The sequence below is a fragment of the Pteropus medius genome, unplaced genomic scaffold, assembly GCF_902729225.1.
Source record: "Pteropus medius unplaced genomic scaffold, Ma_sr-lr_union100, whole genome shotgun sequence".
Lineage (NCBI taxonomy): Eukaryota > Metazoa > Chordata > Mammalia > Chiroptera > Pteropodidae > Pteropus > Pteropus medius.
The window spans coordinates 5,276,155-5,755,086 of NW_024349798.1; the positions used below are offsets into that span (position 1 = coordinate 5,276,155).

General features: G+C 41.9%; 12 protein-coding genes, 5 non-coding genes and 8 pseudogenes across 61 annotated transcripts; 15 read left to right on the top strand and 10 right to left on the bottom strand.

Moving 5' to 3' along the window:
- The first annotated feature begins 16,036 nt into the window (after positions 1-16,036).
- OR2C1 (olfactory receptor family 2 subfamily C member 1) lies at positions 16,037-16,975 on the top strand. The gene has a single exon (XM_039885161.1). The coding sequence runs from the start codon at positions 16,037-16,039 to the stop codon at positions 16,973-16,975; it is 939 nt and encodes a 312-aa protein (XP_039741095.1).
- A 2,303-nt stretch (positions 16,976-19,278) lies between these two features.
- LOC120620704 (U6 spliceosomal RNA) lies at positions 19,279-19,386 on the top strand. Its single transcript, XR_005657958.1, has one exon. It is a non-coding gene; the product is annotated as a U6 spliceosomal RNA (small nuclear RNA).
- Positions 19,387-28,734: 9,348 nt separating this feature from the next.
- ZNF597 (zinc finger protein 597) lies at positions 28,735-92,413 on the bottom strand. Of its 16 annotated transcripts, none has more exons than XR_005657820.1 (10): positions 91,972-92,388; positions 91,004-91,130; positions 71,578-71,733; positions 64,242-69,930; positions 61,765-62,035; positions 60,654-60,860; positions 59,684-59,778; positions 57,848-58,507; positions 56,683-56,759; positions 28,735-29,515 (listed from the first exon to the last, which is right to left on the bottom strand). XR_005657820.1 is itself a non-coding variant. In XM_039885145.1 (4 exons), the coding sequence occupies exons 2-4, from the start codon at positions 92,002-92,004 to the stop codon at positions 88,146-88,148; spliced, it is 1,281 nt and encodes a 426-aa protein (XP_039741079.1). In that variant the 5' UTR covers positions 92,005-92,057; positions 92,327-92,413; the 3' UTR covers positions 87,864-88,145. The 16 variants fall into 16 exon arrangements, 4 of the variants coding, with proteins under 4 accessions (XP_039741079.1, XP_039741080.1, XP_039741081.1 ...); XR_005657815.1 differs by lacking the exon at positions 28,735-29,515 and adding an exon at positions 53,552-55,104 and having other exon boundaries at positions 56,054-56,759; positions 91,972-92,390; XR_005657813.1 differs by lacking the exon at positions 28,735-29,515 and adding an exon at positions 53,552-55,104.
- Positions 33,931-42,343, top strand: LOC120620318 (zinc finger protein 75A-like). 9 transcript variants are annotated; one of them, XM_039885156.1, is made up of 8 exons: positions 33,931-34,068; positions 35,575-35,679; positions 36,566-36,663; positions 37,268-37,463; positions 38,390-38,481; positions 38,765-38,891; positions 40,569-40,679; positions 40,860-42,343. In XM_039885156.1, exons 4-8 carry the CDS (start codon positions 37,367-37,369, stop codon positions 41,453-41,455), a joined length of 1,023 nt encoding a protein of 340 aa, XP_039741090.1. In that variant the 5' UTR covers positions 33,931-34,068; positions 35,575-35,679; positions 36,566-36,663; positions 37,268-37,366; the 3' UTR covers positions 41,456-42,343. The 9 variants fall into 9 exon arrangements, with proteins under 9 accessions (XP_039741090.1, XP_039741086.1, XP_039741089.1 ...); XM_039885155.1 differs by lacking the exon at positions 33,931-34,068 and adding an exon at positions 34,104-34,245; XM_039885158.1 differs by lacking the exon at positions 33,931-34,068 and adding an exon at positions 35,093-35,319.
- ZNF174 (zinc finger protein 174) lies at positions 67,342-73,072 on the top strand. The gene is made up of 3 exons (XM_039885150.1): positions 67,342-67,775; positions 68,704-68,929; positions 72,036-73,072. Exons 1-3 carry the CDS (start codon positions 67,368-67,370, stop codon positions 72,635-72,637), a joined length of 1,236 nt encoding a protein of 411 aa, XP_039741084.1. The 5' UTR covers positions 67,342-67,367; the 3' UTR covers positions 72,638-73,072.
- On the top strand, positions 77,589-77,704 carry LOC120620656 (uncharacterized; annotated as a pseudogene).
- A 10,453-nt stretch (positions 92,414-102,866) lies between the features above and the next one.
- Positions 102,867-125,292, top strand: NAA60 (N-alpha-acetyltransferase 60, NatF catalytic subunit). 3 transcript variants are annotated; one of them, XM_039885183.1, is made up of 6 exons: positions 102,867-103,022; positions 118,668-118,783; positions 120,603-120,732; positions 122,755-122,851; positions 123,689-123,923; positions 125,065-125,292. In XM_039885183.1, exons 2-6 carry the CDS (start codon positions 118,674-118,676, stop codon positions 125,219-125,221), a joined length of 729 nt encoding a protein of 242 aa, XP_039741117.1. In that variant the 5' UTR covers positions 102,867-103,022; positions 118,668-118,673; the 3' UTR covers positions 125,222-125,292. The 3 variants fall into 3 exon arrangements, with proteins under 3 accessions (XP_039741117.1, XP_039741119.1, XP_039741118.1); XM_039885184.1 differs by having other exon boundaries at positions 102,905-103,042; XM_039885185.1 differs by lacking the exon at positions 118,668-118,783 and having other exon boundaries at positions 102,869-103,022.
- A 5,600-nt stretch (positions 125,293-130,892) lies between these two features.
- Positions 130,893-132,343, bottom strand: CUNH16orf90 (chromosome unknown C16orf90 homolog). The gene is made up of 3 exons (XM_039885577.1): positions 132,298-132,343; positions 131,473-131,895; positions 130,893-131,104 (listed from the first exon to the last, which is right to left on the bottom strand). The coding sequence occupies exons 1-3, from the start codon at positions 132,341-132,343 to the stop codon at positions 130,893-130,895; spliced, it is 681 nt and encodes a 226-aa protein (XP_039741511.1).
- Positions 132,344-135,814: 3,471 nt separating this feature from the next.
- On the top strand, positions 135,815-166,786 carry CLUAP1 (clusterin associated protein 1). Of its 3 annotated transcripts, none has more exons than XM_039885173.1 (12): positions 135,815-136,007; positions 139,019-139,130; positions 140,055-140,139; positions 141,014-141,193; positions 143,545-143,640; positions 145,794-145,877; positions 150,312-150,445; positions 152,222-152,363; positions 154,217-154,289; positions 160,126-160,233; positions 162,201-162,256; positions 165,763-166,784. In XM_039885173.1, the coding sequence occupies exons 2-12, from the start codon at positions 139,030-139,032 to the stop codon at positions 165,910-165,912; spliced, it is 1,209 nt and encodes a 402-aa protein (XP_039741107.1). In that variant the 5' UTR covers positions 135,815-136,007; positions 139,019-139,029; the 3' UTR covers positions 165,913-166,784. The 3 variants fall into 3 exon arrangements, with proteins under 3 accessions (XP_039741107.1, XP_039741106.1, XP_039741105.1); XM_039885172.1 differs by lacking the exon at positions 135,815-136,007 and adding an exon at positions 136,050-136,343; XM_039885171.1 differs by lacking the exon at positions 135,815-136,007 and adding an exon at positions 136,833-136,929 and having other exon boundaries at positions 165,763-166,786.
- On the top strand, positions 146,799-146,917 carry LOC120620696 (5S ribosomal RNA). Its single transcript, XR_005657953.1, has one exon. It is a non-coding gene; the product is annotated as a 5S ribosomal RNA (ribosomal RNA).
- A 28-nt stretch (positions 166,787-166,814) lies between the features above and the next one.
- Positions 166,815-207,333, bottom strand: NLRC3 (NLR family CARD domain containing 3). 3 transcript variants are annotated; one of them, XM_039885165.1, is made up of 20 exons: positions 207,095-207,333; positions 190,239-190,330; positions 189,341-189,402; positions 188,858-189,059; positions 186,965-188,714; positions 185,891-185,977; positions 183,001-183,084; positions 182,441-182,524; positions 180,955-181,038; positions 179,635-179,718; positions 179,031-179,114; positions 178,266-178,349; positions 177,654-177,737; positions 176,818-176,901; positions 176,237-176,320; positions 174,092-174,175; positions 173,576-173,659; positions 172,811-172,894; positions 172,309-172,392; positions 166,815-172,009 (listed from the first exon to the last, which is right to left on the bottom strand). In XM_039885165.1, the coding sequence occupies exons 4-20, from the start codon at positions 189,033-189,035 to the stop codon at positions 171,919-171,921; spliced, it is 3,198 nt and encodes a 1,065-aa protein (XP_039741099.1). In that variant the 5' UTR covers positions 189,036-189,059; positions 189,341-189,402; positions 190,239-190,330; positions 207,095-207,333; the 3' UTR covers positions 166,815-171,918. The 3 variants fall into 3 exon arrangements, with proteins under 3 accessions (XP_039741099.1, XP_039741100.1, XP_039741097.1); XM_039885166.1 differs by having other exon boundaries at positions 188,858-189,074; XM_039885163.1 differs by lacking the exons at positions 189,341-189,402; positions 190,239-190,330; positions 207,095-207,333 and having other exon boundaries at positions 188,858-189,304.
- On the top strand, positions 193,295-193,413 carry LOC120620740 (uncharacterized; annotated as a pseudogene).
- Positions 207,334-210,522: 3,189 nt separating the features above from the next.
- Positions 210,523-231,610, bottom strand: SLX4 (SLX4 structure-specific endonuclease subunit). Its single transcript, XM_039885187.1, is given in 17 exon segments — positions 210,523-211,752; positions 212,186-212,602; positions 213,153-213,252; positions 215,140-217,430; positions 218,044-218,213; positions 219,022-219,168; positions 220,062-220,150; positions 220,600-220,813; positions 221,328-221,644; positions 221,769-221,977; positions 224,100-224,318; positions 225,212-225,401; positions 226,269-226,319; positions 227,308-227,529; positions 228,878-228,906; positions 228,908-229,646; positions 231,348-231,610. Coding segments are annotated over 16 exon segments (5,424 nt in total). The 5' UTR covers positions 229,270-229,646; positions 231,348-231,610; the 3' UTR covers positions 210,523-211,355.
- A 261-nt stretch (positions 231,611-231,871) lies between these two features.
- On the top strand, positions 231,872-293,801 carry DNASE1 (deoxyribonuclease 1). 13 transcript variants are annotated; one of them, XR_005657824.1, is made up of 13 exons: positions 231,872-231,945; positions 267,836-268,296; positions 270,350-270,506; positions 278,199-278,273; positions 278,657-278,804; positions 279,126-279,214; positions 279,374-279,457; positions 279,751-279,866; positions 280,122-280,234; positions 280,323-280,477; positions 280,926-281,022; positions 281,249-281,429; positions 288,603-293,801. XR_005657824.1 is itself a non-coding variant. In XM_039885175.1 (12 exons), exons 5-12 carry the CDS (start codon positions 278,658-278,660, stop codon positions 288,717-288,719), a joined length of 918 nt encoding a protein of 305 aa, XP_039741109.1. In that variant the 5' UTR covers positions 231,872-231,945; positions 267,836-268,296; positions 270,350-270,506; positions 278,196-278,273; position 278,657; the 3' UTR covers positions 288,720-293,801. The 13 variants fall into 13 exon arrangements, 9 of the variants coding, with proteins under 9 accessions (XP_039741109.1, XP_039741108.1, XP_039741113.1 ...); XR_005657825.1 differs by having other exon boundaries at positions 288,641-293,801; XR_005657826.1 differs by lacking the exon at positions 280,926-281,022.
- Positions 259,323-259,441, top strand: LOC120620637 (uncharacterized; annotated as a pseudogene).
- TRAP1 (TNF receptor associated protein 1) lies at positions 281,523-327,234 on the bottom strand. Of its 4 annotated transcripts, none has more exons than XM_039885170.1 (19): positions 327,058-327,234; positions 306,168-306,264; positions 303,869-304,030; positions 302,905-302,987; positions 301,556-301,696; positions 300,329-300,400; positions 298,628-298,788; positions 297,809-297,918; positions 297,020-297,093; positions 295,929-296,084; positions 293,897-294,017; positions 293,108-293,177; positions 289,887-290,034; positions 287,866-288,051; positions 287,288-287,426; positions 286,825-286,910; positions 285,181-285,326; positions 282,030-282,102; positions 281,523-281,809 (listed from the first exon to the last, which is right to left on the bottom strand). In XM_039885170.1, the coding sequence occupies exons 2-19, from the start codon at positions 306,181-306,183 to the stop codon at positions 281,708-281,710; spliced, it is 2,046 nt and encodes a 681-aa protein (XP_039741104.1). In that variant the 5' UTR covers positions 306,184-306,264; positions 327,058-327,234; the 3' UTR covers positions 281,523-281,707. The 4 variants fall into 4 exon arrangements, with proteins under 4 accessions (XP_039741104.1, XP_039741102.1, XP_039741103.1 ...); XM_039885168.1 differs by lacking the exon at positions 306,168-306,264 and having other exon boundaries at positions 281,523-281,670; positions 281,709-281,809; positions 327,058-327,205; XM_039885169.1 differs by lacking the exon at positions 327,058-327,234 and adding an exon at positions 324,836-324,856.
- On the top strand, positions 324,400-324,515 carry LOC120620680 (uncharacterized; annotated as a pseudogene).
- Positions 327,235-335,856: 8,622 nt separating the features above from the next.
- Positions 335,857-454,436, bottom strand: CREBBP (CREB binding lysine acetyltransferase). The gene is given in 33 exon segments (XM_039885162.1): positions 335,857-337,628; positions 337,630-337,681; positions 337,684-338,179; positions 339,859-340,140; positions 340,542-340,703; positions 343,272-343,439; positions 343,810-343,975; positions 345,065-345,178; positions 345,847-345,993; positions 346,383-346,533; positions 350,797-350,864; positions 351,216-351,293; positions 354,291-354,347; positions 355,867-355,947; positions 361,460-361,548; positions 361,991-362,230; positions 363,076-363,194; positions 367,440-367,629; positions 370,842-371,018; positions 372,410-372,820; positions 374,222-374,410; positions 375,010-375,134; positions 376,858-376,893; positions 377,218-377,389; positions 377,948-378,065; positions 378,940-379,086; positions 379,410-379,512; positions 380,923-381,165; positions 388,668-388,781; positions 390,115-390,355; positions 402,096-402,272; positions 430,363-431,072; positions 454,130-454,436. Coding segments are annotated over 33 exon segments (7,293 nt in total). The 5' UTR covers positions 454,215-454,436; the 3' UTR covers positions 335,857-336,043.
- LOC120620568 (5S ribosomal RNA) lies at positions 341,163-341,281 on the bottom strand. Its single transcript, XR_005657938.1, has one exon. It is a non-coding gene; the product is annotated as a 5S ribosomal RNA (ribosomal RNA).
- LOC120620735 (uncharacterized) lies at positions 360,617-360,735 on the top strand (annotated as a pseudogene).
- Positions 375,808-375,923, top strand: LOC120620648 (uncharacterized; annotated as a pseudogene).
- LOC120620697 (5S ribosomal RNA) lies at positions 384,290-384,408 on the bottom strand. The gene has a single exon (XR_005657954.1). It is a non-coding gene; the product is annotated as a 5S ribosomal RNA (ribosomal RNA).
- On the bottom strand, positions 387,205-387,323 carry LOC120620608 (uncharacterized; annotated as a pseudogene).
- LOC120620705 (U6 spliceosomal RNA) lies at positions 390,602-390,708 on the bottom strand. The gene has a single exon (XR_005657959.1). It is a non-coding gene; the product is annotated as a U6 spliceosomal RNA (small nuclear RNA).
- LOC120620616 (uncharacterized) lies at positions 428,588-428,706 on the top strand (annotated as a pseudogene).
- Positions 454,437-478,932: the final 24,496 nt, after the last annotated feature.

Sequence of the window (478,932 nt, forward strand, 5' to 3'; positions counted from 1 at the left end):
GCATGTAAATATACAATTATCTTACTAAAAATTTTAATTTAAAAATAGCGAAAAGTCACTTCACCAAAGAGGAGATAAGAACAAATAAGCACAAGAAAGGATGTCCAACATCACTACCTATTAAGGAGATGCAAATTAAAACAGGGATAAGATATTACTCCACATCTATTAAAATGGCTAAAATAAAAAATGTAATACCAAGTTGTAGCAAAGATACAGAGCAACTGCAGATGTCATACATCACTAGTGGGAATGCAAAATGATACCACCATTCTGAAAAATGGTTTGGGAATTTCCTATAAAGTTAAACATACTTAAAGTGTGACTTAGAAATTCCACTCCTGTGTATTTGCCTTAGAGAAATAAAAACACACCCTCACAAAAACCTGTACACAAATATTTATAGAAGCTCCCTTCATAATCACTATAAACAGGAAACAACCCAAATGCACCTCAATAGATGAACAAACCGTGGTACATTCATACAATAGAATATTACTCAAGAATAAAAGGAACAGGAAAAAAAACATTTTTTTAAAGAAAAAATACTTAAAAAAAAGGCGAAAGAAAAAAAAGGAGAGAAAAAATAAATAGGAACAAATTTTTGATACAGACAACTTGGATGAATCTCAAAAGCATTATAATGGTTCAAAAGGATACATACAGTGTAATTCCATTTATGCAATATTCTCAAAAAGAAAATTTATATTATATTCTCATCTCTGTAGGGATGAAGAACAGATCAATTGTTGCCAGGGTTAATTAATTGGGAAGGATGACTACTAAGGGATAGCAAGAGGGAGTTTTGAGGGCTGATTGAACTATTTTGTATCCCAAATATGGTAATTATTACATAAATCTATACATATGCTAAAATTCTTTTTAAAAAATCACTTTTACTGAAAGTAAAATTAAATAAAACTTTTACTATTGCAGATTATACAATTGCCTACAGTTATATAGAAAATCCAAGAGAATCAATGAACAAGTAAGTTCAGTATCTTCCTGGATATAAGGCCAATATATAAAATCAATTATATTCCTATATACCAGGAAAGTTATAACATATAACTTATAAAACTATTCAAAACTATTCCAAAAAAGTGAGGTATTCAAGGATCAATCTAACCAAAGATATGTGTAAAACCTTTGTGGAAAAAATATATCATACTCAAAAGATGTTAAAGAAGACCTAAATAAAAACACTGCTTATAGACGGTATGATTCAAGCTCATAAGAGTCAAATCTTCAGTTAATTTATAAATTCAGTGCAATTCCATTCAAAATACCAACAGGGCTTTTTGTGGAACCTGACAAAGCTGATGTTAAAATTTATATGACAGAACAAAAGGTCAAGAGTAGCCAAGACAGTTTGAAGAACAGCAAGATGCAGGAATTCAAGTCTTAGAGTTGTTTTGGGAGGAAATTAATATATTTATTGTTTCATCTTCTTCAGTGGTTATCATTCTATTTTCTGTTATGTCCCAATTTTGGTATTTTATCTTTCTCCAGACATTTAATAATTTCATCTAGATTTTCAAATTTATTGTTCTGTAGTTGCTTATAATATTTCTAGTCTTTTTAATTTTCTTTCTTGAAATTTGTATTTTATATTTTTTATATTCTAGTTTTTCATTATCAGCCTTATCAGAGGTTGAGTCTCATTAATCTTACCAATGAACTAACTTTAAGTTTTGTTATTGTTTCATATTTTACTGTTTTTTCCTTTTTATCGTTTTTTCCTTCTTGTATTTCTTTTTCCAACTTCTTGCAGCAAATGCTTGTTTTCTTATAAATTTTAAATTACAAAATAACAAAATATAGAAAGAAAACATTTAAATAGAATAATATAATGAACACCTGTGTACCTATTACCTACTTAGCTTAATAAATAAAACAAGTATAATTGATGATCAGACATACCACTTTTTTTCCCCGGTTTATTGAAGTATAATAGACAGTTGTTTGTACTTACATTGTACAATTAAATGAGGTTTTTTTCCAAGTATGGTTGGAAAAATATATTAGTTTCAGTTGTACAGCATATTAGTTTATATATTAGTTTCAGTTGTACAGCATAGTGATTAGAGATCTCTATAACTCACAAACTGATCACCCCACTAAATCTAGTACTCCTCTTCCCCCTTACATATTTATTACAACAAAATTAACTATTTTCCTTATGTAACATTTTATATCTCTATGTCTATTTTGTAATTGTCCATTTGTATTTCTTAATCCCTTGGGCCTTTTTCACCATCCCCCCGCCCCAACCTCCCTCCGATCTAGTATCCTCTAAATATTCTCTGTATCTCTGAGTTTATTTCCATTTTTGTTATTTTGTTCTTTAGATTCCACATGTATGTGAAATCGTGATATTTGTCTTTCTCTGACTTATTTCACTCAGTGCAATACCTCTAGGTCCATCAAGGTGATATCTTTTTCTATCCCTTTCCTTTCAGTCTGTGTGTGTCTTTTAATCTGAAGTGAGTCTCTTGTAGGCAGCATATGTAGGGGTCTTGTTTTCTTATCCATTCAGCCACACTACCTTTCCGTTGGAGCACTTAATTCTTTTCCATTTGAGGTACTTGTTGATAGGAATATAGTTATTACCATTCTTTATTCCTGTTTTTGATACATGTTTTTTCTTCTTAAAGAAATCCCTCCAACATTTCCTGTAATACTGGCTTGGTGTTGATAAATTCTGTTAGCTTACTTTTGTCTAGGAAGCTCTTTATCTGTCCTTCGACTCTAAATGATAGCTTTGCTAGATAAAGTATTCTTGGTTATAGATCCTGGGTTTTCATCATGTTGAATATTTTGTGCCAGGTCCTTCTGTACTGCATAGTTTCTTTTGAGAAATCAGCTGCCAATCTTATGGGTACTCTCCTGTAGGTACCTAGCTGCTTTTCTCTTGCTGCTTTTAAGATTCTCTCTTTGTATTTAAACTTTGGCATTTTAATTATGATGTGTCTAGGTGTGGGCCTCTTTGGCTTCCTCCTTCTTGGGACTCTGAGCTTCTTGAGGTTGTATGTCTATTTCCTTCACCAGGTTAGGGAAGTTTTCCATCATTATTTCTTCAAATAGCTCTTAATAGTCTTGGCTTATTTTTCTTGCCTTTCTGATTGAGTGTCTTTGGCTTCCCTATCCTCTATATCGGTGGTTCGATCCTCTTCTTTATCCACTCTGTTTATTCCCTCTAATATACTCTTCATCTCAGACAATGTGTCCTTCATTTCTAACTGGTTCTCTTTTATAATTTCCATTTCTATTTTTATGTTTTTTATCTCTTTGTAAGTTCTCACTGAATTCATCTACATTTCCCCTAAGTTCATTGAGTATCTTTATAACCAGTGTTTTGAACTCTGTATCTATTAGCTTGCTCGACTCCATTATTCCTGGATCTCTGTTCTGTTCTCTCATATGGTTTCTGCTTCTTTGTCTTCCCATTTTGACTGCCTTTCTGTGTTTTTTTCCTATGTACTAAGCAAAGCTCCTAAGCCTCCCAGTCTTATTAGCGTGGCTTTGTGTAGTAAGTATCCAGTGGCACAGTCCAGAGAGGGGTTCAGCTACAGGCCAAGTTTAGCCCTAGCCTGTGCCCTTCCAGGGCCACCTGTTAAGATTCAGCAAGCAATCCACAAGATGCTGTGCGTATAGTTGCCTCAAGAGGCCATGCCAGAAACTAAGGCCAACTGCCACCAGTGCGAGTCTTGGTACTGCTCAGCAAGGAGAACCAGACTTGCTGAGGACACACCTGGATGTGGCTTGTATGGGGCCACAAGTTGGGGGAGGCATAGTTTCAGGGAATCCTCTGGGCAGAGTGACCTTTGTTATCCAGTTCGGTGATATCTCAGCTATGGCGATGCTACATCTGCACAGTGTGGGCGAGCGGGGGAGAACTCAACAGGAACAACAGATACTGCCAGCACTTCTGCCTGGGAGAGAGCCTCGCCTCTGGCCCTTACTTCAACAACTCAGTGTACCCTTGCTCTGGTGCTCAGAGAAAGCAGGTCTGTCATCCTAGCTGGCACTAGTGCTCAGAGCCACCAGGTCCGTCACTGTGAGAGTACGCTCGCGAGCTCGGCCCCATTAGGAGGCATCTGCAGTTGCCCGCTGCAGCTGCCGTAGCCTCTGTCCCACTCAGCCTCTGTGACCAGGCAGTCTCGTGTCTTCTCCCCCTCCTACCTCTTACCGTTGCAGGTTGATGAATTATTTCTCTCCCTAGTTGTAGTGCTTCTGTTCATCTAGATCCTAGGCAATTTTGCTTGCTGTTTGTTCCGTGTTTCTGTCACAACTTTGATTTTGTCTCAAGAGGAGTGAACAAAGCCTCTATCATCTATGCCATTTTTTCCCCGCAGATCCTCCCACTTTGTATTCTTATTCTTCTCCCTCCATCCCCAGAGTTAATAACTATCATAAGTTTGGTGTTCGTTGTGATTTTTTTTGTAGTTCAGAGTAGTGACTCAGGAATTTAATTTCCTGAGTTCATAATTCAGCTCCACTTCTTGGTAACGGTGGCCTCAAACTATCTCACCTCTTCATTTCTCATTCTTCTATTTTGTAAATAAATTTACAAAATTCTTATATTTTGTAAAATGAAAGGCCTCCGTGTGATGTTTTTAAGAAAATTAATTAACATATATAAAATGCCTAGGACATCCTTGACTATATTGAAGCATTATGTAAGTGTATGTATGTTATTAATAAACAGCATAGAGCACTGTTTTGCATATTTAAATTTTTTATGTAAATATTTTATATCATAGGACTTTTATTCAGTTTTTCCATTTTAATATAGTTTTTTGAGATTTGTTTATGTTTAATCATGCAGTTCTAGTTTATTCATTTTAACTGTACAAACTACAATTTACGAGAGGAGAATTAAATAAAGATACAGTAGAAATAATAAGAATATAAATTTTAAAAATACCAATAAACTTGAAAATCTAGGCCAATGACTGCTGTATGTCTTGATCTTCCCCTTTTTGAATAAAGGTGTCAATTGGAATTATCCTGTCATCGTTCCATCAATGTATTTTTGGAGCATGTAGAACAACTAAGTTGGTTTTTTTTAGTTCTTAGGTCTTTAGATCAAGAGGAGCCGTATTCAGAACTGATGGAGAGACAATTACACGATCCTGACTTTGAGCCTATAGCCAAGGTTGGATAAGAGTTGTGGGATGTCCTTGGTGAAAGAATGGTTTATTTTCTATATAGTTCATAAGCACGTATTTGTGACCAGGAAAAAGACTATAGTAGATTTTGTTTTGCCCACAGTTCTTCCTTTCCTCCCTGACCTTGTCATGGTTCATTAGATGGCAGATACTTTCCCAACACTTTCACAGTGGGCTTGAACATATGACTTACTTTAGCCAGTGGAATAAGTGAAGAGATGACTGTGTGCCAGTTCTGAGCTGAGGCCTTAAGAAACATTACACATGTCCATTCCACCCCTGTTGTGCTTCTGCCACTGTTACAGGATGAGAGACACTTAGAGTATCCTGAACTCAACCTGCAGTCTGAAGAAGAGCCACCTCAGGTGAACTGCAGACCTGTGGGAAATATTTGTGGTCATAAGTACCTGAGATTTGGGAATGTTTTATTATGCAACAATAAAAAATATCCTTACTAACATAAGAGGAAAATAATCTGACTCATTTATACATCTAAAATAACCTTGATCCAACTACCATATAAGGAGAGCTCAAAACACAAATTTATAGGTCAACTTCATTTATACACATAGATCAAATATCCTAAAATAAAGTATTAGCTAACAAAATCTAACATATTAAAATATAACGTGCTTTTTTGCAATAAGTTTGCTGCTAGAACACAGGTGTCGTGAAAACCACTGCTAAATCTACGTCAAATGGGAAAGGAAAAGTCTCATCAACATTGTCATCATTAAACATGTAGATTCTGGCAAGTCTACTACTGGTCATCCAATCTACAAACGTGGTGGGAAAGACAAAAGAACTATTGAAAAATTTGAGAAGGAGGCTGTTGAGATGGGAAAGGGCTCTTTTGAGTATGCCTGGGTCTTGGATAAACTGAAAGGTCAACATGAGTATGGTATCACCAGTGATATCTCCCTGTGGAAATTCAAGCCCAGCAAGTATTATGTGATCATCATTGATGCCCTAGGACACACAGGCTTTATCAAAAACATGATTACAGGCACATCTCAGGCTGACTATGCTGTCCTGATTGTGCTGCTGCTGTTGGTGAATTTGAAGCAGATATCTCCAAGAATGGGCTAACCCGTGAGTATGCCCTTCTGGCTTACATATTGGGTGTGAAACAACTTCTCATTGATGTTAACAGAATGGATTCCACTGAGCCACCCTATAGCTAGAAGAGGTTCAAAGAAATTGTTAAGGAGGTCAGCACCTACATTAATAAAATTGGCTACAACCCTGACACAGTAGCATTTGTGCCAATTTCTGGTTGGAATGGTGACAACGTGCTGGAGCCAAGTGCTAACATGCCTTGTTTTAAGGAATGGAAAGTCACCTGTAAAGATGGCAATGTCAGTAGAACCACACTGATTGAAGCTCTGGATTTTATCCTGCCACCAATTTGTCCAACTGACAAACCTTAGTGTCTGCCTCTCCAGGACCGGTTGAGTGGAGACCAATGTTCTCAATCCTGATATGGTGGTCACTTTTGCTCTAGACAGCATTACAACTGAAGTAAAGTCTGTTGAAACCAATGTAGAGGAATAGAGAGCTAACTACCAGAAGCATGTATCCACACTAAGAAACATCATAATCAAATTGTTGAAATCCAAAGGTAAAGAAAACCTTGAAAGTAGCAAGAAAAAACTGACTCATCATGTTCAAGTGAAGCTCAATAGAACTAACAGTCTATTTGTTATCAGAAATTGTGGAGGAAAGAGGGCAGTGGGATGATATATTTTAAATTCTAAAAGAAAAAATTCTAATCCTTGTCAACTAAGAAATCTATACCCAGAAAAACTATTCTTCAATAACAAAGGGGAAATTAAGATATTGTAAGATAAACAAAAGCTAAGGGAACTTGTTGTTAGTAGACAAGAAATGCTAAAGGGAGTCCTTCAGGCTGAAAGAAGGCACACCAGACAATAACTCAAAAGCTACTTGAAGAAATATAGAACACCAATAGAGATAACTGTACAGTCATGTGTTGCTTAATGACAGTGATAATATCTGAGAAATGCATCATTATGCAATTCTGTTAGTGTGAGAACATCATAGAATGCACTTACACAAATCTAGATGCTACAGCCTTCTATACACCTAGGCTATATGGTATAGCCTATTGTTCCTGGGCTACAAACTTGTACAACATGTTACTGTACTGAATACTGTAGGCAATTGTAACACAATGGTAAGTATTTGGGTATCTAAACATATCTAATCATAGAAAAAGTACAGAAAAATACTGTATAAAAGATAAAAAATGATAACATACATAGGGCACTTACCATGAATGGAGCTTGTAGGACTGGAAGTTGCTCTGGGTGAGTCAGTGAATGAGTGGTGAGTGAATGTGAAGGCCTAGACATTACTATACACACTATAGGCTTAATAAGTATTTTCCCTGAGCCCTTCCACTTCCTTTTCACAGGGTCAGAAATAGGACATCAAAGCTGTTGTTGCTGCTCCATGAACAGGGATGTGGGCTGGATTGATTGGAAATAGCAAGAAGAAACTGGTTGAGTAAGACATAGATCACCATAATAGTTACTGTCAGGAGGGAGTGAAAGGTGGCCTGAGGATAAGTAGGAATAAGAAATCAAGATGGAGAGATAAAGGAACATAGAAGATTGTCGTGGAAATGTGGTTTTGGCTACTGCATGTTGGAGCAGTGGTTGGGTTAAGGAAATTTGTGGTAGTCATTTAAAAAGAGGGCATTTAACATGGAGAAGGTGTGAAACTGAAGACTCAATATTTTGACTTTGGAAATTTGTTTTTGGTTCTATTGATCTTACCTGGCACAAAGGGCTCTCTCTGGCATTTAATTGATGGAAGAAATAAAACTTATCTATGCTTTGTATTATTACAACTTGAAAATATTTCCAAAGTACAGGAATAGGCTGGCTCCACACTACCACAGAAAGCTTTTTCTAAAGATGAAGTGACACTTAATACTTATTAGGTTGCTCCTGTGGACCTGTGTCCACGTACAGGCCCTTAGGCCCTTAACAAAGAATTCATAGCAGTGTAATCTGAAGACCATCAAGCTAGATCTGGGATGGCTACAGTGCCCTCTGAATATATAGCACTGCGGGGACAGGCTCCTCTGTACTGAAACAGGTAAGTGGCTAACTGAATGTGATGTAATCTGTGCATTCAAAATTGAGGTGTTGTAAGAGAAAATCTATTACCAAACCCTACAGATATCTCTCCCATCAGAGAAAAAAAGTTCCTCCTGGACCACATATGCTTCCATTTCTCACAGGAAATTCAGCTTTCTTCTAATCTTATAGACCACCATCGTATATGTGGTCCATTGTTGACTGAAACATCATTATGCAGCACATGACTGTGTAGGCAAATATTAAAGTCAATATTCTTGTATTCTTGGTTTATAACTTTTTTTTCATTATGTGATTTAAAAGACAAGTGCATAAAATAATAACTATCAATCTGTGTTAATGGGAACACAATTATAAAGATGTAATTTATGGCAATAAATCATAAAGAAGAGGAGAAAGCTATATAAGGGGAAAGTTTTGTATACTAGTGAAACTAAGTATTAATTTAAAAATATTGATATAAGTTAAGATGTTTACTGTAATTCCCATGGTAACTACTAACTAAAAATCTTTAACAGTAAAAGAAATGAGAAGGGAATCAAAACAGTACACTAGAAAAAAATTAGTTAAACGCTAAAAGGGATGGTAATGGAAGAATTAGAAACAAAAAAGATATTATAAAATATTTAGAAAACAAATAGCAAGATGCTAGATGTAAGTTCTTAGTTATTCTTTGTAAGTTCTCAGCTAATTAAATTAAGTTAAACTCTCCAATTAAAAGGCATAGATAGATTTAAAAAACTACATGTTGTCTGTAAGAGACTCAATTTAGATTCAAAGATACAAATAAGTTGAAAATGAAAGAAAGAAAAAGTTGTTCCAGGCAAATATTTGCAAAATGGAGCTGTCATAGCTATATTAATATTAGACAATATAGACATTCAATCAAAAAATGTTATGAGACAAAGGACATTATATATTGTTAAAATGGTCAATCTGTCAAAAATACATAGCAAAAATATATCCATAAACCTAACAACATAACCCAAAAATATATGAAGGCAAAACTGACAGAATGGAGAAAAGGTCTACAATAATAGTTGGAGACTTCAATACCTTACTTTCAGTAATAGAACAACTAGACTGAAGATTAGCAAGCCAATAGAGTTCTTCAACAACACTATAATCCAACACCCAACAACAGTAAAATATACATTCTTATCAAGTGCACATGGACATTCTCCAGGATAGATCATATAGTAGGCAATGAAACGAGTAAGTAAAATGTAAAAGACTAAAATCATACAAGGTATCTTCCTCTGACCATGTGGAATAAAACTAGAAATAAATAACAAAAGGAAAACTGGAAAATTCACTAATGGGAATTAAATAACACACTCTTAAATGACCAATGGGTCAAAGAAAACATAAAAGAAATTACAAAATATTTTGACACGATTTAAGACAAAAACATAACATACCAAAACTTATGGGATGTAGCAAAATCAGTACTCAGAGAGAAATTTATAGCTGTAAGTACCTATATTTAAAAAGAAGAAGCATCTCAAATCAATAACTTAACCTTCTACTTTAAGGAGCTAGAAAAAGAAGAACAAACTAGCAGAAGTAAGGAAATAATTAAGATTAGAATGGAGGTAAATGAAACAAAAAATAGAAAAACAATAGAGGGGATTAACAGCATCAAACTGGTTCTTTGAAAAGATAAAAAATATTGACAAAATTTTAGCTGGACTAACCAAGGAAGAGAGAAGTTGTAAATTGCTAAAAATCAGAAATTAAAGTGAGGATATTACTTTTATGTTTCTTAGAAATATAAAATTATAAAATTGACTGAAGAAGAAATAGAAAATATGAATAGACCTGTAACATGTAAAAAGGTTGGGTGAGTAATCACAAACCTCCTTAGAAACAGAAGTCCAGGATCTGATGGCTTTACTGGTAAATTCTACCAAGCATGTAAAGAAGAACTGATGCTAAACTTACTCAAACTCTTCAAAAAATAGAAGAAGAAACATTTCCTCACTTAATCTATGAAGTCAGCATTACCATGATAACAAAAGACATCACAAGAAAAGATCGACATTCCTTGTGAATATAGATGCAAAAATCCTCAACAAAATGTGGTCTTTGTAATCCAATAAATCTGGTTTAAACCATTCTGCCATTTATTAGCTATTTGCCTTGGACAAGTTATCTAATACCTCTGAACCTTAGTTCCTCTTTTGTAAAACAGGAATAGTAATATCTGCCTGGTGTGGTTATTGCAATAATGTAAACTACTTAACATAGCATCTGGCACACAGCCCAAGCCAGCAAACAGTACTTATGATTATGAGAGACTTGCCTGAGAGAGGCCCATGGGATGGGAAGGCCCATCTTGCTCATCCCTGTACCCCACAAATACCTGACACACTGCCCATCCTCAGTGACTGTTCCTTGAATGACATGGTTTCTAAGTAAGCAGTTTAGAGGGTAATTTATCTTCTATAACATCTAATGACCTAATCAGCTTGACAGTCACCTTATGTGTGTTTATTTAGTTTTATTTTTAAGTGATCCCTCTTCACACAGTATAGTGTGATTATCTAAGAGTCATGCCCCTGAACCATGGTTTATGTTAGTGCCAGAGATATAGGGAATCCTTGTCTTCTCCTTCACCACCCCACCAAAAAAAAAAAAAAAAACACTCAAAGACAACATCTCCCAGATGATGAGTCAAAAATACTAACTTCTTCCGCATAAGATGGCCAAAGGAACATTGGAGTGACTGACCACTGTTTAACACTAAGCAAGTCATATAATCACTTGATGCTCACTTTATGTGGGATTTACTTGTCTACGAAGTAAGGATAAGACCACCTGCTCCATCGTCATAGAAAAAAATTTAAGAACTAAATTAGATCCTATGAAAGCACCTTGAAAAAGGATAAAATTATATAATTAGTAATTATTTAAGGAATGCAGTTATTCTTATTATTTCAATTAGTAATCTGTGTGTGGGGAGGGAATTGAGGTGAAAGATCCAGTCAGTTCTTGAGAGATGGCTTTTTTTCTGTGTTCTGGCCATGCCAGTGCTTTGCGCTAATTGCCGGTGGGGGATGGAGAGTCCCCCCTTGGGCTCTGCAGAATGAGCCAGAGCCAGTGCTCCTCAGAGGTCCAGGGCCAGCCCCAGGGTTAAAAGCCTGCACTTCCAGCTCATGGAGACGGGAGCGGTTGCACAGCCTCTTTTCTAATTTCATATTCTCTCTCCTACTTAGTCCACCAAGCGCCAGGGACAGCGTGGCAGATTCAGGTGGAATCCTAAAGCCAAAGGTATATTTCCATAAACAATCCCCAGATATTTATTTAATAGAGAATCCAAGGTATAGGAAAGAAAGGCAAAGACAGAAACAAGACGGGGAAAGGAAGAAACAGTTATGGGGGAAGGAGAGAAAAGGGAGAGTGTGGAATGACCTTTAAAAGCCACTGATTTTGGATTCTTCTTGCAGGAGAAAGGTTGGAAGTGATATGGTATTAGAGCCCCGAGCATATTTGTGACCTTCTCTACAGCTAAGAGAAGAGATAGGAAGGAAAACTGCAAAGGGGAGTTTTAAAACTACACATTAAGAATTTTTTAACAAAAGTCATCTCTAGAATGGCCCAGGAGAGAACCTGGAAAATTCTTAACCTAAACCGAAAAAAACCAAAAAAACAAAAAACATGTGCACAACCATGTCCTAGGAACAGAATCCTCAAGCAGAGGGTTGCAGAAGACTTATGTATAGCCTAGTGCTCTTGGGCAGGCAAATCTCTAAGCACATCTTTTTCTCTTGCCAAAGAATTTACCAATATTTTATCATGCTGAAATGTCAAAATATCCAATTACAATTTCTCTTGCTTTCAATTTAACACTATTTTTGCTTTTCATAAATAAAGAGAGCACCTGCTCTGCCGGCATGCATCTTTAAAATCCCATCATAATAGCGAAGACATTAGCTGGGGGTAAAAAAAACCCCTCCCTTTAACCACTTTTTAAACAAGTTGACGTCTTGGCCATTCTCCATAGGATCTATTTCCTCCTGCTTCCTTGTCTCTAAAAATCTGTACAGGCTCCTTGTCCTTTTTAAATTATCAGACAAATTAGGTAGAACGCTCCAATAAGAAACTGCATAGGCAGTACACAGCAGCAACCTTACTGCCTGGCCCTCATGTGGAAAACTCCTCTGTTCATTTTTTCATTTGGAGACACCCATTGCAAACTGCCTTCAGCGTGTGGAAAGATGTAACCTGGCAAGCTATTCCTGGAACAACTATTTTTAAATAACCTTCCTCATTCTGAGTTTTTAATGTTGAATTTTTATACATATTTGATGTACGCCCATGCGTTTAGCCCTTTTTTCTGTTTTATCTGCTCCTACGCCCATTAAAACTGCCACCTGAGCCAGGCTCATGATCCATGCAGCCAGGATTCTTTTCCCAGCAGTAGCAATTTTAAGGCACCTTGGTTGTCTGCCCTGATGTGAATGTCAAAAGTTAAGAGTCCCCTCCAGACAGTGTAGGTTCCTTTAATTTCTCTCTATAACCATGTTTCTTAAATTTCAATGTTTTAAACTGCGATGCCTGTTAGGAGTAATAATTCTATAAGTTTACTTTGAACTATGACATTTTAAAAAGTAAATTTATCAAGGAGACATTGGTTGATAAAATTATATAGGTTTCAAGTGTATAATTCAATAATATATCATATGTATATTGCATTGTGTGTTCACCACCCAAAATTAAATTTCCTTCTATCACCATATATTTGACCCCCTTTACCCTTATCTACCTCCTGCTTCCCCGCTTTCTCTCTAGTAACCACTCATTTGTGTTTATGAGTTTTTGTTTGTCTTGTTCATTTGTTGCTTTCAGTTTTATATCCCACATATGAATGAAGTCATATGGTTCTTCTTATTGGTTGTATATTTATATTTTTTTAAGATTCAAACCCCCCCACCTCTAATTCTTAAATTCTAAGATTTGGGGGTAAAATCTTGTTCATTCAATCAAGTACCTTAAATTTTTCTGATTGGAGAGGTTTTGATTGCATTCCACCTCTGACTTCATCCTTCTAGACAAAATGTGTTCTGTTGTGTGGTTCTTGCCTGCCTTATTACTACAATGTTATCCTACATTGAACACCTTATCTCCAATTACGACCAAGTCATCAAAAAAAGATTAACTTAGAACTTATGTGCAGGATAGTCAGGCACAAACTGAGCTCTCTGGAATATCACTGTCAACCATTTCCCAAATAAATGAAATATTTTTAAATAAAACATTTATAAAAACTTCTCTATCAGGATCAGGAATTTAAGATTAGGTTTGTTTGTTTTTATTTTTATGATTCTCTTTCATTTTATTGCTCAGGCTAATATTAAAGCAAGGCTTGAATTCTAAGAACCTGCACCCACATATGGGTAGTACCCACGGCTCAGGAACAATTTCTGTGATAAGAGAAAGCCCACTCCAAGTTTCAGATTTGCTGTGGCCAATCTGAAGACAAGTGGTCAATTGAGAACTATGAAATTTGGGAGAGGAATGGGCAGGAAACTGGGTGAAGGTAGGCAATTACAACATCTAGGATTGTCTTTAAGAAGTAAGTCTTAGCTGCTTTTCTCAATATCTTGAACATTTGAACCAAATTTACAGGCAGGCTGAGATGGGAACAAGCTATGCATCATATGAGTGATTTCTAAAAATCTTTCTGTACCCAAATAACCTCCATTAAAGAAGGTGGAAGGGCCTTGGTGCACCCTCTGAGTTCAATATTGTCCTCTCTTGGCTCCTCTTAAAATGCAAATATTTCTGGATCAATTTAACATTCCTAGATTACAAGAGAACATATCATCCACTTTAAGGAATGAAAACACCATGAAGTGCAATTGAGTTGCCAAATTCAACTTGAAATTATAATAATATTGGCTTGGGGAGTTCGTCAAACTCAGGCCGAGAATCTAGCTGGTATGGCATTTCCTCCTGAACTTTCTGCATGGTTGGGGTCAATAGCTACCTACTTTAGGTATAGCTTTTCCTTTTCCATTTGAGCTGGTTTATTCCTGGGCTAAAAACTGCACGTTATGCATAGAGTAGGAACTAAAAGAATTTCTGGCAACACTGAATGAATAGCCACAAAGTACCAGCCACCCAGAGACCAGACAACTCAGGGAAGAAGATGAGCAGTGTCTGTCTGTTTCTTTCCCCTGGAGGGATACAAGAGGACAAGCACTTCTATTAGCAGAAGGTAATGAGATGGATCTCAGGAAGAACTTCTGAATAGAAAAGTGAGCTGAGTATCAGATTGGTAACTTAGTTCTTCAGTAACCTTCAGTCCTAAATGAAAAGAATAAGCAGTAGCCTCTTCTTAAGGTGTTAGGTAGAGGTATAAAGGAGGGTTGAAAAGTCCTCTGAAATCCTTATCATCTCTAACTCAATAGAAGGACTCAATAGAAGGACCTAAAGAAACAATTAGAATAGATTTCCTTCCTGACTTCTTGGTGGAATCTAGCATCAGGAACTCCAGTATTTTGTTACTTATTGATGAATAGGATAGTTCTTGGGTTCTTTAGCTAAGATGTGTGGCCAAGTGGTCACTTCCTGGTTCACCAGAACCAGCTAAGCACATCTGCATACTTCCTTGAGTGCATCTCCCATCACTGGTTTTTGGGTGTGGCATCCATGGTTCATGTGGGACACATCATAGTCTAGAGAAAGAGGCAGAGCATTCACTCTCAATTTTCAGTGTCCACATAAAGACAGCTGACCCAAGGACTATTTTTGATTTCTTCACAAATCCTTTTATTTACTAGTCAAAGAATGTGAAAAGGCTTTGGTTTATGATCTTCAGAAAAGACTCAGTCTTGCCCGATGAAAGGAGATGGTAATTGGTATATTATCAAAAAGTGCTAATTTTTCTTCATTAGATAATAAGAATGACTCCATGGTTTAGAGGTGAGCATAGTGGTTGCATACCTCAAAAGATCAAGAATTTCCTTTGAAATCTTCTAGTTTCCTTTACTAAATATGGGTGCCCATTAAATAATTTAATCCCTATTTAAATAAACCCTGCCTATATCTTTAGCCTGTTCTACCTAAACTTACTTGGGCTTATGTGAAGTTTTGTTTGTTCAACTTGTATTTCCCCTTTAATCACATGTTCAGGTCTTCTGTATGTGGTGAAATATATTCACTCTCCATTCTTTCGATGATTTTATATACTTATCATGTTCTCCATCAAATTTCATCTTTCTAGATAAGGAGTTTTCATGTAGGAAGGGGATGAATATAGAAGAAAGGGGAGAAAAATTATCAGAAACTTCTGGGAAGACTTTCCAAATATAATAGGTCTGCTTCCTCCTTCCTGAACATATCAAAACCTTGACTAGGGAAATTTGTATTTTGAGAATTTCCTCATTTATTTCTAATGATAAACTCCCTCTACCCTGTTATATTTGCTGTGTTGAACTGAAGAGCCATAAACTTTTTGTCCTTCATAATGCACTTCCTTTATTTCTGTGATAGCTCATGTTTGACATTCAGATGGAATAAAGTTTCCATTTGTTGCGGGACTGACCATGGTTGGGATTGCAATGAAAGTTTACAACCATAAAAATTAAGTTGGGACTTAACTGTGAAAGCTGGAGAACTAACAGACCCTCCTTGCTGCAGATCAACTATACAATAGCTTCTTCTTCACTTGCTTTCTCCCAGTGGTTTTCCCTGGAGATTCTCCAGAGTGACTAAAGGCAACCAGAGATGAAAGGAGCTAACAACAACACCTTGGATGGCTTCATTCTGATGGGTGTATCTGACCATCCCCAGCTGGAGATGATCTTTTTCATAGTCATCCTCTTTTCTTACTTGGTGACCCTATTTGGGAACTCAACCATCATTCTGCTTTCCTGCCTGGATGCCCGGCTCCACACACCCATGTACTTCTTCCTCAGCAACCTTTCCTCCCTGGACCTTGCCTTTACTACTAGCTCAGTTCCCCAAATGCTGATCAACTTATGGGGACCAGACAAGACCATCAGCTATGGTGGCTGTGTGACCCAACTCTATGTTTTCCTCTGGCTAGGGGCTACTGAGTGCATCCTGCTTGTGGTGATGGCATTTGACCGCTACATGGCAATTTGCCGGCCCCTGCACTATTCCACCACCATGAACCCTCGGCTCTGCTGGCTACTAGCTGCCATTGCCTGGTTGGGTGGCTTGGGCAACTCTGTGATCCAGTCAACATTCACTTTGCAGCTCCCATTGTGTGGGCACCGGAGGGTGGATAACTTCCTGTGTGAGGTGCCGGCCATGATCAAACTGGCCTGTGGAGACATGAGTCTCAATGAGGCTGTGCTCAACGGCATCTGCACCTTCTTCACTGCTGTCCCACTAAGCATCATCCTGATCTCCTACTGCTACATAGCTCAGGCAGTGCTGAAGATACCCTCGGCTGAGGGACGGAGAAAGGCCTTCAACACGTGCCTCTCTCATCTGGTGGTAGTGCTCCTCTTCTACGGCTCAGCTATCTATGGGTATCTGCTTCCAGGTAAGACCAGCAACCAGGGCCAGGGAAAATTCATTTCCCTCTTTTACTCTGTACTCACACCCATGGTGAACCCTCTCATCTATACTCTGAGGAACAAGGAAGTGAAGAGGGCACTGAGGAGGCTGCTGGGGAAGAGAAGGGAGGTCAACTAAGAAAAGGGAAAACTCCATTGTTTACTGCCTCTGCATCTCTGCACATTCTCATTCTCTCTCCAGCCAGGTAAATATGAGGAATACTAACCCCAGTACAACCAAGGGATATTCCCAACAACCCTAAGCTGTTTGGACGTGATTAATGTTATTTCTAATGTTCTACATTTATTTACCAAAAATCTTACCATGGGCTCAGATAACAGGGCAGATGTGTTATCAACAGCTCAGAAGCTGTTGACTTAGCACAGACCTAGCTCACAGTATCTGTTGTCTATGTGTTACTTATTACATATTTATAACATGTAATATATATTACATATTTACTTATTATTGTATTTCTAGAGAATTCTGTACTTTTCTAAAGAAATCACTTCCATTTGCAGTATCATATATAATGTTACTATATTTTATAAAATCAAATCAGGTATTATTAACTTCAAATGACAATTCAAACAATTCATTTTTGTACCCTATTCATCCACCATCTTCACACATATCTCTTTGTCTCTTCTCAGTATTTCAGTCTATCCACCCATATTCCATTCACATGTTCTTCTGTCATCTTGTTTACCCTCTCCTTTATGTCTTATTCTGTTTTCCTTTCTACCTCATCTAATATTTAATGAGAAAAGGTAGGAAAGACCATTTCATTTCATTTCCAGCCAAAAGGATTCCTTGATATAGTTTTGTTTAAATTATCCCCCCAACAAGTCCCAGCCATCCTTTGCTACCAGTGCTTGGATATGCTAGTATGGTCAGTAGATTATGGGATGCTCTGAGATTCTGTAAGCAAGTTTAAGAGCCCAAGAAAGATCATCCACATATAAAGCATATCCTCTGCCTCAAGATCTAGTCTTTCAGCCATAAAGTTCCTAGAACTCATTAATCAGTCCAATTCTAATTGGAATTAGAATACCAATATGCAATTCTGCACATTACTTGAGGTGCTAAGGGAATCTGCTCCTGCTATCACATTTCATTTACTCTTTCTCCAGAGAAGCTGGGTTAATATGAGAAAGTTGCTTGGAAACTACATTACCAGAGAAAAGGAAATCAATAGGTTTTAGAGCTAGTTTCTAAAGAGTTTTTAGCTTTGTGCCACCATAGCACCTACATGAATGCCTCATACATAGTAGATGCTCAATAAACACTTAGTGAACTGGCAAACCTCATGAGTCCCCTTTTTTCACAGTAGGAACTAAATTTGTCAAATGAACCATTTTCATGTTTGCCACTTTGGAGCCATCCCGTTCTTTGGGCAATGCTGAACAATGACAAATTTCTCCTTTTCCACATTTCTATAATGCCCCCTAAAGACATCTTGTCCCATTCTGCATTTATTTTTCCACTTGCAGGTTAGAGCCATGATCTACTTGCTCAATTCATTACACAGTAATACTCAAGTGTCTCTAGGACTACCTGACTAGTGGCATTATCTTGGTGAATTTGTCAATACGGAGTCTTGCAGGCTCAGATTGTTTATTGATCAGCACACTCCGATTAGATGAAGTTCTCAGGAGATAGAAAGCAATGACCAAGCTCCTAAAGCTGATATATAAACTAGAATATCAGTTGATTAGTTTATGATAACTGTAACTGCCAAGAAGACTGAGTGATCATATCCTCTAGTTAATTCATTTAAGTTGCAAGATACCTTGGAAGAAAATAGGTATTCTTCAAACAATTTGGAGTTCTGCAGAGTCTCCCTATGGAAAGTAGAGGACCTTTTGAATCTAACATAGTTAGAGGAGTGGTTGAGACACAGAATTAGAGGGAGGAGAAAAAGCATGGGGCATGAATGCATCGTGGGGATCACACTTGACATCAAAATGCACACATGTTCATGTTCCATTCTTAATGGTGTGCATGAAACAAAGTCAAAAATTGGGAGAAAGCAATTAAATGTGAGGAAATATCCTTGTTATTAAGGGCTTTGAAGTTCTATTTGCAGGGTTACAGAAGAAAAAGCATGTTCGGTGTCTAATTCAAATGGAAATTCAAAAAATGAAAAACAAACACCAAGGCCTATAGAAGGTTCACCAATCTTAGTGAAACAGAAATGTATTTGAATATGCTAGTCTGGTCTGTAAATTTAAGAGCATTTAAGAGCCTGTATCACAGAGCCCTTCAATACAGGCTATCTAGAATACTTGAACCAAATGACCAAATTTGGAACCTGCCAAATGAAGGAAGTCAATCCTTTTTTCTGAATTTACAGCCTTCAGGCTCAATTTCATGGCTGTGGTATAGGAGATGATGGAATAAAGGAGTTGGTGAAAAATAGGATTTGAAACGTGACATTGGTGTTCACTTTAGCAGCATGTATACTAAAATTAGACCAATACAGAGAAGATTAGCATGGCCCCTGTACAAGGGATGACATGTGAATTCATGAAGCATTTCATATTTTAGGGACTACATCAAACTAAAATTTTTTGTATAGCAAAAGAAACCATCAACAAAATGAAAAGACAACCTACTGAATGAGAGAAGATATTCACCAATGATACATCTGATAAGGGGTTAATGTCCAAAATTTATAAAGAACTTATACAACTCAATACCAAAAAAAAATCCAATTAAAACGTGAGCAGAGGACTCAAATAGACATTTCTCCCAAGAGGATATACAGGTGGCCAACAGACATATGAAAAGATGCTCAAGGTCACTAATCATCAGAGAAATGCAAATAAAAACCACAGGAGATATCAAGTCACACCTGTCAGAATGGCTATCATCAATAAATCAACAAACAACAAATGTTGGCAAGGATGTGGAGAAAAGAGAATCCTTGTGTCCTCTTGGTGAGAATGCAAATTCGTGCGGCACTGTGGAAAACTGTATGGAGGTTCTTCAAAAAATTAAAAATAGAACTACCTTCTGGGTACTTATGTGAAGAAACTGAAAACACTAATTCAAAAAGATAAGTGCACTCCTATGTACACGGCAGCATTATTTCCAATAGTCAAGACATGGAAGCAACCTAAGTGCCCATCGATAGATGATTGGATAAAGATGTTGTGGTACATATATTTCAGTAAACCCAGGAAAAAAGAAAAGAAGTTTTGATACTTATATATAATAGAATATTACTTGGCCATAAAAAAGAATGAAATCTTACCATTTGCAACAACTTGGATGGACCTAGAGGGTATTATGCTAAGTGAAATAAGTCAGACAGAGAAAGACAAATACTATATGATCTCATTTGTATGTGGAATCTAAAGAATAAAATAAACAAACAAAACAGAAACAGACTCATAGATACAGAGAAGAAACATGGGTGCCAGATGGAAGGGAGATTGAGAGGCTGGATGAAAAGGTGAAGGGATTAAAAAGTATAAATTGGTATTTATGAAATAGTCATGGGGATATAAAGTACAGCATAAGGAATACAGTCAATAATATTATAATAGCTATGTATAGTGTCAGGTGGGTACTAGACTAATCGGGGGGGATTACTTATTAAATTATGTAAATGTCTAACCACTATGCTGTACAACTGAAACTGATATATAACAATCTTGAGTGTCAACTGTAATTGAAAAAGAAAAAAAAAGGGACTTTGGTTTGGTGAGCTTATGCTCTAGTATGTGAGCTCTAAATTATAGACTAATTTGGAAGCTCCATTAATGATTTGGTGAAAAGGTCCAGTTTATTTGACTATATCAATGATTTGACTGTATCAGTTTCGCTGAATGCTTTCCATGAGCTAGGTTATGATCTAAACTTTTTACATGAGTTAACTCATTTCTCCCAACAATCTATATCATCCTCATTTTAAGATGAGAATATTGGATTGCAACAGGAAGCTTGCTCAAGAACACACAGTGGTAGGGCTGGGAAGCAAACTCAAGTGCTCTTGACTCTAAAGCTTGTGCTTTTTCAAAATATACTTTTTCTTTTTTGAAATAATCACAAACTTACAGAAAAGTTGGAAGCATGATACAAAGGACATTTCTCCCTGAATCGTTTGAGAGTAAGCTGACAACTTCAAGCTCTGTCTTCCTCAAATATCTTAGCTTGTATCTCTAAGAAACAAGGGCATTTTCCTACAATATCACAATATAGCCATCAAAATTACTAAGTGAACATTAACACATGATATTGCCTAATTCTAAGACCCCATTCAACTTTTGCCAGTGGTTCTAATGTCTTTCATAGCAAAAATATTCTGTTCAGAATCTCACACATTTCACTTAATCGTCATCTCCTTTTAGTCTCTGTCAGTCTGAAATTGTTCCTCAGTCTGTTCTAAACTTTCATGACCCTGAAACTTTTAAAGATCATTTTCCAGCTATTTTATAGAACATCCCTCAGTTTGAGTTGTTCATAATTAAATTCAGGTTATGCATCTTTGGCAGGAATACCACAGAACTGATGTTGCATTCTTCTCATTGTAACCTATCAGAAGGTGCTATGCACTGAATTGTGTCCCCCATCACAAATTCATATGTTGATGTCCTAAACCCCAATGTGACTGTATTTGGAAACAGGGCTTTTAGGAGGTAATTAGGGTTAAGTGGTATAACAGGGTGGGCCCCTAGTCTAACATGATTGCTGACCTTATAAGAAGAAAAGAGATCTTTCTCCATCTGCATTAAGAGGAAAGGATGTGTGGACAAAGTGGCCCGCTGCAAGCCAGAAAAGAGACCTCACCAGAAACTGAATTCTGATGGAAACTTATCTTGGACTTTCCAGCCTCCGGACTGTGAGAAAATTATTTACAGTTGATTAACTCATCCAGTCTATGGCATTTTGTTATGGCAGCCTGAGCAGAATAAGACAGGTGGTATATATTTCAATTTGTCCAAATAATAATGTTTCTTGGATCACTAAATTAAAGTGGTATCTGCCAGGCTTTTCCATTATTTTCCACTTCATAATCAATAAGTATTTTATGGGGAAGTACTCTGAAACTACATAAATATCTAGTTACTAATTAATCTCAATTTATTCATTTATTTCTTTACATCTTACAGAATCAAGTTTTCCTATTTCATTCAATGGCTTATAACTTGTTACTATAATCATATTGTTGCCCCTTCTTTGATCAGTGGGAGCTCATTCAAGCTGACCTTTGTGTTTTTCTTACTTGCCCCCATAGTCTTTCAGCATTTCCTTCCTATCTGGAACCACAAGATGTTCTATGCTTATCTTTTAATAACCCTGACACAGCCCAGCCATTTTGTCAAGAAGCCCTGGTTACTTGTAGTGGAAAATGGTATTTAGAAATCAATTTCTAGTTACTGAGTGTCCTCATTACTATTGGGGTGAACTGGTCCCAGGTAATCTCTGTAGACAGAGGTGGGATACAGATAAGACACGTATAAATACAGGCATAGACAGAGACGCTTATTTATTTCTATCAGAAAATTTAAAAGTCTAATAATATCAAGTATTGACATGTAAAAATATGTATTTATATAAAACACATATTTCTGACTTTCCACAATACACACACACAACAGGTTTTTTTACAGTTATTTTTGTCCATGAGTTTTATTCCATTAGGGATGCAATCAATAAACAGTTTTAAAAAGTTTTCCTACACATTAGAAATAACCAGGTGGAATGAAGATCTTACTGACAAAAGAAACAAAAATAAAATAAATTCCTGGAAATTAATTTTAGAAATGTTCAGGACCTATATAAACAAAACTATTAGACTTTACTAAAATTGTCCTAAGTTGATAAAAATATACATCTCCAATTTTTGTGTTGGGAGAAGAAAAGTGACTTTGGTTTGGTGACTTTAAGCTCTAGTATCTTTGTGATGTATCCCAAAGATAGTATTGATTCTTTTTTTGGTCGTTGGGAGAGGAAGGGAGTAGAGACAAGAAGAGCAAAGACGTTAAATTAAAAGGGACACTCTTATTAAAGGAGATGCTTAGACCCCAACAACTGTGACAAGCACACGGCCAGCATTGTTTTTTTCATTGTTGTCGTTTCCACATTTGCAAAAACGGTGTGAGCCCAGCCGGGTTTGGTACAAGGACCCATCCAGTAATAAAAGAAAAAGTGCCTTGCAAACAGAACAGCAATAAACCAATAGGAAAAACTGACAAACGCCCAGATCCAGGACCCTAGTTCCCAAAGAGCATTATTGGTCCCAGTGGATTACGGAGAAAGAATTCTATTTACTCACTGGCAAGGCCTGCTGTCGACTACCAGATGGCGACGGCGGCCCTTTAATGTAAGAACGCGAGCCACTCTTTCGGCCTTAGCACTTGCGCGTGCGCCTGGCCTTTCTGTGGTCTGCGCTTGCCCCGCGGCCCCTTTCGGCCTACCGCGAATGGTGACGTGGTAGGTGAGCAGCGGTTATGAAGCAGTCTTTTACTGGCTAGAGGATCTAGCGATGCCTCTCCGTCCTTTACCGTGCCCTTCCCTCTGGCGACTCCTAGTGGCCATGGACCAGGACCTCCTTCCTCAGTCTAAGGAGGCGTGGAAACGTGGTGGCCCGGAGTGTCGGCCCAGTGGCTATTCGGAGCTCTACCCGTTCAGTTTCCTGGTGACGAGTCCTTTGAACGGCTTTGAACCTCTTGAACTTGCAGTTTACGCTAGTAAAACAGTCGTTCACTGGGGCCTATTGCGTCCTTGTGAGCCCTTGTGCTGGGCGATGGGGACACGAAGACAACTCAGGCACTCCTCTTGCCCTCAGCTCCCAAACTGGTGGAGTAGATAAACCCACCAGAAACAAATTCTGGTGTTAGGTGGAATAAGATAAGGCTCCCTGAGACAGACTTACAGGCAGGGCTGAGGGGTTCAAAGCATTGGGAGGCCTCCAGAAGGTGGTGGTGGTGGTGGTGTTACTTGTCCTCATTGTAAAAGTAGAAATTCTCCAGTTTCAGGGAGGTGGTATCTCCAGGCGCCAGTCCCCAGGGAGAGCAGTAACTCAGTTACAGGGAGGTGATATCTCCAGGCGTCAGCCCCAGGAGAAGCGCAGCATTCCAAGGTGAAGATGATAAAACTGTCTATTAGGCCCTGTTTGATCTGAGAGTCCCCCCGATACATTTATCTTTGTACGAAATGTTAACGGCTAACTTCTGCTTCTTGTAATCTGCTTATTCAAGGATGTAGTAGTAGGCTTTATAAGCTGCCTCCTCTGGAAGCTCGGGGCTGATTTCCTCTAACCCTGCGTGATAGAGAGTCAGTCGCCGGCCGGCTAATAAAGGCTCATAATTAATCTCAATTGGCTCCATGGGTCTTAGAATCATTCGCGCCATAACACTCGTCCCATGGATTTCTTGCCTTCTTCGGTGTTGCACTCCTTGAGAACATAAAATTTTTCCTTATTTCTACATTTCTAATGCCTAGACTCAAGTGTGCCCTTCCTATTCTTGTTAAGAGGGGTAGACACTGGCAGCCCTTCGTATTCAGTGTCTACCTGAAAGAATGAACCAGGCTTTGAATCTTAGGAAGGAAATGTTGAGTGGGCAAAGGCACTAGGGCTGGAAACCACAGAACCTGTTCCAGGACCTGGGACCAGTTCACCTGTGCTGGATTGTAGACTGTGTATAGGATAGTGGGCAATGAGGCTGGAGAGAGGGATTGAGCCTTGAATGCCAGGGAGAGCCTTGCAAGTTGGGACACCTTGGCTTATTTCAGAAGCAGTAGGAAGTCTTGAAGGCTTTTGAGCAGAGCAGTTATACAATTGGATTAGATTTGCAGAAAGTCAAGGCAGCCAGCTCTGTTCTGTAGGAAGACCAGGTGGACAGATGGAAGATTCTCATACCAACCCGGTCTAATGGTATGTCTCTAAAGAAGGGGTTCTCAACCATGGGCCATTTTGCCCCTTAAAGACCTTTGACAACGTGTGGAGTCAATTTTGTCAACACTGGGGGATGCTACTGACATCTAGTGGTGAAAACCAGGGATTCAGCTAAACATCCTGCAACGCACAGGATACAACTCGCGGCCCTCAGCAACAAAGACCTGTCCAGCCCAAAATGTCAATAGTGCCAAGGTTCAGAAATCCTGCCCTAGAGTGTCGGTAATGGAAATGGACTGAAGACCGCATCAAAAACATATTAGCCAGAGGCCACTCTTAGTCTCCTTTGGTATTTATAATGCTTAAGCGCTTGATACCCAGTTAACCAGGTCTCATGAACCCAGCCTTCGTATTTTTTCACCCATTCAATCATTTGCCAAATATTTATTTAGTGCCAAGCATTATTCCAGGTGCTGTGATTCAGCAATGAACAAATCAAATTCCATGCTATCCAAGAACCTTACATTTTTTTAGGGGATGACAGACATTAATCCTATAAATGTCACAACAAAACTACTCTAACAGAAATTGTTAGCCAAAAAGAGTAATGAGAATGAAAGACTGAAGAAATTAAAGATTCTCAAATTGATTTGACCTGTATTCCAAGTTCTTTTACTCTAGTCACTATGCAAGTCATTTAACCTATGATAGCAGGTATGCATTGGGGCTATGAGGAAACACAGACTTAACTTGCAATTCTCAGTAAATCATAAAGTTGTGAAAAACTCCATAGATGCTGCTAGAATGGCAAGTGAATGGGCAATGCTCAAGCAGCTTCAGGAGCACAGCTTCCTCCAGGTGCCAGAGCAGGATGGCACCAAGTTCAAAACTTTCAGATTAACTCCCTTACCACAGGAAGTGGCGAAGTTACTTGTCCTGTTTTCCACAAGAAAAGAATTCTCAGTTTTTCTCTTTATCTCTACCTAGAACCAGGCCAAATGAGAGCAATGGGACTGCAAGAAGGCTGGAGCTGATAATGGGGCAAGCGAGGATTTGCCTGTAATGAAGTGAGTACTGTGGTTCAAGATCCCAGAAGTCCTGGGCTGTTCTCAAACTGACTGGTACGATAGCCCCCTCAAAGGAGAGGCATAGAAGAGGTGGCAAGAGGAAAGAAGAGTGAGGTAAGGAGGCTTGAGGGACTCAAATCTTCTTTTTGGTTGTGAGCACCCATCTACCACCTTCGGCTGAGGAACCACAATAGGTATGTGAGAAGGTTGACAATCAGTAAATAGGCTTTGCCCTACTTCTCTGGGTTGTAGTGAGAACGTTTGATCCATTCTATGGGAAGTGGTTATGAATCCTTGGAAAACAGGAATAGTCAATTGAAAAATTATATGAATTAGTTGAAATGTTTCAGAGAGGGAAGGAGGTATAGAAACTATGTGTAGAACACCAGTAGTCAATTTACAGGGGAGAAAACCTACCTTTTAAAAACACATTCGAAGGGCTGAACCAAACCAGGCAGGTAATGCTGCATATCAGAGGAAAGTTATAGATTTGTGGCTGTTGGCATTTACTACAGTCTACTCCATGTTTATTTTCAAGTGGATAGTGCATTGTCAGGCTGCTTTAGGCAATGAGAGGTAGACTCTAAGGTAACATATGGTAATGATGGGAAGCAGCTATCATATATGGTGTTAAGAAAATATAAGGAAAAAGTTATGTTTATCAGAACTTGGAAGCTTGGAAGGGAGGCTATGCAGAGCTGAGATTCAGATCTTGGAGGCTGGAGACAACTTGATGCTGCCTGATTGGAGCTAGTATTTCTCAGGGGTCCAGTGAGACTAGTTCTGGAAGATAAAGTGCCTACTTCTTTTACAGCTCTCTCTCTCTCTCTCTCTCTCTCTCTCTCTATGTATATATCTCTACTATAACCACACACACACACACACACACACACATATATACACACACACACATATATACACACACATATGTGTGCATATATATACACACACATGTATACACATGTATATATGTATGTATGTATGTATTCCTCCTACAATACCTGCTATATTGTAGGCAATCAAATATTTTGTGAATGAATAAATGAATTATTCTCCAGTTCTTACTTATCTAGTCTAGACTATTAAGAGTAGTTAACAGGCAAGTCAGTTATTTGTTGGGAGCTCTAAATTTTGAGAGCTCTAGTACTTTGTTCCTTTCTCTGCTCAGCAGACTAGAAGATAAAGCAATTTGGAGGGTGGAGGCAACCTAAAAATGCAAGGAGGTCGACAGTTACATCCCAGTTTCCCTGTCCATAGCAGACCCAGGTGTGGAAGTTGCATGTTAGTGAGGCCTGGTTGAGTGTCTCCACTTCCTTACCACTTCCATTGACTTGCACAGGCTCTCCTCATTTATCAAATCTAACTTCTTGGATATCATAGCCAAAGCCCTTCAATAATTGATCCACCCTCAGGCTGTCTGCTTCCCCACTGTGAATCTCCAATGAAGTCAGGCTGTCCCAAATAGGTCACATTCAAACCTACCTCTACGCAGGGTCTTCAAAGATGTTAATTTTTGGTTCTGTGTACAGCAGAGGTAAGTATGTGTCTCTGGGAACTGGCCAGCATAGCTTGTTCTAAGGGCCATGCTCAAAGACAGAGTATGCAGGGAAATGTAGGGTGGCCCCAGCAAGGCTTAAACCCAGGAAACACTGAAGTATATTTTCTGCCCTGCCTTTGCCTCTTCTTTCCCAACATTTAGAAAATTTTTTTTTCTTCTCTTTAAGGTAGAATGTACATTTTTCTTTTCTCATATTTAATTCCTCAATGAAGCTCAGCCAGAGGCCATGTCACTTGCTTTTCACCATAAGTTATCCAAGGTACTAACATTGTCCATGTATAAAGTACCCTCCTTTTATCTATGGAGATTTCACAAAGGCTTAAATACCTATGCCTTGTTCTGGATCACTACATTTTAACATTGGTTCTTAGTGCTCCTCACACTCACCCTGCCTTTCGCCTGCAGTCAGACCCTCCTACAGTCGCTCTATTTTCTTTACATTTGTGATCTCTCATCTTGGTGAAAGCCCAACCCTTCCCACCCCATTCTATTTCTTCTCTCCCCATTTCCTGCCCCTTATTCCTTCTCTGTATGTGCTACTGCCCTGAAGCAGATTCTGTACATCTTCTTCAGGACTCTGCAGGCTTCTACATGACTGTTAAATTTGTAATGGAGAAAATTATAACCATGGGCCAGGGAAGTGGAGGGAGAAACACCTTTATTTTCATCAGAAATAGTAATGTTTGTAATCTTTAGAAACCGCTTACTATAAGAGACAAGAAGCCAGGAACGAGTGGGGGTGATGGTGAGATAAGAAATCTTACAAAGATTAAACCAGATGTTACATTTGCTAAGGATCACTTGCTTTGATTTACTATTACTCAGTGGCTTAACCTATCTTTCATTTCCTTTGCTCCCTTTTCAGTGGTCACTGTTTTACAGAGTAGTGATCTGCCCTGAAGGTAGTAGTGATACAAAATAGTAGGTGCCTAGAGCTCAGCTGTTGGGTTAGAACAGAGCCATGCTGTTAAACTTCTAGATGTGCTCCCCATGAGAGGGAAAATTTCTTCTAACATGGCCCAGAAACAGTTCTCAGGCATCCAGTGGCCCATTCTCTGTTCACACCAAGGATACTCTAATTTTCTGGCAGGATTTATGGGTCCTATAGCCTCTGCCCTTGTAAGCAAAATTGACGTCCACAGTGAGACAAGACTGGAATCAGAAGCAGAGATGGGAAGAGGGTTCAGCATTCTTAGGCTGATTCCTATTCCCAGACATGGTACTTGAGATCCAGTTGTCAATAAGTTTACTGCTAATCCAGGGTGTGGCTAGTAGAACTCTCCACAGCAGAAGGAAGCTCTGAGAAACACATGTTGATCTAAGGAATTGATGCGTCAGGTTTCTTACACACTCAGCACATCTCTTCCTTCCTGTGATGTATCTCTTTTATGTGTACCCCCTGAGGGCAGATGAGGCAGCATTCTTAATCTTTTCTCACACTGAGCACTTGTAAGGCTTTTCCCCAACATGACTTTTCTGGTGGGCACGGAAGTAGAAACTGTTGTTGAAGCTTTTCCCACACTGTGCACACTTGTATAGGCTCTCCCTGGTATGGACTCACTGGTGAGTGCTAAACTAGGAACTGGTGTTGAACTGGTGTTGAATCCCACAGACAGTGCATTGATAAGGCTTCTTCCCAGTGTGAGGCCTCTAGTGAACAATGAGGCTAGAGCTTCAGTTGAAGCTTCTCCCACATTCCCCATATGGGTAGGGTCTCTCTGCCATGTGAGTTCTTAGGTGGGCAGTGAAGTTGGAGTGCTCACTGAAGCCTTTCTCACATTCACTGCACTTGTAAGGCTTCCCTCCTGTGTGGATTCTGATACCAAACAAGCTAAGAACTTCAGATAAAGCTTTTCCCACATTCATGATGTAAATATTTAGAAGCTTTTTCCAGTTCTAGGGATGGCTGGTGGTGAGGAGGGAGAATTCTGAGAACACTTTCTCTCATAGAGGGGGTGAGTCCAGATCTTCTTGCTGGTCCAAAGTCTCTGGTGACTCATCTCCTGAGATGGGGTTCTCTCCTCCCTGTTCCCTGGAGAATGTCTGTGTTGCTTTCTTAACACTCTCTCATCCTCCCAGCCTGTTTTCAGCTCAGAGTGCCAGAACACTCTCCACTAGACTTTCTCCGTATAGCCATGTTCATGTCTACTTCTGAATCATCCCATTTTGGATTTTTTATTTAATCCCATTCTTGATCTCGAAACCTGAAAAAATAAAATTACACTGGATTGTGGAGAAGGAAAATAATGGAATGAGAAAGGAGTTACACAACAGAGAAGAAATACCTAACTGGAATTCTTCATGTGATTCAGTCTTCTGCTAAGTTTTATTTTTCAATTAACATTTTAACCTCCAATTTCTGTGATCACATGTTAATACACCTTAACTACACCTACTTTTCTTCTGTTCTGTCTCTTTTTGGATATTCTGACACAATGATAAAACTGAGGGAAGGAATTAAGCTTTATGTCATTTGTCAGTCTGTCTGTATGTGTATTCTCAATTCTTGAATGGTCTATAATCTAGTAGCAGCATAATAAAAGACCATCTTGAGACTGACTAGCCAGCTCAAACAAGGAGAGCAAGTTTCTGAGTATTTGGGAAGCACAGGCAGAGGTTATGAAGAGAAGATCATTGGTGGAGAAGGAGGGAAGGGGAGAAAGTCTGGGCTCAAAGCCTAATTGGCAATCTAAAAAGCTCATTAAGTGAAATTCCATGGGGGAAAAAATGATATGAATTCTTTGAAAGAAGCTGGTAAATGCAAAATCAGGACACCTGATTGCAAGAGAAATAATCCTTAAACACCATAAAAAGTGAAACCCTGTGGCCTATGTAAGGTCCGTCTTCAAGATGATGACATGGCCAGGAGCAGAAACAACTCCCTCTTGATTGCTTGGGCAATGGTCTGTGTTGGGAGCTGAGCTAACTTGGTGAGCTTTGAGATAAGTGGCACTAAACTATTTTAAACACTCGGTGTTTTCCAAGAAGGGAGTTGTAAGAACTTCATTGTTTTGTAGAATGAGTAATTTGGCTGACCTTGGGTCTTGACTGCTGTTTTCTCATTGCGATGCTATAAGTAGTGTGTTTTAAATAAACTCGGGGACACAGACACAGACACAGACACAGACACAGACACAGCTTGAATCTGTGATCCCTCCTGCAATTCTGTCTGTCTTCTTTCTTTTCCTCAGTCCACGCTCCCCCTTTTAGGTACCCTCAATTACTTCGTCGGCTGGCTCCGACAGGTCTGTATATGGATATCCCCATCCTTTGACCATCAGAGCCAAGGATCTTATCGAGTTTGTTTGCGAACAGGACTAGTAGAGTCAAATGTCCTAACTTCATGGCCAGGAATCCTGAAGTCCTTTTCATTCCTGGCTGTGCCATCTCCAATGCACCTTCTACAACTTGTATAGACTCCCATTATGATAACTCATCTCTCCAGACTCCCTATCATTCCTTCATGGCCAAGGAAAGCAGATTATATGCTTCTGAACTTGGTGCTCTGGGATCCCCAGAAAGATCCACTCCTGGAGTTGTTTTGCTCCAGCCTTGTAGATCTGACTGCTCTGCTGATAGGTTTGGAGTTTTTCAAAAAACTGAAAAGTATTGAGAATGGCCTGGAGTGTCTTGTTCTCGTTATAGCCCCACTGCACATGTTCTGCAGGGAGGAAAAAAACCACAGTGCTAGATCAGTAAAGACCAGATACAGCAGTGCAGGGGGGTTTTAGTAGCCCAAAATGTTATATCCTAGTTTCTCAAACTATGCCACAAAGCTACCATCATTCCTAGAAGATATCTCCCTGTGGGCTTTTTTCGTAAAACAAAAACATTCAGTGTAGTAGGTAAGACATCTCCTCCAGCTGAGAAGGACTGTAGACAACTTACGAAAGCTGCCACTTCTATTTCTCTTTGATTATCCCAAATCCCACGCATTTCCCCTGAGAGATGAGTCATGGTAAAGACAGTGCTCACCTGTCTCCATAATGGGGGAATCCCTGAGGTCATGTAGTCCCATAAGAGGAAATGATGAACAGATAAAAGCAAAGATTCAAAGGAGAGAAGAGCTGGTTATAGAAGACTTCTGCCTACTCCCACCTCTGATGCCTGAGTACCCCCTCAGTGTGCCCATTTCCATCTGTTATATCTCTTCTCATCCTTGCAGAAGCAAGAAACTACATTACGGCAGTTACTATTCCAAAGGGAGAATAAGCTGTTAACGCCTGAGAATAGCAGTTCAAGCTAGATGGCGATTTGAGAACCCTACACCCAACTGAGGCCTAGCATCTCCTCAAAGGGGTGGCATCTGGGCCAGTTGGTGGGGACTTATTTTCTCAGAACTGTCTCAGCAAGTGCATTCTGATTATATCTGGTCATGATGCTCTGAAGGGCACACAGCCTCTATCATCACCTCCTCTACTCCAGTCTCTCCGAGCCACCATTATCTGATGCCAAAGTTACACCGGAGCCGCCTCCCTGGTCTTCTTGATTCCACTCTTGATCTCCTACAGTCTGATCTCAGCCCGGCAGTCAAAGTGACCCTCTTCCTTTTTCATTCAATTTAACTAACATGTATTGAATGCCTACTGTACTATTTTATGAGAAACGGAAATAACAACATGACATGGATCCTGCCTTTAAGGAGGCCAGTCCTCTACAAGTTCCTGTAGCAAAAGGGGATATAAACAAATGTTTAAGTGCCAAATAAATCTAAATGTTCAAAGTGATCATTTTTACACTATTTCTCATCTGCTCAGTACCCTGCAAAGCTACCCTTTTTAACCCTAAAAGTCAGTGTCCTTTAAGGCCTCAAAGCCTATCTTAGTGATTCTCAAATTTCTGTGAAAAAGCAGGGATTTTTTGTTTAAAGTACTGTAAAAATGTGGTAGGATAATGCAGCAATATTAAAGTACTGTAAACATTTTTAAACACTCTCAATTGCAGTAGTAGCAGTAGTCACTACTACTACTACTGCCCTATGCGATCTGGCTCGTGAATCTTGTTTATTACTCATCTCTCAATCTGCAGTAGATCACACTGGCCTTATTGCCCAGCCTTGCTCCAGCCTCAGAGCCTCTGCCCTGTCTCTTAATACTCTTTTCCCAGAGAGCCACATGGCTCATTCCTTCTCCTTCAAGTCTTTGTTCAAATGCCATTTTCTCAACAAAGACTACCCTGACAACTCACGTGAAAGATGCAACCCATCCTCTGACCCTGAACTCCTGATTACTCTTATTCTGCTCCATTACCCTGCAGCTGCAATGGAACCTGATTCCCAGACTAATAGGACAACCTTTGAATTCGCACAGTGATACCTGCTAGGATGTCACCCACCTTCCACAGAGAATACTCATTCCCCTGGGCAATATCACCTTCATTCTTTTTATGTTCTATTGGCAAAATCTCGATATAATACCTACTCCAACAATTCACTACTTTGGTGAAAGAAAGGTACCTGACTTTGGCTTTCCAATTTCACAACTCAAGACAAAATCCCTTGGGTTATCAGACAATATAAGGGTTCGGGTGCTACTTTTCCCTATATGTAACCTGCACATGGCCAAATGAATGGCTTTACATTGGGTACCCACTATAGCTTTTATCCCAGCATACCCCCAAAAGTGAGGGACCAGGATTCATCTTCAATTTATAGCAGGAAGACAAGCCCCAGTGTGAGAGAGTAGTTTGCTTATAGGTGATCAGGACCAGGACATATGCAGAGAGGTCCCCATCCAAGTGGCTCTGGAGTAGGCTGTAGGTGCCAGGGCTCCAAGTTTCCTGGACTAGCTGTTTACTGTTGGATTTGTAGTTGTCTGAGTCCTCCATTGTGTCCTTGCACCCCACCTCCTTCTGGGCTTTGGCTTGGCCCTTTGGCCAAATCCGTGCATCACCAAGTGCAGTCAGTTCCACTTTTTAGAATGTCTCTTGCATCGGTCCTCATTCCATCTCTGTACTCTCCAGCCTGTTCCAGGACACTATGCTGTCTGAACTGGGCAACTGTCATCACCTCTTAACTGGCTGCCCTGCATCCTCTCTGCTGCTGGACCCTCTAATTCATTCTCTCTACACGGAACCCAGTAGAATTTTTTTAAATGTAAGATAATATCCGTCCCTATTAACCCTCTTCGGTGGCTTCCCACTGCACGTAGACTATAATCCAGACTTCTTTTCGCAGCCTGAAAGGCTCTGCATGATTTGGCTCCTGACTTCCTCTATCAACACCTCTCACACCACTCTCTCCCTTGATTCTGATGTTCTAGCCACAAACTTTTCCTTCTTTCTCAAACATGCGAAGTCATCTCACAACTGAGACTCTTGAGTGTGTGTGCCCTCTGCCTGGATTGCTCTCCTCTCAGCATAACCAACTCCTCTGTCTCGCGTCTCAGCTCAGATATCTTCTCTGAGACGACTTGGCCCACCACCGTTCTCCCTCAGGCCATTCTCTATAAGGGCACTTGGCTCATTCCTCCAGAGCTTTCCATATAAACGGCTCTAACGCCTCATAGAGCAAAACCGCAAGAGGGCGACAGCCACGGGCCAAGCCCTCGTGCAGGCCATTCTAGGCCATTGGGCGTCTAGACTCGATGGTGTTAACGGTGCTGCCGGGCTAAACCCGTACGGAAACAGCTTCCACCCAGAGGTCTTGAGCTGTGGTCCTTGCGGACTCCGCGGACCTACGCGGAGCCGGCCAGGAAGTGCTGTACTTCCGCTTCCGTCGGAGCGCGGACTTCTGACTGCGGCGTAGCAACGGCCGCAGGTGGGTGAGAGCGATTGACAGACCTGTGCTTGTGTGGCATCTGCACCTCCGCCCTCTTGGCCCTTTTCTGAAATTCGCTGGGTGTAGAGTTACGCCCTTTAAGTGTCAGCCCGCTGGTCGGTGCCTTGTATTTGAGCCCGAGGAAGGAGCAGTTTTCATGAAGCCCAGATGTTCCAGGTAACCAAAAAGCGGCTCCCCTTCGGCGTCTACTGTGCAGCGCCTGAGAGCCGCTGTCTGCTGCAGGGCCGTTGGAGGCGAGGCGGCCATTATTTTCGAGGCCAGCCGTCAGGTTCCGGAGACCACTTTTCCGCTCTTTGTACAGATAGCACCTGGCCTGTACAGATACCCTGGGCGAGAGTCCGCTCGAATACCGCTCGCTTGAACAGTGCTTACGGGTGCCTGTCTGCTGTCCAGTAACGTCCACCTGTCGCCTCCGCTGGGGTTTCCTTCGCGGGCTGATGTAACCTCCGGAGAACCGGCAGCTCAGTGCCAGAGAGATTAGCTTCTGCTGATGCAAAAGCATGGGACGCGTTCCCGTGCTGCCTGAGCCGGGGTGCGCAGCAATGAATCAGCCATTAGTGAATACCGTGGCATCCCGGACAGAATCTCGGTGCGGGTTCCCCTGCATCACTTCAGGGAAAGTGAGGCGTATAAGGCTCTCCTCAGCCTCGCTTGGAAATCTTGTAGACCCTCAAAGAAATGTAAAGTCAGCAAAAGGGTTACCTTAATTTTCTCAGCAACTGCCATCCTCTCCTTTTCTGCGACTGGATATTTGGATAAACATTTTGTGAAGAAAGGTCGACTGTAATTTTTCCTAGGTCAAGTAAACAAATATAAAAATATAGGTATAATTTTTCTGCATAGCGCCCTTTATACGTCTTGTGAAGAAGTACCAAAGAAGAACTTTGATCATCTAATTACTTAATTGGGGGATGCTTTCTGAGAAGAAAGGGCTGCTTTTTTTCCCTAATGTTTTTTCTCCTGTTCTGGTCTCACTGTCTCAGTTCTCCTGCCAGTATTCAAACAAGGAATGGAGACTCTCTAATGTTCCATCAAGTGAAGGCTTCCATCTTCTCAAGAATTCTCTTGGGTCTTAGAAGTTGTATCTTCTTACTAAAGGCGAAGACTAGGGTGATGTCAAAATGTAAGAGAAACTCAAAATGCTCTCCTAATCGTCTTTTGACATGCAGAAGATAGGATAGAAAGCACATAAATGAAATTTTTGGATAATCCTCAAACTCTCTACAGCCAGTGGGTGTCAATTTTCTTACCCACCAATCTTTTGTGAAACTTTTTTTTATTAAGGCGGACTCATCCATTGGCATTTATTTTCAGTCAGCTGTGCTGTAGTTAATGTTAAGAAAAGGAGAGAAAGGATCTCACAATTGCTTTTTAAAGAGATGAGAAAGTGGAATGTTTTCTGTTCATTTTTCATTCATAGAAAATAGTAAAGTAAGTTTATGTGACTTTCTTACTTACTGACATGCACTTTTTTTCTGCCCTCAGTACCTTAAGAAGAAAATCCTTTTTGTTCCAGACCATACTGAGTCTCAATGGTGGTCCTAGTTGCGTGTCCACAGGAACAGATTGTTGCAGAGCAGAATGATAACGGTAGGTCTGAAGGTGGCCAAGTATTTATTTGAACCATGAGGTCAGGGTTTTCTGGGAGACCAAGGGGTCTATGATATAGAGTTCTAGTCACAGTAAGAAATGTACCACACGAGCTGACAGTCACAGTCTCAAGAGTCTTGCTAGCACTTCTGAAGCTTCCACCATTACGAAGTAGGTGGATGGACCCTGTGAGGCTATTGGCTAACTTCAATAATTACACTGTCAGTGGCTGAGACTAGATGTCTACTGACAAGAGCATATCTTAGAATTGCTGGTGCTTGAGCCGTTCCTGACCATACTGCCTGGGTATGCCCAGACCCAGTTAAAGAAACACCATCTGTAGAGGAGGCTGTGGCCCTGGTAGACCACTTGTAGAGTGAATCTGGTCAAATAAGGAATGGGGTGGGAAGAAAGATTCCTGTTATAAACAATGAAATAGGATAAAGATAGATATATATTGGGGTTGGAGGCAGTTAATTGAGAAATAAGGTAAAATAGGTTAATGATCTGTTGTTCATTAAAGCTATCTAAGGCAGGACCTGAAACCACAGATCCGAAGCAATAGTTATTCCAAAGTTTAGGTGATTCTGGCAGAGGTTTTCCTGGCCTTAGAGAAAAGGTTGCTTTTTGGCCTCTTTGGAACCCGAGTGTATGTATTGAAGGTAATATGCCTAATCTGGCTTGGCCTAGGAGATGGGTCTTAGTTTTTAGAAACAAATAAAGAGCAACAAGGAGTTGGAGAGAGAGGGGCAGATTCATTTAAGTGAGAACATGTAGAAACCAAAGGAGAGGATAGTAAAAAGAGAAACCAGACAGCATGGGAAGATTGCAGAGGAAGAAAGAGGAGAAAGAAAAAAGAGAAACAAAGATTTGGAAATCCCAACAGGTGGCTGAGAGAAGAAAGATGCTGAGAGATAGTGTCCTTCATACCATAGACAAGAGTCTCCACTGCCCACCCTCAGTGGTTGGTCCTTGGCTCTTCTGGTGAGTAAGAATCAGGGTATGCCATTGGGCATGTGGCAGCACATCACCTGGCTTCATGCCTGTGAAGAATACAGGGCATATGTTTGGTGCTGAGATCATTTGGAGGGAGGTTGAAGCCAAACTCTACTCTCCTTTTCTTTTCCATTTCATCATCATTCTCTGAAAACCATTCCTGGCCCTTGGGAAAATGTGGTTGTCAAGAGAGTGTTTTTTAGTCAATTTCTTAATTTTTTGAGAAAAATAGAGGAAACCACTGCTGCAGGGATCTAAGTGAAAGGAGAAAGGCTGTCAAGGCAGCGTGAGAGCAAGTGGCCTATGCAGCCCTACTCGTGGTCTGAGCTGGGGTCTGTGTAGAGGCGTGGGGGCCACTGTATTGGAGGGCTGGTAGTAGCAACACTTTTTTTTTCCTTTTACCCTAAATGTTCTAGATTTTATGGATAGTTCTTTATGGAAAATTGGTGGCCCAATATCTTTAAGTCTTTCTGTCATTTCCTTTAGTGTCTCACACTTCCCACAATCTGGGCTCTATAATTTTTTTTCATCTACCACCAACCCCCAAAACTAAAGTAAGTTCTTTGGTAACAAGGATGGAAATTATTTCTAGGTTGCAGCCCATGAGCTGGGAAAGGAAGCAGTGCTCTTGGGAGAAACAGCAGAGGCCCGAGGCTTCAAGCTGAAGCCAGCAGAGCCCCAACCAGTGGGCATGTCCCAGGATGAAGAATTTTGGAATACATACCAGGGTGTACAAGAACAGCTGAGCAGAAAAACTCATAAAGAGACTGAGCCTGTGTTTGAGAGGGGTAAGGAGCTTCATCGTAATTTCTTTCTGCTGAGACCTGTGACCATAGTTTGTTCAGACAGAACATTGTATGCTTTTTCTGGAGGCCCAGCTTTGTGGATCTGCAAATACAGCCATGTTAGCAATTATGATACGCCTGCCCCCCTGAAAGTAATGTTAGAATAGACCAGCTATGGGTGAAAGTAGGGGTTGGCCTAAGGTACAGAAATACTCAAACCACAGTGCCATGGTAATTACATTATGAAATCTTCCTTAGAAAAGTGAGAAGAGTGAGGGACCTCATCCTTATAAAATATGGAAGGAATTGGGGTCAGAAATTTGCTGTCAGTGGCAGAATGTGAACACAATTGGCAGACTGTGAACAGAGTCTATACAGCAGGAAAAAAATAACAAATGATAAAAAACAACATCTACTGTATACTGGAGTCCTGAGTACTTTCTTTTTTTTTTTTTTGAGTCAAAAGGAAAGTTTATTAGAAAAGGGATAACACTCCACAGAGTATGGTCTCCTCTCAGAGGCAGAGAGTGAGAGACAGAGTAAAGGCAGAGGCACAGTGGGAATAGAGACGAGGACAGTGAGAGACAATAAAGGCACTGAGAAGAGGCTAAGAGAAGCTAGGAAAGATAATGAGAAGGGGCTGAGTACTTTATTTTTAAAACATTTGTTTTACCTCACTCAGAACAATTTATGTCATGAGAGGATAATAAAAAGGGTTTTTTAAAATTTTACTCATGAAAGCTGGGAAAGCCATTGTAAGGCTGGTAGATACTTGGTTTTTATTAATAGTGAAAAGGCCACTTCCTGGCACCACACACCTTTGTAAAGGTTTCTCGTGTCTAAGTATCAGGATCTTCTATATTTTTGAAATGAGCTCAGGATGTTTACAGAAGGAGGAGAAATTTCCTATGGCTCTTTTCCACCTACAGCCGGGCCTGCTCACCAGATCCTAGCCTTTCCTGAGCAGACAAACACCAAAGACTGGACAATGGCACCTGAGCTCATCTTGCCTGAGTCTCAGGTGAGCTGAGCTTTCGAGCTGTTTAGCGCTGCCTTTCCCTGCTGCCCATGAACCACACTGCCCAGCAGGTGCTCAGAGGCATGTTAGCCCAGAGATTCTCCCTGGGGTACTGGACACCTCCCAGGCTGTTTGCTTACCTCCTTTCTTTCTCCTTTCTCACTTTTTCAAAAATCATGTGCTGTTCATTCCTTCAGTGCCTGGCCTACCATGCAGGTCATAGGTCAGATGGTAGGGCTGCATCTGGAGTGGCAAGTGCTGAGCTAAAGCCCATTCTCTTTTTTAGAGCTTATTGGCATTTGAAGAAGTGGCTGTGTATTTTTCCCAGGAAGAATGGGAGTTACTGGATCCCAGTCAGAGGGCCCTCTACAATGATGTAATGCAGGAAAACTATGAGACTGTCATCTCTCTAGGTAAAGATTCTCCCCTTGCCTTTACTTAAAAGTTATCAGTCATGTTCTTGTCTTACTTGGAATGCACCCAGTGTCTGTTTTCGTAGCTGTTTGGTTCACAACTAGAATGGTGCAGGCTGGGGTAAGGTCAATGCAGATCACTTGAGAGCTTTTTCCAAGTACACATTTCTTATTCTACATAGAATTCTTGATCTCTTTTCTCTCTTCCCCGCCAAACTTCCTGTTTTCATATGCTTCTTGTCTCATAAAGGGTACCTCCATTCACTTATGTGCAAGAAAAATACACCATCCTTTACTCTGATTTGGCCATGATACCCCAGTACTAATGCATTACTAGTCCTCTTGACTTCATCTTCAATGGCCCGAGTCCAGCTATTTATTACCTCTTGCCCTCTTAGCCTCATAGTCTAAGCCAGTGGCATCTCAAAACAAATCCACCTCAGTTTTTTCCTAACTGGTGCCTCTTACCACCACTCTAGACCTTACACAGTCTGTTTATCATGCAGCAGCCACAGTCTTTTAAAACCTGATCAGATAGTGACATTTGTCTAATTTAAAACCTTATGATGACATCTCATCACATTCAGAATAAAATCCAAACTTCTCCTTACCAAAGACCTTCCAAGACATGGCCTCTCTTTACCTACCTACCCTCATCTCCTGCCACTTGTGCCCTCGTTCAGCCCTTCTCATCTACACTGGTCTTGCTGTTTCTTCAACTTGCTATGCACATTTCTACCTTCCCCTTCTCTCTACCTGGCAAATTTTTCTGCCACATGTCAAAACTCTTTACCTTTAGGTCTACTCAAATATCACTTCCTCAAAGCTGCCTTCCATATACCTTTTTCTCACACAGCTTCACAGAAGCAGAGTCTTAAATTCTCTCTTATCTTGCTCTAGTTTTTTTAAAAAACATCACTTCTGCGATTTTATTTGTTTATTGATGTTTGATTGTCTCACTGTCCCAGTAGAAGATAAGTTCTGTGAGATCAGGGGACTTTGGCTTGTTCTTCACTGTATGCCTAGTTCACAGAGAGTGCCTGGCATGCCGTAGCCACTCAGTACATATTTGTTGAAAGACTGAATGCTGAATACTTCCCATACATACTTGGCAGTTTGTATTTAGGAAAAGTCCACTAAGTGATTCTGGTCTGTTTCATCCAAAAGGATGTAAACCAGTGAGCTATAGGAGTGGTAGAAATTCTTACAAGCCTAGTGTCTGGTTCTCTGGTGATAAATAAAAAGTTGCTGTAATTATGATAGGAATCACTTGTGTATATGATACCCAACCCACTGACCATTGGCTCTGCTAGACATGGTCTTATTCAGAGTGAGTCCTAAAGATTTAATAGGACCAACCTATATTCCATGCAGCCTCTAGAGTTTGGTTCCACCTTGATCAAATATGGGGTATTCTTGGTGGCTGAAGAGAGAGAACATGCACATGGTTCGCATGCCCTCTGTCCTTTACATCAATCAAGCTAGGCTTATTTCTCATTCTCCACTTTGCATCTCCACTTACAAATGCAGTATAGCGTGAACCTGATGCATCATTTATCATTTAACTATTTGTGGTAACAAACTGTAAAAGTGTTCTTTGTTTTTACTGAAATAGGCTAGAATTAGTGAATCATTGTTAAGTTGCCTGTCTTTGACCTGAGTTTTTTCATTTCACAGCTATATTTGTGCTTCCCAAACCTAAAGTGATCTCCTGTCTAGAGCAAGGGGAAGAGCCATGCGTTCAAGGATCCCCGAATTTCAAGGACAGTCCTGGAGCACTGTCTATGGGTAAATACTCCATGGGAGGAGGAGAAATGTGCCTTGATAGGAACCTTTTTAAGGGCTTAACATTTTAAGATTCTATTTATCTATATTTTAAAAATCAGTGATCTTTGAATTTTTCTCTCCATTCCTGTGATTTTCTTGCTCTGCCACACAGTTGGTTGATTTTTATGTTTATTCCAACAGGGCTAAAGCTGAAAAATGACACTGAAAATCATCAGTCGATATGCCTTTCTGGTTTAGAAATTCAAGCACCAGGAGACTTAATATCAAAAACAGCCAGAGTGAATGTTCTCCAGAAAACAACAGGCAAAGAGAATTATGTTGAAGTGCACAAGATGGGGAAATGGCACCAAGATTTGCCAATGAATAAAAGAGAGAAACTTGTAACCTGGAGACAAGAGCTGCTGAAACTTGTGGATCGTCACAAGAAAGAACGTGCAGGAGAGAAGCCTTTTAAATGCCAGGAATGTGGGAAAAGCTTCCGAGTTAGCTCTGACCTCATAAAGCACCAAAGGATTCACACTGAAGAGAAACCATATAAATGTCCACAGTGTGATAAGAGGTTTAGATGGAGTTCAGATCTTAATAAGCATTTAACAACACACCAAGGAATAAAACCATATAAATGCTCATGGTGTGAGAAAAGCTTTGGTCAGACTTCAAATCTTCATACACATCAAAGAACTCACACTGGAGAAAAGCCCTTTACATGTTATGAATGTGGAAAAAAATTCAGTCAGAACTCCCACCTTATTAAACACCAGAAAACCCACCTGTAGATAATGCAGGATAAACTTAAGCAGGGAGTCAAACCTTAGACACCAGAAACTCAGCTTGTGAAAGGAGGCTTATCCAGTGTCCTCAATCTGAACAAATTCACCAAGTGGAGTTTGACCCTAAAGTTGATGAAAAAATACAAAATTATGAAGCATGAAGAATTTTCATCAGTGGAAAATTTGGAGATAGAAACATCATGTATCGCAGAAAGGAATCAAGGTAGATTCTGCAGGGGATGCACTAAAGTTTTACTACAATTTTTATTTAAAACCTTCAGGGAAGTCCTTAGCAAGAGAGATATTCTAAGACCATTCTAAATAATGGAAAAACTATTTTGGAATTGTACCTGGCCAAATAGCCAATTTGGCTTCAAATAACAAATGCAGCCATGAATCAATCAGTCTTCTATAGTCACAGAGGTAAATATTGTTGATCTTGCATTGATTTCGTCACCTCCTGTTAAATACATGATAAAACCATTTGTAGCATGTTCTTTCATTACAAAAATAATAATATATTTCATACCATTGTCTTCAAGTTAGGCTTAGCAACATCAGTAGTCTCTTGGGGGCAGAAATGAATTCAGATGTAAAGTTTTCCAAGAACCAAATTGAATTTTCTTTCATTCTCTTGTCCTTGGACATCATGTGAGTTCCATCTTGAACTTTTTAGCAGCTTCACCTCTTGAATCATATTAGCACAGTTTTTACTATGATGAAACCATATTTACTTCACCACTAAGGAATCTAGATAACTAATAATGTACTATCTTATACCTCTCGTTGGTGATGTTTGAAAAAGGGAAGACATTTCTAATGAAATCATATGGAAGCGAGTTGGAAGTTTTAGCCACGGAATATATATTGGATATAAAGATGACTTTACCGCAATAAGTTTCCTCTGTTTCCTTTCCTTACAATGTCAATAGGATAAAACAGCTATAAAAATTAGTACTTTCCTGAGCGCCCCCCCCCACAAATTAATGAGAGTTTAGGATCAACTCATGTTTTTTTTGTTTTGTTCTTTGCTTATTAATTTGGGTTTTGTTATTTGCCGTTATTAAGAACATGGAGAGAGTTGTGTTTCAGAATTGGAGCTTGTGCTACAGGCAGGATTCTGTGGTTCACTGGGCATGGTGACCTTAAAATTCAGTCAACTAGAAACCAAGTTTCCAAAAAATAAAGGTTTTGGAACAGATGCCGAATGGTGGGCAAAATTCGACAAATCCACATCTATGTTGGTTGTTTTACACTGTAAACTGTAAAGCTGGCAGGATCTACCAGTGACTGTTTTCTTCAGTATACCATTTAGGTGACAAGTTTGATAGACTGCTGAAAATTTCTATAGGCTGTGGATTTTCTAATAACTCACTTTATTTACAACAGTGACTCATGTATTCCTGTCAGAGCTTTTAGGTAGTATCAGAAAAGGAGTTAAATGATCTCTTCTAAATCTCTTATTTTATAAACAAGGAAGTTAAGTCTCAAAGAGATACAGAGACTTTTTCAAGACCCCATATCTAGTGGGTCTGTTGGCTGTGACTTAGCTTCATTAGACAGGCCTGAAGTCAGGCTTAGCAGGACTGATTTGTGTGTTATTCCTACAGAGCCAGCCTGGATGACATCGTATTGTATCTATAGCCTATGAAACATTCCTGCTTTTTGACTAGTTATTGAAACACTCTTAAGTCTCCGTTTTCTCTGTGAAATGGAGAAAACACCTCAGAGTTGATCTGAGAATCACAGGGATTCATAAAAGAAAAGTACCAGCTTAGCCACAAGTAGATACTCAAAGTGTATTTCTTTCCCTTTTCCATACCCCCAGATAATGTGGAAAGGACTGACTACCTTAAAGGAGCAGATGGCATTTGTGGCTCTTGCAGGTCCTTTGAGGAGCTCAGCACTGGTGGTGGTTATGCTGACTTGATTTTGTCCAGTGCTTTATAAGTCACCTAGGCAGTTGGTCTGGCTTTCTCAGTGGTGTCTTATTTTCTTGCTCAAAATAAGCTATACCAAATATTATTTCTTAATCAGGGCCAGCTCTGAATCTCTAGTCTGCATAGCTCTTAACCAACACCCTCAGCCTTAGAACCCTGGGACTCTTGTCTTCCCTCCCAAGATATGTGCAGTTTTCTTGCTGGCCCTACATTCATTTAATGAGAGCCTATTATGTGCCCAGGCACTGTTCTAGACTGAGGATGTAGTAATGAACAAAAGAAAAAATGCATACCATCAAGGAGCTTGTATTCTAGTGAACAGTAAAAAGAATAGTTATGCTTTTCTACTCCTTGCAGTTAGGGTCATGAGATCATTTTGCTCATTGGGTAGTGAGTAGAACCTCAATTCTTGGCTGAAGCATTTATTTGTTGGTGCAAGACTCTCTAGTGCTGTCTTTTCCTTCCTCGATCATGGAGGCATATACAGAGGAAGGAACCATGAGATCAAACCAGTCTGCAATGCTGAGTTCCCACATAGCGGGACAGCTGTTCTGGAGAGTCCCCCGATTTATAATGGACTTCGCGGGAACAAGATATAAACTTTTGTGTTTAACCACTGAGGTACTGGTGCTGTGTGTTTCTGCAGCATAACCTGGCCATTTTCAAAAAGTGCAAGGTTTTGGTGGCCACAGTCATCTTCTTAGTCTCCATGGGCTAAGTCCTTGTCACCTGAGGCTATATTGGCAAAGCTAGCCAAGGATATGTAAAGCCACAGAGAAGCAAAGGCTTTGGAACCTGAAATTCCCATGTCATAGTAGTAGACTACTTTTTAGGACAGTCACCTAAATCTAGCCTAAGAACAGCTACTTCCCTTATCCTCTTATAATTACACCCATACTCTACTCTCTCATCTACAACCTGAGGAACAAAAACCTTAAGGGTGCACTGAAGAAGTTTCCAGGTGGCTGAGAAGACAGTCACTAGGGCTACTGAGAAGCACTACTCCGCCGTTGCCACTAGGGCTACTGAGAAGCACTACTCCGCCGTTGCCTCTTTTCATAGTGAGACTCTGTAACTCATGTCAATGTAGCCATCTAGGTATACCCTGCCCTCTGAATAGTGAGGCAGCAAGATAACCTTAGAAAGGTCATGACACTAGGAGTCAAGACACTGAGCATTTTGTTATACTAGCTGTGGTAGTCAGTGGACCTAACAGTCCGTTTCACCATCTGTAAAATGAATATAATAGCCAGCAGGAACTTTGTAACAATCAAAATAGATGATGTATGTGGGTATCTTTAGAGAAACTGCTCAGTGTTACACTTAATCAAAGACGGAATATGTTACCTAAGGAGGTATATTATCTATTTCACATCCCAGCTCCCTCCATTTATATCTCGATGGAGTACTATGCCTTCAGTGTGCAACCAGAGTCTTCATAAATGATGAATGGATGAAGGGGGACCAGAACAAAGTTAGAAGACCACAAAGAAACTTCCAGGGTTCTTTCTGTCATGCACACCCCAATCCATTAGCTTTGAAAATCCAACTGGAATAATTCAATCCAGAATACCATGCAGCATGAGAAAATCAGGAAGGCATTTGAATGTCCATCAAAGGGGAAATGATTGAAGATTGAATATGTTATAGTACATTCCTAAATGCAGTAGTTAAAAAAAGAAAAAGATGAGGTCAATATATTGAAACAAAAAATTGAAAGTAAAGTAAATGGGCAAAAATACAGACTGAATTCCAGAAAGATCTACACAATAATCTTTATGTCCTCTGGAGAGGGAGTGGTGTTTGGGAGATAAGAGACTTCATTGTTGGGTGAGAATGTTTTACAGTACCTATGCAGTATTTTTAAGTAAAAAGGAGATAAAATGGGTTAGAAGCAAGTTTCAGTCCTACTTCTGTCAGTCACTTAAACTTTGTCCCAGTTTCCTTGTCTGGAGGATGAAATAGTAATATTGAGTTCATAAGATTCAATATTATTAGGCTTGGGAATGTGGTAGCTGGGAGTGTCAGTCCTGATGCCCTTCAGGGATCCCAGATGTTCATTTACCAGGTGTGGACTCTCTTGAAAGGCTCTGGGCCTCTTGCCCTTTTGGTTTATGACAGAGGTCCTCAATTCTCAGGCGGGGCCGTGGACCAGTACTGGTCCATGGCCTGTTAGGAACGGGGTGTACAGCAGGATGTGAGTGGCTGGTGAGAAAGCGAAGCTTATCTGTATTTGTAGTCGCTCCCCAGCACTAGCATCAGCGCCTCAGCTCCACCTTAGATCATCAGGCATTAGATTCTCATAGGAGCATGGGTTCCTGGTGCCAAAAAGTTGGGGACCGCTGGTTTACAATAATAAAACAGTCGTTCACTGAGGTCTATTGTGTCCTTGTGAGCCCTTGTGCTGGGTGGTGGGAACACGAAGATAGCTCAAGCATTCCTCTGGCCCTCAGCTCCCAAACTGGTGGAGTAGATAAACCCACCAGACACACATTCTGGTATTAGGTGGAATAAGATAAGGCATCCTGAGACAGACTTACAGACAGGGCTGAGGAGTTCAAAGCATTGGGAGGCCTCCAGAAGGTGCTGGTGGTGTTACCGGTCCTCGTCCCATGGGTTTCTTGCCTTCTTCAATGGTGTGCTCCTTGAGAACATAAAAATTTTCCTTATTTCTACATTTCTAATGCCTAGAGTCAGGTGTACCCTTCCTATTCTTGTTAAGATGGGTGGAGACAGGCAGCCCTTCGTATTCAGTGTCTACCTGAAAGAATGAACCAGGCTTTGAATCTTAGGAAGGAAATGTTGAGTGGGCAAAGGCACTAAGAATAGAAAGCACAGAGCCTGTTCCAGGACCTGGGACCAGTACACCTGTGCTGGATTGTAGACTGTGTATAGGATAGTGGGCAATGAGGCTGGAGAGAGGGGTTGAGCCTTGAATGCCAGGGAGAGCCTTGCAAGTTGGGACACCTTGGCTTATTTCAGAAGCAGTAGGAAGTCTTGAAGGCTTTTGAGCAGAGCAGTTATACAGTTGGATTAGATTTGCAGAAAGTCAAGGCAGCCAGCTCTGTTCTATAGGAAGACCAGGTGGACAGATGGAAGATTCTTATACCAACTCAGTCTAATGATATGTCCCTAGAGGAGTTCTCAACCATGGGCCATTTTGCCCCTTAAAGACCTTTGACAATGTGTGGAGTCAATTTTGTCACCACTGGGGGATGCTACTGACATCTAGTAGGTGGAAGCCAGGGATTCAGCTAAACATCTTGCAATGCACAGGATACCACTAGTGGCCCTCACAACAAAGACCTGTCAAGCCCAAAATGTCAATAGTGCCAAGGTTCAGAAATCCTGCCCTAGAGTGTCAGTAATGGAAATGGACTGAAGACAGCGTCAGAAAAATTTCAGCCAGAGGCCACTCTTAGTCTCCTTTGGTATTTATAATGCTTAAGTGCTTGACACCCAGTCAGTTAATCAGGTCTCATGAGCCCAGTCTTCCTCGTATTTTTTCACCCATTCAATCATTTGCCAAATATTTATTTAGCGCCAAGCATTATTCCAGGTGCTGTGATTCAGCAATGAACAAATCAAATTCCATGCTGTCCAAGAACCTTACATATTTCAGGGGATGGCAGACATTAATCCTATAAATATATGTCACAACAAAACTGCCCTGATGGTATTGTTACCAAATTTAAGGTGTTCGCCGTTTGAAGGTTCTACTCAGGAATGATATGTGGTTGTTGTTAGGTATTTTTATCTACTTGTAGCAAGTATAGGAGACAGGATTTACATCTAAAGCTCTGTCTCCCTGAAGGGAGGTTTAGCTATTGCTAATGTACACTATTTGGTTGATCACCCTATTTGGTTGATTTCTTCTTTGCAATTGGCTACACATATAAGGTTGAGTTTCTGTCAAGGTGATCCTCTTACAGCTACATCTGCAAAATACTGTGCTACATTTGAACATTTATCAAGAATAGCATTTAGGGGGTGGCTCCATAGTATAGTGGTTAGTGCGTCTGCTTTACACACAGAAGATCCTGGGTTTGCACCTCAGGTGGAGCCATGGACCATACCCTGGGTGAGCCAGACCCCCCGAAAGCGCCAGGGGCACCAGGCCCTGAGTGCACACTACAAGCGTGTGGGAGGTGACATCCTGCCTTCAGAGATCCAATTCTTAAGGAGAAATGGCAACATCCATAGGTCAGGGTGGAGGGAAATTAAAGAAGTGGGGGGAGGAAGAATAGCATTTAATACGAACCACCCAGACCTTAGGACCTTTGTCCTATGTAACAAATCCTCTTTGAGATTTTTCACTGCTCATTCTTGAGGGAATAGAGACGAGGGTCATACTTTTGTAACTGCTTTCTGCTGAACATGGTCAGAATATGTCTTTGAGTTAGAGGACTGAAAATTTCTGGCTGCCTGATTTATGAAAGTCTTGGTGTTCCCTAGGTTCTGGGATTCCTAAAAACAGGAGTGCATAATCAGACTTATTGGACGTAACTTGTCTTTTGAAGAGTAGCTTGAGGTCAGGTTTACAGGAGTACTGTAGATCTGGTTCCTTGTTCTTGCTGGGTGGTATGGCTGGCTTCACTCCAGAGTGATGTATCCAGGAAGGTATATCTTATAGTTTTAAGAGAAGAACTGAGTTGTTACTAACACCTAATGAGGACCTCTCTGTATTGGGTTTAGATGATCTTGTGGGGATCCTGATTTCCAGGTTTTTAAATATTCCCAGTTCCCTGGATTATATATGTTAGCTTAGTATCTTTTGGTGTGGATAAAATCACATTAGATTTCAGTTTTGAGTTACCTTTCCTAATTGGGTAATATGCTTCTATAAATGGGTCCAGACATTCTAAAATTTGGGAGGAGCCCAGAAAGGGTCTACCATACATAAGTTCTAAAGGACTAAATTTCAGCATTCCTGTAGGTGCTGTCATGATCCAGGTCAGGGCAGTTGGTAGTAATTTAAGTCAGGTCTTATGGGGGCTTTTTTGGCACAGTTTGGCCTGGGTATTTTCTAGCTTTTGATTACATCATTCTGTTTTTTCTCAGGACTATGGTCTCCATGAAGAATGTAAGACCCACCTAATTTGGAGAGCCATTCTACTCTCTTTATTAGAGCTGCTGTGAAAGCCGACCCATTGTCACTTTGAAAGGTCCTGGGGAGTCCAAACCTAGGTATTATTTCCTTAAGCAGTGCTTTTACAACTTCTTTGCTCCTTTCAGTTTGCCATGGGATTGCTTCAGTCCATCCAGTAAAGGTATCTACTAACACTAATAAATATTTGAATCCTCTGGGAGCAGGGGCATTACTGTAGTCTACCTGCTAATTTTTTCCAAGCAACCTTTCCTGGGCCTGGTAGCAGAGTTCTGGTATATGCATTATTCTTTGTGTGCTGTACACAGCTAGCCATGACATTGTTAATGACTCCTCTGATACCCAGGGTCACTCTTACCCGATCTAACCATTCACAGGGTGCTTCCTTTCCATAGTATATGGAATCACGGGCTTCTTTTACTATTTTCCAAGCTCGCCTGTGAGGAACAAATATCTTTTTGTGTTCATTTATCTCTGTGGGTATAGGTGCCTGGTCTTCTAGGACCTGATTGAATAGGTAAAGGATATGACAGCTGTTTTGATCCTATCTGACATGTCAGAGACTAAAAGAATTTCTTTGTGTCCAGCTTTCCCAACACCCCTTTGTGTACTGTCTTAAGCATTCTTTCAATCTTTCTTAACATATATAAATGCTCCACTGCAGCTTGGAAAACACCCTTGATCAACTAGGTTTGTCTTTCTTAAAATAGGAGTTCCTCAACCTATTGCCCCTCAGAATTTTCTGGAGAGCATTGCTAAATTGTTCTTCAGTTTATTCTGATGTGTGACCAAGAGTGGAAACCTCTGCTTTCAACCTTACCCATACATTCTAACAAGAATATTTGTTTCCTTGATTTTGAGGTAAAACCTTACCTCTGAAAGAGTGTATCACCTCCTACCCAAATGCCATCGATTCTTTGCTTTCTCTGTCCTCTGTTATCACATGTGTGGTAAAATTTCCAAAATCATACCTGCTAGAAATTGATAATCCCCAACCTCTTATCCTTCAGAGGAAGAAAAGCAGTGAAAGTCTTCTATATGAATAGATTTGGGGAAGGTCACGTATTCAAACAGCCTACAAAACATGCTTCAATTGTGGCTCATAGATAATTCTTCCCATATAACCCCAAGCATATATCTTTACACCATTAGCCATAGATAGACTGGCCCCGAGTCCCACAGCCAAACCTTTGCCTCTCAGTCTTGCTCATCCCAGATCACCTCCGCTGGAAACCATGAGCCTCCTCAGTGAAGGTGGTGAGGCCTGTCTGATGGGAACCTCACCAGCATTCAGGAAACTGCTGGGGTGCCTTCATGAGTTCCACCCTGGCTGCAGATGCTTCAGAAAGTACACTCCTTGGATGGAAGCAGGGTATGAGTTTTGGAGGAGAAGCTTGAATGCGATTAGTAACAGATGAAATGCTGCAACTTGAGGAAGCAAAGAAGCTGCACTTAGAAAATAATGCCTCCCGAATCTACACTAGATTGCACACCTCAAGCAAAGCTACCTTGGACAGGACAGACATAATTTCTTCCCACTGACACACTTGTTACATTTTTAAATTTATATAAGCACTTAATTTCTTTAAAATAGACAAATCCATTTCTGGAGAAAGTAACCCAAGGGGCTGAATTTGGGGATCGAATCTGAGGTTCCTATAGCTTGCACATTTACATATAAGATAAACAAGGCAACGTAAAAGTACATGCAAAGAACAAAATCCAACTCCTGTAGAACAGAACCAATAACCTCTAGCCCACCGAAAACACTATCCGTGACACAAGGTTTCCTGACAACCAGACAGCCAGACCAGAAGTCATCATCTAAGGATGTCTTGGATTGCCCTGCAGGCGTTCCTCAACTTTCCAGAGTTTGACCTAGGTTGGGCCCTGAATCCAATGTCTGGGAGACAGTTCCTATGTCAACAAGCTGAAACCAAGCATGCACCAGAAATGATACTATCCTTTAGACAACCTGATACCCCAAACTGGAATAGAAGCACTAATTAAAGTGACCACAGGGCTGACCTATCTGCCTACCTTCCAGTCCACTGAACAGAACAGGTTTGGGTGGCCACTCCACTGTTAGGTCTGGTCAGGCAGCGGTTCAGGTAGTTAGCACCAAGCTGGAATTTCCTATAGAATAGATCCTCCATCCGGTGGAGATGCAGGCAAGTAAATCCCAGACAAGCTGCCATTGCTGACTGCTTCACCCAGTGTTCACACCAGGCTGAGAGAGAGACTTTTTAGGAGGATTCTACAAGAATCACCAAATTTGTTACCGAACTCAAGGGATGTTCTACTCAAGAATGAGTGCTTGAAGTGTTCAACTCAAGAACTAGACGTGGTTGTTATTAGGTAGTTTTATTTACTTGCAGCAAGTAAAGGAGACGGGATTCACATCCAAAGCTCTTGCCTCCTTGAGCGTGGTGTGGCCATTGCTTATATACACTATTTGGTTGATTTCTTCTTTACAGTTGGCTACATTTACAAGGTTGAGTTCCCCCCAAGCTCATCCTCTTTACAACTACATCTGCAAAATACTGTGCTACATTTTAACATTTAGCAAAAATAGCAATTAGTAAGAACTACACAGAACTTGAGACCCTTGTCTCATGTAACAGTGTAAGGTCACCACTCTGAAGTCTCACAAAAATTGTTAGCCAGAAAGTTAAGAGTGAGGCTAGTAATTAAAGGTTTTCATATTAATTTGGCCCATGTTCAAAATCCAGCTCCTTTCTCTAGTCACCGTGCAAGTTACTTAACCTATGATAACAGGTACATATTGGGGCTATGAGGAAACACAGACTTAACTTGCAACTCTCAGTTAATCATAAAGTTATGAAAACTCCACAGGTGTTGCTATAATGGGGAATGCCCAAGCAGCTTCAGGAGCACAGCTTTTTCCAGATGCCAAAGCAGGGCACTAAGTTCAAAATCTTTCAGGTTAACTCCCCTACCACAGGGAGTGGTGAGGTTACTTGTCCTGTGTTCTTTACAAGAAAAAGATGCTCAACCCTTCTCTTTGTCTCTACCCAGAACGAAGCCAAGGATGAGTAGCAGGACCGTGAGGCTGTAGCTGATAATGGTGAAAGTGAGGATTCATCTTTGACCAAGTGAACAATGAAATGCTCACTGTAGTTCAGGATCCCTGAAGTCCTGGGCTGTTCCCAAACCGATAAGGTGATCCCCTCACAGGAGAGGCATATAAGAGGTGGCAAGAGGAAAGGAGAGTGGGGTAAGGAGGCTTGAGGGACCCAGTTCTTTTGGCTGTGAGCATCCATCTACCATCTTAGGCTGAGGAACCACAATAGATATGTGAGGTTGACAATCAGTAAGTAGGCTTTGCCCTACTTCTCTGGGTTGTAGCGAGAATATTTGATCCATTCTATGGGAAGTGGTTATGAATCCTTGGAAAAAAGGAATATTGTCAATTAAACAATTGAATCAATTAGTTAAAATGTTTCGGCGAGGGAAGGAAGTAAAGAAACTATATGTAGAGCCCCAGTAGTTATTTTACAGGGGTAAAACCTGTGTTAATGCACATCTGAAGGGCTGAACCAAACCAAGTGGGTAATTTTACACATTGGCATTATCTATAAATTTGTGGGTGTAAACTTTTGTAAAACCTACTTCAAATTCATTCTCAATGTGTTATTAGGCTGCATTAGGTAATGGGAAGTAGACATGTAGGTAACAGAAATGGTAACTGTACAAAACAGCTACTACACATGGGGTTGAGAGAATACAGGGAAAAGTTGACCAGAATTTGGAAGCTTGATAGGCCCTGAAGCACTGGCATTCGGATCGTGGGGGGTTGGTAGCCAAGTAGTGCTGCCTGATTGGCACTGTTATTTCCAAGGGGCCCATTAGTATGGTTCAGGATGGTTGTATATTTTGTTCACTTCTTTATATCTACCTCCTACTATAATACCTGGTACATTACGGATGATCAAATTAATTCCTAAATAAATGTGTTCTCTAATTCTTATCCATCTACTCCAGACCATTAAGAGTAGCTCACAGGCAAGGGTTGTGAGATCTAGTACTCAATGTTCCTTCTTCTGCCCAGCAGACAAGAGAATAAAGCAAATTAGAGGTGAAGGCAACTTGAAAATGCCAGTTCTCTAGTTGCATCCCAGTTTCCCTGGCCACAGAAGACCCAGGAGTGGGAGTTGCATGCTAGTGAGGCATGATCTCCAATTCCTTAGCATTTGTATTGACTTTCAGTGGCTCTCCTCATTTATCAAATCTAACTTCTTGGATATCATAACCAAAGCCCTTCAGTAATTGATCCACCCCAGGGCTGTGTCCTTCTTCCCCACCATGAATCTCCAATGAAGCCAGGCTGTCCCAAACATTCTTTACCTTTACTCAGGACCTTCAAAGATGTTAATTTTTGATTTTTTGTAGAGCAGAGGTAAGTATGTGTCTCTGGGAACTGGCCAGCATACCTTGTCCTAAGGGCCATGTTCAAGGACAGCATATGCAGGAAAATGTAGAGTGGCCCCAGCAAGGTTTAAACTGAGGAAACACTGAAGTATATTCTCTGTCCTGCCTTTACTTCTCTTTCCTGTTTAGAAAAAAAAAATTTCTTGTCTTTAAGGTAGAATGTCACTTGCTTTTCACCGTAAGTTATCCAAGATACTAACATTGTCAGTGTATGGGCCAAGAGTCATGTATAATGTACCCTCCTTTTAGTACTTTTTATTCGTGGAGATTTCAAAAAGGCTTAAATACCTATGCCTTGTACTGGATCACCTTTTAACATTGGTTCTTAGGGCCCCTCACACTCACCCTGCCTTTCACCTGCAGTCAGAGCCTCCTGCAGTCCCTCAATTTTTCTTACGCCTGTGATCTCTCTTCTCAGTGAAGGCTCAAACCCTTCCCACCTTATTCTATTCCTTCTCTCCCATTTCCTGCCCCTTATTCCTTCTCTGTATGTGCTACTGCCCTGAAGCAGGTGCTACATTTAGATCTTCTTCAGGACCTTGCAGGCTTCTACGTGAGTGTTAAGTTTCTAATGGAGAAAATTACAACCAAAGACCAAGGAAGTGGAGGGAGAAACATCTTTATTTTCATCAGAAATAGTAATGCTTAGAAACTTGTAGAAACTGATTATAAGAGACAAGAAACCAGGAACGAGTGAGGGTGATGGTGAAATAAGAAATCTTACAAAGATTAAACCAGATGTTACACTCGCTAAGGATCACTTGCTTTGATTTACTATTACTCAATGGCTTAACCTGTCTTTCATTTCTTTTGCTCCCTTTTCAGTGGTGGCTGTGTTACAGAGTAGTGATCGATCCTCCCTGAAGGTAGCAGTAGTACAAAATAGTAGGTGCCTAGAGCTCAACTGTTGGTTTAGAACAGAGCCATGCTGTTAAACTTCTAGATGTGCTCCCCATGAGAGGGAAAATTTCTTCTAACATGGCCCAGAAACAGTTCTCACAGTTCTCAGGCATCCAGTGACCCATTCTCTGTTCACACCTAGGATACCCTAATTTCTTGGCAGGATTTATGGGTCCTGTAGCCTCTGCCCTTGTAAGCAAAATTAAAGTCCACAGTGAGACAAGACTCTGGAATCAGAGGCAGAGATGGGAAGAGGGTTCAGCATTCTTAGGCTGATTCCTATTCCCAGACATGGTACTTGAGAACCAGTTGTCAATAAGTTTACTGCTAATCCAGGGTGTGGCTAGTAAAACTCTCGCAGCAGAAGGAAGCTCTGAGAAACACATGTCGATTTAGGGAACTGAGGTGTCCAGTTTCCTACACACTCAGCACATCTCTTCCTGTGATAGATCTCTTGTGTGTACTTCCTGATGGCGGATGAGTGCGGCATTCTTAGTGAAACTTTTCTCTCACTGAGAGCACTTGTAAGGCTGTTCTCCAGTGTGGGTTTTCTGGTGGGCACTGAAGTGCTTGCTATTGTTGAAGCTTTTCCCACACTGCACACACTTGTATAGGCTCTCCCCTGTATGGACACGCCGGTGAATGCTAAACTGGGCACTGGTGTTGAATCTCTTCCCACAGACAGTGCACTGACAAGGCTTCTTTCCAGTGTGAGGCCTCTGGTGAACAATGAGGCTAGAGCTCTGGTTGAAGCTTCTCCCACATTCCCCACCGTGTAAGTTCTTAGTTGGGCAGTGAGGTTGGAATGCTCGCTGAAGCCTTTCTCACATTCACTGCTCTTGTAAGGCTTCCCTCCTGTGTGGATTCTCTGATACCAAACAAGATAAGAACCTCAGTTAAAGCTTTTCCCACATTTGTGATGATATTTAGAAGCTTTTTCCAGTTCTGGGGCTGGCTGGTGGTGAGGAGGGAGAACTCTGAGAGCACTTTCTCCCACAGAGGGGAAGAGTCCAGGCCTTCTTCCTGGTCCAAAGTCTCTGGTGACTTATCCTCTCTTGAGATGGGGTTCTCTCCTCACTCTTCCCTGTAGAATGTCTGTGTTGCCTTCTCAACACTCTCACCCTCCCAGCCTGTTTTCGGCTCAGAGTGCCAGAACACTTCTCCACGAGACTTTCTCCATATACCCATGTTCATGTCTACTTCTGAACCTTCCCATTTTGGATTACCTTTTTTAATCCCATTCTTGATCTCGAAACCTGAAAGAATAAAATTACACTGGATTGTGGAGAAGGAAAATAATGGAATGAGGAAAGAGTGACATTTAAACCACAACAGAGAAGAAATACCTAACTGGAATTCACGTGATTCAGTCTTCTGCTAATTAAAAGGCTAAGTTTTATTTTCCAATTAATATTTTAACCTCCAATTTTTGTGATCATAGGTAAATATACCTTAATTCAACCTACTTTTCTCTTATTCTGTCTCTTTTGGGATATTCTGACACAATGAAAAAACTGAGGGAAAGAGTTATGCTTTATGTCATTTGTCTGTCTGTCTATAGGTGTATTCTCAATTCTTAAATGGCCTATTTTCTGGGAGTAGAATCATAAAAGGCCATCCTGAGACTAGCCAGCTCTAACAAGAAGAAAGCAAGTTTCTAAGTGTCTGGTTATGAAAAGAAGACCAGTGGTGGAGAAGGAGGCAAGAGAAGAAAGTCTGGGCTCGAGTCCAAACCAGCAATCTAAGGAAGCACATTAAGTGGAATTCCATGGGGGAAAAATGACACAGACTCTTCGAAAGAAACTGGTAAATGCTAAATCGGGAACTCAGCTGCAAGGGAAATAATCCTTAAACACCATGAAAACCTAAAGTCCTTGGCCTATATAAGGTCATTCATCAACATGATGATAAGATCAGGAGCAAAAACAGCTCCCTCTTGATCGCTAGGGTAATGTCCTGTATGTGGACTTTACCATCCTTTGACCATCCTCAAACTATGCCACATTTAGTTGCCACGATTCCTGGAAGATATCTCACTGTGGGCTTTTTTTCCTAAAACAAAAACATTCAGTGTAATAAGCAAGACATCCCCTCCAACTGAGGAGTGCAGACGACTTACAAAAGCTACCACTTCTATTTCTCTTTAATTATCCTGAATCTCTGAATTTCCCCTGAGAGATGAATCACAGTAAGGACAGTGCTCACCTGTATCCATAATGGTGGGAATCCCGGAGGTCATATGGTCACATAAGAGGAAATGATGAACAGAGGAGACTTGGATAGAAGCAAAGATTCAAAGGAGAGAAGAGCTAGTTATAGAAGACTTTTGCCTACACCCACCTCTGATGCCTGAGTACCCACTCAGTGTGCCCATTTCCATCTGTTATATCTCTTCTCATCCTTGCAGAAGCAAGAAACTATATTACAGCAGTTATTATTCCAAAGGGAGAATAAGCTATTAATGCCTGAGAATAGCAGTTTAGGCTAGATGGCGATTCGAGAACCCTACACCCAACTGAGGCCTAGCATCCATCCCCTCAAAGGGGTGGCATCTGGGCCAGTTGGTGGGGGCTTATTTTCTCAGAGCTGTCTCAGCAAGTGCATTCTGATTATATCTGGTCATGATGCTCTGAAGGGCACAGAGCCTCTATCATCACCTCCTCTACTCCAGTCTCTCCGAGCCACCATTATCTGATGCCAAAGTTACACCGGAGCCGCCTCCCTGGTCTTCTTGATTCCACTCTTGATCTCCTACAGTCTGATCTCAGCCCGGCAGTCAAAGTGACCCTCTTCCTTTTTCATTCAATTCAAACTAACACGTATTGAATGCCTACCGTACTATTTTATGAGAAATGGAAATATCAACATGACATGGATCCTGACTTCAAGGAGGGTAGTCCTCTACGAGTCTCTGTAGCAAAAAAAAAAAGAGATGAAATTTTAAGTAGAGTTAAGTGCCAAATAAACTGAAATATCTAAAGTGGCCATATTAAAACTATTTCTTCTCTACTCAGAACCCTGCAAGTATACCCCTTATAACTCTGAAAATCAATGTCCTTTATGTAGGGCCTCAAGGTCTATCTTAGTGATTCTCAAATTTCTGTGAAAAAGCAGGGGTTTTTTTTTTGTTTAAAGTACTATAAAAATACAGTAGGATAGTGCAACAATATTAAAATGCTGTAAACATTTTTAAACACTCTCAATTGCAGTTCCCATCACTTCTACTACTACTGCCCTATGCAATGTGGCTCATGAATCTTGTTTATTACTCATCTTCTCTCATTCTGCAGATCACACTGGCCTTCTTGCCAAGTCTTGCTCCACCATGAGCCTCTGCACTGACTATTCCCTCTGTCTCTTAATACTCTTTCCCCAGAGAGCCACACGGCTCATTCCTTCTCCTTCGAGTCTTTGATCAAATGCCATTTTCTCAATAAGGACTACCCTGACAACTCACACAAAAGATGGAACGCATCCTCTAGCGTTGAACTCCTGATTACTCTTATTCTGCTCCATTACCAGCTGCAATGGAACCTGATTCCCAGACTAATAGGACAACCTTTGAATTCACACAGTGGTACCTGCTAGGATATCATCCACCTTCCACAGAGAATACTCATTCCCCTGGGCAATATCACCTTCATTCTTTTATGTTCTATTGGCAAAATCTCGATATAACATCTACTCCAACAATTCACTACTTTGGTGAAAGAAAGGTACCTGATTTTGGCTTTCCAATTTCACAACTCAAGACAAAATCCCTTGGGTTATCAGACAATATAAGGGTTCAGGTGCTACTTTTCCCTATATGTAACCTGCACATGGCCAAATGAGTGGCTTTATGTTGGGTACCCACCGTAGCTTTTATCCCAGCATATCCCCAAAAGTGAGGGACCAGGATCCATCTTCAGTTTATAGCAGGAAGACAAGCCCCAGTTTGGGAGAGCAGTTTGCTTATAGGTGATCAGGACCAGAACAGTTGTGCAGAAAGGTCCTTACCCAAGTGGCTCCGGAGTAGGCTGTAGGTGCCGGGGTGGCTCCAAGTTTCCTGGACTGGCTGCTTGCTTTGGATTTGTAGCTGTCTGAGGCCTCCAATGTGTCCTCATTCCTCACTTATTTCTGTTTCCATGGGCCTTGGCTTGGCCTTTTGGCCTCAACTGTCCTGTCTGCCAAGGTCCTAGAACTGGAGGACCCCTGTGAGGCCAGCAGAGCTTTCATCTCCTGCAAGGCACAGGGCCGAGACTTCCTCTTCCTTGACAGCAACTGGCCCAGAACTTCTCAGCTTCGTTTGACACTGCTCCAGAGCCCAGTGGAAACATTCACACAAGAGTTTGGTAACTTCCCTGTATAGCTGGCTGCTTTGCTATGCACTTGGAGTTTCTTATAAAACCGAGGCTCACTGAGAACAAGACAGGAAAGTTCTGATTTCATCAGCAACCAAGGACATGCCTGCTATTTTCCTATCTGCCAATTCCAGCTGTTTTGTGTCACCCTTGATTTTTTCTTTCTCCTTTTGCTGGTGTCTTATGGACTTCCACTGCAGTCTCACTTGTAGAAATCTCAGAACTCTTCTTCACTCTGCAGGAGTGAATATCTGGGGTGCTGTGTGTTTTCTCTGATCCAGCCCAGAGATGACATTCGGACCATGAACGGGAAACCCTGCACGTGAAGAAGCAGGGAGGAGATATCAAGGACAAAGCCTACTGCAGAGAACTTGTCTCTGAATCTGATGGTCAGGAAGGCTTCTCTGAGGAGGAGTAGCCCAGAGAGGGCCGAACTGATATGAGAAAGGGAAAAGATCTGTACTGAGACTGAAAAAGGGCTCTTGGAGCTTCTGAAGGGCCTAGGCATAGACGTGGACTGTCACGGTTAGGTTGTGTTGGTTTTTAATCTCTGTCACTCAGGACATCACAGCTGTCTGTGAACACATGTCCATTCATTTCTCACCTGTTCATCACGCGGTCTGTGCCTCACCGTTTGCTGTTTCCTGCTCTGTTTTTCTTGTTGTCTCTGTTTCCCTTCCCCCTCTTGCCCTCTCCACTCTCTTTGTTCCTACTTCTTTCAGTCTCCCACCCCCTCCCTTATTCTTGCTCACTGTCACACATACTGTCCATACTTATCGTGAATCCTCTGACTCCCTTGCTTTCCTTTTCTTTCAGTCTCTGTGTCCCTCTCTATGACTTCCTTTCTCTGTGTCTCTGTCTCAGTCTTTCTTTCTCTGTTTCTCTTTGTCTCGCTTACACTCAGTATTTTCCTGTTTATTTCCTTCTTTCCCTCTACCTAACAGGGTCCCCACTGCATCTATCTGTCTCTTTCCTTCTAGGTTCTTTTGGACTCTCTCTCCTTGAACAACTGAACACATCCACTCTGGAACTAGAGAGAATACAGATCCTTACTTAGCGAGATGTTTCTGTTATTCTTCTGTGTAACACCCCTGAACTGGGCCCTCTGCAAGTCCAAGGTGTGTGCATCCTTCCTGATAGAAGGATACGCTCTGTCTTCAAATTGACTGGCCCCTATAATAACACTGGGGTCTGCTGCTACTGATAAAATAGGACCATTCTAGCCTGGGGTAGGGCAGAGACAGGACTACAGTCATCAGGTCAGGGACAAAGCAAGGCAAAGGAGATCAGGCCCCCAGGGGAAAGATAGGTTTGGATAAGCAGCCATATGATGACGTCAGAGTGGAGAGAATGAGAAAATAACCCAAGATAAGTGTACTAAACCACATAAAAGTCTTTCTGGCATCTCTGGGAAAGAATGAGTTTTAGAGTGAGAATGAGTGCGAGGTGAAATGGGAACTTCAAGAAACAAAAGGTATCAACCACAGCTCACCTGGATCTCAGCGGTCCAGAGCACAGCACCTGTCTTCTGGTCTTGAAGACCTCTCTTCAAGGGACAATTGCTGGCAGCCTCTGGAGGAAGCCAGTCTGGGGGAGAAATAGCCTCTGTTAGAGGGCAGCTTCCACATAACAGACACACAGAGCAGAAGTTCTGAGTAGGGTCCCTGGGCAAGCAGCATCAGCAGTACCTGGAAACCTATCACAATACATATTCCCGGGCCCTACCTCAGATCTACTGAATCAGAAACTCTGGGGGTGATGCCTAGGAATCTGTTTTAATAGGCCCTCAGATAAATCTGAGGTATACTCAAATTTGAGGACGACTGCCATAGCCGATGGCTTCTCTGTGTATGCAGAAGTTCCAGATTTTTCTTGGCATAATAGTTTTTTTTTTTAAGGTTTTTTTTTTCATTCTTAAGAAATATGTGGACATTATAAAAAGAATAATTTTGAGAGACTAATGGTAGGCGGGAATCTCACATAACCCTGCCATCCAGAGATAACCAAGTACTCTTAAAAACACCACAGTCAGGCGCTGTAAGAGTAAACAAAACAAAACAAAACAAAACAAAACACCACGGTAACTTAAAAATTTTTTCAGACCAAGATAGAATGGCTGTATTGTTTACCAGACTCCCATCTTCAAGAAATCTACAAAGGGATGGTTCATTTTGATGACCTATTAATGGATCTTCAGAGGACATTCAGAGGTCTGTGACCCTGGGAAGGTTAAAACACTTGGGATCTGAGCAGCATGCAGGCACAGTGAATGAAAGGAGCAGACCTGGAACACAAGAAGTCCTGCCCACCTATACTCACAGACCCCAGAGCCTCAGAAATCACATACCAGAGAGGGTACAGATGTTCCCAGAGATTAAAAGGAAGTAAATGCTAAGTGACAAAGTTTAAAAAGATATTGACAGAATATTTATATTCCTTAAAAAATACAAAAGCAAATAAACCTCTTAGGATTTTCCATTCCATCAGCAGAAGCTTGCCGATATAAACAGCATGAAGACACCATCTTTTCCTCCAGGATTTGAGTTATTTAAAGATGAGTTAGCTTTTAAAATTTATTTAGTGGCCTTTTGAACCATGCTTCTCTTGCCCAGGCCCACTTTCACATCTGGAAGTGTACTTTCCCTTTCTAATAAAGCTTTTCTTTTCTGCTGTAAAATAAACAAACAAACAAATAAATAAATTTATTTATTTATTTAGCAAATTATAATGGCAGCTTTCAATTAAGCAGAAAAGGCAACACTGGCCTTTAGGCTATCTAGAAATGTATGGAGCCAAAGTGCTTCACAGAGACTTATAAAGATAAAGCCTTGGTCTGTCAATGCAATGGAATATTACTCAGCCATGAAAAAGGAATGAAGTAGTGATACATGCTAAATGAAAGAGGCCAGGCACAAGAGGTCACAGATTGTAGGATTCCAATGCTATGAAATGTCCAGACTAACAAATCCATAGAGAACAAGGAACAACTCCTCAGTGGGTACAAGGTTTCCTTTGGGAGATGAAATATTTTGGAACAAGATAGAGGTGGTGATTGTGCAACATTTTTAATGTACCGAATATCACTGAATTGTTCACTTGAAAGTGGCTAATTTTATGTTATGTGAATTTCACCTAAATTAAAATATTTTTTTAAAATAAAATTTGCGTCTAAAAAAATTGAGACAAGTAAAAACAATAGAGCTTTGGAAGAAGGGCAAAAATAATAGGAGAGATGCATTCTAGAAGAGATTAAACTGGATGGAGCAGGGATTTTAATGTCTTCAAATACATGAAGAATGGCTATGCAGAGGTGAGGGTAAACATGTCCACCTTAATAGAACTTATTCAGAAGTAACAGAATTAGATTGTAATAAAAGAGAATTTGGCTAACACATAGAGCATGTCCACCCTATTTATATGCTATTAACATCAACTAATTTGAAATCTTATTTTGTGGATATAATTCAAAGGCCTTTATTCTGGAACCCAGGAGCCAACTCAAGCTCAGACCTGTATTTCCCATTGATAATTATTTCTCCTCCTCCTCAGGTGAAGGCGGAGGCTTCTACTTACCTTTAGACTGTTCCCGTGGTCTTTGCTGCGAGCTCTGTGACCCCTTCAAAGTATGTTCCTCTGGATAAACTTCCTGTTTCAGGTGGGATCTCAGTGATTCTCTGGTTGCTCCTAAAGGGGCTGTCTCCTCGAGGAGCACTTTCAAGTCCTTTCCAGAACCCAGGACCTGAGATGGAGTATTAGTCATAAACTGGACTTTACAACCCCTTAGAGTGGCATTAGAAGAGGATGTGAGACACAGGGCAGCAGAAGAGAAATATTCTCAGAGCTACTGTTAAAAAAGTGAAAATGAATAGAATTTAGTCACAATCACTTGGTCTTGAGTGATAAGATCACCTATATGAAAGCACCTAGCAGAGGCTGACACACCAGAAGTGCTAAAAGTGATATACATTTGTTAGAAGTGAGAACATCAGCTTCCAATTTAGAAAGCTCCTGTGATTTCTGCATAACTGCCATTTCCTCTCCCACCAAATCTGTGTATCACCAAGTGCAGTTTCACCTTCAGAATGTCTCTTGCATTGGTCCTCATTCCATCTCTGTTCTCCAGCCTGTTCCAGGACCCTATACTGTCTGAACTGAGCAACTGTCATCACCTCTTTAACTGGCTGCCCTGCATCCTCTCTGCTGCTGGACCCTCTAATCCATTCTCTCTCCACGGAATCCAGTAGATTTTTTAAAAATGTAAAATAACCGTCCCTGTTAACACTCTTCACTGGCTTCTCACTGCACGTAGACTATAATCCAGACTCCTTTTCGCAGCCTGAAAGGCTCTACATGATGAGGCTACTGCTTTTTTCTCACCACCTCTCACATCACTCTTCTCCTTGATTCTGAAGCTCTAGCCACAAACACTGCCCTCTTTCTCAAACATGCAAGTCCTCTCCCAACTAAAGCTCTTGAGTGTGCTGTGCCCCCTGCCTGGATTGCTGTCCTCTCAGTTCTTGACACAGCTCCTGCCCCCTCACAGCTCAAATGTTCCCTCAGAAGGCTTACCCCACTACCTGTCTCCCCCAGTCATCTCTATCAGATCACCTTGCTCATTCCTGCAGAGCACCTATCTGAAACTATCTTTATTCATTTGCTTATTATTTGTTCCCTCGTGGAATGCATGATCCAGTAGGCCATGGACCATGCCTGTCTTGTTCACTGTAAAATCCCCGATATCTGGCATATTATAGACACTTAAAATCTTTTTTCTTTCAGAGCCATCTTCCTTCTTTAAATCCCAAGCTTGTACCTTGTCCTTAAATGCTTGAGGAGAGGTACTGAGAGACAACTGAGTCCTGAGAAACAGTATCAACCTGTTACCTCTTCTTACCTCCACTTCTTTCTCCCTCCTTCACTTTCATGATTGGTTTCAAATAGCTGTTTTAACCTTTACATTCCTATCCTATTTTCATTCTAGAGATCATCAACAAGGGGAACTAAGGCCAGGATGACTACTAGCATATAGGGTTTCCCAGTCTATTTAGTTCTCACCAAATTCTAACTTCATACATGTGCTCCTACCTGCCCTTCTTCATTTTAGTTATCAATAGTCCCAATCCCATGGATTTTAAACTAACTTCCTTAATTCCTAATCTAACACATCGCCACTACACTGCTCTTCTCTCTCCAAATTATGTCAAAACTACTCGGTCCTACAAAATTTCATCTGCATCCCCCTTCACCTCTCTCCCTGCCACAGCCACGTGTATATCCTGCCCTCCTCACTGTGAAACACAAGCACCCACTATTCCAGCCATGCAGACTCGGCACCCAGAAAGCTGCTTCGGCTCAGACCACAGACGTACTCAGGCTACAGCATTCCTCTGATCGATACTCCTCTGTTACTCTATGCTTCTCCTAGACTTCTGTTTTGGATTTTAGCTGTCTTCCTTCTAACAAACCTCCTGCAATCAAAGCCCTCATGTTATTTTTCCTTCTCCTGAGCCTTTCACACTTCCCTTCTCCCAAAATATATGACAGTTACACTGATCAGATCTCAGACCTGATCCATATCTCCCAAGAGGATATTTTGTAATTCTCATCACTGTCTCTAACTGACCAGCTAATCCAGGCAGCAAGGACCAGCACTCTGTACCTTAGTGTACCACCCATGGCACTCTGCCCTCCAGGAACCTTTTAGCAAGAGAGATTAGATTTTAATTCATCTCTAACTTCCCTTACCTCTCAAGTGAAGGATAGTTGTCCTTTCCCTGACCTTGTTTTAAGTAACTTTTCTGAGTGTTACTAGCACTTTAATTACGGACTCTAAATATTCATTGAATGTCTAAGTTATTTCAGTAAATGTTAAATTCTTCCCATAGACTAAAGGCACAGGACCAACTCAAGATAGCTAATACTTTCTGGTGGGTGGCAGAGGGCTAATGGGCATTTCTCAACTAAGAGCCTCTCCAGCAACTGGATTCCTGTGCTCCTCACCCCAACTTCTTGATAACCAAAACCACAAGGTTCTGTCTTCCCTTTCTCACCTGTTGCTCAGGTACTCTCTGTACATCCTCAACCAGAACCACAGCTTCATCACCATTTTCTGGATGCTGCTTCCTCATCCAGGTCTGGATCTCCTCTGGCAAGATAGTGAGAAACTGCTCCAAAACCAGCAGCTCCAGAATTTGCTTTTTGAGTGTGTCTTAGGCTTTAGCCACTGACAACAGAGTTCCCAGAGTAAGCTAAAAGCTTCATGGGGGCCAGCTACCTTCCTGGTAGCAGAACTGCCTGAAGCACTGTCGGGAAGCTTTGTAATCAGGGCTGTTGCTATGGAGGGCTGTCCATGTCTAGAGTCCTAGCTTGGAGATGGCTATGACTGGGGACTCCTTGTTGCAGCCATCATTTGCTTGACAAACTAGCTCACTGGTTGCCACTTCTACCCTGGAGGTCAGATTCCATATCTTTACCTGTCACTAGGAGTAGTTTCTCCTGGATACCAGTGAAAGCAGTGTCTTTTCTGGAATCAGAGTCATTAGAGTAACATAAATGTGCAGACTCACGGTTGAAAAAAGTTCAACTTTGAAGGAAGAATGGAAAAGACAGCATAAAACTGTCTCACATTCCTTCTCTCTGCTTCTTGTGATTTATTTCTATCCTTTCCCTTTATTCCCTCCACAATCCAAGCTAAGGATCCAGAGCACTAGAAATATAAATATATTTTTCTCCCCAGCCAGATTTCTGTCTGCTAATGAATTCTCCAAACTACTTTTCACAGTGTAGTCCAGCTCTTCTTCCTCATAGTCCCCACATGCCTGAGTCTTGTCTCTGCCCTCTCTTATGGTTAAGGAGCCTGGACCAAGGCCAGTTGTGAGTGCCTATTGATTAACCTTCTTCATCACTACGACTTCCTCGTCCTTACCACCACCACCACACACACATTGTGATTGATAAATGATTATTCTGGTCTTCTGTATGCTACGTCCTCCCCACCCCTCACCCCCCAGCATTCTTTCCCCACTTCCAATAGCAGCATCTTTTTCCTTTTTAAAAGGGCTCCTCTCTATTCCTTTGGCTCTGGTGGGGCTATTCATTACAGTACCCTTCTCTCTACCCCATCTGAGAAAGGGTAGGCTTGTCAACGTTTTGTGAGTTTTTACATACAGATGGGATGGGAGAAGTTCCAAATTTTCTGGGAATTGCTAAATTGGGAGGATGTAAGGCTGAAGCTATTTGCAATTAGGTCCCATTCAACATTCCACTTCTCCACCAAAGGGGTGAGCCTATTTATAGGAGTAAGATATTTACTTAAAAAATGGATTCCGGTTGGCTTTTTTTTCAAAGAACTTGAACTGCCTTCATTTATATTCTCTTTACATGTCAATGCGGCAGGAGGGACGAAAGATAGAAGAATCAAAGGTATTGTTAACTGTTTTTGTTTTAACAAAAAAAAAAGGTGCATCACATAGCATAACTTCTCAGCAGCAAGGCCGGGTCGAGAACCTGTACCCCTTGACTTACACATTTTCGTACATCCCGCACTTTATCTGAAAAATAATAAATGATATCCTAGTTTCACGCAGAAAGCGGAGCCGGCACTCCTCTTGACTCCTGATATCCCATTCATAATTTTAAAATTCTGGTATCTCAAAAACGTGTTTCCATCTGGCAATGATCCACTCAGCGGAGAGTAGGATGAAAATGGGGGCTGGACTGATTCATTTTCACTCGGCAAGGATGCACTGGTACTCCTAGAGCACTACTCGGTGCTAAGTTAGATACTGTGGCTGAAGTGGCGTAGGACAACATCCGCAGGTTCCTGCTTCAGCGATACAGGGATGAGATGAACAGGATCCAAAGTCAGAGGGAGTCCTGGCTCCGGCACAGAGATCGGAACTTGGCCTGGCCGACTTGTGTGGGCCGAGGGCAGCGGGGCGCAGAAAGGTGACCGTGGAGCGTGCGAAGGAGGTCTGGGCCTGGCCGGACAGCCCCGCAAAGACTCCTGGCGGCAAGAGGCCCCAGGCTGGCACAGGGCCCAGCCGCCAGCCCCCGGCTAGGAACAAGCAGAACATTCACCAGAGGACTCCCTAGACTTGCTCAACCGCCGGGCCGGAAGTCAGCGGTACGAACCCAGGCGCTAGCACTCCCTCTGCGCATGCTCACAAGCCATACTACTGGACTACAACTCCCAGGGTGCAGTACGACGACGGAGCGCCGTTCCCGGACAACGTCGACAGGTCCAGCAGTCAATAGACGAGAGAGCTCGCCCTCGAGAAGGCAATCCTTCTGGGAAGGAGGGGGCTCTCCTGTGGCGTAGCCCCTTGGCCGCTAGTGGGAGTGTCCGCGAAAAGAGGCTTCTGCCCCGCCCTCAGGCTGGCTCCTGGGTTCCGGTTCCCTGGTCCCCAGAGAGGTGAGTCCGCTGCAGGTGGGCGTGGGGTGCGGGGCTCTTAGCAACGCTGGCATCCCAGGCGCCAGCCTGGGCTCTAACCCGGCCACGAAGTTGAGCCGCGCACGGGAGTACGCGAGCTTCTCCAAGCCCAGGGTCAGCTGGTACGCGGGGCCCGAGCCGGGCGCTTTCGGTTGCGCGGAGCGGCTGGGCCTGCGAATCTTCGGGAGTGAGCCGCGGTGCCTCCGTCTACATTGCTCGCAAACAGGAGGCTTCTGCAAATTCCCAACCCCCGACGTGCGCCGCGGCCTGTCTGGGCTCACCTTCGAGCTCCCGGCGTGATGCTGGAGGGTCGCCCTAACCAGGACGCGGGAGAGTTGGTGCAGGCTACCTGTCTGACAACTTGAACTTTTCCTAGGGATTCCTGTCAGCCTCCTAGGTTATATTGCACATTTTTTCTGAGACCTCGTGTTCTTCTCGCTGAAATAAAAACAGTATTTCTCCCAGTTTCTTTTTAGGACGGTATGACTTTTCTCCTTTGCAAGACAGTTCTAGAAACTGGTGGAAAGATAGATTCGTCCCACTCCCAGGGACTGTGTTGTCTGCATGTGTTTGGTGTCAAGGCTAGCTAATTAGAAGGCCCTGTCTGCATCCTGTCCTCCTCAACATCCTCAGAGGAGCTCCGTTTCTAGCATCTTTCTAGCATTCAGAAAGACTTCTCCAGGGCCATGATCCCTCAGGCTTGAGCTGTTTGCAAGGAGAGAGAAGCTGTCTCCTGAGCCCCAAAATGGCGGCTAAGATGGAGATAACTTTGAGCTCGCAGTCCCACATTCAGGCTTCCTCCAAGCAAGAGAGACACATCATAACAAAGCTAGAAGAGAAACGGGGGCCGGCTCTGCAAAAAGACTGTCCCGATCCTGAGCTCTCGCGCCAGAGCTTTAGACGGTTTTGTTATCAGGAGGTGTCTGGACCCCAAGAGGCACTCTTCCGGCTCCGACAGCTCTGCCGTCAGTGGCTGCAGCCCGAGGTGCACACCAAGGAGCAGATTTTGGAGCTGCTAGTGCTGGAGCAATTTCTGAACATCCTGCCCCCGGAGATCCAGGGTCGGGTCAGGCATCGATGTCCAATGAGCAGCAAGGAGATGGTGACTCTGGTGGAAGATTTTCACAGAGCAGCCAAAAGACCAAAGCAGTGGGTAAGGAGGGTCTTCTCTTGTGGTCCCCAGGATTTATTTTTCATCTGGATAGTGTTAGGTCTCTGGATACCTTCCTAGTTAGAGTCCACAAATGAACCAGATGACTTCAAACATGTCTTCTGGCCTCTGTTTGAGAACATCCCCCACCCCCAGATGTACCAGGTTTTCAGAAAACCCAACTAGTGGCACTCCAGTGAGGAAGTAGAGAATCAAGTAAGGTTCTTGCATCTTTGCTGACAAATCTCCCCCCATTCATTCCTCTTAAAGTTTTCCAACCATCGGGATTCTTAGCAGACAGTATTATCCTGTTGGGTAAGAGTTTGATTTGGGGTGAACTTCATTGGACCTTGTTCCAGTGAAGTGTCTTGCATCTTGCCTTTGGATCAGGAAGTCACAGCTCAATTGGCTAGTATTCTTTCCAACCCCCACTCCCAAGTCAGCCTAGTCATGGCCTAGGTAGGAAGTAAACAACCATGTGCTTTGGGGAATGGAAGCAGTTAAGGAATGGGTTAGTGCAGTCCTCTTAGAGCCCTGCTACCATAGTGCTTCCTAATCCTACAGAGCCTGTTTCCAGCAGAGGTAGGGAGGCAGGTGGACATAGGATGAGAATCTGCTGAGCCAATGCCATGACTGACCCTGATGTTTGTGCCTATTCTCTTATGACTTTGACCCCAGGCCTTGAGAAAGGCCCAAGCTTTAGGGGCATCTACTCAAGAAATATTGGCTGATTTGAAGCAGCCTCATTTTGGTCATTCTGCATGTCCTTCCTTGTGCTTCCTTTGAGAGTTTTAGCGGTCTCTATCAAAGATGCCCTCCAGGCCGTTATCAGGAATTCCCAGGGTGAACGGGTCATTACTGAGTAGTGAGAGGTCAATCCGCCCTCAGTCAGTCCTTGAGCTGCGCTCTGATGCATGGGTCTTGTTCCTAGGTGGCTGTTTGTATGCAAGGGCAGAAGGTGCTCTTGGAAAAAACTGGATCTCAGCTTGGAGAACAGGAACTGCCAGATTTTCAACTGCAAACTCCTAGGAGATATTCTAGGGAGAGCTGTCTGGAGGAGGAGCCTTCTCAGGCAGGACCTCAGGACCAGCTGAGCCCCCATCACTGGGAAAAATCTCCACTCCTCCTGGAGCCAGCCTCCAAATTTCCTGGGACAGGTAAACACTATGTGCCTCCTCTCTCCCTCTCATCAGTCCTTCATCTCCATCAAACTGTTCATGGTTCCGAAAAGCCATAGACCAGGTGTTGGTTTTTTTAATTTTATATGCAGTAGTGGATCTTTATTCTCTAACAGATTGCACTAATTAGAATGATAGTGATACAATACATAAGAAGTATGTTTTTATTTTCTGTTAATGATTATTTGACAATCCAATGCACAACAAGACTATTCTAGTGCCTCTTTTTTATTCTGTTCAAGCTTCCTATAGTGAAGATGAATCCAAAATGACCACTGATGAACATCCATGCAATCTATAGCTGTGTTTCATCGCTTAAAATGGTCCGAAAAGCCCCACTCATTATTTTCTGCCTCTTTTTCCTCCTCTGACATTGTCTATGCTTTAAACTTTTGTATTTCCTTCCCTATCTATCTCTGGTACAATGCCAGTATAATTTCTGACTGCTCTACATAGTCCTGTGATTGCTAAGACTGACAGTGACACTTTGGCTAGTCTTGGTGATGTGAATACAGGATACAGTCAGCAGGTCAGAGAATAGAGTTACAAAACGAGAGCCTTGATTCTTAAGATTTGCTACGTTAATGGAACATTTTGGTTTGGTTATTCTTGGATCTCAGGAATGGAGAAGAACTGAGCCATCCAATAGAAAAGCATTGTGACCCTGGCTGAGGTCCTGCCTATATGGTCCTGAAGAAAGTGGACCACACACACTCCTTTCTCCTGGCTCGGCAGAGGCAGCTGGGTTTGTGCAGTCTGTTTCTCCTTTCGTTTGATACCTGAGACGGTAGATTCTCATGCTTCTCATCCCTAAGATCCAGCAGTGCCTTCTTTCAGAGCTGTACTGTCCAGTACAGTTGCCATGAGTCACATGTAACTATTTAAATTTTAATTTATTCTTTTGAGCCACGCTTCTCTCGCTCAGGCCCGCTTCCACGTCTGGAAGTGTACTTTCCCTTCTATAAAGCTTTTCTTTTCTGCTGTAAAAAAAAAAAAAAATTATTTATTTATTGAAGTATAATTCACATACTATAAAATTCACTCTTTGAAAGCATACAGTTCAGTAGTTTTTAGTTTATTCACACACTGTGCAACTATCACCACTATCTAATTTCTGCATATTTCATGACCTAAAAAAGAAATCCCCATCTATTAGCAGTCACTCTCCATCCCTCCCTCTCTACTCCCTGGCGGCCACTGTCTACTTCTTGTCTCTGGATTTGCCAATTCTGGACATTTCATTGTCCAGAATCATACAATGTATGCTCTTTTTGACTGGCTTCTTTCACTTATAATGTTTTCAGGGTTCATCCATGTGGTAGAGTGTGTCAGTACATCATTCCTTTCAGTGGCCAAATGATATTCTATTAGTGGACATTTGTTTATTCATCAGTTGGTGGACATTTGGGTTGTTTTCACCTTTGGCTATTATGAATCATGTTGCTATGAATATTTGTGTACAAGTTTTTCTGTGAACATGTTTTTGTTTCTCTTGGCTATGGAGTGGAATTTCTGGATCATACAGTAACTATGTTTAACCTTTTGAGGAAATGCCAGACTGTTTTCCAAAGTGACTGTGCCATTTTACATTCCCACCAACAGTCTATGAGGATTCCAATTTCTTTACATCTTTGCTAACACTTGTTATTGTTGATCTTTTTGATTATAGCCATTCTATTAGGCGTGAAGTATCTCATGGAGGTTTGAGTTATCTCCCTAATGACTAATAATGTTGAGCATCTTTTCATTTGCTTATTCGCCAATTGTATATATTCTTTGGAGAAATGTCTAGTCAGATCCTTTGCTCATTTTCAAATTGAGTTTATCTTTTTGTTGTTTTAACAGTTCTTTATAATTTGCAAGTATTTTCTCTTATGGTTTGTCTTTTTACTTTCTTGATAGTGTTCTTTGAAATGTTTTTAATTTTGATGAAATCCAGTTTACCTATTTTTTCTTTGTTTGCTTGTGTTTTTGTGACATCTAAAATATCATTGCCTAATTTGAAGTTAGAAAGATGTACACCTATGTTTTGTTAAAGAGAGATTGTTTTAGCTCTTACATTTAGGTCTTTGATCCATTTTGAGTTAATTTTTGTATATACTGGTAGGGATACAACTTCATTCTTTTGCATGTGGAAATTCAGTTGTCCCAGCACCATTTATTGAAACAACTATTCTTTCCCCATTGAATTATCTTGACAACCTTGTTGAAAAGCAATAACCATAATTGTATGGACTGCTTATTTAAATCTGAATTTAAATTAATTTAAAATAAGTAAAATTTAAAATTCAGTTTCTCAGTCACACTAGCCACATTCCAAGTACTCAATAGCCACATGTGGCTAGTGGCTTCCATATTGAATAGGGTATGTACACCTGCACACACACACACATACACACAGAAATATATTGCCCATTTAGCAGGAATTCTATGGGACAGCACAGCTCTAGATCCTCCAACTTGCTCACAGGCCATTCCAGCTCTTTTCTATCCTGATCCTCAGTCCTGGTGGTCAGAAGTTGAGGAGTTTCTGTAATTAGTATACATATCTAACCCATATTCCAGTTTTCAAATACAAATGCTGTTAACATTGTAAGGAAAGAAAATGCCACATTCACTAGACTTACCATTATTTGAAGAAATGGTGATGGTCATTCAATGTCCGTGTAAGAGAGAAATACATTTGCAATGTTGAAATTCCAGCTCTCTTCCTTATTTTCATTCCTTAGTTGATACTCAGACCTTATGGGTTTGTTTTTATTTCTACTTTCCAAAACCTTTCCCTAAAGGTAGGAAGGAAAGAGGAGGTTGGAGAACTTGGTTCCTAACTGTAGTTTGAATCAGAATTACTCCAGGAGTCTTTCAGCTGTGCATATTTTCAGGTCCTATCCCCCCAGAGATTCTGACTCAGCATCCATGGTTATGCAGGGGCAGCCTGCTTATTTGGCAAGTCTCCCAAATGAGTCTAATGCAAGTTGCCAGTGGAGGACCATACTTTGAGAAACCTTGCAGTGCATTTCATAACTCTTTTGCTGAGATTCTTTCACAAAGCCCAGAAAATGAAATATATTCTTTCTAATTATAGAGGCCCCCAGAATGAAAAGTGAGAACAAGGAAAATCCCCAACAGGAGGGGACTAAAGGAACAAAGCCATGTGCAATGTCAGCTGGCAGATCCAAAGGAAGTGGTCTGCAGAGTCCTGAACCAAGAGGGGCTAATATAAGTGAATCCCGGTTGTCACGGAGGCAGGTCAGCACCCCAAATGCTCAAAAGCCATTCTCTCAATACCAGAGACATTGCAGGGAACTGGAATACATCAGCAGCCCTTTAAAAAGCCACCCACTGAGAGAGCTGAAGAAAAGCAAAGGAAGTAAAAGAAGCCTAAGCAATCGTTTGCAACGTCTTGGTCACCAACCAACATGCTCAGCGAAGAAACCTTACAAATGTGATGACTGTGGGAAAAGCTTCACATGGAATTCAGAACTGAAAAGACACAAGCGAGTCCACACAGGGGAAAGACCCTACACATGTGGAGAGTGTGGAAACTGCTTTGGGCGACAGTCAACCCTGAAACTTCACCAGCGGATTCATACTGGAGAGAAGCCATACCAGTGTGGCCAGTGTGGGAAAAGCTTTCGCCAGAGCTCAAACCTTCATCAGCATCACAGACTGCACCATGGGGACTGAAAGCAGGGCTTTGTTCTTTCTGTTCAGAAGGAAGGTATTTGTGTTTCTCCTTCCCCTTAATTGCATGTAAATCACAAAGACTGTGACTTACAAGGAAAGCAGGAGGTCCCTGAGGAATGATGGTGCACATTTCACTGGTGAGGAGTCCCAGGAGAAACTGCTGGGGACATGACCGTGCATGGTGACAAGGTGAAGAAATGGCAGATCTGGGCATTGGGTGAAAGAGAAGTGGGGTCTCTGCTGGACAGCGGGATATAACTACTGAGGGAGAACCAGGATGATCCTGCAAGTGCCCCCACCCCATGTTCAGTCTTCCCTGCACTGCTTTATTTATCCTCAAGGGTAAATTCTATATATAGTTATACATCTGCTGTTATACCAGATAATCTTTATCATGCACACACTTCTTTAATAAAGATGGGTGACCCACAAGAATTTCAAGGCAAAAGTTCATTGGACTATAACCCCACTAATATTCCTCCTATAATTCCTGGCTGTTCATAACAAACAAACAAAACACTTGAAGGGAAAGTACAAACATGTTTGTACGAGAAGAGAGTTTCCAGGTAATTAGTACTTTTACCAAAATAAACACGTGTACACACACACACACACACACAGACACACACACACTGAGGGGTCTTTTTCGATCAAAGTACTTTTGATTTAGGCAAAAATTCTACACAGTTGCTGCAAGCCCATCTAAGCAGTAGGGAAAAGCAACAAGAAGAAGCAAGGAGTTGGTATAGACTGCTAAGGAGATGTCAGAGGGAATCCTTACTACTCCTTTCTCACTTAGGCCAGTAGTTTTAAGAATAGCAAAATGACTGAGCTGATAAAAATGTTCTAAAACTGGATTATTTCAATATGTTTACTAAAATCATTGGAATAGGTTAATTGTATATGTAATTTAAACCTCAGCAAAGCTTCTAAAAGTGACAAAATATACTTATATAAAATTTAAGGTCCTTAAACTGGGCATGAGAGAGCATCCAATCCCATCCCTTCATCTCTCAAAGTAGATATTAAAACCCAATCAGTATACAATTCTTAGTCACTCTGGGCAAGCCAGCCCTTCTCGGTTTAGAGAAAACTTGGTGGATGGGTACACTACCTCAAGCAGGAAACGGGTAGGTAGCATCTTCCTAAAGCATCTATATTCTTAGTTCACTGCCAGTCACATCAAGCCTGTGGCTTGTGCTGTCCCCTCCTACCCACCCCCCAAAATACCATATTCCTCTTTACAGCAGAGGGACAAGTACACACACATGTATCCCTGCCCTCGAGGTCTTTGCACACACCTGTCCCTTTGCCCTTAGTACCTGCCAACCCTCCCACACACACACACACAAACACACATTCCCTTCTTCCTCCCTCATCTCACAAGAGTTGCCTGCTCTGCAAAACTTTTTCTGACAAGTTCTAGGCAGTTTAGACTTAATGGTGTGTCACTCTCTGCTCCATTCCACACACCAGTGGTGCTCAAACTGGGAACAAATTTGCCTCCCAAAGGACATTTGGTAATGTCTGGAAACACTGCTGGTTTTTAAGACTCCGGGGAAGGGAGGGTAGCTCCTGGCCTCTAGTGGGTGGAGACAAGGATATGGCTAAATGTCCTACAGTGCACAGCATGGTCTCCACAACAATCAGCGGGTCCAAAATGTCAACAGTTGAGGGACCGTACCATACACGATAAAAGCTCTTTAAGGACAAGAACTTTGTTTTTCTGTCATTTTAGCTTTTGGATTTAGCCCCTACCCAGCCAAAAGAAATAGATGTCAGTAATTGAAGAGCTGAGGGCCCCTACTTTACCCTCAGGGCCCATTTCTGCCTGAATCAAAGATCTTGGTGACAGTCTATTGAATCCAGTCACCCTGGCCAAAGCCTCTTTAGTGCAGAGATGGACTTAATGGAAGCCCAATGTCCTTCCTCCTCGTTTTTGGTGACCCTGTAGACTCTAATCCATGGTTCGCTTCCCAACAATGTTAGGTGTTAGAAGAGTTTATCTTCCTTTTTAGGTCTGTACCTTACCTCACTCCTGTCTGCTTCCTCTCACTGGTCAGAGCCTCTTGGTTTATCATTCTGTTCCTACTTCACCCCACCCCTTTTTCCATACCAATTTCACTGTTGTTTCTTAATAACATCCCTAATCCTATTATCAGCTTCTTATCAGTGCTGTAATAGATGACCACAAATTTAGTGATTTGAAACAACACAAACATCTCATAGTTCAGGAGGGCAGAAGTCTGAAATCAGTTTCACTGAGCCACAATCAAGGTGTAAGCAAGGGTAGTTCCTTCTGGAGGCTCTCAGCGGGGTGAATCTGTTTCCTTGTTTTTTCAGCTTCTCGTGGCTACTTGTATTCCTTGGCTTGTGGCCCCTTTCTCCATCTTCAAATCACAACCCTCCAGTCTCTGTCACCACATCACCTTCTCCTCTGGCTCTGACCCTTCAGCCTCCCTCTTATAAGGACCATTAGGATTATATTAGATAATCGAAAATAATCTCCCCAACTCAAGATCCTTAATCATATCTTCAAAATCCCTTTTGCTCGTGAGTTATTCACAGGTTCCAGGGATTAGAATTTGGACACATCTGGGGGCCATGATTTAGCCCACCACACCTATATGAATCAACTTAAAGACCTCCTAAAAGCAAAGACACATAGATTTCCACTTATTTATAAGAGTTGGGACAGGAACTCTTCCTTAAATAAGAGCTTTGTTTGCTTGGTTTGTTTAAAGAACCTATGTATTTTTTCCTCTTCTGATTACAAAATCAGTAATTGCTGAATCTTAATGTCTTTGGGTAACTGTTCAACTGTGGACCTTGAATAAACATGACAAGATAACCACTCTGAATATCACTCATTCCCAAAAGGTAATGCTCCCTCACCTCCCCCAGCCCAGTTTTCTTTTGGCAGATAAGGCTCAACTCCAGGTGAGGAGTGCCCATGTGGGTCTGAGGCATGGAAGAAGACCCCCTGGGCACTCAGCCACATATGCAGGTTTATACTCAATTCTTCAGATGTAGGGTTGCCCCCACCCCCATCCCCTCACCCATGCGTGGTTCCACCAGAGGGCCTCAGCACAAAACACTGACCTGCTACTTTAATAAGCTAACCCATATATGAAAATAATCTTTCTCCTCTGTGTGCAGCCCTCACCCATGGAACAATCTGTAAGGTCCACCATCTTGTCTGGGTTTGTCTTGTTTCTTACCCACGAGGGGGTGGGATGGCTGCTACTCAGGTAATTTGGTCCTCTGGTTACCCCCAGGGAGACAGGGAGAAGGGAAGCATCCGTGCATAGGTGGAGATTTCTGGACCTCACAGATTTCTCTAAAAAGCATTTTCCAGTGATAGCAGATAAGGACTGGTAAAACCCATTCACGATACCATCATCACCCTCAACAAAATTAATAACTACCAAATACCATCCAATAAACTGTCAAAATTTCCCCAGATGTTTCTAAAACAAAAATGCTACTTCTTACAGCTATATTGAGATGTATTTCACGTACCATAAAATTCATCCATATAAAGTATACAGTTCAATAATTAACAGCATATTCACGGAGTTTTACAACCATCACCGCAATCTAATATTAGAACATTTTCAGTAGCCTAAAGGAAACCCTGTCATCATTAGCAGTCAATCCCCATCCCTGCGCCTGCTTGAGCCCCCCTTTTTTTACTCAGCACAATATCTTTTATGATCTGTCCATGTTATAGCATGTACCAGTACTTTATATTTTATTGTACGGCTAGACCACATTTTGTTTATCCATTCCTCAGCTGATGAATATTTGGATTGTTTCCACCTTTTGGCTATTACTAATAATGCTGCTTTGAGCATTCGTGTACAAGTTTTTCTGTGAACATATGTTTTCATTTTTCTTGGGTATATACCTAGAAGGGAAGTTCTGAGTCAAATGTTGACTATGTTTAACCATGTGAGTAACTGACAGACTATTTTCCACCGGGTCTGTTCCACTCTACATCTCCACCAGTGTGTGAGGGTTCTCATTTCTCCACATCCTTGTCAACACTTGTTATTATCTGTCTTTTTGATTACAGCCATGCTAGTGGATATGAAGTGGTGTCTCATTGTGGTTTTGATTTACATTTCCCTGATGGTTAACGATGTTGGGCAACTTTTCATGTGCTTACTGGCCCTTTGTGTATCTTCTTTGGAGAAATGAATGTTTTAAAACTATGCTGTTTTAAAACTGGGTTGTCTTTTTTATTGTTGAGTTGTAAGAGTTCTTTATGTATTTTGGAATCAAGTCCTTATCAGATATATGACTTGCAAATATTTTCTCCCATTCTACAGTAATATACTTTTTTGCATAATTGTAATACATCTCTTTAAAGTAGCTGTCACCTGCCAAAATACAAAAGTGACCAATACAGTCACAATTCCTGAATAGTGATTAAAACCGTGATTAAAAAATAGTGATTAAATAGTGTTCTCCAAATGTCATCCCTGGATCTAGAAATTCATTCGGGACCAAATAAGGGCAGAGCCAGCTAGAGGAACCCCAAGAACCTATCTTGTTCCTGGGGGGTGACTTGGGCTTAGTCAGATTGGAGGCAGCTCCGTAAACAAACCAGAGGAGTGGACTTTGTACTAAGCTAAGACCAAGGGATGATTTTGTACTCAGCTCTGTCATTCTCCAGCTCCTAGGCCTGGATGTGTCACTTAAATTTGCCAGGCCTTTTTCCTTCACTGGAAATAGGAAGCTCTCTTTTGCCTAACCACACATGACTGGCGAAGTGAACACATCTACGTGAAAGCGTTTTGTTTTCTGGGAAGTGTCATATAAAAGGAAGATAAATTATGCATCAAGTAAAACTGAGCATGGACGTGGTTCCATAGTATAGCGGTTAGCATGTCTGCTTTACACGCAGAAGGTCCTGGGATCACGCCCCAGTGGATCATGGTCCATGGTCTACAGCCATGCCACCCTGAACAAGCCCAATGTCTGATCTTGGAAGCTAAGCAGGGTCAGGCCTGGTTAGTACTTGGATGGGAGACCACCTAGGAAGACCAGGTGCTATAGGCATAAATAATAATAATAATAATAATAATAATAATAATAATAATAAATAAAATAAAGTAAAACTGAGCATCTTGAAATCTCTGCCTGTCAGCAATTCAAATCCAAATACTTATGCCTGGAATAAGTAGAGACCTCAGGGATTCGAGGGAGGAGATGGTATGTTTTCCTAGATTTGGCTTACACTGGCCACAGTAGAGAATATCCTGGAAAGGGAGAAAAATTTCTCCAAAGGGCTGTTTATGAATAAAATTGGTATCCTAGAAAGACGTGCCCCAAAGCAGATACACTCCCTTTTTCCATGGTCCTAATGCTACTCCTTACTTTTTTTTCCATTGGCTTTTTAAAATTTATTTTTTGTTGTGGTGGTGGTAAAATATACATAACCTAAAAATTACCATTTAAACTATTTAAAGTGTACAATTCAGTGGCGTTAAGTACTTTCACATTGTTGTGCAGCCATCATTCCACTTTCTGTCTCTATGAAGTTGCCTACTCTAGGTACCTCATAAGTGGAATCATACAGTATTTGTCTTTTTGTAACTAGCTTATTTCTCTTAGTATAATGTCCTCAGGTTTCATTCATGTTGTAGCATGTGTCTGAATTTATTTTTTAAAGCTGAATAATATTCCATTGTATGGAGCCTATTTTGTTAACCATTCATTTGTCAATGGACTTTGGGGTCGTTTCCACCTTTTGCCCATTGTGAATAATGTGCTCTTTACTTTTTATGAATACATTATTTTCAAAAACCCAATGAAAAGTTTGTCAGAGGGCCCAGAGTCTTATGAGAGTGGCACCATACATTAGTGTTCCCACAGTACCTTCAAGCAGGAATAGGTATAGAGGTCTAGGGAAGGGCTTGCCCTAGGAGATGGGAGCAAAGGGTTAGGGGCAAGGAGACCCACGTGGTAGAGGGAGAGCATCCCCAAGGGGAGCAGCTTTAGGGCAGGCAGACCATCCAAAGATGGTTACAAATTAGGGCTCACCTGGGTCCCACTGGGAGATGTCAGGACAAAGGTATGGGCCATGGGCATGGGGGCGGGAGGCAGGAGGAAACACCTGTACTGAGAATTCAGCCTTGTGGGGAGAGGGCAGGAGCAGTGAGCTTTCATCAAGAGGGAAGGCCTGAGTTGATGGATTCTGAGCGTGACACAATCTTAGGAAATGGCAGAGCCCAGGAAGTGACACTGCAAAGAACTATTGTTCATGTGGAGTGTGGGTGTTCAGTCTGAAGACAATGTCCTGAGGAAGGTTTTAAGGCCCTTGTTTTACCTTTTAGAGAACTCTAAGAAAGGAGCATCTGGAGGCAGTTCAGCATAACCAAGTGTTTTAGTTTGCGCAGGCTGCCATAACAAAATACCATAGACTCAGTGGCTTATAAACAACAGATGTTAATTTCTCACAGTTCTGGAGTCTTGGAACTCTAAGATCAAGATGTCAGCATGATTAGGTGACATGATGAGAGCCCTCTTCCTGGTCTTCTCTGTGTCCTCACATGGTGGGAGGGGCAAGTGAGCTCTCTGGGGTCACTTTTATAAGGCTATAATCCCATTCCTGAGGGCTCTACCCTCAAGACCTAGGTACCTCCCAAAGACCCCACCTCCTAATACCATCATCTTTGGGAGTTAGGATTTCAGTATATGAATTGAGGTGGGGGTGTAGGGTCACAGACATTCAGAGCATAGCACCAAGTGTGCATGAATGTTGGCTTTGGACAGACCTAGATCCAATCCTGGCTCTAGCTCCCCTTTCAAATCTGTTCCTTCAACTTTATAAGGTTTAAATGAGAGGATCTAAGTTATGTGCTTCCAACATGGTGAGTACCCTAGCATTAGTATTCTAAAGCAAAGGTTCCGCAAAGCATAAATGCCTTATTCCTCAAGAGGCTTTGTCCCTCCTCGGGGTGGCTCTCATAGGTCTGGTCCAGCCACCACTAGAAGTGTAGTCCAATGAGCAAGTCTGCACCCTCCACAGCAAAACTGGGAGGGTGATCAAGTCTGCTTCTGACTACCCCACATTTCTCTTTACAAATATTTTCAAAATCATAACCTATTGCTGGAAGAAAAACCAAGATTGTCAATATTCTACCTGTTGCATAGATCCCTCTACCACACCCTAATAGACTGTCATCCAAGATCTTGTTAGATATTTTCATAGGTGGGAAACTTGCCACTTTACAAGGTGCAACATTTCATTTGGGGGCTGTCGTCATTGTTTTAAGTTCTAAGATGCTGGACTTTCAGCCTGTATACAGGCCTTTACCTCCGGGGCCCTGCTTGCTTCTGTGAATACCTTGGAAAGGTGATGGGCATGAGGGGGGTCATGTTATAGCCTCTAGAATACCCTACATGAAGGCTTGGCAAAAATTCATCAGTCTTAACTTCTTTGCAGGGATGGAGTCCACCAGGGAGGTGTGTTTTCAGGATGAAGGCGAAGTAAAACATTTGAGGATCCAGACATCTCTGGAGAGCATGCCCCTGTATGTCTAGTTCTGAGGCATATACAGCACTGAGCAGGATAATTCCCTAGGAAAGAGGTTCTGTTCTAGAAGAGGACAGTAAGAGTCCTCTTTGTGGAGTAATCAGAGGTTATAGATCACAAAAGAAGTCAGATATGTGCCCTTAGGAAAGGGATATCGGAGCCAAGGAGAAAGTTCTCTCTGATGGAGAAGTTTGCTTGTAGAGAGTAGGGGACCTCCTGAGGCAGGTGGAGAGGATAGGACAGTTGTATCTCAAAAGACTATTCATCCTAGCTGGGCTGACAAGATGAGCATGAAGTGTTTCAGGACCAGGATCGTGGATGTCTAGGTTGGATTCCCACCCATCAGGGTGGTGTCTTTTATCAGGAGGCTTTCCAGTTCTGGGAGATGGGGAGGTCCAGGGCACCCCAGTTTACAGCCATCTTAGGGCTTAGGGAACAGCCCCATACGAGCTGGGATTAGACCTAGGTACGTCACTCTGTCTCTCTGAAAAGTGTGGTTGGGCATCTGGGTCCTTCAATTTCTGGCTGTTTTTCCCTGGAAAGATAGTACAGAGGTGAGCAGGAAAAGCTTATGATACATGGGGTCAGCTGAGACCCTTGTAAGGTTCTCCACTGGAGGTTTCAGCCCACTGCCCTATCCCCTTAACAGAAGTCCCCAACCAATAAACTCCAGGTCATTGTGTAGCCCCCAGCTCTCCTCAGAAGAAAATGGGTTCCCAGACCTTCCTAGTCAAGTGAAATCCCTCTTAGTGTAATGTACCTCTTCTCTATAGCCCTTACCATAGCTGCAATGTCACCCTCCTTTGTGTTAAAGCATCTCTCAAAAGTTTAGAAAAACTGTAAACTCATGAGACAAGAGGTCTCTCCACAAACCTACCAACCTTCAGGTCACCCAGTCACCCCACCAAATCGTTACTTATGCCTCCCAAATCTGTCTCAAAGTCTTCCCTTCTTCCTCATTCCTATGACCCCTACTACATGTCCTCATCTCCCACTAGCTCTATTACAACAACTTCATGAACGTCTGATGTATCCGGATGGTCCCAATCCACGACATTTTACTGCAGATTTATCCCTACAACGCAGATCACATGGAAACCCTGTCTCTGCCTTCCTGTCTCACTGCCGAACCAGGGTGCCTTTCACCCGGGGGTGGCCCATTGGGATGCAGATGGCCGCCAAACTGGCCCAAGGAGCAGAAAGCCGAGGGCCTTGTCTCCTCTGCCGGGCTTGGAACATGCTTGGTGAATTGGGTACAGGCACCTGCATGTAGAGGTTGAGTTTGAGGGGTGGGACCTTGACAGGAAGTACTTTGTTCATTCCTCTCTGATTGGGCTGTCCATGCCCAACCTGAGGAAGCCTTGTCTCCTATTGCCTGACATAAATGTCATTGTGAAGAGGGGCCGGGTCACTGTGGAACCCTCTGGGAAATGGAGTTCTAACTGCATCCCGCTCCACTGGGAGGCGTCTCGTACGCTTGCTTGCTGGGGACTTTAGGCCTGAAGCTAAAAAGCTGTCCTGAAGGTTCATTCATTAAATTCGTTCACTCTTGTGACAAATATTTATTGAATGCCTACCGTGCTCCAGGCACCATAAGGTGCTTGGGGTACTATGGTGAGACCAGACAATGTGCATGCTATCTTAGAAAGCCCAGTCAGAAGGGGGAAATAGACATGAATAAAATAAACAAATATGAAACTGCAATGATGACTACTAAGAAAGAAACTTAAACAGTCATCTTGAAATATGAATGACTGGGGAAGGCTGAACTTGAAAAAAGAAGGTCAGGGCCCTCCAGCATTCTCCTGTCAGCACAGTCACTCAATGACAGTAATTATTCCTCAGAGATACACCTACAGACTCTCCCTTCACTCTTACACGATTTGAGGTGGACTTCATGATTAGTCTTTGGCATTTGAGAAAACTGAGACTAGGTCATTTTCTGGTGTTTGCACAAAACATAGGAAGCTGGGTGAATTTACAGCACACTCTCGACAATGCATCTTAGACTCCTACTTCCCAACATATCCTACAATCCAGTCCCATTTTCTGCATATGTAAAATGATGATAATGGTGAAATAATCCAGGAAAAGTGTATAGCACAGGAGGGCCTGGCACATAAGTACTTGACTAGTGCTAGCCATTTTCTTCACTACTCTAATCATCTGATTATCTACTTTGATTTATGTTACTTTTGACCCCAACACCCAATCTCTCTTCTTCTTACAGTATCCTAAGTAACCCTTAGAGAGTTACATTTTCCATCACACTTCAGCCATGTGATTTTGCTGGGGCTGACCCCAACTACAGCTCCAGGAGAGACATGCAAACCAGGCCTGGCCAGTCTGCTCTATATGGCCACAGAGGTTAGCTTAGGGATGGGCTCATGAGTCAAATAAGTCAAATGACACTTCTAACTGAAATGTGGACCTGCTGGCTAAGTCCTTTGTCTTCCATGGTATTCAAGGTGTCAGCAGTTCCCTCTCTTCGAATTTCCTGGGCAGCCTAGTGGTGTAGCACCATTCTGCCCACCCTGGGCCCTTGTCCCTGAGGGGACTTCTAGGGTGGAAACAGCACAGCAATGATGTTACTGGGCTAGGTACCCTCTGGGCCACTGATGTAAGCTACTATGAATACTAACACTAACTCCCAGAAGGTTCAAGGCAGTAAGATGTAGACCCAATTTGTTCAAGTCTTCTCCTCTGTTGCATTGAAAAATTTGGACGTTATCAGACAATGGGAAGCCAGTGGAAGATGTCACATTGGATGGTGACATAATCAGATGTGCTGGTTGTGCTGGCAGAAAACAAGAGTGGTATGACAGGATAAAGAGCTATTTCAGTAATCCCAGGTGAGTACTGCTAAATAGGGTAGAGACAGTGGAGGCAGAAGTTGTCAGGTTTGAGAGACATTTTTGAGAAGCAACAGGACTTGATGGAATGGATGAGTATTGGAAGAAGATGGACTGTTGTTGGTAGCGTGAGCAATTGTGTGGATTTGGCGCCTCATACTGGAGGCAAACAAATCATGGGCTTAAAAGCATGAGTTCGATTTGGGGCATGTTTGGATGCCTCAGAGACATCTAAAGTAAGATCTCTCGTAGGCACTTGAATATAGAGATCTAGGGAGCAGGGGAGGAGAAATCTGGGCTAGATATAAAGTGAAGTCTTTGTAGTCATGGAAATGGCTAAGTTCAATGGGGGCAGGGGACCATATACTCAGAAGAGCCCAAGATACACAAGCAGCATGTTAGAATTCTGCTGCGGGGCACACAGAAAACAGATGAGGAGGCTGGCGCTGGTTCTAGAGAGAAGATACTCCACCCAGGGCAACTGAGAAGCACAAAGCAACAAGCCTTTCAACACGCCAGAGACACACAGGCAGCTTCGCATTGCCAAAGCGTGGGTAGGGCCCAGCAGGTAGTGCAGGATTCCTTCTCCGGTTCCGTGCCTACAGTTGCAGGACGGATTCGGGCTGGCCATCGACAGTCAAACCGGCGTTACCATCCCGCTGATGCACAGAAAGAGGGCTGAGGAAACCCCTCGGCAAATGCTTTAGCCCTCGCGGTTGACTTCTGTTGAGACAGCCTCAGGAGGGTGATGGGGGTCGGAGCCCAGTGGAGCCTGCTAGCGGAACCTCCCAAGGAGGGAGCCGGAAGTGAGCGCATGACTTTCGGTTCCTAGCTTTGCAGGCCGCTCTAGCGTACCTCATCTCATCTCGTTGACATTTCCGCCGGCATGAGGGGATGGAGGAAGATCGTGGGCTGGGGGACCTCTCCAGCTCCAGCCTGTGCCAAGCTTTCAGAGTACGCTACTCAGCTCATCCCCATCTCCCACCCCCTGCTCCACGCGGCGACCCAAGCGGGCAGTCGCTGCCCTTCGTACCTGGAGGAACCAGGTCCTGTACCTCCGCCATGGGGCAAACACGGGAAGGGAACTAAAGGTCAAGTGCTGTCTCTCGGAACTGCGCTGAAATTTACTTGAGTTACGGGGAACAAACGACTTTAGCGCCATTATTAAATGGCTCGAAGTCACTTTCTCCAAATCACAATCCCGCAAGTCTTCAAAATTCACGTAATTACCATCGAAAATCACTTAAGTGTAAAAAAAAAAAAGTTCCAACTCATTACGATCATCATAAAAAAAAGCATTTATTAGATGTCAAATTGTACATCAGAAAGACATTATCACTGCCTAGTAAGAGCTTGAAATCTAGAGCTAAGTTTGATGAAAATACATCAAAACCAGTAAAAACATAAACAGTACAAGTGCATTCAATAAACATACTTCTGAGGTATCCGAACGAACTAGAGATTGCAGTATATTCTCAGGTTTCTGTAAATATACTTAGGTCATATTCCCACCCTCCCCAGACTGTTAATACAAGTAGGATGTCAAAAAATAAAAGACAAAACACCTGAAGTCAAATGGGCCTGAAAAGATGGGTAGTCATACTATAATCAGATCAATAGCACTCTAAATCTACAAAACTAAAACATGAATATACACACTTCTAGTTACTTTTTAAACAGATGGTCAAAGCAAAAACATTTTCTTATTGAAATTCTATAGGGATAACAAGTTTAATGAACAATTCAAAATAGACTGCTCAGATAAACTATAACCTACTTTGTACATACGTGCAGTGAATTTGCAGGTTACTTTGAGCAAAATCTGTGTCAGATTGTATGACATGCTACACTCATTACATCAGTGCCAATTAATTATATCAGGAGTCGGACTCAAAACAGCATTCACTGTGAAATGTCATTTGCTTTTAGTTTTAACTCCCTGAATTACTGAGTTAGTCATTTTCTATGTTAAATGGGGAGATGCAAATAGACTATTACCTATTACAACAAAGTTCTAAACAAAACTTTGAGTCCAACTGTTTCAAGAGTAACAACTAGATTCCATAATTTAATTACAAAATGTAAACCGTTGACACCTGAATTCTGTTGGAGTAATACTGTTTTCATCAATGATGGCTATTACAGGCCCTAATATTCTGGCAATCACATTAAGAACTTGTTTGGTACACATTTTCAACACTCCATCAACAAAAAAACAAGAAATTTGTTCACCAATTTCTTCAGTACAAAGTTTTCACTCTGCATAGTGTGTCAACATCCATGCTGCAACAAATGTAGTGAACCAATCATTCATACCAATAAGCTCCTGCATGTAGTTTTTCATGCCTATATTAACTTTTATCCAGTATTTGTTCATACTAACATGGTAGGCTAATACTTCTGACAATGTGTGGAACCTATCTTCATCAGTTGATACTGTAAACAGGAGGGTGAAAAGCTATAATTATTGAAAAAACAGCATGGAGCTTACTGGTGGACACTGACCTTTTCAACTACTTGGGCTCTCAGAGCAGCCTGAATTACATCAAGGTTTAGGTGTAAGTATACAATATGGCAGCAACTGAAAATATGCCTTTCACAGTAACACTCAGGGCTTTAAATTTTTCTGCATGGCAATCATTAACACTATCAAAGAGGCAATTACACTCATATTTATATTAATGTTTTTGTAAAAGTGCTATTTTTCTAATCTTATGGAGATTTGGCATAATCTTCTAAAATCTGGAAAATAAAGAAAAATGTAAAACCTGAAGTTAATTGTGAAAGTGACTTTCCATATTGAGGTGCAGAGAGCATTTTTGGCATAAATCTCACCTTTTCCTATACTTTCTTAGGAGCAAAGGAAAGAATGATGGCTACCATCTTTTGTCAGCCCCATTCTATCCAAGCACCTTCTCAAATGATCTTTCCTACTTCTTTCTGCAGCAACTCTGCTAATGGCCTCTTTCCCCAACTAACTCTTCAGTCAACTGAACTATGAGAGCCTCTAACATGTGCTGATGAAGCACTGTGCCAGCTGCTCCCACCGAAGGCAGAAGCAGAACAGGGAGACAGTGCTTTTTGATATTTAGCAAAGATCATTATATCCAGAGCCAGCTGATAAGAAATCTAACTGGAGACCATCTTTCTACACAATTCTGAGAACCTCGAAGAGACCTGCTAAAGAAAAACCTCAAGATCTTGCTTTTTTAAGACCCTGAAATCCTGGCGGACTGGTGTCCTGTATCTTTAGAGACATCAGAAACAAAGAGTGAAGTGTGACCTTGACATGTTGAGCACAGGGTCTCAACTGGATCCACAAACAAGAAACTAGCAAGAACAACAAAAGGGAAAAGGAGTGGGTAAGCTGTGTTAAGGCTATTGGTTTCCATTTTCCTTACTCATCAACAGCATCTTCCTGCCTCAAACCAATGTTAAGAGCTTCCAGCAATAGCCAGCATATTTCTGAATATTCACTCCTCTGCGGTTCTGTAGAAAGACCACATCTTCAAGGTACTACTTTCCATCCACTTAGTCCTACTGCTCATGAGGTTTCCCAGTGAGAATCCCATTTTAGTAAGTGCTGTACATATACACTATTTAAATAGAATAAGACCATTCTTACATCCCAATCAAAAGCCTACTTAAATGCTGTTTTGCTGACAGGTACACAATTTTGCTTTAAAAAGAAATTCTGTATGAACATATATTTACAAGACTGACTGGTTCTTTAACAATAACCGTTCCACAACAATATTGTGCTCCAATATTTATGTCTCAGCAGTATCTAAAGACCTATGTATTATCAAGTATTTTGGTTAAACTCTAACAATTCCTATATGTCTCTTCTTTGGAGAGGAAGGAATTTTTCTTTTAAACCAAAATCCAACTAAAACTATATGGACTGTACTCTGTAGAGTTTGTAATCTCTGATCTGATCATAGGGATGAGTTTGAATTTGAAGTCCTGGAGAGTCTTTCTGTTGTTTTATAACCATTCGTGTAAGTCAGGCTTGGGATAAAGCACAAAGGGAATACGAACCTGTCCTAGGATGCATGTGTACAGGGTAGCCTCCATCCTTACTCACCTGTCTCAGCCTTCTCGGATGTTTGTGGTATTAACATGTAAAATGAATGCTAACATATAACACAAGTGTCACAGAATGCACAGCCTTCAGTGTCAGAAAGACCTAAGGCTAAATGCCAGCTTCAGCACATTGCTATTTTTGTGACTTGAGCAAGGTACTGACTTTACCCTCCATGGGCTTCAGTTTTCTCATTTATGAAATGATAGTCCTGTCACATATTTATTCTGAAGATTAAATTACATAATATACCTAAAGTGCTTAGCATGCTCACTAAATAGCAAGGCTGGTAATATTATGCTTCAGTAGAAACTTGGAAGTAAATCCTCTTAGAGGAGAAAGTATCTTTCCCTTGATCAAATCCAGGCACCAGAAGGGCTATTGTCAGAGTGCCAAAATTTCTTGCAAACACTTGAATCACAACGGCCAACAGCATCAGATCTAAGAACAGGAACACCATGGATGCTAATAGCCATTATGACACCAACTAGTCCTCCCATTTGGGAACTTTTCACACAAAGGGAAAAAAAGCTTCTAAACCCTTCTAGAAATTCATGAGTAAAACAATAACAATCTCATACAAATATTACATTGAGAGTAATAGCAAAAACAAGTATAACACAGATATTAAAGTACTTAACTTTCCTAGATACTATATCTGCAGAACTGGCAAAAAAATAAATTCTCTAAAATTCACTTAGAAACCATGTAAACAAAATTAAATAACCTTCATTTTAATGAAAGTTGAATTTTAAAAAAATTATCATTTTCCAACTCGTACAAATGAAATTTAAACAGTAATTAATCAGAATCCTGGCTTCACTCACTAGCTGTAACATTGTTTATGCTTCAACTATAAAATAGAAATCATAGTGCCTAAATCAAGGGTGTAGTGAAAATTAAATGACATATTATTACATGGAATGTATGTAAAGTGCTTAGCACAATGCCTGGCACATAAAGGGTAACTGTTTCCCAATTTTTAGTATACCGAAAAACACAAGCATTAATGAAAATTTGCTATATTTACATGATGTTTTTCGAATGAGTTCGCTGATGAGTAATGAGATGTATATTCAACTTGAAACTTTTTCCACACACAGAACATTTAAAAGGTTCCTCTCTTGCGTGGCTCTCCTGGTGGCATGCAAGGTCTGAATCCAAAATAAAACTTTTTCCACGTGTCTTGCATTTATGGGACTTTTCCTCCTTATGAATGTTCTGATGGGAAATAAGCTCAGACATATGAAGAAAGGTCATCATACATTCAGGACATTTTAAGGGTTTGGACTTTGAAAACAAAAGTAAGTTTTCCCTACAATCACTGCAGTATTCAGAGTTGTCCTGGTGGTCCTTCTCAGGGAGGGAAAGATGTGAGGGCTGCCTGAAGCATTTCGTACACTGAATATACTGGTATTGGGTAGCTGATGTGTGCAAAGCCACCTCATGCTTCTCATGCAAAGCAAGATTTGTTTTCTGACCAAAATATTTACCAGAGTTGGTACATTCATAGGCTTTTTTGGCATCGTGGGTTTTCAGATGCTGTGACAATCCAGGGGGACATGTAAAACCTTTCCCACGTATGCCACATGTGTAGGCTTTCTCTTTAATGTGGACATTCATGTGCCGAGAGAGATATGACTGCTGGCGGAAGCTGCTACTGCACTCAGAACACTTATAAGGCCTCTTGCCGATATGGATTCTCCTGTGTGACCTCAGGTTGGCTCTATGGTTGAAAATCTTCCCACGGGCATCACATTTATGCTTTTTCTCTCCTGAATGAGTTTTCTGATGCAAAACAAGGTAGGAATTATCATTGAAGCTTTGGTCACACTCAGGACACTTATATGAATTTCTGGCTTCTTCGTGGGGAAATTCGAGAATTTCAGAAAGTGCTTTGGTTCCTAAACACTGAGATAGTTCTATTAAGGGGGTGTGGTTTTCAATGGTAACTAAAAGGCTTATGAACCTTTTCTTGTAAGCAGAAGTTCCACCTGATATTTTGCTTTCAAGGACTCCATCCTCAGAGGATTTTTCTGGGTAACAGACAAGGGGCACAGCAGTGGAGTATTTTTCTAGGGGAAGCTCATCAATTCCCATAGATTTTAGATTTAGCTGCTGATTATTCTCAATCTTGCCTCCCCTCCCTGTTGATAAAAACAAAACATAACAAAACATAAAAAACATCCTGAAGTGGTACTGAGGAAAGAACAAGCTAAGTTCACATAAGACTGAGAAATTGTAGATACTTTATCCTATAACTCAGAAATTGATAGTCTACAAAACTGGGAGCCAAGTGACTTTCCAAAGGATCTAGTTCTAGATGAGCCTGTGAGGGGAAGAATCGGAAAATAGCTACAACTAAGTCAGGTCATTTTATTGTCACCAAGAGAGTTCTCCAAAATTTCTTTACCTTTCATCAAGGAAAGATCAAGGTAGAGCTGCTATACAAACCACAGTGAAATAATAACCGGTCTCATTGCTAGGATGGATAATAAAACTTGGGCCTGCCAAAAAGCACTTCTTTTTAATATTTTTCCAAACATTCTTAATTTATAAAGCCAATATATCAATACAAAAGTGGTCATTCCTTCCAAAGAAGCAATCCTGTGATTGCCCTAGCTCGCTGCCTGAAAAGGGTTTCTGGGCTGCAGTGCATTGTGTAGGAATCCAGACAGTACCCAATGGTTTTGTTGATTTGAGGAGACCAAGTTCAGCAATGCCAACATGGCTACAATTTGACAGCAAAGTATCAGAGAAGAAGCATGGGTCCAAGCAGAGAGTTCTAGGTATCTAGATGGGGTCCGCTTAAGACCATGGCTAAATACTAATCTGAAAGTACACATAAAAAAACTACCCCAGGCCAGGGAAAGAACCATTAAAAAAGAATAGACAGAACAATCTCCAGAGTTCACATAACAGTTCAATAGTTCATGTTCCCACCAACCAAAGTGGAAAGACTCCTCCCACCTCCCCACTCCGCGCCGTATACATAGGGCACTGGGCAGTATCCTCAGAAAGACAAAGCCTCAGCAGCTGGCCAAATCAGCCCTAGGCTAAAGGTTGCTATGAATATACCCTCACAAAGCAAAAAACAAACCTTGAAAGGATCGTATTGATCTCAAATAACTTAAATACACCCCACGACAAAGACCAAAACATTTTTAAAAATACAACAAAAGCCAGCATCCAACAACATAAAACTCACAATGTCCAGCATCCAATCAAAAATTACCAGGCATGTAAAAAATCAGAAAAATATGATCCATATCTAGGAGCAAAATCAATCTACAGAAACAGACCTAGAAATGACACAGATGATAAAACTAGTAGAATGTTACTCACTATTATAAATATACTTCATATATACAAGAAAGTAGAGGAAAACATGAACATGAAGGCAGAAGCAGTTATGGGATAAAATATCAATTATGGGATAGTCTCAAATAGTCAACCCTAGTCAGGGATAAAAGCTACTCAATTACAGAAACATTTCTGCATAGAGTTCCCCTTAGGTGAGAAAGGCATAGCACCCTCTTGAGAATAAATCAATTTCTAATCTTCAGCAAGTGATAGTAACCTATACTATATATTATGGGATTTAACAAGTCAAATTGTGAATTGACTGTAACAAATATTTGGGAAGATAACCAGGTACTGCCATGTCTCATGCAAAACCACAGCTACAGTATTAGACGGGATTTTTATCTTTTAAAAGTCATCTCATCCTTTAAAAATTGCGCTGTCATGCAGGTTCTTATAACATCCACATCAATCACCCAGGGATAGGTCCTGCTCCCCGACACCAACACGTGGATGAGACATGAAATCCTAATCATAGGACTGACCAAAATTCCAAAATGCAAAAAAAATAATTGCCTTACCCATCAAGGCCATACCCTCGAAACACTCCGGTGTGGTGTCTCTGCTGAGGGACCTCAGGGCAGGGTGCAGACTCACACTTTCCTCTTGAGAAAAATACACAGCCAGATCCTCAAAGAGCATTGGTCCCTGAAACAAAGAGAGCCCGCCTCAGGACAAGAGGCCCAAATGCAACCTCTTCAGTCTAGGAAGGCCAAGAAGAGATAGAAACATCAGATGAAAGGGAGGAAAGGGCTTGGTGTAAAAGGTTCCTGAGAGCTGGGGATGGGGGAATGGGGTATAAATGGATTCTAAGGGCTGATGGTGGGAATCAGGAAGGAGGTAGTAAAAATAGACATAATTTCTGAGGCAGTGGTATAAGGACCAAGATGGTAAACTGTGAGAAGTTCCAGAAAAGACTACTAGAAAAGATGAGGGAACAACTGTGGAGAACATTAAGTATGCTCTAAGGGACAGAAGACTGAGCAGCCCAGGAATAATCACGAAAGGGATAGGGATTCCAGTATTCTCTCAACAACCTTCCCTTTGCTAGTCCCTCTTCTTCTGCCATATGACACTCATTCCTAAGCTCACTGTAGCATCACATCCAGGCCTATTCCTCCATCTCTAAGTTTACCAGTCCTATAAATCAACGTAACTTCAGTGTGATTAAGAATCACCTGGGATTTTTGTTTGTGTTTATCAACAGGTGTGGAATGAAGTCTAGAAATCTGTAATTTGAGCAGAAGACATTTTGAAGTACTCTGTTACAAACTTCTATGGGCCCTGCTCCCAGGTGGTGGTTCTGAAAGTAAGAATTTGATAAGCCATTTTTCCTTAGTGCCTGGCCTAGGAGTGAAGACAGCTTGGTGAAAGGGCTATTTGAAGATCAGAGGCCTTCCCATCACGTAGGGCATACCTTCTTCTAAAGGAGGCCAGAGGCCAGAAATGGCGACCGAAACTTGGACCGCGAAAAGAGACCGGGTCTTACCTGGGCCCCAACTGTCTGGAGCGGGGACGCCATCTCGCGGGGCGGGAGTGCCTTCTTCAGGACGCCAAAGGGACTTCGGGATAGAGCTGGGAAGAACGAGAATAGTCCTTAGAAGGCCAGTTCGGCTGTGAAGCTCCTCCATGCATCCTCAGGTTCCCTCATTTCCCCAACGACTCCTCTCTCCGGCCCAGCCACAAAAGGGCCTAACTCAGGGCCGGCTGGTCCCCAGTTACCGCTCAGGAACTAATGATCTTAGAAAACCTCCCGCTACCCAGGCAGGAGCAGCAGGAAGTGAACCCTAATCGAGACTCAAGACCACAAACCGCCACCACCGTAAGCATCCCACAAACACAACCTTCCCAATGCTGGAGCTGACCCGAAAGCCGGAAGAAACGGTCACCCGCTTACATATACGCAGCCCTGCCCTGTGATTGGCCACCGTGACCGCGGGAAACAGTTCTTCTCGCGTGTTGACCAACGAACCCGTGGCTCGCAGGGCATGCTGGGAGACGTAGTTTTCTTTCCGGTCTCCCAAGCAAGCATTTCCGGTTCCGCTGCCTGGGTCTCCCTGGTGAGCTCTGTGCCGGCCAACCGGATGAAGTAGAGTGTTACGATGACTCTGGAGGGATGTAATGTTTCAGGGAAGAAGGAAATTAAGAAGACAGGGAGACTCCAGAACCTGAAAGATTATCGATACCGAAACTTGGGTCCAGCCGGGGTGAGGTGAATGAGTGGCCATGAGTGCGGGACCTAGTCTTGGCCTGAGTAGTCCGCTGTGTCTTCTGGCGCTGACTGTGGGTACATGAAATGTAAAGGGTTGTCTTCCGCGTGGACAGAGTTCAGATCGGCTTAGGCTGGGTTGCTAGCCTCCGACCCAGTGTATTGGAGCATTGAGCCCCGCGGCTGCAGCCCAACTGAAATCAGGCTCAGAGCCATCGATTTCCATCGTCCGGACTTTGTATGCTTCCTAATACTTCACGTTCGACCTGCCCCAGTGCCACATATTTTCCACGTTGACACTGGGTGCTGTGGTGTAGGGATTTGGAATTTAAAAATTGAACCCCTTCCCCAAGTTCTGCCACTAATTCTTGGGTTCTCCTGGCCAAAATACAACTTTGCTTTCTTAAACTTCAAAGAGCTCAGCCTCTCCTTAGAATTTCAAAGAAGTTTTCAGTTTACAGAGGTGTTTGTTTGAAAAAACAAGGGTGATAGGTGCCTTAATAGAAAATTCTGAGTGAGTCTCAATATATTTTCTTTTTCTAGTGCCAGGCGTGTGCCTTTAGTTAAAAAGTTACTTAAGGAATGGTTGCATGGTTATTGAAAAAAACGTTATCAAAACTCACAAAATAACTTTTGGGATTTGGTGGAATATCAGGATAGTTTCCACCTCAGGTAACTGAAAATCCAACAAAACCATGTTCAAATGTAAGGCAGTTACAGGTTTGTTAATTCAGTGGTTCAATGACACCAGCAAGGTCTCAATGCTTTCATATTTCTCCTGTGCCATCCTTGGCATGTTGATGGAGGTAACAATGCATTGTGTTTTGTACCTGTGCTAAACCAGCCATTATCAAGAGTAAAAAGACTACTTACCATAATTGGCTTTGACCAATCATGGTTCACTGTGGGAAGGACTCAGCCTCTCTTTACCACCTACTTGCACAAAATCAGGCCTCTCTTGGAAAAGAAAAAGAATAGATGTCAGGTAACTAACAGTATCTGTCAAAGTGACATCTGTAGACAATTAGTAAGACTTAGGCCTTGTGGGAATGGGTCACAAAAGATGTATCTGGGGGTCCCAGGAGTTAGGAGAAAGGTGTTTAAAGGACAGGTGTAGGAATGATAAACTTCCCTACAGGATAAGCCAATCCAAAGCATAAATGGTTAAGAAGAACTAACAGCCTGGTATATATTGGTCTAAACCAAAAGCGTGGCCATCACAGAGTCACTGTGTTGCTCAAGTAGTCCCCTTTCCCCTCTTCCCTGTATGTACATTTAATGGTATTCTCTTTTCAGGTATGTCTCATTTAGGGCTGAGATTCTCCTAATTGTGATTTTTGGCCCTTTCACCAAAAATGAAAGGCTCTCATGACCCTTTCCTTTGAACCATGTTCTCATTATTACAGACAGATAAAACAGCTTCCAGTAGCTAGAAATAAAGCCTATGGTATAAACTGAATGGCTAACCAGAGAGAGAGGATTACCTCTGAAATGGAAGAGGAAATAAAATCTTCCCTAGACCTTCAAACTACCAAACTAAGTAGATCGAGAAAGAAGCTTGAAAACTTGATCTTGATAAAAGTAAAGAGATAAGATATAATATCTAAGGTATACCAAGACTAAAAAGTAAGACCAAGTTATATGCCTAACTTGATTTATAAAAATCAGAGATGTTCAACTATATATCTATTATATGTTCAAGCAAAATATTTTAATCATCAAAACTTTTAAAATCCTTCTGCCACAACCTTTTGACAAGTTTCTTCATTATAGCCTTTAACATGACGATAACAATAATCTGTACGTTTTAATGTTCTCTGCTGAGGGACCTCTGCTGAGGGACCTCAGCAGAGAACATTAAAACGTACAGATTATTGTTATCGTCAAACATCTACTTTCTCTCTGAAGATCACATTATCTTTTTTAAAATTAAAAATAAATTATTATTATTTAAAACACAGTATATGTGCATTTTTATTTTATTTTTTATTTTTTTAGAAAAAGTAAGATTTATTGAAAGGACATTTTAGAAGGAGACAGGCCATGCTGGGGAAGGCTGCAGGCCTGTGGAATTTGGGAGGTGAAGAGACAAGACTGTATGCCCAAAGGGAAGAGTGGGTTTTCAGAAAGCAAGGAGAGCTGTAACAACCAGTATATGTGCATTTTAGAAATTTAGAAAATGCAGATAAGAAAAAAAGAGAAAATAAAGGCACCACATTTGTACCACTCAGATATTACCACTGTTTACTCCTCAGTATATATATATTTTTTCCTTGGTAATTTAAAACTTGATTTCCAGAATTAATTGTTTAGTGGGTCGGGTATTTTTAATACTCCCAGGTGGTACTGCTTTTTAGGGTCCATTACTTACAAATATGTATGTCTCTGGTTCTTACGGCCTTTAGTGTATCCTTCATGAGATGTTATTATTAATGGGAAATTGGCAGGACCTTCTCACGGTGTACTAGTGGAGTCTAGAGAAGCAAGTTTATCTTTTTTCCCAGCATCAACAAGGGGCTTTTCTCACAGATATCCAGAATGCCTGACTGAGCAGTTAAAAAGCTAGGTTCACTAGTACCTAGTCTCTAATTAAGGGAACGATGGCTGCAGTTCATACCTGCAGGATTTAATTTACCAAGAACAAGAGGCTCTCATGATTTTTAAACTAGGATCACCTCTAGCTGGGCAGCAGTTCCTTCATCAGAAAGAAGCCCGGGGCTCTAAAATGTACCCTGAATACATTAATCCCATTGCCAGAAACTGGCTTTGCTCCATGTCAATTCTAGCAGAATTCTTTTTTAGCTGCAGAGGCTAGGGATGCATCCAAAGAGTACGGACCTACTGATACTGATTATAGAATAGAATGGAAACTACAACCAGAGAATCCTGGAGGGCAATGAGATATACAGAAAATTCAGGTTAGACACAGAGAGGGTGGAGAAGAAACAAAGGCTTGTATAGTATGTAAGAGAACTACATTTTTCCCAGAGGGCCCATCAGATTGAGAGCTGAGATCAGGGGTTTAATTGAGACAACTAGCCTAGGACTTACAGAGAGAGCTGGCTAGGAATGAAGTGATGGCCTTGCCTCTTTCTCCCCTGTAGCATACAGAAAGGCAGTTCCTAAAGGAATGAGGCACTGAGCCAGCCAGAGTGGAGAAAAGAGTTCCAGGGTGTCAGTCAAAGCCCACTATGTCCTGCTGTGTATGATGCTGTCATAGAGAAACCTACTCAAATGAAATCCATTTTCTTAGTCAATATTTTTTAAGTTATTAATACTGAACAATAGAGAGGATTTAGTGAATCAAGTGTTTTTATACTGCTAGTAAGTGGGTAAATCAATATATTCTTTTATAAAGTAATTTGTTCATACTGTATGCGTCATGATATTTAAAACTCTTCATACCATTTGTCCCTGTAAATCTAATTCTTAAAAATCATCTGTATTAATTGGGCATCTGGTTTCACTAACTATACAAAGAGACCAAAAATAATATTGGCTTAAACAAATAGAAATATATTTTTCTCTCACATATAACCCAACCTAGTATGACAGCTGTGCTCTTGAAAGTTGTTAGGAACTCAGGATCCTTCTGATTTGTGCTCCATTGTCCTTAGGGTGTTTTCTTTTATGGCTTTAGTCCATTATGGCGTGTTACCACATCTGCATTGCAGCCAGCAGCAAGAGGAAAGAGAGGGCATGTTCGTTCTTTTTCAGGGCAGAACTTAGAGGTTGCACCTGTCACTTCTCTTCATAGTCCATTAGCTAGAACTTAGTCACATGGTCCCATAACCACATAGCTCAAGGGAGGCTAGGAAGCATTGTATGTGTTTATTCTGAGTTGTCAATGCCCATCTAAAAAGAACAAATTCTATTACAATGAGGGAGAAGGAAAAAGTAGACATAGAGGGCAACTGGCAGTAAGTGCCATGTTATCCTAAGGAAATACGTTGAAAATGGAAAAAGATGAATGGAAATGTATGGAAAACTGTGAAGAAGTTAATTTCAAAATTATTTACAGTAGAGAAAAATTGGAAAAGATATAATGTCTAAGTTTTTTTCCTCTTTCCCAGGAGGAAATATTGTAGCCAATTAAGATATTTATAAGGAGTTTTTAATTACATGGAAATGCTTCCATTATAAGTTTAAAAATGAGATATAAAATTGTATATAAAATGCCATTATAATTATTAAAATTATAATAGACATACTAATGGTGAGTGGTTATCTTTGGATGATGAGCCAAGGGTAAGTTTTTCTTCTTTATACTTTTCTTTTTCTTATTTGTTAAAGTAAGTACATATTTCTTCCATAATTATCAGAGTAATTAAGCCAAGGCTCTGGATTTAGATTTCCTGGGTTGAAATTGCTCCTAACAGCCCTAACATCTTAGATTAATCATTTAACCTCTATAAGCCTCAGATTCCATATCTGCAAAATAGAAGTAATGATTATAACTACCTCACATGATTGTTGGGATGATTAAATGAGATAATATGTTACACAACATTTAGCATAAAAGAAGTGCTCAAAAAGTAGAGCTTTATAATTGAAAAGGTTTTAAATAAAATTATATATTGGTGCTTTTGCAATCAGATACATCAGTGTAGTCCACATAATGCTTCCTACAGTGAGGTGTTTCCCAAGAACTTGGAAGAGGGCAATAATGCTGGATTTTGAAAATTAAACTGAGAAAATGGTGATAAAATCCTATTTCTGTAGACATCAGTAAGCTTAAGCAAAGCCTAGAAAGTTAATCAAGGTATGATTTATGGACCTGAAAAGGAATGTATTTACAGGGGGCCTAGTTTGAAGAGTCAGCAGGAGTCTGGCAGCTCTTACAGCATGGCTCAGACACAAGGAACACTGGACTTGTGGGATAAGCATTCCTGACACTAGAGAAGAGTCTGTTGTGTTGTACTGTAGCCTGAGTAAAAGAGCTCCCTAAAGATTCTCCATTTTCCTTCCTTTTATACCCTGCTCACCAAGAACTTTCTGGTTGGCAATCTAGTGTCCCAAGGAACACTAATAGAGGAAGAAGTGTCCAGAACAGGGATACATGTATTCCAACGACTCTTAATAAACAAGTAAACAAGCATTTGGAAGCATTTGGTTTAAGCCTCAATCTTTTGTGAGTTTGACTGGTAAGTCCAGTTTCAGAGTACACTGACAATATAAGTGGAGACCCAGACCGTCCCAATATACTGGCCTGGCTCTCTGAGTCCAGGCTAAATGGCTACAAGTTCTGCAAAATAAGAATAATGATTGTAACTATCTCTACCACCTCTGTCATGGGTATCATCTTTGGTGATCCAAGTCATACACTTGCATCATTTTACAACAAAAGGAAATTTCTTTGGAAACAGAATATTTGGATCTTGGTTGTACTGGCTTTGATCCATGCAAATGTTAATAAACCTTTCAGAATCATGAGTCAGAATAATCTACTCCGCTTCAAGCCAGTGTCATGGAGCCTTTCTCTTTTCCTGGGAGTGCTCCCAAGGTGGTCCAGCATCCTCTTAGAGCAGATGCTGGTTAGCAAGCTGGCTGTCTACAGGGCTTGCCATGAAATGACTTGTTCACAATCTGTTTGCGGAACTGTGGAAAAATGTTTTCAGGGTCTTCCTGGAAAGGCTGCTTTTAGAAACTCAACTGTCCTCCTTGGTGAGGGAGGAAAATTAGGATCCAAGAGAAGGCATCATGGCTTTAAATGATGAACTTGTTTGTATCTTGGCTATCATCCTTCATGGTGCCTCTGGAGAGAAAAGCTTCATTCTGCATGCTATAAAGGCCTGGTGGGTGGGTGTTTTTCATCATCTGTAAAATGAGACAACAATACCTACCTTTCAGGGTTGTTGGGAAAGTAAATGAGGACAGGACATTCAGGAAGGACTGTAGTAAAGTATGTAGCATGTAGCAGACACTTATCAAATATATGTTCACTCACATGTCATTGTAAATACCTCTGTTGAAATCTTTATCAAAGCATTTTGTGAGCACACATCTCCTCAAAGGCAGAGAATGTATTTCAGTAACCATTATACCCACGGCTCCTGGCATAGTGCTTGGATCCCTGTGAGGGAAAAAGGAAGGAAAACAATCTGCTATCCAAGTGCAGCCCTCATCTCACTCATACTCGCTCTTTATTTATAAAAATGTCATATTGCTTGTTCTTATAAATAAGACCCCTGAGAAGATCCCAGACACTGGTAGAAATGGTTACCTGGAGAACTCTGGTACTTAGAGTCAGAGGGAGAGAAACTTACTTTTCCACATATCCTTTTGTTCTGCTTTTTAAAATTTACCACGGACATGCATATTTCTTTAAAAATGCTCATGTCAGAAAATCCCCCAGGTTAAATCAAAGTATCATCTGTAAACATCTGTAAAACTCATATAAAAAGAAACATAAATGATTAATAAAATAGGAAAAAGTGATCATACTTATTAAGAAATAACACATCAAAATAGATCTTTTTCACCTAGATTGCAGAGAAGTAAGGAATAATACCCCCATATTGGTGAGGTTGTGTGGGACAGGAGCCTTTTCACTCTTGGTGTGAGAATAAACTAGTAAGATCTTTCTGGCAGGCAATGTGGGGTTTGTTTCCAAATTGAAAACCAACATTCTAGGAATTTTCCCTACAGGAATAATTGAAACGTGTGCAGGTTTCTGTATAAGGCTATTAGTGCAATACTGTTTATAACCCGAATGTCTGAGTATTGGTGGGTAAACTTGATCACCAGTCCCTGCTGTCCCCTCACCCCAACCCCAGTCCATCTACTGATGGAGCAGCGAGTAAGGCCCTAGGCAGTACAATCACCCAGGTTGGTGTAAGAGAGCAGTACCTGACTTTGTTCCCCTGTAGGCCAGCTGAGAGCCTGGGGACAAGATGGGAGAGCTGAAAATTAATATGCCTTAATTTTTGGAGCGATCTTGGCCTTGGATATTCATGGAACAGCAGAAAAAGTTAATTCTTATTTGTTACAGTATGTATTACTTCATAATTAGCAGAGTAACTAAGCCAAGGCTCTGGAAGGGTAGAGTCTGCCCATGTGTATGGTAGCTTGCTGCTCTGCCTGGCCCACAGAAGCCTGATTATCTCCCTATCTCTAAAGCTAGAAGAGGGTTCTGCACCTGAGGAGGCAAGAATTGAGGGTTTTTCTTTTAAGTGCTCCATAAAGGGCTGCCTCTACTCAGCATCTTGGCTAGACTACAGGAGTAGAGACTGCTGGCTTTGCCCACTGGTAGTGCCTCTAGGTATCTCTCTGCTTGACCATGGCCAGAGGGTAAAAAGACCCAGGAGCAGGCAATAGAAAAGTAATAATACACCTGAAGAGATCTTGCAGCCAGAGGGAGGAGGAGCGGGCAGAACTCTTAGAATAGGCCATTCCTGATGAGACAGAACTTCTGGAAGTGACAAATGACAGCTTTGCCCCAATACAATAACTGGAGGAGATGTGATTGTAGCAAAACTTTCTTGAACTGAAAAGCATGTTTTTTGTTGTTGTTGTTGTTTTGTTTTTTTAAGTTCAATAGATAAATTGAAGGAGAGGCTGGTTATCACAGAGCCAGTGGTCTGTTAGATGATGTGGAAGAAATATCTCAAAACATACCAGAGAGAGAAAAAGGACCCAAGAATGCAAAGACTAGGAGAACCAATCAGTACTGAGCTCGGTCCTGATTAGACCTTTTCTGAACCAATCCCTGTAACCAGCAGATGTCTCTCCCACTTACTGAGTTATCTGAGCCAATCAGGGAGCCAAGGAGAATGTGCTGACTCTAATTGGATAGGTCAATTAGGGACCATTTGTGGGGTGGAGTCAATATCACCCACACAGTGGGAGAGGCTTTATTATTATTATTTTTTAAGAGGACAGCTACCTTGAATATCCCTTGTAAAACCGTGGCACCTAACTGAAACAATTGTCCTGAAGATAAATGAGATCCTGTGTAAGATGCTTAACACAGTGCCTGGCTCATAGTGAGCCCTGGGAAAGTAATGATCATTATTACTTTCTCATTTGTGTTTTAAAAGAGTGTTTATAAAGTTCTAATGGATATATATGCCCTTCTCAGTTTTGACAGTTCATCTTAAACTCATCTTAACCTCATCTGTACACTGAACCCTAGAACCAACAGAATATTATTACTCTGTCATCACCTAGGCAGTACTTCTCAAACTTTAATATGCATATAAATCACCTAGGGATCCTACTAAATGCAGATTCTCAGTTAAAAGCAAATTCCGATTCAGTCAATCTGGGTGAGGCCTGAGGTTCTGCATTTTTAACAACCTCGCAGGTGATGCTGATGCTCTTGGATCACACTTTGAGTAGCAAAGACCTACATAAGGTTTGTCTCTCGTGTGATTGAAGGGGCTTAACCTGCATCCATGGATGACAACATGGGGAAAGGGAAAAAAAAGAAGACAAGGAAGGAAAGCAATTTCCTTTTTTAAATCCATCTTTTTATTTAAAAATGTTCAAACCTTCTGAGAATTTGAAAGAATAATGTAGTAAACACCTATGTACCTTTCACCGAGTTTCACCAATTTTAACATTTAAGCAATTTCCTTTTGAGGACAAGTTGCCTACATCATTTTCCCTCTTGTCTATTGGTAAAAACTTTGGCATATAACCTCACCTTGCCCAAAGGAGACCAAGAAATACAAACCTAGCTTGACAGCTATTTGCCTACTATAGGGGGTGAGGTTGTGTTACTACAAGATATGATAAAGCAGTTATTTAAAAAAAAAAAATGGAGGAGGGGGAGTGGCACAATGGACACGAGGGGACAATTAGCCACCTCTGACACACTAATTCACCAAATCTTGTAACCAGTCGTTCTCTTCAAAATGAATTCTGAAGAGATTGGATCTAAATCTGCAGCCCAACACTAGAAAGTCTGTAGACGTGAAAATATGCATTTTACACACCTCCCTCCCTCTTGACTGTCCTGTTATTTATCTTGCTGTATTGTGTGGATCTAATTAATCTTTTTTTTTTGCAACAAGTTTAATTATAAATAATAACGACACACTAAACATAATTGTGCAGAGTGCTCAAAGTGTTCTGAATGGGCCTAAACACTATTCACCATAGCATCTTTGCTTACAGTAGCATGTTTGCAGTACTTAAACCCGTAACTCTACAGTTGTAAATAGTATATTAATTTTCGTTTTGTCCAAATGATTTTTCAGCCTTCTTAAAAAGTAGGAACTTGCAGAAACTGTTACAAAAAGGAAATATACAGGTTGCTTTACACGAATCAGGATTCTGAAAATCACAACACGTATTACGTACACAATAGATGATCTATTCCTTGTTATACTACTCTTGATCCATTTATACCAATTACTTCTAAAACTTCTAATCTCTTTATGTAACTTTTCTGTTAAAATGTTAAAAAGATCGTGCTCTTAACATTTCTAACATATTGTTATTTTATTCAGACCGCTTTAATCTATGATAACGTTTATTTTCTTGGATATGAACTAAATCCTTTAGGGGTTGATCATTACAGCCCTGGACTCTAAGCAGGTCTTTCTTATGCCATTCATTGGCTTTGTGGACCAGTTTATGTTATTTGAAGGCAAAGAATAAATACCTGCTTTAAGGTTAACATCAGATATTAACACGGTTCCCTAGATCTTGTGATATAGACCCTTCTGCAACTTGAGGGCAACTGACACCTGCCAATTTACATAGCGACAGCCCTAAACGGCCTTTCTGCAAAAACGGGCCTCTGGCTGCTGGCGGATGTCCGACGCTAGGCGGGGTGGCGTGGTCACCAGCCGGGGTTGGTCACTCAGTCACGCTTCCCTGGCTCAACACCCCGCAGTCGCTGTGGAAGGACAGGCCCGAGCTCCAAACCCAAACTAGGGGAACGTTAGCCGAGAAGTGGGGGCTATGAGCAATTCTCGTCTTTGGAAGCCTCCCGTAGGGCTCTCAGGCTCCCATCTTGGCGCCTCCGCCAGTAGTTACAACTTCACCGACTCCCTGCAGACGCGCCTCGACTACCCCATTGGTGTCTCAGCCTCTCTGCCGCCCGGCTTCGCGCGAGAGGTGCCCGCTCCTAAGATGGCGCCCTCGGCCTCTGAGAGGTGGCGTCCCACGTGGGTGTCAGTGGCCAATGGGCTTGCAGCCTAGGCCTCCGGTCGGCGACGGGAGGCGGAAGTGCTGTGGGCCACCGCCTCCGTCCCGGCTGCGGCCCCTACTGGTTACATAACTCCGTTGCGGGTTCCGCGCGGCCCCACTTCCGGCTCCCTGAAACCACAGGATGCACTGATCCCCACGACGCCGTCTGCTGCCGCCGGCTCCCGCCTGAGGTGGGGTCCCTCAGGCTCGGTTTGTGGTGGAAGCGCCGAACCGGGGTCGGGGCAGGAGTCATGAGGGGGGAGGAGGAACAGTTCGGGCTGGGATGGGCGGGAGCCGAGTTAAGGGTTGGCCAGGGGCTCAGGATCCCCGAGGCTGTCCTGGTGGGGCGCGAGCCGGCCGGGCTGGTGGAGGGAGTCTGGGGCCCACACCAGCTGGTGCCCAAACCTCTCCGTGGGTTTCAGGGCGGCCACTGAGCTCGCGCCGAGGAGGGGTGAGGAGGGGGCCGCAGGGTGAGGAGGGGCGCGGTTCCCAGTGTTAGGTAGGACTCGGCCCTTTAACCTGAGGCGCCTGGGTGCCAGGCCCCTGGACGAGTTGCTGGGGGAATTTAGACCTGCCCCTCGCTATCCGCCTTGTCTCACTTGAGATAAAGGGCTAGGCTTTTTCACAGTTGAGCGATTTGCCCCTGCCTCGCCTGGCCCACCTCTGCTTTTGGTTACTTGTTGCGCGAATTGTAGTTACTTTGCCGACTTGTTTGCCCTGTGAACTGAAAGCCTGGGTCTCTGTCTTGGTCGTCCCTGCGTCTTACTCCCTCCCCTGTAGTAAAATAAATCAATTCCGCACGTTTCCGGTAGTTTACAGATGGGCCATGCAGACCCACACTAACTCTGACTTCTTCTGCTGAACTGGACACTTCTCGAGGAATAGAGGGAATCTGTAACTTCTGCAGTTTGTCCCCCTGGGAAATTTTTGAGGGAAGCTGTGAACCTTTTCTGGACAACTAACAACTAAATATCTGTGTGCGCAGCGGGTGACAGAGCCAAGGACCTGATGTGAAGTTAGGAGTTACTTTTCAGTAAATGCGGACATTAGCTGTTTCACTGATCTGTTTTCACTTAGCCGCGTCCTTGAGCCATTCGATTTTGTTACTCATTTGTCCTGAAGGTAAGGATAACAGCCCCACACAGTAGTTCGCCATGTTACCTGGAGTGGTTGGTCATTGGAGTATCAGAACTGGAGAGAACATTGGTGGTTGCGGATGTTTTACCAGAAAACTGAAGGCAGAAAACCTCTAGTTAATGTTTAACTGACTGAACCGGGAAAGTTATTCCTGGTCACCTACAGAAATACCACAATCCCCTTAGCACTTTGTATTGTAGAGATAAATGACAGAAGTTCTTTGGCCAGTAGTACCAGCCTGCGAGGAGGAAAGAAGGAGAGTTTTGACTATCATTGAATTAAAAGAGTCTGAAAGCAAAAACAAACAGAAAAATTCATGTTTTACTCCCTTCCCCCTGCGCATTGAGAATCCTTGAATTGCATTAAGCACAGTTAGAGAAGATGGGATTAAAGACTAGAAGAAACTCAAGGGTGGCTGAAATATAAGTCCAAGTCATCTTTCCAAATGGCAGTGCACATAGGTCTTCATCTCTCCTATTCCAGGATTTTGTACCCATCAGAATTAATGTGCATATTGGCCCTATGAGAATGCAGTGTGCATGAGATTTGTCTCTGGGCCATGGTTTGCTGGAGTTCCACCTCACTGAACTTGCAGACATGTGGATTTCAATGAAGACAGTTAAAACCTATAAGAAACAGAAGTCAGGGCATGGTGTGGTGTTAACTGGCCAGAATAAAAAATATAGACACTTTTTTAAAAGGTCTGCGTGTATCCTATCTTTAGCCTCTCCCAGTTGTATCTTGCAGAGACTTTGTCACCATGTTTATTTTAACCACACCTACTAGCAGATTTGGGATATGATTTGTTGAAGTTGCTAAGCAACAGCATGGCCTCTTGCCCTGGATGGTTGGAGATTTGAAAGGTAAAAAAAAAAAATACTTAAATCTGAACTGAGAAGGGTGATTCTGTTATTGCTGGCTGAGTGTTCTGCCCCTAAGACTCTTGGAGCCTCAATGTACCTGTTAGCAGCAGTTTTGGCTTCTCACAGCTTGAGGTGTACTTAGACCAAGTGGGCATATCATCCGTTGCCAGAGCCATGGGGAACACAGTGTAGGAAGATTCCTCAGAGCCTCTGAGTTCAGGGCAGTGCATGTCTTCTGTCTGCTGAAATAGTCCAGAGGTCTCACTTTGTTGGAGATAGCTCTCCTATTGGAATAGAAAGCTGGCTGCTTATCAGATAGTGTCTTCCCTTAAATGCTGGCTCCTCCATCTCTACATCTTATCTTCAATCTCCATTATCTTTCCATGACAACTTCTAGAAGGAATCTACAATGTCCTCATGGTTTTTCCATCTCATTTCCTTGTTTGTATAAAGCAAGCTTGAGGTATAGACTCTGCATTGAAGTTGGTTTTGCTTATGTCCATATGCAGTGTTTTTAAGTAAAATGCTGACCTGCAAAACAATGCTGGAACTTCTGGGTCTTTTCTGGCTAAGTTTAAATGATAAATTTGATTCAGCAACTATTTGTAAATGTCTTTAACTCTGGAATCAGGCCTCTTTTCCTAAATATTCTTTTTAGCATGACTGTGGATAGGAATGAGCTGGCAGACCAGCTCAGAGTTGTCTAAGGCCCAGCTATCTAACAGTGTTCATTAAAGAGAAACATATGTGTTTGAAAAGCCAATATGCATATAGGAGGGTTCATATTCTGCTACAAACCTTAAGGCATCTGCTCGATGCTTGTGAAGTCATCGGAGAGGGTTCTAAACAGAGAGCCAGAGCTTTCTACAGGAAGTGGTTTGGGGTTCATGTAAACAGGTGAACTAGTGCTCAGTGGAGCCTGAGCGCCCCACTATGGAGGCTGGTGAACACATGACAGTCACCCTAGGGTGGCCACAGCTCTGAACCGAGATGGTCAGGTGGTAAGGGTGGGGGATTGTAACAGCAAGTGAGGGCTAGTCTCCCATCTCATCCTGTCAATGTCTCAGATTCCCCATCTCTTCACCTAAAACCCACTTCCTGCTCAGCGAAGGGCCAAACACTCTGAATAATGATGGCAAGAACCACCTATGAGTGTGACAACTTGGAAAATTTTTAATGTTTCTTCAAATTATAAGCAAAATGAATATCAATTTTGCCCCAAAATAAACTTTCAGTGCCACCTTTAAACCCCATGCCCTTGGAGTAGCATGATATTTTGTACATTGATGCTGGAAGTAAACATTCTAAACACAATTTCATAGTTGTAAAGAAGGAAGGAGGAGGTGGTTATGGAAAGGGACACAGAACAGGTGTTTGAGAAAAACTTTGTTCCCTTGACTTATACAGGAAGACCAAAAAAGTATTTGTCATCTTTAACAGACCACATTAGAAACAGAAATTCTTCTAGTTCTTTTTCTTGTTGAGTAGTTATTGTTTAAAATCAAGTTGTGATTCTTTTTTGTTTCCTGCATTCCTGAAACAGGGTCTGTTTGGGCAACGAAGTATTGAAATTTGAGCCCATCTTGAAAATAACAGAAGAAAGTAATTTCATTTTGGGATACGTTACTATAACAATATTTTCATCATTTCTGTAGTTCATGGGAGTGATTCTGGATACCTTTTTCAAACTCGTTTCTTTTTGGAAGATGACTCCTTCTGACTCTAGTTGTAAACTATTCAGAAAGTCTTGCTAGTCAGGTATTTGCTCCTCTTTATACTCATTTTCAAATTACTTTGCTTCTCCTCTGGCCTCCCATTTTAACCTTTTTCATTGAAATATACATACAGAAAAGTACACTGCTTGAGAATGGTCATGGCATGAACATACCTGTACAACCACACCCCAGAAGAGCCTTCAGGCCCCTTACTAGACAAGCCCTCTCTATTAAAAAAAAAAAAAAAAAAAAAAAAAAATTTCTTGTAGGAAATACAAGAAACCATTAAAGTCCTTTTATGGAGGATAGGGTGAGTGGGGAATTCTTAGTTTTTGCTTTATATTTATTGCATGTAAATATAAAGGAATGTTCTTTTTAAACATTTTTAAAGTGGTTATCTTAAAACAAATATTTTTAAGTTGAATTTTATATAGCTGCTAAAATTGCTTTTTAATGATTATACAGGAACCCTTTAAAATATTTTTACAAGTCTGTTCTGGGTCTTTATCCACACCATCTCTTCTTTGCTTCATTACACCTGTTTATTTCTGGCATCAGTGCACAAACTGTCATGCTATTCCAAAGGTATAGAGTTTAAAAGTTGACACTAAGAGTCTGTTTTGGGGTAAAATGGGTAATCATTCTACTTATAATTTGAAGAGACACTGTAAAATTTCCAAGTTAGGACTAATTAAAATTAGCCCAATGAATTTTTTAAATATAAAAATGTGTTCTTAATTTTTACATACTACTTGAAAGTCTTTTTTTCTGATAATAAAAACAACCCAAATTCATTGTTTAAAAAAAAAGAAAAAGCTCTGATGCAAAAGTGAATGGCATAGAACACAGACATCTGCCATAACTCCAGAGGCAAATGCTGGCAGGTCGAATTAATTGTCAAAAAATCAGTTTTGTTATAAAAATTAACCTCATGATTAAGTGTTAATTTATACCAAATTTGACCCACGTTTATATTTCACATCTATTTAACTCTGAAGGATCTTAAGTGTAAACCCAGAGAAGCAGAGACTAAAAATCATAAAGCAAACAAACAAGAAAAACCCCAGCATAGCGAGATGAAAAAAGGGAAGGAAGCCTAGGAGAACTGGTTTGCTGAAGGGGTAGGAGCAAGGGGGCTGGCAGGTTTTCTGAAACCTGATTTCTCTGTTGTACTTTTTCCTTTCAAATTGAGTAGCTGCCTGTTTATTTCGCCCGCTCCCTCCCCCCAAGCAATGTGAGAGTTTCTTGTAGCCATTGAAGTTCTCTGGAAGAACAGACTTGCTCTTGGTTTTGAGACTTAGGCAGAGTCTATTCTTGGGTGTTGGTCAAGAATGCCACTTAAAAACAGACATTTTACTACCCTTTGATACCCAACCTCCCCCCCGCCCAATCTAGTCTATACAGGTGATTTTGTTGTTTGATTTGTTTTTAAACTAAACTGGTTTACTCACTGGATCTGAATTTACAAATTATATTCTGACTGTGCCATGTCACACAGCTTCCTACCAAGATCCCAGCTTAAAAAGCCACAAGGCAAAGGGGCTTCTTGACCAGGCCATCCTTACAGCCCATCCAGTTCATGACCCACTTGTCTCCACTTTGAGCTGCGTCTTTCTGTGTAAGCTGGCAGCACAGGATCACCTGTGCCCTCATTTTCTATTCCAGGAAGATGAGACTTGTCCGAGTTTTCAGGCAAGGTGTCCACGGGATCTGTCTGTTCTTGGCTTCATGTCTCTGGCCTCCAGTTCAATGACTCCTCTTACTCCCAGGTCCTGTTCTTCCCTCTGTTCTTCCTTTTCACCTGTTTTTTCTCTACATCTTTGTCTCTCAAAACATGGGCTGTTGTTCTCCAATTCCAACACTGACCTAGTAGGGTCACAAAAGGCAAACAGTCCTTTGGCAACCCATGCACAGTCCAGTCCTCATTCAGTATAGAGACCCTCTGGTCCTCAGCTGCTCTGGTCTAGGTCCTTAGAACAACCAGTGGATTCTCTTGGACTGACATGACCAATATCTTTGATAGAAGCATCAAGGATTGCAGGTGGCATAGATGCCAATGGCTCCAGACCATGTGCTTTGCTTTGAGTCATTTTACTGCGGACATGAAGTAAAACATTTTTAATGAAGAGGTGCCACTAAGTATAAAGAGTTGCCAACGTCCTTTATAGAGACAGAAAGTGGAATGATGGTTGCTGGAGGCTGGAGTTAATGTTTAATGGAGACAGAGTTTCAGTTGGGGAAGATGAAAAAGTTCTGGAGATGATGGTCATTGGTGACCATCATTGGTGATGGTTGCACAATAGTGTGAATGTACTTAATGCCACTGACCTGCACACTTAAAAATGATAAACCATTTCTGTATTTAGGTAATGGTGCAGGAAAGCACACACTCTGGCCCCCCTAGATGTACACCTCCTTATAATTAGAGGTTTCTGACTATGTTCATTGCTGTACTTCAGTACCTAGAGCAGGGCCTGGATTTTCAGTAAAATTTTGGTAAATAAAAGATTAGATGGGTTCTCATTATGAAATTTAGGGGATGATGGAACTTTTGGCCTAAAAGAAAGCGAGGTCTGGACCTGGGACCATGCCAGAACAACCTGTCATTTTATTTTAAAATTGAGATATAATTAACATGCGGCCAAGTGTTCAGTTCTTAAGTGAGCAGATCTTTACATTCGACGACCACTAAAGGAGATATAGAACATTGTCATCGCCCCAGCAAGTTGCCTTACACCCCTTCTTAGTGACACCCTTAACCACTTTCTGATTTCTGTCACCATCGATTCCCTTAGCAGTTTCCAAATTTCATACATATGGAATCCTCCAGTATCATCAATTGTGCTTGAAGAGATGTGATTTAATGGTATGCGATGAGTATACAGGCTCCTCTTGGAGAACGATTGGTTGGGTTTTAAGAAGGAGACTGTTTGGAACTAGAGTGCTGGCTGATTGTTTCTTGTCACCCTGTAAATTAATCACGTTCCTCCTACGATGAGGTTTTGGAAGGATCCCAGGCTGCCATGGAGACAGCTCACTGCCCCCACCAGCAGCTGTTCGCTTCAGCAGATGAGCCATTAAAAGCACTCACTGTTTCCCTCATTCTCCCTTTTTAGCCGTTGACCCATTTTACTGATGAGCAAGGAAGGCAGCATCATTTTCTCTACCTTCCATCCTAAATGCACTAGCTTGGAGTTTATTGTTGGATTTTTCAAGCTGATAAACCTGATGTCTGCAGAATTTCACATTCCTGAGGGCCTTGTGATCTTTAATTCTTGGGCCATGGGGGAATGTATGCTAACCTTCCCGTGTTCTTCACTTAGGAAGAAGCTTGAAGTGCCTGCGGAAGACCAGGGTGATGCTTTGTCATAGGGTAAAGGGAGCTGGGCTCCAGAAAGGGATCGACCAACATGTGAACGGTAGAGAATCAGAGGAGGTAGATTCCTGAGGAAGGGATGTGAATTTCAGAGAGGGGAAGCTGTTGGTTTGTTGTTACTGGAGCAGAAGGTAGGGGCAAGAATAAAGCAAGAAGTTGGCAACAAATGTGGTATTGCAGGTGTTTACATCGAAGGGAAAGAAGGTGGCAGGAGGCTTGTCCAAGAGAGGGTGCACGTGGAGTGTTTACAGCCCATTGGAGGGGAGTTTGTGCAAAAAATGTTGGAGAAGATGGTGCTTGGACCAGGGAGGGAGGAGATGTAGAGCTGGGCCAGGAATTGGGGTGGCCCTTTGGAAGTGGCCATCTCATTTGTCTTCCCAGTGACAGATAAGAAAGCTGAAGCATGGAGGGACACAGAGACGTCTCAATGGACATCAGAGCTGGGATTTGAACTATAGTCATGGTGATTACACCATCCTTGAAGGGTCTGGGAGCATGTGGAGGGCACAGCGTCCAGAGCACAAGCAGAGGTTGGACTATTCTCAGCAAGGAAGAAAGATCCTTTGGAATCAGTAGGAGTGAAAGATGAGGAGGAAGAAAAGGTTCTAGGGGTGATGGAGGGTGCAGTGGGGTCATGCCTGGTCTGAATACTGGAAATCTGCTGAGGTCAAGAGTAGAATCCAGAGCACTACTTAAGCTACTAAGAGGATAGGGTGGTTTTTAGAAGTTAAGTGTAGCTTGTCTAGGACCAAGAAGCAGTGCCTTTGAAGAAGAGAGAGGCCCTGTAGACCTGGGACAGCAGGGCCTAGTCTACAAAGGAGAGGAATCTCCAGCAAATAGGGTTGTTTCTGGCTTCTTACCTGGGATGGGAGTAGAGGGCCCCTTGGTATCATGATAGTGCCAGAGAAACCCCTCCAGAAACTGGAACAATTCCATTCTGAGCCCCCCAGAGTCATTTGAATCTCCGGCACTTAGCAGGGGGATGGAAAATGCTGCTAAGGACTTTGGGGATATCTTGACAGCCATTCTTCTGCTGTCACTCCGTCCCTCTGACCAAGCCCACAGAAAAGTACTTGGGAAGTATCATGAGTTAGGGAATACCCAGATATCCAGACACCACCCCTTTCCAGCCAGAGAAGGCAAGTTAAGAGATGGCCTAGACCCTACCTCCTGGGGACCCGGCTGTTAGCCAGGCCCGCTAGGGTGGGGTTGAGGGTGCTCCGGGGAAGAAGAGGCTGAAGTTCAGGGAGCCTGGTGAAAGGTACAAACTCACAGAGAAGAGGAAGAACCGTCAGCCAAGGCCGACCTGGTAGCTACTTCTAGATTTGGGCCAATTTTAATATTTTATATTCAAGGGGGGAAAAAGCGGTCTTTGGTATAGAGACCAAGGAGATCATTTCAACACAGAAGAAAGATGAGGCTTGTAGACAGCCTCAAGAGGATGAGGTTTGGGGAAGGAGAAAGAAAAGACCAAGAGGTGAGTCAGCAGGCCCTTCATTTGGGTCTTGGAGAATCTGGCTTCTGCCCCTCCTTGAATTGATCTACTCACCCACCTTGTAAAGGCCAAGGACAGGACACAGACCCAGGAAACCCAGGGAAGAACTCTCACTACAAACCTCACCTTTGCAGCTTCATGTTTTAACTTAAAAACGAGTGAATTTTGTCTTCTCCTTTAAGTACATCCCTGCAGTTGTAATATAGATGCATCATTGTGTTTGTCGGGAAATATATCAAGAGATGGCCTATACATCTGTGGCTTCGGTGCCTATACCACCAGCACCCCAGGGCTCAGAATGGAACAGAGAGCTCTGGCCTTGCCTACTGGTACCTATTCTCTAGTGAGTCTCAGAATTCTTGTCCCTTGAGCCCCAAGGGTAGCTCATAGCAGTAGATCAGTACATGGTGGAAGGTTCCATATGGATAAGCAGTGTCCCCAGAGGTGCTGGATCTGGGTCCGCTGGCCCACTCCCTCAGCAGTGGACCAGCCACTTGGCTATAGCAGCCTGCATTGCCACCATCTCTTAACCTGCCTTCTCTGGCAACATTCCTTTCTCTCACCAGCACATGGGCGCCAGATCCTCCTTTTCCCGTGCCTTCCTGCCCACTTCTCCACCCTGTTAGTTGGGCTGGGACAGTTTAGGCACTATAATAGGCTGCTTTCTCACTTAGTTAAATATGATGTGTTTCTATTTTTAAATCAAACCATCTAAAGAACTGGACTTCGAAAACATGAAAATACTTTTATAGGGTTGTGAGACTCCATAAATAGCTGTGTGTCTTGGAGCCCAGTGTTTTTCTTAAAAGTTGAACAGGGAACAAATCCTGCCTCTTTGGTCAAGAGCATTATCGAGGGGAAAACTTCATAAATTCCAGGACAGAAGAGACACTCACTTATTATGGATCTCTCCTTTCGTTGTCAAACATCAATGTAGAGTGTTTTTTTAATCTTTTAAAATCAACTTTTTTAAAGTTTAATATACATATAAGAAAATGCACCCAATAATTTTTAACATGTGTATATATGTGTTTGTGTGTGTAACTACCACCATTAACATATAGAACATTTCCATCCCCTCAGGAAGTGTCCCACCCCCAGCCTCTTTGCAGTCTGTCCTCTGCCGCAGGCAACTATAGAGGTCAAGGCCTTGCATTTTAGCACTTGCTGGTCAGCGGCTCTAGCTCCTCAGGTGCCTCAGGTCTACCTGTGGCTATCCAGACCCTGCCAGGCTCTGCCAGCTGGTTTTGGCAGATGCCTGCACTTGTCCTGCCAGCTGTGGTGAAGTGACTGCTGAGACTGAGCTGTTGGCGTCCTGTCCTGCAGCTCCTTTCCGTGGGAGCTCAGAGCACATTTGCTGTTGGTTGAGAAAAGTGAGTCACAGCTGATGAGGAACCTGAAGCTCTGTGGAGGGTGATGAGGGCAGTCAGTCATGTCACCCTGTTTCTGTGGCTGGCTTGAGCTTGTCAAGCCCCAGACGAACCACTGGAGCCACTTTTCCAGGGAATAGACAATATGGAGTTTCCTGGCACAGGTCAAGCATTGGGGCTGAAAGTCGATTTGAGATTCATTCAGTAATCTCTGGTTTGTGTTGATTTCCCAGCTTGGGGAAATCTGAGTGTGATTTCTTCTTTCTCAAAATCATCTAAGTAGCTACTCCATGAAAACTTGTGGACAACATACACGTGCTTGTTGAGACTTGATGACATGGTCAGTTCTTACGTGCTCCAAGCCAATGACAGGTTGTTTTTATCCCCCTTGAATATAAAACGTTAAAATTGGCCCAAATCTAGAAGAAGCTACCAGGTCGGCCTTGGCTGGCAGTTCTTCCTCTTCTCTGTGAGTTTGTACCTCCCACCAGGCTCCCTGAACTTCAGCCTCTTCCTCCCCAGAGCTCCCTCAACCCCACCCTAGCGGGCTTGGCTAATAGCCGGGTCCCCAGGAGGTAGAGTCTAGGCCAGCTCCATTGAAGGAGCCCTACCATGGGGCACCAACATGAGTCTCTATATTTTGACTTGTAGGCTAGAAAGCTTCTGATTCTGGAGTCTACTATGACTTCCTCCAAAAGGAATCTTTTTTTTATCCATTTGCTTATAAAAGTATCTTCCCTCTCAGAATTAAGGTGTTTTGTTTTTTTTTTTTTTTGGTTTGGTTTTTAACAGCTTTATTGGGGGATGTAATCCACACGCCATACATTTCACCCGTTCAAAGTGTACTATTCATTGCTTCTAGTGTATTCACAGAGCTGTGCATCTATCACCATATTTAATTTCAAGATGCTTTGACCACTCCTGAAAGAAACCACACACTCTTAACCATCACCTTCCAATCCTCCCAACCATAGACAGCCACTGATCTATTGTCTGTCCCTATGAATTTGCCAATTCTGGACATTTCATATAAATGAGATCGTAAGATATATGGCCTTTTGTGACTGGCTTATCTCATTCAGCCTCATATTTTCAGTGTTCATTCACATTGTAGCATGTGTCAGTACTAAATAGCCACTGCATGATTAGACTACAATTTATGGGTCCAGTCATCCATTGATGCACATTCAGATTGCTTCCACACGAGGGCTGGTTTTTGATGAGCTTGTAGTAGATTCCCACTTGTACTCCCTTGCTCAATTTAGAGCAGGGATTGTGTCCTCACTGGGGTGTTGAGCATTATTTTTATTGGTCATCTTGTTTGGCCATGAAGATTAAGCAGGTATTTGGGTTCGTTCTCCAGAATTTTCCCTAGAAGTGGTTGCAATGAGAGGAGGGCCTTGGCTCAGGAGCCTTCTCTGGAAAGACTGCACTAAGGGATAGGCCTTGTCCTTGGCCTGGGATAAGTAGGGTTGTTGACTTTGTCCCAAAGACTGAAGGTTTTGGGAAGGCCTTCCTGCCTTTCCCACTTTTCTTGGTCCTGAAGGAAAGGGAAGGGTGTTGCCCCAAACTGGCCCTGTAGTTGGTACCTAGCATTTTGGGCAGCTTTGAGTACGGCTCTTAAAATAGTGCCCTGCATCCCTGAACTACACAGTGAGTGTCTACATTATCACTCTTTAAAACCTCAATGGAGTTTGAAGATTGGTTAACATCGGTGGTACCCAAGCAGTGTTCCCTGCCCTCATAACACTCTGAACCAGGCATCTGACCCACCTGGGAGGCAGAGTGCTTGGCGTGAGCCAGCCATGATTTGCTGAGAACTTGCTATTCTCAGTGAGGAGGCATGAAGAGGCCATGGCACTGCTTCCCAAAGCTCTTGATTAGGACACCAGAGGCTTTTAAATTAGTCCTCTGGAAAACCTGCTGTCCATATCTGAAACAGCCTCTGTGTAGAAGTTTGATTGGTTATTGGTTAATTTTAATTAGAAACTTTTTCAAACATCCACTTGGTATACCCATCCAATTCAATAGTTATTAACGTTTTGCCACTTTTGCTCCAATTGAATTAAATTCCAGAACATTCTGTCATTTGACCCCTGTATATCCAGTGTGCATCTCTTAAGGAATATGGACATTTTCTGTATAACCACAATATTCTCATACTTAACAATGTTAACAACACCTTCAGTTGCTGCTTTCAGAGAGTGTTTGTTTGTTCATGGTATCTACTGCCTTTGTCAGGGAAGAGAGAGTCGCCCACGTGGTAGGGGTTATGCAGAAACCTCCAGGGAAGCGGTGCTTTGTACTGGGGAATGTGCTGTGCTGTGCTCCATCCTGCCTTTGGTGGGTGGATCCCTTGAACCCATACAGTCATGTTCTGTGGAATGAAACAGCCTTTTACCCAGAACGACTGAAGAGTTGCATCCTAGCCAGTGACTGCTAGGATATATTTTAGACAGGGATGACTCATAAAACTCAGGAGTTGCCATTTTTGGTTGACCAGTCCATTTCCCAAGAAGTAGCCGGCCACTTAGGAGGCATGAGGTCACACTCACCAGAAAGTCCAGGGCACCTTCGGGGCAGGGAGCTGGAGCAGCAGCTGTGGAATGGGGTGCTGAGCACTGGAACAGCACTGCTGCGTAGGAACTAGATAATCAAGCTGTTTACAAGACATCAGGCCAGGCAGCATCTCGGTTTCTGAAGGTACATCCCAGTGAAAAGAAAAAAACAGGTGACCTGGGAAGCTCAGATTTGCCAAGTTTGGGGGTATTTTTTGTTGTTTGGTTGGTGCTTTGGTTTTGTTTTATGTTTGGAGCTGAGAACTCAAATAAGCCCAGTGCAGTAGCTGTGGCCTGCCCTTTCTCAATAGGCCTCTCATGCTAACTTTTGCGATGGCCTGTGTCCCTTGTTTTGTTATCCCTGCCTGGAGAGAGACTTGTCTGGGTCAGCTCAGCTCTCAGAGGTTCTGTCAAGATAGTGCATCCAGAGACGAGCCCTGTCCCCTTCTAAGTGACTAGTGTTCTCTAGCAGGATGCCTGCTGAGGACACTGCTCCTTTCTAAAGGTGCATGTACCTCAGCTTCTTCTTGACCCAGGGCCTCTCTGGATCCACCAGGCCTCAGGCAGGAACACACCCATATCTTGTCTTGAACAGCTCTGTTCCATCCCTCTCAGAGCCCCTTGGAATGCAGGCCAGGGGATGGCGGTTGATGCTGCCAGCAGTGTCACAGGAGGGGCCCCGCCTTGCAGACATCATGTGGGCAGTGTGCAGGCACTGGCTGAAAACAGAGAAAGGAAGAGAAAGCAGGTCTCTTCTCATTTCAGCTCTTAAGTCATGCCGTGCAGAAGGTCATGTGAAGGTAGCACGGTCCCCACCCCTTGGGTGAAGTCTGGTGTGTTCTAGAAATACAGAGCCTGAGGTAGCCCCAGCCATGCAGTTCCTGCAGTACTTCCTCCTCCTCTTGCCTCCCCACCCACCCCATATGTCTGCTTCAAGGTCACCAAGGTCACGGTGATGTAACTTGCGGACCTGACCTCTAAAGCCTCCACCCGAGATGATTCCCCTTAGGTGGGCTGGTGCCATGAAGGGGGCACAGCAGCAGACCTGTCATTACCCAGCTTGAGGGGCTCCTGCTCTCAGCCTGACTGCCCAGCAGCACTTGGTCCTGACAGGGGGAGGCAGCGGGGGAGGAGTGCCAGCCCATGGCCAGCCCTCAAAGGAGCTAAGCCAGGGTTGTGTCCAGGGCTCAGAGGCTGAACAGCTGCCCCCCTGGGCCTGTTGTCAAGCCTCAGGGTAGATTTCAGCTGCTGGCAGATGGCAAGTCAGAACATGGCCTTCCTGGGGACCCTCACAGTAATGCCCGAAGTCGTGGGAGAATCAGGCACAAGCAGGGGTCAGGGGAACAGGTGACCATGAAGAATTGCCAAAGGCACTTCATTTGGGCTCGCTGAACAGTAAAGGCAAACTATCTGGTCCTTTGACCTTTGGGCATCAACAGGACTCTTGTGGTGCCCAGTCACAGAACTATAGTTTCCAGAGTAAGTTTAAGCAAATAAAAACTACCCTTTAGGGCCCCCAACCACAATGTTTATTATTTAAAATTTCAAATGCATAGTAGAAAAAATTAATGTATGAACAATAAGTTCCTGTAATATATCTTACCTGCCACCTAGATTCAACAGTTAATAATATTTTGTCATATTTGCTTCCTAAGTAGCTGAACATTTTTTTGGACCATTTAAAGTTAGTTTTAGACCTCTTGATGCTTCCCTCCAAAATATTTCAGCATCCTAAGACTTTCCACGTAACCACTATACCCTTTCACATCTAAGATAATAATTTCATAATATCTGCTATCCCGCCCATAATTAAATTTCCACAAAATGTTGTTTTGACTTATTTTTTCTGGTAGGAGTTTACACATCACATATTTGGTTGTAGGTCTCCTTGTCTCTTTTAGTCTGCTTTAATTTTTTTAACGATACTTACTCTTCGAAGAGACCAGGCTAGTCTTCTTATAGAAGGTCACCATTCTGTGTGTTTGACTGTTGAACTTATGCCTGTGTGCCGGATATTATCTATGGTTGTGAAGTTAGGTCTGGAGGCACATTTAGCTTCAGGCCCAGCATTTTAGGCAGGAACCTGAGGGCTTCATGGATTTCTCAAGCATGGCACTGGTCAGAGAGGCTAGCCTCCATCACTGAGGGAGTATGACTGTGGGATCTTGAGGTTGAAAGGTGAGGCTTTTCCTGGGTGATCATTAAGTCCTGGAAGTGAAGGTGCTTTGCCTCCATGCCCCACAACTGCTCCCCAACACCCTCCAGTGGAGAGTTAAAAGCCTTTGATGAATCTTGCTTGTCTAGGTTATTTCCATCAGTAGTTCCAAAGTGGTGACTTTCCAGTTCTATCATTTTTTCGTTTATTGGCTGTTGTTCTTCTATAGAAAGGATTTTTCCTCAGCCATCAAAGATAAATGGAACTGCACAGTTCCTCCTAAAAAAGATGGGGTAAATGCACTATCCTTTGCCTTTTGTTACCAGCTTTCAATATAAAGAAAAAAGGCTCCTATATTCCCCTTTGTCAGTCCAGCACTTGGCCTTGCTTCCTGCTTTCCTTTAACTGGAACAAGGGCAGCTGCTCCATCCGTAACCTGGACCGTATGTAGTTTCCTGATTCAAAATAGTTGTCGGCAACTCCTGACCCCTGATTTGAACTTCCGGTGTTTCATAAAGTCTCTTTTTTTCCTGCTCACAAGCCTTTATCTGCTGGATAGGAGAGAAATGAGCCATCCAGCAAGCACCACTTCTCCTGGAAGTTCAGCAGGTCATTGGCCCCTGCCCCAGCTGTTCTGAAGGAGACCAAGGCCTGGGCTGCTGAGCCACATCTGCCATTGGCAGCCACTGGCCTAGGTCAGGAGAAGTCAGGCTGGCGGGGCCATGTGCATTATGTTGTGGAGAAACAGTGACATGAGGGGGATAAGAGACTGGCCGGAGGGAGTGGCACTCAGGAGGTAGCTCAGAGGGGCCAAGAGGAAGGAGAGAGAAAACTGACCAGAGACGGGCCGACCTCTGGGGCTTGGCATCCCCCATGAGCAGCAAGGGGAACCTGGGTCCTCATCTTGTCAGCCTTTCCTGAGCTTTGTTTTCCTTGTCTGCAAAATGGGGGCAACTGCGACACCTGGTGCAAGGGATTATTGTGAGGGATAGAAATGCAACATGCAGTTACTAAAGGGACTGCCATCCCTGGGGGATGGCATTAGTCTTCCTGTCTTTCCTGCCTCACAGGTTCAGGGGAGAAGAGGGAAGTGAATGGGGTGTGGTGGGTTCACTGGGCTGGTGAGGTGGTTTGGCCACCCTCCTGATGCCACCTCCCTCCCTACAGGTGTGAATGACAGAGGTGGTGCCATCCAGCGCCCTCAGCGAGGTCAGCTTGCGCCTCCTCTGCCACGATGACATAGACACCGTGAAACATCTGTGTGGTGACTGGTTCCCCATTGAGTAAGTTAAACAGCACCCACTGCCCCCAGTTGCAGATTGGGGGGGTGGTTGGGGAACTAATGAGGGGAATGCACACTAATCTGCAGTGCTGAAGCTGGCAAGCTTGTGTGAAGGTAAGGATGGCCTGGAGGTGCTGTGGTAGCCCTGAGTCACCTTGCCTGTCGGTGAATCCCATGCCCTGCTCCGTGATGGCCATTGGGCCCCATCCACTTCACTGTATTCCTTGAAGAGTCACCAAAAGGGCTTTGCTGAGAAAATAATTACAAAGATGTTCAATGCAGTGCTATTTATAATTCAGGAATTGAGAAGCAGCTTAAGTATCTTTTTAAGAGTAAGAAATTGGTTATATACATGAGGGTTTGTATATAATACAAAAATGCAGTATTATTTAGCGAGGTAAATATCTGTCGTTGACATATTTGTTGACAATGAGGTTTTTTTTACTAGATATTAAATGAAAAAAGCAGACTAGAAAATAGTATGTATCACAATTTCACTTTCACTTAAAAGCATGCACAAGGTAAAAGCTTATGAAGATATGTACCATTTAACAAAGTGTTTTTGGTAGTTTGGGTATGTAGTTTATTAGTATGTACAAGTTCGTCTGATTTTGCTTGTCTGTATTTCCTTTAATTTTTTGTAATATGCACATAGAGCTTTTGTCATGAGAAAAATAGGTATAAACTTCTAAAAATTAAAAATAAACAAGATCCTGCTAAACATCATATTCCATGAGTCTTAACATTAGATTTTACCCACTACAGGTAGGAAGAGAGAGAAGGGGTGCCCTTTACATCTCTGATGGGAATATGAATTATCACAGCTTTCTGAGGATATGGGCTAGCAGTGGCTTCATGGGTTAAAATGTAAACTCTTCTTCAGCCCAGCAGTTGCACTGCTGGAAAGTAATCTAGTAAATATGTAGATTTGACCCTGCCAAGGGCCACTTGGGCCAGGCTGGAGCCACACTGGGCCATGGACTCTGGGCTTCCCCAGGTGCCCTGGCCTGCTGGCCTGCCTCTGCTTGCAGCTTCCAAGGCCTGAGGCCTCAGCTTCCAAAGACTGAGAGTGAACGCAGTCACTTTGGGTTATGTGCTGGCAGCTTCATGTCCTGGCTGCCTCACCAGGCCAGCAGAGCACTCTTGGGGTCAGAAGATAGTAGTGTGACCAGTTGAAGAGCTTGTGTGATGCTCTGGCCCAATAGAGCCTTCTGGTGAGTGGTCAGTGGCTTCTGTGGAGCACCCCCAAGTAGAGCACCTCTCCACTGTGTCACCACAAGGGTCCAGCACCCTTCTCCAGCTTTTGGTCTCAAAAAAAGGCAGCTGGGCTGACCTGTTATGTCCCAAGTTAAACAAACCCATAGACCCATAACGCCCCAGGAACCTCATTCCTCTCAACAAGTCTCCTTGACCAGGGCTGAATAATCTGTCTTTCATCACTGCATCCTGGGGCTTTGCATGAATTGTTCTCTTCCCTGTTCCCCTCGGGCTACCAGGGGTCATCAGCTGCCTCTCTAGGCACGGCTCTTGCAGAGACAGTATCATGGGAGGTTTTTTTCCTCTTTCATCTCTACATTTTGTAAAATCATTTTCCCATCAGAAATTCCTAGTCCTCTCTGACCTGATTACCACCTTAAGAAGATGATTCACTGAGAATGATACACTTTGGTGGTGGAGACTGAGTGGTGGACAGGCTCCTTACCAACCCTGGTGCAGTGGAGAGAGCAGCCTCGAGTCCCTTGTGGGTCCACTGTCTGTGTTAAGCAGGACATTAGTTGGACTTGACCTTTGGCAGGTTCACCTGAGTTTGTTCTCCTCAGGTACCCAGACTCATGGTATCGTGACATCACCTCCAACAAGAAGTTCTTTTCCCTTGCTGCGACCTACAGGGGCGCCATCGTGGGAATGATAGTAGCTGAAATAAAAAGTAGGACCAAGATACACAAGGAGGTAAGCGTGTGCGGCGGTGATGGGGCTGTGGGGCCTTGTGACAGAATCCACTGCCTGCTCTGTGGCCGTTTCTCTTTAAGAGGCCAGACCGTGTATGAGATTCATACCCAATTGGTTTCTTTCTGTTTATATGTGATGCAGCCATATGTGCATTAAATAGCAAGTCCTAACCACAAGCTTCTAACAACTGTCCTTTTGAAGTTAGGAGGGACATAAATGGTTCACTGAAAACACGCAGAGTTGTAAGGGACTGCGATTTGTATTGGTTGCAGTGTCACAGAAACTGCTAACACTGCTGTGGTTTGTTGAAGGAAATGCTAAGTTTCAGTTAGAGGTTAGTGAAAATAAAAATAATTTCTTTTCATTCAACTTCATAGACTCCTCCGAGATCTATCTGTCTAAGAACCCCTGAGAGTCTGTGTTAGCAAGCCTCACTCTAAATGTAAAATGTGAGGCCATGGACACAAATACATTGTTCCATATGGTTGACTTGAGTCAGGATTCTGCCTAATAATTTTGGTCATCTTAGAGACTGAGTAGCATTTACCACATGGTTACTTACTCCAGGGAGGGGAAAAAAAGCCACAGACAACTGGCATATTGTTCTATCCTTTTTCCTGAGGCTATTTCTCTAAAAGTGGAAAAAGGATGTCTCTCCCTTTTAAAGACCTGATCCACTCAAGCCTCCCCTAATTTGCCTATAATTAGATTCTGGCAAAATTGGTTTCTTTTAAGAGTAACTTTTCTGTCCTAGCTTCCTTCTGAGCTTTTTTCTTCCATTTATCAGTGCTAAGGTAAAGCAAAACAGAAAGAAATATTGATGTTTTCAGCAAACGTCAGTATCCTTTTGATCTTTCTTCTTTATCCCGGACAAACTGCCCCTCCTGTCCACCTCTCCACCCCACTCCACAAAGCTTGTTCCCTGAAGTCCCCTCCAAGCAGTTCTTCCTGCTTGTCGCCAGTGACTGTCCACATATGTGGTAACTAGATCTCCATGCTCCTTTGAATGTGTTGGTTGTCCCTTGAGGACAGAGATGGGGACCCTTTCCTTCTGCTCCACGGGTGTCAGGAGAGGGAGCCTTTGTGTTCTGACACTTTCTCGGGCTCTGCTGAGAGGCTGAATGAATTCAGCACTGGAGAAAGAAAGCAGGGCCTGTTAGAAGACATCTGCCAGGGAACAAAGTACTCACCTCACCTCGCTGACCCTTCCATGGGCTTCAAGTAACGAGAGCAGTAAGGTTGCTTGGCTCCCTGAGACTGATTGGCAAGTTTGCCTGTGTCCAGCTTAGCTGTGGTGTGGAGTGCTGGGGCCCAGGCCAGGAGAGTGGGGAGCAGGGACAGGGACAAGCTGATCCACGCCCAGCACACAGGAGCCACACAGGAGCCAAGTTGCCAAGCATCCTTTCAGTGGAGGAGAATCCGCATAGCTTTCTTTATGAGGTAGAAGAACATCATGGTGATTGAATTCACAACTCTCCCAGTGCAGGACTCCATCTCTGGGAACATCTAGGGTTGGCAGGCCATGGCATGTCACTCTGCCTGTCAGGGACAGCAGAGGGGCCATCCAAACTCTCTACCCTCTTTACTCCAAGACCTCCTGAGGACAGTAGAGGATCCTTTAATTAAATCTTTCAAACTTTGTGTTTATCCCGCTGTTTGGTCTCTTGGTGTGTCAGCTGACATATTTGAGTACCACTAAGTGCCCATGTAGCACAGTTGTTTCCTTTTCACCACCATAGCTTCATCTGTTTGTGTCATTGTCCTTCCTTGTCTGGTCTACCACCTATTCCAAAGAGAAGTGACTTTTTGTGAGTGTTCTTATTTTAGCAGTTTTTAGCAGAAGGGCCCACACCTTCTTGCTTTCATGGGGTAATGGTGACTCTTCATTACCCTCTGTTCTATTCCCTGGCCCTGTATCCCCATAGGTGTTGTGACCAGGGGAGTGGGCACATGAGATGTGTTCTGCAGTGAGACCGGGCACCTTGACTGTGAACTTGACTTTATTTCTGACTTTTTCTTTAGGATGGAGATATTCTAGCCTCCAACTTCTCTGTTGACACACAAGTTGCATACATTCTAAGTCTTGGAGTAGTGAAGGAGTTCAGAAAGCACGGCATAGGTAAGGGGCAGCTGAGCTCATGGTTTCTGGTACATACACCCTCCCACCCATAACCAAGTCATTTCCCACATCCTGATGATTCTCACCCATCAATATTCCCCAGTCTCTCCTCTACCCTTCCTCTCTCTGTCTTGAGTCAGACCTTACTTCTCTCTTCCCAACAGATCTCTGGCCCCCGCCCCCACTGACCTTCAGCCCATGCTCTTTCTACACATCGCCAGGTCTTTCTGCTATGGCTTTGTTCCCAAATCTGACGAGATCAGATTATTAATAGCTCCCAAACACCCTTATTAGAGAATGGGTACCTCTTACCATGCCTGCCAGCACACACACAGCTTATGTCTGGTCACAGGGTATTCTTAATTAAGAATAGAAAATATAATTGAAGAAACAGTTCTAGCTGCCATGTATAAGATGCCCATCACATCCAAGGTGCTGTGTCACCTGTAAATCTCCAAATTCCCATCCCACTTGGTCACAAAGCCAGCAAATGGCAGTCTTCACTGTAACCCATGCCTGCCAATTCCACATTTTCCTTGGCTCAGGTTTATACATTTGTTGTCTGAAAGGTTAATGAGTTTCTGCTGTGGGTCCAGTCCCTGGGAGGGAATTCTGCAGCCCCTATCTGTGGTCCTGGACACCTGATGGTCTGCAGCTAACAGGCCCCATCTGGCTGTTGGATTTTAGGGACTCTGACAGTGGGTGGTTACAGGAGGTTGGTCTTTCATACAGGGGCAGAGAGATCTGTAGAGATCTCTTCAAAAGTCACTTCCTCATCTGCCTCATGCTTCCTCCCCACCTGCTTGCCATGCGTGACTGTCGCCTCTTTGCCCGCAGGTTCACTTTTACTTGAGAGTTTAAAGGATCACATATCCACCACCGCCCAAGACCACTGCAAAGCCATCTACCTGCACGTCCTCACCACCAACAACACAGCAATAAACTTTTACGAAAACAGAGACTTTAAGCAGCACCACTATCTCCCCTACTATTATTCCATCCGCGGGGTCCTCAAAGATGGTTTCACCTACGTCCTCTACATCAATGGCGGCCACCCTCCCTGGACCATTCTATATCCTTTTTTTCTCAGGAGTGAGGGACCGTGGCTTCCTAGCAAGGCCTTGCTCCAGCTGGAGCTGTGGTTGCCTTCAGATGACAGTTCACGAGGCCAAGCTCACAGGATGTGTTTTTTCCCCAATCAGGTTGATGGAGGTATGGGTATATCTGGTTTGCATGTATTGGGAAATGATGGTTTGGTTGCAGATATCAAGGAAGCAGATGTGTTCAGGTACTTGGTGTTCCCCAGACCTCAGCCCGGTATGAGGAGGGTTTTAAACCTCCTGGCCCAGGATCTGTCCATCCATCTGCCCATTTATCCAATAAGTATTGGTTGAAAGCCTCCTATTCCTAGTATGTGGGGACTGCAATAGTGAACAAAACAGACAAAAGCCCTTGCCTTCATGGGACCTGTGTGCTGTCAGGAGAGAAAACAAGTGAAATGAAAAGAGTTGTTTGCTATTTTGAACACTTAGGTTTAAACTTTCCTTACTGGGATGTGGGGTATGTGACCTGGGGGCCTGTCTCTTTCCCGCTCCCTCCTCTTTAACTCTCTCTGGCCCTTGATAGGTAGGGAGGTCAGAAGACTTCCTAATAGTCATAGGGTGTGACCCAGAAAATTGTGTGTGTGTGCGTGTAAAGAAATTAAATGAATGAGTCTGGGACTTATCCATTTCATAAGGAAATAAACTGGAAAGAGAAAGGTGGCCCAAAAACCCACAGACTTCCAAGCTCATGTGAACATGGATCTCTGTGGTGTCTCAGTATTCAGCACTGTTGACCCGTGTGTAACAGAGACAAGGCTCTACTCCTCTAAGGATTGAGAGTAGAGGGAGGAACAGGAACACTTGCTGTTCTGCCAGACCCCTTCCTCCAGCACCGATTTTTGTTGGTCAGTCCATGTACCTGAGGCCTCACCTGGAAGGTCCTCTTATACCTATGTGCTGCCCTTTATTATTTTGCACATTGGTGGCCCCTCCATTTAAGGAGGCTTTCCAGCACTCTGCAGAGGCTGAGCAGACTATTGGCCTTCCACGAGAATGGCATCCTGTCTGCATGCAGTCCTACAGGTTGCCTACAGCCCTCTGCTGACAGCGCCTGCCCAACGGTGTGTGGGCAGGTGAAACGAATCAGAGTCTTCCTTAACAGAGCCCTACGGACTACATCCAGCACTTGGGCTCTGCTCTAGCAAACCTGAGCCCCTGCTCCATCCCACACAGAATCTACCGCCAGGCCCACAGCCTGCTCTGCAGCTTCCTGCCATGGTCCAGCATCTCCACCAAGGGCGGCATCGAGTACAGCCGGACCATGTGATGCCAGCCAGGCAGCCTCCAATAGGTTCCACCCCTTGGCGCCCTGTGGAGTCTGCCTTCCCGACCATCTGACCTCAGCTGTCCTCCGCAGAGGAGCTGGCCCATCAGCCTGTCCCAGCTGCAGGCCTGGTGCTACCCAGGCTCAGGAGCAGAGTGTTGTGGGGCAGGCGTGCCTGGTCTCTGACAGGTACGCCAGAGCAAACAGTGGGAAGAAGGGCAGCAGAACAGAGTGGGATGACGGTCCTGAGAAATGGAGGGTCTGGCTCTGCAACAGTGAAAACAGAAGGGCTTGGACGGGCACCTGCTCTGCCAAGGACTGAGGTAGTTCCTGACCAACTCTTGGAAACTTGAAGGAAAGCAGAGAATCTTTGAGCCCCTGGCCCGAACTTCATCTTTTCACTTCCTGAACTACTTTTTAAAAAATAATGCATTCAAATGATTAAACAATGAAAAAGTTACCAAAAGATCAAACCCCTTCTCCTCCCACCCCCAGCCACTCAGCCACCTTCCAAGGGGCTTCTGGAGCTGCTGTCTCAGGCATGCTTCCAAAGATCCTGTTTAGACATCAGCTTTAATGCCAGTGGCATCGTCAGCTCACAGTGAAGCTCCCTGGGGTGGGCACCTTGTAGACTAAGAGCTCTGCTCAGATATGGACACTTATGAGCGCCATGAGTGCCATGGGGAGTCTCTCTCTCAGACCTCAGAGAATATCAGAGCTGGACAGGGTCATGGGGACTCCAGAGTCCACTACTTTATGCATGGACATGGCCAGAGTGGATTTGGTGTCTTGAGCCAAGCTCACAAGTTTACTCAATGGCCACCTGGTCTGGCACCCTCAGTGCCTTGATTTGTGCTGGGGCTGAGAGGAGCCTAGGGTCACTGGAAGGGACTCTGGGCCTGGAGAAGGACTCCTGCTTTAGGGGTGCCCGTGGTCAGCTATGGGCTCCTAGGCCAGATACACAGGGTGGGGCAAAGCATTTCTGCAGTTTTTCACTCCTGCTCCCCTCTTCTCTTTCCCACAGGCTCTTCCAGCCCTTCTCGCTCTGGAAACCTCTGCCCCATGCCCTGGCCTGGCCCTCGTGTGATTGCACCAGCCCCATGGGCCGGCTGGCGTGTGGCAGCGTTCACTGTGGTTTGTTTATTCTGCTGCCCCAGGAGTAAGGGGGCAGGAAGGGGCTTCCTTCCCTGTGCCTCCTCACTGGCCTCTTTCCCTCCACTGCCTGTTTTTTCCAGCTCCTCCTTCCTCCAAGCCAGAATGAACTTCTGGGAGGGAGGAACCCAAGTGTTATGGACAGACTTGACTCTAAAGACACAGGAACCCCAGAACAATGAGAGGGTGAAATAAAGGGAATGCCAGACCCTTGTCCAGAATCAGCCTGCAGAAGCCTGGAGGGTGGAGAGCAGCCCCCACCTCCCACAAGGGATTGGCGAGTGGCGGGCAGAGCGGGAAAGGCCCTTTACCCAAGCACAAGCTCCGGGGCATAGCTCCCTGACATGGGCAGTCAGGTGACGGTAAGGTTTCCTCTGCTGGCGGTCCGTCTGTCCTGGAAAGCATGGAACTGCCCATCAGGGGTGGATGCACCATTCAGCTGAACTGCTTCAGAGAGCCAGGCTTAGGGTTAGGTGCTGCTGAGGGTCCTGGGGGTCCTCTCCTTTAACCCCTCAGTCCCGTGAGCTGCAGCTCCAAGGCCTGGCCAGATGCAAGCAGGAGGAAGCTGAGCGTTGTGTTGATCTCATGGGACCTGGCCTTTGGGGCTGGTGGCAGTCACGTGCCTTGTGGTCCCTCATCCTCGGGACAGAGACAGAAGCTGTGTCAGTGCCAAGAAGCATGTGTGTGGACACCACTTGCTTCTGGCATCTCCACCCCCATCCCCCAAAGCTGCTTGCTGTCTGCGCTGCCCTCCAGAGTATGGTGGAGGCACGCCCAGCATTACTGCAGTGTCATGTAGCCATTGTCACAATGCACCAGCCTGAGTGGGAGGAGAAGGGGGAACAGTCAGGCAGAGGGTGTCCTTGAGGACTGGCGTCCTTCCCTCCCTCAGAACTCCGAGACCCCGGGGGTTCGTCTGGCCTTGTGGTGGGGGAAAGGAGTCCTCCAGTTGAAGGCGAGCGCAGGTGGGAAAACATTCCTCCTCCCTTGCCGCCTCACACTCCCAGTCTGCGCTGATGTTGGCCTCGAGCTGAGGCTTAGCTCAGTGTTCTCTAATCTGAATCAACAGTGATCATGTGGTTTTTATTTCTGCCCTTCTGGGTAAGGTAAGAGTCTTCCAGAAGGTTCTGCCTTGGACATTCACAATTGAGCTGAGGCCTTGCCCTGCCCCTTCCTCCCTGCCCCATTCACGGCAGTGTCCAGCCCAGTGTTGAATGGATTGTGGTGTTGTCTCATTACAAATAAATAGACTTTAATTGGTCACATTCTATTTTGCACTCTGGGGATTTGCCCATTGCTGGGGCAGTGGCTGAAGGCAGCCCCGGAGCTGCCTGTCGCTTTCAAGTCCTGAGGATGGCTTCCAGCTAAAAGGGCTGATGGTTTTGTGTAATTTATCCTGCCAAATAATGAAGTTCTGGGGAAGAGGTTCTAGAGCTGAAAAGCAAAACTAGGTTAATTTTCTAAACTCAAAAGGCCCTCAGCAGCTGCCCCCATTTGTTCAAGTGTCTCCTTGGCCAGCTCTAGGCCTTGAGCTAGGGCCTAGTCCTCTAGGGAGTACTGTCTTGGCTTAGAAAAGGCTCCATACATAGGTGACTCAGTGCAATGATCAGGCAGGAACCCTGGGCCAGTGCACCCTGCCACTGGAGCATGGGAGACTCCTGGGCCAGGACACCCCACTGTGAGATCCTGAGGCTGGGCCCGCCTCAGGATCCACCAATCTCTCCTTGGAGCTTCTGGGCACTCTGGGGGCAGGGTGTCATGCTTATCACCCATAGACAGATGAGGAAAACTGATTCGGGCTGGGAGCTACCCAGGAGCCACACAGCTCTTGAACAGCCTCCAAAGCCTATGTCTGTGCTGGTCCTCGAGGGCAGGGCATCACCCAGACAGCCAGGACAGGGCCTGAGACTCCTGCAGAGCTGGGTGTTGGGGGATCCTATGGGGTCAGGTGGGAGCAGACGGCACTGCATGGGTGAAGTTCAGGGAGCTGGCCTGGACTCTGAGCACCAAGTAGCGTCCCTGTGCTCTGAGTTACACCCTTGCTTATTGAGGTAAGTATGTCAGTCTGTTTTCACTGTGTTGATAGGTCAGCTTCAGGGTTAAGGGATGACTCCTTGGGGCCCTTGATCAGTTGTGTGGCCAGGTATCAACTTGGGGTGGGTGGGGTGGGGGTTCTGGTTACCCTGACCTTGAAGGCAGATGTACCTTCCCTGCCCATCAGGCTTTGAGGACGATCTCCCAAGGGCTGAGACTGACTCCTGGTGGCTCTGTTCCAAACCTACTGGCCATTCAGGGAATGGGGAGGGGGCCCCCCAGGGTGGTCAGTGTGCATTTCCACAAACGCCTACTTATTTGATGCTTCAGGCCCTCCTTCACTTAAGCTCTCTGACCCCAGCATGCCATGACCACCTGTGGCTTTACTTCTCAACCTCTTTGTAGTGCTTTTCAAGAAAGCTTCAGGAGTTTTAGGGAGGAACCAAAGGATGGATGGCTCAGCCAGTTTTCTTTGGGGCTGACATGTTGCTGCAGCATTGTGCCTCCCAGAGGAGAGGTCCAGGCTCTGGCTTATCAACCCTCTGTGCATCAGTAAGGGTGGCTCAACAGGGTGGCAGGATCCACTCTCGAGGTGGCCTGGAGCTTGGCAAGGGTTTTCCCTGAGCTGGGTTGGTTTCCCACTGTGTGGAGGGCTAGTTATGTGGGCACTGACTTCCTCCACACATGCACTAGAAGCTACTAGGCCTCCTTCATGCCAGAAATGACACCATGTCACTTCCACATTCTTCTGGTAAGGCAAGACCCAGAACCAGTCCCAATTCAAGGCAGGGGGACTACCCAGGGCCAGGATACCAGGATGTGGTTCAGTGGAGGTCACCACACCCTGGCCCTCTAACATCTGAACCCTGGGGCAGTCTGCTTCTGAGCCTCAGTCCTTCATCCAAAAACGAGGGTGAAGAGTAACTGTCTCCAAGGATTGAGTATTGTGGCTTCTGGCATTATCTCATTTCTACCTGGTGCCTGGCTGGTGGCTGGGGGAGCCCCAAACATCTGTCTTAAGCAGTGATCCCTCAGGTCTCCCCAGCCTCAGTCTCCTGGGGGATTGAGAGTTGTGATGGAGGGAAAAGGCAGCTGCCCTTTCTGTCACCCCATGAGCTTGCCTGATGGACCAGCTCAGCAGCTGCATTCCTACCTCGCCTGCCCCCGTCACAGCTGGAGTGTTCAAATACCTGCTCTCTCATTGCTCCTTTCTGCAGCCTCAGGCTCCCACCGCCCAGGGCCACACCCACACCAATAACCACCTGGAAACAGCCCGAGGACCGAATGCTGTCTCAGGACCTATGAAATGTCTGAGGTGGAACCAGGGTACAAGAGCAAGGGGGCTAAGGGAGTATTCCCTTGTGTCTGGAAGGAACCCAGCTGTCCTGGTATCCTTGACATCATCACATGGGTCTGGCAGGAGCCCCCAAGATGGGCAACAGCCCTAACCTGACGCAGGGTGCCAAGACTGGAAATGAGAGATATGGTGACGGTCACTGAAGCCAACCCACGTCCTCGCATCCTGTCCCTGCAGAGCTGAGGCCCAGTGACATAGGCCAAGAGTGATTCTGCCCCGCCCTCCAACCCCCCTGCCCAGGAGACATTGGACACTGTCTAGAGACACTTAGTTACCACAACTAGGAGGAGGGAGCTAGTGGAATCTAGTGGGTAGTGGCCGGGGACACAGCTTAACATCCTATAACACATGTGATGGCCTCCACCACGAAGGATGATCCGGCCCCAAATGTCAACAGGGCTAAGACAGACTCCCTAGTACAGAAAAGCCCAAACTATGGTGCCTGGAGTCTAACCCAGGTGGAGGGACAGGACAGCTGGGGGTCCCCATGGAGCAGTGAACTCAACTAAGCCCTGGGCGGGGGCAGCTTGGGGTCCAGGCCAACACTCCTGCCCAGATTGGGAACTTGGCTCTCATCTCTGGCACTATCCCCAATCCTGGCCTACCGTCTTTTGTCCTCTGCCCTCTCAGCCTGGACTACTACACCCTGCGTTTAGGCCTGCCGAGACCCTGCCCACCCAGGAAGCCTTCCAGAAAGTCCCACCCGGACGACTTAAGGGTGGGAGAGCTTGAATCCCACTTGAGATTCACAGACTTGCTCTCAGAAACTCAGGTGCCAAGGGGCTGTTTCTCTGACCGAATTGGCCTGATGACAGACTGAGGGACAGAAAGTGCAGGCTTTGGCTTTTACTGAGATCAGACCTGTGAGCTCCCTGGCCTCTTGAGAGCCCCACTCTCCACTCAGCCCGGCCTTCCAGGTACAAGTGGGTGACTTGAGTTGGAGCAGGCTGCAAGGGCATGCCCAGGCTTCTATTTTTTTCTGTTCTGCCATTGGGACCTCCTCCTCCCTCCCCTTGAGTTTTCCCGAGGCTGGCCCAGGCTCTGGCACTGGGCAGCTGCGGGCGTCTCGGTGTAGAGGGGCTACTGGTGGGGCTGAGCCCCTCCTCTCTGGACCTGCCTCCTCCTCCTGGGTCATCTTTCCCCTTCTGTCCAGAGCTGTGAGAACCAGCCTGGACACTCAGATCCCTGCGGCCTCTCCAGAGCCCCAGAGCGGGTTCTCTTGCACAAGGGACAGGTGGACTCCTCTGAGGGCCCCCAGGACCTCTTGGGCCGGAGTCCCAAGCTTTCAGGGGGACCAGGCTGGGAGGGGGTACCCTTGGCTGGATCCATGCTGGAACTGGAAGCTGAGGAAAGAGGGTAGAGAGGAGTCACTCAGCGGGACCTAGGGGAGGCTGCCAGTCTATTCTGTGACCCCCCAGAACCTCACATCTTTCAAAACAGGAGGGGTGGTGAGTCTCCTTAAAGATAATCCATAAGGGGTGAAGGAGGAAGAGGGCAACATGGTTCAAGTTGGAAGGACCCTCATCAAACCTAAACCCCTCATTTTACAAATGGGGAAACCGAAGCCCAGACCAGAATTGGAAGAGCTGTCCAAGATTGCTCATCAAGGGACAGAAACCCAGAAAGTTTGGGAGTGGAGAAGCGCCCATCTGAGTCCATCTGAGTCTCCAACCCAACCCTTCTCTGGGTCTTCCCTTAGACCAGTGCTCACCTGTATTTCCCAGGCTGCCCCTGGGCAGTCGAGCTTCCAGAAGGGCTGAGTGGTGGCTGTTACCTGGGCTCAGAGTCCCCTGTGGCAGGTCCAGAGGCCAGGCCATGCCCTCGGGCCGTGAGAGGCAGCCCCTGGCCATGAGCCGGCCCAGCCAGTGGCTCTCACACTGGCCAGCGGGCTGCATGTGGCCCGGCAGGTAGAGCGCCAGGCCCCGGAGGTGGCGCAGCCGGAAGTTCTTGGGCTTGCTTCCCTGGGCACTGAGGCACTGCTGCTGGACCCCAAGTCCCCCCTCGTAGATATTGGGCGGCGTGTCAGGGTGGCTGGGGAGTCCTCGGGCCCAGCTCACTCCATCTGTGGAGGGGAGAGCAGGAGGGTGGTGGCCAGTGGGCCACAGCAACCATGAAGGGAGACTGCAGTCACATGCTCATGTCATGGGCTCCACCCTTGGCCTGCCGAGCCTCAGCTTACCTGTCTGTCAGATGGGCTAAATCCCCTGCCTCCTGCCTCCCCTGACCCAACATGTTACTCCTCTTTCCTCTCTCAGCCAATAGGGAGATCTGAGAAGCCTGAGCCGTGGCACCAAATTCTCTTTCAGGACCTCAAGCCCTTTCTGCCACCCCTTTTTGCCTCCTATCCTAGAAAGATCATTCTGGTGCCTGTATAGAAATCGCACAGTGGGTACTGGATCACACAGCCCAAGTCACATGTCCTGGACCAGTGGCCATTCCTCTCCCAAGCATGTATGTCTCTGAGGCCACTGGTTTTGGGCCCAGGTGAGGACAGAGGACAGCTCTCCTCCTGCCACTCCTCCCCACAGCCCGGCACCTTCTCTTATGCGCAGCTCAGAGAATGCATAGACCAAGGCTTCCATGGAGGGCCAGTGTGGTGCGGGAGGAGTGGCCAGGCCTCCTGTGCAGCAAGGCTCTGCTCTCCCCTGCCTCGGGGGTGGGTCTGCAGGGCTCCCTTGGCAACTGGCAATGTGATGTCACAGGGGAGAATTCCAGCCTTCCCGAATCCCCTGGGTTTGGGGGACGATGATGCCCAAGGCAGAGGCAGGGTGAGAGGAGGGCAAGGGAAGGGGGCAGAACCCTAGGGGAGGTCCCTCTGGCTTGGGATAGGCCACACAAAACAGACTCAGCTCTTGCAGGCTAGAGAGTCACTTCCAGGGGTAACCTCTTGAGTTCTCAGTTTCCTCATCTGTAGGTGGGAAATAAGGGCTTAGGGGTACAGACCTGGTGAAACCTGAGTCAGTGCTTTAAGCATCCTGATAAGGTGGTTCTGGGTGACAGGACAAGTCACTTAACTTTCCAACCTGTCCATTTTTTCACATGTAAATGGCAGGGTATTGTGTGGATCATACCAAGTGTGAGGAAGGATACAGAGGAACTGGAGCTCTCTTATACTGCTGGGAGGAATGTAAAATGTTGCCACCACTTTGCGAAACACTTTCTTGAAAAGTTAAACTTTCAGTTCTCTCTATTCACAGATGACATGATCTTATATAGAGAAAAATTAATTCACACTCAAAACTGAGCTAATAAAACTAGGAGAGCTAATATAGTTCAGCAAAGTTTTAGGATACAAGATAGATCTACACAAAAATTAATTGTATTTTGGCACTTGGCAGCAGCCATTGAGCAGATCGGACTCCACTCATTCATGTGCCTCACTCCATTTCCTCTGCAACCATGTCTGACAAACTTAAAATGGCTGAGATTGAGAATTTCGACAAGTTGAAATTGAAGAAGACAAAAATGCAAGAGAAAAAACCACTGCCTTCAAAAGAAATAATTGAACAGAGAAGCAAATAGATGAATCGTAATGAGGAACTCAGCGCCAATATGCACTGTAAGTTCCACAACTATTGCCTTCTTATTTTTTTTGGCTGTTTAACATTGTAAGATGCAAAGAGATTAGATCAAGCTTAAATGACTGTGCTGCCCCTTTTCAAATCAAGAACTACTGACAATGAAGGTTGCACCTGCCTCTCCCATCTGCCTATCTTGCTGGCAGAGAAGGAAAAGAACTTGCATGTTGGTGAAGGAAGAAGCTGGAGGTAAAACAGTGAAATTTAGAGTAAAATCCAAGTTGGTCAAGGTGTCCTGCAGGCTGTAAAAGGCAGTTTAATCAAAGTGCCATTTTTAAAAAATGATTTTAATTGTAATGCACAATTTTTAATATGCAAATAAAAAGTTTTAGAATATGAAAAAATTTAATTGTATTTCTATACACTGGCAAAGAACAAGAATAAAACAGGAATAAATTTCACCAAGAAGGTGTAAGACAACACTGAAAACTATAAAACATTGCTGAAAAAAAATGGACTTCAATAAATGGAAAAATATTTCTGCTCATGGATTGAAGACTTAATATTGTTAAGACAGCAGTATTCCCTAAAGTGATTTACAAATACTTTCAAAATCCCAATGGCATATTAGGCAGAAACAGGAAAGCTGGTCCTAAAATGCATGTGCAATTACAAGGGAGCTCAAATAACTAAAAACAATCTTTAAAAAGTTTGAAGACTCGCATTTCTTGATTTCAAAACTTTCTACAATGTTACAGTAACCAAAATAATGTGGGACTGGCATAAAGGTAGATATCTAGACCAATGGAATAGAATGGACCAGAAATAAACCCATGTTTCTGTGGTCAATTGATTTTCAACAAGAGTGTCAAGACTATAAATAGGAGAAAGAAATTCATCAACAAATGGTGCAGGGGCAACTAGATAGCCACAGGTAAATGAATGAAGTTGGACTCCGTACCTCACACCATATACAAAAATTAACTCAAAATGCATCAAAGACCTAAATGTAAGAGCTAAAACAGTAAAACTCTCATAAGAAAACAGGGATAAGTATGACTTTGGATTTGGCAATTAACTATTAGATATGACAACTAAAGCAAGAACAACAAAAATATTGGACTTCATCAAAATTTAAAACGTTTGTGTTGCACAAGGAACTATCGAGAAGTAGAAGACAGCCTACAGAATAGGAGAAAATAATTTGCAAGTCATATATCTTATGAATGTGGTATCCGGAATACATAAAGAATTCCTACAACTCAACAACAAAAAAAGCCTAATATAAAAATGGGCAGAGAACTTGAATAAACTTTTCTCCAGAGAAGATATACGAACTGTCGGGCACATGAAAAAATGCTCAACATCATTAGTCATTAGGGAAATGCAAATTTAAACCACAATGTGCTACTACTTCACACCCACAGGATGGATTTATTAAACAAAATGACAAATGTTAATGAGGACGTGGAAAAACTGGACCCCTCCTACACTGCTGATGGAAATATAAAATGATGCAGCCAATAATGTATGAAAGTTCAAGTTGGTATACATTCTTCTGAGCTCTTGGCATTGCCAGAGTTTTTGTTGTTTGTTTTAGCCATTCTAAAAACTGCCTAGTAATATATTATTGTGGTTTAAAGTTAATATACATTTCTCTAGTGACTAATAATCTTGAGCATCTTTTCCTTTATTATTTGCCATACATCTTCTTTTGTAAAATATCTGTTTAAATTTTTTGTCTACTCTCTAATTGGATTGTTTCATTGAGTTTTGAGAGTTCTTATATATTCTGGATATGTCTTTTTATAGGATGTGTTTTGTGAATATCTTCTTCTAGACTGGATTATCTTCATTTTCTTAAAATGAGCAGTTTTAAATTTTGATGAAGTCCAATTTATCAAAAAATACTTTTTAAAAGATCATACTTTTGATGTACCTAGGAAATCTTGCTTAACCCAGTTACACAGCTTTTCCCCTAAGTTTTCTTCTGGAAAAGTTAGTTTTAGGTTTTATATTTAGGTAAGGGTGGAGGTTAATTTATTTGAATATGAATTTCCTATTGTTTCAAACCATTTATTGAAAGACTATTCTCCATTGAAGTGCTTTGTCATCTTTGTCGCATTACCATATATGTGTAGATATATCTGGGGACTCTCTTTAGGGTCCGTGCGATTATGTCTGTTACTTTGCCAACACCAATACAGGGGGAGAGGACATCCCAGCCTTTGGCAGTTCTTCCTCTTCGTCCACCTTTCACAGCTCACGTCTCCTCCCCAGCCCTTCTTTGTCGCCTGTCCTCCTCTGTGGTAGCCCTACAGAAGGCTCCCAGGTGAGCCCCCAGCTGCTCTGGCCCGGTGTTGGGAGCCTTCAGTTCTACTAGGCAGACCAACCCGCCCCCGCCGGAAAAAGGTGTCAGTTGCCAGGACAACCGCCGACGCGCAAAGACCCGGGTGATTTCCGGCCTGTCGTGAAGCCCGAGCCGAGTACGCGTGCGCTGGTCTGGGTTGGGCAACCTCTCGCGGTCAGCCCGGGTCTTCTCTTTGCAGTCCGGAGTTCCGTCTTTTCACGCGGCGGTTCCTTCTCGGGGGCTTTGGACGCGGGTGCGGCCAGCCAGTTTACAAAGAGAAACGTGCTGGGCAGGACAGTGATCAGCTTCGTGACATCCTACATTCTTTCTAGAGAAGTTGAGGGAATGGGAAGCAGTATGTAGAGCGCCTAGCACAGTGTAAGGCACATAGTAGGTGCTCAGAATGTGTCAGTCAGTGTCAGGTCTGCACAGTGTATGCAAAGGGCTGGGGAGCACACGCTTGGAGCTACCCGCCGGGGGCCGGAATCCCACACCCGCTCCTTCTGCGGGTCGCGTACGTCGCCTGCCTACCGACACCTCGCTTGCACATGCGTGCGCAGCCCGACCAGTTTGCCTGTAGTCTTGTTTGGCCCCTGCTGCGCGCCGTCGAGGGCTCCGTGCGTTGCCATAGAAACTCGTGAACGCTGAGGGGCGAGTGACGGAGACTTCGGGCTAGTGGGGATCAGAGCGCCATGTCTTTCCGCGACCTCCGCAGTAAGGCATCCCTACCCCTTGTGACCTGCAGTGCTCCAGAGACTGGGGTCTCCAGTTCGCTGGGTTCCTTGTCCCGAGCCCCGCCGAGGCTCGCGCCGCAGAGGCCCCCTCCCGGGCCTTTGCGTCTCGGGTGTCCTGGCCCTCTGTGGTCCCGACAGGCTGAGCACCTCCGCGCTGGTTCATAGCACTTTTTGTAATGATAGGAAGTTCTCCATCAGCCATTGCCTGTGGCTAGTGCGGCCGAGGGACCGAAGTTTTAATTTTATCTAATTTTAATTGATTTGTATAGTCGCATGGGCACTTCGCGACTATATTGGAAACACAGAGACCGTTTCTGAGTTGGGGTAGCTTAGAGCTCAGACAAACGAACAAAACCGAGGGGTGGGGGCTGGTGAATAATTGCAGCTAACGTTTTTGTTTTTACGAGCTGCCAGATAGTAAGTTCTGTGTACGTGCATCATCTTATTTACTCCTCTGAACAACTCTACACTTCTGTGTTTAGAGATGAGGAAACGGGCACAGAGAGGTCAAGTAGCTCAGGCAAGGGTCACAAGTGGTACGAACTGGCGCCGGAATTTGAATACAGGTTATCTAACTTCCATAAACTTCATCCTTTCTAAAGGGACTGACGAGAAGCCAATCCAAATGCCTTTGCTAGAGTTGGAGAAATGGCAGAACAGGGATAAGAGAATTAGTTACTACTACTTTGGGGGACGCCTGTTAATCACCAGGCATTCCACATTCACTCTTATTTAAGTCCTCACTTTAACAGAGGTAGGTGATATAATTCCTGGATGAAATACTTTGAGGCACAGAGAGGTAAAGTAGCTTGCTTTAGGTCACACAAACGGAACTGGGTGGAACCAAGGATCAAGGCATAGTACCTTGTGAATCAAAATCTCTTGTCTTTTGTACACTATCATTTTCTGAGTGAGAAGCAGTTCAGCAAAGTGGCTCCACTTGCGTAGATATAGCAGGTGATTGTCAATTTGGTATGATCTGAGGGGCCTCTTTAAGGCCAGTTTTCTGCTTGAATTGCTTGTGCCTGAATCTTCACCATTAGAGATTACTCCTTTCAGTTATGAATTGCTCTTTTTTGTGCAATGTAAATAAATATACAGGAAGAGGCATCACATTTTCTTAATGCACCTACTAGCACCATAGTGTAAATTATGCCCAGTGGGATTTGAAGGTTCTTGGTAACTGTGTGTTTTAGTTTCTCCTCCCCGGTAGTTTAGAGAGGACACTCTCTAATGTTGATGTTGAATGGAGTTGTATTGGGAGGAGTGTATAATAAAGGGATTTCTGAACATTTTTACCTTAAATGAATGCTGTATAGTTGTGCGATTTATAATAATATTACTCAAATTGTCTCTTTTAACAATAATACTGCAGAATTAACAATTTGACTAATTTAGTGGGAAGAAATATTTAGGCAATGCCTGACTGTGTGATGGAAAAGCTGCTTTATTTTCCATCTCTCTATTCAAATTTTTCAAAAAACAGTGACAGAGGCCCTCTGTGCTGTTGCTCTTCCTTCTGCTTATACTTTCTCTTGTCTGATGCAATCTAACCTAACTTCCCATGCCCAGGTAGCTTATTTGTGAATGTCATTGGGACATTTTGAATATTCACCTTCAAGAAGAATGAAGACAGACCTTACATAGCCAGAAGCACACTGAATATAGGTTTGGCACATCGTGGGAACTCAAAAAACGTTTGTTTCATTCATTTCCAAGTCCTCCTCAAAGTTTAGTGACTGCAACCTCCATTATCAACAAGTTTTAGTATTACTGTTTCTTAATTTGTTTTATAATAAATCCGAATGGTGCTCTATAGTTTGACCATTCTCTTTAAGATTTCTCTACAGCACAACTAATTTTTAAAATTTGTATTAAGGTCCTATATGCTCACTAAAAAAAAATTAGAAATAACTCAGAAACATGAACTTCATCCTACCACCAATCATCCCCTGAAATAACTACTGTTAACATTTAAAAATATTTTTTGTGACATTTTATAAGGCCAGTATTTCTCCTTTAGTGTCGTAAAAAGATGTCGAAGAGAGAAACGAGATATCAAAGAGAAATTAAATTCACAGCCATCGAATCTAAACAAATAAAACAGAAACAAACTTAGATACAGAGAACATTCTGATAGTTGCCAGATGGGAGGGGTGTTGGTTGGGGGGATGGATGAAAAAGAGCAATGGATTAAGATGTACAAATTGCCGGTTATAAAAACAGTCACCAAGATGTAAAGTACAGCATAAGGAATGTAATCAATAATATTGTGATAACTGTGTATGGTATCAGATGGGTAGTAGACTTATTTGGGTCATCACTTTGTAAGGTATATAAATGTCTAATCACTGTGTTGTACACCTGAAACTAAAATGTTGTATGTCAACTGTAATTGAAAAATTAAATAATAAATTCCTAACCAACCCATATTATTTTAATGAACAGCTTCCACTTCTACTGAACTTAAATGTTTTTCAGGAAGCGGATTATTTTAATTTTTATCTACTTCTTTCTTTCCCTCTTAGGGAGTTGTTAAATAGTCCTGAAAACTGCGAGTAGATTGGGAATAAGAAGGGAAAGTAGAGGAAGTATCTAAGTTAGTAAGTTGTTGCTGTTTAACAAACTGACTGAATTGTATTTTTCCTTGGACAGATTTTACAGAGATGATGAGAGCCTTGGGATACCCTCGACATATTTCTATGGAAAATTTCCGTACACCAAATTTTGGACTTGTATCCGAAGTTCTTCTCTGGCTTGTGAAAAGGTTGGAATTGTACTTCATTGAGGTCAAAGAATGAATACTTGGGTTTAGTTATTAGCCACTTAGAAACAGGATATTGTTGTGAAGCAAAAGGAAGAAGAGTTCAATAAAATTTGAGTTTGACAAACTTAGCTGTAACCTGTTAAAAGTCAGATGAGTTTAAAGAACCCTGTAAGAGAAGGAATATACCAGGCAGTGGTAAAATAAGACTGTTTCTCAGTAGAAAGTGGACATTGGGATCCAAGCTCCTCTTCACCCCCTCACCTTCATCAGAGACCACCCTACACACTAACGAGTACATTGGATTAGAAATAATTTAGATTTCATTTTGTGTGAAAAATCTAATATCTAACATTCAATATTGGCAAACTTTTGTTAAGGAGATAGTAAATATCTTAGACATTATAGGCTACACAAGATCTCTGCCACATATTCTACATTGTGTTTTAGTTTTTATAACTCTTAAAAAATGTAAAAACCCTTGTTAGCTTGCAGAAGGAGCCAAGGACTGCATTTTGCTGACCCCGGGTGAGTCATCAATAACACGAAGAAAGTGACTCCAACAACTCTGCTGCTTCTCACAGCTAGCTAGTTAGCCCTGGGTCAAGGGCTGTCAGCCAGAGTAATCATTCTGAGTATTTTCATTAAACTTTGAGGTCTGAGAGAGATTTAATTTTGAAAATTGAGCCCAAATTTGATTTTTGAAAGCAGTTTAACCTATTCTTAGAAAAGGATTTTGTTCCCTTGGATGTTTGGTATTTTGTGTTGCTTTTGAAATCTTTCTTAATCTTAATACCTTAGCTGGGGACCCAGAGACCTTCCTGTTACACATCCACTGGCCTCTTAGTTGACAACTTTCTCTTTTGTGGACTTTCTACTTAATTAACTGGTGTCTTTTCTCTCTATCCCTCCCTCTCTCTCCCATAGGTATGAACCTCAAACTGACATCCCTTCTGATGTTGAGACGGAACAAGACCGAGTTTTCTTCATTAAAGCAGTTGCTCAGTTCTTGGTTAGTTTGTGGTTATTAGGTGGAGTTGTAAAATTGAATACATTAGTAAGAGATGAGTCCTAGTTAGGGTTGCTTCCAAGTTTTAAAACCCATTCCATTACCAGGTTTCTGTGGAGCCATTTCACCAGCAAAGTTTTTTTATTTTGTTTTTAATTCATTATTTGTTAAGAATTTTATTTATTTTTGAATAAGTAATATGTTTCATGGTTCAGAAATTTTTTAGATGATGAAACAATATAGAGTAAAATGACTTCTCATCCTATCTGCCGTCAGCTGAGTTCCATCCCCAGCAATCACTATTTTTAATGTCTTCCAGAATTTTTGTATGCATATATAAGCAAACAGAATGTATATTCTTTTTTTTTTTTACACAAACGGTGGCATACTATACACCAGTGTTTAGAGTTCATTTAATTTTGGAGAGCTTTCCAAATACATACAGAATTTCTTCATTCTCTCTTAATACCTGAGTAGTAGTATGTAATTTATATAACAGACACTTAGGTTTGTAACCTTTGCTCTTTGAAGTGATGCTGTAATGAATAACCTATGAATAACCTTATACATATTTCATTTTTGTTTATGAGTATATTCTTAGGAAAAGTTCTCAAGATTGGAATTGCTGGGTCTAAAGATATGTGCATTTGTAATTTTGTTGTCATTTACTAAATTGCTCTCCATCAAGATTGCATCAATTTATATACCCACTTGCAATGTATGAGTCACTTGAAAGTTTGACTCTTAATAAGATCAGGTTATATCCCAATTGTTGGCAGAGACGTTTTCAAATTACTTACATGGGAATTGGTTTAGATTTTACGTGGAAATGGCCTTAAACTGTTTGTTTGTTCGTTTGTTTTTTGTCTGAAAATAGGCCACTAAGGCACATATAAAACTCAATACTAAGAAGCTTTATCAAGCAGATGGGTATGCAGTGAAAGAACTATTGAAGATCACTTCTGTCCTTTATAATGCTATGAAGACCAAAGGGATGGAGGGTTCTAAAACAGGAGAGGACGATATCAGCAAATTCAAGTTTGATCTTGGCTCAAAGGTAAGAACGATGCAAGGCTTGCAGTGAGAGATAGAATGTGTCTTTCTCAGACTCTGAAATGGACCATGTCATATACTCATAGCACCACTTCTTTCCTTACTCCTTGACTGAGGGCAGTTTGGCAATTTTGTGCTCATCAGCATTTGGATAAAAGCAGAAGTCACAATAAATTAATTCAACTATTTACTGAAAGCTTGGCGTCTGCCATGCACTGTTCAAGTGCTGAGGACACAGGTGTTAACAACAGGGACAAGAACCCTCTGTTCCTCTGGCTCTACTGGGAAGGTGAGACTAAGCTACAAAGCAGAAGGAATGGCAGGTCAGATGTAAATGTGTGGAGAATAATAAAAGGTTTGTAACCTTTGCTCTTTGAAGTGATGCTTCCCAGGGAAGGGGCCAGGGAGATATCTTAAATGGGGAGATAAGATGGCCTCGGATTGGATAACCTGAAGGAGGGAAGGAGTAGTGTAGTCTTCAGTGGAGGTGAAAAGTGTCCTCTGATAAAAGTGTGCTTTGTGTGTTTAAGGAAATACAAGGGGGTCATGCTGCCTCTGCTCCTCATATGCAGTGACAGACCCCATGGTACCTGAAAAGCCATTGAAAAGACTTCAACTTTACCCTGAGGCAGAAAAACATTGAGTTTAGAAGTACATGATTTGAAAGTTCAAAATAAAAGGATCATTCTGGCTTCTGGGTGGAGACTAGACTGAAGCGGGAGGCAGGGGTGGAAGCAGAGTGATTGTGTGAGAGTTGCATGTCAAGAGCTCAGCTGAGCTGCCAGATGTCGAAGGACTCAAAGCAACAAGCCAAAAATGAAAGTGCAGTGTACTGGTGTGCCCCAAGTCGAGTGTATAGGTGTGGGGCAGATAGCTTTCCCCAGGAAGCTTGCCAGGTAAAGCCTTTGTAATTACCTGTGTTCAGGTAATTAGGTTGTAACCAGGAGCCAGACTAGACTCCTCAAGAAGTGGCCAGAGGTTAGAACATATTTTGAAGGTAGATCTTATGGGATTGGATGTAGGTTGAGAGAGAACAAACAATACAAGGAAAATTGTAAAGCAGCTCTGTTTAGAACTTTCTGTGATGGTGGCTGTGTTCTGTATCTGCCATACTGTAGAATAGCCACGACCCACACGTGCCTAGCACAACTGAAGAACTGAGTTTTAAATTTTAATTAAAAAAAATTTAGCATTGAAAATGGCCACCTGTGGCTAGTGGGTACTGTATTAGACATCATCATGCTAAAGTTTTTGGTTTGAGTACCTGCAAGGATGAAGTTGCCATTTATTGAAATGGAGAAGAATTTGTAAGAAGCAGGTTTAGCAGGAAAGGTTAGGAGTTTGGTTTGGGATATGTTATATTTGCAAAGTCCAAGAGATGTCTGAGTGGAGAGGTTAAGCCTCAGCTCATAGATGGTATTAAAGCCATGAACTTAGGAGAGACTGTGAATAAAAAAGAGGTCAGGGGATTGAACTCTGGTATTCTCAGGGCCGAGAAGTGGGGAAGATGATGAGACTCCTGCAAAGAAATTTGGAGTAAGGTAGAAGAAGCTAAAGCTACGGGGAGCTGAATCCTGGAGGACTAAGGAAATAGAAAGTCATCAGCGGTTAATGAAAAGGGAGAGTTATTGCTGATGGTTTGAAAATAAGAGGAGTTAGGGATTCCTTGTTAGGAGAGAGAGTGTGTGAGCAGAGCAGGGAAATGTTTGTTTGGGCTCTTTGAAAATTTAGCATATTCAAAGAAGAGGGGGTGACATGCAAATCATAAGAAAGAAGCTTGTGTATAGGGCTAGATGCTAAATCATTGTCATCGTCATCATCATCTTCATACCGATGGCTGCCACCCTTATGGGATCCAGGTACTGTTGCATGTTAACTCATTTGAGCCTCATAGCAGCCCTGTGAAATGCAGTCTAAAGGCAGAGAATGAGGGGACAGGAAGGTTAAACAGGGTATCAGGATGCTGCACTAGGAAGTATGTACCTTAGGTTGCCTCTCTTTTAGTCATGCCACCACTGTCAGAGTCCCTTTTGTGACCTAGTCCAAATAGGAAATGTGTCAACTTTCACCCTCCTACACCTCCTGGTTCAAGGTTACATTTGACTTGACATTTGGGTTTTCAGTGAGAGCCAGGTGTCCTGGAATTGGTCTAATTTGTACTTAGATTATTGTTTCCTGAACTGGTTTCCTGGGAGCGCTCTTCCACAGTGTGTAAATATGTGTCTAATGGAAAACATGTTCTGTAGTCAAGTATCCCAGCTGGAAGTAGGAGTTGATATTAAGAGACTGGTTGTTTCTGAATGCCTATTAAAAACGTGTCACTGAGGTTCCTGTTTTTTGATATTTTCGTTCCAGATTGCAGATTTGAAAGCAGCCAGGCAGCTTGCTTCTGAAATCACCTCCAAAGGAGCATCTCTGTATGACTTGCTGGGCAAGGAGGTAGAGTTGAGGGTAAGAGTGCTCCAGTAACAATTACTTCCTCAGCTAAACAGATTTTCAAAGATTTCTTTTTCAATTCTTTTTTTCCCCGTTCTGATTTTATTAAATTGAACCTGATTAAATGAGATAGTGTATGGGAAAGTAATATATAGTGTTAGCTGTTATTCCTGCTTCTGGTGGGCACTGGGTCTGTTTTTATTACCTTCAACTTCTAGTTCAGGAATGGTAAATATGTGGCATGTTGAAACTTTCCCGCTTATGCAGACTTTATTGATCACAATACTTTTCCTCGCTGAACAGAGCCTCAGCATTCTTTTCAACAAAGTGTTCTTCTGAACCATGGTTCTCAGAATGCTCAGTGGAATCACCTAGGCATCTTTAAAAACTACTGATGCCTGGCTTGCATTATGCTGTCATTGGTATGAAATGCGACTTGGGCATGGGAGATTTTAAAAGTCTCCTGTGTGATTCTAATGCACAGCAGAGTTTGGGAACCAGTCATCTAGGCAGTCACTACAGAAGTAATGTTAACAGTTGAAATTTATTTGCAATCCTGTTCTAGCTAATGTCAAGAAATATGCTCCATCCGCTATGTTTAAGGAGCTGTTTAGGAGTGTGGCTCTGAGGATTCTCAGAGAGCTCCAGTGGAGCCTTTAAATTACCTGACATCCAGGTTGTTTCCCATATCAGTGAATCAGAACGCCTGGGGGTGAGAGCCAGGCATCCAGTTTTCAAAGATTTCCAAGTGATTCCAATGTACAGCAGAGTTTGGGACCCACTGGTCTAAGAAAAAATGGAATATTAATTCTTACCTGTAAGGATGTATGGCATTTGAAACATACATGCTCTCATCAAATGTTTTTAAAGTAAGTACATTAAATTTATCCCATTCCTATCAGGTATGTCAGCCATGACTACTCTCTCACTGCCTTGCCTGTGTTCTGCCATTGCTGCTACAGTGTAATGTTATTTTTCCTCCCGCTTTTCATTCCTACCCCAAGAGCAGCCTGGAAGTGGGACACTTGGGTGCCAGGTTCCCATCCCTGCTCTTGATATATTTAACCTAGTGATTGCCACCTGCTGAAGTGTAGTTGGCAGAATAAAACTGCCACTAATGTCTAATAGATAATTTAGGTAACAAATGAGGCAAGTCCAAGCTTTCTGTATTTTCTATTTATAGTGCAGTAGTACACATCTCTACACATGTTCCTAACAGACCTAGACACAAGAGCCAGTCATTTGCTATTTGCCAGTGGAGTGGTAGCTTCATTGTGAGACTTCACCAGGATTCCACTGGGGACCCTTTTAACACTGTCCTATAATGAATTGATGAAACAATCAGTGGCTGAACTGTTGCCATAGAAGCCATGAGACCCTGAATATCATACTTCTCAAATTCTGTGTACAGTCATGATCTGAGGAAGGTTCCTTAGCCATATTTGTTTTTCATACACTCAACAAACATGCACTGAGAACCAACACGAGCCACAGGCACCAAGCTCTCTCTGTGTCCTTGAATAAATCAAAATCCCTTCCCTCAATAGTTTTCTACCAGAGGGGAGATAAGGTGCACCATGGAGTAAAGCACAAGTCAGTTTGATAAAGTGATGCGGGAACCTCATAACTGCATCCACATTAGAATCTCATGTCTCAGAAGGTCCTAGTATTGATAGGCACAAATGCCTCTCTTGATTGGTCCATGGTTAATGGTAGGGGCAGGGCCAAGGCAACTCATTTCACTGGTTGCAGTTGTCAATGGTAGGCTACTTAGACTTACTCATAATAAAGATTGTAGAGGCCGGCAGGGGATTCAGACAGCAAGTTGAGCTGCACTTGCTTTGGGGATCACCTGAACAGAATGCAGGTAAAGAAGCAAATTTAGAAGAAAAGATGAGGGATGATAAGTTCAGTTTTGCTCCTGGTGTTAGGGGAATGTGGGGCTTCTAGCTGAAAAGGAGGCTTTGAGCCCTGGATAGAGGCCAGGTTGGCAGTAGGATTGTAGAAGACATTTGGAGAAGGTGATGGTGGAAGTGGTTTTGCATCAGAGATCCACATTGTGATGAACTTTTAAGGACCAGTTCATAAGCCATATCTAGATCTGGGAATTGGTTTTTAGAATTTTTCTTCCGAAAATATATGTAATTTCATTTCATTATTTCCCATAGGAACTGAGAACAGAAGCAATTGCCAGACCTCTGGAAATCAATGAGACTGAAAAAGTGATGAGAATTGCAATAAAAGATATTTTGGTAAGATTATTTTGTTTTTATTTAATGTTTTTGTGCCTGAGCCTCAAAAATATTGATTCCTTGCTTCCATAAGACAGAACAAGGTAGGCCTAGTTTCAAAGAAGGGATATGTTTTTGGCGAAATGAAAAATTTAGAGAACATTCTAAAATACTAAGGTCACTTATTACTATTATTTTTTCCCCTTGTTATAAATATTAACAATTTCTCATTAAAATTTTGTCAATTTTAATAGTTTAATAATTTTTTTAAAAATTTAAATAATTTTAGCAAATAATGCTTTATGGACTCTTCACATTTAATTTAACCACTTCCTCATTGCTGGACATTTAAATGATTTTTAGATTTTCTTAATTCTAAACAGCACTGTAATAAGTAGAATAATCACCATCTTTTACTACTTAACCATAATATATTATTATTTGCTCATCTAAAGCATTCATTTGGAAGGCAGATAGTGAGGGGGACTCCAGACTCAGACTGTTTGAGTTTGAATCCCATCACGTGACCTTAGGCAAGTTATTTAGCCTCTCTGACTCATTTTCTTCATCTGTAAAATGGGGAGAATGGCAGTGCCTGCCACTTAGGGTCCTTTGAGCATTCATTTTGACAGTGCGTGTCATGCATAGTTTCCAGTACATAGTAGGTATTCAGTAATTATTAGGATTCATTTTATTTAATAGTCTTAAGCAGATGGGCCTTATATAAATTAGGAGTAGGCATAAAGCAAGAATTTGCTGAGAGATGTACAGAATTCTGAGATTGATATGTTTTTATAATGCCGTCATAAAATGGTAATACTCCCTGGGCAACCTAGCACAGGGAGCCAGAGCCTCAGCAGGATGAGAAGGGCAGGGCAGCCGAGATGGGGGATTGGTTACATACAGGTAGATTGAGATAAGTAAATACATTAAAGTTAATGGGTCTATAGCCATGCTACCCTGAACAAGCCTGATCCCATCTGATTTCGGAAGCTAAGCAGGGTTGGGCCTGGTTAGTACTTGGATGGGAGACCACCTGAGAAGACCAGGTGCTGTAGGTGTAAAAAATAAAAAAGGATTGTAAGCTGACAAGGTCCTGTACCATGGGGTACAGTCATGTCTGTGCTATTCCTGCTAAAGATTCATAATCTTAAGCTAATCAGACAAATACAAATTGGGGACATCCTATGAATGACCTGACCTGTTCACTTCAATAGTGAAAGGTAGTGAAAGTCAAGGAATGACTCAGAAGCCATTCCAGACTGATGAAGGCTAAGGAGATGTGACAATTGAATGCTGAGGGCAATTCCCGTCTGCTGTAAAGGACTTCATAGAGACAAATGGGGAAACTTGAGGGGTCTGAGGATCATATGGTGGTAGTACATCAGTGTTTGTTTTCTGTTTTGATGATTGTATTGTGGTTATGTAGAAGAAAGTCCTGATCTGTAGGAAATACACCCTAAAGTATCTAGAGGTAATAGGACATCAGGTCAGCAATTCACTAATCTAGGTCAAGAAAAAATGCTTTGTATTATACTTGTCATTTGTAAATTTGAAATTGTTTTAAATTTTTAAAAAATTTTAAATGATGATACTCTTGAGCTTGTCATTATTCTGGCTGAATCAATTTAACATGGTATGAATGTGCCTTTAGCACTTAGTATATGTCAAAAAATAGAACAGCCAGATGAGGGCACAGTTCATTACTTGGTGAATACCTTTTAAGATATCATTTTAAAAGACAACAAAAGCAAAAATAAACAAATGAGGCTATCTCAAACTAAAAAGCTTTTACACCACAAAAGAAACCATCAACAACACAAAAAGGCAGCCTACTGAATGGGAGAAGATATTTGCAAATGATATATCCCTCTGATAGGAGTTAATATCCAAAATATATAAACTCGTAAAGCTCAACATTAAAAAAATCAAACAATCCAATTAAAAAATGTGCAGAGGACCTGAATAGACATTTCTTCAAGGCGGACGTAACATCTTTGAAGATGGCCAACAAGATGCTCAACTTCATTAATCATAAGGGAAATGCAAATCAGTACCACAGTGAGCTATCACCTCACACCTCTCAGAATGGTCATCATTAATTAGTCAACAAACAACAGGTGTTGTTGAGGATGTGGAGAAAAAGGAACCCTTGTGCTCTGTTGGTGGGATTGTAAATTGATGCACCCACAAGGGAAAACAGTATGGAGATCCCTCAAAAAATTAGAAATAGAACTTCCACATGACCCAGCAATTCCACTTCTGGGTATTAATCTGAAGAAATAAACACTAATTCAAAAAGATATATGCATCAATGTTGTTCATTGCAGCATTATTTACAGTGGCCAAAATATGGAAGCAACTTAGGTGTTCATCAATAGATGAATAGATAAAGATGTGGTATGTATATATGTATATATATACACACACACAATGAAATATTACTCAGCCATAAAAAAGAATGAAATCTTTCCATTTATAACAGTGTGGTTGGGCCTTCAGGGTAGGATTGAAATAAGTGAAATAAGTCAAACAGAAAGACAAATACCATATGACTTCACTTATTTGTGGAATCTAAAAACAAAGTAAACGAACAAACAAAACTCATAGATACAGAGAACAAATTGATGGTTGCCAGCTGGGAAAGATGTTAGGCATATGGGTGAAAAAAAGTGAAAGGGATTAAGAAATACAAATTGCCAGTTATAAAAACAGTTATGGGGATGTAAAGTATAGCATAGAGAATATAGTCAATAGTACTGTAACTACTATGAACGATGCCAAATGGGTACTAGATTTATTGTTGTGATCATTGTGTAAGTTATGTAAATGTATCTAATCACTGTTGTACACCTGAAACTAATATATGTGAACTATAAATGAAAAATACATTTTAAAAATATAATGTTTGTAAAAAGATATTTTTTCATTGTTGGAAAATATCCATATTTGATCATTCTAAAGACAAAAGATGGATACTTAAAAGGGGTTATGAAATACAGGCCATTTATTTCAGAAAACTGGGAAAATTGTGTTTATCACATTGATCTTTCTTATTTGAGGAACAGATACCTTTTAAAAAGTCGTTTGTATTTTTGAGGTCAGAAAAATTCACTAGGTTTTAATCTGACTTTGATTCAGAGAAATAGTTGCCATCAACTTGAGTTTTTTGTTCAAAATGGAGACCCACCTTATCTTTGAGAGTGAACTCACATTTCTGCTGGTGTTTTAAAAGCACTTAACAGCAAATGGATGGTTAGCAATATGATTATTTTCATGAAAGTATCTTGGAAATGGTTAGTTATCTTAGACCAAAAAAAAAAAATTAAACCATAAACTCATTGTCAGTAAAAGTAGTTGCTTCCAAATACACTATCTCTGAAGGTCATAGAGTGTGTCTGGGCTCCTTAAGTGATTTCTTTGTGTACCCCATAGCATTTCAGAGACCAACAGGTAAACAGTCAATAAACCATTATGGTGCACTATGCATGGGCAAAGCACTGGAGGGGAGAACCCCATCTTGGCCAGATTTGGGGAAGCAGTGCACACTCAGCTGGTGTGGTCCAGATGTTATTCTTAATGCAGCAGATTACAACTCTGAGCCCCAGGTCCCAACCTGGCCAGCTTCCCAGACACACGAGTGTGAAGACACACTGTATATGTGGACAGTACCCCCGCTTCAAATGAACTTGCTCTTATGAGAGGATGAGAGGACGGGGAGGCCTGTGGCTTTTATCAGTGCTCTCTCATTCCCTTTACTTTCTTACTCAGCCCCCTTGCCCAAGTACCTCTGTCTCACTGTTGCCTAGGCTCCCTCCCAAAAGCTGGTTTACACTGTGTGAAGGAGCCACTTTCTGACTTCACAGAATGGTTTCTCTGTTTATTGTAGTCTGTAGTCAAGGTTCGGTGGCCAGGGAGAGAGAAAATGAACCTTCTCTTTCAATGCCAGCAGACTGTGAGTTAGCACGAAGACCAGCTAATGTTTCTTTTCGTCCCCTCCTAAATAAAGCCGTACTTGTGTGCACATATATTCTATAAGTCAGGTATTTGTAATTACGAGAATAGCCTGAACGAGATATAAATAAAAGCAAACTAACAATTCAGAGTGATATGTAACCAGTCTAAACAAGTGAATTTGGGCTTCTCTTCACTCTGCTTAGGACACTGTTCTTTCCATCTTCATGCATTTCCCTGGGCAGAAACACCCTCTTAAGTGGGGGAAAATAGGGTTATAATTTTGTCTGGACCTATGTAATGTTCCCCCTGGAAATAGTTGGTTAAATGAGTGATGACTTTGGGGAGGGTTTGCTTTGTTTGCTTTGCTTTTCTTTCTTTCTTTCTTTTTTTTTTTAGCATGATGTTGCTGTGCCTGAGTTGAGAAATTCCTCTCCTCCAAGAATCAGGTTGGGCAGTTCTTACTGGTACATTGTCTCATTCATTTCCTATTAAATGTAGGCACAGGTTCAGAAGACTAAAGACCTACTCAATAACGTGGCGTCTGACGAAGCTAATTTAGAAGCCAAAATTGAAAAGAGGAAATTAGAACTGGAAAGAAACCGGAAACGACTCCAGACTCTGCAGAGTGTCAGGTAGATGTGAACACTTGAAGAATAAGTAGAAAACTGTCTTTGAAAGTTCAAACAGACTGAAGGAATGTGTTGTCAGTGATATTAACCTTTCAAGCAGCGGAAGAAGCCTTGCATAAGTCTGTTCCTACTTCAGAATGTCCCCATGTTGCTTGTTCTAACATGCACACCACTAAACTCATGTCTTTGCTGCTTTCAATATGTCTGGAAAACTGCTTAATTCTTCAACCTCCCTTCCAGCTTTTATAGCTTCTTGGAACGTAAGACAAAGGAGGGAAATCCAGATGGTGGAAGTTCTACAAGGCTTGATCTCCTAAGATCTGTGCTTTGCCATAAATTAGGTGGAAACAGAAACATACTCTCATTTCTTGGTTTAAGTAGATCTAGACTTTTATAATTCCTCATTAGTAATTCATTTTTTCTTCTGACTTTCCCTCACTGAAAGTCCCTTTACCAGGGAATATGAATGGATGATGGTGGTGTAAAACACCTTCTAGGTCATTGGAGCCTTTCAGGTGTATTCCTTACATTTTCTTGGAATATGCTTTAATGCTCACACTCTCTCCCCCTCTCCCCTGCCTCTCTGTCTCTTCCTCTCCCTCCCTCCGCCTCTACCTCCTCCTCCCCACCCTCTCCCTCTCATTTTGTACCCTTACTTCCCTTGCTGCTTTTTGGTTGTTCTTTCTCTCATGTAACTACTCTTTCTCCCTTTTCAGTCACCCTTTATTTTTCTCTCTACTCCTGTCCCTATCCAGCTGCTGCCTCTGCACTGAGTGTATCTTGCTCTTTTGAGATACTGGTAATTGGCCCACACTCTGGCTACTGTCTTGAGATCTGTGGGAAGGTAGCACCTGGGGACAGCTGACAGTTTACCCAGGGAGCATCAAAGGCTTCCTCTCAGCCAAGGGCAGGACCTCGCCCTTTCCACCTCTGGAATCCGTGCTCCTGAATCTGAGACAAATAGGTTTGTCTCATTAAAAAGTTCTGCCTTTTAAGCATAAATTCATTTTTGTTAAACTTCAAATTCTTTTAATAGAAGAGTCTCTGCGTTTTGCTTTCATCCAGAAGATTATAAATTTTATTTGTTTATTTATATTTTAAAAAGAACAGAGATTTTCCTTTAGGATCAATAAGAGGAAAAAATAATTCAGCAAAACCAGTTGAAACGGGTTTTAATGGTATGGTTTTAGTTTTCAATTTTATATTATTTAAAAACTTAGCTTTTATTTGTAGCCACCTATATTCCCTTTTTAGAGGACTGATTAAATTTTGGAATATCTAGAAGCAGAATATTATGCCCAATTAAGATAATGCATATATTTAGCATTGATTTTGAGAGATGTGTATGGTATATGATAATTTTTAAATCTTTAGTGAAATTTATGGAATATTTAGTGAGAGAAAAGACTACAAAACTTCATTTAACATAATATACTTAATGTTTGTTAAAAGATGCATTCCTATATTTATGCATAGAAGTCTCGAAGGATGTATGTCAAGTGTTAAGTGCTTATACCTGGTAAATGAGTAATTTTTACTTTTCATACTTTAAGGATTATTTTAAGTATTTACAAAAATCGTATCTTTTTAATTTTAAAAAGGTATATTCATTTTAGGGGAGGGAAGAGAAAAGGGGGAATTAGCTTTAAGAAGTTAGAAGAGTGAAACACCTTCTCCATCCACTTCAAGGCTTTCCAAAGAAAACTGGTGGAATCTGAAACTCGGAATGTTAATTTCAAGCTACTGTATATCGATTATTATTTCATTTGGTCATTCTAGGCCAGCCTTTATGGATGAATATGAGAAGATTGAGGAAGAATTACAAAAGCAATATGACATTTATCTAGAGAAATTTAGAAATCTAGCTTATCTGGAACAACAACTCGAGGATCATCATAGGATGGAGCAGGAGAGGTTTGAGGTAAGTGCTTAGGCCATTCTTCTCTACAGACCTTTTCTTCTGGTGTGTTATTTTGTACTTGTTTGACATGTCAGTTTGTAAATATCATTGTGAAAAAAAAAATCAGTGAATGTTTGATAATTAGTTTATCAAACTAATCTTTGCTATTAGTTTATCATCAGAGTTTGGTCAATTAGGACTTACAGACAGGGCTGACATGTGATGTGTACAGTTGCACAAGACTTTGAACTTAGAAGAGCCTTTGCTTTCTTTAATGGTTTGCTCTCGCTGTCTTGAAATTCTTAATAATTTTTAAGTGTGTTTTAAGTGTGTTTGCGCTGAGTCCCACACATTATGTAACTGGTCTTAAGTACAGATTTAAAAACATGCTTGGTCACTTTACTTAAAAAATTTCAAGGCCTGGTTAATTGAATCATCCAATCTAGCTTATCAGAGACTGCTTTGTAAAGAGGAATTGCAGTTCATTGATTATTCTGCGAAATATATATTACCCCGAACCTGACCAGCTGTCTTACAGGTTCCCCTCATCCAGTGTTTAAGGCCATATAGGAAGGAGTATTTCAGATCTCACTGTGAGTTGATAAATATGGAATTCAGAGCAAAGGAAGTAGGACCAAGTTGTTCTCACTGTTTGAATTGTCCTTACCCTATAGGGATATTTCTGCTTAACCCAAGAATAGTCATTTGGAATCTTGTTCATGGTGAAATTGGTCTATAATCTCCCTTTCTCACACTGTCTCTGCTAGCTTTTGATATAAAGGTTATGCTAATCTTACAGACCTGGATGTTTGAATTAGATGAAGCCATTTTGCTGTCCAGAATGGCTGGCTGGTAGTAACTATCACATTCGTATGAACATGTTTATCTTGATAAAGAACCCATTGACCACCATTGTTGTATGGCAGAGGTGGGCTATGGAGGACACAGGACAGCACGTTTTGAAGGCTGTGGAAAGAGCCTGGAGTTCAAGACATTTTAAACATTGGGTGCCTAGGAAAGAACACTAAAGGGCGAGTGAAAACCAACTGACCATTTTGTACTATCATCTGGGGCCACCCCAGGTTCAGAGAACCACTGAAGAATATGCTTCAGGCTGCACGTTCTTCCTTTAGCAAGTACTTACCCTTTTTTTCTCCTATGGCCACACCTACTCTTTGTGCTTCTAATACCTGGTCCCTCAAAATATCTCATGTGTGAAACACAGCGCTTTCTCTTTAATGTTTAGAACAATAACAGAATTTTAAAGGCTAATTTCCTCTCCCATTTTCTGTTTTGACAATAATCAGGGCCACAGTTTGTAACCTAATTGAAATACTAGCTTTTTTTTTGTCCTCTAGGAATTAAAGTTAGCATTTGTTTTTTTCCCCATCCTCATTAGCATCTTTCAGGGATGGAATTGTGCAGGGAAGAAAAACAATAAAATTCATGCTTTATTCTTTTAAGAGCACGAGACTTCAACTGCCCATAGTTGATGCATCTGTTCCTGTGTCAGCATCCCATGCAGGCACACATGATGGGCATTTTGTTGTGTCATTCGGTTTTCTTCAGAGGCAGTGAAGGTGTAGTGGGAGAAACATGGGTCTGGGGGCCAGTCAGGCGCATTCTAGGCCAGTTGCGTCCCTCGTGGGAGCCTCCCTTTCCATAGTGCTGCTGGGATGATTACAGAGGGAAAGGGTGTCCAGTTTCCCAACTATAGCAGTTGCTCAGGCAGTGTTCTCTTCCCCCTCTTTTTGTTTAGATCTTTTTTGGTTCTATATCACAAACTTAGCAGTACTTACTCAAATGGTAAAGAATAAAAAAAACAGTCCCTAAAAGGGTCATCTCCTCTGAATATTGTTTTTCCTGTTTTATAGGAAGCTGAAAATACTCTCCGTCTGATGCAGAACAAGCTGAAGGAAGAAGAAAAGCGATTGCTTAAGAGTGGAAGTAAGTCTACACTTTCTAAATAGATGTGTTTATTCTGGAGTAGCATTTTAGCCTTGAAAATTTTATATGTATATTTTATTTATTTTCAAAAGGTAATTTTCTCACAACTTGTATGTCAGATACCATTTTAATTCACTCAAGAGCTGAAGAGACTGGTTTAAATTACATAGCAGTTAAAGCACATTTGGTTTTCATTTCCAACTAAAATTGTGTTTTTCCCTGTTTAAGTGATAATTAAGTGATAATATATAACTACAAAAGAAAATTTGGTCTTGGAGGTATGTAGAGTTCTTTATTTTAAGAAAGACTGATGAAAAACAAGCATCGTAATGCAGTGCAAGTGAATAGGTCACTTGCTTAAAAATAGTCCCCCTCACCATACACATCCATCTTCAGCAAGGCTATTTATTACCTTTAGAGAAATGGGGGTTGCCTACATATAAGATCTAGATTCTGAGAAGGAATGTTCTCCATGACTGGTGAGCACACTTCATTCGTGAACTTCACCAGGGTATCAGCTGTGGGAGTTGTAGCAGTACATGATCTTCCTGTAGAATTGATGGCTTTGTCTCATAGAGTTACCTCGCTTCTTGTTTATTGCTCTCATTTTTTTTTTTATGATGAATTATCTTATTCTCTCATGCTTGAGGGTGGTATACCTGGAACACCAGGTGTGCTTGCTCACGCATGTAATTCTCTCTCCCCATCGCTCGCTCGCTCTCTCACTCTCTCACTCTTTCTATCTCTATCTTTTCCCTTTATGCCTCTTTCCTTTTATACTTGGACTATACCTCTCTCTCCTGAATCTCAGGAAACTCTGGAAGGAGAATAGGGACTGCTGAGAAATCCTCTAAGGCAGGGGTCCCCAGCCCCCAGGCCGCGGACTGGTAACAGTTCACGGCCTGTTAGGAGCTGGGCCGCACAGCAGGAGGTGAGCAGTGGGCGAACGAGTGGAGCTTCATCTGTATTTGCAGCCGCTTCTCAGCCCTAGCATCGCTACCTCAGCTCCATCGCAGATCATCAGGCTTTAGATTCTCATGGAGCACTGGCCCCTGGTGCCAAGAGGTTGGGGACCACTACTGCTCTAAGGGTAAGTTTAGGAAATTCCAAGGGCCTCTCTAGCCAAAGCAGCCCCTCACTGTTATGATTCCAGGTCATCTAGAAATGCCCAAAGCAGCCTTAAGTGATAGGCCTGCCTGGAGTCCATCCCCTCCTGGGAGGCCTGGCACAGATAAGAACTCTGATTGGTTGGTTTTATCTGACTCTACCACCAGGACAGCATGTTAAGACTTTTCTCACTGATCTTGCTTTATTCTTCTGAACTGACTTTCATTTTGTGATCCATAGGTTTCAGATCTCTTGAAGTACAAAGATTCTTATGAGCATGTGCGATTTAGTTTTTCAGAAAAATCTCCAGTTTAAACCAACCTAATGAAAGATAGCATGTAATTAGCTTGGGGTGGGCAAAGAAGTTAGGAAAATATTTATGATAATTAATGAAATGGAGCATCTTTTCATGTGCTTATCGGTTATTTGTATCTTTTTTTGGAGAGCTATCTATTCCTTTGCACATTTTAAAATTTGGTTGTTTGTCTTTTTATCGAATTTTAAATGTTCTTTATTCTGAATACTAGAATATATAAAGTATTTTTAGTTGATTTAAGAGATTTGTGCTTTGCAAATAATTTCTCTCATTTTCCAGGTTATGTTTTCACTTTTTCGATGATGTCTTTTGCTGTACAAAGTTTTAGTGAGGTCCAGTGTGTCAATTTTTTCTTTGGTTGCTTATGCTTTTAGTGTCATATCTAAGTAAGAAACCACTGTCTAATTCAGAGTCACCAAGACTTACTCCTGTTTTCTTCTATGAGCTTTATAGTTTTAACTCTTACATTTTGGTCTCTGATCCATTTCGAGTTAATTTTTGTATATAGTATGAGGTAAGGATTCATTCTTTTGCATGTGGCTTTCTTTTCTTTCCCCATTGAATTATACCACCACAGTTGTCCACTGTACTTAAATTTTAACATGTTACTGACAACTTTGTGATTTTAGTGTCAGCATGCGTTAGCTTTTTAGTTTACCTGCTTAGTCCTCAGTCTATTGCTTTGAGTTGTCAGGAGAAATCATATTGAGCCTGAGATATCTGTATTAATGTTGTTTTAAAATTTATGATATCATTTGATTTTTGTTGCATTGGGTATGGATTTAATGTCATAATTTCCCTGGATGAAGTAAAAAGCAAACTAAGCTGAACATCAATTTCATTTTGTAGTCATTAATTTTTAATATTTAATCATATCCTCTGTAAGGGCTTTTGTAAAGTGGTGGTTTTCAGATCGATGGTGTTGAAGTCTTGCAGGATGCTGTTATTGACACCTTTTCTGGCTCCCAGATTTGCCCCTCTGTGCTATAGAGCAGAGTAATTCTCTCCATGGCTAAAGAAAGAAAATTCTCCCTCAGGGCCCAGCTACACGCAGCTGCCATTTCATTAACTTCCTAGAGCAGGGACTAAGCAAAGCCCTTTTGTAGATGAATACTTACTATTCTTCCAAAGTGACTTATGAGTCAGTGATCAGAGCAGCAACTGCAAACTCCCCCAGTTCCATCCTTAAAACCTGCGTCGTTCCCTAGGTACAGAGCAGTCAAGGGCTGGGAGGTGAAAGTGCTTTCTCCCCACTGTGGAAACTGTCCTGTAGGTTTCCCTTAGGAAATGGTCAACCTGCACAAAAATCCAAAAGAGTGTTTAAGACATTAATGTAAATGGTCATGGCATTGAGAATGACCTTTCTTTATATGTCTTTATAATGGAATTTTTTCCAGTAAAGAATATCATGAGCACCAGTTTTCATTGCCAATTACTAGGTCACCATCTTTCTCAGGCCAGCCTCACTCAGGCTGTTCCTAGCCTGGTTTCCTTCTTGCCTCCAGTATTGATGCAGTCACTTACCTTTTCATCGGGATTTTTTTCATCTTTGTTATCCTCGAGGAGTTTGAGTTCTGGTAACACAGCCTAAGAATGAACAGAGAACGTTTTTCCAACCAACTAACCAAGAACTGTCAGCCACCTTGACAGCTGGCTATTCAGTTGTTTAGGTTCACATACTGGAATGGTGTTTCTATCACATATCTGACCTACTTTTTTCTTGCTTTGGAAAATTGTTTAATAAAACAAACCAGCCTATCATCTGCATTAACTTTTCACTAAGTATCTATCAGCAAATCCTGAGAATCTCATAAAATCTAATGCATCAAACGAAAGGCTGAGGAGGAAAAAAAATGACATAGATGATAGAGGCTCCGTTCATTCCTCTGGTGACCAAATCAAAGTACAGAAATAAGGAGCAAACAGTAAGGAAAAATCACCTGGGGTCTAGATGAACAAGCCATACAACTAAGGAGAAATCTAAGAAATCACCCTGCAATGGCAAAAGTTAGTATGGGACAAGGACGTGAGGCTTCTCAGTCAGTCCCCAGCGGCTGAGTGGGACAGAGGGTGTGGCAACTGGCAGTTGCAGACACCTCTTAAAGGGGCCGCACCCATGAGCAGACTTTTGTGCTGACGGACTTGCTCATTCTGAGCACTGGTGCCAAGTTGGCTGCTACGGGAGGCTCCAGGGACTTACAGGGGGACACTGAGTTGTTTTGTGAGCTCCGGAAGTGAGGATCTCTCTCAGAGAGAAGTGTGGGTGGTATCCATTATTCCTCTGTTGAACTCTCCTGCCTCCCAGTGTGCAGACGCAGCGCTGCCATAGCCGAGACGTCATCAAACTGGATAACAAGTCACTGTGCCCAGAGGATTCCCTGAAACTCCACCTCCCTCAACTCTTGGTGTCACCTAAGCCCCATTCAAGTATGTCCTCGCTTAGTCAGGTGCCCCTTGCTGAGCAGCACCAAGACTCACACTGGTGGCAGTTGGCCTTGGTTTCTGGTGTGACCTTTTGAGGCAACTATAAGCACAGCATCTGTAGATTGCTTGCTGAATCTTAACAGGTGGCCCTGAAGGAGCACAAGCTGGGCTAAATTTGGCCTTCAGCTGAACCTTTCTCAGGTCTGTGCCACTGGACACTTACCACACAAAGCCCCACTAATAAAACTGGAGATTTAAGAGCTTTGCTTAGTACATAGAAACAGCACAGAAAGGCAGTTAAAATGAGAAGACAAAGAAGCGGAAACCACATGAGAGAACAGAACAGAGATCCAGGAATAATGGAGCCAAGCAATCTAATAGATGCAGAGTTCAAAACACTGGTTATAAAGATGCTCAATGATCTTATGGGAAGTATAGATGAATTCAGTGAGAAGTTCAACAAAGAGATAAAAAACAAAAATGGAAATGGAAATTATAAAAGGGAACCAGTCAGAAATGAAGAACACATTATCTGAGATGAAAAATATATTAAATGGAATAAACAAAATGAATAAAGATGAGGATCAAATGACCCATATTGAGAATGGAAAAGCCAAAGACACTCAATCGGAATGGCAAGAAAAAAGCCAAGACTATAATAATAATTTAAGGAGCCTATGAGACACTATTAAAGGTAAAAATATCCATGTCATAGGGGTACCTGAAGGAAAACAAGATGTTGAAGAGCTATTTGAAGAAATAATGATGGAAAAATTCCCAAACCTGGTGAAGGAAATAGGCATAAAACCCCAGGAAGCTCAGAGAGTCCCCAAAACCAAGAACCCAAAGAGGCCCACACCAAGACACATCATAATTAAAATTCCAACAGTTAAATACAAAGAGAATCTTAAAAGCAGCAAGAGAAAAGCAGTTATTACCTACTACAAGGGAGCACCCATAAGACCGGCAGCTGTTTTCTCAAGAGAAACTATGCAGGACAGAAAGGCGTGGCACAAAATATTCAATGTGATGAAAACCCAGGATCTACAACCAAGAATACTTTATCCGGCAAAGCTATCATTTAGAGTTGAAGGACAGATAAAGAACTTCCTAGACAAAAATAAGCTAAAGGAATTTATCATCAGCAAGCTAGTATTATAGGAATTGTGGGAGGGACTTCTTTAAGAAGAAAAAACATATATCAAAAACAAGAATAAAGAATGGTAATAACAACATTCCTATCAACAAGTACCCCAAATGGAAAAGAATTAAGTGCTCCAACTGAAAGAGAAAATGGCTGAATGATAAGAAAACAAGATCCCTACATATGCTGCCTACAAGAGATTCACTTCAGATTAAAAGACACACACATACTAAAAGGAAGAAGATGGAGAAAGATATTGCCTTGATGGACCTAGAGGGTATTGCACTGAATGAAATGGGTTGGATAGAGAAAGACAAATATCACATAATTTCACGTACATGTGGAATCTAAAGAACAAAATCAACAACAACAAAAGTAGAAAAAAACTCATAGATACAGAGAATATTTAGAGGGATACTAGATGGAAGGGAGGTTGAAGGGACAAAAAAAGGCAAAAGGATTAAGAGGAACAAATGGATAGTCGCAGAATTGACAGAGATATAGAGTGTAACATGAGGAAGATGGTTAATAATGTAATAAATATGTAAGGAGGGAGGAGGGGTGCTAGATTTAGTGGGGTGATCACTTTGCGAGTTACGTGGATCTCTGATCACTGCTGTACAACTGAAACTGGTATATTGTATGCCAAGTATAATTGAAAAAATAAACTCGTTGAATTGTACAATGTAAATACAAGCAACTAATTGTCTATTTCAATAAAGACAGGGATAAAAAAGACTATGAAGTACAGATGACTTGCACAAGAGCCTTATTGGACAGAGATTGTTTTAGAAATAATGATGTAGCCACCCTTTTTTTTTTTTGTCTACTTGTGTTCCTGTCAGGTAATGATGACTCAGACATTGACATCCAGGAGGATGATGAATCTGACAGTGAGCTGGAAGAGAGACGGCTGTCCAAGCCAAGGACAGCCATGGAGGTGCTCATGCAAGGTACCATGTCTTCTTTCACCTGCCTTCCTCCCTATGCCTGTCACAAAACACCACAAGCAGAATTGGATCAAGGCTGCTTGGTATTGAGGCCTGTAAGCACAGTGTGAGTGGCTCTGCTCTAGGGTTTATCTTGCCCTATTGTTTATCAGGATTTGGCTTTTAAACTGCTCAGTGGTCATCTTTGACACTAATACACTTACCTGTGGTTCCAAGTTCTTATTTATGGCTTGGTGTTTCTCACAGAGGCTATGGGAACACACTGCCTCTGCCACTGAGCTTTATGCTGACCTTTTTGGGTTCAAACTGCTCTGAGTGCAGTTACATCCTTTATGATCAGAGAATTAATGCACAAAGAAGGACCTTACACAAGCATCTTTGCCTTTACAAAATGTTCTTCTATTTCTACTTTCTGCAACAGATTCAAGCAATAAAATACACAGAGCAAATGTGTAAATTACACAGACACCATAGGGTGCTCCCATGGGGTCTCCCTCATGTCCTACTCCCCACTCTAGAGTAGGGAGTACTCTAGGTGGTCTAGAGGTGTCCTTCCAAATGGCCTACTCACACACACACACACACACACTCACGCACACGCACATACTCACGCACACTCACACACACAAATGTGGACACAGATACCACCTGAAACATTTTTTAACCTGAATGGGACCAGACTATATATATGGTTCTCGATCTGTTTTTTTTTTTTTTTAATGTATTAGAATTCCTCCTTTGTCAGTAAAATATAGATCTGCTTCATTCTTTTTGACAGCTGCACAGTATTCCATAATATGGCTGTACCTATGAATTACATGGGCATTCCCATATTGATATTTAAGGTATTTCTACTCTTCTTGTATATCCATCTTTCTTCATATCTGCAGGTGTTTCTTTAGGTTGTATCATTAAAAGTGGAATTCTTAGATCAAAGGTTATATAAATTTTAATTTTGATAGATACTACTAAATTTGCCTTTAAAAGCATTTCTTATCTATCATTTGTTAGTTTTTAGAGCACAGTTGCATTTTATATACATAATAAATTTAAATGGCAAATCATTTTCCTCGTTATTTTATATTTTGTTGTTAACTGCTTTCTTTTATTCTAGGCCCAGCTGTCTCTATTACATTTTGCTTTTTTCATAGAAAAAGGATTATGATTCCCATTCTACATATGAGAACCAAGGCTCTAAAAAGGTTTATGATTGGCTCAGTAGAACCTAGTAAAGGCACTGGTGCGCCTAAATTCTACTACCGTCCACTGCAGAAGTGAAACAGTACAAGATTTGCATTTTATCAGACCAAGAGATATCTTCTGTAAATAGCTCTTGGTGGTCACATCCAGACCTGTCCTGAGTGAGCTCCTCCCTGAGCTGCCTTCCCCGCCTTCCTCTAGAGGTCACGGGTGTTCCTTTCTCACCCTTTGGGTATGAGAGCAGTTCTTTGCCTCCTGAGTTTTTGTAGAAGTCTTATCTAGACAACGTTAACCTCCAAAGGAAGAGTGGAGAATCCATTCAGATAATGATGGTGTTTTGAAAGATAACTAATTATGATACTTAAATTTTTTTCCTTTTGAAGCACAGATGTAGATCCAAGTACAGATGACATTAGTCCCTAAAGGGAGAATATATTTCTTTTTTCAACAGATAGTATTCCTGTTCCACTGCATATAAACTAATAATAGGATTCAGTGATTTTTCCCTAAAATATTTATAGGATGCATCTTTATTTTTCTGGTTTATGATTCATGCTTACATTTTACTGCCCTTTTTCTTTTTTCAGTTTGCAGGAAATGCAGAAAATTCATTACCATTTGTTGACAGTTCTGATTAGTTCTATGCTACTTGAGTAAATTTTTACGATTCTTTTTTTCCCCAGTTTCCTAAGAAAAGCAAATTTTGAATACCATTTCGCACTTTATTTTACAAGGTTTTTGCAATTTCTTCATGTCTTTGATCTCCCCAGGAAGACCTACTAAACGCATCGTGGGTACAATGCAAGGTGGAGACTCCGATGACGATGTGAGTCCTGACCATCCCTCTCTTGCAGTTATGTTCTTTCTGGTCTTTCTGGTCTGGCCTCACAGACTGGATTAGCCAGGAGCTAAGCCTGTCTAACTGGCTTGTGTGAGGTGTGGCTTCTCAGCCCGGCCTGTCACTGGGTTTGTGGCAGAGTTTGGTCTCCCAAGGAGCTAGACTCTCTTTGCGTGTTGGTGGTGCATTTCTTTTCAAGTGAACCTGCTTGCCCTACTTTTGTTTTTCCTTCTCACATTCTTTCCACTCTCGCTTTCCAAAGATGGAAGCAGCACCAGCTCTGTTAGGTAAATGCAAGACTTCCAGCTCCAGGAAGCAGGTTGGTTTTCTTTTTCACCTCATCCATTTGTGTGTGTGTGTTGACCCACTCAGGGCCAGCAGAGAGCTTTCCCCAAGAGTGATGCCTTTGTCTCCTGGGCAAAAAGCCACTCAAAATGAGTCCCATGGTGAATATTGAAATTACCTAAAGATCTCTATGTTGAGGAGGAGCAAGCACTGAGCCAAGAGACAAGAAAGGTTGTGTGGGGAGTCCTCTTGCCCTTGAACCATAACCTAAAAAGAAAGAGATGCTGCTGAGGGCCCTGGGTAAAGACCATCCCTCTCTTCAGCTCCATTCTAGGAAGGGAACATGAAAAGGAGGCTCTCCCGAGACCAGTGCTTCAGAGAGATTGGACAAGAAGCTATGGGTACCTTGAGCATTATTGGGTGGATAACTGACTAGGAAATGAATCAGAATGAGAAGACAAGGGGTACTTGCTGGGGGTCCAGCTGTTGGGGCTACAACATCCATCACTCCTAGGCCTTCCTTCATTGTTGTAGTCCTTGGCAGTGCTGTGAGTCCCAAGAGGCAAAGGGTGACTAGACTGACACATCATAGACCTCCCCATCAGGTTGAATGCCACCATGTGTCTGGAGTGTGGCTGCACAGAGACAGAAGCATGGGCCTTATGTTCTTATAAAAAGGTCTATTTAGTACCAGCAGTATGTACTGTCACAGAAATTAACAGGAGGGAAAAGTCACTCAGGTTTACTGGGCAAGGTGCACAGAGAAGATAGAGCATTGAATACATAGCAAATGGTCTTTAGAGAACCATGAGAACCCACTTCAAAAATGTTTAACAAGGTAGGAAATGGCTGGTTGAACAGCTTCTATCCATTCATGTTACCCATCCAAGACAGAAATAGGGAAAGTCTGGTGTTGCAGGTGGTGATGCCTGGAGAGCACTTCCTGGCCTCATATGATTTGCTTGATCGTTTGTATAGCTTTCTACCTTCCGAAACAAATGCCTTATTGTAGATTAAGTCTCCTCTGTGCCTGTTGTCACTTGTTTATTTCAGGGAAGCTGTTTCCATGTACCCCTCCTAGGCGTGGGGTTTGTCCTTCATGTCTTCTCTCACTCATGTGACAGATATTTATTGAGTGCCTGTTATGTGCCTGGTGCTGTTACAGATTGTGAGGAATATAGCTGTGAATAGAAACAAGGCCCCTGCCTTCATGAAGCTTACAGTAGTGAAGCAGATATAGGGGTCATAGTGGTAAGTCCAACAGTAGTGAAGCAGATATAGGGGTCATAGTGGTAAGAAGAAAAATAAAGCAGGTTCAGAAACAATGGCAGGGATGAGGTATGTTTTTGATTGGTCAGGAAAGGTCTCTCTGATAAGGTGACATTTAGGCAGAGGCCTGAATGTGAGGAGGGACATGGTGCTGTGCAGGGCAGAGGCCTGAATGTGATGAGGGACATGGTGCTGTGCAGGGGCATCTTGGTCACAGGGGATGTGTTTTCTACATGTGAGAACCAGAGGCAACAGTGTGACTAGATGGAGTGAACTGAGGGAAGGAGTGGCAAGAGAGGCAGTAGGGGCTGTGTAGAGCTTTATAGGATGTGACAGGGACTCAACATTTTCCCTGAGTACAGTGGGAAGGTGCTGGAAAATCCTGAACCCAGGAGTGCCAAGAGCTGACCTGTATTTAAGAGAGCCCCATAGGGGCATTTGCAATAGTCTAGTTCAGAGATGATGGTGGTGGTGGCTTAGCCTCAGGTGGTGGCAGCAGAGGTGTTGAGAATTGGTTAGATTCTGAATATGTTTCTAAGGTGAGAACAATCAGGTTTTATTAATTGGACATGTAGTATTAAAGAGAATGAAGAATGCCTACGTTGTGGCATAATCAGCTGAAAGCACAGTTTTCATTTCCTAAGCTGGGGCAGACCTGAAGAAGGGGCTTGGAGAGCAGACTGAGAGTTTGGTTTTGGATGTTCTAAGTGTGAGTCGCCTGCTAGATGTCCACATGCCAGTGCTGAGTAGCCAGTTGAAATTCAGGTCTGGAGTTCAAGGATCAGGTCTAGATTGGAGATTGAATTAGGGGAGACATCCATATCTAGGTGGTCTTTAAGTGCGAGTATACGTGTGATTGCTTGTAGAAAAAGATAAGAGAGGAAGCCCAAGGCTTCAAGCTGACCCCACACTGCAGAGGCCAAGGAAATGAAGAGAGTTGGGCAAGTGAGACAAAAGACCCTGGAGTGAGGTGGGGTGAGCCCTCCAGAAAGAAAAGAGTCCTGGAAGACAGAAGAGTGGATGCCAGGGGAAAAGGAGCCCATAGATCAAACAGAAGGATGGGCAATTACCCATTGCGTTTGAATCCACTGAATGTTTCAGTCATGACAAGAGCAGTTGAGGGGGATTGTAGGGTGAGAGCCTGACTAGAAAAGTCATGCTAAAGAGTCAGTGAGAGGGGAACAAGTGGGGACAGTGAGTTCAAAACTCATTCAAGGAGTTTTGTTGTGAGGGGAATGAAGAAACAGGGCAGGGTAGCTGGAGAGGAAGGTGGGATTAAGTTTTGGGTTTTTTGTTTTTTGTTGTTTTTTTTTAAGAAGAAAGAAATTGCAGCATTTATGTATGCTTGTGGGAATGATTTAGATAGTGTTACCAACCTTCTTGGTTTACCTGGGATGCAGTATTTGCAATTTTAAAACCTGGCTGAGTTGGTTACCCTAGATCTAGAGGATGGAGGAAAGAGTGTTTCTTTTATTTTGCTCCTTATGCCCATTTCCTGTGTGGCTTTCCATCCCCAGTCTGGTAAAAGCCAAAATAAGCCTTCCTTCCCTCTCTCTAAGTTCTCACCCTCCTCGCTATCCACTGATGGGTCTTTGGGCCATCAGGAGAAAAGCAGCATTCAGTGAGCCTCAGTGCAGGTCCAGTGGTGCTCCTGAGATGTCAGTGGGAAAGCCGTCCTTGTAGCACCAACCTTGGATTACACATTGGTGTTCGAAGGTACCGGTTAGATGATACATTGATCTATGTATTCCAGCCAGCAATATCTAGACATTGGTCTATTTTTATGTCCCCACAGCCTGACCATCTCTGCCAAGCTCTTCTTTCACATGGGGGTATTGCTAGTTATTGAGTTACTCATAAAAAGTGAGGTTGAGTCTCACTAACAAGGTGTCAGGAATGAGATGGGACCCTCAGTTGTATTTGTTGTTTTTTTACTATAGGAAGACTCAGAGGACAGTGAAATTGACATGGAAGACGACGAAGAAGACGATGATGATTTGGAAGATGAGAGCATTTCTCTCTCACCAGCTAAGTCCAGTCGAAGGGTCCGAAAACCTGAGCCCCTAGATGAGAGTGACAATGATTTCTGACCTTCTTGCCATGGGACATAGGCAGATTAAAACCCTCAGATTTGTAGGTAAACAGGAACTTAGAAGGTTAGGAAGGAAACGTATTTTGTTCACTAAGCCACCTAGACTCATTGTTAATAACGTAGTACCTGCTTTTGCTTTAGCCTCCTATGTGTTGCTCCATGAAGCTTAAATGAGAACCAGAGCAAACCCCTAAGATGATTTTTTTGCCTTATTTATCTCCTGAAACTTGGGAAATACATGTTTTCTTAGTGATTCACATCTATAGGACAAAAACTCAAGGAGAAATAAGTTTCTGTGTAAGTTTTGGCTATTGTTGTCACATGTTTCCTCTAAGATTCAGAGGGACAGACCTCTGAATACAAGGACTCATTTTAGTAATCATAGGTGAGTGTCTAACTTTTAATCACTTGTATAATTTACAAGCTTTTAATTCTAGCCTTTATTTCATTTTATAGTCTTACTTTCTTCTGCATGTTTACAACACCAAGCTTGAATTGTATTTTACTAAAATTTTCTGAATGAAATTTTGCTAACTTTCTTTGAAAATCAAGCAACAGAGAGATGCTCCAGATTATAAGTACTTCATTTTCTATCAGAAGGCTGACATTTCTTCTTAGGAAAGCAAATTAAGGAAAAAGCATTAGTACAGATTCATGTTCAACCAGAATTGAATTAGGTAGAGTAACACTAGAATTTCCTTGTTGTGAAATGAGAAATGACAGATATGTGGCATTGTTTTGTTTTTTTAATATGGAAAGCACATAACAGTTTTCATTTTTCAATTACAAAGTCAGAAGACTTCTGAAGTTATCTCTTAATAAATGTATTTAATACCTTTTTTGTATTATTAAATAAGTTTTACTTGAAAATACAATTATTTTGTTTATTTGTACCAATAATATAAATACTTAAGAAAAGTTCACAGGTTAATATGATACATGTAAATTTTAGACTGCGTGAAAATTATTTTAATCATCTTTTTTTTTTACATACATTTTCCTAAATTTTATGTCCGAAATTACCCCGTTTTTTAAACATTCATCATTCAGTTAATTTACCAGTAATTTGAGATATGCAGTCTTTGAAATGATAAGCTAAATGGGAAGTAGGTGTGTTGGGAACCATGCTAACAACCTCAGATACCATGGCTTCTAAGGTGCAAAAGAGTCATTGTATCTTCTTCGATGTTTTAGTTTTGGTGAGTCTAACCTGACATATTTTGAAAAAAACTAAAAATGTTTATCTGTTTTCCTTATGTGATGCTTTCTTCTAATGAGGATTAGCACGGAAGTCTGACACAAGCTACAGATAACATGTCCACAGATAGAGGCAACAGCTGTAATGGGAGATTCATTGTTTCACCTGCTTCTTGATTATCCTTCATCCTTGGTTAACCAACTGTGCAGAGTCTCACCATGGTATGGCAGTTCCTTACTTTAGCTTTGTAAACAAAGGAGCTTTAAGTACTCCATCATAGATTAGTGTATTTCTGTCACTGTAATGGGTCCAGGAGTCAAATAGTTGCAAGTGCCTTATAACATGGTGTCTTTTGGTTTTAGTCAAGCAGCAGAGCAGACTCAGCGCCCCCCAAATATTTTGTGTTTAGGTCAGTGAAAAATTAGCATTTAGGTCATTGCTGACAGTTTTTTACTGTATAATTAAAGGATCTATTAAAATGCTTTAAAATATACATATTGACAGAAAATACAAGGGAATTTTTTAAGTCCTTAATTTTTATCAGTGGTAGCCATCAAGAACAAAGTCCAAGGATGTCTAATGGGCTATCCAAAGAACTTGTTTGCCTTTTAGCTGAGACAAGAAGAAATAAATGCAAAATCTCTTTAATTAGCATTTAAAACTATTATGTCAGTATCAGACATCTGAAGGGAATGTGTGTCCCTTTAGGTTAGTGACATATTGCATAAATAACATAGCTGTTAGATTAGCCCAGGTGAACTCTTGGGTGCTAGGATCCAAGACGATTGGAAGAGAACTAAAAGGTTAGTACCTCCTACTCAGAACAAAATTCCTTTGAACAAAGATGTGACTGGAGCAGGAAGACAAAGGGTTCAAGAAGAGATGCCATTAGGAAAATGGAAGTGTTGTAATAACCAATGTGTCTGTGAGAAATAGTATTCAGATTTTACACGTCTGTTGGACAGTTTGGGAAGAATTAAGCAATAGTGACATATAAAATTAAGTAAATTTTAAAACTAATGTAACTTAATCTAGATGGAACAATTATATAGGAAGAAAATGGCTCAGTAGTGATCAGTACTAGTAAAGTCATTAGATAAACAATAAATAATGATTTAACCAAAAATCATACTATAACTATGTTGGAAGGATGGAGAAACAAAAAGTAGGAACATATGGCTATGTATATCCAAGTGCCATTTCCCATAATAGAAAGTCAATAGATACTCTAAATAAAGCAAGAAATCGTATATGTAGGATATTTAGTTTTGAAAATGGGGTATTTAGCAGGGGGAGGAATGGGACAGGAGACTGCTGTTTTCCATTATAAGCCTAATACTCTTTGGCTTTTTAAACTATGTGTATTACTATACATCTTGTTTTGATGAAAATTTATTTTTTAAAAGATAAATCTATAGACAGAAGAAGGGTAAGAGCTGGAGATTTAGGTTTGAGAATCATTTGAATATAAGATTCCTAAGGGGAGAACATGTGGGAAAAGAAGAGAGCTCAGGGTGGAAACCTGAGAAACACCTGTGTCTAAGAAGAAAAGTCTACAAGGAGCCAGAAGAAAGAGGCCAGGAAAGCATTTTCTAAGTTTTCCAAAGTGACCCTATTTTACTTTAATAATTAGGAAAAATATGTTTAGTTTTTCAAAGAGTGTTGAAGAAGAGTGGTAAAGAGAAAGGATTGGAAAGTCGTAATGTTAAGGAAGCCAAGGCAGGGGATAATTTCCAAAGAAGGGAGAAGTAAACAAGTGCTAGATCCCTATAAACAAGGTTGACATTGTCAATTAAGAAATCTCCGACAGGGTCGGGTCTGATTAGTACTGGGATGGTAGACCACCTAGGAATACCGGGTGCTGCAGGCTTTTAAGAAAAAGAAAGAAATCACCGAGGATCTTAGCCAGAAGTCTGCAAGTGATAGGTTGAGGAGAAGTTGGAATTTGAAACCAACACAGTGAGTATTGATAATTGTTCAAAAAGGTGGATGATCACAAGTAAAAAGAGGGCAGAGCTGGGGGAGAAAAGTGAGGTCAAAGAATATTTTGGAGGGGCAGAGGAATTTTTATTTACATTTAATTTATTTATTTGCAAGGAAAACATGTTTTTTAGCTGAAGGGAACTAGCTTGTGGAATGGGAGGGGTTGAATCAGAGATGGGGAGACATAGAGAAATTGATGAAGCAAAGTCTGCATTAGGAGCCATTCTGCTTAAATTTATACTTTATATTGAAAACATACATACCAGGTAACCAGTTATGTAGATGATGCTAGTTAGGGTAAGAAGGCTATGGTTGATTTCACAATCTTTGACCCCTGAATGTCTACAGTGTCTATTGTAGATAGGCCTAAAACAGTTCTCTTGACTCAGAGTACCCAGAATACTGAGGCATTGCTTTAGAAGTTGGGCCAAAGTAGCCCTAGAATAAAGGATGGCTGGTCCTGACTAACAAAGTTTAAAAGCAAGTTTTGAAAGGCTCCAACTATTTCTAAGTAATTTCGCCTGAGAATAAAGCTCAAGAATATTTTAAGGAATATAAAAAATAGCACCCAGAAAGATAAAATTCTCAATGTCTGAAAATTACCAGGCATAATGAGAAAAAATCCAGAAACAGGCCAAGAAATGATCCAGAAATGATAGATGATAGTAGGACATTCAAACAATTATATTCCATATATTAGATGGTAGAGGAAAGCATGAGCATATGAAGGAGATATGGAAGATATAAAGAAAACCTCAAAACTTCTAGAGATTAAAAAAAATGAGATGAAATTATACAAACTGGGATTAAGAGCAGATCAGACACTGCAAAAGAAAACATTACTGACCCTGAAGACATAGCAATTAGAAACTGTAATATGTAAAACAAGACAGATCTCACTGTGCTTGTTACTAATTTTATTGCCTCAGTTCCAAATTCATCTTTGGCCTGCTCTGTGATAATGAAGCTATTTCTCGTAATAGCTCTCCTTTGTCAGCCAGCAAGATGTTAAGCCTTGTCAGTAGAGGGTGCTCAAGAGGTTTTGGAAGAGGTAGGGGGCGTTCCTTCCAATTCTAGTGTGCCTTGCTCTTGAAGTCCCTGGAGAGCACACTTTTTCTCCACTGCTTTGGCCCTTAAGGTTTCTCCAGTGCTAGGATCCTGCATGGCACAGCTTTCTCCAATATTTGACTACTGCAACTCTTGCTCTGTTGTATTCTCACCTCCAGAAACAGTACAAACCAGAAGATAGTATAGCAACATCTTGAAAGTACTGAAAGAAAAAACTGTCAATCTAGAATTCTATACCCCCAAAAAATATATTAAAAAAAATAAGATAATCTAATAAATACTAGACAGACCCATGTTCAAATGCCCCCAATTCCCAAATAATGTTCTTTTTTCCCTCCAGCCTAGGATCCAATCAAAGATCTTATGTTAAGTTGTTATATCTTTTTAATCTCCTTCAAATTAAAATAGTCCCCAGCCTTTTTTATTTTTAATGACATTGACATTTTTGAAGACGTCAGGCTAGTTTTTTTCTTTCTTTCTTTCTTAGAATGTCACTCAGTTGGATTTTGTTGGATTGTTCCTTCATGATTAGATTCAGGTAAACCTTTTTACGAGAATACTATGTCAACAGTGTGTCCTTCTTAATGCATCACATCAGGGCCCCTGCTGTCCCTTTGTCACATTATTAGTGATATTAAATCTAATCACTTTGTTAAGGTAGCATTTGCAAAACTCCTCTATCTTTAAGGTACCTTTTTCCATTTATAAATATCCTTCATGGGGTGATACTTTGAGAGTGTATGGATAGCTTCTTCCTCAGTAGGTTTTAATCTATGATTTTAGCATCCATTGATGATTCTTGCCTGAATACTCAAAGAAACATTTGGAATAACAGTGCTTCCTGTTCAAATTTTTAAATAATTATTGTATAATCTTCATAAGCATTTTCGTTGGTTATAGTTGATGAGAGCTGTGGTGTCCACTTGGGATTTTTTCCCTTTTAACACAGGCATCTGAGGGAATTTATGCCACGTGGAAGCTCAGCTTGCTTGCCTTCAGAGGGAAGCTGTAATCACAGTAGTGGTTTTGGAAGCCTAATATAGAATAACATTAAGGTATTGACATTTAACCAGTGTGCTAGACTCCAAATGACATAATCCATGCTTGTTAGAGAGTGCGTAATGGGTAAAATATGGCAAAATCCTTGGAGTTTTTGTTGTTGTTGTTGTTGTCTCTATCTTCAGAATTCTATAATTATAAAGCCTTCATTTCTCTTCAAAAAAATTCCCATAATTTTTCCATATATTTCTAAGGATCATCTTTCTAAAACTTTTTCTTGAGAAAAGAGAGGTTCCCCTCTGTCACCAATGCCAAATTGAGATTCTTAGTGGGCTGTAAGATGGCAACTCATTTCAGAAGGAGGGGGATGATTTTAACCAGATGAGTGGAAAGTGACAGTAATAAAAAAGTTGGGGGCACATGAAGATCTCACTGTATGAATAAACTCAGACCAGCTTCTTACTTGCTAAATTTTAAGGCCTAAGTTCCTGGATCCCTTGGTGGAAGACCCTTCCCTTTATGTGCCATAGCAGAGAGTCCATTTCATCCTTGCCTGGACTGACCCTGGATCAGGAGGAGTGCCCATGACTGCTTTTGGCAACACCTTTCCTGCCTCCTCACAGGAGACCAGCTTGCATGCAGGACAGTGTCATTCCTAGACCACAGAAGGCACCCTAGAAATGGTCTTTTTGTTCAAAAGCTTCCAGCTGTATCTCTTCCTGTCTGCCTGCCCGGTCCACCAGAAGCTGGTTTTGCTCACATTTCAACAGTGCACAAGGGAGCATTCGTCTTGATGGCCTCTGAGATCATCCTGGCACCAGATTCCCCAATGTGATTTCCCTGGAGACTAGAAGAGAAGAATTAGGACCAGTTGGGAAGTTGGCCTGCAAGTTCTCTTTAATAAAGAGCAGGTAGTCACTACATAAAATACAGAAATCTGGGCAAAATTTTTGTGCTTCCAGGATCCTTCCCAAGGACAAGACTCTGAATGGCTTCTTCTTATACCAAGATTCCCCCAGAGGTGCTGAGTGGCCTGGGAGTCAGCTATTTCTTAGAATTGGGCAGAAGGCAGGGCCTGACCTGGTAGCAGTTCTAAGAGTGAGCAAGAATGGCAAGAAAGGACAGATACTCCCGAGCCCCACTCACTTGATATGCTGGAGTCCATGGTTTCCAGACAGTGCGGTGGCAACACATATTGCTCCATCCATCCCCAGGGAATTCTCTTGAAGACTAGCAGAGAAAAGACACCACAGTGAGCCATTCAGGATGGAAGAACATGCCCAGGAAGTAGCACTACATTATCTTGAGGGGCATTTCTGGAGATGATTTGTCCACTGGCACCATACCAACTGTGAGGAGGCATTTGACCCTGAGACCAGAGTTTATAAGGAGCCAGTTGTCCCATCCAAGTGCAATGGATGGTGTAAGACCAAAACTGCAGATGTTAAGTAACTTACCTCTGACTTAAGCTAGCCAGAATGAACAAATCTGTCCATAATTATATTTGGACTATACTGACCAGAACAGTGAACAATTTCTATTCAGAAGGAAGGATCTACAGAGGAAATCAAGAGCATCTTATCCCATGGGGAGGTTCCAGCAGAGAAGTGGTCTGCTTTGGGTGCAGTAGGGCTCTACAACCACTCACTTGAGTCTTCGGAGACTTGAGTTGACCTTCAGAGCATTCGCCAGAGCTTTGGCTCCAGCTACTCCAATGGTGTTTCCTCTTAAGCTGTCAGGAAAGACAGGAAACATAAGGTACAGTGATGGCTGAGAGGAGAAAATGATCCCTCTTCAGATGAGTATCGGCTACTGGGTAGAGGCAGTGTGGACTCATCAGCCACGGGGGGTTAGGTTGTTCCTCCCAGGCACAGAAGGGAGATTGGCCCTGGAGAGCATGTAGGAGACACGGGAGGGATGAGCCAGCCCAGTCTGAGTAGTTTGTTGGAGCCTTCATCCTCCTTTTCCATTCCAAAGATAAGAACTGGGTAGAGGCGATACTCCAACCAACCAGTCCCTGTGTTCTTGACATCATGGCCGCAGCAGCAGGGAAGACCTGAACATGCCTGAGAGGCTCACAGAGCTTGAGGCCCCAAACTGCTGGATCTCAAAGGCCAAGGTCAGTGGTCACGGACCACCCCAGGGTCCCCTAAACAGGGCCTCACGATGTGTTCAGCCTGGGCAAAACCAAGAAGAATGGTTACTCTAGGAGGGGAGGACCAGCAATAGTGACTCACAGGGAAAAGGGGTGAAGCGGGAATGGGGAAGCCAGGCATGCTTGATTTAAGTGAAGATATTTAAATGATTTGTGAGTTTCATGTAAATTGACATTTTTTTCTCTTCTATATTTATTTTGAATCAACAGCTTGGTTTCTTTGGTTAGGACAATGTAGCTGTAGACTGGAATACTTACTCAAGAATCTCCAAGGTTCTGTTCACAGACAGGGCCTCTCCCAGTGCCTGGGCTCCTGGGGCACCAATGGAGGTCACCTGGAGACTGTAAAAAGAGATGCCATCACATGGACAGGCTGTCCCTCTTCAGCCCTCACACCTGCCCCAAGCCCAGCTTCCATCCATATTTGCCATTCATTTTCACCACCCCTTGACTTAGGGCTGAAAGTGATGAAATAGCACTGCAAATTGTTGGCTCATGATCTGTCCAAAGAATGCTACATCTCCTACCTATTCTGTCTGTTGCCTAGGACAGATCTGGATACTATGGACACAGGAAGTAGAGATAGTCTCCTGAAGAGTTTGGGGGAGGATCCTCCTTGTACCCTAATTCTTACTTTTTAGATGTTTGCTGCATGATTGCTAGTATTAGGAAAATCAAACACACCTTCCTTGACTGGAAAACAAAAAATGGTGTTTCATATGAAGGGATGGTGAAGGGCTGGCTTCCTGGGCTGCTGTGTACATCAGGACTTACTAGAGAGCAGTGAGGGCTGTGTTCGCCTTCAGCGCATTGGCCACCGCACAGACACCTTCATCCCCAATGGCATTCTCCTGTAAACTGAGCACAGAGAATGACCCCTGGGTACATGGAGCACAGGGCCAGCTCTCTAGCATGATGTGCAGTGCTGGGATCTTCTATTTAATTCAGACCACACACACCATAGACTATACTTCCAGGATTACCCTGTTTGGCTACTGTAGCCCCATGGCCTCCTAATTAACATGCAGAGAAGTCTGGGGTCTGCACAAGTATGGACCATCAGAGGCAAAAAAGAAAAAGGACAAGTGGCAATACTGTCAAGGGCTTGAGACAAAAAAAGAGGATGCTTTTCAAAGCCAACTAGAAGAAAAATTTAAACCCTTGATCCCTCAAAGGCTGTTCTAGTCAGGATTTTACGTCTTTTTTTACGTTGGAAGAAAGTAGCTGGCCCCGGAGCAGTAAATGATTAAGAGTTTAGTGGACATTGACGTACTTAAGGGAGTAGTTTGCAATAATAATTTTAACAGACATTGACTGCATTGTGTACTAGCAAGCCCAATTCTTCCCACTTGGAACTCAGGTGGGGAGATGTGATGAAATGAGCAGTCACCATAGGCCATGTGCAGGCTGCAGGGAGGACCCTGTGGGGTCTCCCACTCCGGTGTGGTCACACAGGCTGCCCAGAAGAAACAGGTCTAAACTAAAACCTGAAGGATAATAGATGGGGGAGAAGGCCTAGCAAATCTAAAAGAAACCCCCCAAATTGAGTCAAGTCTCAAGTATGAGACAAGGCTGAGAAGGTACAAAGGAAGCAGATGTTTAGGGTCCTTAGAAGCCATGCTAAAGTTTGGACTTCACTCTGCAGGGACTAGGCAGCCATTGAAACATCTCACCAGGACAGGGACAGATTTGCATTTTAGAAGGATCTTGACCAGCAGTATGAAAGGATGGACTAGATGTGGAGGTTGTTGCATTGATACAGGTGAATGATGTTGGTGGCCTGGACAGTGGCCAAGAGGTTGGGACATAGGGAGGAGCATCAACAGGACTTGGAAGTGAATCAACAGGATTTAGAGCAAAGACGATGTTTCTTTTTGCATGTTTGGTTGGTTCTATTCATGAGATGAGGGGCCAAGAAGCAGGATTGTGAGGGAGATAATTTGGGTAGTTTGAAGTATCTGTAAGACATCCAAGGGGAGGTGCAGAATGGGCAGTGGACACATGGGTCTGGAGCTCAAGAGAGAGGTCTGAGATTCAGATGTGGGGCCATCAGGACTTTGAAGGGAATTGGAGCCTGGGAGAGAAGGGACTGCTTCCAGAAAATAGATGTCGTTCAAGGGAAGATGGCCTAGGACAAAACCCTAAGGAAACCAGTATTTCAAACAAGAGATGGACATCCTGGAAGCTAAGAGAGAAGTAGTGTCAAAAGCAGATGAGACTCAAAAGGTTATTTGACCCAGCGATTCCGCTCCCAGGTGTGTACACAAGAGAACTGAAAGCTTATGTACACACAGAAACTTGTGCATTGATGTTTATAGCAGCAGCATTCATAATAGCCGAAAAGTATAAACAACTGAGATGTCCATCAACAGATGAGTGGATAAACAAAATGTGGTCTGTCTCTACAGTGGAATACTATTCAGTCCTAAAAAGTACTGACATATACTATAATGTAGATGAAACTTGAAAACATTATACTAAATGGAAGATGTCAGTTACAAAAGACCACATATTGTACGATTTCATTTATATGAAATGTCAAGAATAGGCAAATCCATAGAGACAATAAATTAATGGTTGCCAGGGGCTGGGGAGAATGGGAAGTGACTGCTAATGGATGTGGGTTTTCTTTGAGGGTGATGGAAATGTTTTAAAATTGATTACAACTGTACAACTGTGAATATACTAGAAACCAGTGAATTGTACACTTTAAATGGGTAGATTATATCTTAATAAATAAATCTGTTATTTTTTCTTTAAAAAAAAGCAGATGAGGATGAAAACATGTCTGTGGCTTTAGGTCAGAGGAGACTGTGTGCTGAGGGCATGAACACTGTCCACTGCCCACGAGCACCTGGTTGGTACCAAGCTTTCAGATTCCCCTGCCCTCCCCATGGCCTGCATGGAGGCCCCACTTACTCGAGGCTGGTCAGGCTCCTGTTGAACTGTAGTGCTTGTCCCAGGGCCTTGGCAGCGCCAGCCTGGATGAAGTTCCACTGCAGGCTGGGCAAACACAGACCACATAACTATGTGGCTCACAGAAGAGCCCAGAAAGTCTTGGGGCTCCAGAAAGAGGGGACTAATCCCAAGAGAGTCTGATGACAGTGGGTGGAGTCCCTGCAGGACGGGTTCTGGCCACTGATGGGCAGACCTTCTCCTCAGGCTTAGTCTTAAGGGGTCAGCATTCACTCTCTGGTTAGGAGTGGGCACAGGGACAGGCTCTAATAAAGACTCTAGATGGCCCCTGCATGAAGCATGTGACATGGAGGTACAGCTGTGGGCACTACCTCCTACCACTGGCTTCTCTGTGGATCAGCCTCAGAAAGCAGAGCAGGGGGCAAGGCCAGTGGCCTCTGCAGGTGACTACCTGCAGCCTGCTGGAGGCCCCAGAGAACATGTGAGTGCTCAAAGCCAGATTTGGACTCCTGCATCAGCTGTTTTGGGTGTAGCCCTGTAGCTCTGCGGAAGGGATGAGGTAGGTGGGATTGCCGAGGACTCACTGAAGGGATGTGAGGGCGTGGTTTTCTCTCACTGCCACTGCAATGGCCTGCGCACCCTGGTCATGGAGGAGGTTGGCTGTCAGGCTGGGAGGAGGAGAACAGGGCAAATGAGCCAGAGCTGGGCCATGATGTCCCCTGTCTTTGCTCCCCAGGGAGTCCAGACCACTCCTCTCCAACCCAAGGACTTCATCAGGACTGCTGGGATGGCCTAGCTCATGCTTTTGGAGCACTTGCATGTGCCAGGCACGTGCTCTGGACAGTTGTAACAAATCCTGACAACCCATGGGGAATGGGCTCAGGATCAGCTTAGTGAGGTTCCATGATAGGTCACCTACCAGGAGGTACCCAGGAACTCACTCCTGATCCCTGTACTGTGCTTTCTGCCCCTTACGATGTGGCCCCTTCCACATGCTCATCCATCTCCACAGGATGGGTTAGTGGAGCAGACAAACAGTTGCCATTAACTTCATCGTCATGTAATTTATGACATGATAGTGGATGACTTCTGTCAGGGTTGCCACCAGGGGCCAGGTTTCTTGGCTACCCCTTCCCAGGAACAGGCCCAAATAAAGACTCCAGATGGCCCCTGCATGAAGCATATGACACGGAGGCACAGCCATGGGCACCTACCTCCTACCATTGGCCTCTCTGTGGATCAGCCTCAGGAAGCAGAGCAGGGGGCAGGGCTAGTGGCCTCTGCAAGTGACCACCAGCTGGAGCCTTGTACAATGGCAAGGGTGACAAGGGTCTGGCCCATCAGCCCCTGTGTTCTGGGTAGGTGAGGCCCTGGGCATAAAAGAGCCTTAGGAAACACAGCCTGCCCCCCACTCACGTACTCCAGGTTCTTCAGGGTGTTGTTGGTGCAGAGAGCTCGAGCCAGATGCTGGGCTCCCTCTGGGCTGATGGAGTTTTCTCGCAGGCTGAGAAAAGAGAAGATCCTGAGCTGCTGACCAGGAAGATGAAGTCGCAGAGAAACAAGCCCAGGTGTTCAGGCTTTTAGAAATCCCCAGTAGGACCTGGCCTTCCTGAGTGATCTAGGTGTAGTATGTGCCTCCAGCAACCCCAGGCTCCAATGGCTAGTCAGCCAAGTGTATTCCCTTTAGGACTGTCAAGAGTATTTTGGACAGTCTAGGAAGAAGAGGATAAGACAATGGGACCTCAGAGCTGTGAGGGGAAGGCATGCATTCTTGGATGCCTAAAAGACTTGTGTATGGGCAGGGAGCAGCAGAACCTGCCACTTGAGGCCACAGCTGCCCCTGCCCTCCTGAGGTGAGGAAGAGTGCAGGATGCCAGCTCTAGAACCAGCTCTGCCCAACCATTGGTCTATAACCAGCCTATGGGGAGTAGGTGTGGGCTTCCCAGTACCAACCTTTCCTTCCAAGTCCCAAAGTCCTTTAAGACACCCTGGTCAAAGAGATACCTTGTTTGAGAGGGAGGCTGGGACTTACTTGAGGCTGAGGAGGGTTCGGTTGGCACAGAGGGCGCCCATCAGCGCTGCCACTCCTGTATCACTGATGGAATTGCTCTGCAGGCTGCAGACAGAGGAGAGGGCACACTTGGTGTGGCTGTCACAGGATCTGGAGGGAGCCACCAGTCCAGCTGAAGCACTGAATTTCACAGGGAGTTGGGAGGTCCCTGGGGCAATTGTCACCCCACATCGTTCTTCTCATCATCCCTCATTCCTCTCCCATCTCCCACATTCCAGCTCCTCCTAGGTTGGGGCAGATCTAGCAAAACCAGCCCCAAAGTTTAGACTGCCTTGGTTTGGGTGTCTCCAAATGTCTCTGAGGGGGGTGTGCTTTGTTTGCTGCCCCCAGAGAAAGCGGCACAGTTGAGTCTTCCCAGTGTGGGGTAGTGCCGAGCTCCCTGGCCCCACACCAAGGTCATTGCAGCTGACCCCTCTTTAGCTACCTGCACCAGCTTCTAAAGGACACTCGGTACTCATCACTCTGAAAACTCCAGAACCAACACCAATCCCTACTGTCCAGGGAAATGGAGCTTGTGTAGTAGGATGGGACAGGTAGGGTGGGCATGGAGGAAAAACCACTGAGATCACAGTCTCCCCAGGGTTGGTGATTGGCTGAGTTATGCAAGGGAAGTGGCCCTTACAGCCATCCTCCAGGACCCAGCCACCTACTAGATGGGGAACCCGGAGTAGCGGGGAGTCACCCTCTGCCTACTGCCACCCCTGGAGGGTGGTCAGGCAGACTCACTCCAAACTCTGTAGGCCCTGGTTCACCTTCAGGGCTTCAGCCAGGGCTTTAGCACCTCCATCGCCAATGCTGTTACTGGAGAACCTGCAAGAGATGGGACACAGGTGAGTCAACCTCCTGGAGCAGCCAGGGAAAGTGGGGCCTAAGGATCAGGGTTCAGGGGAGGGCTGTCTCTGTTGTCTCAAGGGTGCCTACTACACCTGTTCCGTGTAAGAGATCAAGGTAGCAAAGTCCTCCTTGGTTCTCTGGAAGGGGACAGAGCCAATCTTTCAGTGAGAGGTATTTGTGATAACTTTATGTGAAGGTGGCCATGAAATGCTGTTTTCTTCTGCCAGTGGGGAAGGTAGTAAATGTGAGCCTGAGACAGTTGTGGCTCACTCAGTCCTGGGAATCTGGGTCTCCATTTTCCTGGTTCAGTGCTTTGGAGTCAAAAGCTAGCTATCCTGTACCCATCCATCCATCCATCCGCCCGTCCGTCCATCCGTCCGTCTGTCCGTCCATCCATCTGTCCGTCCGTCCATCCCCATGCTAACAAATATTTATGATGGGTTGGGCATTGTGTTAGTCATCGAGGATACCAGTTTGGCCCTTCTGCATTTCTCACATGAGCTCCTTCAGACTCCTGTTCTGCTTCAGAGCATCTGCCATCCGCTGGGCTCCTGTAGGCCCAATGGTGTTCTTCTGTAGGCTGTGAGAAAAGATAGGGACGCTTCAGCAAATCTGGTCACAGCCACTCCCAGGCCAAGGACACTCTGATTCAAGATGAGAGGTCAGAGAGTACTGAGTGCCTGTCTCCACATATCACAGCATGCAGGGAGGAAAGGTCTGCTGATTGTTGCCAAAGTGATGCCGAGAGACTGACATTATGTGGAGAGTAAGAGGCAAGGGTGGCCAGCCCCTCCCTTGTCAGAAGCTGGAAAGCAGTGACCAGCAGACATTGATAATATCCAGCAACTTTCTGAGTGGGGACTTCTATGTAGCAGTCCCACTGGCCCTTTATCCCTCTAACCCTCTCAACACTCAACAATCTATCTCCGTGTAGACCAACCAGCAGCCTGCCTCTAACCCTACAGTGTTCCCTAAGGCAGACCCTCTACTAAGGTTCCTCTTTTCTAAAACTTCTCTTATATTAAACTTGGAGGAGAGGATGTTACAGGAGAACCCCTGGGCTCATCCTAGGACGGTCAGGGCAGGAACTCTTTTGTGTGAGGCTAAATACAATCTAAACAAAAGGGAAATTTCCCCTGGTTCCAAAACGGCAAGAGACCCTCCCCTCCCTTTTCTTAGACTACTTCCTTGTTGTGATTGTAAATCCTTTCCTTTTCTCTTTTAGAAATATGTAAATCTTCTTAAAAGCTAAGTAAAAACCTCTTGCCAGGTTTATAGCCTAAGAATGTCTTGTAAGGACTTTGGAGCCATCTCTTTGAAGTGTAAACTTAAAGAAGATAGCAGACTCCCAGTTGTAAGTGCCTCCTTGTCATGAAGATATGAGGTTTTAACTTTATGTTGGCTAAAGGCAAAATTAACAAACACAGATGGCTACCCCAACTACCATACTAATTTAGGATAAACTATATGTGACAAATGGTGCTGTCCAGTCCTCTTACCTGAAGATAAGTTGTTGTTTATTTTGGGTTGTATTTGTTTGGCTATGGAAAAGGGTGTGATTTCTTTGTCTTTGCAATCTCATTGGTAGTTACCGATAATGGGCTTTGAATGCTTATTCAAGTAATAAAGTTGTTTTGTTCTTTCCCACATTTGTGGAGAGGAATTTCTGGACTGGCAGGAAGCTTTATTTTTAATTATTTGTCCAACACCCGTTCTCTAGAAAAGCAATGGACATCTAGTTTTCCAAGGGCCAGGCTCTTGGAGGAGGAAAGGAGAGGACAGAGGAGGCTTTCTGCTAGCCAGCATGTCCACTTACTGCAGCACGGAGAGGGTCCGGTTGGCAGCCAAGGCCTCAGCTATGGACCTGGAACCATCATCCCTGATTCTGTTGCTCTGAAGGCTGTGGAGGCAAGGAAGAGGCACATCACAAATGGAGCACACAAGGGTACCCAATGGTGGCCCAAACCCCCATCATAGGGTCACTGATGCCCAAGGGGAATAGCAGATGACCTCAATGAGCAAGGACTCTGACCCCTGCATTCCCTCACTGCCTGGCACACAGGAACTTGGGAACAGTTGGCCCTTCCCTTTGCTGCTCTGGCCTTAGGCTTCCCTCTGGGTCTCTAAGCACTTGCCTGCTGATTGGGGTTGAGGTGCTCATGCTATGTGGATAACAATGACTAGGTCATCAGTAGTCCTAATTACAGCTAAAAGCAACGGCACCCAACTAATGGTAAGGATGTGGTGAAATTGGGATCCTCATCCCCTCCTGGTGGGAATGTAAAATGGTGTGGCTGCTGCAAAACACAGTCTGGTGGCTCCTCGAAAGGTTAAACATAGAGTGACCATGTAACTAGCAAATTCCACTCCTAGGTATCCACCCAAAATAATTAAAAACAGGTACTCAAATACTGTACAAGAATCTGTACAGCAGCATTATTTACACTGGGAAAAGGTGGAAACAACCCAAATGTCCATTAACTGATGAAAGGATAAACAAATATGGTTCTATCCATACGTTGGAATATTATTCAGCCATAAAATGGAATAAAGTACTGATACATGTTACAATACGGATGAACCTTGAAAACATTATGTTAAGTGAAAGAAGACACACAAAAGGTCATCTTGTGTGCTTCCATTTATATGAAATATCCAGAATAGGCAAATCCAGAGAGACAGAAAGCAGATTGGTTGCTAAAGGGGAGAATGGGAAGTGACTGCTAATGGGTACAAGGTCTCCTTTTAGGATAATGAAAATATTTTGAAACTAGATAGAGGTGATAGTGGGACAATTGTGAATGTACTATGTGCCATTGAACTGCATACTTCGAAATAGTGAATTTTATGTGAATTTCACCCTAATCAATGAAAAACAAAACAAAACAAAATGATGGTGCACATTCAACTAAGGATGGATACAACCACTGGTCTCTAAAAGCATAGCAAACCACACAAAACCAGGGATCTTCTGGAGGACAGGCTCTCAATGTCTTGGAAAACATCTCAGGGGAACATTCTGACACTGGCCTTGAGGATTTCTCATTCAATGGAAGACAAGAAGTTTTCCTCATAGATTATTTTGCCCCTCTACCCCTCTTCTCCTTTATCCCCTGCTCAGGCCATAAACACAAGCACTATGACCAGGGAGGAGCTGGAACATGGAAACCTGCTTAGGATATATGATTCTATAGTATCCACTGAGTGGGAGTTGGTATCTCATGGCCACCATCCATTCCATGGATGGCACCTGAGAAGAAGGCTTTCTGGTCCCTCTCTATGGGGCAGCATATACAATATACCTCAGAGAGGCTAGAGTACGGTTAATCTTCAGAGCATCTGCCAGCGCCTTGGCCCCTTGAGGTCCAATGGAGTTACTGCGGAGGCTGGTGGAAAGAAGAGAGAGAAAAAACCATTCTCTTATCAATTTCCAAGGAGGGAACAAGGAACAGAAGTTACACTGACCTTTCAATCTATGCTCCTTGAAAAAAACAAAACAGGGTATAGGTATCGGGGTATAGGATTTCATGTTTGGTGGAACTGAGGCAGAGATCCATATGTAGGCGAACAAGGAAAGAGTTTCAGATGGTGGCCCCATGTGATGGGGAGAAGAAAACAGGATCTGATGGACTAGTGGGTTTGGACCAAGTGTAGATAGGAGAATGACAATACTACGTTCAAGGCCAAAATTCTGGTGCTTCCTGGGTGAGTCCCAACACCTGAGCAGGAACCATGACTTTGCTTGCTCAGTTGTCCTTCCAAGCCCACCCAGGGGAGAGTACAATTTAGAGAACTTCACAAGATGTTTCACAAGCGTTCCCTGTCCCAATGGTGAAAGATTTGCCTTTGGTGTTGTACTTACTCTAGAGTAGTCAGACTTCTGTTGACAAGGAGGGATCTAGCCAGAGCTTTGGCCCCTTTGTTACTGATCTGGTTCTCAGCCAAGCTGTGCAAGGAGAGGGAGAGAAGTGGTTATTGCAAGTCTATAAATCTCATCGCCTTTTCCTCAACTCTAGCCTCATGATCCAAACTCCTGGACCTCATCAGCATCATCAGGGCCTGAACACAGGTGGAGATCAGGTGAGCCTGGAACAGATTGCCAGGCTCAGGAAAGCTTCTGTGCCAGGCAAGGTAGGGCCAGAGTGGGCAGGCAGACCTTCACAGTGGCAAAGGGTCCTATGGAAAAGTCTGGCCAGAATCCAGCACAACAACTTCTATACAATACGTTAAAGAGAATGGCCAGTTACAGAAGTCTACAATGTGGACCCCAGCCTGTGGTATGCTAGAAAACTGGCTCTCAGGAAAACCAAAGTACAAAAACCGTGATTTTTAGCATTGGCCAATTTCCATGATGTAAATACTCCCACCATAGTCAATTTCAAACCCTCACAGCTTGCAAAATTCCATGAAAATTTAACAATCAGCTCTTATGAACTCATAGTTCCAGCATACCACTGGCCCCAGATCTTTCTATAATGCAAGAAGAGAAAATGGTAGCATTATTACAGAACTAACTTTAAAGGAAAAAAAAGTACATCTGTATCTGCCTTGAAAGGGTGATCCCAGAAATATACTGGTGGATCAACCTAATGTTGCTTCATGTACCCAGTTTCAAAAATGGTAGCTGATGAGGTTCAGTGTTTTTTAGACATTTAAAACTGTGGGGCAACCCCATGGGATGAAATTAGATTCCGCGGTGCTTTTCAAGCTGTATTTCAAGGGCCCCTAGGATTCCACAGAAAAGCTTCAGGAGCCACCAGGAGTCTGAGAAGGAGCCAAGTGCTTGGGCTCTGGGTCCCCATCCCCTCTTCTTTTAATCTCAGCAGCTTCTTCTTTTGTCTGTTTGACTTATTGAGATTCTGTCTGGAACACCACTATAAAAAAGGATTCTACTGCTTTAAAAAAGTTTAAAGATCATTCACCCAGAGCATCTTCTATATAAATGCTAGAGGGCCTCTTTCTACCCCCACCCCACCCCCAGGATTTTTATAATATTTTATAAATTAATATTTCATGAGCCATATATGTTTTGTGAAGGATTCCTTGGGTATTTCAGGCAGGGATGTGGCGCTGAGGACCAACCACAGAGAGTTGAAGAAGAGTATGTGGCCATAGAGGAAATGTTGGTTTCGTTCAGAAAAATTCCTGAGCACTATCTAGACTCCTTTAAGCCAAACACTGAAAGTTGCCTATTTTGCTGAAGGTACCCATGAAGGAAAAATATTAATAATGATAAGTTGTCATTATCATGTTTCTCTCAAAGGAATTGCATTTATATCTCTGGTTAACAAAACAAAGGTAGTCCAGCTAATAAATAGCCGCCCTTACACAGTGCTTCCTTTGTGACTGTCCTGTCCTAAGCACTTTCCTTGAATTAACTCGTTGGAGCTTCACAAGGACTCTAGGAGAGGCAGTGTGCAGCAAAGGATTAACTTTGCTTCCGCACAACCTCCTCAGGCTCCTGCCTGTTAAGAATGTCTCTGCCTACCTGGAGGCCTGAGGTTATGCTGACGATTTTATCTCACAATGTGATTTATATTGGGGACCTTGGGCCATACAGTGTCAGCTTGACTTCTGGAGGAGCTGGAGAATAAGGTCAGCATATAGGAGGTCAGGAATGTCTTAGTAACCAACTCCCAATAAAGACTCTGGACACCAATGCTTAGATGAGCTTCCATGGTTGGAATGCTTTGTGTTGTCATATGTCATTGCTGGGAGAAGGAAGAGCTGTCTATATGACTCCACTGGGAGAGGACAGCTGAAAGCTCATGCCTGGTCTCTCCGGGACCCTGCCTCATGTGCCTTTTCCCTTTGCATATTTTAATCTGTATCCTTTCAGTGTAATTAACTGTAACTATGGATATGACAGCTTTTTTGAGTCCTGTGAGTCCTTCTAGTGAATTGTTGAACCTGAAGCTGGTCATAGGGACCCCTGAACTCAAAGGTAGATACATTTTTAATCCTTTTTTACCCTCCTTAGGCACAGAGGTGTCTGTACAAGGTCACACGGAGCTTACCACTCTAGTCACTGTCTTCAATGACTGTTCCTGATTCATTGTTTATTTTTGTTTCCTCAGATAAAGATTATTTTAGAACCCAGAGGCTTGTGTGTGAATGAGAAATTACACTCTGGGTCCTGTTCTCCAAATGCACCTCCCTAATTCTCCAAAAGCCATCTTCAGGTCATAATATCATTTGAACTACAAATCAGGGTGGTATTAAGAGTTGGAAATTATTACAGTAGAGATTTCGTAAGCACATAGATCTGCACTACAGTCAGCCTATAACCTTTCATCTAATTACATTAAAGATGCAATGTTTAAATTAAAATTTTTTAATTAAAATTTCTCAAATTAATAAAATTTAAGTTTTATTTAAAAATACAATTCTGTACCTAGAATACTGTTTGAGGGCAAACTTTGAGAGGAGCTTAGAAAAAACTAGGCCTGGTGCCATATCAGCACGTATAGTATTTGGAGAAATGCTTCCATGTGCACCATAATCTCTGATCCCCACCCCTCCAACACACACCATATCCTTTCTCTCTTTTTAAACAGATGAAGTACTTGAGCCTCTGGAACTTTTGGGAATGGGTGGAAATAAGCAGCCTGCATCCTGAAACATATGCTTTAAAGACACCTCTCCTTGAAAGAACCACTGGTCAGCTGGGCAGAGAGGTGAATGGAAAAGGAGCCCCCAGACCCCAAGACACAGGTAGGCACTCTGGGCGGGGGCTCTTGGGTCAGCATTACCTGATCCTCTGAATGCGACAGTCCTTTCCACTCAGCACACTGCCCAGTAGCTCCATCACAGGGTCCTGGAACTGGTTGGTGTCCAGCCTGGTTGGGAGAAACAGCAGTAGTGAGTGGTACCATTGCCCACAGGCAGGTGGGATTGGCCTGGCTGGCATTGGGGCAGCAGAGGGGGCCCAGGCTGGGCTCCTCTCCCTTCCTTTCTCTCCATCCCAGTGCAGCTCTCACCATGTGGCTCAGAGATCTGAGCCAGCACACCCACCATGCTCAGAGTTTTCCTACAAAGGTAAATTGGGAGGCTTAGTGGCATAAGCCCTGGGGTTCCTTCCCAGCAGCCCCACACACTGTGTGCCTCTGTGGGACACCAGTTGCTAGCTCTTCTTCTGAGGACATGGAAGCTGCTCTCAGGTCCTGAATGGCCCTGGTCCTGCAACTTTTCCCCCACCCCTGCTAAGGTCTAGAACAGTGCACAGAGGATGAGCTGAGGGTTACGTGAGTGGGTGTAGCTTCCATCAGCACTGGGATGATTCATAGGGTGTTATGGGTTGAATTGTGTCCCTCCAAAAGATATGCTGGCATTCTAAGCCCCGTTGCCTCAAGAATGCGACTTGATTTAGAAATAGGGTCATTGCAGATATAATTAGTTAAGATGAGGTCATATTGGAAAGGGGTGGGCCTGTCATCCATGTGACTGGTGTCCCTACAAGCAAAGAGAGGGCTATGCGAAGACAAAGACATAGAGAAGGTGACCGTGTGATCACGGAAGCAGAAATTAGACTGATGTGCCTATAAGCCAAGAATTGCCAGCAACACCACAAGCTAGAGAGGCAGGAAGGATCCTCCCTTACAGGTGTCAGAGGGAGCATGGCCCTGCTAACACCTTGATTTTGGACTCAGGCCTCCAGAACTGTGGAAGAATAAGTTTCTATTATTTTAAACCACCCAGGTTGTGGTCCTTTGTTACAGCAGCCTCAGGACACTGATACAGGGGGGCCTGGTGGAGGGTAGGCACCTTCCAGGTCCTCCACTCTCTCCTCTGTCCACATACCCTGCACACCCCATCCCAGCACCCACCTGAGGCTCCGGCAGTAGAGCAGCTGGGGAAGCAGGCTCTGGAGGACGCCCTGACTGAGACGCAGGGACAAATTGGCCTCCTGGGCGCAGGCATCCGACACCTGCAGGAGGTAGGCCAGGGCAGCGCGGTGTGGGGGGCCAGTCAGCCCAGCCAGGCCCCCGCTCTCCATGGCCTCCTCCACACTGCGGGCCAGCTCTGTGTGCTGCAGCTCGTGTAGGCAGTGCAGGACATTGACCGCCCGGGCACAAACCGCCACATTGGGGTGCAGGCAGCCCTGCAGGAGCTCAGCCGCCTGGGCCCGGGAGCCCTGGTGCTCACCCGGAGCCAGCATGGAGCCAGCCAGCAGGGCATTGACCCTTGGAGACAAGAGGCCGGAGAGGAAGCGAAGGAACACATCCAGCCGTCCATCCTCGGCCTGCATGGCCCGCTGGGCTGCGCTCCTGAAATGCGTGAGGAAGCCCAGCCGGGGCCAAGACATGCCGCCCTCAGTGAAGAGGTCGAAGATGGCCCTCTTGGATGCACTGTAGTAGTATGCGGCTGCCACAAACTCCTGCAGGGACAAGTGGGCGAAGCAGTAGGCTGCTGAGGAGGCCAAGGTCTCCTCCCGCTGTAGGAAGCAGCTGCACAGAGCACTCTGCAACAGAGCAAGGTCCACACCGAATGCTTTCAGGTCTGGCTCATAGAACACATACTTCTTTTTGACCAGCCCATGGAATGCCAGCCGGCCCAGCGTTCCTACCACCTTGCGGCTGCCATGGGCCAGCTGCTCAATGCGAGGGATTGCCTTGGCCTTTTCCTGCCCCTCCCCACCCAGGGCCATCCTGAAGTACCAAGAGTAGAGTTCACACAGGGTCCTTGGAGGCCACAGCTCTGAGTCCTGGAGACCCCGCCTTTGGTGGCACAAGTGGCCCAGCACCGACCCCGCAAGCCGGCAGAAGGCTGGGACGGTGCACATCAAGTATAGGGCCCTGTTGGCCTGCATCTGGTTCAGGACCCAGCTCAAGAGGACCTGGTCTTTGGGGAACATCTGCTCCAAACACATTTTGATCTCCTCTGCATTAAAGCCCCGGATCTCAGTCATTCGGTCCACCAGGCCCCCTGGGATCTGGCCAGCCATGCTGGGGCGGGAGGTGACCCAGACAGAAACTTCTGGGAAGAGGTTGCCCCGGATAATGTTGGTGATCAGATGGTCCACTTGGATCTCCTTTTTGGGGTCGGTGCAGGCCACAGTGTTGGAAAAGTCCAGAGGCGTCTTACACTCATCTAGGCCGTCCAGGATAAGGAGGACTTTGTCTGGGGCTGCTGCTTCCAAGCCGGACTCCCCAACATGCGGAAAGACAGAGCGGATGAGTCTGTCTGCAGACAGTTTCTCATGGGTGTTGAGATCCCTGAAGGTCAAAGGCAGCACCAGCGAGAAGTTCTTGCCAACCTGTCCTCGGGCCCAGAGGCGGATGAAGTCCCTCACCAAGGTGGTCTTACCCACGCCAGCCACCCCAATGGTGATGGAGATTCGAGGTGGGATGGACACCCGAGACAGAGGCAGGAAGAGCCTGTCCAGGGCGATGGTCTTGGTGGAGTGCCAGCTACCGCGTGTGGCCTCCACCTGGGTGAAGTCGTGTTCCCTCAGCTGCAGGTCCGTCAGGCCCTCCACCAGCAGGAGGTTGGTCAGCCTGGGCGAAGGGCCGCCCAGCTCCAGGCTGCCTCCCGCCCTGCTCAGCAGGGCATCTCGGTGCCTCTGTATCCTCAAGTCTGTGGGACAGAGGCCAGAGGGGAGGGCGAGTGAAGGGAAGAGGAGAAGGGGGAGGGCTGAGGGGGCAAGTAAAAAGAAGGGGTTGGGGGGTAAAGGGAGGGGAGAGAGGAAAGGGCCCAGGGATAACCATCTGTCTGCCTACCATTGCTGTGAGGCCCCAGCAGGGAATCCGGTGTCCTGTCAGGGATCTGTGGGGTCTGGGAGCCCTGACTGCCCTTTCCAGCCAGCAGGTCCACGAGGGCTTTCACCTGCTCGGCTGGGGAGCCAGCACCATGGCCCTGGCCAGCCTCCCCGCCCTTCAGCACCTCCTGCTTCTTCATGGAGTCCAGGATTGCCACCAGGAGCTGTGAAGAGAGGGCCTGAACCTGCTGCCTTCTGTCTCCCTGCCCACAGGCTTGGGACAGGTAAAGAGTTTCCAGGGATGGGTGGGAACTCATCCTTTGGGGACCCACCCTTTCTCCTCTTTCAGCTAGTGGCCTACAGTCTGGCCTCCAGAAAAGGGTTGGAAGGGTTATTTGTTCCAGATGGTGAGAGTAGTCCCTGATTCCAGGAACATTGCTTGGATGTAGGGGAGCAAAGAAATAAGAACTGGGGCTCAGGCTTAGACCGGGTCTCTGCCACTTACTGGCTCTTTGACACTGGGCAGGCCGCCTGAGCTCTCTGCGCCATGGTGTCCTCATTTGTAACCTGGAAATGGTGATGCAGTTATGAGCAGGTTCACTCACAAAACAGGGAGAATGAAAGAAGCCAATGTGGAAAGGCTACATACTGTGTGATTTTAACTCTATGTCATTCTGGAAAAGGCAAAACTATGGAGACACTAAAATGGTCAGTGGTTGCCAGGGGTTTGGGGTGAGGAGGGAGGGATAAATTGGCCGAGCACAGAGGATTTTTTAGGCCAGTGAAACTATTCTGTGTTATACTGCAGTGGTAGATTCATGTCATTATACATTTGTCCAAATGCATAGAATGTACAACATCAAGAGCAAACCCTAATGTAAACTGTGGACTCTGGATGATAATGATGTGTCAATGTAGGTTTATCAATTGTAGCAAATGTGCCATTCTGTGGGGGTATCCACAGTGGGGGAATGTGCACCTATGGGGGCCAGGGGGTCTATAGAAATCTCTGTACTCAATATTTTTTAAATTTTCACTCAATTTTTCTGTAAATTTAAAACTGCTCTAATAACTAAAGTAGATTAAAAAGAAACAAAAAGAATGGAGGAGTTGAAAGGAAGGAGAAAGTTGGTTCTCAGAGCAGCTGTACAGCTACTTTTCTTATTCTGTTTTCCTGGGGCTCCTGACCCCCAGGAAGCTCAGTTTTCTGCTGGGGACAGTGATGCAAAAGCACTAAGAGGCAAAGCCGTGTCTGAGTCCCACCCGCTCACATTCCTTTTCCTCTCTGGGGACCTGAGTGGATCCCATTGCCAAGGTCGGCTGTCTTCCTGTGTCTCCCTCCCTCTGCTAAGGTGGACACTTGAGGACCACCAAGCATGTCCCCAATTCACTCCCCTTCTCACCTGCAGGGGGCAGGATATCTGGCCCAGGCAGCCCCTCCAGCAGGGCCTTAGGAACTCAGGGGGTGGGGGTCGGCCATCCCTCATCCAGGGGTCTAGGAGAGAAAACAGGACTCAGGCCTAGGCAGAAGTCACACTACTGCTTTGGGTGCAGCAGCTCATCGAACCAGGTCTGACCATGCTGTTTAGCCCTGTGTTCTTTAGGTCTCAACATTATTCATTTAAAAGAGGTTCACTGGCTACAGCCCCAAGGACCCAACACACTCCCTGACCTTGGGTTTGCTTTGGGGTTCCCAGGCATTATACTCAGGATGAGCCTTTTCGCCTGGAAAATGCTAAAAGAAGATTAGCAACAAGCAAAATAGCATTTCCCGTCATTCAGTTCATAGTGGTGTTAGAGACTTGAGTGCAACGAATTTGAGATAGATGAACTAATCGGGGAACATTATTAGAAATAGGCATATTAGAAAGATGGGTGAGGCCAGGGTGAGGCCCTTCATACTTCTTCAGAATCCTGTTAGCTATTCTCACTCTTTGATTCTTCTAAGTGTCGGAAGTAAGGGGGAAAAAAAACCATGGGATTTTGATTGAAGTTGCATTAATGTGGGTATTATTAAGGTCTTCCTTTACATCCTTTAGTAAAACTGTTTCCTCATCTAAATCTTGCCAATTTCTTATTTGTGTCTAGATATTTTTAAATGGTTTGTATCATTATTTTTGTTGATATCAAAGAAGACGGTTTTTGTGTATTTTATCTCATACCCTGTCAGCATATTAAGTTTTCATTCACATTAGTTCTCATCATTTTTCAGTTAATTCTCTTCAGGTTTTTGAATTACTGCAATGCAAATAATTTCATTTCTTTTCTAAAATTATATCTCTTATTTTGAACAATTTTTCTACAGTGGCCAGACCCACCGTTTCCCCCGAGTGCTGCTGAGTGACAGCACTTGTAGCAGACATCCTGGTCTTACTCCTGACTCTACCAGAAGTGGTTCCAGCCCAAACCATTAGGCCTGATGTGTGTGACAGATTTCTAATTAGTTCTCTTCTTCTCTTGGAAAAGATTCCTTCAATTCCTCATTTTCTGCTACCATTTAAATGACATTATGTCCTACTTACTGAAGGCTTACTGTGTTCCGGACATTCCGTTAAGCACTGTACTTACATCATTTCATTTACTTCTTGTAACAACTCTTATTTTCATTATTTCTCTCATTTTATAGATGAAGACACTGAAGTTGAGAGAAGTTAGATAACTTGCCCAAGGATCCACAATTGGGAAGCAGTTGAGTTGAGATAGAAACCAAAGTTTCACTGACACCAACACTTGTGCTGTATAATCTACTTAGAATATGCCTCTTAGAATATGCTTACACATTTAAAAAATTTTAGGCATATCTGTTAAATTAACAAATTACTTTTTAGCAATATCGATATCACATGTCTTATTTCCATTTATTCATGCAACCAGAAAATATTTATTGAGGGCCCGTTGTGTGTTCCAGGCCCTGGGGATGTGAAGGTGAACAAGTTAGACAGAGTCCTTACCCTGTAAGTGCGGTGGGAATGGGGGAAATGACAATAAAGAAGAAAATAATGAGCAAGGCAATTCTGATGGTGATGAGTGAGTGAAATAAACAGTTTGAGTGATGGAGAGGATTGGTGGTCTAGAGGGCATGGGATGCATTAGTCACAGTAGCCAGAGAAGGCTTCTGTGAGAAAACTATATATAAGTAGAGATCTGAAGGATGAGAAAGAGTTAATTATGCAAAAAGCTAGAGGAACAGCAAGTGCAAATGACCTGTGAGTTAGAGAAGAAGAAAAAGTCGAGAGTTGATGGGGCAAGTTGCTAGGGCGCAGTGAATGAGTGAGTGGGCTCACAAAAGGGGTTAGGAGACAAGGTCAAAGTGAGGTTGAGACCTGGTCACTGCTCTAAGTTTAGATTTGTTCTAAGTGTGGTAGGAAGCCACTAGAGGGAGTGACATGATTGATGTATATCAGATCTCTCCTTTAATCTGTGAGCTACACTAATAGATTTTCTAATATTGAACCAATCTTGCATTCTTGAATACAATCTTCCATTTCTATTAAGTGATATAGAACAGGACGGGCTAGCATAAGAACAAATACATAAATCAATAGAAGAGAATATAGAGTTCAGGAACAATAAATATTTATATTATTTACATATGAAAGAAGTTTGGTAATATGAGAAAAATAGCATTTCAAATCAGTGAAAATGGTGTAGGAGCAATTGTCCGGCTTATGAAAAAAAATTTTTTTGAGCTTTACTTCACATTAACGCAAAATTTAATTTCAGTTTAGATTTAAGAGCTAAAATTATAAATACAAAAACCATAAAATTACAATAAGGAAATAGAGAATATTTTAAAATATTCTTTGTGTAAAGGATATTTTATGTCTTTAAGCAAGACATGAAATCCAGGAACCATAAAGGGGAAGATTAACATATTTGCTTTAATTTGATATTGCTAACTGATAATAAATACCACAAATAAAGAAAACCTCAAGTCAGGAGTCAACATAAGGAACATACATGAAAGAGCATTACTATCCTTAATATATAGAAAATTTTTATAAATCGATAAGAAAATACAAAATAGAATTATGGACACAGATAATTATGGAAATAAGCATAGAAAAAAGGACACATAATTCATAGAGGTATAAATGACTAAGCTACTGAAAATATGTTCAATCTCATGAATGATAAAAAACAAAACAATGAACTATCATTTTTCATTTGTCTAACTGACAAAGATTATAAAGATATAATAGGCTACATTGGTAAGACTGTAGGAGTAGTAGGAATCTTAGAGTTAGTGGAAGCAAAAATCAGTACAATTTGGATCATAATTTGTCTTTATCCATTGCCATTAAATATCTTTGACCTAAAAATTCCACTTCTGGAAATTTATCCTAAAGAAATAATTGGACAAGCGCACAAAGATGTGGCTATAGGGATGATCCTAAAACATTGTTTATAACAAGAAATTGAAGGGAAAACTAAATTTCTATCTAAAGAGAATTGGTAAGTCTACAGCCATGCTACCCTGGACAAGCCTGATCCCATCTGATCTCGGAAGCTAAGCAGGGTCGGGCCTGGTTAGGACTTGGATGGGAGACCACCTAGGAAGATCAGGTGCTGTAGGTGTAAAAAATTAAAAAATAAGGGATTATAAGCTGACAAGGTCCTTGCAATCTGTGAGATCAACCAAGGATTGGCTCACCTAAAATAAAATAAAATAAAAAATAAAGAGGATTGGCAAAATTATTATGGCCCAGTTATACAGTGAAAAAACTATGTGGTCATAAAAAAATAATGTCAAACTGGAAAAATGTCCACAATGTACTTTTGTCTCTTAATGTCATAAAGGTCTTGATCACTTTTTTGACGTATAATTTATATACAATACAATGCACCCATTTCAAGTGTACTATTACATGAGTTCTGACAAATGTATATATACCTGTGTAACAACTACCATAATCAAGACATTGAACATTTCGTTTTCCAAAAAATGTTCTCTCATGCCCCTTGTCAATCTATCCCAACTATACTCCTGTGGTCCTAAGCCATCAGTCTGCTTTTTTTTTTTTCACTACAGATTAATTTAGTCTTTTCCAACATTTAATATAAATAGAATCATACAGGATCTACAATCTTTTTTTCACTTTTTAAAAATTGTGGTAAAATATAATGTAATTACCATCTTTATACAGTTTAGTGGTATTAAGTGGTATTGCACAACATTTAGATTGTTGTGCAACCATCACTACCATCATCCTCATAACTCTTTTCATCTTTTAAAACTCTGTACATATTAAATGATAACTCCCCTTTATCCTCTCTCCCCAGACCCTGGCAACAACCATTATACTTGATGTCTTTACAATTTTGACTATTCTAACTACCTCATATAGGTGGAATCATACAGTATTTGTCCTTTTGTGTCTGGCCTCCTTGACTAAGCATAATGTTTTCAGATTCATCCATGTTATAACATGTATCGTTATTAACTTTTATGGCTGACTAATGTATATACCACATTTTGTTTTCCATTCATCTGTCAATGGATACTTGGGTCACTTTTATGTCTTAGCTTTTGTGAATAATGCGATTAACATGGGTATACAAATATCTCTTTGAGACCCTGCATTCAATTTTTGGGGGTATATACCCAGATAGAATCTCAGGGTCATATGGTAATTCTATTTTTAATTTTTTTAGGAACTGCCGCACTGTTTTCCACAGCAGCTTTACCGTTTTACCCTCACATCGAGAGTGTATAAGGATTCCAATTTCTTCACATTCTCACCATTAGTTGTTTTCTGGTTTTTTGGTAGTAACCATCCTAATGGATATGAGGTTGTATCTCATCGTAGTCTTGATTTGCATGTATCTAATGATTAGTGATGTTGAGCATCTTTTCATATGCTTATTGTCCATTTATACATCTTCTTTGAGAAATATCTGTTCAAATCTTGCCTAGTTTTGAATCAGGTTTTTTTTATCATTGTCAAATTTTAGGAGTTCTCTATATTTTCTGGATATTAATTCCTTATCAGATATACGATTTGCAAATATTTTCTCCCATCCCGTGGGTTGCCTTTTTATTCTGTGGATAATGTCTTTTGATGCACAAAATCGTTTAATTTTTATGAAGTTCAATTTATCTATTTTTTCTTTTGTTACTTGTGCCTTTGGTGTCATATTCAAGATATCATGACCAAATTCAATGTCATGAGGCTTCGTCCTATATTTTCTTCTAAAAGTTTTATTGCCTTAGATATTACATCTAGGTCCTTGATCCATTTTGGATTAATTTTTGTATACAGTATTAAATAAGAGTCCAACTTCATTCTTTTGCATGTGGATATCCAGTTTTCATGGCACCATTTGTTGAAAAGACTGTTCTTTCCTTATTGAATAGTCATGACATCTTTGTCAAAACTCATTTGACCGTATTATGTGAGTGTTTCTTTCTAGGTTGTCTATTCAATTCAGTTGGTCTATTTGTCTTTAGGCTAATATCACAATGTTTTGATTACTATAGATTTGTAGTAAGTTTTGAAATTAATAAGTGTGAGGCCTCCGGTTTTGTTCCTCTTTTAAAAGATTGTTTTGGCTCTTTGGGGTATCTTGACATGCCATATGAATTTTAGGATGGGTTTTTCTATTTCTGTAAAAGAAGTCAGAGTTTTGGTAGGGAGTGCATTGATTCTGTAAATAGCTTTGGGTAGTATTGACATTCTAACAATATTAAGTCTTCTAGTCCATGAACGTAGGATGTTTCTATTTATTTTTGTCTTCTTTCAGCAACATTTTATAGTTTTCATTGCATAAGTGTTTTTACCTTCTTGGTTAACTCCTAATCATTTTATTCTATTATTTTTATGCTATTGTGAATGAAGCTGTTTTTGTAATTTTCTTTTCATATTATTTATTGTTCATGTATAGAAATGCAACTGATTTTCGTGTTTCGATTTTGTATCTTGCTACAATTTTTTGGAAAAGATTATGAAGGATTGGATTTATTTCTTCTTTAAATGTTTGGTATAATTCACCAGTGAAGCTATCAGGTCCATGGCTTTCCTTGTTGGGGGATTTCTGATTACTGATTACTCCTTATTAGCAACAGGTCTATTCAGGTTTTCTATTTAGTTTTGGAAGTTTAGGGATTTATCTGTTTCAGCCAAGTTATATGGTTTGTTGGTATACTCTCTTAAAATCCTTTTTATTTGTTCAGTGGGTAGTAATTTCTCTACTGTCATTTCTAATTTTAGTAACTTGAGTCTTTTTTCTTTTCTTAGTCCATCTAGCTAAAGGTTTGTCAATTTTGTTGATTCTTTTTATATCATTGAGTTTTCTCTATTGTTTTTCTATTCTCTATTTCATGTATCTCTAATCTTTATTACTTTCTTCCTTCTGCCAGCTTTGAGTTTAGTTTGTTCTTCTTTTTCTAGTTCCTTAAGTTGTAAATTTAAGTTGTCAATTTGAGATATTTCTTGTTTTTAATTTTTTACCACATTTTTTATTAAATAATTTTTATTTTTATTTTTTTAATTTTTTAATTTTCAATTACAGTCGACATACACTATTATATTAGTTCCAGGTGTACAACATAGTGATTGGACATTAATATAACATGAAGTGAAAACTCCAATAAATCTAGTACCATCTGACACCATTGATAGTTATTAGAATATTATTGACTATATTCCTTATGCTATACTTTACATCTCCATGACTATTTTGTAACTACTAATTTGTACTTTTTAATCCCTTCCCCTTTTTCATTCACCCTTCCCCTATCCCCCTCCCATCTAGCAACCATCAAAATGTTCTCTGTATATATGAGTTTGTTTCCATTTTATTTGTTTATTTTGTTTTTTAGATTCTATATGGAAGTGAAATCATATGGCATTTGTCTTTCTCTGTCTGACGTACTCCACTCAGCACAATACCCTCTAGTTTCATCCATGTTGTTGCAGATGGCAAGATTTTATTCTTTTTCATGGCTGAGTAATATTTTATTATATATATGTACCACCTCTACATTATCTATTCACCCATTGATGGACACCCTGGTTGCCTCTGAATCTTGTTTAATGTAAATAATGCTGCAGTTAACATATGGGTGTACATGTCCCTTTGAAGTTATGTTTCGAGTTTCTTCACAGAAATGGGATTTCATAGAAGTGGGATTATTGGTTCCTTCTTTGTTTCTTGTTATAGCCTTTGTTTTAAAGTCTATTTTGTCTGGTAAAAGTATTGCTACTCGAGATTTTTAGTTTTTCATTTCCATTTTCATGAAATACCTTTCTTCATTCCTTTACTTTTTAGTCTGTGGGTATCTTAATCTGCAGTGAATCTCTTGTAGGCAGCAAATGTAAGGGTCATGTTTTCTTATCCATTCAGCTGACTTATGTCTTTTGATTGGAATGTTTAATCCATTTACATTTAAAGTAATTGTTGATAAATATGTTGTTATTGCCAATTTATTATTCCTATTTTAAATCTTTCTTCTTCTTCTTAAAGAAATATCTTTAACATTTCTCATAATACTAATTTGGTGGTGATGAACTTTAGTTTTTTCTTGTCTGGGAAGCTCTTTATCTGTTCCTCAAGTCTAAATGATAGGTTTGCTGAGTAGAGTAATCTTGGTTGTAGGTCCTTGCTTTTTATCACTTTGAGTATTTCATGCCAATCCCTTCTTGGCCTGTAAAGTTTCTGTTGAGAAATCAGTTGATAGTCTTATGGGAGCTCCCTTGTAGGTAACTAACTGCTTCTCCCTTGCTGCTTTTAAGATTCTCTCTCTGTCTTTAAACTTTGGCATTTTAATTACGATGTGTCTTGGTGTGGGCTTCTTTGGATTCATTTTGCTTGGAACTCTCTGCACTTCCTGATCTCATATGCCTATTTCCTTTGCCAGATTAGGGAAGTTTTCTGTCATTATTTCTTCAAACATGTTTTTAATTCCTTGCTCTCTCTCTTCTCCTTCTGGTACCCCTATGATGTCAATGTCAGTACACTTGATGTTGTCTCAGAGGCCCCTTAAACTGTCCTCATTTTTTTGGAGTCTTTGTTCTTTTTGCTGTTCTGAATGAGTGTTTTCTGCTGCCTTATCTTCCAAATCACTGACTCAGTCCTCTGCTTCATCTAACCTACTGTTGATTCCCTCTAATATATTCGTTATTTCTGTTACTGTATTCATTTATGGATGGTTCTTTTTTATGTTTTCTATCTCAATTTTTATGTTCTAATCTCTTTGTTGAAGTTCTCATTGAAATCATTGAGCATCCTTATAACTAGTGTTTTTGAACTCTGCGTCTAGTAGATTGCTTGTCTCCATTTTGTTTAGTTCCTTTTCTGGAGCTTTGTTCTATCCTTTCATTTGAGACATGTTTCTTTGTCTCTCCATTTTGGCTGGCTCCCTGTGTTTGTTTCTATGTATTAGGTAGAGCTGCTATGTTTCCCAGTGTTAGTAGAGTGAACTCATGTAGTAGATGTCCTGTGGGGTGCATTCTCCTTGGTCAGCTGAGCTGGGTGCTCCAGGTGTGTCCCTGGTGTGGGTTGTGTGTGCCCTCTTGTTGTGGTCAAGCTTTGGTTGTTGTTTGCATGTCAATGGGAAATATGGACCCTCAGGCTGATTGGTTTTGAGGACTGGCTATGACTACAGTGGAGAAGCTGTTGTTCAGGGGCTGATCCTACAGAATAGGATTTGCTTTGGAGGGCTCTGGTGCCTGCCCAGTCTGCCCTGTATCATTTGTAGGGATGGTTGGATGATGCTCTGTTGTGGTCCGAAGCTGGCCACCACGTGTGTTGGTTCTGAGGCCTCTTGGGAGTACCTCTGTTGCCGACCAAGGTCAGCCGCTGCATGTACCCTACCTGGAGCCACTTGATATGTGCTACAAAGTGATGTGCCGATGGTTGCCACTTTTGCTAAGCTTGGAGATGCCTGGGAGAGACTAAGCTGAAAATAGAGGCCAGCTGCTACTAGTGCTGGGCTTGAGGCTTTTTAGAAGGAGGTTCAGGGCACACCAAAGCCAGATGCTGCTTGTTTGGGGGTTGTGAACCTTTAAGAGATTTTAGGAAAGTCCATAGCATGAGCCAGGACAGGCTATTTGTATGGAAAAGCTACTAGAAGTGGCTTGGGTGGGCCCATAAATTGGATGGGGCAGGGTATCAGGGAATCACCAAGGTAGGGTGAAGAGCATTAGCTAGGTCAATGGAGTCTCAGATATGGCGTCTGCCTATGTCTGCACCCTGGATGGACGGGAGGGCTTAACAAAAGAACAATGGCTTCTGCCAGCACTTCTATGTGGGAGAAAGCTGCCCTCCCGGCCCTTGCCTTAAAGCCAGACAATTCGGTTCCTCTCCATATATCCCTGATGACTTTTGAGCTGCTCCCCAAACACTGAAGCTCAGAGTGAGTGATTCTGTCAATAAGTCCATGTATGGGCACTTTAAAAGTGCCCGTGCGCCTGGGACTCCAGCAGCCCTTTGTCTCACTCAGTCATAATTTCTGCTGGTTTTCACAGCCAGAAGTTGTGGGGACTTCTCTTCTTGGTGCTGGGGAGCCTGGTGTGGGGCTGGTGTGGTCACCCGTGGGACCCTTTACTCCTCACGGGTGACCTCCACAGCCAAGATATGTCTCCTGATTTTTAACCTCCACAAGTGGGTGTGGGACCAGCCTGTTCCACATCTCTGCCCGTGCTACCAGTCACCAGGGGGCTTCTTCTGTATATCCTTAGTTAAAGGACTTCTGTTCAGCTAGACTTCAGGTGATTCTCAATGATGGTTGCTCTGTAGTTTAGTTGTAATTTTGATGTGGTTGTGAGAGGAGGCAAGCACAGTGTTTACTTACTCCAGCATCTTGACCGGAAATCCTTTAGTTTTATTAATATAAGTATTACAGCTGTCATTTTCCCTCTTAGCAACACTTTCAATGTGTCCTATAAGTTTGGTATGTTGTGTTTTCATTTTCGTTCATCTCTGAGTATTTTCTAATTTCTGTTGTGATTTCTTCTTTAATACATTAGTTATATGAAAGTGTGTGTTGTTTAATTTCCACAATTTGGTCAATTTCCCAGTTTTCCTTGTTATCAGCATCTAACTTCATCCCATTGTGGTTGGAGAAGACACTTCGTCTTTTGAAAAGATACATATCTTTTCAAATTTATTGACTTAATTTGTGACCTAACACATAGTCTGTTCTGGAAAATGTCCCATGTGCACTTGAGAAGAAAGTGGTGTTGTTGGGTAGAGTGATTTGTTAGATCTAGTAGATTTGTTGTGTTGTCTTCTATTTCCTTATTTGTCTTCTGCCTGATTGTTCTATCTATTATGGTGAGTAGAGTATTAAGTCTCCAACTATTATTGTAGAATGTCTTATTTCTTCAATTCTGTCCGTTTTTGCTTCATATATTTTGATTACCTATCACTAGGTACATAATGTTTATAATTATTATATATTTTTGCTGTTTTGAAACTTTTATTAATATACAATGTCCTTCTTTGTTGCTTGTAAACTCTTTTGATTTAAAGTCTCTTTTGTCTGACATCATTGTAGCCACCCCTGCTCTCTTTGGGGTGCTATTTTCATGGAATATCTTTTCCATCCTTTTGGTTTCAATCTATTTGTGTCTTTGTGTGTTTCTCATAGACAGTATATAGTTGGATCATGGGTTTTTATTCATTCTACCCATTTCAGTCTTTTGATTGGAGAGTTTAATCCATCTACATTTACACTTAAAGTAATTACTGATAAGGAAGGACTTATTTCTGTTGTTTTCTTTATGCTTTATAGCTTCCCCCTTCATTTCTTGCATTACTGTCTTCTTCTGTGTTTAGTTGATTGCTTGTAATGAAATTTTTTTTCATTCTCTTTGTGTATATACTATAGTTATTTTCTTTGTGGTTAGCATGAGATTACATTTAACATCCTAAAATTATAATACTCTAATTTGAATTTATTCTAGCTTAATTTCAATAACATACAAAACTTTCCTCCTTTACATCCCCGTCCCTACCTTTTTTGATTATTGATGTCATGGTATTACATTACATCTTTATACATTGTGTGCCATAAAACATAAACTAATAATTTTTTAAAATTTATTAGTCCTTTAACTTATGCAGAAAACAAAATTTGGAGTTACAAACCAAAGATACAGTAATATTAGTTTGTAAACTAATAATTGTTTTTTCTTTAAATGTGTTGGTCTCTTAAATCATGTAGAAAACAAAAACCATTGTTACAATAATACTGGTGTTTATAATTTTCCATGTATTTACTTTTTTTGAGAACTTTATTTTTCCATATAGCTTTGAGTTATCACTGTCTAGTGTCCTTTCATTTTACTCTGCAGGACTCCCCTGAGTATTTCTTGCAGGACAGGTCTAGGGATCACACTCTCAGTTTTCTTTATCTGAGAATCTTAATTTCCCCCCTACTTTTAAAGGACAGTTTTGCTGAATATAGGACTCTTGGTTGGAGGTTTTTTCTTTGAATACTTTAAATATATCAGCCTGCTATTGTCTGGCCTCCAAAGTTTCTGATGAGAAGTCTGCTGAAAATCTTATTGAGGATCATTTGTATGTGATGATTTGCTTTTATCTGATTTCAAGATTCTCTCTTTGTCTTTTGAAAGTTTGATTATAATTTGTCTTGGTGTGGATCTCTTTGAATTAATCTTACTTGGAGTTTGTTGAGCTTCCTGGATGTTTTATAGTGTATTTTATTTAGAAAAAAATAAGATGCAGGGGAAAATTGATAGGATTCCATTTTTTTCTTAGAGGATATTATTTTTGGCTACAGAAAATTCAGAAATATATGACAGTGGGATTAAGGAATTATTTCTTATTTTGTGAACTTCAATTGCTTAGATTTTGCTAACAAACATTTATTTCTTCTCTCCCTCATTTAACTAGATTGATCACAGAATTACAAAAGTAATATGTGCTCCTTAAAAACATTGAAATAATACAAAAGTAAAGTATACACCTCGTTTCCATTTCCCAGAGGTAACTCTCTGGTTGGTGGCGTTTTTTTTGTTTTGTTTTGTTTTTAAATATTAGGTGCTAGTGCAATAGGTCAAATGAAAGAAATAAAAAGTATCAAGATTGAAAAAATAAAAAATAAATTTGTCAGTATTCACAGTTGACATGATTATATACATTGAAAATCCAATGTATAAATCGAACTATCAGAACTAATATGTGAACTTAGTAAGGTTTCTGGACACAAGATTGATGCACAAAAAAAGTCAGTTATATTTGTACTTACCAGCAACAATCAAATTGAAATTTAAAAATTTAAATACTATTTAAAGAATATTTGAGATCTTGCTTCCTGTCATATGTCATCAATTTGTCTCAAATAAAATCTTTAAAAAATTTTTTAGAAAACATTTAAAAATCTAATGTCTAGGAATAAATCTAGGAAAACATTTGTAAGACTTCTACACTGAAAACTATAAAACAATACTAAGAGAAATGAAAGAAGATCTAACGGAGAGATTTACCATGTTTACTGATTGGAAGATTTTGTAATATTAAGATGTCAATTTTTCCCAAATTGATCTATAGATTGAATAACACCCCAATCAAAATCCCAACAGGCTGTTTTTGAGGGGGGCGGGGTGGATATGGCAAGCTGATTCTAAAACATATATGTAAATCCAAAAGACCCTGGAATAGCCAAAGTAGTTTTGAAAAAGAAGAACAAAGCTGGAGGATTTACACTAAACAATACTAAAGAATTAGTATAGAGCTATAGGTATTGGCATACGGGCAGACAAATAGACCAATGCAATAGAATAGCGGGTCCAGAAACAGACCCATGCATATATGATTTACAAGGGCTCCACTGCACTTCAGTGGGGAAAGAATGGTCTTTGCATTAAATCGTGCTGCTTAATAAGATATATGAGAAAAATGAATGTTCACCCCTACCTCACACCAAACACAAAAATTAATTCAAGCTGGGTCATAGATAAAAATGTGAATGCTAACACAATCAATCCTCTAGAAAAAATATAGTAGAATATCTTTATGAACTTGAGCTACATAAAGACTAAACAGAACACAAAAGCACTAACCATGAAAGGAAAGAACAATGTATTGGGATTCATTAAAACTAAGAATATCTGTCATTAGAAGACAGCATTAAAAGGGTGACAAAGCAAACTACTGACTGGGAGAGGATGTCCCAAACACATAAAAAAAAAAATCAGTAAGAAACAGATAGCTTAATTTAAAAATGGGTCAAAAATTGAAGATACATCACAAAAGAGAATATCACTAGTCATCAGAGAAATGCAAATTAAAATCACTTTAGGAAAATGTTTGGTAGTAATAAGGCTAAATTATTTCTGTGACCCAGCAATTCCTCTCCTGGGTATATACCTATGAGTATTTATGTCCACCAAAACACAGAACCAGAATGTTCATAGCAACTTTACTCATAATGTCCAAAAAAAAGTAGAAACAACCAATGTCCATAAACAATAGAATGGAATTGTTGGGGTATGTTCATACAATCGAATTTTACATAATAAAGAAAAAGAACAAACTACTGACATGCTCAACAATATGACTGACTCTCGCAGACATGATGAATGAAAGAAATATGACACCAAAAAGAACGCACTTTGTGATCCCATTTATGGGTTATCCTTAGGGGCAGTTCTGACCAGACAGAGACATGAAAGAGAATTCTGGGGTGCTGGAAACTTCTATATATTATCTGGATGGTGTACACACAGGTGTATACATATATAAAAATCCATTGACTTCATTTTATTATCTATATGTTATAACTCAATTTTATGTATTTATTTTTATTTTTATTATTATTATTTTATGCCTACAGGTCTTCCTAAGTGGTCTCCCATCCAAATACTAACCAGGCCCGACCCTGCTTAGCTTTCAAAATCAGACAGGATTGGGCTTGTTCAGGGTGGCATGGTCATAGACTATGGACCGTGGCTCCATTGGGGCACGAACCCAGGACCTTCTATGTACAAAGCAGACGTGCTAACCGCTACACTATGGAACAACGTCTTATAACTGAATTTTTTAAAAGTTATGCTAGCAGCTATTTAAAAACTAAAATTAAAAAAAAAACTAAAATATATATAACCCCAAATGAAACCATGCTACTGCACCCTCTTAGTACAACTAGGACCTCTGTCCTGCTTTTGGATTAGGCGATGTCAGGGATGGCTCAGGAATGGACACAGCCTCTTGTTGTTGAATGGCCAGGTGCACCTGCCAGGTGACAAACTGTGCTGCTGCTGGGGTGAGATGGTAGCCAAGCCCAGTGCTTCTCAGTTCTGGCAGAACATTGTCTCTTCAACTATTTTTTATTTTTAAATATTTTTGTTAAATTTATTGTGGTGACATTGATAAATAAAATTATATAGGTTTCAAGTACATAATTCAATAATACATCATATGTATATTGCATTGTACATTCACCACCCAAAGGTAAATCTCCTTCCATCACTATATATTTGAGAGAACTATTTTTTAATTTAATTTTTTATTGTAGTAAAATATGCATAAGATAAAATTTACCATTTTAATTTTTTTAAGTGTACAATTCAGTGGCATTAAGTACATTTACAATGTGGTACAACCATCACCACCATCTACCTCTAGAAGTTTTTCATCCTCCCAAACGGAAACTGTGCCCATTAAACACTAACTCCCCCTCCCTACTCCTCCAGCCCCAGACACCACTATTCTACTTTCTGTGTGAATTTGATGACTCTTGGGACCTCACATAAGTGGAATCATACAGTATTTGTCCTTTTGCATCTGACATCTTTCACTGAACATAATGTTTTCCAAGTTCATCTAGGTTGTAAACTGTATCAGAATTTTATTCCTTTTTAAGGCTAAATAATATTCCATTTTATGGCTAGACCATATTTTGTTTATTCTTTCATCTGTCTATGGCCACTTGGGTTGTTTCTACCTTTTGGCTCTTATGAATAATGCTACTAGGAACATGGGTGTACAAATACCTGTTCAAGTCCCTGCTTTCAATTCTTTTGGGTCTGTGTACCAAGAAGTGAAATTGCTGGGTCATAAGGGCATTCTATGCAGCAATATTTTTAAAAAGCCACTGCTCAGCCCAAACCACCCAGAGATTTAGTTGGCCTGGGGTAGGGCCCCAACATGGATATATGTTAAAGCTACCCAGGTGATTCTAATGACCAGCCAGAGCTGAGAAACACTGGACCAGAACGTGGCTGAGAAAGTAACAAAGGAGGGACATTAGCAGGCAAGAGGAAATGGCAGTGCCTCTGTGTGCCTGGGAAGGTCAGAAGGGCGAACCTCCAACTCCACCTCTGTAATTCCATTAGCCTCTCAGTGTTGGGGGTCAATCTTCCCTCCTGATCAGACAGCCATCTTTCCTGCCCTGCCGACCTCAGGCGTAGGGTTGCGAGATTTATCAAAGTAAGATACAGGACACTCAGTGAAATCTAAATTTCAGAAAAACAACAGATAATTTTTTTAGTATAAGTATAACCCAAGTAATACTTTTTTAAGTATCACTGTTTATCTGAAATTCAAATTTAACAGGGTATGCTGTTAAATTTGACCTAGTACCCCTACTCAGGACCTACTCAGATAGAATCCTCTCTCCCCAAGTGGGCATTCACATTTAGATACCTTGTCTTAATAAGGACAGAAGAAGAGACACCAACAGATGGGCCAGGAAGTACCGCACTCCCATGACCTCCCAGGATCAGCATCAGAGGCTGATGAGGGGGTCTCCCCCAGTGGGGCAGCTACCTGGCCACCTGGGAACAGGCCGTGCATGCAGCCCCAGATGCCACCTTAGCGGAGTGGAATCTACCACAGATGTCTGAGTGGGGTGACGTCCAGTGGCCATGCGCACCACCAGTGACAGGCAGCTCCTACCCAGTGCAGACAGCCTCCTGTGAGAGCAGCAGGAAGCCTTGCAAGCCCAGCTTGAAGAGGGGAGGACTGAGGGCAGGTGGGCTAGAGGTCTTCAGTCTGCAGAGGGTCTGAGCTGCAGTGGGCAGGGCAAGGCCAGATGGACAATTGGGGGACTACTGCCACTTCCCTGGAGCAGGGCTTCCGCATCCCCATCTGTCTCTGAAAGCTTCATTTTGGGGTTAGGGTGACCTGTGCTCCCTGGTGTTAGTGTCGCTCAGGCCCATCCCTCAGGCTGGTCAGTTGAGCTTCTGCCTCATCCCTGAGAAGACCCAGATCCCAATTTACTCGTTGTCTCTGCCGGTGAGTCCCATCTTGTCCTATGCTTCCCTCCTAGGGGCTTCAGCCCTAGCTGTCTGCTTGGCCTGTATTCAAACAGTGGCCTCTGCATTGGTGATTATAGGGGGCGCACAATGCTGACTTCTCGCCTGGGCCACCCGTATCTCAGGCCACAGCTTCTTGGCTGCTCCTCTCTCCTGACTTGAAACCAAACAGCCTTTCCCAGAGGAGGGAGGAAATGGTGCCTTTGCTGCAGGACATGGCCTTCCTAATTGTACTGGTCCCTGGAACCCTAGTGGGAGGATGGGGACAAGCTCATTCCTGGGAAGCCCAGCATCCCTGGGACAGAGGAGTGGATGCTCAGTCTATACTTCTGCCTGGGAGTCAGCTGCCAGGTAGCCTGTGGTGACCAAGAGTGAGCCCCTGGGCTCAGGACAAGCATGTGCCCCCATTGAGGGCCCCAGGAGCCTGGCCATTGGGGAGGACCTCAGCTCAGCAGCACCTCTTCTCAGAAGGCCTCCACGTTCTGTTCTCAGAATGATGAACCTCATGTCCATCCAAGGGTTTGGCTGGGAGAGGCCCCTGGGGGCTGCTCACCTGATATGAGGCAGCATTTATGGAGCAGGCACTAGTTACTGGACCCCACTCTACTTGCTCCATTTCCCTTGGCCCTCAGGACCCTGGGACAGGTCTGGTATTGTCACCTCCATGTTACGGGGGAAGGGAGTACAGGAGTGGTACCCAGGTCTGTTGATTCCAAGTTTAGTCAGTGGACTGCACTGCTCGGCATCACTTCTGCCTGTCTACAGCACTTCCTGGCTACTTCCTGCTTCTCTTGTCCCATTACTGGTACCTAGGGATCTGGGCTTAGTCCCTTTGGCCATCCTTGGGCACATTTGTTTATTCTATACCATGAACCAGTCCTGCCCAGCAGCTCATGGCACCCATGCAAACACCTTCCTGGAGCTACCCCGGCCACTCCTCCTCAGTAGCTCAGCTTCAGAAGTCATGGTCCTTCCTGCCAGCGGTTTCCTCGTCCTTCCCCATCCTGCACTGAGGCAGCCTGGACTCAACTTACCTCCTGGGCCTCATTGCCTCAGGGATGCCAAGATTGGGAGGCCGGGGGTGGCTCCATTTCAGCACTACTGTTCCAGTAGACAGAGGTATCTGGGCAGTGGTGGGGCTGTCCTGGGTCTCTCTGTGGCTAGTTGGCTGTGCTGCAAGCCCTCAAGATCTGTCCGGGGCAAGAATAAAGCCCATGCAGTCCACCAGCTCCCATAGTCCCTGAGCCCACCGACTATCACGGCAGCTGGGGCTTCTCACCTCTTCCTGTACTGGCTCCACCTCAACCCTCCTTCCTGTCTGATTTCAAAAGCCAACAGACAAATCGATGAGCCACAGCTGCCTCACCAGCTATCTGGCTTTGTCACCGCCCCATAAGTCAGAGAGGCAAGGAGTGCCACCAGGGTCTTGATTCAAGGACCCAGCGCCCTGCAGACCTGACGCTCAGGAAAAAGCGGTCCAGTCAAAGCCACAAAGGAAAACAGACTCGCCATCAGTAGACCTTTGCTTTTTGGGGGGTGGTAGAGAAAGCAGGTGAACAGTGGGAATATTCAGTGTCTTACCCAAGGCCACACAGAGGGAAGCTGACTTTGCTGGGGCTGGATCTGTGTCCTCCCACTTTCAGGCCGGTGCACTGTGACACACCATGGACCTCATTGCCCTTTCTAACCCCCTTTCCTTCTCTCTAGCACCCAAAAGCCACCTTCGACCCAACTATACCCCACAATATCTTCCTGTGAGTCAAGGACACCCAAAGGCAGGTCAGCTACACCTTGAAACAGCAAGGTACAGCTGGCAGTTCACTCAGGCTCCTGGAGTTGGACCTCGGCATGTAGGCTGCACTGACGGGGTAGGTGTGAAGCAAAAGGACACGGCCCAGAGTGAAAAACATGAGACAAGTTACAACAGAGGAAAAATACAGTGATAGGGAAGAAGTCTCTTAGTGTGAAGCCACTGAGAGAAGCAGGTGACAAGGTGGGAGCCAAGTGACAGGGGCCTCAATTTTCCTCAGCAAGTAAGTTGGAGCCGGTGATTGTTGCAGAGCAAGAGAGTAGTGGGTTTGGATGCGTGCAGCAACTTGTGTATAAGGGGAGATGAGAGGACGTATGTGTTCGTATTGTCCTCTTCTCAAGAGCTGTGTGTGGGTGATGGAGGGGAGGGGACTGAGGCAGCAGATTAGAAGTGCTCCGTACGATGACATCTTTCTGTGCCCCTCTTCCCACCTCCCTCCCATCAGTGCATTCTGAGAACCTAGCACACGGTGGCTACCCTCTGGAAGTCTGCTGAGGCTCTTGGCAGACAGAACACAAACTGGTGGCTGCAGCCTGAGCCACAAGGTGCAGCAAAGGCAAAGGCGTCTGAAACCAGGGCCACCCACAGGATGTTGGAAACCGCAGGGGCCTGGGGGTATCTGTCACATGAAAGAGGCCAAGAGCTCACTCTGCTTCTCCCTCCATAGCTCAGAATGGATGGTTCCTGTGCACAAGAGGAAACACCCTCCTCCATGGGGATTTCAGGGAACAGTCTGGAGTCAGCACTTTCCTGCCACCACCTTTTTTCCTCCCCCACCTTGAAGGGACGGCCCACCACCAGACAGGGATGGTGATGGGCTCCCTCTGCCTGCTCCTCTGTAAGAAGCTAGGGAGCTTTCTCCTGACTCTCCCGGTGGTGTTTGTGTGTTTGGGGCAGGGTCTCCCCTGGGCATTCTCACTCTAGGGCTTTCTGTCCACCCAGAGCTGTGGTCAGCCCAAATAGCAGTAGTCTTGGCCCTTTTCAACTCAGTGACAGCTTGAGGCTTCCTGCCTGTAGGGGTGTGGCCTTGCTGGGGGTTGTGTAGGTCCCTGGGGACCCCTCGCCTGGGCCCTGCTCTAGCTGGGCTGTGATTCTCTTTTGATTGCCTTAAGTGACCATGCCCAGGCCATCACCAGGCCACAGGAAGTGGTACAGGCCCAGGAGCTCTTGTCACATTACCATGAAGTATTAGTGTCGCAGGTTTCGCCGATTAGTGAACATTCACTGCCCCAAGCTCAGCATGCTTTCTTCCAGTGCTAATTCCTCTTCACTGGCAGAGCAGAGCTTCTGGAAGGGAACCCCATACCCACTGTTTACCACTGGCTCTTCCAGCCTCTCAGCAGGCACTGGGAGAGGGCAGCTCTCATCGCCAGTTTTTTCAACCAATCAACTGGCCCTAATTTCCCTGTTTCTGAGTCAGGTCTAATTTCCATGGAAGGGTCAAGGTTCTTTTCCTGGATACCACCAATTCTCTGTCCCTGATAGTTTCTCTACTGCAGTGTCTGGTTTTTACCCCCATTTCCTGTTATGAACACAGGTTTAGGCTTCGAACTGGAGCCCTAGCAGGCCCACTGCTGACCCCTGCTGGCTTCTGTGGGGCACGTCCTGCAGACCCGACAAGCCAGAGTATTGAGCCATCAGGCCTCACCTTTTCAGCCTTTACCTGGTCGGTGGCTTTTTACCTATTTTAACCCCTCCCCCAACATATCCTGGAGTTGGCAACGTTCTATGAATCCAGGAGAGAGGGCTCCCAGGCCTCTCCCAGGGGATCGTACCCAAAGCTGCATGTCAGGGTCCGTGGTCTCCAAGAGACAGTGAAGCCTGGTAGTGTCCCCAAGTCACCTCCTACCTTCCTAACTTCATCTCACTTCCCTAAAACAGTCCATACTAGGGAAGATCAAGCCCTTCATTAAGAAACAGGTGGTACCTTCTAAACCAAGCCAGACTCCATCTTGAGTCTGATCAAAACAGCATCTGCCATTAGCTGTGTGACATCCCTCTGATTGTCTGCCCAAGGCAGCATGTGCAGGGAGGGCCAGGTCCTCCCCGCCTGGTCACGAACCAGGACACAATACATGTTCAAAGAACCCCATTTCACTTCCCTGAATGCTGCATGCCCAAGGCCTAGCTCACAAACCCTCTCTCCAGGAAGCCGTCCCTTGAGGCACCTGAGCACTGGCTCTCGCACTGTGCACAGGACAGGTCAGAATCTGTCTCCTCCACTAAATGACCAAAAGTGCCAATTTGTTTCTGACCTCTGTCCCAGGGTCTTGCACACAGGTCAGAGCAGGCTTCACAAATCGTCCTGTTAAGATGCAAGTTTTGACTCAGAGGGTCTGGTGGCCTGAGCCTGCATCTGTGATAAAGCCCAAGTTGGGCTAATGGGCCTCGGGCTTCTTTTGAACATCAAGGGCTGGAGCTCATACTTGTTAAGGGCTCTATTAATGTAGGGGTGCGGACAAACCTATGGATGAATGGACATCTGTTATCTAAGAACCAAAGCAAAAGGAGGGGCCAGCAGGCCTGGGTTACCCTTGAGATGAAGAACAGGCACAAAGGTCTTCTGCAGACATCCTCTGAGGACAACAGGGTGCTGTGGGTGAAGCTCACAGCCCGCTTCCCTCATTGTTCTTCTAGAGTGGAGAACCTGGAAAGTTTTCATAAAGGCTTTTTGTTTTTATTGCACATCATATAAAATTGACTGCACTGTATTTAAAACAGACAAGACATTCACAAGGATGCAGAGACTCAAACTCTTCTTTCCTGGGCCTCACCTGTGCTCCACACCGCTCCTGAGGCTGGAGGCAGCTTTAATACACACCAACTGAACCAGGTCACAAAGAACATGCTTATTTTGGGGGCTTAACAGCTATGCTGGGACCTTCCACACTGTCCAGTTTAGAGACTGCTGGTGACAATGACAGGTGTCTTGACAGGATGGCTAGAGTACCTAGGGCATGGCAGTGTGGAAGGCCTGTGGACACCTGGTTTGCTGGTGGAGGCTGGGATTACAGCACAAGTGCTGAGAAGAAGGACAGGCAGGGCAGGCTGGACCCGGACATCCATCTCAGGACACAGATGACTGCAGTGATGGATGCAGAGAGCAAAAGATGTGCCGAATCAGGCCTCACTCTGGCCAGCTGCTGGTGGCCCACTGCCCTTCTGAAACACACACTGGCCCAAGGGGGTTAAAGGGAGACAAACTGGGCATTGATAGAGGGAGGAGGCCAGGGGCCCTTAGTCCAGTGAGTGACATGCTCCAAATAGCACTCCAGGAAATGCGGTGGAGAGGAGCTCCAGCCCGGGAGCTCGTCACAACACCATGAATTGTAGGTGTTGCAGCTTTCACTGATTAGTTAGTGAACATTCCACTAGTGAACATTCTACATACACAGTGCCGTTGTCATTTTCACAGGGAGGGCGGATATGGACCTGGGGCCCAAAAATGCCTGTGGAGACCTGGCTAGCTGAAGGGGCTGCAGATCTCACAGACTGCTGATGGCCATGGGTGGGGAGCGGGGGACGGGCTGGTTGGTTTTGCCTCGCTTCTTCTTGCCTACAGGCTGCTGCCTCTTCCTCTCGAGCTTCTCTTTCCGGGCTGCAGCAGTGGTGAAGGTAATGCAGTGGGCATCCAGGAAGTCCAGCAGCTTCCCCGTGGTCATGCGGATGCCCTGTTGCTTCAGCTCGGCCTGCAGCTCTGCCAGCTCAAAGGGCTGGTAGAGCAGCACCTTGCGGTACAGTGCTGGCGTAGAGCGGATGTAGCGCCTCACTGCCTCCTCTGTGGTCACTGCTTGGACAGCTGCCTGTGAAGCACTGACCCCATCCTCACCCTCATCTTCTCCTGCAGACTCAAAGGCCACTCCAAACTCACAGGAAGAAGAACTGAAAAGAACCAGAGAGTATTTTGCAACACCCCTTCCCTCCAGCCCCCAAGACCAGGAGCCTCTCTGAAGGAAGAAGTGTGTTTCTATGTCCCCTGTGGAGCCTGGCCCATGGCATGGATGACCCCTCAGTGCTGTGTCCCTGGCACTCTAGCTGCTGGCCTGAGCGGGAACTTGCCCTCAGACAGAAACTTCTTGTTGGCCGCTGGCCCTCAAGGAGGTGTGCTGGGCTGGCCCCACTCGAGGGAGCATCCTGTGGGCTGAGGCCCACAGGGCACTGCCCTTTAACCCCATCTACGTTTCCTATAGTTTAAACTCAGAAGGCAACCGGTGTTTCTGAATACTGGCCCATCAAGGCCTTGCTTATGCCAGCTCTTGGACCCACTAGTCGGAGGACCTACGAAGCCACTGGCCCTGTCCTTCCATCTGGTTACCTTTGTGAGCTAAAGGAGCTGTCACCGCTGTCCACAGAAGTGGTCATGGATTTCTGAGAGGCCGGGAGCTGGGTGTCACCATCAGGGCTTAGGGGCACTTCCTCAGCTGGTAACATGCTCCGCGGGGAGATGCTTCCACCTGGCTGCTGCTTTCGATGTTGGGGGCCTTTGCTCTTAGCAGATTCCTTGGACCTTTGGGGAACAAGGTCAGAAGTGGCCTCCAGGCTGGTGCACCCAGCTGCCCTTGAAGCCTTAGAGGTCTTGGTGGTGTGGGTCTGGCTGCAAGGAGCCTCCAGGAGCACCTGTGATGATTGGCTCTCGTCCTCAGAGTCTGATTCCAGTGTCTGGTGAGTGTACTGGAATATCTCCTTCAGTTTCAGAACCATCTGGCGTTTGGGCAGAGGACGGACCCCAAATCTGAATGGAGAAACAGATGAACTTCAGCAAAGAGCAATTATTAACAAATTAATGGCTTTGCGTAACTGACATTTTAAGTTACACAAAGGTTAGTGTCTATCCTGCATGCCAACTGAGCTTACTCTGAAGAATATTCTAGACGGGCTGTTCCCCCTGTTCTGAGTGACGATGGTGGCGATGACTTCACCAGGCCCCAGGTGAAGAGCAGCATTCATTGGGATGAGATAGTTCTGATGTTATTTTTAAAAATCAGGTCTCTTTACTCAGACTGTTAAGGCCAGGGTCCCATCTCCACCCACATGGGACATGGAGACCTGTTACCTGATGGGTGACCTGGAAGAGTCTCATTTCTTAGCTTCTTGAGGCCTGGGTAATTTGAAGAATAACATGAAGAGAGCCAGGAGGCATGAACCACACCCCCAGCGGCCCCCACCACCAGAGCCCAGGGTGGAGCCTGTGGCGGGTCATTCAGCTTCCAGCCTTACTAAGCCTGGTCACTCATAGGAGGAAGGGGACCACTAATGAGCAAGCTTTCAAGAGCAACACCAACCTATCTAGTTCCTTCTTCAGTACAGGCGTCTCCATGATGGAATACTGTGGCATTGGTGTTATGGGCACTTTTGGGGGCAAGTTCTTCCTCCGATTAGCACCTTCTGGGTAGAATAAAAAACATGTTTCAGTATGAGGCACCTGAGTTTGCCAATTCTGACCCTGTTAGTGTCACTAAGAGAAATACTGCACTTAAAACCAATGAGGGCCACATCAGCCTTGTACAATGCTGATGCTGTATGAATGGGGTAGAAACAGATGAGTGACAGGGCAATGGCAGTGACTGCTAATGCTACAGAACTTATTTTGGGGATGATGAAAATGTTCTGGAATTAGATAGTGGTGATGGTTGTGGAATACTGTGAGTATACTAAAAATCACCGAACTGTACATTTTAAAGGGTGAATTTTATGCTATGTGAATAATGTCTCGGTAAAGCTGTTATTTTTTAAAAAGAAAACAGTATTTTAAAGACAAATGGGACAATCAGGAACAGATAGATGTTGGTTCTTATCTTTTTTATGAGCATGGAGCCCTTTGAAACACCAATGAAAACAACAGGCTCTGTCTCCTGAAAAATGCACAAAATTCTTTACATTATTTCAGTTTATCACTCCTTGAATCCCATCTCAGATTCAGATTAAGGTCCCCTGGTCTAAAGCCTCCCGCTGCAGTTCTCACAGCACCACCTGGGAACCAGTTAGATATGCAAATTTTTGGTCACACCCCAGACCTTCTAAAGCAGAAGCTCTGTGGTGGGGCCTGGCCACAAGTGTTTTAAGAAGCTCCCCAGGCAATTCTGATGCTCACTCAAGGCTGAGAGCACTGAACAATGATGCCCACCTGGTCTAGGATTTTAGGAGGAAATGAAACACCCAGTCGCAGGGAGATGCTCTGCCTATAAGCTCTGCTTCCCCGTTACCAGTCACTGCTCAGTGCTACCCTACCCTTCCCTGCTCTCTCTGGATCTGTCCAGCTAGAGAGTAGGGGCAGCACCTTGAGGAGCTGACACTGGTGCTTTGATTGTCCCCTCTGACTGAAATGAGCTCAGGGATAAGGAAGGACCGAGGCCCAGAGCAGAACCCCCACACTTGCCCCATCTGTTGTTTTTACTAAGTTGAGATGAAATTCACATAATAAAATTTTAAAGTGAATAACTGAGTGGCACTTAGTATATTCACAGTATCGTGCACCACCACCTCTATCTAAATGCAAAACATTTTCATCTCCCCAAAAGAAATTCCATACCCAGCAAGCAGTCACTCCCCATTCTCCTCTCAGCCTCTGGCAACATTAATCTGCTATCTATATGGATTTGACTGTTCTGGACATTTCATCTACATGGAATCATAGAATGTATGGTCTTTTGTGACTGGCTTCTTTCACTTAACATTAGGCTTTCAAGATTCATCTGTGTTGTAGTATGTGTTAGTGCTTCGTTCCTTTTTATGACTGAATAATATTCCATTTCATGGATAGACCACATGATAGGTATTTGGGTTGTTTCTACCCACTGGCTATTGTGAATAGCGCTGCTGTGAACATCTGTAAACAAGGATTTATTTGAATCCTGACTTTAATTCTTTTGGACATATATGTAAGAGTGGGACTGTTGGGTCACAACGGCAAATCTACGTTCAACTTTTTGAGGAACTGCACTTGCCCAATCTTAACGAACACAAAAGGTGTGTGTCTCGGCCTCTTGGAGGTACTGGTTCAGTTTTCTGGAGTCGGGTCCATAGGCAGGGATTTTTAACAAGTGCCCAAGCAAGCCGTAGGGACCAGGCAAGTTTAGGAACCCTGACTTAGTGGCTAAGAAGTTTGATTGATAAGCCCATTCTTCCTGAACTGTAGACAGGGGTCTGGAAGGCAAGGAAGGGGCTTGCTGCAGGTCAGCAGGCCCGTCAGCATCACCACCCCGTGTTGTCATTACCGATTTCTTCCCTGGCCCTTAGTGTAAAAGACAAACAACCTTGTCCACTACTCACTTGGCTTCTTTAACCCTTCTGATTTCTGAGCTCGATCAGCGCTCGGTGTCTGGGCCAGAGGAAGCACCTCTGGAGACTTCTGTTCTTCATCCCAATCATCCCACAGAGCTGAATTCAAGAAGCTCAGCCTGCTGCTCCCAGGGGAGCCGGCCCTAGGGGATTTCTCTTGAGACTTCCTACCGCCAATGCAACTTCCTCGGCCAGTGCAGCTTCCTCGGATGGGGGTCGTGCCCAGGAGTGCCGGGGAGTGGCAGTCACTATTGTGCCAGACTTCCCCCACCTTACCACCTGGGCTACTGGTGCTTAGGGGTCCGGTTCGCTCGAGGTTCAAATGGTCAATTGGAATTGGTGAGAGGGGTTCGACATGCCAACAGCTGTCATCAGATGGAATGGGGGGATTGCTGTCCAGCAGGAGGCTGCTGCTAGCCTGGCGGGAGGCCATCTCCTGCTCATCTTCACTGTCCTCCACCTCTACCACTTCACTCGCTGTGGCCTGGTTCAGCAGGCTCGGCCTAGGTGGCGAGCAATTCTGGAACTGCCTGCTGAAATCAGTGAGGCCTCCTGAGGTCGGACAGGGAGACAGAGGAGAAAAGTGCTTGTGGCGCCGAGGATGGGGACTGGAAGGACTTCTGTAGATCTGACTTCTGCTGTCAGGGCTTCCAGGAGCAACAGGGACCAGGCAGGACGACGATGTCTGGGGCATGATTACTGAAAACTTATTCGCAGCTTCAGGTCCATCCTTGTTTTCTAACGGGGCCCTGGGCTTGAGCTGAGCCGTTTGGTCCACTGAAGTCCTGGACTTGAGGCCCATGATTTGGGTCTGTGACGAACAGTCTCGGCTTCTGCTGGCCAGTGGGGTGGCGGGCACCAGCCATGAGGTATCTGTGGTGCTAGCCTCATCAGGGCTGCTTTCAGGGTCACGGAAGAGCTGGGGAGTCTCTTTGCCATCCACAGAGCCCTGGTTCCCTGATGCTCCCCCCTCCTCCTGCTGCAGTGTGGCCTCTCTTCTTGGTGGGCTTTGGGAAAGTTCTTGATCTGCATCGACGTCAATGACAGAGAACAGTTCAGAGGATTTGGGGCTAACTTTTAGAACTTTTCCTTCTTCTGGGGGACTATTAAAAACTGACTTTATTTTGCTTTGTTCTAGCTCCAACTCTTCGTCTGAATCCAATAAAAGGATAATCTCATCTTCTCTGTTCACGCTAGACAGAGAATTCTGAGATCTGGAGCTCCGATGACTAGGTTTTGCTTGGGTTAGGTCAATGGATAGAGACTTTTCTGGGGAGATCAGGACACCTTTATTTCTGCATTCCAACATGGAGCCACGTTCTTTGCCTTTCTGGCAGCCTGGATCATCAAGTAATGTGAGAAGGCTCCGGCCCCTTCTCTGCTTCAGTGGCGAGTCCTGGGAGTCCACCCTGGAAGCTCTGCCCTGTGACTGGGGCTTTGGTGGGGAGGAGGCAGTTGTGCGATGAAGGCGAGGGTGTGGTTGGCGGGGACTCCTGCCTGGAGGGCTCTGTGATGGGAAGAAGCACCGGCGAGATGGGGGTGTTTGCTGGTGAGTAGAAGGACAGGAACTCTCCGTCCCCTTTTCCCCGACAGTGCTGTTGCCTTCCTTGAGATCACTCGTTATTTGGGATGGTTCAGGGTATCCTCCTGGAGTTGATGCGAAGGGCTGTTCATCATCATCAACATCAACTGAATACAAAAAGACCCCTTCCCTTCTCTCTGCCTGGCAGCCCTGAGAAGGGTTAGAGGAGCTGAAATGATCCAGTGCTTCCTTCTGGGCCTCTACCGCCTCCTCCCTGTCTGAACACTGGCTCTCAAGTGGCAAGAGCATGGACTGTCTCACGGTTTTCCATTTGGCTGGGGCTTCATCTCTTCCCTGCCCAAACAATTCTATCTGTTCTTCATTTTCCGACTGTTCTTTAACCTGGACACTTGCTACGATTTGCCTAGGACTTGGACCATCCTCTCCAAGCTGGTCAGTTTCTTCCTCAGTCTCTGGAGCTCTTTCCTCCTGGAGTAGCTTTCGCTGAGTAGCTGCAAATTCATAAATTTCTTCCATTTCTGCTTCATTGACCTTTTCTCTGTCTTCTTCATGGCCCTCAGGTTGCAACAAGGCCTCTGCTTCCTCCTCTTCATCTACCCACACTGCCCTCAAGAGTTCTTGGAAATTCTCCACTCTGCTTTCACAGTCCTTGTCTTCCTTCTCTTTCCATTGTTCATCCTCTGAATCCATCACAACAGACGCTTGTTCACAGAGGTGAACAAGCTCATTCACACCAAACCTGCAACAGGAAACACCATGCATGAGGTGGCAGCCAGGTGCCCCCAGGGCAGGCGGGGATCAGAGCAGAAATCCTCACAGGGAGGACAACTGTGATTCAGTCCTGGCCTTCTCCCTGCTCTCCCGAAACTAGGGTGCCTGTGCTCATACCCAGAGGCCCTCACACCTTGTTAGGAGGTAAAATACCTGTTTTCTGCTGAGCTATCTGCTACCTCTCCTGAGGTACCAGTGTGGACAAGCTGAGTGTTGGACAATGCCTTCTACTTCTCTTTTCTGGGACTTGGGAAGGGACTGCCACTGTTTAGCTTTAGTGGTGGGACAGTCGAGGAGCAGCAGTGTTTGGTAGAGCTGAGAACCACTCTCTTATGCCCAGGGAGCTAAAAGCCACATGCTTTGGCAGAGGCCTCCTCAAGCAGCACTTGGCTCTCCTGCAATAGTCCATTTCTGGCCAGACTTCCTATAATACATCCTGTACAAGGTATCCACTGGTTATTAACTTGAGATTAAAAGGTATAGGAAGGACTCAGCCCTGGCCCGCCCATGAGCCATCAACCTGGTAATCTTTGTCAGTTAATGTCAAAAGCCATGAAGTAAATGGAAAGAACAACCCATACCTGCGGGCCAGGAAACTCAGGTCAGGGGCCAGCTGCGGAGGCAGGCCAGTGTCTGCGGTGTAGAGATAATGCAGGAATGCACGCATGGCCTCAGTGCTCACGTCACTCAGCAGGACACGCTGGGTTCTCAGGTCGCCATCTTCTACAGCAAAGAAGCCTTCACTATTTACCTGAGGGTGAAATAAAGTACAGAAGGTTTATCGATTAGACAGTCATGACTTAGGGCGAAGCAGATGGCCTGGGGGGTCCTGCCTCAGCCCTGGGATGAGCATTAACCAGTGTCGCCCCATTTTCTTGGCCAGGAATTCTATAGTTTAGGGCATAAAACTTCTATTTTCAAAATCGAATTGAGGATATACGTTCAAGAATCCAGTTAGTTTCCTTTTGACAGACATATCAAAGGCACTAGAACTTTCTGAGAGAAACTGATAGCAGTCTCCTGGATTCCTGCAATGTGATACTCAAGTCAAACACACGTCAGCAGCTCAGCTTTAAAGAGGTTGCTTATAAGACTTTAAATTATGCAAATAAAGGAGAAAGAAACGATTCTGGAGGGGAGGGGAGGAAGGGATTTTTATTCAATGGAACAAGAAATCTGATGTTTTCCAATCCTGAGGTCATCCATCCCCTTTTGCTACTTCCTAACCTTGAATGTGGCTTCTCTATGGAAGCATAACCTTATGGCAACAGAAAGGAAAAAATGTTTAGGCCATGTGAGGAGAGCAGGGAGGGAGATGGGTGAGAGCATGTGAGGGGGCTCAGGAGGGGGACCTACGGGAACAGGAAGAAAGGGAGAGAGCCTGGGCAGAGAGTGAAGAGGAACAGAGAGGTAGAGAGACAAGTAGAGGGAGAGGAGGGCAGAAGGAGAGGGAGAGGGAGAGGAAGGAAGAAGGTGAGCAGGGGGAGAGAGAAGGACAAGGAGGCTTGAGGAGGATGGGAGGGTTCCACTGAAACACAGATTATTCACTGAGTACTTACATACTGAATGAGAAGTGGGCATCTGGCATAAAGCACGAACTTGTGGACATATAGCACTTCCCCGCTGTCCATCTGAAATTGGATGTCGCTCAGGTGTGGGTTATTGACCATGGCACCGAAGTCAGCAACCAGCAAACTGAGGGAGAGCTAAAACAAGACCATGGCACTGAAGTCAGCAACCAGCAAACCGCGGGAGAGCAGTCACTTCTATCTGTCTCTCGCCTAACTGTGCAAGTTCTCCTATTGAAATGACACTGGGGTGGCCAGGCGGGACCCCTGTGCTCCCCTCCAGAGGGTTCCTACATTGGGTTCCACCTTAAAGTTACCTTAAGTCACTCAGTGACATGCAACAACACTAGCTTCTTTCTCAAATTCTCTATCACATTGAGTTCTCTGGCCTAAAATGGGAGGGACCAGCAAGTGGAGAGGTGTGGCAGTTCTAATAGAGATAGAGCTGCAGCAGCGGTTGCTACTAAGCACTGTGTATGCCAGGCTAGTGTTTCATAAACCCTGTTGGGCAGCACTGTGAGGAAACTTACCAGTCTGGTATAACAGACGAAGGCCCCAGTCCAAGAAGTTCAGGGACCCAGCTGAGAGGAGCTCCAAGTCCCTTCTCTGACTATGTGTCATGGTCACCAGGAGACCTTGGTGTGATACTGATATACTAATGGGGTGATGTCCACTCTAGGGGAAACCAACTTCTTGCCCAATTAATCACCAACACAGAATATGAACTGTTGGGGAAGGCAACCCCAGGTCTGCATGTCAGAGGGGCACTGTGAGTCCTGAATGAATGAATGAAACTGAAAAATGAATGCACAGAGCAGTCAGCTGAATAAAGCAACCTCACGGAGTAATGGTGGTTCCTCTGAGCTACCCTCAGAATTCAGTGACAAAAGGGATGAAGCCTCATGGCAGAGCCCCAAGACGGGGACAGGAGGCTCCTACGGGCTCTCGCTTGGCTCAGCTCAAATGCTGTGAACAGCCAAGACTGCAGAGCTGGAGCAGGCCCGGGCCTCATGGAGAGGCCCCTTCCTTACCGAAGCTTGGCCGCCCCTCTCCAGGTGCTGCTCCTTAGGTGGCAGGACAAACCCAGTCAGTGGAAGTCCACCAGGCAACAGATCCATCCCTGAGAGAAGGATTCGCAGGTTAAAAGAATATTGCCTCCCAGCAATGTCAGCCAGCCTTCAGGGAAAGAGCATCAATTTTGGGCTGAGTCGACCCCAAAGACTCCTTGGAAGTACTCATTATCAAGACTGCTTCAGTGAAAGCAATGCTCACAAACCACTTTCACTCCTTCCAAACAGAGAGGGACACAGGCAATAAAAGACAGAATTATCCCACCAATCGCTTGCTCAGCTCTGTCCCTTGGTTAAAGTTTGAGGAAGATGGCGATAGACTTACCTATGTTACATTCACTTTTGAGGACAAAAAGCACCTATAGAAACTGAGCATTCTCTCCATTATACAGGGATGAGTAAGGGAACCCTGGATCTGAGCTGCTGTCATGGCTTCGATCCTAGGAAAGGGAGGGCCCAGAGGGCAGGGCTGGCCCACGTGTCCCATCCAGTGTCTTACCTTCAGTCCCTCCCGAGCCGCCCAGGCCCCTGCTGCAGGGCCATGGGCTGGTGCTCAGCCCCTCTCCTGCTAGGTCTATGAGGTCCTGCAGGGCTTGGTGCTCCCTCTGGCTGGCAGAGGGTGATGGGTTCCTGGGGCTGGCACTGTGGAGAATAGGTGGCATGCGCACACCTAGCTCTGGCTGGTCTGGCAGCACTGGTGGCAGCATGGACTCCTGAAAGAAGTTGGAAGCCAGAGTGACCATGTGGCTGCTGCAGCAGGAACCACATAGTTCCTAAAGGTGCCACCCATAGCCCAGAGCAACCCCGAGAAGCTTTTCTCCATCATCATCTGTCAACAGGCCTCTCTGTCACAGCAAAGGCCATGCCTGTGACATGTGCATCTACAGAAAGGTCCCTGGTGTCATCTAAATGGTCTCAAGAGAGTAAGTGCTCTTGGCTGCAAGAGCACTTGCCTCAGGCCTGTCTGGTTCCTGGGCCCTATGACAGGCAGATTGCACCAGCCCCCAAGACTCTGCATTTTAAATTCTTCCCAGGAACACATTTGGGAACCAGTGGGTGCTCCCTGTTCTCACTGCAGAGAAGCATACTGTGGATGATGCCCCTAAGCTTCCTCCCCTTCTCTTCTCAAACTTTCTGTCCTCCAGCTGTTGATTCCCAGTTCAGTAATCCTGGAGCTGCCAACACCTCCCGAGAGCCCACCTGCATGTGTGGGTGGGAAGGGCATACCTTCTCGGGCCGCTGGGGAACCATGGAAGGCACCAAGCTTGCCGTGTAGAAGGATTCCAGAGCCCAGGCCCCAGTCAGCGCGCTACCCTCCCACAGGAAGTTCTGCTTCTTTTCAGGCAGTCGCTGACACTTGCTGGCCTTTTCCAGATCTTCCTTTAGGAGTCTGCTCTCAGGAAGTGGTGGTGTGCTAGACAATTCTACTTCCTCCGCAAAGAGCTGAGCCACGCGATCCTCAATCTGTCTCCCTGTAGTTTCCAAGTCCTGGACTAACAACTGGGGTGGGGAAATAGGAACTTTCTTCTTGCGACTCTTCTTCTCTAGAGAGAAACAGAAGTGACACAGTCAAAAACGAAGTTGTCCACATACCCTGAGGCACAGCGGTACCCTTCAGCCAGCAGCAGTATGGCCGGGCCTGGCACCTCCACTCATGGTCACACATACCTGTTGCCAGTTTTGTTCTCTCAGAAAAAGCCGTTCCCAGTCTGAGCACTGCAGGCACAGCCTCCTGCTTCATCTCAGACCGGGACAGAGCCATGGCCACCAGCAGGTCCTCAGATGGCACCTCAGGCTCGTTGACTTTCCGCCTCTTCTGTGGCTCTTTCTTACTGGGGGCTCCCTTCCGCTTCAGACTTCCAACGTGATTTCTGAAGCTTAAAAGGCAGCCAAAGAAAATGTTAGTGATGGCCAGAGGTGTGAGTACTTCCTGTTCTAAAGTGGTCCCCACTGGACAAGAGAGGGCTGGATTGCTTCTCCTCTGTTGGGGGGAGAGAAAAGGATGAATGGGGACCCATCAGACAGAAGCATCAAGTACTTCAGGTGTTGTTCACTGTGCTCATTCTGTGTCTCAGGTAAGCTCATGCCATCCTGAGCCAAAAGTTCAGTGTGGTCCAGACACAGGAGAGTCTGAGTTCTTTCATGCAATGCTGCCCAGCCGGGTTCTTGGTGGATATTCAATGCCATTAGCAGTACCTGCATACCCTAGATGTGGCCAAACCCTTCCAGTAGAGTCAGCACTCAATGGTCCCAATTCAGCACCCTGGATTCCACCAACTTCTGCCCATCGATACTTCAGATGCCCCTTACGCGGTCCTGGCTACATTGGCCATGAAAGGATCCCTTCCCTTCTGCAGGGGCTGCAGGGCAGTTCCTCTGCCCAAGGCCTGAAGAAAAGGCCTCCCAACTTGGGCTGCCAACATGGTTAGTTAGCTCAGAGGCCAACATGCAGCAACTCATTTGGCTTGGAGATTCACTGAAAGATCTTCAGACTAGAGAGAACCTAGCCTGCCTGCTGACTCCCAACAGGCTGGGAAAGAAGTAGGAGGATAAAGATGAGACAGAAACTGAGAGCAAACCCAAGATCACCTTCCCTGCAGCTGTAGGGTATTTTGGACGTGCCTCTGACTTTCACAAAAGCTCAAGCTCTCCACTGGGCCCGCGATGGCTCCAGAATCTCAGGTATCACCTAGGTGAGCCCTAATTCAGTTCCAACTTCCTATGACCCCTCCACAATAACCACAATCTCCAGGAGGAAAAGGAGCCACCCTACCATCCCTAGGCCCTACCATGGTGCAGGTTGCACCTCCAGGAGCAGCAGGCAGGGCCGGGGCCCAGGTGAAAGCAGGTGAGGCGTATCAGGGCAAGTTGGATGCTCCGACCAGCATATGTGCCCTAGCCAGTCCTGACTACCCCAGAGTTCCAGATGCCCCAGGAGTGGCCTTAGGGCAGGTGAGGCTCAAAGTCTCAGTGAGGCTGTCCATTTGTAGCTTTCTACTTTAACAATATTTTAGAAAGACCCTCACACATCTTGCTTCACTTCTTGGAGATATTTGAAAAGCAGATATATTTTATCTGAGAAAGTAGTTTCAGTGTGGTCCTGCCAAAAGGCAAGCGATGGCGTAGGTAACATCTATTCTCAGCCTTAAGGCTTCTTAATCTATGATGCTAGTGCTGATGTGCTAAAATACAGATAGGCTCACTAGTGAAGATTTGGCCTCTGCCCTCCCCAGCACTGGCCCAGCTCTGAGGCCTAGAACCTATACGCAAGGCAGTGGCCAGGACAAGCACACTGCCCTTAGTCTTCCCTTTGCTTCTGACAACTGTCCAAGGAAAGAAGTCCCAAACCTATAGCAGTCCAGGGCCAATGCTGCCTGTGTTCCCTATAATGCTGGGATCTACTCTGGCATACGCTGTGGCAGGAGCAATGCAGAGCAAAGCTGATCCTCTACCACTTGTGTGCCTGTGGTTTTCACACAGAAGACTTGTTTCATCAGCCAGGCCTTCTATTTTAACACTTAAACATTTAATTCATGTAAATTAAAAAAAAAAAAAGGCCTGTGGTTCTGTTTCACCAACTCTTTGAACTATGCTGAGTAATCATACTAATAGTATGAAAATTAGACTACACTGAGTAATAGCTGGGCTGTACCACATATGAAATGGATGTAGTAAAAGTGAATTACTGAATTCTTAGCTGGTCTAGAGGGCACTGACCTGCAGGAGCCTAGGAATGGAAAACTCTCAGAATGCACTCAGAGGAAATCAGTCCACCTGGTCCTTTCATTTCTGCAGACATACCTGCGGACATGGACCATTTCAGAGCCTTCGAGGATGCAGAATTTGTCCCCTCCTCAATCCCTGTGGAGACTGACTAATTTCCTCATGTTTCATTTCCAGAAGCAAAGGGCTTTATTGTCTTCCAATACTACACAAGGCATTTTTTTTAAAAGACAAATCAGAGTACTTTTTTGATTTTCTTCCTTTTCATTGACTCACCTAGATGCTGGTGCCAGTGTGCTGCAGGTCCCCTCGGGCTGAACTGTCTGCAGCCGCACAGCCTGGAGCAGGAGCTGAGGGCCAACCTCCATCTTCACTGCACACTGTTTCAAGTGACTGATTCTGCTCTTTGGGGTGAGAAATGGCTTGCCACAAATTGGGCATTCAGGGATCTGAGGCACGGAAGGTCTCAGTGCCTTTTCAGCCTCATCCAGGCACCTGGAGGAAGATAGTAAACATAGGAGAACCACCCTCCCTGGTGATGTGGATTAAAGCAAACATGGATCCACATCTATATGGACATGCTGGGGGCCAAACCTTGTTCCCCAAAGCCAGTCCCTCCACACAGACTGTAGTCAGCCTTCAGACATGGAACTTGGGTATCTGTTAGCAAAGGTGGCTGAAGAAAGCAAGGACTGATGAAACAGAGTCACCATATAACCTAGCAATTCCATTCCTAAGTATATACACAAAAGAACTGAAAAGAGATACTCAAGCAAACACATGAAATGCATATTCATAGCAGCTCTATTTACAATACCCAAAGAGTAGAAACAATCCCAATGTCCATCAATAAATGAGCGGCTAAACAAATGTGGTCTATCCATACAACGGAATATTATTCAGCTATAAGAAAAAGAATGAAGCACTGACATATGCGGCAACATGGATGAACCTTGAAAATATGCTAAGTGAAGAAATACGTGACACAAAAGGCCACATATTGTGTGATTCCACTTATATCCAGACTAGGCAAATCTCTAGACAGAAAGCAGATTAGTGGTTGCCAGGGAATGGGGGGAGGGGGAATGAGGAGAGAATACTAATCGGTACGAGTTTTCTTTTTAGGGTAATGAAATTCTAAAATTGATTGTGATGATTATAGCTCAACTCTGTGAATATACTAAATAAGAGCCATTGAATTGTTCGTTCTAAATGGGTGAGTTGTATGGTATACGAATTAAAGCTGTTTAAAAAAAAAAAAAAGCAAGAACAGGTTGACACGAACACTGAGGTGTTACTGTCACACTATCTAGAGATTCCCACTACAGCCATAGGGGCCTCTGGAATTGGTCACACCCACAGAGAGGTGAGGGCTGAGTTGCTCCTACCGGTTCACGTGCTGCTCCCTTCGTATCACATTCATAGCTGAGAGGTTCTTTTGACAGATCTGGCAGAAGAACAAGCCCTTCTCCTCCAGGCTATCGTCATGTGTAGATGCTTGTTCATGCCCAAACTCCTGCTGCAGGGCTAAGGCCACTGCAGTGTCACTCTCTGTGGCAGGGAGCCAGGGCCCAGACTCTGTGGAGAGGCATGAAGATCCATGAGGATGAGCTCATTCTCAGACATCTGTACATCTGTCAGATCTCACAGAGCATGGACACTGGTGGAGTGTGGAAAAACCAGACCCAGCACTACTCTGCCTTGTGCCTAGCACCATCCAGTGAAACTGGGCACTAAACAGGGCTCTTAGAACAATACTTCCCAAGTTTAATATGTGTACGAATCATCTAAAGACCTTGTTAAAATGAAGGCTCAAATTCTGAAGATCTAGGTGGAGACTGACGTCCTTTATTTCTAACAACTCCCAGGCGAGGCCAATACTGGTGGTCTTTAACTATCAAGGTCCTAGGAACTTCCCTTTCATTTTTCCCATTTCTGCTAAAGTTGGCTACCTCGGGCATGCCAGGTTTACAAGACTCCTAACAAATCTAAGTTTTCTCTTCAAAGCTCAACCTTTCCTACTGCTATGATCTTTGTTGCCCATCCTAGAAGAACAAGGTCAGAGTGAAACGCCTTGAGATAGCTCCCAAGGTGGCCAGGTCCACCAATATGGCCCTCTGTCACATCTGATGTTGCTGGAGCACTTATGAGGGATATACCCTGAGAACTTCATAAATCCCCAATTCTTGAATGTTACTATGGCCTATCGCTTTCCACCAAAGCCAGAAAAGTATCACACTTTATTTTGGTGCCTTCCACTCACTCCTTTTTTAAAGTAAAGCAATAGTTTCTCTCTCTTGAGCATTATTAGGTATGATGTGAAGATATATGGAAGCAACTGAGTCATCTGTAGGGGAAGTGCTGGGCTCATGTGCTAGTTGAGTGACTCCTCTGCTCCCCTTGGGTGCTCAAGGACTGATGCCACGTTAGCTATCACTTCATTACCTGTGAACCTTTGAGGTAGCCTGAGAATCCTCAGTGCTCCTAAGGTGAAATCTGCAAATGCAATACCAAGAGACCACATGTTCACTAGCAGTAGGTCCGTCAATAGTTTCTTCTTATTTCTTTTCCTTTTGTATATTTTAATGAGAGATAAGAATTCATATTGTTTAGAAAATAAAGAATAGAACCACCCAATATTATATGCCCCTTGGAGTGGTGCAATATGCAGTGCATAGCACCTGCAATGTGCTGTTGTCAAACTGTTTAACCTGGAGCCAATGAGACCTCTAGTTTACTCAGTAGAATGCAACACAGGGTATGCAGGAAGGGGTTAAATGACATCATGAAGAAACAGTCAAGCAAATCCAGAACGCAGGAAATTTTAAAAAACAATATCCTGAATTCTTCAAAAAGTATCATTAAAAAAAAAAAAAAGACAAGGAGACTGTTTTAGAGTCTAGACCTTAAGAGACTACTGAGCTATAGCCATATGCAGGGTGCGAACTTACAGTTCTGACAAATCCTTGTTCAGATAAAAAAAGGACCAGCTATGAAAGCTATCCTTGGAACAATTGGGAAAATTTGCACATGAACTGGATACCAGGCAATATTATGGAATTAGGTGTGATAATGGTACTGTGATTATGTAGGAGAACCTCGGGATAAAGCATCATGATGTTAATACCTTACTTTCAAATGGTACAATAGAAGCATGTATGTTTATAGAGACAAAATATATATGGCAAAATGTTAATAATTGTTAAATCTAGGTTGAGGAGATAAGGGTTTTGTTGTAATATATTTTTTTGACTTTTCTGTGTGTGAAAATTTCATAATAAAAAGTCAATTAAAAGAGGTGTCTTGTCAAAGAAACTAAGTAAGAAATGACGGAAGGGACACTTTGTTCTCTAGCTAGACACAATGAAGTGGCAAAGGTAGAACGAACGCCAGGCAAAGCCCACCCTCAGCAAGCTCCTTCTTCCTCCGCTCCTTCAGAGTTAGAACTTATCTCTATTGGGAAGACAGGAAATTCCCATCGTACCATTCCCTGCCATCGCCTCTTGAGGGCCCTTTGGGACATTTTCTTCAAGTGCAGCCTGGAGTGAGCACCCTTCTGAAGCATGTTTCAAACGTTCTGGGTCTGCTCTCTTGAACTGCTGCATTCGCTGTAGGACCAGCTCAGCTGCCCGGGGTTTGGAGGGACTTGGCACCATCGCAGTCAGACAGAAAGGAGGGGGCTGGGAGTCGCTGTTGGGAGCAGCCTCTGGCAAGGAGGAAAATATTCACAGTTGTCTGTTCTAGCAAGAGAAACAAAAGACTCTTCCACCAGATATAGGTTAGATCCAAGTTTCAAAGGGGTCCTTTACCAACTTCTTCAGGTTTAACTCTCAAGTGTGAATAGGACTGATGGTTTCTTAGTAACTTCAATGTTTGTGGTAATATAAATATAACTGCCATAAAGATCTATGACAGGAGGGGGAATGGGGGTGACTGCTAATGAGCACAGGGTTTATTTTTGGGATGATGAAAATGTTCTAAAATTAGGTAGAGGTGATGGTTGCACAATTTGAATACACTAAAACCACTGAACTGTACACTTTAAAAGGATGAATTTTGTAGAATATTAATATCTCTGTAAAGCTGTTATTAAAGAAATATTAATAACATACATTTATATCTTTCTAGGTCAGATGTTCTCCTTTAACTTGGTGTCCACAGATGGCCCCCGTGGGGATCCGCCAAGCCCCTGAAGTTGTATGTCACTTTCACAGGTGTGTGTGGAGGTGCAGTTTCCTGGGGGAATCATGCATAGCTTTCACTAAAATCTCAGAGGGAGCATAAAGGACCAATAATATTTCAGCAACATTACTGAAGCCTTACAACAGCCTCTGTGAGCTAAGTCTTAACCACCATTCCACTGAGAGGTCATCCTGACCACACCAGGTAAAAAATATTATTTAAGATCAGGAATTGAAGGTGAGACAAATTTAGAAGCAGAACTCAGGAGGCCAAAGATCTTGTGCTGTATTATCTATGCAAGGCTAGTTTTCAGCCCTGCGTGAAGAATGTATGCTAAGCATATGGTTCAGTACATCAACGGCAGTGGGGTAAGAAAGCTGCTTAAACAAACATGAACAAAAAAAGGCGGGGGGAGAATAAAAGGTATTTGAAAGAGAAAGGAAGGACCTGAAGATATTCTCCTGGGACATAAATTCATATGGTACCAACTTTGGAATGAATTTGAGAAAATGAGAGAATATTATTTTCATGTTCATGTAACTCACGTCAACTACATAATGTAAATATTAATAGGAAACTGAGAAAGCGAAGGCTCCCAAGCATAATCATATATGGAAAAGTCACACACACACAGGGGTTATATTTTCTATGGCTATGTTTTTTAAAACAGGAGTTGGCAAACTATGGTCCTCAGGCTGGCTGCCTATTTCCGTAAACAAAGTTTTGTCGGAACACAGCTCATTTGTTTACATATTGTCTAGGGAGTTAAGGAGTTGCAACCGAGACCATATGGCCTGCAAAACCAAAAAATTTTACTATCTGGCCCTTTTCAGAAAGTTTTCCAACTCCTGGTTTCAAACAGTACAAATCACCCCTGGCTTCCTCTCTGGAAGTTCTAGCAGTTTCTGGCTGGGTTACCTGTCTGGGTGCTCTGTGCACTCTCCCAGAGAACAGCAGAAGCAAGCACACTTCGTTCTCCATTCTCAGGGGGAGCTGATTCACTCTCCTGCCACTTGGGTGCCCCTTGCTTTTTTGTCCTTGGGGCCTGGCTACCAGATCGAGTTTTCCTTTCCCTGGGGCCCTGAAGGGTTTTGCTCTTGGTGGCAGTTGGTTTGGTCCTTTTCGGTTTGCTGGTTCTTTGAGTGCTATTTGAGGCCTTTTGTGTCTGTCTTTCCCCTGACACTTCCTTGGTGCCATTCTTTTTCACTCTTTGGAAAAAACTGGCACAGAGTTCCTTAAAATCATCATCTGACTCATCCATCATCTGATCAGTTGTAAGATTTTCTTTAAGCTGGTCTTCAGAGGAGTGAGGGTTGATCTGGAGGCCCGAGAATGAGTCTAGCTGGGCCTAATTCAGATTCACAGCTTCATTAGGGCTCCTCTCTACTTCAGAGATACCTGGAGAGTTTGCACAATTGAGCAAAAATTACTGTTTTTCCCTCCATAATTTTAAATGTCTTTCTTCAGATTGAGCCTGTGTGAAATAGAAGATTTAAATCTTCCCTCTGTTAAAGTTCACATTTGATAGGTATTGTTGTCCGATAGATGCCTCTGAGATAGAATACATATGAACTCGGTGCTCAGGTTATGCTCCAAGATCCCCATGGTGGTAAAACGCGCTTGGTTCATTTAATTTCACATCTGTGGAAAACCAAAAGCATCTAAGTGTATGTAATTAGACAGATATTGTCATTTTATGCCATTTCTTCCAGGAAGGTACAAGAGCATGTGGAGTATGAAACTAACAATACCCCTGTCAAATACACAGAAGTTCAGCCTGATTAACACAGACCCATCATCCTATAGGATATCACTACAAACGGGGGGTATCTAGAAACCTGTCAAAGCATGCTTTCACAGGCAGAAAAACGTGGGCATCTTGGTATTGTTTTTGCTGAAATCTGGAGAATGAATCCCATGAAGAGCAGTCACCACAGAAAAATATTGATCCCTGAATCTAGACCTAAGGCCTCCAGCTATTAGAGGCTCTATTAGCAGGTAATGTAATGAAGGGAAGAGGGAGAGGGAGGCAGAGGGGGTAAGAAAAAGAGAAAGAATATTCTCTTGAATACTCAGGAGATCCTTATACAGGAGGCTGATCCTTCATTGGTACAATCAATTTTTCCAAATCAAAAATAGGCCCCTTTCCATCCTCTCACCTCAGCAAGAGCTCTCCAAACTCAAGTGACTAGAATGCTGTCCAGATGCAAAGGTTGGGCCTTATGGGCATCATTAGTTACATCAGCACAGTTTAGTAGAGTTCAAAAATCAAAACTGAATGACCCAATGGCAGAAAGTTCATTTCAAATACAATAACGCAATCTCCACTGTCTGATTATTTATCTAGTTTTCCAGAGCTAGGCAGACCCATATATCTAGAATCTACTTTGTATGGCTGGCTCATTCACATCTTCCATGTCACTTCCTTAGAGAAGCTTCCCCTCATCTCTTATCTAAGTGGACCCTTGCCACTACCCATTTTCTTTCATCATACAGTTTTCACAATGGCATTTATCACGTTATAATTATATGTAATATATGTAATAGATAACATTTATTGAATGCTTACTGTATGCCAGGTACCAGTCCAATTGCTTTACAAGTCTAACTCATTTAATCATTACAATCCTATTAGTTAGAATCTATTGTCATCCCTTCTTTACAGCAAGGAGTCAAGCACAAGAATGAGGAACTGGCTCAAGTACACACAGTTCTTGAAGTGGCAGGGCTGGGATCAAATCCAGACAGTGTGGTCCCAGGGCATCAGCTCTCATATTTTTAGTCCTATATTTATTATCTGTCCCCTACTAAGCTCAAAACTTCAGGAAGGCACAGACTCATCTATTTTACTTCGTATTCTCTTTGGCTCATAGGCTCCTGACTGGTAAAAAGTGCTCGACAATTATTTGTCGACTCAATTAACCGCAAATCGGTTGGTACAATCCGAGCGAGAAAATGGTGGTGGGAGAAAAGCCTTCAGGGAGAGGCAGAGATCAGTGTTCGAGCGCCTGGAACGTCAGGCTAACCAAACTGCATTTAATCCTGTTGGATGTAGGGAGCTAAAGAAATTCCACCCACCACACTACGCTGTCTCCACATCTCTGTTATTAGCCTTGAAACAGTTCATCTATACCTGCTCAATTAGTATTTGCTGAAGGAAGTAGCAGGTCCTATGAGACCGCAAGTTTCCAGAGGGCCAGCGACTTGTGCCTACTCAGCGTTGTTACCTACCGCAGCGCCAGGCTCATAGCAGACGAGGAATGAATGAATGGACAGGTGAGGGGCGGACCCTCCCGCTCCCCTCGACCTAGTGACACACGGGAAATGGTCAGGGGAGCCAACCTGGGAAAGGCTGCCAAGGATTCTGACGGCGAATTCCGATCGCCAGACGGACCCTCAGGTAGCGACGTCGTGGGGATCTGGTCCCCCCACCTCTCCTCCCTCAGGCGGCCCCAAGCTTCCTCCACCGAAGCGCGGCTCCTGCCTCTACACCGCAGCTGGAGGCGGGCGAGGAAGGATCTTCTCCCTTTGGAAAGCGAGAAAGGACCGAAGTGGCTGGACCTCCTACTCCTGGGTGTAGACTCCTAGCCCGAAAGCCCAGCTCCACCTACCTCCGGCGCCGCGGCGGCATCATCTTAACGGAGAACCTCGCGCCTGCGCATGCGCTCCCCGGCTCCGCGGCGGAGGATCGAGTCTGAGCAGGCGCCGAGTGGTCTGGGAGGCTCGCTTCCCGTCGTTCTCCGCGGCCCGGGCGCGCGTTGAAGAGTGTTTCCGGAGGGCGTGAGGCGAGGCGGGCCGAGCCGTGGCGGGGCGAGGCGGAGCAGAGCTTGGCGTCCCATGGTGATGTGGCCACAGGTTTGGGCGGTGGCGGCGGCGGCGGCGGCGGCGGCTAGAGCAGCGGCGCCCGTCAAAGTCTATTAAATGTTGAAGAAGAGCTGGGGTGAGTTGAGGGCACCGCCTCAGTTTTAAGTTGAAATTTGGGTCCAACACGGTTCACACGGGAAATATTTGCGGATTCAGTGGCGGCCCTCGAGCGCACCTGACTGAGGAACTAGGGTAACCGGAATGAGAGGGGTTTGGAGACCTACCAAATGCGGCCCGACCGACCGAACGGGAGAGCTTCCTTTCTGAATATTGTAGCACAGTTGGAGGGTTGGAGGTCCGGAGCCCTTAGCTGGAGAGTCAGTGCGTGCCGAGGCTGAAGTTATGATACCCATGGTCTCCAGCCTGGCTGGAGGGATTCGCAACGGTCCAAAATTTGAGGGAGTTTATAAATCATATTAAGAGTTTGAACTTCAACCTGGGGTCATTGGGAGCCACTGAAGATTTTGTTTTTATTTTATTTTATTTTTGAGCTATTCAATACTTTATTATAAAATAGGCTTTGTGTTTTTGCCCAACTGTGGGTTAAGGTAAGTGTTCTGAACACGTTTAAGGTATGTGAGGCTAAGCTATGATATTCAGTTAGGTGTATTAAATGCACTTTCAACTTAAGATATTTTCAATTTACGATGGTTTTATAGGGACATAACCCCATCGTTAAGTGGAAGAACATCTGTGTTTGTAAGTCCTGCTCATGCTGTTTAAGCTAGTAAGTAGTCTCCAAATTAATAGCCTGCAAAAAATTGTTTTGAAGCCTCAGAATTGTATTGGTTTGGCCAATGTGGCCAAGGCTAGTGACCTTTTCTTCCCTGTGCTTTTTAGTATCACAAAGCCAAAAGATGACTCATGTATATGATCAGGTTACAGTTATGGAGGCTGCAAGTCCAGGATCATGGTGCCAGCGTGGTAATGTTCTGGTGAGAGCTGTCTTCTGGGTTGCAGAGGGCCACCTTCTCATTGTATCTTTGCATAGTGGAAGAGATTTTGTTTTTAAAGGATGTTTTAGTTGTATTGTAAAAATGGATCTGGAGAGGCAAGATTGGGTGCCCGTTAGGAGGCTGCTATAATGTAGGTGAGAAATGAGGGTGGCCTGAGTTTAGGAGTTGGAGTGGAGAGAATGGAGAAGTATTAAAGCGTTTGAATTGTTGTGACCTAATTATTTGTTAGAATTTGTAGATTTCTGGCCCAGGCACCTGAGTTGAATGTGGTTCCAAGTACCGAAATAATGGAATACAGGAAGAGTAGGTTTGGAGGAAAGATAATACATACACATTAAAAAATATATATATATAATTCATATATATAAAATTCACCTTTTTAAAGTGTATGGTTCACTGGTTTGTAGTACATTCACAAGGTTGTATAACTGTCATTACTAATTCCAGAACATTTTCTAACCCCAAAGAGAAATCTTGTACCCAATAGCAGTCACTCCCCATTCCCCCTTACTCTATCCCCTGGTAATCACTAGTGTACTTTCTGTTTCTATGGCTTTGCCTATTTTGTATATTTCATATAAGTGGATTTGTACAATATGTGGCCTTTTCTGTGTATCTTTTAACTGTTTTTAAAGTTCATCCTTGTTATAACTTGAATGGATTAATTTCTTTTAATAGCTGAATAATATTCCCTTGTATGGTTACGCCACATTTTGTTTATCAGTTGATGGACTTCGAGGCTGTTTCCACTTTTTGGCCATTATAAATAATGCTGCTGTGAACATTCATGTACAAGTTTTGTATTTTTACTTCTCTTTGATATATACCTAGGAGTGTAAGTGCTGAGTTATACTACATTTAGTTCTGAGTGTTGAGTGTCAAATGCTGATAGAACTTCCAAGAGTTTTTTCTGTATGAAGGAGTTTAGGAGCTGTTACTTGGTTTTGGAAACCTAAGTTAGTTTGTAATATAGTTTCCAATTGGATCAGTTAAGTAGACAGCACAAGAGGTAGACTTGTGTCTCTAGTGATAGACAGCACAAAGGCATGGGCAGGGTGGGGTGTCTCATTTGTACTGGAGGAATTTTAATTTATACAAATGACTGAGTGACAACATGGAGAGGCCAGTGCCATTGAAAGAAGAATATTACATTTCCAGAGAGAAGAGGGCATGCCACACTACACGGAAGGTTTTGGTCAGGAGATAGTAGCAGGAGCAAGGGGAAGGCTTAGGTCAGAACCTTTGTTCCTTGAAAAAGGCAAGACAGGGCTCCTTAGGCCTTTTAGGACTAGCTAGTTTGAATAATTCTGGCAGGCTTTGGGCTATAGGAGTGGTTTCTAGTTGCCTGGTACCTGGCTGGCCCTAGCATGATTTAGGGCAGGGGCAATATTGGCTTGGTTTGTGAGAGTTAAAAGGAGTTGATTGCTTTGCATATGAAAGGTTGCTCCCAAGTAAGTTGATTACTGTTTTTAGGACTTAGCTAGCCCTGGGAAGGGTAGTATTTACCAGCAAGATTTTAAAGATGTCAGAACGTCATAAGATACAGAAAAATGTTTAAAAACTTGATTAATTTACAAGGACATAGCTGGGATGATGTGAAGGACAGTTGTAGATGTGGCACTTATTTTTCTTTAGTCAAATTGAACATGAAGGGCCCGAGTACAATTTAGGACTTAAATCTTTTAGAGGCCCAGAGAAGACCCACCACCCCTGCAATGTGGCCATACAGTATTATTCTTTTAAGCGAAAAGAGTTAGCTGAAGTATAGTTTAGAGAAGGGAGTGTTTCTTAAACCTTGGATTCTCAAATGAATTGCCTATGGAATATTTTAAACTGGAAATGCTTGGATACCACCCTTAGACCCGCTAAATAAAATTTGCTAAAAAAAATTTGAGCAGAGTTTCTAATCTATATCTTTTGAAAGTTTCACAGATGATTTTGCTGGCCTCTAGATTAGAGACTGATGGTCAGTACCTACTGAGCAAATCTTGTAGGCTAAGTATAAAAGAAATGCCAAAAACTGGGTGAGGGGTAATTGGGATTTAGAGTTAGAACGCGATTCCTCCCTTCAAGGAACAAAGTTCTGGGGCAGCTTTCTCTTTGGTCCAGGTTCGCTCCCCTTGACCTGGACCCTGTTGTGATTTATCTCCAGCAGAAGCTCTGATATTCACTTTCTTCTACTGGAACTAGGCAAAAGTTAACTAGTGTGACTAAACTAAGGGACAGTGTCTAGAAACAGTGTTATGAGGTCCATGTTATTTCAATGGAAATTGAAATTCAGTGCCCCTGCCAGCATTTGTGGTACAACTGCATTGCCAAAACACTTAAGCTAGGGATGTGAAGGAACGTTTAATTTATTAAAAGGTCAGGATTTTCCTAAGTTTGATAAACCTTCCAAGATTTATCAGAAAGAGAAAATGGATGTAGAAGTGCGTGGAAAAATTAAGACACAACGTATTCTGAGTAGAGGCTCTGTTTTCCAAGCCCATAGGAGTATATCATTTTGGGGTCCAGGGGAAACAGGCAAAGGTTGAGTATGCTAGGATTATCACTCCCTTACCCTCCTGGAATATTTCCTTTTTGGAAATGTTTGGATCTTCCATTGAGTTAATGTTTTAAGCAGTTCTGTACAAGAAGTGCAAGGCCCTTGTCCCAGGTCTGTGGTTTGGTTATAAATCACAAAACCAAACCTATCCAGCTCCCTCTCGTTTATCTTGGCAGGGATTGGGGAGAGGGCAGATTGAACAAGGGAAGAGTTGTCTGTCTTCCTAATGTTTTGGTCACGTAAACTTTTATTTACTGTTGTATAATCTTATTTCCTACATAGCCTAAATTGTTGAAATCAAGAGAGGAAATAACTTTCACATGTCAAAGTGTGCAGAAGTCATTCTAACTTATGCTACATTTCTCTCTGTCTACCACTGCTGCTTTTTGTGTCATATGGTTCTGTTAATTTTGTTAGATGAGTTTAAGGGGAGACTCCATGCAGATGTACTGGCCTCAACTGAAAAGCATTTTTCCCTAATAAAGTTGATGATGGCACTCATAATTTTGATGTTAAAATTGTCATTTTCTGCTTAAGATTGTAAAGATGGCAATACTCACCCAAGTGAGCTACAGATTGAGTGTAATCCTCATCAAAATCCCAATAGCTCCCCCCTTTTATTTTTGCAAAACTGAAAAAAAAAACCTGATCTTAAATTCATGTGGAATTGCAAGAGACCATAACTAGCCAAAAATAATCTTGAAAAAGAACAAAGTTGGAGTATGCACACTTCTGACTTCAAAACTTACTACAAAGCTACAGTAATCAAGACTGTGCTACTGGCATAAGACTAGACATATACGTCATGGAATAGAATTGAGAGTTCAGAAATAAACCCGTACATTCATGGGCAATTGATTTTTGACAAGAATGCCAAGACCATTTAATAGGGAAAGAATAATCTCTTGAATGCATGGTGCTAGGGTGACCTTGGATTTGATAATGAATTCTAGATTTGACACCAAAAGCACAGGAAAGCAACAAAAGATAAACAGGTTAATTGAACTCAATTTGAATTTAAAACTTTTGTGCGTCAAAGGATAATAAGAAAGGGAAAGACAGTCCACAGAATAAGAGAAAATATTTGAAAGTCATATGTCTGATAGCGGTCAAGTATGCACAGGATACAGAGAACTCTTACAATTCAACAAAAAGACAACCCAATAAGAAAATAGGCAAAGGACTTGAATAGACATTTCTCCAAAAAAGATACACAGATGGCTAACAAACACATAAAAAGATGCTCAACATCATTAGTCTTAGAAAAATGCAAATCAAAACTATAATGAGATACCATTTCAACCCACTAAAAACAACCATTAAAAATAACCAAAACCCTCCAGACCCCCAAAACAAAAGATAAGTGTTGGCAAGGATGTGGAGAAATTAGAACCCTCATACTTTGCTAGAGGTTCATAATAGTGTAGCTGCTGTGGAAAACAGTTTGGTGGTTCAACAAGTTAAACATAGAATTACCATATGACCCAGTAATTCTGTTCCTAGGTATTTGCCCAAAACAATTGAAAAACAGGTGTTTGAGCAAAAACTTATACTCCCGCTCAAAATAGCCCAAACGAAGAAGAAACTCAGTGGATGAATGGATAAACAAAATGTAGTACATGCAATGGAATACATGTTACAATATATGTTTGCTTATTTTTAATGGTTATACTAATGGGCCTTTTATTTTTAAAAGTTTGCTGGTTCCATTTACCGCCCCACTAAGTATTTCATTGGGTCAGCAGATTGGTTATAAATATAAGGAAAATTCATGAGTATGGCTTTCCTTTCAAAAAGTTCTCATTTCATACTTAATACATTATGTCACATTCATTTTGTCATATCATTTATCGCATCATTTAGTCACATTCGCATGATTGGGTAAAACCATTTTCTGAGATTTAAAAGCTCTGTATGGTTAGTAAAGGAACCTTTTAATTTTGAACTGGCCCCAAATAAACACTGAATTTTACTTCTAGGAAGAAAAGAACAGTTATGAGTTGTGTCCTAGGCACTTTTTTTGGCCTTTTACATCCATTATCTCCTTTAATCTTCGGAAAAGCCCTATGAGATAAATATTGTACTCATTTATAAGTGAAGAAGTTAGCTCAGGGTAAATAATTTGACATGGTCACAAAGCTAATAAAACAGCTTTTTTATTAGCAGAGCCAGGACTCAGCCTCGATCTATCTAAATACAAATTGATTGCCTCACCAAATTATCCTCTTTCCCCAGATCCCAGGGGATCTGAGGTTTACATTTTGGGCATTGGCAACTACTACATCTTTTCTTTAACCTTAATGGGAATTTCTAGTCCATTGACCACTTTGCTTTCTCTTCACATTCTTACGCAGCTTGGGGCCCATCATACCTGTAATATTCTTACCAGTACTCTACCTTAGTCCCCTTAGTTTAGTTTTGTCCATTAAGAAAAATTAATATACCTTTCAAATCTCTTAATCTACGTACTTCCTCTCAATCCCTTTATTTTCCTTATATCTGCTGAAGGACAATAGCAGGTTCATTTGTAGCATTTTCCACAGTTTGGATTTTGCTTATTACCATATTTGTAGTGTAGTATAGCAGTAGTATAGTTTGACATGTTCCTCTGTCCTCTGTAATTTCTGCAAGTTTATAGCTAGATCCAGAAGCTTTATTTAACTAGGATTTAATCCCTTTGTCAAAACTATAGATAGTGTTGTATTCATTTATCAGGAGGTATATAATGTCTGGTATTTGGTCTTTTTTTTTTAATATGATAGCAGCCATCAATGTTAAGTGCCTAGATCTATTTGCTGGAGATTGTGTGAAAGATATTCTAATTATAATTTTTTTCATACATTAGCTGGAATAATTTTATAAGGCCACACTTCCCCTTATACTGTTAAGTTACTGTGTATAGTTCATATAGGAAAAGCAGGATAAAGCTTTAATTCTTTCCTTTATCCAGTTTTCAAACTAATGAACTGGTTTTCTGTCATCCCCAGAAGGTGACCAGTTTTCTTTTCATTATCAACTCATGGATTTAAATTATTTGATGGTTTCCAATTCACTGAAGTTACTATCCTTATTGAAGCTCAGATTATCCCATCTTTGGTCAGTGAGAACCTCTTTAACTTGACTCTCAAGTCCTTTTGACATAGTCCTAATAATCATTGATAGCTTCCTTGATATCTGGTGTAGGGGAGGCACATCTTTATTACCTTTATCCTCTTAGGGTTCTTTTTGTCTGGGCCGAAGAATTAAATTGACATAAGACAGAGCAACAGGAGAAAAGCATACAAATTTATTTAATGCAAATTTATGTAACACAGGAGCCTTCACAGGGAATGAAGACCCAAAGAGATTATGAAACTTCTGTTATATTAGGTTGAACGGAGAGTGGCAATTGTGAGAAAATGACTAAACTATGGGGAAATAAAAGAAAGATAATTATTTTTAATAAGATCGGTTTATATAGAAATCTCTCAGTCTCAACTTCTCATTCTTTATAATAAGAATGTTACTTTCCTTGTATAGGAAGAACTTCTCTCATATGGGAATTTCATCTTTTGAAGAAAAGAAGAAAGATCAGAGTGATTTTTCTTGTACTTGATGTTTTCAAATGCTTTTATCGCATAATTGTCAGTATGCCTAATCTGCTTATTTTGGAGTGGAATGTTCTGAACTCTTTCACTGGTATGTCAAGATGTTTTGAACTCATTTTATACATTTCCTGTGCCCAGACTTGGAATCAGCTATTTCTTCAAGAAACCTTGGTTTCTTTTAGTGGGAAATGGTATTTCAAAACCACAATCTTGGTGCTAGGAATGCTCCTTGGTACCGAGTTGGCCATTGTTTATAGGCTTTTTCAGTGATCAGAGCTAGGAAGTTTCGTGTGTGTGTGTGTGTGTGTGTCTGAGTCTGTGTGTCTGTGTGTAAAATACCTTGTTAGTGCATACTATTTCTATTTAAGTTCAGAATTTTTACTTAATGACTTCTATGTGACATAGGTATCTCCTTTATTCCATATCAAGAATCCTGATTTTCAAGGACACAGGGAGGATAGAAAGAAAATATTCCACAATTACTCATTTGTTTTATCCCACGTTATACATTCAGCAGTCTATATAGAATGCTATCACAACTGATCATGATTATTGAAAGCCTTTTTAAGTTTTGCATATGCTATTTCTAGTCTCCTACTTTTTTACAATATACTTTATCTACATTGTCAAATCCTGTAGCCATCACATAATGTTTTCTCTTCCTTTTAACCATCATTTAGTCTTAGTTCTACAAGTTACTATATTTAACTCATCATCTGTTCTTTGTGTTAATATTTTCTAGTCACTCTAGCTCATTCTCTAGTACATTCTTCATTTAGAACTCATGAGAACAATATTCCCTGAGTTGTTGCGTGTTGGTAACATTCAGTGCCCTATGTACTTGAAGTTCCTCAGTTTTGCTAGATAGAACATCCTTGGATCACCTTTTTTTCCCTTGAGTATCGTAAATCTATGACTCCATTTTCTTCTGGCACAAAGTATCACTGTCAAAAAGTCTGATGAAAAGGAATTATTTAAAATATACATAGATAATTTTCTTTTCCTTTTGAATCATTTTGAGTTTTAAGCATTTATTCTAGTGTTGCAGAAATGTTGCAAAAATTCAGACTGGGGAGAAACCAAGCACCGCTTGAGAGTTGGCGAATGGAGGTTTATTATGCCAGCAGTCCCAGTAAGAACTAGCATTTTGAAGATCTGGGCCCCCGAGGTCAGATGCAACTTTGTTTTTACAGGGCTTATCCAGGCAGTACATTTGGCCAGTTGGCATGGGCCAATTGGTTAATTTGTCCTTAGGCAGTTAACAAAGCCTGGTAGTTGCTGTGGGTTACAGGCATTTACAAAGAGTTACAAAGCATGCGAGTTTCAGACAGGAACTTAGGCAGTACATCTGTTATCTAGACAGAACAAACAAAAATTGTGAGGTCACCCTGCCCTTGGGCCTTTGTGGCAAGAATATCTACAAAAGCAGAACAAAGAGCCTTTGAATGAAAATTCCTCTTCACTAGTTCTAGTTTTTGGTTTTCTTCTTCAGAAACTCTGTTATATGTATGTTGTATCTTCTTTGCCTATCTTCAACATTTTCACTTTCTCTCAGATTGTTTTTATCTTTCTTCATTTATTTTTGTTTTTTTGTTGAAGTTTTCCTTTTTTACCTGTTTTTCTTAGAGTAATATTTGTTTATTTACTCTCATATTCCTTCTACTTTAGCGTTTATTTCTGAAATGATTTTTTCTTTTATTTCTAATTTTTAAATTGTTAAATATTTGAATTTTTAAATTCTGAGTTATAATGTTCTTTCATGTCTCATATAATATTCTTAATGTTTTTAAGCTTGTTTTTAAATAGTACATTACAGTTTGGGGGGGGGTTGTTTGTTTTTTGAGTATGTCTTCCTGGCATGCTTTTATTGTTTGGAAGGATGTTATTCTGCTCTTCATTTTCTTTTTTCTTACAGTAACATTTCATGGTATTTCACCTAATGATAGTTTTCTATTGCTCATTTATTTTGGTGAATTTAGTTTTCCTCAACTGATAGAAGGAAGCTTGGTTCAGATAGCTTTAATGTCTTTTTAAGTTTCCTTTTCTATTGTGTTCATGTAGTGTAAAAAAATATGGTGATTTGCTTTCTGAGATTTCCTGACCGTTTACCTCTCCCATTTTTATATGGATCTTCTCTTTTCTTCATCTTTGTTGTCTATTTCCTGCTCAGTTTTTATTCCATTGCCAACAGTTTCTTTTCAGTGTAGGGGCCCTTCTTGGACAGAAGCTCTTGTGGATCGTTTGAGGTTTCATAGGGGCTAGACCACTCTAGGTCTTTCTGCTGGCCCCTCGTACATACTTACTATTGGGGTAGGCAGAATCCTTCCCAGTTTCAGTAGCTGTCTTCAAAATGGTTCACTGCTTTCAAGTGAATACAGTGGTTATTTCGGATTTTCATCTCGGGTCTGTCAAGATACCCTGTTTTTCTTCTTCATTCTCTCACATAGGCACTGATAACACACAAGTGTTATAGCTATATACCTACCTACATTGTCCACCTATACTGTAGGTGTACAAAATCTACCTGTGTTTTGGGGTCTTTTGGGGTCTTGCAGATATTTTGTTATCTAGTTTAGTTGTAAATGTTATTTCATGAACATTTGTTTTTGAAATCTAGTTGTTTTCTATGGGAAGATCCAGAATTTATACTGCCACTATAGCTATTGTCCCATGTATTGATCATTAAATACACTGCAAATTCAAGTTACATATATAATTTTTAAAAGAATGTTTTGTGATTATGTTCACTGAGTTTGGCCTGTAGCTTTTTATTTTGTGTTGTGAATAGTGTAGATTTTAGGATTATAATAACTATAGACTTGTTTTTATGGTTTTTTATCATTTCTGTACTCTGGATCAGTTTATATAATGTGAAAATAATCTGTTCCTTGAAAGTTTCTTAGAACTCTCTCACTAAAACCATCTCAGTTTGATGCCTCTTTTAGGATGGATCTTTACTTTTTTTTCTTTGCATTGTCTATATAGTAATTTGTCTATTTATCCTTTCTAACTCTTGAGGCATTTAGCATCCAACTCCAGCCAATAATCAGGCTCCCTCTCCATGTTCAGATTCTCTAATACTGCTCCCTCACCCTCCAGAGCAATGGTATTCAACCTTTTTGGCACCAGAGACCAGTGCTCTCATGAGAATCTAATGCCTGACGATCGAAGTGGAGCTGAGGTGGTATATTCTAGTGCTGGGGAGTGGCTGCAAATACAGATGAAGCTTCGCTCACTCGCCGACCACTCATCTCCTATGTGGCCTGGTTCCTAACAGGCCACAGACCAGTACTGGTCCGCGGCCTGGGGGTTGAGAACCCCTGCTCCCTAGTGAAATTTTGTTCTCTTTATGCAGTTCGCTCACAGGATTCTCATCATTACTTTGCTTTGCATTCACTGCATTTAAGTACTGTTTTTGCCTTTTTCCCCAATACATTTAGCTTTGACTCTATGCAATGGAAATGATTGCTCATTTTTTTAATGCTTTTATTTTCCTAACCACATGTCTTGTGAGAGAGTAGAACTTGTTCAGAACCTATCTAGTATCATCTATAGTTTGTTGTTTCATAAATACCTTGGGGTGATGATATGGTGTGATAGGAGGGAAACGTGACAGCAGGGGAGGAAACAGTTACCCAGGGACTTCTTATATTTAGGAGCTCTAGTGTTTACTGCCTATATATTTATAATTGTTATATCTTCCTGATGAAGTGACATTTTGATCATCATTTTATGTCCTTCTTTGTCTCTTGTAACAATTTTTTACTTACAGTCTATCCTGTCTGATATTAGTATGGCCACTGTACCTCTCTTATTTGCATGGAATATCTTTTTCTGTCATTTCACATTCTATTTATGATTTGAGGTCTGACTCGTTTCTTGTTGACAGCATATGTTTGGAATGTGTTTTGTTTTTTTTAATACATTTGGCCCATCTGTGCCTTTTGATTTGGGAAATTAATCCACTTAACATTTAACATAATTACTGATGACTTATTTTGCATTTTGTTATTTGTTCTCTGGATGTCTTAGAGCTTTTTACTTTCTTAATTCCTCTATTACTGCCTTCTTTTGTGTTTAATTGATTTTTGGTAATGATATTTTGATTCTTTTCTCACTTCTTTTTCGTGTACATTTTCTGTATATTCTTTGTGGCTACCTTGGAGATTACAAATAATATCTTAAAGTTTAACATTCTAAATGTATTGATATTAACTCAACTTTAATCGCATACAAAAATTATATTTCTGTCTAGCTCTGTCCCCCTCCCCACTTTGTTATTCATGTCATAAGTTAATACTTAAACACGGTGTACCCACTAACAGATTTATAATTATTTTTACACATTTGTCTTTTAAATCCTGTAGAATACGAGAAATGAAGTTACAAACCAAAATTACAATAATACTGGTGTTTAAATTTGTCTGCGTATTTACCTTTACCTTTAGCTATATTTTCATATGTGTGTGTGTGTATGTGCCTTTGAGTTGGCACTGACTCCCAGTGACTCTAGGAATGAGTGGTGTCCACAATGTCCTGTCCTCAGCATCCTTGTTCAGCTCCTAGAGACTCATGCCTGTGGCTTTTACAGAGTCAATCCATCTCATATTTGGTCTTCATCCTTTCCTTCTGCCTTCTATCTTCTATCTTCATATAGCTGCAAGTTACTATCTAGCATAATTTCAACCTGAAAGACTTCTTTTAGCATTTCTTTCAGGGAAGGTCTAGTGTAACAGTTTCTCAGTTTTTGTATATTTGTGACTGTCTTAATTTCGCCCTCATTTATGAAGGATAATTTTGCCAGATCTAGAATTCTCAGTTGTCAGGATTTTTTTTTTTTCTATCAGCACTTTAAATATATCATCACACAGCTCTGGCCTCCAAGGTTTCTGTTGAGAAATCAGCTGATAATCTTATTGAGGATCCCTTGTATATGATGAGTCACTTCTCACTTCTTGCTTCCAAGATTCTCTGTCTTTGCTGTTCAACAACTTGATTATATTTTGTGGGTCTGTTAGGAGTTTATCCTACTCAGAGTTCATTGAGCTTCTTGGATATGTAGCTTGATGTCTATGTGTGGCTTTTTCAGTTCTTTTATACACGTGGCTGTTTTTGAAAGTCTTAACTTCCCAAAGAGTCTCTTCTCTAGCTTCTCTTTGTGGCCTTTGATTGTGTATTATATGTTTCTACTTTTAAGCTCTTGTTCCAGGTAGCTGAGAATCTTTATTCTCTCTGTAGCTTTCATGATCAGTGCCTGCTGCTATTCCAAGTTAAGTGGAACAGAGGTCAGTCTTTCACACAGCCCCAAGGCTGGTTAGAATATTGCAAATAAGGTTTACTCTATGTCCTCTGGTTTGAAGGAGAGAATTAAGCTTGTGTCTCCTCTAGATCAAGACAGTCCCATGCCAGGGAGAGTTGGCATTAATTGGGCATTCACTTGGCTGCTATAGAGGTTTGACTGTTTTTCAGATCTCCTGTAAGGTTAGTTTAGCCAGTTTCTGACTTTTTGTTGTTGTTGTTTCTGTGGGAAAAAAGACTTGGAGCTTCCTAGTCACCCATTTTGCTGATGTCACTTCTTAACTGTAGGTTTTTTGTAGGTCATCTATTATCATGTTGAGGAAGTTCTTCTCTATTCCTAGTTTGCTGTTTTTAAAAAAAATATTAAATGGATATTGAATTTTGTGAAATGCTTTTCCTGCATCTATTAATATATTTTTCTTTGCCCTATTAATGTGATAACTTGTGATTATTAAATTTTGAACCAGCTCTTCATACCTAGAATAAATTCCACTTGGTTGTGATATATAATTATTTTTATACTTTTTTTTTTTTGGCTTCAAATTGTTTACATTTGTTGAGTATTTTTGTATTTATGAGATGTTAGTCTATAGTTTTCCTATTTTGTAATATCTTTGTCTGGTTTTGCTATTAAAGTAATGGTGGCCTCACAGAATGAGTTAGGAAGTATTCTTTCTGCTTCTGTCTTCTGAAAGAGAGTGTAGAGAATTGGTATAACATCTTAAAATTTTGATAGAATTTACTGGTGAACCCATCTGGGCCTGGTGCTCTCTGTTTTGGAAGATTACTGTTGATTCCATCTCTTTAGTAGACATACACATACTCATTTGTTTGTGTGTGTGTGCATTTTGGCAGATTGCGCTTCCAAGAAATTGGCCCATTTCCTCTAAGTTATCTAATTTATGGGCATAGAATTGTTCATAGTATTCCTTTATTATCCTTTTAATGTCCGCAGGACCTTTAGTTATGTCCCCTCTTTCACTTTGGATATTAGTAATATGTGTCCTCTCTTTGTCTTACACTGACTAGAGGTTTATCAATTTTGTTGATTTTCAAAGAAACAGCTTTTGGTTTCTTGATTTTTCTCTGTTGATTTCGTTTTCAATTTTATTGATTTCTGCTCTAAATTTTTTTATTTTTTAAAAATTTTATTATTAGTTTAAATTATAAAGTGCATTGGTTAGTCATTTATATAGTTTATACAGCAATCCCCCTAATTGCTCTTTCTCTCCTCTGGCTCTCCACCTAGCCATTACATTAATGCTGACTGCATTCCCTATGCTGTGCTCCCCATCCCCATGACCATCTATCAACTACTAATTTGTACTTATTTAACCCTTCACCCCTTTCTCCCAGCCACTAAAACCCCTTCCCCTCTGGCCGTCACCAGATTGTCCTCTATTTGTGAATCTGTTTTTGATTAGTTTGTTCTTTTTGTTCCTTAGATTCGCAAATAAGTGAAATCATATGGTATTTATCATTCTCTGCTTGATTTATTTCACTCAGCATAATAACCTCTGAGTCCATTCATGTTGTTGCAAATGATAGGATTTCATTTTATTTAATGGCTGAGTAATATTCCATTGTATATATGAACCATAATTTCTTTATCCAGTTGTCTGTTGATGGACATTTAAGTTGCTTCCATGTCTTGGCTATTGTAAATTGTGTTGCCATGAACATGTGGGTGCATAGATCTTTATAAGTTAATATTTAGGTTTTCTTTGGGTAAATACCCAGAAGTGCAATTGCTGGGTCAAAAGGTATATTTTTAATTTTTTCATTTTTAATTTTTTGAGAAGTCTCCAGACTGTTTTCCATAGTGGCTGCACCAATTTGCAATCCCACCAACAGTGTTGAAAGTTCCCTTTCCATGCCAGCATTTGTTGTTCTTTGATTTATTGATGATAGGAATTCTGACAGGTGTGAGGTGATATCTCATTGTGGTTTTAATTTGCATTTCTCTGATGATTAGTGACTTTGAGCATCTTTTCATATGTCTATTGGCTATCTGTATTTCCTCTTTGGAGAAATATATGTACAGGTCTTCTGCCCATTTTTTAATTGGATTGTTTTTTGTTGCTGTATAAGTTCTTTAGATATTTTGGAAATTTACCTCTTATCAGATGTATCATAAGCAAATATTTCCTCTCATTCAGTCAATTGTCTTTTCATTTTGTTGATGGTTTCCTTTGCTGTACAAAATCTTTTTAGTTTGATGTAGTCCCATTTGTTTATTTTTTCTTTTGTTTTTCTTGCCTGAGGCGATATATCTGAAAAGAAATTATTGTTAGCGATATCAGCATTTACATATGTTTTCTTCTAGAAGTTTTATGGTTTCAGGTCTTATATTTAAGCCTACTCCATTTCGAGTCTCTTGTCTACAGTGTAAGAAGGTGGTCCAATTTCTTTTTTTTTTTTTTTTTTTTTTTTTTTTGGCATGTATCTGTCCAATTTTCCCAGCACCATTTATTGAAGAGACTGTCTTTATCCCATTGTATATTCTTGCCTCCTTTGTCATATATTAAGTGAGCATTTAGGCATGGATTTATTTCTGGGCTCCCTATTCTGTCCTATTGATCAATGTCTTTGTTTTTATGCCAGTACCATGCTGTTTTGATTACTGTAGCCTTATAATACAGTTTGCTATCAGGTAGTGTGATACCTCCAACTTTGTTCATTCTCAAGGTTGCTGTTTGGGGTCTTTTATGGTTCCATATAAATTTTAGGATTATTTGTTCTGGCTCTCTGAAAAATACCATTGGTATTTTGATAGAAATTGCATTGACTTTATAGATTGCTTTGGGTAGTATGGCCATATTTTAATGATGTCGATTCTTCCTACCCATGAGCACGGTATATGCTTCCATTTTTTGTATCTTCTTCAATTTCTTTTTTCAATGACAACTTTCTGAGAACAGGTCTTTTACCTCCTTGGTTAATTTGATTCCCAGGTACTTTCTTGTTTTTGATGCAATTATAAATGGGATTGTTTTCTTAATTTCTCTTTGTGAAAGTTCATCATTGGTATATAAAAATGCCACTGACTTCTGAATATTAATTTTGTATCCTGCTACTTTACTGAATTCATTGATCAGTTTAACAGTTTTTTGGTGGAATCTTTAGGATTCTCTGTATATAATATCATGTCATCGGCAAATGAGTTTTACTTCTTCCTTTCCAATTTGGATATGTTTTATTTCTCTTTCTTGTGTTATTGCTGTGGCTAAGACTTATACAGTGTTGAAGACGAGTGGTGAAAGTGGACATCCTTGTCTTCTTCCTGATCTTAAGGAAAAGGCTTTAGCCTGTCCCCATTGAGTATGATGTTAGCTGTACGTTTGTCATATATGGCCTTTATTATGTTGAGGTATCTTCCCTGTATTCCCACTTTGCTGAGAGTTTTTATCATAAATGGATGCTAGGTTTTGCCAAATTCTTTTACTGCATCTATTGACATGATCATATGGTTTTTATCTTTTGATTTGTTAATGTGATGTGTCACATTAATTGATTTGAGGATGTTGTACCAACCTTGCATCCCAGGAATAAATCCAACTTGATCATGTGTATGATATTTTTAATGTATTGCTGAATTTGAATTGCTAATATTTTGTTGAGGATTTTTGCATCAGTGTTCATAAGAGATATTGGCCTATAGTTTTCTTTTTTTATAATGTTTTTGTCTGGTTTTGAAATCAGGGTACTGGTGGCTTAATAAAAGGAGTTAGGGAGCCTTCTCTCTTCTTGAATTTTTTGAAATAGTTTGAGAATAATAGGTGTTAATTCTTTGAATTTTTGGTAAAATTTGCCTATGAAGCCATCTGTTGCAGGACTTTTGTTTTTGGGGAGGTTTTTGATTACTGATCTGATTTCATTGGTGGTAGTCAGTCAGTTCAGATTTTCAGTTTCTTCTTGACTCAGTCTTGAGAGATTGTGTGTTTCTAGGAATGTATCCATTTCTTCCAGATAGTCCAATTTGTTGGTGTATAATTGCTCATAGTATTTTCTTACGATTCTTTGTATTTCTGTGGAGTCCGTTATTTCTCCTCTTTCATTTCTGGTTTTATTTATTTGAGCCTTCTTTTTTTCCTTGATGAGTCTGGTTAAGGGTTTGTCAATTTTGTTTATCTTTTCAAAGAACCAGCTCTGGATTTCATTAATTTTTTTGTATTGTTTTTCTAGATTCTATTTAGTTTATTTCTTCTTTGTTCTTTATTATTTCTGTCCTTCTGTTCACTTTGAGCTTTGTTTGCTGTTCTTTTTCTAGTTCTTTTAAGTGTAAGTTTAGATTGTTTACTTGAACTTTTTCTTGTTTCTTCTTTTAAAATTTATTTTAATTACTTTCAAGTTTCAAGTATACAGTACATTAATTAGGTATCTATATGGTTCGTAAAACGATCCCCACATTGCTATCTCCCTCCTCCGACCCTCCAACTAGCCAGCGTATTAATGCTAACTGCATTCCTTATGCTGTGCTCCCCATCCCCACAACAATCTATCAGCTACTAATTTGTACTTCTTTAACCCTTCACCCCATTTTCCTAGCCCTTCAAACTTCCCTCCTCTCTGTCACCTAATTGTCCACTATATTTGTGAGTCTGTTTTTGATTAGTTTGTTCTTTTTATTCCTTAGATTCTGCATATAAGTGAAATCATATAGTGTTCATCTTTCTCCGTCTGACTTTTAGGTCCTTTTAGGTCCATGTTTCTGTTTCTATGTACTAACAAAGTGCCTCAGTCTCCCAGTCTTATTAGTGTGGATTTGTGTAGAAGGTGTCCTGTGGAACAGACCTGAGAGGTGTTCAGCTACAGGCCAAATTTAGCCCAAGTCTCTGCCCCTCCAGGGCCAAATCCATAGATGCTGTGCTTATAGTTGCCTCAAAAGGCCACACCAGAAACTGAGGTCAGCTGCCTCCAGTGTGAGTCTAGGGGCTGCTTATCAAGGAGCACCTGACTCGCCGAGGATATACCTGGATGTGGCTAGGGTGGGGCTGTGAGTTGGGGGAGGTGGGGTTTCAGGGAATCCTCTGGGCACAGTGACCTCTGTTATCCAGTATGATGACCTCACAGCTATGGCGGTGCTGTGTCCAGTGCACTGCTAGGGGGCAAGGCTCACCATGGGAACAATGGATACCTTGGGCACTTCCATACATAGCAAGTCTCACCTCACTTCAACAATATCTCACTTCAACAATATCTCCCTGTAAGTCCCTGGTGACCCCTGCATGCAGCCGAATAGGCACTGGTGCTCAGAGCAAGCAGGTTTGTCACCCTGAAAAATCCACTCACGGTTGCGGTCCATTTAAGGGCATCTGCCGCTGCTTCCGTCTCACTCAGCCACTGGAGACCGGGCAGCCCTGTGTCCTCGCCCCGTCCTACCTTCTGCCATTGCAGGGTGCTTTCTTGGCTTTCTCCCTAGTTGTATGGCTTGTTCATCTAGATCCTAGGCGATTTTTCCTTGCTGCTGCTCCTTGTTTCCATCACAACTTTGATTTGGTCACCAGAGGGATGAACAGAGCCTCCATCATCTATGCCATTTTTTTCCCTTCAATATTGTGTGTCTCTTGTTTCTTGAAGTAGGCCTGTATTTCTGTGAATTTCTCTCTTAGGACTGCTTTCACTGTGTCCCATAGATTGAGTTGTGTTTTTATTTTCATTTGTCTCTAGGTATCTTTTGATTTCTTCCTTGATCTCATTGTTAACCCATTTATTATTAAGTAGAATGTTTTTTAGCCTCCATGTGTTTGTGTATTTTCCAGTCTTTTTCTTGTAGTCGATTTCTAGTTTCACACCATTGTAATCAGAGAAGACGGTTGATATCATTTCAGTCTCCTTGAATTTATTGAGACTTGTTTTGTATCCTAACATGTCATCTGTCCTGGAAAATGTTCCATGTGCGCTTGAGAAGAATGTATATTTTGATGCTTTGGAGTGAAATGCTCTGAAAATTTCTTAAATCCATCTGCTCTGGTGTGTCTTTTAGGCCCATTGTTTCCTTGTTGATTTGTCTGGAAGATCTGTCCATTAGTGTCAGTGGGGTGTTAAATCTCCTACTATGAGTGTATTACTGCTAATCTCTCCTTTTATGTCAGTCAATAATTGCTTTATGTATGTAGGTGCTCCTATGTTTACTAGGGTTATGTTCTCTTGATTTATTGATCCCTTTATTATTATGTAATACCCTTCTTTGTTTCTTATTATAGCCTATGTTTTAAAGTCTGTTTTATCTGATATAAGTATTGCTACTCCGGCTTTTTTTCATTTCCATTCATGTGAAATGTCTTTTTCCATTTCTATTTTCAGTCTATGAGTGTCATTTGATCTGACGTGGATCTCTTGTAGACAGCATATGCATGGGTCTTGTTTTCTTATCCATTTAGCTACCTTGTATCTTTTGATTGGAGCATTTACTTTATTTACATTTAAAATGATTATTGGTAGATACATAGTTACTGCCTTTTTATTATTCTTGTTTTGTTTTTTCTTTTTTACCCCCTCTTTTTTTTTTTTTTTTTTACTAGAGTCCGTTTAACATTTCTTGTAATAGTGGCTTGTTGGTGATGAATTCCTTAAGCTTTTCCCTGTCTAGGAAGCTCTTTATCTCACCTTCAACTTTAATCAAAGGCTTTGCTGGGTCGAATATTTGTGGTTGTGGGTTTTTGTTTTTCATAACTTTGAATATTTCTTGCCAGTCCCTTCTGGCCTACAAAGTTTCCATTGAAAAATCAGCAGACATTTTTATGCGGGTACCCTTGTAAGTAACTAGCTGTCTTCTCTTGCTACTTTTAAGATTCTCTTTTTGTCTTTGACCTTTGGCATTTTGATTATGATGTGTCTTGGTGTGGGTCTGTTTGAATTTCTCTTGTTTAGGACTCTTTGTGCTTCCTGAATTTGTTGTCTAATTATTTTGCCAGGTTAGGAAAGTTTTCTGTCATTATTTCTTCAAATAGATTCTCAATCCCTTGCTCTCTTCTCCTTTGGGTACTCCTATGATGCGGATATTGTTATAGTTAATGAAGTCCCAGAGGTCTCTTAAACGATCCTCATTTTTTTAAATTCTTTTTTTCTTTTTGTTGTTCTTATTAGGTGTATTCTGCTCTCTTGTCTTCCATTTCGCTCATTTGATCTTCTGCTTTGTCTAACCTACTGTTAAATCCTAGTACATTCTTCATTTCAGTTATTGTATTCTTCATTTCTCTCTGGTTCTTTTTTATGATTTCTTTGTCATTTTTTATGCTTACTAGCTCTCTGTTGAAGTTCTATTGTGCCTATCCATTCTCCCCCTAAGTTTATTGAGCATCCTCATAACCATTATTTTGAACTCTGTCTCTGGTAGGTTGCTTGCCTCCATTTCATTTATTTTTCTGGAGTTTTATCCTGGTTTTTTTTTTTTTTCCCATTTTTGGCGTGTTTCTTTGTTTTCTCATTTTGTTAGCCTCTCTGTGTTCGTTTCTATTTGTTAGGAATATTTGTTTCGTCTCTCAGCCTTGGCCAGATGGCCTTATGTAGAAGATGTCCTGTGTGGCCCAGTGGCACGCTCTCCCTGATCCCCTGTGCCTGGGGCTCTGGACTTGATCTTTATGTGAGTTGTGTGTGATCTTCTGTTGTACCTAAGCCTTTATTGGTGTTAGTACATCACTAGATGGGATTAATGCTCAGGCTAATTGTGGGAATTGGCTGCACTCGCAGGGTAAGAGTTGCTATGTAGGAGCTGACCTCACTGAATGGGATTTGCCCTAGCAGGCTTGTGTACTTGTTGAGACCACCCATTGTGTGTACTGCTTATGGGACTAGTCAGAGGTTGGTCTAGTGCCAGCCTCTGGGTGTGTTGGTTGTGGCCCCTTGGGTGGGGCCTCCCCAGTAGGCCAAGTTCAGCTGCTGCCTTTGATTGCTCAGGGCTACCTGATGGGAGCTACAAAGCAATCCACAGATGATTGTTGCCTATGCTGGATCTATAGGTAAGTTGAAGAGACAACACTGTAGGCAGTGGTCCAGTTATTCCCTGTCCCTGACCTAGAGCAGTTTAGCAGAAGGACCACTGCTCCTCAAGACCTGACGCTGCCTGTCAGTTGCCCATAAGTCTCTGAAACTGGAAGAGCCTCTGGGTGATATGCATGTTGGGTGGGGTGGGGACCCTGGGAGTCTCCTTGGTTCTATTGAGCAAATTTCCCCTGCCACTGCATTGTCAGTTTACATGCCAGTGCTGTCTCTGTGGCTCCCTGTACAAATTTCCAATCATAGCAAGGCCAGCTGCTGCCCACCTTGCACTTGCAAATACCTGATCTCTGTTTAAGAATTACTGAAGCTGGTGAGTGTGAGTTTGTGGCTCGCCACTGAGTGCTTCTCTTGGATAAACGGGCTTTGTGTGGGCTGCACAATCTGAGTACTGTTGTTTGCTGTTGAATTCGTGACCCAAGGAGAGCACAAGATAGGCATGGGTTGCCTGGGAGCAGGCTTGCCACAGGTAATTTGTGGGTTTGGTGGGGTGTCGTCTCAGGGCCATCAGGCCTACACAGCACCATATTTACTGCCAGCTCTGGGACTGCAGGCTCCCACCAAAGTCAGATATCACTGCGGGAGCTACTGTCATCTGTGATGAGCCCACAAACCCCCTGAGATCTGCCCAAGTGATACTGTATCTCATGCTGGCAACAGCGATCTTCCTGTCATCGTATTCCCTGAACTTCGCTCACTTCGCTGGCTGAGATCTATTGACTGTGCTGAATGTTCCACCCCAGGGCATGGGCACCTGCCTGTCAACGTGCCCATACACTTTGTGGATTGGGCAGGGCAAGATCACAGGGAGTCAAGGGCCATCAGGCCAATAGCCTAAGTTTTCTGCAGTTTGTGTCTGTATGTCCCGGCAGTAGACACAGATCGTAGGGAGACAAGCTGCCGGCTGGGGCTGTCCCACAGACCCCTGCAGTCCCCCCACGTGATATTGCAGCTCTCGCAAGCAGCAGAGGTCTACCTGTAACTGATTTCCCCGCAGTGCCTGCACTATGCTAGCCAAAGTTTGTTGCCTATGCAGATTGCGAGATCTGGGGGAGGGCAATTTGTGCATTGAGTGGGGTGGGATCTCAGGGAGACAATGGCCTTCAGATCAATACAGTGTCAGTCTTGCTGCAATTTCAGTAACTGGTCCCTCAGAAGTCACAGATCACAGCAAGACCAGCCGCTATCTGGGACTGGCCTACCGATCCCCTAGATCTTCCCAAGTTCCTGCCAGTAGCAATAGTCTGTCTAAAACTGTCTCCAGAATGCGTGCTCACTGCACCGGCTGCCTGCTGTGAATGTTTGGCCCTGAAATGGTGCAGGGCATGGCAGCCACCCAGCAACAAAAGCCCCGGGCAATCTGCAGTTTGGATGGGGCGGGCTGATCTCAGGCCAGCACTTCTGTATTGGCCTTATGGGAGGGATCTGCACAGGCAAGTTGGCTTGGTCTGTAGATTGCCCTGTAGCGGGGCCCGTCCAAGGCACAGTGGTGGCTGCCTGTCCAGCCCTCGTTCTGGTGCCAGGTAATGCAGTCTTTTACCATATGAATCTTGTGCGAGCCTTTCATCCACCACCGGTGCCCCAAGTGAGTATCCGCAGGCAAGAGAGCCTGTGCATAGGCCCTTTAAAGGGGCACCTAGGGTTTCAATTTTCTTCCTTCTCACCCAGACGGCCAGAATCCCTTCTAATTTTTAGTTTTTGGGAACTCTCTTCCCTCAGCTGGGACTTCGAGCTGGGCAGTCCCTGAATGAAGCTAGGACCCCTCTCCCCTTCAGGAGAGCTGCAGCCTCGCTCTCCCAGTGGTCCTCTCCTACTCGCGGGTGCAGATGCAGCCCAATTTGCGACTTTGCCCCCTCCTACTGGCTTTGATGTGGCTTCTGTATATTATCAGATGTATGCGTTATGATCAGCTGGACTTCAGGTGATTCTCCACATTGATTATTTTATAATTTGATTGTAATTTCAATGTGGACCTAGGAGGAGGCGAACCGTGCTTTTGCCTAGTCCACCACATTCTTCTCTCTTCTGCTTTAAATTTTATTTATTTTCTTCTGCTTTAGAATTAATTTGCTCTTCTTTTTCTAGTTTCCTAAAGTGGAAGCTTAGGTTATTAACTTTGTCTTTCTTCTTTTATAATACATGCATTCAATGCTATAAATTTTTCTGTAAGCACTGTTTTTTGCTGCATTTCAGATTTTGATAGGATTTTTTTTCATTTTCGTTTAGTTAAAAATATTTCTTAATTTCTTTTGAGATTTCTTTGACCTATTTAGTATTTGGAAGTAGTTACCAGAGAGTGAGGATCCTCTCCTGGCCTGTTGTCCAAGTTCTTGATGTCTCGAACAGAAAATTGAGCAAGGCACCGAAATACAGCAGAAAAGAAAAGCTTTATTAGAAGGGAAAGTATACTTCTAGACGTGGAAGTGGGACTGAGCAAGAGAATTGTGGCTCAGAAGGCCTGGCAACAAAGCCTTTGGGGTTTTTATCCCTATTTGCTGTGGTTGGTTACTTTTCTTAGAGGGATGGGCTTCCTTGATTGACAACTAAAATTGACAGGACTCAGTGATTCATCATTTGCTTTCTGTGCATGTTCTTTCCCAGAATTCAGCTTGTTATTATAATGTTAATGAGCTTCGGGGCATATACATCACATAATAATGATGATATAATGAGGCTCAGGTGAATTGAAGACCATTGGGGTCTTTATTGCGCAGGCGCAAGGGTCTGGCTGAAACTAGTACCCAATTTTCTTTCCACTTGTTTCTGTGAGTTACTTTTAGCCCAAAAATGCCTTCTGGCTTACTTAATTGTGGGTGGACTAGGGCAGACTCCTTCCAGGCTAGGGTGACATCGATGTCTTTGCAGGCAGACCTGAAACCCCCTAAATAACTTTCCTACCTAACTCTTTTCTAAGAGCCATGAACCCCCTTATTATTATATATGTTGAGGGACAGGAAGTCTCTTCTGTATCTGCTTCCTGCCGAGGAGGATCGTTGTCCCTGTCTATTGGAGTTTCGTGGAGCTCTTTCCCTTCCTTAGTCAGGGCGGGGTCTTGGGTTTCCTGCTGAGGTGCCACCTCAGTCCCTAGACAAGGAAGATACGAACTTGTTATTTAAATCATATATCATTAAAATTTCTATTATTGATTTGCCTATTAAGCAAGTAAAGGGAAGCAGGCTTGGTTAATATATTTCTTGAAGAGTAAAAATCCTTTGGCCTAAAGTTCCCTCCCCTCTCGCACTCTAAGGACCCTGCCTGGCCTATTGCCATTTCTGCTAACAATTGACTGATGACTCCTATCAATAGCCAGAGCGCCAGAGTATCTGAATCACCAGTTTTGGGGCAATTGTTGGGATTTGAGGGAGAGGGACTTTTTCCCAAAGAAAGGAGGAAAGAAAACTTAACTAGGTTTACTAAAAAGATTAAGAACTCTGCAAGAGATATCCCATTTCATTTCCTACTAAAAGATTAAAAATTTTACAAGTGATGTCCCTTATCAATATGTTGTTTAATCTACAAGTACTTTGAGTTTTCCAGCTATTTTTTATTATCAATTTCTGGTTTAATTCTTTTGTGGACTGAGAGCATCAGTGCATAATCTCTGTTTTTTTAAATTTTTTAAGGTGTTTTTTTATAGCCTGGAATGTGATCTGTCTTGGTGAATGTTCCATGTGAGCTTGAGAAGAATACATATTGTTGTTGTACGAAGTAGTTTGTAAATGTTTCCTGGTGGTGATAGTGAGTTCATCTATGTCCTTACAGATATTCTGTCTTTGGATCTGTTCATTTCTGACAGAGGGATATTTAAGTCTGCAATTATGATAATGAATTCATCTGTCTCTCCTTGCAGTTCTTTCAGTTTTTTCCATATGTATTTTGAAGCTTTGCGTTTGGTACACACACATTAAAGATTATTATATTTCCTTGAAGGATTGACTTTTTAATCATTATGTAATGTCCCTCTTTATCCCTGATAATTGCTCTGAAATCTCTGAAATTAATATAGCTACTCCAGCTTTCTTTTGATTCATGTTAACATGATTTTATCCGTCCCTTTTAATCTGTCTGTATCTCTATATTTAAAATGGTTTTTTAAAAGATACTGTATAGTTGGGTCTTGTTTTATGATCCGCTCTGACAGTCTGTCTTTTAAATGGTCTATTTATACTATTGACATTTTTTTTCAACTTCCACTATCATTTATTTTTTTCCTAGACTCTGGATACAATTAAGTGTAGCAAAACAGTGCTCAATACTATTAAGCCGCATTTCAGGTTCTACCTCAATATTCGTAAATCTGAGAATTCGCATTCCAGTAACTAGAAAACTAAAATTTGACATACCAACAAAGTTACTTAATAGTAATGTAACTACACCAAATTTTATGTGCTACACATAGACTTTACTATTAAAAAACTTGGCCTTTGTAAACTAGCTTACACATAAAGTTATTCTTTGCTTATCTGTCCTGACCTATGAAGTGTTGCACCAACAGACCCCTGCCATAGCTTTGATTCCACCCCTTAAGATAAGTTTTAAAAAACCCTAAGTTTCCACCCAGGAAAAAAAAAATGTTAACCCAGAATTACCAAATTAAGTTTCAGCAGATGTAACACCAGAAATTGGTTACAGATAACTCTTTTAAGTCTTTAAGTCGAAGTAATAATATAGGAAGTTACAGTCTTGACCAAAGGAATGCACAAGTTTCTTATTACTTTGTTTTAATGTGTCTCAAAATTCTATGACATTTCTTGGTCAAGCTGTTTCCATTAAAAAGTACTGATTTAAAAAACTAATAACTTGAGTTTGGAGAAACATGGTGGAGTGAGATGTTCCCAGATCTCTCCTCTTGAAACAACAATAAGCTGAACATCTAAAACGTAACAAAAAACACCCAAACTGCACACCAGCACATCTGAGTATGGGATCTGTGCCTAAGAGCTACCACAGGTCAGAACCCCGGGTGTCAGTTGGTGGACTGGGAAATACAGAGAAGCTGCCTCTTGTAGCTGGCGCTCCCTGTAGGACGAGGGAGAGGAGAAGAGGTGCAGCAAGGTCCCTGAACAGCCCTGCCTGAGAGAGTTGTGAGCTCCACAGGCCGGCAGCAGGGCCCAGTAATCAGAGCAGAGAAGCAGGGATGGCAGAGATTGATTTTTACCAGCTGTGGTTGCAAAACTGAGGCTGAACCACAGCTCCCAACCCAGAGGACCCCTATCCCCATATCCTCCAAGTCCGAACACCCCGGAGCCCTAGGGGAATCTGACCAAATGCTACTGAAACTGTCGCTAACACTGACAGGGTCAGAGACTGAGAGTAGCGAGCACAATTAAACATCTATAAGGAAAAAATAGGCATTATTAAGGCTTTATACAAAGCAGAGATCCAAGAGGCTTAGACGCCACCTACTGGAAACCAAAAGAAAAATGACCTTTATATAATAAATCTTCTTTCGGGGTTGGGAGGGGAGCAGAATACACTTCCATTAATGCCCAGGCGGAGAAATAGTCCTTTAAAAACCATGAACAACCAAGGTGACACGGTATCTCAGAGAGAAAGAGAAAAATCTCCAGAAAATAAGCTTACAGACATAGAAATATGCGACTTAAATGACAGAGAATTCAAGATGGTACTTCTGGAAAAACTCAGTGAATTCCGAAATGTGTCATATCAACAATTTGAGGAATTGAAAAAAACACTAGATGAGCAGAATGAGTTCTTTAGCAACTAGATTGAAACCCTCAAAAAGAACAGAATACAACTTCTGGAGATTAAAAACACACTGCAAGAGTTGAAAAATGAAATAGTAAGCTTGGGAAATAGAGTCAACCAAATGAAGAAGGGTCAGTAATATTGAAGACAGAAATCTAGAAAGAAATCGGAAGAAGAGAGAAACCAAAGAATGAAAGATAATGAAAGAGAAATACAACAACTGGCTGATACCGTCAGGAGAAGAAATGTAAGAATAATGGGCAATATCGAAGGGGAGGAAAAGGAGCAGGGATTAGAAAGCATTTTCAGACAAATAGTTGATGAGAATTTCCCAAATCTAAGAAATGAGCTGGAGCTTGGAATTCAAGAAGTCAACAGAACACCCAGTTATCTTAACCCAGAAAAGCCTTCACCAAGACATTGCATTAAAATTATCAAAAATCAGTGACAAAGACAGAATTCTCAGGACGGCCAGGGAAAAGAAGATGGTAACTTATAAAGGAAAACCCATTAGATTATTATCAGATTTCTCAGCATAAACCTTAAAAGCCAGAAAGGAGTGGAATCAAATATTCAGACTATTAAGTGAAAGGAAATACCAGCCAAGAATAATATATCCAGGTAAGCTCTCCTTTAGATATGAAGGAGAAATAGACACCTTTCCAGACATACAGAAATTGAGGGAATTCTCCACTATGAGGCCTGCATTACAGGAAATACTGAAAGGAGTCGTCTCACCTAAAACAAAATGATCAAAGAAATCCATAGCTAGGAGTAAGGTGACTAGCAGGCACATAGAAGCAGAAGAGTGCAACCCTGACTAAGAACAGGACATTATAAGTTTAAACAAGAAGAGATTTGCTATAGCAAGATAGTCATGAACGTTCAGCGTACATAGGGACAAATTGAGACAACAATGACTGAAAAAATGAGGATTCAAAGATCCAAATTTGCAAAGGGGAATGGCGATAAGGCACGCGCAGAACAAAACGGACGACTGTATATAGATAACTATCCTTTACATATTTGTAATGGTAACCACACGCCAAAGATTCAGAGCTGAAGTATATAACATAAAACAAGAAAGACCAGAGGGAAAACCCACAAAAGCCAACCAAAATAAAGAAAAGAGAAACACAAGGACAAGGAAGCAATGGAAACACTGAGCTACCAGAAAGCAAAAGATAAAATGGCTATAAGACCTCATATTTCAATAATCACCCTAAATGTAAATGGACTGAACTCACCAAAAAGGCACAGAGTTGCAGATTGGATCAAAAAACAAAACGCAACCATATACTGCCTCCAGGAAACACATCTCAGTTCCAAAGACAAATATAAACTCAAAATGAAAGGGTGGATCTACGGCCATGCTACCTTGAACAAGCCCGATCCCATCTAATCTCAGAAGCTAAGCAGGGTCGGGCCTGGTTTGTATTTGGATGGGAGACCACATAGGAAGACCAGGTGCTATAGGTGTAAAAAATAAAAAGGAATTGTAAGCTGACAAGGTCCTTGCAGTCTGTGAGGTCAATTAAGGGTTACTTCACCTAAAAAAAAAAAAAAATGAAAAGGTGGAAAATGATATTTCAAGTAAATGACATTCAGAGAAAAGTGGGAGTAGCAGAGCAAATAGACTTAAAAATAAAAAAGATAAAGATACTGAGGGACATTTCATAATGATAAAGAGAATCATGCGCCAAGAAGACATAACATATTAATATCTATTGGGAGCAATTAGGGAGCCCCGAAATATATAAAGCAATTACTAACAGAACTAAAGAGAGAAACAGATGAAAACACTATCATAGTAGGAGACCTAAATACCCCACTGTCGGATATGGACAGATCATCCAAACAGAAAATCAGTAAGAAATAACATCCTTAAGTGACACATTAGACCAGCTGGACATAATTGACATTTACAGAGCCTTCCATCCCAAAACGGCTGCTTATACATTCTTCTCTAGTGCACATGGAACATTCTCAAGGATTGACCGCATACTGAGACACAGAGCTAGCCTCAACAAATATAAGAGGTTGAAATCATGCCAACCATATTCTCTAATCATAATGCTTTGCAACTAGAGATCAATAGCAAAAAGAAAGCATGAAGAACCACAAATACAACATGGAAATTAAACAACATACTACTGAAGAATAACTGGGTCAGAGAAGAAATAAAAAGAGAGATCAAGAGATACATAGAAACGAATGGTAATGATAGGACAACATATCAACATTTTGGGGACATGGCAAAAGTAGTCATAAGAGGAAGGTTCATAACATTACAGGCCTATCTCCAAAAACAAGAACAAGCCCAAATAAACAACCTAACGCTTCATCTTAAAAAACTAGAAAAGAAAGAACAAATGAACCCTAAAGTCAGCAGAAGGAAATAAATAATCAAAATTAGAGCAGAAATAAATGAAATTGAAAAAGGAAAAAAAAGAAATGCAACAAAGAGCTGATTCTTTGAGAAGGTTAATAAAATTGACAAACCCTTGGCTAGACTCGCTAAGAAAAAAGAGAAAGGACACAAATAAAATCAGGGACGAAAGAGAGAAAATTATGACAGACACTGCAGAAATACAAAGGATCATATAAGAATACTATGAAAAAGTATGTAACACCAAATTTAATAACTAGAAGAAATGGACCAGTACTTAGAAAAACTAGAAAATCTAAATAGATCGATTAGCAGTATGGAAATCGAAACAATTATCAGAAACCTACCCAGAAGTAAAAGCCCAGGACCAGATGGCTTCACCAATGAATTCTGCCAAACATTCAAAGAAGATTTAATACCTATTCTCAAACTCTTCCAAAAAAATCAAAGAGGAGGCAATAGTTCCTAACTCATTTTATGAGGCCAATATTATCCTGATACCAAAACCTGGTAAATATCATACAAAAAAAAAAAAAAGAAGAAAACTACAGACCGGTAGCACACAGATGCAAAATTCCTAAATAAGATATTAGCGAACTGAATACAACAACATATTAAAAAGATTGTACACCACGATCAAGTGGGCTTCATCCCAGAGGCACAGGGATGGTTCAACATACACAAATAGATTAACATGATACACCACATAAACAAATTAAAAAATGAGACTCACATGATCATATCAATAGATGCAGAAAAATTCTTTGACAAGATACAGCATCCATTTACAATCAAAACACCTAACAAAATTGGTATAGAAGGAAAGTGCCTTAACATAATAAAGGCCATATATGACAAACCCTCAGCCAAAAGTTACACCTTATGGTGAAAAACTAAAAACCTGCCCTCTAAGATCAAGAACAAGGCAAGGCTGTCCACTATCACCACTGTAAATTCAATATAACATTGGAAGTCTTAGCGAGTGCAATAAGGCAAAGATATAGAAGGCATCCAAATAGGAAACGAAAAAGTCAAACTATCACTATTTGCGGATGATGTGATTCTCTATATAGAAAACCCTAAAGACTCCACAAGAACGCTATTGGAAACAGTAAGCACATACAATAAGCTTTCTGGATACAAAATCAATGTTAAAAAATCCATAGCATTACTATACTCGAATAACGAAGTGTCAGAAAAAGAAGTGGAAAAAATATTTTTTTTGCAATTGCAATGAAAAGAATAAAATACCTAGGAATATATCTGATGAAACAGGTGAAGGACCTATATAATGAAAACTGTAAGACCCTATTAAAAGAAATCAAAGAAGATACAAAGAAATGAAGAGATATTCCATGTTCTTGGATTGGAAGAATCAACATAGTTAAAATGACCATATTACCTAAAGCATTATACAGATTTAATGCAGTCTCCATCAAAATTCTATCAGCATTTTTTAAAGAAATAGAACAAAAAACGTCAGATTTGTATGGAGGCACAAAAGACCCCAAATTGCCAAAGCCATCCTGAGAAAAAAGAACGAGGCTGGAGGTATCACTCTTGCCCAACCTCAGATTACACTGCAAAGCGACAGTAATCAAAACAATGGTATTGGCAGAAAAACAGACACATGGACCAGTGGAACAGAATTGAGAGTCCAGAAGTAAACCCATATTTATATGGGCAAATAATTTTTGACAATAAAGCCAAAAACATAAAGTGGAGAAAGGAAAGCCTCTTAAATAAATGGTGCTGGGAAAACTGGAATGTCACTTGCAAAAGAATGAAACTAGGCTGTTTATCACCACACACCAAAATTAACTCAAAATAGATTAAGGAACTGACTATAAGACCTGAAACAATAAAATACATAGAAGAAAACAGGAATTAAACTCAAGGACCTGGGACTTAAAGAGGATTTTATGAATTTGACCTCAAAAGCAAGGGAAGTAAAAACAAAAATAAATAAATGAGACTAGATCAAACTAAAAAGCTTCTGCACAGCAAAAGAAACCGTCAACAAGCTAAAAAAGACAGCCATCCTAATGGGAAAATATATTTGCAAGCAACCCCTCTGATAAGGGCCTAATATCCAAAATATACAAAGAACTCATAGGACTCAATAATAACAAAAAACAAATGATCCAATCAAAAAATGGGAAGAGGACCTGAACAGACACTTCTCCCTAGAGGACATAAAATGGCCAACAAATATATGAAAAGATACTCAACATTGCTAGCTACTGGGGAAATGCAAATCAAAATCACAATGAGATACCATCTCATACCTGTTAGAATAGCTATAATCAACAGGACAAGTAATAACAAATGTTGGAGGGGATACAGCAAAAAAGGATCCCTTATATACTGCTGGTGGGACTGTAAATTCATACAGCCACTATGGAAAACAGTATGGGGCTCCTCAAAAAACTAAGAATTGATCTACCATATGATCTAGCAATCCCTCTATTGGATATTTACTCCAAAGACTTGAAAACTCATATCCCAAAAGATATTTATTTGCACACTGATGTTCATAGCAGCATTACTCATAATGGCCAGGACATGGAATCAACTGAAGTGTCCTACGATAGATGATTGGCTAAAGAAGCTGTGGTACATATATAGAATGGAATATTATTCAGCCATAAGAGATGAAATACTGCCATTTGACGACATGGATGGACCTTGAGATAATCATGCTAAGCAAAATAAGCCAGACAGAAAAAGTTGAAAACTACCTGATATCACTTATGTGTGGGATATAAACCTAAAAGCAACAAATGAACAGGACAAACAAGCAGAGACTCATGGGCATGGACAATAGACTAGTGGTTACCAGAGGGGAGGGGGAGGGGGAAGAGGGGTGGTAGATGAGATTAAGGGGGTCAAATATGTGATGACAGAAAGAAATTAACTATGAGAGGTGAACACAGTGTAAACATAATATACCTTACTGTTTAAGTGTATAGTTGAAACTTACTGGATTTCATTAACCAATGTTATTAAATTAATTAATTAAAAATAAAAACTAATAACTTAAAAACTGCCACACACAAACCCAAATGGTCCACAAAAGATGCTCCTTTCTTTCCGAAGGTTTTGGGATACATTGTAATCATTAAATAGTCTTTTACTATTAAACTTAAATGGCCAATTGGACAAACAATTTTGCATTTGTTCTTCTACCATCGATTACGACTGGGGTGGCTGTCTAGTCTGTCGATGAGCCCTTCAAAAGTATTCATTTCTGTTACAATTTTTGGTTGCTAGTATTTCTTTTTTTATTATTTCTTAAAGTTTTCATCTCTCTGCTTATATTACCCATCTGATCTTGCATGCCGTACATTTTTTCCTTAGAGCCCTTAACATACCAATCATAGTTGCTTTAAATTCCCAATTTAATAATTATAACTGACATCTCTGAGTCTGGATCTGATGCTTCTTTCTCTTCAAAGTCTTAATTTTTTCTTTTAGTATGCTTTGGAATTTCCTGAACACTAGACATGATGCACTGGGTAAATGGAACTGGGGAGAGTAGGCCTTCAGTGTGAGGTTTTACGTTTATCTGACTAGAAATTAGGCCATGTTTACTGTTTGCTGTAGCTGTAGGTATTAGAGCTAAAATTTCCTTTGGTGTCCTTGTTTTTGTCTTCTCTGTTGTCTTTGGGGTTTCCTAGAGATAAATTAGGTCTGAGAAGTGCAGTTTTTTCCATTGTATTCACCTGTCATTATACAGGGGCCCTACTGATGTGATAGTAAGGAAGAGAAGTGTTCTATAGTTCTGTGGTTAGGTCTTTAGTAAACCTGTGACCTTAACAATTGCTTTTCTGTTTGGATTTTTTTCCCTTATGTGAAACAGGAAGGCAGAGGGGGTTAGAGTTGGACATTTCTTTTTCTCTAAGTCAGTTAGGTTCTGGTAAAACCAGAATAAGTTAGGTTCTGGTAAGTGTTTCCCTTGAGGACAAGCCTTGTTAAGAATAGAATACTCTGGTTATCTCAAAATGTGTCTGCTTTTCCCCTTCCTCTCCCAGAAGCACAAGGTCTTTTTTTTTCTAACCTTCACTGTGAGAACCTGGTAGGGCTCCTGGAGGTAAAGCTCATAAAAGTGTGTGTGTACCCCTAAGAATGGGCCTTCCTGAAGATTTATTAACTCTCAAATTTGTTCACATTGAGCCTCCATCAATTCATCTTTCATTTTTCCTACCCCACCTTCTTCTCCGGGGTCTGCTCCAGTAAGCTGTGATTCTCTGTGTCTGCTTGTCTGTCTCTCCAGTTATTTGGGCAGTGTTTTGTCCTGTGGCCTCAATTTTCTGATAGATCTAAAAAGAGTTGTTTTTCAGTTCTTTCAGCTTTTTTTTTATTTTTTATTTTTTATCGTAAGGATCGTAGTGACAACTTTCAAGCTCCTTACATGCCAGACTGGAAAATGGAAGTACCTTGCCTCTATCTATCTATCCATCTACCTACCTACTTACCTATCTAATCTATCTACCCATTCAAAAATATCAATGTGTAGTTGGCATACAATATTATATTAGTTTCAGGTATACAGCATAGTGATTCAATGTTTATATACCTTATGATGTGATTGCCTTGATAAGTCTAGTAACCATAGGTCACCATGCAAAGTTAACATATTGACATATTCGTTGTGGTGTACCTCTTATTCACCTTCACCTTTTTCACCTATCCCCACATCCCCCTCCCCTCTGGCAACCTCAGTTTGTTCTCTGTGTCAGTGGGTCTATTTCTGTTTTATTTTTTTAGATTCTATGTATGTGAAATCATATGGTATTTGTCTTTCTCTGACTTTTTTCACTTAGCATAATACCCATTTTTCACACATGGCAAGATTTCATCCTTTTTTCTTGCTGAATAATATTCTATCATATATAAATGTGTGTATGTGTGTGTGTGTGTGTATATATGCGTGTATATATACACACACACATATGTAGTCCATCACATGTATATATACGCACACACATATATGTATGTGTGTGTATACAGCATTCTTATCCATTCATCTGTTGATGGACAACTAGGTTGCTTCTATATTTTGGCTGGTGTAAATAATGCTGCAATGAACATAGAGGTGCTTATATCCTTTTCAATTAGTGTTTTAGTTTCCTTCAGGTACATACTCAGAAGTGGAATAAAAAGAATTCCAGTTGACATCTTTTTTTCTTTCAGTACTTTAAGATGTCATTCCATTGTCTCTGACTTAAACCAGAAGTTACTTGTCATCCTTATCTTAATTTATCTGCACATAATGTGCTTTTTGAAGCCAAGCTGCTTTTAAGATTTTTTTCTTTAACTCTGATTTTTAACAGCTTGATTATAATCTGCCTTGATGGTATTTTCTTGAGGTTTATTCTGCTTTGGTTTTAGTGAGCCTCTTGGATCTGCGAATGTATAGTTTTCATCATATTTGTGAGATTTTGCTTATTATTTTTTCAGATATTGCTTGTTTCCTTTTCAGCCTTTTTCTGGGACTCTAGTTCCATGCACTGCTTGGTAGTATCTGATGCTTTTTTCCTCTCTCTCTCTCTCTCTCTCTGTATGCTTTATTGGAATAGTTTTATTTGCTATGCCTTTGAACTCTGATCTTTTCTTTTTCAGTGTCTATCTGATATTAATCCCATACTGTGTTTTATTATTTTTTTTAATTTCAGATATTGTTTTTACCATCTCCAGAAGTTCCATTGGGTCTTTTTTATATTTTCTATTTATCTTTTCTATTTTCTATTTCTGTTTAAACCAAATTCATGTTTTCTTCTACCTTCCTGGATATATGAAGCATGTTTATAATATGTTTTATTGTCCTTGTTTACTTGTTCCTTTATCTCTATTATTTTTAGGTCAGTTTTTATTGATTGATTTTTCTTATGGTCTTAGGTCATGTTGTCTCTTTTTTGCATGCCTGATATAGTAGTTATCAATTCACCCTTCATTGCCTGCTTATAATAGTGGAACATTTCTCCCTTGCCAGCTAACTTGATGCTAATCTTTGTCAATGAAGGATGTTGAGGAGAAGGGGTCTCTTTTCCAGGTTCTAGGTGCTTTGATTATTCCTGTTATGTGATGTGGGCCGGCATGTGGTACACATAGGGGCACTCATACCCACTGAGGCAGCTTCATAGCTGCAAAGTCAGCAGCACTCCCATAGATGCCAGCAGTAAAGTCCTTTATATATTTGGAAGAGGGCAGGCACTGCCAGGCAAATTTCACAGGAACCCCCACTGACCTTCTGGTAGCTTTTTGGTGAGTTCCTCAATACCTCCACCTTGTGGTAATAAGCGAACTTGGTGGCTTCTCAGCACTCTCTGCAGACAGCTTCCCAGATAATTTTGTTGACATCCTTGTAGATGGTTGTCAACCCCCAGTCTTGGCCTGGGAGAGCCCAGTGAACTTCACATCCAGTGGGCTGTGACCACCCATATCCCAGATCAGAATCCTTCACTTAGGTACTTCTCTTCACCCTAGTGTATTCCGTAGAGTTCTCTTTTGTTCCCATTTAGGTAATTTTCTGTAAATAGTTAATAATTCTTTATACTAAACTTCCCTTGTTTAAAATACCATGCGATTTCTGTCTCTTGGCTGGACTCTGATGGTTAGATCTGGCCATTTTCTTATGGGATGCTGGACATTGTGAATGTCTGTTGTTGGCTGCTGGGTTTTGTTATACTCCTTCAAATAGTGTTGATCTTGGTCTGGCATACAGTGAAGTTCCTTGGCATCAGTTGATCCTTATAGGCTTGCTTCTGAGCTTTGTTAGGGTGAGTCCAGAGCTGGCTTTGGTCCACAGCCAATTTAAGCCCCATCACTAAGGGTGATGCCCTTCTGAAGATTCTACCCAGTACCCTGTGACTTAGGAGGTCTTTCCAGATGGCTCGTGGGAACACAAAATATCCTCATCCCTGTGTGAGCTCTGAGGATTATTCTCTCTGCTCTTTTCTAGGGATTCTTGCCCTGGCCTCCTCACATAATTTCTCTCACACATGTACAAACCTGTCCTCAGCTGAAGACTCAGGGGGACCCTTTACAGATCCTGGAGCTCTGCTGTCTGTGCAACCCCATCCCCCAACACTTTGGGCTTCCTGGGCCTCCCTACCTAACGTTGTCTCCTCCTTCAGGTAGATGGCTGGGTCTGTCTTGAGTTTCCCCTCCTTGCATTGCAGCTTGGAAACTGCCTCAGCTGTAGGTGGTATAGTCATAGGGCTCAATCTCTCAGTTTCCCTTCTCTTGGGAATCACTGTCCTGCACTGTTGTCCAAGGACTGAAAACCATTGCATCATCTCTTGTCCAGTTTTCTCATTGTTCAGGATCCCTTGTACTCTATCTTGAATGAGTGTATAAACAAGTGAACAAACAAATGGAACAGCTGTCGGGAGTTTGGTGAAGTTTCAGAACAGGTGGTACCTTCTGGCTAACCTGACTGACATTGTTAACACTCCCTTTTTTCTTCTTTTTTTAACCAGTCACGGCATGAGTGGGATCAGCAAGATGGCACAGGCTGTGAGGCAGTGACATGGTGGCAGCCTGGTGTTGCCCTCCCTACCCCAGCAGGCTCGTGTTTTGTCAGCTTCTTTGGCTTTGTCACTGGTAGACTGAGGTGCCTGCGAAAATCAGTGTCTCCTGACAGGAGCCGTGTGAGGAAAGGAGCCGATCGCCTGTGATCAAAGCCCTGCCCTGCCTCCATGGCCCACCATGACTCCAGCAGTCTTCAGATGACGGAGAGCTGGACCAACAAGGCCACCTTTCCCTGGCCTCTGACCACCTCTCCTACCTGAGGCCCTGTCCATGACTACAGCTAGGTCGAGGTAGCTGGTGGTGGCCAGTGCTGCCCTGCTACACCTCTGCACTTGAGGAGGAGCACTGACCTGTTACTGGCAGCTGTGCTACCATGCAAGTTGCCGGGAGGGAAAGCCAGCCTCACAAGGTAAGTGGAGTGTTCTAAAGTTGTATAGAAGTGGAGCGAGAACCAAAGCTGCTTCCCAGAGCCCAGAGCCTGAAATTCTCAAGGAAGTTGAGGTCTCTGCAGCTGCTTTTCCTGTCTTCTCCTGGGAGTGCTTTCTTGTTCCCACAGCTGGGACTCTATGCACCTTAGGCCTCTCCCTAGGCTTCTGAGAGGAGAATGGAGGCAGGGCCCTGTGTCTGCCCATAATCGGATGCCCAGCACAGGGTGGCCTTCTGGGCACCCCCCTCGGTGGGGCAGGATAAGCACAGCATCCTTCACTGACTACGGGCCTGACAAGGCAACTGTCTTGGAGGATAGTTAGAGGGAAGGCTGAGGCACTATGGGAAGATGGTTCAGTGGGAGCCTTCCTCCTCACACACCTGAGCTCCCCACAGGGTCTCACTGCACATGTTGCCACCTCCAAAAGAATTCAGCTATAGGAATATTGTAGCTTATGATTTCCCATGGTGGTGTAGGGAGAAGCACTCAAGGAAGCTTGGGGACTCTAGTGTCCTCCCCACTGGCAGGGCTACATCACCTCTGTGTCCAGCACTCTGAGGTGCAGAGATGCTCAGAGCATGGAAGGTGAGCAGAGGGTGAGGAACTCATGGACATGGTGACAAAGGGATGTGGGGCAGACAGTGGGACCATCCTTCCCCAGCTGGCCCATCTAGGAAGGAGTGGGTGGCGTTGGAAAAGGCACTTGAGACTCAAGTGTGAAGCTTCGTAGTGAGAGCTGAGGTGGGGCAACACCATCACACAAGTTTTGGCCTCTGGGGCCATTTGCCCCCGTAATCTCCATGGAGACCCCAATTCCTCTTCAGCCTTTCTCCTAGGACCTCTATGACAGAGCAGAGTGGTTCTGAACTCTGCTTTCTGGCCAGGCTTTACTTGAGTGATGCTCTGAGGGCTCCTTAGCCCACAAGGTACCTCTCTCCCCTGCTGTTAGGAGCTGTAGCTTTGTTGCTCCCTTATCACCCTCAGTTACAAGCCTTTGTTCCACCAAGATTTAGGACATGGAGGCTGAGGAGCCTGGCCCAATGACAGAAGCCTGTCCCTTCACTCATTCATCAGAGAACCAAGTCAGCTCCCCTTGTAGGAGATGCTCAAACTTAAATGGGGACAACCAGCCCAGCTGAAGAGGGTCAGGTGAATCTAAACCTGTTGTTCTGTCATGAGTACCCGTCTGACGTTCATCCTTTCATTCAGCAAGTACTTGGTGAGCACTCACTAAGGGTCAGGCCCTGTTTAGGTGCTGCTACATAAGTCCTAGCTCTCATGGGACTTATGGTCAGTGGGATAAGACTGACTGTAACATTGTACGTTAGATTGGTGGTAAGAAAAAAATAAACAAGATAAAGGAGATAGAGTGGTGGGACAAAACATGCTACTTTAAGTGGGATGCTATGGTAGAGTGACATCTGGGCAGAAGCTTGAGTGAAGGCGGGGACAAACACTCTGGAGGCAGAGTGCTCAAGTAGGGGAACAATGTGAAGGCCACGAGGCAGGAGCCTGCTTGGGAAACATGGTTCAAACTGTCATTATGAAACAAACTATAGATAAACCCCACGGCTGGTTCTGGGCAGGAAGTACACTGGTTAACTTGCAGTTCTCGTCAGAAATCAGCATTGCCCATCTGGCCAAGGGGGCAGACAGTATGCAGCCCTGGCACTGGCAGTCCGCAGGCCTCAACACTCTTTATCCAACAGTGGAGGAATAGACCTGAGCTGAGGACAGATGTTTCTGTTCTCTGAGGAACCATAGGATGAACTTTTAAAATGTAGAATTGCCATGTCCTGGCACTGTGCTATCTTTACTTTAAGGACTGGGCTGTTGAGGACAAATAGCATAGGATTCGAGTGAACACACAGACTCTTGGTTGGACAGAGGGGAATGGTCTGGGTCCCTTCGGGCTTTCTCATTGGCTGTATATCTCTGCACAGAACATTTGTAGCTCAGAGATGTCCACGTGACCTATGCTAGTTGGACCAGCTTGCCCAGTTATAAACCCATGTCCTTTCCAACTCTGTTTCAGTGACTCATGCCAGGTAACAAAAACAGACTTCTGGCCATGGAGTAGCTTGTAGTAGACAACGCCTGCTAAGGACTCAAAGAACTGGCCATAATTCAGAAGGCATCAGCTTGGAGGTCTGTCACTCCAGCAGCCATGACTTAGAAGGGAGCTTGAGGAGGTGAGCCCTTCTTCCTGTACTGGCTTTTCTCTTAGGGGTTGGGCACAGGTGGCTGCTAAGAGGCAGAGTAGCCAGAGGAGTGCTACACAGTTTCACAGAGCTGGGGAGACTGAGCTGGGGGTTTGGGCTTACTGAAGCATCAGGACTTGAGGGCCAAGATTCCTGAGAGGAAGGAGGCCAGAGAAATGAGTTGACACTCAGCAATAGTTTCCTCTTGAGACATTTGCTGATGAAGCTGCTCAGGCAAGAGAAGCAAAGTGGCTGAAAAGCAGAGCAGGGTTTTTTGCAGTTTCATGATGCTAGGGAAGAGTTCAGAGCCTGTCAAGGAGGAATGGCCCTAAGAAATACCCCAGGATCTTGGCTGGCACCCTTGGGGGGCACTATGGGAGTGGGGGCAAGCCACAGATAGATTGGATTTTACAGGGACTGCAGATGAGCTCAGCTTCAGCTGAGGCCCCAGCTGGCCTGTGTGGCTGCCCCTCTGCTGCTCACCCTGGAGGCCGACACCATCCTGACTCTGCCATTCTGTCATACACAGTGCTTGATACTCAGGTTTCAAGGCATACTGAGAAACAGGACTAGGGGAAAAGGTGATAGAACCACCAGTGATTAAGATATCAGAGTTATCAGACATGGACTTCAAAATAACTGGTTAATATATTAAAGAAAATAGATAGAATGGAGAGTTCACAGAGAATCAGAATAAAAAGTTAAATGAAAATTCTAAAACAAAAGTTTGACAACTGAAATTTTAAATTCAGTAGGTGGATTTAACAGCAGTTAGAGACAGCTGAAGAGAGGATTAGTGAACTGGAAGATAGATCAATAGCAAACATTCTTGCAAACACCAGTGCAACCAGCTTGCATTATCTGGTGAGCTTTCTTGCCCTTGACCCTCAGGGCCCTGCTTGCCCCTTCTGTAGATCATCAGCCTTGGATGAGGAGGGGATGATGGTGAGAATGCTTTTTGTGCTTGGGAAGAGACTGAAAGGACTTGGGAATTTGGAGAATGTTTTCCACTGCATCCTTGTTGGAAACATTGCTAGCACATTGGGAGTCTAGTCAGTCGAGTTCTGTGACTGATGAAATCTTAAGGGCCTTAGGTTCATCATCAGGGACACGAGTGTGTTTGTACTCATGGGCTCAAGCTAAAGGTGTGCTAACTTCTCCAACACACAACTTAGAAAATACCTTTTCATTTGCTTCTCTCCCGAATGCAGAGTACAGAAAAGGAACATTTGGGGGCAAGGGGTTGGGGAACCAGTGGAGGCTTGTTGGATTTGCAAAGGGGATGCATACGTTGTTGTTCAGGCTTCACGTTCTGTGAAATTCAAGTGCTGCCTGTTCTACTGACACAACGGGCATGGGCATGGCTGGAGGTGAGGAACCAGGGGCTGGCACTGCTGCTGAGTGCGACTGTGAAGCTGTTTTGGATTGTAGCAATTCAGATGTCTGTTCTGAGAAATTTTCCATCCTGGGTTAATGATTTCTTTATGATGAGCAGAAATAAATTCATGAGGGATGGTAAGCTGTGGCTGGGTCCTGGGCCAAGGCCAGTGTGCTGAATTGAGAGATAACTGCTTATCCTCAGAGACTGACATGGATTAAAAAAGCAATATCACAGCAGACACCAGCCCTTTATCTGTAATAAAGAATAGAATCCCCTTTGTTTCTAAAACATTATCTGTGGAGTTAGCAGACATGTCTCCTGACTTTTGGGAGGACGAGGAATCCCGAGTAGAGCCTGGCTGAAGGGAGGCATGCCCATGAGGCCACAACAGCGATAGGCTCCTGAGAGCTTCTGGTCAGCTCCAGCCAAGTGCCCAGAGGCCACCTGGATGCCCCGCTGTTCCTGTGCTTTAGGACAGGAGGCTCTGCTGTGTTTTCTCAGGAGAGTTTGTGAAGAAGTGAAGTTCATGCAGCCAGGAAGGCCACCCAGGAAGATGGAGAACAGGAGATGAGCATGTAGTGCTGTCATGTTCGGCTTTTGTCTGGAGGGCCTCCTGTGTTCCAGGCACTGTTTTAGACATGGGGCAGTTTCATGGACAAGATGGGCGAGGTCTCTGTTCCCGTGGGGCTTGTGTTCCAGTCCAGAGGTGAGCCTTAAACAAGTATAAACAAGTAAGAGCAAATACATTAAAACAAAGAAAGTGATAAGGGTCATGAAAATGACACTTGTGAATGGGAGGAGAATGACCTTCCTGAGGTGACATTTGAGTGGAAATGGGAATGACAAGGTGGCACAGGCCCTCCAGACAGGGCAGAGGCCCCGAGCTAGAATCGCACAGGTCTCGGTAGGCACCAGCTTTCATCTCAAGGACAATGAGAAACTGATGGCAGATTTTAAGCAGGGGAATCATGTGATCTGATTACATGGTCACAAGATGTGCTGGGTGACCATTGGCAGGCTTTGTGTGTGTTCAGGGGCAGACCAGTGTGGCGGCTGCAGAACCAGGGGAGAGTGCAGACTCCAGATGCATTTGGGGCAGGGTTAAGGGAAGGGGGACCCAGATGAGTATTGAGTATCTGAGCATCTGGATGGAGGCAGAGCCATAATGGGGGTGTAACTAGGGACTCAGTCTGAAGTCTGCTTCTGCCGCGGCAAGTTTAAAAAGCCCATTGGAGCCAAATGGAAGTGTCCCAGCTGCAATTAGAATCAGGGACAAAGCCTCACCTCGGAGGAAAGTCTATTTCCTGAGCAGGTGGAAGACCGCAGACCTGCAGGACTTGAGAGCTGATCATTGTCTATCAACCCACAATTTCTGACAACTCTAATCCTTCTTTTTTACCTTCCACATCAAATTTGCCACCAATTCCTGTCTTAAGGCCACAGCTCTCTCCCTACCTTGTCATCCCTTCTGCTCATGGATACCAGCGGCTCTAACATGCAAACTTGGGCAGTTAAAGTATTTTGAGTTTTCATTTTTAATATTTTTTGTTACTTCATTTTTGGATGATGCATTGTATATTCAGTTGTGTGGCTTGCAAATTTTTTCATTTATGGAATGTCAAAATTTTGAAACTAGTATAATGAACCTTCATGTACCCATGACCCAGCTTCAGGGCCAACATTTTAAAGCAAATCCCAGACATCATATCATTTCATCCTTAAATATTCTGGTGTGACACTGAAATCTAAGGATCATTCAAAGCATAACCATAATATCATTATCAAACCTAAAACTCTAATAATTTAATTAGATACCAGGATAGTGTTCTAATTTCCCTGTCCTCATAAATGATTTGTTTGTTAAGCAAAAGTTTGCTTAAATGATTAAAGAATTTATCGTTTCATAGAATCCTAATGAGAATCGCATATTGCATTTAGCAATATATCTCATTTCTTTTTAATCTGTAAGTTCCTCCTCTGTCTTTTCTTTTTTTTTTCCTTTTTGAAATTTATTGGTGAGACCATCCTTTGTCCTGTAGCTTCCCATAGTCTGTATTATACTGTTTCTCCATAATGCTGGTGACTGTGAGATTTAGATCTAGAGGTTTGATCAGATTCAAGATGATCTTGGCAAGCTTCTTCATAAGTGCTGTTGTGTTCTTTGACCTGGAGGCTGGTTGTTTTTTGTGAATTAGTAGCCATTGATGACCAGTGCTTACGTTAAGGGTTGCAAATTGCAGTCTCAAATTCTAGCAGTCTTTCCTCATTGCTTAAGTGGAATACATAGTGAAATTTCCTCTCAGCAATACCATTTACACAGGAAAGACAGGATAGGTTCTTAATTCTTTAATTTTGCCAATTTGCGAAATAACAAATTGACTCCCTTGCAGCTCCCAAAGGTGACTGATGAATTTTTTATATTAGTATGAACTCATACATTTAAATACAATTGAGATGTTATTCTACTGCAATTATTCATTTCATTAGCAGTTTGTAGACTTGAAAATTTCTTTGTGACAGCATATTCAGTATGTTATAAATAATGAAGGCCAGAAAAGAAGATATATTAGTAACTCAGACAGACCCTTTATTTTAGATTCAGAGGCTCTCAGACATTCTCAATTCAGACCATTCCTACTTAAGGCTCAATAATTATTTTGAGGGACTCCTAGGCCAAAAGGAACACCTAACAGTTATATTTGTAAGTCCAAACAACTTAGTATTTATGTCCTAGCAACTTATGACATTTTGAAAATGTCTGTACATATAAATTTAAGTGTCTGCACACACACACATACACACACACACACTTACACTAAAAAAAATTTTTTTTCAATTCATTTTTAACTATACTTTCTCACAAATGGAATGTGTGTACCTGTCTGGTATTTCTTAAATCTTGGAATCAGATTGGATGCTTCCACCCTTTTTGCCTGTTTCACATTGATTTCACACAGTAATTGCTTTTTCAGTAATTGCCAGAAACCTAGCTTTGCAGGTACATGAAATCACGGATAGGGATGTAGCAAGATATAATACTGAAACTGTGAAGTATCTACGTCCTCCCCACTGGGCCACATAGTATGCAGCTAGTCACCCCAGTCTCCCATAGCTAGTTCTCATGGCACTCACTGTTGGATAATGCAGGACCATCTTCTCACCTCAAGATCCTTAATCACATCTGCAAAGTCCTTTTTTTTTTTCCCATATGAGTTAATATTCATAGGTTCCAAGAATTAGGACATGGATATCTTTTGGGGGTGGTGGAGAGCATGATTTAGCCCACCATCCCATCGAAGGAGGCTCTGCACCATGTGGTAAGGGATGGGTCCCTCCCTGGGATAGAGGGTTTGCAGTGTGAAGGCGGGTGCAGGAATGTGGGGGCCTGGAGGTCTGGGAGCAAAGGTGGCTTGAGGGCAGCAATCAGGGACCAAGATCAAAGTCACAGAAGTGCAACAAATCAGGCCAGCTGATCATGAAGCAGGAGGATACGGAGGGGATTAAAAACAGTTCATTAGGTAAACCAACTTCACAGGACCACAACCTCCTAAAGTGATGAAAACAAGCTGATGGATGGCTCTGGCTGTCAGCACTAATACTAACTAGCTCATGTGTCCCTTGATATGGTATCTGTAAGATGGAATCAGGTGACCTGATCCTCAAGCTGCCAGGAACCCAATCTCAGCCTTTCGAAAAGGTTTAAATGCTGTCTTTAGCCGTTTTCAATCCCTGAGGCTGGGACAGCTTCAAATATGTCAACATTCAGACCCCCAACCACCAAGCAAGACTATCAGCCTAGATTTCTTCTATGGGTTTCTTTCCTGGACACGCTTGCCAGACCTTTCCAGGGGAATATGTGAGCAAATCTAGGAGGCTCCTGGTCCAGCTTCTGGCCAGACACGTGACACTTACCACAGGTGGCATAGCTGTAGTTTACACCATGCCCCACCCCTCTAGTTCTCAGCACATGAGACACTGATGTCTGTCTGCCAGCACCTCTGTCCTCCCCTCAACCAGATACTGACCTTTCTTCTCTAGAAAGCTCCCAGCCACATTCCCTGCCTTCTTTCCTTGACCCATAAGAAGAAAGGTCCCAACTGCAACCCTATTACTATAGAGTGCCAAGCTCAGTCGCCATGTAGCCCGCCCTCAGAGTTGGACCTGCATGAGAGGCAGCACAACCTGGAGAAGAGCTGGGCCCAGACCAGGTTCATCCACAGCGACGTCAACCTCTTTGAGCCTCAGCATCTTCATCTATAAAAAGGGGACAAAACCATCACTGCTTTCCTCTTAGGTGTGTCTTAAGGATCAATAGATATAACATTATTCCACAGAAGAATCATTTAACATCTTAAAAATCCATCTATCCCGAAGAACAGTAACCCTCTGATATTTCTGTCACTCTCTTCCATTTGTATTCGTCAACTGTTGCTGGGTAACAAGCAGTCCCAAAACTAAATGCGTACAACAGTATGTATTTTTTCTCTTGCTCTCAGGCCTGCATGTTAGCTGGGAGAGCTCTGCTCCCTGGGACTCTTCTGGGGCCAAGCTAGAGGGGCTAGCTACTCAGGGCATGCTCTTCTAACGTGGTGGAAGGTAAAATGTTCCATAGAGGTAAACAGAAGTACACGATGCCTCCAGAGATCTAGGCTTGGAATTTGCACATTGCCATTTTTTACATTCTCTTGTCCTAGCAAACAGCAAGGGCCAAGCCCATCACCAATAGTAGTGAGCCAGGGGGTGCACTCCTCCTGTGCTGGGTCCCACACTACAGACACAGAAGGGGTACCAGGCAAAAGAAGAAGAAAGCCCGACACTTCTTGCATTTTTCAAAGTCAGTTCAGCAGGAAAATGGGCATTGATAGCAGACAACTTCCTTTGATCAGGGTGAGCTATTTTTACATTAACCCTGACAGTCTGTCACCCTCTTTGGTTAAACTAAACCTGCTCCAGATACAGGAAGGGGTAATGGCATGTCACAAAGAGCCTAAAATGAAAGGATAAAGAAAAAGTCCTCTAAGCACTGAGGCTAGGAACAAATGGCTTCAAAAGAAACCTGATGTGTGTAGGGCTAAGGCAAAAAAGGACTTTGCAGACATGATTAAGCATCTTGAGATGGGGAGATGATCCTGAATTATCCAGGAGGACCTTAAATTCAATAATCTATATCTCTAGGAGAGCGGGGCAGAGGGAGAATTGACACACAGGAGAGAAGGCCATGTCAAGATGGAGGCAAAGATTGGAGTGATGCAGCCACAAGCCAAGAACACCAGGAGCCTCCAGAAGCTGAAGAGGCAGGAAAGACCTTCCCCTAGAGTCTCCAGAGGGAATATGACACTGTAACACCTTGATTTCAGCTCATTGAAGTGGATTGTGGGCTCTGCCCTCTAAAACTGTTAAGAGAATAAATATGTTATTTTAAGCCACCAAGTTTATGGTGACTTGTTATAGCAGTCACAGGAAATGAATACAAATGGGGAAGTCAAGGATTCCAAAAAGAAGTGACTGGACCCAAGGCCTGTCATGGACGCTCAGCTGCTGTCTGTCTTGTAACTCAGTCACTTAGGTCACCTGTGCCTGTAACGCACAGGCTCTTGTTTGCCTCAAGAAGGCCCCTTACCACTGCCTTGCTGGTAGCTGAGGTGGGCCCTGCAGTCCCTACCCCTTCCTGGCACCCAGGCCCTGCAGCATCCAGTGCTGCAGCTCACATGTACACTGTAGAGAGCCCCAGCTTCTAGCCAAGTTGCCTGTAGCCCTCAACAGCTGATGGATTTAGAAACGGGTTGGGACTAGTGAGACCTGGTGTGGTCTTGAGCTACAGAGCAGCCGCCATGGGCTCCATTAGCAACATGCAACTTCTGGCCTTGGCCACTGGCTCCAAGGTCATCTCAAGTCCTGCATACAGGAGTATAGCCAGGGCCCTGCCCTGCAGCCCACACCTGCTCCCCATCCCTGGGAGAATGATGTTTGTGAAGGACACAGGAACCTTTGGCTCTGTTAGACTTTATGAAACCAAGTGCAGATGTTATCAGGTGTTCTTTTTACAGCAGCAAGAACCTGTGCCTGTTGAAATAAACACATGCCAACCATTCACCTGTGTGGGAAAGCCACACAGGCAGTGTCATTGTTCTGTGTCCTCTAGGTGATACCCTGGGAAAGGTCACAGCTGCCGAAACCTTTAAAACCCTAGCGGGGTCGAGCATTCTCTGTGCAGGATTCAGAGCTGCAGCAGCTCTGCATGAGCCTCTCAACCGTGTTCCTTAATGGACTTCCCTTTGTAAATTTTTTTTTTCTTAAAGCAGCAAAGGGAGAAAGTATTGAGGAACATCTACTCCTGACTCAGCAGAATCTCCATCTTTGCAGAAATTACATTTCAGGTGAGTGTGCCTGATGCCCCAAGACCTGAGTGATTGTGGCCAAGCTGGGTAAAGCCCTGGCCAGTCCTTACTGTGTAGAGCAGGGAGGGCAGCGAGCCACTGTCCCACTACCAGAGTGCCAGGGGCCTCCTTAGACTGGTAACCCTCACAGGGGCTTGTCTTCTGGCGGATGGAGGGGTGAGGAGACCCTGGGGTCCTTTTTTGGCACTAGTGTTTGGCTCTCTGGTTGCTGGTGAGAGGCCTGAGGCTTACCCTGGCTGCTCAGCACGGTCCAGACAAGTCACTCAGCATTGGGCTCTACCAGCTCCACCCTGGTGGACTCTGAGGAAAAATGGGGTACTGTCTCTGCTGCCCTAGACCCACATGCAGTGTCCCTCCTCCAGAATGAAGGGTGCTAGGCTGATGGGCTTGCTGCTCGCCATGACTGTTGTGCTGCATGTAGCTCTGTCCCTGAGAATAGCAGCCTTCAACATTCAGACTTTTGGGGAGACCAAGATGTCCAATGCCACCCTCTCCACCTACATTGTACAGGTAGGTCCAGGTCAGCTTGTACCCAAGGAACCCAGGGGCAGGGGTGCTCTATCAGGCCTTGGGAACACTGGATCAGCGCGGTCAGTCCTGAGGGCAATCAGACTCAGGCCTCTGCTCTTAGCTCCCCAGTCAGTCAGTCAGGGAGACAGGGCCCTTGGCACTGCTATGGCTAACAGCATCAGGCTACAGGCCAAACATTTAAAAGCACCCTGGACAATAGCAGCTCGGCTCCTGCAGGGACCCCTGGAGTAGGCAGGGCCTAGACATCCTGGTCTCCAACCAGCCCACTCCTGTTCAGCACTGCTGTGGCCCCTTCCCCAGATCCTGAATCGCTATGACATCGCCCTGGTCCAGGAGGTCAGAGACAGCCACCTGACAGCCGTGGGGAAGCTGCTGGACAGACTCAATCAGTGGGTGACAGTGGCAGGGTCCTGGGAAGGCACATGGGGAACGGTGACCATCCCTTCAGGGCACAGTGCTACTTCAGCTAGGCCCCAGGGACAATGATGTGGGTAGGAGCCTTGCTGTAGATGGCAGACTGTCCTAACTGGGACGTTTCCTCAATCCAGGGATGACCCCAACACCTATCACTACGTAGTCAGTGAGCCGCTGGGACGTAACAGCTACAAGGAGCGCTACCTCTTTGTGTTCAGGTAAAGCCCAGGCACCAAGACAAAGGGCCACCTCCTCCAAGGGCACCAACAGAAGGCCGGAGAGGTATCCAGAGAGCCCATAAGCCCCTCTTCCAGGGGTGGGGGCAGCAGTCTTAGGAGACAAAAACTGGAGGACAGAGAACAGGGTCTGAGTTGTGCCACTCACCCTCCTAGGTCCCTGCTATGTGATGCCTGAGCTTAGACTAGGCCCCTTGCCTGCAACAATGGGTCTAGTGAGATAAAGCAGTGCCCCCAGGCCCAGGCTAACCACCTTCTGGCCTGGCCGTCTGCAGACCTGACCAGGTGTCCGCGATGGACAGTTACCAGTATGATGATGGCTGTGAGCCCTGTGGGAATGACACCTTCAGCCGAGAGCCAGCCATTGTCAAGTTCTTCTCCCCATTCACCCGTGAGTGCTGGGCTGCAGAGGATCTTCTGCCCTAACAAGTCGGTCCCTGCTAACCCTTCCCAGGGGGACCACATAACCTGCTGCCTCCTTATGCCTAGTGCTTTGGTCTTATGTTGAAGTTACTTACGAAAACATCTACCTCTCGGAGACTGTCTGTGTCCTCCATCCAGCCCCAAACACATGACTGAGCTGGGCTGATGCACCCTCAGACCAAGCCTGCCCCTCAACACCTTAGTATGACTACCTTCTCCACAGAAATCAAGGAGTTTGCCATCGTCCCTCTGCATGCGGCCCCGTCAGATGCAGTGGCTGAGATTGACTCTCTCTATGATGTCTACCTGGATGTCCGGAAGAAGTGGGACATAGAGGTGAGCCCCGCCCCCAAAGCACTTTACAGCCCCAGCCCTTCCCCCCACCGTTTTGTCCCTTGGCCAACTGGCTGGTGTTTCCTGGTAGGACATCATGTTGATGGGTGACTTCAATGCTGGCTGCAGCTACGTGTCCCCTTCACACTGGTCGTCCATCCGCCTGCGCACAAGCCCCGCCTTTCAGTGGCTGATTCCTGACACTGCTGACACCACAGTTAAATCCACGCACTGCGCCTACGACAGGTTAGCAGGGTCCGTGCCCCCAGTGGGTTCTGCAGGCTCAGAGTAGGGATGAGGGCACCTCCATGAATGGCTGTGACTTCTGTCTAGGCCCAGCTTCAAAAATGGTTTCCAGAGCTTTTAAGGAGACACCCCTCCTGAGCTTCAGTCCACTTAGGAAGTAGAATAAAAAGTAGCAGTCCTTAATTTGGGGAAAAGCACATTTAGGGATAACATGATGCTAGTTTTTCTCCTCTGAACAATCTAGGTATACAGGTCAGCCGGTGGTGTAGTTTGGGCATACACAGACCTGAATCTGGCTGATTCAGGCTCCAGTCGGGGAAGGGAGGGTGGGCAGTGACACCAGGGGCTGCGCAGGCCAGACGGAAGCTGCGGGGATATGCTGGGATCTGAGGTTTAAGTGTGAGGAGCCAGTGGGCTCAAGAGAACCTTCTCATGTCTGGCACTACAGGATCGTGGTTTCTGGAACTCTGCTCCAACACGCCATTGTTCCCAACTCAGCTGTTCCCTTTGACTTCCAAGCTGCATATGGACTGAGTGACCAGACTGTATGTGACTATCCTTTAGACAGGCTGTAACTCTAATGGGGGCCTGGGAGATCTAGACTTCTAGCAATCACTGTTTTTGTTGACTTGAAAGAGCCACTTGTGTGTGGCCCTGGGAACCTCTTCCCAGGCAGATATGAACAGAGAACAATGCGTGGGGCCAAGTCTTGGCCCTGAGGGAGTATTGCCGCATGAGCATCCCTGTGCTCACTGCTATGTTCCTCCACAGGCCCAAGCCATCAGTGACCATTATCCGGTAGAGGTGACACTGAAGAGAGCCTGATAGGAATGGGCCCTGGTGACCTGCACATGACGGCTGATCCTGTTGTCATATTCGGGTTCTAGGAATGGAGTTGGGCACAGGGCCATTGTCCCCTTCCCCACCCCCAGCTTGAGGAAGGGGATGGAAGGTAGGCTTTTTCTTAGCTTCTGTCCTAAGCATGGGATTGTGTCACCAGAATAACCTACCTTGTCATTCTGCACAAAAAGTCTTAACATTTAGATGAAGGAAATACCTTTTAATTTAATAAAGCTCAAAAGGGGGTGTTATTGGTGACAGTTATTTCTTCCCAGCTGGTCTCTGGCTCCTCTTGCCACAGCAGAGGCACAGGTTCCATTATCACTTCCCCTGGGGGCTCTCACAGCTGCTGTGCTGCAACCCTGGACCACAGGGCCCAGCCTCTTGCTGTTAGTGTCGCTCCAAGGCCTTGACAAGCAGGTTGTTCAGGCGGCCCACCATGGGCCGGGGGTCATCGACCAACCCTGCTGCGATCATGGCATTCTCATAGATCTGAAAGACAGGATGGTAATCTTGTTTACAGGAGGGCGGTCCAGTCCTAGTTCCAGCACTTGGACATTTTAATGCATTTAAAGGAAGAGAGCTGCTCCTTCTAAAAACAGGGTTTTAGAGGAAACTGAGCTGTCCCACCTCAAAGGAAGACGCAGGCTCACAGAATTGGCAGCCTGGGGCCTCTGTTCTCTTGCTCTCAGCCTATTTTCAGGAGACTCACCTGCTCCATGAGCAGCTGGGCCAGGTCAGCCTCGCTCTCTCTCAGCTGACTGAGCTTCTTGATCAGTATGTGCCTGCAACAGAAACCCCCAGAAGTTCTCTCAGAACTGTGCACCCAGCACAAGGGCCTCTAATTTCTGAGGTTTTGAGAATGATCAGAATATTCAAAAAAGTGTAATAGGACAGTCCAGTATAAAAAAAAGGCACATAAAAATTAGGAGACATGAATGATCACTGACAGATAAATATGATTACACACCCAGAAAACCCAAGTCCCAACAGTCAAGAATTTTGATATTAGAAAATGTAGTGAGTACCAAAACTAAACATATGAAAAGGCATATGCTGGTTCTTGGATAAGCAGACTGTAATTAACAGTGAAACTCTCTAAATTAATCCATACATTTAATATGATTCTTTTATACTAAAAATTTTTATACTTAAATAATCTAAATTCATAAATAAAACATAGAAGAAGAGATCTAGAAACTGGAAGAAGAAGTCTCAGATGTTAAAATATATCATAAAGCTCTAGTAATTAAATTGGTTAGTTCTAGAAAAGCCAACAACTCGGTGCAAAAAAGGAGATAACATATAAAGAGCCCCACACACAAGGGCATTTGAGAATTTCATTCATACCTGATTAAAGACAATATTCCACAAGAATGAAACAGGATAACTGGCAAGCCAACTAGAAAATAAAGTTGGATTCCCATCTGATTCCTCAGACCAAAGTAAATTGCATAGGTATCAAATTTAGAAGAAAATGGAAGAAAAGTTTTATAATCTCAGAAAGGGAAGGCTTTCTAAGCAAAATACAAACCCAGAAGTCAATAATATAACTGACTACGTAAAAATTGATTTTTTTTTCTGCATAGGAAAAACTATAACTATAGTGTCTGACCTTACTCATAAAAAAACATGGATATTTTAATTTTTCACATGAGAATGGAAAAAAGTGAGACATTTGATAAAACTGAAGGCATTGGGGAATCAGATTTGTCTAACTGCTAGAAGACAACTGAGGTCTATAAAAGTTAAACATGGACAGTACTCTGAGACTTAGCAATTCCCTTTCCTCGCAGCACTATTTATAATCAGAAACACTGCACAGCAAGTTACCACTTGTGTAACAGAAAGCCACAGATGAATCTGCATAAGCACACACTATCTCTGGAAAGATACATGAGAAACCTAATGAGGCTATATCGAGGACAAAAGTAGGAAGAACTTTCACTATTAACTTTGGTTCTTTTGGATTATAAGCCATGTGAACATATTGCTAATTTTAAAGACAAATAGCTTTTAAAAAATAAGTCTTTTTGGCAATAGAAATGAGCTCTTCCACACAGTTTATGAAACTACTTTTGTGCCAGAACTGGTTAAATCGAGTGAGCGTCCAGTCAGCATCAGCGTCCATCTTCGTCAGGGATTCAGCTGGAAGCTGCATTCCTGCCCAGAGAGGGAAGCACATCATGCAAACTGGTACAGGTCTTTTGGAAAGGTGTCTGACATACTGCATGACTAGCTACTAGCCAATTTAACATCTTTCATTCGAGAATTCCATGTCTAGTAACTTGGCTCAGAAAACGAAAAAGGTACCTCCCCTATTCCCCAGCAGTTTACAATAAATAAAATTTACAGTTATAAAGCAACATGGAAAAATAATTTTGATAAAGTAATAAATGAAAAAAAGACATGTACTATATATTGAAAAACAAAACCCACAAAATATGAGATAAAAGAACATATACCAAATTGACTACACTGATTGTGGCGGGTAAAGCCATGGGTTTTTTCTTCAACATTTTTGGTGAATTGTTTATGTAATTCCATTTTTAAAATTGCTGCATATAAAATCAACTTCCATAAAAATGCCTTCAACAGTTAGAAAATAAAATTACAAAATCTACAAGACATCAAAAACTATTAAAAAATGTATAAGAACTCTATAGAAAATGTTACCAAAAGACATTAACGTTACCAAAAGACCTAGTAAATATATATTACATTCACAGATGGAAAGAACTGATATAAAGCTACCAAGTCTTCTGAAATTTATTTAAACACAAGTGAGGACCTAGAGTAGCCAAGACATCCTTGAAGGAATATAAGAGAACTCGCTTACTGAATACGGAAACTGTGAGAAAGATGAATGTTAACAGCACAGTTACCCAGAAAGACTGACGTGTACAGACGCCTGACGCTTGACAGAAAAGGCAACGTGGATCGGTGGGTAGGAAGCAGAACAAATTCATAACTCTGGTGACAGATTTCTTAAGACTCAAAAAAGCACCTATATTTAAATTAAAAACTTCTCATCAAAAGATATCTTAAGGCAGATGAAAAAACAGAGGGAAGAGAAATTTGCAACTGATAAAGTATACATAAGAGCTACAAGTCGATTTTTAAAAAAGAATCCAACAAGAAAAAAGAAAATTTTATAAGACATGTCATGAGAAAGCCAAGGCCTTAGGTAAACGGAGGGACCTACAGGTTCTCATGCTCTGCTTGGGGGAGCTGGTGCCAGTACTCTGGAAGCAGCTGGGCATGGCCTAGCCCAGCTAAGGACACAGCAGTTTCACGCCTGGGTGCACAACCCAAGAAACTCACACATGCACCACCATGTGCATCAGACATGGAGACAGGAATGTTCAGAGCAACTTGTTCTCAATAGCCCCAAACAAACTACTGGAATGACCATCTAATTAGAATAAATAATTGTGCTGAGGCAGATTCAACCCATGAATATTACTCAGCTGTGAAAACAAACTACAGCCACCCTCCATGGGGACAGTGTCTCACGCACTGAATGAAGAAAGTAAGACTTCACATAAACAGGCAAAACTGTATTTAGGAATAAACAAACATGGTAAAACCATAAAGCAAAGCAAGGAAATGATTATCACAAAAGTAAGGACTGTGATTACCTGAGAGGGGCAGAATTCTAGTAGAAAGAAAATGGGGAACATATGAAGACCAGCAAGGTTCAAAGTTGAATTGAATAGTTTAATTACTGTCCTTATAAATATTGATAAGTTTTATGTACTTTTCCTATGTGTTAAAAATAAACACACACACGTGATTTTAAAGGATTAGCTGGCAGGTCAAACCAGCACGCCTGTTCTCTGGGCATCAGCTGGCAGCCTTACCTGGGGTTGATCTCCAATGTGGGCTGCAAGAGCTGAGCACGCTCCTCCTGTGTCTTGGCCAGCTGCTGCATGCGCAGGAAGTGCCGGGCAGCCCCCATCTCCAGCACAGTGATCATGGCAGGGTGGGTATCCAGTCGAAGAGTCATCTGTAAGCAAGGCCGGGGACCCTGGGATGAGGGACCCTGAGCCAGCAGTCTTGACCAGGTGTGAAGCTTCCCCAGATGACAATGCCGAAGAACACAGGTCTCCAGGGACGAACTCTCACAGACTCCAATGCCCGCCCCTACCTCCCAAATCACCCACTAACAAGAAGGGAGCCTGAACTGCTGCCCCAAACTAAGTTCTTAGAACAACATCCTGTTTGGGGACTCCCTCTTCTGTCCCCAAAAGCCACCAGTTTCTAATGTGTCAGTTACTGTCCAAGGACCATCTTGCCTGGTGGTAACCTGTACCTCTCTTCTTCCGGCCACTGCCAAGTCCTACAGTGACTAAGACTCCCTAGGCCTAGACGCTCCACTTTCCCAGGTCTGTCTGCAGTCCCTTCCCGCAATCCCATCCTTCTTGCAGATCTCACCGTCTGGCTCCCTCTGGCCTGATTTAATCAAATACACTTTTTTCTTAGTGAGCGTCACAACCCCCACTCCCTGGTCAAGCCACCTTCCCCTCCACCCACCCCATAGGCTTCGGGCCTCCTCACTTGTGCCAGAGACTCTACTGGGCCTGCTGGGCCCATGGCATGCCCTGGCAGCTTGGTACCGAGAACCTGAGCTCCAACAAATCCCAGCTCCATGATGTCCTAGTTATGTGACCTGGGGATGCACTCTGCCTTTCCTTCATAGGATGAAGATAATTCTACCTCCCTCATTAGTCACCTGAGGCTTAAATTGAGTCCCCATCATAATGACATAATGGACACAGTGAACAGCTACATAGTGAAACCCTGGCTACACACTTGGCTCTCGATGCTTCCTGCCGAGAGCCCTTCCCCTTTCAGCCTGTGCCCTGCTGCTACCTGACACGTAGCCACCTGAGTCCACCCGCCTCTGCTCTTGGCCATCCCTACCCTGCATACCTGCCTGTCCCTTGGGGCCACTCCTGGACTGTCCCTGAACCACTGACCTTGCACTGGACATCTGTTCTCTGGTGACTGTCTTCCTCTTGTAGCTGAGAGCTGGACCGGTTTGGTTCCTAGCTCTCTAAAGCCCCTTCCCCCACTAAAACTCCAGCTAGACCATAAGCTCTCTAAGGGTTGGGGGATCCCCTTGTATCCTTGGCCATTGCAGCTCCCCTGGGGCCTGGAAAGGACAACTCTAGGGTGGCCAGGTGGGGACCCCTCTTTCTATCTGCCCACCAGACCCTTGGCCGTTTACTTTTCACTTTCTCAGTTCTCACTGCTCTCTAAAGTGGAGGAAATGACCCAGCTGAGCCTGCCTGTCCTGGTGAGCCAGCAACACCCCTGGGTGCCTGTAGCTACACACATGTAAGTGTGCACTCAGAAGCAGCAGCGACAAGCCTGGTAACCCCCACATATCACAGCTTCGACTGTTACTGGGTGAACTCTCAGCAGGCCAGCAACTCAAAGCCAGCCATGTAGTCAGTGGAACCATGGGGGCCGGGTGGCAGGCTGTCTCCAGAAAGCCTCACCTTCACGTTAGTGACACGAGACCCCAGCACATTTCTCATCCAGGCCATCAGGTCCTCTGTCTCCTTCTCTGACAGGCGGTCATCAGCTTGAGAAGAGAAGTCAGTGAGGTCAGAGGCCGTTCTCTACAACTCCCACCTCATTCCCACTGGGGGCCCGAAATGTCCCAATGCCAAGTTTCTAGTGGGCTCATCCCCACCCCCAACCCCGGTCACTGGCACAAAGAAACCATGAAGGATGCTTTTCATGTAATATTCAGTAGGTTAAACTGGACCTCAAAAAGACACTTGGTTGCCCTGAGGCCCATACAGTTCTGTTAGAATCTAAAGACACTTGAAAATCCTTATAAACCCACACTGCGGGAAGGAAGAGGCCCTGCTGTATCAGTCCCTGGGCCTGTCCTAGCCTCACCTGCACCCCCAGGCCACCACCCACACATCTGTGCCCAGAAAGGAAAGAACTGACCTGGGGACCTGTCCTCAAACTTCTCCTCCTTGTAGTGATCGACGACGATGTCCGTTTCCACAGAGATCAGCTTTTTCTTATCAAACTCACGAAGGTGGAGCAAGGTCAGCTCATCAAACTGCTCATAGCAGAAGAGAACCTGCAAGGGCCCAAGGACAGATCCGTCAGGCCCAGAGACTTGCCCGTGACAAAGAGAGGGTTGCAGGAGTGAAGGCTGCAGGCTGGGCCCCGAGTCCTGGAAGAGCCACACCAGATGCTGGGGCTTCCTGGGCTTTGTAGATGAGGCAGTTTACCAGACGGTGCTGAGGGAGGTTCCGGTTATGTCTTAGTAGTAGAAATAGTGACTTCTACTTAAAAAGAAATCTCTGTTACCTCCTACAGAGATATAAATCAGATGGCAGACTTCAGCCCGGGCCTCTGTGTCCCTGGACGCTGACTCATGGCTCTCCCAGGTCCTGGGCACATTCAGCCACTTTCTACTAAGCGCAGAGAACCACCTCCGGGTGCTCAGACCATCTTGTCCTCTGACCTGGCTCTGGCAGCCTGTGGGGAATGAACCTGCCCCATCGCTCACCTACCTCCATGTTTTTCTGCTTCATGGCCTCATAGTAGGGCGAATGCTCAGCCAGGTGCCGGCTGGGGGCACACAGATAGTAGATGTTGCGGGTGCCGGCCTGCATGCGGCTGGCGTAGTCCATGAGACTGGTCAGTTGCCCAGCAGGCAGTGCCGAGGACTCATATCGCAGCAGCTTTGCAATATCCTCCTGTGGACAAAAGGCAGGTCACTGCTGGTTCCAGGTTATCGCTCCGAAAGCCTCCTAAACAGCTGGGCACTGACTCGGGAAGCCCGTGGCTAGAGGGAGAGGAGGCTCTGCTGGCCTCACTCCCTGCTGATGGGCCCAGCACGTTCTTCAGTCGGGGCAGCTCGTGAAGAGGCCTGGCCCACAGATGGCCTCTAGACTGACTCAGCCCTTGGTGGCCATGGTGGTGTGTCCAGCAGGCCCCACATCAAAGGTTCAGGGGACCCGAGAGAGCACCTTCCACCCCCGGTGGCCCAGGGCCTCACAGAGAGCTGCTTTCTAGGTAAGCTGTGCAAACCCTAGGAGTAGCCAGACTCTCCACGTGGCAGAGAATGCTCTGTGGAGAGAGTCCTCCCTCCGTCCCTAGTCATATTGGGCTCATGGACACAGTACGAAGTCCACATTTCCCAGCCTTCTTCCAACCAGGTGACTAGTCCTGGCCAAGTGGGTGCCAGTGGAGTGTGCAACTTGGAGAACAGGCCCTTACGGGAGGGACTTGTCCTCTTTCCTGTCAGCTGAAATGCAATGTGACTGCTGTCTCGATTCCTGGTAGGAGCTGCCTGATGAGGACAGAAGAGCGGCAACAAGCTGGACATCTGGATCCTGATGCCACCAGCCTGGATGTAACCTGAGACATCAACTCTGCTTTCTCTACACCACTGAATGATCAACAAACACGGCAAGCAGTTGGGACACAGGGACCTGGAGGGCACCCACAGGGCTAGGTCCAAATGAAACAGTAACATGATGGTGAAAGGTGAACAGAAGGTGAACAGAGGAGAAAAACAAGGATGTGGGACCCTACCTGGTGAGTCATGCTCTGATTCAGACGCTAAGCCTGTGCTCATGGACATGTTCTAGGCCCCCATTAACAAACACCAACACACTGCGTTAATATTTATAAAACGCTCAGACAAGCCTCTGGCATGTAGTGAACACCACTGAGGTGCTATTAACCAAAAATACGATAAATGTGTATCAGGGGAGAGTTTAAACTATAGGCTTGTGCCTGGAGCCAAGTGAATCTACCGGCCACCAGGAACTTGGAGGGCCCACAGAAGACGTAGCCTGGGAGCCTCAGCATGCCTGGTGCCCCAGACCCACCCTCCCCCATGGCCGAAAGAACTACCCCTGGGAACCCCAGATGTTTGGTCACCCTCCTTCCTTGCTGCTGTTCTAGAGCAAAAGATAAAATCCCAGCACTGGAACTGACTGCTCACTGAGGACGGGTGTCTTTTTTGGGGTGATAAAAATTTTCTGGAACTAGACAGGTGGTAGTTACACAATTCGTGAAAGGAGTACATGCCACCGAATCATTCACTTTAACAGGATGAATTTTATGATATGTGAATTATGTTGCAATTTTTAAATGGCCAAAAAATGTAATGCTGAACTGAACTCTGGCTCCAGTGAAAGGATTCCTACCAATTTCTTCCATGACAACTGTACCTGCTCTTCCCTGCCCTGGTGAATCAGTACCTGACCCTGTCCCTGCCTGTTGTGGTCTCTGGAGCCCCTTAACCCCTTGTGGGAAGAGACAGAGTGTATGCCTACTTCCTTCTAGCCTCGGGCAAGGGGAATGAAAGGAGATGAGACTCGTGATGCTCCTGAACACAATGCTAAGCCTACTGCAGTCACCAGCAGAAGTCCAGAGGCCACATGTTACTGACCTCCAAGCAGCAGTGGCTGGGGTGTCCAGCTATGCCATTATGTTCTGGGGTATGTAGGTTCCTGGCCGCCTCCAGCTCCCTCCACAGCCCAAGGCAGCACAGAGAGAGGCCCAGACACCCAGAACCTACCTTGACCTCCTGCTCAGCAGTGGTCACAATGCCCTCCCTCATGAATAAGCCATAATCTTCAAAAAACTTGGCATATTTCTCAGCATCTTTTTTACTCTGGTCAACGAAGAATTTTATTAGCCTCTGCTGCAGAACATCCCGGAGTTTCCTGCAGAACAGAAATGCATTTATCATGAACAAGCAACTTTTATGAAGTACTAATGGCCAGAAGGACGAATGTTCAGCTCCACTATAATCAAAGAAGTGAAAAAAACATACCATGTTGGCCAAACTAAAAGAGATGAAGCAAAAAGAAAAGCCAACCCTTGGCAAAAACTAGGTAGGAAGACACAAGCCCCCTAGAGGCAGGAGGTCAAACTGAAAAATCCCAGAAAAATCCCAATATAGATAAATTACAGTGTACTTATTGTACATATGTATGCAAAGACTATACTACTTTCTATATGTAATAGTTTTTCATAATTAGAATCAACACTGTATACACGATATGTACTACAACTTGGTTTTATGTTGGACATTGCTATATACAAAGACATTCTACAGATTGGGATTTTGTAGATCAGGGTGTTTACTACAGCATAAAATTATGAGCAACTTGGAATCCTTTCACAATGTATACACGTGTCAAATCACCATGATGCATACTTTAAACATCTTATAATTTTATGTCAATTAGACCTCCCATAAAGTTGAAATTTAAAAATGTTAGTAAACAATTATGTTCAATGTAAAAAGTCAAAATAAAAAAACCACCAAAACTTTTTTATAAAATTATAAGCAACTTTATTAGTGGGATTAGGAGTATTTTTACTTAATATTTTGCCTTTCCTTTATAAAAGTGAAATCATCATATATTTCTTTAATCCAGAATAGAGAAGCAATAATATTTAACATTTATTTAATCTTTTCCTCTTCCACTCCCATCCTGAATGACTCAGTCCTTCAGCCAGGATGGAATGGGACAAGGCAGCACCCACACCTGTGGCAGGGGAGCCACAGTGACTAGAACTAGGCGTAGAACCCCAGGAGGGAGTCCCCAAAGGGCCAGGGTATGGGGACCCTGACAGGGAGCATCTGGGCTGAGGATGGCAGGCAGCCTACTCTGTGGAGTCAGAGCCCAAGTGGGTGAGGGGGACACCCAAACTGGGGGAGGGCAGTAGTGGCAGCAGACAGGTTACATGGAGGGGGACTGGTCAAAGGTAACACAGGAAGGATAATGAGAGGCAGAATTCTCATCATCAAAGGGAACAAACAGGGAAGGGGCAAGACTAAGAAGTCCTGGTGGTACCAGGTAGCACTGGGTGAACTCGGTAGATACAAAAACAGGTATGGATGCAGATACATACAAACACACACACACACACGCACACGCACACGCACACGCACACACACTCTCATATTCCTCCACTCTATCCACTAAGAAGGCCTGGGAGAAGTGACACTCCAACAGCAATGGCATCCCCAAGTACCCAGATCTTGGTGGCTTAATACCACTCTCCATTCAAACAAACCCCAGCTCCTTGGAGGAATGAGTAATTCCAGGGCTGGGAAATGATGCATGAAAGCTCAAAACACAGGTGAGCCTGAAACATCTTGTGCCAGAAGTGAGGAATTACTCAAAGCATGAATGGCTCAGCAGATAGCCTGAGTGGGCTCCCGCTGGTTAAATCAGGGACAGTTTGAGAATCAAAATAAATAATGACAATAACCACTGAACAAAAGGAAATCAGTTCATACAAATTAGATATTAAAAAATAACACATAAATGAAGACCTTGAAAATTTGATGAAGCAACATGCTATTCACAAAGCTGCAAAATATCACCCCATGTGATGTACTAATTATAAAGGTGAAAAGAACATTCACAGAGAAGGCTGGCAGGTACCCCCTTAAATCAAGTGTTGACATGCAAATCACCAGTAAAGAACAACTCAAAGTCAGGCCCCACCTGATAGGACGCAGTCATTTCATGCTCTTCCTGCTCCTAACCCTGAAGGAGCATCAAACTACCCAAACTGAGGGACAATCTACAAAGTCAGTAGCCTGAAAGCTTCATGAAAGTCAGGGAAACGCTGTGGAACTCAGCCAGCCTGAAGGAGGCTAATGAGACAACTAAAAGCACCTGTGATTGGACTGAACCCTCTTACTCCAAAGAACAGGACAGCACAAGAGGTGGGACGTGAATCTGTCCAAGATGGTTGGTGGTCCTGCACCAGTCAGCTCCCTGACTGGAGGCTGTACTAGGGCTAGGGGGAGAATATCCTTATTTGTCAGAAATACACCCTAAGAAAAAAAATACTAAGATATTTGGGGACCATCAGGCAGACGACTTACTTCCAAAGGGTTCGGGGGGGAAAATATACTTTTATCATGTTTCCACCATTTTTATAAATTTATGATTCTTTCAAACATTTCAGTTAAAGCTGACTTTCCTGGTCAAGATGAATCTCACACTGACAATCTGACAATGAAAACCACAAGCAGCAACAAAATGGCCAGACATACCCTGCCTGCAGCCTTGGTGCCGGGGACAGAGCATGTGTCCGCAGTCAGAAAACATGAGTTCTCAGATACAGGTTCACGCACAGGCTGGCGAGACTTAACTAGTTTCCGCAGCCATGACACAGGACCTAGAGGTTCCCACCTTAGAGTGCTGTTTGAAAGCCCAGTAAAGTTCTGGGTGAGAATAAACACTAACAGTACCTACTGCTACCATCAGGAATGTGACATGAGAATTGCAGCCATGTCAGCCCACAGGGATTCCAAGAGCGGCTACTACAAAAGTGGGTCCGGTGCCTGACCCTTGCTTCCTTCATGCCGTCAGTGATCTTCCGGGACCAAGGTCAGAGGTAATCCTCGCTCTGTGGCTGCCCTGTGCCTTCTCTGCCCCAGAGACAGTATGCCTAGACTTCTCGCAACTGTGCCCACCTGGGGTTAGGTGGCAGAGACTGGCCAAGAGAAGTAACATCTCCCAGCACAGGCAATAATTTTCCTCAATGGGTCAGTCCTCAAGCCCTTTTTATAAAAACGTGAAGCAAAAGCACACATGACCTGCATGCATTCTCCAAGCACACGGGCAGCTCCTCTGGCATGGCCTCACTGCAGTTCCTTGCTTTGCTCTTGGCTGCTCTGAGCCTCCAGGGCCCTCTGGTGGCCAAGGTGAGCCAGTGAAGCCCTCGTCTCGGCAGGCACCCACACCCCTCAATCCCCTGGTGGCTTACCTGATTAGAGCGCTCTCCTGGAGGAGCTCTCGGCTGAGGTTCAGGGGTATGTCCTCACTGTCCACCACACCTTGGTGAGACACATGCCCATTAAGACCATACAGGTGCCTGAGGCTCTGGCCTACTCTTCCGCGGGGTCCTTGCCAGGCCTCCACATTCTCCCTCACAGCCCACAGGAGACTCAGCACTGCCCCAGCCCCTACAGGTCTTGACGTCCCAGAATCTATGCAGACAGCCTAGGTCAGGATGTGATCAGAAAAAAAGCAGGCAAGGCCAGAGCCTTTGCCAGGGAAGTTTCTAAGATTTCAAGACCAGTCTGACACCCTGAAAACCACTTCCTGGATTTTATGTTCAAAGTCATAAATATGTTGTGGGTATTTTGCACCTTTGTGTGCTATGAAAAATACAAAGATTTACATGCTGAGTTCTTTATTAAACTATAATCTCATTCAAATTCAAAGGAATTCATGTATAAATCTGAAACTCATGTAATATCTAAATAATTTAAACATGTTCATCCATCCCCCTCTCCCAAATCAACTAAGACTAGTTTCTGGAAGTGGGCAGCTTCCTAGGAGGGTTCCCTGACCCCATGCTCACTAAAGATGAGCTCTTTCTGAGGAGCATTTGAGAACTTGCTCCCCAACATATATCATCAGTTTGGTTCAAATAAACTCATAAAAATCCAAAAAAAAATAAAAATAAAAAAGCTCCTTCTAATTCAGGGAACCAGTCCTGTCCCTGGGCTACATTCAGGTCATGCACTGAGCACAGGCAACGGCCACATACCCCGAATGAAGCGCAGCCATTTGGGCAAGACATCTGTGGCCTTGGTCTGGATGAGGACTTTGCGGCTGTACAGCGAGATGCTGGAGCCCAGCTCCCGGCTCACATCAAACATGGATGGTTTCTGAGGATGAGAAAAGGGCAGTGTAAGCTGCCCCCTTGGGGGCAGAACCTACAAGATCATAAGGGAGCCCTGATGACAATGCCAAGAACCCCCCTCCCAACGCTGGCCCTGGACTGGGAGTTGTGGGATGGATCTATGGTGATCCAGAGGCAGGTATAGGCCAGGAGACCGTCCATGTCTGTCTGTTCAGAAGCCCAGAGCCTGAGAAGGACTCCTACATAAGGGCTCTCAGGGGGCCTTTTCTGGGCAGCTGCTGCCCTCTCCAACGTACACCCCTCTGGATATAAAAAAGGAAGACTTGATGTCCCCATGAACAAAACCAAACCTGCCAAGGGCCTGAGGTCAGCAAACTACAGCCCATGGGCCAAATCTGGCTCATCACCTGGTCTGTGTAGGCTAAAATGGTTTTCCCATTTTTAAATGGTGGAAAAACAAATAGTTCACAGTACGTGAAATATGAATTCCAGTGTCTACAGCTTTCTGGACTCCACTCGCTCCACTCGCTGGTTTAGACACAATCTACGGTGTTTTAATGCCACAGCGGCAGACCTCCCTGGCTAGGTGTGGCCTGCACAGCCCAAACCAGACACTACCTGGCCCTCCACAGACATGTCTGCCAATCCTTCCTCTAGACTAGTGCTTCGCAACTTGCAATTTGCACACATATCATGCTGGGATCTTGTTAAAGTGGAGACTCTGATTCAGGCCCTGGGGGGAGCCTGAGATTCTGCATTCCTAACAAGTCCCAGGAGATGCCAGTGCTGCTGGTCTGCAGAGCACACTCAGTAATGAGGGTGGAGAATAGCTCTCTCGAAAGCAGATACTAGGTGTGGGCGTTAAGAGGGCGCCAGGAGAGGCTGAGTCTAACCCAAGCAGGTCTCCCTGTTGCAGGCTTTGTTAGAACAAGGAAGTCTTGGGGGGAAATGGAAGATGGAGAGAGCACACTCATCTGAGCACCACAGAACCCCATCCCACTGCAGAGCTCAGGAACGCACTGCCAGGAGACAGAGAAAGCCCTCAGGCTGCTCCGAGGACCCTTCCTGCAGGTACCCAGCCAGCACCCTGTCTACAAAAGCCGAAGCCTGCACGGCCAAACGAACGTCTCCACTCCAACTGCAGGAAGCCATGTAAAATATTCTCTTGCTTTGAAACTCTGCTCACCGAAGTGTACTGCGATAGATGACTGGCTAAACAAACTGTAGTATATATATACAATGGAATATTACTCAGTCATAAGAGATGAAATACTGCCATTTGCGACAACATAGATGCACCTTGAAAAAAATCATGCTAAGCGAAATAAGCCAGATTGAAAAAGTTGAAAACCACATGATATCACTTATATGTGGGATATAAACCTAAAAGCAACAAATGAGCAGGACAAACAGAGACTCATGGACATGGACTATAGACTAATGGTTACCAGAGGACTGTAGAGTAGTGGTTACTAGTGGGGTGGGGGAAGAGGGAGGAGGTAGACGGGGTAAAGGGGGTCAAATATAGGGGAGTAGGGGGAGAGTGAAGTGGGTAAAGGGGATCAAACATAATGGTAGCCGAAGGAAACTGGACTTTGGGGATAAACACACAGTAGAATATACAGATGTCAAATGATAATGTACACCTGAAAATTATATAATTGATTAACCAATGTTACCCCCAATAAAATTAATTTAAAAAGAAAAACAACTCTGTGCTCACCGCCCTCACCCCCCAGAGGCATTGGTTTTTCTTTTACTCTGATGCTGCCAAGTTAATTTTTGTGATGTCTGTGCTGAACTGTTCCCATTCAGAGAAAGTGTCTCTGATGATGGAAAACACTATCACCATTGGGGATGCCTCGACTCAAGGAGGTGCAGCCAAGCCACTCACAGCCTCAGCACACTGGGGGTGGCTGGTCAGGCCTGTGCTCACCATTTCTGGCACATAGAAGATGCTGCGGATATTGAGAGGGGCATCTGTCTTGTAGTGCAGGGTGTAGCGGGGCTTGTCATAGGCCTGTGCAATGTAGCGGTAGAATTCCTCGTGCTGCCACTCACCCACGTCCTTAGGGTCCATCATCCAGACAGCCTGAAAATCGAGATTAATAGGGGATGTTATGTTTAAGACACATCCTCCAAACAACTGCATGGAGCTGAGCTGGTAGAGCTCATGGTGTCTGGGTGCTGGCGTGCAGAGGACCAGCTAGCCTTCTGGGACAAATCAGGACAGCGGCCTCAGGTACAAGCCTCTCCCTCTGCCTCCAACCAGCCCCCTCTGCTCCAGTGCTAGGGGAAGAGGTATCCCAGATTGGACGGGTAAGGGTGCCCACAAAGACAGACGCACAAAAGGCTCTGAGAACAAGGACACTCTCCCCAGTACAGTGTGTCCAGAGAGCCAGCCAGGAGGCAGGATCTGAACGTGCCCACACAACTTCATGAATACTAGCGATGAACGGGCAAGTGGATATAGAGAAGGGTCTAGCCACTTGATGGAGTATTATTCAGCAATAAAAAGGAATGCAGCACTGATAAGTGCTACACAGAGCTAAACCTTGAAAACACAGTGATAAGAGGCCAGACACCAAAGGCCACATCATGCTAGATTCCATTTATATGAAATGTCCAAAATCAGCAAATCCATAGAGACAGAAAGTAGATTGTGGTTGCCAAGAACTGGGTGAGGGGGACGGGGAAATGACTGCTAATGGGTACAGGGTTTCTTTTTGGAGTGATGAAAATGCTGTGAAATTAACCAGTGATTACTGCATGACTGAATACGCTAAAGACCACTGACCTGCACACTATAAAATGGTGAACTGTGCACTGTGTGCCTTACACCTGGTGCACAGAGATGGGGGGAGGGGGGGGACCCTGCTGTGCATCACAAATCTCACCTCTCCACAAAGACTACAGCGCTTTTGGATTTTGACAGCATCACCCAGTCCCATCTCAGCCCATCCAGATCTGAAACGTACCAATGGGCCTCCACAGCTGCCTGAGCCTGCAGGAAGCTGAAGGTCTTACCTGCAGGGTATTAATACGCTTTCCATTAAGGTACAAGGGGAAGCTGACGAAGTTACTGTACTTTGTCACCACATCTGGAAGAGACAAGAAAAACAGCGATGACTACAGGAAGCTTCTGGAGATGAAAGCTCTGAAAGCTGCTGCAGGGGTAACTCAGCAGGCTAGGGAGGACTCATCAGTGCCATGCCCATGTCACAAGTGAAAAGCCAGGGCACAGCAAGGACATGTCCTGCCGAGCTTACACTAGAACCAGATGTCTCAAGGCCCAGGCCATGATGAGACCATGCCACATTCTTGGTGACATAAATGTGGTTTTATGAACACTGAACCCTGGAAAGCGCTCAGCACCTTCAATAGGCATTTAGTAAGACACGGACAGAGCCCACCCCCACAGAGAAGCATGTGCCCTGGTTCTTGGTGCAGCCTGAGCTCAGGCTGGCCAGGTGGGCAGGCCAGCCACATCTGACAATGAAGGCAGGACGATGAAAGGACTGTGTAACCCCCAAGTGACTGAAGACAAAACACTGCCCAAAGGGCGGAAGAGAAAACAAATCTGACTTTGCCAGTCTGGAGGCTAAATCTCACCTCCTGGTTCTACATGAAACCAGCGGGGATTGTCCTTAGTGGGCCTGGGCAGCCAACCCCAGGAAGACCCCTCGCTCCCCCAGCTCTGCCTACGTCCTCCAAACACTCCCACCCAGACCGAATCTCCTAAAACACACAGTAGGAGGTGCCTCACTGACTTGGTGCTGCCAGTCACACGTCTCCAGAAGCCCAGGCTCCACGCACCTCGAACCCGGGCCTCGCTAGCGAACTCTTTGCAGTCTGACTTGAGGTGGATGATGATTTTGGTCCCAGTTCTAACTCCTGAGGCTTCAGCGATTTCGAACACCCCGGAGCTAAGACACATACAGAAGAGGGAAAGCCAGTTCCACACATCACTGTTGACAAAGCCTATATGGCAGGTTCAGTCACTCTTTCTTGGGATTTTCACAGGCAGAGCCCAACAGTTTGAAAGCCCACATAGAAAGAAAAGGCAAAGTGCCACTTTTTCTGAACCCTGCTTAGCCCCCCAGCCACCAACACTGTCAGGGACAGTGGCTGTTGAGGTGTGGGGTGCAGGGCTCTCCCACTCCCTCAGGACAGCCCCTGCCCATCAGGAGCTCCTCTTGGGCTTTATGTCAGGCTGGCGCCAGACACTGGGGGGAAAGGGGCAGAGCCCCGGAGACTGCCCCACCTCCTACATTAGCTCTGTGTGTTTCTGAGCCTCTGGCACAGGCCACATGACTCCTTAAGAGCAGAGAAACTGTTTCAGAAGTAAAAGATACCTCATTGATACCCCAGCCCAAGTTCACTCCAATAGGAGGCTCTGTCGGAAAAGTGGGGTTCAGAAAGGAAGTGGGAGTGGGGAGTAGCTGGCTTCCCAAAGTGTGAGGTTTGGGCTCCCTGTAAAAGGCTCAGGACAGCCCACTGGTGTTTTCTGAGAAGAGTCTAACTTTCCAAAAAAAAGTGGTAATGTTTCGGCTAAATCCCACTCTGCTGAGACTTGGCTGCAGTGGCCCCACGGTAGGGGGACACACCCTGTGTGTGACAGGGGAATTCACTTACCCATCTGAAAGCCACTGGTAACCAGGGCTGCCTGGGCTAGCTGAGCGGGAATAGACCTTGACTCTGTCAGCCACCATGAAAGCCGAATAGAAACCCACTCCAAACTGGCCAATGATCTTGCTGCTGGCCTCCGCCTGGTTCTGCAGCGCGTCCAGAAAGGCCTGCAGTGGCAAAGGCTGGTCAGAGGGAGGGCACCCCCTTCCCTGGAGAGAACTGCCATTTGTGACTCCCTGTGTTCCTCTAGCACGGGCTAAGCTGGCACTTAATCCTCAAGACAAGGACACAAAATACTTTCTCGTTCCATTTTACACAGAGAACAATGGCACAGAGCAGTAAAGTGATTTGTCCAAAGACCCCTAGCTGGGCAGCAGCAGGATGGGGCCTATATCTGACTCACAGGGCCTATAACTCTGCCTGCTGGCTGAAGTCCTGTGGGTCACACACCACGGGCAAGTGTGAGGAAGCGGCAGTGTGAGTGTGTGCATGCGTGCGTGCGTGCGTGCGTGCGTGCATCCTCTAAGCAGGAAGGAGCAGCTCGGCAGTTTCGTGGCTGGGGCGGCCTCTGAGGTTCAGCATGTGAAGGGTGGGGGTGCCTAAATATGTCTTTTGTGCTTCCAGATTCTAAGCTTCATGGGGAAATGGTACATACCAAGCACATGCTTTGTACGGTGTCACAAGGCACTTAACTATTATAACACGTTATCAAAGTTCCTAAGATTAAAAGTTAAGTAATGTGAACACATTCTTTGCTATGAATACTGTCCAACAGAACATTTTGCAACAACGGACATGTTCTATATGGTCCAGTATGGTAGCTGCCAACCTTGCTTGACTATTGAGAACTTGAACTGTGGCTCGTGCAACCGAGGAACTAAATTTTAAGTTGTATTTAATTAATTCAAATTCAAATAGTCACACTTTCCTTGATAAAAACACAACAAAAAATGTAATGCAGGGGGTAGTAACAGTATGGTAAAGAAGTTTTTTAGAAGTGGAAATTTCTGTGAATTGCTTTGGACCAACGATTAGACTATTTTCAAGCACTTGGCGCGAAGTGCCATTTTAGGCACCATGTAGGTCCACAAAAACAAAAAGCAATTATTTGGTCACCAAGGAGAGGCACAAAAATAGCCAAGGGCCACCAGCCTTAGTCTTGGGCCGGCACAGATGCTGCGGACACCCTGAGCACTGACACTTCCCCTCACAGGCTCCTCTCACCAGCAACCACCACCCCCGATGTCCACTATCTCCACAGAGGGGTTCTGAAGAATCATGCAGCCTGCAGACATCATGGGGTAAACTCTGCTGTCTGAGGGGAAGAAGGACTTATCTCTGCCAACCTTCTCTGCTTCAAGCCTACGCAACTCAAATAATTGCCAAGAAATGACTTGGAGAAAAGCTCAGGGGGCAGAATGGCATATTCCAGACTCAGACCGATGGGCTTTGAACCTAAGGTCAAGTTTTAGCTCTGGGCAAAGTATTTATTTCAGCCTTTTAATCTATAAAATAGCAGAAACTGCCTCAGAGGTCCCTGTGACAATACACTGAAATCATGTCCCATGGTGTTCCCACAGTGCCAACACAGAGCTCGCACCTGAGAATGTTCCTACTGAAGATGGCGTCCAGAGAGTGCTGTGACCTGTCTTCTCCACTGGGAGCTGCCTTTAAGGAAAGGGAGGAAGGGGCAGTGGGGGGCCTTACCTTTGACCCTGACCTGGCGATTGTTCCCAGGTTGGACACCAACTCTTCTTGTGTCATCCCAATGCCAGTGTCCTGAGAAGAGACACACTCTAAGTGCCAAAGTGCCAGCAGCTTGGGAGGTAGGACAAGGTGTACGAACAGCCCTGGGGCACAAGTGGCATTTGTCAGGCAGGGTCCAGAGAAGTAATGCCACATGGTTGTGAGAAAAGACTAATTCTAGCCACATCAGCTGGGCCTCACTAGAGAAAACCTCACTAGGAGATAGACATGTAGACCAAAGAGACAAAACCAATCCCAAAAGAGTACACTGGTCAAAAATCACTGACTTGTACATCTGAACTTGGTGAATTTTACTTTATGTAAATTATACATCAAGAAAGGCACACGCATACACAGACCAGAAAGAATGAATGAACAAGAGAGCACAAGAGACTCCCTATAGCAAATTCCTGAGCAGGTAAACCAGCGTACTTGGTGGAGGTGGGAAGCCTGAATGAAAAATGCCTGCTCAGAGCCCCACTGAGGTGTACCCTGCCACCCCCGCAGAGACGCACACTCCACAATTCTACCTATGACCCTGGGATAACAGGTCCTGAAGCAGCTGTCTCGGGAACATATGTCCCCCTCAGGGCCACTGCCTAATGAATCCCTTTTGCTTTTCTAACCTTAAAAATTTCAAAAGGTTACAACAGCAACCAAAAGTATTATTACTTCATCTAAAGCAAGGCTATTAACCCAAACTGCAGGCTAAGATTAAAAATAGTACCATGGAATATTTAATCATGGGGAAATATGCATTACAGAGAGAAAGTACAGTTAAAAATATGAAGAATACCTTAAAAATAATGTATAATTTAAAAACGTTTAGCTATGTAAATAAATGCAGATACCAAAAACCTAAATGAACAGATGCTAAAATGTTAACAGCAGTTATCTTTGAATGATGTAATTTTAAATTTCCTTCATTCCTTCTTACTTGTTTTCCAAATTATCTACATTGAATGTGTATCTTTATAGTATGTATTAAAACAAGAATTACTGTAACAGTGGAGATGGTCAGTGCATCACTTGGGGCCTAGAGACACTAGAAGCAGGTCCATCTTCTCTGTCCCAGCAGTGAAGAGGGGTGCTGGCCGCGGGCCCTGCCTAGTCACTGCCGTGACTAGCGCTAACACTAGCACAAGAGGCAGGGAGGCATGTTGCCTGTTAGAACAAAGGAAGAGGTACCTGAATCGTGATGGTGCCTTTCTCAGCATCAGTCTGCAAATGAATCTCCATTTCTGGCAATGTTTGGCCTTCAGACACCAGCTTGTGACGCAGTTTTTCCAAGGCGTCGCTAGCATTGGAAATCAGCTCCCGTATAAACACCTACAGGAATGGAAATAAGATGCCAACACTGCAGGATCTATTTGGTTAGCAACTGGTAAAAGTCAGGGAAGAAGAGCCACGAAATACTCAGTTTTTTAACCATAAAGACTTTCTACTTCCCTCAAAGGCACTTTCTCCAGGACAGAACACAAAATGTTTAAAGGCGATCATTTCTCTTTGACACAGCTTTATGTAGTAAATTCTAATTCTACTGTTCCTTCCTGAAAATCAAGCCTAAAGTTAGGTATCAATCTGTTCCGTTAACTCAAAATTTAAGAAGTGGAGAAACCACTTCTTTCCTAACTCTTACCCAGGGATGATGAAATATCCCCAGAACATCTCTTTCTTACACTCCGTAAAAAACAAAAGACTCTCTGGCTTCATTTGGTCTAGTGCGATTATCCAAAACCAGACCTAATGCTGAGGAGAAAAAAGGGCCACAGGCCCACTTACCTACCAGTGTCTGAAAAACACCTTTACCTCCAACAAAACTTCCACTCACAGTGAGACCAGCACACAGGTGAGGGGAGGAAGTGGGCTAATCTGACCCCCACAGGAACAGAAGCTGGCTATCATACGGATGTGAATATAACATTTAACAGCACAAGACGTGGAAATAATTCCTGAAAAGTCCCTTTTAACTTTGGAATTTGGTGTTTTACTCTTCTTCAAAATATTGCATTCTAGCAATAAAGAACACAAAAACAACAGCCCATTTGTTCCTTGCTTTTTCCATGGCCTGTCACTCCAAGACGGTCTTAATCTTCTCAGAAAGATCCTTGGTACCCCCTTCCTGCTCTACCCCATAGAGGGCAAGGGCATCTTCTTCCTCCAGACCAACAGCTCCACTAGACTGCAGACGGCTATGCCAGGTAACAAGACAGACAGGGCCTGAGAGCATAACTGACAACCACAGAAATTAATCTCGGAAGGGCTCCCACACCCTTCTGGGGACCTTTCAAATCAACATCGAAATTCATTAGTTCCCAGAAGCAATCTGGCCCAAAGCCTCATCTGGATATATTTATCCATGAAATCCAAACAGATTTTGGTAAAAATACTCTTGCTGGTGGTAGCCAAAATCAGGACCTGTCCAAATTTAATGCATTCTCGTAGCTAATGTATCATTTGGCATTTCCCCAGAACACGGAAAAACAGTTTTCCAAAGGAAACCTTGCTAGCACTGGGAGTGATCACAGGTACTGTACCTCTTTTTCTGAGTACAAGGAACGGGCGACAATGTCCAGAAGCTTCTTTGTCTCAGCCTGGAACTCATGTTTGGAAACAGAACCTAGTAATGAATCACAGACACAACTGATAAAGTTTAATTTCTATTTTCACAAAATATGCTATGTTACATTCAAAAGAGGTTTAAGGTAATAATTTTTAAACATTTTCCAAAGCAGTGAACAAAAAGAAACCAACTCTCTGGGGCTCTCAGACAGGAGGTCTCAGGAGCAAAACAAACCCAGCGGTTCCCCTCTCTCCCCACAGAAAGGGGCGAAGGGGAGTACAGCCCTCATCCGCCTCCCACCAGTGAGGTCTGCATGCCTGGGTTCTGGGCTACCTCAAGGGACTGCGGAGACCGGCAATTCCCAAAGTGTCCTGTCGTGAGAATCAGTCTGGCTCCACCAACCAGAACTTAAATTCTATTCTTCAAAACAGTGGTTTCCAAATTAATTACTTAGAAAGCAAAAGAACAAGAAAACCTCACTCTCTACTTAACCTAAACATCATAGATTCTGTTGTCTCATTTGAAAGCCAGAAATGGACTCACTTTGGGACTGGCTCCAGAGACTGCTTCTCTATACTTCTTAGGAATAAAAGGATAACTTTAGCGTGCGGTCCTGCATTGGCAGGGCCAATACTGAGTTTCCGGCCCGCTTGCATGATTGTTAGCAGATGTGCCGTGAATCACCACTTGGAAGATGCTGCAAACTCATGGGTGACCACCAGAGGGGGCAAGACACACTAGGATGGAAGTCAGAAGTTCATTGCGAAGACAGGAACGGATACATTCATTGTTTCGGGGAACCATCCCTTTGACCAAGACCTTCCTCCCTCTGAAGCGAGCGGGTGGTTCCATCAATCATTGCTTCTACCTCAAAAACCTCCCCCTGAGAGCCAGGCACAAGCTGAGCCTTCCCAGACCCAACACGGCCGAAGCGGTACCCTGCACAGTCTCCGTGCTGCCGATGATGGAGTGCAGGGCCTCCTGGTGATCCTCAGCAGCCTGCGAGCTGAAGAGCCGGCCAACGTGGAAGCCCGAAGCCAGGTTTCGCCTGGGACAAATGGACTGAATAGGGGCCCTCCAAAGACACAGAATTGGCTTTTCTGAAAAGACAAACATGCGCAAAGGAGAGTTACCAGAAACAGAATATCCTAATTTATTCACAAACATATTTGGTAACATACCTTCACACATGTCAAATACCAAGAAAGTATCAGAACTCAGGGACAGAGCTGCAGGAGGCAGGCAGGAGCCAGAACACTGCAAGGGAAGATGGGAAACCTGTCCATTTGACGCTGCTGATCCCAGTCTAGCTGACAGATGCATCCTCTGCCTTCAGATGCTACAAACATATGCAGACATCAGTAGTGTAACTAGCAGGAACCAATCTTTGCTAGCAGCCCCTCAGGACAGTGTCATGCACCAACTCCAGGACCACCAGTCTGGAGACCGGCCTCAGTTAGTACGAGCTTCACGCCTGATGCTTTCAAGGATACTGGTCAGACAGACAAGACCCCCCTTGTGAAAGTCTAGGCCTCACTCAACTGCATCGTCTGGTACGTACTACGCATGTGGAATGGACAGGAGTGATTCAGAATGTATACAAATAACCTTATGATTTTAAAAATTAACATATCAACTTCCACATACCTACGAGGTATAAAAACCTGCCTTTTCTTTAAGCTTATTCCTGTCGGGACCTTAGCCTTTACCTCTATGCAGAATACCTTAAATGCATCTATTCCCAACTCAGAAAATATTCAACTTCCAAACAGTCTAAATATTTAATTCTCTGTGCCTAATTGCAGTGTTCACTTTACCCATACAGCTAAAAACAAAGCAAAACAAAAAACCTGGGGCATATCCTCTGGAATTAAATATTTGATTAGAGGGCTGAACAGTATGCACCAGGCCAGGAGCACTGATGTCCCTGTGCTCCCAGCCAGCTCCCCACCCAGGCAGAGACTGTGGGCAAGTTCCCATACTGCCTTCCCACCAGGGACAGGACTCAGACACATTTGGAGACATAAGCACGTTCCCCACCAAAGGAGGGACCCCTCTGCTTTAAGGCACTGTAGGACTTCAAGGACAAAACCAGTGAGTGGGATAAAGGAGAGATGTTTTGAGGGCAGTGAGGCCCAAGTTCACATCGGGATAGGATCTAGATTTGAATTCAACAAAGAACAATACAACTGCAGATTGACAGGAGTGTAAGCATCTGAGCCACTACAATGAGGAGGGTGAAGGACTTCCTGCGGCAGAGATGAGTAGAAAGCTTGGCAATCGCAGATTGGTGGAGTTCCTGACGTCTCCATGTGAGCAGCCTCCACAAATGCTGACAGCATTTTAAACATTCTTTCATCTAATACTCCTATTGCCACCTGGCGTAGCGACCACTCCCTTCTACCTGGCTACAGGAAAGGACACAAGTGTGGTCTTCCGGAGTCGTCTTCCAGCACTGATGTGCAGGCAGCACTTCCCATGGTCCCTGCCCCACCTCCAGCCACGTGGACCTTGTTTGTCCAGTCCCTGGTCCCTGCATAACTCTGAGCTGGTCTCCTGAAGCACTGTTCTCTCCAAGCTCTCTCTTAAATTTTTACATATGCATCTTCTGACACCAATTCCATTTTATTTCTCCAATTTTGGAGGACTTATTCCTGAACGCAACCTCGTCAACTCTAAATGCTTCAGGAGACATTCTTGGCCTGCCACCGAACCACCCCACAAACCTGGAATCCCACCTCACTCTGGAAGCCCCGGCCCAACAGGTTTGCTGATGCCCCTTGTACCGCTACCTGTACAGTCACCAACACTGGGGTGCCTCTGCCCCTCTCTCCCTAGCCCATCGAACTCAGTCTTGGCATAGAGGGGAGTGCTTCATAAGTTCTTGTTCACACACGCAAAAAACACCAGATAACATATCTTGCCCTCAAGAAAGGATGGTTTTCCCTGCTGGTGAATTTCATTTGGAGTAAACTATTCTTGATCCACTCCATTTGCATAAAAGCAGCAGAATTTACTGAACTGATCATTTATCCTTACTTCTTGTCCCACTTTGTTCTGCTAACAGAATCCTTTCCCTGCCATTTGTCTTTCGGTCTCTCAGAAAAGAACAGGCTGTGTTCCCCTGTTGCCTCTCTCAGCTAAAAAACCATCCCTACCCCAAAAGAAACCAGAAATCATGTGAAAGCAAAAATTCAGAGGCTAACAGCTTAGTACTTTGAGATCCCCATAAACTACCTGTGTAAACACACATCCTGCAACTCCTGGTGTGGTGAAGAGGGCATGGCCTCCCTTCTGCCGCGGCCCCACATTCTTGCCAAAAATGTATCTCAATCTAATCACAAAAAAAAAAAAAAATCAGACAAACCCAAATTGAGGGACCACCTATAAAATAACTAGCCACAATAAAAACAAAACAAAACACTGGCCAGTATAAGGGGACCAAGGGACCAAGGTCTTGAAGGACAAGCAGACTGAGGAACCATCACAAACTAGAGGAGACAACTGTGTGCAGCACAGGATCCTGGACCAGAAAAAGTACATCGATGGGAACACTGGCTAAATTCAAATAAGATCAGCAGACTACTTGGCAGTATTGTATGAGTGTTATTTCAGTTGTCAATAGTTGTACTATGGTTATGTAAGATATTAACATTAGCGGAAACTAGGTGAGGGGGAAAGAGAATCCAGAGTACTGTTTTTGTAATATCTCTGTAAAGAATGAGACCGTTTCAAAATAAAATGTTTCAAAATAAAAAAAGAGTGCTTTAAGGAATATTCTTTCACATGCGTCATTTCATTTAAGCGTGAGTATACAACCTAGCATATATCTAGAAGTGAAATGACTAGTCCACTGTTATGTCAGTTTAAATTGTGGTCAGTGCTGCCATGTCAACCTAAAGAGAGGCTGAATCACTTTACATCCCCACCAGCAATATATGAGTGTGTCACCTCCACACTCCTGCCAACATTGTTATGAAACTTCTGAATCTTAGCCGATCAATCAGGTAAAAATTTCACTGTAGTTTCATTTACATTTCTCTTATGAACAAGATTGAGCATCCACCCATATTTTAAAATACTTTCTATTTCCTTTTTTGTTGATGGACTGTTGATATCCTCTGATCATTTCTCTACTACATTTTCCATCTTTTTCTTATTGATTTGTAAGAGCTCTTTATACATTAAGGAAATAAGTCTTGTCTGTAAAGGCCTTCCTCACTCCAAGATTAAACCATTTTCCCATGTTTTATTTTTCCTATTGTTTTTTTCCCTACTTAGTACTCAGAATATGTTTTAAAGGATTTAATATGTTGTTTATAATGGGAGTAATGTAAGTCTTCATAGTTCGAAAAAGGGGAAAAAACAAGCAATCTGTTTTCCAATGAGGACTTCCAACATAATTCCAAGATTACATTAGTCAAGAGCACTATTAAGAGCAGATTTGAGTTCAGGTTAACTGAACTTCCTACAATGGCTTTAAGAACAAAACCAATAATGCAATAAATCTGCTTGAACCAGTTACAAACACACTGTCTGCATAGTATCTGTCTTCATGTTTCCTCTACACCCTATGGGGAAACCACAAACCTCAGTGTCAGGCTACAATGTCACAGTGTTAATCTATTTAGTGGTTTGGGGTCGCACAAAATGGGAAGCACCAATAATCTGAATCTCACAATACACATACACACACACACACACACACACACACACACACACAACCACACACCTACCTCTGCCAGTGCACATGCTCTTTCTTTCACCTGCAACCACATCCCATTTTTCCACCTGAACTGCTTCAGGATCCAGCATGAAGCTCTCTTCCATCAAACCTCCCGTACTGAGTTCACAATAATCTCTCCCTACTATGAAGTCAGAGCACTTATTTTCTGTGCTGCTCATTTAAAACTCCTGTTATAAGCCAGTTTATGGTATTTCTTCTATTAACTTTTTGTTATTGTGTAACAAATTATCAAATTTGTTGCTAAATTAACAAGCTTATATTTTTTAGTATCAAACTTTATGAAAGCAAGAACATCCATATTTCTCCAGATGCCAAAGAATCTAGTGGGGAAGCAGCAATTTTTACAATCATGAAAATTTTATCAGCATAAACATCACTATGCTCACGCTAACATTCAGTCAGCCAATAGATGGCGTTATTAGTCCTGCAAGGCCATTTTTTGACTAATTAAGCAGCAATTAAAAATGCAACTGCCTACAGGGGCTACCAAGTAAGGTAAATGAGTTAAAACACAATGGGTATTTCTCTCACTTTTTTTAAAAAAAATATTTATTTATTTAAATTAGTTTCAAGTATAAAGTACACTGGTTAGACATCTATAGTGTTCATAAAATGATCCTCCCAATTGCTCCCTCCCTCCCCTTGACTTTCACTTAGCCATCATATTAATGCTAACTGCATTCCCTCTGCCATGCTCCCCATACCCAACTATCAACTACTAATTTGTACTTATTTAACCCTTCACCCCATTCTCCCAGCCTCCCAACCCTCCACTCCCTCTGTCCGTCACCAAATTGTCCACTATATTTTTGAGTCTGTTTTTGACTAGTTTGTTCTTTCTGTTCCTTAGATACTGCATATAAGTGAAATCATATGGTATTTATCTTTCTCTGTCTGACTTAGTTCACTCAGCATAATAACTTCTAGGTCCATCCATGTTGTTGCAAATGGTAGGATTTCATTTTTTTTAATGGCTGAGTAATATTCCATTGTATATGTGAACCATAATTTCTTTATCCAATCATCTATTGATAGGCACTTAGGTTGCTTCCATATCTTGGCTATTGTAAATTATGCTGCCATGAATATTGGAGTGCACAGATCTTTACAAATTATTGTTTTGGTTTTCTTCGGATAAATACCCAGAAGTGCAATTGCTGGGTCAAAAGGTATATCCATTTTTAATTTTTTGAGAAACCTCCATACTATTTTCCATAGCAGCTGTACCAATTTGCAATCCCACCAACAATGTATGAGGGTACCCTTTTCTTCACATCCTCGCCAACACTTGCTGTTTTTGCTTTTTTTTTTTAAATCACTCATCTTTCCCATGTATCAGCCATAGCTCTTACTATGGTTGTATTTCATAATTGCATCTTAAGTTATTTGCTTTAGATACACACATACGGTATTTTAAACTGTGAGAAAGACATGGATTATTTTTCTGGAATTAAATATCACAATCAGACAATCTTCCATTTTAACAAGTATATAATGTGAATAAGAACTATTTCACTTTTTGTCTTAATTCTACTACACAGAGGAACTACTTCCTGTATGGCTGAGATGTAACCTCCTAACCAAACCTCCTGTGTATAACAACTATGAACTTAGGAACAACAACAAAAAGACTACTTGAAGGCCCTAGGGAATCAACAAAAGCTGACAGATTCTGGAAAAGAGTCCACACTGGAAAGAAGCAAACATCGCAGAATCAAAAGCAGGTTAAGTAAAAGGTGGCTAAAACTTCAAGAGAAAATATATGCAATGTATACTTTTTCTGGCCTGAAGAACCAGAGGAGAGATTGGGGTAACCATAGAACATGAAAAGTGAGGGGAGGGACCCAGAAAGCAGAGAGTCAGTGAAAGGGAACCCCAAATTCTGTGAATAAGTTCTTCTAAATCTCTAACTAATGACCTAAACCACATATGTGTGGGGCAAACTGCAAGCAACACAGCTAAGGATAAAAGTTTAACTGCTGCCTAAGAGAAAGTATTTGCAGTTGGGGTCCAACTTACAAACAACAGCTCTTCAGAGGAATATAACAGAATCCAGAGACTCCAAAAGGTAACATCCACAATGTCCAGGATGCAATAAAAAGTTACTTGATATACAGAAAAATAGGAAAATGTGACCCAGCTCAACAGAAGTGTCAATCAATGGACAATGATGCCAAGAAGATCCTGATGTTGGAATCAGAAGACAAGGATTTTAAAACAGCTGTTACAATATTATATGACATAACGTATGCTCAAAATGGAAAAGGTGGAAAATATCAGAGACATAAACAATAACAGAAGAACCAAATGGAAATTTTAGATATAAAAAATAAAATATCTGAAATTTTTAAATTAACTGGAAGGCTTAATAACCAAATGGAAACATGAGAGGAAAGCCTGTGAACTTGAAAATAGAGCAAGAGAAATTATTTGAGATGAAACAGGAAAAAATATTAAAAACAAATAAACGGGGTGTCAGGTATATGTGGAACAACAGAAAAAGTTTAACAAACATGTAACTTAAGTCCTAGAAGGAGAGGAGAAACAGAATAGGGCAGAAAAAAAAATATTTAAAAAATTAATGACTGAAAATTTCCCCTCAAGTTGGTCAAAAACATAAATTTACAGATTCAAAAAAGCTCAATGAACCACTAGCAGAATAATTTCAGAGAAAAACACCTAGGCACACCATAGTCTGTTGAAAACCAAATAAACAGAAAATCTTGGAAACACCCAGAGAGAACACCACATTTCATGGGAGAACTATAATTTTAATGACAGATAACAATTCAGCAGAATTAATGGAGGCCGGAAGACAATGGTTCATCTATCTATACAGTCTTAAATAGAAAACTTGCACTAAAAGAAATGCTACAGTTCTTCAAGCTAAGTGGAAATATCAGATGGAAACCTGAGTCTTCGAGAGGAAAGGTAGAGCATCAGAAACGGTAACCCGGGTAAATATAAAAGTATTTTTCTCTTAATTTCTTTTTAAAAAATATATGACAGCTTAAAGCAAAAATTAAAACACTGTCTTGTGGGTTTATAACATATGTATATGCTGCTATACATATAACATATGGGGTGGAGAAATAAAACATATCTATATAGTAGCAAGTTTTTTATATTATACAAAGTGCTATAATAGTAATTCTAAATAGACTATTAAAAGTTAAGGCTAAACACTGGATTCACCACCAGAATAACCACCTAAAAAATGATGTAAAGAGGTATAGCTAAAAAAGCATTAGATAAACTTAAATAGATTTTTAAAAATTTACTTGATCCAAAAGAAAGCAAAAAAGGAAGAAGGGCGGGGAATGAGAAGGGACAAATACTAAATGACAAACTGAAATCAATGACTTAAGTTTTCGCCTTAGGGGAAAAAAAAGCACAAAGTCTACCCAAAGACAGGAGAAGAGAAGATGTAACAAAGAATAGAAATCAATAAAGTAATAAAAAAAAAGCGAGGGGAGGGGGGGCAGACAATGGAGAAATTAACAAAGATAAGGTTGATTCTTAAAAAAGATCAAAAAAACTGATAACCCTTAGCTAGACTGCTGAAGAGAATACAAGTTACCAACATCAGTAATGAGGTGGGGATCTCCTTACAAATTTTACAGACATCAGGAGGATTATGAACAAATTTATGCTAAGGAAGTTGACAACTTAGATGAAATGGACAAATTCCCTGAAAAAAATAAAATCTATCCAGAGTGACAGGAGATGAAACAAATTCTGAACTGCTTTATATCTAATAAAGAAATCGAATGTTTTCAAAAACATTTCCACAATAAAATTCTAGGCCCAGAATTTTTACTGGTAAATTCTATTAAACATATAAGCAAGAAATAACACCAATCTTACACAAACTCTTTCACAAAAATAGAAAAAGAGGGAATATTTCCCTATCGGTTTTATGAGAACAGCATAGCCCTAATATTAAACCTGACAAAGACACTACACACACACACACACACACACACAATAAAAATAATAGGCTAATATACCACATGAACACAGACAGGGAGGTCCTGAATAAAATATTAACAAATTGAACCCCAAAATATGTAAAAATGATACTGTATCATGAGCAAGCAGGTTTACCTCAGGGATGCAAGGCTAGTTTAGCACTACACAATCAATCAATATAATTAACTCTACCACACACACACACACACACACACCCCCCAAAAGAAATGGCACTAATGGGCTCAGAAGGAGCAAATGAGAGTATAGGTACTATAGCACACTGTAGAGGGCAAGCCCATCTGTAGGAGGCAGCAGCTGCTACAATATTCTAAATCACCATTGTCAAATGTAGACCAAGACTCTCAGAACTTTTAATTTTTCAAAAGAAATAAGAAACTCAAATAATCATGTGAAATTTGATTTTAAATGTTTGCAATTGCTTTTTTAAATGTTTGAACCAAACAAAATTTATTTATAGACAAAATGAGCCTGTGGTTGCTAGTTTGCAACTCCTTTCTAATCTGGAAAATGATGCCCATGAGAAAGTTTACCAGCAAAGAGAAACAGAGTAAAGCTACAAAAAAGAGGCTCACACTCCTGTTTGGTAGAAATACATCAGAGAACAACTTTTATAGAAAAAATAGATGATGTTTATGGCTTTGAGGTAAACAGAAGTTAGCAAACTTTTTCTGTGAGGGGAACACAGTAAATATTTTAGACTTTTCGAACCCTGTGGCCTCTCTTACAGCTGCTCAGCTCTGCCATATGGCAGGAAAGTGGTTACAGACAACATGTGAAAGAATGAACAGGTCAGTGTCCCAATAAAACTTTATTCACAGAAATAGGCCATAAGCCTGATCTGACCCACAGGCCTTTGAAGAACCTTGGGGTAAGCCACAGAAGATTGGTGTACTTGACTAAATTAAGAACTTCTGTTTATCAAAAACAAAACAAAACAAAACAAAAAAACCCCACCAGACACCAAGATAAGAGTGAAATGGCGAGCCACAAACTGGGGGAACATAGTTGCAACAATTATTATTAACTGACAAAAGAATAATTAATAAAAGATGAGTACTCATAAACAATATATACGAAAATACATAATAGTAAATCTAGGAAAAAATGAGGTCAAAAGACATAAATAGCATTTTACAGAAGACAAAACAATGTCCAAGAAGCCATATATAAAAGATATTCAATTTCATTAGTAATCCATTAAAATCCCAAGAGAAACATCGTTTTGTAACCATCAAACTGACAAACATTTAAAACAGCTGGAAATCTCAAGTGTCAGCACAGATATGCACAGGGAACTCTCACAGACTTTGTGGAATGTAAATCAGGATCCACTTTAAAAAAGTCACGATTACTTTTACTAAAAGACACATACTCTAAACCCAGCAATCTCGTTCCTAGTTACATATCCTAGAGAAGGGGTCCCCAGTTCCCAGGCCACAGACAGGTACCAGTCAATGGCCTGTTAGGAACCGGGGCCACACAACAGGTGATCGGCAGGCAAGTGAAGCTTCATCTGTATTTGCAGCTGCTCCCCAGGTTTACCATCACCGCCTCAGCTCCACCTCAGGTCATCAGGCATTAGACTCAGAGGAGCGCAAACCCTAACGTGAACTGCGCATGCGAGGGAACTGGGTCAAGTGTTCCTTATAAGAATCTAATGCCTGATGATCTGAGGTGGAGCTGAGGCAGTGATGCTAGCACTAGGGAGTGGCTGCAAATATAGATTAACATTAGCAGAGAAGTTTTATACAGAGACCATAATAAATCGATTGCTTGCACACTCATATCAAAACTCTATCAGTAAGTGACAATTAAGCTACATCTGGTGGCAGGCTTTATAGTGGCAATTGAGTTGATAAACTTCAATTGTACAGCCACATCTGGTGGCAGTCAGAATCCAACACTTACTTTAGTCCACACGTGGCCCGTCCATCATTTTACTTATTTACCAGCTCGGTCTGCGCCTCTTTACCACACTGAGCACTTGTCTCAGTCACAGACTGGGTAAGCCTGCAAGCTAACCCTAGCCAAAATGAGTGAAAAACTAACATCCCTGGAGAGGTTCTTTGAAAAAGGAGAAAGACCCAATGATGAGACAGCAGCAGACTCTAAGACCACCAACAAAAGAAAGCTGCATTTAAAGAAAATACCAAGTCTTACTTAAATTACGGGTTCACTGCAACAGGTGGTTCACATTCTCCAAGCCCGCTTTGTATAATATGTGGCGACAGGCTATCCAACAAAGCCATGAGACCTTCAAAATTACTTCGCCACATGGAGACCAAGCACCCTGCATTAAAAGACAAGCCTTTTATAGAGTTTTTCAAAAGAAAAAAAAAAAATGTGAACACGAAGAACAGAAGAAATTATTGAAGGCCACACTTCACTAAATGTGTCTGCACTGAGAGCATCATTCTTAGTGGCTAACCGCATTGCTGAAGCTAAGAAGCCTTTTACTTACTGTTGGTGAAGACCTGATCCTGCCTGCTGCAAAGGACATTTGTCATTAACTTTTAGGAGAGGCTGCAGTTCAAAAGGTGGCACGTGTTCCTCTTTCAGCTAGCACCATAATTAGACAAATTGATGAAATAGCAGAAGATACTGAGGCACAGTTGTTAGAGAGGATTAATGAGTCACCATGGTATGCAATCTGGGTTGACGAGTCTACAGATGTTGACAAGACAACAATGCTTGTTTCTGTGCGATATATTTTTCAGGAGAATGTGCATGAGGACATGTTATGTGCACTTTTGTTGCCAACCAACACCACAGCTGCAGAACTATTCAAGTTTTTGAATGATTACATATCAGAAAAATTGAATTGGTCATTATGTGTCAGTATATGCAGACAGAGCCGCCGCCATGACTGGATGGCTTACTGATTTCACTACTTGGGTCAAAAAGGTAGCTTCTGAATGTGAGTCTATGTACTGTCATCCACAGAGAAAAGCTGGCTAGCCAAAAAATGTCACCTGAACTTAACGTTTTGCAGGATGTGATTAAAATGATCAACCGCATTTAAAAACATGCCCTTAACTCACATCTGTTCGCGCAGTCTGTGAGATGGATGCAGAGAAGTGAGGTGGCTTTCTAAAGGTAGATCACTAGCCAGTTTTTGAGTTACAAGAGTAGTGCCAGAGATTTTTTAGAAAAAGTCACCACTGGCAGCACATTTCAGTGACACAGAATGGATCACAAAACTTGCTTACTTGTGTGACATATTCACCTTGCCCTAAATCGAAATGTCACTTCAGGGGAAAACAGTGTTCAAGTCAGTAAAGTGGCTGCATTCAAAGCCAAACTGGAATTATCGGGGTGATGAGTGAACATTGGGATTTTTGACATTTTTCAAACATTAGCAGAGATTTTTTGAAAGAGACTGAGCCAGGGCTTTCTTTCTCCCAGCTGGTGCATGATCACCTATCTCAGCTTTCAAAAGAGTTTGAGCATCACTTCTGAACCACAAAAGACCCCTAAACTGGGAAGGAATGGCTCTGTGACCCATTTGTGTATAAGTCAGGTGAATCGACTTTGTCCGTGCTAGAAGGGAATCAACTGCTTGAGATCGCAAATGACAGTGGCCTTAAAAGTATGTCTGAGACAACAAAATCTCCATACATTCTAGATTAAAGTCAAGGTGGAATATTGTGAGACTGCCACAAAAGCAGCAGGGACCAGTGACCAGGGACCAGTGCTCATATGGAAATCTAATGCCTGATGATCTTAGGTGGAGCTGAGGTGGTGATGCTAACGCTGGGGAGCTGTTGCAAATACAGATGAAGCTTCACTAGCTTGCCTGCCACTCACCTCCTGCTGTGCAGCCTGGTTCTTAACTGCCCACAGACCAGTACCAGCCCGAGGCCTGGGGGCTGGAGACTCCTGCACAGAAGCACTGAAAAGCCTGCTTCCATTTCCAACATCCTATCTTTGTGAAGCAGGGTTTTCTGCAGTGACAGCAACGAAAATGAGATTATGGAGTAGACTGGACATAAGCAACACACTCTGAGTGCCACTGTCTCCCATCACCCCCAGATGAGAACGTCTACTTGCAGAAAAAGCAAGCTAAGGGCTCCCACTGATTATGCATTATGGTGAGTTGTATACTTATTTCATTATATCTTACAACGTAATAACAATAGAAATAAGGTGCACAATAAATGTAAAGCACTTGAATCATCCCAAAACCATCCCTCGCCCCCCTGCTTCAGTCCGTGGAAAAATGTCTTCCACAAATCGGGTCTCTGGTGCCAAAAAGGTTGGCGACTGCTGCCCTAAAGAACTGCCTGCATCTGTGAGGCAGGATGCCTGCATGATGAAGTTCACAGCCGCCTCATTTACAAAAGCCCCACAGTAGAAAGAACCCAAAAGGCTGTGTCTGGGATGGAGAAATAAGCTGCAATATATTCATACGATGGACTATTAGAAAACAATGGCATGGATAAACCTTTCAGGTAATACTGTTCCACTGACTTGTACATGTAGTGTATGTACTTTCTGATGTGTATCTTAAAATCAAACATACACAGACACAAGATACCATTTAACACTCACCAGATATGCAATGATTAAAAAATCTGAGACTACCAAGCACTGGATGTGAGTGTGGAGAAGACTTTCATTGTCTGCTGGTGGAAGATACAGTGTTACAACTCTTCTCGGAAAATAACTTTGATTTACTTAATAATTTGGCCCATACCAAGTGATACAACAATTCTACTTAGGTATATGTCAGGAATTATACATAAAGAAATGAAAGTCTGTTAACAGCAGAATAAGCAGAGAAAACTAATGAACTACACCATTATCATGGAGAACACTAAGAAAACATAATGACCCAAAAAAGCAAAGTCCCATCAGAACACACAATATCATTTCAATTAAAGTGTGTGTGTCTGTACACATACATATGTATAGAAATATAAAGAATAGCAAGGAAATAGAAACCAGAAAATTCAGGTCAGCGGTTACATCTGGGAAAGAGAAGGGGATGCATCGGGAAGGGTTGAAGGACTCGTAATTTCTATTTAAGCTAGGTAATGCGTATTCATTTTACGTTTCTTTTCAAAATTGAACATACATATTATATGTATTCCTTTTTAGATAGAAAGGAAGAGGAGGAAGAATGAAAGGAAAATAAAGCTTGCAGGGGAGGGGGCTGGCCACCAGCTTCAAACGCTGTGAGTCACTTTAAACTTGCAAAAATATGTACACATAGCCTATTAGAACTTAGCCTGACATAAGCAGAGGAGCTCTCTGCTGTCTGTGGGATATAACATGGCTAGGGGGCTGGATCACCCTATAGTCCACCTGGAGTAGTGTGTGTAAGTCCAAATTGGAGCCAGGTCTGCAGGTATGAAATGAAGACAGCTGCAGGAAGAGGGCAGGCCCTGGAAGGCCCAGCACAATACAACCAATATTCCCTCATCTCAGACACTCTCTTTGGCCCTGTGCTCCAGTTCACACTATAGTTAATCTTTACCAGCTCAAATGAAGGAAGAGATGCCAAAAGAACTGCACAGAATTCTTTTCAGGAGCAACTTTCAGGCAGTACTTCTGGTGACCCTGTGTGGAAACCACTCAGGGCAGCAGGAAAAAGCCTGCTGAGCCCAGTGGAAGGCAATATCTTTAAAATATATTAAGGAAAAAAACCTGGTTCAGAACAGCAGGTTGCATTTGCTACCATGGTGTTTAAATATATATGTGTGTGTACACATACACATAAATTATTCTTATAAGCCAAGCATACCTCTGTGAGAACACTCAAGAAACTGGCTACAGAGGCTGCCACCAGAAGAACTGGTGTCTGAGGGTTTCAGTGAGAAAGACATGCTTTTCACTGCTCACACCTTTGTATCTTTTGGATTTTGTGCTATGTATATCAATAACCTATTTATAAAATAACCTATTTATAAAAATTACCCAATTATAAAACACACTAGAAAAATTTACTAGGGGCATAAAACACATTTACATAGGGATATAAAAAGCTTGGGAAAATGTCCTTGAATAGGAAGAGTAAATATTTAAAGATGTCAATTCTCTAAATTAGTCTATATTTTTAATATGATCTCAATGAAAACTCAAACAGAATTTTTATGAACTAGTCAAGCTTATTCTAAAATTCATTTAAAAAATAAGTGTGCATAAATAGCAAAGACATTTTTGAAAGTATGAGAAATACTATTATCAAATATTAAAGTACATTAAAGCTACAGTACTAAAATTTCCTCCCTCACTTATTAAATCAAAACCAATTCCAGACTTTAAAAGTGAAAATAAAAGCTAAAAGCACTGTAATAAAACATAAGATATTTTAAAAATATTTTACTGATATAATTCACCTAGTGTATAGGTTAATGGTTTTTAGTATATTTACAAAGTTGTGTAACCATGACCAATATCTAATTCTAGAACATTTTTATCACCATACCTAGAAAGAAACACCATACCTATTAGCAGTCACTCCCCATTCCCCCTGCCCCTCAGTTCCTGCCAACTACTTTCTGTCTATATGGATTTGCCAGTTCTGAATGGTTCACATAAATGAAATCACATTATATATGGTCTTCTGTGTCTGGCTTCTTCCACTTAACAAAATGTTTTCAAGGTGCACCCAAAATGTACCATTTATCATACCTCATTTTTTTTTTTTTTTAGAAAAAGTAATATTTATCAAAAGTATATTTTAGGAGGCGGCAGGCCACACTAAGGAAGGCTGTAGCCCTGTGGAATCTGGAAGGTTAAAAGATAAGAGTATACTACAAAGGAGGAACGGGTTTTCAGCAAAGAGAGCTGTAACCATACCCCACTGCTTTTTATGGCTGAATAATATTCCATTAATTGGATAAACTACATGATGTTCATCCATTCATCAGTTGATAGATAACTGGGTTGTTTCTACTTTTTGGCTATTATAAATAATGCTGCTATAAATATTGGTGTACATGTTTCTGTGCGGATACATGTTTTAAATTCTCTTGGGTATATACCTAGGAATATGTGTGCTGAGTCAAGTGGTCACTGTATGTTTAACCATTTGAGGAACTGTCAGACTGTTTTCCAAAATGCTGTACCATTTTACATTCCTGCCAGCATTGTACGAGGGTTTTGATTTCTCCGCATCTTCACCAACACTTGTTATTGCCTATGTTTTTTTATTATAGCCACCCGAGTGTGTGAGAAGTGGTGGCTCACTGTGGTTATGGCTTGCTTTTCCCTAACAATTAATGATGTTAATCATCTTGAGATCTTTCTAAACAAGACACATAACCAAGAACCATAAGTTTATGGGCCACATAAAAATTAAAAGTAAATAGATCCTAACAGTTCTCTCCGCAAGGAAAAAAATGTGTAACTATGTGAGGTGATGGATGTTAATTATTACTTAAACTTACTGTGATTATTTCACAATATATTCAAACATCAAATCATTGTTATATACTTGAAATTTATATACTGTTATATGCCAATTATATCTCAATAAAAAAATTTTAAAAATTTAAAAGTAAACAATAACCATACTACCAAAAAAATTAGGTCAATATGCAAACACACTAGGGAAAAATATCTGAAACATGTGGCAGAAGGCTAGTTTCCATAACATAGCAAGATCACTTACAGATTATAAGAAAAAGGCCAACAGTGTAAGAGAAAAATGGCAATTCACAAGAGAAATATAAATGACTCTGAATCATACAAAAAATGCTTTACATCATTCATAACTAAAGAAATGAATTTTAAAACAAGATAGCATTTTCACTATCAGACTGACAAATATTTTAAATTTTGTTATGCCAGCTCTGGTGAAGGTGTGAGAAAGCTGTTGGCAGGGCTGTCTGTGATATTTTTAAAAAGGCTGGAAACAACCTAAATGTCCACTGAGAGAGGGTTGAATAAATTAAGGGGCGCCAACACTGTGGGATACTAGCAATCTGTGCCTCGATATAGTATAGTATGATATGCCCCAGTGTAGCGTAGTTTCTCTTCTTTTCTAAGGGAATGTGGGTGTGTACATGCGTGTTGCTGCAGAGGCTTTTTCTGGCATAGCTGGGCAGTACACTGAGAGTCAGGGTGGAAGATTTTTTTCACTGTACCAGTTTGTTCTGGAAAACAGGACTCCTTTCTCAATAAAAACACAAAATTTTTCAGAAAACTGTAAAGTTAGTTTTAATTCTAACTCACTACCTAGTCTTACCCATCACCCAAATCTCAATCTGTGAAGTCACACTCAGACAAATGAGGCACACTTAACTCTGTTCAAGGGCGCCCCTGGCACTAACCCCAGTCTCCTCGCTGTCCCTCCAAAACACCACCCCAGACCCTGACACGGGATGCTCCCCTCTGCTTGAAACACTCTTCTCCAGACACCTTTGCCTCTGTCCAGGCTTTGTTTAAACACCGCCTTCCATGGAGGCCTTCCCTGACCACCCTATTTCTATCGAGATTCCCTTCCTGCTTTGGTTTCTTCGCAGAACTTTTCACATAACATCCATATAGCATTTACCTGTCTGTGTCCAACCCCACTCCACCCCAGCACCATCCAGAACCAGGAGTTTTGTCTGTTTTGTCCTCTGGGTATCCTATAACACCCAGAACAGTGTCAGACACACAGCAGGCACCACAGATGTCTGTTTAATGAACTCATGTTGCTACACTATGTAGAAGATATTCCAGTATGCTAAACCTTTGACTGTCTCATGTCTTTATTGTTCCCATGATGATGCTAGTGTGACAGCAGACCCTTGATAAACACGTGGTTATTTCCTCAGAAGGTACAGCCGCATAACAAAATGTTTCACAGACCACAGGTTAAAATCGGTGACCCAGTGGCTATGAAATCAATTCAGTGGGTTAAAGTAAAACTTTTTTAAAAATGAAAGCAGAAGAATGCGTAGCATAAGAGTATTTATAAAACTTTCAGCTAAATATGTACACATATTTGTACAGTGTGTATGTGTGTGTGTGTATGTGTGTATGTGTGTGTGTGTATATATATATGCTTGTATAGCAGGTCATGATGTGAATACATTTCTTACAGGGAGTTCATGAGAAAAAAAGTTTGAAATGCACTCATCTAATTTCAGCCTATACATCTCTAATTTTAAAGCTTTGGGTTCAGTAAAATATTTTTTTTAAAAAATAAGTTTACTCTGTAAGTTTAAAATTCTGTAAACTAAAAAGTACTTCCAGATCACTGAAAAACAGAATTAATGCTCTCCCACAAAGTGGAAATACTATATTGGGAAAACTACAGTTCTTTGGAATGTAGCCTCTAGCTTCCCCCCCTCCCCAGAATACCTCCAATTATTTTACCATAGTTTTATGCTTGTAAGCATGAAATTCTCTGCTTTTCAGAAAGTCAACTTGGACAGTTCCATTATTCTCTCCATTTTAACCAGATACCACAGGTTAGCTATTTGATTCACATCTGAAATTTCTCTAAACATTGTTTCTTAAGTTCTATAATTATTTCACGTGAGGTTTAAGTATATCAATACTGTAGACAGAAAGCTCTTCATTTTCCACTTATGTATCAAATAAAGATTTGCATTCCTTCAAAAATCTCCACGTTCTTACCTCTGGAATTCTCTAACACTTTCACTGTTTCTTAAACCATACTATGTTTCAGAGCCTGTTTTGAGATCATTCTCTAATAAACTTATACTTGTCTTATACTTACACTCTATCAAGAAACATCAACTCCCTGAATATAAAGAAACAAAACAAAAACAAAGGAGAGGCGCACCTCTGAATAGTCTAAATACAGTACATAAAATCCATACCCCGACTTTAGTCACATAAAATTATTCCAGTCCCCACTCACAATCCTTCTTTTTAAAAAATGTGCTGCTAACAAGTTTTATCGTCTAGTTTGCCAGCCCACATCTAAAACCTGCGAGAGGAGGAAGGAACACAGCCCTAGGGAGGCCTGGCAAGTTAAATGAGAGTAAAGGAGGCTAAAAAGTCAGAAATACTCAAGATGCCATTTCAAGAGCCGTCACATCCCAGAGGGCCTGTGTATTACTAAAGAGGACCGTCATTCACACTATTGGCCCTGGAAACATCAAAGAAAGGTTCAGTTATATTCCATCTAATGATTGTTTTAGAAAGTCTTTTAATCATAATGATTAAAACGAAATGTTTTACTACTTTAAAAGTAAGCTTCATGCAAAATTCACTCAGGCACTCCTTTCCCTGTAAATGCTAGAATACTGACGTGAGCAAACTACAATGGCAATGTGCTTTCTTCATTTCTCCTTCATGGTGCCATATCAGCTACCTGACATATCCAGTTCCACTAGAAAGACTTTGACCTTTCTATTTGTTCTTAATAGTGTGACTATATAGTCTGCTCTTTTTTTTAAATATGGTATTCATTTTGGATATCTGAAAATTAGTTTTTTATATTCCAATCACATTTCTTGATCATATGGCTGCTACATACTGAGCCATTCTTTTAAAATTAGTTACACCCATGACTCAGCATTCCCCTGGTTAAAAAGCAAGTGGAGATGAGGCCTCTGAATAAACACTGGTTCTCTAGCTAATTCCTAGTGGCTTTAGCAGAAATAACTAGCTATATCATAAATAAACATCCTGAAATCTATCTTTACTAAATGTTACAGAACTTCTTAGTGGACTAAGCAAAGAGTAGCTTCCTAGGAAAAGATGAGTCTTCCATATCAAGACTGAGTAGGATGGTGTTTAACAAAAAATCTAGCTGGCTACAGTAAGGGCACCCAAAATGCAATTCAAGAACATCCTCTGACTTTGAACCTAAAGCAATTCACTTTGAGTGTGAACTGGATATATTTCATTGATTCCTGAATCGGCGCTGTGGTCTGAGACAATAAACACCACCACTGGCCTCAGTAACCATCTCCTTTATGGAAATCAGCTATGCCATATTTACAACCCAGAGTTTGACATTGGCGGGGGGCGGGGGGGGGCGTGAGAAATGTTTATTTCCCTACACTGTTTTCTCATAAACGTCACTTTCCCCACCTCTTTCTTCGAGCTGCATTCCTTCTCTTCTTGCACGGCAGTAGCAAAACATCTGGAGATTTTTCTTTGGTCTTAGTTCTGGCCAAGTAAGCAGATAACTAAGAAGGCCTTTGCTAATCTATTACATTTGGGTTGGTTTGATCTTCTGCATATGGCTTAGATCACTCAACCTCCCCACTCTCCGACCATGCACACACCCAAGCATCTCACGCCCTTATGATAAAGGCCCACCTAGTACCTCCTGGGCAGTAGAGCCACACACATATTTTCCTGCTGCTGGCCCTAAGCCCCAGCACCATAGTTTATACAGATGACGTCATTCAAACTCTAAGCAGTTAAGGATCAAAACCTATATCATCATGCCATATTAGCAGCATAAACAGCTGTCTCACAGATACAGAGTGAAATCTGGCCAGCAAGTGCTATTTCTCTCATGACAAAAATAGCCTGGGAACATCTGAAATTTGCCTGAATACTTGTGAAGGCTGAAGCACAAGAGGCGTTAGGGGCAGAAATTAAACAGCACGTGCCCCAAAGAAAGAACAGAGGGAAGGAGCAAATTAAATCAACAAAAGAATAAAAGTACTTATTTTTCAGCTGGATAGGGTCTATGTGGGGTTCACTGTGGGAAATAAACAAATGTGCAATGCTTGAGCCCTCCAACAAACAGGGGAACCCCACTCTTCTGACCTTTCTGGTGCTCGAAGCGAACTCCTCAACCCTTTCCAAGGCAGAAAATTCCAGCAAAGATCTGAGCTTACAGAGAACGGAAAAAGCATAAAACTTTAAATTGAGCACCAACCGTTCTACCGTGACTACCTCATGATCTCATTCTAGCAATGTCAAACCTTGAGAACAAGAGAATCCTGCAAGATTAAGAAATAGGGCTCAGGAATGCGGGGGCCATGGCAGTTTCCTAGCCACATGATATGACCAACCCACTAGCCTAACTGCCTTACAACACAAACACATTTGCTTTTGGAGACTAAATCTATTGTTGATTTTTCAGGATCATCTCTCTTCTTTGGAAAAGAGCTTTATCATCGGTCTACCGGCAAATCAGTTACTTCTGATACTTGCTGGAGCTTCGGCGAAAGATCTGACGGTAGTTTATATTTTTAGTATTAACATTTCATTTTCCAGATAACTCAGGCTCTGAAACTCATGCTATCATGAATATACATTTTAAGAGAAAGAATTACTTGCTGGTTGTAATACTGCTGATTCCCAACTACCAGTCAACTTAAGATTCACAATAAAGGAAATTACTTAATCAGCCACTTGGTCCTGAGGGACTGTAGAAAGTCAGGTGTGTGTGGAGCTCAGTGACTGCAGATGAGTTCTCTAAACACTGACCTAGATCTGGCACTGTGACTATCCTGATGATTACAGAAGGATGTGGTCCTTTCCCATGTTTACATATAACAGATGAGAAAGGACATAATTTTTAGCCTCATTCACCCTCACTGCCATATACTCCTAGTTTCTTGTCAAACCAAATTAAGAGGCACTTCCTTACTCTGCCTGAAATTTTCAAGATTTGGCCCATGTATGCTCTCGTCTGTGAAGCTTACACAGTCAACTACATTTCTGTGCTCCCTGATACTCCACACATGCCTCCAGCATAACCCAGTATACTGCCTGGAAGCCACATGTTCCCACTAACCTATGAGCCAGACAAAAGGCTCACGTCATCTTTGAAGTCCCAGGTGCCACAGTCCATGGTCTTACGGCCATGCCACCCTGAACAAGCCCAATGTCTGATCTCGGAAGCTAAGCAGGGTCAGGCCTGGTTAGTACTTGGATGGGAGACCACCTAGGAAGACCAGGTGCTGTAGTCATAAATAATAATAAATAATTAAAATTTTTAAAAAATTAAAATATATATATATTTGTTGATAAACTAAGTCATAAACAAAAATGAAAAACAAAAAGTCCACAGAGACTGGGATGATGGTGACATGTGGTCAGAGTCCTAGGTGTGAACCCAAGCGCATGCTAAAATCTGGCAACACTTTCCCAGGAAAAGAGGAAAGAATACAGAAGAATTCTGAATTTTCTGCGTAAGTGAATTCTCATACCATGTTATTACCCTCCACACACACTGTATAGGATATTTTCTTGGCTAAATTCGCCAATTAATCCATCCAAACAATTATACCTTCATACTTATCCAGGTGACGATGTCAAGGGCAACTGCAATATAGAAGACTTCCAAGAACAGGTTCTGTATTTTAGATTCAAGCAAAAGAATGTCTGAACCACTGCAAAAGAAATAGCAGCAGAGGACACAGATTATTAAAGGAAAGAGATTAAAAAAAACAGAAAACAAAATCTGGCTGGACTGAAAACTGATGTGTCCTTCCAATGTTAAGTGACACTATGTGGTAAAAAGAATGAATTACAAACACACAATCAGAACACCCAAACCCTAAACTGCAGACCAGTACCAGTGAACAGGGGCTCCCAAACCCTAAACTGCAGACCAGTACCAGTCTGTGGCCTGTTAGGAACTGGGCCACACAGGAGGAAGTGAGCGGCAGGCGAGCGAGCAAAGCTTCTTCATCTGTATTTGTAGCCACTCCCCAGCACTAGCATCACTACCCCCGCTCTACCTCAGATCATCAGGCATTTGATTCTCATAGGAGCACGAGCCCCTGGGGTCAAAAAGGTTGGAGACTGCTCCCTTAGAACATGAACAATAAAAAAAAAAAAATCTTAACCACCAGAGAAATGGAAAAAGACAATCGGCTACTAAAGAAACAATCAAGTTGATGTGACTGTTCATCTGTAACAAGGATGCTAGAAGACAAAAGAGCAATATCACTCTTTAGAGGAAACTATTTTGTACTGGAATGCAACACCCAGCCAAATTAATACCCAAGTATGAGAGCAAACTAAAAATCTTTTTAGATATGGTGGGGCTTAGAAAATTTACAACCTACAGACTTTCTCTGCAGAACTAACACAAGAATATACTGATAGCACAGAAAATAAATCCAAAAAAGATGTTGGATATGAGCAAGTGATAAAACTTAGTTGTCTTATCTGCTAGTGCATGTTATTTTAAAAAATCATGATTAAAAGAGACTACACCAAAATTTAAAACTCAGATAATAAACTGTGAACACTATGAAAAGGAAATTCATAGAAGATACACAAACAGCTATTAAATGAAAACAGTCTTACTAGTACCCATGTAAATTAAACAAAAAATAGTCTATACACCATAGGTTTAGAAAAGATGTAATAGTCAGTGTTGGAGAAGACACCTTAATATAGGTAGTCTTATTCCCTGCTAATAGGACCATAAAACGATAAAATATTTTTGGACAGCAATTTGGCAATATCAGCTAACATTTCAAATACGCACAGGTTCAATCCAACAATTCTAAAACTCTAAATCTGTAATTCTAAAGAAATACCACACGTGCACAAGATTTAAATAGTCGCCTATTCTACACAGTATTAATAACCCTCGCCCCTCCAAAAAAAACCCGGAAATAATCTTTATTACGTTTATGAATAAGACAATGTTAAGTAAATGATGATACAACCGCAATATAGGATACTATGCAGCCACTGGAAAGCCGTAGAACGGTGCATACTGACGAAAAGATGTGTAGGAGCTTTAAAAATTTTGTAGCATAATCTATATACGGTTTAGGCCTTTTTATGTAAAAAGTTAGACACGTATATTTATACATGTGTTTACTGTGCAGAGCCTGGAAGAAAACAGGTTCATCTGTGGTTACTTCCGAGTGGGGAGTGAGAAAGGAGAGACTGTGGTTATTTTTTTTTTCGATATTTATTTCAGCACCTACCAATCCCAGGGACCGGGGTGCCGGTTCTCGGTTTGGTTCGCTGCACTGTGCCATGCAGGACGGAGTGGACACTCTGGTTTGTGTCGAATGAACGAGGGAGCAAGTGGCTAATGCATTACTAGTGTATAAAATAACTTGGGGGGCGGAGAGAAAGAAAAGCCCAACTATGGGACTTAAGTGATCAGCCTACTGAAGTCTGTTCCCAGCGCACACGTGCCCTCGGATTTCACTCTCCGAAACTGTCTTCGGCGCCAGGAAAGAAGAGCCCGCGCGGCCCCTCTGCCTCACCCTAGCCCGAAAAGAAGCCCCTGCTGTAGTCACACGGGCCGGAGCTCAACCGCGTTACCTCCTGGGGACACCCGGGCAGCGCGGGGTCCTGTGGAACCAGGACACACCGAGGGCTCGGCATTCGCCGCTCGTCGTGCGTTTGGCGCATAAATTTCAGTTTTCCGTGCCGCGCAAAGGGTGCCGTACCCCTGTCTCCCAGAGAATGAAGCGGGCTCCGAGCCTCAGAGGGCCATGCCTACCCGCCCCTGCCCGCCGGTACGTCTGCCCTCACCTGCCCCGGCGGCTGCCAGCGCCGGCGCCCGCAGGCGGCGTCCCCATAGAAGCAGCGCCCGCAGCTCACGCGCCATGTCCGTCGTGTCGAGCGCCCGCGCAGCCGCGCGCACCAGGGGCGGGGCGTTCCCCGGACGCGGGTGGGTGACGTCACGGTGCGCGCCGGGCTGCCCAGTCCGCTGCCTGAGCCGGCGGGTGGGCAGGGACCTCGGTGGCATCATGGGGACAGTCGGGTCTGGGGGCGGGACCTCCGTGACCTTGTGTCGCGTTGTCAAGGGCGATAGGCAGAGCACAGAGCTGCCCTAGACTCTCCCCGGCTAGCTGGGCCCCAGTTTGTGAATCCTTAAAGTAGAGCAGATGTTCGCTGCCACTCGGGATGATTTGAAAGGGCGGCTCTCGGGCAGAAACAGTTAACGTCTCCCGGGTCTTTGTAAGTCTTCGGCCATACTCTTCCAGACCGTTAGAAGTCAGTCTCTTCCAACCAAGGCAAGCCAAATACCTAAAAGAAGTGAAAGGGCGAATTTAAGGCTTGACTTGTCTACACCAAGACTGTGGAACTCAAGAACCAACACCCACCAGCAAAACTAGGCTATTCATTCCATTTCTCTCGCCCCGCTGTTAGGGATTCAAACCAAATCCTTTTCTCACAGAATTCCAAGCCTGAAGTGGGGCCTAGGGGGCTCCCCAGATGATTCTGAGGCACACTAAAGAGTCACTGCCACCTTCAAATAATTGTACAAAAACGGGGTTACTAGAGATTGTGACAAAAGCTTCAAAGTACAGGAGCCACAACAATGTCCTCCATGGGGCCTGGACATAGTTGGGACTTTGGAGGGGATGTCGCAGAATGCTTCCAGGTGGAAGGTGTCAAGGATGACTCCCGCCCAAGTTCCAGGCTGAAGCAACTCAGAAGGAGTACATAAAAGAGGTGGGCAAATTTGGATGGAAGAGCAGGAGTTCTCTTACCTATAACTCCAGTAGCTTCCTAACTAGCACCCCATTCATTCTCTGCACTAAGCTGGATCACATACTCCTCACTCAGGGGCCTCCAGTGGTTTCCCTGCACACTTATAATCAATTCCAAGCCCTACTGCCTCCGCCTCCAAGCCCTGCATAACCTGCTCCTGCCTCTCTCCTCCCCTCACCACACTGTGGACATACCAAGCTTGTCCAAGGCATAGCCATTACCAGGATGTCACTGCAGCTACTCTCAGCCTCACATTTCATTTGTTGTTCACTCCACTTAGGAAATCATCTCTTGTAAGCTGAAACACTGGTCTATGCGACGAGAGATCTAGCTTTTATTTCAGGAAAGGGAAGCAGTATTTGGCAAAGGGAAGAGGGAAGCCCACACTTTAGTTAAGGATGAGGGACCTCTGCCGAGACAGGCAGAACCAAGGCTCTGTGGAGGGCAAACCTACCAGGTTCCAGACACATTTACCAGAGCCTTCTGTCCTCTCTTGGCCTGTGGCCTTCAAAGACAAACCCTCAACCACAGTTCTCTGTGATACTGCATCCTCTAGTAGCCTAGGGAACTGTGGCTTTTTAAGGTGCATGGGGATCAAAGTCAAGTCTTGATGGAGTCATGGACAGATTACATCCCTGATATACCCAAGGAAAATGGAAAGAGAAAAAAAAATAGATGTAGATGTACTTCAGTTGATGAAGAATGGAGACTGGCTTGGGGAGAGCAGACAGAGAAGCAGGAGAAGGAATGGATGGGGAGACACCCCTGGGTCTCCTGACCATCACTGTGGCCACTATGAGGCTGCCTGTTCTTTCTCCAAAGTCACTGCCTTCCCCTGGGGTGAGCTGAGGGTCATGAAAAATGACCACTGTATTATTTAGTGGTCAATAGCCAGAGGGTAGAAGCAACTCAAGTGTCCATGGTCAGAACAATGAATAAACAGAACATGGTCTATATATACAATGGAATATTCAGACTTAGAAAGGAAATTTTGACACAAGCTTCAACATGAATAAACCTTGAGAACATTATGATCGGTGAAATAAGCCAGTAACAAAAAGACAAGTACTATATGATTCCACTAATATGAAGTAGGTAGTCATCAAATTTATAGAGACAGAAAGTAGAAGGGTGAGTACCAGGGGCTGGGGGAGGGAGAAAGGGTAGCATCCTGTGAGTTACCAGATGACAAAGGCTTCCAGCTGAATGATACTTCTTGGCCTGGAAAGGTCCCAGGAATGATGAGATTTTTATTTCATGGATCCTCTTATAAGGCAGCTTACTTTTTGAAGCTAAAAATGGGAGTGTTGAGGAGAGAAACTCCCAGACAGTCCTGCAAATGCTGGGTATTGTCTGAAAGCCATTCATTCTCTAATTGTCTTAGTGTTCAGGCTTCAGGAGCAAGGATTTTCCCCAGCAGATACAGACCTATACAGACCTGGTCCGGGAAAAGGGCAGCTGCAGCTTATAGGCTTTTGACTACAGCTTTAGAGGCAGTAATTATCCCTGGATTTCTGAGGCATCAAAACTTTCAAATTCAGAGAAGCAACTAATGGCCAGGTGGCACCTGCACAGGATTTTGTGCATTTCTTAAAGTCTTCCTCAACCTTTTCAAGACTTTGATGCCAATGCAGCAGGGGTTGGAACTCAGAAACTAGTGTTTTGCTGATTCACTTAACAACTATCTTATTATGTTAGACAAATGTCAGAGACCTCCCATAGCAGTACAGCTAGATATGGTGGGAACCCAGGCCCTGGCCCCCACTTGCACACATGCCAATGATGGGTTTTGGCCAGAAGCAAGATCAGAGGCTCTTCGTGGAGGCCCGTGTAGCCACTTAGCAGGACCTGGCCTAGAACTTACAAGAACATTTCTAATTTCACTGGCTGACTCTGAGGCTTTATTTCCAAACGGCTCACTCTGCTTTGCCAGTGGCCACTTTTAATTCCACCATCAAGAACTCTGGGAATATCACAAGTTGATTGCACAGACCCCACACATTCAGGGGTAAATGGACCTTTTCATCATCTATAGCATAGGTAGTCATTCCAAGCCCCTCTAGGGGGCTCCTCGGCCACCCACTAGCTGTGTGACCCTTGTCAACCCCTTCCCCTTCCACTGTGAACAACATCTGTGCAGGAGGGACAGGATGGGCCATCCTGGTGGGCTCCCAGCCTCCTTGTCCAACATGATAAATGGAAGACAGAGCTAAGTCCAGACAACCACGAAATATCACTGGCGGAGCCTTTTCTGAGTGACTCTGGCTCTGGGGAAAGCAGGGTGGAGGTGGTAACCTCTACCCCTGTTTGTTCACAGAAGCTTCTGCTGGGGAATACCACTCAGTGAACTGGCTTCAAGGGCATGTTTTGAAAGATGCTTTCTTTCGTGCCAAAGAGCTCAGACCACACTTTTTTCCCACCTTGTAGATGAGACATTAGAAGAAAAAATGTCCACCACATCTCAAGCCTACTATGTCTATTGCTTTCAGGAAGAAAGATAAGTGAGAATTGGCTTGGTTTGAGAGACTCTACAGCGTGAAAAAGCAACTCCATTCTACGTGTGTTTGCATGCATGTGTATGTGTATGTTTGGGCCAAGCTGATGGCCCTGTGTTTCCTTCTTACCTCGATGCTTGGAGGGAGCGGAGAGGCTGTGTGAAAATGCCTGGTCTGTGGGCCCCTTTCCTTGCTCAGCATGACTCTCTGGTGGTTACAAGGCTCCTTTCTCAATGTGTGCTCTGTGCCAGTGAGGCCCTGCGTCCCTCAAGGACTGGCTCTTTGCCTGGCTGCCATGGGCCTCTACTCCAGCCACAGGCCCTGCCAAGGTGGCAGCCTGAGCAGCATCTGGCGTCATGCTCCAGTAGGTGGGCAGCTTTCACAGAGTTTCCCTCACCAAGACTGTTTCCTCATGTGTGAGGAGGGTCCCCTCAGTCAGGACTCTGCACCAGTTGGGTATTGAAGATCAGGTGGAAATGCAGATCGTTGATGTTTTCTCTGAAGGTGCCAATGCCTCCTGGGCACAGGAGAGAGGGGACCATGGTCCATCGGTGTCAACCAGGTCTCTTCTGATGGTGCTGTGCCTGTAGCTCAAAAAACAGGAAGACTGGGACTGACCCAGCACTCACCCCATGGAGTCACAGTGCCCAGGAGACTGGCCAGGGTGAGGCTTCCCTCCTATTTCTTTAGAAAAACAAGCAAGATGCGACTCCCTTCTTTATTTTCCTCACAATCTGCCTTTTTACATGTGCACTTCACAGGATGGCATCCTGTACCTCTGTCCCAGGGCAAACAAAATATAGGATACTTTTTCAGGTAACTCAGGGCTGTAAGACCCCTGGGGTGCTTCAAGATTCAGTTCTGTCTGCCTCCTGTCCTGGCCAGAAGACCTCAGGCTGCCAGTAGTCCTACTACATACTTTTTCAGGGATTTGTAGAGGGTGGGAGGCCCAGGAGGACAAAGGAGACAGGCGGTTCCAGCTTGACGGAGGCCAAAGAACCACTTGACCAAATCCCTTCTCCCTACACCCACATTTATCATGAACATTAAGACTAAGGCAGTTTTAAAGTCAAGATCGTTTGTTCTTGGTCCCCTATAGTCTTGCTCCTCAAAGTGTAAGCTGAGAGCTAGCAGCAGCGGCCTCACCCGGGAGCATGTTAGAAACTCAAAAACTCGGTCTTCCCACCCACGAGACATATTGAACCAGGATTTTAGAACGATCCCAGATAATCCATATGCACATTAGAGCCAGAGAAGCAGTCTTAAGGAACACACGGCAGTGCCAAGGAGAATGTGTATGTTTCTCAAACTATGGCGCACTATGCAATTATTGGCCTTGATGAAAATACATCTTTGTTTCTAGCACAAACTAGGTTCAGTGCCCTGGCTTTGAGTACTACCACCATCTAGCACCTTCCTCCAGTAGTTGTCTGTAATTGAGTTCTCCAAGGGCTGTATCTCAGGGCCTAGGATCTGCTCGGTGCTTGGTCAGTGAACAAACTCAGTGCTTCGAGAAAGCCTGCTTACCTGAATGTCAACTAGAAGCAGGTGTCAGGAGGGGCTTTCTGAAATTGCTGGTTCTGGAGGGAAAGGGGCCTTGGCTCAGTGCCCACTCATCTTTCCTGCTATTTCTGACACTTGGTGTCCTCTTCCTACACTAGGACCTCTTTTATTTTCCCAGGAAATAAAAGCTCAGAACTCAAGTGTCTAGAGGGTGAGGAACAGTGAGGATTGGCTTCCCTCAAAGCTCTGAGGGTTCTCTCTGCTTCTGCCTGCAGAGATCTTGCTCTCACTGGCAACACCAGTTCTGGCTGCTGAACACCTGTTGACTGTGAACACCTCCTGCACAGCCCCAAAGTCTACTGTTTCTCTCTCTGTCCCTTTCTCTACAGCTAGCTTTGGGAGCACAGCTTCACCGATGCCAGCGTTTGGTCCCCAAGACTATCCATCAGTAGACCTCCCACCACTTCCTGTAAAGCAGCACAACCAACCCACCTTCCCTCTTCTGTGGGTCCCCAACCTTTGCCCAGATGTGAGGGGTCCTGGGTGAGGTTGGAGAGGACACGGAAGAGTCCTGGCATGAGGAACCTGGTGGCCTTGCTCTGTCATTACAGGGGCACATGCCCAGATGCAGGAGCCAGACACACCCCTAACTGTCCTTTCTAAGAATATCTTCTCTGGACATTGTCAGTGCTCTTTGAACTTTTCAGATTAGTGAAGTAATCCCTCAGTGATATCATGGTCAATAGACCCTAGTAAATCCTTTATAGAAAGGCTTGAGCACATTGAAAGTACCATTTGCCTTCTCATCTCCTCATCCAAAGTTTCTCAGTCTTGCCTGTTTGCCTGCGTGTTAATCAGTTCAATTTGATACTGACCTTTCCCTACTCTTGATTTTGCCCAATGAAATTGTACGAGAGTCACGCAATTTCATGAACACGGGACATCCTGGGAAGGAGCAATGTGGCTTTACGATCTCAAGTGGGCCTTGTCCCCATTCCTACATACTGCTGTGCATCTACTTGCCAAGGAATAGCTGCAGTGTCTACTTCCCAGAACTGACCTTGGGTGAAGAACTTCCTGGTGGTGTACTAGCTATGGTGTACTAGCTACCACCCAGCACTCAGCTCCTTCATCAAAGGAGTAGCCTATTTTCTCATACAATCCTAGAAGCCCTTTTTGGCTTAAAAATTTTGGTACTATTTTACAGCAATCAAAAGGAGAAAGCTGTCTTCAGCCTGAGATCTTAGAAGCAGGAGCCTCTCCACTTCTGGTTTTCCAGAAATTGCATTCTATTCCTGTTTTTAACATGCTAAATTCTCAAAAACATAAACACATGCACTAGACAAATTCAACTGAGCCCTTAGGCTGACTGGCTGCTAAGCTAATTCTAAGGGTCATTAGCCAACTGGAACCATCTTTGAATCCAAGCAGTTTTACCAGCTTTTATTATAAACACCAGCACATTTCAAGTTTCCTCTTTTTGATCACAAATATAGGACTTTTTTCTTCTCATCCTAAGTATACAGCATGAGACACATGGTTGGGACTTTCCAGCTCTTACAGAAGTTTCCTTACGACAAGTGCGGGATGGGCATCCACAGACCACACCCTCAGCTGCATCTTTTAGCATCTGGATTGCAGGTGACTCCAAGATGAGGTCGGTACATTCTGGATTCCAAGATGACCTGAAAAAGATGCCCTCCACTGAGGGTGTTAAAGGGCTGCACATCCCAAGTACAGGCCTGGAGCTGTTCCTCCGGGTCTCAGATGGCTCACCCCTTCTTATCATGGGCTCAGGGATTCTCTTCAGGGGAGAAAGAGGGTCATGGGTGCAAGCAGTAGAAGAGGGATGGCCAGATCATCATCGGAGGGCCATGACCTAGCTTTCCCTTTTGGGAGAAGTGGAGATGGGAGTTGGTTGATGGTGCTAAATGGTGTTCTCACTCTTACCTGGCTTAATTAATCTACATTAAAACCCAAGATTCTAAGTTCTGTGCTACAACTAATTTCTTAGAAAATCTCAAATTTAGATTCCCAAATCAAGTATTTTGAAAATACTTCTGTGAATACAGGGCCAAAAGAGAAGCTACTTGGATCCTGCTTTCTAAATTTAACACCACAACCCCCCACCTAGACAACCCTCGGTTGGGAGACAAGAGATAAAAGAGAAAGGACTCAGCTAACTGGTGCCCTGAAAAAGGAACATTTTAGAAGACTAGCTTCAGCTCTCCTGGAGGTGGTCCTTCTCTTAGATGTGATTTTTACAGCACTCTAGCCCTCAGTAAGGACTCCTAAAATAGGACCCAGAGTGGAGGCGAGTATCCTTGGAAGTTGGAGATTGGTTTGCAAGCACAGCAGAGCTAGTGGCCAGAGCTCCAGGCATTTTCCCTCAACAGCCTCCAGGGAGGACAGCACACTACTGTTTCTAAAGGGTGGAGAATAAAGGGCCAGAGCTCTGTCTGTCCAGCCTAGTGTAAGAGGCCACGGTGGGATATGCTGTGTGGCAGCATCTTCCCCTACCGAATCTAGAATTCTGGGGGGGAGGCTATGAACCACCTCCAGTCCCTGAAGCACCTTTTGTGATAATTCTAAGATCTTTATATAGGAAGGGGTGGGGGGAGCTGAAAACAATTGCGGGAACCTTCTCTAGTCTGGTTTTTGGGGGCAGGGTGGCTAAGACGGGGGAGGTGGATGGGAGACAAAATGTTATTTCTGACCCACTTGTGTCCCTAACTCTGTGGGTGAAATCCCCCCACCCATCGAATGTATGCAGCCACCACTGGAAAGAGAACCTTCTAGGCCTTGGCTGAGCCTGGCTGACACCCGTATGGCCACCAGGACTTCAGCCCCCGCCTCTCCTCTATGAGCAAACAACCAGAATCATGTCTTACAAAGAACAGACTCCAAAAATATATATAAATAAATAAAAACCTTAAACATTCTTAACAGGGATCTTAAAGAACAGAATACATGTTAAAAACTTCAGTAATTTATATCAATTTTAAGCGGTACTTTATATACAATGGGGAAAAAACACATGCATAGTCCAAATACAATGTTGAAAACAGCATTTTCATAACAAAAAACCCCGAACACTAAGTGTTAATACCATGTACATGAATTCAAGAAGGACCACCCTTTTTGTCTGTTGCACACAGTTTATTTAACAATATGATATAAGAAATGAGTTGGTACTTTACCATTCTATACAGTGATTGAATCTTCTTGAATTTTCTTATTTATAGTAATTATAGCGCTTGCATGATTTACACTAGAATTGCTTTTCCTCATTTCAAGTTTCACATAGAAGAAAGAAAAGAATGCTCTTCTCTATTAACATTAGCATGGTCTAAGAGAGTGATCATCCCTATTTTTTGTCTAAAACCAGTTTTATCAGAGAAACAAAGCAACAATTTCTACATCTGCAAGACAAGAGTTTGGCTTGAGCCAGTATGTATAGATAGATGTGTGTGGGTGTGTACTTGTGTGCACGCAGGAGCCAATTCCTATCGTCCAGGGGTAATACTTGGAGAACGCCCACAGAGTTCACAATAGAAAAAATCTTCCCGCCAACGTCAGAAAGTTGTCGGGATACATTATAAGCTTGCATTATTTCAGGAATCAGTTTCTGAATATTATTTTTCTTCTCACTTTTAAACATAAATGTTTAAAGTCTTGAAAATACAAATAAAAAATATGAATATAATGAACTTGTTTTTCCCATTAAAAAAAGGCATGAGTCACCAGCAATGACGACAAAAGAATCCAAACAAACCCCCCTCCCCCCAAAACAAAAACAAAACAAAAAGAGAGAGAAAGAGAGAGAGACCAGATATTTAAATCAACTGGTTTTAACAAAAAAATATATTCTTTGTATTGTTTCTTTAAACAGCAATCTACCCTTCCACGGCTTGGAAGTTGCAGTTCCATCTAGGAATAAAAAGAGCCTAGATGCCTGGATTTCAGTACAAAAGGTCCAAGAACATGAAAGGGGAAAAAAAAAAAGCGATGCTCTCACAATGCTACAAACCCTCCACAAACTTTTCTAGGGTGTCTCCTGTGGTGTCACCGACCAAGGACAGCTCATTGGACAATGCACTCCTGTTGGGGGTGTTCAGCTGTGGGAGCATTGCACTCTGTTCGGGGTTCCCCAAGTGTCCCTGATCTATAGAGCTGGCCATGGTGACTGCGAGTCCGGGGTGGGGGGAACCAGTCTGGGGTGAGACATGGTGTGGTGAAGGCTGGGGCTGTATCCGTGGCGACGGGCTGGAATGTGGAGGCTGGGACTGGGGCCGCGGAGACTGTACAGGGGCCGGAGACCTCACCTGGCTACTAAGGGACGTGGCCATCTGCTGGCCGGGGAGGTGCGAGGCCTGTGGCTGTCCTGAGAGCATGTGTTGCTGGGGGCTCATGGGGTTCGGCTGGCCGGGAGACCCAATCTGCTGCTTCATCTGCTGCTGCTGCAGAATCCGCTGCTGCAGGGCCTGCTGGATGTTGGGGGTGCTGTCTGCACCCAGCCCGGGCTGCCCCATCTGGCTAAGCTGTCCCATCTGAGCTGCCATCTGGCCCATGGAGCTGCCCTGCATTGGGAGGTGCTGCTGCATCCGCTGCTGCTGCATGGCCGGAGGGTAGCCTCCGGGTCCTTGAGGCTGCTGGAACTGGCCATGCCCTGCCATGCCTGCGGCCATGCCCGCGCTGCCCTGCTGTTGCTGTTGCTGCTGCTGCTGCTGCTGTTGCTGCTGCAGCAGCTGCCTCCGCAGCATCTCTCTGTACTGCGGGTTCATATTCGCCATGCTGGGGTTGTGCCCTGGGTTCATGATGTTCAAGGCCTGGCCCTGGGGGTTCAGGCCTCCCATTGGCTGCTGCTGTGGAGGCACGCCAGGCCGTGGACCGCCAGCTTGCATGGCATTCAGGTTCTGCAGGCCAGGCTGCTGGTGCAGACCGGGCTGGGGCTGCAGGCCAGGCTGGGCCTGGAGGCCGGGTTGGGGCTGGAGGCCGGGTTGACTGGCCACGTACTTGGCTGTGCGCTGTTTAATGAAAGCTGCCATCAGCTGAGGGTTTGACTTGAGGATGTTGAGCACCTGCTGCTGCTGCTGCGGGGAGCTGGGAGACTTCAGGGTCCGCAACAGGTCCTGCAGGGCACCAGGTGAGATGCTCCGGGGTGGCTGCACATTGGGCATCCGTGGCCCAGCCACAGCTGGCTGGGCCTGCATGGACATCACTGGTCTGGGCATGCCCGGCATCGGCTGCTGCTGGGGGATGGGCGCCTGCTGCCACTGCCCAGGGGGCAGGTTGGGCATGACAGGCCCACTGACTTGGTTGGGTCGGGGCACATTCAGGCCCACAGGAGCCATCTGGCTCACTGGGGTCACCATGCCCGTGCGCCCTGGGGGCATGCCATTGTTGATGTTCACCCGGTACAGGTGCTGCTGCTGCTGAGCCTCGCGCTCAATCTGCCGGGCCGCCTCCACTGCTGCGGGTGGGGGCTGGGCAGGGGGCGGTGGGGCTGGCACCTGGTTGGTGGGCTTCCCAGTGGACACCGTGGTGGGGGGCTGAGTCCGGGCCACGCTAGGGAAGCCGGCTGGTGACATGCTCACAGGTGAAGGCTGGGCTGGGTGGGGGCTGTGGTGTCTGGGGTGTGCTGGGCTGCTGGGTGGGGGTCCCGGCGGTGCTGAGGTAGGGGAAGGCAGACTCTGAGGCACGTTGCGGGTGTTCATGGTGGCCATCCGCCGGCGCATGAGCTGCGCTTGCTGTAGGCGGTGCTGTATCTGCTGCTGGCGGAGCTTGTGTTTGATGTTGAGGCAGAAGGGCACAGGGCATTTATTTTCTTGGCAGTGTTTGGCATGATAGCAGCAAAGGGCGATGAGCTGCTTGCATACCGGGCAGCCTCCGTTGGTCTTGCGCTTACAGCCCTTGGTATGTTGCACAACCCGCTTCATCTTCTGGCAGGACGGCAGCGAGCAGTTGGCGTTGCGGCACTGGCAGGCGTGCACTAGGGACTGGATGCAGCGCTGGATGCTCAGGCGCCGTGACTCCTGGGGGCTCTTGGACTGTGGCTCACCCTGGCTGCCGCCCTCGTCGTCTAGGCCCAGCCCCCACTTCACCATCTTGTGTGTGTGGCTCTTCGTGTTGTAGCAGTTGATACAAAGATCGTAGTCCTGTGGACAAGGGGGACAGACCAGTGTCAGCATTCGGCCCAGTGGGACCAGACATCCCAGTTGCCCTCCGGAACCTTCACTCTTGGGACCTCCCCTACAGCCCAGAAGGATCCAGAGACCAAGAGATCCATCTCCTCACTCTGACCCCACCCTCTTCCAGGGGCACCACCAGTCCTTCTCAATGAGCAGGCACACAGGTGCACATGTGCACACAGTGTGTGACTTTATGTTCATGCAAGGCTCTTGGGTGTGTTGGCAGGACACTGGCCTCCTTTCTTTCCTTCGTCTGTGCCCCCAGAAATGGCACCTAGCCATCCCGCCCCCATTCCAGGTCTGAAACACCTGACAGTGAAGGACTGATTGAGGCTGGCCCATTTCCTCTCAAGCACCACGTGAACGTCTGAAGTACCACAGACCTAGTTCCTAGAGACTGGCCTCCACTCTGCAAAGTTGCTACTGGGTGTCTTCAAAGCATCCCCAGAGCTCTGCAGAGCAGCCCAGCAGGACACTGGGGCTGAGAGGAATTCACCAGGAGGAATGCCCTGCGCCTAAATCACAGTGACAAAATTCCCTTACCCAGGTTTCTAAAAGCCACCTGCATCTAGAGACTGAGATACTGAAGTGCTAGAGCAGAGAACAGAGCCCTATGACCAGGATTGATAACCTTTTCATAGAAAGAACATGAAAATCTCAGCAGTAGCAAATGAGGGAGAGGACAAAAGGAAGCTACAGAAAGCAAAAAATAAAGATGAAGGCTTAATAAAGGCCCTGCTCTGCTCCCCAGAGATCAGAGAGCCCCATCCCAGACGCTGACTCTGGTAGACAAGGTGAAGACTGTGTGGGAGTCTGTGACCATCTGCAGGGAGGAGGTGGAGGGCCCACAACAGCCTGATTTACCCCATGAAAGGGACCCATCTGTGAAAGGGACAGACCCCCACCCCTTCACATGGAAGTCAAGACCTCTGCAGAAGGGAGCCAGAGAGTGGTGCTGCCACAGGGTACCAACCAGGACAAGGGAGGAAGGTTTCCAGACCCCTGACCACAGGGATTCCGGCAGACAATAGGGAAGGAAAACCAGACAAAGTTTTGGCAGGACCAAAACACTGCCAGTGCCTCTCCTGCTCTCTCCACATTCCTGCCCTGGCACCACAAGGCCTGTGGATGTGCCTGACATAGAGCTGGGGTTAAAGAAACATAGGGAACAAAATAACAAGTACCTTGTGACCATCTCCTTGTCCTAGACAAGTCAGTGCTTGCTGACCCCTGGAAGACTAGCCTGTCCAAGTGTGTTCTGAACACACATCGATGGCCCCACCGTCATGTTCAATTTGGTCAGGACCAGACCACGCTCCATGAAGGGAGACTGGCCGCTTCTTACCATTGATGTCTGGTGTTAAGGCTAGTGCGGGCACACAGCAGAAACCCAACCAATGTTGAGCTGGATCCTTTTATTTATGAACTCAACAATAATAATCTCACAACCAAATGTGCCCTGAGAGAACCAGCGGTTTTCTTCCTTCCTGGGAAAAGCCAACGGTCTAATAGTTCAACTTAAAATGCAAATACATAGACCAGAGAAGGCCAGAGAGCAGCCAAGGGGACCCCAGACTTGTGCTGGACTTCATCTCTGCTGGAAGTTCTGTCAGAGCGCAGACACGGGGAGGGAGGTACGGGCCTACCTCACACACAGTGCAGTGCCAGCGAGTCTCCACGTGATGCTTGCACTCGTTGCAAGTGTAGACGAAGCGGTCTTGGCCCTGGGTGTGCAGCTCCACCAGCATGCACAGCGTGGACCACTTGGACCGACGCAGGGAGGAGAACTCCCAGTGCTTATCTCTGGCGAGGGTGAGGAAGGCGTCACGCCCATCCATGAGGTCACAGCTGAGCAAGGGGTCGGGGTCAACAATGGGGGGCAGTGTATTGATAACAGGCCCTGCATGAAGGTGGATCACAAAGAAGACCTGCAGGAAGAACAGCAAGAGTGACGTCAGCCCATAGAGAATAGGGCAGCAGTGCTGAGGAGGGCTGGCTCTGGCTGGCCCAGGGCTAGCCCTGGCTTACAGTACCGAGATGGTGCTTAGCTTGACCTGACACCTGCTGTGTGTCAAAAGGCACAGCTCCCTGGGATTGAACTGAGTTGGTGATGTGTCACATGGCATTACCCAAACAGCCAGCTCAGCCTTCTAGGGGCTGGTCCTCCTACACAGCCAGTGGAGAACACGGAACGGAGTTGCCACCCATGCTTTCTCTCTCCTCTTGGCCAGGGGCAGGACTGTGGATTCTCAGCAACCCCTCCTCCTTTATCTTGGCCCAGAAGGACACAAAAGCTGGGCCCAGCAGTGCAACCTGCCCCACGTCTCACCTCTTTGTGCTTCTCCATGGTGGCATAGAGCTTCTGAGATAAGTCGTTGGACACATTGGGCATGCTGGGCTTCTTCTTGTTGGCTCGGCTGATGCTGCTTTTATTCTTGTTGGTTTTCTTGTTGTTCTTTTTCTTGGCATTCTTGCTGTCACCCTGGCTGCCCTACAACAACACATAAAGTTGTTAGACAAGCCCAGTCTCTTCTTCCCAGCCCACTATCAAGCCAGGACTCCCAGCTCCCAGGTCCTTGGTGGCAGGAGACCACCAACCAGACCCCTATATATGTGTGGGCTGTAAACAAATTGCAGCCTTCAGAGGAGACTGCGGAAGAAAGGTGATGAGAACTGAAGCAGGGATTTTACTCCGCTGAGCCCAAGGAGTCCTGACAATTAAAAAACTAAGGACACTGAATGAAGTTCAGACTCTGGTTAACAATGACTTATCAGTATCCATTCATCAACTGTAACAAATGTAGCACACCAATGCAGTTGTCAGCAGGAGAAACTAGTGCTGGAGTATATGTACTATCTGCTCAAGTTTTTTCTAAGCCTTTATTCTAAAACATAAAGCCTATATTTTAAAAGATATATCGATTGATGCTATCTATTTATTTATTTTAAACGCCTATAGCACCTGGTCTTCCTAGGTGGTCTCCCATCCAAGTACTAACCAGGCCCAACCCTGCTTAGCTTCCAAGATCAGATGGGATCGGGTACATTCAGGGTGGCATGGCCATAGACTATATTTTAAAAGTTTTAAAAGAAATAGATTCACTGCACACTTTAGAAAATATGGCCAAAGAATAAATAAATACAAATAATTTTCTGCCACCAGAGCAATAGCACCTTTGCACATCACTTTGTGTGATTTTTCTTCACAAAGTTGAGGTTATATACTTGCACTGGGGTTATATCCTGTATCTTCCCCACTATGGCAAGCATTTTCCCCATCTTCCCATTTCCCGCCACTGAAGACCACTTTTAACGGCAAAGCAGTATTCCAAATGAAATGCCGTCTATAACTAAGCCAATGTCTCTGCTGTCTCTGTGAACTGGATTCACAGAATTGTGCTTCTGTCTTCCACCTTCACATTCTACCCTCTCTTCCCCATTCAAGTCCACAGCCAGCAACAGCCCGTTCAAGCATCAGCCCTCATCTATTTCTATCTCTCAGAGAGCCCCACTGCTGCCAGGCTAGAGACAAACACGTCCACCTTGGATGGGACACAGGCCTGGGGTCTGAGTCCCCTTCAGAGTCATGTGTCCTGGGAGCTCTGCTGTGAGGGCACGACAGACTCTCCTCCTCCTGCCACAACCTGCCCACCATCTTCTACCACCTGGGATAAACATTCCAACTCAGGCCACTTCCCATCAAGACATGTGTGGAGGTAGTGGGCACACAGAGGGACCTCAGGTTTACAGGTTAGCTCTGGTCTCTCCCCCACTGGAACCTTGAGTTTCCATTAAAATCTGGCCCACCCTTCAAAGGTCAGCTGAGTGCAAGACCTTCCAGTGAAGTGTACCCTGCCTGGCAAGTAGCAGCACTCGGCAAGTCATTCCAGACCCCTGGCTCTGAATGCCATCCTTGCAAAGGCCCTCAAGCACAACTAGGAGGGCCTCAAGCTGGCATCTAAGTATTAACGAGTCCACAACCAATTCTTGACTTCTCCCCCAAATACGTGCTCGCTCTTCCTCCTTCCTCAGGCAGAGGCAGCAAAGACATAACAAGCAGCCCGGCCTCAGGATTCTCCTCACATGCTGCAAAGATCCGCCTCAAGTCCGGTGGGTGGGGCGGGGGGAAGGGGCACTACCCTCAAAACACTCTGCATGCTTCTTATGAACTCTACAGCTACGAGCTGAACTGGAACAACCACAATGTCTTGTTGGACACCACGAAGCATGGAACACTTGCTCACAACTTGGACGCTTATGCTTTTCCTCCTGGTGGAAGCTCCTTCTCCTCAATCCTCTGGGCTCCTTCTTACCAGGTAAGTCTCTGCTCAGATGCCACTGCCCCCGCCACCCCACCAGGACCCATGGAGGTGCCTCCATTCCTCCTCTTCCCTGTGCTTTTCTCCACAGCTTCCACCACTATTTCAGAATATGCTGGGTATGTGTTTATTTTTCTTGTGTCTCCTACTAGTATACCCCTGGAGGATAGGGATGGAGTTTTCCTTAGTTCTCACTGCATTGCTCAGACCTGTGCCTGCACACAGCAGGAACTGGAGTACACGAGTGCAGACACCACAGAAAAGAGCTGTGTGTATGTGTGTAGTTTGTAACAAAGCAAATGAACGAGGCCTGGCAACTAAGGGCCTCTTCCTCAAGTACTCTTTTAAATCAATTAATTGGTTCCTGACCATGATGTATCCGTCTTGTCTCCATCTGTTCCTTCTCTCATCTTTCTTTGTCTTAGCCCTGTCTGTCCTGCTTAGAGATGCTAGAGCAAGTACCTCCTGTCCTCCTTCTGCTAGGTGATGCTGTCTCCAATGCCCACTTTAGCTTGCCCAGTGCCCAGTGTGAGCTGTGCTCCCAGGCCCCAGTCCTATGGTGGGTGGTGACGAAGTGAGATTATGCATGAAAATACCACCACAGATAAAGACGACCACGTCCTGTGAACCCAAGGGCACATGTTTACTCTTCAACCTGACAGAACTCAGCCTTCAGAGCACACAGCTGGGGCAGAGGGGCTCCTGAGGAGGGTGAGGTGGTGGGGACATGCGGGCTTTACCTCCGTCGTCTCACTGGCTGCAGTGCTCTCTTCTTTCTTTCTCTCTTCTTCTTCTTGTTCTAGCTCCTTAATACTCTCCTCCAACACATTGGGCCAGAAGTCACCCTCAAAATAGGGCAGTTCCTTGGCACTGGTAAGCCTGTCTTCAGTTGCTTGTTTGAAAATGTCCTGGACAGTGAACAAAAGCACAGCAGTGAGATGAGGGGACCAGAGTGACACTCCTGGAGAGAGAATGGCATGGGACTGTGACACTGGAGAGGATCCAGTGTTGCGCATTCCCATGGTGCACAATGGCTAAGATACGCTGATTTCAACAAAGGCATCACAATGGCACTGTTTTCAAACTGCCAACTAAAAATCTTGATAAGACTGTAGATAAGATGGTTCTAAATTTTTATTTCATACATTTTTTTTTGCTTTCTAATCCTCGTATGTGAATACAATTCTAACATATGTAAATACAAGAGGAAGACACATGAAAATATGTGAATCAGTGGTGACAAAGCCACCCCATACCCTACTTTTCAGCACCAGGTACCTTATAGTCATGGATGATTCGTTCTGCAAACGCCTTGTCTAGCATCTTCTTGTACCACTCCTGCAGGCGCTTCGGTTTTGGGATTTTTTGATCAGGGGGGTGGCAATGGAAGATGTAGTCATCTCCTTCACTTGGGGGACAGGCCCAGATGTGTCCTGTCACATACCTGCATGACACACACACACACACACATACACGCACACAATTCAGATAAAAGTGGTGAGCAAAACTGGCCCCGCCTTTAAAGAGTAACAGCTGAGGAATGGACCAAAGCAGAACAGAAATAACTATAAGGAAAAAAGAAAACAATGAAATGACCACAATGCTTGTGGCGAAATGTGCAAGAGGCACAGAGAGGTTCCAAACCAATGTGGGGGGTGGGAGGTGGGGGTGGTGGGTGGGTGGGAAAGGCCAAATCTCTGCACGCCTGGAAACTGACCCTAAAATACTTCCTTAGGTCTGCATGTCGGGCAGGGGCCAAGGCTGCTAGGGAACCTGTGAGCACAGGAGAGAGCATAGGACGATGGCGACATCAAATAGATCAAATGGCTTCTACCCAGGTATGCACTGAGTTTCTTATCTACTTTCTCCTGTGCAGTTGAGTATTTCCTCCTAGGAGTTAAAGTTAAATAAATCTCATTCATTCTGTTTAAGACACTTTAATCAAATACCTTTAACTTTCAAATTTGGAAAAGGAATGTGACAGATCTAGAACATAAAAACAGAGATAAAGAAGTAAGACACTAGAGACTACATATTATGGGATTCCATTTATAAGAAGCATCTAGAAAAGGCAAATTTATGAGAACAGAAAGTAGATTAGTGGTTGCTCGGGGCAGGGATTGAACAAGGATTAACAACAAATGGGCACAGAGATTTGACTGGGGGATGACAATGTTCTGAGACTGATTTATGGTGATGGTCGCACCACTTGGTAAAGTTACTAAAAATCACTGATGTGTATACTTGAAATAAGTGAATTTTACGATATAAATATGCTTTAATCAATTTTTTAAAAAAGAGACCAGAATGAAAAAAGAATGAAAAGAATGCAAAGGCAGGGAAAGTACATGCACTGTGTGAGGAGTCCCAAGAGCACTTAGAGAGGGAGCTCTGGAGACTTCTGAATACATCTAAGGATGCTAAAATAAAAACACATAAAACTTAAACACTCTTATTATTTCACAAAATAAATATATAATGAAAATTAAGCATGGCGTTTTTATTAGTTCTGGAAAATTTGAATGAAACTCACCCCAATTTCTTCACATATTCTAAATATCCAATAAGGATCTCATGGTAAACAGCTGTCCGAAGGCATCGGGGCCGGAAGAAATGAATACTGTCCAGATAAGATATGTACACACGCCTGAAGGGTGGGAGTAAGAAATTAATTGAAAGTTCAGGGTATACTCCTAACTTGAAACCAAACACAAGCATCCAAAGAAAAAATGCTCCAGCAATTAATTTTGTTTTGATAGCATTTACACTGGCCACAAACAAGAGAGAAGAAAATTCCCATCACCAACCGCCACTGCCAATCAATAAAATGGAATCCAATTTCATTGCCAAACTGAGAAGCAATGGCATCACTTACCACAGAGAACCACAGAAAGATCAGGGCAAACTAAGAAAAGCCACTTTCAATTCCCTCTCACCCACATTTTAGACTGAACATGAAAGAACTCTTGGCAGAGGATACTTCATTTGACCAGGTGCATCAGAGAATGCCTGGGCTCATGGAGTGGTTCCCACACTTTTCTCTGCCCCAGGTAACACAGGGACAACAGCAAGACCAGAACCATGACCCACAGTTACTCACAATACAAAACATGCTTGAAATAGTCATCAAAACCTTCCACTTCCCACTGGCTTAGAGAAAACTAAAATTAACTAGTCCGGTTAATTAAGCATAGGTTAATTTAACTTAAATCCAGCTCTAAAGCACACAGGTTCTCTAAGACACACAGATAGAGCCTTGGTCTGTTGTAACACAACATGCTTAATGACAACCTCTGAAAGGAGATGGAGAACTACCTTGTGTTTGGAGGAGGGCAATCAGAGCCATACTCCTGGACATGCATCCCAAAAAAGCACACATCCACTCCGTCAATTTCCTCAAAAGCAAAGAGAGCTTTGGTTCGATAAGGGAAAGATTCAGACATTTCCCCAGAGTCCACGAACCTGAAATAAAAGTCAGAATCTGCTGTTAGTAAGAGTCGATGTTTACAAGGAGCTTTACAATGAGATCTGCTGCTATAAACCAGCTCAGGGCAGAGGTGATAAAGGCCTGTCTTCTCTTCTAACTACCAGCCCAGAGCTCTTCCCACTGGACTGGGCAGCTTGGAGCTGTGATCTTGTTCTTTGTGACACTTTTATTCAACTGGGACTTTTATCTACCCTGATGAATTTGGGATAGAGAGCAGTGCTAGCTAGCTACATACTAACCTCTGAAAAGTGTTTAAATTATGCACTCTAAAGCCTTGCCAGAAAGCAAGGTCTCTGTTTAAACAAGTGGGGAAAGCACTGGAACAGTGTCATTTTAGAAAATGGCACAATGTCTGCACACAAACCGTGACTTCATCCCAGGCTTGACCTCCACAGTCTTGTCTGAACTGGCCACCACTCGGACAAAGACCTCCCCAGCTTCAGGATGATTTTGTCGCCGCAAAAACTTGTTGACTCGGTCTTCCAAGTGGTTTCCCAATCGCGTGGTCTGTAGTCCTGTAAAGTTCAGAATGAGCAGGTGAGAGAAATTCAAAAGGGCTGTGGAAAAGGCAACTGAGGCCATAGAATTCACCTTTTTCTTTCAGTGTAGTCTGATATTTTAAGGATTCATGTTCTCCAAATCCAGAAGGGAACTAGTCTGTCCGATGAGGTCAGTGTTTTATGAAAGGGGGGATTTCGGAATCTCAGGCACTTCATACCCTCCCTGAAGGCTGCCATCAAATACCCAGATATTTTCATCTGTTTCTAACCATAAAAGGCAAAACAGACATGAAGGTGAACCTGAATCTCAAAGAAGACAGGCTGTGGGGTAAAATGGGGGAGCAGGCAAGAGGGGAACCGTGCTGTGCCCACCAGCCCTGTCTCCCCCACACCCAGGCCCTGGTGAGGTGGAGATCTGGCCTAGGGCACACATCTGTGTCCTGAGAGCAGAACTCTAAATGGGGTGCCTGCCATGGCTTTTCCTGGAAGGCAAGACTGGCACTCATGTGTTCTTCCCTTCATGCTCGGCTGAGGAGAGATCCCCACTGCAGTTAAGACAGAGCGCACAGAATACTGCACTGCTGACTAAGCTGTGAACATGCAGACCATGGCAGGAGCACTGATACTGTCTCAACACCCAGACCTCCCTATCTTCATTCCCAGGTAAGCTCTTCCTTCCATACCTCCCTCTCCCAGGGAGTCATAGAACAAGCTACCTAGAGGTAAAACATTAGCCACAGCATAAAAAACTCCCTGCACATGGGAAAAAAGACTAGAAGCAAAAGCTGTAGAAGATTCACAGTAATTATTTGTATACAGAATTTTAAAGACATTTTCTTCTTTATATTTATTAATTTTTAAAATATTTATTACAATAAGAAAAAATTTTAAAGCTATTCGAAAAATTAAGATTCCTTAATGAAGTCAAGAAATATACAGAAAATTTAGACTAACTCTAAATTCCATTTTTCTGCAATAAACATACCAATGGTAAAGCTTTGATACATTAAGTTATACCTATAAGTTATAATGTATCTTTGATACATTAAGTTATATCAATAAACGTGATTTAAGAAAAAAACACAATGATAATGAAATAAAAACCATAATGAAATAAAATAATGAAATAAAAAATAATGAAATAAATATATAGAAAAATAATGAAATAAAATATAGAAAATAATGAAATAAAAACCATATAGAAAAATAATGAAATAAAAACCATATAGAAAAATAATGAAATAAAAACCATATAGAAAAACAAAAACTTGAAAAGCTATAAAAATGATGGGGAGTGGATTTGTGATCTATTTCACCTGCTGATAAAACTGTACACTAACCACAGCTGTGTGTTCATGCTCTGGACCCCTTACATCCTGCAGCTCCCATGGCTAAGACAGCCATACTGAGTGCATCAGTAGTAGCTTCAAAGGAACCAACAAGCCATTTTGTCTCGTCTTTGTGAAGCCCTTGAAGAAAAGTCTCCCATGTGCACCATCCCCATTCTGCTGCTAAGCACATTTTGTTCCCTTATAAGGTGGCTTCAATCTAGAAGGGAGGACACAGCTAAGAAGTGCCACCCTGCTGTAGTGAGAGAATTCCCCCTTTTCCTTATGAAAATCTGACTCCACACACTATAATCTTCAAATAGTAAATGGAAGGAATAAACCTTAAAAATTTGGTCCTTACTTTCGTCGTCAAATCACCTGAATTACCTGCACTAAAAACCATACATTTAAACCAATTTATGACAATCCTGTTACAAGTATGAAACTGAGCACTGTGAGAACGTAAAGAGGACTGCAGAGCTGATTCCTCATAGTGGGTGGGGGTAGGGGTAGGTATTACATGTAGCAGCCAGCACAAGCTCAGAGATGCAAATACTGGGGACACAGGTTCTCCTGGGAAAGAAGGGTGATTCTTATCTATGTGGTACACACATGGAGATGTATTTCAGGTCCTGCAGTGTTTAGGAACAGGCCCCTCTCCTGGCTGTCATGGCTGGGACCTCTTTGCAGTCAGTGCACACACTTTTGCCTCATTCGTACACCACTTCCCAGTTTTCTGCAGAGTGGCCACATCCTTTTATCTAGCAACTCATTCCCACTTTCCAATCACCCCTTACTATGCTGTATTGCCTTTTGCCTATGTGCAAATATCTTTGAAGTAGGATACATGAAAAATGGAATTGCTGAGTATAAAATAAACATTTTAAACTGTTCATTCCAACTCAGGCATTCAATGTACATTTTTGTCCGCAGTGCATGACGTGGGGTGGGGGTGGGGATGCTTTTATTTCCCTTTATGGAATCAAATCCTTCACTTTTTTCCTTTCTGACCTCTGGGTTCCACCTTTTTTAGGAAGGCTTATAACCCAATACTATAAAAACACTCTTACTGTGACTTTGTGTACATCTGAAGTTGTTTCCTTTTCTCCTTTAACCACCTGAAGCTAAGTTGTGTGTCCATATGGTGCAAGGTGGGGAGGTGGCTTTGGGTGGATGGTCAGTTCTGAGTATCATTCACTGACTAGCAGCTGGAAGATATTTCCAATAGTCAGTGCAAATACAAATGAGGCAACCTTTCCTTTGTGACCTACAGACACTCGCAAAGACTGTTCAAACCACAATATAAGGGGTGACACTAGACTTCTAAGGTCCTTTTCTGTAAGCAAATGTTCTATATCCGAAACCCTAAAGCTCATCCACCAAAGGTCCACACATCTTTCTCTACCATTCTCTGGACACTGGTGGTGGGCGGGGGGGAGGTCGGGTGAGGTGGGCTGGGCCAGCTCTCAGGCTCTTCTTTGCCCCAGCCCCACACCTCCACCCTTGTGCCTTCCAGTCATAGCTCTTCTAGTGAGGCCTAGCTCTGCTGGCAATGTGGTCTGGTCACTGAAGCTCTGGCCCAGGAAAGTGTTTCTAAGTTTTTGACTGCTTCAGTGATCTCACTAAGAACAGACCCTCTAATGTAAGGGTTCTCATCTGAGGGCAACTGTGCCCCCAGGGCACATCTAGCAAGGTCTGGAGACATTTCTGATGGTCACCACCTGTGGTAGGGGTGGGTGTAGTGTTATTGATACTTAGTGGGCTGTGGCCAGGGATGCTGCTAAAATCCTAAAAAGCACAGGAGAGCGACCATGACAAAGAATCACCTAGCCCCGAATGTCAATGGTAGTAGCTCAACTCTTATCTAGAGAGACGTATTACAATAGTCAGTGAGTTCATCAATATTTCAAAACATTTTACAAGAGTAAGTTTAAGTTATAGGATAACTGTGGATTTTGGTAACTACAGTCTGAACTTGAATTAACACTGACTTGGAAGCCTACCGAGAAGCTTCCTCCTTGCCTACTTCCCCGGATGTGTTATCTCTCCCTCCATCTCATCTCTCTTCTACTCCCAGCTCCTGAGATGGCTTGGCTCTTGTTGGAGACACCTTGAGCAGTGTGCTGGTCACCTGTCCTACTGGTGAAAGGCAAGAGCTGCAGGGAGCACTGGGGCAGGTGAGCTTTAAGGCACCACTGCTGGTGGCTTTCCTATTCCGGATTACTGTTAATTTAGCAAAAGGACAGCCTGGGAACACCATGCTGTGGAAGGCAGCCCCCAGTACTTGAGAGCCAAGTGGTAAAGGTTACATATTGTAAACTTTTGAAAAAAATCAGGACTACCAATGAAAAGTTATTTTTAGTAGCAATAGCCTGCTCTCATAAAGAGATACCAGAAACCTCTCTAAAATGTAACAATGACATTTTCACCAAGTCTTTGGGCAGACCAGGCTCCTACAGGCCCTGGATGGATGGCAGCTGATTCCCAAGGGGTCAAAGAGGGTCACTCCTCACAATAGAAGGGTCCACATCTAGCGACTGGCAAGTGGTCGCTGACACACAGGCCCAGGGCTGAGTGTGTTGCTCACACAAGATGTCTGTGTGTGTCTTATTTCTAAGCTTATTGGGGAGAGGTCTTATTTCTAAGCTACTTGAGAAGAATCTGCTGACAAATTTTCTCAGAATTTATAAAGTTTACTATACATTTAAGCTCTCGTCTAAAATGAAGACTGATCATAAAGCTGACTTTCATATAGGGATCAGGCCAAACGATTCTCTTTAAGGGTAAAACAAGAAAAATACACAGTATTAGAAAACAAACTCCTCACAGTTAGAAACATTGGACAAGTGAGCTCCAAAGCCACCTGTTGAGAGGAACCAAAGGAAGACTGGGAAAATTATACAAGTTTCTATAACATACAGATCAGGAAACAAATCTTTCCATAACTTACTCTTAGCACTGAATTTGTTTTCTTTTCGAGTTCTGCCAGTTTTCTTCAAGCAGTTGTCGCACACAAAGCTGCAAAAACAAACAAACAAATAAATAAGGGGTGTAATCAGATTATATAAACAAACAGTACATGTTACTAAACCAGTGAAATGCAGCATTAAAATACTTTGTTGGCAGTTTAAATCGCATCATTATGCAAAAGTGAAGAGGCAGACTGCTTTGATTCTACAATTCCTAAAGAAGGCAAACATTAAGACTTAAATTTAGAACAACTGCCATCTATCTTAATTGCTGAATTCTTGCTGACAACAATGAATGAAATGCAGTAGCAGCAGCAGCGGCAGGGACCCTCTCCTCCACTCTGTGCAGAACTGCTTTCCCTTTCCCAAGATCACAGGAAAACACCAGGAAATTACTCACCCTGAAGGCCAAATGATATCATAGTGTAAAACACAAATCTGATGCATCTTCCGGCCACATTCCTTGCAATCAACAAAACTAGAAGACAAAGAAAGTGCACTGAAATGCACATGGAACCACACAATGCAGTGGTCTGTAGGAGCTGGTATACTATGTCCACACCTCGTCCTCTTGTTTACTTTGAGTAGCTGGGGCACTAACACAATCTGTTGATTTGTTCAGCCATATTTTTAAAATGTGTCAGTATACTTTCTACAGGAAAAGCAAACTTTCTTCTTGTCTTTGTACAAATGCCTCATTCCTCTCTCCTCCCAATTTCCTTTGCAACCAGAAATGAAACTTTAAAACTTTGCTGTAATGCAGGCATATTTTATGGGCCAGTTATTTCTGACATTATTACATATCTTCAAGGCCAATGCTTACTCTAGGTAACTGCACATGCCTAAAATGACTTAAATAACAGAGAACAATACTTTCAGTGTTATAAACACTTGTTCTTAGAACTAGGCACAGGAAGCGTCCGCTTTAAGTGGGTTACAAAGGTGGGAAGTGCCAAGCTGACTGGTAAATAATGGTCATTATTCAAGTAAACATTGGAGAGAGCAAGGGGATGGATGCACTGTGCCACTCACAGCTCTGCCACAGCCCCACCCAGGCTCACCTGGGCTCTGTCACTTTATCTGGGAATCTCAATTGCCAACATACTTGAAGGTCAAAACCTTCTATTTTTCAGCCACTCCCTTACCACCACCATACTTAAACCTGGTGCAAGTCTTAAGGGGCTAAAAAGTACCACATTTTCCCCAAACTCTCCTGGGTTCGGGCTCTTTCTATCAGCCTGGATACTGAACCCTGTAACCTGACACATGCTTTCACTACCCTGTTGAGCCCTTGGCCTCTGATCTTTCCTCTGTCCTTGCTGAGCAAGGCTTCAATCATGGATCAAGCCTCACCCAGCTCCTCTGTTCCTGTTCTGTTGGAGGGAAAAAAGACACATGCGCAAAACTGTGCAAAACAGCAGCACCATTAGACTGGCCATCCTAGAGTATTATCTGGCAATCCCGTGCTATGTCATGCCCCCCACTCCACCATGTGGTAGCTGTTCCAAACCTTCACTCCTCCTTCAAGTGCTACATCACCCCCAATCAGCTCCTTCTTTGAAATCTCAACAGTTGAGCTCATTTCTGGGTTAAGAATTTAAAAGATCAGTAGGTAATAATTCCCTCAGTTTCTGTGCCCTCTCCAAAGACACCCCATTCTCTACCCTTCCCTCTTATGTCAGGGAAGAGAAATGTCAAAAAGTATGATATATATTATAGATCCTATTGTATCAATTTTGAATTTCAACCTCTCTCCCCGCCTATTATTAACCAATTGGCTGGCTCTCCTTCCTGCTTTTCTTGTTCAGTTACCTAAAGCCACCACCCAGACTTGTCCTTTCCCCAACCCAGTGTGGTCTCTTCCACCAGAAGGCTGTCTTTCAGGTCAGCTTTCCATCTCTCGCCTGAGCTGCTGCTCTGAGTCTCCTAACTGGTTTCTCTCCTAGGGAGCAAAGTCTTCTCTCCCCTCCTCGTGAATCCACCTCACAGTTCCGGGGTGATCTTTCCATAACAAAAACCAATGGTGTCCTTCCAAACCTTCCCAGCATATCCAGGAGGAAGTCTACACGGCAGAGTAGTGTAAGGGGCCCTGCGCCTCGTGCCTCTCCTGATTTCACAGGACTCCATCCACATCGCCTATATATCAACCACTCGAGCTTACCTGTAGTGTTGAGCATCCTGTGTTCTTTCACTCCTTTGTGTCTAAAATGCTCTGACCCTCCCCTAACACCTGCTTCCAGATGAGAGTCACCTTCTTTGGGATGCCATTCTGCCCAGGCCAGGGCCCAGAAACACTAGACAACCTTATTGCCTTCTGCAGTCTGTGCTACGATCCATCTCTCTCTTCTACTGAATGATGTAGCCCTCCCTTGATTCACCTGTGTAGTGCCCACCTAGTATTCCAATACAATGTATTTTGAAATTGGAAAGTGAATATAATTGTAGTGAAACTGAAAAACTGCGGTAGAGGGCATAATGTGAACAGGGATATGGACAATCAGGATAAACAATCCACTGGTCATTAAAGATCTAGGAAGGAGCCTCCTCATGCATAAGGCACCTTGCTCAGGCTGGAGCCCTAGAAGTCACTGTGCTCCTAGCCTAGGCACTGCTATTCAGGGAAAGTATGTGTCCTTCTCTACAGCAACTGGCCTCACTGAAGCTGCAGGGATGGGGTGGGGGTGGTGTATGTATGTATGTGTGTATGTTTCAAGGCCAAGAGAGGAGAGGACCTTGTTTCTAAGCCCTGGACATACCATAGCCACATTTCTCAAACATCCAACGATGCTGGAGTTTGTTGTGCTCATCGAATAGCCCTGAACGGGCATTCACCACAGCAACAGAACATAGTGGGTCTCTCCACACACTGGGATGCCCTCAGGACTCAGCTTTGGGGACCAGGGAGGGGATACCACACGGAAGGAGCTCTGAAGCCTCCTTAAGGGCCACCACAAAGCAAATTTTGCAAGTGTAGCATTCTCACTGATCACTAAAAGAAAGTTAAGTATTTGACAATGGCCTGTGAAAAATAAACCATACAAAGACAGAGGGAAGGGCACACACCAGACTTCCTATTACTTTTTACAAAGTGGTTTCTAAGAGGTTTTCTTTCTGAAATTTCCCTTTAAATGATACTAACAATACTCTACCAAATATTCCAACTTTTGGTCTCTAAAGTTTCACACAAAATGGTTTCTTAAAGACACTGATGACCAAGATATTAGAGAGGTTCTAAAAGAACCAAACATCCATTTAATCTTATTGTTGTTAAAATTCAGTAAATGGAGAGCATGTTACAGAGGCTATACATATTTTGTGTAAGTTAAAGTAGAATCCATATTTTGATAACGTCACACAAAAAAATTCCACCCAGGGCAATATATTTCCAATGTATTCTTCCATAACTCAATAATAAGAACTTCGCTGATCCAAAACTAAAATCTACAAGTCAGAAAGAAGTAGTTATAATACTCACGGTTCAGGATCTAAGGTATCATTTTTCTTCTTTTCAAACTGATCCTTTGAAATTGTCCTTGTTAAAAAAAAGTTAATTAACTGAATTTATCTGTTGGGTAAAAACTAGAGAGTTTGTAAGTAGTTCTTCAAATAGAAAGTAAGTGATGGTCAGCTGAAATCTCAAGTAAATGAGGGCATGAAAATATATAAATTTAATTCCATAGAAAGCACTACCATTATTTTTCTCTATCTTGTAACATTTCCTCCCAACTATCATCAGCACTTATTACAAGATTTAATGAAAACTTCTCAAAATACAAAGGCAAAATGGTGTTGAAATTCAAATCTGTTAATTTTCAATCAAATCTATATGGTGAGTGGCTACTGATTTTGACAGATACTGGTATAACCAATTCTTTTAACCACCATATTCTCTCAATGACACAAGGTCAGCATATCTTTTTGGGGATATTTTACTCTTAAAGAGCTGACTATTTGGTTATTACTGTCCTTTTGTTATGACTGGTATATATGTGAATTACTTCTGATTCACAGAATTATACAATTTATCAATCACTCAATGGGACCAAAGAATTAAGATGACAAGAGATATAAAAATAAATTGCATATGTACAATTTCTGTCACTTTGGCTTGTATATCTTACAAGTGGCTATGGTTTTACATTTGAATAAAGTAAACTTGAGTTGCAGAGTAAGTGTCCTTCACTGCTACAAACCGCTTTGGTGGGAAGCCTTTCTGCCTGTGGGAAAACATCACACTAGCAGACTTTCCAGCATGGAAGGGATCATGGCAGAGTCCAGAGAAAAGAGAACTACAGAACACTGGCAGTCCTGGGCAGACATGGTGGCTGTCAGGTTTTTAGGTATCTCAAGCATATAAATGAGTTGACGATCCAATTTGCGGATTTGTTTTTTTCTTGCCACATCTGGACATATTTCCACTCAAAGGCAACTCCATCAGAGGACAGGCATCAGGGAGGAAAAAGTAGACTCGAGGAATGAAATGAGCCAACTTAGACCTGTCTGTGTTGGACCTAGTGAGCAAGAGTCAAGCTTCCAGCGAGGAAGGAGACATTTACATTCTGGAAGCTCATTATCTGTGTTCTATTAGCTTTACAACTAACTTAAAGGATAAGGTTTCAGTAGAAGACCAACTACATGCTAAAGACAGGGTGGGTACATTAGCCTCATTTTTTGCTAGTGCCAGTTCTGTGAATAGGATTACCTGGTTTCTTAGGTATAGCCAAAAATTTATAATTTCCCCAAATTGAGGGTGATGGCCACCAGAAAAAAGCAAGTGTTTTAAAAGAAGGGATAGAAAGGTCAAGAGAGACCAGTGAACTGCCCAGTAGCTGCTACAGCATCATGGTCTTGAATAGAAAAAAGGATGTGGAAGTGTGACTAGTGTTCGGCTAAAACAGCTACATGTTAAAGTATGAAGGTGGTCATAGTTAATATGGGAAAATATACCACACACAAATCAAAATGGCAGTGGTGCTTCCTTTTTACTCATGAACAAGAGGCAAAAAACAAATAAGAGTCACCCCCGAGAAAAATGACAGGATGGTACTTACGTCTGGGGTTGTGAAGGGTCGTCACCCAGGGTAACATTCTCCCCCTGGATCTCTGTGAAACACTTCTCACAGAAATGATACCTGTCAGCAAGAAGGCCATACTTGGGTGAACTGGTCCATCATAATACACAGCCACCCAAGCAACGAAGCCACCAATCAGAGCAGGGCAGATCACCACGACGAAGGGGGGGCGTTGTTGGTTGATTGATGGGTCAGTGAGGACAATGAGAGGAACAGGGGCAGGTAGGGAAGGGCAGGATTAGAGAACAGGGAAGAAAACAAATAGCACAGACATAGAGGTAAGACGCAAACACCAAGACAACACAGAGCAGAAAGCCAAGGCAAAGCATTGATTAGCATTCGGTCTCATTGCACACATCACAGGCCATCAACACTAACAACGACTGGGCTCGCTCAGTCCAGCTCCAAGATGCAAATGTTTGCAAGGAGTTGTTAATACTAGAATTGCAAGGAGCCTAAATTTAGGAGTTTAAATTTTGTTATTACTTAGAGAAAATCAAATATAACTCCAGGGTTTGAGATTGAAAAATTTACTTTGAACAAAACAGTGTGACAAAAGGCCTTAAAAAAGCAATTTAAACTGAAATAGCTTTACTTTTTAAAATGAAAAATTTATGCTTGACAGCAATTCAGATATTTTATTTCTGATATTTAAGCCAGATCTTTAAAGGTACAAGTATGTTCAGCACCAGAACTGGTTTTAATTTTTTTCCTGTTATTTTTCTCATGTTAATCACTTAGTTAATTAGGTTACAATACAAATGAAACCAAATCCATATTCTAGACAAACATTTAACAGAAATGCAATCGGGGTCAAAGACTTTCCAGCCATTTATCAATAAAAATATGCAGAGAAAAAACTGTGATATATTGTATAAACAATACAATATATGTAAATACACGAACAATGTTAAATACTTTTAAAATCAATTCTAGGCTTTGATTTAAACTTTTTTGGTACTGGGACCAATCATTCATCAATCTGAGATACTCAGTGATTGACTGCTCTGACTTGGTGACAATCCAAGTTAAGCAAATTTAGAGTTAATCTTTAAAGCACAATCTGCATTTGAGAAATTATCCATAACCCCAATTTCTTATAAGATAATACAGAGCCTCAGCTCAAGCTATCAAATAAGAACAATTAAAATAAAAACTATAAATGTTTGGAAAGGACACAAATAAGAAATCAACAAAAATGCAGGCTGATGCTGCATAAAACAAGATGGGCACACAAGAATACTGTAAAAATAAACAACTTGAATGGAGGTGACTTATACAAGCAAAAAGGATGAATATAAGGTAGCAACAGCAGCACAATAAAATGCAGTTTTAGTGCTCAAAACTATGTCTACAAGATGCCAAGAGGATTAGTGTTAAAGACACTATGACGAGACTTGGAGTGCCACACTGAACCAACAAGCGCAGGAGATACGGCAGCTTGCAGTTTCACTCACACACGCACACAAAGCTACAAACGACTGAGAGTCACACCGCCTGGCCAGTTTGTTTTCATTACTAAAACAGGTCCCCCTCAAGTTCTAATTCTAATCTTAATTAAGCACACTGATCATTTTGTCTGCTATATTTCACTCACTAAATATATACAGTAAATTAAAGGCATAAAATTTTAGAGCATGCACACATCCCAAGATTATATAATTTTTCAGTTTATTGATGAGGAACATGACAGACTCCCTATGGGTAGCAACTGGATTAATTCTTGCTGGGACCTGTTTTTTTTAGGACTAATTCAATTAATGAATTCTACCAAGATTCATAAAAACTCTGACTAGGAACAGACAGATTAACATTGCTGTTTTAAAAAAAGATACCCCCCCCTCCCCCGCAATGAACTATGTATGCAACATTCTGGCTATTCACTATTTTGTCAATATTCCTATGGAGCCTTCAAATCATGCATGAAAAGAATTTCCATGTGCAGGAAGACATGATCATCACTGGCAAGAAAGAAAGTACAGAAACTATAAACCAATTCTGTGGCAAGCAGTATTCAAAAAAGATATCCCCTCGATGCCAAATATTTCCCTTTTAAAAATAAAACTTAGAACTGAGTGTTCCAATTCATTTTATGATTAAACGTACAGCTACTGTGGGCTAGCTAGAAGAGGACCACTGACTACATTTAGAAATGAAATTGCCACAGTAATTACATGAGAGCCTCAATGGTTTTAAAATCCTGGACAATTCTTAGCTTTTTTTAAAGAAGGACATCAAGTACTGCAAAAGCCAGAAAACAAGAAACATAAACCCATTATTTTCCAATGGAGGAAACTGGCCCAGGATGAAACACTAATGGCTGAATGGCTGCACGTGGAGTGGCCGTGGAAACCTATACTCTGTGTGTAACTAACTCCCATCCCCAAAGAACCTCAGGATCAGAAAATGGGAGGGACAGAGTATTAACACACACTAGTCCCAAAGCAATGCCAGAGAATCAAACCTGTTGAGGTTTAACAAGGTAGTGGTGGTGGTGGTGGTGGGTAGGGACTCACTCTAATACCCTTCTGAGAGATGACCATGGCCCAGGGAAGGGAGCATAGTCACCCATCTACTCAAATTGACTGAAACCACCCTGGCAATCAGTGAGTGACAGATGTTAACGCCAGATTGTCCCTATCTTATTACCTAATTCAAACTTTATTCATCCTGGAAATACAAAACAGTTCAGAAATTCACTTTTCACTGACATTCTGCTTTGTGTGAAGGAAGCAGTTTGATGAACATGAGAAATACTTCACATAGTCTGATGATGATGTATATCTGGGTACCTAAAGTTACCACAATGTAACTGCACAGTTTATCTGTAAGGGTAATTTAATGTCTGGAGTAAATTTTCAAATGCAGATTGTTTTAAGTACCGTATCAGTAACTGGGATATCTATAGATAATATCAATCTTATTTAGAGATAACAACTAAAAAATCTATAGAACAGTTTTCCCAACATGAGTTACTCTAAAAATTTTAAAGTATGGAAACAAGTGAAAATATAACCATATTCTAATTTATATATTAGTTTCACTTGTTTAAATGGTTTATAGGATTTCCTACTGTTCTAACTGCCCAAACAGTTTAGGACAATAAGTGCCAAAACAATGATTCATTATTAAGAACACCACAGTGTTCATAAATAATCAAAGTTGAGAATAAAAATGTAAGCAATTAAAATGTCCATCGCAGAATTAGGTCATTGCTTTCTTAGAATTACATGTTCATCTCAAGTTCAGTTAATCTAGAAAGCACACCTGTGAGATTCGGCTGAGAATTAGTATGCCTACACTTTTAAAATGTATTAATAAAACAGAACTTTTGTTTCCACTCTTAAGAAAAATGCATTACTTTTGTTCAGTAAAAACGAAGCTCTATATGTTAATAAAATTAGACATATCAGAACTTTCAAAACAATCATGTTTGCAGTCTATCAACAACCTCCTCTGAGGGTTCAGTAGTATACCCAGATGCTACCAACTCTATTTAACTTTAATTGCTCTCAACTTAAACATGGCAAAAATCTTTGCAAATCATCAAAGGTAGGGTCCCAAAGGACCCAGAGACAGTAAAACCAATGATAAAAAGGCCCCCAAACTTTAGAGACAGTGGTAAGCAATCTGATGTCTATTCCTTCTTCTAGAGTCAAACCGTGCTCAGTACCCAGGGGCAGGGGCATTTTTCAGGGTATAGTTAATTTTAAACCATTCCCTTAAAATTTCATAACTTTATTTTGTTTGGCATATAACAGTTTCCAAAGTGAACTCCTAATTCATTATTTCATCAAAGACTGACAACTAAGACTGTTAGGGAAGGTGTTACTGTGCCCACATCATGAACAAGAAGATTAAGCTTGATACATTATAGAATGGGCTGAAGGTTATGGGGCTAAAACTGTATATGAAGGTGCCAGACTTCCAGGACAACATTTGTCACTATGGGAAAGGTTCCATCACGAAGGGACAGGTATCATTTCAAACTTTGTCTTAATGCTTCTATTGATAGAAGAATAAGCTAACACAAAAATTAAATCCCAAATGTTAAAGTATTGTCAGCAGGACAGTTGTATAGGCTGCATTTCCAGTAGAAGTTTCTTTCTGGGGACGCCCATCTTTTCCCATGTCACTATACTGAAAGCTACTGGGAACAGTGAGCTGGGCAAGGCTTAGAAACTTTTTCTTGAGACCTTTTTAGATCAGGAGGTTTTCTTAAAGTATAATTTTGATGGGAGTTATCAATAATCTTGAATGTCATTAGATTTTTAAAAATTAAAATAATTAAAAAATAATTGGAAGAAAAATAATTTTAAAATTCCGAATTATTCAGGCCTGTACACGTACCTCTAAACAAATCACAAAAAGCCCTCTACTTACCTTCTTTGAATATTAGAACATATGTAATTACTATAAGCAAACAAGATCAAAACAATTAAATCAAACTCTAATGCTGACATTTAATATTTGAACCTAAAGACGAAGAGGAGCCATTAAGCTTCTTCTGGGTCACATAAAGAATTTAGTTGCCTAATTCATAAAATGGAGGCAACATAACTGAATTTGACCAAGATTTACAACCTGCGCTTCAAAGCATAATGCTCTAGTGCTGTGGCAACACGTGGCCACTTAAATCAATAGATGTAAATAAACCTAATTTTCAAAACCACCAAACTATGAAAGTTATATTTGTGTGGGAAATCAACAACGAAATATACTATTTTCAGTCTACGGCCATACTACCCTGAATAAGTCCGATCCCGTCTGATCTCGGAAGCTAAGCAGGGACGGGCCTAGTTAGCACTTGGATGGGAGACCACCTAGGAAGACCAGGTGCTGTAGGCGTAAAAAATAAAAAATAAGGGATTATAAGCTGAAAAGGTCCTTGCAATCTGTGAGATCAACCAAGGGTTGCCTCGCCTAAAAAAAATAAATAAATAAAAATAAAATACTATTTTCATTCTCCTTCTACTTAAGATAGGAGATCTATTCTTTAGCCGTCAATACTTGAAGAGAATGGCAAATATTTCTCAAACACATCTACTACTCACAAAATCTAAAATGGCCACCTTATACTAGGGTGGTTTCTCTTGAACTCAATAAATACGCCAGATCTCATTCTGTATTGTGTTACTAATTAAAAAACAAAGTCTATGGTTTTTACTTTTTTAACGAATTAGCACTAATGCAAGTCTGTCTCTCCATCAGACCGTCCAGGCCAAATTATCTAGGCAAATATTTACAGATGGAGTACAATGTTTCAACTTTATTTATGTCCTGAAAAAGGCACTGTCAATCTTTTTTACTCTCAACTCCAAACTCTTTCTTTAAAGAATTTATAAGAATGTACCTATCCTAGTTATGGAACAAGCAGTTTTGAGCTTTAGTTTTTATACTGTAAAAACATACTTTAAGAGACTGTGGGCCTGAGTGACTGAGAAGCACTAAAATTGTGGTTCCTTTCATTGGAACTTTAAGAAATAATGTACCTGGGCGATGATCAGACAAGCATGCCTTGCCCTAAGACCTTCTTTTTGTCCTGTAATTCAGGAAACTGCTCAATGCTTACCTATTCTGATAGCTGTAGTAGGCAGCATCGCGAGGAATTGTACAGAGCTGCTTTCCATAGCAGCACAAAGTCTGTGGGGAAAACTCATACTGCAAAAACAAAGGAAAAATACTAAAAATATATCCCATTCATTGTCATGTAACATTCTTGTCCACTACAGAGGATTAGATTCAGCTAGTAAATTATTAGTACACTGAATAGTTTTCCAACCATCTTCATAGCTATTTAAAGACATTTTTTGGATACGATGTGACAGAATTACTGAGACATTTATTATAAATACATGAATAGAGACAGGGGCAGTCAGAAATGCTTAACTCAGCATCTTCCCCCAATATATATCTCTTGCTTTGATCACCCATTACATTGTTTTAGGAAATCAATTGTTTTAGAAAAGACCAGACTATCTGGGTACTTCCTAGCATAAAGGTGTGGCCAAAATGTTGAGTCTATCAAATCATCATACTGCTGTACCCTTTTTGGCTGGATTAACCACAAAAGTTCATTTTCCAGAAAAAGTTTAAACTATACCTTGCGTCCACAACAATATCCAAGAGACTGCATAACAGGGTCGATTTCTTGCTCAAAGACCTCTGCGAGTTTACTGCAGAACTTATAGACCCTGGACGTCTTGCGATTATAGAGCCAGGCATTGTTGAACATCAGCCAGACATCGTCCACGTACTGCCAGGGTTCCTGGTACTGCCCTGTGTCCAGCTTCCGCTTGATGGTGGAAAGGTCCATGGGGTTCTTCACAATGTCAAAGTAATCCTCAAAGACAAAAGAGTCTCAATCTAGTGGATACCCCAGATTCCAAGTGCCAGCCTTATCTGGCAGCTTTATCTTAAAATAAATTAAATATAAAAAGTACCAGAACGACTTCTGTTCTCAATAGTAAGAAATGGGAATTGAAAAGAAAACTTCTGATCTTCTGATTTTACTATGTAAAATTATAATTAATATTTTCAAGTGTGATCAAATTACTTCAAAAGCAAAGTTAAAAAAATTAAAATTGTTTAAGAAGATGCTTTTTAACATAAAATAGAAAAAATGGAATTTTAATGCACTGAATTATAAAGGTAACCAAATTCACCAGACAATATGTTTTTCTAGAGATTCACTCTTGGTCCTAGCAAGCAAAATGAAATTCCAAGCCAAAAACAAAAACAGAAACAAAAACAGTTAACAATGCTTAATGGCTCTGTTGCGTATGCATGGCCTTTGTAAGACTACCCAGGGATATCAAAGAGTGAGGCCCATGTCTTTTATAACTGATGGTCACCAATTCTTTACATCCATTCTTTATAGAAAGTCTTACACAAAACCCCAACTATAAAGCTGTGTGCCAAAGCACATGGGCAGTGTACCCAGGGCTTGCTCCCCACTCACGTACCGCCCCCTCCATGGACCCTGGGGCTTCACAGAACAGGTAGGAAACACACATTTCAGTAAGACAACACACATTTTAATATGTAAGACAAAGATGTATTATCGTTTTGAGAGAAAACTTTTTTATATTAGGAGAAAAATCTTTATAACAAGTCTCGTTATTTTATCCAATTTTAAGAAATAAAACATGGATATTCATGAGTTATACTGATAAAGTTATAACTTACTGGAATTCCTAGGAGCTGGGGATCTACAGGCTGCCGAAAAGGTAAGGACTCTGGATCCTGTCGATACAGTGCTTCTAGGGTTGGCATAAGAGCCTGGCGCAACTCCTCCGGCTTAAAGACTACAGTTAGAAAACATCAGGAAACGACACTATTTACAAGGAACTCAGACTCTTCCCCCATGACATTTCAGAGAAGGTCTGATTCATCTCCCTCCCAGCCTTGAAGCATTCTCTCATTCAGCAGAGTCAACGAACATTCTAAAGCTGCAACTCAGTGTTTCTAAAAACAGTAATATTGGGGTTTTTAAAAACTCCATCCAACCAAGTGCTGTAGGCGTAAAAAAAAAAAAAAAAAGTTAAAAACTGCATCAAGTTATGGGGCAAAATACCACATGGAGAAGTTTGCTTCTTCAATGAGAGAGTTCCAATGTTAAAATTGTGTTGGAACAGAAAATGAAGCTCACTCCTGAATCTGCTTCATTGATCAAATGGTGGTAATAAAGGCATTTCACTGGAAAGAACCTTTCCTCCTCTGATGAAACTTTCCTGTCCTTGGCTAAAGTAAACTCAGACCACCTGAGACAAATGGTTTTGTCTTACAACCTCACAAATGTGTACAATGATAGAGCTATAAGAAAAAGTATTTTTCCCTCCCACATTTACCAATGCCCATTTATCAGCCATCCCATTTCCTAATACACTTTCTGTTGTCACTGATCCAAGGACAAACACTAGCTGCCAAATACATTCAAGACAGTACATTCATACAAAACCCAAATGAGTTCTAATGACATGGAAAAATGTGCACAAAAACCTCTGAAGGCAAGAGGCAGGCCAATCAGTAGTGTGTGTGTTATGATCCCACCTCTCTCACACACATTCCTGGAAGATAAAAAAATGACTGAATAGAGACAAATACAGCAAAGATGTTCTGATGACTTGGGTCATAAGTGATTTGAGATTTCTTCTTTAACAAAATTTTGTGTGTGTGTGTTTTTGAAAAGACTTTCTACAACAGATATGTGGTAAACTGTAATTTAAAAATCAGATTAAAATATCATAAACATTTAAAGTTCCAGTTGGGAAGTAGCATGCATCGAGTATACTGAGAGATAAAAACTATGGCACTGGGAAGTTTCTCAAGAGTTTACTGCCATTATAGCCAAAGACTGCCCAGTTTCCTGACTGACTTCCTGTGGAAAAGGGACAACTGACTGCATTAGACCTGGGACGGTTGCAAGTCAGTGAGCATGTGAAACACCCCAGTGCAGAGCTCCCCAATGGACATTCCCCTTGGAAACAAACATGTGAATCCTGCTTTCAGCAACTTTTTCTTCCATTTTCTTTATAAGAAAACAATTATTTAATTAATAGATTTTTCATTCTTCTAGACTAGGAGTCAGCAAACTCTGACCCACAGGCCAAATTTGTCTAGCCACCCACCTCTGTGAGGCCTGTGAGGTTAGAATGATTTTTATGTTTTTTTTTAATGGTTGGGAAAAAAGAACGGTATGTCATGATATGTGAAAATTACACAATATCAAATTTTACTCTCCAAAAATAAAACTTTTTTGGAACATAGCTGTGTTCATTTGCTGAGATGTTGTCTGTGGCAGCTTTCACCCTACAATGCGGAGTTGAATAATTGAAAACGAAACCTTATGATATGCAAAGCCTAAAATATTTACAGTCTGGCTCTTTCCAGGGAAAGTTTGCTGACCCTGCTCTAGACCTCATCACCTCCCTAGTGGTATCAAAGTGACATGGTCTCACATGTAGCTACTTTGGGAGATTGTTCATTCCTTCATCCCTTCATCAAAAATTTGTTCAATATCTATGCCAAGGAAGAAGCATGTTCAAATTCCTGTTTTTACTACATTGATGTAATAAGATACCAAATGAGCAGAAGTATAAGTCAGAGCTATATTTGAAACTCTGCTACTGATGAGTGTGGTGTGCCTTCTCTATACAACCAGCATGGTGCACATGAGCAGTCCTTGAAACATAGTTTACAGACACCATGGAGACCCCAGTGCTGTCTAATATGGTACTCACCAGCCATATGTGGCTAAAGCTAAATGAATTAATACTGAATAAAATAAAGAATTCACTTTCTCAGTCACACTTGTCACATTCCAAGTGCTCAGGAGCCACATGTGGCTGGTGACCACCATAATGGGGAGCACAGACACATAACACTGTCACAGAAGTTCTAGCACTGCTCTAGGCCCTTTCTAGAGTTCTGTGAAATCAAATTTATTTCCATAATATAAAACACCTTTCGCGATAACAGTAAGTCATTATTTGCCTTTTTGTGCTGTGTTGAAATTTGCATAGATGGGGCACAAGCAGCAGGGAATAAAATTCCTAGCATGGAAGCCACACCAAACCCAACTTAGTAGTCACTGCAACCTTCACTGCTACGATGCACACACAGGGAAAAACGCTACTTGCACTTAAGAATATCCTTAATGAAGTAGTAAAAATTATTACTTTTGTTAAACCTCAACCCTCGGCTACATATCTTTTATCCTGTATGACAAAATAAGAAGGTGGCAATAAAGCACTTCTGCTGCATGCAATGCTTGTCTTGAGAGAAAACACTTGTTTTGAGTAATGAGAGCTAAAGTCACTGTTTTGTTTTTTCACGAAACACATAAAAATGAGAAGAATGACTGAGAGACAATGTACTGTTATTCAGATCTGGGTATGTAGCAGTTTCTCAGAAATGAACAAAGTGGGTCAGTTACTTCAAGGACAACTAACAGTATATGTTGCCAATGACTCTTAATAAAAATTAGAATTTTGAAAAACTTGTATCTACTATGAGAGCTTGATAGCTTCTCAAAATTTATAAGACTTTTTGAAAGATTCTTAGCGATGTTAATGAATGTGATTTTAAAAAAATATTACACAGTGAAATATGTCAATATTTGGAAGATCTGCATAATTCAGTGAGCCAAATTCCAAGATGACCAAAGGATCATGTTAAAAAGAATCATGCAAGGTATAAGATCCATTCGAAGTACAAAACAGACAAATGGATTCTAATGTCAGAATATGAAAAACTGAGTGCTAAAGATTCAGATTTCACACTGCAACTAATCCTTAAGAAACTTCCACATGTTGAGTTTTGATGTAGCATCAAAAAAGAACATTAACAATTATTTGAAAAGGCTATTATTCCTCCCTTTACCAACTACCTAAGTGAAACTGGAATCTCATTTCATGTACTTCAACCAAACAATGTAATACAATAGTGAAGACAGAGGCAGATATGAGAATCCAGCTGTGTTCACTTAACTCTCTGAGTCACAAAATACAAAAACAATGTCACTACACTTACTAATTACATTCGTTCTGGAAAAGTTATTTTTTATAAAAATGTGTTATTTATGGGTGTCATGTAGCAGCTTTGTTATTTTTAAATGAATTAAATATTTTAAAAATTTCTAATAGAGTTAACAGCGTTGCTTGCAAATAGAGTAAACAGCAATAGATAATCCACACAAACAAAAACTCTCTGGAGTCCACAATTTTTAGGAATATAAGTCTGAAACCAAAATTTACAGAACTGCCATACTCCATATACTCCAGGGTTCCTTCCAGTGGCAAAACTATACAATAACAGACTAACATTTCTCTGCCATCTTTTACAAATGTAATACCTGCAGCACTGACCTTCCTGAGCCCCGTTTTACATTTCCAACAGTCACCTGACAATTTTCTGATGCCCTACTACCTCCTTACTTTTTGGATACATCTCATATAAATTCCACCCAATTTGTACTGTGAGGCTTGCTCATCTTTACAGTTTGGAACCCAAAACATCTTCACTTACTTGCCTCCTGTATTCCTGCTGCACTAAGTCACTGGGTCCCACTGCACCATCCCCTTACTATGGGCACTTAAGTTTCCTAGCTATAGAAGCAGAAGCCTACAAGCTCCAGTGAACACGTGTGTTGCCATGGTGATTATTTCCCTAACACCATGGCTTTCAGTCATTTTCCTGATCAAATCCATCAGTGGTTGTTCATGCCTTGCCGAGTAAAGCCCGAGATCCCTGGCCTGCTCAAGGACTCGGATGCAGTTTCGACTCTGGCTCCGCAGCTATGATATCTCAGAAGACGGCTCTGCCTTGGACTGCCCCATAGAGCTAAAGTTTGTTTCTCATTCCTGCCATGTACTTGCAGGTTCCCAGGCTGGAGTCCAGCTCTGAGTGATCACTTCTACTTGAAGAATGGCTGGCAAGAAATATAAAAGCGGAGGTGAAATCCTTTTTCTGCTTTAGCTTTCAATCTACAGTGTGGAATCACATTATGGAAAAGCAGCACAGTTCAACGAGTTCAAGAAAGCACAACCTACTTTTTTTGCGCGGCTGTGAAGGAGACGCTGACTGGGAGGCGGCACCATTAGCGGCACTCTCTTCTTCTTCTTTAGCTTCTACTTTTACTTCTGGCTTCTTTTCATCCACTTCCATTGGTTCTGATTTCTGCTCTGTTGTATCTGATTCTTCTTTAACTTGGGAAGATCCTTGTAGATCCTCCTCCATCATCTTGAGAAAAACAAAATGACAGATAATGATATACAAATATCAAAGACTTTTATTCTAATTCGGCATTATTGGAAGGCTCTTAAAGATCTACAGGCTTGTTAAAAACCTCCCCTAGTCAGAGCTGCATTTATCATTCCTTTTCTCTCGCACAAGAAAGAATAGAGCATTTGGTGTCAGTTGAGTCGCTTTAATACAGTATCAGTACAATTATAGTCCTAATTAAAAAATTTACATACTGATATGCTTAAAAATTACATGTACAAATACATACCATCACCTGCTCAGTAGTTTTACATATAGATATTTCTAGTTTGGAACAGAAATCTCCTTAAAAATTGAGGCAAGGATTGAAAACCAAATTGCTCAGAGGGACAGGCAGGTGAAGTAAACAAATGCAACAGGAGGTATGGTGTGAGACAGCAAGTAGTAGTAGAGACTCTGGCCATGGCTGGTGCTCCCATCCAGATTGCTGCCACAGAGGACTACAAACACAGTGCTTCTCATTTTTCAAGAAAAGCCAGAAATCTAGAATTTAATTTGTAATTCTCCATTTTAAAAAATATTGTGTGAGTCAAACAAAACACATTTGTAGGCTGAATTCAGCCCAGTCTGCCAGTTTTCAACTTCTGCCACAAGTTAATTAGTAAACGAATACATCTCCTCTGCAATATAACTCTGCAGAACTATAAGTGAATGAAGAACTGCAAGGAAAAAGTTACTGAATGATTAAAACATTCAAAATATAAGTCTTTTCACCTGAGTGTATTAGCTGTGGGTTTGTCATATATGGCCTTTATTATATTGAAATATGTTCCTTCTATCATAGTTTTTACCCTATGAGAGTTTTTATCATAAAAGGATGTTGAATATTGTCAAATGTTTTTTCTGAATCTACTGGAAGTATTCCTTCCTCTTTAATTTCTTGAAATAGTTTAAGAAGGATAGGTATTAATTCTTTGAATGTTTGGTAGAATTTACCAGTGAAGCCATCTGGTCCTGAACTTTTATTTTATCTAAAATCCGGAACAAGCTAGGATGTCCACAATCACTACTTCTATCAACATAGTATTGGAAGTCCTAGCCACAGTAATCAGACAAGACAAAGAAATAACAGGCATCTAAAATGGAAAGGAAGAAGTAAAACAGTATTTGCAGATGACATTATACTACATAAAGAAGACCTAAGACTCTGCCAAAAAACTATTAGAACTAATAAATGACTTCAGTAAAGATGCAGAATATAGAAGCAATATACAGAAATCTGTTTTGTTTCTATATACCAATAACAAATGATCAGAGAAAAAAATTAAGAAAACAATCCCATTTATAATTGAATCAAAAGTATAAAATACCCAGGAATAAATTTAACCGAAGAGGTGAAAGGCCTGTACTCTGAAAACTATAGGACACTGAAGAAAGAAACTGAACAAGATACAAATAAATGGAAGGACATAACTTGCTTATAGATGGGAAGGATTAACATTATTAAAATTTCCTTACTACCTAAAGTAATATATAGATTCAATGCAATCTCTATCAAAATAAGAATGGCATTCTCAGAATTAGAACTAATCCTAAAATTTACATGGAACCACAAAAGACCCTTAATAGCCAAAGAAATTCTGAGAAAGAAAAAAGAGCGAATTATCATGCACCCTAATATCAAACTATATTACAAAGCAACAATAATCAAAACAGTATGGTATTGGCATAAAAACAGATATAGAGATCAATGGAATAGAACAGGGAGTCCAGAAATAAATCCTCACTTATATGGTTAAGTGATTTATGACAAAGGAGGCAAAGATATACAATGGAGTAAAGACTGTCTCTTTAATAAGTGGTGTCGGCAAAACTGTACAGATACATGCAAAATAGACCACTTAGTTCCTAGCAGCATCTTTTTGATATACTTCTTGGAATAAGGGAAACAAAAGAAAAATAAACAAATGGGACTACATCAAACTATAAAGTTTTGACAGCAAAGGAAACCATCAACAAAACGAAAAAACAACCCATTGAATGGATGAAGATGTTAGCAAATAAAATATCCAACAGAGAATTAATATCCAAAATATATAAAAAACACATATAGCTTAACACTAAAAATATAAATAATCCAATTAAAAATGGTCAGAGAATCTGAATAGACATTCCTTCCAAGAAGACATACAGATGGTCAACAGACACATGAAAAGATGCTCGACATTACTAATCATCAGGAAAATGCAAATCAAAACTAGAATGAGACATCACCTCAAACCTGTCAGAGTGTCTATTATCAATAAATCAACAAATAACACATGTTGGTGAGCATGTGGAGAAAACGGAACCCTCATACACTGGTGGTGGGATTGTATTTAGTGCAGCCACTATGGAAAAGAGTATGGAGATTCCTCAAAAAATTAAAAATAGAGCTGCCATACAATCCAGCAAATTAACTTCTGGGTATTTATCTGAAGAAAACATAAACACTAATTCGAAAAGATATACGCACCCCTATGTTCACTGTAGGATTATTTACAGTAGCCAAGATATGGAAGTAACCTACATATCTATCAACAGATGAATGGCTAGAGAAGATGTGGTGTTTGTGTGCATGTGTGTGCGCACGTACATACATACACACACACATACACACACAGGAATATTACTCAGCAATAAAAAGAATTATATATTGCCATTTGTGACAAATGGATGGGCCTAAAGAGTATTATGCTAAGTGAGTAAGTTAGAGAAAGATAAATACTGTATAATCTCATGTGTGGAATCTTTAAAAAACCAAACCAAATGAATTAATAAAACAAAACAGAAACAGATCCATAGATATAGAGAACAAGGTGATGGCTGCCAAAGGGGAGGGGGTGGTAGGATAGGAATACAAACAAATAAAAAACCAAAAACCAAAAAACATAAAAAATCTACAGATATCTTTAAAAGAAAACTTGTGAAAGGTTACCATTATAATTTCAGTTTGAAAAACACTAGTTTCTAAAACAGTGCTCTCCCAAGCTTTGCATTTAAAAAACATAGAACAAAATAAAATAAAATTCAAGTGCTCTTGGTTTTGGCAGAATAAAATAAACCCGTACCTAATATCTAAAAATAAATAACCAATCTGTTTTTGATTATGGGTTCGAGTAGAAAATAGATTAAACAGGATTATTAAAAACAAAACGCAGGGATATCCATGATAGACCCCTGGCACCTACCGCAGACCCAGGCTCTGCCTTGGGTTCACCAGCATCTGGCTCAATGTCCTCGGTCTTGACCTCAGCCTTCATTTCCAGTGGTACATCAGGTCCTGGTTGCTGGGAGCTGGTTTCAGCACTGGCCACTGAGGATGGAGTGGGGACCCTGTTATCAATGCTGGCTGCTGCCTGGGAAAGCTGTGAAGAAACCAAAATCATTTAACAAGACAATATAAATGATCTTAAACTCTATTGCTCACCCAATATACAGTTTTGTGTTAGAATTTCTCAATACTAACCTAATAAACACATCTATTTGAGAGAACTGAAGAACAAAAAGCTGAAATAGAGGAGTTCTAGAGGAAGTCAACATCAGGCAGAAAAGCAACTGACTTCTTTTCTAGAATGCAGAGATAGAAGTGTAGAGCTTGTACATGTGGATATAAAATTATTTTCTGGAAGTTTGCTACCTAAATCACAGACCTTTTATTTTAAAATTAATTCCCTCCAATAAGAGGATTAATGCTTATGGTTAAGAGGCTGAATTATAAATATATAAGTATATGTGTAAGAAGGGGAATTAAGTGTCTATATGGAATAAGAATGTATAATTTAGTTTGTTAAATGCAAAAATAGTGGCAGTACTGGTGGCAGAAGAATAAACAACATTAAGAGAAGTAACCACTAAAAGAATTCTAAATTTTCCGAGTTTTACCCAATGAAGTTTAAAGTAAACAAGACAGTGTTAAATTACAAAGGGATATTTAAGTGTACAGCTCATTCTCTAAGATAAATCAGCACACTTCCTATGGAGAAATTCAAATAGTAATGTTATCTTGGGATTGTTGCTGGGATTAATTTTGACATTTTATAAATAAATATCCTCAGTCACCAAGAATAAAATGAATTTGTTTCAGGGGGAGGAATTTTCTAAGTTAGACTGATAAGAAAATGGATACTAAGATTTCAGTGGTAACTGCAGAGGGACATGGAGGTGACAAGAGGGCAGCCTCAGGTCTCTGGGTCAGTGGGGCAGTCCAGCCTAAGAGAGCACATAGACTGGGCATTGCCCACAGGTCCACAGAGGACTAGGTAGATCTGAGCCACAGGAAGTACTAAACTGGGTCTGCCATTTTGTCATAAAAAAGAAAAGGCTTCTAAGTTTGAAAACAAGTCTGATGGGCAAGATCAAAGCACATACAATCAGGAATGTGACTAAATATTCGTGATGTTAGGAGAAAAACTACCAAAACTCAGAAGACATCAATCTAGAACCAATAATGAATGGGAAACACACTGCTCCTATATACAGGTAGTTTAAAAAGTGTTCAAGGACCTATATGTGATTTCTTTATAATTGCTGATTTTTGCAAACTCATTTAATTAGGAAAGATAATCGTTAAGTCATGTCCTGCCAAACAGCCTTTGGAGCCAATGTCGGAAACAAAACACAGCTCATTATGGTTCGATTAGAGTGTAGTTACTTTTGGGGGTTGCACTAAGATGCTGCAGCAACTTCATGACAATTTTTTATGAGAAAGCTCTCATCTAAGAGTCTCAGACCAAAGATGACAGACTAAGAGGCTTACCGGTGTGCCAGGAGGCTGGCCATGCACAGGAGTCGGCTGCTGCTGAGATGACTGAGGGGTAGCCACGGATGGGGGCTGGACTGGGGTCTGAGGCTGCGGGGTCACCTGGGCTGCTGCCTGGACTGTAGGGGTGCTCTGGGCTTGGCTAGCACTGGGCACTGAGCCGGGAGTTGGGGTGGGAGTCTGCCCGGAAGACGAGACAGGAGTTGATGGCTGGGTAGGAGCTGCTGGCTGGGGAGGAGTCATCCCAGGTGCCGTCGGATGCTGGAGAGATGGCATGCCAGCAGCTGTGGAAGCAGGAGGTGGCGTCTGGTGCAATGGTGATTGTGTCACTGGTGGGCAAGGTAGCTGGCTAGCCTGGGGCCCAAGCATGTTCAAGGGGTTAGGAAGAGCAGCACCAGGCACCTGTCCCTAACAGAGGGAATAGAGTATGTTAAAATTACTTCCCCCATTTAAAAATGAGGCAACAGATTTGAGGAATTAAATATATGAAAATATAATCATGGTTTCTGAAGAGGTCTGCTGGTTTCACAGTTATGTTTCATTTGTAAAAATGTACTGAGTTTTAGACTTATCATAACATGCACCTTCCAATAAAGTTAACACTATAAACGTTTCCCATACTTTGATTTATATAACTGTCAAAATCTCTAGCTTATACAAACACATATACCTTTAGTTACTAGCTTATGTTCCATAACATCCTTAGACCAATAAAGAAGGTATTCATCTTTTTTTAAAAAATGAGTTATTGAAACATTGAAATGTTTCAGTGAAGTGGTTTCTAAAATGGGGACACCCTTCAGAATATCTGTAGACAACTGAAAAAGCAACTGTGAATTACTGATCTAGAATGGGTGGGGGGTTGCAAACTATTGCCCATGGACAAATCCAGCTAGGTGCCTGTTTCTGTACTAAAGTTTTACTGAAACACAGCACATCCATTCATTTATGCACTAATGAACATGGCAGTGGCTGCTTTAGCACCACAACAGTGAAGTAAGTAGTTAAGAAAAAGAGTATATGGCCCACAAAGTCAAAAATACTTAACAGGACAAATCTCCTAACTTGTTATAAAAAAATGACACGTTATGGAAATTAAGAATTAATTAATAGGTATTTAGTAAGTAAATCTAGTGTAGTCAATGACTTATTCAATGTTACTTCATGTTAAAAAATTAAAACATAAATTTTAAATTTCAGGGGAAGATCTGGCCTGTTGTAAATACATGTACATCTGTATACATCAGCACTCTAATGCACTGTAATTGACAATTAGCAAAAAGAGAAAAAAAAAAGCAGTAAAATGAATGGAAAATAGTTCTCTTTGGCTTTAGACAGAATAAGTAAAAACACAATCAATAAGAGAGATCCAGTTAGCCTGACTTCACCTGGGCAGTTCAGAGACAGGCAACAGGATACACATATCAAATCATTACCAGTAAACTCAAGGAGCCTTTCCTCACTCTTTAAAATTTAATGTTTCTCAGGATTACATATTAAACTGAGAATTCAAAAGACACAAATAAAAACCAAGAAAATGACAACTAAAACCCCACAAATCAAAACACAAAACCCACAAGCCAAAAACCACGATCCATTTGCATGAAATTCACCCTGAGATGACAAGAATAATTCTAAACAAGGTAAAAATGACAGGATGAAATGAGGAAAAATCAAGAGATGCTAAAAGATAAAAATAAAATGTGTAGTCTAGAATTCTAATTTCCATGAAATAAGACATGCTCAGGTTAGTAGGAAGCTGAGGCTACATCAATGCAGGCAGTACAAAGGCCCAAAGGTAAACGGTACCTGTGACACGCCTGTCTGGGCCGCTGGTTGCCCCATGCCTACACTGTTCACACTCATTGCCCCACTGGATGATGGGAACTGGTTCTGTGGCAGAAACTGGTTCTGCGCAGGCGCCTGGGCCATCATGTTGTTGGCATGTGCACCCATCATGTTTGGAGGCTGAGGCATTCGGGAAGGAGAAATGGCCATCTAAAAGACAACAAGTATTATTGAAAGTTTAGAGGACAAAGGCTAAAGTCTTCAAGATAAACTAGAAGAGACAGAAATCTTAAATCCTTCCTCCCTCTCAGGAAGAGAACCATCTTCTGGCTCCCAAGCACTTTGCCTGCTTTCTCATACAAAGGTCTCTAATGAGCCGGCTTCAGATTGTTCTCTGGATAGCAATCAATAACGTGCTATAATTTCAAGTTCAAAATATGTCTTTATTAGTTCTCTGAAGCATCTGGAAAGTAGCCTCAGGAGAGTAAGCTCTAGGAGTCAACAGACACCGACAAGTCCCTCTTTGGTTACAAATCTGAGGCTGCCTACACCATCATTAGAACTCTCGTGTTCTCAGAGTCACAAGTTCCTATGAATTTAGCATTTTAATAAAAATAAATAGTGGTCAAATAATTTTCATTACAGTAATGAAGACCAAAGGAAGAGAGATGAAGGAAATAAAGCATAACCCAAATCCAAAGAAACAGGTACCGTAAGCTTCTAGACAATCTACAATTTCACTGCTTAGAGAATTTTCCTTATTTGGGCAAGGCCTTCTCAGCACAGCTAAGGCAAGTAGAAGGACTTACCCCTGGAACGGAGCCCATGCTGTTCATTGGGACAGAGTGGTTCATGGGGGATGCTGCGCGCGGTCCCATGGGAGCTTGTGGCAACTGTACATTCCCCAAGGACATCGGATTAAATGAATTTATCCCTGGAAATGTACCCACAATGGTTCATTAGGAAAAGCATCCACAGGAAGAGAATTACAACTCAACGAACTCTAAGCAAAATAAGGTGGAACACATACACAACACATATAACTGAGAGGAAATCACCCAGTTAATCAGGTAAGACGGTTAAGTAACAGATTTCTCATATCCAGGAAAAATGGCACCAATGGAGGTGAGGGTGGTATGGTGGTGAAGCTGGTGTGGTGCTGGTGGTGGTGATGGTAGTGGGGACAGGACAGAACAAAGAGATGAGGGTAGAAAGCCAGGCAAACCACAAAAGTGAGGCCAAGGAAGCACTGATCAGGATGGCAGCACTTTGCACAAAAGCACCAAAGCAACTAAGGACATGAGGCTGCATTGGGAAGGTACTATCAACAACTATGGAGGAGGTGAAACTTAAGGCCAGGGCGCCCATTTGGGTCAAATTCTCACTAATGCCTTCTGGAGTACCTAGCTCCTATCTCCTCTCCATCCCCATTACTCTCTTCCACTCTCGGCCTCTCCTAGCTCTTCAGATGGGTTTACATTTATTATTAGAATTTGGGATAAGACTCAAAATATGGGACGTAGTTCTACAGTGTAGCAGTTAATTAGCACGTCTGCTTTACACGCAGAAGGTCCTGGGTTTGCAACCCAGTGGAGCCATGGTCCATGGTCTACGGCCATGCCACCCTGAACAAGCCCGATGTCTGATCGCGGAAGCTAAGCAGGGTCAGGCCTGGTTAGTACTTGGATGGGAGACCACCTAGGAAGACCAGGTGCTGTAGGCATAAATAATAAAAAAAATAAAAATACTCAAAATATGGTTTTAATTTTGCACGAATATTAAGTGTTTAGAAAGTGCCCAAGGGTGGCCAGTTCTCAACCTTGGCCTCCTCTCTACAGACTCAAAAGATCTCATTTTCACAATACCCTCACTGTCCTGGGGCTGCCCACAGTCTGTCAAGAATGTCATACCGTAAAAGATACCTCAACTAGCCGCCAAGTATCTCTAGACCATGGCCTCTTGTTCTCTGTAATTTCCCACAATCCTCTGTAAACTATTTCCTCTATAATATGAGCCTATCTACCATGTCTTTTTCAGTATACATTAAGATTTCCACAATTTTATTTCACAGCCTGTAAAAACATCCTACTGTTCAATTCTCAATTTGATAAGAACTGCAAAAGGTTTGAAATGCCCCTCGTCCCCAAACTCCCAAACTAAAATGACTGCTTCAACCAAGTAAAAACTATAAAATTTCAACTTGAGAAAGAACTTTTAAAGTTGTTCAGACCAGCTGCCAGTACCCCAGCCAGCTATAGACTGAGTACAAGCCCTCCTGGCTATGCTTGACTGCCTGCGCTTCCAAGGCCCAGAGTAGCCACTGCTCTTTCTCCACCTCGATCCCAGTGGTACTTGCTGCCCAGGACTGGCTTGACACCCTCTCCTCTCATTTATTCAGAAATGTTTCCTTCCCCCACCTATAACGCTTTTTTGGGAGACTAAATCCGACTCCAAATCTTTTTAGAAATCTTTTCTATGATCTCCTAACTTCCAAATACAACCGATATTTGTACTGCCTGTGGAACTAATTCTGCTAATCAGCAAAAAGAAATGGAAGGAATAAGAACTACAAATAAATAAAGGGGGGATGGGGAAAAACCAATATACTTTGTGACTACTGAATGGTAAACCAAAATATGATTCAGAGAAATAAATACCTTGCATACGATTCACTGGCAGGGGCATGGGCCCATCTGCAATGGCAGAAAAAAAAATGGTTATTTAAAATAATTCTTGACTTAGGAATAAGGAACTTTATCTTGAGGACCTCTAACTTAAAGGGAAAACCAGCGACAGGTCCAGAAGCATTGTGCATTCTGATACCAGTGCACCCTTTAAAGGGCCTCTCCATGAGAAACTCAAGGTCCAAAAACAGGCCAATGCACAGTGTCATGGCCACTATCACAGTTTTGGGCTTCCTGAGAACATAATTCCATATACTTAGAAACACACTCCAAACACAGAAGATAAAACAAGCAAACAGACTAATGGCTGGTAGAAGGAAATGAAGTCCTTACTTGGAGGTCTCACAGGTTGTGGCTGTGGAATCCCAGGGGGCTGTGCCCCTGGGGCTGGTAAGGCTGGCTGGTTACCCAAGATGCCTTGTTTGTGTAAACGTGATCTTCGTTTTTCTTCTAGTTCTTTTTGTATCTTGTAGATTTTCTCTGCTAATAAGTGATAGTATTCATCCTAAAAAGCGGTAACATTCAATATTAGGCAGTCCAAACTATAAAAAACAAAAGATGTTTTGTATGTTCTAAAAAGCTAATGAATTTTTAAATTAAGTACATTAATTAAAGGTAAGTATTCAATACTTCTAAGTAATAAAACAAAGGCCCAAATTCTTATTGAACTACTAGTTATCCCACAGGACTTAACAGATAGTAGGTACTAAAAGCACCGTTACATTTCATTCCACAGCTGAACCTCTTCTTCGATATTCATTGGTGCTGGCAATAACACAGTATGAGCATTATAAACAATGCCCACATGGATGTGGACATGACATCCATGGTAAAATGCAATTTCATAAACCTTATTTATCACTATAGTGGTGACATTGTAGTTAAATAAGAGAGTTGTGCAGGGACCTCATGTCTCATCTAGGAAGTCTCCCTGGTCAGTCTCCTCAAGGTGATGAATCCACCTAACTAACGCATGTGCCATTTCCAGACAATAAGCCAGACAGATAGAGGCTGTTACATCTACTGTAGGTGTTGTGCAGGCTAGAACACATGTGCAACCTACCCGGCTGTTGGCAGACTCATACATGTCCCCTTCTACTTTCTTAGCGTAGGCCACTAGGTTCTCCATGCGGCGATCCTTCAGAGCTGCAGGGTCGGGTGTTGGGAAGATGGCTTGGACGCTGAAAGAACACCACAGTCTATCAACCCATTTCAATACAACATCAGTATCTTGCCATTTTATATGACATGGAAAGAGAAGCTCATCTACCTACAGGGGCGATACACTGTTGAGAGAAACCCCAAATCTCTCTCACCTAATATATGAGTATAGAAATAAAGTTACTCTCTAGAGACAATACTGACCTGTTGACTTATCTACAAGTCAAACACAATATTTTGCTTTACAATAAGTGCTGGGTCATCTCGAAAATAATATGATTTTAAATTCCTAATTTTTAAACTATTTATTACAAAAATTTTTAATTAAAATAATGAAGAAAAAAGCTCCAAGGGAATCGAGTTGGTCAACTTCACCTTCAATTTAACTTAACTAGCTCAAGAAAGTTAACTATTAACTTTCTGTATGTTAACTGACTGTGTATGATGGTACTGTCATGCCATCTGTATTCACTAGACCTAAATTCCCCCAATTCTCAGGGATCTCCACAACTATAATCTTGAGCCATAAAATAAGACAAAGCTTCTGAGCTAATCCCAGCTCCCTCATGCATCCCAGGGCTCAGAGGACAGGTCTGGCTGCACTAGGAGTCTTGGCCTCTGTAACATAGGTCACAGTTCACGCCCTTCTCCAGGACAGAGCTGTTAATGTTCTGATGCATCCCCGACAGGGACACAGGGTCTGGAATTCTCTGACTTGCCAGCAGTACCTGCGGCTCCCTAAACAAGGATGTGACCATCTTCAGTTGTCATCTGAGGTATAGGGGACCACTCAAGAATTAAATCAGGTATTGATAAAACTGCAAAACTGTCACGTTGCCATCAGCCACAAAATGTTTCCATCACATGAGAATAATGAGTGAGGCGGGAACATACAGTTTATGCACTAGATGGCTCCGCAGGTCCTGTGTGACATGTTCATGCCAGCTTTTCCGAACGCCAGTATTAGAAGGAGGTGCTGCTGTAGGTATAGTGCTGAGGGTTCCGATATTTCCAGAGTTGGAGCCATCATTCATCAGTGGGCTAAGGGAAGAACAAGAAAACTTCATCCATCTACTGAAGTGACTCAAATGTACTTCATTTAAATAAGGTCTTCAACCATACGAGATTTTTAAAAAGTTTATGTTAGGAGAGCCAAACGATGTGTATACAACAAAACTGAAACCATGTTTTTTCTATTATCTACTCTACATTTGTAATTAGAAGAAAAATGGCATCTCCACCCCCACCCAAACTACTTTCTCTGCTTCATACTTAGAAAGAATCAAGGAGTTTTGTGTTATTCCCAGACAACTTGCATGTGCAACTGTCACTCAAATAGGAGCCAAATGAAACATGGATCTTACTTTGTGGCCCCAAGAGAGGTCGGAAGAGCTGATTCTGAAATCAAGTTTGGTGGCTGCTGATCTGTTGTTATTCCTCCTGCTGGAATGTTCATTGGGTTATTTCCTTTAAAGACAAGGAAAAAAGAAATCAACCACAGCTACATTATAATACACAATTAAAAATTCTGATAACAGATAAACAACAAGTTAATATATGAATAAGTGATTCTTAATGAGTTGTAGTAATAAACACTATGGCAGCAACTCTCGGAGTTCTATTTCCAATACTGGAGTGGACGTGTATAAACTCAATTGCAGACTCCTTCCCACTGTACTTTGTAATTAAAATAAGGTATTTTTATGGAGGCTAGTTGGTATTATAGTATACTCTATGGTTGTGGAAAATACTAGAAATGATCTATTTCAGTTTCAGATTTTGGTTCTGGCTTCAATGATATCATGCCCTAAACAACTAAACTGATTTGTCACATGTGTCTTTTTTTTTTTTTGCATATTAAGAAACAAAATCATAGAAATTAAGTGCAGATGAAAAAGCATAAAAGGTCAATTTGTCCTCAGTAATCTTTTTAAAGTAAGAAAAAGTTGAGACTTAGAGAAGTTAATAGTCTTGTCCCATATTATACCATCAACAGGAGTGGAGCCACATTAGAATCAGGTCTTGAGAGTCCAACCCAGTCTCTTGGCCAGTAAAAGTTAGATATGTATTAGGGCAGTTGTTTTCCAAAGAGCAGCAAATGAGATATTTTTAATTAATCATTTTTAAGAGTGATTTTTAATGTTAAACTGCTCTATTAGGAAAAGAACAAAACTATAATAACCTTAATTTAACTTGACTGACATAACGCCTTGGCTTAAGCCTGAATTTAAAAGGACTATGTCAATTTAAAGAAAAACATTAAGGAAACAATATGCAGTGGTGGCAAAAATTGTGAAAATGTGTGAGCAAATGACCACATGTTGGCAAATAATGGGTTAAGATGACAATACTAGTACACGGAGAAGACTGAGTCAGGAGAGATTTTTCTGAGACTCTTGTTAACCTGCCCATGTCTGGGCTGGTCACCTCCAGCTGTGGGATAGTTCATAACCAAGACATGCTAGAAATGGCAGACCATCTACAAGTTCTCCATCAAATAAATGGTCTACCAAGAGTCAATACAAGAGGTACAACCATAATTCTAAATTTTGAGACTTCACATTCTGAGCCATATGAAATGCCCTTTATGAAAACTGTCCAGACAAAAGTAGCACAAGCAAGCAACAAAAATATTGGTTCGCTTGCAATTGCTCTTTTTACCAGCCTGTAACATATTTCTTGCCTTAGACATTTTTGCCTTTTCCTGGAAGTTTTTTATTTCAATCATTTAAAAGATACCGTCACCATAATATATACATATATTAATTTGAATTTAAAGTAAAAACAGTAACTGAAAATAGCCCTGGGTTCCAGGAAGACCTGTTATTCCAAACACTGCATTTGGACAAAGAAATTCTCAAGAGTTCTTTCACATACCCAGGGGGTTGAGAGTCCTCATCTGCTGGTGAGCTGGAGGCTGTGCTGGTTGCTGACCAGGAACCTGAGTCTGCAGCTGCGTTTGAGACTGGTTCAGGTAGGGGAGTCCAAGAGCAGCATATGCTCGCTGCATGGAGCTGGGGTCTATGGGATTTGGGTTACTTAAAGAAGCAGCATTCTGCTGGCCTGTACCAACAGAACCAATTGTGTTCTGAATTCCACTAGCTGGAGACCCCAGGATGGCTATAATAAGAAACAAACAGACAAACAAAAAAGTTAAGTAAAAGGAAAAAGCCCATAAATAACTGAAAAACTACTGAGAAGCAAGTAAAATTTATCAGAAGACTATCTATGTATGTCATTAGAACAAGGCTACTGAGGTAGGAGTTGTGCAGAGAAGGATCTTAGAACAAGATTCATCTATTCTGCACAGCAGTAGCTGAGGAGCAAAAAGCTAAAGAAAATCTAAGCTTCTCTCTCAGAAAGTAACAGACCATAATATCAGAGAACACTTAATAAAAATTAATATGTATTAAAGCCTAGAGACTTTTAAATCAGTTCTAGGGGAGAGGCAAACGTGGTAACGGCAAGTGTTTTGATTCTTTGAGGTGTTGTCAGTCATCACTGAGATGTACTAAGGAACCTCCCTCCGGTTACCACTCCGCCTGGGGTTCTTCACTGCCCACTTGTACAGGTACGGAAGGATTAATAGAAGCAGCAGAGGTGATATCCAGTCCGTCACTTATTAAAGAATCTATGATGTGATATTCCAAAGAACAAAATCGTAATTTCTTAAAACTTATGTGTATAAAGATTGCATTACTCCACCTTTCTTTCCTATGCAGGAGGGCATCATGCTGAGCTCCCTATGTAAAGCTGGTCAAGAAATAGCGTACTTCATTGGCTGACTAGTTGAAATTAATGGATGAAAGGAGGCTTGGCAATTCTGCAAGGATTTTCATTTAGCCAGGTGTCACCTTAATACCACTGATACTCAGGAACTGGCTCTGCCTCCCACAGCCACTCTTGGCTTTTCTAAAGGAAAATCTGTGGCAACATAAAGAACCACATTCCCAAGGGCTTCAAAGTTAACTGAGATATGACCCCAAACTTGCAAATCCTTGGTTATTTCGAGTGTAATTTGCCTGGCCGTCTGTCTGTCCATCTATTCACTTATCCACCCACCCAAATGTCTTTATTTGGTTAGCACTTCCATATGGCAGAAGTTTTATGGCATACTATTTATTCTTATTCTTAAGAGTTTCTTTCTCTCCCACTTCCTCAAATTTTAGGGTCTTATATAAATAGCAATTGATAAAATTGATACAATAATGTATCATCTCCGATACATAAAACACTATCACTAAGCCCTTCTTTCAAAGTCAGAGCATTATGTGAAACATAAATATTCTCATATTCAACCACCAGTGCAACTATAACACAAACAACTCCAATACTTATCAGAGTAACTTAATTAAACTGAAATATGTAAAAAAAAATCTTGGTAATTATACATTCCATACTATTAACTTTTCTAATAAGGATATTCAGATCTCAAACTCATTAACACTCATTAGACACAATTAGACACACCAAGAATTTCATTATTATAAATGAAAAGCAATCCCCAAGGTGCAGCTTTAACAAGTGTGTAGCTCAAATAAGTCATGTACAACCTATCTAAAAATATTTTTTCTGATAGTTAATACATACCCAAACTTTAAACATGTACCCATTGTACTCCTGAAACCAACATGCTAAATTTTCTGAAAGTACTATGATGTATGTAAAAGGGAAAGTAATAATGGTAGGGTGATTTACTTTTCTATCACCTTGAGGTATAAGGAAGAAGAGACCCAGACTACATTTGATACACAAAGTAATCAACTGTGGAGAGGAATTTAAAGAAACAAGATATCTATGTGGTCTTAAACTTCTGGAGACAAATTCTTCCTATTGTATTCCACTTTCGCCCACAATTGCCCAAATGCCATCCTTTTAGACAAAATGCTGCACCTAAGGGTGAATGCCATTCCCAACTCTAATACCACTTCCTGGGCAGCCAAAGTCCCGAGAACTGCTGACTTGCTCACTGTATTTTTTGTTTGTATTAAAAGCATTTACTTCCTAAATGTGAAATATTACATTTTTTATTTTAAAAGAAAATATATTTATCAGAAGACAAGTAAACATTTGGAACTTTACATTTCTAACAATCAGAGGCAAGGAAAACAAAAGTATGAACAAAAAATGTCTCTGACATTTAAGCACGGCCTAATTTAAGTCCAAATGCTGCTAACGGATGACACAAACTTCAGGGAAAGAGAACACAGATATTTACTATGGGGGTAGTTGACTGAAAGGGGAGTTATCAGGTAAAAACAACTATAAACTCTGTTTTGGGAGCTCACGATGCTACCATCCCTTCATGAATGTTTTCTCTCAGGCAGCAGTCATTCTTCCCTGAATTCCCATAGTGCCTACTGGGTCTCTGCTTCTCTTTGGACATTTACACTTCACATATTCACTGACTCACTCCACCAACTGAGTGCAGACTGTATGCCAGGTACTCTGCTAGGCTCCAGGATACAGCGCAAGAACAAAACCTGCACTCATGGAGCACAAGGTCTATTGTGACAGATAACAGACTAACCTATCTAGCGAATGTAAAACTGCAGCTCTAGACCTTATATCAAAGAAGATCATGCTCATCTCATCTTTCTTGTACATTCCCTGAAGGTGAGACCAATGTGTGATTCATCTTAACTCTGTATGTCCAGGTGCCTAGCACAGGGCCTTATAAAGTTCCCAGCAGAGATCAAGTGAGCTGTAGCAGTCTAGCAGACCACTGGCCATCCTCAGATCCCATCCCACCTAACCTGGCAGCACTGGGTTCTCTGGACTGAATGAAAAATTAAGACTGCTAAAAACAGCAATGCTTCATCTATCTGGCATCATTAAAAATGAGGGTGTCCATATTAATCAATTTTATACATTATTGATAAATGTCAAAACCATTTGTTCTTTTTAACATTTTTATATATTTCCTTTCTTAGAGCTAATGCTGTACAGTTTCGTATACAATCAATTGACTGTCATGTCACTCAGTGTCATACCAGCTGGCATTCCTGCTACTAGCACATCTTCATATCAAACTCTAACACCTCCACTGCCTCATCTCTCTCCTGTTGCATCTTAATCAGGAGCCCATGACTTAGGAAGTAAAAGGCCACACATTTTTGCAGTGAGCTATTTCTAAGACTCAATGTCACTTTTTTTTTTTTTTTAAAGGTGAGGCAACCCCTGGTTGACCGCACAGATTGCAAGGATCTTGTCAGTTTACAATCCCTTATTTTTTATTTTTTTACGCCTACAGCACCTGGTCTTCCTAGATGGTCTCCCATCAAAGTACTAACCAGGCCCAATCCTGCTTAGCTTCTGAGATCAGACGGGATCAGGCTTGTTCAAGGTGGCATGGCCGTAGTCGCAATGTCACTTTTAATGTAGATCCAAGGCAGTCCCTTCCCAGCGAGTACAAAGATTATTCTACTATAGGTTCCATGCATAGTATATCCTGCTAACTTGCAACATTCAGTTTACCAGGAACTTCAGTTTCCAGTCATTCTCAATAAAACTGAACTCAATTTGGAAATTTAATGAACACTGACACAAATTAAATCCCAAAGCTTTGTCAGAGTGGTGGGAGACACACCATAAAGCAAGCAAAGCAGCTAATATCTAGTCACCACTTAGATTTCTACTGAAAAAGTTGTGCTAGAAGTTACTCAGACCTGTTCCCATACAATGCCTCACAGGTGCCGTGTGCGTCAGGCTTGCCTTCCTCTTCAGCATCTTCATATACAAGGGACAGTACAGGATAAAAACGACTATCCCAGTGCCAGTGCCAGGCCTCCCGTCAAGCCACCTCTGAGCAAGAATGCACAAGCCCTCCAACAAGGTTTTCTTCAGAACCCAAATGACTCAGGAAGAGGCAACACTGTGCTCCCCAGAAGAGCAAAGACAAAGCTATTTGGATCAAATACATCACCGATTAGTCTCTGGTACTTAAATCAGGGGCAAACAAGGCCACTGCTCTGTCACTACAGCCATTTAGGTTCTACTGCCCTCTCTGGTCCCTATCCCAAACACAGTCTGTTGAAAGAAGTGTCTAAGAATCCCTGAAGAGCTCTCAGGTGGAACAAGAGCCTGTTCAACAAACACTTACTGGGCACCTAAGAGGTTACTCTTATGAGTAGAAGTTCTAAGGAAGTAGATTTGGACTCAGTAATATGAAGGAAGGCATTTCAAACAATCAGAGGTGCCTAAAATTAGAACAAATAGCTGGGACAGACGGTGAGCACCAAGCCAGTGGAGCTATTCAAGCAATAGGCTGGAGGACTGCTGACTGACACGCTGTCAATGGGCTCATGCAGCGACAGTGAGGGGGTTCAGTTCAGCTCTGGAGCAGACCCTGTAGCATCCATTTGACAGTCCTTGTGGGCTCCTGAGTTGAGAAACCCACGGTTTCCCCCAAACAATGACTCAAATCTTCTCAATAGCTCCAGGACAAGCACCCAGCTCTTCAAGTCATAGAAAGAAGGGCATCTCAGAGTTAATGTGCATACTGATCATCTGGGAATATATTAAAATGCAGATTCTAATATAAAGGGTCTGGGATGGGCCCAAGTGTCTGAATTTCTAACAAGTAATTCAGGAATGCTCGTGCAGCTGGTCTGAGGTGATACTTGAAATGGCAAAAACCTCACTGATGCGGAAACCTAAGTTCTAATAGGGAATTTGGTCATGTGTCTTGTCTACCCAGCTCCAGTCCTCCATGCTACCTTGTGTATTGGAACTTACTGAATCAGATGCCACCTTAGATATACACCTTGAAAAGTCCCAATTAATCAATAAAATCTGAATATCTCTATAAGGGATAGACAGCTCAAGATCAGTGATTATGGAATCTCTAGAAAACAAAAATCAAAAAAAATCTCAAGAGGCCAAAAAGGTAACCAATGGTCTGGGTTTCAAGTAGGCATAGGCAGGTCTCAGATAGTTCCCCAGGGTCTTTACCACCTTGCTACAAATAGTTCCACTCTCCCTGCCTTCACAGGTATGTCAGCAGTGCTGACACGGTTTGTATTGCCCAGAACGTTCTATTGTTACTTTATTGAAATTGGGCTCCATCAAGACTCACCCTCCAGCACACTCTGATCTTCCCCTCATGGACTGCCAATACTAGTGATTTGTTTCTACCTCATTCCTTCAAATGATACCACTGTCATATCATTTTTAATGTAATATTCTGGCTCTGGAACCCAACTTTTAAGCTATTGAAGGGTCAGATCCATTTTTCTTCTCTACTGCCTAACTTCAGTGTTCACATGTGATAAGCACAATTTGCTTTAGGAGAATTGAAAAATATCAACAAACATTTATAGAAAAGATACTGCTGAAACTTTCTTACTCATCATATCAAACTCCTCTATATGAAAAAACTAGTGTTAGAGCCAAAGAAATACACTCAAAGCTGAAACCCAATCTGAGAAGCATTAAAAAAATTTTTAAATAAGTGCTTTCTTTTCATGAAAAATTACCGAAACCTTGCACAAAGTTAATCTAAATATTCCCCATGACTTTATATTATAAAATCACCCTGGTAACACTCTACATTATGACTAGTAGAAACGCTGTGGTTTACCACTTCAGAGAGCACGCACTAGATGAATTCTCACAACAGCCAGGCAGTTATAAGGATGTTAAAAAAAAAAAACACAAAAAAAACCACATACCTTAAAAAAAAAAAAACAACAAAAAAACCACATAAGTGTTTCTTAAAAAGAGAAATCATAAAAAGTTTACAATTGTCATGGTAATACATACTAACAAAAGGTTCCAGAAAAGCCACACACCCTCAAATTAAAAGTTCAGAATGAAGTCTTAAATTATTATTCATGGAATCGATACTGTACAACTACAAACTCAACAATGAATATTTTAGCACTTAAAAAGACTGTTACTAAAAAAAAAAAAAAAAAAAAGCCTATTACTGAAACATCCTCAAATACAAGAAATTGTAACCATCACAATACAATAGTAAAAAAAAGGTTTTATATTAAATTGGAGGAAAAACAGACTGTATTCCATTGGACCTACTGTCCCAAATATCTTGTTCTAGAAGACCCAGATTCCTAGACCTTCACTTTATATGAGATATTGTGAAAAATTATGTATTAATTCAAATTTTGGTCAAAGAATAGTTGTTTTGTTTTTTTTTAACACCTACAGCACCTCATCTTCCTAAGTGGTCTCCCATCCTAGTACTAACCAGACTCAACCCTGCTTAGCTTCTGAGATCAGATGAGATCGGGCACATGCAGGGTGGCATGGCCGTAGACTTCAAAGAATAATTTAACTGATTTTGGAAAGTGAATTTTAAAGGAAATTTATGACTCCTTCTGTATAGAGGGAGGGAGGATAACGAGCCCATGACCCTGGAATGTCTCTCCTATGTGACGTGGACACTGCTGTGCAGGATAGGCTTGCTAGGCACCCTCTCAGGAGGGAAGTGAGCTGGATTTAGAGGAAAAGCACATGGGCTATCACCGGTGTTTTACTCCCTGCCACTCTTAGGGACAACGTGCTTTTCTATCTTTCCCTGTGCCACTCAGAAACAACCAGAAAGAAAAGTAGCACATGTTCTCCAAGCAGCGGCAGTGAGGTCTTGAGGAAGATGATCAAGAAGAATGACAGTAATGAACACATAACCACAAACAGGAGGGTGGCAAGAAGATACAGACAAGGTAGAGGAAGATGAGAAAGGCTGTGCTGTGCTGGAAGTCACAGGGAGCAGCTCCAGCTAGAGGGGCAATATGAGATTGAAGGGCACATCCTATCTGTCCAAACTGAGGGACACACCTAAAGACACCAGTTTTACCTCTGAAACGACAGGAAAGGACTTGAATTTGGGAAGAGATGCTCATTTCACTGATCTGATGGCTATAGGGAACCTCTGGGAGCGGGAGCCACTTGTAGGCCTCCTGAGGAGGGATCACTGCTTAACCGATCAGCTAAAGTCTACATAGATGACTTGAAAGATGACAAAATGATGAAAATGATCAGAATGAGGCAAGTCTGGGGCAGAGACTCTCAATCCCTGCTAAATAAACTGTTAGTTATACAAACTATGCAGGTTTGAGAACTGCAGCTCCATGGTGGAGGGAAACCTCCCAAATGTCTACATGTGGGTTACTATACTAATCAGGCCTGACTGACTCATCTATGACACAGTCGCCAAACTTTAGGGTTAGGGGTTTCCAATTCCAAAAGAAGTGTCCCTTTGTTTCTCCATCCCATCTCACCCCCAAAATTGCTGCGATTATAGTGAGATGACATTCAACTCCTCAGATACTGAGTATCTGTCAAGAAACAGCAAGAGTCATCAAGTCAGTGACCTTCCTCTCTCGCACTGCCTCGCTGCTCCCAATTCTAGAGTGTGTGTGGGGAAGGGGGTGGAGGTGAAGGCAGGGAATGAAATTCCAGAATGAACATGTCCACTGAGCACACCTAGAATCTGTCTACTCACTAAGCTTGGCTTCATCTTTTGTCACTGTATGTCTCCACTTGCCATTATACTTTGTGGTTAGTAAATTTCTGCCCTGCTTTCTACCTATGCTTCTGTTCTCTTCAGAAATAGCTTATTTTCTCATCTCCAAGCTTCTCTACCCCCAATGCTCACTTACTTTGTTGGTTTCGCTTGTCACTGGCATTTTTCAAAGGGAGGCAAACAGGACAGTCATGTCGTGTGCAGTTCTTCCAATGAGAGATGATTTGTCGTGAAGATGCACAATGGGCAACTATGACCAGAAAAACAACGAGATGTTATTTTTCTATCCAAATTGTCACACTTTCAATTACACCTAAATTATAATGCCAGATTCATAAGAAAATGGTAACAAGTGTAACCATAACACAGTATAGGCAGGCAGTCCTCCACTTACAAACAGGCTGTTTTCCAAAAAGTTTGTAAGTCGACTGTTGAGAATTCTCAAAAAAAACTTCCCATAGAAGCAATGTTATGAATGATGGTGATTAAGGTTCAGCCCACAAAACAAAACAAAACAAAACCTATTTGGCCTGAAGCACTGAACAACTGGAATGAAAAGTAGAACAAATAATTCTGTAATGTCGCTATTTAAAATAAAATTTTATATTATGTTTAAGGACGAAACCATCTGAATACTATAGCTGAAGAAATATAGATAGAAAAGCAAATGAGAAGTCTGTGAAGATCCTGAAGGGGACCCTGGCACTTTTCAAAGTACTTCAGAGGGTAATTAAACCTGGTCACTCAGTTCGTAGTTTCACTTCTATACTAAGCACTGTGATTTCTTTCAAAAGGTCTAGCATAACCCTCTTCAGCTCCTCCATTAGGATCAGGGTTATGCTGGGGACTCACAGATGTCACAAAGGGAGAGAGGGAGATCAGGGAGAGATTATCTTCAAGGTTTAGGAACACAAGAAAGAAAGAAAGAGGACAAAGATTAAAAAAAGAAAAGTATAGTTGTTAGTAAGAAACACTTTCTTCAGTAAAATTGAGGGGTCTGCCGTAGAAGAGGGGTAAGGGGGGGCACATGATGTGCCTGATTCACTCCATCCTTGAGAAGAAGAAAGGAAGTGGCAGAGATGATGTAGTGTGCACAGTTCCTTATTACATAGACAGTCACCCAGGACAACTGCCCTGGTATCTTCAGCCTCAAGACGAAAATGTGCAGGAACAAGGCAATAGGCCCTGGCAGTCTGAACACATGACACAACTGCAAGACAGATGCTCTGGTTTGAAGGAAGGGTGTGTGAGTGCATGTGTGTGTGCTACACTGCCCAAAAGAAAACTGAGATTTAGACATTTATGATGAAGACAGTGCTCAAGATGAGACAAATGTCTTCCATGACAGAGAAAGGAGGAAAAGAATAAATGTAGGGCATAGCCTTATCCAGTAGATCACAGACTATTATTATAAAACCAAGTCGCCTTTCTTCTCAGTAGGTTAGTGTTCTAGTGGCATCTAACTGGATGGTGTGTGGAGACACAGGTTGTAGGAACCTTATTAACAAGAAAGCTAACTAAGAACAATAAGGACAAATTTCATCCTAAGCTCTGCTAGAAGGATTTCAGAAAATGGCACTTACCTTGACAGGCTTTCCCAGCCTGACAATGTGTCATGTGATTCAAAACATTTTTCATGGTTCGGCAATGTGGGAGTGAGCAGGCCCGAACCTCTCCGTTTGCTTGTTCTCGTCTCTGACATTTATGAGCGTGAAGCAGTAGAACCAGCTGCTGCTGTATCAGTTTGCGTTTTTCTGGATCTGCAGTGGGGCCCGTTGCAATTGCTTGTGTGGGTACAATTCCCACTGATGTTTGCATCTGAGACTAAAATAAAACAAATTAATAAACATTTTAACAAGCTTTCAGAGTTCCAATTCATGTTCATTAATTATTTTTCAAACTAATGTTAAAGCTGATGGATAATATTTGACCATGGAGGAAAGGCAGCTGGTGTGGTTCTCTTTAATTCATCACAGATTTTAAGGAAGGTAAAGAAGCAAAAAACCAACTGAGAAACAAAGCTGATTAAAGTTCACCCATGTATGATTATCTCAGAGCAAAAAAAATGATACTTATTTTTTTTCCCCCACAAATTTATGTGTCATCCTCATGCAGGGGCTGTTATAATCTTCTCTGTATCATTCCCCAATTTTAGTACACACACTGCCAAAGCAAGCACAATGACACTTATTCTTAACTGTAGTAACCAAAACCCAACTCATTCTACAATATATACAAATACAGGAAAAGCTGTGTTCTATTAGGTTAAACCATATTAAACTGTTGTTTCTGTAGGCCCAAAGGGCCAAATGTTGGCAATTTCATGTAGCTCAACATAATTTAAAAACATCTAATACAATAGAAGAATTGGAACCACCCTTTGGATTTCATTATCTTGTAACCAGAAGGACAATACTTGCAGTATTCATTACCTCTCCTAAAAGAATAACAGTACTTATCCTTAATATGACCATCCAGTACAATTGCTAATGCTCATGAAATGCTTTTCCTTCCATTAGAATTTCCACTCAGACATCTGACAATATTCTCAAAAAGTATTTGATGATCTGCTAAAGATACAGAAATAGAGCTTAGTTTCCTTCAACCTTTGTAAACAACAGGCCAGATCAACTATACCTCTTAACTGCAAAGGAAATGAAGAAGGTGACCCATGAAGTCTTCTTATTCTTTATAAATGACCAACATTCTTCAGATGAACTCTAATGCTCTGACACTAACACTCCCAGCTTGACTTACAAGACTCACAGCCTCTCCTAAAGTACACCACCACTGTGACTTTTCAAATTAAGAATCAAAACCATATACTTGCAATTAGGAAGAAAAAAACATAAAAATAATTCTTGATGAGCCAAAGCTCATTTAAGAAAAGCTGTAGGGTTTTCTACTTTGGTTCTATCTTTGAGAACTCAGAAAATAAGTGTATAGAAATGTTGTATGGCTTTGCTCAGGAGCACAACTCCTGGAAGCCCAACTATGATCCCAAGCAAAAAAATCAAAGTCCTACCTGAGAGGCAGAGCTTCCAGACTGGAGAAGTACTTAACTCCTAAGAGAAAACAGCCTCTTTTCCTTATGTTTATTTTTCCTGATTATTAAAGTAATATACATACCCATAAACAATTTGGAAAACAACAAGAGAACTACTAAGAAAATAACACCTGAAATCCTAATATTCAGGAGTCTACTACCAAAGTACTGATATGTTTTTTTTCTTCTAGTCTTTTTTTCTATGTATGTATACACATATATATGATACATAATCAACAGTTCTATCATGATAAATATTTATATTTGGCTTGGAATTTACTCTAGGTTCTCTCAACTTTAGGTTGTCTCAAATATGACAGCATGATTTGCAATGAACATATAGGGCTATACATTCATTAATCCAATCTCCCATTATTGAACATAAACTATAACCTCCTTCCCTCCTTTTCTTGCAATTTAAAATAAAGCATCAATAAACAAATAACTTTTGGCTATGCCCCCAGCAGTATTTAGAAGTATTTAGAATTGATGTTAAAAGTCTCCTCCTTGATCAGCTTATTTCCATGGACTATAAAATTCAACTAGAAATTAATAGAAATGGACATAGAGAAGAATGTGAAAAATGTAAGATGATCCTTGTTTGTCTCGTTTGCATTTATAAAAATTTCAAACATAGAAAAGTAGAAAGGAACACTTACCATTACCACATCTAACAAAATGACCGAAAATTCTTTAATATCTGCTAATACCTAGTCCACATACAAATTTCTCTAGTTGTCCAAAAAATGTCTTTTACAGTTGGTTTGCACAAATCAGGACCCAATTAAGGCCCACACCCTACACTTGGTGGTTGCTTTTAAGGTTCTTCACCTATTGCCACCCTTCCCCTTTATTATCTCATGACAATGACTTGAAGAGACCAAGCCAGTTTCCTCCTGCTGTTTTTTAAAATACAGAAAAGCTATATATAAAAAATTTTAATCGTATTAAAAAATCAGGTAAAAAATCCTTACAATTAAATTATAAACAGATTGTTTTTAAGTTATTAAAGATAACACACTTTCTCACTTGGAATGTTCTTAATATCATCTTTCGAACAACACCTAACCATATGCTGGAACCTCAACATGTAGAAATAGCACAGCTGGAAACTATATGGTATATTGAAAACATGGTTTATTATCCATCTATCTGCTTAAATGAGCTCTACACATTATTTACATGTCTTAAAAGCCAACTGGAAGGTGAAGCTGAATTAACAGCAAAATGGAACAGAAGACATGTCTCATGTCCCTGTGTTTGGCCTCCCCTTATAAATCTATATACCTGTACAGGACTAGTCCAGTTTGCAAACTGCTTACAAACACAGGGGATATTTAACTTCCTCCTCTCTGATTGTTGCTCAATGAGATGAAAGGATTGTAGGAACTGTAAGTGGCCTGAAATTTAAGTCAGAAATATCCTCAGACTCTACCAACTTCCCTGCTCAGTTCCAACTGCCCAGGTGGGTATTGAGAATGGAAGAGAAGTGCTTAGACTAGAACTTCCTTTTAAAGATACAGAACGAAAACTGCGGTGCTATAAATTCCCCCAAAAGAAATGCATCAATTTAATGCAATTTTGTTTGTTTTTGCGATAGCCAAGAAAAATATGAAAAACAGTAAGAATAAAGGGGAAAATCTATTTTGACAAGATACTAAAACTATAAAGCTACAGATTTCTTTATGTACATAGTCTGGGAAAAGACACATATACATTGATCCCTATATCACTTTAATGAATAAAATTAGATTAAAATGGATGAGCACTAGAAAAAAAAATAGACTTTTTAGAATGAGGATTTAAAAAGCTTACATTAAGACACAAGAATAAAATTTAAAAAGTGAAAAGTTGAGAGAAAAATGGTTGTTTCTGAGAAGTGGAAATAGTGAGTCAACAGCTAGGACCATTTGTAAAGCCCCTGAGATATGTTATGCCAAGCTGTTTTTCAGAAAGGTTGTAGCACTTATTATTATATAAAACGTTCTATACTCCAATGTTAAGAAAACTCAATGGAGAGATGATAGTCTTTTCAAATAACAATGATGAAAAGAATAGAAAAATTGGATATCCACATGTAAAAGTATGAAGGTTTAGTAACCCCCCTTTTCACATCATACTCAAAAATTAACTCAAAATGAATAAAAGACCTAAATGTGAGAGATAAAATTATAGAACTTTTAGGAAAAAATCATAGGAATAAATCTTCATGATCTTGGATTATGCAATGAAGTCTTAGGTATGTTACCAAAAGCACAAACACCAACATAAAAGACAAACTAAACGTCAATAAAATTAAAAACTGTTATGCTTCAAAAGACACTATGGAGAAAGTAAAAGACAATCCAAAGAATGGGAGAAAATATTTGCAAATCATAGATGTGATAAGGGACTTGTATTCAAAACATACAAAGAAAAAGACAAATAACCTAATTAAAAAACAGATAAATGATACTAATAGATATTTTCCCAAAGAAGATAGATAAATGATCAATAAAGACATGAAAAGATGCTCAACACTATTAGCCATTAGGGAAATACAAATGAGAATAAACCACAATGAGATATCAATTCACACTCACCAGGATGACTACAAAACAAAAATGAAAACCAAAACCAAAACCCAAAACAAAAACAAAACAAAACAGAAAAACAGTAATGTGTTGGTGAGCACATGGAAAAATTGGAACCCTCATATACTACTGGAATGTCAAACTGAGCAACCACTTTGGAAAAGTCTGGCAGTTCATCAAAAGGTTAAAATAGAGTTACCATATGACCCAATAATTCTCTTCCTCAGTATACACCCAAGAGAAATGAAAACATGTTCTCACAAAAACATGTACACAAATGTTTATAGTAACATATTTCCTAATAGCCAAAAAGCAGAAACAACTCAAATGTCCATCAACTAATAAATGGAAAAACAAAACGTGATGTACCCAGCATAAAACATTATGCTAAGTGAAAATAGCCAGTCACAAAAGACTACACATTGTACAATTCCATTTCTATGAAATGTCCAGAGTAGGTAATCCATAGAGGCAGAAAATAAATTAGTGTTTGCCTCCATCTGAGGGGTCAGGGAACATGGGGAGCAACTGTTAATGGTACAGGGTTACTTTTTGGGATGATGAAAATGTTCTAAAATTGTGATAATGGTTACACAATACACTAAATACCACTGAACTGTAAGTTTTAAAGGGGAGAACTGTATAGTATATGAATTATATCTCAATAAAGCTATTTTTAAAAAGTTCTAATTATCAAAGAAAGGAAATTAAAATAGAGGAATTTTTTTTATCAATATGACCAAGTTAATTAAAATAAATAACTGATACTGATGAAGATATAGAAAAACAGTAAGTCTCAGGTACTTTGGTGATAATGCAATTTAGTATGACTTTGTAAAACAACATGTATCAAAAGGAAAAATGTGCATTTCTTTTCATCCAGTAGTTCTACTTCTCATGATTTATTATTAGGGAAGCACCTGAACTAGCACAATAAAATGTATGCACAAGGCAGGATCACACCTTGATTAAATTAATAAAAACTGGAGAACTTCTGAATGTTTTTCAAAGATAGATTAATTAATCAAATTATGGCTACAGACCTAATGAAATGGGCAGGCATGAAAAACAAGGCAGACCTCGAAGCCATGTGTACCAAAAAACGGCCCAGCTGAAGCCTGACCAAATTCTTAACCTACGAAATATTGTGATATAATAAAATGACTGTTATAATAATACTATTATGCTTTCATAAAAAACTGTCTCTAACATATTGAGCTAAAAAAGAAAGTTACAGATAGTACCATAAAGTTATTCACTTTTTTCCTAATTACCTTTATATGTTTGTATCTGTTCTTAGAAAAACCTTAAGATTATCCAGAGTCATCTCCAGGAAGGGATGGGATCATACTCCTCTTGGCTAGTCTTTTATTTCTCAAGTACTTTGTGTCTGGCTCTGTGATCAGTGTTCATTTAACACTCAATTCCCAAAGGAGGAACTAACTCAGGGCCAGCCCCACCTTACAGAAGAAGTAACTGAGGCACAGAGGGGTGCACTTTGCTCAGGTTGCTGCACTCGGTGGTGGTGGAACAGACAGTCTAACAGTGGAGTCCCCATCCTTAACCTCCCTGCAACCCACCCTGACAAGTGGCCTGATCACCTTGCTTATAAAGTGTTCTAAGAACATCCGACAGAAAACCTGGTGAAGGACAGGAACTAAGCAACTCAAAAAAGAAATGCATATATCTCTAAACATAAGTAATTTAATTTTTACCAATAATTGAAAAATTGTAAATCAAAATAATGAGACACCATTTTCTGCTATGAAAGGAACGCTGTGAGAACCCTCGCCTTAGGAGCATCATGTAATATTGGTGACCTGGTATGTAGCTTTTGTTGGAAGGTGATATAACAGTATCCATTCAAAAGCCTTAAAATATATGCAGTATGCATTTCTAGAACTTGAATCAGCTCACATACAATTCCTAACCATGAAAGGAGGCTAACATGATGTGGGAGTCACACCGGTTCAACCATGACTCCCCCTGCATGTTAACATTTTGAGCCATGAGTAACAACAGGTGAACACGAAGCATACTGACTCAGCAGCTGCAGGGGCACAGCCTGCTCACCCCACTCCAGTCTTTGCTAGATTTGGCCACAAGCTTTTTGCATGTATCACCTGTCATCATAACTCAACCGTCATTTACTCCTGTCTATCAAATGACTTAAAAGGAAAATCTTTTATATTTACTATGGTATTCCTTAATTTTTAAGGAATCTAACATGTATTTTTATTTGGATTTCTGTTGTTATAGGTTTCAGTAATCAGCGCCAACCCCATTTTTCTATATGCCCTGTATTCTACCCTAAGGATATAATCACAGATGTGCACGAGAGTACGTATAATAAAGTTTAACTTGACATTCTTCCTAGAAAAATAAGTTATTTTCCATTAAGCATCCAAGAATAGGTTATAATGTCTGCTAAGGACTCTAGTGAAAACAGTAAGAAACAGAACTGGCTAAGACAGAACAGGGGACAAAAGTGCTTCCTCCCACCACACAACCCACTGCCCCAAATCCATGGTGGGCTGGGATCCCTGCAGAGAATCCTTCAGATTAACCTGGCCCCAATTTCAATGTCATTGATGGGGTCCAGACCCATGCTCCTCTAACATCCTCCCCGGCCCACCTGGAAACTTTATTTCTCCCCAACCTCCAGTTACAGTCAGAAAATGACACCAAAGCAAACAGGTGGGACAAGGGATTGCTCTGCAATATTTGCTTGTTCTGATTCCCCCAGAAGGGCCCTAGAACAGCTGGGTACGTAAAAGCTTTGGAGTTGTAAAATAAAGAAAATACTCATTAAATACACACAGCTATCAAACTGGGAAGAAGTGATAATCACCTTTGAGATGATAAAGATCAATTGGTATGAAAGAGAACATAGCGGTTTACTGATTTTTTAAAAATAAGATTACTTTACGATTTAAGATTAAGCTCAGGAAAATAACTTAAAACTATTTTAAATTGGATCAAAATGATTTCTAAGTAATCTTCCAAATCAGTGGAAAACAAATGGCTAAGTCAAGAAAGAAAACTCAATGGGCAAGCTGGAGGGCAAAGGTAGAGGGACTGACAACTGGACAAAGACTCCACCCTCTTCCCTGCCTGAAGTTCATTCCTTCCAAATGGGAGAGCTGGTCTTCCAAGGAGTGAGTGGTTACCTGCTATTGCACAAAGAAACCCTACAACATAGAAGTTTCTGAGTCTGTTCCAAAAGCCAAGGTGACAGTTCAACCAAACCTACTGAGTTAATAAGGGGTCTTAAACAGCATCAGACCCACTGACCTGTTCACAAGAATTACCAATTTACAAAAAATTTTTAAGGAATATTTTTCTTGAATACCATCAATATATAAAAACGTTCTTCAAGAATATTTATTATAAAATTTTTCATAACTTGGTAAATTAATCAATTGACTGACAAATTCGTTTGGGTGACTTGAGCCCTATTAGGGCCACTTCAGATGATAGTGGAACAGTTAAAAAATAAAAATAAAAAAAGTTAGGGTGATCAGGGCTGTGAAAAGACTGTTACGGTTCATGACTCTTCAGATGAAGTATTCAAAAGCCTTAAAATATATGCAGTATGCATTTCTAGAACTTACATCTTTGTAAGTTGGATTTGGGGCAGTGGGTTGTGTCCCCTGTTCTGTCTTAGCCAGTTCTATTTCTAGTATTTACATCTTTGGCAGCTACAACTGTCCCCATCCAGACTATCCACTGGGTTACTCTAATGGTCACCTCATTTCTCACAAATGCATGGAAGAAATAACCCCGATATGTGCTGCTAACAGGGAGGCAAAAGTTCTGACACTAGAAGCTGGCAGGTATGCAGCACAGCTTGTTTAAACACTTAGAACCCTCCTACTGGATCTCTACATAAAGTGAAAGAACTGAATGTTCATGAGGTAATTTATGCTTCCACCGAGACGCTTTCATCACTGAAGGGCTATACTAACCACATTCTAGAAAAGACAGCTGGTTGGAAACTCATACAGAAGAGAAAGTTAAATGACCTTAATTTAGAGTACCTGCAATATCTATAGTTGTGCCTGATATTGAAGGACTGTTAAATTTTATCAATTTATAGTTTCCTGATATTTGTTACATATAAGTATTTTGTGCTCAGGTTATGTTTCCCAGCTGATATACATCACCAAAACTAAAGATGAAGAGTTTAAATAGCAGAAGGATTTATATAACTACTGATAAGAATTTTAGACTAAAAGTTATTCTTCAAAGGCCCTCCATACACATTATCTCAGGTGGAGACAATAAGATGAGAATACAAACACTTGGATACTAATAATTATGGATAAATGTTTACCACTTCCCAATCTTTTCCCATGTTTTCCAATTCAATTACTTAGGCACAATTAATAGCCATAGAGTGTTTTTCTACAGAAACTGCTCTTGTGGTGAACAGCTGGTTTGACAAGTCACTAGTCACTTCCATGAGAATGAAACAGCACTCCCCTCAGTCCTGGGGCAGAGGGAAATATTAGACCACCAGTGATTTTTAAATCCCCACTTAGGAAGGACAAGAGGCTAGTGTGTGATTATACAGGAAGATGAGCATCTCTGCAGGGAAGCGCTTGGATACATGAAGCTTAGCCCTGTTCAGTCTTGATCCCTTAGTGATGAGACTGGATACAGGGGACAGAAAATTATGAGACTAGGACAAACAAGGGTAGGCGGGATAGGGAAGCCTTCTGAAGTACTGAAGTGGACACAAAGACCAACAATGTGAGCCCATCCCACAGAGGTACAGCTGGGCATCAGGTCACTCACACTACAGTAGACATGGGCTCTCAAAAATGTTATTTTATCACAGCCACCAGAGAAGCTTGTTAAATTGCAGATTCCAGTGTGAGATTCCTCACATAGTGACCCCATACATCTACTGTAGTGACAAACCTCATCTAGTCTCCCTTCCCCACTGTGATCAACCACCTCCTAGCCACAATCTCTTCTAGCCCAAACCACTGCAATGGTCACTGCCACCCAATGCCCTCCCTGAATTGGCTCCTGCCTGGTCCTCACCATCCTCACACTGCTCTCCCCTCATTTGAGAGTCATCGTTCCCACTGGACTGCCAGTTCCTACACAAACCAGGGCTTTCCCAGTGCCCTGGGGTCTCCATGGCTTATGCTCATCCTTCTGATCTTGCCCTCAAATGTCCCTTCATGGTTCAGCCTTCTCCGATGGCTTCATTTAAGGGGGTCCCTGTGTCAACCTCAACTACTACATGCCACTTAGACCTGTTGGGGCAGTTTGTGTTTTGTAATTATTTGCTTTACATCACCACCACTGCCCCCCAATTTCATAAAAGAGGAGAGAGCTCTACATCATTCACATAGGCATTCCAGGTGTACGTGGGTGTTCAACAAATGTGGCAAATTAAGTGAATGGCCACATCCCTCCCTTTCTTCACACTGCCCAGTGATGATGGAATCCCCTAGAAATAAGGAGAAAAACCAGAGTTCCTTGGTCAATGACCAGTGGCTTATATCATTTCATGAAGAGCTCAAACATAAAGGGCATCAGAATTTTGGCCCTACCTGTTTTGAAGACCAAAGTCAGTTGGGTTTCAAAAGATTACTCCTTATAGCATGACAAAACACAAATAAATTCAAGGCTCTTTTTCATTAATGAGACCTAGATTTTTGGTAACTGCTTTCCCTCACTGAGTAAAAACCTCTGATTCCAAGGGGCCAGATATAATTTAGAAAATCCAAGAAAAACCACAAAACATGTTTAAGGAACTGCAAACAAGCAATATAAGCACGGGCTAGTGAGCACTCCCAGTAGACTTAGAGCTGCTAAAACATGAAATTAGACATAATTAAAAAGAGCTCTGAGCTTTGGAAACAGAAGGCTACAGAGCTTTGAACATACCAAAACTCCCCAGAACCTCAACTTCCTCATCTGTAAAATGGGATGTATAATATCTTTCAAGAGGCCGTTGCAAGAATAAGGTAAAACACAGGGCGTGATGGCACTTAGAATGGTGTTAGGCAAACTGCACCGGCCCTCCTGCTTCTTTATCAGCCCCCTCTTTTTCCTGCCCCAAGAGCATGAAGGCTGTGACTGGGTCAAGCTACTTCAGAGACACACATACTGGCAGAGCCCCCACCCCCGCCTGCCCTCCGAGGACATCACTCAAAGTCTGCCCTACAAAGGCACCTGCTGCGGGTCTCTCACAAAGTCCACATGTACCCCCATGAGAAAGTGGCAGCTAGGAAAACAGTGCAGCTGCCACAGAATACTTCCTCAGTTTAACGTGATATCCTGATAAGGCTGAGGGGGGATGGGTAGAGAAAGAGAGAGGACAAGAAAGACAGGGAGTTAGAGAACTGATTTTATTCCTGTTAAATGTCATAAGACAGACAGAAGGATGAGATGCTGTTGCTACTGCCTCCTCCTATTTCCCAGAGTAGGAGTTCTCAACTGGAAACGACTCTGGGGACGGAGGACGCGAGAAAGGAATGCTATGAGCATCTAGTGGGTAGAAGCCAGGGATATTGTTGAATATCCCACAATACTCAAGACTGGCCCCCACCACAGAGAATAATCCAGCCCCAAATGTCAATCAGTGCTGAAGGAGAAAGGAGCCTTACTCCAGGCCAAGGGTCATCCCCACTGTCCCCACAAGCCCTGGCACAGGTGAAGAGAACCAGAAGCCTCTTTCCAGTCAAGTCTGAACCTGCCCGAAAAAGCACATCACTCCCAGGAATCCAGTCCCATGGAGCAGCACAGGCAGGCAGGGGAACCCAGAACGAAGGGATTCTGCCGCCAAGTTGTGAGTAAAGGAGAAAGGATTGGAAAATAGGGCTGGAGAAGATTTAAAAAGAGAAAAGGAGGAAAATGTTAAGTCAGGATTTCCTAGACTAGAACAGAGGACTGTGAAAACGCAAAAGCTCTTATTCTGAAGCCAAAATGTGCCTAAAATCACACTGAGCAAGCTCAGGTGATGATTGCCAGTGATGATCACCAGCACTGGAGTCCATGCTACTGCCCTCCACCCTCCCAGTGAGGACTGGAAAAGGAAAGGCAGGCAAGATCAAGGAAGTGTGGGTGCCGAATGTCTTCAGACATTTTGCTGCCTTCAGAGCTCAGAGGGGCTGAGCTAAGGGAACAGTGGGATTTATTTCAGGTTCTAGATGTGCATGGCTGGAACAGGAAAATCCTAGAAGGCCAGGTTCCCGGCATCAGGCCCAGAGAAGAAGAGAGTTGGCTGTTTCCAGCCTTGACAGACCACCAAAGGCACAACAGATATTCAGCAGCTATGTAAGCATAGTGAGTTCTGACAAGAGAACATACCTCCCCTTGTTTGGAATTAAGAGTTTCTACTTTGTGGTACAAAAGGGGCTGTTTTTCCACTAATATTTTGGTTAGTTAGGCTGAGAAGTTACAAAGATAATTCCTATTTTATAGGTGGGAAATCTCAGGGAGAATGAAGACATATGAAACTATCAAGTCAGAAATGACACTTAAGTTTCATAGACATGATACAGTCCTTGGAAGATGAATGTCCTTTACTTGACTGTAACACAAATCAGTGGGCTTCTACTGAGAGCCTCAACAACTAACAGAAAGTGTGAGAAAAGCCTGTCTCTTGAATTCTCTTGGCTCTACTACTGAATTAACTCTGACTCTGGAGAGAAAGGTAAAATGATTCACAGTCATAAACCCTATTCCTCCACAAAGGGAGCCTGGGAGAACTGACTGAATCATCTCTACCTAGCCCTCTGATTTCCAGCTCATCACAGAAAATGTAAACTCACTTTACATCTTTTGAGAGAGATCTACTCATAAAAAATAGGGGTTATTTTCCTACCATCTATGACATACTTTAGTTGCAGATCTTCACTGTCAGCATGATAAAATCCACACAGTAAACCACCCACAGCTCTGAGAGTCAAGGGCAACTTACCATGTTTGGCACGTTGGTGACTGAAGCATTCTTGATGTCTGCAGGGAAGGGAGGCAAACTAGTGACCACATTCTGTTTGCTGGGTAACTGGGGGTTCACTCCGGGGGCTCCCATTGGCTGCCCTCCAGTTTGACTAAAGGGTTGTCCAAAGGGACTTGTGTTACCAGTCATTCCCATCTGAAACAAAAAGAGGCAACATCAGCTCTCAGGACAATCACATATAAAAGGAAGTGTCTTAGAAATGCTCACTTTGACCCACTGAAGCTTTTCCTGTGAAAGCCTTCATATCAATTATAAATTAAAGGCTCATTCTCAGGATTCACAGGATTATGAACAGAGCAACTTGCTCAAACAGCTAACATTAAGGCAGAAGACTAACGAAACTGCCTGCAACAGCTACACCTGTTCCCTCTTCCTAAACATCACCCTAAGAGCCAGCACTCTCCTACCCTTACCCTCAGCCATACTCCTCACCCAATTCTCTGACCCCAATAGTGGGACCAGCACATTATGATAATCATTTGGAAAATGAAACCTTCCAGAATCACTGACAAAGAGTTCCTTCAGCTTAATCCTGAATTACTCTTTAAGTAATTAGTTTCTTTCAGGTTTCCCCATCAGATTTAAACTAAATTTCTATTAGAGCAAAACACATAGTAGAAGTACTGTAAAGAAGCATTATAATGTCTGGGATTTGCTTTAAAATAACTTAATGATGAAAGAGGTAGCAACAAGAAAGAGGACTAGATGACAAATGACAGGTATGCAAATAGAGAGCTGTTATATTATCCTCTCTAATACTATAAACCTTTGAAATTTTCCATAATAAAGTTTTTTTTTAAACTAGTGAAATAAAATAAAAAGGATAAAGGCAAGAAAAGGAAGGAGGAACCCCCACCTATGCCTCTGCAAGGGCCTGCAACCAACCACTTAATTCTCCTCCAGTCCACAGACCCAGGCTGGATTACCTAAGAACATCTCAGGTCTGATTGCCACAGGAGTCAACTTGGGAACCCCCAAATTGATATCCTGATGCTCACCTGCCCCCTTGGGAGGAACAGAGACTAATCATTAAGAAGCTGGCTTTTCTCATGGCCTGCCTTTACTCTTTCACAAAGTTGTAACATCCTATCTGCTCACTCTACTTTTCTGGTGTCTTGGTGCGTTTGATGTTAGGAAACTGGGAGGAAGGGGTTCTCCCAGGGAAGACCTCCTGGGGAGGGCATTCCCATTCAAGAAATTGTGGCTTCTTTCTCTCGACCTGCCTTATATTGTGACTGCTGTTCCAGTCCATTCACCAGGGGTAATTTAACATTCCTTCTATAAACTTCAAACTTCACTTGTGTCTTGAACAAGACAAATTGCATTATTTCTTTCAGCTCTAAAATTTTAGGTTGCAAACAAATCAACCCTTAACACAACTGACCCTTTTCTGCTGAAATGTTTGTATAAAAACACAAATAAAACCAAACTAGTGTAACCAAAAAGATCTGTTCTGTGCATTTTCATATGCACAGGTGGTTTCCACGTGTAGCCCTCACAGCTGACATTTCTCCCTTTTGAAAGTGAACATATTCTAGCTGCCACTTTTGCTCTATTTGCTTTGAGTAAATGAAAACAAATTTAAATTCAACTGAAATTCAAATTCAACTTAAACAAATTCTTTCAAAAAGCCCACTAATTAGGCTCAACTTTGAGTTCTGATGACTTAATCAAGGTAAGATACTGGTAGCTCAGTAAACTTTTAATAAAAAGGGCATTTCTGACTCTCAACTAGGTTTTCAGGTGTTATTTGAAACTCAGATCTGAAGCACGAATTTATATTTTCAGAAAGTATTACACTAAATTAACTCTCTGTAACGAGCATTTCTCTCAGGATTTGTTTTACTGCATAAAATCAAACTGCTGCAACAATTTTTTTTAGATAGAAGCCCAAGAATTTGGGGAATGGAGTTACAATTTCCATTTCTTAAATTTCATTTACATCTACTAGGACCACATATTCAGAAGATACATGCATACATTCTCCTGAATCCATCCCAGTTAGCCAGCCTCCCTCCTCACCGCACCCTGCTATCTGAAAGTAAAGTGTTCCTATGAAACCTTTCATAAGCCAAAATGGTGTAGAGCAAAGAAGCAATTACCATTAACTTATATGGAAATTATTTCACATGTTCCCAAACCCCCCAAATAACCTACCAAATCATACCAAATAACATATAAATCCTAAAATAACACTAACATATAATAAAAGCAGGAATATGATAAATACACACCACGCTTTGCACACCCACCAATCCACTCAAGCAATAGACTTTCCATTTTATCCATTACTGGATGCCCACTAAAACAGAACACCTTGCTACTTGCAGAATCAGCAGTAATTTCAGCATCTTTCAAGATTCTCACTCTCTGCATGTGTGTAAATAGTATGAATGGTGGATGCAGGCAAGTTCAATGCACACAAAATGTGTTTATTTCATTCACCATGATCAAAATGTTTAATTACATCCAGTTTTACAGTATACGTTAACACCCTCATGAGCTTTCTTAGGCTTTTCTGACTTTAGGATACATCTTGCTAACGGATGAACAGCATAAATCAAGAGAAAGCCTGAATGCTCAGACACAGTTCAAAGCTACAGCAGCTTGATGCTGAGATGTGGAGGGTGGTTCCTGGGAAAGGAGCTTGGCAGGACCACTCTTGTAGCTCAGGGTGTGCACTGCCTCTATCATGTTTGATGCAGAACAAACTCTGAACACTGTTTTCACTTTTCACATATTTTCATAGACGTAAAAATCCTCTTCATATTTTTTCCAGTAACGAAACAAGTACTAACCTAGGTCTTTCAGAAAAGTGAAGTGGCATAATGTGAACAAAAAGCAGGGGATACCTATATTTACCCTGCTCCTGCTGTGACCCAACCCTGATTCTGTGCAGAGACAGTTTTCCTACTTGTCATGTAGCTCACTCCTTACAACCACCAATTTGAAAATCCAGGTCACTCTGGAAGTTTCTAGCATCAACAAACCCAAGTGGATGGCAGCTGGTGTGGGAGCGGGGAAGGAGACATAACTTGTCCTTCCAAGTCACACCGACAGTCCAAGATAGTTGCCCCTTTTGTGCAGAGAGGAAAATAAATACCAAGAGACCAAAGAACTCCCAAAGGGGTCCTGTAGGTCCCAAAGTTCACTCAGCATGTTTCAAAAATCCTATTTCTAAAACATTGTACACACACACACATTTTTTTTTTTGTAGAGAACTTTTATGAGATTATTTAAGCCAAACTGACGACATATGCTGGGGAGTAAGATCTCAAATATTCCTTAAAACACTATAAATATTTTTGACAACATTCCTTAGATCACCTTGCCACAGTGAAAATATGGTGGGTGTGTGGTCTGTCTGGTACACTGGGTACTACTTGCCTGGTGAGCCTCTGGGGCAAAGTATTTTCTAACTGGTTGAATCAAAGTGTTATGGAGGTTTTAGAGTACTCTGATTTCATCAGGAAATTTTTTTGGGCCTTTTTCTTTTTGATCATCCAATACTGAAGGAAATATTTCAACATGGTCTTGATCCTCACGGGGCAAGAACCAAGGGAAAGTCAAAAATCACAGACAGCAGTGAAGGAACAAGGAATATCCAGCTTGCAGTGGACTGACTATACATTTTAAAAGTAGGAAACGTTCCCCTCCTGAGCCTATGACAACAAACACACCCCAGAGATGAATCAAGGCGAGTCCGGGCTACCTGTGGGAGATCAGGCTCTACTGTCAGGACTCAGGTCTCTCAGTCGAGGGCCAACCCCAGCTTTCCTTAACCAGTCAGAGTTAACAGGAAGGAGACCAAAAGACAGTCTTCCAATAGGCCACTGCTGCCCAGTTCCCAAGTAAGGCATCCGCCCCCTCCTGTTTCCCAAGTCCCAAACCATCTCCTGGCAAGCACTGGTAGAACCAGAGGCTGTTCTCCAGTCCTAGCCTGAAGTTTAGGTAAAAGCCATTAGACTTCTATTCTACTACTATTGTCCTTTGATCAGATCAGACATTCCCAAGTCTAGGCTAACACACATATTTTTAGCATCAATGCTCAACAAAATAGTCAAATCAAGATGTCTAATTTCAATTAATAAAAATCTACATATTTCTTTTAATTTCTTGACAGTTATTTGATATCAATTTAGTAAACCTGGCTTTATTTTCAACTGAAGTTTATCAGGATTTGGTTTAAGGCTGCTTGAGAGCCACCACATACCCTTCTCAATAAAATTCAAAAAGTAGAACAGCAGAAATAAGCAACTGTTAAGTTGATAGCAAACATTTATATAAATTTATATAATTTATATGAATAAATTAAAGCCCATGGGAATGAATATTCTGCTTTATTCAGTAGTAACCCATACATGTTAAATTGTCCTTTTACTCTATTCTTCCACAGACCTTTTAAGCATTTAATTCAAGTTCAGTCGCAAAAAAACAGAAAAAAGTTAATTATATTAAGTGCCTAACAAAGGCAAGCTCTCCTATAATGAAATCTAAATTAAAGAACACCTTATAGGTCTATCACGTTTTCCCATGAAAAAGCATTATTGTAACCAAGTATATAAACCAAATGTTTGAGAATCTACTTTGTATCTATCACTTTAACAAAAGAATAAAGACATAACCTATGTACAAGAAAAGAACAAAGTAGATAAGAAGGGAAAAAATAGAGTGTCAGATCTGGAGGCCTGCTCACCCCTCTGCCAAGGATGAATATTAAGTATTAACATTAGTATGACTCTAAAGCATAAGATCCAATGAGGAAAAACTCTTTACAGTTTAGTTTTTTAAAAATGTGAACAAGGCCTACATTAGCCTTTATTACCAAAACAAAGATAATGTCTAAATTCTAGAGATGATACCTGGTCTATCAGTCCAAAACTGCTGAAGTTGAGAGCTGTCTGGCAAGTAGGTGAGTAACAACTATCCACACAAGAGAGACAGGGTAGAAGATGCTTCCCTTTCTACTCTGACAGACAAGTACTATAGATATGCCATAGAAAGTACAAAAAAACTATACAACCGTATGGCATTATCTGTCATAATACTTATATGACAATTCATCCTGAATCTGTCTTGGACACAAAACCAGGATAAAATTTGCCTTCCTGAAACATATGTCTCCTCTGTGTCCTCAGGCCCCAGAACATAGTGGGTACTTAATTAGTATTTGGGGAAGGAACCAAATAAATAAACACTCTAAGAGACCACGTATCAGGCAGCCCCTTGAACAACAAAAACCCCTGAGGGCACAGGCAATCAAAGAACTCTGGGCCAGTCACAAAGCCAGGCATAAATGAGGGTCATCATCAGCTGGAGGGGGAACTAGAAGAAGCAGTAACAGTCTCTTTTCTATCTTCTAAATGTCTGCCATGAGAATTTCAGCTACTCGTTGGAGTGGACAGGCAGTCCACTTGCCTACGCTGAAAGACTGAATGTACTATGCCCTCAGAGTTGGTTTTAAAGGATGATGACAGATTTGTGTCCTATCAGAGTATATATATGGGATTCTGGTCTGGCTGTAAAACAAGTCTTCTGTGCTACATCTACTGGGCCAGCAAACTCTTGGCTCTGGTACAAGGTCCCAGCCATGACCCAACCTAGAGCTTTCCAATTGGTGTGCTGAAATACTTATCCATCAGCTTCAGCGGTCACCTCTTCTGCTGACCTCTGTGTGTGGAACAAATATTTTCATTTTCTACTTGTGTCATGATATGACAACTATCAATATATTAAGAAGAAAACAAGCTCTGGGCTCCCAAAGAACAGGATGATTTTCTCCACTACACTAACCTGGAGAATATCTCTACTACTCACCAAACAAGGCAAAACTGAAAACCAAAGAATTAATTAGAGTTTAAGAAGAAATAACACATATTAAAAGGTTTAGAACAAACTGAAATGGTATAGAATGGATCATCAAAATTAAGTTTCTCCCAGAATAGTTTTCTACACTAGTAGCAAGGCAAGTATCCATTTTCTTGCTCCTTTGTAGCAAAAGAGGACAAAAAATGCTTTGCAGTTAGGACCACCATAGGTTGTAAATCCTCTCCCATTATCAGCAACCCAACTCCCTTGGGATAAGGCGTGGGCCAAGGACTGTCTTGGCAGTTTGTGGTGTGTGTGTGTGGGCGGAGGGGTGTGGGGGGTGGTAGGGAGTAGGGAGGCGTCTGGGGAGGAGGATTAAGTGGTTACACCTGTCCAAATTTTGTGTGATGTGTATTTTGAGAGAAAAGGCCATTAGATTTTCAAAGAGGGTCCTAAGACCCCAGCCTCTCACAACTCTTAGGGAAGAAGGGCAAGTTCTCCCCAGATCTCACATAAAGGCCTTTCCCAGTAGACAGTCTCCAATCACCCTCACAAATGAACTCTCCTTGATATTACCTCCAAAATATCTCTTGAAATACTCAAGAGAAGGGTCAGATCATAACCATTTATGAGCTAAAAGCCTGATGGGGACACACTATGTGACCAAAGAATATCTAGAACAGGAGAGAAAAGGGAGGATGTACAGGACTGGAGTACAGCCAGAAACATGCCATCACTCATGATTTCACTTAAGAGTCAGCCAGGCCCTCAAAAATACTTTCAGCAGCAACAAATGCTGAGTTTGATGTGGTTTCAATGAGACCACTAAAAATATTGTTTTCAAAAGCTGAATTCTTCAGTTTTCCTCACACCTTGATATACACTTAAAACCACAGCACACAGCAGAGTGATCAGAGGAAGTACTATTGGGGGAGGGAGGTGGTACTCATGCTGGTCAGAAAACATATAGAAAGGAAACAAAATATGACCTTCGGCAATAAGCTTAGTACAGACAAATGCACAAGGCAGAACTGTAAGTTGGAAGGGTCTCAAAGATTATTTGTTTAAAACATATCACTCTGCGGATAGGGAAAGGGTAGCCCAGAAACCTTAGGAACCCAGCAAATCCGTTGGAGAACTCGCCATGAAGCTTTCCTGTCCCCAGTACAGAGGCATTGCCCAGTGCCATGAAGCTTGTCACCCCCTTATGAAGCAGAACCGTGACTCCTCCAGGCATACCCTGACTTGCACACGACAAAGGTAGACAGAGATAGACTCAGTCCACAAAGACCAAGCATTAACATCTGTTTTTGAAAAAACAAAACAAAAATTTTACTGGAACTCAGCCACAATAATATTTAATTCAGAGAGCAGTAAGTGCTGTGGTTAAATGTAGGACTCTGGGGTTATTCACTTGGTCTGAGGGTGGCTCCGCCACTTGCTGTGTGACCTTGGACAATTTAAACCTCTCTATGCCTTGGTTTTATCATCTGTAAAAGGGAGATAGATAATAGTGCCTCCTCTGGGGGTTGTGTGAGAATTAAACAACTTCACATACGTGAAACACCAAGAGTAACTGACATACTGTAAGTGCTAAAGGTGTTGGCTGGTATTTATTATTTGGCTTTGGGAAGAATCATGTAATTTTTTTCATTTATTATTTGGCTTTGGGAAGAATCATGTAATTTTTTTCATTAAATATGCTTAAGGTAATAATAATAAGAAAAAAAAAGAATGTTTCCAGAGGCCATGTGATTCTGAGGAGTGGTTCAAATAAGTAGGATCAGAGGTAGAAGCCAGCTGGAATTACTGGCATTTGATTATGAGACATTTTCAGAGGCACATGAAATAAACCTGTAATGAAAACAATCTTGTACATTTATTAGCTGTAGAAATACTTTTAATAAACAATTATTTTCAAATTGTCCCACCAGATCACAAACATTTCCAAGTATTCACTCTAGATTGTTTTCCAGCTTTAAAAAAACAATATTCACAATGTTCATTTCAAACTTAAAATATATTATAAGCAGTAACAAGATAGGATCAAAATTCCATAGCCCAACCTTCCTGGGTTGAAATTTAAATCAAATTTCCGTAGCTCAACCTTCCTGGGTTGAAATTTAAATCAAAGAGGAATGGAACAAGAAAGAACATTCACAAAAAAGAAATTGTAGCTACTCCCACTTGTAAGTGGGCCATGACATAAGTAACAAATGCTCCACTTTATGTGGCTCTGACCTAACCTGACATGTTTATTAACCTGAAGTTTTTGGCGTCTTTCTTCATACATTGGTATACATGTAAAACCACAAATTTATAAAAGGTGTGTAAAAACAGAATTTATTACACCACGAGCAAAATTTGCCAAATAATTTAAGAGCCAGAAGTATTCATTCTTTTCAATGACATAAAGAACCAGAACTAACCCAGAGTATCGCCATATCATTTGTAAAGCCAAAAGCGTTTTCTCTTGGCAACCTACCACTGTTGAAAGAAAGCCAAGAAAAGCAGTTTTCATGGAAAGACGTGGCTGTATTCAGTTGTCTGCTATCACCCACTTGCTCTTGGAATCCTTCCAGTACCTCAACTTGGCAAATAAAGAATAAGTAGAAATAGGCAACAGATTGTAATTCCAAAGACTTTGCTTGGCCATCCAGAGTCACCTGGAGTTAAGAGACCTGGGCTGGAGACCCCAAGCACTTCTCACTGGACTCAGCTCCTACGATGATGCCAACTTTTAAAGAGTTCAGGGAAATACACAGCTCCCAAGTCTGCACACTTTCCTTAAGCTGATAAATCAGAACTAGGAGATGGGTGAAAGTACTTAGCAACTCCCATAGTATTTCATTTGGATGCTATGTAACTAGAATGTGACTTAAAAAGTAGTGTGGAAACTCCTTAAGGGAAAGTGATAGGACAGCAAATCACTGCCCCAGCCTCAGGCCTAGGCCCTCATCTGTATTCACCCAATTGCTCTAGAAACTTTCAGTAACAAAATCTGTACCCTAACATTGTTGGCATATCTGGGTGGCTCACAATAGTTAAATATATCAGCTCTCTAGGTTGTAGTCTGCAATAATTCACAAGCAAAAGCATAGGGTCAAGGTCAGTAGGAGAAATGTTTGTAATCTGGGTTCTACCACTAATCAGGTGTGTGACTGGGACAACCTTCTTTCCCTTCTAAGTCTTAGTTCTCCTCAGATATAAAACGTGAAGCATTTAGATGACCACTAGATGATCTTTAAAGTTCCTTCAGATCCTAAAATCCGATCAAGTTTTTGATTTTTAAACAATTAGTACTTGAATTACATGAGATCTGTATTCTTGCAAGGTCCAGTTACTTGCGATGAGTGACAATGGGAGACTCATAGAGTCTGCTGAGCCAAGCCCCAGCCCCTGGACCAGGAGGACCGCAATGCTCCTTGTGGGGTGGCCAGTGGCCTGTCCAAGAGACCAGAAATTTTGTAAGGTACTCCTTGCCACTCACAATGCACAGGGCCCAGGCTTTCCACAGCTTTGCACCCTCCACACCATTTCCCAGAGTACGGTACAGATGGTACCACTAAGCCAAGACAAAATAATCCAACGTGACAGAGATGAAACTTAAATCAATTACTTCCCCTAATTTTTCCAGGTCTTAACATCTTTTTAGGTAGAAAAGCAGCTTCTTTAGGATTGAGTACTGCTTTCAAGCAAAGCCAAGCAAGCCCACAGTGGCCGTGGAGAAAGTAGAGGAAAGAGGAAATGATAAAAGAATAGGAGAGAAAATAGGAGAAAAAAAAATATATTTTATAAAGAGTGAATCTTTATAAAGACAAATTTTAATTTACATTGTAGCTCAGCTACAGCACAATGGACTAGAGATTTGAGCTTTAAAAATAAGTCATTCAATGAAACTAATAAGCCTTTACCCCAAACCCTCTGCAGGGAGAGCTCTCCTGTTCCTCCTTTATGTATTTACCATCCACTATGACAGTGACGAAACAGCACAGAGAAGGCAATAGAGAAACAAGGTAAAACCCACACAGGTAATGCAGGAATTCAGGGAAAGGAGAGGTGAAGATGGGACTGAACATGCAAAGAAGGTTTTAGCTTCACTGCTGGGGCAGGAAGACCAGCATGTGGAGATGAGTCCCAGGAGGCAGGTGTGAGGACACAAATTCAGGGCTTCCCCCTGACAACCTCCTGGCTTCAAGAAGAGAACTAGAGAGAATAAAGGAAGGTCCTGTCCAGCTTATTAAATGCCATAAATCTCAAACTGTGAAACACTCGAAAACATAGCAGTGTTTTGCCATGTGACTTTTTATACCTAACCAAAAAGTAAGACGTGTAAGTTCTAACAAAAATATAGTTGGTGCAGTAAAATGTTCTCTGTCATCCCCACTGGTGAGGAGATGGAGCAGGAAGAAGACTTTGAGGATGCTCAGAGCTACCTTAATATTCAATACATTCTGCACCTTGTTCTGAAAGATAAAGGTGAAAGCACCTGGAACAGGAAAGTTATGACACCGACGTAAGGCAGTGGTAGTGGTGTTAAAAATAAAAGTTTTTACTATAAAAAGGCACTCATTAATAACGAGAAAATTGTCTTTTTTTTAAAGGGATACAAAATGTATAATCCCCATAACTAACGCATGTGTGTGTGCATGGGCGTGTGTATACACACACATATACAGCAGAGAGAACAAAAAATATTTAATAGCGATAACTAGAGGGTTTTACAGGTGATTATTTTTTTTTATATTTTCCATATTATTTGAATTCTCTACACAATGCGTTACTTTATCATAAGGAGGAAAAGGTTTTTTTTAAACCATTCTCTACTCAAATATTATGATTACCCATAATGACAGGATGACCCACTGTTTGGCAGCACAGCTGTACTTAAAATATTAATTTAAGCTGTCACTAAACAAAACTAGGTAGATCAAACTGATTATGACTGCCAGAGATTACTTCGGGGTGGTAATTTAAATCAAATTCACCCTCGTTATAACATGGCTATGAGTTGTAACACTTTGCTCTAATGTATTATACATGTGACCAGAAAAAAGCCTGAACAAGGCTCAGCCACTCAGACATCTACCACCACTGTTTACAAAGAAGGCTGGAAGGAGGGAAAAGAGAAGCAGATGCAGTCAACCACCAATCAGAATATAAAAAGCTGTATATTCTCTTCTAATAGTTTATGTATATTGACTTGGAAATCACATGGCTGACTCTTGGTATAATAAAAGCACAATTATCTTGCTTTCTTCTCTGGTTCATAGTTTAGGCAGCAAGGGATACCATTTCATCCAAATCTATCTGGTACCTACATTTTGGAGAACAAGAGGCAAGAGATCAGAGGGAATTACCAGAATGTGTTTAGCTCCCAGGTAATAAGGTGCATTTATAATTGGAAAGTACCTATGTAAGGACAGACCTTTCCTGGCAAGGAGATGATCTAGAAGCTCTCTTTTGGCCTAACTCTCCCTAAAGCCTATCTGCCTCCTAGCTCTCTCTCAGTTCTTAGCAATGATACTCTTATCTTTGGAATAGTGGAAGTTGGAAAAGCTGTGACAATATACATGCTTATCAACCATGAGGGTGATATCTATTAAACATCATCTAGGAGAGAAATACCATGAAGAGAAATACTTTGTGGAGGCACAAAGTACTCAGGGCCACATCTTTCCAAGCTCAAGGTAAGAGACACAAGCTACAAGAAAACTTGATGTGCTCTGTCTGTAGGTGGCACTGACATCGACTGCTAAATGGAATTTGAAAAGAGAGAGAGGATTCCTGGCCTGGGCAAGGAGGGGCAGGAGATGGACAACAACAGGGCTCAAGCGGTCAAACCTCAGCTGGGCCTGGAAAGTCCGGCTAAACACTAACAGTAATATTCACTGCAATAGCTGCTGTTCTGCATCCTCCCCGTGAATGAGAATATGGTAAGACATATCAGAAAGAGGCTTGGGTACCCAACAGGCCTAGAGAAGTTATTCTTGCAGTTTCAGAATGTATCTCTACTCAAATATCCACAATGGGACTCGATGACCAGCTATCTGGCTGGGAGTTGATAGATCTCAGCTATTAATCAAAATAAACATTGAGACTGGAGAGAGCAGGAGTAAGCTGGTTATTAATGCTGCTGATCACTCTTAAAAGGTAAACACTGTCTCAGAAGAGCATTCACAACATTGACAGAACGAAAGCTCTCTCTAAGCAGATCCAGACAGACTTGATCTGAGTCACAGTCTCCCCTTTTCAGGCCACTTCCACCTCTGCACACCTTTCCTTCGGTGAACCCACATGTAGCTGCAGCACACCTAGGCGCAGCCACACCCCAACAACTATGAGAGTAAGACTGCCAAGCAGGCTAGGCCTCCTGTTCGACAGTAAATCTCCAAGCAAAATGTGCCAGGTTTTCAGAGGAGAAAACATGCTCCGTACCCTCCCCTTGGTCTGTCCCTTATCTCTATGACCCAGTGCTTCCCACCATAACCCTATCAATCAGAATGGCTGCTCATTGGTGCAATCATACACCCTTGAATGCCTGCACACAGGGCTGCTTGGACTTCCAGTTTCTGGCTGAAATGGAACAGCACATAGGAAAACAGTCTGAAAACCACTAAGCACTATGTAATCTTGAGGTGGCTTTGAGATCTCTTTCTAAAAATAGAGTGCAGAAAAACTCTACCATTAGGATTCTCTAAAGCGAATAGATTTTCTACAATACTGAAAACAGGCATGCATTCTGACTGTAACAATTTACAAAGTCAATAATTCTAAGACAATGTTTAAAGCTGGTATTGCCTACTATTATCTATCTCTTGCCTTCTTCTAGAAAGGATTTAAGATGGCTAGTTTTCCAGTTCATTCTTCATATATTTGGCAGAAAAACATAAAGTGAATAATACAGCTCATTATTGAGGGTATGAAGTTTCTACTTGGTAAATAACAAAGCCAACCACTGCAATCACGTTACTTTAGATCATGCACTATTTTTTAAAAGCCACAAACCAAAGTGCCATAGTCTTATCCTAATAAATATAATAATATGCACAGATGTATACATACAGAACTATGACCTAAGAATTACAATCCACTGATAACTATGTCATCAACGTTCAATTCACAACTCTGACCAGGTGCTGTTTAGAGCACTCTAGATACTCGCCTCATGAGAACATTCCGGAAAGATGTTCACTTCCTCAGCAGACAACCAAAAATAAAAGGAGTTTTTGCAGAATATATTTTACCAAGCAAATCAAAGATGATCAAAGATACTTGGAGGAAATTCTATTTGTGATTTGGTACATCTTTATTTTAAAAATTACTAAGACAAAACTCCTGTTCCTGAGATTCAGCCACACTCACTATTTGAACCACCTGTAAGAAGCAAAGTTTTCAGTGTCATGTGTACCTTAAAAAGTATGCACAATAGAGAAAAACTGTAATAGGGAAAAATTACAAGAATTTAAAAAAGTATATGAGAAGTTATAAATAAATGAATCAAATCTGTATGTATTTATTTAAAAAATGTTTCTTAAAAAAGACATCATGTATGACACTTAGATTTTTAATGTTAAATTGAACTTAATTATTTAAAAAACTATGAAGAAGAGACATGTCTCCCTTGCAGAACCATTCCAAATAAATTATGCAGCCACTCCACTGCAGGAGGTAGAGCACAACCCCCACCTCGTAGGTGTAGACTATGCACAGTGACTTCCTTCCAAAGAATACAGGGTGGAAGCAGGAAGGAGGAATGTTGAGGTAGAGACACCTGACAGACGCTACCTCAGCCAGGTGATCAAGGGCAGCATCAACCACAGTGATGTCATGCTGATAGCACACATCCTTGATATGATGTGATAAAAATGACACTTTATCTCCATGATTTATCTTCCTTCCCTAACTCCAAAACTTCATAACCCCTGGTCTTATCATGAGAAAAACATCAGACAGATCCCAATAGAGGGTCATCCTAAAGATGCCTGACCAGTACTCCTCAGAACTGTCAAGGTCATCAAAAATAAGGAAAGTTTAAGAAAATGTCACAGCCAAGAGGCGCCTAAGGAGACATAACAATTAAATGTAATGTGTCCTCAATGGGATTCTACAAGAGAGAGGACATTAGGAGAAAATTAAGGAAATCTGTATGGATTTCAGTTAATAATAATGTATCGTTATTAATTGACAAATGTACCATATTTAAGATGTTAATAATATGGGAAACTGCGTGTAGATGGGGGGGTATGAGGGTGTGGAGAGATATAGGAGCCCTCTTGTACTATCTTCTATTTTTTCTGTAAATGTAAGACTGTTCTAAAAAAAGTCTACTTTAAAAATGGGAAAAACCATGAAGAAAATCCGACAAATATCAATATGTGTTTATTCTAACTAATGGAAACATAGGTGGTGATAGTGTTCTTTGTTCTTTTTTGTTTTGAAAATAAACCCAGAAAGTCACAAATCAAACCCTTCTTTGCTATAGTGGTAGTATTGTAGAAAAAATATTTAAGCATAAAGATAATTTTGGAAAAAATCACATTTAAAGATATTATAATTATGCTGGCCTCCTGCATACGAGGTAAACACATATTTTCACTAGCCAGAAATGTCGACTCCTTTATGAGTCTTGCAAACCTGCTTGGTTGAATTACTACTTCAGATTGAGAGCAACAGCTCAATCAGACCACAGTCACAGTTCACAGTATACATGGGTGTGTTTCTAGAAAGGTGTAAGCAGTAGATCCTTTTGAACAATGAAAATACTCCTAGGAAGTTTGACTCACTCTTCAAGTTATCTTTTCTACAAATTTTGTAGATGGGGTTAAACCAGATCCATACACAGAAAATTAGGTATTATGCACTTCTCCACCATATTCTGAATCCTGCTATATTACAGGCAAAATAGTGTAGCAGAAAAAAATACAGACTTTGGAGTCAGCATGAATGGGTTAAGTCAGAGCCTGCCACTTTCTAATAGGTGTCATCTTTTTTTTAATGACTGCGTGATTCTATTTGTTTTAACTTTTTTTTCTTTATTTTCAATTACAGTTGATATTCAATACTATTTTATATTAGTTTCAGCTGTACAGCATTGTGATTTGATATTTATATAATTTATGAAGTGATTCTCCCCCCATTAGTCTAGTACCCACTTGGCACTATACATAGTTACTACAATATTACTGACTATATTTCCCTTGCTGTATAACAGGTGTCATCTGAATAATTTATTGGGAGTAAGGAAAGTGGCTCAGAATATTTTATTCCATGTATAAAACAGATATGGCACCTACCTCACAGGATCATAAACATGAGATAAAGCGAAATTAAGTTGCAAAGCACCTAGCAGTGCCCAGTACAATGGGCACCCAAGAAATGTCACTCCTTCCCTGTTCTTCTTCTACTATAACTCAGGAAGAGGAAATACAGTAATTGGTATCATTGTTCGTAACAGGATCATACTGAAATTTTATGTTATAGTCATTATATAATTCTGAAAAATGCTAAAAGTATTTCATGAGAATCAACATAAAAACCCTAAGTGTTTTAACTTGGTGACAGATGGACAGCAAATTACTGTCTACAGTAAATGTAACTCTTTCCAAAATACTGAAGAAACATTTTGCATAAGTTGATCCTTGAAGTCATGTTTTGGACCCATTTACATAAAGAATGTTAGGTATGGCACTTCTCAACTTTCTACACTGAACAACAAAAGAATAACAGAGGTAACTTCTAAAGTGTGACATATCCAATCACCATCAGGCACCATTATATACCCTAATGTAAGCTCACACCATCAAGATGGAGAGATCCCCCAGAGCCTGTAAAAAACAGCCACAGCACCAGCCCCTCCCAGAGCTGGTTAGAAAAGCCCACAAAGCACACCACTCCCACCCACTGCCATCTAAACAAGATCCCCAGGTGAGTTACTCAAGTTTGGGAAGCACTGCCCTAATATATACTAAAGTCTGAGAGGTTAATTGGCTGTGTTTGAGAATAGTTCCTAAAATGTTTGTACTGATAGAAAAGCACCCAAGAGAAATACAAAGAGCAGAGGCTTCAGACAGACTCTACATAAAATATTTCATTTCTGACTGTCAAACTTTTCACCTACTGAGTAAGTTACAAGGTGACTTTAATGCTTATGTACAATGTTTCCAAACTTCCTCATAATCTGCTACTGTCTCCTGCCACACAAGGAGAAGCCTGTCCCTTCAGCCCATCTCTGAAGCTGCCACACTTGCCATCATGGTGGCTGGCCTGAGGGTCAGGCTCACAGCTTCAGAAGCCCCACCCCCAGAAATTCATTTGTTTGCTGGGATTCAGCAAGCTTCCAGACCAAGAAACCACAGGCAACGAATAACAAAATGCAACAGAGAGCAGGCCCAGGGAAGAGTTTAAGAGGCTTAAAGAGAGTGGAACAGGTTCCACAGAGGGCACAGTGCTGGAGACATAGGAGTTCTGACCAGCCAGAGGTTCAAGATCTTGTTGAATATCCCAGGAATTGAACTAAGACTCACAAAACGACCACATCTAAGCATCTGCCTTAAGAACGTTTAAAACAAGCCTTAAAAGGATCAAATTGATTTCAGTCAAATGTCTGCCAGAACAAAACCCAAACTCTGTAAAGGAAGACAACAGAATCAATATTCAACAACATATCCACAATGTTCACCAGTCAATATTACTGAACATGCAAGAAGCATAAAAATGTAACCCATAACCAGGAATTATGTTCTTAAACAACCTCAAATGAAACAAACAGAGATGACAGAGATGCTGGAATTAGTGTTCAAAAGAAAGGCAAGAAATAAACAAAATATAGAAGTGACACATAGAAAATAAACAGCAAGATGGGAGACCTAAATCAAACTGTATCAACATTCAATGTAAATAAAAGATTAAGATTGTCAGAATAAATTAAAAACAAGTTTTAACTAATGCTCTTTACAAGAAATACACTTTAAATATAAAGACACAGACAAGAGGGTAAAAAAGACAAACTTTGCAAATGTTAATCATAAGAAAGTAGGAGTGGCTAGGTTAATGAGACAAAGTAGATTTTGACAAAGAAAGAATATGAATAGAAATAAAAGGAAGATTTAGAATGCTAAAATGCTCAATTAATCAGGAAGACATAATAATCCAAAATGTATATTCACCTAATGAAAGGGCTTCAAAACACATGAAATTAGTTAATTTCATTCTGACTTTAAAAAAATTGAAAAATTTATAAATGTAGTTGGATATTATAATACTCTTCAGTAACTAATAGAAGAGACAAAAAAAAGGCTATAACTGATTTGAGCACAATCAACCAACTTACTCTGACATTTACAAAACACTAATCCCTACAACTGTAGGATGCACACTCTTTTTGAGCATATGTAGAACATTTATCAAGACAGACCACGTGCCAGGCCATAAAACAAGTCTCAATAAATTTCAAATGACAAAAATCATACAATGTTCTCTGACCACGATGGATTTAGAAATAATATATGCAGATTCCCAAATATATGAAAATTAAGCAACACACTTCAAACACAAGTCAAAGAAGAAATGAAGTAAATATATAAAAATATTTTGAACTAAATAAGAAAAACAAAACATATCAAAATTTATGGTATGAAGTACACAGCTACATTTAAAGTGAAATTTATTGCTCAAATAAATACTGGGAAAATACAAAATCAATGGTTTAAGCACCAATCCCAATAAGCTAGAAAGAGCAAAGAAAATCCAAGTAAATATAAGAAAATAACAAAGACAGAATAGATGATACAGAAAACAAAGAAAATTGACAAACCAAAAGTTGGTTGCTTGAAAATATCAATAAAGTTGACAAAGCCCTACCTAGGCTGATCAGGGAAAAACAAAAGAGATGAACACGAATCATAAATACTAGATTGAAAGAGGTGGCACCAGACATTATTACAGATTCTATAGGCATTAAAAGGAAATTAGGGGACTATGATATGTCTTTATGCCAAATAAATTCAAAAACTTGGAAGAAATAGATTAATTCCTTGAAGAACACAAATTACCAAAATTAACACAAGAAATGAAAAATTTGAATAGCCTGTACCTATTAAACTAATTGAATCACAATTAAAACCTTCCCACAAGGGAAATTTCAGACCCAGATGGTTTCACTGGTGAATTTTGTCAAGTATTTAAGACATAAATAATAGTAACCTTAGACAAACTTTCGGAAAAGAAGGGAAGAGGAAACAATTCCCAAGTAATTTTATGAAGCTAGTGTCTTCTTGATACCAAAACTAAGGACATTTCAGTATACATAGACCCATATCCCTCATGAATACAGATGAACATATTGTGAACAGTATTTCAATAAATCAGATTCAGTAATATATAAAAAGGAGAATACATTAAGATCAAGTGAGGTTAACCCAGAAATGTAAGGTTGGTTCAGCATTCAGAAAGATGTACTTCACTACATTAACAAAATTAAGGAAATCCCTACGATCATCTCAATGGATGAAGAGAAAAGAAGTATTTGACAAAATGTAGCAATCATTTATGATCAAAAGACTCAGCAAACTAGGGCTTTCCTCAACCTGATGAAGAATTCTTTAAAAGTTCATAACTAACACCATACTTAATAATAAACAATTCAATACTTTCTTCCACAGATCAAGAATAAAACAAGGGATGTATGCCCTCACTACTTTAGCCAGAAAAATAAAAGGCATACAGATTAGAAAGGAAGAAGTAAAACTGACTTTAATTCAAAGACATCATGACCTAAAAAACTCTAAGGCATCTACCAAATAACCAATAGAACTAATAAGTAAGTTTAGCAAGGTTACAGGATACAATGTTAATACAGAAAAATCAATTTGTCCATATCAGCAACAAACAAGTTGAACAATGACTCAAAATCTAGAAACTAAACAAATAAAAATGAGAAACTAAGCAACCTGATTTTAATACTTACCATATAAGGCTAAAGAAACAGATAGATCAATGGGACAGACGAGAGTAGGGGTGACAAACTTTCTGTCAAGGGCCAGTTAGTAAATATTTTAGTCTTAGCAGGCAACCTATGGTTTCCATCTCTCATTCTTCTATTTGTTTCTTAGTTTTTTTTTAACCAACCCTTTAAAACTATAAAAACCATTCTTAGGTTGTAGACCATATAAAAACAGTCCACAGGCCACATCTGGCTCATGGGTTATATAGCTCGTGATTCCCGGACCTAAAGAATCAAAAAACAGACCTTTCCTTATCCAGTCAATTCCATTCCTAGTTATTTACCCAACAGAAATTTATATGTCCACACAAAGACTTGCATAAAAATGTTCACAGAAGCTTTATTCTTAATAACTCCAAAGTAGAAACCATCACAGTGTCCATGAATAGGAGACTGGATAAACAAATCATGGTATAGTTGCACAATAAAAATACTATTTAGCAATAAAAAGAACTACTGATTCAGGAAACAACATGGATGAATCCCAAAAACACACTGTAAGCACAAGCAGCCTTGCAAAAAAGTACATACTGTATGATCTCATTTATATGAAGTTTGAGAACAGGTAATACTCATCCATGGTGAGAGAAATTAGTAGTGATTATTGGAATGGGAGTGAGAGGACAGGAAAAAGGAGAAATACAAAGGAACTTTCTGGGGTAATAAAATGCCCTGTATCTTGATAGGGGGGTTGTTTAGTTATATGACATGAGTTCTGACAAATGCACCAAACCATAACACTTAAGATCTGTGCAAACAAACAAAAAACTATGCATTTCATACTATGTAAATTATATATCCAAAAATAAAATTAAAATATTTTAAAAATTAATACATGTATGTCTTTAACTCCAGATACTAATAGTTGACCTCTATTTGGAAAGTAACAAGGTTGACTGGTTCAAGTACTGCTCTTCAAAGTAGTCACCAGGGAGACTTATCAAAGTATTCAATGTTGCTATTATGCAAAACATCCACTCAGTTTGTTACATAAACTAGTTACAGAAAAAATCAGTTACAAAATTAACTAGAAAAAAGAAATATGATTCCAACTTTGCCTTTACAGAGATACACAATTACAGATAAAAGACAGAGGGAAAACATCAAAAAGTTAACATTAACTATGAACTGAGTGATAGAATTATGGGCAATGTGGTATTATTCTCCAACTTGCAAATTTTGTAAAATAAGCATAAACTATTTTTATTATTAGAAAATATTCTCTGAAAACATTAGAAAAGCAATCTTGTTATCACTTCAAATGTTTTGTGGTTATCTCAAATCCTTCATGGAAGAAAGCACCTAGTTAACCAATCTTCTCGAAAAGTTTTTCAGTAAACCCAGGCTATACATACACCAACTCATTTAATCAGCACAACAATTTTATGAGACAGATATTATCAATCCCTTTTAATCTACACAATTCTCAAAGGCAGGTACTCCTACTATGCTTATTTAAAAGACAAAAAAACCCCTTAGACCCAGAATGGTTCTGTAATTTCCCCACAGCTAATTATTATTATACAGATTTGAATTGAGGCATCTTACTCCAGAATCCAAGCTCCACTTTTAAGCACTTAGCTGTATGGCATCTGGGGAAGGTGGTCTGGGCAGTGGAAGTGGCTGCTGCTCCTGCTCTTCCTACTACTACTATCAAGTTATGTATTATCTCATTATATATCATATATAATCTCATTAGTTAAAATTTCTGAAAAGAAATAAATCCATGGATAATTATCATGGGAAGTTTGGCACATCCTGAATCACATATTCTAAAGCAGGGATCTCTAACCTTTTTTGCACTAGGGACCAGTGCTCCAATGAGAATCTAATGGCTGATAATCTGATATGGAGCTGAGGCACTGATACTAGTGCTGGGGAGCAGCTGCAAATACAGATGAAGCTTGACTGCTGCTCATGTCCTGCTGTGCGGCCTGGTTCCTAAAAAGGCCATGGACCAGCACTCTCTGGGGGCTGGAGACCCCTGTTCTGAAGGACCACTCTGATCACCTTAGTCACGATAAGATGGTGCTTAATATTTCTACCAAAAATCTACGTCTACAGTAGCTATATGTATCTCACAGCACACTGTATTAATTGAAAACTTTCAGTCTTTTTATTCTATAGACTAACCGTTTATTTTCATCATGATTTTCTTTAAAGGCCAAAATATTAGGATTTAATATAAAATTTCCTTATTTTCTTTGTATTATTTTAAGGAGCAGAAAAGATGACATTACATTAAAAAAAGTACAGTATTATTTTTCTTGTTATTAAATATTAAAAATCTTCAATTATCATTCCAAAATAGAGAAAGTAGATGAGTCATTCATTCCTTAAATAGCCAACTTAGCTTTACTAATTCTTTACTGACTATATTTTAGGTAATCCACTCCTTCAACATACAGGTTCTCAGAGTGTGGTCCCTGACCAGCACAACTGGGGTCCAGGGAGCTGGCAAGAAATGCAGATTCTCAGGCCCAACTCCAAACTTGCTGGATCAGGAACTCTGGGGAGCAGTCCAGGATTCTGAGTTAACAAGCCTGCAGGGATTCTGCTGGACACTCAAGTCTGAGAATCATTCCTTTATCCTATTTGAACAAAACGTTGGTTGACTGAGTCTAGAGGGTCTAGATTTAAATCAAAACCTTTACCCCTTAGGAAGAGTTCCAGCAAAAGCAAGCTCTTTGTTTTCTGACCACTTCCTAAAAAAGAACAGTATTTCAAAAACCTTTTCAAAAAATAAGCTCTAATCTAACCTTCTATGAAGAAGACTTATTCACCATACAAACTATTTGGGCCCCTTTTCAGATTTGCTACTTGTAAGAAAAGACTAAAAGAACTCCTAAGGCCGTAAAAAGCACATTTTTATCAACATTAAAAGATTCTAGACTCCCTGTCCAGATACATCACTTTCTTCTTTCTACCAGCTTCTGGCTTCCTTCTGTCACCTTTTCTGTGCAAAGCAACATCTCTCAACACCTGTAGCCAAGAGAATAACCTGAGTGTTTGTATGGCTCCTAAATCCCACTTAAATGTTATCTTTTTTGCTTTCCTTCTAAAAGATAAGCATTTGAGTTATTTTCAATAGAAAACTAGAATATGCTACCAAAAGGAAAAAAAAAAAGACAACGTATCAGGTTTTGCTACTGTTAAAATGGAGAAATCATTCCATTTTTTTTTTTTTAAATCATGTCATGCCTTTTTAACATTATTCTCGTGCTGTTGAAATGGCTTATATTTAGGAATGAGAAAGGAGAAATAATCACAAACATCAAGAAAGTCCAAAATAATAGAAAATTTTTGCACGACTCTAAGTTGATGATTTTTAAAGCCTGGATGAAAACAATTTCTATTAAGATAGACATTATAAAATTGACTAAAGAATAGGCTGCACAGGTTAGTGATTAAGAGACCCTTAGCACTGTGTGAGATCCAATCCTGGTTCTGCCACCTACTGGCTGTGTGATTGTGGAAAGTTATTCAGCTTTCCTCCATTTCCTCCATTCTGTGTGCCTTCGTTTCTTAATCTGCAACATGGAAATTATACATAGTACCCATTTTTTATATTTTTTAATGAGAGTAAAATAATTAAATATTTTGAGTTTTTCTCTGAAAGTAAATTTAGATTTTCCTAAAAGAAAATATATTTGCTCTAAAGACCAAAAGTATAAGAGAGTCAATATTTATAGAAAATAGCAAGAGTCTTGTCAAAAATCTTAAGTCACTCCCTAGGAAAAAGTTTCCAGCCCATGCAGTTGTACAGGTGAAATCTCAAGGAAAAGATAATTCAAATGCTAAAATGTGAAAGACTTCTAAACTCTAAGTTACACAACACTGATATCGAAACCTGACAAAACACAAAAAAGCACTACAGATCAATCTCAATATTGATTACTGAGAGCAAAATTTCTAAATGTAAGACTAGCAAATAAAATTCAGGAACACATTAACTTTTAATTTCACAATTATGGAGATGGTTCCATTTGATATCAGGAAACCTAGTGGAATAATTTGTCACATAAAACAGAAGAGAAAAAAATCACAGGGTAATCATCAAAGATGTCAAACGGAAATCTGATAAAATCTAACATCTAATAAATGAAGAATGGATTATGCTCCTAAAGTAATGCAAACCAAAGATCACATCACACTTAATAATAAAACACTAGCTATATCTCCATTTAAGTCAGATCCAAGACAGGGATGCCCAAGAGCATAAACATTGGTAGGAATACCAGTAAGAAGACAAAAGTATCAATAATGTAAAAAATAACTTGTCTACTAGGAAAACCCAAGAGAATTACCTGAAAAAGGTATTGGAATTAATAAGAGAATTCCATAAAGTGGCCAAATTACTGAAGTGACATATACCCATCAACATCTTTTCTATATTAAAAGTTGAGTGATAAAATAGAACTCCTTCTCAATAGCAACAATAAACTCATTAATACTTCCCGGAATAAACCTAATAAGAAAGGTGTATTACCTATATAAAAAAAACTATATTACACTTCTGAGCAACTTAAGACTCCACGAAAAGATAACTTGTATGTACATAACACAACTCAGGAAGCCATAAAACTGTTACAATGTCAAATTCCTCCTTAAATGATTTATAAAGTTCAATACAATCCCAATGAAATCAATTTTTTGTTTGTTTCTTTTTAAGGATTTGAAAAACAATCCTAAAGTCTACCTGAAACAACTGTGGCTGCCATAAAAACCATGAGGAACTATATAAACTTTATTAATGTTCATGCTATACCCTAGAGTTTCTACTTAATTATGAGGTTCAGGCATCGCATTTTTTTAAAGCTCCCCAAGTAATTTTGATGTGCAGACAGGGTTGAGAACTACATATCTGGAAGAGTAACTTATAAGAATGGCAAAGAAAATACTGAATTCTTGAAAAAGAATGAAAAGCAACCAGCTCTACCACATATTTTTATACAGCTAGTATAATAAGTTTCTAGGACAAGATAAGCAAAAATCAATGAAACGAAAGAGTCCAGAATTAGATCCAAATCTTACATATAGAAAACTAAATAAAATATACCAAAACTGTATGTGACATTACTGGGGAAGAAAGCTAGATTATTAATATTTAAATAACCGGTACCGGGACCACTATAATTTGAGAAAAAAATATACAGCTAGATCTCTGTAACTCACTCAAGCCAAAATAAATCCCGAGTTAAAGATCTAAGGTCTAAAGGGAAAAAAACAATACACGAGAGTATTTCATAATTTTGTAATAGAGAAAACATTTCTAAACATGACATAAAACCCAAAAGCCATAAAAGAAAAAAATGGATAAATTTACTTCTATAAAAATCGAAAACATCTATTTGGTAAAAACATATCACGAAAAGTATCCCATTGTAAATCTATGTGGCCATATTCCTAGCAAAACAGACTTTAGTAAATAAAAACAGGAGAGAAATTTTGCATTTATTAAAAGGCTTAACCAATCACTATAAATATTAATATTAACCAACAAGAAAAAAATAGGAAACTGCATCAGAAAAGTGAACAAAGAATATGATCGTTAGCCAAATACATATGCCCATGAAGTTAGGAAGACACAATCTGCCTAAGAGACTGGCAAATTAGTAAAAATATTAGCATTGATGAGAACTGGAGGGACAGGGACCCATCTATTGCTCGTGAGGGTACAATGTGCACAATGTTTTGGAGTTTGGCAACATCTGTGCTTATTAAAAATGTCAATATCCTTTAATTCAGAAATTTTACTCCCAAGAATTTACCTAGCAGATACAGTCGTTCAGATGTACAAAGATGTATATACAAATCAAAATTGTTATCACAATAAACCACTAGCAACAACCTAAATGTCCAGTCAATGGGGCATTAGTCCTATAAATTAAGATATACCAAAATCAGGGTCTACTACTATACCGCATCTAGTAAGAAGGACTGAGAGCTCTATCTAAGATGGAATGACCTCCAACTTACATTGTTAAATGGCAAGAGATGTTTGTATGTACACACACACACGCGCGTGTGCACGCACACACATACACACAAACAGAGAGACAGACAGGGGGAGGAGGGGAAGAAGAAGAAAAAGAAGAAGAGAGGGAGAGGGAGAGTTATATACAGACAGGGAGGGAGGGAGGGACAGATTGGTTATACTATACTACTCTTTGTTTGAGAGAGATAGCTATACACACACCTCACTATACCTCTATATGCACAGACCATCTCTGGCAAGATAGATAAGAAATAACAGTTGCCTTTGGTGAGAGAATTTGGGAGAACCAAAGGTCAAGAGGTCAAGAATTAAGGAAGGTTAACTTTTCAGTTCTTACCCTTAGTGCTATGTATGAGGGGCGGGGGGCGGGGGCAGTTAAATCGAGTGTATAATTACTTTCTAAAAACAAAACTTTTAACAGAGTCTTTGACCCAGTAACCTCACTTTTCAGAATCTATCTCATCATCTATGTGGATAATCAGCATTGTTGCAGCACTGTTTGTAGCAATGAAAAATTGGAAACAATACAAATGTTCATCATCAGAAGAGTAGATAAACTTTGGTGCATCAAATAATGGAATACTTTGCTATCAGTGGGAAAAAAAGAAAAATCTGTGCACACTAACATGCTGTTATATCTATATATGTTATGTGTATGCTGTCAGGTAAAACAGCAAAGTGATTCCGTAGTTTAGTTCCACTAAACTACGTATTTAAAAAAGATAGGTGTTGATAAATATATCTGCATAGAAGTACTTATCTATAAGGTGTTAGGGGCTGCTCTTTTTATTATTTGAATTATTTTACAGAAAATATGCATTTCCTGTGTAATAATTTTTAAAACAAAACTATGTTTTAAAAGTTTCTTTTCCCGTGCGCATTTTAAAATCCAATTCGGCTGAGAAGAATGGCTTAAAATGAACTTGTCTCTTGCTTTTACTATTTGCCCACCACTATTAGGTCTTTTGTACTGTGACAATCTTTCAAAATTGCCAGTCCCCACCCCTCCTTCACCATCAGCCTCTGAGATACCTATAAGCAATAGAGATGACTGCCCTCACAAAACTAATATACCTTCCACGTAGTAAACACTTACAAAATGTTGTTTGAAAAAAGGTCAACTTGTACAAAGGAAAGAACCCCAGGACAATGAAAAACTTGGGTGGACAATGGAACATGAAGTGACAGATGAAGGTAAGGAACCAATCAGCAAAGCCCAGACTGTAGGAAAAATATTCTGAAAAAACAAATTATGACATAAGAGACTAATGGAAATCTGAATCTTTAGTGGGCATCTCATGATGTGAAGAAATTGTTCAAGTATTTACATGTGAGAATTTACATGTGAGAATGGCACTATTTTTAAGTATGCCAAATCTAACTTTTAGGGTTACATATTATCAATGGCTCTCCAAGTATGGTCAAGGGCATGAAACTACTTTTATAAAATACTAAGACATTCTTTGCCTTTTTCGCCCTCATTCTCGCATAAGAATAGAGATTCATTCCAGAGGCTCTGTGACATGTGATGTCACTCTGCTTAATGGCTAATGGAATGTGTACTTGTATTTTAAAAGTCTGTTTTAGTATCTAGTGTGGCAAATATTGGTAGATATAATACATATTAAAAAAAAAAAAATCGTCTACAGCCATGCTACTCTGAACAAGGTCGATCTCGTCTGATCTCGGAAGCTAAGCAGAGTCGGGCCTGGTTAGTACTTGGATGGGAGACCACCTAGGAAGACCAGGTGCTATAGCTGTAAAAAATAAAAAAAGTAAGAGATTGTAAGTTGACAAGATCCTCGCAATCTGTGAGGTCAACCAAAGGTTGCCTCGCCTAAAAAAAAAATCTCCTTAGGGTCCCCAATAATCTTTTAATATTATCTACGAGTCCCAAGACCAAAAGATTAAGAATTCTTGCAACATGCTACGTCTACCTTTGTATATAATTCAAATTCTCCGAAATGAAAAGTTTTTTTTTTAATAAGTGGGTATCATGGAGTGGAATGAGTAAATTAGGAACAAACATCAATCTATCCAGATATCCTAAGTCTATCACAAATTCCTTCTCAACTAAACTCTAAAAGGCATGTGTACACAAAGACCCCTCTTCAAATGCCAGGGACAACTAAAATTTAAGTTCGCATTCCTCTTTGCTAATGTTTCAAAAGAGATAAATGCAATTTTGATGTTGGGAATTAATTCTTTTATTTCTGAAGTTAAAAAAAAGTTCCTTACCTATGTCAGTCACAGAACTTCCTATCTGTCACGTAATGCTTGTAATCAACCCTGTGGGGAAATTGTGTTCTACTCTTATTTCTCCTTTTTCCTTATTTGGGACTAATCAAATCAAAATAGCCCAAACCGTTTGTCTGTTCTAGAATTTGCTGTACCAAATATTGCGTGAAGTAGGTACACTGGCTGTTGGCTATAGTTTAGAGAAGCCTTTGTCTCAGAGCTTCTGCTGGTATTTGTTCCTTCAATGGGAACCAGTGAGTACTCTTCTTCTCTTGTCAGCTCTTATCTTTTCCAGCTGTCTCATACCTATCTGGGCATTTGCCTTCCCAGTTCTCAAAGTTCAGTTCCAATTCTCCACACCAGTTGCAAAGCTGGTGGCTGCAAACCCCAGCCCAGGCCTTTCCCTAGAGGAGAGCTCTCAATCTTGCCCAGGCCTCAAAACCACTTCAAGACTTCCTAAAACCCGGAATGCTGGGCTTATTCCCAGTTTCTGAGTCAGTAGCCCTATACTTGTATCTACCCCCTGTGTGATACTGATGCTATGGGTCCGGGGACCCCATTTTGAGAACCGCTGTTGCAAGTTTTCCTCTGGGAACCAATGGCCCATGCTGCCCCCTGGCTTTGGCATCTCTTTCCTGTTAACAGTGGCAGGTATCTGACCAGCCTGAAACACTTCTTTGTTAGTAAACTGGAGACTATGACAACAAACACTTTACTGGGTGGTTGTAAAAAACAAAGAGTATAACATAGTAAGAACTCAACCAGCTAGGTAAAGCAGACTTTACCAAATTCACTGATACAACAAGCTGATTCCCAGCAGAAGTTGCCTCTTTCAACCATGTGGTCCCATTTCCACACATTTTCCTCAGAAGCTGAAAGCTAGCAATCAATCCAAACGCACCTAAGTTTTCAACTGCCTGACACGTACACTATTCTACTTTTGGTTTCTTTTAGAATTCCCATTTTAAAGACATGGGGCAGAGAGATCTTTAACCTGGAAGAAGGGCTCCAGATACCAAATCTGTTTCTTGCAAGTGGGAAGGGCAAGAGGAAACCTTGAAGGAGGAAAGGAAGGTACTACGTCGTCCCATTTTATTACATTGTCCCATTGCACCAAGCTACTTGGAGGGAGAAGTCCCCAGTTAGTAGAAGTATTCAAAAAGCTGACACTCACTTACCTTGGTCATGCCTCCCGTCTGTGCCGTGTTCAGTCCTGCGTGACTGGGAATTTGCGGCGAAACCTGTGTTAACGTCTCAGCCAGCACGCTGCTCGTGGTCCCCTGCATGGCTGGAGCAGGGTACGGCATTCCAGCTCCTCTTCCTCTGCCAGCAGCCCCCAGAGATCCATTCATGACTTGCGCCTGCCCCTGCTGGGCCTGGTTCATTAAACTATGGCCCGAGTTACTGTTAAGGAGGCCTGGGTGGGTCTGATTAAAGTTAGCATTCATGCAGATCCCAGGTCCAGTCTGCGATGTGGCAGGGCTGCTGGTCACCAGCCCCACTTGCTTTTGTGCTTGCGGATTCAGTGGTTGGGAAGCAGGGGGAGTGGGCCCAGAGGTGCTGGCTGCCTGCTTGGGCAGGCTGGGGGCTGAAGAATCTCCTTGGTTCAGAGGGCTCTTGCCCATGGCACCCAGGCTGGCCATATTCGCATTGTTCGGCTGCCCTTGAGCCTGGCCACCAAGGCCCTGCTGCACCGGGCTGCTGGCACTCACATTTCCTATTCCTGGGTTGATACTAGAGCCACTGCCTCCACGCAGAAGCTCCGACAGTTGTTTATGTTTGGAAGCAGCATCTGGAACAAGGTTCCCACTGTTTAAAAGGCCTAATTCTCCATTGGGGATCAGCTCATCAGGAAGATCATTTTCCAAGTCAAACAATGATCCAAAATCTAAAAATTAAACAGAAATGGAAATGAGAAACTAAGCAATCATAAAAGCTCTCCAATACTCCTATGATTTCAAACTTAAAGCGGAATGTAACACAGAACACTAGTATATCCTAAGACTAATGTAAAAATGATTTGAAAGTTCATTTAGGAAAATAAAACACAAGAATATTTTTCAAATTCTGAAGAAGGAAAAGTTAAAGAGAAGGGCCAGATCTATTAGATTTTGATATATTTTAAAACAACAATTAAATCGTGATATGGGGACAAACACAGATATACAAATTAAGGAAAAACAATGGGAAATTTAAAAAACACTGAATTATAATGTTAAAATGCTTTTAAGAATGTATTATGTAAAAAGCAATTGGGCATCAGGCTAGATAAACAGCAATCCGGAGAAATTAAAGCCTAACCTTAAGTGATTACATATTTAAAAGGTAAATTATATATGTATACACACACACATATAAACTAGCCCTAACAGAAAATGAGATTTCTTAAAATGTTGAAGCTTCAGAAAATAATAATAAAGACGCATACGAATTTAAAATAGCTTAACAAAAATAGGAGCTTAAATAATATTTGTATCATATGAAGGGGGTTAATGTCAATCATACAAAAATATGAGAAACACCTTGACTCCCAAGTATAAATGCACAAAGAACAAAGCAGGTAAGTATCATAAAGGAAAATTAAATAGTAAACTAAATAGATCATCCTTCCTGGTAAAATCAAACACGAAAATTAAAACAACTCCTTTTTTCTGGCCCTTCTCAAAGTGACATTTCTCTAACATGAAGTCTATATATGTCACTTCTAGTCCAGCAGCGACCATGCATTCTTCAACCCACAACAACCTGGCTATGCACGTATGTACAAAGAACAAGGTATGAAGAAATACGTTCATGTAGAATTATCTATAACATCAAAAAACCAGCAAACAATAAACATATGAAAAGATGCTCAACATCACTAATCATCAGAGAAATGCGAATTAAAACCATGATGAGATATCACCTAATACCTGTCAGAATGGCTATCATCAATAAATCAACAAACAGGTGATGGCAAGGATGCGGAGAAAAGGGAACCCTTGTGCACTGTTGGTAGGATTGCAAACTGGCGCAACCACTATGGAAAACAGTATGGAGGTTCCTCGAAAAATTAAAAATAGAACTACCTTATGACCTAGCAATTCCACTTCTGAGTATTTATCCAAAGAAATCCAAAACACTAATTCAAAAAGATATATGCACCTCTATATTCACTGCCGCGTTATTTACAACAGCCAAGATATGAAAGCAACCTAACTGCTCTTCAATAGACAAATGGATAAAGATGCAGCACATGTATACAATGGAATATTACTCCCCCCGCAAAAAAGAATGAAATCTTACTATTTGCAACAACATGGATGGACCTAGAAGGTATTATATTAAGTGAAATAAGTCAAGACAGGGAAAGATGAATACCATATGATCTCTCACTTGTATGTGGAATCTAAAGAACAAAATAAGCAAACAGAAAGAGGCTCATAGATAATAGAGAGTATTTTGATGGTTGCCAGATGGGAGGGGTGTTGGTGGGCTCTGTGGAAAAGATCAAGGGATTAAGAAGTACAAATTGATAGTTATAAAACAGTCACAGGGATGTAAAGTGCAGCATGGGGAATACTTGATACTATTGTAATAACTATGTATAGTGCCAGGTGGACACTAAACTAATCAGAGGGATCACTTCATAAATTATATGTGCAACCACTATGCTGAACAACTGAAACTAATATAAAATAATACTATCAAATGTAATTGAAAAATAAAAAAATTAAATAAAATAAAGGGGACAAACTGGCACAACCACTATGGAAAACAGTATGGAGGTTCCTCGAAAAATTAAAAATAGAACTACCTTATGACCTAGCAATTCCACTTCTGAGTATTTATCCAAAGAAATCCAAAATACTACTTCAAAAAGATATATGCACCTCTATATTCACTGCCGCGGTTTAGCCTGACAGTTACAGGCTCTAGACCCAGACTGCCAGCATTTGAACCCCAGCTCTGCTGCTAGCTCCTCACTAATTAGCTGAGTGATGTTGGGTAAGTTACTTAGACTTTCTATGCCTCAGTTTTCTTATCTGGAAACTGGGGGTGAAAATAGCCACCACACAGGACTGTTATGATGTTAAGCACTTAAACAGTGGGTAGTAAGTATTAGCCATTATTATTATTCTCCCATAACAAAGTATAATAAATTGCTGTAAAATAGTACAAAATATTACACACCTATAAGATTATGAAGCCTGTAGGAATGTAGGAAATGTTTACATGTTGTGTAAAAACATGCCAACGGAAACTGTAATGTAAAATGGCATCTAGAGTAAGATTAGAACTAAAGTATATATATATGGGCAGTGGCTGGAAAGTAATATGCCAAAAATAAAGAATTGTCCTGGTAAAGTGGTGGGAGAAATGAGTACATGTAGCTTTCTTTTTTTTTTAAATTAAACATAGCCACTCCTCCTCCCACCACCCATTTTTAGAAAACTGAAGGTTTTTTTCTCCATGGCAACGGACTCTAATGGCTGCTTACCCAACAACCTCCCTTGGCTGGCTGTATCACAGGTTCCTCTCAGGAAGGACAACACATTCCTGGCTACAGGAAAGAGAGTGATTGGAAAAGCCAACAGCACAATCATCTTCTTTGCAGTTGACACAATCCAAGCTAAGGGAACTAAAGGCAAGTTGGCCAAGACAATTCTGGAAAAGTTTATCCTTCCTAATAGTTAAGGGATGCTCATAAAGAGATCTCCCTATTCTTCACTAGATTTCATCACAGAACTCCGGCAACCCTATACAACCAACTGAAAGAGAAGACACTGCTCACAAACTAACAATGGCTGCAGCAAACAATGCGAACATCTCTGAGATGAATTATTTAACCCTGAAACCTTCCTCTCTTCAGACTTTTTGTTACATGAGAAAATTCATTTCCTATCATTTAAGCCACTCAGGATTGAGTTTACTGTAGCTTGTAGCTGAAGGCATCTTGGTATCTCCATCATGTCTATGAATGCAGTTTGAACTTCTTCTCATGGCATCTGAGGCCATCGGGATGTGGCCCCTGTCCACTTCGCAGCCCTTCTTTCCCCTGGCACCTCCCGATGTACCCTACCTTCTAGCCATAACATCGTAAGCTATCACATGCATCAGCAATCTTTCTTCTAGATGTGCTCTCTCAATGGAAACCCTGCCCGCTCTCAGCCCTCACAAGGGATTAGACACAGCAACTATGAAGACATTCTTTAGGCTACCGCTGCAGGACTAGTCCCTCTTTTCAGCCTCCAAAGTTCTCTGTACATAATATGCCTGGTAAACCACCTCTAACACATAGGTATTTCTTATCTGACTATACGAATTAGATATTTTACACACACACGTGCACGTTTTTGTGTAATCTGTGAGAGTAAACTACAGACAGTGTGATCCCTTCCTCTCAAGCACTTCACTATGCGTCTCTTAAGGACACTCTTTTTATACAATCACAGTACATTTATCAAATTCAGGAAATTTAACATTGATACAATACTTAATGTATTGATTGCCCTTACTCGGATTTGGCCAGTTGTCCCAATAATGCCCTTTATCACATTTATTTTCCTGATCTAAGATCCAATTCTGGATCCCAGCACACTTAGTTATTATACCTTTGTCTTCTCCTTTCAACTAGAAAAAGCTCTTCAGACTTTGTTTTTCATAACTCTGACATTTTTGAAAAGTACAGGCCAGTTGTTTTGTAGAATGTCCCTCAATTTGGAGTTGCTTCCTCATAGTTACGGGACACATAAATATGAAAAGACGAGAGCTGACTCCTAGATACAGCAGACAGCTGAGAGAGAACCACTGACCAGGCCTTGCTGCTGCTGATTACCCAGCTTCTGCATCCCAACATGGTTTTGCGGGTTCCATTTCACAGCGTTTATGTTACTATGTTGTCCTCAATCTGGAGATTCATGAAAGTCTCCAGATACAAAGAGCACATGAAATAAGTAAAAACAAAACAAGCCTCAAACAAAACATTTGTGGCCTTCCAGGTTTTGTCCACACGCACACACATTTTTACTCAGTGCTCTTTTTAAAAAAAAAAAAAAAAAATGTGTTTTTTCTAATGCAATGCTTTTTAATCTACAAACATGAAAATGAAACTTCATCTAAACTAGAAGAATGTGGGAGCCATTTATGACAGAGCTGGGATTTCCTTCCTATTTGCCAGGAGGGGGATAAAGAGCTGGTGCCGGAAGTTCTCCTGACTGGCTCTTCCAAGCGTCCTGAATACTTTTCCTAGGTGAGGGTGGCCAGGCCAGGACAACAGCAGGTGAACCCAAAAGAACAGTTAAACACGGCAGTGTCAGGGTCCTTAGTCCAGTATAGGAATTGGAAAAAGAACACTTATAATTGGGACACGTGAGTTCAAATCCTGGCTGAATCAATTACCCTGATGTCCCTAGGCAAATTGCTTAATCTCTGAGTCTTAATTCCCTCATCTGTAAAGCAGGGCATTCCAGGGTTACACAATGAAGGCTAGATGGAATAATTTATGCCACAGATACTGGTTAGCTTATTCTACCTTGCACAAAAACCTTAAAACTTCTTATCTTTAAAAATTCACCCACCATCCTGCCACTCTCAAATTTACCAGTTTTCTTTTGTGGTTTATTCTAGTTCTAGTCCAAATGCACATACAACTTTTACAGTTGTAGGGCATTACAATTTGGGTTCATGTTTTTGTTTTTTTATTGGTCTGCCATATTTTTGTCCACCTTGACTCCTTTGTCTCATCCTGTTTCAATTCAAACACATCTCACAACTGTTCAGGTGCAGGGAAGGTTAACTAATTCTATTTATCTGGTGCTTAACTACTAGTCTAAGCACATATGAACATGTATACACAACTAAATATACAAGGTGTAGCTTTTTAGAAAAACAAGACAGGCTGTGTAAGATTTGTGGAAGGCACATCCACACCATCACTTCTTACCATTACTGTCACCACTTTTCTCTATTCTCTAGTTCAAAAAATTGATAAAAGAGAATGAAGAAGTAAAGCCAGGATGTTGCAACATAACACAGTTATGCTTTCTACACACCAAAGTGTCCCAACACACAGGTTGTGCAATAGCAATCTGAATCATGGGAAATTCCTAAGATTCAAGATTGAGCACCACCACTTCCAATCCCAGGCAAATTCCCTCTATCTGCCAAATCACCAGGAAGCCCAGGAAAGAGCAAAGCTGAGGCTGAATGGGATTCATGGACACCCTGCTTTCTAGGGGTTTACCCTTAGCAGGAAACTGTCACACAGCAAACAGCAAACATAGCCTGTCACACTTCTGCAGCTAGGGACAGAAATTTTCTGTTTCGGAGATTCCCTGCTGCCAAGATGAAGTTGGCCCCTTTCATTAAGCTGGTCTGAGAGAAAAGAAGCTATAAGCTTCCTCATCTCTACAGCTCTCATACAAGGCTGGGGTGTCCACAGCAGTGGCAGAGAAAGGAGAAAGTCACAACAAAACTCTGCCAGCTTGAGGAACAGAAGGTTTTCATTAAATATAATCACAAAGAGTGTATCACTTATAGGTTGTATCCAGAAATTTCATTCCAGGTGACCACTGAAAGACAAATGGTATTCCACACCTGGTCTAAATCCATTCTTATTCATCACGATCAGAAATCAGTATTTCGCCTTGAACAAAGAATGAACTACACCCAGGTACTATGAAAAAACGCTTTTCATTTTACAGAACCGAATACCAGGTAAGTGGCTGAATCAATCAGTTTGAAAACAGTTTTGTTTGAAAAAAGTTTCAAATGTGTCAGCTAAACAAATCATCCACAAAAGACATCTTTTCTCAGGTTTTCTAAAGTCTCTTCTGTCATAATACCTTATATTTTTTCTTTTAATTTTATTTGGAGCCCCAAATTCTCTGTATTGGCAGAACTGATATTTCTGTCAAAGTGTGTACAAACCAGTTTAATCACACCTTCTACTGGTCTTAGAATTACACTACCAACTTCCTGCAATTAACTCATGACCCTATTCACCATGAAAGTAGGGATCCTGTCTATCCAGTGACTAGCATAAAATGTTTGGTATATATTAGGCTCTCAACAAACACCAGCATGCTGAATAAACCAGTTACATAGAAGAGTGCCAGATTTACAGAGGATACACACTATCGGTTTAACAAGTTACTAGTCTAGCCAAAGACATAAATAAAGTAGTATTATTAACATTTAATACCACTTAAAACAGAAACAAAGAGAACAAATTTCAACAATGAATTATCTTGAAATGTTAACATTGTTCTATTCATCTTTCTTTTTACAACTCTTTATCTTCCAGGGGACCAGTCAGGTCTATTTCACTCTCCAGCTACACTTCAGCACCAGTGACCCTCTATCCTATGGTTGATACAAAGATTAAAAGGCATAAGGTAGAATGATAAATGGTAGTATGAGAAACAAACCATGTTAAAGAGTTTAGATGGTTTTGTGTTCATGTTTGTCTACTTCCAAGTATGAAATGCCCCTCCCATGGATATCTTCTCTACCCCAATGAACCTCTTATTTCTCTCTGTTGCGCTTATTACCTGGAAGTGGGGGGCGGGGGGACGAGGAAAGGTTCTGCTTTCTTTAGATTTTCCTTGGCATTGCTTGTACTCTAATCTGACTACTCAAATGCTTAAGTTTTTCAAAAGCCAAGCACTTTTATTCATCTACCCTGGAAAAATTTACAAAAAGAATCAATCCCTAAGTCAAAACTGGATGTAAAAAACTGATATAACAAGGGCAATGCATCCTGCAAAAGCGTACATCTATAGATAAGCAATCCACAAAATGGGAGACACTCTTCACAAAGTTATTACTCTTAGATGCTGGAGACGAATTTGGATCTCCTTGGTGCATTTATTAATACAGCGCCAGTTAGACACTGACAATACAGGAAGCATAATCTGAGGTAGTGAGAAAAGTACCCAGACAGGTCTTGATTCAGCTCTGTCTCTGTCACTTACTACTACTACCTCCCTATGTGTGCGTCCTCAGCTCTGGAAGTGAAATTAGTACCTGCCCCTAGGATCACTGATTAAAGAATTAAACTATACAATGTCTATACAGTACTCATTTCTCTATGGTAAAGGCCTAAATAATCTATAACGATTACAGAATAAATGCTTTGAAAATTCTTGGGGACTGTGAAAATAAAGAAAGGAAGAATTCTCCAACAATGGAGAACTAAAATACAATGATGATGATGATAATGCTGGTGGAAAGAAAAAAAAAAGCAGTTTTATTAGCATTTATGCCATTACAAACAATTTTTATCTAGGCATTTGTGCAAGTTCCCTAAAGACATCTTAACCTTTATTTCTTTTTACAATGACTATTAGGAAATAATTAAAGCAAATTATTTCTAAAATCTGTGATTCAAGCTTTTTTAATGCAAATACACCACCCTGTAATTAGTACAGGATAATGAGTTTTTACTTCATTCTGAACAGTGATCTTATATGAGTAAAAACTCTTGCTCCTTGTAATCACTATCCGCTCAAGAGCCAAAGTGGGGTTGGCTGGGCAATCCACCTCCTTCTAGGCCTTTCTACAGCAAGAATAAGTCCCTGTTCTCCTTGGGCCTTCACTTCATACGTGGCTGACTGGGCTTATTTGAGCCTTGAGTAAAAGTCTGTCACCACCACCACCTTCCTCTCATTGAGGAAGGCAGGCCATGGACCTCAAGTCATAAACTGAAACTGATAATGCATACATGTCAGATTTTACAGTCAAGTGGAATAAGAAAGTAAACAGAAGCAGGAAAAGCTTCAAGTAAGAGACAAATTCAGAGAAGAATTTTAGAGGGAAAAGTACACTGACAAAAGAGAATAACAGAACATGTCAAATGGGCAGAGGAGGAAGACAACAAGCTAAACAGGCACAACGAGCTGCGTTTTGCTATACTGAGTTTCGAGAAAAAGAGCTGCAAGACGGCAGGATTCCCTCTGTAGGTATGTGAATTTGAATAAGTAGGAAGGACCCCACTAGAATGCTCTAAATGAGGAATGGACTTCTTGGGGAAGATCATTGTCAATGTCTATTTACATAATTGTTCACCATACAAAACAGAACATATGACAAAAAAATAATAAAACCCAAGTTCTATCCTCTAGTATAAATAGAAGTGTTGTGTTGAGAGTTATAAGACAATTCAATTTGTTAAACCCAAATTTATAGCAATTTATGAGATGAATATTCATGTTACAAGAGGATGCATCCATGGGGACTCTTTAGATGGAAACCTGCCTAGTAAGTACCTTTAAATATTTAAACACCATGAACTATACTGTCTGAAGTGAGGGGAAGGAAACAAAGCTACTGTATTAGATGGAACTAACTGAAATAAAACTACAATACCTTAGAAGCTATGATGTAAGTCAGAGGAGAAATACCTGCTTTATAAAAAATGCATTTTGTATATAGACAGTCACCAACTTACGATGTTCTAAATAACAATTTTTCGACTTTAAGATGGCATGAAAGCAATACACATCCATATTTTGAATTTTAAATTTTGATCTTTTCCCAGGCTAGCGATATGCTGCTGTGCCGCACTCTTGTGATGCTGGGCAGCAGAACCAAGCCATAGCTCCCAGCCAGGTATGCAGTCATGAGAGTAAATAACCAATAATCTTTCAGCGTATTCATGGCATTAGATAATTGTGACCAACTGTAGGCTAATGTTAGGTATTATGATCATGTTTAAGGTAGGCTAGGCTAAGCTATGATGTTCCGTCAGGTCAGGTATATTTAAATTCATTTCGACTTACGATATTTTCCATAACCCCATTGTAAGGTGAGACGTATCTGTAATTGGTCAAGAATAAGTCTATTTAGGAAGGGTAAAACCTAGTTTGCATGATAATTACCATTAAAATTTGAGCATTTAAATTTTTCATTCCCAAACGCACTTCATGGTTACTCTGCATCAGGTATCAAGAAATCTTGCTTCACTAAATGTTTGCTATTTACTTTCCTTCCAATTAAAGAACCCAAGACAATCCTGATTGAAAGTTCTGTGTCACACTGAACCCTAAAATCATCAGAATTCTGGAATCGCAGTCAGCCTCTTATCTCCATTTGATATACCTAGAAGTTCCAGGAAAGAGCCATTCCTGGACAGTGAGGACAATTTTTAGTTTCTTAAATGTGGTCTGTGTGCTGCCTCCCTCAGCCCTAAAGAGTAGAGAAAAGCTTTCATGAGACAAAAGTGGAACAAAAGGTGATGTCTCAGCAGCAAGCCACCACCCGACTGACCATAAATTACCCAGCAGCCCCTAAACGGTAACCAGATGGTCTGGATCAGAGGGAGTAGAAAGGGGTTCACTCTTCTCCATCACCACGGTTGAGAGGGGTACCAAGACCTGGGTGAGGTGCTGTAATCAGCTGCCTATCCACCTTGCAACCTAATTACAGGTCCTGGAATAAGAGGAATGTGGGGGCTGAGCTAGGATCCAACTTCTGCAGAAGCAACCCCCACCTCAGGCTACCTGGCCACAGTGTAAATACAAGCAATCTGATGCCCAGAGACCAGGCCTGCTGGCCCAAATGCTGAGTAATAGCTGGCAGGTAGCAACACCAAGTCAGGAGAAGGGAAAAGACTTAGAAGTACAAGTGTACAACATACAGAAATGTGTGGACTACATGAGAGCTCACAATGGGAAATAAATGCATTAAGTCCAAAAGGTACACCAACATCTAGACAATGGAATATTATTTGGCACTAAAAAGAAACAAGCTATCAAGCCATGAAAAGACATAGAGGAACCTTAAATGCATGTTACTAAATGAAAGCAGCCAATTTGAAATGACTGTGTACTATATGATTCCAACTTTTCCTTCTGAAAAAAACAAAACTATGGAGACAGTAAAAAGATCAGCGACTGTCAAGAGTTGGGGAGTGTGGAGGATGAATAGGTAAAACACAGGGAACTTTTAGAGCAGTGAAAATATTCTGTATGATACTATAAGGGATATGTGGATATATGCCATTATACATCTGTCCGAACACACAGAATGTATGTACAACACCAAGAATGAACCCTAATGTAAACTATGGGCTCGAGTGATTATGATGTCAATGTAGGTTCATCAGTTGTAATAGATGTGCTACTCTGTGGGGATGTTGATAAGGGGGGAAGCTGTGCATAAGTGGGGGACACAGAGGAGATCATTGCACCTTCCTCTCAATTTTGCTGTGAATCTGAAACAGTTCAAAAAAATAATCTTAAAGGAAAAATAAAGCACACCCTAAAATTATAGATTAATCAAAAGCAACTGAGAGGCACAAAATGATGGAAAATCACAAGGTGAAGAATAATTTATCATCAACTAGACTATATTAATAAATATGCACAAAATGTCTAGTGATAGTGATGTCTATGCTGGGTCTAAGTATGCTGCTTTTAAAGCTTTAAGAATAAACTCTTGGAGAACAATTTGATGACATGATCAAAATTACAAATGCATAGTCCTTTTAACCATTAATTCCATTTTTTAGGAATCTGTTCTACAAACATACATATAACTGTACAGAGCCATTCACTGAAGCACTGTTTGTGAGAGGACAAGATTGGAAATAACCTAAATGTCCATCAGTAGGGAGCAGATTAAATCAATTATGGCCCATCTCATACAAGGGAACACCAGCAACTATGTATAGAAAGAGATAATGAGGGAAGCCCTCCATGTGTTGCTATGCACGGGTTTGCTACAATGTGTATAGTATGCTACCTTGGGTAAAGAAAAAGGAAGGAAGGAGGTAAGGAAGCCTTGTCTTCTTAAAAGAGATAAACCCTGGAGAAGAGCACAATCTACTTACATCTATGGGGAGTAAGTGGAAGGAGGGAGGCTCTCACTCTACAAATATGTGTCCTCCTCTGATTTGTGAACCATGTCAGTGAACTACCTGTCTTAAGTAATTAAAGAAACTGATTTTTTTAAAAGGCAGCCCCTGTGGTGTCCTGGCCCAGGTCATTAGCTTTAGCCCAGGTAGTAAATCCTAGAATGCTTCCGGGCATTCCCAGTTCCAACTGGACTGTTTACAGTTTAAGAATAAAATCTGAAACGAACTCCATGTTAGTTTAAAACATTTTTAGTATTCAAATGAACTTAAAAGGTAGGAAAATAAAATGTAAAGAAGGACTTTCAAAAGTACTATTTTTTCTATAGTAATGTGACAATCTACCTACAACATTTTGTACCCAATGTAGTAGTAAGATAAATATTGCTCACGTCAGTAAAGCTGATGTTATTTCAAAACACTCAAAGAAACACTGGTTGGCTGTCAGGTCTTGTAGCTTCCAGCACATCAATGAAGAAACCTCTTATAAAAGGATTCTGTTAAAATTGGAGCTTGTGACAAAGGAAGTGATGACTGGACATCACACTAAAACATAATCACATTTTCAAATCTGGATAGCACTTCTAAGTTAATTTACACTTTGGTCAAATCATTCTTGCTAAAGGTCTAAAGGTTTTGAAACAGGAACTACCCAAAATTCTACTTCTCATCATTTAACAGATTCTTCTAACCACAAATACTGAGGGTGTTTTGCTTTGGATTTGGTTTACTTTTTAACTAGTTTTACACGACAAAAATTATGTTTTGTTTTGTTTTTTTAAGCATTCCGAAGAACATAAAGTGAAAAGTAGAGAGCCTTCCCAAGCCATCCCCACCCCCAAGATAAAAAATTTCTAGAGATTTTCTTTTGGAAATCTATACATGCATTAGTATATATCGTTTTACACCTAAAAAAGATCTAATTATCATTTTTGTTCTCCATCCTTTTTATGTAATGATTTTCAAATTTCTCTTAAGTACCCTCTCCCAAATCCACAATGACAGAGGACTCAGATACTCCTTTTCTGAAGGACTTCTGAGTCACCTTAGTGTTTTGTAATCTAAATTAACTAAATTAATGAAAAGGTCTGAAGTTAATATGAATATTCTTAGAAGTCCTACCAAAGAGGTTGATTTTTACTTTATCTGCTTGATGTGGAAATTAAGTTACAGATATCTGTAAATCAACTAATAAGATGGGTAATAAAAACCAGTTTTTAAGAATCTTTTCCAGAAACTGGGAAACTATAAACAGAATTTTGGTGTGAACTGGTTGCATGACATGTAATATGACAGTAACAAAACCTCTAATATTGTTTGAGATTATATGAAATTAAAATTTTAAAACCTCGATTCTTCCTATTTATACAGTATAGTGAAAACACTAAAATCATTTTAAGTACAGCACCAAAATATTTTACCATTTACCAAAAAAGGACTTTTTATTTATGTACAAATGTATTTATTTATTTTTAGGCAATTTTCTTCTTTTTTTTTTTTTTAATCCCCCCCCACCTACGGATGTTGCCGTCTCCCCTTAAGAAATGGATCTCTGAAGGTGGGGCGTCTCCTCCCACACACTCGCGGCGTGCACCCGGGGCCTGGCGCACCCAGAGTATGGACCTTGGCTCCACTGGGGCACGAACCCAGGACCTTCTGCGTGTAAAGCAGATATGCTAACCACTACTCTATGGAACCACCCCAAAAAGGACTTTTAGAATGAAGACTGCTCTTCAAATATTAATATTTCTAACAGTCCAAAATGCACTTATAGTGGAACAAAATGTATAACGTGCACCTTTAGAAGAGAAAGCATGTGCTTATACACATGCAAAGAATATCTCTAGAATGATATACCCTGGTTGCCTGTGGGGAATAGAACTAGGTGACTCCAGAAACAGGAGAGGGAAGTTTTTTACTAATATTCTTTTGTACTTTTTGGAATTTTGAGCCCTATGAATATGTTACTCATTCAAAAGAATTTTTTTAAAAAATCTTTTTAAAGAAAATTCTTTTTGTTCAAAAATTTCCTCACATCTTAAGAACACCATTTCTGATTTTTAAGCTGCTTTTCATGAGGCCTTTTTCCTCCCACAAATGGGGTTTGGGAGGAGAGAAGGTAGTTGTCAATTCTCCTTGCAGATTGGAACATGGATGGAAAAATACACCTTGGAAAAGCATATCTAGACTTCTTCTAATTCCCCTAGAAGCAATCAATGGGTTTCTAATTTTGTATTGTTTTAAAGCCCTAAAAAATGACCTGGATTCCCTAGTCTGACACTGGAGGCTCTCCACAATCTTACTGGCTTTCAGATGCCCAGTTTGACTCCCCCTTATAGTTCATCCTGCAAGAGCTGCAGTGTCCCTCCTCTAAAGAAGTTTCTCTGACCTCCCCACCTGAAACATCTGGTTCCTTCCAGTCACAACTCTGATCTCAGTATGCAATCAGACAGGGTTTGGTAGGGCTGCTGGATTGCCTACCTATACCACTACACTGTTAGTTCCAAGACAGAGCCATCAGTGTTATCACCATAGCCTAGCACTATCCAATACATAAGCATGCTTAATTTGAATTACATAAGACATTTAAATATTTGTTGAATAAAAGAATTAAGTGTTAGAATTGAGATTGGAGCCCAGGCCCACCTGAGTCCCCAGAGCAGGGCCACACCAGCAGTCTCCATCTCTTAGAAGCAAGACCACATTACTTTTAAATGGTAGCCCACTGAATGTAAACCAAAAACAAAACTGTGTTTTGCAAAAACTGTTACACACTTGAGAGTTTGTACCCCCAGACCTTCACACGTGATATTTATGCTTTTCCCTATGCCTAGAATATTATCCCCCCACAATCTCCTGTTCACCCTAAGGTCTCAGTGCTAATGCCACTTCCCTCAGGAGGCCTTCTAACACCCCTCAGAACAGACTCTGTCCTGTACCCCAGAAGTCCCCAACCTTTTTAGCACCAGGGACCGGTGCTCCTATGAGAATCTAGGAGCCTGATGATCTAAGTGGAGCTGAGGCGGTGATGATAGCGCTGGGAAGTGGCTGCAAATACAGATGAAGCTTTGCTCACTTGTCTGTTTGCTGTGCAGCCGGGTTCCTAACAGGCCACTAACTGATATTAGTCTGTGGCCTGGGGATTGGGGACCCCTGCTGTACCCTAATCATGCAAAACTAAATACTCATTTAGTATTTTCGAAATGAGTGAATAATCCCAAATTTAAAGCAATAAATATTTTTTAATTTCTATCTTTAAAAGATAGTCCCTTTAGAAGAACTTTGTCTTTAGATCATAAACATCTTAAAGAAAACTCTAGACAAATAAGTAAATGTACTTAGGACTGTGACACATATGGCTATTTACATTTATATTCATAAAAATTAAATAAAATTTAAAATTTAGTTCCCGAGTTACATTAGTAACAGCTCAAGTGCTCAACAGTCACAAGTGGCTAGTGGTTCCAGTGGACAGTGAAAATAAAGAATATGTCCATCATCACAGAAAGTTCTGCTAGACCGTACATACAGATCATCATGAGAACGCCACCATTTCAAACAAATAAAATGTCCAAACTATTCTCTTATGGTTGAGAAGGAATCAGTTTTTCCTTAAACTTTCAAAGATTGAGAAAATCACCAGTGTGAGTTAAAATACTGAATTATCTCTCGATAATTTTAATGATTTCCTCAGATTTTTTTTTTTTAAGGGAAGCTCAACTCTGGGCAGTCTGTGCTCATCATTAAAAAAAACAATTGCAGTAGTAGTAGAGGCACAACCAAAATGACAAAAAAATCCAACAATACTTTACATCCTTCTGTTATTTTCAAGAAGAGAAAATTCTCACGATACAGCAAGGAGTTAAATTCCTTCAAGACTAGTGGTGACTGAACCAAAGAGGAAATTAAATTTCACTGGTTATTTCTTTCAACCAATCACCCAGACTAAACTGCATAGTGATCCCAAGGCCATTTTCTCCCCTATTTCCTGAAAAAGAAAGACTATTTTTGTAATTTCACCATATTTGTTTTTCCTTTTTTTTCTGTCCTAACCTAAATCAAGTCCTTGTTCTGAAATATTAGAAAAACAGTTCTATTTAGACTTCAATTTTCCAATAAAAAACAACTTTTAACTACAAACACAGACTGAGTAAAGGGTGTCAAGCTATGACCAGTTTTGTTGAATTCTCAGCTTTAATTCATTCTTCTGCAAACTGGTACTGAGACTACAGTAGCCCTGGTGCTGAAAGCAAAACAAGAAGGGAAGGCATCTTCCCATTTACTTAGCAAGAAACTTCCGTGGATCTGGTTCTGGTTAGACCCCTAGCCTACATCATCCCAACTTTCACCAGCCTGAAAGGTAGGTGACATCTATATTTTTCCACGCAATTAAACAATAATAATAGCTGCTACAACCTGCTATATGCCAGGAACCATAGTAGCCCCACTATACAAATCTAACCAAAGGGAAATTCTAGGGGGAAAAGATTCATTTTAGAGATGAGACGACTCTCCCGCCACCCCACCAAACCTCAAATGTAAAGTTACTGGCCCATGTCACACAGTTGAAGAGCTGGGAGCCAAGATTTAACGTCCACTCTGAGCAGAGGCCAGCACTCCCTCCTCCTTACTACCACGATGCCCACATCCCATATAAAAAGCTCTGACATTTCCTTCAACTCTGAGTCATGGTTAGAAGGTTCTACTTTTAATCAGGTGACAAATACTCAAAATATTTTAATCCAAAAGAACTGGGTCAAGCCCTTATACTCCATAATCATCAAAGAGAACTCTAATATTTGATAGATTTCTGCCGTTCCTGAGTGTTATCATTCAGTTTGTAATCAAATACCCAAATCTACTTTATTTAAATATTGGACAAGCCTCTCTCTACAGGATATCATAAAGAATAGTAGCTTATTTTCTTGCTATTTCACTGGTTGTTCTAACTACAACGTTAACATGTATAGGTGGTACAGTTTTGTTAAGAAAAAAAACCAAAATATATGGTGGGCAGTGCAAAGGGAAGCTTTTGAATTATAAAAAGAATCTGCTTTACAACTCAATTTGTACAAACCCATTAAATACCTATAACTATTAACACCTACTGTATACAGCAAGGCACAGATATATTTAAAAAATTGGAAAATTAGGAGATTTTCAAACAGAAGCAGATGGAATACCTAGAAATAGTTAAATCACATTTAATCAAATGATATTTTTTCATCATTAGATACTACTTAGTGATGGTTCAACTAACATTCTTTTGACTACTGAAAATGAAACACAGGGGAAAATGTCACATGGGATAATATGCAAGTCTTTCTAAGGGTAAGGTTTAAAAAGAATGCGACTTTTAGACATAAAGCTCAAAAATAACCTTGGCTCCCAAATTTAGAACCAGAAAACACCCAGAAGGCAGTTTTTCAAAGACAGCAATAGTCATTCTCAATATTGTCTAAGAACCTGTGGGGAGGGAACCACTATTGCTTACTTCCATGTCCAAAGAGCTTGCCCCCAAATATGAGTGAGTCACTTCCACTCAAAGCTCTGCTCTGCTCCCACAGGAACCCTGTGCATGGCTCTATCCCAGCCTTTCTGTCAGGGCATCACAGCCTTCATGCAAAGTCAAATATGCAAACCCCCTCTCCTTCCCCAAACAGGCACTGGCAGAGGGCTCCAATGTGAGTATGTTCTTAAAAGTTAACCCTTAGGCTGAATTGGGAAAGTGTGGCATCCCTTATCCCAGTTAATGCAGGGGCTGTGGACAAGCACGCAAAAGACCCAAGGAGCCATCAGCTGTGAGAGGAATTCTGAGGGAGGCGCTGGAAGGAAAAGGTCTTAAAGTGGGGTGAAGAACACCAGGCACATAAGGCATCATGGCCAGGAGTTTGAGAGCTTATGAGAGACTGGATGGGACAACCAGAGAGGACAAAGCTGAGAGCCTTGGGTGGATCACACTCTCAGAGACAAAACTGCTGTGAGTAGCCAGAGTGTCTTTTCCAACAATAAGAAGGCACAAAAAACTAGCAGGCTCCCCAGCTGCCTGACTCCTCACTTTGACTTAGCAGGAGAAGGCCCAGGAGGCACCAGACTCCAGGTGCACAGAGGGTCCACCAGGCTACTCCTGGTGTTTGCTTCCCTTAGTCAAGGCCCCTCATCCATTCCCCAGGTCTGGCTCAGGTGCTACCCTCCACTCAGACACCCAGCCCTGGACTTCTACACAGAGGCATTCAGTAAAGCCCTCTTTGGGTCACCCTTTCTGACTCGTGCCATTTTAGCATTTGATTGCACTATGTATTATTTTCTCAACTTTTGCCTCTAAGTCTTACCTTGTCAACACATTCTAAGCTACTCAAAGGCATCAATCAGAATCTTTCTGCCTAACAGGTACCTCAGACCAAGTACAAAATACCCAGTAAAGAAAGAGAATTACATATTCATTTGATATTTAACCAGTCCATGAAATATGCTTAGAAATTAGTAAGAATTTTCAGAACACACCACACCTCTTAAGTTTCTGCCATTTTAGAATTTCAAGGCCATTGTGTTCCTATTAAAAAATACAACTGAAAACGGAGGCAAAAATCAATTGTATTGATTATATAACTCTTGGCTACATACTCACTGAGTGGGCTACACTACAACAGATCTGCCTACTCATGGGCCTGTGTGGCTATGTGTACGTGGCTAATGTCAGACCATTGACAAACTGGTCTCTAGTCCAATCAGCTGAGCACGCCAGTAACTCTGGACTATAGGGCATACCCACTTTCCCTAGTAAAAACAGTGCTGGCATATTTCACATATCAACCTTCATAACCATCCTTTCAGATGGGAATGGTTATTACCTCTATTTTGCAGAAGAGAAAACGGAGGCTCAAAGAGCTGATGTAACTTGCCCAGGGTCATACTGCTAGTAAGGGAGGAAGGGAAACTGCACCCACTGGGCCTGGCTGCAAAGCCAGTACTCTCATGCCCCACGCTGACCAGATAACACCACAGCTTGTGCTGCCACCACCAAGGGGCTGTGAGAGCCCCAACAGGCCATGGCCTGAGCATTCCTATGGCCAACCAGGTTGATTCACAGGTAAAAATGCACATGTGCACATCTGTACCTCAACAGAACTTGGGATTAGGACAAAAAGACCCTAAGATTTGTGGCAATCAGCTAAAAGCAAAATCTTACAAGAAACACTATGAGAACTTTGAAGGATAAATACTGCACATTCATTCACCCATTCCCTCAACTATTTCCAGAGAGCCTAGCATGTGTCCGGCACTGCTCCCAACCACGGGAATGTGGTTGTGAAAAACTCTCACAAGCTCTCACGAAGCTGTTCACTTTTAAGATTCATTGAAAGGTGCAGACTCGGAGGACATAAGATGAAGAACGAAGTAAGAAGGAAATACTGTGTGAGCCACTGGCATCGACAAAAAGCAAAATGACAAGCAAAGGAACTAAACAATCACTTTAATTAAGTTAAATGGTTTTTTTTTGCTAAATAACCTGATTTTAAATTAGTTACAGAAAACTGTAACAGAGGAACAAAAAAGACACAGAGAGGGGCTCCCATGAGCTTTGAAGTGAGCCCAGACTGCATAGCTCCCCTTGCAGCTCACTGGGCTCAAGAATTAACACCCCGGGTTCCCTTGCTTCGTGGCCAGCAGTCAGACGAGCAAAAAGTAGGTGCTCAGAAAACCTGTGGTGGCTGCTGTTCGACTGCTTGTCTCTGAAGCCTTCAGAGATGGCTGCCACTGGCACAACTCTGGCAGCCCAGTGTTCCCAATGGATCCTCAGAGCATTAGTCCCACTTTACATCAGGGCCGGACACTGCAGCCCGAGAGCCAAATAGTAGTTTTACTGGCACACAGCTGCACCCATTCCTGTAGTATTGTCCAGGGCTGCTTTAACGCTAAAATGGCAGTGTGGAGTAGCTGTGACAGAGACCATATGGCCCCCAAAGCAGAAAATACATCCTTTGGCCCTTAACAGAAAGTTTGCCCACCCATATGTTACATAGAAAAGGTTTAGGAATGGTGCAAACTACAGTCCCTCTCTCCAAGACCTCCAGCCCATCAGTACACAACAGCTCTGGGAAGGCCTACGGTAAAGTTCTTTGGCTATTCCCAACGTCATGTGAATGCAAAATCTTTTTTTGAGAAAATACCTCTTTACGTGCCCTCTGGTTTCTTGGAATATTCTTGTAGTGCTGGTTTGAATAAGAAAAAGAAGTGGTGTCCTGACTAATGTTGCCCCAAGAACTGAACTGGCTTAAAACAAGCTTTCCTAATCTTGCTTTACACAATAAGGTATATTTCATCTTAATAAAGGAAGGCATACTTTGGCAAAATTACTTTTAACTATTTTGTTTTCAAACACACTAAATAAAAATATAAAGTTGGCACTTACATAGTCCCAAGTAATCGCATATTTTGTCACACAACTACAATGGCACAAGTCAGAAGTTGTAAAATCTCTGGCTAACAATCTAAGCATCAACTTCAGACTACAGAATTAAGCCTCAGTTCCTTTCTAACTCATTTTCAATTATGCTTAAGAATTACGGAATCAAATGCGAATGCTGAACAGGAGTGATTCCCAATCTTTTAATCGACTGCCAAAGCACCCTGGGAGGATTCATACTCACCCACCATCACCCAACAAACTTCAAATGGAGCCAGTGTTCTTGCTCCTCTCCCAGTTATTTAAAAGTCTCTGCTCTTCTAACAAGTTTTTACTTGCAAAGGAAGTCATGGAAAGCCCTAACTCTATACGTCTCTACGAACACTTAAGATTTCCTATTTAATCAGAAATTAACTAAGAGATGAAATAATCTGACTGGTCCTCAGTTATTTACTGCCAATAGCCATGAAGGTGAGACCACACATTGCTGTTGCCAGAACCATAAGAGGGAGTCCCTGCCCTGCACCCCTGGCAAGAACACGCCCCCGCTTCCCCCATAACTGGTTACAAACTTTCCCCATAGGTATTAAATTCACTCCCTGGAGTTATGCTATTGAAACTTGCCAAGTAATGCAGTCTCCTGGATCCACTATTCAAGTAAATTTCATGTTTATGGATGTGGATTTTAAAACAGAATATACTGTATAAACCTATTTACCTTAATGACCTAGGTTTGGTTCTGGTTTTGACTTCCTATAGTCTCTCAAGTATGGTTCCTCACCAAGAAGCAGCAGGAATAGTTATCTTCCCTTTCTGCCTCATGGGATGCTGTGATAACCAAACTGAGGTGATGGGGAGAAAAGCACTCTTGATACGAAAAGACTGCACATACATAAAAAAATCATTTTGTTGTGAAAGGCATTTTGACTGATAACCATATTTACCACGAGCTTTCTTTAAACATGGTTTTCTATTGCATTTAAAGGATTCACATTATAAAATATAATCACAACTGCTTAGGGACACTTACACAGATGAAATATACCTATGTTCAATTTTCAGAAGGCAGTCTTAAAAAACTTCTTTATAGTCTATTTGTTGTATGTAAATTTAGTCTCAATTAAGCTGACAAAAGTCTACGGCTTGCCTGGATATTTTTTCTCCTACACGTTAAATCATACATCCCTGTTGCTGAAAGACACTAATATGTTGTTTTAATTTGGACATATTAAATAAAGAAGTTTCCAAAACACATAACTATATACTGGTAATACAAAGTCCTACTTCTCATAAAGTATGAAAGTAATGAAGACTACAGTTGTGAGAAAGCGTTTAAGCCTTCAATGTAAAAGAAGAAAATACTACTTTGACAACATGACACCATCAAATTCTGTGCCACTTCAGAGCTGAGGTCTAGGTAGGGTGAAAGGACTGTTTTTCCTTCTTCCTTTCTGCATCACCTCTGCATGCTCTCCTCAGAAGCCATCCTGACCTTTCCCGCCTATGATCAGTGGCAACAGAATTTTCACTCAGAGATGCTACACATCCATGCTCCCTCTGCTAGACTGCAAACACCCTTTGGGCAGCACTCTGACTGGTAAGCTCCCCAATGTCAGAGGTTCTGGTCTCTAGGCCAACAGCCAGCCTCCAGACTCATCTAAAAGACACCAATGACTCCATAGACAAGTCCCCACAGAAATGCACTGCATCATGGCAGTCCAAGGAGCTCTTATATCTCAGGCCACCAAGGCCTCCTCTCACTCCTCCTAACCACCTCAGCTCTTCTCATACAGAGCTGCCTTCCCTCAAATTTATCACACGAGCGTAAAAGAACCTCCCATACCTTTCAAGGATCAAAATTGGAAAGGGGAAAGAAGTGGGCAAGAATAAGAAATCATTTCAGATAAACTCTGTTGTGATTAGCAGCACATTAAGTAAATATCTGACCATCCAATAACAAAACTATCCAAAAGGCCAACCTCCGGGATCTATCTTGGAAACAACTAGATATATTTAGTAGGACAAACCTTTTTGTTAAGTCTCATGTTACTAATTTGTTCTTCTGTATAAAACAAAATCTTCAATAACCTCGTTCAATAGCAAAGCTATTCAAAAAGTTACCAGTTTCAGAGGACAAGCTTCAAAGCTAAACATGCCTGGTATGATCTACGTTTCACATGATTAAAGATTTTTTACTCAAACATTACAATGTTAATGAAGAACATTTAAATCATCTCGCTTCAGATTAAGTTGATTTTACAAAATTAACATAAAACTCAACTCTTTATCATTAAAAAAAAAGATTAGTAACTTTTATATTCCACAAAACTTATTTACTTTCCCTGTTTAACAAATTTCATTTTAATTTAAAAAAAATCTCCTTATGACTGAATTTTAAAAAACTTTCTCACTTCTACATAAATATTCTAGAAATTGTATTAAAATCGAAGCCACAAAATTCAAGTTTTGTTTCAACAGTAGAAATAGATTTTTAGATCACTAGTAGAAATATGCTAGTGGATAGTCACAGAAATATTTGCAGAAGCTGAACAGCTGTGTCTACTGCAAATCTGAAGGCATTGCTGCAGCAATAAAATTCAATTTGGACTCATTCATTATAAACTGATTTTCAGATGCTGCTATTGCAAGACTGGACTGGAGAAATGCAAGCTGCGCGGGAGACAGAATCATTCCCAGCGGAGACAAGTTTTTACTGCAAAGGAGAGCTCTAAAAGAGGAAATACAACTAGTTCACAATGTTAAACATGAACCAACCAAGAAGAACACAGAATTATTAAATAAATCGAAAACTATAACACTTCTCATAGACAACTGATATGATTACCTAAGAAAATTTTCAGGGAAGCTAAACAATGAGAAGATGATTTAGTCAGTATCCTGCTAAAAGAATTGGTTTTGAAAAATCGTAATTCCTGCATTCCTTAACATAAATTTTTTATACATCTCCACCGTAAAAGCAACACAAGCTCAAATAATGATTGCCGCCCGAATTAATCTATTTAACTTTCTTTTAAAGTTATACATGTGAAGTTAAACACATCACAGCAACTTTTAGGACATCTTGCTAACGACGTGTGGGTTGTGAAAAATGGAATGACTTAGGTGAGCAAACAAGAGTTTTCAAAATACTACTAATGTGCTCCCAAAGAGCACATTCCAAGAAACTTCTAAGTTTTAACTCACAGGCTGGCTGCTGCTGAGTGTATTCTGGTCGCAGCGTTATGTCACCGGTTCAGAACACACTTGAGGTCCCCCTTTCGGCTGCACTATTTCCTTCTCCAGCCATCAAACTTACCCTCCGCTGTCATCCCTCCAGACGACCACGCGTGTGTCAACACACGGCGGCAGAGGGAGGCGTAAGGAATCACCACGCAAAATAAACACGCTCCACGTTACTTTTTCCCTGTAAGTACTACTCAGTTTACACGCGAAGGCTCACCAACTCCGGGAAACCTGAACGCACCCGGGCATGTGCTGTCCCACTCGGGCTCCACGACAATCTTCCCACAAACTTCCCCTCTCTGGCGGGTCTCCCGGGGAAGGGGTTGCGCAGGCCTCCACCTTAGGGGGGGTTCTGCACGCCCGCCGCCAAGTTCGGCTCTCCCGCGGACACTCACCTCCAGGAGGGGGGCCTGACAGCGGCCCCCGAGGGCCCCGGACCCCCGCCCGGTCCCCTCCTCACCTGTGCTGTCATTCGCCGAGAAGCCGGGCGAGCTGAGTTTGGCTCTTTTGGGGTTGGGCGGTCCGTCCAGCAAGTTCTCGGCCATTTTCACCTGCTCGCGAAAACAGCCCCGAGCACGGGCGACGAGGCCGACGAGGGCTCCGGGGCGGGGGTCGGCGCCGGCCCCGGCCGGCTGCGAAGGGAGAGCAGCGAGCGCGAGCGGCGAGCCGCGAGCGAGCGCCGAGGGAGAGGGAGGGCGCTGGGCCGGGTGGGGGAGGCGGCGGCCAAATCTCAGCCACAGCAACAGCGCCCCGCAGCGCTCACCGCCCGCCCCCGGCCGCCGCCGCCGCCGCTGCCGCCGCCGCCGCCGCCGCCGCCGCCAGCCGCGGCCCCCTCATCCCCTGCCCGCCTCCCGAGCGCGACACTCCGCGGCGGGGGCGCCCCGGCCGCCCCCACGGGCCCGGCTGGCAGCGACGGCGCCCGGCCGGCTGGCTCAGGCAGTCCCCGGGAACATGGTTACGCCCTTCCACTCGCTCCCCCCACGCCCCACTTAATTAATTCGCTCAAAAGCCCGACCAGGGGCTCGAATCGCTCCTGCTGACCCTCTCACCCGTGAAACCTAATGCGCAAGCAGGGCCACACTCCTTCACCCGCCGCCACCCACCCCCCCAGATTCCGCCGCCATGCCGCCGCCGCCGCCGCTGCCGCCGCCGCCGCCGCCGCAGCTCGGGAAAACCGAGCGAGGCGAGCAGGAGCCACTGGAGCAGGCATAGGGCCAGGCTTGAACAGGACCGGCCGGGCCAGGCAGGCCCTGGGTGCGCCAGCGTTGTGGAATTTGGAGGTAACGGTGAAGTGGTCGCGCTCGAAGCCCCGGTCGGGTCCGCGACAAGATGGCGGCTGTTGATTCCTCAATTAAAAAAAAAAAGAAAGTTTTTTTTCTTCTCTTTCCAGAGCCTGAACGGGGAGGGGGTGGGGGCGGGGCACGCCGGTGCGTCACCCCCCCGCGGCGTCACCACGCACGGCCCCCGCCCCGCCCCCTCCACCTGCGCCGGCCGTGGCGGAAAGAGCCGAGTGTGCTCGAGCAGAAGGGCCGAAGGCGCGGCCTCCGTGTGTTAGGCTACCGGGCGGCGGCTGGGCCTGCGGGACTCCCGGCGCCCGGCCGGGCCGCCACTTTTGTTCAGACCGCGACTGGGCTACGGGGCCTGGCAAGGACCGGGGGCGGCGGCCTGGCCGAGACTGGACCCCTAGGCGCGAAGTCGGCGCCAGTCCGGCCCGTCCGTCCCTCTGGGGCGACTCTGCCCAGTCCCGGCTCTTCACTTCCCTGCCTGCGACGTCCGGGGAGACCCGAGCCAGGCCTGGTCACTTATCCTTGCCGGATGCCAGCGACGTGTGGTGGCCTCTGCAGGTTACAGACCGTCTGCAGGTCCTCCTGCGAACTTGTGCATATGGGGAAACCGAGGCAGGAAGTGGCAGGACTGGGATTTGAACTCCTCTCCCCCAAAGTGAAATGAGGGAGATGCCCCTGCTCCTCAGCCCACTACTAAGCCCCTGCTCCCCAGCCCACTGCAACCCGGCCCTCAGGGCCGACACCGTCACCTACCAAGGGTGGTGGTGAGCGCTGCTCCTACCCCGGGCTGGGGCGCGGCCAGCCTGTGCCAGGCCCAGAAGGCCGCTTACATCGGGGCCCCGACAACCACTTGGGAACTCCACAGATCCTCCAGACAGGTGTGGGGTCCGGCTCCTGTGGCCACTTCCTGCGGAACAGTTCCAAAACAACCTAAAGTGTTCGCATCTCAGTCTTAGATGCTTCTCAAAACTTCCGGGCGACTCATCCTGAAGTCCTTATCTGAAAGGTATCATGGGCAACCAGGTTTCCTAAGCCAGAAACCAGTGAGTCAAAGTGGACTCCTCCTTCTTTCTCCACCCACCACACAGCCCAGTCTCCCCCGCGTCCTTTTACCTGGGGAAGCGGCTCTTTCTCCCCATCCCACTGCCCTAGAGTCATCCAGTACCGCCAGAGGGGATATGGTGGCAACTTCCCACTTATGTGTACCCTGCGCTCCACATTTCTCCCCACACAGCACCAGAATTAACTTCCTGGAAAAAGAACTCTGTTCAATAACTCCTTTACATAGAAAAAATATATATATAGATATAGATACAGATATAGGTATATAATATCTATATAGACATATGTAGAGATACAGATCTAAAATCTCATTTAAAAAAAATGTATAGCCTGTTTAAAATATATATACCCAAAGAGATTGTCTTAAAATGTCAAGACTGAATGATCTTTCTATGTTTTTTTTAATTTATATTGTTCGAAATCTTGTACTGCCCCACCCCTTGCATCTGTCTTTTCTACTTTCTATCCTTTATTCCACCATCACCTCCAGTAGGAAGTTCTCATCATTCAGGCCTTGCAAATGCTGTTCCCTGTGCTGAGAATACATATGTCTGGAAAACTCTTAACTCATCCTCCAAGACCCAGTTCAAATATTACCTACTCCAGGAAATCCTCCTAGCCCACTTAGACTCCCACAACGCTCTGGGTATATCTCTGTGAGGGCACATCTCACACTGTGTCATTATTTTTTTCATTCATTTATGTTTTTATTTATCCATCAAATATCCCTTGAGAATATCCTGAGATCACTGCCACTGTGCTAATCTTTCGGCCGAAGAATAAAGAAAGCAATCCCTAAATAGCAAGACCTGGAAACCATAAACAGAAGTATGCAAGAAGTCAACTTGCACAGTCAGGCAGGAAGTGTACCAAGCCATAGAGTAACACAGGGCTGGCAACACCCTGTATCTGAATGTGCCATGTGTGCCCCTCTCACCATAAATCCATGGGCCCCTTGAGGGCAAGGGCCATGCCTTAGTTATAGAACAGTGCCCTCCAAAAAGTATGTTTGTAGAATTAATGCATGAATGAGTAAATACTGTCAGGTCCCCCTGAGTCCTAGAGGCCCTGAGTCCTAGAAGCCCCTGATAAGGGTAGGCTCCAGCCCAAGGTAGCTCCAGGCCACTACCTACACAGGGGACAACATGTCAGATCAGTGAGAAACCTCAGCCAGGGCCTGCCTTGGTTCAGTAGGGTCACCACCTGGTCCTCGGGGTCCCTCAGTAAATGGTTTACACAGCCATGTGCACGTGAGCTCACACCATGCCCCCATCAGTGGTTAGCTGTGGCATCATTCATGCCTCATTTTACAGAGAGGGAAACTGAAAGAACTCAGTCCTAATGACCAAGAGGTAAATGACCTAGACATGTCAAGGCCAGGCCAGAAACACAAGTCTTCAAATTCCAGCTCCACACTCTTCCTGCCTAACCATGCTTAACACTAAAACATACCTGCTTTGCAGTCCCTTTTTCTCTCATTTGTATCATTTTGATCAATTCCTTTGGTATTTCCTGATATCTGCATTTTCTTTCCTTTCTGTTTCTTCTCCCCTTGGTTTGACTCTCATCCAAGAACACTATGCTCAGACATTGAAGAAGGAATAGCAAGGAAGGAAGTATGTGTATGCCTGTACACCTTTAGCTGGGAATCAAGGTTGACACAGAAGAAAGGGACCCAACACTGTTGAGCACCTTCTGTATGCCAGGCCACTCTGCCACATGCTGCCCTTAGATCAATACTTCCCACAATTCTGGAGGGAGATATCACTGTCCTCATTTCATAGATGAGGAAATAAGGCCCAGAGGAGGGCAAGTCACTTAGCCACTAAAGATTTCAACTGGGTTGCAAACCAAAGGCTACCTACTCTTTCCACAAACCTCACCCTCTTCAGTCTCAGAGGCTGTAAGACCAAGGAATTCCCACTTACAGAATGCTTAGGGGGCCAAGAAAACGAGGTAGGGAGGGGCCAGCAGAGGAACAAGAGGTAGAAATAAATCAAGAAAGATTTCCCGAGAAAAATTCATTTGAATCTAACAGCTGATAAATGCATAAACATAATGTGTTATATCCACACAATGGAATATATTTGGCCATGCAGGAATGAAGTACTGATACATGCTATGGCATGAATGAACCTTAAAAATGTTATGCTCAGTGAAAGAAGTCAGTTACCAAAGACCATATATTATATGATTACATTTATATGAAATGTTCAGAATGGGGAGATTCATAAGAGACAGAAAGTAGAGTAGTAGTTGTGGGCCAGGGGATAACTAGAGAGAGGAGGAAGATAGTGGATGGCAGCTAAGGGATATGGGGTTTCTGTTTGGGGTGATGAAATGTTCTAAAATTAGTAGTGAAGATAGTTGTAGAACTCTGAATATACTAAAAACCATTGCAATTTACACTTTGAATGGGTGAATCGTATGGTATGTGAATTATATTTCCATAAAACTTGTTTTTAACATGTCCACTTACAAAGAAGAGGAACCAGGAATGACGGAGGCTGGGGCTTCCAACAGAAGGAAGCAAGTCAGGGGATCGGCTGGGAGAGCACACAAGGATCTGTGCCAAGAAGGGTCCAGGAGGGGTGGATTAGATGTGATTGGGATTTCCCAACTGGAGGCTGAGGGATGAACTAGCAGGCGGAAAACAAAGACTGAGATTCACAAGTGGCAAGAAAGAAAGGAAACTGAGGAGGGAGAGACTTTCTCCCTAAGCTGCAGTTGCACAACCAGTTGCCTCCTACCTTGGACCCCAGTGGACACCTCACACCTAGTGGGCGCCAAACAGAAGCCACAACCCTCTACCCAGACTAGCTCCTCCTCACATGCTCCTCATCCCAGGAACACCCTCTCCTCTCTTCTACGGCCTAGCTTCCCACCTCCTCTCTCCTGAACCTTTAATCTCTTACTCTCTCGCGCAATGACTCCTTCTCCTCAATAAACACTGTCTCCACAGTTAACCCTGACACCACCCCATCTCTTCCATTCCCAGCCGAGCTGCTTGACCAGGTTGCCTATCTATACTAACCCAACTTACTTCCTTTCCTCACATTCACAGTTTTTATTTTTTCTCTTGAAAAATTTCAAACAAGTTGTAAAAAATAATGCAAAGACACTTTGTCTACATTATTAAAGTAGGTAATGTTAACATTTTGCCACATCACCTTCAGATCTTTATTTTACTTATTTAAGAAATAATATGTCAGAGATAAAGCTGAAGGCACCCCCCATTTCCTGCCTTCCTCCCCCCAACCAAAGTCACCACTTTCCTGAAGTTGGTATATATTGTTCTCATGTAGGATATGGATTTTTGTTAAATCGAACCATATGAAACTGCTAGTATTTGATTTTGATTTCATCCAACATAACCACCATTGCATGTAGATATTGTATGGGCCCAGATTCCAACAAATTAAAATAATGAGACAATTGGAAATTGAAACACTGGCTGCTATGGAATGATACTAAGAAATTACTGTTAATTTGATTAAATGCAATAATGGTATTATTGTTATATTTTTTCAAACAGCCTTTATATTTTAAAGGCATAGGCAGAGGTATTTGTAGATGGGATAATATGCCTGGGAGGAGTAGATGGAGAAATGTTTAAAACAAGATTGGCCAGGAATTGATAGCTATGGAAGTTGAGTGAGGGGCATAAGAGGATTCATTATATGATTCTGCATACTTTGTGTATTTTTAAATTTCTCATAATAAAAGGTTTCTAAACTATTGAAATACTGAGTATTTCCATCCACCAACATATATAAGCTGTTTATTTATTTAAATTTTCTTTTGTCTTGCAATAAAGTTTTATAATTTTTTCCATAAGGCCTTGCACATCTTTGGCTGATGCAACAAATTTCCTAAAACTCTCTTATTAGTTCTAATAACACTAATAATTTTTCTCTAGAATCTCTATGTAGAGATCTCTACGTGGATATTCTGTGTAGGCTATCAGATCATGTGTTAAAAAAGAAAAGGGTGAAATTTTGTTTTTCCCGTCCAGTGCTCATAATTTCTATTTCTTTGTTTTTTTACACGCTACTGGCTAGAACCTCAAGGATAATGTTGAATATAAATAGTGATAGATGCATCTACGTCTTGTTACTGACTTGAGTAAGAATGATGATTTTTGTAGGCTTATTCATTCTGCAAATATTTGTTGAGCACCTGTGAAGTGCCAGGCACTGTACTAGGCATTTAGAATACAACAGTGAACAAAACAAAGGTCCCTGCCATCACAGAGCTTACATTCTAGTAGACAGAGAGAGAAGATGAACATAATCAATGAGTAAATTGACAGTCTTTGTGAGAAAGTGATAAGTACTATGCAGAAAAGAAATGAGTAGTTCTGAGTAGTTCTTATAAGGAAGAAGCAGTGTTAGTGTGGATAGATGCAATTTTAAATAAGGTGTTGGGTCAAGACTCTCGGAGAAAATGATATTGGAGCGAAGACTTGAAGGTAAAAAGGAGTGAATGTGTGAATTTCTGGGGAAGAGTTCTCCAGGCCCAGGGTCCAATTGGCCTACGGCCCTGCAGCACTTACTTCCTTAACTATTTGAAGATGAGAAAAGAGGCAAGTGAGGCTGGAGTGACTAGTCAGGCTGAGGAAGGAGATGAGATTACAGAGGAAATGGACAACAGTGGGAGTGGATGGTGGAGGTGTTGTCCATTCTTGGACCTCTTCCTATTTTTCATTTTATTTTTTAAAAAATCTCATTCTCTCTAGCATCCTAACTTCAACAATACTTAGACACTCTGGGGACCTTCAATCCATGAATACTGTCCCTTTCCATTGTTCCTCGCCCCCTGAAGATTCCCCTTTTCCTTTCTTACCCAGCTTAAATTCCATGCTCAGCTGTCACAAACACTGCTGCACACATGCTTCCTTTTCTGCTCTTATGTTATCGTACCTGTTTGACAAACAACCTCCAGTTCCCTGCCCACTCTGCATTTGCACCTGAGAGTTTAACGTGGCTGGAAAAAAGTACACTGACTGGTGTCACTTAAATTAATGATCATAAATCTTATTTATTTGTTTGTTTGTTTGTTTAGGGCGAGGCAACCCTTGGTTGACCTCACAGATTGCAAGGACCTTGTCAGCTTGTAATCCCTTATTTTTTTTATTTCTTATGCCTACAGCACCTGGTCTTCCTAGGTGGTCTCCCATCCAAGTACTAACCAGGCCCAACCCTGCTTAATGATCATAAATCTTAAATAGGTGCTTACTGCCATTGGGCAATCATACTGTAATTCCATAGTTGCTCACTTTCCCACTTTCTTCCCCTTGAAACTCCAATACCTCTTTCCCCATCCTCATTTCAGCTGATGACTTCTTCCTACTTTGCTGAGAAAACTGAACCTATTACAAGAGAACTTCCATACACTCCCCAGGACACATCTACTCAAGAACTTGCATTGGTGCCTGTGTATCTATCAGCCTTCTTGCTGGTGCTGATACCTACAACCAATCTCTCTGCTTCTGAATTCACAAGATCCACCTTCCTTTTTGCCTGTTCAAACACATATGTCCAAGAACTCTCTCTGACCTATGTCATCAATCTCTCTCTCTCAATTAGATCATTCCCTTCAGTATATAAATATGCTCTTACATTTCCCATCTTAAAAAAAAGAGGAGAAAAACCCTTCTCTTGGCCCTATTTCCCCAGTCAGCTACCACTCCATGTCTCAGCTCATTTTGCTGCAAAACTCCTTTTAAGAGTTGTCTGTACATGTAGTCTGCTATTCCTTTCCATCAATTTTTTAAAATTCCATTTACCCATCCCCCCTCCTATGTGATTGTCATTTCTTTTACTTCAATATGTATTAATAGACCTCATCTTACAATGTTATTATTTAGCCAATTGTTTTAAAGGGAATTATAAGAAGAAACAAGATCTTTTATATTTACCCACTTATTTACTGTTTCCAGTGCTCTTCATTTCTTCCTATAGATTTGGGTTTCCATTGAGAATCATTTTCCCTCAACCTGAAGGCTATCCTTTAACATTTCTTAACATTGCTGATCTAACTGGCAACAAATTCTCCCAGCTTTTGTTGATATGAAAATGAATTTATTTTACCCTCAATATCTGAAGGATATTTTTATGGATATAAAATTTAAGGCTGATGGGTTTTTTTCTTTCAGTATTTTAAAGATGTCTTTGCTTAGTCTTGCATAGTACTCTGGCCTCCATTATTGCCAATAAGTCATTAAACAGGCATTCAGAATGCTGTTTCCAAATATGTAATGTGTCTTTGTTCTCTTGATGCTTTCAAGATTTTTTTTCTTTACCTTGGTGTTCAGAAGTGTGACTATAATGTGCTAGGTGTAATATTCCTTTCATTTATTCCTGCTTGGGATAAATGTAAGTGTATTCTTGTAAACTGATATTTGTCATCAAACCTGGGAAATTTTCCACCATTATTTTCTTAATTTTTTCTGTCTCCATATGATTTTGTTCTCTTTCTGGAATTTCAATTACATGGATGTCCAATTGCTTAATACTCCTCATGAAGCTTTGTTCATTTTTCTTCAATCATTTTCTCTGTTTTTATTGATGTGTCTTCAAGTTCACTGACTCTTCTTCCATATCCAATCTACTGTTAAGACCATCCAGTTATTTTATTTTTCAGTTCTAGAATTTCCATTTAGTTCTCTTATATTTTCAATTTCTCTGCTGAAATTCTCTATTGGTTTACTCTTAAAGACCACACATTTTCTTTTAATTCATTAAACTCGTTTTCCTTTAAAAATATATGCATAATATCCCCCTTAAAATATTTGTCTGCTAACTCCAATATCTGGGCCATCTTTTGTTCAGTTTCTATTGACTGCTTTTTTCTTGACTTTGGGTCACGTTTTCTTTCTTTTTTTTTATGTCTAGTGATTTTTGATTGAGTAATAGATATTGTTATCAACACATTGTAGAGAAGATGGATTCTGTTATTTTTCTTTGAAAAGTATTGATTCTTATTCTAGCAGACAGTTCTATTACTTGCTGATGGCTTTGAACTTCTATAGGCTTGTTTTCATACTTGTTAGTGTAGCTCTATAGAAACCAGGGTTTTCTCCAGCCCCTCTGATTTGGTAGAACTCAACCTTCAAATCTGTCTCTGCCATGGACCTTTTTGTGGTATGGTGCTGGAATTTGTTAGAATGAGTCTATAATACATCTTATTTTAGGGCAGGTTTTGGCAAACTACAGTCTGGCCAAATCATCTCACCTTCACCTTTTTTTGGTAAATTAAGTTTTATTGGAACACAACAATATTCATTCATTATGTATGTCTATGGCTGCTTTCACACTACAACAGCAGAGCTGAAGATTTGTGACAGAGATCAGATAGCCCACAAAGCTTAAAATGTTTAATATTTGCCTCTTTTCAGACGATATCTGCTCTAGGGTATGGGTCTGACTCCTAAGGCCCATGTCTCAGCTGGACGCCAGGAATCTTGATGAGATGTTAATGTGGTCTCTCTGCTCTAGCAGGGCCAAAACTCCAATGCTGCCAGCACTGCTCTTCCTCCAGCTCTGCTTGACCCTCCTATTTGGAACAGCCACCCTCTAATAAGCCTGGGGTAGTTTCGCCCTGCACATGTACAGCCCCATCTCCAGTCGCGATCTCATGCGGGGGAGTCCCTTCTCTCCAGAGCTTCCTTCTCTTTAATGCCTCACCCCACAAATTTCAGCTACTTTAGATTTGCTGAGCCCTAATTTCTGCTTCCTCATTTTAGTGTGGCCACTATGCTTTTTCAGAATCCAACTCTTTGGGTTGAGAAATGGTCCTGAGGCAGAGAGCTGGTCAATTGTAAGGCTCACTCATGAATTCCCTTCTCTTAAGGATCAGTCTTGCATCCCCTGATGTATAATATCTGAAAACAGTTGCTTCATATATTTCTCCAGTTTTATAGTCAGTTATGTTTGCAGGGCTAGTGCAATAAACATTTATTTCATTATGGCAGGAAGCTGAAGTTTCACATATTTTCTTAAACTCGTTCCAGATAGTCTTTCACCCCACTGTTACACTGAAAATTTCACTTGTGATGGACATCAGTGACCTCAAAGTTGCCAAATGCAATAGTTAATCTTCAGTTCTCATCTTTCTTGGCCTATCAGCTGCATCAGGCACAGCTAATGCCCCCTTCTTTCTTGATCTACTTTCTTTACTTAGCCCTCAGGATACCACACTCTCTTAGTTTTCTCTCTAGCTTTATTGCTTTCTCCTTCACTGGTTCTTCATCTTCTGAGTTCTTGATGAAATGTCACAGGGCTCAGTCCTTTTCCTTGAACTTCTATATCTTCACTTATTCTCTTGGTAGTTTTATCTGGTCTCACGGCTTTAAAAACCATCTAAATGCCTATGGCTGCCAAATCAATATCTCTATCCCAGATCTCTCTCCTGAATTCCAGATAGAGGTCAAACAGATATATCAACATTAACAAGTTCCAAAACTCATCTCCTGATATTCTCTCCATGACACCTGTTCTACCCAATGTATTTTCCTTCTTGGTTGATTGCAACTCAGTTTTTCTAGTTACTTAGGCCAAAAAATGTGGAGTCATCCTTTATTTTTTTATTTCTCTTACTCTAAATCCAACTCATTAAAAAAATTCTCTAGGCTCTACCTCAGAAACATATCCAAAATTCAACCACTCTTCAACACTTCACTGATACCTCTTTGGTTCAAGTCACTACTATCTCTTGTATAGATTATTGTAATACTCTCCTAAATGGTCTTCTTCCTTCTGCTTTGCCCTACTACAGTCTATAATCAACACAATCTCCACAACTATATTTTGAAAATATAAATCGGATCATGACACTCCTTTACTCGAAACTACCCGTGGCTCTTCCATTTTTACAATCATTTATTCATTTATTTAAAAAATATTTATTGTGAGCCTTCTATGGGTCAGGTACTATTCTAGGGACTTGTAATACATCAGTGAACAAAACAATAAAAAGTTTCTATCCTTATAGAGAGATTCTAGTGTAGGGAGACAGTGAATAAATAGTAAACATAACAAAAAAGTTCTACATTTTATCAGCAAAGGAGAAGTGGCTACTGAGAAAAGACATAGAGCAGGGTAAAAACAAGATTGGGATGTGAGGCAAGGGAAATTTTTAAATAAGATTGTCAAGGTAGAACTCATTAAGAAAGTGATATTTGAGCAGAGAGTAGGAGGAAGTTAGCTGTGAGGGCTCCTGGAGGAATGGACCTCCAGGCATAGGGAATGGATGAACAAAGGTCAAAGACAACAGCAGACAAGACATGTTCTAGAAACAGCAAGGAGACAAATGGCTGGAAATTAGTGAGTGAGAGAGAGAGAGAGAGTAGTAGAAGATGAGGTTGGAGACAAAATAGTAAACTTTGTAGTGTTTTATAGGGCATTATAAGGACTTTGGCTTTTACTCTGAGTGAGATGTGAGCCATTGGAAAATTCCAAAGCTGAGGAATGATGTAATTTAAATTAAGTTTTAAAAAGATCCCTTTAGTAGCAAATCATATATTAGATAACTGACTTGTATCTGGAATATATAAAGAACTATTACAACTTCATATTAAAAGATAAATAACCCAATTTAAAAATGGGTGAAGGATTTAAATAGACAGTTCTTCAAAGAGCATATACAAATGGCCAATAAGCACATGAAAAGATGCTCAGCATCATTAGCCATGAGAGAAATACAAATCAAACTACAGTGAAATACCACTCCACACCCACTAGAATAGCTATAATCAAAAAGACAGAATATGCAAGTGTTGGCAAGATGTGGAAGATTCAAAATGTAAAATTGTGCAGCCACTTTGGAACAGTCTGGCAGTTCTTCAAAAGGTTAAACACAGAGTTACCATTTGACCCACCAATTCCACTTCTAAGTATATCCTTAAGAGAAATGAAAACATATGTCCACACAAAAACTTGTAAGTGAATGTTCATAGCAGCATTATTCCAAATAATGTCCCCAAAATGGAAACGATCCAAATGTTCACCAACTATGAATGAATAGACAAAATGTATCATATTTATACAATGTAATATTATTCAGCAGTAAAAGGAATGAAGTACTGATACATGCTACAACATGGATCAACCTTGAAAACAATGTGCAAAGCAAAAGAAGCCAGTTACATAAGACCACATATTGTATGATTTTATTTATATGAAATATCCAGAATAGGCAAATCTATAGAGATAGAAAGTAGATCAGTAGTTGCCTAGGGTTTTGGGGGATGGGGAAATTGGCAGTTATTAACTTAGGGATACAAGACTTCTTTTTGGGTAATGAGAATGTTCTAAAACTGATTGTGATAGCAGATGCACAGTTCTGTGAATACCTTAAAGGCCATTAAATTGTATGCTTTAAATGGGTGAATTGTATTAGAAGGAAATTATATCTCGACAAAGACATTTAAAAAAAAAAAGGATCCCTTTGTATGCTACATTGAGAGTAAATACAGGATGGCGGGTAGGGAGGTGGACACAGTTGGAAACAGAAATTCCAGGAGGGTTAGCACATTAATTTAGGTGGCAGTGGCTTGGACTAGCACTAACAGTAAAGATGATTGAAGGAGGTTACCTTTCTCATCTTTGTTCACTTAGAGTTATCAAAAAGTGTTGAAGTTTATTAACTGGTTTTTCGGAATTTAAGATGAAACTACATATTTTCTCCTTTAATCTTTGAAAGGAGAAATACACTAGTAGGTTTTCAAATGTTAAACCTCCATTCTATTCTTGGAATAAACCTTAAATGATCATAATTTGATTACAAGTTATGTTTTCCTGTTGATATCATTTTTAATATATTGCTAGATTTGGTTTGTTAATATTTATTTATGATTTTTACATCTAGTTTCATAAATAAGATTGACTTGTAATTTCCTCTATTCAAATTGTTCTTGTCTCACAGAAATAGATGAATTACTTTCTTTCATTTTTTTTTCTTTTTTGGAATAGTTTATATGGGATTAGGATATAATCATTCCTTGAATGTTCAGTAGAACTCACATAAATTTGTGTGTGGTTTTTGTTGTTGTTGTATTTGATCTTTTCTCTTTTGGATAGAATTTTAACTATTGAATTAAATACTTTTATGGTTATAAGTTAATGCATGTATTAAGTAATTTTTCAAAATCACCTATTTTATGTGTTTTTAAAAGTATTGATAAAAAGTTGTTCACAGAAATATCTTATTTTTAAAACATCTGAAGCAATCTTGTTTACTTGTGTTTTCTCTATCTTTTTGTGTCTGTCAGTCTCATCGGAGTTTTGTCTATTTAATTTTTCTTTTTATAAAACTAACTTTTATTATTGTTGATCCACTTTATTGATTTATTGTTTCCTATTTCATTAATTCCTGTTCCATATTAATAATTATATCAATGTAAATGGCCTAAACACCCCAATTAAAAGGAAGAAATAGACATATTGGATGAATAAAAAAACAAGATATAACTATATGCTATCTACAAGAAAATTTAAGTTTTAATTTCTAATTACACATTAGTTATAAAGACACGGATAGTTAAAAAGAAAAGAAAAAGATCAGGCAAACATCAAAAGGAAGCTAGAGTGACTATACTAGTATCAGACGAAGTTGGTTTCAGAAACGAATATCATGAGATAAAGAGGAACATTTTATACTAATATTTGAGGTTAATTAATTAAAAGTATATAATAAAACTAAAAGTGCATACACCTAATAGAAGAGTTTTGAAACATATGAAGCAAAAACTGATAGAACCGAAAGAAAAAATAGAAAAATCCACAGCTAGACTTGGAGATGTCAACATTCCTTTCTCAGTAATTGATAGTACAAGTGGTCAGAGACCTAATATGGATATAGACTTGAAAAACATGGCCAACCAATTGGACTAAATTGTCATGTATAGAGCTCTACACCTAAGAACTGTAGAACACACACTGTTTTAAAACACTCATGAAATACCGAGATAAGCCATATTCTGAGTCATGAAACAAGTTTGAATAAATATCAAAAGATCTAAATCATATAAATTTGTCTCCTGACCATAATGGAAACTGAAAATCAATAAAAGAAAGCTATTTAGAGAATAACCAAATGTTTGGAAATTAAATAATACAATTCTTAAAAACCTATTGTTCAAAAAGAAACAATAGAGATATCGGATAATATTTTGTACTGGATGAAAATAAAACCATGGCACATCAAAATGTGTGAGCTGTACCTAAAGCAGTTCTTAAAAAAAATATTTTTAGCATTAAGTGTCTATATTTTTTAAAAAGTCTCAAATCGATGATCTAAGTTTACATGTCTAGAAATTAGTAACAAAAGAGCAAATTAATGCCATAATAAGCAGATAGAAGGAAATAAAATAGAGAAGGAAATAAAAAGACAAGAGTGAAAATCGGTGAAAGAAAACAGAAAAACAGAGAAAATCAATGACACCAAAAGCTGGTTCTTTGAAAATATCAATAAAATTGATAAACTTCTAGGAAAAAAAAAGATTAAAATGTCCAATATCAGGAATTAAAGAGGAGAAACCATTTTATTATAGCAGCCTGGTGGGAGGGATAATAAAAGAATATTACAAATAACTTTATGCCAACGAATCCAAAAACTTAGATGAAATGGATGAATTCCTTGACACAAACTACCAAATTTCACTCAAGAAGAAATAGATTGCATTTTTATGTCTATTAAAGACTATACCTTTGTACTTAAAAAACTTCTAACAGAGAACACTCTAGGCCTATGAATTTGACCATTTAAGAAAAAAAAGTAAATCTAATTGTATACAAGGGTTTCCAGAAAACAGAAGAGGAAGGAACACTTATCATTTCATTTTATGAGGCCTGCATTCCTTTACACCAAAACCAGACAAAGATTACAAAAACCCTGCAGACCAATATTCCTAATGAACCTGGACACAAAAAGCAAATTTAATACATCATTAACCAAGTAGGGTTTATCCCAGGAATGCCATGTTTCTTTAACATTTGAAAATCAATCATTGCAATTAACAATGATAGCTGACTGTGGTAACCTGAAAATGGCTCCTCAAAAGACATCCATCTCAAGGACCTGGGACCTGTAAAGGTGACCTTATTTGGTAAAAGGGTTTATACAGATGTGATTAGGTTACAGAATTTGATATGAGGAGATAATCCTGGGTTATTCAGGTGGCTCCTACATCCAGTGACAAGTATCCTTATAAGAGAAAGGCAGAGGGGATATTTGAGACAGAAGAGAAGACATAGACATAAGAGAAGGAATGTGAAGACAGAGGCAGAGATTTGAGTAACTCAGCTACCAGCTGAGGAATGCCCTGGGGCCACTAGAAGCTGGAAGAGGTAGGAAGGAGGATCTTCCCCTAGTGCCTTCAGAGGGAGCATGGCCCTGCTGACACCTTGATTTCAGACTTCTGGCCCCCAGAACTGTAAGAAAATAAATTTCTATTGTTTTAAGTCACCCAGTTTGTGGTTAATTTCTTATGGCAGCCTCAGTACACTAATACACTGACTAAAAAAGAAAAACCTGTGATTATTTCTTTTGATGGACCCCCCTCCCCCAATTTAACAAAGTGTAAAACCTCTTCATGATTTTTAAAAAAGAAAAAAAAAATCTCTCAACAAATAGAATAGAAATAGGAAGAAACTTTCTTACTCCCGATGAAAGACAACTACAGGAAACCTACAGCTATCATTGCATTTAGTGGAGAAAGACTGAATTATTTCCCCCTAAGATTAGAAACAAGGCAAAGGTATCCATCATAGAACATTGTAATTGAGGGTCCATCTGGTGCAACAAAGCATGGACAAGAAATAAAATAGATATAGATAGTAAAGAAAGAAGAAAAATACCTTTATTCACAGATGGCAGAATTGCCTATACAAAATCCTAAGGAATCTAGAAAAAACTACTAGAACTAATATGTAAGTTTATCAAGGTTACATGATATAAGGTCATCCATAAAAGTCAGTAACATTACTATATACTAGTAACACAAAATTGGAAATTTGTATTAATTAAAAATAACATCTAAAATAGCATAAAATATGGAACATTTAGGAATAAATTTAACAAAAGTTGTGTAAGACCTATACCCTATACATGGCAAATAGTTCTGAAAAATTAAAGACCCAAATAAATGAGGAGAGATACTGTTGTAGTCTGAATGTGTCCCTCCCAAAGTCATGTTTTGAAAACCTAATGCCCAATGTGACAGTATTTGGAGGTGGGGGCTTTTTGGGGTGATTAGGTCATAAGGGCAGAGCTCTCATGAATGGGATTAGTGCCCATATAAAAGAGACCCCAGAGAGTTGCTTAGTTCCTTCCTCTGTGTGGGGATACAATGAGAAGTTTGTGACCTGGAATAGGGCCCTTGCCTGACCATGCTGGCAACCTGATTTCAGAATTCCAGTCTCTAGAAGTGTGAGAAATGAATCTCAGTTCTTTACAGCCACATAGTCTGTGGTGTTTTATTATAGCAGCCTGAATGGACTAAGACAGATACCATGTTCAAGAATTGGAAGACTACTATTAACATGTCAATTTTCTCCAAATTGATCTATGGATTCAATGCAATCCCAATCAAAATCCCAGCTGGCCTTTTTAAAAGAAACTCATAAACTGATTGAAAATTGTATACGGAAAAGGGACCTAGAAGTATCAAAGTCATTCTGGCTACTGTACATGGAAGGGATTAGAGGGACAAGACCAGAAGTAGGAAGGCCAGTTAAGAGACTATTGCTTGATAACCCAGGCTAGAGGTTGTGGCAACATGGGGCAATGAAGATGAATAAAAATGGGTAGTTTTGAGAGAGATTAAGGAGATAAAGACCAAGAGTCTTTGGAGATTAAGTGTTGAAGCGGGGGATCAAGAATGACTCCCAGATTTCTAATGTGGGAAACTAGGTAGATGGTAGAGGTATTCATTGTGATAGAGGACATAAGAAAACTAATTTTGAGAGGAGAAACAGTAATATTAGTTCAGGACATGATAAGTTAAAAGATCCTTTGACATAAGCAAAAGACATGTCCAGCAGGCGGCTGCATTTGTGGGGGTGGCTTTGGACTGGAGGTGCATATTTAGGAATTATCGGCAAAGAGATGGCATTTGAAGATAGAAGTAGATGAAATATCCCAGGTGGTGTGTAGAGTAAGACCAGGGGATCTGAGGTCAATCCACTCAAGTGTTCTAAGCATGTGAAGAATTGCTGAATGGGAATTAGAGTATTAGGAGAAACTAGTTTGCAAATTACTGCTTTAGTCTTATTGATGCTGTGGTGGTTTAGACCAAGGCAGAGGAAGTGAAAGTAGAGACACTTGGATTGATTTTAGCGATATCTAGGACTTTTGTTCAGATGAAGGCAAGGAGCTCCTATTGGATCAAGGCTTCTACAGCTTGCAACTACAAATTCTGGACCAAATATCAAAAACCGACTACCTAAAGACCCTAAAGAGAAACCAAAAACAATACTAGAGGGGCATTAACACTTGAAAGAATGAAACTGCTTTAGATGTTTCACATTTTTTTGGTTTCTAGCCTGAGGGAAGGCTGTAGTAACTGCCACAGTAGATGGCTACAACTACAGTAGAAAACTCATAGCTTTATTGTTTTGAAGAACTAGAGGATAATTTGTGACAAGCCTAGCTGCTAGAAAGGAAGGAAGGGAAACCTGGAAAGAACAGAAATAGGGATGGAGTGTTCCAAATTCTGTGGAACACTCAATACTCTTGGGAGGAGAATAACAGGATGTAGAGACTCTGTGATATATCATTCACAACTCAATATTACTAGACATACAAGGACCTGGGAAAATGTGTCCTACTCTCAAGAGAAAAGACAATCAATGGAGACTGACCCTATGATAAACAAGACATTAGAATTAGCAGGCAAGGATATTACAGCAGTTATTATAATTTGTATTGGCATCCTAGGGCTGCCATAACAAAATACCACAGACTAGATTGCTTAAACTATAGACATTTATTTTCTCACAGTTCTGGAGCCTGGAAGTCCATGATCAATGTGCCAGTGGGGCTCGTTTTTCCTGAGGCTTCTCTATTTAGCTTGCAGATGGCTGCCTTCTCTCCATATCCTTATGGCTTTTCCTCTGTGTACACACATCTTTGGGGTCTTTTTCTCTTTTTATAAGGACATTAGTCTTATGAATTAGAGTCACACTGTTATGACTTCACTTAACTTTAATTACCTATTTAAAAGACCCATATCTAAATACTGGGGATTAGGGTTTTAACATACAAATTTGAGGGGTGGGGGCACAATTCAGTCCATAATATAACTGTTCTCAAGGACATTCTATATACATATAAAGACAGGTAGATATAGATATAGATACACGGACACCTAAACATAGTTAGGATATAGAATATCTCAGGAAAGAGGACAGAGACAGAAATCAATGAAAAGGATTAAATAGGAAATCTATAAAAATATATATTTGATAAAAAAATTCATTGGATGGGCTTAACAGCAGATTAGACAATGTAAACGAAAAGATCAGTGAATTAGAAGACAAGACAATGAAAACTAGCCAAACCGAAGGTTAGAGAGAAAAGAAGCTTTAAAAAAAAGAATAACCTCAGTGACTTGTGGGACAAGATCTACTGGTCTAATAGATGAGCAATTGGAATCCTAGAGGAGGAGAGAGAGAGAGAGAATGAAGAGAAAAAATATATTTGAAGAAATAATGGATGGGATTTCCCTATGTTTGGTGACATACACTTACAGATTCAAGAAACACAGAAAATCTCAAGCTGGATAAGCACAAACAAAAATACATCTAGCCCTTCATAGTTAAACTGCTGAAAACCAAAGATATCTAGGTTTAACACTTGCTATATTTGTTTCTCCTTCCCTGCTCCACCCAAAGTATTTTAAAATAAATTTAATTTTTCAAAATTTTAAGTGGTGGATCCAAAATATATAAAGAACTCATAAAACTTAGCAGAAAAACAAACAATCCAATTAAAAAATGGGCAGAAGACCTGAACAGATATTTCTCGAAAGAGGAAATACAGATGGCCAATAGACATATGTAAAGATGCTCAAGGTCACTATTCATTAGAGAAATGCAAATTAAAACCACAATGAGGTATCACCTTACACCTATCAGAATGGATATCATCAATAAATCAAAGAACAATCGTGCTGTTCATGGCAGCACGATTTACAATAGCCAAGATATGGAAGCAACCTACGTGCCCACCAATAGACGATTGGATAAAGAAATTATGGTTCATAAATACAATGGAATATTACTCAGCCATTAAAAAAAATGAAATCCTACCATTTGCAATAACATGGATGGACCTAAAGGTTATTATGCTGAGTGAAATAAGTAAGACAGAGAAAGATAAATGCCATATGATTTCACTTATATGTGGAATCTATGGAACAAAAAGAACAAACTAATCAAAAACAGACTCACAAATATAGAGGACCATCTGGTGATTGCCAGAGGGGAGGAGGTTTGGGGGGCTGGAGAAAGAGGTGAAGGGTTAAAGAAGTACAAATTAGTAGTTGATAGATGGTCATGGGGATGGGGAGCATGGCATAGGAAATGCAGTTAGCATTAATGTAATGGCTAGGTGGAGAGCCAGAGGAGAGAAAGAGCGATTAGGGGGATTGTTGTATAAACTATATAAATGTCTAACAAATGTACTGTATACTTGAAATAAATAAAATAAATTTTTTAAGGTAAAAAATAAAATTAAAAAATAAAAAATAATTTTTAAGTGGTGGTATTTCACCCAATGAAGGAACTTTTTAAAAATTAAAAAGGCATAAATTTAATAAAACTTTTAGGAGAAAAATAGAAGAAAAGCTATGACCTGGGTTAGTCAAAGAGTTCTTATATATGACAAAAGTATAATATATAAAAGAAAAAATGGATCAACTGGACCTCATCAAAATGCAAATCTATGTTCTTCAAAAGAAACCATTAAAAAAATGAAGAGGCAAGTAACATACTGGGAGAAAATCTTTCTTAAACACACATTTGTTAAAAGACTTGTATCCATAATGTATAAAGAATTCTTACAACTAAATAAGAAGACAAACAATCCAATCAAAAAATTGGGAGAAGATTTAATTAGACTTTCACCAAAGAAAATACATAAATAGCAAATGACAATATGAAAAGATGCTCAAAATTATTAATCACTAGAGAAATGTAAATTAAAGCCACAATGAGAAATAATTAATACCCACTAGAATGGCTACAATAAAAAAACAAAAGCAAAAAAATAAATAAATCCCAGACAATAACAAATGTTGGCAAGAATATAGGGAAACAGGACTCATGCATTGCTGATGGAAATATAAAATGGTGCAGCCACTTTGGAAAAACAGCTTATCAATTTCACAAAACATTAAACATCTTCTTAGATATGACATCAAATACACAAATGACAAAAGAAAAAATAGATAAATAGATATCTAATAAAACTGAAAAGTTTTTTTCATAAAGAACACTATCAATAGAGTAAAAGGCAACCCACAGAATTGAAGAAAGTATTTGCAAATCATTTATCTGTAAGTGATTAATATCCAGAATATATAAAGAAATACTGAAACTCAACAACAACAAAACAAACAACCCAATTAAGAAATGGGCAAAAGACTTGAACAGACATTATGTGTTTATTGGCTATTTGTATATCTCCAAAGAAGATATACAAATAGCCAATAAACACATAAAAAAGTGCCTAACATCACAAAGAATTAGGGAAATGCAAATCAAAACCACAGCAAGACACCAGTTCACACTCATTAGGATGGCACGCGCGCGCACACACACACACACACACACATATACATACACTTTTGTCCTATGTGTATATGTATGTATTCATTTCCAAAAGACAAAACAAAACAAAAACAATAACAGTGAGGATGTAAAGAAATTGGAACCCTTGCACTACCTTGCCAATGGGAATATAAAATGGTTGAAAACAGTATGATATTTCCTCAAAAAATTAAATATAGAATTACCATATGATCTGGCAATTCTACTTCTGTGGCATATATTATCACTATTTTTAAATTTTATTTTTCAATTAAAATTAACATACAATATCATATTAGTTTCAGGTGTATGACATAGTGACTAAACATTTTAAAATGTGGTATATATTATTCAGTGAAATATTATTCATCTTTAAAAAGAAAGGAAATTCTAACCCATGCTATAATATGAATGAAACTTGAAGACATAATACAAAGTGAAATAAGCCAGATGCAAAAGAAGAAATACTATATGAGTCCACTAATATAAGGTACCTAGAACATCAAATGCATAGAGACAAAAAGTAGAATAGTGGTTACCAGGGGCTGGATTGAGAGGGGAATGGGGAGTTATTGCTCAGTGGGTACAGAGTTTCAATGTGGGGTGATGGAAAGGTTCTGGAGATGGATAAAGATGAAATGAAAACATATATCTGTACATAGACTTGTACTCAAATGCTTAAAAGCATTATTCACAAAGCCCCAAACTGGAAACAACTTAAAGTTCTATTGACTGGATAAAATGGGTTATGTCCATGCAATGGAATACTATTTAGCAATAAAAGGGGATGAATTATTGATATATGCTATTATATGAATGAAACTCAAAAATATCATGATAAGTCAAAGAAGTCAGATGCTGGATAGGGTCAGATGCTAGATAGGATCTCTGGACTGGGGAGCACAAGATGCAGTAAGGGCAAAGGTCAGATACTGAAAACAGAAGGATTAAATGAAAGTTTACAAATGAATGCAGAGCCTCCCAGCAGCTCTCTCCTGACTCAGATCCTGTGACAGTGGCATTCAGGCCCAGACTCTTCAGGCAGGAGATGAAAAGGCCTTCTCTGGGGATTCTGACCAGACCAAGATGACAGATCTAAAGATGCTCACATGTGGGATTCTACTTGCAATAATTCCAGCCGGATGATAGCAATGAATGTGGCAAGTCCCTCCCACGTGCACAGAGCTTCCAGTCTGCTTTTTAGGAACCCATTCTAGAATAAGAGCGGGTGGTCAAATATAATCAGACATTTGAGAAACATCTTAGAATTGCACTACCCCTGAAAGAAAACCACACAAACAAATAAAAAATAAAATAAAAAAGAACCACCTGGAAGGAATACAGACCATGAAAGGAGAAGAAAAAATAACACATTAAAAAAGAAGAGATTGCATTTTTAAAAGGCACATCCAAAAGACACTTAAAAAAAAAAAAGCTTTTGGAAACTAAAAATATGATAGCAGAAATGAAAATTTTTAAATGGAAAGAACGATTTTAAAAGAAAAGAAAGGGAGGAAAGATGGAAGGAAGAGTAGAAGGATAGAAACAAGTAGAAAGAAGAGGAAATAAGCTAAAAAAATTGAAAAGACTTACACATAAGGTCCAACATATAAGTAATCAAAGCTCCAGAAGGAAATAGATAAAGTGGTAGAGAGGAAATCACATAAAAAGTAACTCAAGAAAATTTCCCAGAATGAATAGACATGAATTTCCAGATAAGCAAATGTCCAGTGCCCAAGGCCAACCCCATTACAAATACTTGTAGGGTCTGGGGCAGAAGTATAAATTCAGGCTAATATACCATATATCTAAATTTTTTTAAAGTTATAAATGGAACTGTCAAACTAATAAGTAAATTATGTTCTATCCTCCTGCTTTGAGAAATATACCTTCAGAACTACCTGGGAAGCCAGGTTATGATATAGAATACTCAGGCTCTTTGGAGTTCTGCTTCTAAAGGTGGAGGTGTGGGGATTGCTGGCCCCTGCTGACATCCCCTCACCTTCTCCCTTTTTTTTTTCCCAACTCCTGGATCTATCTCACACCATGAGAGGCCTCATGTGCATGCACATGGATACCCCAATATCCATTGCTATCTCCCATAAAGAATTGTTTCTTGGCCACTCCATAGCATAATAAAACAACAGTGGTGTGGCCTGTCCTCAGGATATATATCTAGGGAAGATGCCCATGGGGGTCCTGGAAATGGGCTTTGCTATGTGGGCAAGGAATTCCTGATTTCCAGGTATGTACCTAGGTTATTTTCAAAGTGTTGGCTCTGAGTTTCTCAGTAGACATTTTGTCCTATGGGAAGAAGCATGGCTGGAGGATAGCCAGAGTGGGACTCTCTGAAGTACAGGGCCTAAGAGAGGGAAAACTGTTGCCCACGTCTCTGGGTGGTCTTTCCCACCCTGATAGTGAAAAAGGACCCAAACCAAGGCACATCATTGTGAAATTTCAGAACAGCGGGACAAAGAGAAGATTCAAAACCTTGGGGAGAAAGAGCCAACTATCAGAATGAGAGGGGACTTCTCAACAGCAACACTAGAAGCTAGAAGATAAGGAAGCAATACTTTCAAAATTCTGGAGGGAAATGATTTCTAACCTAGAAGTCAATATTCAGCCAAACTTTCATTTAAGTGCAAGTAGAGAATAAAGGCAAATTCAGACATGCAAATTTGCTTCCTATGCACCTTTCTTTGGAAGCCACTGGTGGATGTGCCAATCTTAAATCAGGGAGTAAAACAGGAAGGAGAAATGAGACAATTAATAACTTCCTGAGAATCAACATAGTTAAAATGACCTTATTACCTAAAGCATTATACAGATTTAAGGCAATCCCCATCAAAATCCCATCGGCATTTTTTTAAGAAATAGAACAAAAAATCATCAGATTTGTAAGGAAGCACAGAAGACCCCAAATTGCCAAAGCCATCCTCTGCCCAACTTCAAATTATACTACAAAGTGACAATAATCAAAATGGCATGGTATTGGCAGAAAAACAGACACACGGACCAGTGGAACAGAATCGAGAGTCTAGAATTAAACCCATATTTATATGGCCAAATAATTTTTGACAAAAAAGCCAAAACATACAGTGGAGAAGGGAAAGCCCCTTCAATAAATGGTGCTGGGAAAACTGGAAAGCCACTTGCAAAAGAATGAAACTAGACTTTTGTCTATCACCACACACCAAAATCAACTCAAAATGGATTTCAGGTCTGAATATAAGACCTGAAATGATAAAATGCATAGAAGAAAACATAGGAACTAAACACAAGGACCTTGGACTTAAAGAGAATTTTATGAATTTGACCTCAAAGGCAAGGGAAGTAAAAGCAAAAATAACTGAATAGGACTATATCAAACTAAAAAGCTTCTGCACAGCAAAAGAAACCGTCAACAAAGTAAAGAGACAACCATCCGAATGGGAAAATATATTTGCAAGCAATGCCTCCGATAAGGGCCTGATATTCAAAATACACAAAGAACTCATACAACTCAATAACAACAAAAAACCAAACAATCCAATCAAAAAATGGGAAGAGGAGCTGAACAGACACTTCTCCCTATAGGACATACAAATGGCCAATAAATATACGAAAAGATGCTAGCTATTAGGGAAATGCAAATCAAAACCACAATGAGATACCATCTCACACCTGTTAGAATAGCTATAATCAACAGGACAAGTAATAACAAATGTTGGAGAGGATGCGGAGAAAAAGGAACCCTCATACACTGCTGGTGGGACTGCAAATTGGTACAGCCACTATGGAAAACAGTATAGAGGTTCCTCAAAATACTAAGAATTGATCTACCACATGATCCAACAATCCCTCTACTGGGTATTTACCCCGAAGACTTGAAAACTCATATCCAAAAAGATCTTTGCACACCGATGTTCATAGCAGCATTATTCACAGTGGCCAGGGCATGGAAGCAACCGAAGTGGCCTATGATAGATGATTGGCTAAAGAAGCTGTGGTACATATATACAATGGAATATTACTCAGCCATAAGAAGAAATGAAATACTACCATTTGCAACAACATGGATGGTCCTCGAGATAATCATGCTAAGCAAAATAAGCCAGACAGAA

Bases quoted from the DNA above. Each gene is read 5' to 3' on its own strand.
- CLUAP1 (XM_039885171.1), top strand. From the start codon at position 136,848: ATGAGGAAACGGGCACAGAGAGGTCAAGTAGCTCAGGCAAGGGTCACA. The intron at 139,131-140,054 runs GTTGGAATTGTA...TCTCTCCCATAG, and splicing joins CTTCTCTGGCTTGTGAAAAG to GTATGAACCTCAAACTGACA. The intron at 141,194-143,544 runs GTAAGAACGATG...TTTTCGTTCCAG, and splicing joins AGTTTGATCTTGGCTCAAAG to ATTGCAGATTTGAAAGCAGC.
- OR2C1 (XM_039885161.1), top strand. From the start codon at position 16,037: ATGAAAGGAGCTAACAACAACACCTTGGATGGCTTCATTCTGATGGGT.
- LOC120620318 (XM_039885152.1), top strand. The intron at 38,482-38,764 runs GTGAGCTGAGCT...TCTCTTTTTTAG, and splicing joins TCATCTTGCCTGAGTCTCAG to AGCTTATTGGCATTTGAAGA. The intron at 38,892-40,568 runs GTAAAGATTCTC...TTCATTTCACAG, and splicing joins TGAGACTGTCATCTCTCTAG to CTATATTTGTGCTTCCCAAA.
- NAA60 (XM_039885183.1), top strand. From the start codon at position 118,674: ATGACAGAGGTGGTGCCATCCAGCGCCCTCAGCGAGGTCAGCTTGCGC. The intron at 120,733-122,754 runs GTAAGCGTGTGC...CTTTTTCTTTAG, and splicing joins GGACCAAGATACACAAGGAG to GATGGAGATATTCTAGCCTC. The intron at 123,924-125,064 runs ATATCCTTTTTT...ACAGAGCCCTAC, and splicing joins CACCCTCCCTGGACCATTCT to GGACTACATCCAGCACTTGG.
- ZNF174 (XM_039885150.1), top strand. From the start codon at position 67,368: ATGGCGGCTAAGATGGAGATAACTTTGAGCTCGCAGTCCCACATTCAG. The intron at 67,776-68,703 runs GTAAGGAGGGTC...TCTTGTTCCTAG, and splicing joins CCAAAAGACCAAAGCAGTGG to GTGGCTGTTTGTATGCAAGG. The intron at 68,930-72,035 runs GTAAACACTATG...TTCTAATTATAG, and splicing joins CTCCAAATTTCCTGGGACAG to AGGCCCCCAGAATGAAAAGT.
- CUNH16orf90 (XM_039885577.1), bottom strand. From the start codon at position 132,343: ATGGAAGCCTTGGTCTATGCATTCTCTGAGCTGCGCATAAGAGAAG. The intron at 131,896-132,297 runs GTGCCGGGCTGT...CCATGACATGAG, and splicing joins TGAGCTGCGCATAAGAGAAG to CATGTGACTGCAGTCTCCCT. The intron at 131,105-131,472 runs GTGAGCACTGGT...CTCTTTCCTCAG, and splicing joins GGGCAGCCTGGGAAATACAG to CTTCCAGTTCCAGCATGGAT.
- NLRC3 (XM_039885163.1), bottom strand. From the start codon at position 189,152: ATGAGTTCCCACCCATCCCTGGAAACTCTTTACCTGTCCCAAGCCTGT. The intron at 182,525-183,000 runs GTAAGTACAACA...TCTTTCCACCAG, and splicing joins AGAAGTCTGACTACTCTAGA to CCTCCGCAGTAACTCCATTG. The intron at 172,010-172,308 runs GTGAGTGGGGCT...CTTCTCTTCTAG, and splicing joins CATGGACTCCAGCATATCAA to TCTCCAGGGAAATCACATTG.
- ZNF597 (XM_039885145.1), bottom strand. From the start codon at position 92,004: ATGGCGTCCCCGCTCCAGACAGTTGGGGCCCAG. The intron at 91,131-91,971 runs GTAAGACCCGGT...TCTTTGTTTCAG, and splicing joins TCCAGACAGTTGGGGCCCAG to GGACCAATGCTCTTTGAGGA. The intron at 89,267-91,003 runs GTAAGGCAATTA...TTTTATCAACAG, and splicing joins CGAGGGTATGGCCTTGATGG to GGAGGGGAGGCAAGATTGAG.
- TRAP1 (XM_039885169.1), bottom strand. The intron at 301,697-302,904 runs GTACAGTACCTG...CCATTCCTGTAG, and splicing joins CCTTGTACTCAGAAAAAGAG to GTGTTTATACGGGAGCTGAT. The intron at 297,919-298,627 runs GTAAGTGAATTC...TATGTGTCTTAG, and splicing joins TACCAGTGGCTTTCAGATGG to CTCCGGGGTGTTCGAAATCG.
- DNASE1 (XM_039885175.1), top strand. From the start codon at position 278,658: ATGAAGGGTGCTAGGCTGATGGGCTTGCTGCTCGCCATGACTGTTGTG. The intron at 279,458-279,750 runs GTAAAGCCCAGG...GGCCGTCTGCAG, and splicing joins CGCTACCTCTTTGTGTTCAG to ACCTGACCAGGTGTCCGCGA. The intron at 280,235-280,322 runs GTGAGCCCCGCC...GTTTCCTGGTAG, and splicing joins GGAAGAAGTGGGACATAGAG to GACATCATGTTGATGGGTGA.